The sequence below is a fragment of the Mirounga leonina genome, unplaced genomic scaffold, assembly GCF_011800145.1.
Source record: "Mirounga leonina isolate KUSES-001 unplaced genomic scaffold, KU_Mleo_1.0 Mir_97, whole genome shotgun sequence".
NCBI classification, from domain to species: domain Eukaryota; kingdom Metazoa; phylum Chordata; class Mammalia; order Carnivora; family Phocidae; genus Mirounga; species Mirounga leonina.
Genome location: NW_023270889.1, coordinates 2,811,640 through 3,278,160, shown reverse-complemented (window position 1 = coordinate 3,278,160; position 466,521 = coordinate 2,811,640). Strand labels below are relative to the sequence as shown.

General features: G+C 39.6%; 4 protein-coding genes, 2 non-coding genes and 2 pseudogenes across 7 annotated transcripts in view; 6 read left to right on the top strand and 2 right to left on the bottom strand.

Moving 5' to 3' along the window:
- The first annotated feature begins 15,956 nt into the window (after nt 1-15,956).
- On the top strand, nt 15,957-36,380 carry LOC118006498 (glial cell line-derived neurotrophic factor). The gene is made up of 2 exons (XM_034999182.1): nt 15,957-16,294; nt 35,688-36,380. Exons 1-2 carry the CDS (start codon nt 16,144-16,146, stop codon nt 36,170-36,172), a joined length of 636 nt encoding a protein of 211 aa, XP_034855073.1. The 5' UTR covers nt 15,957-16,143; the 3' UTR covers nt 36,173-36,380.
- A 36,678-nt stretch (nt 36,381-73,058) lies between these two features.
- On the bottom strand, nt 73,059-368,981 carry LOC118006534 (WD repeat-containing protein 70). 2 transcript variants are annotated; one of them, XM_034999215.1, is made up of 18 exons: nt 368,840-368,981; nt 368,674-368,739; nt 365,343-365,426; nt 356,423-356,543; nt 347,381-347,576; nt 311,658-311,717; nt 308,170-308,303; nt 281,617-281,770; nt 265,216-265,292; nt 188,145-188,319; nt 125,934-126,033; nt 123,003-123,087; nt 121,429-121,567; nt 99,809-99,909; nt 97,862-97,941; nt 95,767-95,883; nt 92,910-93,072; nt 73,059-73,221 (listed from the first exon to the last, which is right to left on the bottom strand). In XM_034999215.1, the coding sequence occupies exons 1-18, from the start codon at nt 368,862-368,864 to the stop codon at nt 73,134-73,136; spliced, it is 1,965 nt and encodes a 654-aa protein (XP_034855106.1). In that variant the 5' UTR covers nt 368,865-368,981; the 3' UTR covers nt 73,059-73,133. The 2 variants fall into 2 exon arrangements, with proteins under 2 accessions (XP_034855106.1, XP_034855107.1); XM_034999216.1 differs by lacking the exons at nt 356,423-356,543; nt 368,674-368,739; nt 368,840-368,981 and having other exon boundaries at nt 365,343-365,425.
- Nucleotides 333,710-333,851, top strand: LOC118006583. The gene has a single exon (XR_004678120.1). It is a non-coding gene; the product is annotated as a small nucleolar RNA SNORA67 (small nucleolar RNA).
- Nucleotides 368,982-380,394: 11,413 nt separating the features above from the next.
- LOC118006467 (nuclear pore complex protein Nup155) lies at nt 380,395-440,937 on the top strand. The gene is made up of 35 exons (XM_034999135.1): nt 380,395-380,664; nt 383,305-383,442; nt 385,579-385,675; nt 388,546-388,616; nt 391,227-391,319; nt 392,070-392,236; nt 394,117-394,222; nt 394,961-395,034; nt 395,326-395,417; nt 397,211-397,308; nt 397,804-397,956; nt 398,695-398,795; nt 401,467-401,637; nt 403,962-404,072; nt 405,241-405,335; nt 406,079-406,167; nt 406,644-406,706; nt 407,233-407,380; nt 408,704-408,770; nt 410,166-410,281; nt 416,354-416,451; nt 420,025-420,155; nt 421,988-422,179; nt 422,845-422,983; nt 423,698-423,833; nt 424,710-424,863; nt 425,069-425,173; nt 426,244-426,398; nt 427,511-427,640; nt 428,819-428,932; nt 429,685-429,805; nt 430,252-430,362; nt 433,398-433,534; nt 439,688-439,794; nt 440,366-440,937. The coding sequence occupies exons 1-35, from the start codon at nt 380,508-380,510 to the stop codon at nt 440,502-440,504; spliced, it is 4,176 nt and encodes a 1,391-aa protein (XP_034855026.1). The 5' UTR covers nt 380,395-380,507; the 3' UTR covers nt 440,505-440,937.
- Nucleotides 411,264-411,391, top strand: LOC118006584. Its single transcript, XR_004678121.1, has one exon. It is a non-coding gene; the product is annotated as a small nucleolar RNA SNORA30/SNORA37 family (small nucleolar RNA).
- On the bottom strand, nt 435,072-435,678 carry LOC118006468 (annotated as a pseudogene).
- Nucleotides 440,938-452,273: 11,336 nt separating the features above from the next.
- LOC118006462 lies at nt 452,274-453,762 on the top strand (annotated as a pseudogene).
- A 2,728-nt stretch (nt 453,763-456,490) lies between these two features.
- Nucleotides 456,491-466,521, top strand: part of LOC118006533 (ciliogenesis and planar polarity effector 1-like) — a 145,687-nt gene continuing 135,656 nt past the window's right edge. The window contains exons 1-2 of the mRNA XM_034999214.1: nt 456,491-456,599; nt 457,382-457,489. The gene's annotated coding sequence lies outside the window, so the exon portion shown is untranslated. The remainder of the gene's footprint in view (nt 456,600-457,381; nt 457,490-466,521) is intronic.

The following is a 466,521-nucleotide window of genomic DNA, read 5'->3' as shown; positions in this document are numbered from 1 at the left end:
AAAGAAAGAAAGAAAGAAAGAAAGAAAGAAAGAAAGAAAGAAAGAAAGAAAGAAAGAAAGAAAGAAAAAACAGGACTAAAACTGATTAGAGACGCTTTGCTTTAATCCAAGGGATAGCAAACTATGGTCCACAGGCCAAATAAATGGTGGACAAACAAAGAGTATTTTTTGCATTTTTAAATGGCCGGAAAAAAATTTAAAGAACAATAATATTTCCTGACATGGGAAAATTTTGTGAAATTCGAATTTCAATGTCCCCAGTAAAGTTTTATTGAAACACAGCCATGCTCATTCGTTTACATACTATCTAAGATTGTTTTAATGCTTAATGTTTAATGCAGAGCTGCATCATTGTGATGGGCTATATGGCCCCCAAAGCCTAAAATATTTACTACCTGGCCCTTTACAGAAAAAGTATGCTGACCCCTCTGCTAGCCCTATCAAGCCCACTCCAAAAAACTCATGTCCCCATAAAAACGACATAGGGTGGTCAGGACACCATATTTTACACGCTCATGTCATGATCTAAGGTTTTGTTTGCTGTTTGTCATTTTTTTCATCATCTGAGTCTAACCTACTGACAGCTTCATAGTCCCCAGACTACCCAGAGAGGAGCAGGGAAATGTCTTGCCTAACTGCTAATTAATCAGTCTGGCTTAAATTCTCCCCTCAGTAAACACCAGAACACATCTGTTTGAAACAATGTTTTGATGAAACAGCCCCTCCATCATAAAGCAAAAACTAACATCCCAGGCATGCCACACCGCAGTAGGTTCTCTTCTCTGAGTGGTCATCGCATGAATGTAAATGAATCATGCTAAATCTGGTGTAAAGCATACAAAAGACTTCCTCCACAGAGAGATTATGGGCAACGATATTATGCAAACTAGGATCATCCAAACCAGAAAAAGCGGATCTAAAACAAATACATCATTTTACTTAATTTTTTTTGGTTTTGATCATTGTAACATAATATTTAATGAACAATTCATTCTACTGGATGAGAAAATACACATATAAACATAGAATAGGGTACCTAGTATATATTTTGTGCTCGTTAAACTTAGTTCAACCTGAAATTCCATGAATCATGGGGAAGAATATTTTTAAACTACTTAATTGTTAAGATATTTTTTTTAAAGTATGCATCTTCAGCATGTAAATGCTAGGAATCGCCAGTCTACTAAAATTCATCTGAAAATAAATTTTTTCTCATTTTTGTGGCTTTGGTTTAAACCACTTCATAGAACCCCCACAAACATGCCTCGGAAGATACAACACCAGCTTTATTCCAGCCAACATGGGTATGCCGACATGGTTTTGCCACAGTTCACAAATCTTCGCATTGTTCTAAAGCAGAAGCAACATACTGGTCTGTAAAGATTCCTTTAAGAGTTTTTATTAAAATTATACCCACTCACTATCATCATCACATAGAGGCATGGGTTCTCCATGATAAAAGTGTCTGGGTTTTTTTTGTTTTGTTTTTTTTGTTTTGTTTTTTAGGGCTTCTGAGCTCCTGGCTCCCTGTCACCCAGGGAACTCAATGTTTTGAGTTGATCTGCTCCCCCTGCTGCCTGGTTCCGTAGTAATTACCAGGCTCTTGGAGCTGGGCTGACATCTCATGTGATAGAAGAAGTATACAAGCTAAGAAGTAAACACAAACAGCTGTGTTAATTCCAGCAGTGTTCGAACCTTAAGGCTGAGGGAAAGTTGCTGAATCAAAAAGGAACGAACTCCGGGAGGGGAACGCTCTCCCAACATTCTAGCAAAGAACCGAAGGGCTTCATCCAGTAGGGCCCAACCATCGAAAAGAAAGGACACTGTAAAATGCGCAGGCTTTTAAAAATACAATGGTTAAAAATCCTCTCTCTTCCCTAGACAAAAGCTTTATTTTAATAATTGCACATTCTCTGGAAGAATTGATAAGAATCCAGTAATTGCGTTACCAGGGGAGTGGAGGGCTTGAAGACGGCATGTGAGAAAAGAATCGTTTATCACTGAAATTACCTTTGCACCTTTTGAAAGGTATAACATGTGCGTGTTTAATTTCATCACGTAACTGCATTAATTTTTAAGATTACATATTACATACCAAACACATGTGACTAGACCAAAGTTACTAAAAGTATACAATGCAAGTTCTGACTGCTAATGGAATTCTTCACTTTCCCACCATTTAATGCCATTTATGTGCTAAGTACTAGGGATGCAAAAATTAAAGATGTGATTCCTGGCCTTGCAAAACATTTGATCTAACGAAGCACGAATATGCATATAAGCAATTGCATATAGTACAAGGTGCAGTAGGAACAGAGGCAGGATGCCCAATAAACACAGGCACGGATATCCCCAAATGTATGTTACCACCTATTAGCAGGTCCCTGGAGATACCATTCACTTATTCCACGAATTCTATTGTTGTTCAGCATTGGGAGTTCCTCTTTTGGAATCAGTTTACAAGCTGTATTATAGTTATCGATTAACAATGCTGTGTAACAACCACAGAATCCCAGGAGCATAAAACAAGAAGTATTTATTGCTCATCCATCTGGAGTGCTCAGTGAGGCAGCTCTGCTGATCTTTACTAAGCTCATTTACACGTGTAGGGGTGGAGTGTGAGCTAACTCTCAACAGATCGGAGCTGACCTTGGCTGTGATGAATGGAGCAGCACTACTCTGTTCCACAAGTCTCTCATCCTGCATCAGGCTAGCATGTTCTCACGGTAACGGCAGAGTCTGAAAGAGTAAGTGGGAACATGTCGGCCTTTGGGGTCCTAAACTCAAAAGTGGGAGATGCTCACGCCCATGGCATTCTGCTGGCCAAAACAAGTCACAGTTCCAGTTCAGACTCAAGGGATGTGGAAACAGACACTACCTTGTTAGTAAGAACATTTGCAAAGTCACGTGACACAGAGCGTGGGCACAGAGAATGAAGAGGAAGAATTGAGGCCCTCGACCACAATGTACCCCCAAGCCGTACCAAAAGAACAGTCTCCAAATTACCTTCTCTCGGTTTTAACCCACCTCTTCCACTAGAATTTATTTCAGGTGGCTTGGTCTTTGCCCGAAATTAAACACATCCTCAAAATCCAGATAACTGCCGCCACTGAATATCGGGGTATTATCTCATGCCTTTTTATGTCCCTTGACAACCGCCCACACAAGTCCTTATGAAGCAAGGTGCCTGCACAACTCTTTGTTAGATGAATGAAGAAACACACTCACATATCATAAAAGTGTTTTTAAGCAATAGCTGCATATTAGAATATGCAGATAGTTTCCTCGGGTGGCCCTTGTAAAACAGATGACACATTCTGATATACTAGTGCTCCTATGTTTGTATAAAACATCAATCCACTATATTTAGGTCATATTCCTACCATTCAACATTGTAAAGTAGATATTTTATTACATTTACCTTACTTTTACCTTTTGTTTTTACTCATATTTCTAAAGTGAATCTTTCACCCATTATTTTTCAAATAGTGAAGTCATTCTACAAATATGCTATTCCCTGACCTCATGTTGGGTATATTATGGGCTGATCTTTCATTGGCTAGAGAATGACTCTGGACAGGATAACCATGACCTACTCTACAGGATTGTTCTGGGAAGCTGCATGATGGATTCTGTGAAGAGTGGTCTGCAAATGTGCTTTTCGTAATATAATTCTTTACATTTCTAGAGCTGATTTTCTCTCAAAGAACTCCAAACGCCTCACATATGGCAGGCCAGATCCTCTTGGAGTGTAAATTATGCCCCAGGAGTAAGTGAATTACTTGGAGGGAGGCATTAACTCTTTCAGGTCACCAGGGTTTCACTTAGAGCACAGCAGGAGGGCAGTAATTTATCAAATAGTACCCCAGTGGCCAGAAAGTATACATGCAGTATAAATTATTCCCAGGGAGTAATTTATGAACTCAGAAAATCTAGCTTATTATCTCATCTACTCACATAGTGTCCAATGAGGGAGAGAAGGAGTAAGAAGAGAAAAACAGGCAGGGGTAGGGATGCTAGGAGTTTCTCACAGCTCATCCAGGGCAGAGGTCCAACTTGAATTGCCTGATCATTGGCATAACTTCCTCCTAATTAGTGGCTTCAGGATTTGGGACTCTCACCTTGACATTTCTACTAATCGGGGATGGGGGCCCAGGTGAAACAAGTGTGGTGCCCACCACGCAAATTGGGAGGCCCCAGCTGTCTCCCCCTGGTCTCAACCCTGCTACTGACTCATGAAGAATATTTGGGTAGTTGCTTGAAATATCTAAAGACCACGGAATTACACTTACATTTTCTACTTGCTTCTCATAAACCCATAAACACTGGTGAAGATTCATTAGTTAATTAATTTATTTTCCCACACTGAGAAAATGTGGGAGTCAATAATGATAGGGCAGAGAGGCTGTCCATATTGTTTTGTTGCCAGAGTTGGAAATGGTCAAATAGTTCATCTATTTTAGGAAGGAGAAAAGATTGAATTCAATCTAGATGGAAATCTGTATGATGTAATTAATACATGGCAAAGAGGTCCCTTGGAATATTTTGGCTTGAAGGCCCAAATATGGCGTTTTTGTCCCCGAGTCAACTCTTTTATGGCAGTATCTTTAACTATCACCAGTGCTTTCAACCCTTTAGAGGACTCCAGAAGCTCTGCAGCAGGCTCTAGGTGGCCTACAAAAGAATTAGGATGCAGGTATCTTGATTCCCCACTCAAAGCTCTCTCTCACACTCACACACACACACGACATATCTCTGTGCCTTTGTGATGAGATCCTGGGTAGCTGCTGTCTGAAAGCCAATCACAGGAATAAAATGGCCTTTTAAGGAGGAAAAAAAATCTATCTAGTGTTCCGCTTTGCCTGGGAACTCTGCTATGCTCTAAAAGGCAGCAATCGACCTCTTTTCAAAGTTCTGTCCTCATTCAGCCTGACATCAACCTCTGCCACCAATAAAGATTCCGACTGATTTCTCCATATTTTGACTCATTTCTTGCCTCAGTGAAATATACTAACTCACAATTTGAAAGAAAGGTGATACAACATACCCCCCATGGCCCCCCTTGCTGCCATCACGCATACCATGAACACACACACACACACACACACCAGTGAAATAATTTGATCCCACATTTTCTCGGAGGGTAGGGGTATGTCACTCACTCAAAGAGTGGTTTTGGCTAAGTCACTTACTCACTCCCGGACTCAGTTTTCTGGTCAAATGAGGAGATTGGACTAGAAGCCTCAGGTCCCTTTCAGCTTTGGTGTTTCATAACTCTAGAGCTGATCCATGTTCAAGTCACAACTTTAGCCAAAGCTGGAGCCAGCCAACTACAGCCTTTAGGTGAAATCCTGCCTACTGCCTGCTTCTGGATGATCTATGAGCTAAGAATGACTTTTATATTCTTAAATGGTTGGGGGGGAAATCAAAAGAATAGTATTTCATGTCAGGTGAAAATCATACAAAAATTCAAATTTCAGTGTCTATAAAATGTTTATGGGAACACAGCTCTGTACATTCATTTACATATTATCAGTGTCTGCTTTTGTAATATAAGGGTAGAGCTGAGTGATGGCAACAGAAACTGTATTGGGGACTACAAAGCCAAAAATATTTACTATCTTTACGGAAAACACTTGTTCTTTACAAAAAAAGTTTGCCAATCCCAGATCTAAGCCATTAGACCATCTGCATAGTAACAAAGTCTGCCATAACCCTCTTACCTGATTGAAGTTTTACTTCTGGAAAACAGGAGTGCCAGAAAGTAATCTCAAGAACCAAGAATAAAATTAATGGATAATTAGTCAATCGGATCCTTATAAAAGACATTGCTGGGAAATCACTAATAAATCTACCACGTCGATGTTAGAATTGATTTCGTATGAGAAACAATTTACTCCAAAGAATTTATCCCTTACTACTACTTGGCAAAGAGGCCATTACAGTCCATTTTCCCCTTTTCTTTTTTTTCTTTTCTCGTCTTATAAGTGGTCTGAAGCATAGCCAATTTATCTTTTCTTTATGAGGAATAGTATCATTGGTGAAAATGACTGCAAAAGAACAATCCCACATGAAACAAATCCCTCCCTAATAAAGTGGTGACTTTGAAAAGGAAATTGCCCTGCTCGAGTGATGGATTCTGTTTCAGCCGTCATGACCCATGTTACGAGGGAGTCCTGGGACGGGACGTGGGGCCTGGCCCTTACAGGCAGACCAGCTGCAGAGCCCCACTGGGAGCTCCCCCAGGACGTTCTGTGAATGGCCAGAGGCTGACCCGCCACTCCACCACCCCTAAGGGCTGCAGTGCTGAGCACTGAGTCTCCAGACACCCCTTCCACCTAGCCTGGAATGCTCCCCTCACCAACAGCCCCCCCACACTTACTTTCCCCAAGAAAGGCCTAGTTTGAGTTCCAAATATGGTAATAGTCATGGCCCACAGCCTCATGATACCCTATATTACTTTTTCTCATTTGGTTTGTGTTTTCTCTTCCCCGGGACTCTAAGATCCTCCAGTACAGAGAGCATCCATCATTGAAACCTCTTTCAGTTAGAGATCTACACCAAATTCCAATGAAGATGATGATAATGAAATGGGAAATTAGGAGGGTTTTGAACCTTTCTTCTTAAAGAGGAGATGAGATGCTTGAATAATCCTTGCTTCTCTCTTCCTGATTCTCAGGCAGGGTTTTCCGGATGAAAGGCTGAGATCTAGGGCCAATGTAAGGATTCTTAGCAGGGTGTTGCTGTTACTTTATTAGGAGACAATCGACCTACTCAGAGCAAAAGTGGGGCTGCAGATTGTTCTCTTCTGGACTTTGCTGAGGAATAGCTTCATATCGAACTTAGCTTTGTTTCCTAGAAAAAAGGAGAAGATAGGAGGGCACCTGGGTGGCTCAGTCTGTTAAGCATCCAACTCTTGATTTTGGCTCCAGTCATGATCTCAGGTTCCTGGGATTGAGCCCCGCATCAGGCTCCCTGCTCAGCAGGGAGTCTGCTTGTCTCCCTCTCCCTCTGCCTGCCCCCCGCCCACTCATGCTCTCTCTCTCTCTCATTTAAATAAATAAATATTTTAAAAAAAGAAAGAAAGAAAGAAAAAGGAATAGATGGAGCTATGGAGGGGTCCCTACTTACAGCAGCTGGGAGCTTTGAGATTGTGACATCAGGCCATCCTCTTGTCCCTAAGACATCAAATGCTTGCTTCATGGTAGTCACTTTAGAAGAAACTTTTTTTTCATTGTCTGTCAAGGCCTGAGTCTGAGGAGATTTTTGTCAATACCAATTACAGTACATTTAAATGTTGGGCTTTGTACTAGCAGATTTTGACCACTTCAGACCTTCTCCCTTTTTCTGCAGCCATCTGAATGTTGTAATCACGCAAATAAATGTTCTTTCAAAACCAGAAGTATTTGCTTTAACTCTAAATTCAATTTTACATTTTCCTTTACATTACAATTTCAAGATAATCAGTTGTATCCCCCCAAAAATTCAATATTTTGGAAGCGTCTTGGTCCTAGGAGGTTCTAGGACTATCAAAATAGGTGAATCTCTTAGTTTTGCTCTCAGAAAGAATCATAAAATGATTATAATCATTGAAAAAAAATAGTGTTGGGCGCCTGGGTGGCTCAGTTGGTTAAGCGACTGCCTTCGGCTCAGGTCATGATCCTGGAGTCCCGGGATCGAGTCCCACATCGGGCTCCCTGCTGGGCAGGGAGTCTGCTTCTCCCTCTGACCCTCCTCCCTCTCATGCTCTCTGCCTCTCATTCTCTCTCTCGCAAATAAATAAAATCTTAAAAAAAAAAAAGAAAGAAAAAAAATAGTGTTAAATCATACCTCAACCCCAGGTGTACTTAGAACAACTTGGGGAGCATTTAAAAAAATACCAACTTCTGGGCTCCACTGCTCCAGAGAGTCTCATTGAATTGCCCAAGAATAGGCCCAAGGCACGAGTATGTTTTCATAATCTTTCCATGGTTTGACTGGCCTTGTGAAGATCAGACATGAGCACCTCCTACATACCTCTGTGTATGTATGAGCATTTATCACTCCACGCTGTGACTACTTGTGTGCATGTCTCCCTCTCTTACAGATGGTAAGTGCATGGAGACCAGGAGATGTATCTTATTCATCTTTGAGTCTTGTAGTAGACAAAGGTTTGCTAAACTCCAAGAGCCTACCATTAACACAGTTCTTTCTGGAGGCACAAATCCTGTGGAAAGAAAGCAAGGACAAACCCTGGGCAGTTTCTTTTTTTTTTTTTTTTTTTTTTCTTTTTTTTAAAGATTTTATTTATTTATTTGACAGAGAAAGAGATAGCGAGAGCAGGAACACAAGCAGGGGGAGTGGGAGAGGGAGAAGCAGGCTTCCCGCCGAGCAGGGAGCCCGATGTGGGACTCGATCCCAGGACCCTGGGATCATGACCTGAGCCGAAGGCAGACACTTAACGACTGAGCCACCCAGGCGCCCCTTCTGGGCAGTTTCTTAAGCAACGGTGGCTAGGCTTGATACCATGTGACCCCAACAGTATGGCCATAGGTGACTAGCCCAGGAGTAAGCACCTGACCAAGGTCTGCTGATCTACAGGGTGTCCAGCAACCAAATGGAGGCCTGATATAAACGCTGAGTCCAACTCTAGCATCTGGTTAGTGCCCAGTGCGGCCAATTAGATTCTTTCACTAAAGGAGTTAAAATATGAGATCAACAGAGAGCTGAGCAGTTGGTAGCAGGATCAGAAGCCAAGAGACAATCAAAGAAAAACAGAGAGAGAGAGAGAGAGAGAGAGAGAGAGAGGAGCTGAATCACCTTGGCGGCTAAGCCTGCTAGTAGGGATCCCAGATGCTTGCTGCTCAGGGGGCAGCAAGATAACCCAGCCACAGAGCTGTATCCTGAATGACCTTCCAGTTCCTGAACTTCAATCCAGTTTTCGTGAGGCCTGGCTGGGTGGCCTTTCCGGAAGGCTTTTCAGAGACACGTGGCTGAGCGGTGGAGATTCCGGTCAGCCTTCCTTCCACAGTAAACTCCCATTACTTGGGGTGAACGCAGTGGTGTCTGTTCTCTGCAACCCCAAAAAGCCCAGTCAGCACAATTCTGGGGTCTAGCACATAACAAGTACTAAATCTTTGCAGGTGCTTGGACGACATGACCATCCCCAGTGAAAAACCTTCTGAAAATGAAGAAATCATTCATGGTAGGAACACTCACTAGGGTTGCCTTCGAATTCCCAAAACAATGCTAAACTATGATAAATACGTTAAGCTTATTCTGCCCTCCCATTTCCAAATCCATCTACATTTCTACCATAAATCCAACAAAAAAGGAAACGTCACATTCTGCAGAACTACAGTGAGCATCCTAACTTCAGCTAAGGTATGTTTGGATGACTTGATTTTCATTCCGCTTCATCTTAAATCATGGTAACATTAGTAAGAACAATTTTCCTCCCACACTAGCTTCACTGACAAACCTCCAAAGGTAGCTAATCTTTGCCTTTCAAGAAGTTTAATAATATGTGATCTTCTCCCCACATTGCCACACACATTTCCCCTGTCTATTGTCTGTATCAGCTACTTGAAGAACACATACTCCCCAACAACCGGATGAGTCACAGAATTAGAGGTACATGGATGTAAACTGAGCCTGTTTACGCTTTCCCTGGCCCCAGCTCATAAAATAAAAGAGGTCCCACTGAATTCAGGTCCCAATGGCTTCCGGAAAGCAGAGTTCGGCTGAGCAAAGACATACCTTATTTAGTACATTATTTTAAAGGCAGAGCTAATGTCATACGCAGTGTGAATGAAATGTATTTATGGGGAGAGTCATGAGCAGGGTGTGTGTAAGGACTTGCCCTCCTCATGTCCTCTACAAAAGAAGGCTCTGGCTGCTTCTGGTGGTAAGCTAACCAACAAAAGGAATGCCTCAAAGGTCTCACAGAGATCAGGAATAGGAGCTGGGTCCCTGCTCACTGGAAACTCAGCACTCAAGAGAGTGCTTGCTTAGGTTTCCCATCTGCATTTTCCAAAATCGGGATAAAAGCAGGTTTAACCCAACCTCCCTTGACCTGTTCCTGATAAAATGATCTTACCCCTCTGGAATTGGGATTTTGAATGTATGTGCCTACCCCACGTCTGATATTATATTACAACAGCATGAAAATGGAGCCTAGGACTGAGGAGCCGGCCAGCCTCAGAAGCCTTCTTCATTGCCTGCCATGTAATACATGATATGCAAAGCCTCTGACTTCAGCCAGCAGGTATTTGGAGACCGTGTTGGCCCTAGCATGGGGACTAAACTAATGTGTGTTTAGGTCAGAAAGCGAATCAGAAAAGCCACTGGAGGGCACGTCACAGAGTGAGAGTCCTATAAATTCATCCCCACTCTCAGCGTCCCCTGGCAAACACTCTGCCTCCCTCACTGGGCCGCTCCACGTCTCTCCTTCGGAGTGCTAGGACTCCCGCAAGCAGCTCCTCTCCTCCCCCACTGCCTTCTGCCCTGCAGAAACGCGAGAGGGCTAGACACCCGGGAAGGAAGGAAAGCCTTCGACAGGCGCGAGGAAAGCCCAGTGTAGCCCTCCACCCGACGGAGCGCGGGGCGCGGGGGCAAAGCCTGGCGCGGGCACCGCGGTCAAGTTCAGATTGCCCCCTTCGGTTGGTCTGCGCGGAGCTCCACACATTCCTCCGGATCTACCCGGCAAGAAGGGGACGCGAGCCCGGCAGCGTCTCCACGCGCTGAGCGCTCTCCCTGCACCCCGGGGAGGAGCGCCTCGCGTCACCCACTCGCACCCCGAGCCCCCTCCTCGGGAGCGCGGGCGCCTCCTCGCTGCTCTCCTTTCCCTCCTTCACAACCGCCTCCCGACCCCTCCCCTGTCGGGGCCCCGCGCCTCCCCTCCCCCACCCCGGCCCCCCGGCCCGGGCTCTCAAGGACCAGCCTGCGCTCCTGGCGTCCTCATGTCTTCACGGGACTCCCCGCGCCGGTTGACGTGGTGTCTCGATCGGATTTCCAGGCCAGACCTCAGCTCCGGCGGCAGCATCAGCCCGGCCCATCTCGTGCTCCCAGGCGCTGCGCCCCGACAAGGCGCAGAGCGCGGCCGCCGCAGCTGAGCCGCCCGCCGCGCCCCGGGCCCGCGCAGCCCCGGCCAAGAGCGCGGCGCGCGCAGCCGTGTCACCCCCCCACCCCCCGACCCAAGGCAGCGGCGGCTGCTCGGACCTCGGTTTCTGGGGGTGCAGGGCATCGGCGGGGGAGCTGTCGGCATCCCTCGCCCTTCTCGAGGCGGCGGCGGCGGGAGTCTTGGCCACCGCCCCCTGCGCACCCTCGCTGCCCCAGGATTGCGAATTCGTGCCCCTGACCTGTTGGGCGGGGCTCTGCGCTCCTGCCCTCGGCCCTCGGATGGGGCTCCTGGCTGGGACTCGGGGCTCCTGGAGTTAATGTCCAACTGGGGGTCTGCGGAGACCGGAGCCGAGGTAAGTGGGAGAGCGGGCCGGGGTGGAAGGGGCGGATGGCGCCTGAGTCGCCGGCGGCCGCGGCGGCCTGCCGGGCGCTGGAGCCAGAGGGGGCGCGGCTGGACCCCAGAGCAGGCGGTGAGATTGGAAAGAGGAAAGACTAGATGGAACCGAGGCACGGGGAGGGTAGAGGAGAGAGAAGTTGGACGCGAGAGGGGCTGGCCTTGCAGAGATGCCGGTTGCCTTTCCACGTGGGCAAAGATCCCTGGTGCCCCGATGCCTGTGGACCCCGGAATGTCCGAGAGGGTCAGTTTCCCTCCCCGGCTCGGCGGGGCGCTCTTCTGTCAAGTCCCGGGACGGGGCGGGTTTGGGGTCATCTTTGAACCCACCGCGACCAGAACGTGCCCTCTCTGGACGTACAGCTGCAGAGACACCATTGCCGGGCGTGTAACTTACTATTGAGATTGTCTTGGTGTATTCCGAGGGAAGGCGCACACCATGCGAGGGACTGATGCAAAGGTGCTGGGAACCTAAAAATAGTGGGCTCACCTCCTCCGGGCACTGTCTTGCAAAGCTACATTCCTCACCCTTTTCGGAACCCGGTTGCTTGCACTTTCCTAATGCCCGCAACCCCAACTAACCGTGCCCGTCGAGGTTAGGAGAGGGGCTGCCTGGACAGTCCAGGACTTGGGTCTCTGCCTCGAGCAGGTTCTTGAAACTCTTCAGTGTCTCCGGTAGGCCATCGAAGTGATTATGTTAATGACCTCTTCTCTCCTGCAACTCTGTGCCACCTCACCAATAACACCCTCCACCACTGCCTTGCACCACCTCTGGCCTGACTGCGCCGTGGTTTGGTTTACCAGCCCCACCCGGTGAAAACGAACCCTCATTGGGGAGGGGAATGGACTTTCACCGGAACCCCCTGCCTCCTGGCGCCTCCCTAGTTTTGGCTGTGGCAAACCCGCCGGCAGAGCCGACGTGCGCGCCCCGGGCGGAGGTGGGGGCTGCCCAACCCCGTGCTCCCAACATTTTTGCTCATTGGCGGGGACAAACCACTCTTCCGGCCCCTGCCGCCGGTGTGCTAGAGCGTACTCGACTCTTCCACGGTATTTTGAATATACACTTAAGTATTCCGAGGAAGAAATGCAACTTCCAACTTCACGCACGCACCTCTTCCTGCAAAGCCCTCGAAGTGGGAGCCGCTGGGCTTCTGCCCGGCCGGGACCAACTCTCACCCTCACTGTTTAGCCACACATTCGCTTTGGCGGGGTAGGGGGACAGTGTCGCCTTTTCAACAAGTGTCAGGTGTCCAGGGAGCCCGCAGCGTCCCCAGCCCACTCTCGCAGGGGGTTCGGGTGCCCCACAGACCTGGAACCTGGTCTCGGACCCCTGACCAGAGAGACCTCTCCCCAGAACTGCATGCACAAAACGTCCCTCATTCTTTTTCTTTCCCCTGGTCTTGGGCCCAACAGTTAGCCTCCGCCAGGCTACGACACGAGGCACACTTAAGAAAAGCAATACATCTTTCAGCAACTTCTGTCCCTATCCCAAAAGAAAACCCCGAGTTACAGCACGCTCCCCACCACCCCGCCTCCCTTTTCTCTCCGAGACCTGGATCTTGAAGGCAAAGCCCAAACAAACCTCCCAGCCTGCCAGACAGAGGAAGGTGCGGGGGCACTGGCGGCGGGGGCGCTCACCCCGTGGGAAGCTGTCATGGTGACGCGGGGAATTGGGGGGGGGGAATCTAAAAGCAGGTTACCCAGAAACCAGATCAGGTGAAGTGGGAAGGGAAAAACTGGGGAGAGAGGATGGAGGGTAGGAACCTGAAAAGCAGGCATGCTGGTGAGCACATCCGGAAGTTTCGGGGGGTATTTTGGATTTGGGGAGGATTGTGGGGGGATCGGGGGTGCTTGTTCATGGATTTGATACTTAAAATGACGCAGCCTCTCGTTCGCGTGGGCGCTACGGAACTCGGACGGTTTCTGGTGCCCCCTGGTGCTGGGAACCCAGAAGCGCCCCACCGCGAGCGGCGGCTTCTGTGGGCACTGGGGCCCTCCAGGGCGCCCTTTCCCGGGCGGGCCTGGGGACCGCCGGGTGCGGGCGCCCGCGACACGCCCCTTTTGCCCTGCGGGGCGCGCTGGTCGCGGGCGCAGAGCGGGAGGAGGGCAGAGGGGGCAGGCTGTGGGGTACAAGCATGGGTGCGGGGGCACCTGGCGGAGGCGACTTCGGGAGGAGAGCGTGGTTACCGCACGTGGCAGCGCCTTAAGCAACTGGAGCGCGTAGCAAAGGCGGCGGGTTGCACAGAAACACGTCCCGCAGCTGTGCTTTGAGAAAGCGATAAAGAAACAAACCGGGAAGCGCCGGGGTGGGAGGGTGGGGAGGTTCCAGATGGGCCCTGAGAAAAGCTTCCTAGTCGACCACTGTGTGCGCTCAGCGCCCCCCGCCCCCCCCAATCCCCTCCTCTTCCTCCGCCCAGCAAATACCGGGAACTAAGCCGTCGGAGTGGGGCCGGCCCGGCGGTGCTCCAAGGGAAGAATGCGCCCTCCCTGTCGCGGGGGAGGTGGGAGAGCGCTTTCCCGGCCTGCGCTGCACCCGGCCGCGGGCGGGAACGGGAGCTGGGAGCCCCCTCTGGCGAAGCGGCGACTTTTCCGCTGTTTCCTCTTTTGCCAGCTTCTCCACACTTCTAATTGAGGATCTCCACGTCCAATTTTAAAATCTCTCCGTCGGCCAAGCGGGGGAAAAAAGGGAAAACCCTCTTAATGCGGAAGGGAAATCTGGTGCCTCCGTCGCTTCCTGCTGGCGGGCACGGCGATTTGGAATGGCGCGTTAACCCCGCCGCTCCCTGCTCCTCAGGGCCGCCAGCCGTTTTGCACGCACCCCTGGAGCTGGCACCGGGGCGAGGGGCCAGGGGGCCTCGCGTTCCCCAAGTCCTCTCCTGTGCGCTCCTTTTACACGGCCTGGGTGCAGTGTTGCCTGGGCCCGGGCGCCAGAACCCAGAGCCTTTGCTTTTTCCCGAGTTTGTAAAGCAGCCCGCGCGGCATGAGGTGCCGGGAGCTGCAGGTTGCCGGGAGTTCCCAGTCCCTACAAACACCCCGAGGCCCACAGCTGCGTAGCCAACTGATGCCCGAGGCATGGAAAATGCATTCGTCTCCGCAGGGATGGGAGGCGGCGGCCGAATTAAAGGCTTCCCCGGGTGGCCTGCAGAGGAATCTGGGCGGGAGTTCTGGGTGGAGATGGGGGTAGGGCTGCTGGACGGGAGGCGGGTAAGCCTGGGAGCTCACGGAAAGATGCCGAGCCCAAGTTTTTGCGTTTACGTGCACACTGTCTTACCCTCTCCCATGGAAAAAGTTCAAGGAGGTTTTCCTTAGAATCGTATCTCGAGGAGGGGGGATAATTAAGTGCACGAATCCCGTAGTTTCCACCTAAGAATTCCCTCGGAAACTGGAACACGGGCATTGGGAAGACACTGGGAAACACCACACCCCGAAGTGCCTGGGTCTCCTCCACCCCCGAACTGGGTGGGACTTGGCCCTGAGTTGACAGTGCCTTTCTGTCGCCCGCCCCCGACTGCGCTGGTGTCGTCCGCCTTTCTAGGGGTTTTGAGGACTGAGAAGCCAAACGGAACCCCCTCGCTGAGAGAACTGAGCCCCAACTCCGCACCCTTTCGTGGTCTAAGCCTTCCCCTGCCCGTGCGCCTCCGCAGTGTCCGCGGCGGCGTACCATCCTTCTGGATACCCGGCCCGGGGAGCTTGAGACTCCTCTGAAGGGGGAAGGGATTTAGGGCCAGATTCTCGCAAAACTGCAAAAGTAAAATAGAGGGTGTTCGGGTATACCATGACGGATTAAAATTTGCAAGACAAATCAAACCCTACCTAACAGAAATGCTAAAGCGCTTACTCTATGCTCCCCTAGGTCTTTGATACATTATTTTAATGTTCATAACCTTGAGAGGTGGAAGTAATATTTTAAATGGAGCTGATGCTTTGGGAAGTAACGTAACGCAGGTATTCCCACACAGGCCCAAAGTCCCCAAGTCCCTACTAACTTCTCGTTCAGCGACAGAATACTTCTTCTATAAATAAGTGGGAGGAATGAAGCGCGCGGGCGGGGTGAGGGGTGCCACCAAGCCTGCCCCAGCCAGCCGACAGCAGGATCGGGACCCCGGATAAAGGGTCCTTGATTGTATTCGTAAAATGAAAGGCTGACCGCTTGCTTGGGTGGAAGGCTGCTGGCTCGCGGGACGTCCGGGAGCTGCCGGAAGGTGGGGAGGTCTCTGACCCGGGCGGAGGACGTAGGGTGACGGCTGCCTCCTCGTCCCCGCGGGGAATGGGGCGGTGGGGGCGCCAGTCCTGGTTCCGTCGTGTGGCCAGGTATCGTGGTGTCGTCGTGTCGGTACCTGCCGGGGCAGCGGCCCCGCTGGAAAACCTGACCCCTGGGATCCGGTAGCAGAAGTGAAGGGCAGTTGGAGGCGGAGGGCTAGCCGCGCCTGGGACGCCGCCGGGACCGGGGAGTGAGCCGGGGACTTGCAAGGAGGGCGCGGGATGCCCAGCGAACCGGTGGGCTGCAGCCGTCCCGGAGGAGGGCGGTGACGAGTGTGGCGGGGGGCACCGGGACCCGCGGGGATGCCGCGCCCTGGGCGTCCCGGCCTAACGCGCCTCCGCCGACCCTCTCCCCCGCCCGTGCAGGTGCCGCCGCCGGACGGGACTCTAAGATGAAGTTATGGGATGTCGTGGCTGTCTGCCTGGTGCTGCTCCACACCGCGTCCGCCTTCCCGCTGCCCGCCGGTAAGAGGCCTCCCGAGGCGCCCGCCGAAGACCGCTCCCCCGGCCGCCGCCGCGCGCCCTTCGCGCTGAGCCGTGACTGTAAGAACCGTTCCCTCCCCGCGGGGTGGGGGGCCGCCGGCGGACCCCCACGCACCCCTACGCGTCGCCCGCACGCACCCCAAGCTAGCCGGGACGGCGGGGCGGCCTCCCACGCCCGCGCGGAAGCCCACCTCCCAGGCCCTGACGCCCGGTCCGTCTATGACACGTGCCGGTTGCCCAGAGGGTATCAAATTTTTTGCTGTCGGTTTAGCATTCCGGGGAACAGGCATTTTCCCCACCACGACCAGCACGGTAGGAAAACACACAGTTGTTCCCTTTTCTCTGCTTCCTATCGTGTGCACGCACTCCCTTGTTTTCATTCTCCCAAAGCTCTTTATCTGTTCGGGTGTGCCTGGCTGTGCTGAATTCTGAAAACAATTGCATTTCCATCCTCAGCTGCCCTTGCAAGGGAAGAGGCCGAGGTTTTCCAAAACCAAGCCAGAGTCAGAGAAAACACAGAAGGGCCTCGATTTGCAGAACAAGCATCTGGGCAGTGTCAAATCTGTTCAGAAAAGTTCCGGTTCTAGAAAGACTTAAGGGAAAATCGTGCTAGCTAGGACTAGGCAAAAAAGCTGTAGTTCGCTCCGCACTGGACAATACTAACATTTGGCTAAGATCAAGTGTAATACTAACTTCTAAGAAAAGACCATATAAATAAATAAAAATCTGTGATTTACCTCTCAAAAATGTTTTAGATAGCACTCTATTAGGGCATGTCAACTATGATTTGATATAATGTGCCCTAGGCTCGTCAGAAGTTTATCGGTTGCATAGAGCAGGGTATTTGCACACAAGTTGGAGGTTATTGGGGAAGTATGTAGGTAACAGAGGTAGCACTAGAAAATTTGACACAGACCCAAAATAAAGCAATAGTGAGCTGTAGCCAGGATGTCACCCTAGCCACTCCCACCTTCCATTGTCCCTCGAGCTGTTTTGCACTTAAATCAAACTGAAGTCAGATGCAAGGCAGAAGCAGTCCTGAAAGTCAGCTGTATGCTAAGAGCCCCCCAGACTTAGTGGCCTTGAGCTGAAAACAGTGCAGGAAATGTGATGTGCTTATTCTATACTTAATTATAACAATAAAAGCATCTTCTTCCAGAAGTCCCAAGAAAGAGGAAAAAGTGCATTTTCTAAGCAAATTAAGACTTCAAGAGTGACTTAAAGTTAGAAAAAGAACATGGTTGATGCCTTGGAATTAAAGTAACTGTTCCAAGAGTTTCTGTCAATTAGTTATAGAAGTTTATTTTTTTAAAAAATTTCATTTATTTATTTGACAGAGAGACAGCCAGACAGGCAACACACGCAGGGAGAGTGGGAGAGGGAGAAGCAGGCTTCCCGCTGAGCAGGGAGCCTGATGTGGGGCTCAATCTCAGGACCCTGGGATCATTACCTGAGCTGAAGGCAGACGCTTAACGACAGAGCCACCCAGGCGCCCCTATATAAACTTATTTTTAAAGGCTTTGGTTTCAGCCACGAATTTCCACCTTAGGGTATATAAATGTTTCTCCAATAGAAACTTAAATTTAAAATGCCCCTTAGTGTCACTGTCTTCAGAATAGTACCCATGAGAGCTGAGTAAGTGGTTTTTCATTGACTCAAACAGTCTAGGCCAGAGGAACAGGAACACAGTGTTAGTACAGGAGAAATATGACTGTGCCTGATTATGAAGCTGATTAATTCATGGAAATTTAATTAGCATATTAGTATCCTATCTACCTAGGCTTATTTAATGTGGGCTCTCGGTTCTGGCTCCACTTTTTTTTTTTTTTTTAAGATTTTATTTATTTATGAGACAGAGAGAGAGCATGAGCAGGGGAGCGGGGTAGGGGCAGAGGGAGAGGGATAAGCAGACTCCCTACTCGGGGAGGAGCCTGACCCGGGGCTCGATCCTGGGATCATGACCTGAGCCAGAGGCACACGCTTAACCAACTGAGCCACCCAGGTGCCCCTGGTTCTGGCTCCACTTTCAACTAATTCTGACTTTGGACAACTTACTTATTTACTTTAGAACTCAATGAACAGTTTACAACCATGCAGTAAGGGGAGGCCTTTCTACTTCAAAACACCAGTGGCTATGAGATTTTGTCCTCTGGCCTTCATGTTCTTGCCCTCGCTGTCCTCTGGGAAAAGACTCAGAAGGAGAGACCCCCCTGCTCACTGGAATCACCCAGGGATCTTTAATGGAATACTGATGTTGGACCTCACCCTGAGAGATTCCAATTTAATTGGTTTTGGGTGTGGCTTGGGCATTTGGAGATTTAGATGTCCCCAGATAACTCTAATGTGCAGTCAAGGTTGAATCATTATGATTCGATAATACCCCAAGAAAATCTGTGCCCCATGTAGGATACAACCAGTGACAAAGCAAGCAAGGTAGCATTAATCCTACTAATTAGGGCAGGGGGAAGGTGTGCAAAGGACAGGTAGGAGAAGGGAGATTACCTCCCTTTTCCAGAACTGATGCTAAGTTGTCAATGGACAAGATTCCTACTACTCCATTTACATCTGAACCAGCAGAACACACCCAAGTCTGTTTTATCTACGGGAAGACCCAATAGATCCTAGAGGACACTTGAAACAGAAATGTTTCCAAAGAGAAACTGAGCGGCGTTCTAAGCCAAGTTGACTTCTTTCCAGGTATGTTCAGTTCGGTAGCAAGCGGTTCGTGCAGGGAAGGCAGAATAATGACAGTGTGCAGACTTTGAGCACTCAACCAGGGTCAGCATGCTCCTGTCACGGTGCTGACATTTATATCTTGCACACCGTACACCGTGCGACTGGTTAAAGCTTATGGAGAGAAACATTAAGTCACGAGTTGCATTTGAAAATAGTCCCTCTCCTTTTCAAATGCGTGTGACTCGGTGATTGAGCAAAGGCGCTTTCCTGCCACCTTAACCACTCCGTGCCGTTCAAAGGGCGCTAGCCTGCACACCCTCACCCTGGAGGTTTCGTGTGTCCTGCCACTTCCAATGTAAATGAAATGGCCAGAATTCTGTTCCTAGCATTTTCACAGGAAGAACTACCCAAATAGAACGCATCACTGGCTCGCTTGCATGCCTACAGGTTGGCTATAAAGCAAATGGGCTGTGGATGCCTCCCGTGGCAACTGTGAACTCGTCTAAACCCCAGGACTTGTGGTTTTCCCTTTGGGGCATCCAGGGGCATCCTTTTCCCTTTAGCTATCTTTGTTCTTTTATTTTGCTTTTCATCAGTATCTTCTCCAAAGGGTGATTAGAGCAGGCAGGAGGAATCTAGAAGGTGGAATTAGCAGATGTCATAGCACTGTAGAACTGACAGTTAACCCCTTCCGCTTCTCATGGTAAAGCAGCTTGTCCAGAGGGCAAGAACTACACTGTGGCGGGAGGCAGGTCAGCTGAAACTGGGACCAGAGTTTCCCAAACCACTGAGGCACAGAGCAGAGCATTTGGTTTTGCTACGTAGGGGAAAACACTTTGTATGGGAGGAAGGTCTTCAACTAGCCACTAGAACCCTGTTGCACAAGGTTGTCTGAATTTATTAAAGGTTAGTTCATCGTAGTCATATGTCAGATCTCGGCCGTGGATGATAGCTCTAAATGTGTTTCACAAGCAAAAGCGTAAAGTGCATGTGGTTTTAAAACTTGCAATCTAAAAGCATGTATTCATTCAGCAAACAGTTCAGGTGTGCCTACGTGGGCCAGGCACTGTCCTCGGTGCTGGGAAATCCTTGGTACACAAAATAGACAAAAGTCTCTGCATGGAACGCACCCTTTAGCAGACGTCCAGTGTGGTACAATTCGGTAGCGCTGGAAACCAGAACTAATCATGAACAGCCTTGGGCTAGGAAGGTGGACTTTTTGTGTGACCAGAGGCCAACTGGAAGAAAGACTGAGCCTTGTTAAATTATAATTACAGGCAATACACAACTTATTGTAATACGATGGGACTGTATTTCCCCAGTTTGGCATAAAGTCACGAAATTTCCTATGGAAACAATCTTTTATAAATCAAGGTATCCAGTTCCCAGGCTGGCTCACGACAAATCTTGGTGTAAACCATAATATAACTGAAATATAATTCACAGTATTATTAGGCTAGAGCCTCTTCCTGGGGTGCCAGGCCCCACAAGTTGCAGAAAGAGGGCACAGAGCAAGAAATCAGGGAGTCCCGACAAGCAAGAGTTCCAGTTCACACCGTCGGATCAGACTAGGGTTTGGATCCCAGCCTTGGCACACAACCAGCTGTTACTTCATCTCTCAAACCTCAGTTTCCTCGTGCGGAAAAGCAGGACGCTATTACAACTGTCTCCTGGGGTGGCTATGGGGTTAAATAAGATAATGCTTTGTAAAGCCCGTGCCCCATAAGTAAATACTGCAGGTGTGAGGGGCCATCTTCCTCCTTGCAATGCCCGATGAGAGCCTTTTTCCCCACCCTCACCCCTTCACTTCAGCCTCTGCCAAGACGTTGCTCTAAATGGTGGGATTTCAAGCAGCACAACATAGTATGGACAGTGAAAGAAATGCAGGCCTTACGGGGAGGCTATTTTGGGCCCCCAAGTCTGTCATTTGGTCAGCACTTGGTCAGGCCAGCCTTGCCTGGGGTTCTGCTCCCCGGTTTAGGTCCCCTGGCTCTTCCCAGGTTCCACAGCTCCTTCCCTTCCCCATTTTCTTGAGCCCACGGAGTTCCTGTGGAATTTTTCCCACCAGCTTCCCATGCACACATTAGGGAGACCCTCTTTCCCCACTGGGGAGAAGGGAGCTAAAGCAGGCGGACCCTTCTGTGTAAGTGATAAGGGGGGTGCGGTTTGGAGGCTACCTGTTTTGAGTATTTTTGTTTTAAGTGATCCCTGCTGCATATTTAAGATGCTTAATTTAATTTGAGATGTTTCAGAAACCCAGCAAAACACTTCAGTGAACTTTAGTAAATGTTCAGCCCATTGTTAATCAACAAAGGAAGCTTCTAGAAGCTGGTTCAATGTTAAGCTTTCCAATCTAATGTTATGGGATATAGAATTTGGAATAAATAAGTACCATCTACCTATTGCTTCTTCTTACTTTACTGACTATATGAATGAGCAGTACTAAAATAAAGTAACTATGTAAGCTTTTGGAAAGGTCCTCTGCCCTTTGGGATGAAGCTCTTGAAATCAATAAATTTCATGTCAGGCCCTTTCAGGAGGCATGGATTCCTCACTTGAGATCTGAGACCAACCTCTCACTCTGGCCCCAGTGTGGAGACCGATATCAAACTGTTGCTGTTTAGAGAAATCTATTTTAGGCTTAATTTGGATTGGCTGATTTTAGGACCTTCGGCTGATCTGACAGCTTAAGAATTATGCTTAAAAGATTCTACTTTCACTGATATAAAAATAAAAGCTATCTGGCTTCCCCCCCCCCCACCAACATCCCTTTCATCTTTGTTCGTTTAGCATTTAATGGTCCATAGCACCTTCATTCAATTAAAACACTTATTCTTTAATTAATCACTTGAGCTCAATCAAGAAGCAAGTGTTAAATATCTTTCATGTGCTAGGTGCTGTGTGGCATCAGACAGACAAAATTGTGAACTAAACAGCTTATGGTCTAGTTGTCAACTATGGAGAGGCAGATGGGCGGGTGGGCAGATTGTCAGACAGACAGATATGTCTACCAAGGGGCTTATATTAGCTGAGGTCATGGTAAGAATTCCTAGCAATGAGGTCACTGGGATTTGGAGATCATAGCAGGAAAGGATTCAGGGAAGAGCGAGGATTTGAGCTGGTACTTGAAAGATGGGTATTAGGAAGGGAAGGGAACGGGGAAAAGGCACATTCCAGACTAGGGAGAAGCCTGAGCAAATTTATGACCATGATATGGGGAAGGGGCAGGTGGTGAATCCCAGGAGGAGGCCAGACCGGTCACCAAGTGCTGAGAACAGGTGGCGGGAAGTGGTATGAAATTTAGGGGATCTCCATAGGTGATACCTAGATTATGAGATGCTATAAAATCCAGACAAGGAGGGGTTTGCTGTTTTTGATGGGAGCAGAGCTCCACGGGAGAATCTCGAGCCGGCAGGTGGCTGTGGGTGGGATCCTGCTGCAAAGCGGTCTCGCCGCAGAAGTTACTCAGGGACACAGGCTGCTCGGGAGTGGAGTCCGTAGCATTAGGCATATTTTTCACTTTGAGGTATTGTGCCCTCATTTTTAAAAAGTTTCTAGGCCTAGGCACAGTTGAATCAGCCTATTAATCCTCCAGGAAGTGAATAACTACAAATAAAAACTGAATATTAAAATTAGTGTCGTAGCCCCCTTGGCTATCCACACGGTTGACCCAGTTTTTAACGAATAAGTTTTGTATCTTGTCCGAAAATTGAACAAGTTTGAGCTCTACTAGACAGGAGGGGATACTTGTATCCCCATTTTACAGATGAAGAAATGGGACCTAGAGAATTGTTCAAGGTCACGAATGTAGTAAGTGGTGAAACCAGAGTTCAGACCTCAGACTTCTGGCCTCAAAGCCAGTATTTCTTGGCTTCACACAGACTGTGCTCCCATATTAGTAGATTAAGAAAACACAAACATTGGCTTGCTAAAAATACATTCACTAACCCTGAAGCACAGATTTTCAAGAAAATCAAAAGAGCAAGCTAAGAGGAGTAGGGAATATTAAATTTTTAAACCCCTTTAAAAAAAAAGATTTTATTTATTTATTTGAAAGAGAGAGAGAGAAAGAGCACAAGCAGGGGGAGCGGCGGGCAGAGGGAGAGGGAGAAGCAGGCTCCCCGCTCAGCAGGGAGCCCGATGTGGGGCTCCATCCCAGGACCCCGGGATCATGACCTGAGCTGAAGGCAGACGCTGACCAACTGAGCCACCCAGGTGCCCCTAAGGCCTTTTTTCATTTCCATTTGGGTGGCAGTGGGCCTAGTCTCCTAATATTAGTGGCTCCTCTGAAGCCCGGATCAGAAGCTTTTAAGGAGGGGAACGTGAATTTCTGTACCGATTACCACTGATGCTTGTTGCAGTGGGAGGAGGCTTCCTAACATCTGGGGACAAGGTGAGGTCTGCTCATATGTTTGGTAGGCTGACAGCATTTGGGAGACCTTCTGGGAGGTACGTGTGCTCAGATCACTCGTGTTCAGCCCCAGGAAAGGGGACATTGACATAGGAAACCCAGGGTGATTGCACACGGGCCAGTGACCCCCACGGTGGGAAGAGGAGTGGGCTTGCCCAGGCAGAGCTGGGCTCACCATTGGGAATCTACCAGTTAGCTCAGGAGAAGGCAAACCCACTTTTTGCATGACTTTAATAAGGCAATGGAGGTGGAAAGTCATGGTTTTAAAAGTCTTCAAAGTTTTTTGTTTGTGAACCTGCCGAAAGAATGTTGAAAAACTTCTCGTTGCACACTTCTAAGACGATACCTAAAATGTTTGAATCCCAAGTTGCATAGTCAGTCGTGCCAGATGTAATTTCCAGGCCATTGGGGAACTGTATGCATGCTTCACATGTATTTTTGGTGAAATCTTGGAGCTGCAAATTTTGCTGATTCAGTTCAGGGGAAACTATCAAACTAATCAGCGCAGATAAATTGACTTTTTGGTCAGAAAAGATCTGCCTTCATTTCCAGTTCAAAGACACTTGTTAATATACATCCATGACAACCGTCATACTTCCGGATCCTAATTACCTGATGAATAGATGGATGGGTAGATGGACAGGCAGACAGGTAAAGCACAGAACCTTGCCGTTGAGTGTCCGGCCAGAATGAAACATGGAACCACCCACTTCAGTATATCTTGGCTTATTCATATGGGACTTCATAGTACATAGTTCATAGTACAATAAACACCCATGTATCCTTCACCAAGACTGACCTCGTGTTAGCATTTTGCTTCATTTTTTTTCCCCCTGAACCACTTGAGAATTAGTTGCAAACATAACATCAAATACTTCGGCATGTACCTTCTAAGAACAAGGATATTACCTTATACAACCACAGTTCAATTATCAGTCTCAGGAAGCTTAGCAATACTGTTATCCAATAGATAATCCATATTAAGATTTTCCCAACTGTGGCAATCATGTCCTATTTTATAGGGTTTTTTTCCTTAATGAAGAATTGCAAATTGTATTTGATGATCATGGTTTTTTTTTTTTAAGGATTTTATTTATTTATTTGAGAGAGACCGAGAGAGATAGTGAGAGAGAGCACAAGCAGGGAGGAGAGGGAGAAGCAGGCTTCCTGCAGAGTAGGGAGCCCGATGCAGGGCTCGATCCCAGGACCCCGGGATCATGACCTGAGCTGAAGGCAGACGCTGAGCTGACTGAGCCACCCAGGAGCCCCACTGATCGTGTTTCTTTATTTTCCTTGAGAATAGCTGCCAAGCCTTTTCTTCCCATGACATTGACAGTTGTCAAAGTTCAGGATGTTTTGCCTGCTGTTTTGCAGACTGCCCTTCAATTTGGATTTGTGCGACTGCTTCCATTTATGAGATTCAGGTGAACATCCTCAGAATAGAAATTCCTGATGATGTGTCCTCACGTCAGGAGCCCCCGACATCGGTTCTCTCCCCCGGAGCCATGCGTGCCTCCCAGTAAAATGAGTGAGATGGGCAACAAGCACGCCTCTCTCATGAGGTGGAAGGCTGAGCATAAGCCGGGGGTTGGGAAAAGGTGCGTTTGCAGGCTGACTAGTTTTAGGGTGCAGCATGTGTGGAAACCAAGTCTCCTAACCTGCCACAGGCCCTGTAGAAAGTTTTCACGTGCCTTCAGCCGGGACACATGGCTCAGTTTGAAGACACCGACCCACACCCATAGCGGACCCCAAAACACCGTTCATGGGCTGTGGACTCAGTGGATGTTTGTATGTTAATTTGGGGGCATTTCGAGGGAGCACAGACGAGACAGCAGCAACTCCTAAGACAGGCCTGCTCCTTCTGCCCACAGACCATAGACCGCTGTACCAGGGGCTCCCGGCCCCCTCCTCTGTAGAACGCACTAGACTAACAAGGGACCAGGGTCTGCGTCTCCTCTGGGGGACTCTTGCTTTGTCTAGAGCCTGCAGAGTTGACCACCACACTGCTGCCCCCCGTGTAGATGTCCCTGAAGAATGATCACAGACAACCATATCGACTGAGCTGAAAACTTGCTTCCACTGTGGTAAACGTGTGACTATCCCCATTTTAGGGGGCTGTTGGGACTTCACAGGGTTAAGCAACTCAGCAGCCTCTGGACCAAGGGCAACCTGAGTCCAGCACTCACTCTGGGTTTTTTTTTTGTTTGTTTTTTGTTTTTTTTTTTTATCTTTTTTTTTTAAGATTTTATTTATTTATATTATTTGAGAGAGAGAGAATGAGAGAGAGAGAGAACACCTGAGAGGGGATGGGGTCTGAGGACGAAGCAGACTCCCTGCCGAGCAGGAAGCCCGATGCGGGACTCGATCCAGGGACTCCAGGATCATGACCTGAGCCGAAGGCAGTCGCTTAACCAACTGAGCCACCCAGGCGCCCCTGTTTTTTTTTTTTAAGATTTATTTATTTATTTATTTGACAGAGAGAGACACAGTGAGAGAGGGAACACAAGCAGAGGAAGTGAGAGAGGGAGAAGCAGGCTTCCCGCGGAGCAGGGAGCCCTGTGCGGGGCTCGATCCCAGAACCCCGGGATCACGACCTGAGCCGAAGGCAGACACTTAACGACTGAGCCACCCAGGTGCCCCATGTTTTGTTTTGTTTTTAATTCAATTAGTCCACATATAGTACATCATTAGTTTCAGATGTAGTGTTCAATAATTTATCAATTGTGTATAACGCCCAGTGCTCATCACATCACGCAGCACTGATGCTTGTGACCCCACCACCAGGTCACTTCCTCCCCACCCAAGACACTCCTACAAAACTCTTCTAGCTATGTCAGAAAGTCAGGAAGGGAAAAGTCAGGTGTTGGGATTTTGTAAATGCAATCATTTTTGAACGGTCTGTATAGCTGATTCCACGAAGAGTCTTTGAGATGCCAGTAAATTCATTCCCGGAGGCGGCGGGGGTTGCGTAGCAAGTCCCTCCTCACATTTGACCACAGGAAGCTGGTTCAAATGATAGAAAACACCTTTCTTTCACCCCTTTATTTTCCTTTCATCTTCTCTTGGCCCTTCCTCTTCTTGCCCAAGTCCCTCAGATCAGCCACTGCTCCGTGGGCCCCTGGGAAGGCCTGAGAGAACGAGAAGGCAGAACCCTGGAGCATTCTGGGGCCTCGGGCCTCGGGCAGGGCTTTGTGGGAGGGAAGAAGCAAACATTCCTTTGCTTCCAGGTTCCTTCGGCGTTTCCTCAAAACCCACCTGCCTCTGATAACACCGCAAGGGATTCTTTTCCCAAGTGGCTTTTTGTGCTTAATTTTACGGGGTAACTATCTCATCCTTCCCGTAAGGTTTTCAGAAAGGCATCAGCTGAGCTCATGGTGCGTGCTCGTTAGTGTGGGCCCTTTACGGCTGGCCGTGGAGTGCTTTTAGCTCACACCAGGTGTTCGTGGATTAGTTAACAAATGGACACCCTGTGGGGTGTGTTTGGGACTTAAAAGCAGGAGGATGGACATTTTTCCCTCCAGGGGAGCCGTGCCGTATTACCGTAAAATTATTAACATAACTATAATGAAAGCCGGGACCACATAGGTGGAAATCAGAGCCAGGCAATCAGAAGCTGATGGCAAAATGAATATACTGTGTGTCTCTTCCTCAGTGAGGTTTTGGGGCTGTTTGTCTTCCTGGAATAATTTCCATTACACTCGTGACAGGTTTTCTTAGATAAGTTGTAGGATAAAAATTCACGGATCCAGCCTGCCTTGCAAGCTGCTGACTCTTGTTCTTTTTTTTTTTTTTTAAAGATTTTTTTTATTTATTTATTTGACAAAGAGAGACATAGTGAGAGCAGGAACGCAAGCAGGGGGAGTGGGAGAGGGAGAAGCAGGCTTCCCGCTGAGCAGGGAGCCCGATGCGGGGCTTGATCCCAGGACCCTGGGATCATGACCTGAGCCGAAGGCAGACGCTTAACGACTGAGCCACCCAGGCGCCCCTGCTGACTCTTGTTATTTGACCTTCAGCGACCTCTGAAATGTGTGGTGTTATTCCACGAGAAGGTTCCAGTTCTCTGAAAAATTCTAGAGTTTTGTCATCTGCTACTACTTATGTGTTAATTTTGCCACTGATTTGAATTAATTAAAAATAAAATGGTCTGTATAGCTGATTCCACGAAGAGTCTTTGAGATGCCAGTAAATTCATTCCCGGAGGCGGCGGGGGCGGGGGTTGCGTAGTATTAGTATACCTAATACTCGTGTGCGATGTTGGTCAAAGTAGGTGGAGATGATAAATAAAATGGCATTTTGATGAGCAAAGTGGCTTTTGAAAGTATACCCAAGGCTCCTTTTTCTATATTCTGAAATGGTGTGCATCCTGGTTGGTCTTTTTCTTCTGCCTTGAGAGGATCCAGAAATGCTTTTTTTAAACAACAAAACACTGGTGTTTTTACGACGCAAATACCTATCAAATAAACCCATGTCATGCCTTACTGTCAACAAACCACGGGTCATGAGGAGAACGTGCTGGTAGCTCGGTCAGTGGTCACAATGACTTAGTAAATCGCCTCAACTGGTGATTACTCTTAGGGAAATAGATGCCACAGACCCCTCTTGAAGTTAACCCAAGAGACCCAGTGACTAGGCCGGTCTAACACTGGGTGACTACTCTGTCTAAAATAGGAACGTGAGGATGATCGTTACATAATGTGACACACATCCGCATTCTGGTGCTTAGTGACCTACAGGCTTTTTATTTTTAATTAATTCAAATCAGTGGCAAAATTAACACATAAGAAGTAGCAGATGACAAAACTCTAGAATTTTTCAGAAAACTGGAACCTTCTCGTGGAATAACACCACACATTTCAGAGGTCGCTGAAGGTCAAATAAGAACAAGAGTCAGCAGCTTGCAAGGCGGGCTGGATCCGTGATCCATTTGGTAGCAGTCGCAGTGGGTGATTCTAGCCTTGGATTCATAAGCCGGGTATGACCCAAACATGCTTGAAGTAGTGAAAAGAAAAGGATAAAATAGAGATTTTTAAGAAAATAGGTTTAGCGTTCGACTTCCGGGTGATGGAGATGGAAGGCTGACAGCGCGTTGGTGTAATATGTCCTCTCAGAGGCCATGGGCTCCATCCCTTCCTTTACAGATGGAGACTGAGGTGTAAGGATGCCTCCCCCTAGAACCCCCTAGGACCTAGGGTGTTTTGAGACTCAGCACCCTTCCTACACATCTTTTCACCTCTCCTGCATAGGGCAGAGGAAGATGATGAGTTGAGAGACACTTCATGGTGATTATTTCAAATGTAACCAACGCACTGAGCCAAGAGGTAAACTGAAAAGGTCGAGAACTGCTAGACCCTAAAATACCTCCCGTGGGTTTCACGGGGCCCTGAGCAGAATGCTGCCAGGACATCAGCCAGAGGCGGCCTCTCCCTGACAGAGGTCACTGAAAATGAATGTTTTCAGCACTCCCTGCACCCCCCCCCCCCCAGGACGGAGGTTGTCTGCTTCTTGGGGCATTAGCACTGGGGAGGGCCCCAGAGAAGGTCCAGCCAACCTCAGTAGCACTAAGTAACTAGCCCAAGGTCACGAGACTGGTCAGGGACTGACCCCAGACTGGAATTCAAGGCTGTGTTCTCTCCAGCTCTGCAGCGAGAGCCTCATCATTTGGTGCCAGAGTGAGTTTGAGGAGCTTCCGGAGATGCGGCCTCTCTGTCGGAATCTGCCACCGCCCTTGGCTGCTGGTTTTCCGGTTTTAACTGGGAAAGTGCCAGATCTGCCTTAGACTGATATGCAAGACCCAGGGCATGGGAGGTGCCCCTGAACAGCCTGGCTTTTCCCTTTCCAGAGACAACTTACTGTATTCTGTGGCCCGAGGCAGCCTGATTTTAGAATCTACTTCACGTAACTCAGTTCACGCCGAATTTTCCAACAGAAAGTATATTTCTCACTGGATTTGGTAAATGTGGGCAGGTGAAATCAGCATATCTTGAACTTGTTCCTGAGTAAATTACCACACACCTCGAGACTTAAAAAGCTGCCTAGTAGTAGGCTTTTTTTTTTTTTTTGGTACTTAAAAACAGGTAGGTGGCATGGAGGCCTAGAATGAGTTTGAACTTTAAAACTAAACCAACAGATAATGAATCATTGAACACTACATCAAAAACTAACGATGTACTATATGCTGGCTAATTGAACATAATAATAAAAATAATTAATTAATTAAAAAAACTTTTCAACATAAAAAAACGAAACCAACAGAGTCCACATTTATGAGTCACGTGGCCTTTCTTTTCATCTCCTCTGAGCCTCAGTTTCCCGATCTGTGAAGTCCAGATAATACGCAGTCCCGACGCTAACCCTGCAGGGATGCTGTAGGAAAGGAGGTATCCACCCCCCCTTTATATCGGTAATATTTTATGAGCATCAAGGAAGCTGTTATTTTAAACATGGAATGATTCAGTTTTGTAATATGAGGAATTTTAAAGTTTTTTAATACTTACAATATTTCAGTATTTCAGTATTAGTGAAGAAAGATCATGTTTGTATCTTACTGAAAAGTAAAAATAACGTATTCCAAAGAATGACATGAGTCGGGAATTTTCTTGAGAAGCTCTAACAATCATCAGGCTGATTCTCATGTAAACATGTATGTGCGCACGTGTATGCACCCACACGTATGTACGTATACATGTGTGTGGGTAGATGGATAGAACTTGTGTTCTGCATATGCATACTTGGTCTACAGAGCAGTCTGTACTTTCCCCGGGGTACAGGCAGGTAAAGAATATCAGGTTCAAGAGTCCCACAGGCCTCCTGTCTGTGAACAGCCTTCTCGGGGAGGCTCTACCTGTGAGGACAGGCTGCCCAGCTCCTCAGCAGCCTGCGGCATAGCCTTCCATGGCCTTACACCGCCCCCCGCCCCAGGGTGTAGGCCACCCTGGATGCGGCATTATTTGGAGTAAGGCCATCTGGGCACTGGGTCCAGATGCACCTCTCACCGGCGCGGCCTTGGCTTGCGCAGTTGCTCACCCCGTGGACCTCCGTGTATTAACCCTTGCCCTTCACCCCAGTACATAGCAGCTGGATGCTTTCCAGCGGGGTACAGAGGCTACTGTTCCCCAGAGCAAGAAATAGTCGGGCCTTTTCTCTGGGGCCCCTGCATCCTTGAGGCTGACTCTGGCCTGGAAGACAGTTCCTCTAAGAGGGGCTACTGTGGGTACTAGGATCCAGCCCCCCCCCCTTTTTTTTCTGGAACTCTCAGAGCCTCAGAGACCTTCCCTCTGTCCTCAGAGCCCACTTGCACTCTGGGGTGGACTCTCCTTGTGCTGCCTCCCTTTGGGGCCCATGGGTTGAAGACAGGCTGAAGGCTGGCTTAGCCCCCCAGCCTGGCTGGGGCAAGGAGGGGGACACCCTAATACCACTCCTTTGATTAAAATAGAGTTAAACTCTACTATTCTTAAGAGAAATCTAACTTTTAGGAGACTGTTTTGTGCATGGAATGGTTTGAATTATGTACTTTTTCCTTAGGCTATTACAAGTACTTTGAGTCCTTACCATTGTTCCTATAAAAACTCAGTTACCTTTACAAAATGGTCAATATCCCAGTCCTTTGTTCCTGAGGTGACTTTACTATCTTTCCCCCATAATCAAGGGAGGCAAGGTCTCTGCTGTGAACGGTTTGTTCCCAGAAATACCCCCCAGTACAAGGTTTCATTTGCTTGAATAGCACTGTTTATACAAAGGACACATCAAAGTTAAAATATCTTAAAGAGAATAATGCCAAAATATTTGGTTGCATCCTGAAGGATCACTTAAATGCATTTGAACATTTTGATTTTTCAAAAACTTTAGCTTTTAGATGGACATGTTTTTCCAAGACATATCCTCCAAGTGGGTCTGGGAAACGAGCAAGTGTTTGACCTATTTTTTAAAAATGATGCTCCTCTTCTGTGGTTTGCAAGTATTTTACTATCAAAGTTCGTACTCACGAGGGCTGTTTGGATAGCTGACATTCAGCCAAGCCCTTTATAGGATGAAGAAGAAAGTGATATGCCATTAAGTTTTAATTTAGGAAACTAATCCAAACCCTAACCCTCTTCTTTCCCCTCAGCTCTGTGAATTCTTGGAAGATACAGGCAGCTATGGGTTTGCCAGAGCCCGGGTTCGAGGCCTCTGCAGAATTTCTAAGAACAGGCACAGTGAAGCGAATGGCTCCTCATGGCCCCGAAATGCCTCGTGTTGATAAATTAAGGGAACTCAGGCCTGGAATTAGGAATTTAGTTGGAAGAGACAGGCCTATTTGCTCTATGGTTTGGAAAATAGAATGTTACCCTTTTCTGGTTTCCAAAATTCATATCCATGTAAAACTTGCAAAATAAATATTTATTTTTTTGCTCTATTTTTCAAGAAGGAGAAGAAAGGAAAAAGGGAAGGAAAAAAAAAGTAAGAATCGCCTGGGGCCTAAAACTGGGGCTTCGATAAATATTTCCACATCACCAATAAGGTATGAGGCAGATTTTCCCACAAAAAGGAGAAGTACTTATTAGCTGTATCCTTCGGTTTAACATCGAGCATTTATTGACTGCCCCCCAGGTTCCTGGAAGCCTTTTATTTCAGGATTAATAATCTGTTTACCACCTTATCCAAAAGCATAAGTGGTTGGTGCATTCACACTGCTATACTCATCACCCTGAAAAAGCCAACTGGAATTTAAAATAAAGGAACTAAACGTTCTCATAACAAAGTGTAAGTATGTCACAAACATCATTTAGTACTGCTTAGACTAAAAATTTATTTGCAATTTATCTGAAATTCAAATTTAACAAGGGCTCTGTATTTAATCTGGCAAGCAAAACCAATGGACAGAGCCATGCAGTCAAAATGTCATAAAAAGGAGGGAAAATGGTTTTGGGGAACTTTGAAAGGATCAGGCAATAAATAAGAACATTATATATACTGATTGAAATTGTTATTATAACTCCAGTAATATAAAAGTATGTGATTTATTGTTGCATAAATTAGAGAGTCTCTAAACCAGTGTAAGTTGAACTTTTACAACTTGAATGTTTTCCTGTGAGTTTATGTTAAAATTTTAGTAATGTTTCATCTTTAGTAAAATTTCTGATTAATCTTCAGTTGATTCTTAATTGATTTTAACTTTCTATGTCCCCAGGTTCTTAAGTTACTGATCTATTCAGGAATTCTTGAATAGAGTGGGGGGGGGGAATCCCCTCATGTGAGTTCTTTTGTAACACAAAGGGTCTTTTTGGGGAACATGAAGACTTTTTTGGTATTTTGATTAATCACCCCTAATATATCAATTTTAGAAGTTCAGATTTCTATAAAAGACACGGTTTTTTGAAACTGAGCACACCTAATTTCCTCTTCAGAGCTTATTATTGAAAAAAATCACAAATAGCATAAGCAGCTCATTCCTCAAAATAAGCCATTCATTTCTTTAAACAGAGTGATTTAAAGGTTTTTGTGTTTTCAGAAGAAAAGAAAATTTCTTAAGGAAGTCCGTTAGAAAGTGGTTCCGAGGAAATGACTGACTCCGAGTTCCTCCCACAGCAGTCCTCCCCGAGGGAGCCCCTTCCGAGACCCCGAGGGAGGCGGACACTGAGAGAGAGCTCTTGGCGGCTGCAGGAGGCTGGCAAGATGGGTATTTCGCTCTCAGCTGGAAAATGACGGTGCCACTCGGCACGGCCGCTTCCCCCGCGACATGGGCTGTTGACCTGGAAGCCGCTTATTTCATTATGGTGTGGTCCTCAACCGAAATCCGAGTGTCCCCTTGAAAAATTAAGGACTCCTCCTTCTCCCCTTTTAAAGTGTCCTATTTTATTCAAAAATTATCGAGGGCTTCCAGGGACCAGATCCTATTTTAAGCGCTTGGGATCCATGGGTGAACAAGCCAAGCAAAGGTCCCTGCCTCCTGGAGTTGTGAAGACAGACAGTAAATAAAAAACACAGGAAATCAGTTATGCAGAGTGATGTTGGAAGGTAGTATTATGGTGGAGGGTGAGGAAGCAAGGCAGAGGGGTCTGGATTCGGGCTTGGGAAAGATTATATTTTAAATGGGGCGGTCAGGGTAGGACTTGGGGGAGGTGACCTTTGAGTGAAGACTTGAAGGGGATGTGGGAGTGAGCCACTGGGTGCTGTGCAGGAACAGTGTTATATGCAGAGAAGGAACAGACAGCACCAAGGCCCTGAACTCCTGGTTGTGTCTGATCTGTGGTTCTCAACCCAAGATGATTTTGCCCCCAGGGACATTGGGCAATGTCTAGGGAAGGGTCGGGGGGATACTCCTGGCATCTCCTGGTTTGAGGCCAGGGATGCTGCTCAGCATCCTGCAGTGTGGGAGGACAGCCTCCCACGGCAAAGAATGATCCTGCCCCAAATGTCAGTAGGGCTAAGGTTGAGAAACCCTGAGTGTGAGAAGAGGTAAGGAGGCCCGGAAAGCTGGAGGAGAGGCAGTAAGGGAGAAGAGAAGTAGAAGAGAAGGCCAGAGGTGACAAAGGCTGGAGGAGAAGGGGTGGCTAGGTCAGGTAGGGCCTTGGGCCAGTGTGGACTTCGGCTGTTACTCCAAGAGAAATGGGGAGCCATTGGAGGGTCTGGAGCAGAGAGGGACATGACCTGCATTAACAGTTTAAAGAGTATCGCTCTGGCTGCTCAGTGGAAAGGAGACTGAAGGAGGGTAAGGCTGGAATGAGGGGGGTCGAGGCTGCTGTGGTAACCCAGACAGAGACCATGGGGCTCAGACCAGGGTAGGAGCAGCTTCGTGACTCCCAGGCAGCAGGACTATGCAATGCCAAATCCTAGATACCGGACAATGAGGCGTTCTGGGGGTTCCACACAATCTGCACTCTTTTCATTACTGTGTATCCTATATTATATATATTCTATGTAATCTAGATAGATAGATGAGTGTCGATCAATAGACCTATCAATTGATCGATCGATCGATTGGTTGATAGAGTTAAGTCACCTTAGCTGGATTTTGTTTTACACAACAGGATACCTGACAATCAGTCCATGACAAACAATCAGTCCATGACAAAACAATTTGACAGGAGTCAGGCCCAAAGTAATCCCTCTCTGCTTTACCACAGTCTTGGCAAAACATGTTCACTCTTGCCAACAACTATTTTGAGGTGTCTTTTTCTGAGCCACATATAACCCTAAACCTGCTAAATTACCTGAAATGGGGATGAGGGGAGCATAAAAGGCCTAGGACCTAATAACGAGGGGTTTGAATGGCTTTCTTCTTTTAGAAATGCATTACATTGTTCAAGCAGTTCCTCACCTCTTACTTGATTAGCCAAAGCAAATTCTGCAACAGAGCAGAAAACCCCAAGGGATTGGGAATTCTTGCTCTAACCCAAAGGTCTCAAACCTCTGAGAAGCATCGCCTCCTTGTTCCTCCATGTGATCTCCCTAAAGCGCACGTGTCTTGTCCTGTGGGCCACCAAAGGCCGCGGGAGTCGTGTGGCCGCCTGCAGCAGAGCTGGGCCTCTCTCCACAAACAGCATCTCCTTCCATTTTTTGCTGATCCATATCAATGTCTTCTTACAGTTTACCATATTTTTTTAAGCCATGCTGTTCCAAGGAAGTGGTCGTCTGTTAGTGAAAAGTGGGCTGTTTTTCAGGGAGTTTTTAAGGAACTTTTAACACACAGATGAAGTCATGAGCTTTTCATTCGTTCTACCAAAATGCTTCCGGCCCCACTCAGCGGCGCAGAGGTATGGAGTCGGGGAGAGATTCCAGGGAAGAGCTCTCGATATTCCAGATGAAAGTAGCAATGTTGGAAGACTTCCCGATCCAAGATAATCCTTGTCTCACCCTCTAACCCAGGGTTTCTCAAAGTCATGTCAGAATTCATTGAAAATGAAGAATCTCTGGCCCCTCCCGGTACCTCCCACTAAGGGTAGGGCCAGGAATCTGCATTTCCATGAGCCTCCCAGCGCCATCTCACTCACACTCCCATCTGAGAGCCCCCTGCTCTAGCTCAGATCATCAGCCAAGAAAAAATGGCCTTCAAGGAGCCGCCTGCTCCCAGCAACCGCAACACAGACTTATTAAAAATGGCAGATGGTACTCCAACGAAGGGTGTGCTTCTGAGGACTTGTTCTCTGCAAGGAAGCGTGTCTGTCGCCGGGCACGCTAGTCTCCTCTTTGAATTGGATACTCTCCCTTCTGTAGGGGCATTTTTGCCTCTGTTCCCCCGGGGTTTGGGCGGGGAGCGCAGTGGCCAAAAGGCTGCTGGTCCCGCTGGGGATCCCCACTAGGCTGGCTTTGGAGGCACTTTCCTGTAGAAGCCTGCCTGGGACGGTACTTGTGGTCTCACGTGACCTTTTCTGTTTTCTCGTTGAACAGCAAACACGCCAGAGGATTATTCTGATCGGTTTGATGACGTCATGGATTTCATTCAAGCCACCATCCGAAGACTGAGAAGGTCGCCCGAGAAGCAGGTGGCCATGCCGCCCCGGAGGGAGCGGAATCGCCAGGCCGCGGCCGGCAGCCCGGAGAGTTCCAGGGCCAAAGGGCGGCGAGGCCAGCGGGGCAGAAACCGGGGTTGTGTCTTAACGGCAATACATTTAAACGTCACTGACCTGGGTTTGGGCTACGAAACCAAGGAGGAACTGATTTTTCGGTACTGCAGCGGTTCCTGCGACGCGGCCGAGACAATGTACGACAAGATATTAAAAAACTTATCCAAAACCAGGAGGCTGGTGAGTGACAAAGTAGGGCAGGCTTGCTGCAGACCCATCGCCTACGACGACGACCTGTCGTTTCTGGATGACAACCTGGTTTACCACATTCTAAGGAAGCATTCCGCCAAAAGGTGTGCGTGTATCTGACTCGGGCTCCGGAGACTGCCGTGTATTGCATTCCTACTACGGTGCATAGGAAGGGACCAAGGTTCCCAGGGAATGTTAGCCCCGATCGGAAGATGAGGACCAAGGAGGCGGAGGAGGAGGAAGGAGGAGGAGGAGGAAGGCAGCCGTTGGGGGAGCCTGGTAGAGGGAGATCCAGCTACAGAGAACTGGACGGGAGAGAAAACAGCCATCTGGACTCTCCCGGCCGGCAGCCGACGTCACCAGAAGCTCAGGGCTGGGGTCCCTGGCTGGGTGTTTCCTGTCATCTGACACAGCCCACCATGGCCAGTCCCGGGCAAAGTTGCGGATGCACTTGAAACCAAACCAGTGTATCTCCTGTGGTTTATTTTCACATGTCTGGAGACACCCGGGAAGCGGTCATCCTGGTGTCGTTCCTTGTCATGACGTTTTACCGTGGAAATCGAGAAAGGTTATTTTTCTGTCACTCAGCGGAGACATACCCCGGAAAGGAGGAAGAAAACGAAACAACACAACACAACACAAAAAGCAAAGACACAAGAGATCGTCACCCTTGAATTTGAAAGTTGGGGCCTGAGGTTTGCTAAAGCCAGCATGTTTTGCGAACGGTCGGCCGGTGATTGATTTGGAACCTGGTGTGTGGGGTGGGAAGAAGCTGGCTAGGAACCAAAAAGGCTGTCCTCCTGACTAAAAACAAACCTGAAGGTATTTCCTTGATGTCCTTGGAAATAGCAGCATTCTTGCAGGAGAGTGAGTGGGGAAGGCCTCCAGCCGCCCCGGGGCAGGGGGACCCGCTGGGCCTGTCGGTTTACAGAGAGACAGATGTTACATACCCCCAGCTCCGTTTATGCATGGTCACCAGTGACCAGAGAAGCTACTCGATGCAATGCATCTGTTTCAGAATACAGAAATATAGAGAAGATATTTATTGAGATTTAAGTTATTGTTATTTATTACCGTTCACTAATGAGTTGCTCTTCTTTTCCCTTATTTATTAAAGTTTCTTTTCAAAGGTGCCAAAGTATATGTGCTCGCAAAATGCAAAGAAAAGTGACAAAGGAAATTTTGATTGGGAACAAGGGTCCATGCTTTTCAAAGTATTAAAAAAAGTTTTTCGCTAGGCAAAAATCACTTACTTTACCTTTTTAAGAAAAGCCCTCCTTAATCCCCCCCCCCCCCCCCCCCCCACCATTTCGCCTCTTCCCTATTTTAATTTTTGAAAAAAGGAATGCGTCAGAAGGAGCGCTTCTGACAGGCCCCCTTCTCGGGAGCGGCGCACAAAGACGCGTGCTCGCTGTTCCACCGCCCAACAGATCCACCACACGCTTCCCTTTCCGTTGCGTGTAAGCTCTTACTCCCGACCACACAGATCTATCTATGAGATGCATAACCGTGTATATGAAAGGGTAAATCCCTTTTAGTAAGTAGTCCTGGATTCAGTGCTGACCTAAAAGTGAGATCAAAATCCTGTCAGCTAGCCATGGTTCTGCTGTGACTTGTGGAGACTCTTCCTCCATCCTTCCATCCACCCACCGTCTTCTAGAGAAACATGCTCACGCCCAGTGCAGTCAGGGAGCATGTTGCCGGCCTTCCAGAAATGGGATCTACCTGGGTGCCATAAGAGCCCCTTGGCTGTCACCCTGGGACAACAGTCACTGTCCCTGTCAGAAGAAGGTGGCCCAGAAGGGAGGACGAGGAAGACGCATCTGGCCTAGCTGCATGCACACACCAAGTCTCCTGCCCACAGAATGCCCTACCTGTACGATGAAAGCTTTTGGGGGGGGGGGGGCAGGGGTGTAGGACGGGAAAACCCAGCTCCTCACATGAGTCCCAGAGGTGGGTTTGCCTGGCAGCTGACCCAGGCTCAAGGTGCTGGGCCCTATCTTAGAATTTGTTGCATGTTTCATAAAAGGGATTTTTATCAAGGAAATCATCTATCACTATCCGAATAGCTAATAGCCCGAAAGTATGACAGATTTAGCAATTAAATGACCTACTGGCCTCCCTCAATCATGTGAATTTTGCAAAGTAGCCAAGAGGCAGCATTTACCAGACATCCCTTCCCCCAAGCCCCAAAAGACTCAAGTTCACCATCATTCTGTCCCTCTCTGTCTTTTCTGCTCCCCTTGCACAACCTGGAAATAAAGGAAAAGGACCCCCCTCCCACCCTCTCCTGGGGCCAGAGTGGGGACCCCGCTGAAGAGCAGCCTGCTCCAAACAGTGACAGACCCAGCCGTCTGGTCATTCGTGAAGCACAATGTGCTGTAACCCCAGGATCATCTGTCCGGTTCAGAGAATCCTGGCGGATTTGGTGGCTGGTGTCCCCAGGTGTCAGCCTCAGTTATCCCCCCGATTCCCATGGAGAGTCCCTGCTCACAGGGGCTCTAGGATACAGTGGATGTGGACAGCTCGTTCCCAGCATCACCTACACACCACAAGCAAGTTTTAACTGAAGCAAATCACTCCACCAAATCCACAAAAAGGGTAAAGTTTGTGATTTTTCTATATCATTGCGATTACCATCTGATCCGGTAAGGAGTGCACTTCTTTGGAAGTTCTGACTTCTCTGATCTGTCTCAGTCGTTTGTGTTATACAGCCAAAGTTCTCTACAGACTTTATTTTTGTACAATATCATTTTGTAACTTTTTACAAATAAAAACTCGTTTCTATTGCTCCCTGTCCTTCTGTCCTTCCTCCCTTGCCCGTGGACCGCAGCCAGCCCAGGCGGCCATCCCAAGCATTTATGATCAGTCGGGCCCTGGACCAGAAGGCCCCCCCTTCACCACCACACCGCCCACAGTTTGGTCAATGGCCTTGCCCGCCGGCTCTCCACAACCAATCACACCAATATTTATGGAGTTCCTACCCTCTGCCAGGTATTATTCAAGGCACCAGTCATCCAAAAGTGGCCAAAACCAAAAATCTTTGCCCTCGTGTAGTTGGTATTTTATTTTAATGGACAGACAGTATTCAAAAAAGTAAAAATATGTAGTGATCCAGGCAATGATAAATGCTATGAAGAATACAAACAGGCTATTTTATAATAGGGGGGAAAAATGGGGCCTGCTTTAATTAGAGGTGACACTGAGGCAGGATTTAAGAAGCAGAGAGTGCTAACAAATAAGGAGCATCTTGGCTTCTGCCCTGAACCAGGCAAACACTTGGATGGAGCCACTGCCTTGCACAACTTTGGGGGACACCATTCACATCTGTTCTGTATGACAATCCTTGGAGTTGGCGCAAATGGTGGCCTTGAGCCGAGTGTATTCTGGTGGCAAGAAAAACACACCAAAGAGAGGAAATGCCAGTGCCCTGGGTTGGGAAGGAGAGCATGCTTCCTCCTCGGATGACACACAGCCTGTGTTATGTCACAGGCAGCCTTGTGACTATGAAAAGGTAGCCTTGTGTGGTATTTTAAACCCAAAACAAAACTCTGACACTCTTAATACTCATTCTAAGTGTCTGCCAGCTGAGGTTTTCCAACGGACAGCATCCAGAGCAGTGCCAGGCTCTGCCCGAAATGCCCTTTCCTTCCCGACACTCCTGGCCCCCCTGCACTGAGAGTCCCTGGCGTCTCGGGGCCCCACTATGTGCTCCGGCGTTTGGAGTCCTTCTGCCAGGGCCGTGCTGGGGCCAGCCAAGGTTTCTGTCAGCCAAATTCTGGTACAAAATTAGTGACATGCCGAGGGAATGCAAAGATTGTTAGCTCTTGCTACCTTCTGCTCCCTTTTTAGAGCCGTTTCCCCAAAGTAGGCTCCCAGGATCGTTAACTGGGTGAGACGCTCCGCAAAAACAAAAGGATGGGGTGGTTTTCTAATCAAGTAAGTTTGGAAAACATTGAGTTAAATAACATCAAACAGTTTTTTATAGCTAAAAAGAGAAGTGCAGAACTTATCAGAACCTTGATTAGACCAACAAGGACTGCGACCCTCCAGGAGGGGCGTGGTGGGCGGAGCTCCCCAGGTGGGTGAGGTCAGGGAACTGCCTGCTGCATTGTTCTCTTGCTCATTACACCTGCTGACCGTCCCTTGAAAACTACCTTGGGCGGTGTTGCCTGCTCCTGTAAGCATCAGGATGCGCAGAGAGGGGGCTAGAGATCGGTAGAGAGGCAGAAACTGCTGGGCAGCTCCCACGGGAAGGACACCCCCCTCCACACACACACACACATACACATACACACACACACACGGGTACTGTGGTTTCTTGCTCAGCATGATTAACCAGCGGTCAGCTTTGGAAATTTCCTTTCCAAAGGGAGAATGTGCAAATCAATGTCTCTCATGTAAGGGAGAATGTGTTGAAAGCTGGGAAATTCCTAGCAATAAAAAAGAGAACCTCCACCATGCTTACTGAAAATCCTCACCAGGCTCGAATCATTTTGAATCACGAGTGCAGGCTTGAGGGATTGATGCCCCCTTACAGTGGTCCTCAAAGGGAATGCTGCTTCTGTGGAGCTTTAGGCTCCGAATTCTTGCTGCCGAGAACGGTGGGAGCACTGGATGAGGAGCCCCGTCACCAGGCTCTGACTGTCTCCTGTGGCTTGTGCCCATGAGATCAGCCCAGGCCAGTTTTCTCCTCTGTGGCCAGGGCTGAGTGAAGCAAAGGTTTAAAAGAACTTTTTAAAGAATCAATCCACTCTTGAGGTAAAGGCAGAAAATCAGAATTTCCTGAACCTAAGTCTCAAAACCCGAAAGCACCGCCCCCCTTCACATGCAAAGTCCTACTTGGGTCACGGCTGATTTGCTGTCTGACCCCAGAGTCCCAGGGAGGAGGGAACCCAAGACTTCACACCGTCCACCTCAGAGCACAATGGCAGGGAGAGGACGTAGGTGTCAGCCATGGGCTTGGGGCTTTTTTCCATCAGGTAATGAAAGGTCTCAATCCAGAGTGTCTTCTTGGGACGCGTCTTTGGTGACAGAACTGTTACTGTGATCCCATGCAATAGTTAACTTTGGTCTCACCATATCCTGAATGAAATTAAAACCAAATACTGCCCAGTCGTCCCTGAAAATAAATAGGTAGGTGGGGGAGATAAAAGGAAAACGCCCATTTACTCATGGGTGACAAGGAACAGACTGCCACATCCTGGCCCCAGGGCAGGTGAGGGGAGCAATGAGGAGGATGCAGCCCGGGGCGGAGCATGCGTGCTGACAGGTGCACAGAGTGCGGGAATGCCCCGGCCAGCAGCAGGTGAGAAGAAGACCTGAGAGGGAAACGAGCCAGGGACAGCCACCGTGCTGGGTTGCCAAACCATTTGGATTTCAGATAAGCATACCACAGCTTCTCAGCATCACTGTGTCTTGTGCAAGATTTGGGACAGGCGATATTTGGGACATACTTACATTAAAACGATCACTTGTTGTTTATCTGAAATGCAGCTGGGCACCCTCTATTTTAATTTGCTAACACTGGCAAGAGAAAGTGACATTTGAGCTGAGCCTTGGGGATGAACAGGAATCTGTCAGGTGGACAAGGGCAAAGGGTGGGGGTAGGATGAGGGACAGATGTTCCAGGCTGAAGGAACAATGCGACCCAGAAAGACGGAAGAGCCCTGTGCGTTCCAGGAGCAGTGAGCAGAGGGGTGGGCTCAGGGCTGACTTAGCCATTAGGCCCAGCAGACACTTGGCTAGGAGCCACAAGATTTTTAGAGGTCCTTTTAATTAAATATCAATTTTGATAATGTTTTAAATCAGAAGAAAAATTGAATAGAATAATATTGACTATATCATAAGAAATCCAGTCTGGATTATATTCCCCTTTATAAAGCCATGTGGTCATATACTTTTTAATATTTTACATAGAGAGGGGCCCACAAAGGCAAAAGTAACACAGCCCTGGGTGAGGGGCGAATAACAGCCTTGCCGGGCTCTCTACCTGCAGTTTCCTTCCGGGCTTCCCTCTCTCTCCCCATCAGGCAAGCCAACCTCATCATGAACATTGTGACTAATACTCGGTAAGAACTTGTTACATATATTATCTCATTAAATCTTCACAACAACACCACCACCACAAACCCTCTTCCCACCCTTCAAGTTCGGGTGTCTTCTCAAGATATTTGCACTAGCATCCCGCTTAGGGAAACACACCTAAGGGTAGGCCATCCACATTCCAAGATTCATTCACCCCCTTTGAGGAGACACGTGAGGCAGGTGGCCTGGAGCATACTGGCAGACAAGGGGACAGCGACAGAGGGAAGAAGGGGTCAGACAGAAGGCAAGAAAGGTAGAGAGAAGAGTTAAGGCTCCGAGAAATCAGAGAACCAGCAGAAGTGAGCCATGACAAATAAGGATGAGGTTTTCAAACACACGGAATAGATTATTTTAACTAGGGAAATTCTTTAAAATGATGTATGTAAGGAATTTTAACCCACTTGCGGCTCTGTGCCTGGGTTTCATTCATTCAACTAATTATTTAGCATCTATCTCCTACTGGGGAAGGATATAAATATAAAAACATATAAAGATAAAGCCCTCGGGGCGCCTGGGTGGCTCAGTCGTTAAGCGTCTGCCTTCGGCTCAGGTCGTGATCTCGGGGTCCTGGGATCGAGCCCCGCATCGGGCTCCCTGCTCCGCGGGAAGCCTGCTTCTCCCTCTCTCACTTCCTCTGCTTGTGTTCCCTCTCTCACTGTGTCTCTCTCTGTCAAATAAATAAATAAATAAATCTTAAAAAAAAAAAAAAAGATAAAGCCCTCAAGGGGCCCCCAGATCAGAGGGACAGAAACAGTATAAAATACATGATGAGGACAGTGATAAAGACAACACAGTGTTATGGGAGATTCAAGAAAGAACCATAAACCCAGCTGAGGTGGGGGCGGGGGGGTAGGTATCAGGGACAGCTTCCTGGAGGTGGCTGCCTGAATGTACTATTATAGGATGAGTAGGAATTTTCCAGACTGACATTGGGGGAAGAGAGGGCATTCCACACAGAAGGGACTTGAGAGCTAAGCCAACAAGAGTAGAAAGAGCCTCGTGTACTTTTGGCTTGGAGGGTGGAGACCGGTCAAGGCCAGAGCTTTGGAAAGCAGGACTAATGAGCCTTATTGGGCAGGAGAGGGAAGGAAGCAGCAAGGCTGGGGGCAGTGAGGGGCGGGGGAACAGAGAGCTCTTCCTCTCCTGGGCTCCTGCTCTGCATCCACACTCGGGAAAGGATCACTTCTGACTGTCACGCCTGACCCCGCCATTTCAGACCCTCTGCCTCCCCAAACCCCTGTCTGAGTCTATTTTCTCAAGGCCTTGTGTGTACTGCTTTTATTCTCCCATGAAAAGCCTTCCAGTGACAGCTACTTTCCACAGGGGACTCAAGAGCACCAAAAGGCTTCCAGACCAACACTTCCCCAAACGGCCCAGTTGAACTCTAGGGAGTCATTCATAGATGCAAGGGTTTCTTGATTTTAAAAATTAGGAAAATGCTGCATATTTTGGTTCCATCTCAGAAAGACATAGTACATGTTAGCATATTAAACAAGGCCCTGAGAAGGCCTGCAGAGGAAAACCTGTGTCATTTTGTTTAACCCAGCAGCTCACAACCATATTTGACCAAGGAGCATTTGGGGACATCTCTAATAGAAGTGTTCTGCTAGACACAACTTGGGAAATGCAATTCTACCAAAAGGAATGGCCAAAGGGTCAACCAAAGAGTCAACCAAAGGAATGACTCTCTAATGGAAGAATTGCTGATGGCAGATTAAGTTCTTTCTGTGCAGGGGATCTTTCCAGCCCACCATCAGTAGAAGGCACCTTTGGCCTAAAGGACCTGACAACTGGCCACCACACTTTCTTATGTGCATCAATTGGACTGACCCAGTAAGCGACCATGCTCAGCCATGGTCTCATTTCTCCCTGAGCTTGAGCTGAGGTAACCAATCCTCCTCCCCTGTCCTCACTCTCCACCCACTCTCAGTCCTAACCCCATCTGGCCAACCCTGCCATAGCTCAGAATTGCTGGGCTGGAAGATACTGCAAGGGGGTCTCATTCATGCTACACACAGAAAAAATCAGCCATCGTGGTTTTCATGAGTGTTATTCACCAAATAATCACAGATCTTTCCACTCCTCGCTACATTGTAAGGTCACACATTTGGGTTCCCTTGTGGTTGACTGAGGCCAGTGAATGACCAAAGAGCATGAGCAGAAGTGGCTCGTGTTTCTTCTAAGCCTGACATTTAATTGCCATTATGAGACCCTTGAGAGTCTCTTTCTTTTCCTATAGGATGGCAACCAGAAACATTCAAGATAGTGGCTGTTCTGTCAACTTGGAGTGACTATGATGAATGGAGCCACTCTGCCAACCCATGACAGACATGCGTGGTAAAAGAGAAAGGACCCATTGTAATCTGAGCCACTGAGATGTGGAGGTTGTTTGTTACTGCAGCATATCTTAGTCTATCCTGACAGAGGCAAGTTTTTATTCTGATGAGGCGTATTGTGGGCCATGAGGACAAAGAGAGCAGTCAGCAGAGGTGGGGAGAGTGGTAAATGTAAAGGCTCAAAGGGATAGGGGAGTGGTAGGAGATAAAGTGGAGGAGGTAACCAAGGGCCCAATCCTTTGGAGTCTTTGGGGCATTGTAGGGATTTAGGATTTCATTCTGAATCAGACAGGAAGCCATCAGGAGGTTTTAGGAAGACAGGTGACAGACAGGATCTGGTTTGTGATGTTAAAGGACTCTTCTAGCTGCTTTGTGGAATATAGACTGTGGAGGAGACCAGCAAGGCCACTGCACTAATGCACATGGGTGATGGGGGGGACTTGGACGAGCGTCAGCAATGGTGGTGCCAACAGGACTTGCTCAAGGTCTGGGAGGGAGGGGCTGGGAGAGCAGGAGTGAAGGTGTGATCAGAATGGTACCGAGTCTGAAGCCAAAGCAGTGGCATCTCTAAGAAAGCCAAGCTGCACAGGTCTCACGCAGGGGACCTCCTCATTCAGGTCTCATTGTGGAGCTTTTCTGCTGGGAAGGTCACCAAGAAAGAAGAGAGATGCTCCGTCCTGACATCTAACTCTGGGTAAGGCAGGAGCTAGGGCAGGGGCCGGGTTCTGAGGGAGTCTGCCAGGCCCCGAGGTCTGGAATGCCATTAAAAGTGTGCATGCCAGGCCCGTTGGCCCATGGTCAGGATGAATCTGCCACTGCTCCCTCTGACAATGTTTAGCATGAAATAAAAAGTATGGCTTTCAAATGATACCACAAGGAAGATTCTTGAGCAAATATGGCCAGAGCCGCTCTGCAGAATGTTCTTAGAGGCTGGGATTCCATTCGCCTCCAGCCCTCTTTTTCCATCTGGTCCTTCCCAGCCCTGCACTGAGGTCCAGCCAGACAATTGCATTGGCCTCCTCACAGGTCCCCCGCCTTCCAACCCTTCCCCTCCAACTGCACTCATGGCTGCCAAATTAATCTTCCGTACCTCCCCCTCCTATTCAAAATTCCTCTCTATCTTCCTGCAGCCAGTCAAATCCCTCAGACTGCCAATCAGAGTCTCCACAATTTGTTTCAAACATATCTTTTCTCTAGTTGTTGTGTTTATGTCCCCCAAATCTTCCTGTTTAACCTAACCTCTACCCTTCAGTCACTATGGATGACCTACAGAACCTCAAAATACACACTGAGCTTTCTACACTTCCCACGGCTGGACCCTTGCCCAAGTCTTTCCCTCTGCTGGGAATAAGGTCCTTCTTCTCTTCAGTGCTCCAGATTCTCCCCAGCTGGTGTCCATCACCCACTGTGATGGGTGGTCTTGCAGCCAAGCTCCTCATGTGTGGATCATGCTTTCTTGTGGATATGTGTAGACTGGTCTTATGTTCTCTGCTAGGTTGAGGGCTCCTTGAATGCATGGGCCACATCTGGCTCATCTTTGAATCCTCAAGAGCCCTGAGCACATGCTGTCACCTGTAGCAGAAAACTCAACTCAAGCTGCCTTAAACAATGAAGGGGAATTGATTAGCTCATGTCCCTGGAAAGTCCTGTGGTGGATCTGGTTCAGAACAAGCTAGATCCAGGTGTTCAATTAACGTCATGAGGAAGAGCCCCTGTCAACCACTTCACTGTCTTCCATTGTGTGGGCCTCCTTCTTAGACCGTCCTTCCCCAACCTGGTAGCAAAGATGTCCAGTGGAAGTTACAGGCTAAAGTCCCACTCTCTTAGCTACCCAGTAGACAGAACGAGTTTCTTATTTAATAATTTCATGAAGGACCTTGGAGGAGATTCTGACTGACCAACCAGAGCCAGATGCCAATGTCTCCACCGATGGCTATGGCCAGGAGGATGGATAATTCTGTCCTGGCCTAGGCCATGTGTTCATGTTTGGCGCCAGCCAGTAGGCCAGTTTGACTAAACTGTATGGGCTAAGAACATGGGAGGTCAGACGCTGTGAAGGAGATATGGGTGCTGTGACCTAAAGAAGGAATGAGGGATGCTGAGAAGCCAAAAACAACAGATGTCCATGACAGACATTTTCTGTGATAGCACATTCCAGCAAACAATTTGGCACCTCTTTTCTTAGATTGATTTTGACAACCATGCTCAAAGAAATTAAGGTTTCCATCTTGGCTTATTTTTTTGGCCATAACAGCAAGCTCATATAACGATTCAAACAGAACAACAGGGAGTCAGGGGCAGCAGTTAAGACATAACTGGGAGAAATACAAGTATTGGTACTTTTTTTACAAAAAAAAAAAAAAGGAATATTGAATGCGTGGTTAGATGGAAGGAAGAAAGGAAGGAAGGAAGAAAGGAAGGAAGGAAGAAAGGAAGGAAGGAAGGAAGGAAGGAAGGAAGAAAAGAAGGAAGAAAGGAAGGAAGGAAGGAAGAAAGGAAGGAAGGAACGAAGAAAAGAAGGAAGGAAGGAACGAAGAAAAGAAGGAAGGAAGGAAGAAAGGAAGGAAGGAAGGAAGAAAGGAAGGAAGGAACGAAGGAAGAAAGGAAGGAAGAAAGGAAGGAAGGAAGGAAGGAAAGAAGAAAGGAAGGAAGGAAGAAAGGAAGGAAGGAAGTACTGTTTTATTTATTTGATTGTGCCACTGTCATATTAAAACCCTGTTAAAGGGCACCTGGGTGGCTCAGTCAGTTAAGCGACTCTTGATTTCCACTCAGGGCATGATCTCAGGGTTGTGAGATCAAGCCCCACATTGGGCTCCCAGTGGGGAGTCTGCTTGAGATTTCCTCTCCCTTTCCCTCTGCCTTTGCCCCTCCCCCTGCTCTCTCTCCCTCTCTAAAAATAAATAAATAAATCTTTTTAAAGAAATCCTGTTATAATGGGCCCCATTAAAAAGACAGTTCAAAGAAGGTTCAATTAATAGAAAACCCTATTGCAGTGGTTTAAATAGGAGCTTACTGATCTCACACAATTGTTTATGGATATGTACGTGGTGTGTGCCACAAGAATAATTTTTGCAGGCATATCTACCAAAGGATGTTAACATTAGTGGGCATAAGGTTAAGGAAAAAAAAAATACTTACATTATCTCAAAGTATCTTGCCCAAGATATTTATTAATTACAAAGGGAAAAACAGTAAATTTACATTGGAGAAACTCAGCAGACACCATCTTAATGAGGTGATCAGGGCTAAGATCACCACTAATAAGAAATATTGATATCATGTTCCCTGATACAAATGAGAAGAACACAACATCACTTCTTTTATTTTTGCCAAAAATGCAAAACCTCTATCTAGCCTTGAGAAAACATCAAACTCAAATTGAAGAACCTTCTACAAAATAACTGACCAGCAATGTTCAAAAGTGTCAAGTACGAGAGAGAGAAGGAAAGATGGAAGAATGTTTCCCAGCCTGGAGCAGAGGAAGGAGACTTGACAACTAAACTGAGGTGGGACCTCAGATTGGATCCTCAAACAAGAAAAGAACACGAGTGGGAAAACTGGGGAAATCTCTCTTCAGAAGGTCTGGAGTTTCGTTAAGAGTATTGTACTGAAGCTCATTTCCCACATTTGATCATTATGTACCTGGTTAAGGAAGATGTTAGCATTAGGAGAAGCTGGGTAAGGGGCATAAGGGAGCACTCCTCTTACTATTTTGACAACTTTTCTGTCAGTCTAAAATTATTTCAAAGTTAAAGTTAAATAAGAAAACCATGGTGTTAGTTCTTAGTACAATTATAGACCAGTTGCCACCACAGTGCAAAGATTTATAGGGTTAGTGTCCAAATCATATGTACAGACAAGTGATCTTAGAGTTTGGAGGAAGGAGGACACAGTGTGGCCTTGATACTTTTGACGTCTCTAGCTTCAGGCAAGTTGCATGGCTTCTGCTAGACTTTGAAAGCATGGGCCAAAGACAAAGAAGTGTGAATGAATGCCCATGGCATGTTCTGAAGGCTTCTCAAACTTCTTCCCAGGCAAAGAAATGGACTTTGGGCTCTGATCTGGAACTAGCATTCTGGAATTCCAGGACTGTGTGGGAGTGGGAAGGGCATGGGATTAGTTGTGGGACATGGAAAACTTGGGAAATAAAGGTGGCATCTTCAGAGAAATCGGTTATGGAAGAATACACGCTGGGTTCATTTCTGTATTTGAAAAGACACAAAAATCAGAATGACGTCTGAGACTAAAGCCAGAGCCCACATGTTAGAGAGCTTTTAAGGGCACCAAGCTGATTTAGATCAGGCTACTGCAGAGCAAATATTTCTTTAGAGGAGCAATGAAAGATGTGGAGTTAGCTAAGGAGTTGTACTTACCTCAGTCTCATGTCAACCAAACTTCCACACCTCCTCCAACTTCAGTGTGCACACGGAGCCCCCAGGGATGTTGTTAAAATGCAGATTCTGACTCAGTAGTCTGGGATGGAGCCTGAGATTCTGCATTTATAACAAGTCCCCAGGTGATGCCAGTGCTGCCGGTCCGCAAACCTTGCTTTGGGGAGTAACGGTACAGACCACTGGAGACGTTTGAGCTGCGGAAAGACAGTGAAGACAACGGTGATCTGGGAATATGTTCCACAAGGCTGTGTTGGTTCTGAATACCTTCCTGGTCTTCATGTATGGATAGTCACAAGCAGAGTTAACATGGAAAGCTGAAAATTTTGTATGAAAAGCCCTATCGGGCAAATAGCACCAGTGTGAAGAGCAGGTGGGAACATAGGATCCAGAGGTGAAGCCACAATGCATCTATAACACAGACTGTTTCAATCAGTCCATGGAGCACAGCCCTGAACCCACAGATGGGTGGCACGGGGCCTCCCAGGGGCAGCGGAGACCTGGCCAGGTGAAGGCTCTCTGATGACCACTTTACTGCCACCAGTGCCTTTGGCCTGGCTGTGCAGTAGGTCCAGCAAGCCCAGTTCTTCCCCATCCCTTCTCCTGTCATCACATAGCACATATCCTTACATCCCTTCATCCCTTCCCAGCTCAAACATCCCATTACCCAGGAAAGGACCTTCCAGCCTTCCCACCAAAATGCACCACCATATGCAAAAATCCAGGAGCTGGGAGGAAAGGCAAAGATCCTTTGACCTCTCCTAGGGACTCATCTACTGCTCTTCTAGAGAATGGAAGTGAGTTCTACCTCCTCTCCCCACCAGGCAAGTTAGGAACACTACTTTTAGCCATCGGTTGGAGGGCATTTTCATTTTCTGTGGGTATCTGGAAGGTGGGCCTCTTCGCTAAATGATTGGATTCTATTCTACCAAATGAGAAGAGAATGAGTGCTTCCTACACACACTGTGGTGACCAAAACACAGCCTTTGCCTTCAAGATGCTCCTAGTCTCCTGGGAAAGAAGAAGGCAAAGGTAAAACCGAAGCAGGTGCCAAAGGCTGCAGGAACCCAGAGGTAATGCCTGGGGAAAGCAGGAGTTGGAGAACTGAGAGCTAGACCCTGAGTAAGGGAGTCTGGTGGCTCCGTCCCACAGCCCCACCTTCTCCCCACAAGACACCCTAGTGTCTACCGTCTCCATGTGGACTGTCAAGACCTTTGGCTGGTGGGGCTTCCCTGCTATTAGGTGCAGACTCCATAGCAAACCCTGCACACCAGTTCAGTTGAGCCCCACAAGGCACACTGTCTTTGCATTCCCCACAATTGAAGTCTTCCTTACAACTGCCTGTTTCTCCCCAGGTTTCTAAAGCATGGCCCCAAAATCTTCCTGAACCCCTTTGCTCTGAGTCTTGGTGTTCACTCACTGCCCTGGCTTCAGGGTCCCTGGCCAGAGGGTGGACCGCACGCCCTGGCAGCTACGGCACCACCCCACCCTCCCCACTCTCTGAGCAATAAGGACAAGAATCCCACTCACCCACCATTTTCCCCATCATTTGCTTGGTCCTCTTCTCACACTGGCTGTTGTTTGGGAACATCTTCCCCTTTCTCCAACCAAATCCTAGTATTCTAAGTCTGTGTTCACGGACATCAGCTTGGGATCATCTGTTTGATGGTTGTTTTCAATAAGCCCAAACTCATCCCTCGGGTATCTGACAGATAATGTTTTTGAGACTCACCCACGTTGTAGCAGGTATCAGAATTCCATTCCTTCTTATGGCTGAACGATTGTCCCTTGTATGTATATGCCATCATCCGTTTAATCCATTCATCTGCCGATGGACATTTGGGTGGTTTCTGCTTTGGGGCTATTGTGAATGATACTGCTGTCGACATTTGGGTGCAGGTTTCGGTGTGGCTCTGTTTTCGTTTCTCATGGGTGTGCACATAGGTGTGGAATCGCTGGGTCATGTGGTCGATGCTGAACTTCATGAGAAACCACCAAACCGTTTCAACAGCGGCAGCACCATCTCGCTCTCCCTCGCTAGCGTGCCGAGACTGTATCTCCAGCACCTCTATGGTGCCTGGCACACGCAGCTGCACGGTACCATGTACTGGGGAAAGAGGTTAGAAAAGGGAAGTAAAAGGGGAAGATGGAGAGCTGGACAGTGTCCAGAGCAAGGGGAGCTTTGCCTGCTTTAGTGAGGAGTATAGACTTTATCTTGTGGGTAAGGTGAAGACTTTCAAGGGTCGCATCAGAAAGCCCACTGCAGCAACAGTGTGGAGTATGGCTTGGGCTCGATCAGAGGAGAAGCAGGGAGACAGACCAGTTAGGCGGCAGTTGCAATAGGGCCAGGAGAAAGATGTGGGGGAAGGTCTGAACCGAAGCAATCATGCAAGGGATGGGAAGGAGAGAAGACAAGCCTGATGAATGGAAAGAAAAAAATAATCTGCCGGCTGGGCTAATCGATTAGATTTCAGGGCAGAGGGGAAGGTGGGATTGTGACTCTTTTCCAGGTTTATGTTTGGATGATGGGACCGACGGAGGGGCTGGCGCCGGTGGGCACAGTAGGTGCCGATGCGTGGTGGTGCGTTCTTCACGTTGGCTGTGGAGTATTTAGGCTGCCTGGGGGGCGTGAGGGTGAGCGGTAGACGGTTGAATCCCAAACTCAGGAGAGAAGGGAAGGGGATAGGGAATTGAGGGTTGTCGGCACCATCACTGACATCACTGGGTGCATGAGATCCTAGGGATATGGGCAGAAGCAGGAAAAGAGGGGCCTGAAGACAGAGACCCCCCTGCAAACGGCCCCGACCTACCACTACCACTATGCCTTCCCCAATCCACTTAGAAACTTCCTGTTTGGCTCCTTGTTCTCAGCAATGATCTAACCTAAGCTGGCCAGAATTCAGTTTTCCAGCCCAGAGACCACCTTCCTCTGCACCCCCACCCCCACGCATGTACTCACATCAGAAGCCATTTCAAGGAATATGTGCCTGCCTCAATTTCTTTGCCATCCTATCTCATTCGTTCACTTGAATTCATCATTTTCAATCACTGGGGGATATAGGACTACAAAATTTTGTGGAGGAGAGAAAGCTTTGTCTTTTCCTTAAAAGAAAGGATGTTGCCCCTCAGAATGGAGTTTGGTGGCAGTGGGAGCAGAACTGACACGGATGCACGCGCAGCCAGTGTCCGTGCGAGGAATGCAGCCTTGGCCCGGGACTTGGTGCCCTTGGGCCCTGGTGGCAGGGCTGACTCAGGTTCTCGTCCTGAGAGAACCATCTCTCCCTCCCCAGTTAGACATTCGATTCCTCTGACTCCACTTGGCTCCCGGCGCCTGCCTGCCTCAAGGAGGGGACGAGCTGGCCATGCCAGCGTGGGCTTCCAAACCTTGCCGTGGGGATTTCGCGCGGGACACGAGCTATCCCAGCTCCTGCTTTCATCTCAGTCGTGGGAGCTCGGGGGCCCGGGTGGGGGAGGGCGGGGGTGTCAGTCTGCCCCTGGACTCGCCCTTGATCTGCAGACAAAATGCAGTGCCCCAGCCTATGGGCTGAGACACAGCCCTTGGGCCTGGTCAAGGGCCCTGCCTCCTGCCTGCCTGAGAGGATGCTTCGGAGCAGACAGCCCTCCCCGGAAGGACCTGGGCTCTAGTCTTTTTTTTTTTTTTTTAACTTGGTCTCTCTCCTTTGATCACCTGTCACCTCTTCCTGCAACCACTCCTCCTTGCTCCTGAGTCTGCCATGAAATTTTAATCTAAATGTTAACAACGAAAAAACCATTCTCCATTTCTATTTTCTAGTTTAACTTTTTAGGGATGGTGTTTTTAGACTTCGATTTCCAGACTGGGAGAAAGTGTATTCATAAAATAACAGTGTTCACAGCTCAGTTAACTGCCTTAAAGTACCATTTCTGGATACATTTTGTGAAGTCACAGTTTAGAAAAACAAAAGCTCCCAAATGGCTTTGAGAATGAAACCATCTTCAGATTGGCAATCAGACTAACTTGTAAACATTTTCTCCCATTTATTTAACTTTCCCCATCCAAATGCAGAGACGGGGAACATAGTGCGTGCAGCAGTGTGTTGATGCTGCTGAGGGGAGGGGAGCTGCCGGGCCCCCGCAGGCCCTTGCATTTCCGTGCACTTCCACCCGCCCCCATGAGCAAGCAGGCACGCGATAATGTGCATGGCACATGCAGACTCCTGTGTAACCAGGAGACAGCCAACAGGATTGCCCCTAAAATATAATCCACATCAGCCTGCAAAACTGCCCCCCTTTTAACCACACCCCCAGGGCCCATTTTGCCCTTCTGACGACTCCCTGTACTTCTTCTACCCAAAGGTTGGCCCTTTCTGACAGTGTTCTTCTCAGTTTTGTCGCTCCAGCCTACCTTTGCTATTAGGACAAATAGTGTTAAAGGAGTGCCTTTTGCGTCCTCTGTATCCTAAAGGTACTGCCTCATTCCATCCTGAACAAAGTTGGGAAGAGGCAATGAGTAACTGCCTTTACGGCCCCACAGCCAAAGCTCGGAGAGGTGCCCGTTAACCTAGTGAGGGCCACCTGGTTGCTAAGCAGTGGAGCCAGGGTCGGAGCCCAGGTGAGGCTGACTCCGCAGCGAGCACACTGTGACATCAGGCAGCTTCACCTGACAGATGGAGAGGTGGCTGTCGGATCACACAACCATCAACTGAGCAAGGAAGAGACAGAAGCAGAACTTGTCTTTGCTCACAACTGTGAGCAAAGGTATTTCTGGCCAGTGTTTTTCTTACCAGAAATGGAGCTGCCCAAGTATTTATTTGTAAGAGGTACAGTGTAGTACAATAGGAAAAACATCCGCCCCAGAACCAGAGGCTCAGGGACTCAGGCGTTTGCACTTGGAAGCTGGGGGGACCTTGAGTAGGTGTAAATCACCCAGACGCTCTGTTCCTGTTTCTTCCTCTGTCAAGTGAGGATAAACAATGCTTGCCCTCCCTTTGTCTCACGGCTGCCGTGAGGATCGATGAGGCGATGGAAGTGACAATTACAAAATGTTCTACAAATCATGTATAAATGCGTATTTTTATATTGATGTATTTCTGCCTGATAAAAGAACATTTTGGGGTCATTGAATCCATTCCTTTGCTCTGCTCTTGGACATAAACATTCAATTTCTCTTGGCCTCAGTTTCCCTATCTGGAAAATATGGCCATGGGGTTCACTGAACCCTAAGCTTCTTTCTAGCTCTGACCCAGGGCAGATTTATGACTCTTCCTGATTCCTACCCTGCTTTCCAACCAGCCCCTGGTGACTAGGAGAACCCAGAGGTGGGGTTCCCTCACACAGAGCCATCTGTCCTCTCAACCAAGAGGAAGCTGGAGGGTGTTCGACTGCAAACAATGGCAGAATTAAATTCAGAGAGGAATAATAAAGTTTATCCCCTCCACAGTGTTTATCAGTGAACATTATGTGCCACATGGTATGGTGGGAAGAAGACTGGGTGGAAGAAACGGTCCAGAGCAGGAGACAGACTTTAAACCACTATCTTCCCAGGTAATTATTTAACTGGAGGCGTGACATATGCTACGACATAGAGTAAGACTGTTGATCAGGAGATTATATGATGGGGCAGGGGGTTCTCAGAAGGATTTCCCAAAGAAGTGGCATTTCCAACTATTTCTTGAAGAAGGATCTGGATTGAGCAGGGCATGGGAGGGGGTTGAGAAGAGGTTAGAGGATATTCCAGGCAGAAGGAATGTCCAGTGCCAAGGTCTTTTAAAGAGGAAAGTTCTTGATCTATCCGAGTTGCTGAAAATAAGTTGATTTGGCTGTGATGCTAGTGACGGGGAGAGTGGCATGACATGAGGTTCCAGATATAGACAGGAACAGATCATGCAGGGTCTTACAGGTCAAGATGAAGAGTCTGAGCTTTATCCTAAGAGCACAAAGATGCCACTGGAAGGCTTTAAGCTAGAGGATATGTTCCAAGTGATTGTCCAGAAAGATCTCTGAGGCAGCAGCAAGTGTACTAGAGGGGTGTATGAGTGGGTGCACCCAAACCAGTCAAGAGGCTAGTGCAGTGGTCAAAGTCAAGAGCAGACCGTGGCTGGGACCAGGACGGTGGCCGTGGAGATAAGAGAAACGTGGAAGGAGTTGAGAGATACTTAAGAGGTGGAACGCTCGGGACAGAGTCATTGATTGGGGGTAGCGGGGGAGAAAAAGGGAAGTAATTTATATATGCTATGTATTCTAATCTATTGGGGTTGCGGGGACCATGACTCCCAATTTCCAGATAAAGTCTCTGAGAGGCTGAGGGACCTGTCCAGATAGAGGAGCTGAAAAATTAGGTTCCCAGAACTCTCAGCTCTTACATCATAATTATTTCAGGTATGTAAAGGCTCTTGTCCCAAGTGACTCATTCTAGGTGCTATCATTACTTCACAGAAAACTCAAGGAAGGTCTGATTTCATGTGTATTGCATGCCAAGCACACCACGGCAAAGGCTATATGATGAGAAGGGACCGGAGTGAGCAAGTGACATCATGGGCCAAATAGGGTCGCTGCTCAAACGTGCACTGCAGACTCCTTACACAGTCACCTAATTATAGTGCCTGAGGAAGCGCTGTACAATAACTCACTGTACGGAAGCCAATGGGTAACTGTCAGTGGGCCAGACGGTCTTTTCAATCGGAGTTGATATTTGGAAGTTAATGTGTAACAAGCTCAATGAGGTTTTTGTGGTGGGATCTTTCATGTCCAGGAGAAAGGCCTGTCCAGCTTGCGAGTGAACAGGCTCTTCCATACTCCAGAGTTAAAAGTCTGCCTGACCTTAAAGCCTCCTCTCCTCGCGTCCCAATGAAAGGGAACAAAGTTCACGTAAATAAGTGTATATCCGACGCACAAGGCAGCATTCACATGCCGCCACCCCTCCAACTGCACTGACCCAATGTGGTTTGGCCAAGGCAAACAGAGACTCCTTTCCAAATGTTCTGGTTTTAATGATTATAGTTAAATAACGTCCCTAAAATCCCCAAATGAGGCAGAGTTTGCAAACCGAGTCTCTCCAAGCTCAAGGTCATGCCGTCTCATAACCAATGTAAGCCTCGGGTTCCTCGTGCACAATGAGGACAGTCTCTACCTCACAGCTCAATGGTGACAGCAAATACCTGGAAAGTGTCTCACAACGGGCTTGGCTCATGGCAAGAGCTCAACAGTGGTTCCTACCGATCCCAACAGAGTGGCAATAGAGTCCATGAAACATTTCAAAAGAGAATTAAAGTGAATATAAATTATACAAATAGTACACTGATTTATTCAGAATGAGACTGACGTTTGAGCATCACACATATATCTGAGCTACTATTTAACATAAAGTAACAACGCAGTTCCCACTCAATGGCTAAAATTTTACTGGTCGTATTGGCTTTGCTCTGCTCTCCCTGAATGACTCATTCATGATTCCCCAAGTACTTCAAGGTCTTGCTATGCTTTCGATCCTTGAAAACAGCCCAGTTTTGGAAAGTGCACTGAATAATGCCAACGCCGTTTCCCGCCTCTCGCCTGGATTTTGCCTTCCTTCGGTTGATAAACATGTGCTACTCTTACTGAATTGATTCGTGCCAGATACGCTGCTCGATGCTGGGGCTCTGCAAACAGATGGATGCTCTGGTCACTGGCATCACACAATTCACGTTCTAGGGGGCTGAGGGCCTGGAGCCCCGGGTCAGATGTGGTGTGCAGAGAACACAAGAGCGGTAAATCCCCTCTGTGGGGGAGAAAGGCACAGGAAGCTGCTGCCTTAGCTCCAGAGGGAGAAGTAGTCAAGAGCCTGCCTTTTCCTCAATTTCATCATCTGACCAAGACCCAGAGGGAGGTGCAAGGAAGTTAGTACCAGCAGGTGCCGGGAGAAATGGGTTTATGTAGGTGAGGAGGAGGAGGGAGAGATGCGGACCAGTGGCCAACCGAACCCCACAATGACTTAGTCCCGTGGAGTTCCAGTTCGGATAGACGCAGGGCAGAGGCAAACCCAGCTGCCTTGCAGCTGACACCGACCCGGCCCGGGCAGGCTCTTCTCCTCACCTCACCCCATTCTCCTTAGTGTATCACTTTCTATCACCCTATCCTTAGCTCCTGCCACCCAGAAATTTTTCTCCAGATGGGAGGACTGGCAATCAGCTCCCCTCCCTTGTGTAATCAAATATCTCACCCTGAAGATATGCTCAGACTCCCTGGCCCGGGCTCAGCCCTCCGGTTTACAGCGTGGCACGAAGCAGCCAGCCAGCCGGCCCAGAGCCCCACCAGTTTCTAATTAAAACGGAACAAGTGTTTCTTTAGACACAGACCAAGTTCTTAGAAGAGAAACAACAGGTTCCTCTAAGGTTGGCCTTCAGGGCTCAACAGATGGGCTGTTTGCGAAGGGAAGGTAAATAGGCTGGTTTTAGAAAGTCCAAATGGGTGTATTATTATTATAATCAATTATTTTAACCGTATTTGCCACCTGACACTGACTACAAGAACTTAAATATGTCTCTGGAATGGCATTCAATAGATGGGGGTGGAAATCACATTATTTTAATGTGTCGGAGCTGCAAAAATAAAAAATAATTTCTTACCTCCCTTAGGTTATAAAAATTTACCTAATCCTCTCCATATTGATCATATTCAGCACCATGCTATGGAAATGTAAACATTGCTGAAATAAAAGAGTTTTTATAGTTAAAAGTTAAAAAAAAACCCACAAAAACCAAAATTCCGAAGCAATCTGTGATTGCCTCCGGGAGGTGAGATTGTGTGGTTCAGCCCTGAGACCACAGGCTTCATTGCCTAAAGGCAGGAGTATTCTTCAAACTACTGAACGGCCATCCCAGAGGCACAGGGCAAGGACTAACCAGCAAACGGAGGCAAGATACAGCGCTGGAGCAGGGAGGTAGAGACCCTTGATATCAGATGGGACCTCTTTATAAAAGCCGCGTAGTGGGGAAAGGAAGTTGGGGGGGTGGTGTTGGAGAATGTACCCCTGAGCAAGAAGGGTGCTAAGCTTACAAGATCTATTTACCGGGGCACCTGGGTGGCTCAGTTGGTTAAACGACTGCCTTTGGCTCGGGTCTTGCTCCCAGGGTCCTGGGATCGAGCCCCACATCGGGCTCCCTGCTTGGCGGAGAGCCTGCTTCTCCCTCTCCCTCTGTCTGCCGCTTTGCCTACTTACGCTCTCTCTCTATATCTGTTAAATAAATAAATAAATAAATAAATAAATAAATAAATAGAAGAGCTATTTACCAATAGAACAGGAAGATTTCACCCATTTAGCAAGTGGCTCATGTGGACCAGTACACACCCACTAAATACTGGCCCTGCCCAAAGGGAACAGGCAAAAACCTAAGTGAGGGAATAAGCTGGCTGAGGGGATGATGCCCCAAAGGGGCAGACATGACTTGGTTCTTGCCAATTGCTGCTAGGCCTTCTGATTTCTCAAAAGAAGCTAAAAATCTGTGTTTCATTATGGTAAGTAATACACATTAAAAAAATAAAGCCATGTGAGCCAAACCAAACAGGTCGGCAAGTCACCATTTTGTGACCTGTGATTGACAGTGGCCTAGGGTAACAGGCCCACTTGCACCCGTGGCCTCCATGGAAACATGAACCCACCAAGTTGCTCCAAAAGCCAAAATCTCTCTCTACCCCTGAAGCCCCTGCCCTGGTTCAGCCCACCTCATGCCTCACGTGCATTCCCACAACAGACCGAACTGGTCTTCCCACAGCACCACAGACGTTCCCCTCCCCTAAACCTACCACAACCAAGGTGCCTGGCTGGCTCAGTCAGTTAAGCGTCAGCTCTTGACTTTGGCTCTGGTCCTGATCTCAGGGTCCTAATCTCGGGGTTGTGAGATTGACCCCATGTGAGGCTCTGCATTGCGCTCCAGGTCAGGCTTCGTGTAGGGCATTAAGCCTGCTTAAGATTCTTTCTTTCCCTCTGCCCTTACCTCCCCACCCTCCGCCCCCAGCCCCTGCACATGCGCTCTCTCTCTTAAAAAAACAAACCAAACCAAAACACACCCTACCCCCTCCTATTGTAACGACTCTTCTGTCTCACCCAGAGGTTCTGTCTTTTTGTTGCTGCGTTCATAGGCCTAGCATGCAGTTTGGCACCAAAGTCACAGAAAGGGAAAGAAGAGAGGAAGGAAAGAAGTTTTGTTCTGCTATTTCCAGTCCCTTTACTATTTTTTTAAAAGATTTTATTTATTTATTTTAGAGAGAGAGAGTGTGTGTGTGCATGCATGCATGCATGTGAGCTGGGGGAGGGGCAGAAGGACAGGGAGAGAGAGAATCTCAAGGAGACTCTGCTACGGAGCCGGACGTGGGGCTCAATCTCATGACCCTGAGATCATGACCTGAGCTGAAACAGAGTCATTAGCTTAACCGACTGAGCCACCCAGGCACCCCCAGTCCCTTTACTATGTCAAGCCATAGCACCTAATGGTGATATGTGGTATGACAACCCAGCTTTATTTAACTTGGAAGATGCTCACCCAACCAAAGAGGAAATAAATAAGAATTTGACATTGAAATATTTTATATCATAAGAGAAAGCCCCAAATTGAAAGATGCAGCAAAGGCATCTGTAATAGTCATGGTCACCATGTGAACTCTTTCTTTTAAATTCAACTACTGAAGGATTTTTTAATCATGAAAACAGCACCAATTCCTTAATAATTTTTTAGAAAATTGAATTTAAAGTTTAGAAAGGTAGTCTATAGCCATTTCTCCTATAATATTTAATTCCTGAAATGTATATGTTTTTCAGGTCTCAGGAGCTGCTCTTAAAAAGAGAAAGTCCTCAGGGTGCCTGGGTGGCTCAGTTGTTAAGCGTCTGCTTTCGGCTCAGGTCATGATCCCAGGGTCCTGGGATTGAGCCCCACATCGGGCTCCCTGCTCTGCGGAGGCCTGCTTCTCCCTCTCCCACTCCCCCTGCTTGTGTTCCCTCTCTTGCTATGTCTCTCTGTCAAATAAATAAATAAATAAAAATCTTTAAAAATAAATTAAAAAAAAAGAGAAAGTCCTCATTTCCCAACAATGTGAATATACTTAACCCAACTGAACTGTATACTTAAAAATGGCTAAGATGTTATATTTTATGTTATGTGTTTTTTGCTACAGTACAATAATATTTTAAATAAATATATTTTAAAAAATAGAGATGGTCCTCAGCCCACTCTCCTTCGTAAGAGGTCCTTAATACAGAGAAAGCAGGCATCAACACAAGGTAAAGAAGTATAAGGAGAGCCATTGAGATAGAGCCCATACCTTGGTCCTGGCATTCCGTAGTCTAGTTCTAGAAACAGCTGTACCGAGGAGCAAATTGTTTGTTTCCCTCTAGTTGTTATGATTCCATCCTTCAGGGGTGTTCATTCATTCAGTAGGCATTTACTGAGGTCTACTACCGAGGCTTTGAGGATATCCTTAAAGCATAGTCTGTGCCCTTCACTTACTCGAAACTCAGATTCTAGCGAATGTGCTGCCAATATACTTGGAGTTGGGGATGAAGTAGGTGCCTGCTAAGGCCCAGCCTCACCATGATTCATCAATCTTTAGCAACATTCACATGCCTGGTCATGAGGTTAGAGATGCCCACAACTTCCTTATTCACTTTTAGGAGCATAAATGTCTCCTCATGAGCTTCCTCCTTGCCATCCTGCTCTGACTGCAAGAAATCCTGAACTTCCCCAGGCAGCAGGACAAACGCTTAAGGCAAAATGAATGGTGTGGAGGCATCTGTTTATGCCCAGTGGGCAAGAAAATGTAAACGTAACCCACCGCCATGTTTTCTCTGAGACTTCTGCTTTCTGCACCCCTGGAAATTCACCAAGTAGCAGTGATTTCTTCTCAGGCTGGCTCCTGAGCAAGGCACTTGTCCATCCAACCAAAGCTTTCCCAGTGGATTGGTGGGCATTAGATTGAAGGATATTAGACCCAAAAGAGAGCTTAGAATCAAGAACTCTCATTTTATAAATAGGAAACCCCAAGAGCTGGTAAATTTCCCAAGCTCACAGCAAATTATTGGTCAAGTTTGAACCAGAACTCAGGTATCCTGACTCCCACCATAATTTTTGTTAAGTCCAAGATACCTCTACTAAGAGAATTGGAGAAGACTTAAGCTATAGCTGGTCCAGTTTCAGACTCTGATCACATAAATGTTTTAAAAGTCTTTCATGTTCATTTTGAATGTCTTTTTGGCAACTCTCTGGATTAAGGTAATGATGGCAACACCTATATCCAATCAGGGATTTTATGCAGAAAGGCAGGAGAGCCTGCCAGGAAGCCCCCCACCCTGGTGATTGGATCATGTTATAATCTTGGGTCTAGTTCCATGGGAGCTTGAGGGCCCAGACTTCAGTTCAGTTGTCCAGTCGGTGGAATGATAGATGTCACTGTGGGCTCTAGAACACATCTCCATGCCTCTGTATCTTCATGAGTGAAATGATTTATTGCAAAACTCTAGTGAGGGTATTGTGAAAACCAGAAGGCAGTGTAAGCTGTGGGTAAATGTTTGTGAGTTTAAGATAGAACACTTTTCGGTAATAATGTATCAATCTAGGTTCATCCCTTATAAGGAATGTGCCATTCTGGTGGAGGATGCTGATGATGAGGGAGGCTCTATGTGTGTGTGGGGAGGAGGGGTGGCAGGGGATAGATGCCGGAAATCTCTGTACCTTCCTCTCAGTTTTGCTGTGAAACTAAAACTGCTCTAAAAATAAAAGTATATTAAACAATAATTTTTTTTAAAAAGATAGCACACCTCTAATCTACATTTCCTCTATTATCATATAGTACCTTTCCTCTTAACTCAAAATATGGGGTGCTCCATTTTATGGGCAGAAAGACGGAGAATCAAGAGGTTGTAGTGGGGCCAAGACAGAAACAGTGCTTGCAACTGCCCCGATCAGGCAGCCGGTCTCTCAACTCAGCCATATCGTCTTCAGGGTCTTGAGGGCACCTGAGGCACCAAGTTTCCCAGGTCTCCTCGAGCTCAGAATCAGAAGGAACACGACTACTCTGTGTTGTCACGGGGAGTGTTTCATGGAGCAGTGTTCATGACCTCTTGCTTCAGAGTCACTTGGGACACTTGTCACAAATGCAGAATCACGGGCCCTGCCCCAGGGTCTTACTGAATCCTAATGACTGGGAATGGGGCCCAGGACTTGATATTTCTAGTAATTGTCCCCAGATGACTCTGATGCAGCCCGATGTATTAGAATCAGTTCTGCTGATATTAGATCACCCTTTTATGTCGAGCCCATGCACCAGAAGGCTGAATCCATAGCGTGTCTTAACCCAGAAAGCCTCCCTCCAGGCAACATTCTTTCAGCAACTTGTAAGGCACCACAAGCTGTCAGAAAGGGTGGTATGGACAAGGACATCACTGAGGGCATTTTGGATTTCAGAAGGGGGAAGGGTCCAACTCCCATTTCCCAAAGAATGACTGCTTCAGCAAATGGCTGAGTGAGAGGTTAGCAATGCAATCACGGCCACAATTACATACTGCCCAGACAGATGCTGCCCAAGTGCATGACTTACACCCCAGTCATGGGTTTGACTTTTGTGGGATCTCCGGTCTGACATTTCCTAAGACCAAATCACTTTCCTTATATCTGAGGGTTGATGGGATATTTATGAACAGTGCCCATAAAATGCCACCTGGGGGCTACAGAAACTCTCGATCCCAGAGTCACCTCAGTCATACCTGCTACTCTAAGTCTAATTTAAGTCCCTGTGCTTCGGTTCCTTTAGAATGGGAACAGAAACTCTCACTGCCCTGCCTCTAAGGGACCTTGACCAGAGAAAGAGGTAGGATTTGCAGAGAGCTGAGTGGTGCAGAGGAGTAAGCCTCAGCCCACCTTCAGATGCCCCTGGGATTTAGGTGCCATCCTTGTCTGAAAATCAAAATGGATTCCACCTGCTGTGGCTCACCTTCGGGTCTTGCCAAGCTGCACATCCAGGGAACAGAACTGAAGGGAAGCCAGCTGCCCCTTCTAATCCTACACAAGGGCATCCAGTGTTTCAGTACTTGGCCTTCCACTGCTCCATTCCTTCACATTCCATTTCCTCAGCCCTACTTCCCCGCTCAGTGCGTGAGCCCACGGCAGCCTCTGCCAAGGCTGCTGGAACCCACCTGAGGCTCTGTACACGGCCACCAAGGCAGCTGACTGGTAAGCCCCTCCTTCCTGCCTTCCGAATTTCCCCCTCAGGCAGTCTTGAGATGTTTCTTCATTTCACCTCTACTCCTTTCGAAGCAGCCTTGGAACTGTTGGTGTTTCTTTTAAAAAATGAGCAAAGAGAGAGAGAGAGATCAGGGAGACTAGATTGGAAAGTGACCTACCCTCAAAATCCTCCAAGTCTAAAGTCGTTTGTGAGGCTTCTATTTGGATTCTCCAACGACTCTTTTCCAAGAAACAATCTGAATTTTAAGTACAAGTCTCGAAAAGACTCCAACATGACTAATGATGGCTCAGAGAGTTACCAAGAGAAAATGAAAAAAACGGATTTCAGTTTCTCTGGACTGTATTTGAAAGACAAGGGTAAAGAAATCAGATCTAGCTCTGGAAACCAAAGGCGGATATAAGGCAAACCAAGCTGAGAAAAGATTAGTCTAGAATTGCTGGCAAATCCATTTTTGTTAGGCCAAGTTTATGTCACGGTAGAGTGACTTATATATACTTCACGGTGTATCGGCCCTCTGTATAACCCTAATAACGGCCACTTACTGAGCATTTACTGTTAAGTCTTTCTCTTACATTAATTATTTCATTCAATCTTGACAATAACTCCACAAGTTATGTATTGATTTCTCAGTTCTATAGATGGGAACACTGAGGCTCAAAGAAGTGAAATAGCTTGCCCAAGCCCACCATACATGGCAGGGCTGGGGTCCCAGCCTAGGTCTGTGTCATTCCAGTCAGTGACCTTCAAGAATAGTGGAGCTGAAGAACCACTGAGCTGCTATCAGAGATCTTTGTTACGGTCCCCACTCTACCATTAACCAGTGATGTGTCTCGGCACAAATGGCTGACCCCCGGGGCCCTAGTTTTCACAACTGTAAACTATGGGGCTCAGTGGGAGGTGGGCGCAAATGTCCTTCCCACACTTACCAATGTCTGATTACAGGTCCTCACTTGCACATTATTCCAGCAGCTCTCTGCTTTCTCTGGATTTTAGGATGTGTAGTTGGTGATAACCATAATTTACGGGATGCTTAATCTGTGATCTTGTTGGCCTCCAAATTACAACATTGTTTTTATACGTAAAAAAATACAGGCTGCCTGGCTAGTGTCAGCTTCACCACAAGCCCACGTTGTGCCACAGCTCCCGAGGTACACTGAGGCAAAGGTGAGGGAAGGCTTGTCAGCGACAGAGATAAAAGCAGTAACATTTGCTCGTGTTGTCCTGTCTTCTCATTATTTACAGTCCTGTGATCTTCAGTAAAGGGGAAATATTGGAAGCTAACGACGCATCAACTAAAAGAATGATGTTGATGTTGTTGACTGTTTATAGTGAGAAAGATCTTGGAAGATGTGAGTAAATCCAGGCACGGCTGTTAGAACCACACATCTGGCCCTGAGCGTCTTCATGAACCTCACCTCCAAGCCACACATAATCAGGCAAAAGAGAGGGTCAACATGCATGATACTTCGGGCTTCAGCCAGCCTTGGACCACTGAAATAAAGAACATGGTCACTGGGGCAGATGAAGGCTAAAGGAATGGGTCATAGTCTAGTCTCCAACTGCCAAGTGGAGCTAACTGTTGGTAGGCATTGAACACATAAGGCCTGGATTTTAAAACTAGGGTTGTGCATTTTTGAAGTAAAGAAATATATCTGCAACACTTTCTTCAAGACTTACTTGTTTCAGGCCAAAATACACATATGCCATAATACAGCATTTCCAAGAAATAGCTCAAAAAAGAATCTCTGAAAAGCTGGTCTGCTCCTGTTCGGGTGCCTCTGAAGATGGAAGCAGTAATGAGAACATCTGTGTAGTCCTTGTTTGCAAAGTGCTCTCACACTTTGATCCTTCTAAGATCCCAGATTCGCCGAGGTTCCAAAAAGCTTATGTAACTTGCCTGACCTGGCATTTGAACCCAGGTCTCCTGACTCTAGAGCTTTTCTCTACACCACATATTTCTGAATAAGATTTTTTCCACAAAGGAAATAAATTTTCTTATTTTAAAAATAAAATAAGGGAGGGGCGCCTGGGTGGCTCAGTTGTTAAGCATCTGCTGTCGGCTCGGGTCATGATCCCGGGGTCCTGGGATCGAGCCCCTCATCAGGCTCCCTGCTTGGCGGGGAGCCTGCTTCTCCCTCTTCCACTCCCCTTGCTTGTGTTCCTGCTCCCGCTAACTCTCTTTCTGTCAAATAAATAAATAAAATCTTTAAAAAAAGAAAAGAAAAGAAGGGAAAGAAAAATGACTCTGTACTTAGGGGGCAAGACTGCTTCTGGCTGTTTGTCATGGCTGTCTTGCTATTTTTCATAAACAAGAGGCAGTAAGGTCAAAGGGAAGACCACATGGCACCCAATGAAGTGAATGCAATCTTTTGCAATGCTGGGGAGAAGCAATGGCAAATAAGAAAAAAGCAACATCAAAATAGCCTATGAGATATGCAAAAGAGAGCATTCCCATTTTTCTAAATTTACATAGGTTTCTGATTGTGTCACTGCCAGCACCATGAGGGTCATTGTGTCGAACATGGCCAACAGCAAGGCCAAGAGGAGGTAGATCAGGGTTCCAATTAGTTCCATGAGAAGCTGAATCAACCAGGACCAGAGTCCACCTAAGAAAATCTTAGCCAAATCTTAGATAACTATCACATTAGATGACAACCTCTCACACACACAGAATCAAATTCTCCCTGTGAATAGAGCATCCTTCTGCCACCACAGTGATTCTTAATTATGGGGCTGATATGGATTTGGGCTTGTTTTCTAAGAATATGTCCTTCGAGTACATTACTGAGATACTACTAATAAATAATCACAAGTGACCAACTATATTAGCATTTCATAATTTGCAAAGCTCTTACACACACACACATACACACACATACTCTGGATACAGTGAGGGTGATCGATATTGCCACTCTACTGATGAAAAAACTGAGGCTTGCTGTTTATATGACTTTCCTAAACTCACAAAATTACTAACTAGTGAAGGAGAAACATAAACCCCAAACTTCTAACTTCATATTTCATGCTACTTTCCAAGATACCAGCCATACCACTGATTAAGAGTCCTGATTAATATAGTAAATATTCTTCTCTCATGTGTTTATCTTTTGCCATGGCTGATCAACTTCAGAGATCTGAGAGCGGCACCAGACATCTGGTCATGTCAGCTCTGTCAGGCAGGTCTGAGGAGAGAATCCAGTTGTCAGCCACCCATGCTTCAAAGTGACTTATAAACAGCAAAACCATCAGCCATAGATGTCTCAGAATGAAAAGGGCTATGAGGAAGCTTTACTCATAGGCTTAGAATGCCATGGATACTTGGGATAGGAGGCTATAACGCTGGATGTCGGCTTGTGTGTGCCGAGGAGGAGGGATAAGACCAAGTGTGGAAGCCATGGCACCATAGCAGCTCAGGGAACCACTTTCAGCCGAGTCAACTTGAGGGGTACGGAGAAGGGGCAGCAACTCTGCTGACTCAAAGGAACTGAAGGAAAAAATGTGACAATTATTTCCTTTAGCTATGACCTCTGGGTTTGTCCCAAGTGGTTCCTGACAGTCTTCTCATCCTAGAGAATAAAATCTGTCCCCTCACCCTCACCCCATCAAGAAAAACCGAGTGACCTCACCACCTTAAGACAAATTCTTAATGAGAAGATTGAACAGGAAGTCTCTCTGGAAACTAGTGACTAAATACTCAAAATGTAAGATGAATTAGCTGCATTAGCTGCATTAGAAATTATATTAGTTGTCAATTGTTATGTAACACATTACCCCAAAATTTAGTGGCTTAAAACAACAACTATAATAACTCAAGTCCATGCTGATGGTTGGACCTGGGGAGCAGGGGAGGGAGGTGGAGGACAAGAGGATTCGAAACTTTGATGCTGGATCTGGAAAGTCTTGTGATTTTTTTTTCCCCCTTTTCCTGAGCGCTTAGTGAATTGTGATATACAGCCTTGAAATGTTCACATGGATCCAAGTGTTCCTTATGTCTTGTTGCAAGGTGTATTCATTTCCTAGGGCTGCCTTAAATTATCACAGACTGGATGGCTTAAAATAACAGAAATATAGTTTCTCACAGTTCTAGAGGCTAAGTCTGAAAACAAAGTGTCATCAGGGCCATGTCCCCTCTGAGGGCTCTAGAGAAGAATCTTGCCTTGCCTCACCCTAGCCTCTGGTGGTTGCCCGACAATCCTTAGAGTTCCCTGACTTGTAGCTACATCACTCCAATATCTGCCTCCATTTCACACACTCTTTTTTTGTCTCTGTGTCTTCACATGACCTTCTTATAAGGACACCAGCCATCAGATTTAGGGCCCACTCTAATCCACTATGACCTCATCTTAATGTAATTGTATCTGTAAAGACCCTATTTCCAAATAAGGCCACATTCTGAGGTTCTAGGAGAGCATGAATTTTGGGGGGACACTATTCAACCTAGTATACCAGGAATATTTTCCAGAATCGTCTCTGTCCTCTCCAGTTGGGTATTCACTGATAAGGTAACTACCAAGATTACAATAATCCTATCTAGCAAATATGAGTCATTCCATAATTCTATTTGCATAACCAATTCTAAGAAAAGAACCCTATGTACATAAAGAAACTTTAGGCATAGAGATAAAGCAAAGCAGCGTTGCTTATGATAGCAAGTTTGAAAACACCTATGTTTCCGATAATAAGAGAATGGCTGAGTACAGAAAATACATCTGTATAATAAACTACTAAGTAGCCCCTAAAATTATATATGAGGCTTGTAGTAATATAGAAAATTTACATGTTTATTTAACAAGTGAAGAATACACCATATTTTAAATATTATGATTGTTTTAAGAGGAGCAAAATAATTCTCAAAATGGTACATAAAGTTTAAAAATTGGAAAATGATTTATCAAAATATTAGCACTGTATTTACTTATTTTTTATTATGTTCAGTTAGCCAGCACACAGTACATCATTAGTTTTTGATGTAGTGTTCAACGATTCATTAGTTGCATATGACACCCAGCATTGTATTTAAATGAATGATTTCTTACCTTTTAGGTTGTTCCAATTCTATATTTCTGTATAACCAACAAGCCCATAACTTCCTGCTTAAAATGACAATAATCGTTTATTGTTCTCCTTAATCTGCGATTGGGGCAGGGCTCCATGCGACAACAGCTGATGTGACAGAACTGAGACTGAAGGATCTGCTTCCCCAAAACGCTCAACAACAAGTAGGTGCTGGCTGTCAGCTGGGAGCTCCGCTGGGGTTGGCCAGGGGCTTCGGTCCTTCTCCAAGTGGGCCTCTCCATGGAGCTGCTGAAGCTTCCTCACGGCATGGCAGCCCAGCTTGAAGAACAAGTGCTCTGAGAGAAAGGGAGTAGAAACTGCAAGTCTCTTAATGGCTGGGCCTCGGAGCTACTAGCCCAGCATGCCTTCCACCATGTTCTGTTGGTCAAGCCATCACAGAGCCTGCTCAGATTTAAGGGCAGGGTCTCTTCTTGGTGGGAGGAATGTCTTGAGGAACTTACGGCCATCTTTAATCTGCCATTTTATGTCAATATTTTCCAGATGCTCTTTACTTAAAGAGTAATTACAAGTGGGGGCAGGTGAAGTACCTTTAAAATGCTTTTATTTAAAATTTTGAAGGCCCCTAATATAAACTCTGTTAATTCATAAAACTACTTAAAATAGCAAATTTCTCTACTCTTAGCTCTTAAAGCCCCTTCTCCACCTATATACCCCTAGACCCACACACATACACACAAGATCTCCCACCTATAGGCGCTTCTCCCCCAGTCAGTTCTTTGATGAGGGTGTTGAGTAAATTCGAGTCATGGTCATGGGGCCTTGTGGTATACTCCATTCCAGACACTTTTCAAACGGCATTTAACAACCCTCCCCCACTTCCTGACCTCCTCACACACAAGAAGACAAATGAATGAAGCATGTCACCTCTAAAGGGCCAGTGACCCAGGTTGGATGTACACATCTAAGTAGGCATCTGGTTACCCTCCTTATTTCCTACCAAACCTGATTCATTGGTTATTAAACACTGAAGGGCTCACAGATGCCTGAAATAGTAATATCGACTCCTAAAAGCTTTTCTCAAATTGGCTCAAATCTCATAATATTCATTCTTAGATCACATAAAGAAGCACTTACCTTTGGATGCTGCCTTCAGGGAATCCTAAAGCTGATCTCTTTAGCTGCTTATGGGACAGAAGGCTAATCATCTTTAAAGAACAAAAATTTAGGTCTGACTACAAAGCAACAAGATCAATGGCCTAAGACTAAACAAGAGCCAGTGATGTTAGCGGTTTGGGTCTAGTTTGTTCTGTTTGGTATTTTGTGCGTACGTGAATGTGTGTGACAGTTATGTCCTGATTTTCAAATCTGGATGGCCCAATTTACCCAGTCCTCTTGGGAGATGACCCAATAACCCAGAATTTTAATTAATGTTGTGGATCCTCCCTACGGAAAGATGCTCATTAGCATAAGCAAAGTGCACTGCATACTTTGGGGCATTCACAGACACCCTGCTTAGGTTAAGAACCCCCATGCTAGAGATATCTCAGATCTTTGGTGATTCAGGATAGGAGGGGAGTGCCAGAGGATGTCATGATGGCTTAGGGCTTTTAGGCCATGCCAGCTAAAACACAGGCAACTGTTTACAATCCTGTTTCCTCACAATATCAATAATCACAATAATCAATAAACCCCAACAGAGAAAGGCCAAGCAGCCCAGATAGAGACCGAGCTTCCGTACTAACGATCTTCCTTCCCACTGGTGAGGCAGAAATGCTTTTTCACACCTCATTCTTTTTCCATCCTTTCCTTACCCTTCCCTGTTTCTCTCTTTCCCTCTGCCAAATATTTAAATTTTAACCCTTTCTTGGGGCTAAGGGCTAGGAATACAAATGTGAATAAAATATGGCTCCTCTCACTCATTAAACAAATTCATTGAACATTCACAGAACCCAGTGTGCTTTAGTTTTTACAACCTACATCCCAGTGGGAGAAACACACTCAAGCCCACAAGCCACACACACACACTTACAATGAACATATAAGGGCCGCAGCATAGAGGTATGTAAGCAACCATGGGGGCAAAGGAGGGACCAACAAATTGTCTGCCAGGGTGGGTCGGAAGGCTGCTCAGGAAAGGTGACATTGATCCTCATATTCTTTTTTTTTAAAGATTTTATTTATTTATTTGAGAGAGAGAGAGTGAAAGAGAGAGAACATGAGCAGGGGGAGTGGGAGGGGGAGAAGCAGACTCCCTGCTGAGCAGAGTCCAATGCCGGACTTGATCCTGGGAGTCTGGGATCACGACCTGAGCTGAAGGCAGACGCTTAACCGACAGAGCCACCCAGGCGCCCCCGATCCTCATATTCAAAAACAAACAGGCAGACAAGGGAAGAAGTCGGGACAGTATGTGCAAAGGCACTGAGGTGCAAAGCACCTGGTACTTCCCAGATTCAGAGTTGCTGGAACTGAGAAGCATGTGCAAGATCAGCAGGAGTTAAAGCCGGAAAGACGGGGAGAGGCCAAATGTGGGCATCCTAAGAGCCACACAAATGGGTTCAAACTCCTGACACAGATGCTCCAAAAGGCTCTACGCAGAGGGATGAAATGATGGGTTTTAGTTTTAGAAAGCTAAGTCTGATGGCAGAATAAAAGATGGATTTGATGAAGACCAAATGAAAAACAGGGAGATTAGATGGGAGGGAGGCTCCTGGGAGGTCCTGGTGAGGGCTAAGAGGGACTAAATTCTAGCAGGGGCAGCAGGGAAAGAGGTGAAGGTCAAATAGAAGATGGTCAGCAGATGGCATGGATGGAAACTGGCAAATGATTACATGAGGTGGTGGGGGGGTAAGGGAAGAGTCATTATTATGACTTCCAGGTCCCTTATTTGAGCAAATAGAAATGCAGTTGACCGAGATAGGGAATGTAACGTTGTATGGGGTAAGATAATGAGGCCCGAGGGGCATGGGGAGTGTGAGGGCCTGGGGAATACCAACTGGAGATTCTACCCTTGTGATGGGACTACAGGTCCAGTGAGCACCCACTATTCGTCCAGTCCTGGTTCTGAGGTCCTCATTCACCAAAATTGATATGGAAATCCTATGTGTCTTTTGCCAATCTTGTGTGGAAAAATAATTTTGTATCAAATTCTCAAGTGAGATAATCATCTCAAGCCTGAAAAGGGCCACTTGTGTTGTGGTAACAATGAGAAAATCATCTTCGTGCTAATTCTTTCTCTCCCCTTACATCATAGCAGGCTCCGCCAAGACCACTATGATCAAGTTTTTATTCCTCCCTCCAACCCTCCATGACAACTTTTGGCTATGCAAGACGAATACTTCCATATGGTGCAATATTTATGTTAAGACAGGAAAAAAACACAAAATGCTTTCAGTAAATTTTATCCAAGAAACCGTAAATTTACAAATCCTAAGCACTTGGAACAAAATATTGGTCTATAATTGATTTTGGATGAAGTATATTTCAACAGAAATAGGAAACTTGGAGCAGTTTGTTAATTACTGGTGCTTAGAAATCTTGGGTGTCTTCGTATAGCCTTCCCTAACTATAATCTCAGATAGATTGACTTCTTGAATCTCTTCTGTCTGTAAAATGGGTTTAGCAATTTTACCTACTCATGGGTTTTTTTGTGAAGATTAAATGAGCTATTGCAGGTAAAGAACTCAGAATAGAAGTCATCAGAAAGTAGGCACATAGCAAAAGTTAGTTCTTATTACCTATAAGCTAAGTGATGAGGGAAGGGGAATAGCATGAAGATGGGGCTGGAAGAGGAAAAGGACAGAGAGTAGATGACAAGAATGAAAGATTTTAGGATTTATTTATAGAGGAATGCCCACTGCCACCCACCCCAGAACTGCAGGGGCAGGAAGGCTGTGTACCGTGATCTTCGTAAAAAAGATTTTTGGGGAGGGGGTGCATATGTGAGGCCTGCAACCTTCCAACACACATTTTGGGTCATCATTCATTCATTTTTAGAATTATTTAATTCACCAGGACAAATGAGAGCAGGAGGGAAAAAGGCAAGAGGATTAAAAATTCCTGAATTTTCTAGAGGGGACTATTTGACATGCAATATTATTACCCCAGGTCTGTGTGAAAGCAGTCCACAGAATTTTATTCTATTGACTCATTATTACTTTGGGCAAACTGCCAACTTTTGTTTTAGTTTTCTAGCCACAAAAGCACAACGGTCTTTTAGAACAATGTTTTAATGTCTTCTAATTATAGGTACAAAACATTTCCATATTTTTCCAATTTAACAGTGATAAAAATCCGGCAAAGTAGGTATCATTAGCTCTATTTTAAAATAGGAAATGGTATATATTCATTACACGCCAGGTACTATACCAAACGCTATCCAAGGAATATCTCATCTAATCCTGTAACAAACCTATGAGGGTGGTGCTATCATCATCTGAGGCTAGAAGACAGAAGTTTAATAACTCCCAAGGTGACCTAGACAGTAAAGAGCAGGGCCAAGGTTTGAACCCACATGGGTCTGACTTCAAAGCCTGCTTCCTAAATCCTAAACACTGTATTCTGCTCTTTAAGGATAATCAGATACATGTTCTTCTTTCCTAGTACGGCAATGCTTTTAAAGCCTGAGCTCAGCCTAATTATTTATAATCATGTAAACAATTATTGTGAAATTATACAGAAATATGAAACTTTTTGATGTCTACTTCCATATTATGCTCCTAGAATTGCTCAAGACACATGTCCATTTCAATGTACATTTCCCTCCCTCAACGTTATAAGAATCTGTACAAGACCAATTAATTGTTGAATAAAGTTCCTAAACTACTTGGTAATAGGCTAAGAATCTGTTTCTTATTTATTTATAATACAGATTCATAGTTGTAGTTAAGAAAATAGAAGCACAATTTTAGTGAAGGGTAGCTACCAATCTTTTGAAAGGTTCAATAATGCAAACTACAAAAGGTGTTCATAAAAATGTATTTTTTATTTCATTTAAAAAACAAAACAAAACAAAACAACTGTCCAATATCACTCCCCCTCATGCAAACAGCTCTCATGTGAGAGTCTTCAAATTTTACGCTTTTTCCATTCTGGCTCATTCTTTGCTTCCTCATCATCAGATTCAACTTGGGCAAACATGGTTTTGGGTTGAGTCCTAAAAGAAAGTTAATGAAAAGAGGAAAAATTTAGTCAGCAAGTGTTTATTAGATTAGACTTTGCTACTTTCATCAAGTGGAAGCACATCTGGGGATCAACTACATCTCAATTATTAAATATCATTAAACTTCTGGCAAAGAAAAGGATAACAGAAATTTAATTTTGTTCATCAAAAGAGCCAAAGATTCTCTTAAAGATTTCCCTCTGTGGCAGACTGTATGCTGTCCTTTTCTTAAATAAAATGAAAATACATCAAATTCAGTAAAATCTTGTATATTCATAACCATCCTCTAGTTCAAACTCAGGCTAATTAGGACTGTTTAGGAGTCCAAATTATAGTCACCACGCAAGAACACACATGATCTTTATTTACAGCTCTCTGCATTGTTCCTAGAATTAAGTAGTCCAAATACATGTGATTATGGTGCACATGAACAGGAGAATTTGAGGTAATTGCTTTCTTATTTAATGAGTCTAAAATGATAGATAACATACAGAGTAACTTGAGCCCTGCCAGCAAAAATAAAACAACAAAACAAACAGATGGGACATTCTCTCCACTCCAAAACCCAGTTCAGTGCACGGAAATGTCAAGCATTTTAGGATGCATCACTGACTACCATTGTTGTAATATTGGCACATGGTGCCTCAAAAGCGATCTTTGCATTAGGATGTTCTGGGCTTTGTAAACATACCTGGTTCAATGACTTTTCTTTTTACACCATTCACACAGAAAATAATTTCAAGAATATGTGAAATGGTTATAATTTATGCTCCTTTTGGTTATGCTACTGCTGATTCCCTTTTAAAAACAGCTCTATCACATTACAAGGAAATATTTTTTGAAAGCTTTCTTATTTTTTTGGTTTCAGGAGAATTTAGTAATTCATCACTTACATATAACACTCAGTGCTCATCACAACAAGTGTGCTCCTTAATGCCCATCACCCATTTAGCCCATCCCCCCACCCCCCTCCATTAACCCTCAGTTTGTTCTCTATCGTTAGGAGTCTCTTATGGTTTGCCCTCTCCTTTTTTTTCCTTTCTCATAGGTTCATCTGTTTTGTTTCTTAAATTCCACATATGAGTGAAATCATATGGTATCTGTCTTTCTCTGACTGACTTAGGTCACTTAGCGTAATACTCTCTAGCTCCATCCACGTCATTGCAAATGGCAAGATTTCATTCTTTCTGATGGCTGAGTAATATTCCATTATATATATATATACCACATCTTCTTTATCCATTCATCAATTGATGGACATTTGGGCTCTTTCCATAGTTTGGCTATTATTGATAATGCTACTATGAGCATTAGGGTGCATGTGTCCCTTCGAATCTGTATTTTTGTATCCTTTGAGTAAATACCTAGTAGTGCAATTGCTGGATTGTAGGGTAGTTCTGTTTTTAACTTTTTAAGGAACCTCCTCCATTACTGTTTTCCAGAGTGGCTGCACACATTACGAGGAAATATTAAAGCCCTATATCTAAAGATATATTTTAACTCACATCTTCATCTTGAATTCAATTCATTATATCAAGGTAATTCCAGAATGTTAAAATAATGACAACAACCATTCCTTTTCTTTGACAAGTGAAAACAGGGTTAAAACCTTATGTTACTTGTTGCTGTCTCTTTATTATCCTGGGAAGAAGTATAAACCATCCACATTCACCCTGATGGTGCTCTGATGCAAGCCATGTACTGGAATTCCTCATGCATAGGTTAGTCAAAACTCCTGTCTCTCTAGTGATCCACACACCTACCTGCAGCCCATGGTGTCCCCATACACAATCCAGTCAGTTGAAATTCTTGTCACTTCAAGACACTGTTATGACATCTACGAACAGGTCATAGCTCTAACATTTCCAAAAACAGCTGCAGATTTTCATAGGTCATGAGTTGCTGAGTTACTAGAAAGCACCCCCGCTCCTCTTCCCCCAACCCCAGCTCTCTAACATGCAACAGTAGGGCAACTGGTGCTCATTACATATTTCATCTTCTGGCAAATATGTGGACTGCTGAGGTATGGACAAACCAATATGGGAACAATGTGGTTTAAAAATCCTTTGAATTAGATGTTTAATTTCTAAAGAGAAAAAAATAACATGGTCTTGTAACCATATCTGGCAATGCATCCTAAGACACCAGCTCGAATTGTGGATCACTACATCAAAAAACCAAAAAAAAAAAAAAAAAAACAACCCTAATGATATATTGTATGGTGACTAACATAATAAAATTAAAAAAAAAAAAAGACACCAGCTCATCGATGTTAGTTGCAATGAGACTTAAGTACTAAGAAATTTTAATGGTGTTTTTTTGGAAATAAAAAAAGAAATTAAATGACAGATCACAGGAAGAACAGAATCTACAGTTTAAAAAGGTTATTTCATTTAAGTAATTGCTCTCATATTGTACCTACTTCCCAAAAGTATTTTTTGCAAGTTGGTGGCTAACTGGAAGGGCACAGAATGAATGGAACTATTTCACAGAGGGCAGAAAGGGAGTAATGATTGTGAGGAGGCATGGGGAATGTTTTGGGGGGGATGGAAATGTTCCATCATCTTGACTGAAGTGATTACCTGGGTGTATACATTTGTCAAGACTTGAAATGGGTGCATTTTGCATTTTATTATACATAAATTATACCTCAATAAAATGGACTTGTAAAGAAAATCAAAACGAATAAGGAGAAGGGTAAACATAATAATACAACACTCAATTTCCTAGTAGTCAAGACAAAGACAAAGGAAATGTATTAGTTTTCAAAGGAGATAACTCTTCCCCCCAGCCCTAAACTCAGAAAAATTCACTGAGTAAACTTTTACATCAGAATCACTTAGACTGTCAGGCTGAATTACCAGATCACAACAGTTTCTTTTGTCTCTCCAGGTATCTTAACTTAGGGGATACGAATTTGTTTGGAAGGTAGAATGGTCTCTTTGAGGAACTCCACGAAATTTAGTATTTTAAATTTCAGTTTTTGAACTAATAACAATATTACCAGTAAAATAACCATATTATGTATATGCAACATGAAATCATGACAGTTAGCTTTCAGACAGCCAGGCTCTCCTTCCCCCAAGGAGAAGCTAGTGTCCAAATTTTCCCAGCAGTGCTGTTTACCACTTTGTCTTTCATTTTATTGGCCAGGTAGGGAATACCTGAGTGTAAGAAGTAGGCTCCTTTCAAAAAATGGTGCTGGCAAAATTGTACCAAAAGCAGTAAATAAAACTGGACCCTTACCTTATACCATATGCAAAAATTAACTCAAAATGGATGAAAGACCTAAACCTAGAGCAAAAACTGTAAAAATACCATGGAAAAGCTTTACGACATTGGATATGGCAATGATTTCTTTGGTAAGACACCAAAAGCATAAGCACATAAAAACCCCAGATAAATTGAACTACATCAAATTTAAAACCTGTGTATCAGTGGATACAATCAACAGACTGAAAAGGCAACCTATGAAAAGGGAGAAAATATTTGCTAATCATATATTTTGTAAGGGATTAATACCTAGAATATATAAAGAACTCCTACAACTCAACAATAACAACAAAAACAACAACAACAAAAAAACCCCAAACAACCATTTAAAAACAGGGCAAAGGACTTCAATAGATATTTCTCCAAAGAAGACAGCAAAAGACTAACAAGCACATAAAAAGATGCTCAATATTGCTAAGCATTAAGGAAATGCAGATCAAAACCACAATGAGATAACACGTCACACCCACCAGGATGGCTACTATCAAACAACAAACAAACAAACAAAACCCAAACAAAATACCAAGTATTGGCCAGGATGTGGGGAAACTGGAACCCTTGAGCAGTGATGGTAGGAATGTAAAATGGTGCAGCCTCTATGGAAAACAACACAGTAGTTCCTCAAAAAATTAAAAATAAAATTACCATGTGATCTAGCAATTCCACTTCAGGAAGTATGCCCAAAAGAACTGAAAGTGGGGTCTTAAAGAAATATTTGTACACCCATGTTCAATGCAACATTACTTAGAATAGTCAGAAGGTGGAAGCAACCTAAGTATCGTGGATAGAAGAACAGATAAACAAAATGTGGTGATACGTACAATGAAATATTATTCAGCCTTAAAAAGGAAAGAAATTCTGGCAAATGCTACATAGATGAACCTTAAGGACATTATGCTAAGTGAAATAGGCCAGTCACAAAAAGACATATATTGTGTCATTCCACTTATATACAGTACCAAGAGAGTCATACCCATGAGAACAGAAAGCAGAATGGTGGTTGCCAGGGACTAGATAGAGGAGGAAAGGAAAAGCTCTTGTTTAGTGAGTATAGAGTTTTAGTTTGGCAAGATGAGAAGAGTTCTGAAGATTGGCTGCACAACAAAGTGAATGTACTTAACAGGACTGAAATGTACACTTAAAAATGGTTAAGAGGGTAAATTTTAGGTTATGTATATTTTACCAACATTAAAAAAATTTTTTTTTTATTAAAAAAAGAAGAACCAGACTCTTGGACTTGGGAATAAGGAATAATGAACCTGCTACTAGAATAAATAGGAGGCACCCTGGAGAAGGCCTTAGCCTCCAATCTGGGGCCCTGCATACAGCAGCGCTTCTCAAACCATCTGTGGTGCAAGGCCAGGCTTTGTTTTCTAATTTCCAATCCCTTGCAGACAAATACTGTATTTCTAGAAAAATAAAAAGACTGCAAAGTGCAAATCCAAATTTTAATTAGATTCCAAAAATGTATCAAATTGCTCTACAATTTCCTGCATGCTTACTCTCAGTTCCTACACTTCCCTCATGAGCACCGGTTGGTAGAGCGCACTGAACAGCACCTGTGGGAACACCTTCCCTCCCAGCTGGGGAAAGAAAGAAGTAAAGCAGGGCTCTGAAACCAGGCTGTGGAGTAAGAGTCTGTCTTCTTAACATCAACTTTGACACCTGACGAGCCTCCTTTAACTGTAGGAAAGTACTTCTCACCTTGGAAGAAGCCGGCCCTAGATGATGCCACTGAAGACTGGGTGAAAGAATGGGGTTCGAGGCCGTACTCTCACAGGCCCACCCCTGAAAGAGCAGTCTTTAATCCCTGGGAGTGAGGCATGAGCAGGTAAAGGGAGATGTAGCCCACAGAGAGAAGTTTCCCGTGTTCCAATCCATCCTGCCCCCAATACCAACGTTCTCACGGCACCATCCAGAGCCTTCCATAAGAGCTATATGTGGTTTGCTGAATAAAGACCAGGTTCCTCCAAAAAGGGCATTTGACTTGCGTACACTGAACATCTCTGTCTAGTCTAGAGAATGCCAGCGTTTTACAGAAGCAAAGTGAGAGAATTACAGCTTTAAATCTTGCAGCTATTCTTTCTTTTCAGCAACTGTTATTTTTAAATGTATTTCCAGCAGTTATTCTTTTGAAACAATTTGGAAACTCATATATGAGAAAGATCCCCCCCCCCCAAAAAATTAAATTCAGATTATCTAGGGCATTTACAATGGATTTCTTCAGTCACTACTTTTTAAGACAATGAGAAACAGAGATGATTAGGCAGAGTTAGGAATAGAACCAAAAGATTTCTTCCCTGGGGGATGGCCTTATTTGCCCTTGACATAGATAACTACTATAAAAATAAATCAACAATGCCAAGCAGGAGTAAAATGACACATGCAAAAAAAAAAAAAAAAAGTGCTAATGGATTTGAAAACACTTAAAAGTTAGTCCAGAAGTCCCTGCTTTTAAAACCAATAGGAAACCAACAAATAAACAACAACAAAATACTCCAAGTCTCTATTAACATTGTCACCGGCCACAAAAGTGGATTCCTTTCTGGGCTGCTTGAAGAAACAGAATTTGCACACTGATTGTAACACAGACTTTGTTGGGTGCTTCCATAAGGAAGAGAAAAACAAACCAAACCAAATGGACACTGAACACACGGAAATAACTGAACTTAGGAAATAACACATATAAATAAAAAATGAGCAAGAGATCTATTTCACCACCTTGAGAAAAAAGTATTTCCCTTTCTGACCCATTCCCATCTATTTAATCAGTTCCTCCAGGATTCTATACCTGCTTTCTCAAGTGACAGGAAGTTGCCAACTCAAACTGCCAGCCTCATGGAAGATTTATGTCAGTTGCCCAAAACAAAGCCTATAAAGAGACTGACCTGAAGGAAAACGAGGTAAGGGGAACATTCCATTCAGCCAAGGGTATAATCACCGCGGTTGCTCAACAGGTCAGTAGGGACACGGTAAACCTCACTGAGGACCAAAAGAGTAACCCACCTTATTGAAATCAGCTTTATCCAACTATCTAATTTACTCGTTTATGGCCCACACTGACCCATTTTTCTAAGTGTTAACTGAAAACTTAAACTTACAGAAGGCTGGTTGTGAAACGTGTTTTCCAGTTTGATTAACTCACTTGGTGAATAGTAAACATTTTTCACTTGACTATATATGTCAACTTGTTTACTAGAATTACCAAGAAAAGAACAGATTACATATCAACATAGTTATTGTTATGAACCATTAAATAATCAGAGAAGGGCCGAAAGGTTTTTTGTTTCATTTTGTTTTAGCTTCAGTAAACTCTGCATTTGCTAATAGTTAATATTTCATGAAGCAAAGATAAAAGTTTAAGCAAATGTCTTTCTCAAATCTATCAATTCTATTTAGATGATACTACTTGCTGAATAATTTTCCCCTTGGGACATTTTTTAAACTGAATTCTCAGACGTATTTGTACAAAGCGAGTCTTTCCCAGCAACTGTGTTAATGGAAAAATGTCAGAAGCCCAACAAAAACTGAGTCCCACCTTCAGTGTTTCCATCCAGAGGAATTTTATGTAGAATAGTCAGTAATGAATAAAGATTCCCCCTGCAATATTGTATGAGGACATTTCTGGGGTGCACCGTTTGTGCGACAGATTCAAACTGTCAGCAGGGCTGTCTTCTCTCTTCTCACTAAGCTCTAACCTAGGCCTTCTACACTCCCTTCCTAGTGCTCAGGCCACAGAACAATCTCAGAATGTTTTCAGCTGCAATGGAAAGTGCACAGGTCACATTCTTTTTAATTATGGATATTCTTCTGATATGATTCATTCAAAAAGCAAAAAGCCAGTTCCAGGGTCACAGAATGAGTATGAGGAGAAATCACTTGTAATATTCAATCATCAGTATGTGAATATAAACCACAAGCTTTTTTGGCTCAGGGCCCATTGTTTATTATGAAGGAAAACCTCAAAGCCAAAGTCAATTATAGCCATGACCTGACAATCTGACACACTTGTTAACCCTGTTAGAATGAATGTGGTCCAGATGAACTGTGACCCAGTCATCACAATTGCAGAATTATTAAGATTAAATAAAGGGCTTGACCAAAAGATTCCATTTGAAATGGGCCCTTCTTTCTGGTGAAGAGCTAATCAAAGATAGTTTTTTTTTTTAAATATTAGGGATGAATAGGAAGATGAGATGCAACATGATGTTTCTAGATAAAGAATGTTCTAGGGGCGCCTGGGTGGCTCAGTCGTTAAGCGCCTGCCTTCGGCTCAGGTCATGATCCCAGGGTTCTGGGATCGAGCCCCGCATCGGGCTCCCTGCTCGGCGGGAAGCCTGCTTCTCCCTCTCCTGCTCCCCCTGCTTGTGTTCCCTCTCTCGCTGTGTCTCTCTCTGTCAAATAAATAAATAAAATCTTAAAAAAAAAAAAAAAAAAAGAATGTTCTATTTTCTTCAAAAAATGAACACATAATATTTTGGAAAATAGATAAACATATCTCGGACTCATTAAAGAGGGCACACTAACTCATAATGCCGGGTGTGTGAGTTCAAAGCCTGGGTGAGGGCAGAAAAGGGGACAAACATGAAACCTGTGGAAATGGGAAACAAAAAGAGAAAGAGAAAAGGAAGACAAAAGGAACCCTCTAAAATCACACCATTCCCTGCCTTATCACCAAATGGCTAAACAAGTTAGAAGGATAAAATCTTGGAGAGCACACAGGCCTGCGGCCGCCCAGCCCCACAAGCCGGCGTTCCCGTGAGCGTAGCCCCGCTCTCTCCACACATTCACACACCGGAAACAGCCTCCGGCCAGGTCAACACAGCGCCCGCGGAACGACACCCCGGAACTTCCGGTTCTCAGTCTAGCGCTCGGCTCTGCCGTGCTGGCTCACACGGTAGTCTTTTCAGCTTCACGAGTACTTCAATTTTTTAAAAAACTGCCACCAGCTGCTCTGTGATGAGAAGCAGTACACTGTCGTCGTCAAGAGCAGAAGCCTGACTCCGAAGCCAGACTGCCTGCCTTCAAATCCCAATTCTGCCGCCTGCTACCTGCGTGGCTTTAGTCAAGTTACAAGCCTCAACTTCCTCATCTGTAAAATGGGGACAATAATACCGCTTCCTTCACAGGGCTGTTGTGAAGATTAAATGAATAATATATATAAAGTTCTTAAACAAGATTGGCACAGTGTAAGTATAATAAAAGTGTCATTATTATTATTATTATTATACCCTTTGCTTTGGCTATCACCTATTCCTCACTTCATATAAAAAGTATGTTTTCAAAAAGTTGTATGTAGCATAATACACTTGGTAAAATAATTTCTATATTAAATACAACACATCACCTTATTATTAAAAAAAATACTGGGGGCTGGGGCGCCTGGGTGGCTCAGTTGGTTAAGCGACTGCCTTCGGCTCAGGTCATGATCCTGGAGTCCCGGGATCGAGTCCCGCATTGGGCTCCTTGCTCAGCGGGGAGTCTGCTTCTCCCTCTGACCCTCCTCCCTCTCATGCTCTCTGTCTTTCATTCTCTCTCTCTCAAATAAATAAATAAAATCTTTAAAAAAAAAATACTGGGGGAAATTATTTGTTATGTAAATAATCTGTTTCTTCAGCATAATCTATTCTGTACATTTTAATTTTCTAGGGGTAAATCATTTGTGGTTTATTTGTGGTTTACTTTAGTGCACAAAATAATCACCTGGGAAACTTCTTAAGTTGCAGATTTCCAGCTCCAAGCTCACAGAATCTCAGTTGGTCTGAGGTGCAGTCCAGAAATCTGCATTTTTAACCCCCTACTCCCACCCTGGATTCTGACACGAGGCAGTCCACAGAACCACTCTGAGAAATGCTGGCCTCTACACAGGAATATGGTGGACAGGGACGATCAGTCACCTAAATATAACTCAGGAAAAAAATTAACATGTTCCTCTGCGGGCTTCTGTCTCTTCTTGGCAAAAATAATATACAAACCTTTACTCATTCAAAGAATGACCTCTTTAAATACTGCCTACTAATTCAACATGACTTTAAATGGATCCTTTATAGATGGGAATGATATTTTAACACACACACATATATCCAAGCATCCTGTATCTGACAAGACACGCACACTGAAAACTAAATCGATGGAACCAGCAATAATGGCAGCTTATCTGGCAAGAAAAGTGACCATGGCTGACAGAGCTGTCAGGCTGGCAGGCTGCTGGCCAGGGGCCAGGCTCCCACACACGTCCATCTCTGTCTGATGTGTAAGCTAATAGCATTCTGGACCTATATCCTGCCCACTCTCCAGCCAGCTCCTCTTCCCTCCCTCCACAGCCACTTCTTTTAACAAGAAACTGTAATTCAATCTGACCATGTGTGGCTGAACAAGAGGCCTCCGTGATCCTGCTGTGTTTTAAAACTTCCATGGCTATTACACTGCTAGTGCCAGGAATGAAACTCGAGTCCTCAATCGGCACAGGTAAAGTGTTCAAAGACTCTCCGTTAGCATCACTGGAGAACAAAGGTGAGTATATGTCATGTGCAAGCAGGGAGATTTATGTAATGTCTAATCGGGCTTTTCTGTGAGAAAGTGAGATACAGTAAATCTTCATTTCATCACTGACACAAGTCAATTGCAGTGAAGAAAAACAACCAGACACACATTCTCAATTACAGTGACCTTTACGAAAAGATCCTTTTAAATATTAGCTTCCCTTCGAAGACTTTGCCACTTGGCAGTAAACAGTATACTCTAGCAGGTGAACGCAGGAGAAATAGCACTGCAATCCTGGCTAACAAATCACATGCCACAGCCAGTGCCATGAACTTAGTTAGTATGCAATAAATGGAAGGTGACAAAGTTGGGTGGAAGGAAGGAGATGGGAGGAAAAAGCAGCAGCAGGGCATATATTCACAGAGAGCGCAGTCCTCTGAAAAGCTCACTGAATGAGGGACAGAGAGAGCGAGGTACAGTGCTAGCTGCACTCACTGTCGACCGAAAGCTTCAGTCTCCTCGCATGCAGGGTAAAAGACATGACATTACCTGTTCTCCCCGTTCGGCAGAGCTGATACTTAAGCTAGCACATTATTCAACTGTAAATACAACTAAATTGCCTATAATGCAGGAAAAGACCTTTTGTTAATGCTCACCGAAAAAAAAAGAACTTCCGCTTCAAGTAATTCTATTTAAAGAAAGCTGAAAATCTGGATGAATGAATCCCCAGGAAATATTAATTACTGAGCACACTCAGGAGAGTTGGAAAATCCTAACAGAGTATTTACCATGAGGGGATGGAAAACAGAGAAATTAAGAAATCACTATTTACCCTCTCCTCCACAAAAGCACCAGGTTCTGACTGTTTCACAGGTGAATTCTAGCAAATCTTTACAAAGTAGATAGATTTAATGGTATTCAAAACAGTATGAGAGTATATATAGAAAAGCATACAAAATTTTTCTGAAGCCAGTCTGACACAGGACAAAGAATAAACCATAACCATGTGAGGGTCATACCAAAGATGCAAGGATAATTCAATATGAGGAAATCCAATAATATACTTCATCATATTCACTGATCAAAGTAGAAAAGTCATATGATCACTTTCACAGAAATACAATAAATGAATCCAATAAAATTCAGCATCTATTTCAGATGAACATACCTCTGGTCTTTGTATGGTGTTTTATTTGCATGGGATGCTCTTCCCTTTGATATCGACATGGCTCACTCCTTCATTTCATTCAAGTCAAAAATCACAAAGCAGAGGTTTTACCCCAATCATCGTATCTAAAAAATAGTAACCTTTTCTTCCCCCAGTTACTCTACATCCACCCATCCCCATTTTAGTTTTATTCTTTGCACTAGCTATCATCTAAAATTTAGGGACTTACTTATTGCCTGTCTCTGCCAACTTGAATATAAGCTCCATAAAAACTACTATATCCCCATAATCTAGAACAGTACCTGACCTATAGTAGGTGTTCAATAAATTGTTATTGAAAAAATAGGAGAGAAAGATATGGATTCATCCTTAACATCTTGTATGTATGAGTTTTCCAAAATCATGCTTTATGGAGAAATATCATTAAATTGAACAATGTGAAATTGCCGATATTTGACTTTTTTTCACCTACGAAAAGGGCAATTACCTGATTTAACCTAATGGAGTCACTCCTTTAAAGTTCAAATTAAGAAAAAGATGTCTGCTATCATGAAATTATTTAATATTGTTCTGGCAGTATTAGTCAATACAATTAGATAACTAGTACAGAAATTGGGCAACATCTACCCATGATAAAAACCTTCAACAAAGTGGGGTTAGAGGGAACATACCTCAGCATTTTAATGGCCATATATGAAAAACCCACAGCTAACATCACATTCAGTGGTGAAAACTGAGAGCTTTCTCTCTAAGATCAGGAATAAGAAAAGGATGTCTACTCTTGCCACTTTTATTCAACACAGTACTAGAAGTCCTAGCCATAATAAGACAAGAAAAAGAAATGAGGCATCCATAATGGCAAAGAAGTTAAACCATCACCATTGGCAGATGACATGATACTATACATAAAAAAATCCTAAAGACCCCAACAAAAAACTACTAGAAATAATAAATGAACTCAGTAAAGTTGTAGTATACAAAATTAATACCCAGAAATCATTAGTGTTTCTACACACTAATAATAAAGTAGCAGAAAGAGAAATTAAGAAAACAATACCACTTATGATTGCACCAAAAAGAATCTTAGAAATAGGGGCGCCTGGGTGGCTCAGTCGTTAAGCGCCTGCCTTCGGCTCAGGTCATGATTCCAGGGTCCTGGGATCGAGCCCCACATCGGGCTCCCTGCTCAGCAGGAAGCCTGTTTCTCCCTCTCCCACTCCCCCTGCTTGTGTTCCCTCTCTAGCTGTCTCTCTGTCAAATAAATAAATAAAATCTTTAAAAAAAAAAAAAAGAATCTTAGAAATAAGCTTTACCAAAGAGGTGAAAGACTGTACTCCAAAAACTATAAAACACTGATGAAAGAAACTGAAGACACAAACAAATGGAAAGATATTCCATGCTCATGGATTGGAAGAACAAACATTATTAAAATGTCCATATTACCCAAAGCAATTCAGTGCAATCCCTATCAAAATACCAACAACATTTTTCACAAATCTAGAACAAATAATCTTAAAATTTGTATGGAACCACAAAAGACCCTGAATTTCCAAAGCAATCCCAAGAAAAAAGAACAAAACTGGAGGTATCACAATACCAGATTTTAAGACATACTACAAAGCTGTATTAATCAAAACAATATGTTACTGGCACAAAAAAGACACATAGTTTAAATAGAACAGAATAGAGAGCCCAGAAATAAACCCACACTTTAATGCTTAAACAATCTATGACAAGGGAGGCAAGAATATGCAACGGGGAAAAGACAGTGTCTTCAATAAATGGTGCTAAAAAAAACTGGACAGTTACATGCAAAAAAGGAAAACTGGACCCCTTTATCACACCATACACACAAAAAACCCTCAAAATGGATTAAAGATCTAAATGTGAGACCTGAAACCACAAAAATTCTAAAAGAGAATACAGGCAGTAATTTCTCTGACATCGGCTGTAACAACATTTTTCTAGATGTGTCTCCTGAGGCAAGGGAAACAAAAACAAAAATAAATAAGTAGGACTACATCAAAATAAAAAGCTTCTGCACAGCAAAGGAAATCATCAACAAAACTAAATGACAAGCTACTGAATAGAAGATATTTGCAAATGACATATCTAAGAAGGGGTTAATATTAAAAATATATAAAGAGCTTATGCAATTCAACACCAAACGCCTCCCCCAACAATCTGATTAAAAAATGGGCAGAGGACCCAAATAGACATTTTTCCAAAGAAGACATACAGATGGCCAACAGACTAATCATCAGGGAAATGCAACTCAAAACCACAATGAGATATCACCTCACGCTAGTCAGAATGACTAAAATCAAACACACAAGAAACAACAAGTATTGGCATGGATGTAGAGAAAAGAAAACCTCCTACACTATTGGTGGGAATGTGAACTGGTGCAGCCACTGTGAAAAACAGTATGGAGGGTCCTCAAAAAATTAAAAATAGAAATGCCATGTGATCCAATAATTCCACTACTGGGTAATTTACCCAAAGAAAACAAAAACACTAATTTGAAAAGATTATATGCACCCCTATGTTTATTGCAGCATTAATTACAATAGCCAAGATATGAGGCAATCTAAATGTCTATCAATAGAAAAATGAATAAGAAAGATGTGAGATATACATACACATAGTGAAATATTACACAGCCATAAAAAGGGGTAAGTTCATGGCATATGAGACAACATGGATGGACCTGGATGGTATTATGCTAAGTGAACTAAGTTAGTCAGAGAAAGACAAGTACTGTAGGATTGCACTCACCAGTGGAATCTAAAAAAACCCCAAAAACAACAACAACAAAACCCTACAATGAATAAACAAATAAAAAACAGAATCAGACCTATAAATACAGAGAACAAATTGATGGTTGCCACAGGGGAGGGGAGTGGGGTTTGGGCAAAATGGGTGAAGGGGAGTGGAAGACACAGGCTTCCAGTTATGGAATGAATATGTCACCAGAATAAAAGGCACAGCATGAGGATATAGTCAATGATATTGTAACAGTGATGTAACAGGACTGAGGGGCGCTACACTGGTGGTGAGCACAGCATAATGTATAAACTTGCCAAATCACTAAGTTGCACACCTGAAAGTAATGTAACATTGTTTGTCCTCTAAACTCAAATAAAAATTTTTTTAAATTAGAATAAAAGTAAATTAAAATAATTAGAAAGGATGAGGTAAACTTATCATTATTTGCATATGATATAATTTTATGCCTGGAAACTACAAGCAAACTGAGTAAAGAATTATTGAAACAGCAGGAAAACAGGGTAAACAGCTGTATATAAAACGACTGCCTATATACACATTAATAATACACATATATGTGGCCACACAGCATTTCCATATACACAGGAGTTATAAATTCAGCAGAAGAAAAGATTCTATCAATGGCACAGAAAGATAAAATAACTAGAAACAAAATTAAAAGAAAATGTGGAAGATCTATATAAAGAACACTTAAAAATACTACTGAGAGATAAAGAGATGTGCCTGAATAGAAAGACGTACCCTTCTCTTGGTTTAAAAGAACCAGTATTGTAAAACTCAATCTAAGTTAATATATACATTAACTCAATTCCAATACAAGTATCACCAAGAATTTGGGGGGGGGGGGTGTTATTACATAGCTTCAAGTCATGGAAACCTGAAAAATAGAAAAGTTTTACTAAGAAGAAGAATGAGAACAGGCAGCCCTACAACAATGAAAACAGTCTGATACTGCTCCTTGAATAGACCAAATAATAGAGCACAACAGAGAGCCCATAAATGGGTTTAAATTCATATGGAAGTGCAGTGTGTGTAATGATGTGATTTCAATTCAATGAGGAAAACTAGATTATCCAATTAAAAAGTGTTATAGCAACTGGTTAACCAAGAGGAAAAAATTAAATTGGAGCTCTACTGTGGTAGCTGAAATATCTACCTTAAATCCCTAGAAGCTGAGAATATGACCTTATTTTGGAAAAAAGGTCTTTGCAGATGTGACTAAGGATTTTAAGATGAGGAGATAATCCTAGATTATCTTGGGTGGGCCCCAAATGACATCATGGGTATCCCAGAGGAGACCAACAAAAACCACTAGGCAAAGCGGGGACTGAGAAGAGCCTGAGGCAACATGACTCCGAGCCAAGCTAGCAGGCAACCTCTGAAGTTAGCAGAGGCCTGGAACAGATTTCCCCTAGAGCCTCTGTATGGAGTGTGGCTCCCCGTGACACCTTGATTTCGGACTTCTGGACTCTAGAACTGTGAGAGAATTCATTTCTGTTTTTCAGGCCACCATGTTTGTGGTAATTTGTTCCAGTGGCCACAGGAAACGAATACGCCTTTCTCACTCCCTTCACTAAAATAATTTCAGGTGAATAAAAGATTTAACTCTAAAAGAAAAAGATATTAATGGAAAGATGGGAGAATCTGAAGAATTATCTTGAATGCAGTGGCCTTCCTAACTAAACCAAAACCCAAGAAAGAAAAAATTCCTAAATCTGATTACATTAAAATACATTTGATAGCAAACTGCTCCTAATAGGTTTGTGTGTGTTTACATGCAAAGTAAATTACTGAAGTATTTCCATAAACACTGAAATAATACTGCTGATTATTGAGTGATATTAACAATATATAATTTATAGGAAGGTGTCAAAGACCATACTTACCACTGAAGAAAACGAGACACTGAGAAGATAACTTTTAGGACCTACTGGATAGTAAGTCCTTGCTAGAACCCAGGCCAGGAAGCTGGCCTTAGAACTTCTAGGCTATTGTTCTAATTTCTAACAACTAATTATTTTGATGAAGGATCTAACTTTAACATCATATGTGATTTTCATGCCTGAGATTATAAGGACTACATGCACAGTGAAAAAAATCCAGCAGCACTAATGGGCAGACTACAGAACTTCGAAGGCCCCTTTCACCTCACGCCCCTCCACCCCGCACCCCTCCCCGCTCCTTTGTTCTCCTACCTAAAAGATACCCACCACCCACATTTCTTGTATTTCCTCCCAGAGGGAGTCTGTGTATAAACGATCAGATATATGTGTAGGTACATCCACTGTGTAAAAACACAGGTATACAGACAGCATGTTTTGCAAGCTGGTTTCTGTTTTTGCTTGTTGGTCAGTTTTCTACTTAAGGAAACTGGGACACATCCATCCCTATATATGTAGCTCATTCTTTGTATTTTCTTGTTATCTTTAATTATATGGATGTGTTATACTTTTCTAAAACAATACCCCATTGAAGGACATTTATATTGTTTTCAATCTTTTGCTTTCATAAACAATACTGAACTTGGGGCGCCTGGGTGGCTCAGTCGTTAAGCGTCTGCCTTCAGCTCAGGTCATGATCCCAAGGTCCTTGGATCGAGCCCCACATCGGGCTCCCTGCTCGGCGGGAAGCCTGCTTCTCCCTCTCCCACTCCCCCTGCTTGTGTTCCTGCTCTCCCTATCTCTCTCTCTGTTAAATAAATAAATAAAATCTAAAAAAACAAAACAAAACAAAACAATATTGAACTTATTATCTTTGGACATACATATTTTCCTACATGTGCAAAACTTCTGGAAATAGAATTGCCAAGTCAAAGGGTATTTGCATTTTAAATTTGTAGAGATAGTGCCAAATTTTTATCCAAATGATGCTCACTATGTTTAGCAAATTTTAAAACATGGCTCTGTTTCTTCTTCTTTCCTCAGCTAATTTTTTTGTATGTTTCTAAACAAGTTTCTTTAAGTATAAAAAACCCCTAATAGTAATAGAAAATAATGACTCCATTAAAAACAGAAGTGTCAACAGAGGCATAATCTATAAGCTTATCTGACTGCCAATGATGTGTTGACATACATTAGTTCATACACACGCAAATTCTATACAAAAGAAGGCTAAATGCATACTAGTTAGCTGGCCAGCCTTGATATGACCCTCTTAGCTGTTGTAATACTATCCAACTAATTGTTCAGAGATGTTCCATCTGTACCGATTGGTTATTAGTACACACTGTGAACAACCACCACTGACATTACGGAGCCAAGTCTGTTCTGCTACATGGACCGCAGAGATGCAGCACTCCCCACCAGAGGCCCGCAAATCTCTTTAGTATTTTTGCGTGGGGTGCTTTCACTCACAACTGCAGCAGCTATCTCTCTTTGTCAGAGGGCTGTCAGCAGGTTGCTAAAGCCCTAGAAAGCTGGAAGTACCTTGGAATGTCTCCCCCAACCCTACCTCTAGCCATTAGCAAGGATCAATAGATCCTGGAGTATAAGTACTCCAGTTACCATGCCTCTGCCCAGGGTCTCCAGGGTTACCCTGTAGACTGAGCCAAAGTGGACCTCCCTCAAACTTTGCTTGATACACCCTTATTTGGCTTCATTACACTTCTCTACTCCCCTATTGGATTTCTCTATGGATGCTTCCTAACAGGCATCCTAATAATAAAGCATCCTAATAATAAAGCTTCCTAAAAGACCTTTATATGAATCTTTTTCTCAGGATCTACTTCTAAGGAACCAAGCTAAAACAGTGTGTTTTTCTTTTATGCAAAGTAGCTCATAATGATTAGCAGATAGAGAACTGATACTGGGGGGCGCCTGGGTGTCTCAGTTGGTTAAGCGTCTGCCTTCAGCTCAGGTCATGATCCCAGGGTCCTGAGATCGAGCCCCGCATTGGGCTCTCTGCTTGGTGGGAAGCCTGCTTCTCCCTCTCCCACTCCCTCTGCTTGTGTTCCCTCTCTCGCTGTCTCTCTCTGTCAAAAAATAAAATCTTTAAAAAAAAAGAACTGATACTGGTATAACATGTCCATTGAGTTGGCTCATAAGTGATTTTTTTTCCAGCATGTTAATGTTCTGAAAAGTGATCAGGGTCCAGCTTTCTCATAATTGAAAACTTTAATAATATATGAAGACATCAAGAAAAAACCCGAATATACCTCCAATGATACAAAAATACATACACACGAGTTTATTTACTGTAGCACTGTCAGAAATTGCAAAATACTGGAACAACCTAAATATCCACTCATAGGAGAGTGGTTGAACAAACTATGATACATCCACAGAGTGGACTACTATGCAACAGTGAAAAAGAACGAGAAGGAGCTCTATGACCTGATGTAGAATGATTTCTAGGGCATAATCCTAGGTGAAAAAAAGCAAAGCTAGAAAGGGTATATTATGCTATCCTTCATGTAAAGGAGAGGGTAGAACAAAATACTCACAAATCTGTTCATTTGTGCAAGAGACCTACAGGTAAACCAGAAACTAAAGAGATAGGCTACCTATGAGGGTGAGTGGGGAAGGGACCGAGAGAAGCAGGACATGGAAATGAGGGAGCAGGGAGGAAGAACAAGTCTTTTTTAAGGCCCTGACTCCTAGCACTAGAGTAGTATCTCGCACACCCTACACATACCTCCAAAATAAATAGAACATAGGGGAAACCCAAAAAAGGAATGCACACTAACAAATGACCCTAACTGCATTTCAAATGGATTACATAACCACCCTAACAGAAGTGGAGAAGAAAATACCTCATCCAAGTAACTGTGAAAAACAGTCTCTTCACCACATACTGTAAGGCTAAAAGGACAAAAACAAAAAACAAATCAAAATAAAAACAACAACAACAAAAAAAACAAACAAAACCTACAAAAATGCAATTAGGGAAATCCTAGTTAGGGAAAATGTTTCTCACAGGTGTATGGGTAGGCAATTCTGAAACTACTTTATATGTATACTAGAAGTGAATAAATAAGTAAATATACTGTCAGTAATGAGAGCTGGGTTTTTCATTATTGGAAAAAGAAGTTAAAAATACAGGAAGGAGGAAGGTAAAATGAAACCAGGGGTATAGTATTGAAATCAGAGGCATCAGTATAAACTCATAGTTTTTAAAATGTAAATACAGAGATATATGTATGTGTGTGTGTATGTATACATGTACATATGTGTATGTGTAATGAAGCATGGGTTAGTATACATATATATATTTCTAAGTTCTGTCAGCTAGGAAGACCTAAAGGAGGATCTAGAAGCAATGATATTTCAGTAGCTACAGGCTCGTCTAGCGTCACTGTCTTGGTTTCTAAACATTGTTCTCAAACAAAAGAAACCCAGGCGCCTTAAGAAGTAATTGATTCCAGGACGAGGGGAAGAAAAACAAAGATGACTCTGGCACATCTTATGGTATCAGAAAGTAAGGAAGTGCTAAAAAAAAAAAAAAAAAAATCTATAACACTACCCTTCTCAGTGTAACTGTACCTGCTTTAGAGGCTTTGAGAGCCACTACATGTTCATTCATGTTGAGCTATTTGAGGGAATCCGAGCAGGTGGGCTCTTCTCTGCCTATGTACCTGTTACTTACATATATAGCTCTGTAAATGCAAAGCAGTCCTTAATGACAGACCTACAAACTGCTCCTCCTCATCTGCTTTGAGCCCTCCTCAACTAACATAAGGCATACGGGTAGTGCTCTTCCTTCTTTTCATCAGAGGTAGAATGGGCTTCACATAATGGGTTTACACTAGGCCATAACTGATGGAATTGACCTACTTTAAAGATTCACCATTTTAGAGTCCTAAGGTTCGGGACTATGCCTAGGTTCAGGACTACGAGTACTTGGCTTATTTTTCATGCTCAAGAATAAAACAAGAAATGGAGAGTTAAAACCTCAAAGTAGCTGTTGTTATATTCTTTCTAATTCATTAAACATAATTTTTTTTTTCTATTTTAAAAGGCTGCTTCCTTACTTAGAATATGCTGGAGAAACCCAATACGGGTTGTCTTCAGCTGCTTTAGCATGCCGCAGAATGGCTTCCCGGGGATTGCTGTCATCAGTTTTGTCCAAAGCAATGTTCTTCACAATGTATGACGACAGAGTGCCCCCGTGGGTTCCAACCCGGCCACCACGACCTGTTTCCAAGGAAAAAACACAGCTCAGAACTGGAATGAGCGTGACAATAGAGAAGCATACCCTGTACTTATCTGAAAAGGCTGAGAATCCCTCAGTGCTGGCTCCAAGGTGGCAGGTGAAATGAGTAACAGAGTGAGGCCAGAGCGTCAGGTTTCCCCGATTTTTATCATTCCCTATGGACTCAAGGTGTTGCGCGCTCCGGGGCTTCTGCAGATCTTGGCTTGAGGCACACAAATCTCAAGACTACTTCAGTGTCATCCCTTCAGCTTCCATTTATGATCATCACAACCAAAGCAGGAAATCAACAAACCTTAACTTCCCTATTAACATCTTTTTTAAGAGATTTTGCTTATTTATTTGACAGAGAGAGACACAGCGAGAGCGGGAACACAAGCAGGGGCAGTGGGAGAGGCAGGCTCCCCCCTGAGCAGGGAGCTCGATGCGGGGCTCGATCCCAGGACCCAGGCATCACGACCTGAGCCAAGGCAGACGCTCAACAACTGAGCCACCCAGGCGCCCCTCCCCGTAACATTTTTAAATAAAGAGGTTTTTTGATAGGTCTTAGCTATTTAATCTACACAGTGACACCAATGCAAGGAGGAATCACAAACACTTTACCATGTTTAGGCCTTGAAGAGATCCCTCAAGCATGAACATTTGAAATTCAACTAATAAAAATAACCAATACTGGGGCACCTGGGTGGCTCAGCCAGTCAAACGGCTGACTCTTGATTTCGGCTCAGGTCGTGATCTCGGGATTCTGGGGTGAAGCACTGAGGCAGGCCCCCAGATCAGTAGGGAGAGTCTGCCTCAGGATTCTCTCCCTCTGCCCCTCCCCGCCACTTGCACGCGTGTGCATGCTCTTTTTCTATCTCAAATAAATAAATAAATCTTAAAAAAAATTAACCTGTATTTATTAGATGCCTATTTTAGCTTTAAGCAAACATATCTTAGGGCTTGCCATCTTCCAAGTACCTTGTAGGAGAAAAAACAAACGAGTTGAATAGACTGATTCACATTATTTTATGATACTGGAACTGCTCTAGTAGACAGAAAGCTCCGTAAGGGCAGGGATTTACAACCTGCTGGATCCCCAACAGCTAGTCTGGTGCCTGGTACTCAAAAATGTATGACTTTTTTTTAAAGATCTTATTAATTGTCAGAGAGAGAGAGAGAGACCACAGCAGGGGTGAGGCAGAGGGAGAGGGAGAAGCAGGCCTCCCGCTGAGCAGGGAGCCCTATGCGGGGCTCGATCCCAGCACCCTGGAATCATGACCTGAGCCAAAGGCAGATGCTTAACTGACTAAGCCACCCAGGCACCCCCAAAATTTATGACTTTTTAGGAAGACTTAAAAAAAACCCCACACACGAAGAGCCAAATTGTGCTATAAGATTAATTCTATAAATCAAGATAAAAGGAGACTAAATAAGGCAGGAAATAATTAATTGTGAAAGAATTTGTGTGGCCAGTAACTATTATAGTACTTAGAGAAGGGAGAGAGCTCTTTAGGCTGAGGTGGCTGGGGAGCTCTTTAGGAAGAGATGGATCCAATTTGAGAAAGCTCTGAAGGCAGAGGTCATTTTCAGAATGAGCAGAATGGTTTCAGAACCAAAGTACAGAAAAAGGACGATTCAGTGGGCCTTTGCAGGCAGGAGTGAAATGACAGTTGTATCAGATCAGAGGAAGAGAGAAGTGAGGTGGGATGCTCTAAAGTGGGTTAGAGTCAGACTGCAGAGAATGATTCTCTGGAAATGCAAATGGACAGTGGGGAGCTTATAAGATTTGGGGGCAGTAGCAATATGAAAGCCAGAGGAGCTGGAAATAAAAGCTGTGTAGAAGATGGACAGAGGCAGTGTGGGAAGGAAAGAGAGTGACTTGAGACAAGGTGCCTAGTTAGAAGGGCTTTTCAATAATCCAGGTAAGAATATTATTTAGGAACTTTGAGTTAGAATGGTGGCAGAGAAAATGTAAAAAAAAAAAAAGTTAACATAGATATGTGAAATGTTTTCAAGGCTGAAGGGGCAGGCCAAACAGATGTAAGCCCAGAACTGAGGTTCAGGATGAATGAATGAGTCAAAAGCTCCAGGCTTAGGAGCCTAGGAAAATGGAAACCACACAAGTGATAACTAGTAAAATGGGATTCCAGTTACTTTAGGTGTTGTATGAGGGCCAATGCTGCCTCGCTTTCTTCTGGGGGTACCTACTTTCTTTCTTTCTTTTGGTGGTTGGGGTGGGGGGGTACCTACTTTCTTAAAAACTCTAAGGACTTTTATTCATCCTCTAGGGGAAACCTAATGTGAAACCTAATCCAGCCTGGATTCTGGTCAAAGTACCCAAATGTTGTATATGAAGCCAGTATTGAGAGCAGCGGCTTTAACACTGGGTTCCAGGAGCCCTAGAGTTCCACCAAGATCACCTAAAAGGGCTCAAGTTAGAGACCGAGCAGAAAGGGGTCCAGGCTTCCTCTCTAGGTTAACACAGCAGCTCCATTTGTATCAGTTTTAGGCACCTGGATTCTGCATCCTTTAAGCAAAAACTTCTGATACTAAAAAGAACGTTTGAAAACCACCATGTAAAATCTCTCTGGAGACAAAGCAGCAACCAGGAGCAAAGGATCTTCCCAATTCTCTACCAGTGACCGCGCCCCCCACCACCCCCTTTGCAGGTCACAAGCTGGAGAGATCACAGTCACCTGGGCCTGCCACAGGAGGTTCGGGTTTATGCGACTTCAAGGGATCCAGTCTGTCCTTCTCCAGCTGCTTCCTTGTACTCCGTTGGCGGGGCTCACGGAACATAGGCAAGGCATGAGCTACGAGAAGTCACATTTGAAAAATTTTATTTTAATAATAACCCTTCCACCCAAAAACATAGCTGAAGCATGACTAAGTAGAAGATGAAATGGAAGTCATAATGGCAGCCTTCATCTAATAATAAAAGACAGTCTTACTGTAACCGATTAGCCAATTTTGTTTGAGACCAAGATTCATTGTTCACCTCCCCTGCAACTAATGGCGCTCAGGAAACACTGTCAAATACTGTCACGGAAACACTGGTGAGGATCCCCATCACACGGACCATGGGTAGCAGTTAAACTTAATTTCTGTGGTTTTGAAATGAAACACTCAGTGGGACTGCTCCTTCTTTTTTTTCTTACAGGACCCAAATGTGAATGATGCAGCTTGCTTGTCAGCCCTGAAGTCTCCTCGGACACCTCACAAACACTGGAATCACTTCACACGTTTCTGAAATGTGACCACCGCTCAGGAGGAGTTGACAACACTGAGTACCCGGAAGGGAGGAACACTTCTCCCACTGAAACTGGGATAAAGTTGGCCCTGAGTGCAGGGGGGTGCGTGAATCTCCTGGCATGGTGACTTGATGGGGACTTTTCCCTACTTCTATATGGTGGACAAAACAAAAGGATAAGAATCAGAGTAGTATTTGTCCAATTGCTATTGGCTGTTCACTCAATGTCAGAATTAACTTTTATAATATAAAACAGTATATGAATGTAAAAAGGAAACAGTGATATTCTGCAGGAGAGCAAGAAGGTGACTGGGGAAAAAAATTAAATAATGATATTTTTCTTGACCAAAAACTGTATCAGAATAATTTCTTTGGATCCTATTTAAAAGAGAAAACCTTTTCCCAGGGGAGTAGGGGAGCGAAGGAAACAGATTAAGAGGGGTTCAAAGGGAATTTATAATATGAATGACAGAAATGTCTAAAATACCTCAAAAACCCTTCCAGTATCCCCCTCCCCCTAGCACCAGCTGGGGCCAGGACCATCTCACTCACCAGTTAAACTCGCCTGCCTTGAGTCAGGGGAGCTGAGAAACACAGCCACCCGTCACTCTGTTGGGCAACACGACACAACAGTATTTTTAGGAGGGGGAAAAATAGCTTTTCACTTCAAACGACTGGAGGAATTTAAGTAGGCCGCATGTAATTACATGAGCTAGACTGATTGTGACACCGACTTTAACACTTCTACTCTTGCAAAAAGTGTCACGGGATCTCCTTACAGATCATAAGCTCCAGGGCACTTGGTCTTAGAGGAGACCCACCACCAGGGAGAAAAACCCAGCAGTACAGCGCCCCCTGGGCTTTAGACCGAGACCCTGGTAACGTCCACAGGACATCTGCTCATCACAACTGCTACTGCATCCAAGATGTCCTTCCTAGCCACTGCCTGTGAGAGGTCTGAGGCCCTGGCTCTGGGCAACACAAATCTGCCAGGCTGACAAGGTTGTGTGACAAACCCAAGAGAAGCTGCTTATTCTGGTAAGATTTCTGGTACCCCAGGTAGTTCATTTTGTATCTAAATGTCTCTGGATCTGTTGTCACAGAGTCCCAGAGGGGGCTGAAGGAGACCTTTCACCTAGTCTCCTCCCTCTCCTGATAAAGTTCAGTTGTTCAACATCACACTGCAAGTCATTGGTAGAACTGGACAAATCCAGGTCTCCTGATTCCAAGACCAGCACTCATCGTTGTTTATTCTTAGAACAGACTGTTATTCTTTAAAAGGCTGCTATGGAGTAATGCATTAGGCTCAAACAGGCTTTTCCCTTTTGGGTTGAAAGTTACATGAAATTACCCTGTCTCTGTGATGAGTCACAGAAGCTAAAGCAGTTAGCTGTTACATGACTTGCAGTCCTGTCCACATGGTATTTTGTAGTATATGCCTGGACTCTGAAGACTTTTTCTGTCTCTAAAGCCATGAGATCAACACCACACAACAGTAGAAGGGAGAGAGACGATGGAGAGAGACCATGCTAACAACTTACGGGTGATGATGTAGTCCTGGGTTAGAGTCTCAGCTTGTTTTGCCTTCCGCTGGGTTTTAACCACACATAATTTTGCTCCCCTGGGGTGGGTAAAAGCACATTATTTTCTTTACTTGGTCTTCTAAACAAAAAGTTATGTCAAAAGCATTACTTCCAGGAACATACTCTGTGCACACCATCTCGCCTTAGAAAGTCCTTGACTTTCTAAGGGATGGCAACAGAAGGGGCCTTGGTGATAAGGGATTAAATTTATGGGAAAGCAAGTCTGTCAGTCAGTGGTCACTACTGAGTGAAAGGGTTGAAGAGGTAACCGGGCAACAGAACACTAGTTTAAAAAATCTACAGAAGTGGGCGCCTGAGTGGCTCAGTTGGTTAAGCAACTGCCTTCGGCTCAGATCATGATCCTGGAGTCCCTGGATCGAGTCCCGCATCAGGCTTCCTGCTCGGCAGGGAGTCTGCTTCGTCCTCTGACCCTCCCCCCTCTCATGTGTTCTCTCTCTCATTCTCTCTCTCTCTCAAATAAATAAATAAAATCTTTAAAAAAATAATAATAATAAATAAATAAATAAATAAAAAATCTACAGAAGTAACTTAAAATTTTAAGATCTTAGAGAGATACAAATAAAATTAACCAACCTTTTCACCCTGAAGGTCACAGGGTTCAAATTTTAGTTTATGTCCCAGATGAAAGCAACCTGGGTGGTCTACACCCCAAGTGGCATTTGTCCACATCTCAACTGTAAGAGTACAAGTGTCTGGAACTGAGTCGGCTTGGCAGTGTTGCCACAGGGCAACTGCCCAAGAATGTGTGGGATTAACCAAAAGTCTGATTAGAACATTTCACTTCTCCTTAGTAATAATGAGCTATCCCTCTCAGGAGGAGCAAATACAAATAAAAAAATTCCTTCAAGATTCCAAACACAGAAGCTTCCAAATCGGTGCTATCAAATGGGACTCATCGTTTTCTCAAGTGAAACAGACTCTCTCTCATTCTAATTACATTAGCATTTTCAATTTCTTTATTAAAAAATAAAATCCTATTTGTTCTTAAACACAATAAAAACTTTATTTTATAGGGCAAGGGTTCCAAAGCTAGTCCACAAAGTTCCAAGGGAAGACAGGACTGTCTGTTTCTATTCAGATCCAAATTACAACAACGAGTATTCATAAATAGAGGAGGAGTTTCCTTTCCTCAAAAAGGATGTGGGATCTCAAAATAGGTTTATGGGGGAGCCCAATTAATTTTGCATGTGAACTTAAATACTAGGTAACCAAGGCTTACTCTAAAGAAAGAGCTAATCAAGTACTGTACCTTAAGAGAGAAACAAAACCATCTTTTGGGGTTGTGACAAATGTTCGCCTTTGTGCCCAAAGAAAATGAAAATAATTGAGGAACTGATGGAGACTCCAGTGAAGTTTTCAGACTTCTGAAACACACTGGGATGTTTAAGTCTAGCATTTGGGGTGGGCATGGGGTCGGAGAGGAAATAATTTGTGCTGTCCCCTTGGCAGAGAACCCCCCAAATCCAAACCACTACCTGATAAAAGACCAAACAGAAAGGGAACAAAACAGACTAGCTGTTTCCATTTCCTGTAAGTGGTTAGTTCCCTGCTTTGTTAATCCCTTACATGTATCACTGCTAATGCCATGTCCAGGGTGGTATGCGAAGTGGGCAAGACTTTTTCCCCCTTTGCACTCAATATTTCAGCTAAAGAACTGCAAATCCCCAGGAAACTTTCACTTTGAATTCTGTCTGGATCAAGGGCAATATCCAAATCCTCTTTAAAGTACAATACCAGGAGTTTGAGGCTTTACTCTGTGCCAGCTGCGTTTTCTAAAAGGGTGGATCCCCATCAAAGGGGGAAATAAATAAAAGCAGGCTGGGAAAAGAAGCCCTCCCCCCAGTTGTTGTCATCCATCTAAAACAGGCAATACTTATGAAATACCTTTGGCTCTTGTTGGGGTCATAATAGACTTTAGCCAATCCATTGCCAGTTCCTACCATGATCTGGTTCAGCTTTGGATGCCACAGGCAGCGGACAACACTCTGAAAAGGAAAGGCATGGTAATCAACTAAAGACGCCAAATAAAAATGGGAAAAATCCTGCTAGTACTTTGATGGCTAGTTTACTAAACTGAATACCATCCTGATGGCTACCTATAATTTTTAGGACATTTCCCCCTTAAACCATTAGGTTGTGTCCCTGAGGTTAGGTTCTATTCCATCACTTGTTATATGTGTGATACCCTTTAAAAATGAAAAAGATGCTCCTTCCTGACACTGCTCCTCTCTTTTCCTGACAACCTAGCAACCACAAAGTTAGGCTTCCCCAGCTCCAGTGCCATGTGAGGCTGGCATCTTGGAAGGCAGCTATGCTCACCACTATACCACCAACGCGAGGCTGGCATCTTGGAATGCTAAACCCACATAACTCAATTCTGCTTACCACTGAAGCAGATTTAGATCTCAGTGTTTCATGCTTTTATACACACAATATGTCCCTCTGGACAGCAGACTGAAGCCAGGTGCTTATTGTTTTTAGTTCACAAAGATCCAAATCTCATAAAGCTTTTTCAGGAACAACACATATTTTCAGGCATTGAAAAATACCTCCCTATCTATGAGATAAACCAGCAGGATAATAGCAGAAGTAAAACAGAGATACAGCATACAAAGACTTGACATTAACCTGAATGAAAAACTATTTAAGAGAAGGTTCACTGGAAGTTATGATCCTTTGAATTCATTACTGCTAAGGAAAATAAGTGGTGCTCTGGGGTCAAAAAGAATGAATTCTCAGTGAGAACTACAACCTGTTTTTAATTTTTGTCTGCAGTAAGAGGGCCGAGGTGGGAGGTTTAGCAGGGATAGAATGAAGGGGGGAAAGATAAAGCTAAAATTGGTAGGCAGAGACACCATGTGCTAGGTTTTGCAGATCTCACTCTGATAGAACAAGTAATGAGTGGAAACACCAATTCAAGATTTATTAAAAATCATCACATGCCAAGCAATGTACAAGGACTAAGGAAAAAAGCGTACAATTAGATACTGTTATTTTAGGTTCTAATAGTAAAATAAAAATCATGAAATTCCTGCCTTCCAAATCTATCTCAGGCTGAATTTCTCTGGTTTCTTCTCCCTAACCATCCCACTCATTTGTTAAGACAGAGTATCTGTGAATCTCCTCAAATCCCTTTTGATAGAAATTCTGGCTCCCACTTGACAGGCAGGAAGTATGCATATAGTTATATGGCCACAAATCCTTCTCTGAGATTCATGAGGAACTCAAGAGGAAATGTAAGAGTCTGCAGGACTTCTAATTCTTGTCTGACAATACAAGAGTGGTTCTTAAGCGCTGCACCACTGAAGACAGTTGAGATGTTCTCCTGAGAAAATTGAGTGGCTGTGTTTTCCCAGTTTGGGGGCGGGGGTAAAATTAGGTTAAAAGGGCAGGTTTTTGTTGTTTTTTTAAAAGATTTTATTTATTTGACAGAGACAGAGACAGCGAGAGCAGGAACACCAGCAGGGGGAGTGGGAGAGGGAGAAGCAGGCTTCCCGCTGAGCAGGGAGCCCGATGTGGGACTCGATCCCAGGACTCTGGGATCATGACCTGAGCTGAAGGCAGCCGCTTAATGACTGAGCCACCCAGGCGCCCAAAAGGGCAGGTTTTTATAATTTTTCTTAAACCTATGGTGCCTGCTACCAAGTGTCCACTAGCAAGTGCTAAAAGATGATAAAACATAGAGTGGTAAGTGAATATTAACAAAAATCCTTGAAAACAGTATATCATATATGGTTTGGCTTTTGGGGGAGGGTTGTCATTTTTCACATATGCTTGTGAAACCTACTTTATAATGCATGAGTACAGAAGACATATTTCATCTTCTAAAACTGTGCTTGGTTGGTAAGATGAAATTAAGGATATCAATAGTTCATGGTCTACAAAGCACAGCCTGACTTACAGGTGCTCTGCCACTGAGGTTAATTTGAGAACCATGCCTTGGCCACTGGAAATTTCCAAATGGTCATGGCCAGGTATAAGGAAACATGAGAAGAGTCACAAACTTAACTTCATAAACCCTATCTAGAATAAGTTCATCTAAGCCAATACTGGTCTCCTTCAAATCAATGCTTACATGTCATCACGCCAAGACTGCCCCATTTAAAATAGTACCCCACAACTTTCCTTACTCTGTTTTTTCATTTTTCCAAAGCATGTATCACCTTTTAACATAATATGTAATTTATCGTTAATTATGCTTATTATCTGCTTCTCTGACGTGAACATATTTTCCACATAGGCAGAGATCTTGGTGTGTTTTGGGTGGAAATGTATCCCAAATGCCTAGATTAGTGTGTGGTGCTCAATAAATGTTTGCTGTTGGAATGAATTAAAAGAGTTCACCCAAGCCTAAATGGATTGCTTTGCTAAGTAGAGTTAGAGACAATTTTCAAGTTAAAATCATTACTATCTATGGAGAATAATTTTATTTCTCTAGATCATTATCATACTCAAGTATCCTACAAACAAGTAGGGTTTGTTTCTTCCTAATGTGGTCCTAAAGAGAGGGACGTGCATGAGAGATAACAGTAAGAGGGGCTTTTAAGGGCCTTCAGAAATCCCAGCCACCCACAAATGGCCCCAGGACAATCTCAAGGACATAGTATTAAAGTTATTTCTCTTCCTTGGTTCTCTAGAGGTCTGGGTAAGCAGTCTAAGATTACTGGTTCTCAAATATGTTTTCAAGTGAGCAGGGTGCAGAATTGGAAAGGATCCACAATGTAGGCCTGGTAAATTCCAAGACACCCAGCCAAATAGGCAGTTTCCAGGGGCAGCAGGTTACTGTTACTCTCTCCCTCTAGGCTGAGGGTGTAAATGTTAGAGAGAGGCAACTGCCCAGGCCAACAGACCAAGGCCTGACTGCTTTCTAGGTAGTCCAAGCTCAGGGCACTGCACCTCTATTCCTGTTCACATCCTTTCCCCTCCAGAGCTCTCAGACACACACATGGCTGGTCAGCATAAAGCTCATGGAGAAGCACATTTACCCTCCTTTTCACATGGAAGCAGGGAGAATGCAAATAAGACCCCTTGAACTAAACAGTCATTCCAGAGCTCCATCCACTGTGGCGATGAGTCACCAAAGCAGCCAATGAGGGCTCTGGGAGCAGCCTAACTTAGGCAAAGGATACTTAAGGCTCAATTACCCTAAGACTGGTTATTAATCAAATACTACAGGGATTCCAAAACATGGAATGCAGAAACAGAATTCAAAGTCAAAGGTGGGTGGGCCTTTTTTGTTTATTAATATTTATTGTGTGTGTTTAGCTAACCTTTGTAAACTTTGCAGCTAATGCGGCTCCGCACTTCGTCCTGTCAAGGAAATGCATCTTACAGCAGAGAGCTGGCCATCTGCCAAGCCAAACAATCCCTGAGACAGCGGCAGGGCTGGGGAGCAAGCAGAGCTGCCACGCTGCTCACTTGTCAAACTTACACACCGGGCTTTACTTAACAACAATGCGACACGTGCCTGCTAAGAAACCCAAGGAACTATCAGAAGACATATGAGCTATAACTACTTAGAAACAGTGCATTCACTCCATCAACCATCCAGCCTTCCTTTAGACTGTTCTTGAGGAGGTGCTTCTGTGGCCAGGGGTTGACACAATCGGACCTACAGATTTCCTGAGCAACGCAGCAAACGGAGGGTCCCGAGCACGCCTGAATGGAAGGACCGGAGAGGAAAATGACACAAGAGCTACCCGGATCTAAGAGAAAGCCTTCACACTGTATCATGAGATTCAAATGGCAGAAGCCCACTGTGGTGGGAAGGACTAGATTCTGAAATTAGTCTGCATATTTTAATACACTGGTTTGCTTAATTAAATTAATAAAGCATTTTATTCTTACACTCATCTACTTCACCTTACCAAAACAATGTGGGTCCGCTAATGGCTTTCCCTTGCTAATTAGGCTGAACTCCATTTTAGCATGAAATTAGGTGTAGCCTTGTGAACCAAAGCCTACCTTCATTTTAGCATTATAATTTGGCAGTGCAAAGTAACCGCAATCTGCCGCAAAGGTACTTAGCTCTAGCAGCAGCCATAAAGAGACGGTAATGGGGCTGGAGATCATAAGCAAGATGATAAGAAGGAATTACAAGACTTTAATGTACTTAACACAGAGATCTTTCTTCTCTGCAGACACCAAAGAAAAAACAGGGGTGTGGGCTGGGGAAGAAGAGAGCACTGCGTACAAATAGCAGTGTCAATATTCCCAAACAGGAATTTTGGAATTACCCCTTAGCAAAAGTAAAAAGGCCACAAAAAATTCCAAATAATTTATTTCTGTGGTTTTTCTGGTTTACTTTAAGTGAAATCATGGAAGCAAATAAAGACAGGAGAAGGAAACCAATGAGAGAAGTGAATTTATATTTTAGGACACTGTAGGAAGGGAACCACTAGGTTTCTGGAATTTTATATTATTTAAAGTAACTCAATCCTTGCAACAATACTACAAATTTAGTAATGTCATCCCCATTTCACAAAAACAAGAAACTGAGGCTTGTAAGAGGGTGGGTAACTTTCCCAAGGCCATACAACTTGTACAGAAAGGAGTTGGGATCAGTGGGGAGGTTTTCCCAACTCCAATGCTCGCTCCCTGATACCACTTAATTATGCAAAGTCCTATTTTAGAAGATGGGGAGGAAGGGATGTGGGAGATCTGAAATCATTTCCAAACCTACCTAAGCCAGAAGTAGAAATCTTAGGAAGTTTATATTAAAAGGCAGATGGTATAACTAAAATCATAAAGGAAAAGGCTCACTACTACCCAGGTCACAAATGTCACTATAAAAGAAATCAATGCCTGTATAATTTCTTAGGCGTCTGTAATGCACATATCCAAACACCACCCTTATTCTACTTTACATTCTAGGCTAAAAGAAGCCTAACATCCTTCATAATTTTACATCTTAAACATGATTATGATGAAACACCATTTCCTGATCCTTCCCAGCTGCTGAGCCACACTGTAAACCAAACTCTATCTGGTTTTTTCATGTTTGGTTTTTGTCACATAGTACAAGAATGGATAAGCTACCTAGTGATTCCTTGGGAGAACAAGCACTTTTCAGATTTTTCAAATAAGGAGCCTTACACCTGTCTGTGAAGGAGACTGTCGCAGTTTTGCAGACCTGTATAGAGGCAGCCTCACAGTCATGGACATCCTCAGGAATATCCACTGCATTTGAATGGCTGTGTGTGTGCTGATTCCCAAGGCTAAGATCATAGATCAAGATATGAGTCCAAAATAAATAAAGAGAAGGCAGATGAAAACGGAAAAATACTGGAGAAAGAACTTTCTTCACATTTTCACCAGCCCAAGTTTTAGTTCACATTAAAAAAAAACTGCTTTCTACATTAAAATATTGAGCCAGGGAGGTAGAAGAGTAATATGAGAATTCTTTATACCTTACTAGGCTATTTGTCCTGTCCTGCCAAAGCCATGATGTCCCCAAATTTGGATTATTCTGCAGCATGCATGGGCTATGAGGCTTGGCTTCATCCCTCTAAAGTTCAGGAAACAAACCTGGTAAATAAGCCTCAGTCTCCAATAAATAGATTCCTCAACACTCACCTGATCTCCATGGAGACTTCCCTCAAATGGAAAAAATTAAAGACATTTTCTCTGCTCTTCTAAGTACACACCTATCCTTTCTTCTTCCTCCACACCTCCTCCAACTCCAAGGAAGTTCTACCATAGGGCCAAACATGTAGCGACTGTCACTCTTTGCTGGAAATCGTCTCAATCCTCCCCCTTTCCTGCCCCAAGTAATTTTCTGATAAACCAGATAGCAGCTCAATGGTGAAAAGAAAAAAATGCCATGCCATTTTTATAAATGTAGGGGCTGCTGCAGAAAAACCAAACAAGGAGAAGTGCTGCTCTATATCTCCCATAAATATTTGATACAGATGTACAGATTATGACTTTTAAAAACTAGCACCTAATTATCAAACTAATTCCCATCAAAGCCATGGAAAATTCATTTATTAAAATCTTTTCATTTATAGCCTATGCTCTAAAATTAAGGTAATTGCTAAAGCAGCAAAAATTTGAAACCTGGTAGTTGTTCTTGGCACTAAATGAATCACATCTGTATCTGATAATAAAAATGCCTAAAGAATTTCATCACAAGAAGAAGTTCTCAGAGAAAAATGGAAGGTCTCTTGGGTAAGAAAATTAAATACAATTTTCCTCATCTAATTCAAAACACTAAATGTTAGTTTGCTCCAATCCACTTATTTGAGAAGTATTTACAAAGGCAAAGAAAGCATAAATAATGACTGAAGAAAATCTGGTAATTATTCTTATTAGTGACAGCCTGGGAGCCGGAAACAAGCAGGCGGCTGGAAGCTGGAGTCCACAGGATGAGTGACACTGGTGGTGGATCCTACAAGGCAAATATCCCAGAGGCCCCATACCACAGTGATCCACATAAAAGCAGCACTTACTGGAGGCATAGTTCTAAAATTCTAGCAGAGCTTCCCACTGGTGGGCACAGGATGGGTTGCAGGCAATTCCTCAGGCCTGAGATGGGCATAGGGGCCTTAGAGCCTTTGGCAAATCAGCGAAGAGTACCCTTATCTGTTTATATCACACATTATCATTATGAGCACCAGGTTGAGAAAAAGCTTGAGAACACTACCTAAGGCCTTGTCTCTCAATCTAATCTACACAGACCCAGGCCTCCTTACCCTTCTTCATTCATCAAGTTAAAGATGGCCAAGGCCATACATGAAAAAAACCACAGCTAACATCATATTCAATGGTGAAAAGCTGAGAGCTTTTCCCCTAAGATCAGGAACAAGACAAAGATGTCTACTCTTGCCACTTTTATTCAACATAGTACTGGAAGTCCTGGCTAAAGCAATCAGACAAGAAAAAATAAAAAAATAAAAGGCATCCACAATGTAAGGAAGAAGTAAAACTTTCACTATTTGCAGATCACATGATACTGTATATAGAAAATCCTAGGGGCGCCTGGGTGGTTCAGTCATTAAGTGTCTGCCTTTGGCTCTCGTCATGATCCCAGGGTCCTGGGATCGAGCCCCGCATCAGGCTCCCTGCTCCATGGGGAGCCTGCTTCTCCCTCTCCCACTCCCCCGCTTGTGTTCCTGCTCTATCTCTCTGTCAAATAAATAAATAAAATCTTTAAAAAAAAAGAAAAAGAAAAAGAAAATCCTAAAGACTCAACCAAGAAACTAGTAGAACTAATAAATTCAGTAAGGTCACAGGAAACAAAATCTATATACAGAAACCCATTGCATTTCTATACATTAATAATAAAGTGACAGAAAGAGAAATGAAGAAAATAATCCCATTCATAATTGTACCAAAAATAATAAAATACCTAGGAATAAACTTAACCAAAGAGGTGAAAGATCTTTACTCTGAAAACTAAAGAACACTGATGAAAGAAATTGAAGATGACACAAACAAATGGAAAGATAGTCCACACTAATGGATTGGAAGAACAAACACTGTTAAAATGTCCATACTACCCAAAACAATCTACAGATTTAGTGCAAACCCTATCAAAATACCAACAATATTCTTCACAGGACTAGAACAAATAATCTTAAAATTTGTATGGAACCACAAAAGACCTCAAATAGTCAAAGGAATCTTGAAAAAAGAAGAACAAAACAGGAGGTAACACAATCCCAGATACTAAGATATATTACCGAGCTGCACTAATCAAAACAGTATGGTACTGGCACAAAAATAGACACAGATCAATAGAACAGAATAGAGAGCCCAGAAATAAATCCACAATTATATGGTCAAATAATCTTCAACAAAGGAGTCAAGATTATGCAATGGGAAAAAGTTTCTTCAACAAATGGTGCTGGGAAAACTGGACAGCTACATGCAAAAAAATGCAACTGGACCCCTTTCTCACACCATACACAAAATAAACTCAAAATGGATTAAAGACCTAAATTTAAGATCTGAAACTATAAAAATTTCTCTGTAATTTCTCTGACATTGGCCATAGCAACATTTTTCTAGATAGGCCTCCTGAGACAAGGGAAACAAAAGCAAAAAGAAACTATTAGGACTCCATCAAAATAAAAAGTTTTTACACAACAAAGGAAACTATCAACAAAACTAAATGACAACCTATTGAATGGGAGAAGATATTTGTTAATGACACATTGGATAAAGGGTTACTATCCAAAATACATAAAGTACTTCTATAACTCAACACCCAAGAAACAATCTGATTAAAGAATGGGCAGAAAACCTGAATAGACATTTTTCAAAAGTAGACATACAAATGGCCAATAGACACATGAAAACATGCTCAACATCACTCATCACCAGGAAAATGAAAAAACCAAAACCACAATGAGGTATCACCTCACACCTCTCAGAATGACTAAAATCAAACAGACAAGAAACAACAAGCATTGGTGAGGATGTGGAGAAAAACATACCCTTGTACACTGTTGGTAGGAATGCAAACTGGTACAGCCACTGTGGAAAAGAATATGGAGGATCCTCAAAAAATTAAAAATAGAATTGCCATATCATCCAGTAATACTACTACTCAGTATTTACCAAAAAGACAAAAAAAACAAAAACAAAAACACTAATTCAAAAAGATACATGCACCCCTAACTTATTGCAGCATTATTTACAATAGCCAAATTATGGAAGTAACCCAAGTGCCCATCAACAGATGAATGGATAAAGAAGTGGAATATATATACAATGGAATATTACTCAGACATAAAAAATAATAACATCTTGCCATCTGCAACAACAGAGATGGATCCAGAGGATATAATACTAAGTAAAATAAGTCAGTCAGACAAAGGCAAATACCACGACCACAAAACAAAGGAGCAAAGAAAAAAAGAGACCAACCAAAAAACAGACTCTTAACTATAGAGAATTGATGGTTACCAGTGGGGAGGTGGGTTGGAGGATGAGTAAAATAAATAAAGGGGATTAAGAGTACACTTATAGGGGCGCCTGGGTGGCTCAGTCATTAGGCGTCTGCCTTCGGCTCAGGTCATGGTCCCAGGGTCCTGGGATGGAGCCCCGCATCGGGCTCCCTGCTCCTCGGGAAGCCTGCTTCTCCCTCTCCCACTCCCCCTGCTTGTGTTCCCTCTCTCGCTGTCTCTCTCTCTGTGTCAAATAAAATCTTAAAAAAAAAAAAATTAAAAAAAAAAGATAACCATAAATCCTCTGCTTATATGAATAAACAAAGCACAAGTAGATAAAGCCATTAAATCCCTAACTACAAGATAAGAAATATGCGTAATTAGGGACGCCTGGGTGGCTCAGTTGGTTAGGTGACTGCCTTCGGCTCAGGTCATGATCCTGGAGTCCCGGGATCGAGCCCCACATCGGGCTTCCTGCTCAGCGGGGAGTCTGCTTCTCCTGACCCTCCCCCCTCTCATGCTCTCTGTCTCTATCTCATTCTCTCTCTCAAATAAATAAATAAAATCTTTAAAAAAAAAAATAAAAAAAATAAAAAAATAAAAAAATAAAGAAATATGCGTAATTAGATCTTGGAAATCATCAACTATGTAAAACCAAACCAAACCAAACCAAACCGGAAAAGCTGAATCTTCAAAAATGAATTATATAGGATATGTAAAGCACTATTTATCTTAATATAGTATGGGTAAAAATGTTTTACAAATCATACTCTTTTACTTTGCCCTTTGGGGGTCTCATAACCCCTCCTCATACATGACAAAGCATTATCTATCACTCCAAAAAAGAAAAAAAAAAAAAAAAAAAAAACACTACCCTGGGATATGTGTTAATTATAGACCTCTTTCTTCCCCACACTATATATAATTGTGAAAGTCTGGCCAGAGCTCTGATAGAACAGCTGGAAAACTTGTTACTGAAGATCATTCATCAAATTCAGGTTGGGAGAGGAAAAACTGTCACAGAATATCCTCCAAGACATGAAGTCCTTCACCGGTCTGCTATCAGTGGGATGTCATATGGTGCTGGGGTTAGACAACAAGCACTAGTCATCATTGCATTGGATGTTTTCACATTGTATAAAGAATAGTGTGCCATTTTGAACACCTTCAAACGTCTACAAAATCAAGTTCTCCTTTTCTGATATTTTATAAAGGAGTCAAGTATGTTTCTCCTTCAGGGCTGTATTATCTAGTGGCTAACTCTTCATCCAGTTTACCATTCATGGCAATCATATCTATACAAGGAAATACAAATAAATTTAAATACCAATTAAAAGAACACCAAACACAAGAGTATAGAGGAGGAAAAAAATGTTTCTATTTAACCAAAAAGGTAATAGTGAGTCTTGCTATTGTTTTTGCAGATCCAGAAATGGAAGCAAAACAGTAAACAGAAAACATTTCTTTGAAACTGCTAACACCAATAAGTAGCAGATGCCTTTTAATATAGCACGGTACAGGGTTAAATGCGACTAGAAAATGAGGAAACTATTACACTGAACGAGCCCTCCTTTTGGTCCTCATTCTTTTGCTTTCAATGATTTATGAAGCCTACAGCAGCATGTGATTGGCACTTCAACTCGATGTAACTCTCAAAATGAGATCATTTCAAATAGATTATCAAAGAGATAATTATAGGAAAGACATCTCACTATAGGTTTTGAATGCATTCATACAGCAAGCATTATTTCAAGGAGAGAATGGCTGAAAAGAGAGTATCAGAGAGAACAGAAATGTTGAGAAAATCTGACCCACAAGGAAATGTTAAAAAAAAAAAACCAAAACTAAGTTTGGTTCTCCTGGACAAGAGAAGACTGAACAGAAACTTTGTAATAGAGGAAACAGGGGATGTTGACCAGCTGTTCTCCAACTCCATGAGGACTCGAGTAAAGGATGTGGGCTCTAAGCTTAAGAATGTGAGGCTAAAGTACAGGAAAAAAATAAAAAAGATCTGATGGTAAGGGATTTCAACAACAGGAATGAACTCTTTGGAAGGGTTGTAAAATCTTCTGTTAAAATTAAGTCTAAATTTAAAAAACAAAACAAAACAAAAGCTTTTGAGAGCCTCAAAAAAAAAAATTAAGTCTAAATTTCACACAGAAGAATTAAGGCATAGTTCTCAGGTAGGCAAGGAGATGGACTCTGGAAGACAATATTGAGAAACTAAACGACTAATTCTCCAATCTACCTACTACTATTTACTTTTCAGAGTCCTCAAATGGATGCTCTATGCCTTCTATCTTATATAACTGCATTGGGAAGGAGAGACTGAGTGGAATGTTTCCTCTGTCTCACCTAAGACCAGTTCTGTTCTGTCCTTCTCTCCCTCCCTCCCTCCCTCTCTTCCTCTCTTCCTTCCTAAAAAAAATTACAGTGGTAATGGAAAATACATAATGAAATAGTACAGATTGCAGCAGATGTGCCTAAGAGGAAGCTTCTAAGATCCCTGCACATTTGCAGGGACATTCATATTGTAGGAAGTAAAATAATGTCATCGATCCTGGTATGAGTCCCTTCCCTTACTCTGGTGGTGTGTTCCCTTGACGTAACTGTGCCACAGGCAGAGCTACTGGCTTTTGCTTAATCAGCTGCCATCTGGCATCAAGCATACTTTGTTTTTTTCCTAGAAACATCGCCAAAGGCAAGGGAAGCAAGGGCAAAAATGAACTGTTGGGACCTCATCAAGATAAAAAGCTTTTGCACAGCAAAAGAAACAGTCAACAAAACCAAAAGACAACTGACAGAATGGGAGAAGATATTTGCAAATGACATATCAGATAAAGGGCTAGTATCCAAAATCTATAAAGAATTTATCAAACTCAACACCCAAAGAACAAATGATCCAATCAAGAGATGGGCAGAAGACATGAACAGACATTTTTCCAAAGAAGACATCCAAATGGCCAACAGACACATGAAAAAGTGCTCAATATCGCTCGGCATCAGGGAAATCCAAATCAAAACCTCAATGAGATACCACCTCACACCAGTCAGAATGGCTAAAATTAACAAGTCAGGAAATGACAGATGTTGGCGGGGATGCGGAGAAAGGGGAACCCTCCTACACTGTTGGTGGGAATGCAAGCTGGTGCAGCCACTCTGGAAAACAGTATTCCTCAAACAGTTGAAAATAGAGCTACCATATGACCCAGCAATTGCACTACTGGGTATTTACCCCAAAGATACAAAAGTAGGGATCCGAAAGGGTACATGCACCCCGATGTTTATAGCAGCAATGTCCACAATAGCCAAACTGTGGAAAGAGCCAAGATGTCCATCAACAGATGAATGGATAAAGAAGATGTGGTATATATATACAATGGAATATTATGCAGCCATCAAAAGGAATGAGATCTTGCCATTTGCAATGACGTGGATGGAACTGGAGGGTATTATGCTGAGCGAAATAAGTCAAACAGAGAAAGACATGTATCATATGACCTCACTGATATGAGGAATTCTCAATCTCAGGAAACAAACTGAGGGTTACTGGAGTGGTGGGGGGTGGGAGGGACGGGGTGGCTGGGTGATAGACACTGGGGAGGTTATGTGCTCTGGTAAGGGCTGTGAATTGTGCAAAACTGTTGCATCTCAGATCTGTACCTCTGAAACAAATAATGCAATATATGTTAAGGAAAAAAAAAAAGAAGATAGCGGGAGGGGAAGAATGAAGGGAGGGAAACCAGAGGGGTAGACGAACCATGAGAGACAGTGGACTCTGAGAAACAAACTGAGGGTTCTAGAGGGGAGGGGGGTGGGAGGATGGGTTAGCCTGGTGATGGGTATTGAGGAGTGCACGTTCTGCATGGAGCACTGGGTGTTATGCACAAACAGTGAATCATGGAACACTATATCTAAAACTAATGATGTAATGTATGGGGATTAACATAACAATAAAAAATTCTTTTAAAAAAGAAAAATGCAAATTATAACCGTGATGAGAAAGACCATTCCATACCTATTAGAATGTATAAAATAAAAAATGTCCACAACACAAACTGTTGGTGAGGATATGGAGCAAGTGGAAAACAAATACATCATTGGTGGAAATGCAAAATGGTACTGTTACTCTGAAGAACGGCTTGGTATTTTCTTATAAAAATAATCACATACTCACTGTATGACCCAGCAAGCCTACTCTTAGGTATTTACAGAAATGAAAACTTCTGTTCACACAAAAACTTATATATGAATGCTTATGGCAGCTCTATCCATAATCTCTCAAAACTGGAAACAATCAAATATCCTGTAATAAGATAAACTGGGCTATAACCACAAAGAGTACTACTCAGCAATAAAATGTAACAAACTCTTGATACACACCATAACCTGGATGAGTCTCAAAAGCATTCTGCTAAAAGAAGTTGATCTATATGTTGGCTAACTGAAAATAATAATAATAATAATTAATAATAATAATAATAAAGTTGATCTAAAAAGGTTACATGTTGTATGAGTGCATTTAGACGACATTCTTGAAAAGCCAGCACTATAGTGGAGACCAGTGAATGCTAGGGATTAGGAATGGGGGGCAGGGAAGAGGTGAGAGTGTGGCTACAGAGGGACAGCACAAAGGAGTTTCTGGGAGGTGATGGAACTGTTCTGTATCCTGATTGTATTGATAGTGGCTACATAAATCCATACATGTTTTAAAAATCACAGAACTGTATACTTTTTAAAAAGATAAATTTTACTGTATCATTTTCAAAATCAAATAACAAAGAATCAGCACTAAACTGGTTCTTATCATTTTCCTTACTTAAAACATTTAAAGACTTGATAAAGCAGATATTACCATGAAATCAGTGGTTTTTTCTCTATTTGCTCGGGCCTACGGATGAGCACTCAACTGTATTCTTCCAATCCTGAGAACTACTGTCCTGGAACACCCACAACATGATAGCTTTACACTTAGTAATTGAGAAGTAATTTAATCAAGTCTTACTGATACCAGCCCCCCTCAGACATTGTAAAGTTAACAGCTAACTTATTAGGGGACTCTAGCTGAGGTCCAAGTACTGTTTAAATTGAAGTCTGATAAGTAATCCCAAGAAAGAATTTAGTAATCCAAACCATGAAAGCAGCAATAATGCAATACTGTTTTTCATCATAGCCCAATGCCATATCTTTTCTTCAGTGATTAAAGAAAATACTCCTACAGAAAGGAGTAGTGGCTGATCACTGTGCCTCTTGACAGTAAAACACTGTCCCAATAGCCATGCTGGAAGTTAGCTCTTGACTTTGAAAAGGTAGTGCTAGAGAAAGAACCATGTAACTGCTGTCCTGGCATATTTACACTAAAACTCCATCATCTTCTACTTCCAAGTTTTTTTTTTTAATTCAATAGCCAATATATAGTACATCATTAATTTTTGATATAGTGTTCCATGATTCATTAGTTGTGTATAACACCCAGTACTCACTCATCACATCACGTGCCCTTCTTAATGTCCATCACCCAGTTACCCCATCCCCCCACCTACCTCCCTTTCCACAACCCTCAGTTCGTTTCCCGGAGTCAAGAGTCTCTTGGGTTTGTCTCCCTCTCTGATTTCTTCCCATTCGGTCTTCCCTCCCTTCCCCTATGATCCTCTGCACTATTTCTTATATTCCACATATGAGTGAAACCATATAATTGTCTTTCTCTGACTGACTTACTTCACTTAGCATAATCCCCTCTAGTTCCATACATGTTGATGTAAATGGTAGGTATTCATCCTTTCTGATGGCAGAGTAATATTCCATTGTAGATATGAACCACATCTTCTTTAAGCATTCATCTGTTGAAAGACATTTCGGCTCCTTCCACAGTTTGGCTATTTTGGACACTGCTGCTATGAACATTGGGGTGCAGGTGCCCCTTCTTTTCACTACATCTGTATTTCTGGGGTAAATACCAGTAGTGCAATTGCTGGGTTGTAGGGTAGCTCTATTTTTAACTTCTGGAGGAACCTCCATACTGTTTTCCAGAGTGGCTGCACCAGCTTGCATTCCCACCAACAGTGTAAGAGGGTTCCCCTTTCTCCACATCTCTGCCAACATCTGTCGTTTCGTGACTTGTTAATTTTAGCCATTCTAACTGGTGCAAGGTGGTATCTCATTGTGGTTTTGATTTGTATTTCCCTGATGCCAAGTGATGTGGAACATTTTTTCATGTGTCTGTTGGGCATCTGGATGTCTTCTTTGGAGAAATGTGTGTTCATGTCTTCTGCCCATTTCTTGACTGGATTATTTGTCTTTTGGGTGTTGAGTTTGGTAAGTTCTTTATAGATTTTGGATACCAGCCCTTTATCTGTTATGTCATTTGCAAATATCTTCTCCCATTCTGTAGGTTGCCTTTTAGTTTTGGTGACTGTTTCCTTTGCCGTGCAGAGGCTTTTTATCTTGACAAAGTCCCAAAAGTTCATTTTTGCTTTTGTTTCCCTTGCCTTTAGAGACGTGTCTTGCAAGAAGTTGTTGTGGCCAAGGTCGAAGAGGTTACTGGCTGTGTTCTCTAGGATTCTGATGGATTCCTGTCTCACATTTAGGTCTTTCATCCATTTTGAGTTTATCTTTGTGTATGGCGTAAGAGAATGGTCCAGTTTCATTCTTTTGCATGTGGCTGTCCAATTTTCCCAACACCATTTATTGGAGAGACTGTCTTTTTTTCCACTGGATATTCCTTCCTACTTTGTCAAAGATTAGTTGACCATAGAGTTGAGGGTCCATTTCTGGGCTCTCTATTCTGTTCCATTGATCCATGTGTCTGTTTCTGTGCCAGTACCATGCTGTCTTGATGATCACAGCTTTGTAATATAGCTTGAGGTCAGGCATTGTGATGCCCCCAGCTTTGGTTTTCTTTTTCAAAATACCCCTGGCTATATGGGGTCTTTTATGGTTCCATACAAATTTTAGGATTGTTTGCAATCCCTATCAAAATGCCATCGACATTCTTCACAGAGCTAGAACAAACAATACTCCTGAGTTTTTCATCAAATATTTATACATCTCGGAAGACCAGGAAACAAGGCAGTGCTCATGTACCTTGCCTTTCTGTTCCCAATGAGCAAATGCTCTAAATACCTATGTTGAATATACTGTCTTATCACTTGGCCATGGGAAAATATACCAATTTTAGTAAGTACAAATAGTTAATCAGTATCCATCTAGAATCTGCATTAATCTTCTCAAGAAAGTGAATTACAGCAAAACTTCATTAAGCTGATGCTGCTTTATCCAAGATAATATATAATTCAAAGCAACTGCTATTCCCTAGTCAACTAGCTGCCTGATTGCTCTTTAATAAAAATCAGATAATGGAAAGCTAAACTCAAAGTCCATTTTTTCCATCCCCTAGACTTCGTATTGAGAAGGTTTCACTATATTTTAGAAGGCAGATAAATGCCAAATATAGTCTTTCTTTCGAGTTTATTTTCAGTTGGCATTTGCACTGCCAATAGCTCAAGTTCCCTCTGTGTCCTATTCCTTGTACAATCCTGACTGGGCAAAGACACTGCTGGACTCCTTTATTTCCAGAAAACTTTTAAAGAGGTTGAACCTTGCATCAGTAAGACAGATCATTGGTCTATTCCCAGGATGATACAGAAGAAGAGGTGAGTTCCTCAACTCTTCAGAGACAAGCTTTCACAAGCACAGCTTCATTAATTTGTTTGAAGTGAATTTCCAGAGTTGTTCTATCAAGACTCATATGTAAGAACAAAGACACTTTCCAAAACCAATTCTGAGGACGTCTGGAATATCCATTAATTTGAATGACCTTTCTGCTCTCTTACATATGTACAAATAATGGAGGATGATTGTAGCATGAATGATCAGCATGTCCCTTACACTCATAAATTAAGATAAATAGCTAGTTTTGTGAAGAGCCCATTATTTATGGCCTTATTATACTCATTTCTTCTTTCCCTTCAATCTCTTTGGATTTAAAATATCAGTATACTCTCCTAATAAAAACACAAAAACTTTTTATGTGATACTTCATTGTATGATATATGTCATTCTTTAGGTTACCAAATAGAGCAGTTTTCTTGGACATCAAAATGTATTAATTTAAATGTCATATCTGAGAATAATCTATGGGTGATATGATTAGATATGATATTTACTTTCTTAATGATCTTTTCTATGTTGACAGTTTTTTAGATTTAATATGTACTACTTTTATAATCAGAAAAATACAATTAATCAGAAAAAGACAATTAAAATACCAAAAGCAGTCTAGTTGAAAACCTAATGAATGAATAAAATAAAGCAGTCTAGTTGAAAATATCAAAGCAAATTTCCCTTCCCTTCCCTTCTGCGGCTATATACCAGATCAGCTGTGCTAGATCTATAGCTATGTTTTGTAAATAAAGGTTTGATTTTTTTTTCTTTCTATTCCTCACTTTGTTCAGTCAGTGTTTGCAGAAACAAAGGTCCCTCACCAAAGTACATAAGCTAACAAACAAATCAGAAGAGTAGTCAGGATCAACTGTGAGATTTCTAGCTTTTTTCCTTTCTACTTTTTTTTCCCTCTTTACCCAAGGGAACACCTGCTATTTCTTTTAAATTATTGCCAAAAGCAGCTGAGGTGAAGAGGCCACCATCTTAAATAATATCAGGTCAAAAAACTTTATTCCATTACACTTGGGTTAAAGAATATAAATGGTAATATGCTAGTATAATTGCATAAACCATGTCCTTTGATTTATATTAGTGAAAAAGGCAAGTCTGTTAGTCATTTTATAACAAATTATAGCTTGATGAAAAATTACTAAGCTAATAGTAGTTCATAACGTTATTTCAGGTCCTCTCCAGAATAATTAGAACTCTGAAAAGGTCTGAATATGTCTATGTTTCTTCTAAACATAAATATTTTTTAAAAAACTGATACATCGGGCACTTGAGTGGCTCAGTTGGTTAAGCGACTGCCTTCGGCTCAGGTCATGATCCTGGAGTCCTGGGATCGAGTCCCGTACTAGGCTCCCTGCTCAGCGGGGAGTCTGCTTCTCTCTCTGACTCTCCCCCCTCTCATGCTCTCTCTCTCATTCTCTCCCAAGTGAATAAATAAAATCTTTTAAAAAATAAATAAATAAAATAAAAAAATAATAATTGATACATCATCTCCAAATTGTATTTTATCCATTCTTTCTCTCCTATACTTTCATCACACAAAATAGAGTAATGGTAGCTTTTTATACAATATACAAAAGCTTAGGGTCCCATCTTACACAAAAACTAAAGTGATTTGTAAACTCAAGATTCAAGTTATATTCTGGAATTTATCTTAGAAAAGAGGCTAAGCACACTACTCAAATCATAAAAAAATTAGATGACAACTGAGAAATATGCTGTTTTTTTCAATTGAGGGAATACAATTGGACGACAAAGAAACATCTAAAAATAATACCAGCAGAATTGTAAAATGTGTATGAACATTATACTATAAAAATGGTAAATGTTAAAGAAACATTTGTCAACTCCTAGTGAAGAGAAAAAAATTTTCAGAGCATATAACAACACAGAGAATGGAATTAAAACCAGTTTTTCCTTTAAGTTTCTTTCAAAAATAAACGGGAAAATATTTTTAAATTTTTATTTTATATTTTTGAAAGCTATTTATTGTGAAGCTTGTAGTATAGTTTTTAGTTACTAGGCAACGGTAGAGTTTTTAATATCCCTGACTGAAAACAATGTTTGGCTCCATATACATGTGGCGCTTGGCATTCTAAAATATAACTACCTAGGGATTTATTTTATTCTAGAAGAGGGTGTGAGATATACAATCACTCATACTTTACTGAAGTAAAAGGACTCATCTAGGATAGACCTAAAGCCACCGTTGTCTGTGTCTAATCAAGCAAGCACACCTCTAAATGCTGATATTAAGAATGAGATGTTGCCTTTTATGTAAATTAAAACTCAACACAGTATGTATCTTACTACAGCAGATTGCAGTATTTCCAAAAGAAACGACTATTCTGGTTTTTAATGACAAAAATACAATAAAATAAGAGATATTTTTGGCCCTTCAAGCAAAATGTCCACCATCTTTATCCACTCCAAAGAATACATTTATTTTCTTACATTCCAAGACTTAAAACTTTAGATCAGAGGGGCATTTTAAAGTTCTTTTAACGTACCATTCTACTATGTAAACAAAAACAATGCTGTCTGATATTAACAACAAAACGCAATCAAACAGGTCCTAAATCAGTTATTTAAAAGGCTGCTTCACAGTGCTGTGGCCCTTTTGTCCCTATTTGAAGTTTTCTCTTCATCTGTCTATTAATATGGCTCTCAAAATCTGTTTTCTGACTTTTCTAAGACAGTTCAACAGAAGGTATATTCCATTTACTTAATGACCGTTCTCCTTTGCTTGCTTCTCTTCATTTGCTCATCCCTTAAACGTTCAGGTTTCCTAGGGCTCATGTTCTCCATCCTTTGTGCCCTTTTCTTAAACTAATCAGCAAACAACATTCCAACTATAAACTGTAAACATTTCTCCCAAAACTGTGTCTTCTTTCTCTTAAGCACCAAACTCACTTATCTATCTGCCTACTATCTCCATCCAGAGGCCATGCAGGTATTCAAGCTCAACATATCAACAACAATGCACTGTGTTTCTTCCAAAATCTGCTTTTTTCCTTTCTTTTTCTTTTTTTAATCTTGGGGAACACTGGCCCAGCCTCTCAAGTAATAAACCTCAGCCTTCGTACACAACACCAAATCTTGTAAATCTAACCTTCACACTTCAATAAAAATTATGTTCTAAAGCCTAAATCGGACTGTGCCATTCCCTTGCTTTAACAAACACACACACAAACAAAAAACAGAAGATAAAGTCACCTTCTTATTACGGTATACAGATCAGTTTACCTTTCCATCTCTAGATACTTCTCTCCTGCCTCACTCTCCAAAGACATACCTGTGCTGTACAGTATGCATTACATGGACTTGCCAAGTATACCATTCACTCATTCAACAAATATGTGTCAAGCACTGTTCTAAGCACTGAGGAGATCACAGTGAACACAACAGACAAAGTTCCTGCTCTAGTGGGCTTACATCCTGGTGCAAGAAAACAGACAACAAACGTAACAGATGCAATGGCAGTAAGCACTATGGAGGAAAAGATCTAGCTAGAAAAGCAACTCAGAGCAACAAAGCAAACAGCATGTTCTAAACACTACAAAAACATAGGGTGTCTTAAAAGTGCAATTTTATTTAGGTTTCAATTTTAATTATAATTTAAAACCATAACACCATGAGTAATACTGAAATGTATTGTCATTGAGAGGCATAACAGAACACAGCTTACTTCTGGAACAACCAATTATAATAATTTTATTTTTTGAGATTAAAGTTGATAGAGTCAAGAATGTTTTTCTTTGATTCTAGTGTTTAAGTTGGCTCTTGGATGTACCCCCCAAAAATTATTATTAGTGCTGGCACATTTCAAATTACATCATGAGATTAGAATCTATAAAACTTAAGTACTCATCTAGAATTAGTCTCATTGTTATTTATTTCATTGTCTTTAACTATACCACAGTTTCAAATTTAGGGCCTACAAATTAAGACTCCACAGTAATACTAGAACATTAGAGACAGGAGCTTTTGACTAGTGACTTAAAAACAGTTGTTCAATTGTCTGAATCACATAAGTACATAATATGTCCCAACTGTTTACAAAGAGCTGAAACAACTGGAGAAGTCTACAGAAGGGCACTGTTTAAGATATAGGATATTACTAAAGGCTTTGACAGTGAGCCAAAGAAAATTTACACAGACATTAATCAGTCTGTTTCATACTCAGAAAATAACAATGATTTACCTTACCTTCTAAATGCTAATACATACTCTAAAAGACTACAAAGGAATTCAGATTTTCCTCTGGGAAACTTCACTATTACTATATTACAGTCTCAGGAAAGGAATGACTGAATCAGTGAATCAATGCATGCATGCATGCTGTTTTAGTGCTTACAGTGCTTATATAAATATGTAAAGAAAACTAATGGGTTTTTTTAGATGCAGAAGTTAACTGTGAAATGTTTTAAACTTCCAAATAACTAAACAGAAATTAAGCTCAGTGGAAGCTGAGTCTTACCTCAATGACAACTCTGGCAAGCAGAATTCTGTCAAAGTTTTCAAGGTTTAGGAAACAATGATACAATTCATCACTTTCTGAAGGCATAATTTTCACTTCTGTCCACAATCCCTGAATCTTCACAAACATGCGCCCTATGGGACACTTCTTTCTGTATCCTACGTGATGATCAGCTTCTGCTTTCCTCAAACTGGTTGGCAGAGGGGCAAATGTCCCCGGCCCAGCTGAAATTCTGACTGAAGCGTGGGCCCATGGGAAATACTGGGTCAGAGGAAGGGAAAGTGTAGATCAGCCAGTCTGCAACATACTAGTAATTCCTGTGTGAGTAAAAAAAAGTAGCTACCATTGCACCATAGGGGCCAGGACTTATGTTCTATTTAAAAACTAAAACCAAAACAAAAGATGACTAAGAGGCAAACCTCACTTCATTCTCAAGGCTGAGGAGAGAAGAATTTACATACCGCATCCGTGATGTCTATTTCATACACCCTTTGGAAAGTCCTGCGCTCAAAGAAAACGAGTTTGCCGCTGCCACATCCCCTTTGAACAGATGTCCCGGTGACTATGAGTTTATCATCTGGACTGAAACAGCAGTCAGTCCTACAGACAAAAACAGTGTGTAAGCATAAGCTTATGACCCTACAGCAATGAGTTAAATAAAATATAAACAACACCACTGTAACAAGAGGTGACTCTTACAGAGGGCTCACAGTAAGTCAAGCACTTACATTAGTTTGCTTAATCTTCACAATAATCCTATGGGGTAGACATTATTATCCCCATTTTACTGATGAGAAAACTGAGGCAGAGAGAGATTAAAGAAACCCTGGCCAAGATCACAAAAGTAGCACAGCTGGGATTTGAACTCAGGCAGTCTGATTGCAGAATCTATGCTTCTAACTTCTACACACTATATTTTTTAATGTATAGGAAGTGTGGGAAAAACTCAAGATGGACCTTGACGGTGCTATAGACAAATAGACATTGTATGACTAATGTCTAAGTAGTGATAATTTTGTCCAGTTTTGGAATTATTTTTTACCACCACTAGCCACCATCCCCAAATAATTTGAGTTTTGTCAAGTCAAGGACCATGAAATGAGGATCAGGTTGAACTGCGGGAACCTAACTGATGGCTATGATTCAAGAGCCCTTGTTATTGGAGATCTGGCCACCTGGTTGTGAATCATCTAAGACATGATCCAAAGAAGTTATGTAGTTAGCATAGCTTGCAGCAGGCATAATAGCTCAAAAAATTCTCATCAGCTATAAATTCATGTTTGTTTGTCCATCTGTTGGTTTTAACAGATAAATGCCATGGGCAACAGGCCGTGCTAGAGTCAGTGCTCTGCTATTACACAGTTGCCTCCATTTGATGCTTCCATCACCTTCACGCTCTCCCTGTTGGTCATTATTTAACACAGATGTGAAATTTTATTTCTACAAAAATAGAAAGTTTTACTTAGGCACCAACTGTAGGACTTAAAAGTTCAAATCCCACCTCAGTTGCCTTAGAAAAATCTTTAAATGCTTCAGTTGTCAACTTAATAGAATGAAGATAATGGTGTTCAGCTACCTAGAACAAGATACTCTGAATAAGTGAAGTATACTGAATTATTGACTGGAATGATGATAAGAAAAACTTGAGAAAATGAGATATAGTAATGCTCAGTAACTATAAAATAATTGCTTTGATGGAATGGGGTTCAATTTTTAAAAGACAACAAATACGCAGGCCTACCCTGTCATTTATACATATTAAAAGAACAATTCAATCTCTTAAAATATTTTTACTATCCCAAGACCTATGTGTGTATACACACAGAGAAACACATGAACATATATGATTTCAACTTCAAAAAAATTTTATGGTCTGAAGAGTGTGCAAATAAAAGGGAAAAATAAAATGTATCTTTCAAAAAACAGATTTCAAATACTCTTCCTGTCCCTTTTTAAAAGACACATAACATAAATTAAAGTGAAGAAATTTCTTTTCCATTCTCTTACATTTATCAATTTAAAATACGCTACTTACATTGGAAACAAGGTAGGAAGACCCGAGGCTGAAAAAAGTGGTTTATTAAACTGTCGGACGTCCCATAATTTCAATGTATCATCACCTGATAGAGGAATGAAAAAGAAAAAAAAAGAAAGTGAATTGTGCAAAAAACTAGTTCTAAGTTTAGAGTTTGCTAAACTTAGTGTATAACTATAGGAAAGAAGGAAAGAAGGAGGGAAGGAAGGGGAAAGAAAGATGCACATAAGTGTATTTTACTGTTTTAACTGGGCAGTTTGAATGTAGTGGATGTGAGAACAGTAGAAAGATTTATGATAATGAACTGGCCTTCTAGAAATAAATTTTCACACTGATGTAGCATCTGTAGGCTAGAAGGAACCCTGGAGAATCTACTCTAAGGAGTGATTTGACAGCAGCTGGTAGTCCCCCGATGGTATAGTTGAGCATAACCGGCCTTCTTAAGAAGATAATTTAACAACCATCAGGACTGAAAATAGTTCAGTTCACAACAGACTCTTTCTCCCACTGGTGCGTAGATGAAGCTATCCATTAACATTAATGAGACTGAGCCATGTGATTCCCTTCCCTCCAGTGTAACTCTACCTGCGGCTATCATTCTTCATGTTGCCGGAAAGTACAGCTTTTCCAAAAGCTCTTTAAAGTATAATGAATATTCTTCTAAGAATCGCTTTTTTTCTATTTCTATAGGGCTACTAACTAATATTCCTGACCAGAATGAAAGTCAAAACTCATATAAGTAATGTCTTTGCTGTTCTTGCTCCCCAGCGTCCACAGCTGAGACCTGCCTCAACCCCTTGGGTCCAATAAAGAATCAGTATCAGGTGCAAGTGAGGTGAGTGGAGATTTCAATAAAAATCTCCATTCTCTCCCAAGCGACCCTTCCTCTGAAACCCAACTTTTGGCAGGTGCACTAATCCACAACTGGCTGGACTGGGGACCTGCTTAAAATGGAAAGACTCTGTAAGACTCACCTTTTTTTGGCTTTTAGTCTTAAAAAAAAGATTACATATCCTCATAATTCTCAAACAATAAGAAAACATTAATCTGCATTAAACAGTTTAGCTAACCTGACAGGTTCTGGAGCTAGCAGGAGTACCTTACAACACCTGGGGACTCTGCTGAATAGACTTCTATCTGCCATATTCTATACATCCAGGAAGAAAAATGATGGAATACAGTATATGTACTCTGTTGGAGACATGTTACCCAACAGTTATTATAGGATGGAAAGGGAAGGTAAGAATTGTCACCAAAATGGCTTTGTCTGAACTGAAGTTAGTCCTATACTTCTAGTAATTATCAGCTGGTCTGGGGCTGGTCTGTTTTAGAATCCTCTGAGAGGAATTTTCAAACTATGCTTCCCACTTCTTCCTCTCTTGTCTCCCCACTCCACATTGGAGATTTGGGTTCACCATTCTAAAGCTGCAAGAGTAAATGTGAGAATTTCTAAGTGAAACATTTATCATTTGAAAAACTTTCTCAAAAGATTCAGATACACACTTGGGGTAAGAACCACTATTTGTAAGTAAAGAGTATATATAGTCTTAATTAAGAGTCATCTCTTGGGGCGCCTGGGTGGCTCCGTTGTTAAGCGTCTGCCTTCGACTCAGGTCATGATCCCAGGATGCTGGGATCGAGCCCCACATCGGGCTCTCTGCTCCGTGGGAAGCCTGCTTCTCCCTCTCCCACTCCCCCTGCTTGTGTTCCCTCTCTCACTGTGTGTCTCTCTCTGTCGAATAAATAAATAAAATCTTAAAAAAAAAAAAAAAAGAGTCATCTCAGGACTCAAATAGGTTAGAATTGATGGACCAAAATACTATTTTATACAGACCCCCCCTTTTCCATATATACCATAAATAGAAAATACATGTGCTTTGATGTTTTACAATTATGTAAGTGAGGGTAGTTTGGATATAACAGACAAGGCTTCCTCAGAGGAAAGAGAATCTGATGCAGTTCCCAAGGTACACAGACATGGAATGGCTGAACTGAGCAAAAGCTGGGCCAAGTCTCTCCATCTCCTCCTCACTCCTACTACCCTCTACGCCAGGTTGCACATTCTTTCAGGAAAGGAACACTGTCTATGATGTTCACAGTTTAGACCCAGCACCTAGCACAATGCTTGCTCAGAGTAGTTGCTCAACATAGAGCAGCTGAGTGAGTGAATGACTGGCCAAATGTAGTGTTGCTAGATTAACATGGCCTACAGAATAAAAACTAAATCCTTTATGTGATACTTAAAGCCATCTGTAATGGCTCCAATCTACCTACTCTACTGTTTCTTTTCCCTCCCCACAAATAGGCCTACAGGAAGATCCTCAGTCATGCCCCATACTTCCCGTAATGCTCTGCTCATAAGCTGCCCTTACTATTCTCTTGTTTCCTTCTGTCAACACTTAGCTCATCCATGTGAGAAAGATTCAGCAAGAAGAAACCCATATTCTACCTCATGAATGTGGGTAAATAAACATAATATGGCCATACAGAACTATGTGGCCATTTAAAAACTAACATTCAGGTACGCAACTTTTTTTTTTTTTAACTGAATTGAGGTACAGTGTTCAAACTGAAAAAAAAATCAATGGTAAGCCAACAGAAGAGTCTAAATTATAAAATGATATAGGAAAAATGTAGAACATCATCTACAAAATTCCATAAGTTAGAGGCAAAAGTCATCCCTGGAGGCTTCAAATTCTGATGGAATTTGAAGCTAAAATAAAAACTAAATTTTATTTGATACCTTTTAAGAAAACAATACTGCCAAGTCAGAAATGCATTTTAATGGGAAAAAAAAAAAAAGACTGGCAAAGGTGCACTAAACAAAGCACAGCTAGCTTTACTGTTAGGATATTAGTGTAACATTTGTTAGAGTTAATGATGATCATTTTTAAATACAGAAACACATCCAAAAGAAAGTTTTTAACCTACCTCCACGAGAGGCAAGGACATTACCATCATAGGAAAAAGCCACACAAGAAGTGTCTGTGCCTGGGTCATGAGCCTGTTTATAGTGGAATTTAGGATGAACCTGTTTGCAAAGACAAGCAAAGTGTTAACATCTCATCTGAATTCCAATGAGAACATTTTTGTGGCAAGGGTATTTTACTTTATCATCCAGAAAATGATATATGTAAAATATGAATTTTACTTGGCTATAGTTTTCTTTATTCTGGAAAATAATTCAAAAGATTTCTAAAAACATCCATTTGCTTTAATAATAAGAGATTAAGTCCCCTTTCTCAGACTACCTTAGCAAGCACTGAGCAACACAAGACTAACACAGTATTTAGTTCTTACAGCATAAAGTTATTGGGACCACTTCCTATCGTAAATACGAATAAAATAAAAATGAAAAATATGAATAAAGATTACAAATGAACATATTATTTATTAAATAAAAAATATCATTGTAGCGGTGCCTGGCTGGCTCAGTCAGTAAAGCGTGTGACTCTTGATCTCAGCATTGTGCGTTCAAGCCCCACGCTGGGCACGGTGCCTACTTTAAAATATATATACATGTATATCATTGTATTCCTAGTATATGCCAGACACTGTGCATGTGGTTGTAGGTCTTGAACGCTCTTTAATGTGCCTGGAGGATAATGAATGTTGTTATGGAGGAGGAAGAGGGGAAGAACTAACCCTGACACAATGCTAATCATACCCTATGTACTCTACTATGTACTCTTACTATCTTGCCTACTTAATTCTCTCAACCACTCTACAAGTTAGGCTCTCCTATTATCATCTGCATTTTACAGATTAGGAAACTGAACCACAAAGACTTCAGTACCTGAGTTAAGGTCACAGAGCTAGTAAGTGGTACAGCTGGGTATTTGAACCAAAAGGCCCACTCTTAAACACTACACTATACTCCTTCTCTAGTGATGTATATTAATAGTATTTTTACTTCTAATGTTGCTTCTTCACAGTTAATGACTTATAAAAGTAACTCTACTTACTAATCTTGTCACTCAGTTATGATTCAGTAACTAGCACAGGATACTAGGGAGTCAATTGTCCCAGCCCCACCAGGCTGGATAATTCCAGTGAATGGACAAGGCACACTGCTAGTGATTAAGAGCACGTAGTTCTCAGGCGCCTGGGTGGCTCAGTCGTTGGGTGTCTGCCTTCGGCTCAGGTCATGATCCCAGGGTCCTGGGATCGAGTCCTACATCGGGCTCCCTGCTCAGCAGGGAGAAGCCTGCTTCTCCCTCTCCCATTCCCCCTGCTTGTGTTCCTGCTCTCGCTATCTCTCTCTCTGTCAAATAAATAAATAAAAATCTTTAAAAAAAAAAAAAAAAAGAGCACATAGGTCTCTCGTGGGAGCCACAGGGATAGGAATACAAGTGACTCCATCTCCTTAGGTCTTACGTCAACCGTAACAATCATGAGTCACAAAACAGAGCTCATGTCTGTTAGCCTCCCACCAATATCCCTGACACCCTGTCAGTGAGCTTCCACCTAAAAGCTTCCAGTAATGAGGAGCACCTCATTAACTCACAAAAGCAGGATGGGTTTTTTGGGTTTTTTGGGTTTTTTTGTTTTTTTTTTTAAGATTTTTTATTTATTTATTTGACAGAGAGAGAGATCGCGAGAGCAGGAACACAAGCAGGGGGAGTGGAAGAGGGAGAAGCAGGCTTCCCACCAAGCAGGGAGCCCGATGCGGGGCTCGATCCCAGGACCCTGGGATCATGACCTGAGCTGAAGGCAGACACTTAACGACTAAGCTATCTGGCGCCCCTGGTTTTTGTTTTTAATAATTTGTATAGCTTGACTTAAATTTGTCCTTTCTCTTCCTCTGATAGTCTTAGAAATTTGTATTAAACATGGTGCTCATGCTTCCACCTTTCATGGGTACAAATAATTTACTGATTCAACTTTTCTTTTAATTGTGCATCAAGACACAAGGTTAAACAGGGAAACACAATGTGCCAAGATAAACATGATAAACAAGATAAACATGGCTTTTCTCCCTAGAGAATTGACAGTCTCCTGAAAGAATATGGGTAAGCGTAAGAAGTGACAAGTGGTACAATGGGGACGTGAAGAGTAGTAAGTAAGCACTGAAGAGAGGTGCCTAATCCAAACCTGAGAATGGGGGGCGGGGGAGGAGAGAGGGGCAAAAAGAAATCCTGAGACCCAGTGGATGAAAGGACGAGTTAGCAGATGAAGGAGCAGGATGCAGAGATAAGAATGAGTATTCCAGTTGCAGGGTACGGTGTTGTAGTAGGCAGAATTTTGATCCCCATGATCTCCATCCCCTGGTGCCATGACCATAAACATGTCACTCTACATGGCAAAAGGGACTCTGCAGGTATAACTAAGGTTACTAACTAGTTAACCTTAAAAGAGGGAGATTATCCTGGATTATCCAGGTGGGGCTGAAGTAGTCACATGAGACCCTGAAAGCAGAACCTTCTGGCTGAGGACAGAAGAGGAAGCCACAGAGACAAGACAGAGAGTAAGTCAGAGAGACTGAAAGAATCCGAAGTGTTTGAAATGCCACTGTTGACTCTAAAGATGTGTCAAGGAAATGAGGATCTGAATGCTGCCAATAACCAGTGCGTTTGAAAGAGGACCCTTAGCCCCTGATGAGAGCCACAGCCTTGGCCAACAGTTTGATTATAGCTTGATGAAACCCTAAGAAGAGAATCCCATCACACCATGCCAGACATCTTACCTACAGAAATTGTGAAATAATAAATTGGGTGTTTTTTTTAAGGCACTAAATTAGTGGTAATTTGTTATGAAGCAACAGAAAGCTAACATGTGCATAAAGGTAAAAGAGCTAGTTGCACTCAAAGAACTAAAACAAGCTAACCACGACTGGAGGGAAAGGAGAAGTGGGGGGGATGGTGGGAGCAGGGCCTCGATCACCAGGAGCCTTGTAGGCCATGGTAAGGGCTTAGATGTTATTCTGAAGGCAAAAGGGAGCTGCTTAATGGAGATTATTCAGAGGATAATGTGACTAGGTTTGCTTATTTTAAAAAGATCATTCTGAACACATGTGGAGAATAGATTGGGAATATGTGGCTCCTCAGAAAAACAAAACTCTGCTACTAAACTCAATTAGGAAAATTTGCCACTTGGTCATATTTCATCAAGTCATCAACTACTAAACTCTAAATAGAACTTCTGAAAGATACTGTATTGGTAGCAGCTTACCAAAAAGTCTGTACTTACATTTGGCCTCTCAGTGAAATTAACTTAGTTTTTTATTTATTTGTTTTAAATGTTTTGTTTATTTTTAATGCTCATAAATATATATACACATCTAAAGAGAAGGAAGACCAGTCATTTCAGGAGCGGTAAGGCAGTGCACTATAGTAAAACTGGGCCAGGACCAGGAGATAGAAAATCTAGACTTAGCTTAGTAAAAACTAGCAGTGTGACTGGGGACAAATTAGTCTCTCCAGATCACAAGTTTATCTGCTGTAAAATAAATGGATTGCACCAGATGATTTCTAGGGTCACTGACAGCTCTGTGATTCTTAAGGAAAAGACAAAAACTAGTATATATAATATTTTATAATTTAACAAACTGATCAATATGTACTTTTTATTATTAATAGGACAAAACAGATTTTGAATGCCAACATTTGAACACATAAACACATACACATAAATGTGTATATATACATAGACCAGTAAAGTGGGTTAAAGAACCTTAAAAGGTACAAAGGAATCATCTCATATAAACTTCAGCATGAGCCCCGTGGCAAGAGGTTTTTCCCTGTGATAATCTAATTCTCACCCTTGCTTAGAGAAGGGGTGAGATGAGGCTGTGAGTCTGCTGTTCCCTAAATTGGTCTTGCTTCCTCTTTTTACTGCCTTGGGTGGGATTCTAGGGTTTAAAGGCATACAGCCATCTGGTACTCATGCACAGAGAAAGTGCTCTGTTTCAAAACTTAAGATTCTACTGGATCTAACAGATGATAGTATAACTATAATAAAAGGAACTGAACAGGAATAAGGGATTACGACTACAGGTGATTTTGCCTTAATCTAGTAAGAAAGAACTTTACCAAATATTCATCTGCCACACTTTAATGTCTCCTCATTTAGGTACTACTTTAAAGGGCCACTATATTGGAGGTTGGGTGTTCTGAAATTTTTACAATTCATTATTTATAATGCAAAACGTGTGAATATATGCCACAAAACAAACCCCACCTTGTCTTTCTGACTTCCCATAGTTCCTATTGCCATATCAATTTACATCTCAGTGCAGCATTCTTTTATAATAACAAATGGCCACATATTAATAGTTAAGATTTCAAAAGAGATTACACTCAAAATAATCTAAATCATTTCCTCTTTTAAAAGGACTAACATAATAAAATAAAATTTAAAAAAAATAAAAAATAAATAAAAGGACCTAATAAAATAAAAAAGCAAAATGCCCTCACTTCAGATGAACAGCTCACGGATTTTATGTCATAAGTGTTCTTCAATTATTAACTTCACTTTAACCAATAATAAAAGTTTATTCTAATTAAATAAAATGATAGCCAGAGGTGATCTTAAACTTACGTAAAATATCAGCACTTGGACAGTCATGATGACAACACCCTTACACTCTGGAAACGTCAACCTGACTGAAAATGCTTCTGGCATAACTTGGGAAATCTGAAATTGTGACTTCTCCTTTAACTGATTTTATGATCATCCTAGGCAAAGAACATCGTTCTTCAGGGAAGCTGAGATTATTAACTCCTTTATACAGGTTTCCTATTCTTAGGAGGGCCTTATGTTATGATTTGGAGAGTATCAAGTCTCACAGATTCATAGTAATGGAAAATGCAAGCACAAATGCTAGAGTTTTAAAGGCCCTCTCCTGAGATCATACCACACAAACTCCAACTGGTAAAAGGGTCGGGAGCCTCTGGCAGTACAGAACTCATTACGTTCCAAGCAACATCAGTCCATTTCTGGGTGGCTCTAACTGGGAACACTTAAACTGAGTCCAAGACTCCTTCCTAGAATTCCAATATCTACTTATGACTCCTGGTCCCGTCTTCTGTGGCTATGCTAATTCTAGTTTTTCTTCTCTAATGCAGCCTGTAAAATTCTCAAAGAAAAGTAGGATGTCTTCCACAAAGTCTTAAATATACCCATTCCTGAAATCGTAAACATAATCCAAACATTCTGTGGTGCTACCGATGGTCACTGAGTTTACATCCAGGGTCTGGCTGCCTAGATCCCAGTATCTTCATTGTTCTAGTGTGTGTCAATCAATGCAAGAGGACTGACAGCCCTCAAAATGATCAAAACATGTTTTGTAATTAATAGAGACAGTGGAATAAGCTATTTTAAATGAGGGAATTTAAATGAGTTGCTAGGCTGAAAATAGAGAAAATTTTAATGGAAAGAATACTGGTCCTACAGCCAAGCTGACTTCACCTAAATTTTCAATCCAATACGTTTTAGTTTGACCCTGGCCAAACTGCTTAATCTTTCTGTTTCTCAGTTTGTTAATTTTTAAAATAACACACCCTACACATCGTCCCACCCCTCCCCTTCTCCTCAACTCCCAAAGACACTGAGTTACATTTGACCTACTACTACATGCCTTATGTCAGTACCACACATTTATTAACTCTGGAGTAGCTACCTCTTTTCAGAAAGTTGCTGACATGCAACTGTGCTACCAGAACACAAACTCCAAGAGCAAGATGAAGCAAATGCGGGGCTCCCTAACAGACGAGGGGTACTAACATTTGACTGTCCTCTCAAATCTGTTCCTAGGACCCCCTCAATAGATAAAAAATTTCTTTCTCATTGGGAATCTATTTTCAATAACCAAGCAACTCTATATTTTCTTTGTTTTTTATTTTTTATTTTATTTTATTTTTTTAAAGATTTTATTTATTTATTTGAGAGAGAGAATGAGAGAGAGAGAGCACATGAGAGGGGGAGGGTCAGAGGGAGAAGCAGGCTCCTCGCTGAGCAGGGAGCCCGATGCGGGACTCGATCCCGGGACTCCAGGATCATGACCTGAGCCGAAGGCAGTCGCTCAACCAACTGAGCCACCCAGGCGCCCCTTTCTTTTTTTTTTTTTAAAGATTTTATTTATTTATTTGAGAGAGAGAATGAGATAGAGAGAGCATGAGAGGGGGGACGGTCAGAGGGAGAAGCAGACTCCCCGCTGAGCAGGGAGCCCGATGCAGGACTCGATCCCAGGACTCCAGGATCATGACCTGAGCCGAAGGCAGTTGCTTAACCAACTGAGCCATCCAGGCACCCGCAACTCTATATTTTCAATCACATGTTAGAGTTACTTACTATACCAGGATTAAAAATATGCCAGGATTTTTTTAAATGGCAAGATTAAGAACAGAATAAATATTGGTCTAGACTGAACATAATTCACTCCTGTTTCTCTGATTTGGGAGACCTGTAGTAAGGAGAATGAGCAGAATGTATACAAAAGAATAGGAACTTCATATGAACATGCTTTCCCATTCCCTCCTGCCACAAAGCCTTCATTTTAGTGAGGAGAAACGGACAATAACACCTCTCCAACTGATTCTGTGATATTCAGATTCATATATTGCATGAAAATATGGCATCATGATAAAAAGCACCGACGATGCAGGCAGACTGACCAGTTCAAATCCAGGCTTCACCACTTACCATCTGTATGATCTTGGGCGAACTAATCTCCCTATGCCCACCCCCCCCCCCGCCATCTATTAAATGAGAATAATAATAGTATCCACGTCAGCTGTTGGGAGAATTTAATGAGTTGATGCAAGCGTGGCACATTCCTTTGCAATATAACTTTGCTGTTCTTTTCATCAAGATGTGCCATTCACTTCTCAAAACCTGGGTTCTGCGTATGGACATGTGACTTGTTTGGGCTTACAAGACACGCAGCCATGAAAATGTGCCTGTCACATCTCCCACAGTAAAAAGCATAACTGACTGCCACTCCCCCTCCCTCTGTCACTCGGCTGGGCTTTCCAAGGGCTGCTCCCAGCCAATGACTGAGCACAGGGGATAAAGGACTCCTAAGTAGTCTGAATGAAACTTTGACATTGTGCTATAGTCTAAGAGTCTTTCTGCACAGCCCTCTTTTTTCTTTTCTTTTACTATAACATTTTTATTGAGATATAATTCATATACCATGGAATTTGCCTACTTAAAGTATGCAGTTCACTGATTTTAGTATTTCCAGAGAGTTGGGCAACCATCACCACAATCAATTTTAGTTCATTTCCATCACCTCCCAAAAGAAACCCCATAAACATTAGCAATCACTCCCCCATCTCCCCATAACCCCTCAGCCCCAAGCAACTGCTACTCTAGTTTGTCTCTGTATATTTGCCTATCTGAACATTTCATATAAATGAAATTACACAATATGCTATCTTTTGTGACTGGCTTCTTTCACTTAGCATAATGTTTCTGTGATTCATCCACAGTGTAGACATATATAAGTACTTCATTTCTTTTTATTGCAAAATAACATTCCATTGTATAAATGTATCACATTCTACTTCTCCATTCATCAGTGGATGAACATTTAATACTTCTTTCTTTCCTTTCACAGAGGTATGACCTGCATCATGCTCTCTTTCCAGATTTTCTGAGGCTCCCTCCCCGTTTCCCCCTATAGGCCTTTCCCCAGTAAATCTCAACATGTTTAATCCTGCTCTTGGTGTCTGTTTTCAGAGGACCCAGACTAACACAAGTGGTGCCATGAGGGATCCAACAACATCGGGGTAAGATAAGAATGTGGGACTGGCTCATTCATTGCCTGATAGGTAGGACATTGTTCTAAGTGGACTATGAGGTGCAGATACACTCTAGCACTTGGTATTGGTTCAACTGCTACAGATTTCACTGGAAGGGACCTGGGAAAAACTTCCTGGTATAGGGGAATGTCCTTGTGGGTACAATGTTTTAGGCATTTAAAAGATATGGGAGAAGCAATGCCTACAAAGATAATAGTGTTGGCTGGCTACTGCTAAGTCGTACTGATATGCTACAGAGGGATAATGAGAAACTGAAGACCATTAACAGTTAAAGACTACATGGGAGAGCCAGAGGGCCAACTTTGGTACTTTTCGAAGAGGCCCTCATCTCCTGCAGTGGAAGAACAGACAGAGCTGAGCAACAAACAAAAGTGATCTGGTAGTTAGATTTATAGAGCTCCAGAGACATTTAAATGCTCAACCAAGGCAGGTCTGTTATTCTAAGGTCAGGGCTCTACTTGGGAAAACCTGAGACTCTGAAACATAAGGATAGGATATCTGGATGGATGTCCATAGAATGCTGGATCTGCAGATGCCCCTGGAACTCTCACAGCTTAGAGAGATGGCCAACTCTTGCCCTAGGAAGAGCTAGAACTTCCTTTGTGTTGGAAGATGCTACAACTGCCCCTCCCACAGGAGGACCTTCCCCTACATCGTCCTCTCCTGGCTGCTAGGCTAATAACTAGGGTTGAATTCCAGGATTACTCACCTGGGGGATGGAGGGAGGTGGAGGCTGAAAGGAGGAAAGAGATTACATACCAAAAGAATGCAAGAATCAGGAAGCAGCTATTGTGAGGAGCCTTGAGTTTAAAGTGTGAAGATGCTTAATCAAGGCGGCTTTGATGTAAGACTAGATAAGCAGGATTCCTTGATGGGGGGGGGTGCAGATATTGGAAAAGGAACCCAGGGGATGGGGCAAACAAGCTGCTAGGATGCTATCAGAGGCCTGGAAAAGTGATGGCCATGTTGAGCAAAATAAAAACACCCTGATTGCCCTAGCAGAGGACAGAGAAAAGAATAAGAAGGCCAAGGGAAGTGGGCATACTGGAATGGTTATATTGTGTCAGGCCAGAAAACACAGATTATTTTTTTTCATGGGAAAACTCCAAAGAACCACCATTTACAGGGAACATCTGCAAGCACAGGGGAGAGAGCCAGCATCATGGACAAGTTCAGTGGCAGCTCTCCACTACAGCCCAGGGCTAATGTCACGGAGCCAGACCATTAGAATTAACATCCACAGGGATGATGAGGCCCAAAGTAATAATAGCCAGGTTGCAGTGCTTGATTACTAGAAGCCAACAGGCTGCAATTATTATAATGTAAAGTATAATGACTGGCAAAGTCAGAGAGGCAGGCAAGGGGGCTTGATGTGCAGGATGTTGTGGAGAAGGTTGACAGAATATAGCATTCCTAGGGGCAGAAGGGATGGGCAGACAATAAAGGTAATGCTTAATCTCTACCATCAAAAAGAGAGATGAACAGAGGAAGAGGAGGCTGAAGGTGGTCACCCGAACAAAAAGTTATGATCCCTTGCTCTATTCCCATATCTAAGTCTATTTCCAGATCAGGAGCCTACTGACTACAGAGGTAGCTAGATTCCTTAAAAAAAAAGGACGGTGCTACTCAGTGGAGCAATAATTCTCCTAGTCCTTCCACAAAGGGATTGCTGACTACAGACTTCATCAAGTAGTAGTCCCAATTGTAGCTGCTGTGATGAATGACAGATCATAGCTGGAGCAGATTAATAAAGCCTTAAGGTGATTCTGGCAAAAGGACTTCCCACTGGCCTGGCCAAAGCTTTCTTAGAACTATGTTGCTGTCTGAGATTCTTCCTAGCCAACCCTAATTCCCCCCTTCCTTCCCTCTTTCTTCCACAGGAGCTGGACCTATATTACCATCTGGTACTCTCTAGCCTCCTCCTCTGGCTCCCCACTCACTTTTTCCCTTCCAGGAGTTTTGGCAATAGATCTCTTACACATCTAATGCTGCCTTAGCATCTGCTTCTTGGAGAAGCCTAACAGAGGACACTAGCAAGTAAAACACAAGCAGAGAACTGTAGAGGCATATATATTGGGACTGGCTCTCTTGCTGTTTTTGGAACCCAGCCATCTTGTGAAAAATCACAGGCTAGGTTCCTGGATGATCAGAGGCATGCCCAGTCATCCCCATAGCACCAGCTGACATCCAGCCAACAGCCAGACATGTGGGTGAGGACCATCCAGCTGTTAGTTAACTGTTGATGCAACAGAGAACGCAGGAGAAATCAGCCTAGCCATTTCAGACCAGAAGTATTGCCCAACTGACCCACAGAAGAGTGAGAAACAAGAAATGTTTGTTGTTTAAGTTACTAAGTTTTAGAGCAGCTTGTTAGGCTAGCAAAAGGTAACTAATATAACATAGAAAGGAAGTGAACAGTGCCTGACAGATAGTAAACATTATATGTGTTCGGCATTATTATAAGTCAGATGATACCGGGCGCCTGGGTGGCTTAGATGGTTAAGCGTCTGCCTTCGGCTCAGGTCATGATCCCAGGGTCCTGGGATCGAGTCCCACATCAGGCTCCCTGCTCCTTGGGAGCCTGCTTCTCCCTCTGCCTCTCTCTCTCTCTCTGTCTCTCATGAATAAATAAATAAAATCTTAAAAAAAAAAAAAAAAAAAGAAAGACTTACCAGCATTTAAAAAAAAAAAAAAAAGTCAGATGATACCATAGGAGCATAACTTTTTAAAGAAGGTTGATTCTCTCACCCCTACCTCAGCATGCTGCCAAATAATATCCATCATAAATTAGTCCTGAAATCCAATAATTAAAATTTATTCAACTTTATCATGTGTTGTACTTCACATGATCACTGTGCTCCTCTCTTGTCTTTCTGCATCTGCCTGTGAGAGCAAGAATTCTCTTTAGCAATTTTTTTAAAGTAATTACGCTTATTTATTATTTTTTCAATACAATTCACTTAATTATAAACTTACATAATTTAATAATGACTATATTTTATTGCTTTTATATTTTTAATGCTTGTTTATTTTATTTTATTATGTTATGTTAATCACCATACATTACATCATTAGTTTTTGATGTAGTGTTCCATGATTCATTGTTTGCATATAACACCCAGTGCTCCATGCAGTATATGCCCTCTTTAATACCCATCACCAGGCTAACCCATCCCCCCATAACCCTCCCCTCTAGAACCCTCAGTTTGTTTCTCAGAGTCCATAGACTCTCATGGTTCATCTCCCCCTCCAATTCCCCCCTTCATTTTTTCCTTCCTGCTACCTTCTTCTTTTTTTTTTTTTTTTTAACATATAATGTATTATTTGTTTCAGAGGTACAGATCTGTGATTCAACAGTCTTACACAATTCACAGTGCTCACCATAGCACATACCCTCCCCAGTGTCTACCACCCAGCCACCCCATCCCTCCCACCCCCCACCACTCCAGCAACCCTCAGTTTGTTTCCTGAGATTTAGAATCCTCATATCAGTGAGATCATATGACACATGTTTTTCTCTGATTGACTTATTTTGCTTAGCATAATATCCTCCAGTTCCATCCACATCGTTGCAAATGGCAGGATTTCGTTCCTTTTGATGGCTGCATAATATTCCATTGTATATATATACCACTTCTTCTTTATCCATTCATCTGTCAATGGACATCTTGGCTCTTTCCATAGTTTGGCTATTGCGGACATTGCTGCTATAACCATCGGGGTGCACGTACCCCTTCGGATCCCTACATTTGTATCTTTGGGGTAAATACCCAGTAATGCAATTGCTGGGTGGTAGGGTAGCCCTATTTTCAACTTTCTGAGGAACTGCCATACTCTTTTCCAGAGTGGCTGCACCAGCTTGCATTCCCACTCTCCGCATCCCCGCCAACATCTGTCGTTTCCTGACTTGTTAATTTTAGCCATTCTGACTGGTGTGAGGTGGTATCTCATTGAGGTTTTGATTTGGATTTCCCTGATGCCGAGCGATGTTGAGCACTTTTCCATGTGTCTGTTGGCCATCTGGACGTCTTCTTTGTAAAAATGTCTGTTCATGTCTTCTGCCCATCTCTTGATTGGATCATTTGTTCTTTGGGTGTTGAGTTTGATAAGTTCTTTATAGATTTTGGATACTAGCCCTTGATCTGATATGTCATTTGCAAATCTTCTCCCATTCTGTTGGTTGTCTTTTGGTTTTGTTGACTGTTTCTATTGCTGTGCAAAACTTTTTATCTTGATGAAGTCCCAATAGTTCATTTTTGCCCTTGCTTCCCTTGCCTTTGGCGATGTCTCTAGGAAGAAGCTGCTGCCGCTGAGGTCGAAGAGGTTGCTGCCTGTGTTCTCCTTTAGGATTTTGATGGACTCCTGTCTCACATTTAGGCCTCTCAACCATTTTGAGCAGTTTAGATGTTTGAAAATGTGCTCTCTTAGAACAAGATGAAACTAATTATACTTGTGTGTTAATGGGCAAATTAATTTTATGTGGTCAATAAATATTACTTTAAACCTCACAATTAATTATTTTATAGGCACAGAGGTTTTTTTTAATTTTTTTTTTTTAAGATTTTATTTATTTATTTGAGAGAGAGAATGAGATAGAGAGACAGAGCATGAGAGGGGGAAGGTCAGAGAGAGAAGCAGACTCCCCGCCGAGCAGGGAGCCCGATGTGGGACTCGAATCCGGGACTCCAGGATCATGATCTGAGCCGAAGGCAGTCGCTTAACCAACTGAGCCACCCAGGCGCCCCAATTTTTTTAATTTTATTTTATTATGTTATGTTAATCACCATACATTACATCATTAGTTTTTGATGTAGTGTTCCATGATTCATTGTTTGCACATAACACCCAGTGCTCCATTCAGTACATGCCCTCTTTAATACTCATCACCAGGCTAATCCATCCCCCCACCCCCCTCCCCTCTAGAACTCTCAGTTAAACACAGCAGGAGAAGAGAAATAATAAAGAGCAGAGCAGAAATCAATGAAATAGAAACCAAAAGAACAGTAGAACAGATCAACGAAACTAGGAGCTCGTTCTTTGAAAGAATTAACAAGATTGATAAATCCCGGGCCAGACTTATCAAAAAGAAAAGAGAAATGACCCAAATAAATAAAATCATGAATGAAAGAGGAGAGATCACAACCAACACCAAAGAAATACAAACAATTATAAGAACATATTATGAGCAACTATACGCCAGCAAATTAGATAATCTGGAAGAAATGGATGCATTCCTAGAGATGTATCCACTACCAAACTGAACCAGGAAGAAACAGAAAACCTGAACAGATCTATAACCACTAAGGAAATTGAAGCAGTAATCAAAAATCTCCCAACAAACAAAAGCCCAGGGCCAGATGGCTTCCCAGGGGAATTCTACCAAACATTTAAAGAAGAATTAATACCTATTCTTCTGAAACTGTTCCAAAAAATAGAAATGGAAGGAAAACTTCCAAACTCATTTTATGAGGCCACCATTACCTTGATCCCAAAACCAGACAAAGACCCCATCAAAAAGGAGAATTACAGAGCAATATCCTTGATGAACATGGATGCAAAAATTCTCACCAAAATACTAACCAATAGGATCCAACAGTACATTAAAAGGATTATTCACTACAACCAAGTGGGATTTATCCCTGGGCTGCAAGGTTGGTTCAACATCCACAATTCAATCAATGTGATACAATACATTAATAAAAGAAAGAACAAGAACCATATGATCCTCTCCATAGATGCAGAAAAAGCATTTGACAAACTACGGCATCCTTTCTTGATCAAAACTCTTCAGAGTATAGGGATAGAGGGTACATACCTCAATATCATAAAAGCCATCTATGAAAAACCCACAGCAAATATCATTCTCAATGGGGAAAAACAGAGCTTTCCCCCTAAGGTCAGGAATCTAGCAATGTTTTCTTAATCTTTGCTGTGGTTGCTTGGAATCTTCACTGTCTCTAGGTAGTTGTAGTCTGGTTCCAACCAGTTGTAGCCATTCTTGTATATATTCCTTTTCCTTTTTTTTTTTTTACGATTTTATTTATTTATTTGAGAGAGAGAGAGCACATGAGCGGGGGGAGGGTCAGAGGGAGAAGCAGATTCCCTGCTGAGCAGGGAGCCCAATGCGGGACTCAATCCCAGGACTCCAGGATCATGATCTGAGCCCAAGTCAGTTGCCCAACCAACTGAGCCACCCAGGCTCCCTCTTGTATATATTCTTGAACACCGAATAAGATGATTCTAGCAGACAATATTGCAGTGAGAGAAGAGAATGCTTAGAAATAGCTCATTCTTGGAGGATGTGGAAGGGAGGACTGTTTAAGTTGCTTTTCTTTATTGTGCTAGATAAAAGCTCTTTCCCCACATTTTTGATCCTTTCTTTCAAGTAGGTCAGCCTCAGATTCTTTCCCAGACACATCTGAACTCCATGAACGCCAATGAGTCACAGAACGGTATAATATGTTATACATCACATATCATGGTGCTTATAAGCAGAACAGATTTAATAAATACAGCAAATGAAACTCGGAACTTTTGAGTATGCTTCAAGGAAATAATATATTTCATACTAAGTTGACAGTTTTCCAAGTTTCTAACTTTTTTAAAAAAGATAATTATGCTCCAGCCAAGATGTTTTCCCTTCCCCCATTCCTTTCTTCTCTTTCCCTTCCTCCCTTCCTTTGTTTAAAAGAAATAATTTAAAGCCAAAAGACAATAATAATCTGACAAAAGTTTTTGAAAAGTCTATTCATCATGCCCCATAAAATAAAAGTGTGATAATGAAACTTTAAGAATCCACATTTACAGTGTGAACCACATTTACCAAGAACCTATTTATTATACACACAACAATGAGATACATAAATGAAGAGACCACATGGAATGTTCTTGAAATGATTTGCAAGTTGGAAAAGGTGGAGACCTCTTATTCTTTCATAAAATATTTACTGCATCGACTACAAGCCAGGTTTAGAGGGCATCAAAATGACTAGGAACTGGCCTTTGCCTTAATGGGGAAGCTTAAAAGTGAGAGAGAGAGACAGAGACAGAATGAGCGAGTGTGAACATTTATGATCGGAGCTGAACTCTTCAGTAGGTTCTCCACTCTTAGTCCAGGTTCACTGTTGCAACCACTGTAATTTCAGAGAACAGGTATGACTTAGCATTTATTTTCCAACTGTGTTGGACAAAGAGATAGCCAGCCTTCATTCATAACTGGACAATGTTGCAATTACATGCCTTCTGGGTCATCTGAAGCCAGGTGACTGCAGTGTGTGACTACCTAGGGCTCTATCTGATGACCAGCTGGAAGCTGCAGCTGCAGGAGAAAGCTCAGCCACTGAAACGTGTGAGTCACAGGCTGCATATGACGCCATTGCTCTGGAATCTTCTGGTTCCCCCTGTGCTTGCAACTTGAAATTCAAGGTGTTTACTTCAGTCTATAAAACAAACCCCTTATGGCTAAGGCACAACTTACCTTCACATTAATTTCCCTTCTTATAAACCCTAGCTGAATCAGTTGGTATACCAATTAGGCACTCTAGATTAATGCTTCAGAAAGCTGGATGCAAAAAAATGTGAAAGCCCTACAGAAAACCTACAGAAAAAAAGTTTTTGGAATTTGAAGAAGGAATAAAATGAAACTCGGGACTTCGAGATTCCATTTATAATCTTGAGACATCATATAGGATCATTTAAAGATGGGGATACTATCTGATTAGAACATTTAAATATCTGGTATATTTTACTGTTCTGATTTTAAGCAAAGTATACTTTTTACTGGTGAAAAAAAACGAGGTGATACTCTGTAGGTTTCCAAATGAGAATATCACCTAAATCACCAAGAAAAATGATTTAAGAAAAAAAGTCCTTCCAGAAACAGCCTAAAAGCAGGGTTTCCCAGAGGATGTTTTGTGTAACATCATCCTCTCCAGGGGTGGGTGGGGGGTGGGGATGGGGGCCAAGGAAGCCTGGGAAAAGAGAGTTTATTTGCAAACCATGCCCTTGTCTTGAAAATTCACAATGCACATTAGTGTATTAAAAGCCAGAGTCTTTTAAATAGCAGTCCTAGAATAACTCAGCCTCTTTAACATTTCTGATGCTTATTTGACCATGGCACTTTTTTTTACTCAGATAGTACTTACTAGCACTGAGAGAACTAACATTCTCTGGACCTTAATTGAGGAAATACAGTATCTAGAGAAGGAGTTAGTAAACTTTTTCTGGAAAAGGCCACAAAGTAAATATTTTAGGCTTTGAGGACTACAGTCTCTGTTGTAATTATTGATTTCTGCTGTTGCAGAGTGAAAGCAGCCAAAGACAACACATAAACAAATGGTTGAGGCTGTGTTCCAATAAAACTTTATTTACAAAAAGAGATGGCAGGCTGGATTTGATCCACAGTTTGCTGACCTCTGACGTAGAGAGAACAAAAATCTTAGGAAAAGGCAATCACTGTTTCATAAACTAACGGCTTCCTTGTGATTCAATAATAATTTAACTTGTAACACTAATGGCGGTGGCAGTAACAACAACGACAGGTACATTTATTGAACAGGCTGCTCCTTGGTGCAGTAAAACATAGATTTTCTAATTTCATCCTTAGAACAAGGCTCCTGAGATGTATGTAATTACCTCATTTCACAAACAAGAAAACTGAGGCTAGCAAGGTGACTTACTGAAAGACCTATGACTAGTATATCGCCAGAGCAAAAATTCAAACCCTGATTCTAACTCCAGAAATCATACTCTTCACTAAAACATCTCTTTTTATTTATATATTCACATATTTTTATATTCATTTTCTATTTATGTATTAATGTATGCTGTTATGTTTTACCAGGCTTCTTCTTGATTTGTATAGATTATCATAGTAATGGTCCTAAATGAATTGCATCTCCTTGTACCCCCAAGAAAGGCAGTGGCGGGGGGAGGTGGGAAGTAGATAACATGAAATAACTTTTCTCCTTCGAAATACGTAACACATTTTTTAAACACTATTAGGGATTTCTGGGGGTGGGGGGATTCTATTACAAATTCCATCTAAGGCAGAAGCCAGCCATCTTTAATCCATAAAGGGGGAGTAAAATGATAAACCAGTCATTTTGCACCCCCACTCTAGTCCCAGTCAATGGGATCTGATACATGCTAATAACAGCTAACATTTACTGGGCATTTACTGTGGGCTAGATACTGTGCTAAGTGCATGCTATGCATTAACCCCTTGAATCTTCCAATGGCCTTATGAGATAAATACTAGTATTACCCCACTTCCCAGAAGGACATGGCAGTACAGAAAGGTAAGGTTAGTTGCCCAAGTCACGGGGTCACTAAGTGGGAGCCAAAATCTGAACTCAGGCATCTGGCTTCAGGGCCCTCACTCTTGTCCACCACTGTACACGTACATACTCACAGCTCTTCTGACTTTAGCAACAAAGGCCTGGACTTTGTGGGGAAGTGGGGAAGTACAGCAAGAGAATGTAGCATAGTAGGTGAGCACTACACCAGTTTCTGGAAACAAAACCACTATCACAACTAAACCCAATTCTAGGTCACTAGTTAATTCAATCCATAAGCCAAGGTTCTTTACTTGCGAAGATCACACAGAGTCCTTAAAGTAATTTAAAACTTGGTAAATAACACAAGTTACAACTAGCAATGAGGAAATCCCGCTAACTGCCGTGGGATCTCCTTAGCTGCCCTTTGTATGATGTTATTTTTCCCCACCATCTTTCCCCTTAAGTATGGGGTAAGAGGGGTGAGGACCTTAGACCGTTTATATCACATAAGAAACACAAATGTGAACACAAGTGCAGCTTTCCATTCAGCGTTTTAATTGAAGAGGAATTTGAAAGCCACTATGCCAACACCGGAAGCACAGTGCTGCGGAATGACCTGCCTAGACAGGAGGGAAAGCCCAGCGGTCCCCCCTTTGAAGTCCAGCTGCCTGAGATTCACTGGCAGCCAACCTTCAAAGAGAGCCGATGCTTCCTTCCCTCAGCCTGGCCGCCAAGCTTCCCGGGCAGCTGGGCAGATTTAGCCACTCTCTGCCCAGCTGTCTGTGAACTCTGGCAGCCAGTTCCAGGGAGGGATAGAGAGGTGGCAGAGAAGGAAGGGTGAGGAAGAGGGAGTGGCGGGGGGAGGAGGGTGGCGGGGCCCAGTGGCGCCACGGCAAAGAGGATGCTGGGTTTCTTTGGAACCAACCTTATCAGTGTCAGGCAAAAGACCAAGCTTCCAGGAGAGCACAATCCAACTCCATCACAAAGCAGCCAGAGAGATTTCAAATTCCTTCAAAAGCTGAGTGACTCTCAAATGTACTCTTCTAAAGATGGCCCAGTTGCTGCAGAAAATAGCCTAATCTCTCCATAAAGATGTAGGGGACAAAGCTAAGATCAAACATCAAAAATGCACAATCCTTTACTAATTTTGATTTTCCAGCAGCAGGAGTTTATGCTTCTTGGGGACTTTTGGGGTTGTTTGCTGAGTTTGTTATGGCAACCTTCTGTTCCCCTGGCAGCCAATAACTAAAACCACCTATCTGTTTCTGCGCCTGTGCAGCAGATGCTCGAAGAAGACTGGCTGATTTAACATAAACATTACCAATGTGTTGTTATATTTATCCTCTGGAACAATATGCTCGGAAGAGAGAATAGTGAGTGTTATCAGCCACAGGTGCAAAAGGGACATAGAACAGTTCTGTTAGTGACAAAAGACTTTCAAAAGAAGTCCAACTAAGAACAAGATCTTAAATTTGGTAAAGTGGGAGACTATGGAAGTGACTAAGTACAGGAGAATGGAAAGGAAGAACTGAAGAGTCATGAACATAGGAGTCAATCATCAGATCTACATTTCAGATGGAGTTCTCTGGCAGTTATGTGGAGATAGTGAGGGAGATTGGAAGCAAGAAGAAAAATGATCATAAAATCATGAAATCTTTTCTCTAGTTTTGTACACTTTGGTTAGGAAAAGAATGAATGGATGAGTTTGTACCATGCACCATGGCAATATGAGGAAAAGACCTCGATAATCAGAGAGCTATCATATTAAGTCCATTAGCTACAAATGCCTTCTCCTCCTGCTCTTTTGGTCTCTTTAAAACTATATGACACATGCTCAACATCGCTCAGCATCAGGGAAATCCAAATCAAAACCTCAATGAGATACCACCTCACACCAGTCAGAATGGCTAAAATTAACAAGTCAGGAAACCACAGATGTTGGCTGGGATGTGGAGAAAGGGTAACCCTCCTACACTGTTGGTGGGAATGCAAGCTGGTGCAGCCACTCTGGAAAACAGTATGGAGGGTCCTCAAAAAGTTGAAAATAGAGCTACCATATGACCCAGCAATTGCACTACTGGGTATTTACCCCAAAGATACAAATGTAGGGATCCGAAGGGGTACGTGCACCCCAATGTTTATAGCAGCAATGTCCACAATAGCCAAACTATGGAAAGAGCCAAGATGTCCATCGACAGAAGAATAGATAAAGAAGATGTGATATATATATACATTGGAATATTATGCAGCCATCAAAAAATGAAATCTTGCCATTTGCAACGATGTGGATGGAACTAGAAGGTATTATGCTAAGCAAAATAAGTCAATCAGAGAAAGACATGTATCATATGACCTCACTGATATGAGGAATTTGAGAAACAAGACAGAAGATCATAGGGGAAGGGAGGGAAAAATGAAACAAGATGAAACCAGAGAGGGAGACAAACCATAAGAGACTCTCAATCTCAGGAAACAAACTGAGGGTTGATGGAGTGGTGGGGGGTGGGAGGGATGGGGTGGCTGGATGATAGACATTGGGGAGGGTATGTGCTATGGTGAGTGCTGTGAATTGTGTAAGACTGATGAATCACAGACCTGTACCCCTGAAACAAATAATACATTATATGTTAATAAAAAAATAAAACTATATGACACAGTAGCCAGCATCAAGTACAGTGATATCAAAAACATACAACTCGGGACACCTGGGTGGCTCAGATGGTTAAGCATCTGCCTTCGGCTCAGGTCATGATCCCAGGGTCCTGGGATCAAGTCCCGCATCGGGCTCCCGGCTCAGCGGGGAGCCTGCTTCTCCCTCTGACCCTCTCCCCTCTGATGCTGTTTCTCTCTCACTCACTCTCTAAAAAATAAATAAAATCTTTAAAAAAAAAAAAAACAAAACCATACAACCCAAAACTTATTATCTAACTTTAAAAGTATAACACTGAGCCTGTAGAAGAAGCAGTGGTAAATATTTGCTAAAATTAATCCAACTGTTTATTCACTCATTCTATAAACATCTATGGAGTCCTTGCTGTGTGCAAGGCACTTTGCTAGGTGTTGCAGATGTGTCACAGATTGGTAAAATGGTTCCCTACTCTCAAGGATATCTGCCTAGAAATGGAGATAAACATAAAACAAATATTTGCAATTCTTTGTGTAATAAATAACAGCAGTATCCACAAACTATATAGTAAGCCCACAGAATAATGGTCAACTCTGCCATGGTACCAAATGGTGATAGGCTGGGAGTAGAGGAGAGAGAAATCAGGTAAAACATGGTGAGGATGCTTGACACCTGTCTTTGAAGGATAAGTAGGAGATCACTAGCAATACAAGAGAAAGTTATTCCACTAGAGGCCTCAGAATATAAAAGACTCTGAACCGTGAAATAGCACACTGCTTTTGGAACTACAGGTGGGACTCAAGAACAAACCAGTAGCACATAAGACGGAGAGCTGGAGGTCAAATCACTAGTGCCCTCAGATATCCTCCTATAGAGTTTGAATTTGTACTCAAGGACAATGTTGAGCCTCTGAGGGTTTTAAGGAGAGTTGGGTAATAAGATCATATCTGTATTTTAAAATATCGCTCTGCAGCAGTGGGAAAGATAAACTAGAAAAGGGAAGACTGGGGGCAGGGAGATGAGTTAGTAAACACCTGCAGTGGTCCAGGTGAGAGCAGGTGAGGGCTTGAAGCTGGGGAATGGAAGAGTATGCCTGAGAATAAATGAAGTTGTGGTCGGCGACTTTGGCATAGTTTCAGTGAATCTGTGACAGGGCAAATATGGTCTATTCTGGGTAGATAGCTGATTAAAAAAAAAAAAGAAGGAAGAGTTGGAAAAGGCTTTTATTAAATCAAGTAAATAAAAAGCAGGAGCAGGAGCATATATTCTAGGAGCCAATAGGGATGAAACAGATGAAAATACAGAAAAGGGAGCAATTGATGGAATGAAGTCTCAGAGGAGGCAGGAAGGACTCAAAATCTAGCCCACAGGTGGAAGGATTAGTGAGAAGCTGGAAGACAGACCTCTTCCATGGAGCTGCAAGGAAGGAGGATGGGAGACAAGCACGTATTAACCCAGAGATACTTACATACATCAGGAGAAAAAGTCTGACAAAGGTCTAGCCCATTGTCCTTATTCTTCCACGTAGAGAAGGAGAGATAACTGAATAGGGGGTGGGAATTACAAGGTAGACCAGACAAGAGCTGTACGAGTTTGAAATTCCCCACTGAGGTGAAATGACAGAGATAAATGGACAGGAAAAAGGAAGGGATTACCAAAGACAAGGAGGGCCCAGAAGAAAAGGTGTATCATCAATCTGGAATATACCAATCTGCAAAATTATGGGTTTTATCACATTGGACTTAGAGCCAGAGGAAAGCAGCAAAGAACCATACTACTGAAGCAGCAGGATAGAAAACAGAAAATAAAGCATAGTTTAAGTCTTGGTAAAACGTATACTGCAGAAGTCAAATGATCTTTTGCCTTTTCTCCAAGAATTACACCCCACAGTTAACTGGCTTAAATGTGCATTTTTGCCCCCAAAGTTGAAGTTGAGGTCCATATAATATAACTTTAAACTTAGCTCAATTACAAAAACAGAATGTTTTCTCTTCTTTAAATGTACACTGTTAGAGAAAATGCCTTCACAACAACTAAAAATAATAGTATCAATATTTTGCTTATAGTGAGCATAGCAGTAACTTATTTCAAAAAAGCAAGAGTTCCAATTTCACTCACGTAAATCAACTTGAAGCAAATATTTATTGGTTGCTTTCTAGGTCTGTGGCATTATGCCATGTCTGTAGGAATATATGCAAAACACAATCCCTACCTTCAAGATTATACTCTAATTCATATTCTAAATGTTTTAATAACTTTTTTCCTTGTTAAACAGCATCTTACATTTCCTTGTTCATTGTATTTGTTAATGGTCCTGGTGTAATCTCTCAACTAAAACCACAAAAAAGGAACAGTGACTAAGCAGTTAACTGCCAGAGCAAATCTTAAAAAAAAAAAAAAAAAAGTGTCTTCATTAAGTTTTTAATTAAAAGATGAAAGAAACAAATAGGAATTTATAATAATCTACAGGCATTCAAGAAATTAGGGACTTCTGGCTTCTCTTAATACACTAAAATATCCCACGCACCTTATTTCCACATTGTAACAATAGACTGATAGAGGAGAAAGAGAATGCCTTAAGGTAACATGACAAAAGAAATTGTTTTGGGGCACCTGGATGGCTCAGTAGGTTAAGTGACTGCCTTAGGCTAAGGTCATGATCCTGGAGTCCCAGGATCGAGTCCCATATCGGGCTCCCTGCTCAGCGGGGAGTCTGCTCCTCCCTCTGACCCTCCCTTCTCTCATGCTCTCTCTCTCTCTCTCAAATAAATAAAACAAAAAATCTTAAAAAAAAAAAATTGTTTTAACTTCAAGTAAAAAAAAAAAAAAGTAACTCATTTATTAGTAAGACATCATTAAGTATAAGCACAGGGATGCACTAAAACCATTTTAACCAAGGCAGGTAGATTCCTCCTTTGTGCAGACAAGTATGTTTTGGGAATGAATACAAATCAACCTTTATTAAGGATAAAAGTTGAGTTTAAAAACAAACAAACAAACAAACAAAAACCTCTTCCAGGTATTTAACATTTACCCTGATCTTGGAAAACATTTACTTATCTGTAAAACCGTAAAACAAGCTCAGAATATTCTCTTAAACTCTTTTTCACATGAGTTTTAATGGAAAAATATTGAAGTTCTACTATTTATCAATATGTTAAGTTCTGAAAACCTATCTATAAGTGCATTGCTCCTAAGACCCTTCACATCATCCATAAGTGGCAGGCACAGGTGTGATGATGAACTTTAGCCCAGGGCTTTGGTCTGGATACTACTTTAATATAAAGCAAAAAACATCTACTATTAATAGAGGATAGGAAACTCTCCTACCTCCTGGCCCCTACCCCTTCTAGGCAAAGGTCAGATGTCACAGAGAAAGATGAAAAACAGACTATGTGCTCTCACCCAACACCCTCTAGAGAAACAAAGCAGAGTTTAGTTGTCATCAAGGCAAGAAGCAGGAAACCTGCCTGTGCTCTCGACCCACACTATCTAACATGGTAGTCATTTGCCTCATGTACTTACTGAGATCATGAAATATGGCTACTGTGATTAAGGAACTTAATTTTAATTTTATTTTAATAAATTTAAATTTAAATAGCCACATGTATTGGACAGCAGAGGTCCAAATGCTCTAATTAAAAAGCAAAGGTTGTTACATGGGTTAATAAAGCAAGTCTCAGCTATATACATCTCTAAGAAATCCACATAAGCTTAATTTAAAAGTAAAAGTATAGAAAAAGATACACAAGGCAGACACAAAACAAAAGAAACCTGGGGCAGCTATGTCACTATCAAAGTAAACATTCTAAAGAATAAGAAATACCACCAGAAATAGATATATTACATAATGATGAAGGAGTCAATTCAGCAAGAAAACCTAATTCTAAATGTGTATGCACCCAATAAAAGAGCATTAAAATACATGAAGAAAAAAGAGAATTAAAAGGAGAAATAAACATATCCATAATCACAGTTACAGATTTCAACATTTCTCTCTCAGCAATTGATAAAATAGGTAGACATAAAATCAGTAAAGTGACATGATCAATACTATCAACCAACTTGACCTAATTAATATTCATAGGACACTCCTTCCCAAAACAGCAGAATACACATTCTTTTCAAACTGTACATGGAACATTTATTGAGATAAGACTATATTCTGGATCAGAAAACCATCACTATAAATTTTTAAAATGTTAAAATCATACAAAGTATATTCTCAGGTTGCAATGGAATTCAAGTAGAAATCAATTAACAGAATAACAGAAAAATTTTTAAAAATTATACCACATGCTTCTAAATAATCCATGGCCTAAAAAAGAAATCCAAAGGAGATATTAGAAAATAGCCATAGCTCCCACCCACCCCCTTCCTTTGCACAGGACACAGCAATGAGAGGCTGTCCTCTGCAAACTAGGAAAAATGCTCTCACCGGAACCGAAGAGGAACTGATCTTAGACTTCCCAACATCCAGAATGGTGAGAAATTAATGTCTGTTGTTTAAGCTACCCAGTCCATGGTGTTTTGTTATGGCAGCCCGAGCCGACTAAGACACAAAGTGTTTAGAGTGGAAATTTAATATATATATCAAAAAGAAAAAGAAATCTCATGTAAAAGTCCTAAGCTTCCACTTTAAGAAATCAGAAAAAGATGAAAAAATAAAAAGGAAGAATGAAGAGCAGTAATCAATAAAATAGAAAAAATAGAGAAAAAAACAATAATTAGAGATTGAAATAAAAAACATTTAAAGAAGTCAAAAACATGAAACTCAAATAGAAATCTATATCCAATTTCTGTGGTTAACAAAACAGAGAAATTAATCAAAACAAAGATGTCAAGGTTATTACATAATTGCATTAGGTCACAAGCAGCTAAGAAGTATTAATAATTTGTTTTCTAACTATAGAAGCATTTACCTTAAAATCTACATAGTCTATATAGTCATCTTAAAATATATGCTACTGAGGATGTAGAACATAGTTTTCCCCAAGAAATTAAAATAATAACCTACTTCTCAGTCATTTTCTAAGAACTTGCTGAAAGGAAAATTATGGAATGAAATGTGTACAAATCATTAAGACTCCTCTTATTGACAGAAAATATGATCAGTACCAAAGAGAATCTCCTAGTATAGAGATCAGGAATTGATTAGCCCAAATGCAAAGTATCTAGTTCTCTTCTTCCAGTCTCTTAAATAAATCGTCTTCTGGCAGAATTGGGAAGACAAAATAATGAAACTAAAACTTCAAATGTTTAATTTTGTCTTAAAACAAAAACTATGGCTGCCAAATGGTTGGGAGAGAGCAAGTTTCTAGACGATCACTCGTCAAAACCCTGGATTTGGGGCTATTTGTGGATTTCTAGTTTACTCAACTCATTCACCAGTTCATCCAAACTCTAAACATTTCTAAAGCACCTAAGCACTTGGAAAGCTGAGGCTACAGAGATGGCCACTGTTCAGGTAACTCACAGTGGAGTGTGGGAGGAGAGTTCCAAGGGGTCTCATACAGGCAGAGAGGAGCAAGTAACAAATTCTGTCTAGGGGCAGGAATGTTTTGAGAGAGGTAAAGACATTTAAGGACAGTTTTTGAAGATAACCAGGAGGTCACCAGGCAGAGAAAAGGGCAAGGTATATAGTAGGTGGAAGAAACATTATTTTCTAGGGCAGAGTGGGAGAGGGCACAATATGTTTAGAGATGACAAGCAATTGTCTGGTAGCCTAATATTCATGCTGCCCCTTCTTACTATCACATAGGATTAGAGAGATGGTTCTATTTGAATTTCCACTGAAAAGGTATCATCTGTGAATATATAGCTCTTCTTTAACACTGGCATATTCAATATTTTATGGGAAAAGGCAATATATATCTAAGTATTTTCCATTTTCATTGTAAAAGAGAGATAGTATGGGAGCATTAATCTATAACTATGTTAAACAATCTTCATAATTTTAGAGACTCTTACCTATGTTTAATTAAAAACAATGAGTCAGGGGCGCCTGGGTGGCTGAGTCATTAAGCATCTGCCTTCGGCTCAGGTCATGAGCCCGGGGTCCTGGGATCGAGTCCCACATTAGGCTCCCTGCTCCGCGGGAAGCCTGCTTCTCCCTCTCCCACTCCCCCTGCTTGTATTCCCTCTCTCCCTGTGTCTCTCTCTGTCAAATAAATAAATAAAATCTTAAAAAAAAAAAATGAGTCACCTAAACAATAAAAAATTAACAAATTTAGCCTTCCTATCATTTCTTTACATGGGCTTTAGTCCTAATTCTTTTTTGAAAAGTTATCACTCGGGTATAAACTTACTAATTATGTGATGCCAGTGAGAAGTCAGTATGTGACATGATGAAGGTGTGTATGCCACAGTATATGTAAGAGAGGGGGTGTCAGAGTGAAAATAGCCAGTAATTTATAAAGAAAATAAAACAAAGTGTTATCCTTTTAAATTTGGATTTGAAGACACTAAGGTTTCAATGGAAGGGAGACCAGACAGTTGCTGGTGCTCCATATCCACACTCAATTAGTTCCTCAATTCATATAATCAATTACTGAGTTTCTACTGTAAATGAGGTACTGTCCTAGGCCCCCTGAGGAATAAGATAACTACCACAGGGTCCTGGAGCCCCCAAGACCTCCTCATCTTGCAAAGAAGACAAAAATGTATACAACTATGAGTAACAAAGAATGAAACCACTTTTATGGTTTCAAGATATGATAATCACTATAAAATAACATTTATTAAGCACTTACTATGCTCCATTCCCAGGGTAAGCTCTTTATTTATATTATTTTATTTTATCTTCATAAAATGTCCCATTTTACAAATGAGGAAGCAGGTTATATACTTAATTAGAGCGGGATTTAAATCTACAAAGTCTGACTCTAGAGCTTGACCTCTTATCTATTCCTGATATAAAATAGTTTGGGAAAGCAAAGAAAAGGACAATTATTTCTCTCTTGGCAGACTGGATAAGGTTTCACAGACACATCTGAATTGGGCCTTGACGGAAGAGTGGTTTTCCATGGCTGGAGCATGACATATTAAGGCTGAGGAAACTGCCTAGTTGAAGGTATGAAGGAGGTTTAAAAGTACATGGCATGTTCTGGAAACATAGTCTGATCAGAATACAGAAATGTAGACGGTAAGGCAGAGAAGACTTACTGGGATCAGATTATAAAGGGCCTTAACTGACAGGGTACAACTTGCACATCCTACCTACCAGATGGTCCTGCTGCAATGGCCCACGTTATGGGATTTGGACTCCAATAAATATATTGTCCCCAGGGCCATATTAGCACATTGATTCTCAGCCTTTCTCACTATCATGCCAAGTTTAGCGCCAGAATCACCAAATCAGTTTAAGAAATGAAGTAGAAGAATCTATCCAGAGATAAAAAGACTTTTTCTTTCCCCTTTCTAAACTAAAGATAAATAGCCAGTTAACTCTTTGCCCCTTTAACACTTTGCCCCTAATAAAAACAAAGCACATTCTGCTGATTGATGTAATGAAAGCCCTCAAGGAATTTCTGCTGAAGCAAGTGTTGCTGTTTCAGGACAGTATAAAAAAGAGTGGGTGGTTGCGTAGTAGAGGGAGTTAAAACGGACGGTGTCTTTTCTCCTCAAAATAAGAAGCAAAACATATGAGAGAGTATGTGAGGGAACAAATTATGTGCATGGTTTTGCCCCTAAATGTCTGCTCTCCTCTCCATACCTACTGCCCAAGAGCTCACGAATGCACTTCAATAACCTGCCATGCAAGTGATTCCCAAATTTCAACCCTACTTTTTTCCAGAAATTTCTCTCAAGCAAAGTGTAATGATACTGGACATTTCCACTTAGATATACTACTATTTCCTCCAAGCAATATTCCTAGAACCAAACTCATAATTTTTTTATTTTTTTTATTTTATTATGTTATGTTAATCACCATACATCAGTTTGTTTTATTTTATTATGTTGTTAATCACCATACATTACATCAGTTTGTTTCGTTTTATTTTATTATGTTGTTAATCACCATACATTACATCATTAGTTTTTTTGTTTTGTTTTATTACATTATGTTAATCACCATACATTACGTCATTAGCTTTTCATGTAGTGTTCCATGATTCATTGTTTGCGTATAACACCCAGTGCTCCATGCAGTATGTGCCCTCTTTAATACCCATCACCAGGCTAACCCATCCCCCCACCCCCCCCAGAACCCTCAGTTTGTTTCTCAGAGTCCATAGTCTCTCATGGATCATCTCCCCCTCCGATTTCCCCCCCTTCATTTTTCCCTTCCTGCTATCTTCTTCTTCTTCTTCTTCTTCTTTTTTTAACATATAATGTATTATTTGTTTCAGAGGTACAGATCTGTGATTCAACAGTCTTACACAATTCACAGCACTCACCATAGCACATACCCTCCCCAATGTCTATCACCCAGCCACCCCATCCCTCCCACCCCCTACCACTCCAGCAACCCTCACCAAACTCATACATTTTTACCCCCAAACCTCCTCCCAGTCATGACTTATTTTAATATTAATCTTCTATAATTTTTTTAGTCACTAAGCATCATCTTTGACCCTTACCAAACATCCCTTGATATAATACATCTCTACATCCAATACTGCCTTTTAGTAACCACTATAATGGCCGAAAACCCCTGAGTGTTCCAATAAATATTGACAATATATAATAAGTAATATTGGGCTAAATGTATACTAATTTCATAGTTTACAAAGCACTTTTATGTGTAGTATCACATTCTTGGTCACAACAACCCAGTGAGACAACTAGGAAAGATATTTTTTATTACATCCACCATCTAGATAGGATCAGAAAGATTAATGACCCTGCTCAAGATCACAAGTCCCACTTCCCATCATGCTCTCTGGCTTCATCCCAATTATTATAATAATTCAAGGTAAGGAAAGATCTTTCTCTCATCCCAACCATCTTATATACCCCTCCAAATTAATTATTCTAATAAAACTTTGTTGTTCATGTTACTTTCATATGCACACACCTTTAGAAAGTGACACTGCAAAATAAGAGAAAATATGCAGGTAAATAGGTAAGTAAGAAAGTAAGTAAATTCATGAATGAATGAGTGAATTAACAAATATATGTCTAAAATCAAGCATGATGACATTCATGTTCTTCCATGATCTGGACCCAACCTAGCTTCCTGGTCTTCCTACTACTCCTAATGATAATCCTTTGCCCTAGAAAAACTCAAATTGTCACCCTGTCACTTGGCAAGACTTCCATTTTCCACTTTACACTGTTGCCTATGCTGTTCTTTTTTTAAATTTATTTATTCATTTGAGACACAGAGATACAGAGAGAGAGAGTATGAGCAGGGGGAGAGGCACAGGGAGAAGTAGGCTCCCTGCTGAGCCAGAAGCCCGATGCGGGGCTCGATCCCAGGATCCTGGGATCATGATCTGAGCCAAAGGCAGACGCTTAACCATCTGAGCCACCCAGGCGCCCCAGCTGTTCTTTATCTAGAGAGCCTGCCTCTCTCCTCTCTGCCTGCCCTAGTTAACCTGTATGTCTCAATCCAGGTACCTTTTGCTACATGAAGCTTTTCTAATGTACACACAAGAACTCTTTTTAAAATACCTTTTTAAATTTAAAAATAGAGCAACCCTATGACCCAGCAATTGCACTACTGGGTATCTACCCCAAAGACACAGATGTAGTGAAAAGAAGGGCCATATGCACCCCAATGTTCATAGCAGCAATCCACAATAGCCAAACTGTGTAAAGAGCCAAGATGCCCTTCAACAGATGAATGGATAAAGAAGATGTGGTTCATATATACAATGGAATATTACTCAGCCATCAGAAAGGATGAATACCCAACGTTTACATCAACATGGATGGGACTGGAGGAGATTACGCTAAGTGAAATAAGTCAAGCAGAGAAAGTCAATTATCATATGGTTTCACTTATTTGTGGAACATAAGGAATAGCATGGAGGACATTAGGAGAAGGAAGGGAAAATGGGGGGGGGGGAATTGGAGGGAGAGATGACCCATGAGAGACTATGGACTCTGAGAAACAAACAGGGTTTTGGGGGGTGGGGGGATTGGTTAGCCTGGTGATGGGTATTAAGGAGGGCACATACTGCATGGAGCACTGGGTGTTATACGAAAACAATGGATCGTGGATCACCACATCAAAAACCAATGATGTATTGTATGGTAACTAACATAACACAATAAAATTTTTTAAATAAATAAATAAATAAATAAATAAATAAATAAATAAAATACCTTTTTAAAAATTTCATTTAATTTTTTTTTTCTGATTTTTGTGTTTTATTTTTCCTTGGCCCCTAGCTTATTTTTTATTTTGATGATTTTGTTTTTTTCTTTTTTTTCTTTTTTTATTCTTATGTTAATCCCCATACATTACATCATTAGTTTTAGATGTAGTGTTCCATGATTCATTGTTTGTGCATAACACCCAGTGCTCCATGCAGAATGTGCCCTCCTCAATACCCATCACCAGGCTAACCCATCCTCCCACCCTCCTCCCCTCTAGAACCCTCAGTTTGTTTTTCAGAGTCCATCGTCTCTCATGGTTCTACCCCTCCGATTTCCCCCCCTTCATTCTTCCCCTCCTGCTATCTTCTTCTTTTTTTTTTTTTCTTAACATATATTGCATTATTTGTTTCAGAGGTACAGATCTGAGATTCAACAGTCTTGCACAATTCACAGCACTTACCAGAGCACATACCCTCCCCAGTGTCTATCACCCAGTCACCCCATCCCTCCCACCCCACCCCCCACTCCAGCAACCCTCAGTTTGTTTCCTGCGATTAAGAATTCCTCATATCAGTGAGGTCATATGATACATGTCTTTCTCTGTTTGACTTATTTTGCTCAGCATAATACCCTCCAGTTCCATCCACATCGTTGCAAATGGCAAGATCTCATTCCTTTTGATGGCTGCGTAATATTCCATTGTGTATATATATACATATACCACATCTTCTTTATCCATTCATCTGTCGATGGACATCTAGGCTCTTTCCACAGTTTGGCTTAATTTTTATGAGGTTGGGTACAGGAATATGTTTATCACTGAAAATTCACAGTTTAGTTTTATGTCATTTCTAAATGATTTCTAACTTCATTTCAAAAATCATTTACAGGCCACTGACAATGTTAATAATGAAAAACAAATCAATGCCTTAAAAGTAAAATTCAATAGGATCAGTGCAATTTAGAAGAGATAAAAATAAAAAACAGCAGAGAAAATCCTTGATCCAAATCGCCATTTTTATATAAGAAATAAAATCTTCATATCTGAAAATTCCAGTTACTTATCCTTTCATAAAGAAGACACATGCATTTTAGCTATAATTTAAAACCCTATGAATAATGAACTACAAAGGAGGAGGAAGTACTCAACTTTACAGTGTTGTTTTGTTCAGTGCCAAAGAAATATATCAAACCACTATTTTTTCCATAAACTCTAAACAACAAATAATGGTTGAAGAGTACCAACCATGTTTGTTGATGTTTTATTTTATAGTTACTTCTGACAATTTAGTTACCAACAGATTACCACTAAAAGAATAGCTTTCTCTGGAAAATATTATTCTGTTTTTTAAAAAGTTATTAATTAGTTCAAGTCGATATTGGGATTAACCACTGTGGTTTCTAAATTATGGCATCATACTAAACAGTGGAGTAGCTTCCTAAACTCAGATAAAAACAGAAGAGAATTCAGCCTGCCTGAAAGACATGGTCTTTTAGGAACAGAACCCAAGGGCTCTTCATACAATGGAGAAATTATCACCATCTTAGTTAAGCAAGTAAAGAAAGAAAAGATACTGATGAATAGTAATTATTAGGTACATCCTCTCAAAATAAACATTTTTCATTTGATCTTTCCATATATTTACTGATGAATTTTTTTTTAATATGGGGGAAGTTTCTTGGTGGGGAGAAAATTGGAACATTAATTTGTTTCAATACGACAACTATTTTAAAAAATATTTTTGAAACCTCTCTTTTATACGTTTCAGTCTATCAATATTTACTGAGCGCCTCCTGTGTCTGAGGCACTCAAAGCTAAAATATAATACTTCATGAGGAAAAGTATTGGCATTTAGTGTTTTATTTTGTTTTTTTTAAAGATTTTATTTATTTATTTGACAGAGAGAGAGAGAGAGCACAAGTAGGCAGAGAGGAAGGCAGAGGGAGAGGGAGAGGGAGAGGGAGAAGCAGGCTCCCCGCTGAGCAGGGAGCCCAATATGGGGCTTGATCCCAGGACCCTGGGATCATGACCTGAGCTGAAGGCTTAACCAACTGAGCCACCCAGGCACCCCTGCATTTAGCATTTTATGTCACACAGTGAATATGTAGACATTTGGGTATAGTTGATATAGGACAGCATGAACTAGGAAAAATATCCAAATAAGCTCAAAAGTATCACAGGACACAACACAGAATAAAAGACATTAAATTTATTCTACTGATCAAAAATGTTTTTTAAATAAATTTCAGTTGTTCCTAAATTCGTTTTACCATGGGATATAGTTTAGTAAGGCTAGAAATATCACAGATAATCAAAAAGCAGTGCTGTTGTTTTTCCTTTATAAACTCTAAGATACACAAAAGAGCAAGCATCAACTCTGGTTTCAGATCTCGTGAGAAATTTTACAAAGTTCAAGCAGGCAGTCTTTTTGCTAGATTTATCTGGTAACAGTCTGTACAGTATCATGACAGTCACACATTATATAAAATGCATTGGTAAAGACCCCACTATTTCATGATCTTTCCTAAAATTGTTTAGTAGCAACAACCACAGAAACAAAGGTCTAGCTTTTCTTTTTTTTTTTTTTAAAGATTTATTTATTTATTTGAGAGCGAGAATGAGAGAGAGTACATGAGAGGGGGGAGGGTCAGAGGGAGAAGCAGGCTCCTCGCTGAGCAGGGAGCCCGATGCGGGACTCGATCCAGGGACTCCAGGATCATGCCCCAAGCCGAAGGTAGTTGCTTAACCAACTGAGCCACCCAGGCGCCCAAGGTCTAGCTTTTCTAAGAGAAATGCTAGAGAGGGAATTATTTCTCATGCTGCCTTTTCATCTGGGTAAAGATTAAAATATTTTAGAAAATCTAAAAATTATTTCCCCAAATGCCCAAGGAAGTCATAAAAAATTGAAGCCTGACAGTTTTGTTAGAATAATATTCATTCATTATAATATTCATTTCCTGAAGAACAGTTTTACGTCTTATCTAAATCTTATATTTGGTAGACATAAGAACTATCATTACAAGTTCAAAATACTTCTGAGTTTCCTAATTAATTAAGCAAGCAAAATTTCATTCTCTTTAGGAAAACATATTGCTTACTTATTGCTCACCAAAAAACAAACAAGCAAAACATTCAAAATGCTTATGTATAATTCTGGTCAGTTTTGAACTGTTTTTATACTTTGAAATGAATCATAATCTTATGACGATAATGGACCAAGCAATAGTATTTACGCAATAAACATTAGTTGAACTGAGGATGCTGGGTCATTTTCTCTATTTATGAACATCTGATGAAATTAATTAGAAGCTGGCCTAAGAAAGTGAAGACAAAATAATATCTACAGGATCAGTTTTTAATTGATCTCTCTCTCTCTATGCTCTTCTTTTTCCTATGTCATTCTTTCTTTGTATTCCTTAGATAAGTAGAAAATGCCTTTTCACTGTCAGTACTTTGTGAGTCAGTATAAAACCCATGTTCACTGTGTACTTCTAGGCATTATGCCTCCAACAGGGTTCTCTTTTCCGATTCTAATTATACTTCCCCACTTCCTGGCTGTCACGAATACCTGGTATGTGTCTTATCTCAACAGTTTCATGCTGGAAATATTCTCTTTCAGACCATCTCAAATGGGACCCCTTAAATACTTATGTAGGATTATAATCATGCTCACTTTCAACAGTCATGGGGCTCCTATTTTAAATCATGGCAACAGAGATCAAGATTATAATGTCAAGTATAAATAATAATAAGACAAAGAATATAATTTTTATTTTCTAAACATAAAGAATTTAGTTAACTATTATTTTCAGTAACAAGACAAGAAAGAAATGGAGGAAGAAAGGAAAGAGAAAACTGTACTAAGCATTTGGGAAGAAAAATCAGACTTAGTATAGAGAAGAAGAGTAGGATGGGTAATACTGGGGGGTGGAGTAACAGTGGCCTAGAGAAGTAAAATGTGAAATAAATCATCAGTTAACTAACTGATCTTGAAACAAATACCTCCTAACACTACATAACTGTAGGCAGTTTATATGAATAAAGAAATACCTACTCTAAAAGTAAACAGGTGCCAAATTTTTAGCAATCATGCTTTCAAAACTCTTAACAGGTATATTTATATCAAATATTGAGAGTTACTAGATCTAGAAAATTTAAAGTAATCTTTAATTACACCTCCACCACCACCAACCTTCTCTGGCCATAGAATAGGCTTTTCTAAAATAGCTGACATCTAAAATAGTTTATGCTACTATATAACAACAAAAATCCATTCGTAAAAACACGTTTCAGTGATCAGTGCCTACGGCAGAAAAGTGAACCTGCTGTTTACACATAACTGGAACTGGGCAGTACAGGGCAGGGGAATCTGGAAGAGAAATTCCAAGTATAAGAAAGTGTGCTATGAATCAGAGAAATAAAAGAGGAAAGGCTAAAGGTCATATTCTTCAGTGGTTTGTGGTGGTGTAGAACTGAGGAAAAACAGTTCAAAAGACCCACAGCAATTTTGTTGTAATGAATAGAGTACTGGGAAACAAGTGAATTGTCAATTATGCTAACTCGGTGAAGCAGGCTATATTTAGGGTATAGCCTGCAAACACTCTCTTACTCAACTGTTCTCTGGTTAATGAAAGGTAACTCTACAGAGAATTTTAAGGATGCTACCCTATACCTCATTTTATTCAAGTGAGCACGTACTTCTGTACTTTCAAACTGTCTCGTATTTCTAGCTTAAATCAGTGATTGAAGAAAAATTTCAATTCTTCAAGGAGACAGACAGAAAAGTACAAACTTGTTTCTTTAATTTTCTCCTTTAAATGACTGGTGATTTTTTCATTTTATATGGTATATCAAATTTGGAAGGACAATTTAAAATTTACTGAAGTCAAAAATAAGTGCTGCTTTAAGATCAAAAGGTAAGCTAATACAGAGAGCAAGTATCTGTTCAGAGTTTAAACCCAAAGTGTGACCTACTTTTAAGACTTTATAGCCTAGAGGAGAAAGTCTTTAGATCTAAATGTCAGCATGTTCTTTTAAAATTATTATTGTGATTATTTTTAACTCCATCATTCTCTCAAGGAAAAAAAACTACACAATACAGTCTATTTATCAAAGACTAGTGAATACCACATCAGAAAGGCTAAGACATAGCTATAGAAGAATTATCAGGGGGGGCGCCTGGGTGGCTCAGTCGTTAAGCGTCTGCCTTCGGCTTGGGTCATGATCCCAGAGTCCTGGGATCGAGCCCCGCATCAGGCTCCCTGCTCAGCGTGAGGCCTGCTTCTCCCTCTCCCACTCCCCCTGCTTGTGTTCCCTCTCTCGCTGTCTCTCTCTCTATCAAATAAATAAATAAAATCTTTAAAAAAAAGAAGAAGAATTATCAGGGAACTACAAAATGTATCAACCCTGGCAGCTACCATCAGGAATGTCCACTCTGTATTCTAAATACCATTAACAATTAAAATAACAGGTTTTTCAGTGTTACATAAATGGGATACGAAGACATTTTTAGAATTCTTTTCTCTAATAAGTGAAGACAACTCAGTGAAATACTCATTTTTTCAAGAGCACGCTATTACGATCATAACTCTCTGTAAGCATTCTATAAGGAATGAAAATTAATTACAGATTTCAGAGAAATAATCAATGACGCATGCAAATGTCCATGGGGACTCAAAGAAAACCATGATACAGTAGCTGAAAGCAGGGCCTTTGAAATCAGAAAGACCTGGATCTCTTGGCTTTACTATTTCTAATTGTACACAACAGGCAAGTTATTTAATTTCTTTAAGCCTTAGTTTTCTCATTTGTAAAATGAGAAAATAGCATGAATTTCAGTGAATTGTGGTGAGAATGAGATGCAATAATAAATGTGAAGTGCTCATACACACTTCTGGTACCCAGAAAATGATCAACAAACAACAGTTACTATATTAGCTATTACATAATAGGCAATTGGAAAGTAGATGAATATTGAGATAAAGATGCAATATTATTAATTCTCAGAATATGCTAACCAGAAGTCAAGAGTATATTGGAAATCAAAGAAGCAAACCACTTCATCATCATGATCACCATCAAAGAGTGTGGTAGAACACAAGCCAAAGAGCCACTGCCCTCCAGGAACTTATAATCCAAAACAGATGACACTGGCATCATCTAAAATGTAAAAGGCCAGTGCCACTGACAAAGAACTGTACAACAAATCCAGACCAGAAAAAGTTGGAGAGCCACGAAATTGGAGGAATTAAGACTATAACATTCATGAATTATTAAGGTCCACAGATTAGCATTCCTAGATTTGCAAATTAGGCAGGAAAAGCATTTAGAGAGTAATTTTTTAACTTCTTCCTATCTCGCTAGCAGGCCCAGTGAGCACTTTGGCTTTCCTTAAATAGGCTGCTAACTGACTACAATAAAACTTTGAGGAAGGTTTTGACGAGCCTTCAGAGATGGATAATGATGTCCATATCCACTGGGACAGAATCACGATCGAAATGATTAAAATTACTGAGTCTTAATCACATGATCAGAAAGTGTGAAGTTTATAGGGAAATTTTTTCAGTTTTTTTCCATCATATTGGTATGATAATTCTTTAAGGAAAACTTATTCCAATAGGCAATGAGGGAAAGAACTTCAAAGGCTCAAAACAACAATGCTGTTGTTCATTATTTAAATGAATAACTCTCGGGGGTTGTTTTTATGTTCTCCATTTCTTCTGAATGTTCTAACTTATTCATCTCTTGGGCAGCCAGTGAATAGCTTAATTTTGTTCATCTGGCTTATAAAAATCCATTTAATTAAGTTAGATACATTTTTTCCCTTTTAAGCACTATGTATATATCAAATTATTCTAGAAATATTTAAAGATAATTAATTGAAGCTAATATTTTAGTCTTACTCTCAAAATAACAAATTCATTGCCTTCTTAAGTTGGGATGGCAGTTATCACTTTTTCTTATAAGCAAATCAGCTAAAAACTGAGATGCTGTATAGATTCCAAAAACTGTCAAAAACAGTTGATTCAATAACACTACCAATTCACAAAATCTGATCTCAGATCTTAGCATCAGTGTGAACTTTCTCCTATAAGACACCTATTACAGAGGTTAACAAAGAGGAAACATACCTGAGACACAAAAAGGGCTTCTAAGGACTTGACATACTAAAATTAACCAGAAAATGAAACAAAAATAAACTTCTGAGCTGATAAGAGAATCAAAATAAAAACAGCAGCTAACAATAGCTAATATAATACACACACACACACACACACACACTCATTTAGTCCTCCTAATAAGCTGAGGGGAAGTGCTGTTATTATCCCCATTTTGTAAGTGGAGAAACTGTTCGGATAATAAATGGCAGAGCCTGGATTTGAATCCAGACAAATCTCCAGAAACTACACTGTTAACCTTCTCACTGTAATGACTCTCAAACTCAACTTAATAGATTAATATAACACATAAGAGCACATTAAATCTGAAATATACATGCCTCAAAATAACTCTTGCAACATAAACTCATTTTAGTGTCCTAATAGACAGGATAAGAAAGATAGAGGCAGCTTAAAGTTCCAGATAGCTCTCTATTAATCACAGGGAAAAATACTAAATCCACTAAAATCATCTGCTAAAGGGTTCTATCTTACCTCTGATATTTTAGCTAACATCTAACCATGAGTGAATCTGTACATTACAGTTAGAGTTCTCAACTGTACAAGAAAATGAATTTACTGAAATAACAGAAAATGCATCCTACAGTGGCTGGGGAGACTGCAGAACCAGGCTCAGAAAATGTGTGGGAACAAGGCAGGTTTGGCACAGTCAGGAAGCCAGCCAGATTCCGAAGCCAGGACAAGTCTAGAAGGCACCACAGCCACTTGAGAATGTCAGATGTGGACCATTGGTGTCACTGCTACCCCTGAAAATGACTGCCTCTGCTCCTAATCCACACCAAGATGAATTCTCCCCTCTCACTAACTCCTGATTCAAAGCCCAGAGTAGGTGAATTTGATTGCACAAGCCTCGGCTGAATACCTGCATTCTAGAAACACAAACAAGGCTGAGAAAGCCAGCATTTGGCGTTTTTGGCTTTTGGTGTGGGAGCTGTGCTCTACTTCCCACTAAAACTCATTTAATGGCATCAGGAGACATGACTGTCCTCCAGAAGGCCACCCTCAAAAGGTAAATCATTTATATGCACATATACTTCTTGAACATATTCTTGTGTTAAGCCTTACTAATCCTCATAGATGTCAAAGAACAAAAATTTACGCCTCCATTTATTGTGAGGCAAACGTGATAACCACTACACTACGGAAATATGGCTCTCCATTTATTAAATAGATCTTCCTGCTGCCCTGTAATTACCTCTTTCAAAATTTTCAAAATCTACTACTAACCTTGGCACTTTGAGACTTAGTATATGGAGAGAAAAAGAGTTGGATGAGCTGACTTGACCTTGCCATGTTGACACCAAGGCTGTTTCAAAATCATTTTTAAGATTAAAATGCAAGTTTTAGGGGCACCTGGGTAGCTCAGTGGGTTAAGCGTCTGCCTTAGGCTCAGGTCATGATCTCAAGGTCCTGGGATTGAGCCCCACATCAGGCACCCTGCTCAGAGGGGAGTCTGCTCCTCCCTCTCCCCCCTGACCCTTGCCCCTGCTCATGCTCTCACTTGCTCTCTCTCTCTCAAATGAATAAATAATCTTTAAAAAAAATTTTTAAAAATGCAAGTTTTAAACTCATTAGTTTTTAAATTTTTTAAAAGATTTTATTTATTTGAGAGAGTGAGTGAGAGCATGAGATGGGGGATGGTCAGAGGGAGAAGCAGACTCCCCCCTCGGGGGGAGCCTGATACGGGACTCAATCCTGGGACTTTGGGATCATGACCTGAGCTGAAGGCAGATGCTTAACCGACTGAGCTATCCAGGCACCCTAAACTCATTATTTTAAAATAATTCTAATTTACAAAAAATTACAAAAATATTACAAAGAGTTCCCACATACCCATTACCCAGGCTCCCCTAATGTTAACATCTAAAATAACCATGGTACAATTATTTAAAAAACAAGAAATTAACACTGACAGAATACTATTAACTCATCTGTAGACCTTATTCCAATTTCTTTTTTTTTTTTTTAAAGATTTTATTTATTTGAAAGAGAGAGTGAGAGAGAGAGAGAGAGCACAAGAGGGGGGAGCAGGAGAGGGAGAAGCAGACTCCCTGCCAAGCAGGGAGCCCGATGCGGGACTCGATCCAGGGACTCCAGGATCATGACCTGAGCCGAAGGCAGTCGCTTAACCAACTGAGCCACCCAGGCGCCCGACCTTATTCCAATTTCACCAGTTTTCCCACTATGTCTTTTTTCTGGTCCAGCCTGAACCCAGGACCCCACATTGCATTTAGCTGTCATGTCCCCTTAGTCTCCTCCAATCTAGGATAGGTTATTTTGATTCTTGTGAAGAGTACTGACCAGTTATTTTACAGACTATGCCACAGTTTGGATCTGTCTGATGTTTTCTCATTATTAGACTGAAATTAAACATTTTTAGCAAGAACACAACAGGCACTGGAGAGGTGGATGTACTAAGAAAGTACATCTCTTACAAGGCTCATGGTGCCATCTTTCTCAAGTATATGCATCCAGAAGGGATTTTTGATCCAAAACTGAGTAAGACAGGGAGGGAGTTGGTCAGGATCATAATTAAACATGGGACAGAGATCCTAAGCAAAGTGGTATATAGGTAGAGAAGGCATTGGGTCAAGGCATGGAAATTCAAATAGCAGAAACAAGGAAATTAAGGCTGGGAGATCATGGAGGAAAGAAGCCGATCTCAGTGAGGTTTTGGAAATAGAAGTCCAGCCCTAGGCCAAAAAGTTAGGGCACTTTTCAGTCAAAATCAGGGAAAAAGAGTAATGGGCATGGATATAAGCCCCAAGAATTAATAAATTAACTAATTCATTTATTCCACTGAGTTGGATATGGAGTTGAGGATTTTGTGAATAAACACATCCCAAGTTGAATTATAGCATTCTCTTCTTCCTCTACTTCCTCAGGCAAATATCCCTGCCTTGATGGTGGCATGCATTCCAGTTACTCAACCTGGTCAGTCACTCAACCTGCATTCCTCTTACACAAACATTTACCAAATTGTATGTGTGTCCTATATTCTAAATATCTCTCTAATCCACTTCTTTGGATTGATCTCCATTCTCACCTTTCAGGGGGCCTGGACTCACCTAGCACCTCTTAACTGACCCCCTTGCCTCCTGGTTTAATTTCCTCCAATTTATCTACCACAGAGACAACAAAGTGATTCTTCAAAAACAAGTCTGATCATGCATCTCTCTTGCACACAGCCATTTACTGAAAGGGAAAAAAAACAGGCCTTCCTCTCGACCTCACCCCACCCCAATGCCACCAGGAGGGGCATGGAAAATCACTGTGTGGGGTAAGGATAGAGATTCGTTTGAAAAAGCATATTCAATTTACCCACTGTTTCTGTAACAGAGTATAGAAAGTAAAGTTTAACAAAGTCTTCTTAGCTAACTGCCAAACACAGAATATGTATTGGTTTTTAAGATACTGAAAAATACTCTCCTGTAAGATAAAACAGAAGCACTTGGTCCAAGTCTATCTTTGTAAATGGGAAAGCCCCATACAAACAAGCAATCAGCATCAAACTCAAACACATTCACACACACACACAACTATATCAGTTTCAGATTTATACAGGAGGGTCACTTCCTAAGAATGTGGATTTAGGGTTACAGTATAGAATTTCTTTTTTTTACTTTTTGGCTTATCTATTAAAAGTACTCTTAATTTTTCAATATAAAAAATAATAACTATCATGTATTTTGCTATAACTTCTAACTAGTGTTTCAGTGAAATGTCGAAAATATCTTTCCCTCCTTGAGATACACATTTTATGTGTGGGAAAACATTCAAGCCCCATGCAAGTATCTTTAGTATCTCCATATGTTTTAACTCATAGCACTTGGAAAGTCTGCTCTGCTACTGAATGGTTTATAGGCAAATCTTCCTAGGTTTAAAAATAAAATAGCAAAATGTCATCTGGCTACTAGATCTAGTCAATGACAAAGAATTCCATTTAAGTTATGGCCATTTAAACTTAGTAAGATGTTTTAATTTTATGCTATTTCTATAATCTTGCTTCACTATCTCAGTAATAAAATACAGAAAGCATAAATATAGCACAGAGTGAATTATTTCCTTTAATGAATGTGGACACCACACATTTTTACCAAGGGAAAAGGATATAAAATTTAGAAGTACTTCTAATGCAGTCAATTTAGGTGATAGCATTTGGAAATACAGCTATGAGGAAAGACTCTGGTAGTCACTCCTTGCCTAATTACCTGAGTCTAAACTGAGCTCTTTTCCTCTTCCAGCCTTATTCCATTTTGATCCTCGTTAATTGTGATAGAAGGACCCAGGAATTCCCTCTACACTATCCCCCCTACTTCTTTCTTCTCTCCTGGATCCACTCCCCACTTACCCCGCCCTGCAGATCCTTTCTAGGCAGACAGACAGAAGTTGGATGTTTTCTTATCGGAACCAGATCATCAATCAGACAATTTTACCCTAGATAATATGCATTTCCTGGCTTTTGAGCAACATATAGAGAATAGATGCCCCTTCAGTTGGGTAGATGAATGGGTTTCCACTCTCAGAGACTCAAGAGATTGTGGTTAGAAGTATAGACTCTGGAGCCAGACTGCCTGGAGTCAAATCCCAGATCTACCTAGTCTTTACTGTATGACCTTAGATACACTACTGAGTCTCAGTTAACTCATCCTTAAAATGGAGATATCAATATTAACCTCATAAGCTGTATAACAAGCAAATAGATTGAAAGCATTTAGAAAAAGTCCTGGTACACAGTAGGTGGACAATGTTAGCTCCTATTCTAATAATTAATACTATTATTGCTATCACTACCACCACCACAGTTACTAATGTTGAGGTAGGTAGCAGTGAGAAGGAGATGAATTCTCTGGTAAAGTTCTACAGGTCATATCAGAACAAAGCTAACTGACTTCTGTGGGCAAATAGTCTTTTTTTTTTTTTTTTAGATTTTATTTACTTATTCATTTGAGAGAATGAAAGAGCATAAGCAGGAGGAACTGCAGAGGGAGAAGGAGAAGCAGGCTCCCCACTGAGCAGAGAGCCCCACATGGGGCTAGATCCCAGGACCCTGGGATCATGACCTGAGCTGAAAGCAGATGCTTACCTGACTGAGCCACCCAGGCGCCCCCGGGCATATAGTCTTGATGTAGTTCTATAACATATTAATGAGACTATGAATATGAGTGACTAAATAAAAGAAGGCACACTTATTGACCTTCACCTAAGGACCAGGTAGTACTGGTGCTTTGTACTTTCACAAAGGTTATTGCGCTTGATCTGTATAACCAGACGAAGATGAAGTTTACTATTGAGATGAATAAATTGAAGCTTGGGAGGCAAAGTACTCTTTTTGTCCTACCAGACCTACCTATGGGGAACATAAAGAAGAGCACAGAAAGATAAGCTCCTTTGGGCTAATCTAAAATATTCACAATAATAGCTAATATTAACACTGTTTCTACAAAAAAATATACAAGTTCCAATTTAACCAGTGAACTTTTAGAATACAATCAACCTACTTGTCTACTATTATCAGTTTTATTTTCTAAGTATTAATTGTGCATAGATTTTCACAACAAAGATTTATATCATTCTAGAGTAGAATCTGTGTCTTTTCTTTAAAACTCCCAAAGCATCTAATTCACTATGTGGTAAATACCTAATTTTATATGATCAAGGATAATGATGAAGACTGCAATCACCATACTTGGTAGAACACATTCTGAATTTCAGTTATAGAAAACTCTGGGAATAATACAGAAAATCCCTTTTAAAAATGAAGTGAATGAGAAGACTGGGGTGGGGGATGGATGAATTCAGCTATATCAAGACAAATTTTAGATGGTACAAGGGAATAGCATTAAATGGTAGTGAATCTCATAATGAGAAAACTGTTTTTAAAATTCTCCTACAATTCCAAGCAGAAGTCTTGATTTAGCACTAATTTGTCTTTTTACCTCCATAACACTTGTTAATGATCTCTTTAATACAGAAAAAAACTCAGACACAGAGCCTTGGCTGACAATAGTATCTAGGGAGTATTTATGATTGTTTTACTTTTAATGCAATTTTAATAATTGCTATGTTCTATTAATAGTAACATTGGCTTTTTGCTTATGGTGGTGTTACAATGTTCCCTTTAGGAAGGGAGAATGAGGAGTGATTACTTCATGGGTACTGGGTGTTTTTATGGCATGATGAAAAAGTTTTGAAACTAGAGAAAGCTGGTGGTTGCACAACACTGAGAACACACTAAATACCACTAAATTACATATTTTAAAATGAAAAATAAAATAAAATGGTTAACTGTTATATGCATTTTATCTCAATTTAGAAAGTACTTATAATTTTAAAGTAAATCAATGTTTTAAAATTAAATAACAAGATGGTGTAGAGAGATGGGAAACGTTATGAGAGTAGTATGTAAACAAATGAAGTTTGAGAAACACACTTAACTGGTGAAACTGGACTAGATTAGTACGGATGGGATTTCTGGGGGTAAACTACAGGCATCTCAAAGGTAGAGCCCTGGACAAACTAATTTTGGTAGCTTTTCAAGATACCAGCAACCTAGTACAGTCTAACCACTAGTGATTTCTGGTGGCATACACCAGATATCTTGAAGGGTTTAGCCAAACATCCCAAGGCAGTGAAAGCATCTACTGCATCCATCTGCCTCCTGTTCTAAATCTCTGCAGCTCCCCTTCCTCTCTCTTACCATTCAAAGGGACTGCTGTGTTCATGATGCCCTCTGGTCACTCAATGCCCCAAACCATTTCTTCTTCATCATCAGTCAGAGCTTCTGTGTGTGCGTGTGTGTGTGTGTGTGTGTTTTAAGATTTTATTTATTTATTTGTCAGAGAGAAAGAGCACAAGCAGGGGGAGCAGCAGGCAGAAGGAGAAGTAGGTTCCCCGCTGAGCAAGGAGCCCAGTGCGGACTCGATCCCAGCACCCTGGGATCATGACCTGAGCTGAAGGCAGATGCTTAACCGACTGAGCCACCCAGGAGTTCCATAGAGCTTCTGTTTTTTAAATGCAGGTTTTAACTATGTTTTGAAAGGATCGATATCCAGAAGGTCACTGTAAAGATCAAATTATATTTGGGACATGCTTCAGAAGTATTTTGTAAACTCTGAATTCTAACTCATTGGTGGTTCATAAAATCAATTTAATAGATTATAATCAGTAAAATGAAATCAAATGAAATGAAAAAATTGGGAGTGCATTGTACATTGCAAGATCAGGAACTGGTTTGGTAAACTTCTATTTCCACTGCACTGGTGTGTGTATGTATGTGTGGGTGTGTGTCAGTCTGTGCAAAGACACTTGTATAGTCAGTCACAGTGAAAATATAATTTACTGTGAGTAAAAAAAAAAATAGTTTTACAAAACAAGTCAGTCCTTTCTCTCTGTGTTATATGATCAGACTGAGAGAGCATAAGAACTGTTTTTCAGAATAAAATAGGGTTATTATAGGATATACACAGCAATTGGTAACTTCACCACCTATCCCATGAGTATCAGCATTATCCACCCAAAGTAAAACTTTTACAGCAAAAAGTAAAATTTCTTATCAGACAGCTGTGAGAATAATTCTTTATATAATTAACTACAAATAAATTGGGGCAATAACTTTAAAAATACTTCTGAATTAAGATTGGATCCTTACATTACTTTGTAGAAGAGAGCTGAAAGACACAAAAACTCTGATAAGGAACAAAACTGGTAAATATTTTAAATAGTCCAAAGTGTTGAGGTTTACCAGAATCTTGAAATGCTCTATAATTTGGGTATCATATGTAAAAATAAGTTTCTGAGTTTTATGAAATGTGGTAAATTATTATGGCTTGTATAATTAGAGGAAGGAAATTAAAAAACAAACACAGAACAGGGAGGTTCACTGTAACACCAAGAGTTTTGCAGCTCAAATCATTACTAGTGGCATCTCTTCTCCAGTTGCAATGAATCAAAGAGTAGGTTAAAAGAGAATGCACACAGCCCAGGGAACCCTTTCACATTTTTGGCTCAGACATTAGTTTCTGTATATAAAAGCCCTACTAGTGGCTCTATTGAGCGAACATTTAACATTTACTATGTTGTTTATAATGATTAAAACAGTAATGTTTGGCCTCTTCAGCTTACAAAGTAAATCACAGCTGTCCTGAAGCTGAGAAACACAGTTCAGGAAATCTCTCTCCTAGAGAGAGGAATCCCTTATATAGGCTTTCTAGAGACTATAGTCATCCTGTAGAGATCCACCATTTTAAATGACATAACAGCCCTATCTAGACAACTGCAAAGGACTTTACTCATGCTAAAGAAGATGCAAAAACTTTTTTTTTTTTTTTAAGATTTAGGGATTATTGGAGCGTGCTCAGTCAAGTATCTGACTCTTGATTTCAGCTCAGTTCATGATCTCAGGGTCCTGAGATTGAGCCCCGTGTAGGGCTCCACACTGGGCATGGAGCCTGCTTTAGATTCTCTCCCTTCCTCTTCTTCTGCTCCCTCCACCCCTACTCACGCTCGTTCTCTCTCTCTAAAAAAAAAAAAAAAAAAAGAGGGGCGCCTGGGTGGCTCAGTTGGTTAAGCGTCTGCCTTCAGCTCAGGTCATGATCTCCAGGTCCTGGGATCAAGCCCTGCGTCGGGCTCCCTGCTCAGCGGGGAGTCTGCTTCTACCTCTCCCCCTGCTTGTGCTCTCTCTCTCTCTCTCTCGAATGAATAAAAAAAAATCTTTAAAAAAAATAAAATTTAAATAAAATTTAAAAATAAATTAAAATTAAAAAAAGAAAGAAAGAAAGAAAGAAAGAAAGAAAGAAAGAAAGAAAGAAAGAAAGAAAGAAAGAAAGAAAGAAAGAAAGAAAGAATGAATTAGGGAGCACTTACTCCACACTGCCAATTGATACAAGATAATCATAAAAGTAAAACAAACTATTCAAAATTAGCTAAAATAACATAAAAGCAAAACAGATTTTCATGTAATCCAAATTCTCAACCCCAAACAGCCTACTTACCATTAAAAAATCAGAAAGCATGAAAAGGAATGATCCCAAAGATACAGATGTAGTGAAAAGAAGGGGCACATGCACCCCAATGTTCATAGCAGCAATGTTCACAATAGCCAAACTGTGGAAGGAACTAAGATGCCCTTCAACAGACGAACGGATAAAGATGTGGTACATATATACGATGGAATATTACTCAGCCATCAGAAAGGATAAATATCCACCATTTGCATTAACATGGATGATCAAATGTGTTCTATGGAATCATTTCTCAAATTAGTTTCTCTATTATTATACCAGTTGTTAAATAACAAAAATTCAACCAGGCAAACTTTAAAGATCTAATTGGCTTTATTAATCAATGCATGAAATGGGCAGCATCCCTTCCAGCAAGTAGAAGGGAGCTCCAGAGGGCTATAGAAAAAAAGAAAGGGTTTTTAAAGATAGAGAGGGATGGGGCACCTGGGTGGCTCAGTTGGTTAAGCCACTGCCTTCGGCTCAAGTTGTGATCCTGGAGTCCCGGGATCAAGTCCCGCATCAGGCTCCCTGCTCAGCGGGGAGCCTGCTTCGCCCTCTGACCCTCCCCCCTCTCATGCTCTCTCTCTCTATCTCATTCTCTCTCTCAAATCAATAAATAAAATCTTTAAAATAAAAAAAAAGATAGAGAGGGAGCAGAAGAAAGGAAAGAATCTTAGCAAAGAATCCACTGTTTCAGGCAAGGTTGCCCTCCTAAGGGTAATAGGAAGAGTCTATCAGTCATCTTCCTAGTGCTGGCCAGAAAATTCTCTTGTTGACAAGTTTAAGGTTACATACCTGGGGGGGTTAAAACTAGAGATGGGTTAGGTATTAAGTGTTGGTTTACTGACTTGGGGCCTTAACCTAAGTGATACTATTTTAGGCCTGTGTTTTCTTTTTCACATATTACACAACTCTTTAAAAAGGCATAACTCAAAATACTGTGAAAAAATTACCTTTACATTAAATTTTACCCATCTGTCAATCTAGCTTCAAAAAAAAAATCTTCAAAATCCAAACATTACCTCTACCACTACCACCCTGGTCCAGGAAATTACCTGAACATCTGCAACAGCTAGCCCCCAGTCACCTTAATTCTACCTTTCTCCCCTTACAGTTATTCTCCATGCAAAATGGCACGAGGGATTGCCAGAGGGGAGGTGCGGGGCAGGGGGCGGGGGATGGGGGAGAATGAGTGAAATGGATGGAGGAGATTAAGAGGTACAAACTTCCAGTTATAAAATAAACAACTGTCAAGAGATGAAAAGTACAGCATAGGGCATACAGTCAGTAACATTGTTTGGCAACAGATGGTAACTACACTTATCATGGTGAGTGTTTAGTAATGTATAGAACTGTTGAATCATTATGTTGTACACCTAAACTAATATAACCCTGTATGTTAATTATACTTCAATTAAAAAAAAAAAGTGGCCAGAGTGATTCTTTTAAGAATACAACTTGGATTGCATCATTCTTCTAGAATCCGTCTAATGGCTTCCCGTTACCCTAGAGGAGTATTCAAACTCCTTGACAAAGCCTCGCACCCCAACCTCTTCCCACTCCTCATTCACTACCCCCCTAGGAAGGAAGGCAGTACATTAATCTGACCTGTGATTGTGGTAAAAACTAACTGACAGTGCTTGGCTTAGCGATTTCCTTTTCCTTCTTGGGGGCAAGCTGACCTTAAGGAGTAATTCTCCTCCACTTTTCCATGCCCAAAGTCTTCCTGCGGCAAGCCTAGCCAGGTTCATTGCTGGATGGGACTTGGGTGGGCAATTCTGTCCAATTCTGGGAGTTAGTTAGCAGGCACTTCTGGCTGCTATCCTCCTCTACCGTCTGTAGCAGAGGGGTATTCTGGGCCTTCATCTATCACGCTTTGGTGATTAGTCTTATTTCTTATTTATTTAGAACTCATGTTGGGAAGAGGGGTGCTAAATTATTAGGGCTACTAAAAAACCCAATTCACTGAAACAAACACATATGCAGGGCTCACACACCTTACATGTGAGTACAGAAAAGAATCTAGAAATGCTAATCTCTGGGTGGAGTAGTTATAGATAACTTATGTTTTTCATATGCTTTTCTATTTTGGGTATTTTTACAAATAACTACAGATTACTTTTATAATCAGAAAAAAATAGCCCAAATTAACTTTCCTTGGGAACCATTACATAGAGCAAAGATTGGCACCAGGTTTTCAGAGGAAATCATGAGCTATGTGTTGGATACATGTCTAATGAAACTGAAAACAGAGTTACAAAAGAACTGTCTCTAATCATGATTACAGGCCATGCAGATAAAAATGTCTTACTTCTTTACAGATATTTCATAGTTACTTTCACTTTAATATTTTGACTAAATTCAAGTCACCAAATAGTGACAAAAACTATATCATTCTCTTGAATCTGTATAGCCCCTGTGGTCTATTTATTCGGTATAATGAAAATGTAAGATTATACTAACTGCTTACTTACAATATTTATACATTTGACTCCATTCCTTAACAGGAGCTCTTATTCACATATTCTTTTAAAGATTTTATTTATTTATTTGAGAGAGAGAGAGCACTCAGGAGCGCATGAGTGGGGGTGGGGAGGGTGGAGGCAGAGGGACAAGCAGACTCCCTGCCAAGCAGGGAGCCCGAGATCTTCATCCCAGGACCCCAAGATCATGACCTGAGCCCAAGTCAGACATTTAACCAACAGAGATACCCGGGCACCCCTCTTATTCACATATTTTCAACTGGAGGTTTCTGCTGCCCAATTTCTATTTTTTTCTGTCCTAATGATCAATACACATCCACAAGTATTCATAAAGTTTCTACTCCTACCACATTTAGGAGAATATTCTAATTCTTCTAGTTTTACTTATAAGGTAAAATGTTTTAAGAATATTTATAATCTTTATAAGAAAAATACTTATCTTAATTCAATTTTAATTTTTCTTCTGGCTTCCCTGGGCAACTTTGATCAGTATATGATTATCTAAACCTAAGAATTTTTCACACATTATTTTCATCAGTTATATTTTCTTTCTGTATGTTAATACTGCATCAAGACAGTACATAGTTCTGCCTTTTTCAGGATACTGTGCAAAATTAGAATATGAAAGCAAGGACTTTGGAATAAAATTTAAATATTGAGGGTATAGGTAAATTAAACCCTTGAAATTTAATTCAGCAACTACTTATTAAATCCCTACCACATATGTTTTCCATACCAGTGGGTCCAAAGTTAAAGAAGAAAGAAAAAAACCCTTGTCTCCAAAGAGCATGTAACAGTGACTTGTAAGCTTTTTTATCCTTAGCCAATTTATTATTTTTTTTAAGATTTTATTTATTTGTCAGAGAGACAGAAAGAGTACAAGCAGAGGGGAGCAGCAGAGGGAGAAGCAGGTTCTCCACTGAGCAGGTAGCCTGATGCAGGGCTCGATCTCAGGACCCTGGAATCATGACCTGAGCCGAAGGCAAACGCTTAACTAACTGAGCCACCCAAGTGTCCCTGTCCTTAGCCAATTTAGACAGGGCAGATTACCTGCTTCATCTCTTCCTTTATTCCATGGCAAGGGAATTCAGGGTTTAAAGTTCTACAGCAGGTGCAGTTTTGAAAAGATTATAATGCATTTTAATAAGTCACTTTTTAAACAGCTTTATCAAAATATAACTTAATACCATAAAATTTACCCATTTTCAGTGTATGATTCAATGATTTTTAGTAAATTTGCAGAGTTGTGCAACCATCACCAAAATCTAGTTTTAAAACATTTCCACCAGGAAGGATCACTCATTCATGAACCATACGGTATGGCAGCACAGTGATTAAGAGTGCAGGTTCTAGTGCAGACTGCAGGGCTCCATGATTTTACCAGCCTCGAGCGAGCTGCTGAACCTTCCTCTGCTGGGTTTCAGTTTTCTCATTTAAAACATGTGGCTAATGGTAGTACCTCATAGTATGGTTCTGAGGGTCACATGAATTAACATATATATAAAGTACTTGGAACAGTGGTTGCCACAAAGTGTTCAGTAATTATTAGCTATTATTTATATCATATACTTTAAAAATCTATTAGAAAAAAGTGACTGAAAATACTTCTGACGCAAATAAGCATCACTCCATACTAAAGGCTAAAACAAATAGCCTATAACAACACATTTATTTGATAATAAAAAAGCTTAATTAACAGTAATCAAAAATTTAAAAACAAGAATAATGATAACTGAAAAAAAAACCACCTTAAGATAAAACCTATGATGATCTACCTGATAGCATCCATTCATTGACTCGACAAATACTTACAGGGAGCACATACTATATGTCATGCTCTTTTTAGGGATGGAAAAATAGCAAATAAGACAAAAAGTCCCTGAGCTTATGAAGCTTAGGTTAGGAGGAATGCGCAGACAAATGAAAAATAAAACAAAATAATTACACAGTGGTAAATGTTATAAAGACAATAACATATTTTAGGCAATGGAACAGAGATAAATGTTCAGGGAAAACAAGGGCACTATTCTAGCCAGAAATCTAGCCTTGCTCTAGAACTAGCCTTCTTTCCCCATATTCTCTACTATTACACTGCTTTGTGGTTCTTTGAGATGACATTTTGCCAGAGGTCAGAATGAGAAGTGAGCTGCCACAGCCAAGGCAATAAACTATGACAAAGGCCTACAAGCACAAGGGTAACAAGTACAAAGTCTCCAAGGCAGACAAGGCCTACTAGTATTTGAGGAATGGAAAGAGGCCAGCTAGTCTGGAGTTTAATGAGCATAAAGAAGAATGGCGGGTGAGATAGGGCACCTGGATGGTTCAGTCGGTTGAGCTTCTGATGACACTTGATTTCGGTTCAGGTCATGATCTCAGGGTCCTGAGATCGAGCCTCACGTCAGGCTCCCCACTCTGCAGGGAGTCTACTTTTCTCCCTCTCCCTCTACCCCTCCCCATGTTTGCACAGGCATGCACACACAGACTCTCTCTCTCTCTCAAATAAATAAAATCAATCAATCAATCAATCAATCTTACAAAAAAAGAAGACGAGGAAGAATGGCAGGTGAGGTTGAAGAGACAGGCTGACACTAAATTCCTATACCATCTCACTATTTGAATCACCCCTTCCCTATCCAACTACTTGAGGTAATGTTAGGTCACTAACTGGACATTTCTGGGGGAAATTCACCAACACCGTAGGCCAAACTGAGGCAAAGCATTCTTCACTTATTAAAATGATGAGATTTTAAAATGGAAGATTGTTTCTTAAAAAACATTTGACAGGGTTTACACTCCTGGATAAATCATCTTCTGGTCCACTGTTCAAGAGCAGCACACAGGGAATAGCACCTGATTTGATTTTCAAGGAACGAAACCGCCACCAGCAGTTGGGGGCTTGCAGGAGAAGCACACAGGGCAGAGTGGTCAGTTTTGAGAAAGGTAGCAAGGCAGGACAGGATGATCAGGAGGGAACAAAGTATAATTAAGTCTGATTTTTTAAAAAAAGTTTTTCTATTTATGGAGAAAGTCGTGGGAGATATTCAAAGGCTGCTTAAAGATAAACTGAAAGGCTGTAGGTGTCAGTCAGAGGAAATGTGAACTATATTCAGTATGTGGTAAGCACTGAAGCAGTGTGTGCTGCATTTAATAGGATGTAAACTGGAACTGGGTATATCAGAGTGGATGGACAGAGAAGGGTGAAGATACCCAGAAACCCAGGTTGGAGATGATGCAAGTCTCAAGGAGAATGAAGGCAAAGGAGGTGAAACTGAGGGGGCAGATGTGAGGGCCACTAAAACACAGAATTTGTAAGATTGACACTGGTTATAGAAAAGGGAAATTAGCAGGAGAAGAGGTTGTTTCAAAGAGTGGATACTGTCAATAAGGAGAAGACAGACTGAAAAAAAGAGGAGAAAGGAGAAAAAGCTGAATTTGGTGCTTGGAAGTCTTACATTTTATTCTTCAAAACACTCAAAAAGATTACACAATATCTTATGATGCATCCCCAAAATATCAATTTTCCAGCTTCTCCAGGGCGTTTGAAAGCAAACTGGGGTCGGGTCACTGTTTTTGTTCACTGTGATATATGCCGAGCACCTAGAATAGTACTTGGACCAGAGAACATGTTCAATAACTTTTGTGGAATCAATGCTGTGATCTCTCCACCTCCCTTCTATCTACCAGCCCCTCTTGCTCCTTGTTTATGCCCCTATTGACCCAAGAGCCCACATTGAGCAACTATCTTACCAACATCCTTAATTATATGGCCCATTATCCTTCAGTTACATGTTTCCTATTTTTCTCTCTCTCTCAGATTTCTCAGGATCTTCTCTATAACCCTGAAAGTTCATGATGCAGAGCTTAATAGGACTCTTTTTCATTCACTGTACTGAGTATTTGATGAGCCCTTCCTATCTGGAAAATACTGTTTTTTCAGTTCTGACCTTTTTTGGGGGGGGGGGGGGGGGAGCAGGAGTAACTATTTCTTATCTAATTCCATCCTCCCTCCTCTACATTTTCTTTTTCTAGAATTTTCAAATCAAAATTGACCCTTTTAAAAGCCTATCATTCTCAGTATTTTATTCTGCTTTCTAGGAGATTTCTTTGACTCTATCTTTCAACACTCTTATGGATGTCCCCCCTAGTATCATCTATTTACTTTCCAAGAGCTCTTGCTTGAACTCTAAATGTTCAAAAAATTTTTGTAGTATTCTGCTTTAGTTTCTTGGTTGTCATATTTTCTCTTTTTTCTCTGGAATATTATAGGATTTTTTTTCTTAAAATTTTCTTCTGTTTTCTACATTGTCTCTCTCTCCCTTCTGAGTTATTCTGTTTCCTTTAATCTCTGTATTTCATATTAGAGGATTTCCTCAAATGTCTGATAACCCTTGTCTGTCCATTAATATAGAAGAGTAAAGCACTAAAAAGCTGATTAGAAACTCTATGTCAGGGGTGAAAATCTTGTAAAGGGCTAGACAGTAACTATTTTAGGCTTTGGGGCCTTATAGTCTGTTGCAACTCTGCTGCTGTAAGGCAAAAACAACCACAGACAATATGAAAATGAATAAGCAAGGCTGCTCTGATAAATCTTTATGACAATGAAACCTGAATTCACATAATTTTCATATGTCATGAAATATGTCATATTTTCACTTTTTAAATGTTGTATCATTGAAGCAGGCAGAACAATGCCCCCCAAAGATTTCCACATCCTAATTCCTTAAATTTGTGAATATGTTATTTTACATGCAAAAGGGGAATTAAGGTTTCAGACTGAACTGATATTGCTAAACTTATCTTAAAATAGGGAGGTGATCCCAGATTATTGAGTCAATCCAATGTAATCACAAGGGTCTTTAAAAGTGAAAGAGGGAAACAGAAAAGAAGGTCACCATGTTGTGATGTGAAAGGGCTCCACTCACTGTTGCTGGCCTGGAAGATGGAGGAAAGGGGCCATGAGCCAAGGAACGTGGGTGACTCTTACTAGCTGGAAAAGGCAAGAAGACAGATGTTCCCCTGAAGGCTCCAGAAAGGAACACAGCCCTTAACTACCTTAATTTTGGTCGAGGAAGACCTCTAACCTACTAAAGTGTAAGATAATAAATTTGTGCTGTTTTAAGTCACTAAGTTTGCGGTCATTTGTTACAGTAGCCATGAGACAACAATACAACCACTTAAAAATGTAAAAACCCTTCTCAGCTTGCAGGCCATAGGAAACCAGATGGTGGGCTATATTTGGCACATGGGCCATAGTTTGCTGACCCCTGGTATAGGCTCTTGAACCAACTGCCTGGGATGAAATCTCAATTCTGCCACTTACTAACTGTAATCTCTGGTAGGCAACTCAACCTCTTTGTGTCTTATTTCCTCATTTGCAAAGTGATGATAGTAACAGTACTTGCATCACAGGAATGTGATAAGGATTAAATGAAATCATGTAAAGTGTTTAAAATACCACCTACCCCACAGGAAGCACTCAGTAATTACCATTATAGTAACAATGGTGGTGAGGGGGGACACAGCTCTACATGAAGATGTTCCCCTTATCTCAGCTTTACCTGGAATATAGTCTCTAACACCCAGAAGTAATACTTTAGCGTTCTGTAGGGGTGAGGGAAGAAGAGGGAAGAACGGTGATATGGTTGCACACGATAGAGAAGGGAACGGCAGGGTAAGTCCATTTGTCGTTTACTGGCTGCTCCCGCCAATGCTGAGGTTTCTACTTTCTCTCGTTGGCTAAGTCAGTTACCATTCATGCATCTGGTTTCCAGCTTCCAAAAGTGTCATGAGTTCTCTTTTCTGCTGTCATCTCCCCTCTAATGCTCTTCATCCATGCTTTTAAAAATGCTTTTTCTGTCATTTTAGTGGGGTCAGGAGGGAGCAGAGCTGAATGTGTTTAATTTTTCCTGTTTAACTGCAAGTCTTAAAATGCAATTGCTCTATTATTACTGACTTCAAAAAACAAGGACAATAATCACTTATATTTAAAAGAAAATCTTCTGGGGCGCCTGGGTGGCTCAGTCATTAAGCATCTGCCTTCGGCTCAGGTCATGATCCCGGGGTCCTGGGATCAAGCCCCGCATCAGGCTCCCTGCTCCACGGGAAGCCTGCTTCTCCCTCTCCCACTCCCCCTGCTTGTGTTCCCTCTCTGGCTTTCTCTCTCTCTGTCAAATAAATAAAATCTTTAAAAAAAAAAAAAAAAAGAAAGAAAGAAAATCTTGTAACCTAACTTTTTCAAAAGCCAGTATTTTCTCATTTAAAAAATGTTGTTTCCAACAGTATACGACATTTTCTAAAAGCATTATAAGTAAAACTTTAAAGCTTTCATTAAAATAATTGACAAATTAGAACTTAACTTCAAGGCCTGCAAGTAATTTTGCACAGTTTTGATGATTATTTGTGCTGTGAGTCAGTGACATACCTCTGTGAAAAGTAAACTTCGAAAAATATGCGTGTTTAAAACACTACAGAACAATCTGTATGTCACATGTTTTCTCCTGAGTGTTTATTTAAAAAGGTAATTTTAGTTCATACATCTACTCAGGCACACTAACCAGTGGGTACATAACATTCTCATTAATTGATGGTGACTGTATTTTCATACACTGAATGATGGCTATAACAGGGATCTACATTCTCATCTTTCTAAGCCACACCTTTAGTCACCGAGAAATCTGTGAAACGTATGACACTTTCACAATCTGAGTTCAATAGCATCCTGAGATCTAACTTTACCAGTCTACAAAAACTGTAAGCTGACTAGGGGCTAAAGAGAAAAAGGAGGAAGAAGACCAATAGCTACTGAGAACCTGTTATGTGCAAGTCCCATTCTGGGTACTTTTAATATATTACCTAACATATTCCTCAAAATAATCTGACAAGATGGGGATCATGCCCTCATTTCCTGAATAAGGAAAATGACATATAGAATACTCAAGAAACCCAGGAATGATAGACAGAAAGCCCTGAGTAATGTATAATGTGATTTATGTCTCAGGTGTCATTTACAAACTGTGCCATAGAAGTATGCAATTGGTATTTAGCTGTCCATATTTTCTAGACTCCTAGTATTAGGCCTAATGAAGAGAAAAAAATCTATATTTGAATTTTTAACAATGCTCTTTATATATTTTTTTCAGAGAAACAGCATGTTTTCTCAAAGGAAGATACCAGAAAATTTTTTCTAAACAATTTGCTTTATAAATTGCTTAATAATACCATTTTCCCCTCTATAATGTACTTTGCTCCCCCATATAGTCAATATCTTGCCGCTTTAACTTGAACTCATATTGGCTAAATGCTTTGAATCACTGTTAAATGACCGACCTTCATGTAAAGAAGGGAGAAGACACCTGGAGGAGGGCATGAACCTGGACTTGCTTGCAAGCACAGTGTTGGCCACTGGAAGTCATGTTTAACTCATGAAAGCCTTTTAATGACATCACTATGAGAAAGATAAAGGACACTCAAAGAGTACAGAGAAATCAAATCTCAAAAAGCTCTCCATGCATTATTCCCAAGGTTGATAGCTAAAGCGGTATGTCACAAAAATTAAAACACAAGACTAAAAGCAACTGTTTTGGGCTGAAATAGTTTCAAAGGGAAATTTTTCAATGAAATTTGACTTATTCACATTTGTAGATGATAATAAATGATAAATAACTGTGTAATGAAATGTTTTCCAAAGCAAAGTTATGGGACATTAAAACTGCACAACAAATGACAAATTTGTCACAAAACAAGATTGGAAATAAGGACAAAATACTATATGCTAAAAATATTTCAAAGTATTATTCTTTTTAAAATCTCCAAAATCTGCAATATCAACGGGTTAACACTCTATTTAAGGGAAGTCTGGAATGTTCTAATTGTACAAATGAGAAAGATGAGGTAGATATTAAGAACCCTCCTTCATAAAATTCATCCTTCTCACTAATACTCTCTGTTAGTATATGTACTTAGAGATAATTCTGATACTCCATGCGAGTAAATAGTGTTTTTTTCCTTAGTGGCTATCAGAGCTTCATAAGAATGTCCAAAAAGCAGGGGGAGAAAAAAAACTATCCATAAAAAAATTACTACAGAATGTAGCTAACCAATAGTATGAGAATTTGGCCTGAACTTGGTTTACATGACGTGTGAAAGAAGAAGGATCAAAGCTGTATTATGGAAATTTAATAGAAAATACCACGAAAAGCAAATCTTTAAATCTCAAAAATACTCCATAAAATACAGGCACAGCAGATAGTGACCAATAGTGAGGAATGATTTCTGTGAGACTTTAAGCAACTTTTTTTTTTTTTAAAGATTTTATTTATTTATTTGACAGAGAGAGACACAGCGAGAGAGGGAACACGAGCAGGGGTAGTGGGAGAGGGAGAAGCAGGCTTCCTGTGGAGCAGGGAGCCCGATGCGGGGCTCGATCCCAGGACCCTGGGATCATGACCTGAGCCGAAGGCAGACGCTTAACCGGCTGAGCCACCCAGGCGCCCCGAGACTTTAAGCAACTTAAAGGTACCCAGGGACTCAAGTGCCACCCCTCCCACAAAACATTCTTTCTATTCTGCTTTATTTTCCTTGTGGCACTTGCCATTATCTGAAATTAGCTTGATGGTGATTTTAAAAGAAAAGATTCAAAACATTCTGAGCAGTAACAATCTCAAAAGAGCCTTTCAATGTGACTACTTTGACACAGAATAGCCCTTGTTAGGTTGGTTAGTCAAATAACAGCATTATTACTCTGTAATCCCAACTGATCCCATTGGTTATCTAAATTCCATACCTCTCAGAGGTCTTGACTCTGACTACCTACCTTGACCCTCTAAGCCTTCCCTAACTGTTCCATATTCTGGGCACTATACAAGGTAGCATCTGATTATACATTATCTTACAGATGGTTCTCTTTTTTACAAACTACTTAATGGGTTTAAAATTCTTTTGTCTCATTCTTAGTGAGGTGGTAGGTGTTCCAAAATATCAGGTGAAATGTTCCTAGCTAGCTAGCTAGCTAGAGATACAGAGATACGGAGAAAAGTACAGAAAAATACATACCAGGTAATTTACAAGCATTATGGGGTAGAGAGAGAATAATGAGAGCAAAGAAGTTTCAATAAAAATAAATTTTTTGGGAAGTGTATCTTTCACGTCTGTAAAATTATGATCCCATTTAAATAAATAAATTAGAGCTCTACCTATTCACTTACAAGTACAAAAAGCAAACTGCAAATTCTCTCCCTATATAAAAACAAAACCTTTTAATATATGTTTATACACACAAATAAAGGGAAAGGTGAAAAAGGACATAAATCAACCTAAGCTTAACATGGGTTATCTGACAGTGACTGGAGACATTTAAAGATCTGTAGTGCACTGGATCTAAGCTACTACTGGTGACTTTATTTCCCATAGTCTCTCTCCTTTACACCTGTTCTCTTACACACTGAGGGGCTTCATTTGTCCAGAAACTTATCTCCCAACGTCATTACTAGTTCTTGCCTGAACTCTTCTCTGATCCATACCAACCATTCTCTAGGATGGCTGATAGTATGGGCACTGATCAGCCACTGAGCTGGAGAAATGTCTCTGCAATATCTCTTAGGCTTGAAGTTTTCCTGATAGGGGGTTGTAGTATGTGGTCAATTTCCTAAAAGGCACAGCCCCAGAATCTGGGCAGGGAATGCAGGCAAAAGGAGAAGTAAGAGGCAGTCAGGTGGAGAGCAGGTCAAGCTGCTGCTGACAGTACGCTACTGCCAAATAAAACAACTTCAAATAGTATTCCTTCCCATCACCTGTGTCTATGGAAGGCAAAAATAAATAAATAAATATGAGACAGATTCCTGCCAAAATCTTAGTTTATAAATAGTGATTGCAATACAAGTAAATACAGCATGTTCTTTTAGTAAAGGGTCTAGCATATTGTAGAATCTTAATAGATATTAAAGAACAGCAACACTGCTTTGAAAAAAAAAAATATATGTCCAAAGAATTTGCTATGTGTTTTTATACAAACAGAAGTCATTAGATATTCAGGGGCACCTAGGTGGCTCAGTTGTTAAGCATCTGTCTTTGGCTCCCAGGGTCCTGGGATCGAGCCCCACATCGGGCTCCCTGCTCAGCAGGAAGCCTGCTTCTCCCTCTCCCACTCCCCCTGCTTGCATTTCCTCTCTCGCTGTCTCTCTCTGTCAAATAAATAAATAAAATCTTTAAAAAAAAAAAAAGATATTCATGAGACTATATAACATTGGAATATTTTAAAAGGCAGAAATTAGACTTGAGAGCCATGAAAATAGCTTTTAAAAATCTACCTGTGTTAATACAGATTGTGTATTTATACATCATTAAGGATATACCAAAAATAGGGGTGCCTGGGTGGCTGTCATTAAGCGTCTGCCTTCGGCTCAGGTCATGATCCCAGGTCCTGGGATCGAGCCCCGTGTCGGGCTCCCTGCTCGGTGGGGAGCCTGCTTCTCCCTCTCCCACTCCCCCTGCTTGTGTTCCCTCTCTCGCTGGGTCTCTCTCTGTCAAATAAATAAATAAAATCTAAAAAAAAAAAAGGATATACCAAAAATTACCTCAGTCTATTTCTCCCCTACCCCTTCTCTATCTCTTATTTCATTGTGGTTTCATATAAATAGAAGGGTTTTTTTATGTTGCTATTTTTAAATGTCTTCCCAGAAATAAACTGACAACCTTATTTTGTTACCTTTCCAGAATACATTCATTCATTCATTCAACAAATCATTATTGAAGATCTGCAGTACAACAGGTATTGTTCTTTGCTCTGTGAATAGAGCAGGGAACAAAACAGACAATAATCCTTTCCCTGTGGAGCCAATATCCTACTGGAGGTAAATAGCCAATAAATCAGTATGTAAAATATATAGTAGAGTATGTCAGATACTGATCAGCATGATGGAAGAAAATAAGAAGGATAGAGAATGCCACTGGTGGGGAGAAGGCTGCAATTTTAAATGTAGGGTGAAGTCAGGGAGACCTTGCTGAGAAGAGAAAATGTGAGCAAACAACTAAAAGATGTGAGGAGGGAAAGCCATATGAACATGTAGAAGCATGTTGCAGGCTGAGAGGACTTCTGCCTACATCGAACCCGAGTCAGGGTGCACGCTGTTACCTCTCCAATGTCACCTCCCACCATTTTGCACCTCCCTCACCTACTCCAACCACACACTAGCTTTCTTGCCACTGCTCAGCTATATGCTGGTGAATGGGGGCTGAGGGACCAAGGAGGCAATGCAGACCTGTAGCAGCTCCTCTGAAAAGCTCTTCTCTCAAATTGACAGGCCATCATCACATGACTGAAAGGGACGTTGGGCAAACAAACACTCCTCTTGAGCAGCACTTTCCAACAGAACTCACTGCAATGATGGGAATGTTCTTTATCTGTGCTGTTCGGTAAGGAGCACAGAACTAGACACATGTGGCTATTTGGTACTTGAAAAGTGCCATGTGACTAAGGAACTGAAATTTTCATCGTAAATTTTAACAGTCAAATGTGGCTAGTGGTTACCATACTGGCCAACATAATTCTAGAGTAGAGGTAGGTCTTAAGAACACAGGAATTTATCACTAATAGACACCTTACTTCTAAAAAAGAAATATTACATTTAATTTGCTAAATTCTCTAATGAGAATTCTATGCTTAAGTAGGGCACTTATGATAGTTTTACTTAATTGTCACAAAACACACACATGTGTTAATTACTACTTACCATGTAATTCTCTCGCTACTGCATGGAAAAACTACTGCTATTAGGCTTTTTTATCTCAGCTTTAGTGTATCCCTGCAGATAATTTATTATTGCTGAAGCAGTAATTAAGAAATTTTGTAAAATTCTGTTCTTAAATCAAGCTGTATTTCCTGCAAGCTTTTTCTTCTCAATCTGATTTGTCTTTAGCTGACTATATTTACATGCAAATGTAAAAATATGAATAAATATAACAAACAGGATGTGGTATAATAAGCTATAACTTCATGTACTATTAAATTCTAACAAAACAGAACCAAAGACTATAATTAGGCAAAAGAGCTTAAAAGATTTTTTGGGGGGAGGGGTAAATTGACATTTAAACAGCTTTATTTTTTACAAAAATGGAAATAGAAGATAGTCATTATTTTAGGAGATATGCAAAGCCAATCTTTAAAAACTATACTCAACTTTATAAGAATATGTGGGTTCTAAGAACGTGTTTCGTATATGCACTATACAAAACACGTCACTATCAAAGCTACACAAGGAAACTTCATGACTCAGAGTTTTTATGCTTAATCCAACAGCACCCAGAGACGATGAAAGCCAGTTACTAAAAAATTTATTGCTTGGTTAAAACTCAGTTTACAATTCAAAGGATTTTTAAAATCTCTGTGCTGTTATGAAGCTTTATGGGGTTTACAATGGAAATGAAAACAGAAATAAAAAGATCTGACAAACAGAAAATGCCAAAGATATTTCCAGCATTATCAACATGGATTCTTTTTTCCCTATCATTATTTTTTACCTTATTCCAAGACAAATGATTTTAACCCATCTGCCTAAAAAGACAACTATGTCTCCTAGAGTCCCTTTCAAAATGTAAATGTCTGATGGCCAATTTTATTTGAAAGAATATTATTTCTATAATTTTTAAAAAGAACTAGAATATAAACTCCAAATGGCAGGACTTTTTTTATAATCTGCAGTATTCCCAGTGCCTACAATAGTGCCTGCCATCTAGTAGAGGTACTTAATAAATTCTAACAAATTACTAAATTAATCATTTATCAGAATCTTTTATTAAAATAAAGATAACCAAATAGTATTATAACAGTGTAGATTTTCATTTTAACATTGGTAATATAGAATCATTCCACTTATCAAAAAGTCTTGTTATACCATCTCTACATAGAACAAAACCCTTTCTAAAGCTTATTGGTAATTCTCAGAATTAGCCAAAGACTTTCATATTCATTATTTTGCATAATTATTTACATAGAATTCTGTGATTCCTTCCAATTCAAAAATTTATTTATTCTAATAATGACCTAAAACTGTAAAATAAAATCTGAAACCTACTCAAATGGAACATCATGGAATGGTAAAACAAAATATTATTTAAATTACTACAAAAATAACTGGAAAACAACTAATGGACCATCCTAGACATTTCATGGTTTTCTTAAATCTTTTAAAGGATATTTTCTAGTACTCTGCTTAGTCTTGTTTTACACTACTATCAAATCCTTTGCTTTCAAAATCAAGTACACTGAGACACCAAATAATAAAACTGCCCTATGCTTTTTAAATTTTATACCAAAAGATCTACTTTATTTAAAAAAAAAAAATCTAATACGCATTGGAAAATACTGAGCTGGAATGTTGCTGAAATGCTGTTTACTGCAAATGTCCCAATGTTTTATCAACTAACACTGAAGTTTAAGTTAGGGCTAAACTCAGGAAACTGACCTTCATAATATTTTAACATGATGTTTGTCTTTATAAGGTGGTTTTCTTCTAAGAAAAGCGGACTTAAATGTCTTAGACTTACAGTCAAATTTCGGTCCCAGATCTGTATGCTTCCATTCTGGCAGGCAGCTGCTATGAGGTTTCCATCTCTACTATATGTGCACGTGGTGGGAATTACTTTTTTGCCCTGCATTGTCCGTGGTTTAAACACACTTCTTTGCTTCCTTGGATTTTCAACTTCCCACGTCCTCACAGTCCTAAAAACAATAAAGAAATTTTCATTTACAAAAAAGAGAGGAGTTTAAAACTCAGAAGAGCTCATAAAAACTGCTTTACCTCTTAAGCATATAAATCTAAAAATTATTTTAAAATAAAATGTGTCCTGTAAAACATTCTCCATTTATAAATGAAGTTACTCACTGCAATAAAGTGAACCATATGAATCATGTTGTCTTCAAATCAAACAGCAAGTAGCAAATTCTACTTCAAATCTATCAGTTTTAAGTTCTGACCCTCTACAACAGTGGCCTCTAAACAATTCTGACTATACACTCTGATCAGTAAAACTGTTGAATATAAACCTCCTATACACACACATTAATTTCTAAATTACTTACATGTGTTAATGTACTGCTATATAATACACACCAGAAAACACACTGAAAAAAATAAGTCACTAGAGAATGATGTCCCACTCTACAGCCAAGGCAAAGATCTCATGCCTCTAGGGGAGAAGCAGAAACAAAATTGTCTGCTCCTGAGTTTTCAACAAGTAACAAGAAACAGCAGTCTAGGGCTGGGGGAGACACGGAGAACCCTCCTGCTCACAGTCCCAGGCAAAGGAGCACTGCCACTAAGGAAAGCTAAAACAAGATCCTTAGGACCCGGGGCGGGGGGTGGGGTGGGGGACCAGAAAACCAAAGATGAGTTCAACAAATTAAATTCTTGGCAGAAACTAACCAAGCCAAAGCACTATGGAACGACATCTCTAAAGTTCTAAAAGAAAAAAAAAAGTCAATCTAATATTCTATAGGCAGCAAAAATATATTTCAAAAATATGGTAAAGATTTTTTCAGATGAATGAAAGCTGAGATAATTCATTTCCTTCAGACATGTACTAAAAGCAATGTTAAAGGAAGTTCTTCAAGAAGGACAAATATGATACAAATGGAAATCTGAATCTACACAAAGAAATGAAGAGTGCCACAAATGGTAAAAATGAAGATAAATTTAAAAGACATTTTAAAAAATGTTTAAATCTCTTTAAAAGATAAATGGCTGAAGTAAAACAATGTATTGTTAAGATTTACAGCATATGTTCAAGTAAAATGTATGTCAACAATAGCACAAAGGTTGGGAGGAAGACATGGAAGTATAGTTTTATACCATACTTGAAATGATATAGTATTATTTGAAGAGAGATTTTGATACATTAAAGATATATATTACAAACCCTAGAGCAATTGCTAACATATTTTTATAATAAATATGTAATAACAGAGATAAAATGGAAATGAAATAAAAACAGGAAGGGATAATAAAGAAGAACTAAGGGATAAACATAAAACAAACAGCAACATGGTGGGTTTAAATCCAATCTCATAAAAAATTACATTAATTAGAAATGACCTAAAAACTTTTAATTAAAAGGCAAAGATTGTCGGGGCGCCTGGGTGGCTCAGTCATTAAGCGTCTGCCTTCGGCTCAGGTCATGATCCCAGGGTCCTGGGATCGAGCCCCGCATCGGGCTCCCTGCTCTGCGGGAGGCCTGCTTCTCCCTCTCCCACTTCCTCTGCTTGTGTTCCCTCTCTGGCTGTGTCTCTCTCTGTCAAATAAATAAATAAAATCTTTAAAAAAAAAAAAAAGGCAAAGATTGTCTGATGGGATTAGGTAAAAGCAAGACCCAGCAGATTCTGTCTTTTAAAAAGACACAAAAAATGGGGGCATCTGGGTGGCTCAGTCAGTTAAGCATCCAACTCTCGGTTTCCACTCAGGTCATGATATCAGGGTCCTGGGATCAAGCCCATGACGGGCTCCATGCTCAGTGCAGAGTTTGCTTGGCCCTCTCCCTCCTCCTCTACTCCTCTCCCCAGCTCACATACATGCATGCTTTCTCTCTCTCTCTCTCTCAAATAAATAAGTTTACCATACATTACATCATTAGTTTTTGATGTAGTGTTCCATGATTCATTGTTTGGGTATAATGTATGGTGATTAACATAACATAGTAAAAGAAAAAACAACAACAAAACAAAACAAAACAAAAAAAATAAATAAATTTAGAAAATAAAAATAAAATAAATAAAATCTTTTTAAAAAAATATACACAAACGTGGGGCGCCTGGGTGGCTCAGTCGTTAAGCGTCTGCCTTCGGCTCAGGTCATGATCCCAGGGTCCTGGGATCGAGCCCCGCATCGGGCTCCCTGTTCAGCGGGAAGCCTGCTTCTCCCTCTCCCACTCCCCCTGCTTGTGTTCCCTCTCTCGCTATATCTCTCTGTGTCAAATAAATAAATAAAATCTTTAATAAAAAAAAATACACAAACGTTTAAATATAAAGACTTAGATAGATTAGCAGTAAAAAGATGGGGGGGGAAATGTGCTAGGTGACCATAATCAAAAGAAAGCTGGAGTAACCAACCGTATTAATGTCCAACAAAGTGGACTTCAGAACAAGGAATAAAACTAGAGACAAAGAGCAAACTTTCATAATGCTAAAGAGTCAATTGATCAAGAAGACATAACAATCCTAAATGCATATGCTAGTAATAACAGAGCTTCAAAATATGAAAGCAAACTTAAGAGAAATAAAATTAAATATAGCAAATCTATATTTATATTTGTATACTTCAACATTCCTCACTCAGTGACTGATAGAACAAGTAGACCCATCCCTACCCCCCCAAAAAATCAGTAAGGATACAGAAGTCCTCAAAAACAATACCAAACAAGTTGAGCTAATTGACATTTATATAACACTTCACCCAACCACAACTGAGTGTGAATTCTTTTCAGGTGCACACTGAACATACTCTGGGTCATAAAGCAAATATAAACAAATAAAAATGACCAATTTAGTGAGGTCACAGGATACAAAGTCAATAATGAATTTTATTTCCATAGACTAGCAACAATTAAATGTTGAAATTATGAAAATAATACCAGGCGCCTGGGTGGCTCAGTTGGTTAAGCGACTGCCTTCGGCTCAGGTCATGATCCTGGAGTCCCAGGATCGAGTCCCGCATCGGGCTCCCTGCTCGGCAGGGAGTCTGCTTCTCCCTCTGACCCTCCCCCCTCTCATGTGCTCTCTCTCATTCTCTCTCTCTCAAATAAATAAATAAAATCTTTAAAAAAAAAAGAAAATAATACCATTAATAATGATATGAATAAACATGGAATCTCAAAAGATGTATAGTATCTGTGCAATGAAAACCATAAAATATTTCTGAGAGAAATGAAAAAAGATCTACATGTATGAGAAGATACACTGTATTATGCTGAGCAAAATAAGTCAATGAGAGAAAGACATGTATCAAATGACCTCACTGATATGAGGAATTCTTAATCTCAGGAAACTGAGGGTTGTTGGAGTGGTAGTGGGTGGGATGGGGTGGCTGGGTGATAGACATTGGGGAGGGTATGCGCTATGGTGAGCACTGTGAATTGTGTAAGACTGTTGAATCACAGACCTGTACCTCTGAAACAAATAATACATTATATGTTAAAAAAAAAAAAAAAGAAGAAGATAGCAGGAAGGGAAAAATGAAGGGGGGGAATTGGAGGGGGAGACAAACCATGAGAGACTATGGACTCTGAGAAACAAACTGAGGGTTCTAGAGGGGAGGGTTGTGGGGGGATGGGTTAGCCTGGTGATGGGTATTAAAGAGGGCACGTACTGCATGGAGCACTGGGTGTTATACGCAAACAATGAATCATGGAACACTACATCAAAAACTAATGATGTATGGTGATTAACATAACATAATAAAAATAATAATAAATAAATAAATAAGATACAGTGTATTCATGGGTTGGAAAAGTCAGTACTACTAAGATTTCAATTCTCTCCTAATTAATCTTTTGATTCAACACAATTTCAATAAAAGATCCAGCAGAGTTTTTTTGAGATAGAAATTGGGTAAGGTAATTCTAAAACTTATATGTAAATGCAAACAACTTGGACTGCCTATACAATTATTTATTTATTTATTTATTTATTTTAAAGATTTCATTTATTATTTGAGACAGAGAGAATGAGAGACAGAGAGCATGAGAGGGAGGAGGGTCAGAGGGAGAAGCAGACTCCCTGCCGAGCAGGGAGCCCGATGCGGGACTCGATCCAGGGACTCCAGGATCATGACCTGAGCTGAAGGCAGTCACTTAACCAACTGAGCCACCCAGGCGCCCTGCCTATACAATTTTGAAAAAGAACAAAACTAGGGAATTCACTCTACCGAAGTTCCCATATTAGCTTCTAAATCCCACATTATAACACCAATCACATAAGTTGTAATTACACATATTAATATCTACTCCTTCTACAAAAAGAGCTACTTGAGAGCAAGGGCTCTCTCTCTCTCTTATCTTTGTGGGCCTTATCTTTGTATGCACCATCTCTTAAACATAACAGGAACACAACACCTACTTGGTCTTCAACAAATGTTTGTCAAAAAATAAAAAAAAATTCACTGCCTATCTAAGCATTTTAGAAATCAACTTAATGAGGTATAACTAACATACAATAAATACAATTGATTTTTAAATGTATAGACTTCAGATAGCCAGCATTTTCTGTCAAGTATTTATGATTTATTCCAAATGATTTGGGGATTTTTTTAAATAACTTCTGCCTATTTCCCCCTAAACTCTGAGAACTTACTCAACTGCTTAACATTACCAAACCCTAGTTTTCAGAGCTGTCAAACCCATGCCTGACATAAGATTGCACCGACTGCATTTTAGGAACTACTGGCTAGCAAAATGTAAGTTCAAGTAAGAGTTTAGAAACAGTACACACAGAAACAACAGAAAGGCACCTTGGAATTCCAGAATTTAAAGCAACCCATTGGGGAGCCAGGAGACTCAGAGTTATAAGATACTCTGACAGATAGATGCCATTAACAGTGTGACAGATACTGGTAGCAGCATAATCCAAGATCCATTCTCCTTTCTTCTCAGTTAAAGTCTGTATTTCCTAGCCTCTCTTGTAGCTAGATGTGATGAAATGTGGAAATAAAGCTTTGACCAATGCAGTATAAATGGAAGGCTATCATAGGATTTTGGGAAGTTCTCAAAAAGAAGGTTGCAGACCCTTCTTCAACCCTTCCTGTTTACTCCATCCTCTGCCAGCAATCTTGATGTGATGCTGGGCTCAAGTAGCATCTTATCAGACCAACAAACTAGAAGGTACCCTGATCCTTGATGACACTACAGCCATAAACCAACTCTGGAGTACCTATGTCTAGACTCCTCTTACTGAAAGATAGATAGATGACAGATAGATAAATCGAAAGAAAGAGGTGGTTGGGAGAGAAGGAGAGGGAGGGAGAAAGGAGGAAGGGAGAGAGGAAGGAAGGAAGGGAGGGAGGGAAGGAGGGAGGAAGGGAGGAAGGAAGAAGGGGAGGAAGGGAGGGAAGAAAAAATTTATTGGGGTATAACATACAATGAAATTCATCTGTTTAAATGTACAGTTGTGAGTTTTAAGAAAGGCATAGTTATATCATTCCATAAAGTTTCATTTGTGTTGCCTCTTTGTAGACCACTCCTTCCCTTCCCAGCTTTAACCCTTGGCAACTACTGACCTGTTTTGTATCCCTAGAGTTATGACTTTTCCACTATTATATAATGGGAATAATACTGCATATAGCTTCTGAGTCTGGTTTCTTTAAGTATCTGAGTTTTATATATATCTCATTAGTCCATTCCTTTTTGCTAATGAGTAACATTCCACATATGGATATACTACATTTTGTTTACCCATTTACCAAATAAAGGTTATTGGGCTGTTTCCAGTTTGATGTGATTATGAATAAATCCACTATAAATATTCATGTGTAGTTTTTTTATTGCTTCTTTGTTTTTGTAAAAATAAGTTTTCATATCTCTTGGCTAAATACCTAGAAAGGGGATTACTGATCATATGCGAAATAAATGTTCAACTGTATAAGAAACTGCTAAACTTTTCCAAAGAGACTATTTCATTTTGCATTCCCACCAGCAACATATGAGAGTTCTAACTACCCCCACAAAAATATGATCAGTTGGTTTTTTTTTTTAAGTCATTCTAATAGGTAGGTTTTGGTAATTTGATTTTAATTTACATTTCCTATATGATTAATAATGTTGGGGATCTTTCCATGTATCTTTGCCATCCATTTCTCTTTTTTGGTGATGTGTCTCTTCAAATTTTTTGCCCATTTCAAATTTTTGTTGTTTATTTCCTTATTATTGTATTTTGAGAGTTCTTTATATATTCTATATACAAGTTCTTTATCAGATATGTGGGATTTTTTTATGAAATATACTATAATTTATTCATTATTATGTACCAGTTGCTTTGCTAAATTCTTTATATACATATTTTTTGGTTTTTTTATTATGTTGTTAGCCACTGTATAGTACATAATTAGTTCAGATACGTGTTTAGCAAATATTTTCCAAGTCTGTAACTTGCCTTTTTAAATAGTCTTTCAAATAGCAGATGTTTTAGATTTTGATAAAGTCCTTTTATCAAATTTTGTAATACCATGTTGAAGAAATCTTTGCCTACCCAATCATAGAAATTCTATGTTTTCTTCTAGAAATTTTACTTATTTTTTTAAAAGATTTTATTTATTTATCAGAGAGAGATAGAGCACAAGCAGGGGGAGCAGCAGGCAGAGGGAGAGGGAAAGCAGGCTGAGCAGAGAGCCCAACGTGGGGCTCGATCCCAGAACCCTGGGATCATGACCTGAGTGGAAACCAAGAGTTCGATGCTTAACCGAATGAGCCACCCAGGCGCCCCTTCTTCTAGAAATTTTATACTTTAAAGTTTTACAACTAAGTAGTTTTACAACTGAGTCTATGATCTATTTAAATTAGTTTTTATATCTGGTACAAAGCTGAGGTTCATTTGGATGGATGGATAGATAGATAGATAGATAGATAGATAGATAGATAGATAGATAGATATTGACACATAGATATCTCAATTGTCCCAGCACCATTTATATCTGAGAATTATAAAACCTTACTCCTACTGAATGTATTCTGTATAGCTTACTTGTCTCTTATCTCTATTCACTTTGCTTCCCATAGTTGAGAAATACCTCGTGTGTTTTTTCTTCCTGCCCTTGGCTCAACAACAGTGGAGATAAACTATGATGATTTCTCTTTTTTTATAACTGAACATCTCCAAAAGTCAGATACTACTTTAAAATTTGATATAAAAGGTCCCACACCAGTATAAAATATCATTATCATTATCTGGCTCATTTAAAGTTCTTCATCACTAAAAACTGGGATAACAATACAAACAATAAGGGGATTAAATGAGATTAGGGATGTAAACGTGTCTGGGACAGTACTTGGAACACAGTAGGCACTCAATAAATACTAGTTCCTTTCTGCTCTTTCTCTTAGACTATAAATAAAATATTAAAGCTAAAAAAAAACAACAATTAAGTATGGTCCATTTGTTTCAGTGGTATATTAACAGGTTGAGCTAGTTATCAAAAATAACAGAAAGGGAAAACAAGCAACTAACCTAGCATATAGATGTGTGAAACATAATTTACATAGCATCTGATACTGACTAATTACACTATGGTTTTATGGCTCTGATTCTCTGAATCTATGCCTAAAAAAAAAAAAAATGGATGCTAAAGTGCTAGGCCATTAGGTATCTGTCTAAACATTTTATGCTGAAGAACACATATTTTGAAACTTGGAGTGAGATCTGGTCTTGTAAAATTAAAACTGTGCTTCATAAAAAAGATTTAAAAATAGAAGAAGGATCTGCCTGGGCCTTTCTAGACACACAATGAAAACACCAGAAGACAAGAAAAAGACACAGGTGGGGTCATTACATTGCCCCAGGCACAAATGCTTTCTGTCTTAAAATTTTGAGTTCTTTCCAGATACAAGTTCTAAACTTTCTGGCATCAGCTACATAAATGCATCACAGCATTTGGCAGAAATCAAGGGAAGCATTAATTTTGCATGGAAATCACTTAAGAGATCTTGGTTTCTCGAAAGACTACACAAGCAACTTGAGTGATGTAAAAGCCTGAAACTTGCCGGCTCTCTTGGCAAAGTCAACAAGAATGACCTTCTTTTCAAAAATGGCCAAATATGAAAGTATAGAAATTCCAGAAATAGGAAAACTGTTCTAGCTTCTATATAAACCCACAATAATCCTTACAAACACATGTAATTCACATATACACACAGCAATTGCAATAAGAATACAACTGCATTCACAAGAAATATACTTGGTGCTAATGCTTTATACTTACCATTATTAAAGTTAGGCCTTATGAAATCTAGAGTTAGACTAAGGGATAAATGCTGCAATAAATAACCACTTACACCCTTACATTTATGGCCAATTGATTTTCAACAAAGATGCCAAAACAATTCAGGGAAAAAGAACTGTTTTGAAAAAGTCATTTCAAAAAATGCTGCTGAGGCAACTGTATATCCTTATGCAAAAAGGTGAATATGGACCTTTACTTCACATCATACAAAAATTAACTCAAAATAGATCACAGACATAAATTTAAAACTCTTAAGACATGACATTAGATTACAAAATGATTTCTTAGATACTACATCAAAAGCACAATAAAAGGAAAAAAGGTAAGTTGGATGGCATTAAAAATGTGTGTACTTCAAAAGATACTATGAAGAAAGTTTAAAGAGAAGTCATAGATTTGGGAAAAGTATTTATAAATCATATACCTAACCAGGGACTAGGATCTAGAATATTTAAAGAAACTGGAATCCTCGTCCATTACTGGTAGGAATGTAAAATGGTGGAGTCTTTCTGGAAAACAATTTGGCAGTTTTGTAAAATATTAAACATAGATTTACCACATGTCTCAGCAATTCCACTCCTAGGCATCCACGAAAGAGAAGTGAAAACATACCCCCATGCAACAACTTTAACAGGAATGTTCATAGAAGCAATATTCATAACAGCCAAAAACTGGAAACCCAATGTCCATCAGTTGATGAATGGATAAACAAAATGTGAAATACAATGGAAAACTATTTAGCAATAAAAAGTAACAAAGTATTGACACATACTACATATGACTATTCCTGAGTCTGCCATAACAAATTACAAACTGGGGCACCTGGGTGGCTCAGTCGTTAAGTGTCTGCCTTCAGCTCAGGCCATGGTCCCAGGGTCCTGGGATCGAGCCCCACATCGGGCTCCCTGCTCCACAGGAAGCCTGCTTCTCCCTCTCCCACTCCCCCCTGCTTGTGTTCCCTCTCTCGCTGTATCTCTCTCTATCAAATAAATAAATAAAATCTTAAAAAAAAAAAATTACAAACTAGGTGACTTAAAACAACAAAAATTTATTCTTTCACAGTTTTGACGGCCAGTAGTCCACTCCTTCTGGAAGCTCTAGAGGAGAATTCTTCCTTGCCTCTTCCAGCTTCTCAGGCCTATCAGCATTAGTCCTCTTCAGTGACTTATAACCACACCACTCCAATCTCTCCCTCGATCTTTACATGACCTTCCCCTCTGTGTGTCTTCTATTTTTCTGTCTCATAAAGATACTTGTCATTAGATTTAAGGCCCACCTGGATAATCCAGAATGATCTCATCTTAAGATCCTTAACAATTACATCTCTGAATACACCTTTTCCAAGCAAGGTAACATTCACAGGTTCTAGTAATTTGACATCTTTTTTTTTGGGGGGGGGGCGCTCCCATTCAACCCACTACATACTATAATATGGATGAACCTAAAAACACATTATGCTAAATGAAAGAAGCTAGATACAACAAGTCATATATATCATACATGAACCCATTTATCTGAAAGCAGATTAGTGGTTGCCTAGGGCTGGGGGTAGGAAAAGGGAAGGACTGAACATGACTTCCTTTTAGGGTAATGAAGATGTTATAAGTTAGGTTGTTGTTATGGCTGCACAACTCTGTAAATATATTAAAAATCATTTAATTTCCCCACCCTCTTCTAGTTTCAGCTAGAATCAGTATAGCTAAGTCCTCATTAAATTCCTAAAATGATCATCAGTAATTAAACATGCCTGAAGACCACTCTAGGAAAACTCAGATGAGAAAGTTGACCAAATGGAATTAAAAGAGACTTTCAATTTAAAATATATACCAATATTTCTTATTAGATAAAATTTACTCCCTAATCTTATAAACCAAATTACTTAATGGAGGAGAAAAACTCATGAAGCACCACCCAGAGAAAAGAAAGAGGAGCTCAACTGGAAAGATCTGGAAAAGACTCCACGGAGGTGTGTATGTTGGGAAGAGTTGAGATTCTGCAAGTGAAATTTGGGTGGATGGATGGGGGATCCTAATAACTGATAGAGAAAATGCAAAGATAAGGTGCCTTGCAGAAGCACAGCTATTCTAGGAACAATAAGTAGTTTGCTTTGACAAAAGGATGAGGTACGCAGTGGGCATACGTGGAAGATGAGACTGTCACAGGCACTGGCAATCACAAGATTATAAAGGGCATCCTATGAGACATACTGGGATTAGGGGCTTTATGATTTAGGAGACTCTGAAGCCACTAAGCAGAGGAGTGACTGAAGTTATTTAACCAGATCTGTGTTTTAGAAAACCACTCGTGTGGCAGTGGGCAAGACTGCTTGGAAGGGACAGGTCTGTATTGTGTAGCTCAGGTGAGAGATGATCTGGGCCTGGGCTAAGGCAAAGGGTGTGGAAGGTGTAAAGAAAACTCTGAAGAGGGCTAGGGGGGAGCACTATTCATTCAGTGAGGCAGGGTTATGGAAGGGTGGTATAAAACAGAAAATAATAATATTAAAGGAGGTAAGAGCAAGTTAAAGTTGAAATACTTATGTGACAGCCAGGTGGAGAATCTTGTACAGGACGTCTGAAAGGAACACAATTAGGTGTCATTAGAATGTAGACAGAGATACAACTGTGGGAGCAGGCAGACTCCCATGGAACAGATCCTGAAGGAATAGGCAGCAAAAAGGAAAAGAAGTGAAATAGGAGACAAGAAAGTATGAGAGACAGAGAGGATAGTGTTAGAAAAGCTGAAGGAAGGGCGCCTGGGTGGCTCAGTCATTAAGCGTCTGCCTTCAGCTCAGGTCATGATCCCAGGGTCCTGGGATCGAGCCCCACATCGGGCTCCCTGCTCAGTGGGAAGCTTGCTTCTCCCTCTCCCACTCCCCCTGCTTGTGTTCCCTCTCTCGCTGTGTCTCTCTCTGTCAAATAAATAAAGAAAATCTTAAAAAAAAAGAAAAGCTGAAGGAGAAAGTTCAAAAGGAAGGTGTGATCAAGAGTGTCAATTCCAAAGAGATACTGAGTAAAACAAGGAGTGAAAAGCCTTCATTAGAATTAACAGGTAAAGGTGATAGATGAGGTCTGCAAGAGAAATTTCAGTAGAATGATGGGGGCAGTCAGAATGCTATGGAAATTAGGAGTGGGAGTGATAAGGAAAAGACAGCTGGTGAAGAGTGCTCCTGCATAATATGCTATTTAAATACAGATAAGAATCAATAAAACCTGGCCAGGAAAAAAAGGAATAGAACTGAGGAAGAGAGGCTGAGGAGACAACACAACATTTCATTTGGCTCCTAAACGAGAAGGGGTTGTGGGGTAGATTTGAGAGAGGGAATTTATGGCTGAAGAAATACCATGAGCAAAGGCCTTGAAAGGAATGGTGCACAGTCTGATTATAGTTACAGTGTGTGTATGAGGGTGAGGTAGGGAAGGGGAGGAGGGTTGCACACATGTCTAGAGATGAGGATGGAAAGCCTAGGACTGCAAACCCGGTTAGGGAGTACACCAATATACTGGAAACTGGGAAACAACAGAGTCAACACCAATAAGGGGTTTAGGATCATGAAGGGCAGGCCTGAACTCCCCTCCTGGGCAAGCGTGGTGCCCCAAAGTCAGCCTGGACTGGTGCTCTAATAACAGGGCTTGATCCGTGGCTGCAAAGTATAGAGCCAAGAAAGTATGAAGTCACTGTCACTGACAAATGTCCCGAGAATGATATCATTAACATAAATGGAGAACTGAAAGGGGCGCCTGGGTGGCTCAGTTGGTTAAGCAACTGCCTTCGGCTCAGGTCATGATCCTGGAGTCCCGGGATCAAGTCCGGCATGGGGCTCCCTGCTCAGCGAGGAGCCTGCTTCTCCCTCTGACCCTCCCCCCTCTCATGTACTCTCTCTCATTCTCGCTCTCCCAAATAAATAAATAAATCTTAAAAAAAAAAAAATGGAGAACTGAAGAAGACACAAAAAAATGAAATTTAATTAGTAAAGATCCAGAGCTTCTAATAGTATATATTTCTGACCAACTTGAAATGAACATGAAGAGGTCATTGATGGATTCCAACTCTCAGAGAGGGCATTGAGAATAGACAGAAGAATTCTGTAACTTTCCAACTGCGTTTCTATGTACTTGATTCAGAAGCAGAAAATTCACATTGAACCCACCTGGGGCATAAAGGTAGTCATTCAATGCTAGTCCAGTAATTAATCACTCGTTTTATAACAAGTATCAAGAAAAGAAATCACATGTAGATTTGGCCTTAAAATGAGAAGAAAAATGAAGTGTGACTATAATTATAGATGACTGTTTAATTTATGTTAAGAAATAATTACTACCTCTTGTCTGACAATAGCAAGAGAGAGTACAGTGGGTGGAGGTGGAGAATGGAGAGATAGGGAGAAAGAGGAGAGATAGATGTGGTAGTCAGCACAGGATAAAGTAGATATGACAAATCCTACAGAAATCTGCCCCCACCCACCCTTTACCCAACTACTGCCAGGGGACAACAGTATTTCTGGACCGACTTCTCCCTGGACATTAGCAGGTGGAGGCAGGCTTTCCAACAAGCCACTGAAATATGGAGCCATTTTTCTTTATTTTTAAAAATACCTCTGAAATACAATAGATATACAAAGTATTCACTCCACCAACCAAGTTTTAAAGCAGCAGACTGCACATCTGCAAAACAGATTCTAAAGATAAAATTTTATGTGCCAAAGAGTGATTCAGTGCAAATTTGAAAATGAGATAAATATTCTTCTTTTGAAAGAGAATGGATGTTTTTTTCCTGACTGAAAAGTTAAACAATGCTTAATCAAGTTGTAGAGTTAAGTAGTGAAGTCAGTTACTTTAGAAGTTTACACTAAAAATAGTGAACCTTTAAAATATCTCTAACAATCTTAACAGAACTCTTGTACTTGGAGGATTATTTCCAGAAATTATGAATGCCAAAAAGTGTTTGATAATTTAGAACACTGAACTAATAGTCTGAATAAAAGCTAAGATTTGGACTAATAACCATGATAGCTCACATTTACATGCTTCAAATGAAGTAAGCACTGTTGTAAGCAGTTTATCATTTAATTCTCACAACTCTATTATGAAGAAACTATTATTATAATCTGTATTTGACAGAGCAAAACTAAAGCACAAAAGATTAGTAATAATTTATGTCAATATTCAGAAAAGCAGAATAATCAACTACTGCCTACTCATGTTTCATAGTCTTGTCTACACGAACCCATGAAAACAGGTAAGGTCACAACAATTTTGGATTGATACTGATGGTGCAAGAAATATTTTTGCTTAACAAAGAATACTGTAAAATTTCTATATCTATAAAACTAATGCAAAATAAAGCTGAATATTATCTGTATTTTGCATCCTTTATGAATAAGCAGTGATTTGAAAGTCTCATTATTGTAAAGTATGTTACAGAAATAGAGCACTATTTAACAAAATAAATTCCAACTTTTCTCTTCCAATGAAGATAATCAATGAGAAAACATTTTCAAAGGATAGAAGGGTAAAGGATCCCATTTATTTTAATTGCTTCAGTGCCCCAACCCTCACTTTCCCATCCACCCCCACCACGGCCTACGACACATCTGTTCATAAGCCAGGCATTTTCCTCCTCAGTAAGCTCTGTCAGACACTCTTAAAAAATATCTTTAGTGGGATAAAATTTTCTGCATGTAGAGGAGGAGGAACAGCATGTAGAAGAATGAGCAGCAGCTGATAGACACAGAGTTAAATGGGGAAATAAACAGGGTGAATCCAGGAAAAGTTTTAAAACTCACCACAGTTTAAAACCTTGCACATAGGCTATGAACTACTAAGATCAACAGAGCAGGGGAAAGCACCCATGTAGCATTTTGCCTTCAGAAACAAGTCATTTAAGAAAATGGTCAAGAAGTGTTACACACAAGGACAGCCCATGCTGAAAACAGAGGTTGAAATTCTGCAAACTCTCCAAATGCTCTCTGGCCGTTATGGCTACATAAAGAGACAAAATAAAGAGATGTTCCCTGTCTGGATATTACCATTAAACATACTGATATTCATAAAAGCTAAACACATATTCTGTTTATATATACCAGCCCACTATGCTAAGGGCTTTTTATCTCATTTTAAACTCAACATTGAAGTAGATACCTTTATCATTCTCATTTCATGCATAAGGTGTGAAAAGTTGTGTAATTTCGCCATGATCACACAGTCACTTAAAGAGTTAGGATTCTAATACAGGTCAACCTGCTTATTAGTTAATTAATAATTAATATCCTTAATTAAAGGATAATTGTGTGTAGACCTCTGGTTGAATAATTATTGTATAAAATTGGACCAGACACTACTAAGTAAACAGAGTATTTCAGGGTTATATGGCTTGATGTCTTGATATAGCAACTTTGAAAAATATGATTTACAATACCGTTAGTCTAATTTCCCTGAAACACTCATTACATGTCTCCCTAAAATATTAAAAGGTTAGGGGCGCCTGGGTGGCTCAGTTGGTTAAGTGTCTGTCTCTTAATTTCAGCTCAGGTCATGACCTCAGGGTTGTGAGACTGAGCCCCGTGTTGGGCTCTGCACTGGGCACGGAGCCTGCTTAAGATTCTCTATCTCCCTCTGCCCCTCCTTCCCTGACTTGCACACATGTGCTCTTTCTTTCTCTCTCAAAAAACTAAAAAAATAAAAGGTTTGATTTCATTCTTTGGCTTTCACCCACCCCTACAATTAATTAGTAGTCAACACAAAACTTAAATTTACTCTAGGAGAAATGAGGACCAGAATACAACTGCAAAAATGACCCATCATATAACTGAAAAGACCATCAAAGGTTAAATATTTTAGTAAGGCAGATACTGCTTTAGTACATTTAAATAAACAAAAGTTTTCATACACTTCCCCCACCAGGAATTGTTTAAAGCACTGTGAGATCCAGGATTTGGAATCTAATGAAATATCTCCTCTAGTAGGGCGCCAGGGTGGCTCAGTTACTCAAGTGTCTGCCTTCAGCTCAGGTCATGATCCCAGGACCCTGGGATAGAGCCCTACATAGGGCTCCCTGCTCTACAGGGAGTCTGCCTTTCCTTCTGACTCTCCCCCGGACTCTGTTCATGTGCGTGTGGTGTCTCTCTCACTCTCAAATAAAATAAATAAAATCTTAAAAAAAGAAAGAAAGAAATACCACCTCTAGTGAAATATCAGTTTATTGCCTTGGAATCTCTGCTACCCAACTGTAGATATACAGATAGTTCTTTGAGGATTTTTTTTTTCTTTTTGAGGGGAGAGGGAGAGGAGGGTACTAAGTTGCCTAAAATAGTATTTATTTGTACTTTTTGCAGAAAATGTCTCTAGTTGCCCCCTAGATCATCAAAGAGATACAACAAAGGTTAAGAATGCAGCTCTAGGTAATCTAAAATTTACACTGGCCCAAGTAAGACCTTCAGAGAACTGACTGTATATTTAGACTGCATTTCTCTGACCCTCTCTTAGAATGTCTTCTCCTGAATTACATTTCTTGGTGCTTGACTTATATTGTCAGGTGCAACAAAAAAAAGTAACAGGAATACAATACAGAAAAATGATTAAGAGAGAACGATGAAGTCAGATTTGGCTGTTTTTAAATCCTCTCTCCTCACTCACCATGTGTTCTTGTATAAGTCACTTAACCTGTCAGAGCTTCAGCTTCCCAATCTGAAAATAATACTTCACAGAGTTATTTTAAGGAATTGGATGACAAAATATACATAAAAAGCACTTAGTGCAGTGCTTTGCACACAGTATATGACCAATTATTATAAATTTACTACAGGGGCGCCTGGGTGGCTCAGTCGTTAAGCGTCTGTCTTCGGCTCAGGTCATGATCCCAGGGTCCTGGGATCGAGCCCCGCATCGGGCTCCCTGTTCAGCGGGAAGCCTGCTTCTCCCTCTCCCACTCCCCCTGCTTGTGTTCCCTCTCTCGCTGTGTCTTTCTCTGTTAAATAAATAAATAAATCTTTAAAAAAATAAAAAAATAAATTTACTACAGTATTTATTGTAAGGATATTGTCTATATCAACCACTGTCCTCTATATGAGGATCTCTAGGAAACAATTTTCTTTTATACACTCTTGAAAGGAAAAGCTCTATGTTTTCATCTTGGGTATCCTGGGACTCTTTTAACTGAGCATGTACACATCTTTGCTCTGGCCACTAGTAAGTTTAGAGCTGAATCTACAACCTAACTTTGTCTACTGGGGAGCAAAACCTTCTGCTAATAATCTTTTATGAACTAACTTTATCCCTTCACCCCCACTTTCCCATGGCCTGGGTGCTGCATTTTTTTATAGTGTTGTGTTACTATTACTATTTTGAGCTTCTTCAAATTCTTTTTTGGGATGAGACAAGATGCATAAAAATAAACAAATTAACAAACCAGCAGAAAAAATAAATAGTGCTGTTTTGAACCGGTGATAACTTCGGTCAAAAAAAAAAAAAAGTCACTTTTCCTAATTCATGGGTATACTGGCTACCAAGTCAGGAGAAAAATTAATTCTTTGGGCTTCCAAAAGTAGAAACTGCCCTATAACAGTTTAGACTCTCAAAGGAAAGCTGAACCAAGAGTCATCAATCAAAAAGCAAAACAAATCCCTGCAATGATAGAGATAGAGATAAATCCCTGCATTTAACACGAAAAGTGATAAAGTAATGGGGGAATATAGCAATATGCTACTCCTTTGAGGTGAATGCTTATATGTTCTGAAAGTTGAATAACTTCTGGAATTCAATGAGGGATATTTCAAAAAGAAGGTACAAATTCACAGAAATGGGATAAATTGCATCAACTCCTGGGAAAAACAAAAACAAGTTTCCTGGTTTTAGCTTTACCAAAACCACAGCAATGGCAGGTAATATTCAGGCTGACATAAAGGTCTCTTTATTTTCTGACCCAGATGAATGGAAATGTGCCATAGCTGTCGTGTGGTAAGCAGATGAGACACCAAAGGGGCTGAGTGTTGGCCAAAGACAAAGGAGGAAAAAATTCAAAATCTAAGCCAAAGAAGCTTTCCATAACTGCTTGGCAATACAGCGTCTAAATAAACTATCTTAATTTGATGCACATGTGGTGAGTGGAAAATTAAAAACAGGGCAGTAAAAAACAAAAAAATGTAGTGAATTTGTTAAATAGATAAAATTATAAAGCAGTTTCACTATTACACATGTTGACATCCGGATTATTTGAATTCCTACAGATACTTTAATTCCATACCATTAAGAAGTTCTATATTGTCTTGGGCAAACAACAGATAAGATACTAATTTCTGAGATGCAAATGTTTTTACAGTAAGAAAACTACGACCTCTAAAGAATCTATAAGAGAATAATATCCAATAATTTTTAAGTACATTATTGGACAATCTTAAGACAGCAAATTTAAATGGTGTGTTAAGGAAATGAAGAGAAGAAACTTATGAAGACAAAGCAGAGATGATGTTCTGAAGAAAAATGTACTTAATATGTTTGAGGGACTTCTTGTTTGTAAAAGCTGCTGTCTATCATAAAAATTCCATTGTGGGTGCCCAGTCTATTGAAAGCTGTAAGACAGAAAATGATACCATGTTGGATTATGCACAGTAATGAAACAGATAAGAGTTGATAAACTGAAATTCAAATTTTCTTCAGACGATAATCAAATCTCTGACTACTCTAAATGTTTAATTTTTCCAAAATTGTTGTCAGAGTTAGATTTTTTTTTGGTCTGTTTTCTTTTCTTTGCTCTTCCAGAAGTGAATGCATTTAAAAATTTCCTTCCTTTCTTCTCCCTCTTTTCCTTCCAATCAGTCAAAAAGATAGGCTAAGTAATGCTCTAAGTGCTAGAAATACAGCACTGAATAAAACAAACATGCATTTCCTTGTGAAGCTGTTAGCCTAGTTACATACACTAACTCATTTGTTTGTTCCTTCATTTCAATATCTCTTTGTGGTGTGCCTTCAAGGGACACAGAATTAGGAGAAACACACTAGGAAGTAGAGAAACAATTTAATGGCAAATCAGGTTAAGACTCTGCAAGGAAATTAAAACTTCAAATATGCTATTTAAATGAAAATACAATATGTCGAAGAGACATGGGTCAGATTCAGGTCAGGGCCCACCTGTGGGAACATCTCCTCACTTCTCCAGGCTTAATTTATCACTTTTCTATGTTTCTATAGGGTTGAGTCTATTACACTTCTCGTATAAAAGATGTCATATCACATATTTTACAATGCACATTTTTCTCTCCAATATTAGACTGTGACCTCTATGAGGACAAAGTCCAGTTCTGTACATCTTTGTGTTGCTAGCATTAAGAGCTGTGCTGTGCAAATGAGTTCAAATAAATTTACTAAATTTATGGCCTTTAATTACACACAATGTTGTATCTAAATCATTAAATTTAAAAAACACACACAGGATGGGGAAGAAGGCAGCAGAGTAGGAGTAGGACTCTAGGCTTCCCTCGTCCCATGAATACAACTAGATAACTATCAAATCATCCTAAATACACCAGAAATTGACCTGAAGACTGGCAGAACAAACATCACAAATAAAGGTAGAGAAGAAGCCACACTGAAGAAAGCAGGAAGTGCAGAGAAAGGGTTTGAGAGAGAACCACATGGTGGCCACTGCCGTGGGGAAGGAGTCACAGGCATGGAGAAAGGCAAGAAACAAATTAGGACAAAACAGAGCACATGGTGAATACGAATCCCTATAGCAACTGGCTTGGAAAGCAAGAGGGCCCAAATGTCATGAGTTCTTGCAACCAATGGGGCTTAAAGCCTGAAGGTTTTTTTCTTTTCTTTTTTTTTTGTTCGTTTTATTTATTTTTTAATTTTTATTAATTTTTTCTATAATATATTTATTTTATTTAAATTCAAGTTAGTTAACATATTGGTTTCAGGAGCAGAATTTACTGATTCATCACTTACATATAACACCCAGTGCTTATCCCAACAAATGTCCTCCTTAATATCCATTATTCATTGAGCCCATCTCCCTACCTACTTCCCCTCCAGCAACCCTCAGCTTGTTCTCTATAGTTCAGAGTCTCTTATGGCTTGCCTCCCTCTCTGTTTTTATCTTATTTTATTTTTTCCTTCCTTTCCCCTATATTCATCTGTTTTGTTTCTTAAATTCCACAAATGAGTGAAATCATATGATACTTGTCTTTCTCTGACTGACTTATTTCACTTAGCATAAAGCCTGGAGTTTTAAAGGTCAGCATGCTTGCCTCTGGGAGAGCTCAGAGGGTAGTGGGACTGCTCTTGAAAAAAAGGCAGGCAAAAAGCCTAGGAAGATCAGTGTGGAAACAGTGATCTCAAAAGTATCTGGGCCACACAGTGGGGAGGTTATTTGCTCTCTCAGAGCATGTCCCAGAGAGGCAACATGAAGATGCCCCTGAGAACAAAGGAACTGGCCATTTGCCTCCCCTGCTCCTCAATATAAGCACAGGGCTACCTGCAAGAACCACTGCAGTGCTGACACTTGCTATCTAACTTGCTTACACCAAGCCCCACTCACATACTCCTGTGGAACCACCCCTCCCAGTAACGTTTGCCTCAATCCCAGTGCGGTGGGCTTCTTCCTCCCCAGAAGACAAGCTCAAACCCCTGCCCAGACCACATCTCCCCACGGAGAGTTTTCTGGAGCTTTGGTTCTTACGGAGGTGGCAACAGGTTTCATTTCATAAACAGACCAGAGCACACCTAGTAAAAACATGCCAGGGACTAAATACTGCCCACAACAGGCAAAGACAGTCCCTACAGACACCTGGCCTAAAAGATAAAGTGGCCAGGACAAAACAGCAGAGCACACACAGCACACACTGGGGACACTCTCGGAAACACCAGGCCCTGGGGAACAGCGGACACCACAAGGCAGGGCACTACAGGACTTTCATAAGGGCATTACCCACAAGAAGAGGAGACATAGCTGACTTTCCTAATACACAGAAACAGGCACAGAGGCTTAAAAAAGTGAGAAGACAGAGAAATTCATCCCAAATGAAAAAACAGCACAAGGCCATGGAAAGAGATCTAAGCAAAACAGATAGAAATAACATGCCTGCTGGAGAATTTAAAGTAATGATCATAAGGATACTCACTGGACTTGAGAAAAGAGTGAAAGACCTGAAAGAGACCTTTAACACAGTGATAAGGAATAACATAGCAGAGATAAAAGATATAGCAAATGAAGTAAGAAACAATCTCGACGGAAAGAACAACAGGATGGAAGAAGCAGAAGAATTAATTATTGACCTAAAAGACAGTACTCGAAAGTAATCAACCTGAACAAAAGGACTGAAGAATGGACTTAGAAAACTCAGTGACTCCAACAAATGTAATGACATTCATATTATAGGAGTCCCAAAAGAAAAAGGAGGCAGAAGATTTATTTGAAGAAATAATAGCAGAAAACCTCCCTAATCTGTGGAAAGAAACAGATATCCAGATTGAGGAGGCAGAGAGAACTCCCAGCAAAATCAAAGTAAGCGGACCCACACCAAGACATATTAAAATTAAATTGGCAAAATATAGTGAAAAAGAAAAAAACTTTAAAGCAGCAAGAAAAAAGAAGACAGTACCTTACAAGGGAAAACCCATAAGGCTAGCAGGAAATATTTCAGCAGAAACTCTTCAAGTCGGAAAAGAGTGGCATGATCTATTCAAAGTGCTGCATGGGAAAAACTGCAGCCAAAAGTACTCTCTCCAGCAAGGCTATCAGGATAGAAGGAGAGATAAAGGGTTTTCCAGACAAATAAAAACTAAACAGGGAGAAGAGGAGTAAAGAATGGGTTCAAACTTAAATGACCATCAACTTAATATAGTCTACTATTTGCCCAGATGTTATATACGAACCTAATGGTAACCATATATCAAAAACCATTAATAAATAGGCAAAGAATAAAGAGAAAGAAATCAAAATATATTACTAAAGAATTAAATCAGGAAGCCATGAAAGAGGGAAAGACAAAAAAGGATCTGAGAAACTCATCAAAAACAACCACAAAATAAATAATAAAATTGCACTAAATAATATCTATTAATAATTACTTTGAGGGGTGCCTGGGTGGCTCAGCCTTTAAGCGGCTGCCTTCGGATCAGGTCATGATCCCAGGGTCTGGGATCGAGCCCAGCAACGGACTCCCTGCTCCGTGGGAAGCCTGCTTCTCCCTCTCCCACTCCCCCTGCTTGTGTTCCCTCTCTCTCTCTCTCTGTGTCTCTCCCTGTCAAATAAATAAAAATCTTTAAAAAAAAAAAAAAATTACTTTGAATGTAAATGGACTAAACACTCCAAAGACATAGAGTGACAAAATGGATTAAAAAAAAAAAAAAAGACAAAAAAACCCCACAACTCATCCCTATGCTGCCTATAAGGCACTCACTTTAGACCTAAAGACACAGCAGATAGAAAGTGAGGGGATGGAGAAACACCTATCATGCAAATTGATGCCAAAAGAAAGCTGGAAGAAATAGTTATATCAGACAAAACAGACTCCAAAACAAAAATGGTAACAAGAGACAAAGAAGGGGGCACCTGGGTGGCTCAGTCAGTTAAGCGTCTGCCTTCAGCTCAGGTCATGATCCCAGGGTCCTGGGGTAGAGTCCTGCATCAGGCACCTTCCTCAGCGGGGAGCCTGCTTCTCCCTCTGCCTTGCCCCTCCCCCTGCTTGTGCTCTCTCTCACTCAAAATGAATAAATAATATCTTAAAAAAAAGAAACCTCCCAACAAACAAAAGTTTAGTACAAGATGGCTTCACAGGCGAATTCTTCCAAACATTTAAAGGAGAGTTAACATTTATTCTTCTCAAACTATCCCAAAAATTAGAAAAGGAAGGTAAACTCCCAAACTCATTCTATGAGGCCAGCATTACTCTGATACAAAAACCAGATAAAGACACCGCTAAAAAATAGAACTACAGGTTCATATCCCTGATGAACAAAGATCCAAAAATTCTCAACAAAATACTAGCAAACCAAATCCAACAATACATTAAAAAAAAAAAAAAAAAGAGCATTTACCATGATCAAGTGGGATTTATTCCTGGGATGCAAGGGTGATTCAATATTCACAAATCAATCAACATGATACATCACATCAATAAGAGAAAGGATAAAAACCATATGATCATTTCAATAGACAAAGAAAAAGCATTTGACAAAGTACAACACCCATTCATGATAAAAACCCTAACAAAGTTGGATTAGAGTGAGCATACCTCAACATAATAAAGGTCATATATGAAAAACCCAAAGCTAACATCATCCTTAAAGGGAAAAAACTGAGAGCTTTCCGTGTAAGTTCAGGAACAAGACAAGGATGTCCACTCTCATCACTTTTGTTCAACATAGGACTGGAAGTCCTAGCCACAGCAATCAGATTTAAAAAAAGGAAAGAAATGGCATCCAAATTGGTAGGGAAGAAGTAAAACTTTCATTATTTACAGATGACATGATACTATATGTGGGAAACATTAAAGCCTCATCAAAAATCTTCTAGAACTGATAAACGAATTCAGTAAAGTCCTAGGATATAAAATCAATGTAAAGAAATCCATTGCATTTCTATAAACAAAAAATGAAGCAGCAGAAAGTGAAATTAAGAAAACAATCCCATTTACAATTCCACCAAAAGTAAGATACCTAGAAATGAACCTAACCAAAGAGATGAAAGACCTGTACTCTGAAAACTGTAACTCTGATGAAAGAAACTGAAAATGATGCAAAGAAATAGACATTCCATGTTCATGGGTTAGAAGAACATATATTGTTAAAATGTCAAGACTACCCAAAGCAATCTACACATTTAATGCAATCCCTGTCAAAATACCAAGAGCATTTCTCACAGAATTAGAATAAACAATCCTAACATTTATATGGAACAACAAAAGACTCCCAAATTGTCAAAGCAATCTTGAAAAAGAAAAGCAAAGCTGGAGGCATCAAGATTCTAGACTTCAAGCTACTACAAAGCTGTAGTCATCAAAACAGTATGGCACTGGCACAAAATAGACACATAGATCAATAGAACAGAATAGAAAACCCAGAAATAAACCCACATATATATGATCAATTAATCTTCAACAAAGCAGGAAAGAATATCCAAAGAGAAAAAGTCCCTTCAACAAATGGTGTTGGGAAAACCGGACAGTTACATGCAAAACAAAGAAACTGAGCCACTTTCTTACACCACACACAAAAATAAATTCAAAATGGATTAAAGAACTAAATGTGGAGGAGCAAGATGGCAGAGGAGTAGGAGCCTAAATTTTGTCGGGTCCCAGGAATTCAGCTAGATAGGTATCAAACCATTCTGAACATCGACGAACTCAAAAGGAGATTGAAGAAAAGAATAGCAGCAACTCTCTGAACAGAAAAGCGACCACTTTCTGGAAGACAGGATGTGCGGAGAAGTGAATACGAGGCGATATTTGGGAAGATAGACCGAGGGGGGGAAGACTCCATCAGCCACTCCTGGCAAGTGATAGAGCAGCATAGCACAAAATCAGGACTTTTAAAAGTCGGCTCCACTGAGGGACATCGCTCCAGTGGCTAAGCGGGGGGCAAAGGGGGACCCTCGCTGGGACATTGTGGTCTCAGGACCCTCAGGGTCACAGAAAGACCAGGGATGCCTGAGTGCAGCAGAGCTCCCAGGTATCGGAGCAGGGAAGCCAGCTGCAGAGAGGGACCCGAGGAACGGGCTCTCAGCTCAGGGTTGCCATAAACTGTGATCCAAAACACAGTTGGGCCACTGCTCTTCCAGCAGGGACCCAACAAGCGGCAGATCCAGGGAGACTCCCCTTCCTGCCCTGGCAGAAGCCGCAGGGGAGCGCACCGCAGAAATCTGCTGGGTTTGGAGACTCCACACGGGGTCGTGTGCCAGAGATAGAAATGCTCGGTCACAGGCTGGGTGAGCAAGGAGTGCGGCCGGAGACCAGGGAGACGGGAGTGATTGACTGCTTTTCTCTGGAGGGGCACTGAGGAGCAGGGCCCCGAGTTTTCGGCTCCTCCAGGGCAGAGATTGGGAGGCCAGCATTTTCACTCTTGTCCTCCAAAGTTGTACGGAAAGCTTGCAGGGAACAAAAGTTCCCAAGAGCAAACCCGAGCAGATTACTTAGCCCGGCCACAGCAAGGGTGGTGCAATTCCGCCTCTGGCAAAGACATTTGAGAATCACTGCAATAGGCCCCTCCCCCAGAAAATCAGCAAGAACAGCCAGCCAAGACCAAGTTTACCAATCAATGAGAATGGCAGAACTCCAGCACTAGGGGAATACAGCACATAGAATTCATGGCTTTTCCGCCCTGATTCTTTAGTCTTTCAAAATTAATTTTTTAAATTTTCTTCTTTTTCTTTTCCTTTTTTTAATTTTTCTTTTTCCCTTTTTCAACCAACATCTTATCAATCCCTTTTTTAAAAATCTTCTTTATTTTTCATTTCAGAGTCATATTCTATCCCTTCATTGTAGTTAACCTTATTTTGGGGTATATATATAAGTTGTTCTCTCTTTAAAATTTTGGGATACAGTTTCTTCTAACAACCAAAAATATACCCTAAATCTCTAGTGTTTGGCTTTGTTGTAGTCTCCTGCCTGATCACATTTTCTCCCTTTTTTAAATTTCTCTTCTTTCTTTTTTCAACCAACTTCTTATCAATTCCTTTTATAAAATCTTTTATAATATTCATCTTTACAGTCATATTCCATCCCTATGTATTACCCTTATTTTTGTACATATATAAGTTTTTCTTTCTTTAAAATTTTGGGAGGCACTTTCTTCTAAAAGACCAAAATACACCCAAAATCTAGTGTGTAGCACTGATCTATTCACCAGTCTGATCATATTTGATCATATTCTTTGTTTTTCTTTTTCTTTCTTCTTTCTTTCCCTTTCTTTTCCCCCGGTTTCAGGTCTCTTCTGATTTGTTTGGTGAATATTTTTCTGGGGTCGCTGTTACCCTGTTAGCATTTTGTTCTCTCATTCATCTGTTCTCCTCTGGACAAAATGACAAGATGGAAAAAATCACCTCAAAAAAAAAAGAACAAGAGGCAGTACCGACTACCAGGGACTTAATACGGACATTAGTAAGATATCGGAACTAGAGTTCAGAATGATGATTTTAAAGATACTAGCTGGGCTTAAAAAAGCATGGAAGATATTAGAGAAACCCTTTCTGGAGAAATAAAAGAACTAAAATCTAAGCAAGTTGAAATCAAAAAGGCTATTAATGAGGTGCAATAAAAAATGGAGGCTCTAACTGCTAGGATAAATGAGGCAGAAGAGGGAATCAGTGATATAGAAGACCAAATGATGGAGAATAAAGAAGCTGAGAAAAAGAGATAAACAACTACTGAATAACAAGGGCAGAATTCGAGAGATAAGTGATACCATAAGACAAAACAATATTAGAATAATTGGGATCCCAGAAGAAGAAGAGAGAGAGAGAGGGGCAGAAGGTATACTGGAGCAAATTATAGCAGAGAACTTACCTAATTTGGGGAAGGAAACAGGCATCAAAATCCAGGAGACACAGAGAACCCCCCTCAAAATCAATAAAAATAGGTCAACATGCTGAAATCTAATAGTAAAACTTACAAGTCTCAGAGACAAAGAGAAAATCCTGAAAGCAGCTCGGGAGAAGAGGTCTGTAACCTACAATGGTAGAAACATTAGATTGGCAACAGACCTATCCACAGAGACCTGGCAGGCCAGAAAGGACTGGCAAGATATATTCAGAGCACTAAATGAGAAAAATATGCAGCCAAGAATACTATACCCAGCTAGGCTGTCATTGAAAATAGAAGGAGAGATAAAAAGCTTCCAGGACAAACAAAACTTAAAGGAATTTGCAAACACAAAACCAGCCCTACAAGAAATATTGAAAGGGGTCCTCTAAGCAAAGAGAGAGCCTAAAAGCAACATAGACCAGAAAGGAACAGAGACAATATACAGTAACAGTCACCTTACAGAAAATACAACGGCACTAAATTCAAATCTTTCAATAGTTACCCTGAATGTAAATGGGCTAAATGCCCCAATCAAAAGACAGGGTATCAGATTAGATAAAAAAACAAGACCCATCCATATGCTCTCTGCAAGAGAATCATTTTAGACCCAAAGACACCTCCAGATTGAAAGTGAGGGGGTGGAAAACCATTTACCATGCTAATGGACATCAAAAGAAAGCTTGGGGGGGTGGGCCGCCTGGGTGGCTCAGTTGTTAAGGGTCTGCTGTCGGCTCGGTTCATGATCCCAGGGTCCTGGGACCGAGCCCCGCATCAGGCTCCCTGCTCTGCTGGAAGCCTGCTTCTCCCTCTTCCACTCCCCCTGCTTGTGTTCCTGCTCTCGCTATCTCTCTCTGTAAATAAATAAAATCTTTAAAAAAGCAAGCAAGCAAGCAAGCAAGCTGGGGTGGCAATCCTTATATCAGACAACTTAGATTTTAAACCAAAGACTACAATAAGAGATGAGGAAGGGCACAATATCATACTTAAAGTACTTAAAGGGTCCATCCAACAAGAGGATCTAACAATTTTAAGTATCCATGCCCCTAACATGGGAGCAGCCTATTATATTAGCCAATTAATAACAAAAGCAAAGAAACACATCAACAACAATACAATAATAGTAGGGGACTTTAACACCCCCCTCACTGAAATGGACAGATCATCTAAGCAAAAGATCAACAAGGAAATAAAGACTTTAAATGACACACTGGACCAAATGGACTTCACAGATATATTCAGAACATTCCATCCCAAAGCAACAGAATACACATTCTTCTCTAGTGCCATGGAACATTCTCCAGAATAGATCACATCCTAGGTCACAAATCAGGTCTCAACTGGTACCAAAAGAGTGGGATCATTCCCTGCATATTTTTGGACCATAATACTTTCAAACTAGAACTCAATCACAAGGGGGAAGTCGGAAAGAACTCAAAATACATGGAGGCTAAAGACCATCCTACTAAAGAATGAATGGCTCAACCAAGAAATTAAAGAAGAATTTTAAAAATTCATGGAAACAAATGAAAATGAAAACACAACTGTTCAAAATCTTTGGGATGCAGCAAAGGCAGTCCTAAGAGGAAAGTATATAGCAATACAAGCCTTTCTCAAGAAACAAGAAAGGTCTCAAGTACACAACCTAACCCTACACCTAAAGGAGCTGGAGAAAGAACAGCAAATAAAGCCTAAACCTAGCAGGAGAAGAGAAATAGTAAAGATCAGAGCAGAAATCAATGAAATAGAAACCAAAAAAAGAGTAGAACAGATCAACGAAACTAGGAGCTGGTTCTTTGAAAGACTTATTAATAAGATTGATAAACCCCTGGCCAGACTTATCAAAAAGAAAAGAGAAATGACTCAAATCAACAAAATCATGAATGAAAGAGGAGAGATCACAACCAACATCAAAGAAATACAAACAATTATAAGAACATATTATTAGCAACTATACGCCAGCAAATTAGATAATCTGGAAGAAATGGATGCATTCCTAGAGATGCATAAACTACCAAAACTGAACCAGGAAGAAACAGAAAACCTGAACAGACACATAACCACTAAGGAAATTGAAGCAGTCATCAAAAATCTCCCAACAAACAAAGGAGCCCAGGGCCAGATGGCTTCCCAGGGGAATTCTACCAAACATTTAAAGAAGAATTAACACCTATTCTTCTGAAACTGTTCCAAAAAATAGAAATGGAAGGAAAACTACCAAACTCATTTTATGAAGCCAGCATTACCTTGATCCCAAAATCAGACAAAGACCCCATCAAAAAGAAGAATTACAGACCAGTACCCCTGATGAACATGGATGCAAAAATTCTCACCAAAATACTAGCCAATAGGATCCAACAGTACATTAAAAGGATTATTCACCACAACCAAGTGGGATTTATCCCTGGGCTGCAAGGTTGGTTCAACATCCGCAAATCAATCAATGGGATACAGTATATTAATAAAAGAAAGAACAAGAATCTTATGATCCTCTTCATAGATGCAGAAAAAGCATTTGACAAAGTACAGCATCCTTTCTTGATTAAAACTCTTCACAGTGGAGGGAGAGAGGGTACATACCTCAATATTATAAAAGCCATCTATGAAAAACCCACAGTGACTATCATTCTCAATGGGGAAGAACTGAGAGCTTTCCCCCTAAGATCAGGAACACAGCAGGGTTGTCCACTATCACCCTGCTTTTCAACATAGTACAAGAAGTCCTAGCCACAGCAATCAGACAACAAAAAGAAATCAAAGGCATCCAAATCAGCAAAGAAGTCAAACTCTCACTCTTTGCAGATGATATGATACTTTATGTGCAAAACCCAAAAGACTCTACCCCAAAACTGCTAGAACGCATACAGGAATTCAGTAAAGTGGCAGGATATAAGATCAATGCACAGAAATCAGTGGCATTTCTATGCACCAACAACAAGACAGAAGAAAGAGAAATTAAGGAGTCGATCCCATTTACAATTGCACCCAAAAAACCATAAGATACCTAGGAATAAATCTAACCAAAGAGGCAAAGGATCTGTACTCAGAAAACTATAAAATACTCATGAAAGAAATTGAGGAAGACACAAAGAAATGGAAAAACGTTCCATGCTCATGGATTGGAAGAACAAATATTCTGAAGATGTCAATGCCACCTACAGCAATCTACACATTTAATGCAATCCCTATCAAAATACCATCAACTTTTTCAAAGAAATGGAACAAATAATCCTAAAATTTATATGGAACCAGAAAAGACCCCGAATTGCCAGAGGAATGTTGAAAAAGAAAAGCAAAGCTGGTGGCATCACAGTTCCAGACTTCCAGCTCTATTATAAAGCTGTCATCATCAAGACAGTACCAGACTGCCTTGGGTATGTGTCACAAAAACAGACACACAGATCAATGGAACAGAATAGAGAGCCCAGAAATGGACCCTCAACTCTATGGTCAACTAATCTTTGACAAAGCAGGAAAGAATGCCCAATGGAAAAAAGTCTCTTCAACAAATGATAATGGGAAAATTGGACAGCCACATGCAGAAGAATGAAATTGGACCATTTCCTTACACTACACACAAAAATAGACTCAAAATGGATGAAAGACCTAAATGTGAGACAGGAGTCCATCAAAATCCTAAAGAAGAACACAGGCAGCAACCTCTTTGACCTCAGCCGCAGCAACTTCTTCCTAGAAACATCGCCAAAGGCAAGGGAAGCAAGGGCAAAAATGAACTATTGGGACTTCATTGAGATAAAAAGCTTTTGCACAGCAAAGGAAACAGTCAACAAAACCAAAAGACAACTGACAGAATGGGAGAAGATATTTGCAAATGACATATCAGATAAAGGGCTAGTATCCAAAATCTATAAAGAACTTATCAAACTCAACATCCAAAGAACAAAGAATCCAATCAAGAGATGGGCAGAAGACATGAACAGACATTTTTCCAAAGAAGACATCCAAATGGCCAACAGACACATGAAAAAGTGCTCAACATTGCTCGGCATCAGGGAAATCCAAATCAAAACCTCAATGAGATACTACCTCATACTAGTCAGAATGGCTAAAATTAACAAGTCAGGAAACCACAGATGTTGGCGGAGATGTGGAGAAAGGAAAATAGTATGGAGGTTCCTCAAAAAGTTGAAAATAGAGGTACCATACCACCCAGCAATTGCACTACTGGGTATTTACCCCAAAGATACAAATGTAGGGATCCGAAGGGCTATGTGCACCCTGATGTTTATAACAGCAGTGTCCACAATAGCCAAACTATGGAAAGAGCCAAGATGTCCATCAACAGATGAATGGATAAGGAAGATGTGGTGTGTGTGTGTATGTATATATATATATACATACACACACATACACATACATACTTACAATGGAATATTATGCAGCCATCAAAAAAACGAAATCTTGCCATTTGCAATGACATGGATAGAACTAGAGGGTATTATACTAAGCGAAATAAGTCAATCAGAGAAAGACATGTATCATATGACCTCACTGATGTGAGATATTCTTAATCTCATGAAACAAACTGAGGGTTGCTGGAGTGGTGGGGGGTGGGAGGGATGGGGTGGCTGGGTGACAGACATTGGGGAGGGTATGTGCTATGGTGAGCGCTGTGAATTGTGTAAGACTGATGAATCAAAGACTTGTACCACTGAAACAAATAATACATTATATGATAAAAAAAGAAGAAGAAGATAGTAGGAAGGGAAAAATGAAGGGGGGGGAATTGGAGGGGGAGACAAACCATGAGAGACTATGGACTCTGAGAAACAAACTGAGGGTTCCAGAGGGGAGGGGTGTGGGGGGATGGGTTAGTCTGGTGATGGGTTTTAAGGAGGGCACATATTGAATGGAGCACTGGGTGTTATACACAAACAATGAATCATGGAACACTACATCAAAAACTAATGATGTAAAGTATGGTGATTAGCATAACATAATAAAAAAAGAAAAAGAAGAAAAAGAAAATAAAATAATATAAAAAAAAATAAAGACCTAAATGTGAGACCTGAAATCATAAAAATCCTAGAAGAGAACACAGGCAGTCACTTCTTTGACAGTGGCTGAAGCAATTTTTTTCTAGATATGTCTCCTGAGGCAAGGGAAACCAAAAGCAAAAATGAACTATTGGGACTACATCAAAATAAAAAGCTTCTGCACAGCAAAGGAAACAATCAACAAAACTAAAAGACAACTTACTGAATGGGAAAAGATATTTGCAAAGGACACAACCCGATAAAGGGTTAGTATCTAAAATATATAAAGAACTTATAAAACTCTAAAAACCATTTTTAAAAAAGAACTTATAAAACTCAACACCCCAAGACCAAATAATCCAATTTAAAAATGAACAGAAGACATGAACAGACGTTTCTCCAAAGAAGACATCCCAGATGGCCAACAGATACATGAAGAGATGCTCAACATCCCTTACCACCAGGGAAATGCAAATCAAAACTACAATGAGATATCACCTCACACTTGTCAGAATGGTTAAAATCAACAACACAAGAACAAGTGTTGGCAAGGATGTGGAGATAAAGAAACCCTTGTGCACTGCTGGTGGGAATGCAAACTGGTACAGCCACTATGGAAAACAGTATGGAGGTTTCTCACATAGTTAAAAACAAAACTATCTTACAATCTACTGGGTATTTATCCCCAAAATACAAGAACACTAATTCAAAGGGATACATGTACCCCTATGTTTACAGCAGCATTATTTATAATAGCCAAGATATGGAAGCAGGTCAAGTCTCCATCAATTGCTGAATGGATAAAGAAGAGGTGGTATATATATACATAATGGAATACTATCCAGCCATAATCAAGAATGAAGTCTTGCCATTTCCAATGACATGGATGGAGCTGGAAAGTACAATGCTAAGCAAAACAAGTCAAAGAAAAATACCACCTAATTTCATATGCAGAATTTAAGAAACAAAACAAATGAGCAAAAGGGAAAAAAGAAAGCGAGAGAGACAAACCAAGAAACAGACTCTTACTTATAGAGAATAAACTGATAGTCACCAGAGTGGGGAGGGGTGGTGGGATGGCTTAAATAGGTGATGGGGATTAAGGAGTGCACTTGTCGTGATGAGCACTGGGTGATGTACGGAACTGTTGAGTCACTATATTGTATATCTGAAACTAATTTAACACTGTATGGTAACTAACTGGAATTAAAAATAAAAATTTTTTAAAAAAGAGACAAATTAGTATTAACTGACCAATAATAAAACTTGTTTTTCCAATACCCCCAAACACACATACACACACGCATGCACGCTCTCACTTATTTTGATCTTCAATAAAACTAAAAACCATAAGGTACAGTGCCAAGAAACCAGTTATTAAAATTTCATAAATACAGTATAATTCCAGCTGAATGGTTAACTACTGTAAGACTGTTTCCACATGTTACTCTGTAACTTTCTCACATTCATATGGTCTGCACTAACAGTGGGTTTGTTACACTTAGAGCTATAAAATAAAATGACAATTCTCTGGTACAGAGCCCAAAAAAAGGCAAAGCAAAAACACTAAAATGTTCACGTTTATAATTATTCAAGTTATTACCTTCATTACTCCTCTGTACTCAGCCTATATCAATCTTAATGTTACTTCCCTTAATTCCCCCTCTCCATGCCTCTTTCTTTCTTCATCAACACCTTTTTCATGTTTTCCATGCAGCCTTGCTTTTTGTCTCTGCTACTTTTCTGCAACTAAATTCTACGAGGCCAGCAGTAACTCACTGGCTGCCAAATTTAACAGTTACATGCATCCTTGACCTAACTTTTCCTTGAAGTCCCATGTCAGGCTCAGCTTGGAGTCTGCTTGGGATTCTCGGTCTCCCTCACCTTCTGCCCCCGCCCCCACCCCATGTACGCTAAATAAATAAATAAATAAAATCTTTTTTAAAAATTAAAAAAATAAAAGCTGCTGTTCCTCAGGGTTCTATGCTTCAACCTATACCCTACGGCTTCAACCACCACCTATGCACTGACTAATTCTCAGGCCTAAGTTTACTAGTCACGCATCTACTACCTGGGCTGCAATTCCACATTTTGAAATACCAATCAGACATATGGTTTTTCTGCAGCCACCCAGAACTAAACATGTCAAAAATAGAATGTAATACGTTCCCCCTCAGACTGGCTCCCCCTCCTACCTTCCCTGTCTCACTTAAAACAATCGGCATTATTGCCACTGCTCAAGGAAGTGGTCTTATTCATCTCGGACTCCTTCTTGTCCATCCCCACACCCACAACGCACTGTCTAAAACATCGTCTTGTCTGGGGCATCTGGGTGGTGCAGTCAGTTAAGCATCTGCCTTCGGCTCAGGTCCTGATCCCAGGGTCCTGGGCTGGAGTCCCACATCAGGCTCCCCACTCAGCGGGGAGTCTGCTTCTCCCTCTCCCTCTGCTGCTGCTCCCCCTGCTTGTGCTCGCTCTCTCTCTCTCTCTCTGACAAATAAATAAATTTTTTAAAAATTTTTAAAAATTTAAAAATAAAACATCATCTTGTCTCACGGCTGTCTCTCTCTTTTCCATTCTCAACTAAGATGCTGTGTCCTTAGAAAACTCTGCCCTGACCTCTCACAATTAGTCATGCCATACCATCTAACCCCTTCTGCCTGCTTCAAAGGACTGATTACAAGCCACAATTCTGAATTCATTGTTTTCTCCTTCTCTACACTGGGAGCTATCTCACTCACTAGTGTCCCCTAGAACCTGGTCCAGGATGTGACAGAGTTGGTACCAATAACTGATGACTGAATGACTATCAGAGTTTCCTGTCTTTAGCCTGTCTTTACCCTGTCATAAAAATGATGGCTTTTTTTCTGAGAAAAAAAAATTTGATAATGCTGCTCTACTGAGGAAAAGCTGCTGAGGTTTCAGAAGGCTATAGAAAAAAGTTCCAGGTACTAATGGCTTAGCACCCAAGGGCCTTCCTAAAATGATCATAATCTAAACTCAACTTTCTAGGGCAGAACCCAGTTGATTTTGGCCCCCTTATGTTAGATATACTGGAGGGTGAGAAAGTATTGCTGGGTAAATAGAGGAAGATATCTCTGAGACTATGACACACTAGAGTTGAGAACTAACTGAGAAAGACCTACATCCTGCCTTAGAGATTACCAGGAAGAGGGACCACAAGTGAAAGGCCTTAATGTGAAAAAGAGGTTGGTATGAGAAATGAAGAGAACAGTGGTGTGACTGCAAAATAGTGTAAAATGAGATAAAGTCAGTGAAGCAGGCAGATACCAGATTATATAGAGTCTTATAGTCTGGATTCTTTTCCAAATTGGTAAAGCACTGAAGAATTTTAAGCAGGGGAAGGGCATAATCTGATTTATGTTATAAATTCTAAGTAGAGAATTGATTCTTTCATTCATGTATTCATTCCTTCACTCAGGAATTACTTGGTAAGTGTCTGCTATGCACCAGATACCATTCTGATCACTATGGATACAGTGGTGAACAAGACAGGTAAAAAGCCTTTGCCCTCATTAAGCTTTCATTCTAGAGTATTCTGGGAAGACAAAAAGGAAGTAAGGGGTTCAGTTAAGAGACCACTGCAGAGTCCACATGAGAGATTAGGATGGCTTGGACAAGGTATGTTACAGTAAAGAGGGAGAGAAATGGACAAATACAGATTCTATTTTAGAGGTGCAAAAGATAGGACTAGAAAGGGTAAAGGAAAGACAAATTGGGAATGACTCTCACATCTCTAGTCTGGACAGCTGTATTGATGGGTGTAATATGATGTCTGAAACGGAGAAAAACAGAAATGCATACCTGGGGAAGGAAACCAAGAGTTCTATTTTGGTCATATAGGATGAGGTACCTATTAGATATATGAAGAGGAGTTATCCAGTGGACTGTTAGGAGCCTGAAAGTTCAGAGGGTAGAACCAGAGAGGTAAAACTAGGAGTTGGGCATAGAGATGGGATTCAGGAAGAGAATACAAATGAGGAGAGCCTCCAGGACCAAACCCTGACACATTCTAACTTTGAGAGGTTAAGCAAAGGAGGAAAAGTAAGCAAAGAAAACTGAGAAGTGATTAGTAAGGCAGGGGGAAATGAGTAGTGTCACCGTGGCAAGCCACAGGGGTGTGCTGCTAGGATCTCCCTTCAAGAAAACCACTTGCTATTCAGGTGTAAGGAGTTCAGTTAACTGACAACCTCCAGCTGTTAATAGCCTCAGAATGCGCTTGGTTTTTGAGGCAAAGGCATACTCCTCCCAGGCCATCCAGCTGATCATTGAGCACACTGTGGGTGGTACGGTCTGGCCAGGTCTGCCTAATGTATCTCTTCCAACAAGTAACCTCTGCTCCAGAGTTCCCAGTAGGGTTGCCAGAGACTCTGTCATATCTGCAGCACGGTCTGAGGTTTGCCCTACCCAATCCTGCTTTCTTCCCTCTTTCCTTCCACAGCTCTTAGGTCTTGGTCTGAAGACTTGCCCTATCCAATCTTGCTTTCTTCTTCTTGTCTTTCACAGGCAAGCCCCTCCCCCCAGTAAGCCTCTTGCATGTCTCTCTCCATCTCAGCACTTGCATCCTGGAGAACCACATTCCACAGTGACAAAAACCAAGAAGAAAGAGTGTTTCAAAGAGGAAATGGTCCACTGTGATCAGGGTTGCTGAGAAGTCAAGTAGTGAAAGGACAAAGAACTATGAGTGAATTTGGCAAAATGAAGGTCATTGAGAATACGGAAGAGGACATTTTCAGTGGGGCAGTGTGAATCAAAGCTGAATTGGAATGGGCTGTGGGGTGAATGGGCTGAGGAACCCATAGAGACTGTTAAGACTACAAACAACTAATTCACTCTAGAAGTTTTGCTTATAGAACTCCCAGCTATAATAAGTGCTCTGAAAGAATGGTACTAGGATTTCAAAAAGTGTAACTGGGAAACCTAATGTATACTGGGGAAGGTATCTCTGAGAAAGTAAAGTTTACCAGAAGAGTGGAAATAAGAACATTGCAGAAAGAAGAAAGAGCAGGTGCTAAAGCCAAGGCATAGGAGAAAGTCTGAGTAATTAGAGGACCAGAAAACCAGTTGCTGTAGCTGAAATAGAGCCAGGATCAGATTATGCAAGGCCATGAGGAATATGATAAAATTTTGGATTTTAGCCTAAAGCCTAGAAGTTTTAAGTGGGGGTTAAAAGTTAACTTGACCTGATTGATAATTTTGTGAAAATATCACTACTTGTAGTAGGGGAAAAAACAGAAGTGAAAGACCTCTTGAGGGCGCCTGGTTAAGCATTGGCCTTCACCTCTGGTCATGATCCCAGAGTCGGGGATCCAGTACCACATCGGGCTCCCTGCTCAGTGAAGAGTCTGCTTCTCCCTCTGCCCTTCACCCAGCCTGTGCTCTCTCTCTCTCTCTCTCTCTCTCTCAAATAAATAAATAAAATCTTAAAAAGAAAAGACTTATTGAGAGCCAGTGGTGAACTGAACTTGGACAGCTGAATTCATTCACTCATTCATTCATTCATTCATTCAAATATTTAATAAATGAGAGAAGCAAATTGATTCAATATGTATTTTCAGAGATAGAATCTACAGGACTGGCAAAGATGGGGTTAAGAGAGAGGGAGTTATCATAACTTCATAATTCCTAGGACTTGGCTCAATCAACTGAGCAAAACTGGTTATGAGGCCCAACTGAGGTGCACCAACTTTTAAGGGCCCCCACAGACCATATGCAGCCCCTTTTCTTGGGGTATACCAACAAATCACACCCCAACAATCTAACACCAAAAAATATAACTGTGTAACACAACTGAATTAAACAACACAGGCTAACACGGAATGTTTCTCCTTCAATGCTCAACTATCTCACTTTATGCCTGAGGGAATGGATTGCCTACTAGAGTTGGAATCTGCTCATACATATTAATGTTGCTCTCTTGACCTTCACATACAATTTTACACATATTTCAGGAACAGTCCAAAAGCCCTCAGTCCAGAAATTTATTCATGGGCAATTTCTGAAGCTCTTATCACTGGCTTCTCTTCTGGGCTTTTCCGGAAAATTAGAAATCCTTGCTTAACATGAGCCAGTCCCTTCTTTCTCCTTTTATTTAAGACCATCATTAAACTCCATAAACCAGACCTTAAAACTCCTTAGCCTTTTGTTTTTCATTGCAGAGGACATTCTTTTTGCTCCTGTAGCTCTGAGCAAGCAATATTAGAAATTTTGGTTTCGACTCTTAATGTGCAATTTTAAATGTTGCTTTTGTCTAGGATTATATTCAAAATCAAGCATTCAAATCCACACATTTATCAAGCAACACCTATTTGCTAGGTACTGTGAGGAGTGTTAAGAAGCAAAAGAGTATTAACACAAGATCCCAGTCCTTAGAGAATTAACACAAACTTGGTGAATTCACTATCCTTTCAGGGTACCCAGATAAACTCAAATTCATCTGTGAGGATGCTCAGGTTTGCGACGCTAGTGTGAAACTGCAGCCAGGAAATAACTGTGCTGGGCGAACACTTCACAGAGGAGGGGGCGTGTGCAAAACATCTTGAAAGACTGAGAGTTCAATAAAACTCCAATATAAAAAGGGATAAAGAACATTCTAAGTGAAGGGAACAACTTGTGCTTAGAAACAAGAGGCCATGTTCCTAAAACCAAAGGACATTCTTCGGAACTCACTTGATTTCACAGCAGCTTTTGATCCTGATGATCATTCTCATATCCTTGACACATTCTCTTAGTTTGGTGACACTACACTCTCTTTGTATTCCTCCTCATCTCTCTGGTTGGTCTTCCCCAGTACTCTTTGAAGGTTCCTCTTTATCTCTTATACAGTGCTATTTCCACAAAGTTCAGTGCCAGGCTTTCCCCCCACCCCCAAAAAAATGAAAAGTCCCCTGCCTGGTAGATCTCATCTCTCTCCCATGGTTTCAATTACCATATATACATGCCTCTCAAAGCTGTGTCTCCAGAACAGATAGTTCCTGAGGTTGAGAGCCAAATAACTAGTGTCTTCTGGACACTTCTTTAAAATTTCACAAGTGCCTCAAACTTAATACTTTCAAAATGAAAATTTCTCTCAAACCCTCTTCTCCTCTTGGGATCCCCCTCCACCTCAGAGAACCAGCCAGCCAGTTGTCCAAACCAAAAATTATCCTTGACTTCTGGACATTATCCTTGACTTCTCTCTCTCCATTACACTCGTCTATTCAGTTCTTAATTCTGTCAACTTTGCCTTTTACTTAAATTCGTATACTTCTCTTCATCCCAACTGCTACAGTCCTAATTTATGGCCCCATCACCTCTTGCATAAATTATGGCAATACCCTCCTAACCGGACTCCCTTGTCACTATCCTGCTGCCCTCCAATCTACCCTCCACATGATAATATATCTTACAGTATCTTGCATGATCTAGTTCCTAATTACATTCTGGACTTACCTTTTGCCCCTAGCCCCTACACATTCTGTATCTCCAGTCATATTCAACCATTTATCTTGCCTTTAGGTCCTTCTATATATATTTCCCATGCACAAAATGCTATTTCTGTTCTTTCTCTTTTTTTAAATATTTTTTTAATTTTTACTAATGCCCACTCTTCCTTTAGATCTAAAATTATACATTATTTCCTCAGGGGAGCTGCTGATCCCTCAACTACTTCCTCTTCTTTTTTTTCTTTCTTTTTTTCTTTTTTTTTGAATGGGGCCCTTTGTTAGTGTCTTTTGCTATAAGGTATAATTGGCAAGTGAAACTGTAATATCAAATATACAACATAATTTGAAATACATATACTTTGTGAAAGAATTCCCACCACTGAGTTAATTGACACATGTATCATCTCACATATTTACCTTTTTTGTCTGTATGTGAGAACACAAGTTCTACACTCTTAGCAAGTTGCAATCACATAGTACAGTATTATCAGCTATAGTAACTATGATATACATTAGATCCCCAGACCTTCCTCATCTTATAACTGGAAATTTATACTATCTTACCAAACTCTATCTATTTCCTCTACCTCCCAGGCCCTGGCAACCACCTTTCTATTCTCCATTTCTTCGAGTTCATTTTTTTTTTATTTTTTAAGATTCCACATGTAAGTGATACCATGCAGTATCTGTCTTTCCCTGTCTGGCTTATTTCACTCAGTAATGTTCTCCAGGTCCATCCACAGTATTGCAAATGACATTTCCTTCTCTTTTAAGGCTGGAAAATATTCCTCTGTGTGTGTGTGTGTGTGTGTGTATCTCACATTTTTTTTACCATTCATCCATCAATGGACACTTAGGTTGTTTCCATGCCTTGACTATTGTGAATAATTCTGCACTGAACATGGGAATACAGATATCTTCAAGATAAAAGTTACATCTCCTTTGAATATCACGAGGCGTGAGATTGCCGGATCAGATGGTAGTTCTGTTTTTAATTTCTTGAGGCCTCTCCACACTGTTTCCCACAGTGGCTGCACCAGTTTACATTCCCATCAACAGTACACAAGGGCCCCTTTTCTCCACATTCTTGTCAGCATTTGTTATCTTGTATCTTTTTGATAGACACTCTAACAGGTGTGAGGTGATATCTCACTGTGGTTTTGATTTCTATTTCCCTGGTGATTAGTGATACTGAGTACCTTTACTATACCTGCCTAACTGCTTTCTGTTACATGTTCCTATCATAAGTATCTTTATCCCACTATTTTAGTTTGTTGTTTGCTAGTTAGCATCTTCCTAGACAGTAAATTCATAAGAGCCCTTGACACAGTGCCGACACATACTTTAAGTGCTCAAAAATTATTTGTGTTATGACTAAACAAATGATAAGGAAATCCTTAACACACTTCATCAAAACACTAAGCACACATAAGATTTAAAAATGGGTGCAGGATGACAGGGGACTTCCTGTGGTTGCCCTTCTATAATAAGGTCAACAGAAAAAATAATATATAAAATACTATTATAAATGGAAAACAAAGATAATAAAAAGGATTAACTGAAAAAGCATAATTCAACAAACACTTAAGGTAGCCAATAACAATGGAAATAAACTGCTTTTGTCTTTGATTCACTAATGTTGCAGAAATATCATTCAGGACAATTTTCTGAGAAAGCAACAACTGAGCAAAAAGTGAGCTGATGTCTAAGCTTCCCCCCCCCAAAGAAACATGTTCTAAGACCAACCATTGAACACAAGTTAGACACTGCTGCATAACAAACTACCCCAAATGCAGGGGCTTAAAATAACAAACTCTCTACAGGTCAGCTAGCAATTAATTCCACCTTGGCTGTGCTCTCTGATGATTATGCAACAGTCTTACAGGTTAACTAAGACTGGCTTATCTAGAATGGCCACCCTCACATATATTATGGTTGGCTGGCTCTTGAATGGGATGACAGGCATGATGGGGACACATCCAGCCGACTAGCCCAAGCTAATTCTCACAGCAGCTAGACAGGTGTCGATGAGCAGAAATGCACAAGGCCTCTTGAGACTTAGCTTCATAACTGACACACCATCACCTCTGCTGCATCTATTAGTCAAAGCAAGTTACAAGGCCAGCCCAGATTCAAGAAGTAAGTAAACAGACGCTATCTCTGCAGAGTCACACTACAAGGGGCATAGATATAGGGAGGGAAAAATCAAGGCCATTTTTAAAAATCAATATCTCATACACTATTTGGCCCTACACATGCATCTACCTGTGAGCAGTACAGTTCAGTACCGAGATTCATAATGATGATTCTGACTCAGCAAGGAGTTAAATAACACTTAGTATCTTATAGGTCGAGAAGCATATTGCAAAAAGCTTTCCATGATCAGAACAAAGGTTAAGAGATTTGCACTAAATAACTCACTTTATTGTGGTGTCATTCCCCACTGATTTCAGAGAATAGTGTTTTTATGACAGTGCATTCTATTAATTCAATGTGAGGGCTATCAACGGGCTTGAAAAAGTAACAGGACAGTCCACTGTATCCCTGGTGAAAGGATTCAGTTAAAATAAATAAGGGCTAAGCCCACATCAGATCTTTTTAACATACAGAAAAATTTGTATTTATATGATTCAGGAAAAGGACCAGGCCATGGACTCACTTCCTAAACACCTGCCACACAGAGATAACATTCCCCATATTCATGGAATCACTCACTATAACCCTTGTACCAAAGGAAGGAGCTAGGTGTGTGGGTAAGTAGAACTAAATGAGGAGTTCCCCTGGCAAATACACATAAATCTGGCAAACTCCTAGAAAGAAAATTAGACAAAAATGGAAAAATATTTTCATATGTGCAAACTGTTACTACTAAGGTATTTTTTAGCAACCACAAAAACTATGCTGGGCTTGAATAGGTAAACAGAAACCAGACCAAATTACAGATAAGCTTAAAAGCATGCAGATCTTCAAATCCAAGTGATATTACTGGGTGCACTTGATCCTTGGACTATGTGGCCTAGTTTTGCTGGATGACCCTCTAATTTCTGAAAAGTGCTACAGGATCCTCTTGACAACGACCTCTCCTAACTCCTGCATGGGAACTCTTAGCATTTCCGATGTGGATTTTAGAGACAAAGATAGAACACTGAGACCTGCCAAGGCTGAAGAGGATATCACTTTCAAAGGTTAAAAAAATCCCCCCCCCTCTTTTTTCTGATGACTACCCAATTACACAAGCCAGGCATGATAACTGGGAGCAGTGAAAGAAGTCTTCTTATAGGCATGGACAAAACTACCTGTTCAAACTCAATAAAAAACACATGAGGCACAGCAATAAAATTCACCTTTTGGGGAAATGCACATGGAGTAGTTAATCTACCATGAAAAAAAAATGTTTTTTAATATAAAACAGAAAACTCAGAATCTAATTCTATTATTAGTACTTCTTATCAGGGCCTATTTTGTGATATTTAAACAGAACAGCTTTTCATTTTTTAATTTTACATAAGAGCATCAAGTTTTACAAGAGATTTATTCTTAAAATTCTGTAGGCAGAACAAAATTTTGTAAAGTGAAACCCATTCTTCCTCTGAGAGCTATTATAAAATCCAACATGTGTATCTATATATAAGCATGCTCCTGAGACCATGGATTTGGGTTATATTTTTGTGTACTAGAATAAAAGCTGTAGTGTGATGTCCACTTGTCCGACGATGTTCATTTTCCACCTGCTCAGCTGACATAGGGTCCAATCACCTCCTGTCAGTACCTAGTAATGACAATGTTTTAGTCCTCTTGTTTATTTGCCATTCAAAAATAACATTTTAATTTCATATCTAGAGAAGAAATGTGAGGCAGGAATCTAAAAACAGAGTACTTGTTCAACCTGTGGGTTCTTTCAGTATCTTAACTGTTGAAAGTATTTGCCATTGCTTATTACTACAGAGACAGTTAAAAAAAAAAAAAAAAAAAAAAAAAAACAGCTATTTTTGGAACACTCACAGCACACTAGTATTATTTGCTTTTGGAGACCCCAGATTCTGTCATCATTTTTCAAGAAGACTTAGAGAAGCCTTATAGTAATGTTCCCCAAACAGGTCTTCTTCCCAGAATTATTATGTGATCAATTTCACATCTCTTCATTCTATTATACATCTGTTAGGTTTTATACAATAACAGCCTTAGGATGATTCTGACAGTTCTTAGCTGAACTAAAAACCTCAGGTGAACTGTAAATTAGATCTCTACATTAACAGAATACTCAGTACAGCAGCTAACTTCAAAAAATGTATTCCCTTTACCACTCTCTCTCTGAACACCTAAATTAAACCAGGCAAAACTATACTGGTCTTGGCTAATCACAGATCTGTGATTATTAATCCACTGGTCAATCAGGTGCCCAAAGTCACACAGCTAGCAAGAACCTTAAGAGTTTGCATTGGTGAATAAATAAGCATGAGCTGTAAAGAATGTCAATGGTTTGTGTGCAAAAAAGTGATGTTTCCTAAGAAAAATTGGAAAGTTTAAAGAATTTTAAACATTACTTCTATTATAACTGCTACATAAATACTTATTTGTACTATGAAGGAAAGGTATTCTAAGCAAAGATAAGCACAACCAAGTTCACTATATTTATCCCAATTTGGGGGTTAAAAGACAGAAACATTTATCTCAAATCTTCAAAAACAAAAGCAAAAAAAAAGGCAGATTCAATAAAATTTTACTAAATAATAGTGATTAACAATATACTACTATGCTTAATTAAACCATACAGTGATGATAAACTATTGCTTACAACATGAGGAAGCACATTAACACTGCCACAAATACTTAATGATATAGAACTTAATTACGTGATTTCATTAATATGAAGGATCCGTGTTATGAAACCTATTTTTTATTTCAATTTTCTTTAAATTTAACTTTATTATGTTATGTTAGTCACCATACAATACATCATTAGTTTTTGATGTAGTGTTCCATGATTCATTGTTTGCGTGTAACACCCAGTGCTCCATGCAGTACGTGCCCTCCTTAATACCCATCACCAGGCCAACCCATCGCCCCCCTCCCAAAACCCTCAGTTTGATTCGTCTCCCCCTCCGATTTCCCCCCTTAATTTTTCCCTTCAATTTTAATGCATCATTTTAAAATTCAGTAAGTAACAAGGAGTACATTAGTGGTTGCCATGGACTGAGGGAAAGGGAAAATGGGGGAGTAACTGACAACGGGTATGGGGTTTCATTTTGGGGCAATAAAAATGTTCTGAAACTTAGACAAATAGTTGCACAAGTTTGTAAATATACTAAAAACCACTGACTTAGGGCGCCTGGGTGGCTCAGTTGGTTAAGCGACTGCCTTCGGCTCAGGTCATGATCCTGGAGTCTCAGGATCGAGTCCTGCATCGGACTTCCTGCTCAGCAGGGAGTCTGCTTCTCCTTCTGACCCTCCCCCCTCTTATGTGCTCTCTCTTTCTCATTCTCTCTCTCAAATAAATAAATAAAATCTTTAAAAAAAAAAAACCACTGACTTATGCACTTTAAAAGGGTAAATTTTATGGTATGTGAATTATCTCTCAAAGTTATCACAAAAAGGCTAAATATTTTTACTACCTATGTGAATTCCTATAAAGAAAATATTTATATATTTTAATATATAATTATAAATATAAAATATATATTTTAAATATAAACTAAATATAAAGTATATATTATATATCTTATATATTTTAATATTCAAATTGTCTACCTATAAACTGCTTTGTCTATTATTTTCTAGGAATTATCTTCCTGAAGGGTTAGTTACTCTAATGCTCTAAGTATCCACAGACTACCAACAACTCTTCAAAACATAGAAGTGACACTAAATATTAAAGATTTTGACATCTTGATGGACCCTTTAAAAACAAAAAGGTTTGAATTCCAGTGGGCTACATAATATAAAGACACCTGTTTTCCTGGGAATTAACAGTTGTAAATACAGACAACATAAGCAATTTCACACATCAAGCTGATGTGTAATAAAATAAATCTACTCAAGGTTCTTCTTTCAACAAGATAACAGACTCTAACGATAAATGACTACAGCTCATCTTGTTAAGATCAAAAGGGAATGACTTTTGCAACAAAATATGCCTACCAGCTAAGCTATTTCACCAGCTCAGTTACTAATGGCACAAAAGCAGTCTTGCATGAAGCAGCAAAAGGAAGAAAGAAGGGATTCTTAAGAGACCTGATTTGTCGAGGTTGTAAATTGCTTTGTAACTTTCATTTATTAGACTTTAGAGTTTATATCTCTGAAATGTGCCGACAAAAAAAAAAAAAACACAATAAATTTTTCCTTAACTTGTAAGCTCTCTGCAGGTATTTTTTATCCAGCTATAGTTATATTAACAGTTCTTATTGCCACTCTATAACATATCAGTCAATTTGCCACAATTGGGACATCAAGAAAGGGCAAGATCTGTAAGTTCATCTCCTATGCCACCATATAAAATGTCACATAAAGCAGTTAATCTTTATGATGATGTTATTTCTAAAGGGCTATAAAATAGTTTATTTTGTATTTAAATTTTAACTATATGAGTTACCGCTAATGTGTATGCATAAAAACCTGAGCTGCACTTAAGTTGCCTTTGAAATAAAACAAACACAATCACAAAAATGTCAACATCAATAGAAAAAAATCTTTTTCCAAATCATAATTCAGAAATATGACAATGAAAAAAGGAGTTATTGGTGAAAACTATAACTAACAGTATAAACAGATACAACTTCATCCTTTTTTATATCATAAATTTTATCGTAAGATCGCACACAGTTGTCATACCAATTGGAGCCTCAGAATTTCATCCTAAGAGAGGAAAAGGAAATGTTTTTCGAACTCCAGTCTAAAGAGCTAAACTTCCTCCAAAACTATCTAACATGCCCACACCTGGGCAATAAGGAAAATAAGCCTCAAAGCCATTAAGTAACTTGGAGATTTCAAACACAAGGTTTCTGACTTTTCTAGAATGTCATTTTAAAGAACAGAGAAAATTTTCCACTTAATTACACAAAATTTGAACATGCAGCATTTGATGTCATCTACTCAGATGTAGACCTCAGGACCCTGAGTGTATCCTGGGTGCCTATACAAGAGGTATCTAAAGCGCTTCCCCTCTCTCACTCCTCCAAATCCCTCTGCCTTCCTTGCCACTGCTTCCTCCAACCTTAATTTTCTAAATCCGTGAGTTCTTTTTTCTTTTCCACAAGAACACATTAAGTAATTGTCATATATGTAAATAGCAACGGCACTTAAAACTACAGATGCTATCTTTATGTTAAATCAACAGAGAGAACCTTTCTAGTTTACTGCTAAAAAAGCAGTATGTCATAATATAAACTATAATAAAATGAATTCTACCCACGAGAGGATTAAGCTTTGCTACTACAATGAGACCTGCTTTATAAAAATAACCCTCATAATGGTATGGCCTGTTGCCGAGACCCTCCTACAGTAGATCCTGTCCTTGTTGGGGACAAAACAAGCCTTAGCACCATGCCAACATAACAGCTGCCAAAAATGAATTCTTCCTGATTCTGGAGAACTGTCACTCCATTTCTCCACCAAGGTAGCTAACCCTATCTGTCGTGACCGTGTTTCCTATACAAATATTTTACGCAACTTAAACAGTTGTTTTAGCACAGTGGATACCATCTCTGTCATACTGGTAAGGAAGGCTTTATTTCTAAAAGAATTTGGAAATATGGACTTACAGACTGACCAAAACAATCTTCTCTCTCAGTTTTCTGTATTATTAATTCTATTTTTCTAGAACTTTGAGGGGCTACAGAGAATACAAAAAGTACAAAATATCCCTGCTTTCATGGCCCTTAAAGTAATATTTAAAGAGATAATATTAACAGAGTTTAAAATAATTGGAAAACACTTAGCAGATGGAAATAAAGTCTATAGTACCATCTGCTACAGCCTTCATTTCCTAATGATCTTTCTCCTATAACACCCATGAGGTGAGACAAGGTGAGTCTACAGTAGCCAATCACAGCCATCTTTCTTAGCAGATCTCCCCGCCCCCCAGCAGTATGTGTAAGAAACCACTGTCTTATGGAATTAAAGCAAGTATACGGTTGATACGGTAACAGTGAACATACCCTTGAGCCTGCCAGTCATGGGTGCTGTGTACCAAATGGCTGGCTCAGCCAAAGCCAATGCCCGACTACATAAACTGCTTTGAGTTGGGGGGGGGGGGGTTGTTTGGTTGGGTTTGTTTTTGTTTTTGTTTTTCTCAAGGCTGACTTCTATAAGCTCTCGTCATGTGCTAAAATAAATAGTAAGTAGCTGACGGAGTATCCTGGAAAGGTCCAGTGACTTCGATTGTCACAAAGCTTCTAACATATAGAACTAGTTCCTAATTTTTATAATCAACTATTAATGTATCTCAGACTGGTTCATTTATAATTTGAGACATGCAATAGCCTACTTGAATAATTACTGGAGGAATCAACAATAACTAAGACAAATTCATGTTCAGTCAAAGGGCATGTATTTTAAAGCTCTGAAACAGCACAAAAGGTAAGAAGGAAAGGTGTCAGTCTGATAGAGACAGATAGCTCATACTTGGCTTACCAGACAGACTCTCATATTTGACTCTAAGCCAGGTGTTTTCAGGAGAGGATACACTGTAGCTTATAAAGTATATATCTTAACAGAAGGAGATAAACTAATGACCAACAAAACTATATAACTTTAAGTAAAGGAAAATATCTGACACGAGTCAGAGAGATTCCTTTAGAAAAAGTAGAAAGAGAATGATTTATTGAAAGGCAGTGCTTAATCATAATGGTTTTGAAGAGTATCTGGCTCTGACCTTTACAACATTTACATCAAAAATAAATGTAGTGTCTGTACCTCCCTATCGTCAGTTATATAAACTCATAATTCAAGCTACTTAGGGAACATTTAGTTATTAACAGATTTTCTTGGTTTTAAATTCTCCCCATCTAAAGTATCAAAATTTTCTTCTGCTATCAAAAATAAGGTATTAAAAAAACCTATAAAAGTTATCTTCTAAAAGTTATGAGCATAAGCATAAACACAATGAAAGTTTCGTCAGTCAAAGCAAAACAAAATATATAACTTAAAGAAGTGAAATTGTTTAATGTAAGAAAAAAAAATGTAGTGTTATTACAGGACAACAAGAGCCAATCCATAATCTCCCAAGGCTTTCAAAAAGCCTTTTATATTTTTATTTATTAACTCATTTCTGGTAATCAAATAACACCCAAATAAATCAACATTTCATATAACTTTAAAGGAGTATGCTCTAGGGGCGCCTGGGTGGCTCAGTCGTTAAGCATCTGCCTTCGGCTCAGGTCATGGTCCCAGGGTCCTGGGATCAGGCCCCATATGGGGCTCCCTGCTCCACGGGAAGCCTGCTTCTCCCTCTCCCACTCCCTCTGCTTGTGTTCCCTCTCTCGCTGTGTCTCTCTCTGTCAAATAAATAAAACCTTTAAAAATAATAATAAAATAAAGGAGTATGCTCTAGATTAATACTTGTCTCTGAGAGAGATGAGGGAGAAGAAAGATGAAGGAAAGGAAGAAGGGAGGGAGAGGAGATATGGGGAGAAGGAAATGGAGTGGGGAGAGAAGAAAACATGAGAAAGGGGAAGAATAAATGAGAAGTGATAAAGTGGTGCCACATAAACTAAGAGAAAAGTTCAATACATCTTGTTTAAAGAAGAATAAGAATATATTTCATTATGAGAATAAATATTAAGGAGGGAAGAAGAATTATTAATATTCTAACTAAGGGGTGGGGGTGGGAGCAGGTAGAAACCAAAAAAAAAAAAGCAACAAAACTAGGCCTACTGACCTAAGAATGAGATCACTGTGGAGCTACCTGCTTTTCTCGAAGAAGGAAAACTTAATCTCTATGAGTAATAGAGATGGCTGGAAGATAATGCAGAACAGGGAAATACACTTTCACCAAGGAGTAGATATTAATCAAAGAAAAATATTAAATATTCTGAGTTCAAGACAAAAGATTTGAGGTTAACAGATATTAACACAGCTACTACATGCAATCTGGCAACTTTAAAAAGTAAACAGCAAACTGTGTCTGCAAATCTAGACAGATTATATCATGGTAAGTATTCCTAAATAAAAGCCTGAAATCTCTTTGAAATTTGACATTCAGAAGGGCTTGCTTTGCATCTAAAAATGACTGGAATTCCTATAGAATGTTACTACTACTGATGGAACTTAAATAGCCAAGGCAGTTGACATATTTAGAGTGAGACAGTGTGGTCATGCTAATTCTTATAGGAATTATAATATTCTTGAATATTACTAACATTAAGAAATTAATATAAATTAATATACATAATATAGCTCAAAAAATTCTAAGTGGAAATCTAAACTAGTTCACAAAATGCAAATCTAAATAATTCATTTTTTATTATCTATATTAGTCAACTCTTATGGAATAGATTACCTGATGTACAGATTAGTCATGGAAAATATGTTAATTTAATAAAATATTTAGAATTACCATGAACCAGAAGGAAATCCTTATTAGATGTACCTAACACCTAACATCTGAAACTACATAGTTACCAAAGACTCACCACTGACCCCACTACAACTTTGAAACTTTCCTCCTACCACTAAGACTATGGCACTTCCCACCTTTAGCCAAAGTGCATCCCCAGAACAAGGCAACAATTTCAGATTTCTACACAAAAAGCAGTTGAGGAAGAGGAGGAAAAAAGGAAGGATCTTTTATTGTCCAATCTGCTTGTTGTGAGAATTATATGAGTTAATATACACAAAGTGTTTAGAAGAGTGCATCTGGCACACAGCAAGCATTCAGTAAAACTGACTATTTTCCTCGTACAAAAACAGAGTTTTACAAAAGTCCTAGTCTCCATAAACTATCTAGGAAGAATAAATAGCCCATATTTGGTAAACTCATGGTTGATCTATTCAGGGTCAGTGCCTTGCCAATGCTCTTCAAGGCCCATCAGCATTAATTACAACAGCTACTTGGGTGGTCATTAACATCAGTGATTTTGTGAAGCTTTTTTTAAAATGAACTTCATAAATGTCAAGCCCCAGTTTTGCTGTTTTGAAACAACAGCTAACTTCTTTTCATGCTGGCTGCTCATACATTTCATTCCATAATACAAGTACCACCAGATAAAGCCTATTCAATTAGTTGACCTTTTCTCTGGGAAGTTACTCAGGTTATATCTAAAAAGAAAAATCTCAATGATTTCATTTCTAACATATGATTCCATTTCAGAAAGGAAATAAACATATTAAATCCAGTGAAACCTCTCAATAATATACCCTTCCTTAACACTAATTTGGATATAAGGCAATTGGTGGTTGGATTCCATCCTTCCATAATCTTATAATAACGTGACTGTGTTTAATGGCATCCCACACTTTACCCAAGTGAATATTTGTGGTTCCATTTACAGCGCTATGGGAGATTTTACCCTATCAGAAATTGACACAAAATATTCTTAAGTTTGAATGCCACACAAAGGAATTTTCTTTGACTCTCAAGTTGTTAGTATTATCTGAAAATGTGTTACATTGTTCCTGCTCTCCAAAACTGACTAGCCCACCCTTCCTATCTTCCCTTAATTGTTACTGTAATTTCTCACAGTCTTAGGATATCTGCCTGCGTAAAACAGGTATTTTTTAATTTAAATTTCAGTTAGTTAACATATAGTGTATTTTTCGTTTCAGGGGTAGAATTCAGTGATTCATCAGTTGCAAATAATACCCAATGCTCATTACATCAAGTCCCCTCCTTAATACCCATCCCCCAATTACCCCATCCCCCCACCACCTCCCCTCCTGCAACCCTCAGTTTGTTCCCTATTGTTAAGAGTCTCTTGTCAGGGGGCACCTGGGTGGCTCAGTTGGTTAAGCGGCTGCCTTCAGCTCAGGTCATGATCCTGGAGTCCCAGGATCAAGTCCCACATCAGGCTCCCTGCTCAGCAGGGAGTCTGCTTCTCCCTCTGACCCTCCCCCCTCTCGTGTGCGCTCTCTCTCTCTCTCTCTCTCATTCTCTTTCAAATAAATAAATAAAATCTTAAAAAAAAAAAAAAGAGTTTCTTGTGGTTTGCCTTCCTCTCTGTTTTTATCTTATTTTGGTTTTCCTTCCCTTCCCCTATGTTCATCTGTTTTATTTCTTAAATTCCATGTGAGTGAAATTGTATGGTATTTGTCTTTCTCTGATTTATTTCTCTTACCATAATATACTCTAGCTCCATCCATGTCATTGCAAATGGCAAGATTTCATTCTTTTTGATGGCTGAGTAATATTCCATTGTATATATGTATGTGTATATATATACATACACACACCACATCTTTATCTATTCCTTGGCTGATGGGTGTCTGGGCTCTTTCCATAATTTAGCCATTGTGGACATTGCTGTTATAAGCACTGGGATGCATGTGCCCCTTCGAATCACTATTTGTGTATCCTTTGGGTAAATATCTAGTAGTGCAATTGCTGCGTCGTAGTGTAGTTCTACTTTTAACCTTTTGAGGAACCTCCATACTGTTTTCCAGAGTGGCTGCACCAGTTTGCATTCCCATTAACAGGATGTTAACAGGTATTTTAAAAAGATATTAAAATCTGACTAAAATTATAAAATGAATGAAAGAATCATTAAAAAGAACACTCTAGTGAAAAATGTTAATAAAGCATTAATGTGAATAAAGCATTTGATATTTCACACAACGTTGATCAGTTTAAGATCAAGAACCTCTAAAAGAAAATGTCATTTGTGAAGATCATATAATGCTGTTTATTTCAAATATATAATCTAAATATTTCAATTATAAGTGCTAGAAAGGCAAAATAATTTAAAAAAATTTTTTTTCCAGAATCAGTAACTAACTAGTTTTTCCAATAATTTTCATGTCCAAAGAGATAAATTAAGGAAAGCCATCTGGGATACTCCACCCAGTTCTCTGATCTGTCATATTATAGGACACAAAATGGATGGTAGTAACTATCACAGAATCGGTCAAATCATATAATTCGAAGAACTGGTACCCCAAAAAAAATTATTTAGAAAGTGAGACTCTTTTTTTCCAAACACTTTTCTGCATCTAAATGTGGACACTGGCAGTAAATATTACTTTAAAAAAAAAAAAAGGAAGAAAATCCAAAATATGGAATAAGTTACAGGCATAGTAATATTCAACACACTATTTACAATAAAGAAAAATAGATAACAGAATGTATTGGTAAATTATGGTACTTGAAACTGAATTATTATGCCACAACTAAAAACTATAGTAATAAAAGGTACCCAGAGGTGTCTGGGTGGCTCAGTCAGTTAAGTGTCTGCCTTCGGCTCAGGTTGTGATGCCGGTGTCCTGGGATCGAGCCCCACGTCAGGCTCCCTGCTCAGTGGGGAGTCTGCTTCTCCCTTTCCCTCTGCCACTCCCCCTGCTTGTGCGCACACTTGCTCTCTAATAAGTAAATAAAAATCTTAAAAAAAAAAGAAAAGTACCTCACAGCAGGGAAAAGGTCTTGGTATAAGGTTATATAGCTTTTGGTGTAAAGTTAAGGAGGGGGAGAAAAGTAAGATTTTGTGTAACCTATAATAGCTATATTCAAGTACATGTAAAAATACTCTAAGGTATTTCCTCTTCTCAAAACACTAATAGTTATATTACAGCAATGGGAATCAATAGGTAAGGATTTGCTTCTCTGAACTGCCTAAGATTTCTGCCATGTTGTTAAACTGCTTTATAATTATAAAACATATACCTGTATTTTTTTAATTTAAGCAATACGGAAATACAAAGGGCACTAGAAAAAATGGCATAAACTTATAACTTCATAACGTTAAGAAATCTGTTTGTCAACCTAAGCATTTGAGAACTTCATCTCTTATAATATTTGTGTTGTCAGAATATTGTGATGGATGTGAGGATAAGATACAATTTGCTTAATGCTTATAGTTAACTATGCATAACTAATAATTGTTATGTAAGTGTTGATGATTCTATGAAAAAATATTAACTCATATCTAAATTATACTAATTATTCTGTGAACCAGGTTGGGCTTTTCCAGTCAAGTCCTATGAATTTTTCCAATGCATTTACTGTCTTCAATTCTAGCAGCTGCTCATAGGTGGTACCTGTTAACGGGAGCCAAGGCCCAAATGAAGAGAAGATGTAAAGCATCCAATACTACAATTCTATAAACAAAAGACTATTTTATCAACAATCATCATAACAAAATATAGCTACCTATTCACTATAAGATATGCTTCACTATATAAGAAATATAATTTTTGAAAATACAAATAATTCTCTAATACATATTTAACCTTTATTTTTTTACAGTAAGTTCTTATAAAGGTCTGTAACTGATATCCTAGAAGGTAACAGCCTAGAATTTCTTCTGTTCACTGCTTCTGCTTATTCTTGCCTTTCTATGACCATTTTAAGACTTCCAGGCTTCAGAGCTTGGTATGACATCTTTTAACTATTTTCCTAGAAGATTTCTATTCATCCTTCAACCCAAACTCAAATATTATTTCCTTTGTGAAACCTCCTTTAATCACCCAAGTAACATCTTCCTCCAAACCTGTCACAGAGCTTGAGGCAGGCAGACCTACATATAGTACATTTTTAGACCTCTAACACATATATTTTATGAGCCAGCAACACTGGCCTATGACCAGGATTAAATCAGCCTATAAAGCCAGCCAGTTCTTCACTGGCCAAGATCTGGCAGAGTCAGGCTCACAGTTTTCCACAGTAACTCTTAAACAGATTCATGATTTGGTAGCTCTCTTAGCTGTCTTTGGTGTCCTTGGCCAAATAGAAACAATCTGAGTATATAAATAAAGGGGGTATTGCACTAAACCAGTGGCAAAGTTAGCATTCTTGTAGCTTACAAAAAGTTTGTAAATTAACTAACCAAATGAATCAACTGCTGTGGAAGGCTGTTGTTAAAGCAATATGTCCATAATCCCTCTAAGAAAGATATAAACTTTTCAACAACACTAACAATAACAACAGTAATAGCATCAAATAACTTCTGGAGTGCTGCTTTGAGACAGACACTATCCTACGTGCTTTAAGGATATAAATTCACTTAATGCTCAACCCCATGTACGGAAGAAAAAACAGAGGCACACAGATACAAAATAATCTGCCCAAAGTCACATAGCTAGTGAATGGCAGAGCCTGGACTCAAGCCTGCATTGTCTGAGTCCAGAGTCCATGCTGTACATTTTACTGCCTTATAACTGAAACAAAAATGTAATGTTTTTTTAAGCCTGGAGAAAAGACAAAATAGTAAACTCATGACCATGTCCTATACTCAAAAAAAGAATGATTTCATATAGTAGGAAATACACTATACTAAGATCCAGCACATGCACACCCCCACTCACCCCACTCCTCCCTCTCACATACAACTGAAGCCAGAATTCCAGGAAACAATATAAACTGGAACAAAACCTGACAATTTTTACTCTATCTTGTAAAAAATGCTGGTCATAACCCAAAAAGGTTTTACAATGCAGTCTGGAAAACACTGCACCAACCCCAGGATCAGCTTTACTAGGCAACCATCTATTCTGAAGGAAGATATGAACAAGATACAGATTATTGTTGTGGGCTTAAGATAACTAAAGCTAGGGAGGGGATGTGGTATAATGGAGCTAGACTTGAGTCATAATCCCTACCCCACCCCTACACAAACAAATGATCTAGCAAGTCACTTCCTTCTTCCACCCAATGCTAGGATGATTGAGTGAAACACAATATATAAAGCTCCTGGCCAATAACATATATAAAAGGGTATTTTCTTTCCCCCACACCAACTCTTGGAGTTTATATCTGTTGGCTTAAAGTAACTTTCATAAAGCAGAAGTTGAGTGATTTTGAAATAGGAAAGGATTCAGAAATTGATAACTATAACTTACTGAAGACTCAAGCACCATCCTATCCGGAAAAAAATTTTCTTTCTAAGGTGAGTCTGAGCTAACTTCCAGGCTGAAAAGTACCTACAGGAAAACTCTGTTCTTGCATAATGGGATCTGTGTCTCTTAGCAAAGAGGGCTTCATATTCCTCTGGAGAAACAATCCAGAATGAGCTACCCCCATCCCTTTGCTATAAAACGTAGTGTTATAGGTGCCCAATGATCCTAAGAGACTGGAGGCACCCAGGAGAGAAAGCACCATGCTGTACTTATTTCTGTGCATTCAGCTCAAAACACGTACCTAATGCAGGGCCTGACATACAACAATAGATGTAAAATAAATGTTTGCTAAGCTTAACTGAAAAAAATTTTTCAGCTCTGGCCTAAAGAGAAAAGGTCCACCAAATGCAAATCCGTATCATGTTTCATTTCTGTATGACTCCCTTTTTGCCTCTTCTTCCTGCATTCACACAGTACATATTTTACACCACCCACTGTTTTCACTCTGCCTTTCCTAACGAAAAAGTCTATTTAGCATTAACTTACTTCTCTGCAGTTTTGGAACTGTTCTTCACATAGATAACTGGTATTTCTTGAAAGGCCAGAAATTAAATTAATGTACACAAAGACCTTTTTTTTTATTTACTTTTTTTTTTAAAGACTTATTCATTTATTTGAGAGAGAGATCAGGGGGAGGGGCAGAGGGAGAAGGAGAGAATCTCAAGCAGACTCCACGCTGAGCGCAGAGCCGGGCACAGTGCTCAATCCCAGGACCCCAAGATCACGACTCAAGACAAAACCAAAAGTCAGATGCTCAACCGGAGTCACCTAGGTGCCCTGATTTAAGAAAAAAAAAAAAATTTAAGAATATTAATAAACTCATTACATGCTGGTGGATTTTCATGAAAAAATGTGAAAACCAAAATAGGTCTCATGAATATATAACAATGTTTTCCAAAACAAACAAAAATAGTAAGAAACGTGGCACCGTTCTATAGTTTCACAAATCACTTTAAAGTGTGGCTTAATAGAGGACAGTACTTAATACTTCTGCATTCAGTCTGTTACATATGTTGTTTTGGTTAAATCACAAGAAGGAAATCCATCACACAGATATGTAGTGGGAAAAAAGAGTATTTTAATAGTTCTTTCATATAATTGCGGATATTCTTTGATACTATGCCAAAACTCAACAAGAAGTAGTTTCTTAAAAGTTAGTTGCAGTGCAGAACCTAAAACCATGACAATTTTCATACTCTTACATTAAAATCTACAGGCTGGGTGCCTGGGTGGTTCAGTGGTTAAGCGTCTGCCTTTGGCTCAGGTCACGATCTCAGGGTCCTGGGATCGAGTCCCATATTGGGCTCCCTGCTGGGCAGGAAGCCTACTTCTCCCTTTCCCACTCCCCCTTGTATTCCCTCTCACTGTTTCTCTCTCTCTCTGTCAAATAAATAAATAAAATCTTAAAAAAAAAATCTATAGGTCTATCATATATTATGAATGGATCCTTTAGCTGTGCACAATTTTATAACATGCACTGAAACTAACTTCAGTCATTTTCTGAAACTAATGTGGCACTGTGTGTGAACTATACTTCATTAAAAAAATGAAAAAAAAGAAAAATACTCGTCAATGGGTTATGCAAGTCCTCAAAATGTTGATACATTTCATTGTACAATTGAAAAAAAAAACACTCATTAATGTGATAACCAATCTCATTATAAAAAACAAACCACTGGAGCACCTGGGTGGCTCAGTCCTTAAGCGTCTGCCTTCGGCTCAGGTCATGATCCCAGCGTCCTGGGATTGAGTCCTGTATCGGGCTCCCTGCTTGGCGGGAATCCTGCTTCTCCCTCTCCCACTCCCCCTGCTTGGTTTCCCTCTCTCGCTGTGTCTCTCTCTGTCAAATAAATAAATAAAATCTTTTAAAAAATAAAATAAAAAACAAACCACTAAGTACCGAGAAGCTGTCAAGCTCAAAGGAATATTTCCAAAGTTCTAAATTTTACTTGAAAGCACAAATTGTATCACTGGACACAAATACTACCAACTGGTTTCCTTAAAATGACAAGTGACTTCAGTTTTTTAATGATTGATTGATTTGCTGGGGGAGGGGGGAGCATGCAAGCTCAAGTGGGGTATGGGGCAGAGGGAAAGGGAGAGAATCCCAAGCAGACTTCCCATGAGTGCAGAGCCTGACATGGGGCTCAATCCCAAGACCCCAAGATTATGACCCGAGCCAAAATCAAGAGTTGACGCTTAACCGACAAAGCCACCCAGGCACCCCAACTTCGTTCACTTTTTTGATAAAATGTTTACCAAATGCCCAGCATGAATAACCATAATTTGTCTGTCAATGGTTCTTTTGAGTAAAAATGATGTTTGTTCCATGAAAACACAGCAGCTACCTTACAACTGAGGCATGCAAGTGCTTCTCCTCCAGACAGCCAACACTCGGATAGGCACCGAAGTGCTTCATATGCCCCTCCCAGCTTGTCACACAGAATAGTAAAGATGTATGCAAGGGTTGAGATTTAATAAAACTAATAATTTTTACTGCTTCATCAAAGACATTCTGAAGTAAAACTAGCTTTTTTTAAAAATTATGAGTGTGTGGCAGTAAATACAATGGTTTCTAATAAAGTCTATTGCCACTGCCTTGATTAAAGCCAAGACGCCAGCAGCTTCACCCACCATTGCTTTGGTGTCATCAGCACAAAGGCCAACACAGTGAAAAAGCCAAATTATGCCTCAGTGTTCCTACGAAAATAGTGTCGGCCTTACGGACCAGCTGAAAGGATCTCGAAGACTTCCAGAGGTCCGTGGATCGCACTATGAAATCTGCTGTTGCAAAACACTATTTCATTCAGCATTATCTCCCATATGATATGTTTACTTTAGAGAATTTGCCACATATATTTTATGTTATCCAATAGCCAACCACAGTAAATACATTCCAATTGATGACGCCAGCTTCCTACACCAAGAGAAATCATGTGAAAAGGGTGCCAAAAGATTTTCACAACTGTGGGTTGAGGTGCTTGCTCTGTCCCTGGCTAACTATCTGTGTGACCTTGGGTAAGTCACTTCTCTGAGCATCAGTTTCCCTATCAGCAACAGTAGGTAAGAGCTGGTCTAGCTCAGTGATTCTCACCTCAGGGGTGGGTAGCATATGGATGAAGATCAGATTCACTACAGATGATGAACAGTGTTACTGATGGGAGTATGTTTCATATTTGAAAACTCTCCAGGCAGAAAAAAGAACCACTAACCTAGCAGTATGAAAGCCACTCATTTTATAAAATTTTTAGAATATGGTTATAACTGCCCCACCTTTGCCCATCCAATTTACTCTCTATAGAGATGCTAGAGTAATTTTTTTTAATGTAAATCTGATTGTGTTACTGCCCTGCTTAAAAGCCTTTAACCTCTTGTATATAGCTGCCCTTGGAATAAAATCCAATGTGTCCAAAATGGTCTATAAAGCCCTGCATGGCTTGGCCCCCACCTACTTCAGTGAATTCATCTCATGCTGCTCTCCACCCTGCTCTACTTTAGTGATGTTGGTTTCTCTCAGTTCCCACAACAGGCATTTCAATGTAATGTCTCCTCCGTCTAGGATGGCATCCTCTTCTCTCTGCCTATCAATAATCATTCATCTTTCATATCTCAGCTTAAACATTATGTCCTCAGAGAAGTACTTACTGACTCTCCAGTCTAATTTAGGTCTTCCTTATATACTGCTCCTTCATAGGACTTTACATACCTTTAATTATTTAGTCAGTTATTTACTGTAAATTGTTTGCTTAATTGTTAATTACTATGTAAGTATTTTCACTATATTATAAATTCTACAAGAACAAGAACTACTTCATTTATCCAGGCTTGCTGAGGCTGAGCACATAGTAGTTTGTAAATATGTTTGCTGGTTAATAAACAAAATGTTCTTATAAGAACAGAATGGAATTAAGAATATTAAAAGTTGTGTAACTACAAAGGATGTATTTTCCTGTGGAAAAAATTAATTACATAATGGGTTATGAAAAAGAATTATAATCTGCAGGCTATTTGGGACATATAAGTAAGACTGCCTAAGTAAGATAAAGAATGCTAACTACAACCATAGTTATGTGGTATAAACCAGAAGCTGCCCTACCTCTGCCCAATTCTAATATAGAGATAAAGCTCTGTAACCAAATTTTTGTTGGAATATTATCAGTGGACCTCATTTCCTCCATGAAGTCATAGCTATTGACTGATACTGCAAGAGTTAAGTGGCCATATGAAGTGTCTTAAACAAAGCTGTGCCAGTTCTATTTGTTGATAGATTAGTATAGCTTTCCAAAAATACCATTTGTTATATTCTGATTAATAGAACCCAGTCCATTATGGCCTGTAGTTAGTAATTTATTAAGATCTTTCTATTTAATAGTCTATCTTATTACTATTATAATAATGGAAAAATATTATCAAGGGAACAGTAAACTATTTCCACTTGGAGCACTTCTTAAAATTAAAACAGCAACAAAAGCTAACATTTTCACCAAGGCAGATTTTAAAAGTATTATCACAAGAAAGGATAGTTTATAAGACAGAAATAGTTTTACAATGTCATGTAAACTTGCAAGATTTAGAAAGAGGCAACTGAAAAGGGCAAATCATTATTCACACTTCCTTGCAAAGTTCCTGTTAACCTGCCACCCTAATTTCATGGACTCTGTCAATATGAAAATGAAAAGAGGTGACAATTTTTTCGAAGTTGGAAATGGATTCAATAGGCTTATCTGGCATTATAGCAAAGATTCAGAAACAGGATACATATAAATTTGCCATGTAGTTACAGAAACTTAGAAAAAAAATGGAAAGGATAATTTAAAAAAGGAAAATCACTTATTGTAGCCAAGTCTTCCAGGAAATGTTGGAGATTCAAAACAAAGAAACATTTTAAGTTTAATTACGGGTTTTAACGATTATAAAATCCACAGTATGGAAACACGTTTAATCCCATTCCTGCAACTACATTCAATTCATCAATTTTCACAGGAATAACATTCTTCTTCATTTACAACTACTCCATAAATGGCCAACAAGGTCACTACAACCACAAGAGTACTGGTATATTAGTCATACATACAAACTCATTTAGTCACACATGGAATGGACTGGTTGTACTGATGCTACTTTGCTTGACCTATAAATTCCCAGAAGAAATTCAAACTACTCTCTATCACACTCTCGGTTAACCGAGGGATGCCAGGAAATAAGCATAGCCTTCAATACTGGAGACCTCCACATTATTCTTTAAAAATACATAAATGAATAAATAAATATCTTGAAAACTGAATTGATGTAACAGAGATGTACTGATGAGATTAATGATGGTTTCATATGGACTTCAAGATAAAGAAAATACTAAAGAACATCCTCCACAATGTATAATTCCTACATTATTGTTCAGTACTGATGTTCCTATAGCCAAAATAAGTTCCTACTTAACAACTGGGAAAAGCATACTAATAAATATAACAAACTTGGACTTAATCAAATTTTCTCCAACATTTTTGAAGGTGTGAACATTTTAAGCTGGTTCAATACGGCAATATAGTACACCTGAGCAACATTCTGTATAAAAGTTACATAAACTTATATCAAGGATAATGTGACATTAAATTTTTTTATAATTCCTAGAGATATGACATAAAGTTTTATACTATAAACATATGCTAAAAAACATACCTAAGGAAGTTGATGGTACCAGGAAAATTATAAATCAAAGGCTATTCAAGCATAATAGAAGCTTGAAAATTAAAATGTACACTAAATTAAAATGTTTAATTATAAATAACTCTTGCCTATTCAGTAAATTCAACTTCCCTAGTGATATTTTGTTAGCTTATTTTGTGTTACAGAATATAAATGACATTATATCTCAATTTTTAAAAAAGGGTATGACTAATAATTCCACATCCATTTCATTAATAACACTAAAAGACTGTGTTCTAGTTTTTTGAGATATTACATAATAAGTTATTAGCGGGCCAAATTATGTCACCAGTAAACACAGTAATATATAATTCATCTCTAAAGTCAAGCATGAAAATTTCCCTCTGCCTCTTGTCGTATTTATTACTTTAGACTAGCACCCAATTACTTTAAATCACTACAGAACCAAAATACTGTAAAATTACAGAATTATAATTTTTAAATCTCTAGATTGTTTTTGATGTAGTATTTTCAAATTACTTCAAAATATCTGATTATAAAGCCCTATTTTATGCTCTCCTCTAAGGTAAAACTAGTTCTAGAGTTCCAAATATTGGATGGTTCTTGATAACTATCAATTTCATTTTCCAACTAAAATATGTTTCCAGGATTTTTAGTGTTAAAGTATTATGTTGCACGATAGAAACTGAGAACACTGACATCTTTACACTTAAAAGAGATTACAAACAAAACACAAACAAAATCCAACCTCGGTCTCCTGGGTAACAAATTAACCCAGGTAAAAATTAACCAAAAAAAAAATTCTTTCTATATTTAATCAAACATTATAAATGCAGGCAATAACTGCAAAGATGGTTGAACCAAAGGTAGCAACTTAAAATTGCGATGATCACACATTAATCTGAACGGCGATCTTTAGAGGACAAGCACATCCATAAGCCCTAATTCTAAGTCCTAAACTTGACCTTTTAAAGCATCTGTCCTGGGGGCGCCTGGGTGGCTCAGTCATTAAGCTCTGCCTTTGGCTCAGGTCATGATCCCAGGGTCCTGGGATAGAGCCCCGCACTGGACTCCTTGCTCGGCGGGAAGCCTGCTTCTCCCTCTCCCACTGCCCCCTGCTTATGTTCCCACTCTCTCTGTGTCTCTCTCTGTCAAATAAATAAAATCTTAAATAAATAAATAAATAAATAAATAAATAAATAAATAAATAAATAAATAAATAAATAAATAAATAAAGTATCTGTCCTAGTAGCTGTGGAATGGGTTATTATTACTTCAAAATCTTACAGGCTTTTTACCTACTGTATGTTTCTCAATATATAACAGAAATAAAATTGGACTGAGTAAACACAAACTATTTTAAGAGGAACTTATACAAACCAAATGAATTTATGATAAAATTAAAAGAAGATGTACATATTTCTTCCATCTAGACCTACACAAAGTTTGTCAATAGAAGCTAAATCAAACACCAAAATGTGAACATCTCAATTATAACAGTAATTTGAGAATAGATTCTCATACTCTCAGAACTCATGAAGAAAAAGAGTTTCAGAAAGTGAGTAAATTTTGCCTTTTATCATAAGCATATTTCACCATTATCAGCAAATTTGAATGGTAAAATTTTCAGGATTTAGGCTCCATTGCTAAATCCTAATTAATTTTTCAACAAAGTTACCTGTTTCATGTAAAATTTGTTAACAAATGCTTTAAAATTATATAGACAAATTTTTCATTACCCACACACTGAAAATAAAATCAAAGCTATTAATATTTTAAATGCTGGTGGCTATTGAAATAGTTTTAAAAGCATCCTTATGGCTTTAAAATGAAAACCTATGAGACTATGTTAAAGAATAATTAGAAGCAGATTTTAAAAATCAAAGAATTAAATTAGATAAAAGTAATACCAGATATTGCAGAAACATGATCTAAACAGCATACTTCCTTCTTTTAATTGAGTTATAATTGACATGTAACATTATATTCATTTCAGATGTAAAACATAATGATTCGTTATTTGTATACATTGCTAAATGATCACCACAAGTCTAGTAAACACCTGAAAGGAGTACACTGTTTTTATGAGAAATTCACCAAAAAAGAACCCATTAAAAATATAACCACCACACCTTACTTATTTGGCAGCATGGACAGTATAAAACTCCTCCCAGAACCAGAAATAAGCAAGAAAAAGTCTCCCAGCAGCCAAAGATGGCAAAAATTAATGTGCTAACAACAACAAAAAATCATACACTCTAATTGCTTATTCCCTCTTCTTCTGCACAAATTCTAAAAAAAACCTACCCCAGCCCCAGCCCACAGCTTATTGGAAACAAAGAACTGAAAGAAACTAAGGCACTTGTATAGGCTGCAAGCCTACACCAACAGCAGCAAGAAGCAACACTTAACAGAAAGGGAAAACCAGGGGCGCCTGGGTGACTCAGTTGGTTAAGCGACTGCCTTCGGCTCAGGTCATGATCCTGGGGTCCCGGGATCGAGTCCCGCATCGGGCTCCCTGCTCAGCGGGGAGTCTGTTTCTCCCTCTGACCCTCCCCCTTCTCGTGCTCTCTCTCTCTCATTCTCTCTCTCAAATAAATAAATAAAATCTTAAAAAAAAAAAAAAAGAAAGAAAGGGAAAACCAAAAAATGAAAGTAACAGTCAAGAACTCTAAAAGCTGTAGATAGGACTACATATGCTAAGACTTTGTGAGGCATTTTATACCACACTGTAATAATTTATACATTATAAAGATGTTAAATTATATTCAAAACACTTATTAATAATATACGAAGCTCGTGTATTTTTTAAGTTTCCCCCCCAAAAAAATAGTAAAATAGAAAAAAATACTTTGAGTTACAGAAAAGTTTACTTTTCTGGGATCCATTTATGTGAATCACTGCTTCTTAGAGAATTTTATAATTATATTTACACATGTTGTTGATTATAAAAATTAAGTGAAATCTGTCTAGCAGCCTTCCAGCAAAGGCCTGTGAGATCCAACATGCCCCACACATGCTCTCAAAAGGGAGATGCTCATCAAGATGTGAGAGAAACTAAGAAAAACTAAAGACTGAAAATCATACCGTCTTCAATCCAATTCAAACGATTCCAAAGCTACTCCTACACATCAACGCCAACTATGCACAAGGCTTTATACATTAAATCTAGATTACAATCCTGTGAATCAAGTATTACCCCATTTTATAGGAATCTGAGATTCAGTGGTAAATTACTAGTCCCAGGTCATGACAAGGGGTGGAGTACCCAAGTTGCTCTGAGTCTGGAAAGTGCGTGCTCTTTCTATTATGCCATCCCAAAATTTGCCAAAAATTTTAATTGATATAGCTGCAACCAAATAAAAATATTTATTATACTGAATTCCACCAAGAGAAAAGCATTAACTAGGGGCAATCTTCATTTCCCAAAGTGTACTCCTGAAACACCAAACCCCCAGAGTGTAATAGGTGTTGTTGGCAGTGGGAGAAAGATGGAGTTATATCAATACAGCTAGAAAATGCTGATTTCTTTTTTTAATATAGTTCTCAGGATCTTTAACATACTTAGTCTTTGGCACTGTGACTCTCCAAGTAGAGGACTAAGGAACCCTTTCTCCATGGACACTCTACAGGTACTAACATTCCCAAGAACACACTTAGGAAATCCTGCTACATATAATCCAATGAAGACAATCCTGAATAATAGGTCCTGCACAATCTAAGTCAGCACTGATATGTCGAAACTTAAAACATACTGAAAAACTATCCAAGAAAAAACTTGATCAAAGTAGAATGCAACTAGATATGTAAGACTGCTGACAACACTGACTCCATCTTTGGCCCAACTTGTCCCAGGACCCTGGGAAGTTAATGTGTGCCCTGGCTGGAATGCAGGAAGCTTATTCTGATCTTCCCTAAAGTTGTTTAGATAACTAGTAGAGATAACATAGTTTCTTCCTCTCCCTTCCCTCTGGCACACAAATGGCGACGCTTTAGATAACTACCCTTTGACCTCACCACAACACAATAAAATCTGTGGATTAAGGTCCAGGCTTTGCAGAGAATAGCTGCATAGCAACTGGACTGCCATCCGTCTGATCCCCCCTGTCAGTAAGTTACCCTAAATAAATCTCTGTGTAAATGATATGAAGTGGCTTGCTTTGTTTTTTCAGTCTCAAAGTGCCTTCTCAGTGTGGAGGACACTTTACTGTCCCTCCTCCACCTTTTAACAGGACAACATCCAAATAAGCCAATATTAAGAAGATCCTCCTAATTTTTATTTTGAAAAGCTTCAAAGCTACAAGCAAGTTAAAAGAGCAGTACAATAAAGACCATATATCCTTTCCAATGGACACCATATTCCATAACATTTTGTCACATCTGTATTCTCAATCTCTCACTTTCCATATATATGTATACCGACATATATATACATATACACATAACATACACACAGGCATACTTTATTCTCATTACATCATTTTAAAGTAAGTTGCATTATCACATGATACTTCACACCTAAATTTACCAGCTGGTATCTTCTAAGAACAAAGACATTCTTCTATATAACCTGATTCTACATTACACGATTCAATAATATCATCTGTATCAGTTAACAACTGATGCATAACAAAACATTTCCAAAATTTAATGGCTTAAAACGATAGGCATATGTTATTGCTTATGAGTCCACCAGTCAGGTGGGTGGCTTTGTCCTAGCAGGTTAACTCATGGGTCTGTGGTCAGTTTTGCTAATCTACATTAGGGTCTCTCACAAATTTGGAAGTTGTCTGACTATAAGCTAGGATGGCCTCAACTGGGAAAACTGAATTCTCCTCATCCGGGTCTTTCACTCTCTAGTAGATTAGCCAGAGCTTGATCAGATAGCAATGCTATGGTTCCAAGAAGGTACAAACACACAAGAACTCTTAAGTAGCCTATGCTCATAAATGGCACACCATCATTTCTGCCACCTTCTGTTGGTCAGCCCACATTTATGAGGTGGGGAAACAGTGGAAGTAGCTGCAAAGTCACATTGCCAAGGGCATGGGTACACGGAAAGATGAAGAACTGTGGCCATTTTTGCAATCTGTGATATCACCTAATATCCAAATTTCCCAAATTATCTCCCAAATTGTCTCTTTATTGCCTTTGTGTGTGTGTGTGTGTGTTTCCTTCCTTCCCTCCTTCCCTCCCCTCCCTTTCCTTTCCTCCTTTAGAAGAAATAAGATCAAACCAGGGGCGCCTGGGTGGCTCAGTCAGTTAAGCACCTGCCTTCAACTCACTTCATGATCCCAGGGTCCTGGGACTGGGGAGGGGGCGGGGAATCCCTGCTCAGCGGGGAGTCTGCTTTCCCTCTCCTGTTCCCTCTCCCTCTGTGTGCTTGCGCTTTTACAAATTATAGGTTTCTATGCTTGCCATGAATCCTTTATTTTTTTTAAGATTTTATTTATTTGAGAGAGAGAAAGAGAGCAGGGGGAAAAGGGCAGAGGGAGAGGAAGAGAGAGAATCCCAAGCAGGTTCCATGATGAGCATGGAGCCCTACACAGGGCTCAATCCCACAACCCCAAGACCATGACCTGAGCCAAAATCAAGAGTTGGAAATACTTTTTTTTTCCCTAAAGAAAACTAAATGGACTAGATATTAATGTCTCTACTCATTTCACATTGTACAAAATAAACTCTAAATATGAAATTATGTTTTTTGCTTATAGATAACCACCTAATCATAGATCACTATATATACTGCATATTCTATATGATAACATTCTTGAGGGCCCAAATTAAGGCTTTCCTATATTCTTCTCCAAGTCCATCTCCTCTCTCTTCACTTCCCTACTTTTCCACAAAAAGAATTTATGCCCAATACAGTAATCCCTCCCTTATCTACAGTTTCACTTTCCATGGTTTCAGTTACTCATGGTCAACCTGGTCTGAAAGCAAATGATCCTCCTCCTAACATACCATCAGAAGGTCAATAATAGCCTATGTCATTCACCTCACATCATATCACTTACGCATTTTATCATCTTGCATCATCACAAGAAGAAGGGTGAGTACAGTAATATATTTTGAGAGAGAGACACCACATTCACATAACTTTTATTACGGTATAATTGTTCTATTTTATCATTCGTTACTGTCGTTAACCTCTTACTGTGCCTGATTTATAAATTAAACTTCATCATAGGTAAGTATGTACAGGAAAAAACATAGTACATATAGGGTTTGGTACTATCCACGGTTTCAGGCAACCACTGTGGGTCTTGGGATATATTCCCCATGGATGAGGGGGGGACTACTGTACACATATTCAAAGCCCCAGTATAAAGCTTTCCCTGATTCTTCCAAGCAAGCAGTGTTAGCAACTCTTCCTCTATACTCCCTGTACCTACCCGAGGCATTGCTGGTGAACGTTTTTTTTTTGTTTTTTTTTTTAAAGATTTTATTTATTTATTTGAGAGAGAGAGTGAGTGAGCACGAGAGGGGGGAGCGGGAGAGGGAGAAGCAGACTCCCCGCTGAGCAGGGAGCCCGATGCGGGACTCGATCCCGGGACTCCAGGATCATAACCTGAGCTGAAGGCAGTCGCCCAACCAACTGAGCCACCCAGGCGCCCGCTGGTGAACGTTTTTAATATGACATGAGCAGCCTGACTTTCCCCAGACCACTACACCCTGGAGTAAAAATTGGTCTCATTCCGATTTTTTTTTTTTTAACTCTCTACTTCTTAATTGCAGGAGTCTAACCCTCAAAGACTCGTTCAGTACTTGGGAGCCATTTTTCACAAGTGTTTACAAATGGGTCTTGTGGCTATTTTGTGACATCCACCAATTCCTCCTCTTTAAGTCTGACCTAAAACCCACTTTCTCTGCACCCATCTTTTTTTTTTTTTTTTTTAATTAGCATCGGCCCTACCTATTCTTCCATATGTCCTCCCTCCCAACTGTGGTGTGGAAGGAGACACTATGTTAGAAAGTTTTGTCATCTCCCCAGTGTTTTTTATTCTTATCTAATACTGTCTATTCTTTCTGCAGCAACTCACTGTGAAATGTTTGTGCGTATCATTATTTTCCTGCTTTGTCCTCATCATTAACTGCACATAGAGGCAGAAGTAGGCACAACAGATATAAACAAATTCCTCTGAGACACAAATTCCTGAGTAAGCAATAGGAAACCCTCCAGATACATACCAGAAGCTCGGATTCACTCAGCAGTACCTGCGGGCAGAGCCTGTGCTGAACTGGAACGTGCTTTGCACAAATCTGTACCGAGGACTCAGATCCCACTAGCACAGCATCACTTGCACCCTCACTCTGTGCACTACAGATCATAAAGTGGCTCCATATCAGATCATATAAATTAACAAGTAGAACTGACTTCCACTGAGTAAGTAAGCATTTTTATCTTCATTACCATCTGGTTTAAATTAACATTTACTTCCAAGCATAACATAGTAAGCTCTGCCTTGTTATCTATGTTTCATTCTGGTAAACTTGGAAAAAACAAAAAGATTTCCCTATTACCCTCTTCCTTTTCATTTCATTCCTAAATTGGCCTGATCCCAGGTTTGTGTTTCATATTGAAACTCATAAAATCAAAAGGTTAGGGCACTAGCATCTCCAACTCACACTCAAAGGAAACATCATAATGTAACTGAACATACGTGAGGCCAGAACAAAAACAGTGAGTGCCACCTTCGCCTCCAACGGAAGAGTTTCTCACAAGTGCTATCTGGTTCTTCACTCCTACTGTATCTAAACTTATTCATAATATGTGGGAGTTACATGAATGGCTGGTACTGACCTGGCCAGGAATGCCTCTCTACTCCTACACTGCTGATTGCCATAGCCTGACAAACATGTGTGTTAGCTAGCACTAAACACCTAACACTATGGTAACACAGGAGGTGCTGAGATGAATAACTTTCATCCGGAAGCTATCTACACCATGGTCATATTATCCAAAATACTTATTTTCAGCTGCCCAAAATGAGGGGAAAGAGGAAGAAAGAAGGAGACTGGGGAAGAAGAGAATATTACTATTATGAGCTTGATGAAGTCTGATGAAATTATCCTAATTTAAATCCTAAATAACCTCTAATAAAATCTCCAAGAGAATAAAAAGTTTATAAGACGTACAGTTGATATTTACCTCTCTGTCATGCTTACCAATGAAGAGTATGAGATAACGCAATGAAAGGCAGAGTAGCCCTCTAAGCTATGAGACACACAAAAAATATAGGCAGATTCTGCCGAAAGGTGCTAACTGAACTAATTACTGAACCATGGGAATATTTCTTAATCCAGGATGAACTTCATAATATCAGACCTAAGAATTCTGATGATGCCTCATCAGATGCTAGTTGTTCCTAATAATTCATGTAGTTTCCCAGGGTGATGGAAAGTAACCAATATACCATGGTTATGCTTTTTTTTCCCCCCTAAAACCTATTTAAAATATCTTATAGAATGTTACAAGGTAAAATACTGGTTTGACAATTACACTGAAGTATAATCAAAAGTATCATCAATTTTACTTTGTTTATCCTGTTAACCCAGAGTTTGTCCAATAATAAAATTAAAACTTTTTACTCTAATATCTTAGAGTAAAAAAACAAAAAAACATACTACAAAAATATGACTCTTGATCCTAGTTGTCTATTTTATTTTTTTATTTTTATTTATTTTTTTTAAAGATTTTATTTATTTATTTGAGACAGAGAGAATGAGAGACAGAGAGCATGAGAGGGAGGAGGGTCAGAGGGAGAAGCAGACTCCCTGCCGAGCAGGGAGCCCGATGCGGGACTCGATCCAGGGACTCCAGGATCATGACCTGAGCCGAAGGCAGTCGCTTAACCAACTGAGCCACCCAGGCGCCCCCTAGTTGTCTATTTTAAATAATGGAAACTTTTGATCCATAAAATAAGATAAAAACAGAGAAGGAGACAAACCATAAGAGACTCTTAACTACAGGGAACAAACTGAGGGTTGCTGGAGGGGAGGTGGTGAGGGGATAAGGTAATTGGGTGATGGGCATTAAGGAGGGCACTTGATGTGATGAGCACTGGGTGCTATATGCAACTGATGAATCCCTAAATTCTACCCCTAAAACTAATAACACACTATATGTAAACTAAATTGAATTTAAATAAAAATTTTTAAAGAAACACTTATTTTTAAAAAGCCAACTACAGGGGTGCCCAGGTGGCTCAGTCAATTAAGTGTCTGCCTTCAACTCAGGTCATGATTCCAGGGTCCTAGGACTGAGTCCCATACCGGGCTCCCCACTCAGTGGGGAGTCTGCTTCTCCCTCTCCCTTTGCCTCTCCCCCCTGGTTTGTGCTCTCTCTTGCTCACTCTCTCTCTCTCTAATAAATAAATAAAATCTTTTTAAAAATTAAAATAAAAAGCCAACTATAATACCAATATCATATCCCCCAATTAATAATTCCTTATTATCAAGTAACTAATAATCATTAAATAAATCAATTCTTACATTTCTCTGAAAAAAAAATATAATATATACATTACCCCTGTCCCACTAGAGTAGATAGCCAGTAATTGTAAATATTTATATTTCAATTAAAGGTACATCCTTAGTTTTACTGAAAAAGACTTCTACGTACATTTTATTCAAACTGATCTATATCAAATTATATTTGTGGGCCTCTAGATCACATTCTTATGCTCTTTTAACTCTCTTCCCACCTCCTATGTTCATATGTCCAGGTCCACACACTTTTCCTTTAAGGGAGAACTCAGTCCAGGCACAATATTAGTACACTTAACAGATATTTTCCTGAAATTTTTTATCAAAGCATTTTCTTCTAAACTGCTCCTGCTCACTTCTAATATTTCTTCTAAATCTGTTAAATCTATTTTTTCAGAAAAAAATCTGAGAAATTGTAGTCAAAAATAAAATAAGTCTTATAAAATAACTTCTATATTAGAACTCTGGGTGTGGACTATAATTCAGCTTGTTGGATGACCTTGGTGTTCCATGAGATTTTTTGTTTACAGCCATGTTCATGAACTTGGACATGGATACCAAGTAATAAAAAAAGAGGGAAAGCTGCCTTATTTTAGGAAGCCAGTATAATGTTGGTTCCAAAACCTAATAAAAAAACAATACAACAACAAAAAGTCCCCATTTACTTGTCAACATAAAATTAAAATCCTAAATAAAATATAAGTTTTGTAAATAGAGCAATATATTTTTAAAAAATACAAAGTGATCGGGCACGTGGGTGGCTCATTCAGTTAAGCGTCTGACTCTTGATTTTGGCTCAGGTCATGATCTCAGTGTTGTGAGATCAAGCCACACGTGGGGCTCTGGGCTGGGAGTGGAACCTGTTTGAGATTCTCTCTCTCCCCCTCTCCCCATACCCCTCCCCCCTCTTCTCTCTCTCCCCACCCCCCAAAAATACAAAGTGATGAAGTAGGATTTACTATAAAAAAGCAAAAATGGTTTAACATTCTGAAATGTATTCATGTAATTCTCTATATGAATGGGCCAGAAGGATAAAATCAAGATTATATCAAATATTCCACAAAAGCATTAAAATTCAGTATCTATGATAGAAATAGAATGAAATTTCTTTATTTACAAAGTTATATATCAAATCCATCATACTTCAAGAAAAAATATATTAAAATAAAAGGTATTTAACCCAGTACACGGTTTTCCTTGTTTAGTTTTTGCTTAGGAATGGGGTGGGGAGTGGAGCCCAACACCAACTCCCAGCTGGTAAGAAAGATGGAGGAAACACCCTTAGACCTAAATATAGTCTGTCTCTGGCTAGACTGTGCTCATCCAGCACAGCCAGAGTGCTTCTAGATCTCAAAAATCAAGTAGGGTTGCCCTGGCGGGGGGACAGGTAAAAGAGGGTAAAGGCCACCTGTACTGGCAAAGGACCTCTCATCATCTTCATCACAGTCAGATAATATGGTAGCATCATCATTGCAGTGCACTACTGGAGACTTCCAAGTGAAAGGAATTTGTCCTTCCAATGATGGAGAATACTGCAAGTATTCTTTTTTTTTTTTTTTTGCCTGACAGAGAGAGACACAGTGAGAGAGGGAACACAAGCAGAGGGAGTGGGACAGAGAAGGAGGCTTCCCGTTGAGCAGGGAGCCCGACGCAGGGCTCGATCCCAGGACCCCGGGATCATGACCTGAGCCGAAGGCAGACGCTTAACGACTGAGCCACCCAGGCGCCCCTACTGCAAGTATTCTTTTTTTTTTTTTTTAAAGATTTTATTTATTTATTTGAGACAGAGAGAATGAGATACAGAGAGCATGAGAGGGAGGAGGGTCAGAGGGAGAAGCAGACTCCCTGCCGAGCAGGGAGCCCGATGTGGGACTCGATCCTGGGACTCCAGGATCATGACCTGAGCTGAAGGCAGTTGCTTTACCAACTGAGCCACCCAGGCGCCCTACTGCAAGTATTCTTAACGAGGCGAGTTCTTGTGCCCTTCCCTTACATAAAAGGGATTTCTATCTGTGAATGCATCTGTAAATCAATCACCGTAACCTTTGTGACAACCACTCACAAAGTATCTGACTCAGTGGATTCACATCCTGGCTCAACCACTTAGAATCATGTGTCCCTAGGAAAGTCATGACCAGTTTCTTCACTTGAAACATGTAATAACATTACTACCGCCTCTACCGCTGTGAGGAGAACGTAAGACAAAGTGCTTAGCACATACTAAGTGTATTGCATGGTGCTGGCACAATGAGTGTTAGCTATTATTAGCTATTACCACAACGTTATCTTGCTGCACACGTGTGAGCAGGGGGAGGGGCAGAGGGAGAGAGAGAATCTCAAGCAGACTCCGCTCTGAGCATGGAGCCCGATGCAGGGCTTGATTTCATGACCCTGAGATCATGACCTGAGCCAAAACCAAGAGTCGGATGTTCAACCAACTGAGCCACCCAGGCGCCCCACAGTGTGGTTTTTGATTTGCATTTCTCTAATGATAAGTGATGTTGAGCGTCTTTTCATGTGTCTGTTGGCCACCTGGATGTCTTCTTTGGAGAAATGTCTGTTCATGTCTTCTGCCTGTTTTTTAACTGGATTACTCATTTTTTAGGTGTTAGGTTGTATAAGTTCTTCATATATTTTGGATACCAACCCTTTATTGGATAAGTCATTTGCAAATATCTTCTCCCATTCAGTAGGTTACCTTTAGTTTTGTTGATTCTTTTTTTTTTTTTTAAAGATTTTATTTATTTATTTATTTATTTATTTGACAGAGAGAAACACAGCGAGAGAGGGAACACAAGCAGGGGGAGCGGGAGAGGGAGAAGCAGGCCTCCCGCCGAGCAGGGAGCCCGACGTGAGGCCTGTTCCCAGGACCCCAGGATCACACCCAAGCTGAAGGTAGACCCCCAATGACTGAGCCACCCAGGCGCCCTTTGTTGGTTGTTTCTAAAGCTGTGCAGAAGCTTTGTATTTTGATGTAGTTTCAATAGTTTATTTTTGCTTTTATTTCCCTTGCCTCAGGAGACACACCTAGAAAAATGTTGCTAGGGCCAATGCCAGAGACACTTCTGCCTGTGCTCTCTTCTAGGATTTTTATGGTTTTAGGTCTCACATTTAAGTCTTTAATCCATTTTGAATTTATCTTTGTGTATGGTGTAAGAAAGTGGCACAGTTTCATTCTTTTGCATGTACCTGTCCAGTTTTCCCAACACCATTTGTTAGAGACTATCTTTTTCCCATTGGATATTCTTTCCTGCTTTGTCAAAGATCAATTGGTCATATAATCATGGGTTTATTCCTGGGTTTTCTATTCTGTCCCATTGATCTATGTGTCTATTTTTGTGCCAGTGCCATACTATTTTGATGACTACAGCTTTGTAATATAACTTGAAATCTGGTATTGTGATGCCTCCCACTTTGCTTTTCTTTTTCAAAACTGCTTTGGCTATTCAGGGTCTTTTGTGGTTCTATATAAATTTTAGAGTTATTTGTTACAGTTATGTGAAAAATGTTGTTAGGGGGCGCCTGGGTGGCTCAGTCGTTAAGCGTCTGCCTTCGGCTCAGGTCATGATCCCAGGGTCCTGGGATCGAGCCCCGCATCGGGCTCCCCGCTTGGTGGGAAGCCTGCTTCTCCCTCTCCCACTCCCCCTGCTTGTGTTCCCTCTCTCACTGTGTCTCTCTGTCAAATAAATAAATAAAATCTTTAAAAAAAGAAAAATGTTGTTAGTATTTTGATAGAAATTGCATTAAATGTGTAGACTGCTCCAGGTAGTCTCAACATTTTAATAATATGTTTTTCCAACCCATGAGCATGGAATGTCTTTCCATTTGTGTCATCTTCAATTTCTTTCAACAATGTTTTATAGTTTTAAATATAGGTCAGGGCACCTGCCTGGCTCAGTTGGTGGAGTGTGTAACTCTTGATCATGGGGTTGTGAGTTCAAGCCCTACGCTGGGTAAAGAGATTACTTAAAAATAAAATCTTAAAAAAGAAAGACTATAGGGCTTTCACCTCTGGTTAAGTTTATTCCTAGGTATTTTATTATTTTTGGTTAATTGTAAATAGGATTGCTTTAATTTCTCATTCTGTTGCTTCATTATTAGTGTACAGACACTGCAACAGATTTCTATACATTAATTTTGTATCCTGTGACCTTACTGAATTCATTTATCAGTTCTGGTAGTTTTTTGGTGGAGTCTTTATGGTTTTCTATATATAGTATTATGTCATCTGCAAATAGTGAAAGTTTTACTTCTTCTTTACCAATGTGGATGCTTTTATTTCTTTTTGTTTGTTTGTTTGATTGGCTAGGACTTCCAGTATTATGTTGAATAAACGTGGTGAGAGTGGACATCCCTGTCTTGTTCCTGACCTTACAGGGAAAGTTCTCAGTTTCTCCCATTGAGTATGATGTTCATTCATGGCCTTTAATATGTCAAGGTCACTAGAAAATTTTAATACCCTGTAAAGTGAGCGTTCCTATGATTTTGATTTTCAATAATACTATAGGGCAGACTTAGGACTCTTTATTGACTGGCCTTATAATTACATTAAAATCTTAACCCTTTATACCATAGACTACAATGCCTTATATGATCTAGTCCCTGCCTTCCTCTCCAAATTCACTTCCTGTCATTCCTACCTTTTCTATCAACCTACAAAATGTCAACAAAACCAGACTTTCTGCCCCTCCAATATGCTCTAATACATTCCCTTCTTAAGGTCTTGAATTATTCTGCCATTCTGGCCTGGAAGGCTCTCTGCTGGGGCTGCCTCCTGTGCATGGTGTAATTCTCAACTAAAAGGTCACCTCCTCAGAAGCTTTCTCTGACTACTCTACATACAATAGACACTTCTACTCTTTCTCTACCCTTCTGCTTTACTTTATTTTATTCTCAACACTTATTACTACATAAAACTATATTAATTTATTAGTGCATCTGTACCTTGTCTGTCTCCAAGCACTCACCTCCACTGAAATGTAAGCATCATGAAGGCAGAAACTTAGATCATATCCAGGAGTACCTGGCACACAGTGAGCACACTGTATTTGTTGATCGAAATAGGTGTCTGGGCTGATGTCCCACAGCTTAGCCCATTACTAATTACTACCCTCAAAGTCAAAGGTCAAAAGAAAGTCACTCTAACTACAAACCATCTGAATTTATTAATGGTAGATTTTTCTAAAAGGTGGTAAAGAGGGGCACCTGGGTGACTCAGTCAGTTGAGCATCCACCTCTTGATTTCAGCTCAGGTCATATTCTCAGGTGGTGAAATCAGTGAGATCAAGCCCCACATCAGGCTCCACACTCAGTGCAGAGTCTGTCTGAGATTCTCTCTCTCCCACTTCCTCTGCCCCACCCCCCGTGTATGGACACACTCTCTAAAATAAATAAATCTATAAATAAATAAACAAATAAATAAAAGGTGGTAAAGAGTATGTATAATTGGGGTCTATGGTTAAACCCCACTGATCTTCATATAAAAGTATGGACAAAGCCTAATTTGTACAGTGTAAAAGGAAACTGGAGCACATTTTCAAAGGTACAATATACTAGAACATCAGTGACTGGGCACAGAACTGAAGACTTGCTCTTTCAAAGAATGGAATAAACTACACTTTATACCCAGTAAAGTGATGTCATGCATTAGAACTTTATCCAAACTACTGTTCAGAGGATTAACAAAGTTAAACATGTTTCTTTAAACCCTATACAAACCATTTAAATGTTTATCGTGGATCACTGGCCTGGGAATATAACATTCAAAGTTTCTCAAACTTATTTGACCATGGAATGCCTTTCTTTAAATTACTAATTTACATATCCTGGATATCAATTTGGGATAAGCTTCTCCAGAGGTCATAAAGTTATTGTGTTGGCAACCATGAGAGCCTACCACTTGGCATGATCCTTAGTAGTTTGGAGAACAAAAGTTTTGGTTTTTTTTCCAATTGCTTTCTTCAGCAGAAGTTTTTAACCACAATAGCCTGGCTCCTCTATTCTTTAATAGTTGTTTTCTTCCAACACTTCTATCAATTTATTTACTTTCTTATTTTACTATACTGTATAAAGTCTCTAAATCTACACTGCATAAAGGCTCTAAATAGTTGTGGGCATCTTTGTCTTTTTTTTTTTCCTTGTCTTTTTATTTAAATGCAAATAGCTCCAGTACTTCAATACATAATACAATATTTACTTTAAATTTTGGTAATTAATTTTTAACAGTTTTGCTAATTTCTTCTTATTCCTATTTTACTTAGAACTTCAACTCGGAAAGACTACTAACTTTTATCAAATGTCAATGTTATCATATATAACATCATGTGATTTGTAACTTTTCACTTATTTAATAATGAATTATGTTGAAAACTTCTTGATGGCAAAATTTCCAAATTGTAAAATATCCTTGCATTCCTAGAATAAACCTTACTTGGTCATGGGATACTATTAATTTAGATTACCTGCTAAGTTTAATTCCTGAAGAAATCAGATACTTGATTTGCTGAAGTACGGAATGTCACTTTAAACATACATAATTTAAGTTTTGGAAAGATAGTAAGACAAAGATAAAAAAGAAATTAGAACTGCATGGTTCTATTTACCAGAAATTTTAATCAAATTGTACTATCCTGTTCCAGTCATATTCTGTATATATACCCAAATTTTAGTTCCCTTTAGATCAAATTAATTTTTAAACTGTGGTATGGAAATGAAATTATGTCTTTTGTCTATTATCCTAAAGATCAACTCCAGAAAACATAAACTATCCAAGAATGTGAACAGGAATTTTGAAGGTAAATGAGGCAAATTATAAATATCAGAAAGTAAAAAGATGAAACAAAATAACCTAAAAACAACAATCTTTTTTATCTAAAATATAGTGTTTCACCTAAATAACACCATCTATATTTTTTAATTTATAAGGTTTTCCATTGTAATTTATAATACTACCAATAGTGCATTCTTATGAACCACTCTGAATACTAAAAATTAATCATACAATATAACAATATAGGAAAAAGCTGCTCAAATATTCCCTGTAGTATTCTTGAGTCCTAGGCCAACAGATACAATGCTGAAGAATCTTAATAACCATTTAAACAATTTTTTCAGTTATTATTTCCAAAAAGCAATCACTTAAACAATAAACTTATATAAGGTATTATACTCAGATATCAATCTTTATTATAAAAAGTAACAAATTATTAGTCATAACTTCAAAGTCATTTGAGTCCACTTAATAGCATCAGTCTGATCCACTGATCTCCCTAATAAACTATACTAGAATTTATACCAACTCTCTTTTTCATAGTTTCCATATTTATTTAAACAAACCTTCTACTATCAGGTAAAATCAAAGTAAAGACCAAGAATAATGTAAACCTCAGGATTCCTAATACTCTATCCCTACTTCATTGGCAAGTTTGTTACAATATAAATGTTAAAGAAAATACTGAAAGACGTGAATGTATTAGATGATTTATCAACAGTACTCACGCATCATTTGAGCAAGTCATAAATTCTCCCTTTATTTTGGGATGCCATGAACCAGTATGAAGCATTGCTGTATGACCCTTAAAAAATAAAAATATAGGAAAAAAGATAGTTTAAAAAGATTCTTAAAAATAAAGTGACCAGAAACCGACATATCATACTTCAAAGTAAATGTTTGGTCCTCCCAAGAGCACACTATTTTAATTACAAACATAGTATACTCTCCCAATTTTATTTCATAATATGCTTTGTTTATTTCACTTTGTTTAATTCACTGTATAACTCCCCTGCCTAGAAATTAACATAGCACTTATATAGAATAGGTGCTTCATAAGGAAGGAAATAGAAAGGAAACTGACAGCCTCTCTTTAGGAAACAATGGAAAAACCATAATAAGAGACAGATAGGCCCTACTTTAAAGACTCTTTTCTCAATGGAAAATAAGAATAGAAAGTATTTACAAATAATCAAGGCAAAAGCAAGAGGCTGAGGGAAAAAATCCACACTTCTTAAAAATGTGTCAGTGATCTTAATTCTACATCTATAAGAATAAATATGTGAGAAAAGGAGAAATATCTTTAAAATTATTCAAGAAGATTAGCCCTACTAATTATAGAGCATAATATAAAAATACTGTAATTAAAACAATGTTATGTTGGTATACGAACTGACATACACACCAAATCAACCACAGAGTACATATCAAACATGAATATACATACACACTTCCTTCTAGGTGCAAAGTCGGCTAGAGTAATCTCATACAGTATGTTCAGATGGGGCAGAAAAGAGCCTAAAACCTAATAATGGCCAAATCTCTTATTCTGTAAGGGTCCAAAATAAAGCTTGCTGTAAGGAGCAAAATGTGCATATTTAAATGACTTAGAAGGAGAATAACTGTAGCTCTCTGGAAAGAATGAATTGGAACTGAAGTACTCACATATAAACCTGAAGACCATCTATAGTCCAAATTGCCCACAATACCTCATACAGATCTGGCCAACTCCTGACAATCTGCTTATGTTGAGAGGGTACAAACAGGGACCAGAGATGCACAGCAGGGAAGCATGAACTGAAGTAATGGGACTAGATGGGAGGTTTGAGATTCCATTTTCTTTCCTGAGCTTAAGATTGCATATTTAACTATCAACTTGACACTTGCATTTGCGTAGGCATTTCAAACGTAATAATAGGCCAACAGGGAAATCTTGATTCTTAATGTCCACTTCATTTGCAATCAACTTCTTCCATAGTTGCTAAAACTACAAACTTGGAGGTCATCCTTATATACTCCAACAACCATAAACCTAAAACCCCTCCCCACCGGAATTCAATCCCCTAGCTAGTCCTGTCAGTTCAGCCCAAAATACATTTTAAATCTATCCACTTTTCTCCTTATTCACCTCACCATTCTTACAGGAGCCAACATTACCTCATGCCTCTATGTCAGTTATTATACACTGTAACTGGTCTGACACTTGTCTCTCTACTTTTATTCTTGCCTCATGTGCTCCACCTAGCAATCAATACAGTCTTTTAAAAATATCCTTCTAGGGGCGCCTGGGTGGCTCAGTCGTTAGGTGTCTGCCTTCGGCTCAGGTCATGGTCTCAGGGTCCTGGGATCGAGCCCCGCATCAGGCTCCCTGCTCCGCGGGAAGCCTGCTTCTCCCTCTGACCTTCCTCCTTCTCATGCTCTCTGTCTCTCATCTCTGTCTCAAATAAAAAAAAATTAAAAAAAAATCTAACAGGTAAATAAATATGAAATTCTAAAAATGCTCAGATAATTTAAAAGAAGTCAGGAAAGATGAAGCAGAGAACAAAGAACAGAAAGAAGCAAAAATAGGGTGCCTGGCTGGCTCAGATGGTTAAGCATCTGCCTTCGGCTCAGGTCATGATCCCAGGGTCCTGGGATCAAGTCCCACATCAGGCTCCCTGCTCAGCGGGGAGCCTGCCTCTCTCTCTCTCTCTCTCTCTCTGTCTCTTATGAATAAATAAATAAAATCTTTAAAAGAAAGAAGCAAAAATAATGAAATAGAATTAAATCCAACCATATCAATAATTACATTAAACTTAAATGAGCTAAGTACACCAATTAAAAGACAGTGATTACCATTGTACATGAAAAAGCAAGACCCAACAGTACACTTCTTTCAAGAATCCAACTTGAAATATAATGACATAGAAAGGTTAAAAATAAAGAACTGAGAAAGATCTAGAAGCACCTTGACTCAGAGCCTTGAACAGAACAGCCTTTGCTGTTCCTCTTTCTGCACGGCCCCTTCTCAGACATGTGTGTGGCTGGCTCCCTCGTGGATCCTTCATCCAGGTCTCAGCCTGAATGCCACCCCCTCAGAGAGGCCACCCTGACTACTCTATCTACAAGCCCCTAGTCACTCTCCATCCCCTTAATTGGCTTCATTTTAATTCATAGTACTTACTACTCTCTAATTTTGTGATATATATTTTTGCATATTTACAATGTCTCCCCACTGGCATATAAATTTCATGATGGCTTAATCTAGCAGACATTCAATAAATGTTGTTGAATACGGTGGCTCAGTTGTTAAGTGTCTGCCCTCGGCTCAGGTCGGGATCCCAGGGTCCTGGGATCGAGCCCCACGTCGGGCTACCTGCTCCACGGGAAGCCTGCTTCTCCCCCTCCCACTCCCCCTGCTTGTGTTCCCTCTCTCGCTGTGTCTCTCTCTGTCAAATAAATAAATAAAATCTTTTTAAAAAATAAATAAATAAATGTTGAATAAATGAATACAGAACAAAATATACCAAGCAAACAATAACTTTTTAACAACTTGAGTGAATATATTAATATCACACAAGGTTGACATCAGAAGATGAAAAATCACAAGAGATAAGGAGGGACATTATATAATGATAAAAGGATCAATTCACAAAAAAACATAGCAATTATAAGTGTATATGCACCTATGGGGTGCCTGGGCGGCTTAGTTGCTTAAGCATTCAACTCTTGATTTTGGCTTAGGTCACGATCTCAGGGTCGTTAGGTCATGATCTCAGAGTTACGAGGTTGGGCCCTGAGCCAGGCTCTGTGCTCAGCACGGAGTCTGCTTGAGATTGTCTCCATCTCACTCTGCCCCTCTCCCCACTTGTGCACTCTCTGAATGAATGAATACATAAATAAATAAATGAAGTCTTTTAAAAAAAGAAAAGCTAAAGCAAGTCTCTATAATTAAAGCATCCACCTTAAAATATTAGGAATTAGAAAACTACGAAAAACAAGCAAAAGGAAAGAAAGAATAAGAACAGAAATCAATGTTGAAAACAGAACTACAGCAGAGAAATACAAATGAATGAGATAAATTGAAAACTTCTAGCCAGACCAAAAAAAAGAGAAACATAAATTGCCAACATCAGGAAAAAATATATGAGCAATGACCCTAAAGAAATATTACTAAAAATCCTATGTACATGAATTTGCTAATTTAGAGGAAATGGACCAATTCCATGAAAGTCATAAACTATCATAACTCAACCCAAGAACAAAGAAATAACATGAATAGTTCTATACTTATTAAATAAATGGAATTCATAGTTTAAATTTTCTGGAAAAAAGGGAAAAGAAAACTCCAGGCTACACTGGCAAATTCTACTAGGCGTTTTTAAGTGATACCATTTATAATGGCTTAAAAAAATGAAATTTTTAAGGATAAATTAAGAATGAATTTAGTGAAATCTGTTCAGGAGCTCTATGTTAAAAACTGTAAAACTTGAATAAAAGAAAAAAAAGACCTAAATAAATGATAGATATATTGCTGTTGGTGAACTGAAAGATTCCATATAGTTAAGATACCAATTCTCTCCAAATGACCTTTATTTAACTTTAATTTTTTTTTAATTTTTTTTCAGAGACAGAGAGAGAAAGAGAGAGAGTGAGCGCTCGAACAGGGAGCAGAGGGGAGGGAAGGGGGGAGAGAGAGAGAATCTTAAGCAGGCTCCACACCCAGCACAGAGCCCAACATGGGGCTCCATCCCACTACCCTGAAATCATGACCTGAGCCAAAATCTAGAGTCAGACACTTAACTGATGGAGCCACCCAGGCACCTCTCCAAATAATCTTTAGATTCAAAATAATTTCAAACAAAATCCTAGCAGGATTCTTTGTATGTATAGGCAGGATAATTGTAAAATGTATGTGAAAAAGTAAAGAAACTAAAAGGGCCCAATATCAAAACTACAATGAGATATCTCACACCTGTCAGAATGGCTTAAATCAACAACACAAGAAACAACAGGTGTTGGCGATGATGAGGACAAAAAGGAACCCTCGTGCACTACTGGTCGGAACACAAACTGGTGCAGCCACTCTGGAAAACAGTATGGAGATTCTTCAGAAAGTTAAAAATAGAACTATTCTATGATCCAGCAATCGTACTACTGGGTATTTACACAAAGAATACAAAAATACTAATTCAAAGGGGTCCATGCATCCCTTTTACAACAGCCAAATTATGGAAGCAGTGCAAGTGTATTGATGAATGTATTGATGTGTTGATGAATGGATAAAGAAGAGGTGGTATGTATATATATATATATATTATTCAGCCATAAAAAAGAATGAAATCTTACCATATGTAAGGACACGGATGGAGCTAGAAAGTATCATGCTAAGTGAAATAAGCCAGTCAGAGAAAGACAAATACCATATGATTTCACTTATATGTGGAATTTAAGAAATGAAGCAAAGGAGAAAAAAAGAGAGAGAGAATGAGAAACCAAGAAACAGACCCTTAATTATAGAGAACAAACTGATGGTTACCAGAGGGGAGGTGGGTGAGGGAAGGGTGAAATAGGTGATAGGGATTAAGGAGTGCACTTGTCATGACAAGCACCAGGTGATGTATGTAGATGAATCACTATATTGTACACCTGAAACTAATATAACACTGTATGATAACTGTAATTAAAAGCTTTTTTTTAAGGGCACCTGGGTGGCTCAGTTGGTGGAGCAATTGCCTTCGGCTCAGGTCATGATCCTGGAGTCCTGGGATCGAGTCCCGCATTGGGCTCCCTGCTCAGCAGAGAGTCTGCTTCTCCCTCTCTCGCTCCCCCCTCTTGTGCTCTCTCTCTCTCTCAAATAAATAAAAAAATCTTTTAAAAAAAAAGCTTTTTTTAAAAAAGAAACTAAAATAGCCCAATTTGAGACAAAGAACAAAGTTGGGAGGACACCGACAAATTTTTTTGAAGATTTTATTTATTTATTTGAAAGAGAGAGAGAGAGAATGAGCAGGGGGAGGGGCAGAGGGAGAGAAGCAGATTCCCCACTGAGCAGGAAGCCCAACTAGGGACATGATCCCAGGGTCCTGGATCATGACCTGAGCCGAAGGCAGACGCTTAACCACCCAGGCACCTGAACACACCACCAAATTTTAAGACATACTAAAAAGATGCAATGATCAAGGCAGTGTGGTATTAGTGAAAGGATATTGACATAGCTATAGAAGAGGATAGAGAGTCTCAAAGTAGAGAGCCTAAACTGCCTTGGCTTCCTCAGTCTTGTAGACTCCTCCACACCTGCTGCACTCTCCTCTGCCTAACTGAACTCCATCTTCACTGACATCTCTGCCTGGCCCTATAATCTAATGCATAGTCTGCTTACATCCCAGTCAGTTCCCATTTACCATTTTCCTCTCCCACTCCCAGACTCAGGGATTCTACAGATGGATGCTGCTCAGTCTAGTTCTTGGACCCTCACTTCCAGTACTTTGTCCGAGCAACAACCCAACAACTCACCGAGACCATTCAGGTCTTGAAGGCAAGCCCCAGAAAATAGGGGTTTTTTTATTGGTATGTGTTGATTAGAGTTGAAATAGCATCTTGGAATATAAAGGATATTTTTAAGAGGACCAAAAGAAAATGATCCCTATTACAGAAGACATTAAGATCAAAAGGATATGTGGGCACCTTAGCTGCTGAGTACCTAGAATATGAACACAAGTAGGCTAAACTGTAAAAAATCTAAAAGACTGTGAATGTTGTTTCTTGTTTGTAAAATAGGAGCATGACAAAGGCAATGGGAATGTTAAGTACCCTTGTGTTAAAACAGTGACCAAAATTAGTCATAACAAAAATCAAGTTCAACTAAGGATTCTCAAATGGATCTAAACAGATTCAGTACCATGGCTAACATTAGCAGAAAAAATTTTAAAGTGACACCTACTAAAGAACAGCCAGTGACTAAAACAGTTTTTCATCAAATAAACTAGTTTTTCTCTCTTCCTCCCTTATCTAAACATAGGCACTCCTGAAAAAAATCCCTTTATTTAACAACCTTAACTGGAAATAGCCTAGAAGAATTAAGCATCCATTTGTTTCTCATAAATGTTATCCTCTCCCTAAAGAGAGGACATTACTGAACCATGATCAATACTGGTTTCCTCTAAACACACACACACACACACACACAGATGGGGCGGGGGCACAGCGCAATGCGTGCTGATTTGTACTAATCTATACATACTCTCGTGGCTGCCACATGACAAGAACTGTAAAGAGCCGCTCTGATGCAGTGCCATCTGTAGTCACTGAATGAGGTGAGGCTCTGTGACCCACCCAAATGAAAGTGCCCATGTCTTTGGCATGGTGAGCTAACTAACAGAGGCAACTCACATGATGAGATGAAATGCAGCAGAGAATATAGTGTGAACTTGGATCCAAAAGTTCTTCTTACCCGGAGTCTGTTCTTTGGCTGTTAGGAATCACAAAAGTTCCTAAAACTGTCAGCAAAATTTTGTGTGCATACATTTTGCTGCAGAAAATGTTCACAGCTTTAATACAGGAGTTGGCGAGCTTTTTCTCTAAAGGGCCAGATAATGAGTATTTTAAGCTTGGCAGGCCACATGGTCTCTGCTGCAACTATTCAACTCTACCACTATAGCACAAAAGCAGCCCCAGACAATAGTAAATGAACAGGCATGGCAGTTTCCAATAAAACTTTTATTTACAAAAAACAGAGTGCAGGCTGGTTTGGCCCACAGGCTGTAGTTTGCCGATCCCCATTGTAATCCATCCACACTCTTAGTCATTTCCTTCTATGAATCAAAGACTCTGAAGTCCAAGTTTTTCTAATTTCTGAGTGATTTTAAAATCCATTTGAATACACTGAAGAGATAAATTCATTCTTCTGTGATCTACTCAACTCCAACGACCTCTTCCAATATATTTCAGCAGCCCCAACTACAGCGAACTCTGCCATTACCACAAATAGTTACTTTTCTGAAACCATGAATTTCCAATATTTATTGATTTAACAAATATTTTTCAGCTGATATGTTCTGGGCTCTATATATTCCATTTACTGGTCACATAACCTCCTATCTTCCAGTTCTTTTTTTTTTTTTTTTAAGATTTTATTTATTTTTTGACAGAGAGGGAGACAGCGAGAGAGGGAACACAAGCAGGGGGAGTGGGAGAGGGAGAAGCAGGCTTCCCGCTGAGCAAGGAGCCCGATGTGGGGCTCGATCCCAAGGCCCTGGGATCATGACCTGAGCCGAAGGCAGACGCTTAACGACTGAGCCACCCAGGTGCCCCCTATCTTCCAGTTCTTCAACCTTCTTTATTTTCATTCATCCACTCCTTAAGCATAAACCTGAAAGTCCTTTCGCTTTACCTACAATGAACAACTTTTATTCTGGAATAACCCCCTCCTCCTCATCACTGTATTCCATTCAAACACCCAGGCTCCTGAATAAGACTCAAGAACATCATACAAATATGCAGAATGACTGTCTCTGCAAATTTACATTCTACAGCCCTTAGTGCTCCCATAGTTCTTCTAGTCATTTTTCTCTCACAACCATCAACAGCTATTCTAAGTCTTTACTATCTTACTGAAGGCTTCACCTCAACATCTCCCAACACAAAATTAGTGACTCTTCCAGCAGATGGTGACACTTTTAGTTTCCTACCTAAGACCCACAATCTATAAACATATCTGGATATGAGCCCTCCACAATCCCTCCACTCCCAGTGTAAATATATTCCGTCCTCCCACTAGAAGCCAACTCTTGCTCTTCTGTGTGATCACAATCACTACAACCTCCTCATGGACTTGCATTATTACTTAGTATGTGTGGTTTTTGCAGAACTATATTAGTTATCCATGCTGTGTAACAAATCACCACAAACTTAACTAATAAATTGGAGGTGGCCTACGACACTAACAGTTTTGGAGGTCAGAAGTCCATCACAAAGTAACTGGTTTCTTTGCTTAAGGTCTCATAGACTGAAATCAGGATCATGTTAGGGCTGCGTTCCTCTCTCAAGGTTCGGGGTGGGAATCTGCTTCCAAGTTCACTGAGGTCACTGGCAGAATCCAAGTTCCTTGTAGTTGTAGGACTGAGATGCCCATTTCCTTGCTGTCAGCTGGAGGCTGCTCTTAGTGATTAGAAGCTGTGTGCCTTCCTTACCACATGGATTCCTCCATCTTCAAAGCCAACAAATGAGAAGCTTTCTCATGTTTAATCTAAATTAGACAAAAGCTATGCCTGCAAATCTTTGCAAAATAATCCCCTTTATCTGTAACTCCTGTTGAAATGGCTAAGGAGTAATATCCTTAAGCTTCCTAGAGGTCACCTGGCTTGGTTGAGAAAATCTAGGAAGCACACATTAATTTCTTGAAAAAGCCTTCAGTGTAACTGAATAATCTGACCTTATGATCTTTCTGAGGTTGTAGCAAAAGGTTATATGTACACTCTTGGTTTCTTCTCTGAACCACATTTTTGGAAGCAATTTCTTCATTTTAACATTATTTGCCATCTAAGATAGGCTCAAAATTAACTAAATCATCTAGTCCTGGTTCCCTTTTAATAAAACATCTTTCAATTTAACTTTATTCTCTCATATCTTCCTATAAGCAGCAAGAAGAAATCAGGCAGTACCCTCAACACTTTGTTCAGAAATTGCCTTAGCTACATACCCAATTTCATCAAGTAAGTTCTGCTTACAACTTCAAAGCCAGAAACGGAGACTCTCCCCTCAAGTCAAATCCCTCCCACACTTCAAATCTCTTTTGCCAGGAAAGGCTCAATCCCTCTAAGGGCCCACCTGATTAGCTCGACCCACTGAAGATAATCTTCCTTTCTTAACTGTGCCATACAATATAACCTAATCATAGGGAGTACTGCATCCTGCTCATAGTTCACATCCACACTCAAGGGGAGGAGCAGAGAATCTTGGGTGCCCTCTTAGAATTCTGCCTACAACCAGGACTAGGAGTGTAGCAATTCTGAAACTACTTTCTATGAATGGTAGCAATGAACAAATGAATGAAAGTAGTGATGATGCTGGAGGCCAAACTTCTCACCGTTGAAGAAGTGAAATACAAATATGGAATGGAGAAAGGCTAGGAAGTTAGATTAGGATTACTGGATGTATCAGTGTGAACTCATGATTTTACACACACACACACACACACACACAGTTGGTTGATCTCCCATTCCAGCTCGCTCTCCTGAAACAGTCTAGAAGCAATGACACCCCAGCATCAGTGAACATACCCAGGGCCCAGATCCAGATTTGTAAACAGAATTCTCTATTAAAAGGAGCCATGGATCAATGGAGAAATGGGTAACATCAGAGCAGGAAAAGTACAAGATGAGCCAAGAACATTTTGTTGTACCAGAATGTAAGAAATCATCCCCAAAGTGTTGGGGATATGTCAAAAGGACAGAAACCAGTGTTAGGGAGTTTCTATTAGATAAAAAGCTCTGAAAATATTCAGAAATTGGAAAGAAACACAATGTACTTCCAATCACTGTACTTTTTAGAGTTTATATTTGTGGTTAAAACCATCAGTTAAAACTGCTTTCAGAAACAAAACTATACCTAGAATTCACAGTTTAAAATGTTTCACTTCTTAGGAATCAGGATTTACCATTAAAAGGATATGACTAATATGTTCATCTCCAAATTTGCAATAGCAAATTTTTGGAGTGGCTGGATATCAGAATAACTATGTGAACTATTCAAATATAAATAAAGCTATTTGAAAACATGTTTTTCCTGTAATTATTTATAAAGCTTCTAATTTCCATAATTACAGTACATTCATGGAGAAACTGTCCAGTTAAAGGTCCAAGGATCCTAGGGTCCCCTGAGCCCATCCTTCCCCAATTTCATCATGTAGTTAAGAAAGAAATATAACAGAATTTTGATGTTGAAAAGAAAAGGGTTGAAGACAATCCAAAGGAAATTCACTTAACAATATCAGCCCGAGATGAACTGATAAAAGGAAGTTTAATAAATGAAATTATAAGATCATAATCATGGGCATTCACTTATTAATAATCTATGAAAACACTTTTTAATTTAACTTAATACTGATGTGTTATGGAGTTTTGATGTATAGGAATACTTCTCAGTGAAGAATCAAAATTTAATAGTCACACATTTGTGGGCTCTCGGCCAAAGAGTCCCAATCTGAATCTCAGGCAAAGTGTGTAAGACTTCAAAGTAAGAAAGGAAAACACTCTCTGATTGGAAGTAATGTACCAATATTCTGGTTTAAAATAAATGAGTTTTAGATGACAATATAACTACAGATTTTAAAGTATGCTTTTGAATAGCTTAAAGGCTGATTCCTGCTTATCCTTGTCCTACTTCCCTAATGTTAAAAAAAGAGAGAGAGAGAGACAACAGGCCCAAAATGGAGTCACTTATGGTAAGCCCACAGCACCAAAAAGAAACTTAGTACCTAACCTAAGTACAGTTTCAAACCCCCCAGGAATGTAATCTTAACTAGTCAGTCTGGAATTTCCTGATCAGCACCAGTGAGGTAATCCAACCAACAGGCCCCTTTGTCCCCCCAAAAGAAGTTATAATCCTGCTGGAATAATCCATTTTTTTCTATTTGTAAGTTCCTTGTCCCACCCTCTCTCTGCCTTTAAAAAGTTCCATTTTGGACAGCTCCTCATAACCTCTATTTGCTAGATTAGATGCTGCCCAATTCATAAATCACTGAATAAAGATAATTAGATCTTCAAATTTACTCAGTTGGATTTTTGTTGGATTTAGTATTACTCGTCTAAACCTAGAGAAGTAAGGTCTTATTTTCCCCAGATAAAATAACCAATAATCCCATGAACTCCAGCCCAGGGATCCTCATATTTTAAAAAAGCAGCCCAACCTAATTTTCAAAGGATATCTTATGAAAAACTCCAACACATAAAACAGACAAAACCAGAACTCCTCTGACTGAAGTGGAAGGCCCCCTGCTCCTCACTCCTATCCTGAGGCCTCTCCTTTCACCTTACTGCAGCCCCTGGAGCATATGCACAAAATCCCAAGACTGCAGAACATACAAAACATAGTTCCAAGTAATAAACTAATGTAAATGTCCTGGTTTGATCAGAAAAACATCTTTTCAGATGCATAAGGAAAATATAGGCATACAGAAACAAATGTTATTAGTGATTATATTTGGGTAGTAGAATTATGAGTAATTTTTTTCCAAATTTTTTAGAGTTGACAGGAATTACTGTTAGAAACCCAATAAACTTTATTTTTTTAAGGTTAAGTACAATCACTCTCCCCATAGTGAACTGCGTTGTAGTATATGACAGAAAAAAGCATTTCTGTACCACTACGAGTACATTTAAAAATACACACATACACACACAATGATGTAAAGATTAGAGATATAAATTTAACAATGTAACAATTTAACAATCAGAGAGGCCTGTTTATATTTGAAGGACATAATATTTTAATCACAATAGATCAGATATATTTAATTGTTTCCTTTAATGTCCTATTTATTGCAATTCAGAAAAGAGGTTAAAAAGTTAAGGAAAAAAACTGTCCCATGAAATCTACTACTTTCAAATAATAATTCTTACATTTCCAAAACCTATTACTCAAGCCAAAGACTGCAGTTAAGATATCAGTAACATTTCCTAGACAAGTAAATAGTCAATTAATTACATCTGCTTCTGGGAAATGAAGAAAGTAAATATTAACCATGATTTTGAAATCAAAATGGAGATATTAGGCAAGTGGGGGATGTTACAGCAGTTACAATATATAGTAGTTTTCTACATAATGGTAACTAAATTTTTTTCCTGATTTATTAAGAAATAATTAACATACATCACTGTATAAATTTAAGGCATACAGCATGATAATATGATTTACATATATTGTGAAATGATTATCGCAATAGGTTCAGCTAACATCCCTCATCTCATACAGATAAAATATAAAGAAAAGAAAAAAAGTAAAAAAAAATTTTTCCTTGTAATGATACCTCTTAGGATTCACTCTCCTTTAACAATGTTCCTGTATATCATACAGTGTTAACTATAGTCATAATGTTGTACACTATACCCCTAATTATACCCTTAGTACTTATTTATCTTATAACTAGAAATTTGTACCTTTCGACTACTCTCTTCCAATTCCCTCATTCCCCATCTTCTGCCTCTGGTAACCACATGTCTGATCTTTTCTGTGACTCTGTGGTTTGTTGCGGGGGATGGGGGGACGGGGGGGGCGTTGTTTGGGTTTTTCTCTGTTTTAGATTCCACATATAAATAAATCATACAGTATTTTGTCTTTCTCTGTCTGACTTATTTCATTTAGTATAATGCCTTCAAGGTCCATTCAAGTTGTTGCAAATGGTAGGATTTCCTCACTTTTATGGCTGAATTATATATATATATATATCACAACTTCTTTATCCACTTATCCATCAATGGACTTAGGTTGTTTGGCTGTTTCCATGTATTAGTAATTGCAAATGATGTTGCTATGAACACGGAGGTGCAGATATCTTTTCAAGGTCGTGGGTTTTCATTTCCTTTGGATATATTCTCAGAAGAGGAATTGCTGAATCATATGGTAGCTCTCTTTGTAATTTTTTGAGGATCCTCCATACTGTTTTCCACAGTGGCTGCACCAATTTACAATCCCACCAACAGTGCACAAGGTTTCCCTTTTCTCCACAACCACACCCGCATTTGTTATCTCTTATCTTTTTTATAATGACCATTCTAATAGACTGAGGTGATATTTCACTGTGGTTTTCATTTGCATTTCCCTAATGACTAGTAATGTTGAGCATCTTTTCATGTACCTGTTGGCCTTTAGTACATCTTCCTTGGAAAATGTCATTCAGGTCCTTTTGCCCATTTTTTAATTGGGTTTGTTTTGTTTTGCTATTGAGCTGTTGGAGTTCTTTACATATTTTTGGATTTTAACCCCTTATCAGATATATGATTTGCAATTAGGCATAGAATGAACATATCTCAACATAATAAAGGCCATATATGACAAGCCCACAGCCAACATCATACTCAGTGGTGAAAGGCTGAACGCTTTTCCTCTAAGATCAGAAACAAGACAAGGGTGCCCACTCTCATTACTCCTATTCAAGACTGTACTGGAAGTCATAACTAGAGCAATCAGGCAAGAAAAGAAATAAAAGAAAGAGGTAAAATTCTATTTCAGATGATATGATTCTAAATACAGAAAATCCTAAAGACTCATCAAAAAAAACTCTTAGATCTAATCAACAAATTCAGTAAAGCTGCAGAACACAAAATTAACATTAAAAAAAATCAATAGGTTTTCACACACTAACAATGAATTTTCTGAAAAAGAAAGAAAGAAAATGATCCCATTTACAATAACATCAAAAACAATTAAATAATTAGGAATATATTTAACCAAGGAGGTAAAAAATAACTCTGGTAACTTAATATGCTAATGTTAATTTCCTATGTTTCCTCACAGACTTGCTTATCCATCCTTGTCCTACTTTCCTAATCATCTTATTATATGTACTATATGTACTCTAAGTCTGAAATTGCAGAAATAGCCAGAAACAAAACTAACCGGATTCCTTTCTTCCTGAAATTTTATTAGCTAAAACTTAAATCCACAAAGCCTTAGTGTTTCTATAATGTAAGAAGCCCTGAATGGCTGAAATAATTAAGAAGAGCTTAGAGACTGGCAAAAACTTCTCTTCCTCATACTTTTTAAGAAATACTGTCTCCCATCCAAGTACTAACCAGGCCCGACCCTGCTCAGCTGTCGATGTTAAGCACAAACTAAAAAGAGAATAAATTAAATACAAGTTATTAAAGGTTTCATTTCCATAGACCAGTTGCTTAAATAGTTCTGGATTCCCAAAAGCTTCAAATAAAGCAGATAAAAGCAGAACTAAGTTTAAGACAGGGAGAATGACCTAGAGACCTATCTGCTTTCTTTCCTTACCATCATCACTCTCACAACATCATCTTTGGTGGAATCCTAGGGGCAATGATTTTAAGGAGAAGGGAATGAGAAATTCTAATAAAATACATGAAAAAAAGAAACTACTGAAGCCACCACTGAATATAATTGTATGCTTAAATTATATATGAATTCTATTTGAATCACCTAACACTGGGCACTTAATAAACAATTAGTCACACAAAAAAATGAATGAGACTGTGATCCTCTTTAGGGTTGAGAGGAACTTCACTGGGTTTCAATAGAAGGCAGTTTGAAACATAGTATATTAATTTATTCCAAAAGTTCAACTAGAGCATGTAGATTATAGCCAATTCTCATTATCTGCAGTAGTTATGATCTATAAAGTTCTGTAAATACTGAATTATCCAATACAGGGTTGGGTTCATACAAGCCAGTCATATCTTCATCAACTAATCAATATATAACTTTATGTTTTTGTTTAAAGAAACATTATTTAACATATATACCTGATTCATTAACATTGAACTCATAGTCATGACTGAATGAAGCTTATCTAACATATGTATTTCTCTGCAATGCACATCATGGACTTTTCACACTTAGGAACACCAGACAGTGCTCCAGCACTTGAGCACTATACTTGGGGGCCATTTTAAACAGCAAAATCACCAACAAAAGGCCCCCAAGTAATAAAAATGCAGCACTACATAGATCACAAAAAGGACACTTGATTACAGTGTGAGAGCTGAAACAAGAAGAAAGAGCATCAGCTTTTTCACATTCTTTTTTGCTGCTCTGTGCAAGTACATGTCTGCAAATGACCACAAAAGCACTGAGTATTGATTTGGGGGTTACAAAAACATTTCAGCAAATACAGAAACCACAAATAATGAGGATCCACTGTATTTTCTTAGGCAATCAAATCTATTAGATTTTGATGTAGTTACAAACCTTGAGTATTAAGTGTTTTAGAAGAGTGTACTAGGACAGGGAAAGAGGAGTAGAAGTCAGAAGTAAAACTGAGGCTCAAAATTCCACACCAACCATATCCACTGACACTGTAATAGATCTGTGGGAGGCTGCATTACTGTCCCCAATCCATCACCTCTCCTGTATCCTCAACCTCTGGCACGTGATACTGCGGTTACTCTCCCTAAAGACCTGGGCAAATTTCTCCACCAATACCTGTGGTCCTGTGATTTGCTCTAGCCAATGGAATGTCCAGGGACTTATGAGCAAAGGCCTGAAATGTGCTTCCAGAGTTGAGGTTTCCTTCTTGTGTTTCTGCCATCACCATGTGAAAAACATGCCCTCAGGCAGCTCACTAGTGCAAGGAGGAGCAGGGACACATGGAACAGACCCAGACATTACCTGTAGCTTGGAGCCCACTCACACATCCCACAGACATGTTAGTGATCATAAACAATCCATTCAGCCTGAGAGCATTTATGCGGCTATAGGTAAATGATACTTAACATAATTTCAAGATACTATTATCTCACTGAAAAATCTTTATATAAAGGGTTGATGAAACCCTCTTTCGTTCTTGTTCTAAAGCCTAGTCCAGAGCAGGTTCGTGGTATGTTGTTTCCAAAGACGGCTGCATCTATGTCTCCCATCCCATATCTTTTACAATGTGATCTTGTCATTCCCACACCAAACGGTGGAGTCTGTCTCTCCTCTCCTCAAATTTGAGTTGGCCCTACAATGCTATGTAAGACTTGAAGCCAGACCTTATAAAATCTGAAGTTTCCATGTTCATCCTTCATGGAACCCAGTCACCAAGCAAGAAGTCAAACCCCACTAAGTCCACCACACTGCTACGAAGCCTAAACTAGACACGTGGAAAGAGAGAGTGAGCACGCACGCACGTATGCACATGCACATTGTGGGTAAGAGGCAGGGCTGGAAACAGGATAGATACCATGGGGTAGAGCACCAACTATAAATCATCTGAGTGAGGCATTTTGAACATTAAAACCATCCTAGTGCCCCAGCTGACACTATATGAAGCAGAAGAACTTCCTGGTCAATCCACAGAATTATAAGAAATAATAATACACTGTTTAAAACCAGACACTAATTTTTAGGGTGAATTACAGCAACTCAATCAAATTGTTAATAAATGTGTGCTGAATTAATTAAATTCAATAAATATTTTGTTTAATGCTTACCTTGGTGTTTGCCATGTCCACAATATACTGGTCTCCCTTTATACATTCCATTACTTCAAAACCATCTCTGTCAATCACTTTGGCCTGAGAGCTTCCAGATACAACAAGAATCATGTCTCCTGTGTTACTATACTGTAGTGACTTGATCTGATGGCTATGTAAAAGAAAAAAGAAAATAGTGTTGTAAGACACTGGGCATAATGTTTACACTTTCACTACATTAAGCACTGCCAGAAAAAAGTCACACAACTGCACAAACTGATAATTCTTCAAAATCAGGATCATCAAACTCAAATGGGCCCTCAACACTAGTGGCTATCCTGTTAGCACTCTCCTCCCACTCACCACAGCATCTATTAAAATATCTACTCACCGTAGGTATCTTCAACCCAACCAACTGCCCTTCTTTCAGCTGTTGATTTGTCTGGCTCTTTCCCAAAAGCAACAAGCAACAACTGCCTCAACTTCCTCCCACTAATGTCATAAACTCATCTGCATCTGAACACCTCTCTTCCTCCTCCTCTTTGATTACAATGGTGGATGGAAACCTCTTCCTGCCCAAGGCAAATCTAATACCTATATTCTGGATTTCATCCTTTCCAGTCTCCTCAGGAACTTCTGATTATCCTCTCTCCTCCCTTTCACAACCAAGTGTTTGAACAAGTTTTCATCTCCTCCATGTCTCCAGTACTACAGTATTCTTTTTTTTTTTTAAAGATTTTATTTATTAATTTGAGAGAGAGAATGAGAAAGAGAGCACATGAGAGGGGGGAGGGTCAGAGGGAGAAGCAGACTCCCTGCCGAGCAGCGAAGCCCAATGCGGGACTCGATCCTGGGACTCCAGGATCATGACCTGAGCCGAAGGCAGTTGCTTAACCAACTGAGCCACCCAGGCGCCCTACAGTATCCTTTGCACGCTCACCACTCCACTCATTCCCCCAGCTTCCAGGATTTGGTCTGCTGGTGGCTAACACCTAAACTCCCCATACAAGATTATGTTACCATTCCAAAGCAGCCCACATTCAGCCTGGCCAGTGTGCAGTAAAATGGTCCAGCCCCCTGCTTCAGTCTGGGATCCATGGGAAAAATTAAACCAGCTTCAGATTTCCCTGTGGGACCAGCTGAGGCTGCTTCTGCAACCACATGACAATGCAATTTCTGCGCCTTCCTAAGAGTGTTTCCCCTGCACCTTCTCTCTCAGGGGCTAATCCCAAAAGCACTCTTCAACCAACCTTCTGCATGCAAATCCTGGAATTTCAAAGAATGGTTTTGGTGAACCTGACCTGAGAGAGTTGGTATCAAAAGTGGTCCTATGAAGTCAATTCCAAGATGAGATCACCAATTGGATAGTAACGAGGACCCCATCACGGGGAGTACATAGTTCCTGACATACTACAGCAGTGCAACTGCAACTGCTAAAAGCTCATCGTGAAAGGAAAGGTACTGGCTGGTGTAGTATTCCAGGCATTTGAGAGGTACAGGAAACCTAAGAACTGAAACAACTCTAGAACTGGATAGCTATTACTGGGTGTAGTCAATGCAATGAATAAAGACAATGAAAGGCTGAGGATGACTATCACCAATTAAAAACTACAGTGTGAAAAAAGCCAAAAGGCCTCTTTGGCAGCCTACAAAGACAGGGTTATTGTCCTTGTCAGGTAAGTGGTATGCGGTGACCGATCTGGTAAAGCATCTTTTTCCACCTCTATTAGGAAGCAAGACCAAAAACAGTTCACATTCACAGGTGACCAACAGCAGCATACATATGCATGCTTGAGCCAGGGCTACATTAATTTTCTGGCCCTTTGTGTTAACATAGTCCAAAGGGACCTAAACCATCTGGACAATCTGAAGAAATTCATGCTGGTCTGTGATCTAGATGACATTATGCTAATTGAATCGGGTGAGCAAAAAATCAAGTACATTGGTGAGAAACATGCTCTCCAGAAGACGTGAGATAAACCCTAGAAAAGATCAAGAGATTGAGACAAGGATGTGTAGGGAAGATGCATGTAGACAGACATAGGAAAAGTGGACACCAAATACGAAGCTCTTTGTATCCCATGTTAATCCAGACAACACCAACTTTGAAAGAGGCAATAAACCACAAAGACAAAGTGACTTGGCCAGTTGACATTAGCTAGCTTTTGTCATCATCCATACCACTGTTAATGCAATAGTCTTATAAGTGAAATAGTACAAAAAGGGATGGAAATTATGCATGGGACCAACAGCAACTCTGCAAAATTGACCTATTATTGCCAAAGGTCCAACCTGCCAGTAATAGAAGCCTATGATGAGCCCCACTCCCAAAATCAATACTAATCTAATGAGTAAGTAAAATACATAATATGAAAAACTGTAATAAGTATATGGGACAAAACTGGGTGGGGAGGGCAGAATGTGAACCAAGGGGACAGGGATATATGTTTTAAGTAAAGTGGTCAGGAAGTAAGTGACTAAGTAGGCTATGAAGTGAAGGACTAGGCTATGAAGATATTTTGATATCTGCTCTCCCTTTCCAAGGGAAGCAACAGCTACTAGGAAGGACCAAGAAGCAGCAACAGCTACTAGAAAGGACCTGCAGCAAAAGTGTGTCTGGCATTTCCCCAGTGTAACCGTAGCAGAGTGACCAAAGCAAACAGGAGTTGAAGAGGTCAGAAAGCAGCAAGTGGGGAGATGCAGATTAAGGAGGGCCACGTAAGCCACTGAAAGGACCTTGGCTTTTGTTCTCTCAGGGAGAAATTAGATGAAACCCACTGGAGTGCTTTGAGCTGAGCAATGACACAATCTGACCTACACTCTACAGAACCATTTTTTTGTGCCTGGACCATTCTGCACTCTGAAGTCTGTGGATTCCCTCTTAGTTATGTTTTTTAAACATATTAAAAAACTACATTAGACATATACTGGAAACCATTATTTATCACATAAATAACTAAAAAATATTTTTTTGAATTTGTGACATATGTGAGTTTCTGTACTAATGTATCAAGTAACTATGCATAGAGGCAGGTCTAATAACTACTGTAATTTCAAAGGAGTGATGAGCATAAACAATGTGTACTTCAATATGATTATTATAATAATAATGATATAATATGAAAGCATCTGGGGCACCTGGGTGGCTCAGTTGGTTAAGCAACTGCCTTCGGCTCAGGTCATGATCCTGGAGTCCTGGGACTGAGTCCCGCATCGGGCTCCCTGCTCGGCAGGGAGTCTGCTTCTCCCTCTGACCCTCCTCCCTCTCATGCTCTCTGTCTCTCATTCTCTCTCTCTCAAATAAATAAATAAAATCTTTAAAAAATAAAAATAAAAATAAAAAAGAAAGCATCTGAACTTTGCAGGTACACCTGTGACTTTGTTGCCTACTTTCATAATTAAAGAAAATGGCTAAACATCATTTAGAGATTAGTGAAAAGAAATAATTTTTTATCCAAGTTCACAGAAATTGGGAGTACCAAATATTGAACTTATGAGTTGTAGAATTTAAAAAATAACTGTAATTAGGGGCGCCTGTGTGGCTCAGTCGTTAAGCGTCTGCCTTCAGCTCAGGTCATGATCTCAGGGTTCTGGGATCGAGTCCCGCATCGGGCTCCCTGTTCAGCAGGGAGCCTGCTTCTCCCTTTCACACTCCCCCTGTGTGTGTTCCCTTTCTCGCTAACTCTCTGTGTCAAATAAATAAATAAAATCTTTTAAAAATTAAAAAAAAAATAAAATAACTGTAATTAGGGGCGCCTGGGTGGCTAGTCATTAAGCATCTGCCTTCGGCTTGGGTCATGATTCCAGGGTCCTGGGATTGAGCCCCGCTTGGGGCTCCCTGCTCAGTGGGAGGCCTGCTTCTCCCTCTCCCACTCCCCCTGCTTGTGTTCCCTCTCTTGCTGTCTCTCTCTCTCTGCCAAGTAAAAAAATAAAATCTAAAAAAACAAAATAACTGTAATTAAGACAAGGTATATAATACATACATAAAACTGAAAATTAAAAAAAGAAATATGCAGAAATTTTAGAATGAAAACTACAATCACTGAGATTTAGAACTAATGGATGGGTTTAACAGCAGAGAATTAATGGTTAAAAGATCATTTTTAGACTTAAGCGTGGTGACAAAAAATGGAAAATGCAGAAAAAGTTTAAGGTACATATGACATATGGTGAAAAAGTCTCATATTAGAATTGCAGAATGGAAAAAGAGAGAAGCAGTCTGTAAAGAGGTGATTGTCAAAATTTTGGAAAAATCATAAAAGACACTAACCCAGAGATTCAATAAGTACTGTAAACCCCAAAAAGGTAGCAAAAACCACACCCAGGCACATCACAGTAAAACTGCTGAAAGCCAAAGACAAAAGTAAAACCTTAAAAACATTTTTTTTTCAAACATGGTTTCATCAGGAAAATTCAAAAGTAAAAGTACAATGAGATACCACTGTCTACCCACCAAATGACTATAATATAAAAGGCTAACAATACAAAGTATATTACTGGGACTGTGAAATGAAAAAAATCTACCTTCTGAGACAAAGAAAGCTGTCACATCAACAACTGCAATATATTCTATATTATAGGACCAGCACTGACCAACAGAACTTTCTGTGATGGTGGAAACATTCTACATCTGTGTTGTCCATTATGGTAACCACTAGCCACTAGCCACATGTTTCTATCAAGCACTAGAAATATGGCTAGTGCAACTAAGGAACTTAATTTTTAATTTTATTTAATTTAAAATTAAATAGCTACATAGGGCTAGTGGCTCGTGCACTGAGCAAGTGCAGCTGTTAACAATATGAAATAAATATAAAACAGTCTCAACTTTGGAACAACAGAAGATTCTTACTGGCTCATAAAACAGATGAAAAATGAAATACTAACAAAATGTTCTTTAGAAACAAAAGAAAACCTAATGAAATCTATTAAAGTCTACTTGGATGATAATAGTACCAGTACTAAAAAATCAGTTGTACAGTCCCTAAATGTGATTTCCAGTTACAAGTTTAGAAATGGATATTGAAGTAAACTCTCCATGTAAAAATTTCTTATTCACCATGCTAAAATACAGTCTGTAACATTCTTCAGAGATGGCATGGTAAAGTAACACACATCAAAGCAATCTTAAAGGATATGCTATCTCAGGTGCCATTCTCTCAAAAAAGAAATCACCAAATAAATACATATGGAAAGCAAACAATTAAACACCTTAAACAGATAATAATACACAAACCCATAAAGAATTCTGCTGGAGAACTAACTTAAAGTCCCAAATATAAAATTTCTCTATCAAAAAGCAAAACTGAAAATGTCTTTTTAAACTGTCCTCATAACTTCCTTTATGAATGTAACTCTGTTGGCAAAAAAAAAAAAAAAGACAAAAAAACAGTCAAATTCTTTGATTTATCCTAAAAGGTCAATCTGAAAATAAAATAAATTTCAATGATTAAGACAATTTTAACAAAATTTTAGGCTATTTAGTCTTATTTAGATTTACTTTCTAAGTCTATAATTTCAAGGCTGAGAAATAAATGGATATTTTTTTTAAAAGATTTATTTATTCATTTGAGAGAGCGAGAATGAGAGAGAGTACATGAGAGGGGGGAGGGTCAGAGGGAGAAGCAGGCTCCTCGCTGAGCAGGGAGCCCGATGTGGGACTCGATCCCGGGACTCCAGGATCATGACCTGAGCCGAAGGCAGTTGCTTAACCAACTGAGCCACCCAGGCGCCCAATAAATGGATATTTTAGCAGAAAAAAATATTAATCATGATAATTTTGTCTCCTAGAAACAGAATATATACAAAAAATCAAAATTTAAGTGTATCTGGCTAAGCAACAAAAGAATTATTCTTCCTGGCTGGTGGCCAAATCCAAATTAGATATTTACCAATGAAACTGCTTTTCTTCACAGCTACTGCTAACTAGAAACTAGTGCTCAAAATTTAAACTGACCATTTCTCCTAAAATGCTGAAATTCTAGCTGATAGATTTTTTAATATTTATTCTTCAAAAAACCATTCTTAATGCATTGATTCAAAGTACTGATTCCAATGCAAAGATAATTCAAACAAAGGTCTGAGTGGGTTCTGAGGCTAGAATGTGTGACAGTGTGAGGAATTTCACCACAATACCCCAGATCAAAGGGTCAAGGTAGATGAGAAATTGAAGCTCCCAAACCAGATGCTCATGAGAAAGAAACCTAGAAAAGCAAATGTGGGGCTACTGCCAGGCCCTTCCTTCCTAAAAAGAAAAGCCTCTCTGGCCTTATACTAAATGCTAAAATGCTGGGAAGGAATGAGGCCCTTAGCAAAATTCTGACCAGGGTCCCAAATTTAAATGTTAAATCAAGAAGGAGGCCCCCATAATAAGCTATAAAATTATATGTTTCACCAGATCTGCCAGTTGTCCATTTATTGCCTCACAGCTCCAAATTCACCCTTCACTGCCTGCTCTGCAAAAATGAATTTGGGCCCTTTAAATAATCTTCCTTTGCCCTGGGGCATGAAGTTTTGCAGCTAGAGGGTGCTAGAGAGACACTGCAGGGTCCAGTGTGCTCCTCGTGGTGGGCTCCAGCACCCCACATGGCTTTAGTGTCTGGCTCCCACAGCCTGTACAGCATCTCTACGCCAGGCTGCTCAAGTACCTGGTGGTCAGCAACATCCAGCAGCTTCCCCCAGCACCTTCCTCTGGCAGTGCTATACCAGTGACTCTGGTGAGACAGGTTTCTGGAAAGTTCTGCTGTCAGAGCACAACAAATTCTTTATCATTCAACGAGCCAAAGCTTTGTCCTCTAAAATGTCTGGATCTCAGTCCCGGGGGCCTCTATGCTTGAATGCTTTATCTCCACCCTAGGGGTAATAGATGCTCCTTTTATCTGCTATTCCTGTATTCTTTAGAGTACTCTTTACTTCTTATTAGCCAATACCTCATTTCTCCAATCCTGTTAGTAACTCTTTATAATAAACTTCCCCCTTTTCAAATTGCTGTGTGCTTGCTCTCTACTTATGAGACCCTGCTTGATATACTAAATTTCAAGTGATTAATTAGAAACTGAGAAAAGTATTGGCAGTTTAATCCAATTTGTTTATATACACATTCACACGCAAATGTATATATATATATATATACACACATATAGACAAACAAATTTATATGTATATATGTATATATATATAAACAAGCAGATCAGATTTTTTATAATTAGATAGTTCAGACTGCTAAAGCAAAGTAGTTCACAGGGTATATCTTTGTTAAGAGAACTCTCATTTTGGAGAAGTCGATTTTCTTCACTAACCATAAAAGATCTAGTACTTATGAGGGTGCCTGGGTGGCTCAGTTGGTTAAGCCGCTGCCTTCAGCTCAGGTCATGATCCCAGGGTCCTGGGATCGAGCCCTGCATTGGGTTCCCTGCTCAGTGGGAAGCCTGCTTCTCCCTCTCCCACTCCCCCTGCTTGTGTTCCCTCTCTTGCTGTGTCTCTCTCTGTCAAAATAAATAAATAAAATCTTAAAAAAAAAAAAAAAAAGATCTAGTACTGTATGAGATCACTTTGTTTTCTCTGGTCAATCATTTTTATTTCTCTTTGGAAATAATTATCTAAAGAATAGCAAAATTTAAGAAGAAAAGGTAGTAAAAACAATCAGTGGCTCCATTTCTCTGGTTATATGCTCTATGAAATTGCTCTATTTATATTTGGAGGGAAATACAAAATCTCAACAATCCCACACTAATATTCACCTTACTTTAGCTATTACAGGCAAAGTTGATGTTTTCCCTCTATCACTGTTTTTCATGTGCTCTCTTTGTCAACATTAAAATGAAAAGTTAAGCATCAAGCTCATCATTCCTGTCCCACTTTGCTCTTAATTCTGCTAGCCACAGAGTTAAAAGGACAGGATTAAGGAGTCATTAGACACAGTACTAAGGAGAATTAAAGGGCTTCTTCAAGGGGTATAACATCTGCTCCTCAAATTCCTGCCTAAACAACTAAGATTCCGATCAAAGAGAAAAGAGGGAAAGCCAATCTGACAGTAAACTGGAGTCATGAGGAAGTGAATGTTCTCTCAGGGAGTAACTCTGACACCAGAGGAAGGCTTAGTGACATTGCACAATTCTTTCTGTGAAGTTATTCATGGGGCAAGTGGGAGTATATGAGTGTAAGTGAAGGGGAATGGGAAGGTGAAGATTGAGGATCCTTTTAAGTAGTTTTTGCTCAGCTAGCAAAACAAGCTGGGACATGCAAGACAGATCAACACAGCTGTTTGGGGCTGTCACTTGGGGCTCAGGAGCCAACGTGTCCTGATGTAGTGAAAAGTGCACTGGAATGTGAGTCAGGAGGCCAGGGATCCAAGTCTTCACTCTGCTGTTAAGTGGCTGTGTGAGGGTGAACAGGCCCTTCAGCTTCACTCGGTTCAGCCTCCCCCATCTTTTGGAAAATTAACTGATGCAACTAGTGGGCAGCACCATGCAGAGGTGCTCCTGAGAGAGAGTTCAGGTACTAACTGTATAACTTTGCTGAGTCCTGGTTTCTTGCACTGAAAGAACCTGGAGAAATAACACTTACAGGATCGGGATGAGGAGTAAAAATAATATACATAAAGACACCTAATACAGCACGTGAAATGAGTAGTTGCTATTATTGTTACTTCTTTATTTCTGAGGTCTCTTTAAGATTTGACAGGTATAAAATCTTGGCAGCCAACTATAATGAATATACTCGAATACGCTGAGTATTTCAAATTTATTACAAGTCAAGTTAGTATAAGTTTATCATATTTTTTAATTACCTATTAACCAAAATACTCATGAGAAACATCCTTACATTTTTTCTTACTTTCTGCACCAACTCAAAAAACTCAAGTCTTATGTCAAATGTGACTACTACATTTTTAGAAAAAAAGGATGATAATAATTACAGAAAATACAGTTTCAGATTTGCATGCCATTTTCCAGGTATGCAATATATATTATCCAGGGCTGGGAACAGGGCAAGAAAGCAAGAGACCTGAAGCAGAGCCATCAAAGTTTTCTATATGAGAATATCAGAAAATACTAATTTATTCCATGCCAAAATAAATATTCAGCTACTTCAGTATTTTAGCTTTAAATTTAAGAATAGATTTCCAGTGCAAAATATTAAGAATATGTCACTTACCAGCTTAAACATGCCAAAGGTTAGTAAGCTAGTAGTAACTTGACAAAATACTGTATCTGTCAAACAAAATTAAAGCCAGAGAAAATTCTATTCAGGACTATATATACATAATTTTACTAAAGCTAATCTATAACTCTTCCCTTCCATTACAATGCATATTCTTATTTAGAAATGTGATAAAATTACTCTATCAATCAAGTATAGATTAATAGCTTCATGACATTATATGATTTCGCAGTAAAGTTCCATGTTAAAATAGGATAGTCAATCCAAAAGGCAAGGAATGAAAATACCTAAACAGTATGTTTTCACGTCTTCTGAAGATTAGAGAAATATGATCAAAAACAGCCAACCAATGAGAATGACTTGAAAGAGCTAAGGCTTTGTTCTGAGTATTCCCAACAGTTTCCTTTATGATAATGTTGATGCTAAAAATAACTCAAGTCTTAATTCTAGTAGCAGAACAACAGGGGCTCAGGATTTCACAATGAATAAAAGGTGCTGAGGGAACACATACAAGAGGGACCTACTTTATTAGAAAGCCTCTCTGGAAAAGCAATGTTTAGGTGGAGACCTAAGCATAAGGAGCTACCTGTTTGTAAAGGGGGAGCAGGTACCAGGGAGCAGGGAAGAGCATTCTAAGCAGAAAACAAAGTATATACTGTGTAAAAATCTCTCAGCCATTCTGCTAGAGCAAGGGAAGAAATAAGCAATGGCCAGATCACAAGGAACATTATAAACCATGGCATTTGGGTTTTAGTCAAAATGTATCAGGAAGGCATCACAGGGATTTAGCATGAACAGTGGGCAAAACAGTAAAGAGACTGATGCAGAATTCTAAGTGAGTTTTAAGCCTGAGGTGAACCCTAAGGCAGGGATTGTAAAAGAAACTGTAGAGGCAGGAGAAGTAAGGAGCATGGTACCTACGGAGTATAGGTACAATACATGAAAGTACTTTTTTCTCCAAATCTTGCATCAGAATTCACACTTTACATCTTGATAGATATTACCAAACTGTTCTGTGGAAAAAAGGTTTAGTAAATGATATCCCATCTTTGCCTTCTCCCAACATTGGATAGCATGCATCTCTTTCTCCTTTGCCAGTCTAAGTGACAAGTAGTACCTCATTGGCATTCTAATTTTTCCTTCCTTTACTGTTAATAAAGTTGAGTATCCATTTTCATGTTTATTGGCCAGTTATATTTCTTCTGCTGTTATCTGTTAATTCATTTCCTTTGACCAGTTTTAATTTTCAAATATCCCTTTCCTTAGTGATTTGTAGAAACTATGTATTATGGATAGCAGCCCATTACTTTCAATATGTATTCCAACTTATTTTTGAGTTGATAATTTGTCTTTTAATTTTCTTTACGATGTCTTTTGTTTTCCTAAGTATAAAATATCCTTTTAATTATGACAGCAATTATACTGTTTTGCCATGCCATGTAAAAGTATAAAGTGAAAGTTCTTCTTTTCCCCCACAGAGTACACTTCCATTTGCAAGATATAACCTCCTAAACTTTCTCTAGTAGCTGAAAAATGTAAATATGTAAGTTATATATTACAAAAAGGGGGCACCTAGGTGGCTCAGTCGATTAAGGGTCTGCCTTAAGCTCAGGTCATGATCTCAGGGTCCTGGGATCGAGTCCCACATCGGGCTCTCTGCTCAGCAGGGAGTCTGCTTTTCCCTCTCACTCTCCCTCTTTACTCTCCCTCTCTCTCTCAAATAAATATTTTTTTAAAAGTTTAAAAAATAAAAAGGGAATTTTTGGTAAGTGCTTTTTATTTAATAAACATTAAAAAATGTTTCTATCTAAAAACATTTCAAGAAAATACGGCTTTGAGCAAAAAACAGGCAAGGACAGAAAACAATATGTAAAAATACATTAAGGCTGCTTTTCAAAAGACACTTAGGAAAAGGAAAAGCTGCAGATTTAGAGGAAATATTTAAGATACACAAATCTTATAAAGAACTTTATCAACCAACCTGAGAAGAACAACTCAATTTTTCAAATGGACAAAAGATTTGGACAGCTCCCTAAAGAAGACATACATAATGAAAGACATAAAAAGATGCTCAGCATCACACTAATTATGGAAATTCAAATTAAAACCATTTACGTATCACTACATACCCAAAACAATGGCTAAATTTTAAATACTGATACCACCAAGTGTACCTAAGGATGTAAATTAACTAAAATTCATACAATGCTGCTTAGAAAGCAAAATGCTATAGGCACTTTTGAAAAGTATGGCAATTTCTCATAAAGTTAACATACACATAGCATACGAGCCAACAACTCACTCCAAATTTACTCTATTTGCCCAAGGAAATTAAAACATTTATCTACAAAAAGACCTGTACAGAAATATTCACAGCAGTTTCATTCAAATATCTAAAAACTGGAAGCAACCCAAATGTCTAACTGGTGAACAGAGAAACAATCTATAGTGTATTCATATGAGGAATACTACACAGCAATGAAAAGGACAAAACCTACTGAGAGAGGCAACAACAAAATCAGATCAATGGTTGCCTGGGTGTCAGGAGAAGGGACTGAGCACAAAGTGACTGGAGGGAACTTTAGGGGATAATGAAATGTTCTTTATCTTGACTGTGGTGCTGGTAATATGACTGTATGCATTTCTCAGAACTCCTGGAACTGCACACTTGAAAGGAATATATTTTACTGTACATAAATTATGCCTGAGTAAATATGACTTTTAAAAGTTCACTAAGGTGCAGCCACTATGGAAGACAGTATGGAGGTTTCCTCAAAAAGTTGAAAATAGAGCTACCCTACGACCCAGCAATTGCACTACTGGGTATTTACCCCAAAGATACAAATGTAGTCATCAAAGGGGCACCTGCACCCCAATGTTCATTGGGTTGATGTGGTGGAATGGAATGGAATATTACGCAGCCATCAAAAAATGAAATCTTGCCATTTGCAACGACGTGGATGGAACTAGAGGGTATTATGCTAAGTGAAATAAGTCAATCACAGAAAGACAATTATCATATGATCTCACTGATATGTGGAATTTAAGAAACAAGGCAGAAGATCATAGGGGAAGAGGAAAAAAATGAAACAAAACAAAACCAGAGAGGGAGACAAACCGTATAAGAGACTCTTAATCTTAGGAAACAAACTGAGGGTTGCTGGAGGGGAGGGGGGTAGGGGGATGGGATAACTGGGTGATGGACACTGGGGAGGGTATGTGTTGTAATGAGCACCGGGTATTATATAAGACTAATGAATTAAAGACCTGTACCCCTGAAACAAATAATAGATTATATGTTAATTGAATTTAAATTTTAAAAAAATACAAATATATATATAGGTAAGATATAAGTCAAATGAAATAAATATGACTCTTCTAAAAAATAAAAAAATAAAAGTTCATTAAAACCAATGAGGAACTGAATTATAGTAAGAAATTAGTGAAGTAGTTTAGTTTAAGGGGTTTTCACAGATTGGAGGGGGGAAAAAAGGGAGAGAGAGAGAGAAAGAGAGAAAGAACAGAGTCAGAAAAAAGAAAAAGTAAATGGAGAAGAGGTAACAGAGAAACAAGGTTGGATAGACAGTACTCTTAAAGGAGATCAGCAGAGAGAACAGCCTAAACAACTGTCCGAAGGTAGAGGTACAATCCAATTTTATGTTACTAACAAAAACTTAGTAATGGGAAATAATACTTGAAAGGTATGAGAGATATCAACCTGTGAGACTCTACTCTCACATTAAATGACTAAGATAAATAAGAACTAATATCACTGAGTGCTGCTTGACCAAGTGCCACACACTGTGCTACATACATTATTTCATATAATCATTATCACAACCCAAAGAAATGGGTATTGTTAAATCTATTTTACAGGCTAGGAAACCAACAGTCGAAGTGATAAAATAACTTGCCTATTCACACAGCAAATGAACAGGCCAAGACAGAATTCGAATTCAGACTTACATGACTCAGAATCCACACTCTTACCACCCATCACACACATTGACTCCATGGTAATATTTAATTGTAAAATTGAATCTTATATAAATCGGTCTGCTATGGAAAAGAAAGGGGGGGAAATACTCCAATGGAAGCCTAGGAAAGTAATGAAGCTTCCCCCATCCCACTATAACTGACAGTTATGACATAAGCTCAGCTGAATTAGCAGAGAAGACGGTGTATAATGCCCAATGGCTACAGCATTGGTTCATCCATTCTAATTTCTAGCAATAGACATTTTTAAATTTCTGAATCTAGGGTTAACCTAGGAAGGCAAAATACTAAAGTATTATTTTTCTTTGTTTAACCAAATGAATGAAATAACAAATATATACTAAGAAATGCAAACGACATTTCCAAAAGTAGAAATCATACCTCAGGGGCAATCAATTTTAATACAAAATGAATAGAAATCATAAGATGCAATAAAACTCATTAATCAGTTATCTTAAGAATACATGCCCTGTTTTTTGTTTTTTAAAAGAACTAAACAGATCAGCCTGAAGACTCAACATCACCAACAGTGCAGAGCCATAGATTTCAAAAGCTGCCTGTTCCTATTTGCCCTTAACTGATAGGGTTTAAGTCAAAGAGTTTAGGTCTTCCAGGAAAAGAAATCTGTATGCTTCCTTTCTTTTTGAAAAGACAGGTACACTTGGTGAAAAATGGTCTTCTACTCTATACAACAAGAAACTTTTTTAAAAAGATTTATTTGAGAGAGAGAGCACAAGCAGGAGGGGCAGAGGGAGAGGTAGAGAAAATCTCAAGCCGACTCTACACTGAGTGCAGAACCTGCCTGACTCGGAGCTCAATCTCACAACCCTGAGATCACAACCTGAGTGGAAACCAAGAGTCGGACACTTAACCTTCTGTGCCACCCAGGCGCCCCTACAACAAGAACCTTTTTAAGAAAAATATGAGAATATTCTATTATTTACAACATATTTAACAAAGAATAAATTCCCATTATCTGCCTGGCAGTATTCCATGTACTGGAACACAAGTAAACAAATGTGAAAAACAGATTGTGTCTGATGGTGGTAAATACTATAAAGGAAATAAATCAGAGCAATGAACAGAGTAATGGCAATGGAGAGAAGCTACTTTGTGATGGGATGCTTAGGAAAGGGCTCTGAGGAGCTGACATTTAAGCTGAGACACAGTACAAGAGTTCGCTGATGTTTAGTTAACAAGATAAAATTCACAAATTATGTAACTTGACAACAGTTACAGAAGGCAGCAGAAACGCAGGAAATTAAGTTTTAAAAAATGCTTAAGCTTATATAATTTTACAAAGCAAATATCAAAGAGAAAGGGAAAATATATTCAGATACATACTGTTTATCAAAGAATATTAACTGTGCTTTTTCCCACATACCATTTCACCTCCTATTAAAGCTTTCTGTTGATGCACATGGTCTCATTTGACCTTCATACAGACCAAGTAAACAACCTCCTCTCCAGTTAGTAAACCACAAGAAGTTTTATCAATGCCTCGAACTATCCCAACATACATGAGAATAACTTGTGATTTTAGCAACCTAATATTACAACTGAAGGCATCTTACTTTCCAACTTTTTCCTTCTTACTGGTGATATCCAAGATTAGTTACAAACAAATAAAAGCTTGTTATATGTAAGGCTGAAGGAGGCTAGAGGATGTGGTATTCTACCTAGCATACAGCCTAATTAATGATGCCACTGATCGGTAATATCTATGGGGGGAAAAGTCATACATGGCAAAATTTGCAAAATCTAGTAGTTAATATATAACATATTAACATATTAATAAGGTAAGTTATAAAGCAAGTTTACCAATTTACTAATAAATATAAAAAGTTCAAATATATGTTGTCATTAACCTGAATTAATGAACTAGATCAAGTGAAAAGAGACACAACGACATGATTACTGAAATATATGTAACTCTGCTTCCATACACATCAACTCATACAAGTCATGGGTCTCAGTTTGCAAGGGGACTCTCTGTCCACCTTCACCTTCTTTTTCAGAACTAACTGATAACACACAGAGAGAAAGCACAAATGCCTAAACAAATCACTAATCTTATCATGCAATTATGTGAAATGAATAAACTATTATGATGCACAAATATCAGCTGTAAAGTAACAAAAAACAACTTCCCTAAAAGCCAAAACATTATTACCTCAGTTACACGGCATGGGCAGTGAATAAAGTATTGAGATATGTAAGGCTTACAAATAAAGGAATTAAGCAAACACACACCCTCAACTGTTTCTAATAGCACTTATTCTAAATGGTTTCAATCCCTCTGTGCTTTTGTATAACATAATGATTAATGGTACATGCTCTACAGTTAGAATGCCTGCATTCAAATCCCTGGTCTATCACTTTGTGTGACCTTAGGCTAATTAATTAATCTCTCTAAGCCTCCATTTCCACATCCATAAGACAGGGATAATAAATGTATCTATGACACACGGCAGTTATAAGAATTAACTGATATGAAGAACTCAGCCAGACTCAATAAACTATTATGCAAACAGATCATATCTTCTTTGTTCTTTAACAAAAGAAAACATTTATTCCTGCATTAAATAAGTAGAATATACACATAGTTAAAACTCAAAAGATATAAAAGGGACAAGTAACAACATGTTTTCTTCCCATCTTGGTCTCCCAGATAACCATTTCTTTTCCCTATAAACAACTAGTGTTATTGGTTTCTTCTCTACCTTTCCAGAAACATTTTATGCATATATATGCAAATAGTACATATTGTTTTTTCCAAGCTTTTAAAAAAAAGCTATATACTATTCTCTAAAAAAAACAACTATATACTCTTCTATACTATGCTTTTTTAACTCTACATATTTTGAGGATTGTTCCACAATTGATCCTTTTCTCAATGCCTTAGGTCAGTATTTTTCAAATATGAGTAGTAACACCTGCCTTTTGATGGGAGAACAGCTTAGAGATCATTTTGCGATGACAAATTATTATTATATTACTTAACTGCATATAAACAGGTGACAAGGGTCCTTATCCTTACAACTCTTATAAAACTATGAATTTAAAAGTAAACATTAACCACTCCACACCCACAGAAATGACCATCATGGAAAAGATAGTACCATATGATGGTGAAAATGTAAAGACACTGGAACCCTTATATACTGCCAGTACAAATATAAAATGGTGCAATCACTCTGGAAAACAGTTTGTCAGGTTACTAATATATTAAACATAAATTTACCATATGACCTAGCAATTCCCAATCTAGGTAGTATCAACCTAAGAAAGATAGATGGAAACATCCCAAGACTTGTACACAAATGTTCATAGCAGCATTATTCATAATAGCCAAAATGTGCAAATAACCCAAATGTGTCCACCAACTGGTGAATGGACAAACAAAATATGCCATATATACATTCATACATAAATACAAAATGCAATACTATTTGATCATAAAAAGGAACAAAGTACAGATGTGTCCTACAATATAGATGAACCTCAAAAACATTATAAGAGGGACGCCTGGGTGGCTCAGTCGGTTAAGCGCCTGCCTTTGGCTCAGGTCATGATCCCAGGGTCCTGGGATCGAGTCCCACATCGGGCTCCCTGCTCCGTGGGGAGCCTGCTTCTCCCTCTGCCTCTGCCTCTCTCTCTCTCTCTCATGAATAAATAAATTTTAAAAAAATCTTTAAAAAAAAAAAGAAAAAAAGAAAAAAAACATTATAAGAGGCCAGATACAAGAGACCACATACTGTATGATTCCATGTATATGAAATGTCCAGAAAAAGCAAACTGAGAAAGAAAGATTAGCAGCTGCCTAAGGCTGGAGGTGGAAATGAAGAGTGACCACAATGGGAATGAGATTTGATTTTAGAGTGATGGAAATCAGACTGTGGTACTGGTTGCACAATTCTGTAAGTTTACTAACAATTATTGAATTGCACACTTATAATGAATGAATTTTATGTTATGTAGACGGTACCTCAATAAAGTGATTTTTTAAGTAAATACTAAAACAAAAGATCCAATAGAATTCAAATTAATTTTGAGATGTTTGCTGAAACAATATCATACAGAATGAAACAACTTCTTTATTGTGTAACAAATTAATTATGTCCACCTACCTAAGTCCTCTAACCTACCTTCGGATCAGCTAGTTAATGAATATTTATTGCCTGCTATATAGCACATGCCTATTTTACTGTGTTCCACTGATGACTCAATTTCCCCCCCCAATTGTCTCTTTTATAACTACTGTGAAAAATTTATTCATACATCACTTCATGACAAAACAAACCTTCACTTGGTGCCAACACATTTATGTATGATGTGTGTCTCTGCTCCTTTCTCACTAGGCCCTGGCAACTGTAAGTGAAAAGAGTACTTCAGCCCAAATGATTTTAAACATATAGGTAAACAAATACGGGCATTAGGGATGGGCCAAAGATTATCAAAATGAAAAAACAATACTTTCTAATTAATGAAAGAAATTCATGAGCCCCTAAAAGTATGCCCATAAAACCCAATTTGAGAACTCTGTAATGTGCAGTGTCAGAAGTTACTCAAGTATGTAGAGCAGTTCTGCTATGTGTCCATTCACAAATTGGCTTTGGGAAGATGATCTCTAATGCATGATCAAAAACAACCTTGTCTTCAATTATGAAATGGAAATTAAGCATTTACAAATCAAGTAAGAATAATAATTTTAAAGAAACACCTAATGAAAAATAGAATTCATCCACATGAAAAGGCTGAACATTTAAGACAAATGATTAACAAACTATTGAAACCATATCATGTGATAAAAATCTTGAGGGGGTCTTGATATAGACCCCTGTGTTGGGCTCTGTGCTCAGCGGAGAGTCTGCTTGAGATTCTTTCCTTCTGCCCCTCCCTGCTCTCTCTCCCTCTCTCTCAAATAAATCTTAAAAAAAAGATATATATCTTTTATACACACACATACACATATACACACACACACAATGGAATATTACTCAGTCATTTAAAAAAATGAAATCATGTTATTTGCAATAATGTGAATGGATGTAGAGGGTATTCTGCTAAATGAAGTAAGTCAAAGACAAATACTGTATGATTTCACTGATACATGGAACCTAAAACACAAAACCAACAGACTCTTATACAGAGAACTCATGGTTGCTAGAAAGGAGGTGGGGGGGCAGTATGAGAAATAGGCAAAGAAGATTAAGATACCCAGTTATAAAATAAATTAAGTTATGGAAATGAAAAGTATAGTATTGGAAATGTAGTCAATAATATTGCAATAATATTGTACGATGACACATGGTGTCTACACTTATTATGATGAGCACTGAGTAAAGAATTGTCAAGGGACGCCTGGGTGGCTCAGTCAGTTAAGCGGCTGCCTTCGGCCCGGGTCATGATCCCAGGGTCCTGGGATCGAGTCCCACATCAGGCTCCTTGCTCAGCAGGGAGCCTGCTTCTCTCTCTCTCTCCCTCTGCTTGTGCTCTCTCTGTCAAATAAATAAAATCTTTAAAAAAAAAAAAAAAAAGAATTGTCAAATCACTATGTTGTACACCTGAAACTAATGTAACGTTTTATGTCAACTATAGTTCAATAATAAGTGCTTTTTAAAAATACAGGCAATCAGCAGCATTATTTACAATAGCCAAACTATAGAAGCAGCCCAAGTGTCCACTGACAGATGAATGGATAAAGCACATACACACCAGACTAATGTAACATTGTAGGTTAACTACACTGGAATTAAAAAAAAAAAAAAAGATACAGGCAATCCTTGCTTTGCATAGTTCTGATGCATGAATTTCAGTTACCATAGTTTAGAAAAATTACCAGGCTCCAACAGCATGGCTCAAATTTCAGTTATTCCCAGGCCACACCAACTCTAAAGAATTAGAAATTCTAAAGGTGAGGTCCAGCATTTAACATTTTTTTAAGTTTGTATTTTAATTCCAGTTAACATAGAGTGTTATAATAGTTTCAGGTATGCAATATAGTGATTCAACACTTCCATGCATCACTCTGTGCTCATCCTTAATCTCTATCACTTATTTAATCCATGTCCCCACCCACCTCTCCTCTGTTACCATCAGTTTGTTCTCTATAGTGAAGGGTCTGTTTCTTGATTTGTTCCTCTCTCTCTCTATTTTTTTTTCCCCTTCAGCATTTAACATTTTAACAAGCCCTTCAGATGGTTCTGAACTATGGTAAGTTATACACAATATGCTATACAACACTTGGAAAGAATATAGAACATGTAGTGATATTAAAAATCTCTAAATTGTGAAGTGGAAAACAAAAACAAATTATGGAATAACAACCATCTGATATCATTTATGAAAACAAATATAGTATACACTCTTTTGATGAGTATGTATATTTGTCAATGGTGGCATAAAAAAAACTTAAAGAATATATACACCATCATGAAAACAGTAAGAATACCTAGCAAAGAGATTTTTAAGAGATGATCAAGGAAGAACTTTAGGTTTAACTGTAATGTTTTAATTTCTGTATGAGAACATAACTTAATACATTAATTAATTAAAATGTTTTTAAAATAAGAGAATAGAGGGGCGCCTGGGTGGCTCAGTTGGTTAAGCGACTGCCTTCGGCTCAGGTCATGATCCTGGAGTCCCGGGATCGAATCCCGCATCGGGCTCCCTGCTCAGCGGGGAGTCTGCTTCTCCCTCTGACCCTCCCCCTTCTCACGTGCTCTCTCTCTCTCTCTCATTCTCTCTCTCAAATAAATAAATAAAAAATCTTAAAAAAAAAATAAAATAAAATAAGAGAATAGAGAGTAGCCATTTTTAAATGGGCAGAAGATAAGGAATTCTTAACTTAGGGCTACCTAAGTGATCCAAAGCTTCTTAATATTTTATGAAAAATTTTACTCCATCCACATTTTTTTGCATAAAGGGTACATCCGAAGGATCTGTGAGCCCAAGGATTCAAACTCATGAACATACATATATAATTTTTGAGAATCTGTGAAGAAACAAAACAAAAGGTGACTAGCAGACTGGATTAGAGAAAATGCAGTACTGATGATTTTCACTAAATGGGACAAAGAAAGACTTTAGAAACTAGAGATTCACAAATCTAATATGGATGCTGGCTGGGCAAAAGTCCAAAACAAATTATTAAACATACTTCAAAATACCAAAATGGAAGCTGCATCAAAAAGAAGTTGAATAACAACGGAAGAAAAGCATTTTGAAAACTCTCATTTTTATGCTGGTAGGTCAAGAAAACATTTGACCTCAAAGCATTTTTAGTGTCCCAGGGAAATGAGAACAAGGTCAAAAATACTAAAAAAATTCATCAGAGATGCCCAAAATTCAAAACACCTGATCTCATGCTCACTCCTAAACTTAGGACTTCTGCCTCCTATCCTGAATGGCTATGGGGATCTTTGTGTGAATGCCTCTTTGACACCCACTTACTCACCACGGTGAATAGATGGTCTAAAAACAGCACACTCTGCTTTTATACCTTCAAGACAGTCAACAAACTCCCTTAAGTTTTCTTCACAGGTGATACAGGAACAATGTAGATGAGTGACAAAAGGTATGGGAAAATTTAGCTGAGTAACAGATGTTTATAGATTCTCATAGGGGTGAGGAATTTAATCTAAAGGGTTAACAGATCAACATGAAAATAAAGAATTTCTCTTTTTTTTATTTATTTATTTATATTTTTTAATTTATTTGTCAGAGAGAAAGAGAGAGAGAGGGCACAAGCAGGGGGAGTTGCAGGCAGAGGGAGAAGCAGGCTCCCTGCTCAGCAGATGGCTCAGGAGGGCCACGGTGGGGGGAGCTGGGACAAATGGGGGTTTCCTGAAGATCGCACTAGATGATTTTATACAAGAATTTGGGGGAGGTGAGGAGTGAGGGGATAGTAAATTTCCTGAGCCATGTGGGTCCTTTAGGAGTTTCTCTTCAGGCAGGTTTTTTTGTCTTTTTAGTATATAATTATAATATATATGACTATATAAATATAACTAATGTATGTGAGAATGGGCTGGCTGACTGAGGTGTTGGGGTCAACAGGGACAAGCCAAAGAATCCTCCCCTTGGGCCAGCACCCCTTCCTTCACCCCCAGTCCCAGGACAAGTACTTGGAAGCCAAGTGACGTGATCTTGCACTCACAAGGTGTCTGCCAGCTGCCTCCTCTCAAAGGTCACGCCTTCTGGAATGAGAAGAGGACCACCATGGATCCATTCCAAGGAGTTCTACAGCTGGGGCTCCCAGAAGGACCCAGCAGTTTAAGGGGTGGAGGCCTCCTTGCCATCACAAGCTCCCCACGCCCCAACTTAGTGGCTGGTTCCTCAGTGGCCTTGCAGCTCCCTGCCTCTCCTGGTATCAGCAGCTTCCAGCTAGATGGGCAGGGGTTGGGCAGAACTAAAGAGCTGGCTTGGGTCAAAGGCTCAAGCTCTGCCTAGTAGGATCCTGATTCTCCACAGCCACCCTGCCTCTCCCACTGTGTGTCCTACCTGAGTGGATGAGAGAGTGGAGAGCTTGCCTTTGGATTTAGTTCCTAAATCAATCATCTTACCAATAATCTCATCAATAATTTCTCAGTGTGAAATCTTAATTTAAAAATTTCAAAGAGACTTTTCCTTAAAAAAAAAAAAAAATGGAGGGCGCCTGGGTGGCTCAGTCAGTTAGGTGTCTGCCTTCGGCTCAGGTCATGATCCTGGGGTCGTGGGACCAAGCCCAGCATCAGGTTCCCTGCTCAGTGGAGAGTCTGCTTCTCCCTCTCCCTCTGCCTGCCACTCCCCTGGCTTGTGCTCTCTCTCTCTCTGTCAAATAAATAAATAAAATCTTTTAAAAAATGGAGCAAGGATACAGCTTAACCATTCTGTGACTGTTTCACACATATACTTGGGTTAAACAAACACAGAAATAATGGTTGGAGGGAGCCAGAGTTCTCACTGTTAGAAAGTGAAGGTTTCCAAGGAGGAGGAAGGCTAGAGTGAACCAGTGTATTCTAGATTAGAGTCAGAGACATGGGTATGAACCCCTGCTTACCTTAACATGGATGCAAATGGATAAAGAAACAATTGTATAGATCTAGCACATACACAGGTGAGTATACATGCATTCAATTCCCAGCTCTGTCAGCTGAGAAGGCCTAGAAGAACAACAAGCACACCAAGAACCTAGATCCTGTTTTTAGATACCATTGTCCTAACAAATATGACTGATTCTAGGACTGGGGCAGGGACAATACAAGATGAGTCTGGAGCATCTAATAGTACCAAAAAGTAAAAAGTACTCAAAAAAAAAAAAGGAGGCATATCAAAGAAAGGATCACAAGAGCCAAATTGCAAGAGCTCCTAATGACTACAGCTGAAATAATCTTAGCAACATAATAAATAACATTGTATTGGCTTACAACCCAAGATATAAAACAAATATCAAGTAGTCAATACTGGTAGAAATAACTGGTTAAATAAATAAACAAACAAACAAATAAATAAATAAATAGGAGAAGAGACAATTCTTCCTAAAAGAAGAATTCTAAGTAGTTTATGTAAACACTACCCCCTCCAGGAGGTGGAGCTTAATTTTTCCATTTTCCCAAATGTAAGCAGCATTTACTGACTTACTTCCAAAGAACAGCATATGGAAAGGGGAGGAAAAAGTAACTTTACAGTGGAGAAACCTTAAAAACATGATAGCATGTACCCCCACTATGTGATAAGAAGGGCACTTCACCTCTGTGATATTCATCCCCAAGACCCAGAGTCCCAGTCTAACCAGGAAAAACATCATAAAAAAACAAATCAAGAAACATTCTACAAAATACCTGACCAGGACCCCTCAAGACTGTCAAGGTCAGGAAAAACAAGGAAAGACTGAGAAGGCATAATCAACCAGAGAAGACTAAACAGAGACATGAAGACTAAATGTAAGGCGTATCTTCGAAGGCATATTAGTGGAAAAAACAGTGAAATGCAAAAACAGTTTGGAGTTTGATTCATAGTAATGTACCAATGTTGGTTTACTTCCATAAATGTACCGTGGTAATGTAAGATATAAACAACAGAGGAAACTGAGTTAGGGGTATGCCTGAACTCTGGATGATATTTGCAGCTTTTCTGTAAATTAAAAAATATTCTGAAGTTAAAGTTTACTAAAATTTGAAATGGATATATCAATATGATCTTGTCACTTAAATACACACACACACACCCCTGTATTTTCTACCTCTTTCCACTGAAAAGGTCAAGAAGGAATGATATCCCACTATTAATGAGCAGGTATAACATTCAGATTTGGTCTCTAAATACCATTCCCACTTAAAAAAAAAAAAAAATGATCTCCATGGGGAAATGCTGATTCTAGGACCTGGAAAGGAATATACTAGGAAGCTTACATCATGTTATGCCAGAAAATAAGTAAGCTTTTAAAGTCTAATGAGTACATGTAAAAACTACATAGCAATCAGGGACTCCCCTGACCAAATCTGGGACAATTTAAACATCAAAAAGAATAATGACTACAACTGACTGGAACACATGAAAATTTTAAAGTCATAAATCCTGCCACTCAAAAAGGAAAAAGAAAAAAACACCACCACCAATAACAGCAACAACTCATTTATCACCACCTACCCCTGAAATAAAAATGGGGAGTTAAAGAAATAACCAAGTATTTATCCTGCCTTCACAGTAGAACTGTATTTTAGGGTAGCCAAATAATATCAGTTAAAATGGAAAAGTTCTATTAGAAGAACGTCAACAAATAAATGTAGATGAAATAATGGAATTTAGAAAACCAAGAAAAGCACCAACTTAACAACGCTCAATGAGAGAACTGATTCAGGTATGAATAATCAATGGATGCTAAACTTATTAAGTGAAGTAATGAGAATCTAGATATTTCCATGCTATCAACTATCTCCCCACAAAGTTCTTGCCTATCTCAAGTATATAATATTAACTTTACAATGGAAGAATGAGATGTCACCAATTTAATCCAGGGATCAATCTTAATTGTGAGTCTCAACAAGTTGCATTGTCAGCAACAACTAGACAATAAATACATGCCATGTGATGTGATACACTAGAGATGATCATCAAGGCTTTGAATCTTCTATAAGAAATACTGGAGACAAAGAAATAAGCTAAATGATACCATAAAGAAGCAATTAAAAAATTCAGGGAGGAAAAACCTTGTGAAGCACAACTGACCTGTCTGTTTAATAAAGTCATGGGAAAGAAAATGGTTTGGAAGGAGACTCTCTTCTAGATTAAAAGATATGTAAGAGAGGTACACAATAAATGTGATATGTATTACTTGATTGGATCCATGTTTGACAAACCAACATTAAAACACATTCTGAGAGCAAACTGGGGAAATTTAAATATGGAATGATTATTAGAAATATTAAGAAATTCTAAATTATTTTGTTAGGGTAATTGGAGCTATATTTATATAGGGAAATGTCTATATTTTTGAAAGATTCATGCTGAATTATTTCAAACTGAAAGTTATGTATGTCTTTACTTTTAAATATTTCAAAAGTTACAAAATTGAGATGAAGCAAATACAGAAAAATGTAACTGTTAAATCTAGGTAAAGGATAAACAGCTATTATAGTAATCCCTTCACTTTTCTCTGTGTTTGAAATTTTTCACAGTAAAAAATGAATTACAGATGGATGTATAAATAGATAAAAAATACATTAAGTAAAAAAATATGTATTGTCATAAAAAATAGAGTCACATTACTTGGACATTAGGGGCAAATGACAGCAAAGTTAAACAGTTCTCATGATTTAAAATAGTAACATTCACCATCTGTTTGCAGTACTAGAATTTATATTAATTTTGTACAGATTGTCAAGAATTCTCTTTATTCCCATCTACCCTTTGATAGCTCACTATTATATATAGGATGCAACAATTTAATTATGGAAGAGAAAATAAGCTTATTCTTGGGTTTTTCTGCATTTTCAATTACAACAGCATAGCAAATGACACAGTTTAGTAATAGAGCACTGGCTTGAGACTCATGAGACATGATTCCATTCGGAGCTGATCATTAATAGAGTACTGAATAATCCTGAACAAGTGAGTTTACAGTTGTAAAAGTAGAAGGGGAACACAATCCTTAATCAAGAGACTATCAAACGGGAATAAAAGATATTATCTCATATTTTAAATACATTTTTTAAAAGTCATCATACTAACTCAAGATACCAAGTTACTATTTTAAATAAGAGCTTTATTAAATACAGCCATCATTGGAGATACCCTGTTTATAAATTTTTTTTTCCTTTCCAATTGATCAGAGATCTGCTATGTTCATTTAAGGAATTCTCTGATCTCTACTAAAGATAGTTTAAGAGTTAGGACTTCAAAATTTACAAGTCAGTATGATTTGTACAAAACTGACCAGAGCCATGTTTAGATATAACTTTTAGGTTATTTTGCTAGATAACTGTAGCTGCCAGAGAAATCTGAAGTCTCAGACCCAATTCTGAGCCATATATAGACATTTATTATCTAAGCATTTATTAGCAAGTAAGCAAAAACAATTCATATGACTTGCTCCACAAGATTAAGAAAAATCCCAGCTCTCTAGCCTTTCAGTTACTCCAACCACCACTTTCATGAAAGGTTCACTGAAAGCAAACACTCAATAGCCCAGAAATAGGAACTTTATCCATATAGTTGAAAGAATCCAGAGTTTACAGGTAGATACTAGGTCTAGCAAAAACCATCATCCCCAAGAGTTCAAGTTAAAGGCAAACTAGATTCTTAAGCCCTACTCATGCAAGAGTAGAAAATTGGGTCTAAGTAAAGTTCAGCTAATTCACCTATCTTGAATATCTAGTTAGTAAGACCTCATTTCCAACATACATTATGCAAGTTAACAAGATATCAGTTTCACCAATAAAAATCTATTTTTGATATCTAATATCTAAAAGATACCTAAAAGATAAAGATAAAAAGATATGGTCAAAAACAGAAATAAGAAGGTGGCCTGTGGTTGCAACATGTAAAGCCCTTTCTGATATAATGCTAGCTGACCACACCTGCACAGTGCAGCGCTGGCTAGCACCTGGTTATTGGCTTAGCATATATCATACACATATACATAACACTACACAGTATTTACTAGAGTATTGAAATAAACTAGGCAAGGTAATAATCTCTAAATACAAATATTTTTTTACAAAACAACAAAAGACTGAAAACATCTTTAAAATTTAGGTTAATGAAAGTGAAGGAAAGAAATCTAAGGTACATTTTTCTTTCATTCAAATAATGAAGGTAACATATGGTCATATAAACTTAGTGTATTTTGGTACAAAGCATTATAGACGGAATTCAAATGATAACAGCTCTATCTTCAAATATGAAGGTATTAAGTTGTGCAATACATACCATTCACAGGGCTGAAGGGATCGAAATGCCTTAAAAGAAGCATCCATTCCAGCAAAATCCCAAAACTTAACATCATAGTCATATCCTCCAGTCACCAAACGGGCACCTGAGGGATCCAGACCCAAAGCAGAAACCTGGTTTAAAAAAAAAAAAAAAAAAAAAAAATTAACTGGAGAAAACTACTTACAGTCTACAATAACCTCCATTTCCTTTCTCTAACCTGATCTCCTATATTATAGGCACTGGAAGTACAGCCCACCAGCTGTTATTACTTCTAAAAAGTGTGACTGGATAGCATCTTCTCTATTATTTGACCTTGTTATTATGACTGTTATTTCTTTTGAAATGAAGAAAAAATATTTTAATGTAATTAATGTATTTGCCAGCTTAGTCCCAACTTACCTACCAAACCTCATAAATAATTCAGCTTTTTCAATAAACAATTTTGAGAAAACATTTTGATATTTTAACTACCACTAACAGAAGAAGACCACATGAATCTAAAATTACCAAAATGAGAAAATGCCAAAGGGAATGTTAAGAAATCTATTTAATGAAGTAGGACAAAGTAGAAATTATTTTCTTGTGTATATGGCTAAATGACTCAACATAATCACCTTAAACAGTTATTTTTAAAGCTGAATTTATAAGTGACTAACTACATTATAATACCACTTTTATATTGTTTCCATAAAATATCTGCCTTCCCTGTGAATTTTCCTAGGTCCAATGCACATGTGAATGCCCAACTGGTAACTCACTATTCTTAAGCAGGAAGTCCCTGGATCTACTGCCCTCTCAGGAGGAAAAAAAATACATTAGAAATAATTAACATGGGCGCCTGGGTGGCTCAGTTGGTTAAGCGACTGCCTTCGGCTCAGGTCATGATCCTGGAGTCCCTGGATCGAGTCCCGCATCGGGCTCCCTGCTCGGCGGGGAGTCTGCTTCTCCCTCTGACCCTCCCCCCTCTCATGTGCTCTCTCTCTCATTCTCTCTGTCAAATAAATAAATAAAATCTTTAAAAAAGAAATAATTAACAGATATTACCATACATATCTGAAATACTAAAAAGATCAAAGTTTTATATAAAGGAAGCAACTATAAATCAGTTCTCCTAATAGACTTGAAATGTTATTAATGTAATAAAATTACTGTAATTAAAACCAGATATTTACAAAATAATTTTACTCATTTCAATCACTACCTGCAAACACTGATTTCAGAACATAAGGGAATTATATATAAATATAATTAATGACTTATTATATGTTTAAATTAGATAGGTACTACTCTAAATGTGTTAAAGAAAGCATTCAAATGAGAACTAAGTCATTTTTTATGCCTGAACAATTATATGTCCTAAAACCTATAACAATGAAAAATAGAAATAATAAAAATAAACAGTAGCTTTTGAAGTCTAGGAAGTGACTTCTGCTACTACCAACTACAAACAAAAGTACGTCCATGCCCACTCTATCCTTCTACCCTCCTGTTACAATTAAAGAGGTGTCCTCCTCCTGATAGGACTAACTGCACCAGTGTTCATCCCATTACAATACAATTTGAAACTGCAAATTCATTTGTGGTTTGTCTATTCTGTGCCTGTCCTCCCTTCAAGGGTGTAAGCTCCACTCCCTCGCTGCAACTGCCAGCATGGAGAACAGGGGCAGAGGCCTACAGTCAAGGTAGGAGAACTGATGACTAGCCGTAGGTATCTTCCTTGAGTCCTCCGTGGGGAAAAGGAAAGGGCTGTTTGGAGCCAGCAACTTCCAACTTCCAGAGAATCATTGGTCGGCCTTCAGCTCGGGTCATAATCTCCAGATGATCTCAGGATTATCCCAGGATGATCTTGGGATCCTAGGATCGAGCCCTGCGGAGCACTTCCCACTCAGAAGGGCTCCCACTCAGCGGGAGTCCGTTTCTCCCTCTCCCTCTGCCCTTCCCCCCACCACTCATGTGTGCTCTAATAATTAAATAAACGTTTGTTTTTTTTTTTTTAAAAAAAAGGAAGCTCTAATTGATTTTTTAATGTGCAAAACAAGGGGGCACTATGTTTTTAATTATAATTCTTTAAAAGATAAAATTAAATTTAAAAAAATAGAAATATTTAAATAAAACATGTAAAACTCATGAACACTCGTAAAAATCTCTGAACTGGAGCGCCTGGGTGGCTCAGTCAGTTAAGCGGCTGCCTTCGGCTCAGGTCATGATCCCAGGGTCCTGGGATCAAGCCCCGCATCGGGCTCCCTGCTCAGCGGGAGGCCTGCTTCTCCCTCTCCCACTCCCCTGCTTGTGTTCCTGCTCTCGCTGTCTCTGTCAAATAAATAAAATCTTAAAAAAAAAAAAATCTCTGAACTAAATGATAGGGAAGCTTCTGTTTAAGTATGAACTGTCTACAGTTCCTTTCCTAATTTACTTAAAAACATGAAAATTAGTAAAATTCTGTCACAATTTCAGAAAAATACCAGAACTCTGATTTAATAAAAAGTAGATATAAGATCACAAATCAGATGGAAATGGTTTCTTAAAACAGCAGTTCTCAGATACTTAAGTTTCAAGCCACTTTATACTCTTTAAATCTATTGAGGACCCCAAAAAGCATTTGTTTATGTGAGTTATATGTACCTGTATTTACCACAGTAAAACTTTAAGCCATTTTAAAATATTTATTGTTCACTTCATTTAAAACAACAATAAACCTACTATACTCTAACAAATATTTTTATGAAAATGGTATTTTCAAAAGCAAAAAATTCAGCAAGAAGAATGTCATCTTTCTCTATTAATTCTATCATTTGCATCATTTCTGGGTTGATTTCTACTGATTGATGTTTTCCTCATTATGGGATGTATTTTTCTACTGCTTTACATATCAGACACCTAGAAAAAGGCAGTTTCGTTGAAAAGAGAAAGCAAGATAATTTTATTCTTTCATTCATGAGGTTTCATTCATTCAACTACTACTTTTTTAATGGCTTTACAATAAAAATGATTTCATGTTATAACTCAAAATTTTACATTATTAATCTTTAACATAAATATAGCAATACAAAAATAGAATCTGTAAGTCTAAGCAATAATAATCTTAGAGCAATACAGTAACTATTTTATATTCATTTCTTATCTCAATGTTCATCTAAAAAACGAACTCAGGCCTTTTACGATATAGAAATAAAGCTAAGGGTAATGAGAAATTTTCCCACACCATAAAAAGGAAAACTGTATTTTAGTTTCATTTCTTTTTTCACTTGTAATGTTCCTCTATCAAAGAACAAGGTTTTAAAGCCAACCATAACAATAAGTGTTGCTATTTTAAATGAAACACAACGGTTATTTTGATTGAATAGAAATGTAATCTTTTTCTTTAATGCCTATAGCTTCTGTTATCAGTTGATTGTGCAATTAGCCTTAATACAAATGTATCATTGGTTTACTTTTCCATGAGAGCCTTGTTACTGAGAGGAAAGAATCAAATTTTTTAAACTTACTGTTTTAGTGCCATGCTTTAAAGTTATTTCATGTGAGTCAGGAATCTTTTGGACAGGATTCTGAAAAAAGAAAATTCCATGACATCAATGAGTATCCAACATATGGGGTGGGGCGGGGGGGGGCAGGACTACATGCCACATTCACAAGAAATATAATTTTTAAAAATTGCATCACTAGCTTTTTACACAACGCTTAAAAAAAAAGGAAATAAAATTTCTGAGAGTATCTTATCTCTGCACTTCTAGATAGACTACAGTTGTTGAGCTGATAATAAATGTACTTCAAATCTCAAAAAAGATAAAACTAAGAAACTCTTTAGGTTGTATGGAACCGTAAGCCCTCTCAGCATCCAAATATTTAAAGTCCTCTTTTCACTGAAAATTGGGCATACCTTAAAGTGCTTAACTACACAAAATAAAATAAAATCTGCACAGGGTAGATATATACCTTTTAACTCTTGAAAGTTTAAAACTCAAAACACTGCTGCTCAAAAATAACACAAATAAGGAACTGAGTCATTCAATGATTCATTGGTTCAATAAGCATTTATTAAAGTGAGATTATTCCAGATGCTGGGTAGTATCAGACATAGCCTCTACCATTCCCCCTTTCAAGAAGCATGTGGTCGAGGAGGGGGAGATCAATCACTCTAATGCAATATGAGAAATGGTATGATAGACAGGAGGTATGGCCAGGATAATCGAGGAAGAGAAAAGATGGATGCATAAATCAGACATAAGGAATCAGATGATCATCTGAATATGAAGTTTCATTGTTTAGTCAAGTTTCCATTATCCAAGAGCTGGGTAATCATACTAAAATTCTAGGGCCATTACAAATTTACGTGAGGCTCATCCTGCAATCTACTTAATTAGGTATGTGCAATCTAACAGACTTTGGTCCCTGTCTCCCCTCATTCTTTAACATCCTTGATGAATCAACCAATCACTAGTTTTATTTCATCATAAACTCTTCCCCTGCTATGGCTCTTTCTCCTCTGCACATAAACAATTAAAGTACTTCCCATATTAGACACACACACACATACACAATTTCCGCTATATTTACTGCTATATCATTATCTTTTCCTTTGCAATCAAGCTTCTTTACACAAGTTTTCACTCAAGTGTCTCTGCTTCCTTTCACCCTTCTACCTCTACCACTCTGGCACGTCCTTTTATTCCTAATGCCCAGCACAGTTCTTGGCACTTAAGAGACTCTCAGTAAATACCTCTTGAATAAACAAACAAGTCACTATGAATGCCCCTGGACACTTTTCAGAACTTAACCTGCACAACTGACCTTTCAACAGCATGGCAACTACTTAACTACTTCCTTCTTCTTGAACCTGTTCTTTCCTGGGAGGAAGCAGGCTCGACAAGAAGCCAGAAAAGCTAGGGTTTTTATTTGTATTTTTTTTATAAGGTTGAACATTCTTTTTAACATTTTCTTTTATTTATTTTTTAAGTAAGCTCTACACCCAATGTTGGTCTTGAACTCACAACCCCAGGATCAAGAGTCGTGTGATCTAACTGAGCCAGCCAGATGCCCCAAGAAAAACTAGATTTTTCAATCTAGCCCTGCCACTCAATAACCCTGTCATAACTACAGGAGAGTTGCAACTCTATTTCCTCATTTGTATACAGAGGATAATAGCACCTGCCCTTTAGGTTACTATGAGGCAAGTGGTTTAAGCCTTATAATGCAGCATTCAGCACAAAGTAGGTGCTCAATAAATGACAGCCATCCTTTATTCTAAGGCTCACCTCCTATGTCGCCTATCATATCATCTTAGTCTATTTCCAGGCTTCCCTTCCTCCTTAACTGGCTAATTCCTACTCATCCTTTAAGATTCAATTGAGATGTGACCTCTTCCTGGAAGCATTTCTCAACATTTCAAACTCTGGGTTAAATGACCCTTCCATGCATTCTCATGTCTCAGATAAGGAGATAACCTCTCCTTATCTCGATCACAGAATTTATCAAAATCCATTGTAATTTTTGACCTGTCTCCCTCCCCACCACTCCATAACCAAATTGCAAGATGGACACTTCTCAAAGATTGTGTATATCTATTATTATCTCTGAATCCCCAATCCACAAAACAGATGGTGTATGGCAGACAAACACAAAAGTGTTTTGGAATTAATTAATGGCCCAATGTCTACCTTGTAGATCACATTAGATTGTACTTTTTAATGTACTTTCAAACATTAATGTTTATGTCCATAAAGGAGAGCAGGTGCTATCCATCAGATCAGCCTGGCAAGTGACAATAAAGGATAACGGAGGTTTTCAAAAAGTGAAAACTTTAACAACCAAATGATTATACCCCAGACCAAAAGTAAATTTAAAGTTGCAAGTACAGGGGTGCCTAGCTGGCTCAGTCGGTAAAGCATGTGACTCTTAATCTTGCGGTCATGAGTTCCAGCCCCATTCTGGGTGTAGAAATTACTTAAAAAAAAAAAAAGTTGCAAGTATAAAGAATTAAAGGCAGTTTTGTTTTAGACTGTCTGCATCTCAGAGATTACTGTAGTCTACTACCACCACAATGCAATGAAGAAGATTAGGAAACGAGAAGACACTGAACAGGAACCCTAACCTCACAGTAACCTAAAAAACTGCTGGAGAGTTTACAATTTACTTCAATATAAGACGTTACAGTATGGTTCACTATGCTTTGGAAAAGGGCTGCACATACCTTGATTTCAGAGATACCAATATTCCAACACAAATTCTAAAATAATTTAAAAGTCGAACAAATGTATTCTGGACTACCCCTATATTAAATTATGTAAGCCACTGCTCTCTTTGCAGTTGACAACATTTGTAAGTAATAAAAACTCATGTATAAGTGCTAAGTACTCATAAAAAAAAACAGGAGAACAGTTCAAATGTTTCACTTAGAGAAGATTCTATTATAGTCAGTGTCTCATTTCATAACTAATTACTTTTTCATCACTCAAAACAGAAACACTGTCACTAAGAGGAAGGATGAAAATTATTTCATTGAATTCAATGTACAATGTGCCTATATGTAGACAATTTCTGGCACTTAAAACTTACAAGAACACAGAACAATTTAGTATTTACATTAGGAGTGAATTAAATGTTTAAATAAATGTTGTTTACATTTAAAATCAAAGTTTTACTGGAATTTATGTAGGGCATAACTCATAAAAAGACCACATAACTGGCACAACTAAATCATCTAAAATAGTAGCAATCCATCTTTTGGTAGCATATCACTTGATGGTGATTGTTCTTTTTCCAGAACTTTTCCTAATGACTTTTTGGGATATGGCTTAAATGTTAAATTTGCTATAACAGTAAAATATTTTCATGATTTTCACGCCAGGGGACATCACAAGCTACAAGACTTCAATGAAGTCATTTATTATAAGAATTCATAACAAAAGCTAGTCTTAATGGAAAAGGAGGAAAGATACCAGCTTTTGTTCTGGTTTGGTCTTAAATGCCAACCAAAGGATTATTTCCCAGGCTCTTTGGTTTGCCCTCATAACAAGAATAGCAAATATATCTGGAATAACATGAGCAGTTCCATCTGACATATACCCTTAAAGTATTTTCAAAAGACTTGCAAATCAGAAATAATCTTTCTGGGATAAAGCTGCCATAAGTTTAAAAAGTTATATATGTATGGTACTATAAGCCCTAATCAAAAGTCTACCCAGTAATAAAGATCTGACACAAAGTGGCTATGAATTGTGTGGAGAGAATGAGGACTACCAACCAGGAACTTGCAAAGGAGTGCTACATTCTCCCAGAAACCATTTTGGAAATAGTTGCCCATGTGGTATCACAGAAAACCAAAATTAGAGTCTATTCTAGTATAACTCTGGAGATCCAATAGACTGACTTAATAATTATTCATCATCACACATTCTCTTAAAAAAACATTTATTATTTAATTATACACCATACACCAGGGACTACAGTTAAAGATAAAAAGACGAACAACACAGACACTGCTCACAAGCACTGTCAATCCAGTAAAGCAAAACTGACAGGTAAACAAATAGGCAACACTAAAATGTTTCAGATGCTATGACAGAAGAACACACAGGGTTCAGTGCTCAATTCCATTCTGCCTGGGGAAGTAGAGGGTGATCAGAAAAGGCTTTACAGAAGAGATGCTTGAGATGCCTTTGGAAAAATAGAGGTTCCCCAGGTGAATGTGGAAAGCATCTAGGAGAGAATAAAATAAATCCTGACACTGCAAATATTTTTGCCTGGATAGAGTTTAAATTGCTGGGCAGAAAAAGGGAAAGGCAGTGACGAGGCAACTTCTAGAATGGGAGAAAATGTCTGCAAATCATATATCTGATAAGAGGTTAATATCCAAAAATACAAAACTGCTACAATTCAACAACAACAAAAAACAACCTGATTCAAAAATTGGCACAGGACCTAAATAGGTATTTCTCCAAAGAAGAAATTCATGACCAACAAGTACATGAAAAGATACTCAACATTACTACTCATCAGGGAAATGAAAATCAAAACCACACTGAGATACCAATAACAGGATGGCTATTATTAAAAAAAAATAAGAAAAATGTTGACAAGGATATACAAAAAATGGAACCCTTACACATTGCTGGACAGAAATGGGGCAGCTGCTATGGAAAACAGTGTGGTAGTTCCTCAAAAAATTTAAAATATGATTCAGCAATTCCACTTTTGTGTATACACCCAAAAGAACTGAAAGCAGGTTCTCCAAGAGATATTTGTACACCCATGTTCATAGCAGCAAGACAACAGCCAAAAGATAGGAGCAACCAAAGTGTGAATAAACAAAATGTGGTGTATATATGCATATATGTGTGTACATATATATATGAAATATATAATGGAATATTATTCATTCTTTAAAAGGAAGGAAATTCTGACAATAAAACATGGATAAACTTGGGGGGCATTATGCTAAGTGAAACAAGCCATAAAAAGAAAAATACTGTACAATTCCTATGAGGTATCTAGAGTAGTCAAATTCATAGAAAGTAGAATAGTGGTTGCCAGAGTTGGGAGAGAGGGGAAAATGGGGAATTACTGTTTCATGGGTATAGTTTCTGTACAAGATAAAAAAGTTCTGGAGACTGAATATACAACAATGTAACACTATTGACCTGTATTTAAAAATGGTTAAGATTTGGGGGGGGGGGATGGTTGAAACAGGTGATGGGGATTAAAGAATATACTTATGATGAGCACTGAGTAATGTATAGAATTGTTGAGTCACTATATAGTACATATAATATAGCACTGTATATAATATATACACTAATATACTAATTAGTATATATAGCTAATATAGCACTGTATGTAACTATACCAGAATTAAAATAAAAAACTTAATAAAATGTAATAATTTTTAAATAAATAAAAATAAAAATGGTTAAGATAAATTTTATGTGTATTTTATCAAAGCTAAAAAAGAATTTTCATAAAGTCCACATAAGCAAAAAAAAAAAATTAAAAGATGCATAGTATTAAAAAAAAAAAAAGATGCATAGTATTAAGCCTGAATACTTCTTAATGTTCTAATAAACTTTAGGTAAGCTTCAAAATAAATCATTTATCAAATGTTTAAAATCTTCCTCCAAAAATGGAAAGTTATAGGTCTAAAATATTGCAGGAAGGAAAGACAATTTCCTATCTAATTCTCACAGCTGGTTCCAATCTTTCAATTAGTAGTATTCCCAAACCACCTCTCAATTACCCTCGGTTTATGCCCTATTGCAAGCTGCAATCTTGGAGAACGTTTCTCAGTAACATGACTTAAAAGTATGTTGTTAAATAACTTTTTATACTTGTGTTAAGGCTGAGAAACTCAAAAAGGATAGGTCATTCTTAAATTTTATCAGAAATTATATTATTTTTTAAAATCCGTTACATTATCAATAAACACAAAGATGACAATTTTCTTATCATACAACAATACAGGTAATAAGCCAACAGGATTTATACCAAAAGATACATTTATTTTCAAAAGCTACCATGAACATACGCCTTATCATTCCCTGACACCCTAAAATTTTGAGTATTTCTGCTCTTATTTGCTACTTCTGAAGACCTGAAACCTAGACAGGACTCTGCAATTAACTCCACTGTAACCTGCATTAAGTCACTCAGTTGTCTAGAACCTTAGCTTTTTCACTTATAAAAATGAAAAAATCAGGGGTGCCTAGGTGGTTCAGTCATTAAGCGTCTGCCTTCAGCTCAGGTCATGATCCCAGGGTCCTGGGATCGAGCCCCGCATCAGGCTCCCTACTCAGCGGGAAGCCTGCTTCTCCCTCTCCCAACTCCCCCTGCTTGTGTACCTTCTCTCACTGTATCTCTGTCAAATAAATAAATAAAATCTTAAAAAAAAAATTAGATGAGGTAATTCATGACATTCTATGATGACATGGTTTACCTTAAACTTACTCACATCTGAAACTATGAACACTCCCCCTATCTCACTGAAAAGTCCTCCTCTGACTGCTATCTTCTTCACTTCTCTCTGCACTGCTCACTACCATGATGTTACCCTTCTTAGGTTGTTTTTCTTTGAAAACTTTCAATGGTTCTCCATTGCTTTTAGTAACAATAACTTTTCACAGCATTCACACATTTTTGTTTTAGAAATTTTCTGCAACATTTGACTACTGTCCCAAGTTAAGTTTAGAAAATTAATGTTTTGAAGAAGTTTCTGGTCAAAGGGTACAAACTTCCAGTTACAAGTAGGTTCTGGGGATCTAATGTACAGCATGATGACTTGAAATTTCCTAAGAGAGTAGATCTTAAGTGTTCTTACCACACACACACAAAAAGAATTGTAGCTGTATGAGGCGATGGATGTGTTAATTAACCTGACTGTAGTAATCATTTCACAATTTATACATATATCAAACCACCACATTATACCCTTTAAATATATATAATTTTTGTCAATTACACCTCAATAAAGTTGAAAAATAAATAGAATATTACTAAAAAATAAACAAACTAAAAAAGGACTGGGGTGCCTGGCTGGCTCAGTCAGTAGAGCATGTGACTCTTGATCTAGAGGTCCTGAGTTCCAGCCTCACATTGAGTAAAGAGATTACTTTAAAAAAAAACTTCCTATATAATTATGGGGTGCCTGAGTGGCTCAGGTGTTAAGCGTCTGCCTTCGGCTCAGGTCATGATCCCAGGGTCCTGGGATTGAGCCCCATATCGGGCTACCTGATGGGCGGGAAGCCTGCTTCTCCCTCTCCCACTCGCCCTGCTTGTGTTCCCTCTTTCTCTGTGTATCTCTCTGTCAAATAAATAAATAAAATCTTAAAAAAAAAAAAAAACTTCCTATATAATTAAAAAGCAGTTTCTTATAAGATACTAATATCTAGGGGCGCCTGGGTGGCTCAGTCGTTAAGCACCTGCCTTTGGCTCCGGTCATGATCCCGGGGTCCTGGGATCGAGCCCTGCATCGGGATCCCTGCTTGGCAGGAAGCCTGCCTCTCTCTCCCACTCCCTCTGCTTGTGTTCCCTCTCTCGCTGTGTCTCTCTCTGTCAAATAAATAAAATTCTTTAAAAAAAAAAAAAGATACTAATACCTAAAGAGCCTAACAGTAGTCTTATTATTTACAATGGTACTTTTCTATATATTACTTATTAATATATATATAGTAAGAGCCCACCCTTACCCACAACATTAACTACTCCAGGCAGGAACGGAATAAAAAAGGAGTTGGGCTTGCCAGTTGGGCGGTGGTTTGTGGGAGAGTGTTATAACAGAAATAAGAAGGAGCAACCTGGCTTTCTAGAACCCCTACAATGAAACTCCTCCCTCCCACTCCTTCACTCCCACCCTAAAAAGCCTTTCTTTGACAACTATAAACAAAGGTCCTGGGTTTTACCATTTGCCCTACTCCTAAAAAAAAGGTCCACCTCCGCCATGTCAGGGCAACAATGTATACATCATTCCCAAATCTTCACAACTTGAATTAATTATCCACTGAAAGCCTCCAGTCCCTAACCTCCTGTCTACAAAGAGTAAGTATTTATTAAAATGATTCATTTGGGAAACAAAGCACAGAGTTGCTGTGATGACCAAATTAGTTAATGTGACAAAGTACTTTATAATTATAACCCATTATGAGTAAGAAATTATTATGAGCCTATGGCTACAAAGGTTTTTTCTGAAAGTACATATTTTAGAAACTGTTGGGAGACCCAGTATAAAATGCCTTGAGATAAAAAGGTTTCACCAAGTTTCAGTATCTCAGATATGCAGTGCAGAATTACTTCGACATAGGTTATGTACTATACTATGTTGAGTTATCTTTAAGAGTTCCTATCTGTTTTTTAAAAAAAATTGAGTTACTGCTTGTGCAATCTGTTTCTATTTAGTTAAAGACTCACGGACTAGGGGCGCCTGGGTGGCTCAGTCGTTAAGCGTCTGCCTTCGGCTCGGGTCATGATCCCAAGGTCCTGGGATCGAGCCCCGCATCAGGCTCCCTGCTCCACGGGAAGCCTGCTTCTCCCTCTCCCACTCCCCCTGCTTGTGTTCCCTCTCTCGCTGTCTCTCTCTCTGTCAAATAAATAAATAAATAAATAAATAAATAAATAAATAAATAAAAAAGATGCATGGACTTTACTAACTTTAATGACAAAAGGTGCCACAGCATGAGTTCAATTAGGTAAAGGATTAATTTATTTGGGAAAACAAAAGAAGCCTGAGCCATAATAAATTTTTATTAAATTTACCCTGACACTGAGGTATCTTTATCCTTTACCTAACAACACTGCAGAATGGATACGATATCTGATTTAATATAACTTTCCATACATGCAAAAGCATGTATATGCTTCACAATTGTCAAAGGGACAGTGAAAATTAGAAACATCTTAAAAACCAATCTATACAGGTTCTCTTGGACAATTCTACAATTCCAGCTCTAGCAATTATACATCCTACTCATCCCACCAAATATGGAACAAACACAGTATTAACGCTTCATACTTACCATAATGTCTAAAGCCACCACCACTATAACCAAGTATTTTAAATCGCTCTTGAGCATTTCTTGCTAAAGAACAAACACAGATTGTGGAGAGGATGTGGAGAAAGGGGAGCCCTCGTGCACTGTTGGTAGAAATGAGAACTGGTACAGACACTCTGGGAAATAGTATGGAGGTTCCCCCAAAAAAGTTAAAAATAGAACTACCCTATGATCCAGCAATTGCACTACTAGGTATTTACCCAAAGGATACAAAAATACAAATTCAAAGGGACATATGCACCCCGATGTTTATAGCAGCTTTATGAACAATAGCCAAACTATGGAAAGAGCCTAAATGTCCATCAGCTGATGAACGGATAAAGAAGATGTGGTGTACACATACAATGGAATATGACTCAGCCATCAAAAAGAATGAAATCTTGCATTTGCAACAACATGGAGAGAGCTAGAGTATATTATGCTAAGTGAAATAAGTCAGTCAGAGAAAGAAAGACAAATACCATACGATTTCACTCATGTGGAATTTAAGAAACAAAACAGATGAACCTATGGGAAGGGGGGTAAAAAAGAGAGAGAAAGAGGGAAACAAACCATAAGAGACTCTTAATGAAAGAGAACAAACTGAGGGTTGATAGAGGGAGGTGGGTAGGGAAGACTAAATGGGTGATGGGTATTAAGGAGGGCACTTGTTACGACAAGCACTGAGTGTTGTATGTAAATGACAAATCACTAAATCTTATTCCTGAAACCAATACTGCATTGTATGTTAACTAACTAGAATTTAAATAAAAATTTGAAAATAAAAAAAATAAAAAGAAACAACTTAAAAGCAGGAGAGAGAGGAGAAGCAAGTTTAGAAAGAAGTGATATTTGGGGCATGTGGCTGGCTCAGGTGGTAGAGCACGCAACTCTTGATCTTGGGGTTGTGAGTTCAAGTCCCACGTGGTACAGAGAGTACTTAAAAATAAAATCTTAAAAAAAAAAAAAGGACAAAAGTAGATTGTTCACTTGCCATGTCCCCATTAGTCTGTAAGATCCTTGAGGACAAATACAATGTCTTAGTTGATTTGTATCTGTAATACCTAATAGTATACTGTAGGTGCTCAAAATATATCTTCTTAACTGAAGATAATAAAGATTACCTACTAATGAAAGCTTGTTTTTAAAAGAAAATAAGTGAAATCTGTGAGGAAAAAATAATAGACAATCGTATTTGTACTTACCATAATGTGTTTACATATCCCTCTAAAACATGGGGACATATCTACCAACTATTTATTTTCATATCTACTCTTCAAATTCTTCTGTGTACTTTCGAGATAAAACATTTGAAGCCACAGGCAGATTTAATAAAAGCTGTACCTAATAAACACTAAGAACCCCAAAATAAGGAAGGCACAGGTATTGTCTTCATGAGCTCAGAAGCTATGAAAGGTACACACTTGTAAACAAATGATTGTATCACAATTATGATCATTTTATCGTGGTTGTGAATGCCCTATGTAAATCGTATGCAAAAATGATCTCAATATGTATCAAAGACCTAAATGTAAGAACGAAAGCTGTAAAACTCTTAGAAAAAAACAGGAGTAAATCTTCATGACCTTGAGTTAGGCTTCTTAGCTGTGACACCAAAAGCACAAACAACAACAGAAAAAATTAATTGGATTTCACCAAAATTTAAAGTTATTGTACCTCAAAGTACACCATCAAGAAGGTGACGGACAACTCAAAGAATGAGGGAAAATATTTGGAAATCATATGTCTGATAAGGGACTTATGTCCATAATATATAAAGAACCCTGATAACTCAACGATAGACAAGTAAGTCAATTGAAACAGGAAAAAGATCTAAAGAGACATCCCTCCAAAGAAGATATACAAATGGCCAATAAGTACATGAAACAATGCTCAAAGTCATCTCATTCTTTAGAGAAATGCAAATCAAAACTACAAGATATTACTTCACACTCACTAGGACAGCTGTAATCATAAAGACGAACAATAACACATGTTGGTGAGGATGTGAAAGACTGAATCCTCATAGACTACTGGTGGGATTTTAAATGGTGTAGCCAGTTTGAAAAACAGTTCCTCAAAATATTGAACACAGTTATCATATAACCTAGTAATTCCACTCCTAGATATAAACCCCCCAAACCAAAAAAATACATCCATACAAAAACTTCTACACAAATGTTCATAGCAGACATCCATCAACTAATGAATGCATTTAAAAAAAAATGTGGCAATACTGGCAATAAAAAGGAATGAGGCACTCATACATGCTACAACATGGATGAACCTTGAAAACATTACACTGTGTGAAAGAAATCAATGAAAAGAACACTTACTGTATTAGTCCAGTGATGAAATCTCCAGAACAAACAAATCCATAGAGACAGAAAGTAGATTAGTGATTGCCAGGAATTAGGGATAGGGTAGTGAGGAGAGAATAGGAAGTGAAAGTTAAAGAGTGCAAGGTTTCTTTGGGGGAGGAGGAAAATGTCATAAAATTAGGTGGTAGTGATAGTTGCACAACTCCATGACTATACTAACACTCACTGAATTGTATACCTGAAAATTGTGAAATTAGTACATATGAATATCTCAATAAAGCTGTTATAAAATAAAATAATAGAGGAATATAACTAACACAGAAGTAGCATAAAGAAGGAGGTATTCAATTCTATTTTTGTGGCTCACTGAGGGTTTTACAAAAAGAAAATGTTCTCCTTTCACAAGGAGAAAAGCTAGATCCTTAAAACTGAAAAGGTTCTTCCCTGATGAAGGAGACAGGTCTGTCTCAATGTACCCCACAAGGGTCAATGCTTACATAGCCTGCCAAGTGAACGGAGTTGTACTAAGTGTTGGCCACCATCCAGAGACAAGGAAGAGCATACTGGAATGCACAAGAGTCAGGCATATTCCAAGACTGTTCATAGTTTATATGGATGGGGCATGAGGTAAGTGCAGGAGAGAGGCAGGGTGGGTTACAACCAGAGGTAAAGGAGAGCGTAAAGTTAAGCACACAGATTCTGGAGCAGATTCGCTAGATTCAAAAGCTGGCTCCAACGTTTACTACTGGGTGGCCCTGGGAAAGTTACTTAGCATCTCTGAGTATCAGTTTCCTTATCTGTCAACAGAGGATAATAGTACCAGGAGTATTAAAGGAGTTATTTCACCTTCAGTGCTTAGGACATTACTGCACAAAGTATCCACTGTCAGTAAAATTATTTGGTTCTAGATTTGAGCATCTGCTTATTTCTTTATCATAAATCAAAAGGAGACTGCAGAGACAGAAAACTGTGGCTTAACAGTGAATTCCCGGTTTGTTGGAGAATCCCTTCTTACGACAGTAAAAAAATCACGGCTGTGCCACTAACTTCCTCATTTATTCAAAAAAGCATTTAATTCCCATTTATACTCTGCAAGGCTCTTGGGATGCAAAAGTGAATAAAGACTCCCTGAATCCGATCCAGATCAGTAGTGAAATGGCAACATTACCAACCAACAGCTGCCTGGTAGACTATGTGAATCAACTTGGTGGTCTTGGTCTTATTTCAAATTCACAATTAGCTGCACTTCTAGCACTGAGCACAAATAGTATGAACAAAATGTCTTTCCAAATAAGGATCAAGGTTTATAGAAGAATAAAAGTAAGCTCTGTTGGAGCTGCTTCAATAGGTACTTATATGCCATTCTATCAATTTGGTACTTAAAAATAAAAATTTATTCCAATGCAAACTTTACAATCATGGAAACAAGAAAGTACCTAATTCCACGAAAAGACAAATTATATCAATTTTGGTAAATATTCCTGATTTTCTAGAAATTCTTTATAATGGCACTTTTTAAATTGTAAGATTAAAGCACTGAGAAATCTCAAAACTGACACAATTTTACTCATGTAAATAGAAAGAGTGAAAGATCAAGGGACCTGTTTTATTTTCAAATCCTGTGTTTATACCTACTAAACTGACAAACTGATGTGCATTTTTTTTTAACGATTTTATTTATTTATTTGAAAGAGAGAGAATGAGAGAGAGCACATGAGAGTGGGGAGGGTCAGAGGGAGAAGCAGACTCCCTGCCGAGCAGGGAGCCCGATGCGGGACTCGATCCAGGGACTCCAGGATCATGACCTGAGCTGAAGGCAGTCGCTTAACCAACTGAGCCACCCAGGGGCCCCTGATGTGCATTTTCTATAATTATCTTCTTTAACATTTAGAGGAGTGCAAAAACTAGTTACATAACCCTCATTCTTAAGACTACTTATCGTTGCGAAGGCAGAAGAAAAAATAAAATCTATAAATAAAGCAACTAAAAGAAAAATTTTTAAATAATAAACTGAGTGGGATGCCTGGCTGGTTCAGTGGACAGTGTGTGACTCGATCTCGGGGTTGTAAGTTTGAGCCTCATGTTGGGTATAGAGATTACTCAAAAACAATATGGTTAAAAAATAAAATAATAACAAACTGAAATAAGAAATGGGGGGGAAATTACACTGAATTAAGTTTAAAAAAAAAAAAGGTTTAAGGTGAAAGGAAACATGAGTGAAACAGAGCCAAGAGGTGAGGCATATGTAGGAAGATGTTAGGATCTAGAAAGAAAAACGAAATGAAAACGAAAGATAAAAAAGATTAAAAATTCCACATAGATAAATAACAAGCGAAGGGCTTTGGAAGGCCCAATTACAACAGTATTTTTTTTTTTTACAGCCAATTATAACAGTATTAATAGGAGTATGATGTGTGAATAATTTAACCCTCTGAACCTAGGATCAAAAATATAAAGTGTGAAAAAAAAAAAAAAAAAAACCCAGCAGTGTTATGAGCAGAGAGAGAATGGGGTGGGAGTGGGAGGGGTCATTTTTCCAACTAAAATTTTTGACATAACATGGCATAAAGACTCTATAGGACTGACTTGGGCAAGGATTATTAAGAGGACTGTTTTTGCAAAAAATATTCAAGTTTTCTCAAAGGCTCTTAATCCTATGATAGTCAAATCATTTACCACCCTTGTCAATATTCCTTTTTTTACTTAAGAACTGGTGTAACTCAACTAAATCCTCATTTGACAATGGCTTTGGTAGAGCAAAGGACATCCTTAACATCACTTCCATAGACTTAATGACAATTTACATCTGCAAGATTTGCAACTTAATGTACAGTATATACATCATAATGACAGAAATTTACCAGAGTAAATAAACTTACATGTTAAAACAACTTGTAATTAAGGAGACTACAATCGGTCAGATAAAAAGTACCCTCCTGCCTTCCTCATTGCACTTAAATTATGCTTTGTATTATTTGCATAAACTAGTCCATCTTTGGGGGTACCTGGGTGGCTCAGTCGGCTACACGTCCAACTCTTGATTTTGGCTTGCATCATGAGCTCAGGGTGGTGAGATCAAGCCCCGAATCGGGCTATGAGGGGAGTCTGCTTGAGATTCTCTCTCCCTCTCCCTCTCCCCTACCCCAACCCTGTGCATGCACACGTGCACTCACTCTCTCTCTAATAAATCTTAAAAAAAAAATAGTCCATCTTCATCACTACACACTAACTATTGCAAAGAAAGAAAGAAAGAAAGAAAGAAAGAAAGAAAGAAAGAAAGAAAATGGTTCATGCTAGCAGTGTCATTCACATTACAATTACATAAAATATTTGTTGGGGGAAAAAAAAAGCCATTGCTCAAAGGCAGAAAGGACACACACTAGTGATTGCTCCTGGCAGCCACCTGAGAAGATACAAAAGCCTACCTGGCAATGGGAGCTTAAAAAGGACCGCAGCCGGGGCACGTGGGTGACTCAGTCGTTAAGTGTCTGCCTTTGGCTCAGGTCATGATCCCAGGGTCCTGGGATCGAGCCCCGCATCGGGCTCCTTGCTCAGAGGAAAGCCTGCTTTTCCCTCTCCCACTCCCCCTGCTTGTGTTCCCTCTCTCGCTGTCTCTCTCTGTCAAAAAAATAAATAAAATCTTTAAAAAAAAAAGAAAAAGGACTGCAGCCTTTTAACAAAGGAATTGTGGCAGGACTAGCCTACGAATGTGAGGGTGAGTACTGACTCCTGAGCTTCTAAAGGATAATTGTGACTATATCAGAAGCTAGCTTTGATTCAGTGAAATGTTTAGGGTCAAGAGAGTAACTCTGACCACAGCCAAGGACGGCCATTCATTGAACAAATATTCCTTGAGCATCTACTATGTGCCAGGTACCAGTCAAGCCACTGGGGATACAACAATAAAAGAGACAATATAACTGCCCTCACAGAACTTGTATTACTATGAGGAGAAAGACAACAAGCCAATAAACAAAAAATGTCAAACAATGATAACTATCATAAAGCAATGTCAGAAAAAGCAGTGCAGTAGAGAGAGTGGAAGTACTTATATAAAGTGGTCAAAGAGATAACACTTCCACAAAGATCCAAATAAAAGAGGGAGTCATGTCTGAGAGCTATTTCGTGTAGAGGAAAGAGTAAATAGAGAAGCTCTTTGAGGGAAGAAACATAGTTGCTAAGAGAAAAGCAGAAAGGTCTCTGTGGGTAGAGAAGAGTGAGCAAGACAGGGAGTGGAAGGGGACGAAGTCAGAAAGATGTGAAGAGGCCAAGTCATGCAGGCCTTAGAGGTCAAGGCTGGGAACTTGGATTTCTTAACATTGTGACAGGAAGAAATTGGAGGGTTTACTGACAGGAAAGTGACAAGGGAAGCAGGGAAGTGTTAAGATTTGACATCTGTTTTTAAAAGTTTGGATTATTCTGGTGATTAGAGAAATATAAACTTTCTTATTTGACCTTATAAACTTAAATCTTAAATTATAAAGAGGCTATCCTTAACCTTCCTGCCATTGAGCCTTATCGTATACTTACTGACTTAAAAAGCTTAAAGATACAAAAAAAACCCACAACCCTGTAAATATGTTAAAATACGGGGCGCCTGGGTGGCTCAGTTGTTCGAGCGACTGCCTTCGGCTCAGGTCATGATCCTGGAGTCCCTGGATCGAGTCCCGCATCGGGCTCCCTGCTCCGCGGGGAACCTGCTTCTCCCTCTGCCTCTGTCTGTCTCTCTCTGTCTCTCATGAATAAATAAATAAAATCTTAAAAAAAAAAAATGTTAAAATACTGTCAAATCACAAAAGAATATTTATAATTTTTCTGCATTATTCTTTTTTAAAAAATGATTATTCCAGCATTAATCTCAACCTTCACCTCACTTGTTCCAATTTATAGAAGACATTGTTTATAAGATTCTTTTTTTTTTCCTTCCACTGTAGACAGGAGACAGTTCGAGTAAAATGGATTTTTGCCAAAAGCCAAAATGTCTCTATTGCCCCCTAGTGTCCATCTAAAGAATGAAAGCCTTCACACATTTGCAGCTTGGAAATGGTAAGGAGCACATTCACTGGATTTTGGAATAGAGCTTCTAGCATCCTCTGCTGACAGAATCTTGCAGGTGTAATTAAATTGTTGTTTTAAGGAACATTAATTTCCTCTGAAGTTAAGATCATTAAGCTTCCTTACATTTTTTTTTTTAAGACTTTTCTTCCCACTCATCTGCAATTAAATTAAAATTGGTCATTAATCAAATATGGTAATGATAAAGCCCTGCAATTCTGAGTGCTTAGTATGTGTCAATCTCTATCTTAAGTGTTTACTTAACTCTTTCATTCTCATATCAACTTCTGAGAACTAAAAGAGAACTCTGACCCACTGTTAATTCTTCAACCTTTCCCTATGCATGAAGGAAAGAGACGGACTGATACAGGTGGTTGGCAATGACCAAGGCCAAGGGGATGAGAAGCCTCAGACCAAAAGTCAGAGAAGCACAGTGGTGGCCCAAACTTGGACTCTTCACCACAGAACGTGCCAACCAGAGAGTCAGAGAAAGTTCATGGAAAACAGGTGCTCACATCTAGCCTTTAGCTACAGTCATAAAAATTCAACTTTCAGTTTTCTGCAGTAACAGGAAAGAGGATAGCAAGGCTAATGAAAATCCTCAATAATCCCAAAGTCTCAAGAAAAAAAATGAAATCTTGCCATTTGCAATGACGCGGATGGAACTAGAGGGTATTATGCTAAGCGAAATAAGTCAATCAGAGAAAGACATGTATCATATGATCTCATTGATATGAGGAATTTTTAATCTCAGGAAACTGAGGGTTGGAGTGGTGGGGGGTGGGAGGGATGGGGTGGCTGGGTGATAGACATTGGGGAGGGTATGTGCTATGGTGAGCGCTGTGAATTGTGTAAGACTGTTGAATCACAGACCTGTACCTCTGAAACAAATAATACATTATATATTTAAAAAAAAAGAAAAGAAGAAGATAGCAGGAAGGGAAAAATGAAGGGGGAAAAATTGGAGGGGGGAGATGAACCATGAGAGACTATGGACTCTGAGAAACAAACTGAGGGTTCTAGAGGGGAGGGGGGTGGGGGGCTGGGTTAGCCTGGTGATGGGTATTAAGGAGGGCACGTACTGAATGGAGCACTGGGTGTTATATGCAAACAATGAATCATGGAACACTACATCAAAAACTAATGATGTAATGTATGGTGATTAACATAATAAAATTAAATTAAAAAAAAAATAATCCCAAAGTCTCCATTTAACTATTAGTTAAAACCTTTTTTACTTTTAAAAAAATCAGAATCAGTCACAATAGATACAATTTAAAAATTAATTTTTACCTCTTTTCTCTGACCCTACCAATTCGAATTTTTGTTCATTAAACTCAAAAATAATAATAAATCTTCAAACACTAAATACTTCTAATTAGTTAACAGTTGGTGTAGTTTGTCAAAGTTGAGTAATGGTTTGCATACTGTTTTCATTTGCATTCTATTTGAAAGAACAATTCCACTACCACTGTAGTAAGTAAAATGGAATAAAGGAAGAATAAAAAAGTGAGCTTGTCATCAAAAGAATTATGATATACAACATTAACATTTCCATTCCAGTGACCTCAACAGTAGTAACACTAGACCAACTGCTAACCAGCAACTGAAGTAAACTGAATATAAAAAACAACAAAAATTAATAACCAGGTGGTATAGTTTTTACTGTACCTCCAATTATGTTCTCTCATAATTTTCCTTCCAATTATACAGCTACCAAAATCTCATTCTTTAAAAGTTTTGTGACTAGAAGGGGGCACAAAGAACTATTTGGGTGATGGAAATGTCCTACATGTTGTTTTGGATGGTGCCTAAACACAAAATATACAATCATTAACACTCACCAAATGAACCCTTAAGATCTGTGAACATTATATATAAATTATATCTCAATAAAAACAATCACAATTCCTTTTTGTCAGACTGTTTTTTGGGGTTTTTTTTTAAAGATTTTATTTATTTATTTGACAGAGAAAGACACAGCGAGAGAGGGAACACAAACGGGGAGTGGGAGAGGGAGAAGCAGACTCCCTGCTGAGCAGGGAGCCCGATGCGGGACTCGATCCAGGGACTCCAGGATCATGATCTGAGCCGAAGGCAGTCGCTTAACCAACTGAGCCACCCAGGCGCCCCCAGACTGTTTTAAGAAGAGAAAACTGTAACTTTTTTTGCCTCTCTTGACAGGTAGGTTCATAAGTAGTTACAGTCTATATAATTAAATTACCTAATTAATATCATTTGACTCACAGAGCACCTCCTATAGTTATTAAACTATTATATAACTAAATTATATATTCAGATAAAAAATAATAAAAAATAAATTGTAAACTTAGTAGAAGGCAAACATAATGGTTCTTCCAGAAATAGGTATCTTTATACATTTCTATATTCGTTATTTCCTCTGTTCATTCCTCGATCCCTACTTCCATTTTCCATGTAAAAACTAAGGATTGCTAAGTCACAAAGAGAGAACACTCTCAAATGTCATAAAATGAACTGTTCAATTATTAAAGCTAAATACACTCAATCCACTTGACAAATATTTACTCTGTATGTACTGTATAAAGACACAACACCACAGGTTTTAAGAGTTTTTAAAAATTACTGAACCATTTATATACAAGTCCCTATACTTGAGATCATTACAAATATTGCAAAGTGGAGGCAGAGGAGTTAAGACAAGCACACATATAATGAATTAACAAGGCAAGTAGTTTGTGTTTGCTGTGGAAGGCAGAAACCAAGCCTGGGAAGTAAAAAATGCAGTTGGCATCTGGAGAGGTTGCATGGAAGAAATCACAGTTGAAATGGTCCCTAAAGGCTGGACAGAATTTTAACAAGCAGGAACTAGAGCACTGGGAAGGAAGCATTAAAGTTTTGACCAGTACCAACTCAAAACTCTGTTAGGGAGAATTAATGGGCCAACAGGAACTGCTAGGGTCTGATACATTTAAAAATCAGACCTTCCAGGGGCGCCTGGGTGTCTCGGTTGTTAGCGTCTGCCCTCGGCTCAGGTCATGATCCCAGGGTTCTGGATAGAGCCCCGCATCGGGCTCCCTGCTCAGCAGGGAGCCTGCTTCTTCCTCTCCCGCTCCCCCTGCTTGTGTTCCCTCTCTTGCTGTCTCTGTGTCAAATAAATAAATAAAATCTTCAAAAAAAAAAAAAATCAGACCTTCCATATATTAGCCTATATGATGAAAAATTAGATATGTCCTTAAGAAATATATCTTGAATTACTGATACAACCAGTGCTAAATGGGAACTGAATTATATGTCAGTTGTAGAAAATAATAAAAGAGAGCGGGAAGGAGGTAAAACTCCTCTTAAAAAATTATAATCATAAGACAAACCATAAGAGACTCTTAATCTCAGGAAACAAACTGAGGGTTGCTGGAATGGTGGGGGGGTGGGAGGGATGGGGGAGCAGAATGATGGACATAGGGGAGGATATGTGCTATGGTGAGTGCTGTGAATTGTGTAAGACTGATGAATCACAGACCTGTACCTCTGAAACAAAGAATACATTATATGTTAAAAAAAAAAAAAAAAAAAGATAGTAGGAAGGGAAAAATGAAGGGGAGGAAATTGGAGGGGGAGACGAACCATGAGAGACTATGGACTCTCAGAAAAAAACTGAGGGTTTTAGAGAGAAGGGGGGTGGGGGGATGGGTTAGCCTGGTGATGGGTATCAAGGAGGGCACGTATTGCATGGAGCACTGGATGTTATACGCAAACAATGAATCATGGAACACTACATCAAAAACTAATGATGTACGCTCGGCATCAGGGAAATCCAAATCAAAACCTCAATGAGATACCACCTCACACCAGTCAGAATGGCTAAAATTAACAAGTCAGGAAACGACAGATGTTGGTGAGGATGCAGAAAAAGGGGAACCCTCCTACACTGTTGGTGGGAATGCAAGCTGGTGCAACCACACTGGAAAACAGTATGCGGTTCCTCAAAAAGTTGAAAATAGAGCTACCCTACAACCCAGCAATTGCACTACTGGGTATTTACCCCAAAGATACAAATGTAGGGATCCAAAGGGGTAGGTGCACCCCGATGTTTATAGCAGCAATGTCCACAATAGCCAAACTGTGGAAAGAGCCAAAATGTCCATCGACAGATGAATGGATAAAGAGATGTGGTATATATATACAATGGAATATTATGCAGTCATCAAAAGGAATGAGATCTTGCCATTTGCAATGACGTGGATAGAACTGGAGGGTGTTATACTGAGCGAAATAAGTCAATCAGAGAAAGACATGTATCATATGACCTCACTGATATGAGGAATTCTTAATCTCAGGAAACAAACTGAGGGTTGCTGGAGTGGGGGGTGGGGTGGGAGGGATGGGGTGACTGGGTGATAGACACTGGGGAGGGTATGTGCTATGGTGAGCGCTGTGAATTGTGCAAGACTGTTGAATCACAGATCTGTACCTCTGAAACTAATAATGCAATATATGTTAAGAAAAAAAAAAGAAGATAGCAGGAGGGGAAGAATGAAGGGGGGGAAATCGGAGGGGGAGACAAACCATGAGAGACGATGGACTCTGAAAAACAAACTGAGGGTTCTAGAGGGGAGGGGGGTGGGAGGATGGGTTAGCCTGGTGATGGGTATTAAAGAGGGCACGTTCTGCATGGAGCACTGGGTGTTATACACAAACAATGAATCATGGAACACTACATCAAAAACTAATGATGTAAATGTATGGTGATTAACATAATAAAAAATTTAAAAAAAAAACTAATGGTGTAATGATGTATGGTGACTAACATAATAATAAAATAAATTTAAAAAACAAAAAACAAAAAACAATGAAAGAAATACCAGGAGGAAAGCAACAGAAGAGGGAAATATATTAAAATATAATCAGAAAAATTTATTTTAAAAAAATGATAATCATAAACACAACTGAGGAGGGGAGCCTGGGTGACTCAGTTGGTTAAGCATCTGCCTTCGACTCAGGTTGTGATGCCACGGTCCTGGGATCGAGTCCCGCATCCAGCTCCCTGCTCAGGAGAGTCGGCTTCTCCCTCTCCCTCTGCCCCTCCCCACTCCTTGTGCTTGTGCTCTCTCTCTCTTATAAATAAAACCTTTAAAAACACACATACACAACTGAGGAAAAATTGCTAATTTTGTTTACAGGTATAACTTGCTTCACTGAAGAAGCATATATCCCTAAATTGAAGCATTTCTTTTTTTTTTTTTTTAAGATTTTATTTATTTATTTGAGAAAGAGAGTGTGAGGGTCAGAGGGAGAAGCAGACTCCCCACTGAGCAGGGAGCCCACTGCAGGGCTGGATCCCTGGACTCCGGGATCATGACCTGAGCCGAAGGCAGAAGCACAACCAACTTAACCACCCAGGTGCCCTACATTGAAGCATTTAAAATACACTTTCTCGGACGCCTGGGTGGCTCAGTTGTTAAGCATCTGCCTTCGGGTCAGGTCATGATCCCAGCGCCCTGGGATCGAGCCCCGCATAGGGCTTCCTGCTCAGCGGGGAGCCTGCTTCTCCCTCTCTCTCTGCCCACTGCTCCCCCACTTGTGCACTTGCTCTTTCTGTCAAATAAATAAAATCTTTTAAAAAATTAAAAAATAAAATGTACTTTCTCTGTTAAGGAAGCCTTCTATAAAATCCAAGATGATTCCCTCTCCAAAGGGCCTGCTCACGCCCCTCTCCAGGAAGTAGCAACTTGGAATAAAATCTGGCATGCCTTACGTTTTTGGAGAAGAGGGGGTGTTTGCTTTCTTTGTGTTCCTTTGGCTGCCTACACAGATACTTCAAATTCTTTTGGATAGACTGTGTCCTTTTCTCATTCACACACTGAAGTTGTCCTCTCTCTTGACCTAAGCCAGAGCACTGATGTGCAGCAGGTTTCTTTAGTCGTCAACTATGACCTTCCCACCAACAGGGAAAACTATATTCACAGAATCAGTCGTGGTGGCCAATTTGGCTGTAAGCGTGAGGCTATCATGGTGACAGAAGAAGACAAGAAGACTCTTCGAGACATCAAGACCTTCTACAACACCTCCAGTGAGGAGATGCCCCTCAGTGTTGCTGACCTTATCTGAGTGGCTGTCCTCCTACCTAGCCCTACTCAGGGTTTGGGGTGGGTGGGCTAAAGAGGAGCAGGAGGGGAGAGGGAAGGGAGCCAAGGGATGGACAGCTTGTCATTTTTCTTTTCTCCTTTGAATAAATGTCACTTTTTGAGGCAAAAAATAAAAAATAAAAATATATTTTTTAAATTATTTTTAATAATAAAAAAAGGAATCCTGGGGCGCCTGGGTGGCTCAGTTGGTTAAGCGACTGCCTTCGGCTCAGGTCATGATCCTGGAGTCCCGGGATCAAGTCCCACATTGGGCTCCCTGCTCAGCAGGGAGTCTGCTTCTCCCTCTGACCCTCCCCCCTCTCATGCTCTCTGTCTCATTCTCTCTCTCAAAAAAATAAATAAATAAAATCTTTAAAAAAAAAAAAAAGGAATCCTGTAAAGTTTTTAAAAGTCCATTTCCTTTTTTTTAAAAGATTTTACTTATTTATTTGACAGAGAGAGACACAGCGAGACAGGGAACACAAACAGGGGGAGTGGGAGAGGAGGGAGAAGCAGGCTTCCTGCTGAGCAGGGAGCCCGATGTGGGGCTCGATGTGGGGCTCGATCCCAGTACCCTGGGATCATGACCTGAGCCGAAGGCAGACGGTTAATGACTGAGCCAACCAGGCGCCCCTTAAAAAGTCCATTTCTATAACTCCCATTTCCCTTATGAGTATTTCAATGATTCTCTGTATAAATGAACCTGACAAATACCTAGTTGAACTTGACTATATCTTAGGGCTAGCCTTGGGGCTAGTTTTAGGGATTCTTTCTTTAACAAAATGAACCAAAAAGACTGCAACTCGTTTCTTAAGAAAAAATAGTACAATAACTAAACTAAAAAAAAAAATCAAATGAAATTCAGGCATGCTAATATAGTAACCAATCCCAAGAGTTTAAAGATTGCATTAGTACCCACAAATTTTACATCTTCTGTTCCTTTGGAGAACAGTAGCTATAATACATTTACAGTGAACAAAATAAAATCAAGTAAGTCTATATCATACAATAGTAAAGAACCATTCACAATGGCTGAAATTTTTTTCTAAAAAATAATTTGCCATTACTATAACCGAAAGCACCAAACACTGAATATAAATTTATGCTCACTAGAGTTGCTAAATGGCTCCCCCCACTCCATATCATCCATCCTTTCTAATGGAAGCACTGAATTTTAGCTACAATCTTAGCTTCCTAAAGTAAATATTATATTTCCCAGGTAAAAGATTAAGTTCAAAATCAGTAGCCTTCTTTATCCCTTCTGCATTCCTGCTGACAAAAATGCAAAAATCGGGTGCCTGGGTGGCTCAGTTGGTTGGGCGACTGCCTTTGGCTCAGGTCATGATCCCAGGGTCCTGGGATCGAGTCCCGCGTCGGGCTCCCGGCTCAGCGGGGGGCCTGCTTCTTCCTCTCCCACTCCCCCTGCTTGGGTTCCTGCTCTCGTTTGTCTCTGTCTCTGTCAAATAAATGAATAAAATCTTAAAAAAAAAAAAATGCAAAAATCATGGTTACAGTTTGAGCGTACATCTTGAAGCCCACATTATTGAGGATGGCAGAACAAAAGGTTGGAAGCAAGCTAATCTGTGGTACCCTGGACCCACAAACTAGTTCTGGTCCATAGTTGACTGCATTTATGGTTTTTTTCCTTTTTTTTTTATTATGTTATGTTAATCACCATACATTACATCATTAGTTTTTGATGTAGTGATAGAAAGAAAAGACTTCTATCTTGTTTAAGCCATTGTTATTTTCCATTTTGTCAGCAGCAGCCACATTACATAATACAGTAGTCCTCCCTTAACATAGTTTTGCTTTCCAGTTTCATTACCCACTGTCAACCAAGTTCAGAAGGTCAATTGTAGCCTAACACACTGTAGCTCCAATGCCTATGTCATTCACCTCCCTTCACCTCGTCACATAGGCATTTTATCACCTCACATCATCACAAGGTATTTCGATAGAGACCATATTTACCTCTTATTACAGTATATCGTTATAATTGTTCTATTTTATCATTAGCTGTTGTTCATCTCTTACTGTGCCTAGTTTACAAACTAAACTTTATCACAGATATATACGTATAGGAAAAAACATAGTATACACAGGGTTTGGTATCATCTCTGGTTTCAGGAATCCACCGGGGATTTTGGAATGCATCCCCCACAGATAAGGGGGGACTGCTGTAAGGTACTAACTGATAGATAGGTCGGCCCCTTAAAACGGGCTCACAGCCCAACTCCATGGCTTCCAAGTTAAGGGAGGTAGCCCAGTAATGTTAAAAGCATAGAGGGCCTGGGTTTAAATAGCAATTCTATCATTTAATAGCTAGGTAAGTGAGCAAATAAGCAAACTGGGCAAATAATTTAACCTCTGTGGGGGGAAAAAATGAGAAATATTTACTGATTTTTAATGGTTCTTATTTACTTAAATTCTTTTTTGTACTGAAAAGCTTTATACTGTTATTTATATTCAGACATATCTTCCACTAAGCTTACTCCTAATTCGCTGTTGTTGTAAAACAGGTATCTTTTTTTCATTAATCCTTTAAATTGCATACAAATAAAATAAAAATAAACTACTATAAATTAATCTGTTATAAATGTTTTGATTAGTTCTTTTTTATTTTAGGTAGAGTCACACTAAATACAATAATCTCACTTCTTCCTAATATGCAATTTTGATTACTTCAATTTGACTTGTTTAATTGGCAAAAATGTCTCGAATAATAATGCAACAGTTACCATCTTTTATGCCAGATTTTAAAGGGAATACCTCTAATGCCCCTTAATTATTTATAATCCTGACTGCTGGCAGGAAGCATGAATGAATTACTTAATAAGCTATTAAAGTTTCCTTTTAGTTTCATTTTTAGGTCTTTTTATTAAAAATCACATTAAAATTTTTTTATTCACTTTTTGTTATAAATAGATGACCAGGATGACAAATAACAGGCACCATTCTAAGGGTTCCAAATACATTCATTCACTCATTGAATCATCTACAAGATTCCAGTTGAGTATTTTATCAGCCCCATTTTATAGAGGAGGAAAGGAAGACACAAGAGAGGTTAAGTAACGTGCCCAAAGCCACACAGCTTGAAAGTGAAAGCCCCATGTGGCTCCAAAATCCACGTAAACACTCCTCTGTATTGTTTCCCTGTATCTGTATGTTCCTTCTTTTTACTGCCTGGATTACTATTATAATACTCCAGTTAACAGTGGAAGCTGGGAGACAGTCTAAGTGGCTACTGCTGTTGGAGTGATACCGGATTCACTAAGGTGGTAGTGAAGGAGATGGACAGAAAAGGAGCGATCTGGCTGGAGATAGAGCTAATGAGACCTGCAATGAATTGATGTGGGGCAGGAGGGAAAGAGAGTAACCAATGATGGTGACTAGGTTTTGTGACCTACCCGTTAGCAAATATTTAGAACTCTGCTTCCTATGTTTTATGTTAATTTTATTTATGTTCTTGCTTTTCTATCTTCCTTCATTCTTCCTAATTTATGCTTTTGTATAGCATTTCACTTCATTAAATTCTTTTTGGAACAAGGTAAGATAGGAATTTATTCACAGTACTTAAGATTTATTTTATATTTATGTTCAATATTCTGTTTGGAGTTTTTTCTGTATCTGTTCTAATATTTTTCCTTTCTTCTCTCTTTTTTAGTTTTTTATTTAAATTCAATTTAGTTAAAATAGAGTGTATTATTAGTTTCAGGGGTAGAATTTAGTGATTCATCAGTTGTAGTAACACGAAGTGCCCTCCTTAATGCCCATCACCGTATCTATTCTAATTTTTAAGTTAAGATCTTAATTGGCTTATAAGGAAGGAATGTTAACTGAATGTAACCCCATTATTTGTTTCTAATCACATGCACAACTTATGATCAATATGGAAACTAGAAAAGTATGAGGCAGAAAAAAAAAAACACATTATCTTCATTCCCACAATTCAGAAACAAGCAATTAAATACTTTTTTCCATGCATATGTATCATTTAATTTTTGAAATCATACTGTCTAGACAGTTTTACATCGTTCCCTAGTGCTATTGAAAGCTCTTATTAAACACATTCAATGACTGTATATTTTATAACTAAACAACAATTTACTTGTCCTTCCTCCTGTTACTAGACATGTATTCACATTATTTCTAATTATTCTAATATTTCACATGTCTGTTATTTTCAAACATTTTAGACATGAAAACTTTCTGACAAGAGGAAGCTCTCAGAAAGCCCAACAAAACATAAACCTAAAATTTATTTATATTTTGCCTTTAAAAGCCAGAACAAATTTCACTTTCTGCACCGTCAGCTTATTAGAAATACATGAAGTGCACTTAAGTCAAGAAGTCAGTTTCCTGGTACCACCAGATATGGACATGCTCTCAGTTCCCTCAAATGAAAATAGATAGGAGATCCAATGCCCCAACCCACCACTCCCATGGAACACATTCTGAAAATCATTATTATAAATAGTACTGTGATAAATATCTTTGGGCATAAAGCTTTTTCCAAATTTCCTCAGGTTAGAATCCCAGAAGTAATATTACTGAGATTAAAGGAAGTAAGATTTTTAAGGTTCTCAATACTTGGTAATATAGTTTCAGTAATAAAAACAAGTGTCAGAGCTACTGGCTCAACTCCTAGACTATTCACCTGTTCATAGTCCTTCACAAACCATGATGGTTATGATTTAATAGGTATAATTCAAAATAAACATAAAAAGATCTAAAACTGGATATGATACAAAAGGCCAGGCGTTTACCATCTCTCTCATGTCAAAAGCAACTAACAGTAACACTTCTAAAGACAATCAACCACCACATATTATGGAAGAAATATTTTTTTGCAAAATAATAATCAAAATAAATGTTACTTCTAAGTTATTTGGGAGAAAGAATATTCTTACAAGTCTTTTTTTTTTTTTTAAGATTTTATTTATTTATTTGACAAAGAGACACAGCGAGAGAGGGAACACAAACAGGGGGAGTGACAGAGGGAGAAGCAGGCTCCCAACAGCAGGGAGCCCGATGTGGGGCTCAATCCCAGGACCCCGGGACCATGACCTGAGCCAAAGGCAACACTTAATAACTGAGCCACCCAGGCGCCCCTCTTACAAGTCTTATACGAAAACAAAGTGGACTCGCTGTCACAGAGAAAAAGGCAGCAACACCATATACTTCTTTTTAAGAAACATTACTCTGTAAGCAATATCCCATGTCCTTAAATATCCATGATACACGATACAGGTCAAAACTTAAAGAGGTACCCTAATACAGTTAAATTATTTAAGTAAGGAGCCACAGCAGACTGGGAAGAGGCAGTGCAACAGGTGAACTGGGAAGAGGCTTACCTGTGGAGCCTTTTGTTACAACATACATTGCAGGTGTTGGGGCAGGATCCACCCCAGTCCTACTGAACCCATCTCCAGATTAACAAAGCGAAGCACACATATTTTTTAATTGTACCAAAGGTGATTCTTACATTCATACTAAGAACCACTGGGTTAAAAAAAAAAAAAAAAAAAAAGGTTATTTTAAAAATATTTTTCCATTGAAAGGGGAACGCTCCTACACTGTTGGTGGGAATGCAAGCTGGTGCAGCCACTCTGGAAAACAGTATGGAGGTTCCTCAAAAAGTTGAAAATAGAGCTACCCTACAACCCAGCAATTGCACTACTGGGTATTTACCCCAAAGATAGAAATGTAGTGATCCAAAGGGGCACATGCACCCTAATGTTTATAGCAGCAATGTCCACAATAGCCAAACTATGGAAAGAGCCAAAATGTCCATCAACAGATGAATGGATAAAGAAGATGTGGTATGTATATACAATGGAATATTTTTTTTTAAAGATTTTATTTATTTTGACAGAGAGAGACACAGCGAGAGAGGGAACACAAGCAGGGGGAGTGGAAGAGGGAGAAGCAGGCTTCCCAGTGAGCAGAGAGCCCAACATGGGGCTCAATCCCAGGACCCTGGGATCATGACCTGAATCGAAGGCAGCCGCTTAACGACTGAGCCACCCAGGTGCCCCTATACAGTGGAATATTACGCAGCCATCAAAAAATGAAATCTTGCCATTTGCCACGATGTGGATGGAACTAGAGGGTATTATGCTAAGCGAAATATGTCAATCAGAGAAAGACAATTACCATATGATCTCACTGATATGAGGAATTTTTTTTAAAGATTTTATTTATTTGACAGAGCGAGAGACAGCGAGAGAAGGAATACAAGCAGGGAGAGTGGGAGAGGGAGAAGCAGGCTTCCCACTGAGCAGGGAGCCTGATGTGGGGGTCGATCCCAGGGTCCTGGGATCACGAACTGAGCCTAAGGCAGATGCTTAACAACTGAACCACCCAGGTGCCCCTGATATGAGGAATTTGAGAAACAAAACAGAGGATCATAGGGGAAGGGATGGAAAAATGAAACAAGATGAAACCAGAGAGGGAGACAAACCATAAGAGACTCTTAATCTCGGGAAATAAACAGTGTTGCTGAGTGGAGGGGGTGGGAGGGATGGGGTGGCTGGGTGATGGACACTGGGGAGGGTATGTGCTATGGTGAGTGCTGTGAATTGTATAAGACTGATGAATCACAGACCTGTACCCCTGAAACAAATAATACATTATATGTTAATGAAAAAAAAAATTTTTTTCCATTAATTCAATAATACCTATTGAAATATTTAGCCAGTCAAATATGTGAACTTGACTGCTTTCCTCCTAAGTAGAATGTCTCTCTAAAAGGCCACAGTGCAGGGCGCCTGGGTGGCTCAGTGGGTTTGGCGTCTGCCTTCAGCTCAGGTCATGATCCCAGGGTCCTGGGATCGAGCCCCACATTGGGCTCCCAGCTCAGTGGGGAGTCTGCTTCTCCCTCTGTCTGCCACTCCCCCTGCTTGTGCGCTCTCTCTCTCTGTCAAATAAATAAATAAAATCTTTAAAAATAAAAAAATAAAAGGCCACAGTGCTTTACAAGTTTCTGAGCAACAAAATAAATTGTATTCAAGAATCTCCAGATGGAGTCCTGCCTGCTGTGGTAGTTTATTTTCCCTCATTTAGGGATTGAGTACTATTATTTGCAATGTGACTCGTGTTACAAATAGTTTAATCTTAAAGCAGTGAGGAAAAGGGATTGAACAGAAGATCCTAAAGGCAAAGAGACGAGCTAAGTGGCTTCAGCAAAAGTTTAAGTGGAAGAAAATAAAAGCCTGAGGTTCATCTTAGAAGTTGAATTTAGAATACTGTTGGAGCTTAAATGTGGACATGTTTCATGAGTCGTTAGAAAGCTGGGTCTAAAGTTCAAACGAGATGGAGCAATGCTTCCAGCTGCTCTCAGTGAAGAGGAGTCATGAGGACAAAAAGATGTAGGAGACTCCACCTAGGCCAAACATGAAATAACACGGCAAGCAAGGATGGATCCTCAGGGAATGCTTATGGTTGGGGAAATATGAGGAAATATGAAATAGTAAAAGAGACTCCAGCAGAAATGTAAGCACCATCAGAGCAGGGACTTGTTGGCTTTACTCACTGCTGTATCCCCAACACCTGGAAAGTACTTGACTCATAAAAAGTGCTGAATAGGGGCGCCTGGGTGGCTCAGTCGTTAAGCGTCTGCCTTCAGCTCAGGTCATGATCCCAGGGTCCTGGGATCGAGTCCCGCATCGGGCTCCTTGCTACGCGGAGAGCCTGCTTCTCCTTCTGCCTGCCACTCTCCCTGCTTGTGCTTGCTCTCTGTCTCTCTCTCCCTCTCTCTTACTGACAAATAAAATCTTTAAAAAAAAAAAGTGCTAAATAAATATCTATTGAATAAACAAAGAGAGAGGCAGCAAACTAACAGTATATATAAATGGCAAAGAAAGAGTTTCAAGAAAGAAGAAATCAATGCTGTCCAATATTGCAGAGGTACAGAATGAGAACAGAAAAATGGCCTTTGGATTAGGATATTTTGATTTTGCCAGTGAGGATCTGTGGGAAGACAATTTCAGTAAAATTATAAGGGCAAAAACTGACAAAGATTTCAGGAGAAAATGTGACAAAGCAGAGGTGGCAATACAGATACTGCTTTTGAAACATATGGCGAGAAAGAAGAAATTGGACAGTAGCTTGGAGAGAAAACTGAATTAAAGGAAGATTTTAGTATGTTTGCAAGCTTAAAGCCAAGAGCCGGTAGAAAGGAAAGGGCTGAAAACACAAAAGGAAATAAAGGCACAAAACATCAGTGGTGATGAAACAAAGCATGGGAGAAAAAAGGAGAGGAAATCAAGGAGAGGAGGGACAATTCTGATATATCCCAAATTGTGAAAATATTAACTAGCATTCTGATACATAAAACAATCTCCTACAATTTTGTTTAGCATTACCCCAAACTGATTGCCTGAAGGACTAAATTCAGTTTCTGAATCAATAAATTACTAGGTCCTAAGTCTAACCAACCATTAAAAACAAGATTCCTTCAAAACCCAGAAATACTTGAATTCAATGTTGACACAGGCCAAACACTGCTATGCAAATAATCTAAAATAAATCATGCTAATTTGTCTGTCTAGATCCCACAACATTCACATTCAAGATGGTAATAGCAGCTTTCCCTTGCCTATGATCCCTAACTCCAGAAGGCTGCCAATATCCTACATATCAAATACAAGCAGTAGAAAAGTTTTCACTCAGAACCTAAAAAAACACCCTAAGGTTGCCACCCATCTACTACTATTAAAGCACAGTCTGAAAACTGAACAACTCCATTCAAGGCCAATATAATTTATCCAAATCTAAGAAGGGCACTGCAAAGCCACATTCACAACATTACCAAATTTCCAAACTGTCTGCTTCACCCACCATCTCTGCCCTAGCCCTGGAAATGCTGGTTATGATATACATCCAAAAGAGAAACAGAAGGAGGATTGTAGTAGACATAAGGTATCTCCCACTCCTGTTTTGTCTCCCTTCCAAAGTTTTAGTTAATCCATTAACAATGCTAATAAACTTTAATTATCAATTAGTGCACACTTTAAAATTAAGGCTATTATTGGAACATTCATCAACAGCCTTGCTTTGCATATTATTTCATCAGCATTTTCTTTTACTATGTTTACAGAAAAAGGCACACCCATAAAAAGACAACAATTTTCTTTCAAAAGACTCAATGCATATAATCTTATTTAAAAAACACACACACACACACAGAAAACAGGGGCTCCTGGTTGGCTCAGTCAGTTAAGCGTCTGACTCTTGATTTTGGCTCAGGTCATGATCTTAGGGTCCTGGGATCTAGCTCCACATCAGGCTCCCTGCTCAGAGGAGAGCCGGCTTCTCCTTCTCTCTCTGCCCTCCCCCACGCTTATGCTTGCTTGCTCTCTCTCACACACTCTCTCCCTTTCTCTCAAATAAGTAAATAAAATCTTAAAAAAAAACAGAAAACTGTTATTCAGTCTCCTAAAATGCTTGAATTACAGCCATGAAAGGCCAAAGCTTACAAACGAGCTTTGGAGTCCCATACCTAAGCATGCACTTCTCTGCATAGCTGTACTTTGGGTTTACTCACACATCAGTTCTATGTCAAAGGTCTGATCTTCTTTATCAACTTTCTATTCTAGGCAAGTTGATTTTTGCATCATCTGAAATCTAACCTTATAAATTATGCCTTTGTTCCTGCCATTTACTCTTCATACACAGGATGTGGCCTATCCCCACCATGCTCATCAAAATGTAACCCTCTACAAGGCTCATTCAAATTCCATGCCCTCCAGAAAGCCGCTCTTCTGTGTCCTGATCTCTGAATTTGATCTCATCAGCCTCATCTTTCCACTTAACCCTAAAAAGAAAACTCAGCCATGCACTAATCACATGACATTTCACCACCATAACATGTACTTGCATACATCGAGCCTTCACTATAGCAATTTTCTGCCTGCTCACAATACCCTTCTTTTTTTCCATTCTCTGTTCCCCAGCCTCTTGTCAGCTTTGCAAAGCTGTATTAATCAGCTCAGGTTACCATAACAAAATACCACAAGCTAGATGGCTAATCATCAGAAATTTATTTTCTCACAGTTCTGGAGGCTAGAAGTCCAAGATCAAGGTAATTTAGTTTCTGTTGAGGGCTTTCTTCTTGCCTTGTACATGCCCACCTTCTTGCTTTGTTATATGCATACCTGGCTCTGTGGTGTTTCTCTTCTTATAAACACACTAAACCTATAAGATCAGGGTCCACCCTTACAACCTAATGTAACCTTAATTACTTCCAAAGAGTCTCATGTCCAAATGCAGCCACACTGGGGGTTAGGGCTTCAACACATGAATTTAGAGAGTACACAAACATTCACTCACAATATTCTCACATTTCATGATCAACCTACATATAATCTACTCTGTGAACTACCCAAAATAATTAAGTACATCTTTCTCATGTCCATACCATGTTGTGACCTAGATGTGAGCCTCTTCTTCTGATTTATCCATATGTGCTTGAAAAGAAAATATTAGACAAGGGTTCTATATATGCTCAGTTGAAAAAACATGCATTTGTATTGTTCACTACTATACTCTTACTGTTGTCTTAACAATTTCTGAATCTCCCATTATGATTGTAGATTTGTCTATTCCTCATTAATTCTGTCAATTTTTTTTTTTTTTTTAGATTTATTTATTTGAGAGAGAGAGAAAGCACGTGAGAGGGGACAGGGTCAGAGGGAGAAGCAGAGTCCCTGCTGAGCAGGGAGCCTGATGCAGGGCTGGATCCCAGGACTCCAGGATCATGACCTGAGCCAAAGGCAGTCGCTTAACCAACTGAGCCACCCAGGTGCCCTAATTCTGTCAATTTTTGCTTTAAATATATTGTGTTAAATTCACAGAGGCTAAGGAATGCCAAATTTTCCTGGAGGATAAACTGTTCCCTTTGCCATTAAGTAATGACATTCATTTGGCTAATTAGACTAATTATGACTTAAAGACTATTTTGTCTTAAGTTAATTTTATAAGATTAATCAGTTATCTCTTGGTTAGTATTTTCCTGCTATTTTTTATTCCTCTTTCTCTCAACCTTTCCACGTCATTACATTTTAGGTGTATCACTCGTAAACAGAATATATCTGAATTTTTAAATTTAATCTGAGAATTTTAAGTGGCAAGTTGAGTCCACTTACATCTTTTGTGAACACTGATATATCTGTATTCGTGCCTACCACCTTACTTCTTTTCTATCTCTATTTACCAAGATTTACCTCTACGTTTTTTTTCTTCTTTCCTGTCTTTTACTGGAATGACTGAGTCTTCTTCAATGGCACATCAAGAGTATTGCAGTGGAAGTGGTGCACACAGCAAAGGGGTGCATTTTCTGTAAAGAACCTTAAAACGCATACATACACACACACATCTCATGTTTCATGTGAAAAAAATTTTTCAAAATTAAAATTAAAAGCTTTCTTTGATCAGGGTGCCTGGGTAGTTCAGTTGGTTAAGCGTCCGACTCTTGGTTAACGCTCAGGTCATGATCTCAGGGTGATGAGTTCGAGCCCTGCGTTTGGCTCCGCCCTCAGCATGGAGTCCACTTGAGATTCTTTCTCCCTCCCCCTCTGCACCTCCCTGTTCTCATGCTCTCTCTCTAAAATAACAAATAAAAAAATCTTTAAAAAGCTTTCTTTGATTAACTATGAAATAACATAAATTGACAAATCTGATACATTGGTATTGAATAAGAATATGCAAAGAATGCCGATTTTGTGAAGTCACTGACAGATTTGCAAAAGCTGTTTCTTTTTTTTTTTTTTAAAGATTTTATTATTTGACAGAGAGAGAGACAGCGAGAGAGGGAACACAAGCAGGGGGAGAGGGAGAGGGAGAAACAGGCCTCCCGCCGAGCAGGGAGCCCGATGCGGGGCTCAATCCCAGGACCCTGGGACCATGACCTGAGCCGAAGGCAGACGCCCAACGACTGAGCCACCCAGGCGCCCCAAAAGCTGTTTCTCTTCTGATCATTATTTGTTTCATCTCATAACCATTACTGAAAATTTACCACAGAGGAGGGTGGTATTAAAAAATGATCCACTCGGGGTCTCAAATACACAAAGTATACCAATGGTTTTCTTCATCTTTTCTTTTACTCTTTTGAGGTTATACAATTTATTTCTATTCTTTGGCAATTAGTCTTAAAATAACGATTTGCATACTTAAACTAATTTGAAGTTAATTAATAGCTCTAGCCTCCTCCCAAATAATACAAGGCCTTCAAACTGAATGAACTGATTCCACTCTCCTATCTTCCACGTCACTGCTCACAATAATTTTAGATCCACTTTGTTTTTAAATCCCCCTAAATCGGGGCACCTGGGTGGCTCAGTTGGTTAAGCAGCTGCCTTCAGCTCAAATCTTGATTTCATGGGTCCTGGGATGGAGCCCCGCGTGGGGCTCCCTGCTCAGCAGGGAGTCTGCTTCTCCCTCTGCCCCTCCCCCCACTCATGTGAGTGAGTGGGCAAGCTCACGCGTGCTCTCTAATAGATAAAATCTTTAAAAAAAAAAAAAAAAACGGGGCGCCTGGGTGGCTCAGTCGTTAGGCGTCTACCTTCGGCTCAGGTCATGATCCCAGGGTCCTGGGATCGAGCCCCACATCGGGCTCCCTGCTCCGCGGGAAGCCTGCTTCTCCCTCTCCCACTCCCCCTGCTTGTGTTCCCTCTCTTGCTGTCTCTCTCTGTCAAATAAATAAAAAAATCTTAAAAAAAAAAAAAATCCCCCTGGGGTGCCTGGGTGGCTCAGATGGTAAAGCAACTGCCTCTGGCTCGGGTTGTAATCTCAGGGTCCTGGGATCGAGCCCCACATCGGGCTCCCTGCTCAGCCGGGAGTCTGCTTCTCCCTCTGCCTCTGCTGCTCCCCCTGCTCATGCTCTGTCTCTCCCTCTCAAATGAATAAATAAAATCTTAAAAAAAAAAAACCCTAAATTTATTCATTACTATTATTTATACTCAATGCTTATATAGATTTAACAAAATGTCTATTAATTAACTCCTTTTTTTAAGACATTGCTTCCTGCTGCCCATTTATTATTTCTGAGTTATATTTTCTTGTTCCTGAAGTACATCCTTTAGAGTTCTTTCAACAAGGGCTATCAGTAGTAAACTCAAAATTGTTCTTTATTTGCTCTCACTCATGAATAACAGCAGGGAACTGATCCCTACACTACCACAATGAATTGTTAAATTACTACTGAAATACTTACTTCCTCCTCCTCTGAATCACCGTCATCATCATCATCTTCTTCTACTTCTTCATAAAGAGGTGGAGGTAAAGGACCGAGGATATCTTCCTCAATATGATTACTTGGTTCTTTCATCATTTTAAGGGGTAAAGGAGGGCCAATTAATTCATCATCAGAAGAACCAGAACTCTCCTCACTCTCACTGCTGCTTGTATCCCTGAAAATACAGAAACAAACTCTTGTTTGTTTATTTTGCAACATAACACTTGTGTGTTCTGCAACAAAGAACACACTCTAGAGATAGTACTGATTTCCCAGGAAACCCTGCCTCTCCTTTTAACAACTGAGTTTTAATTTTAATTAATTAATGTGTAATTTGTTAAATTTGTAATTCAAGCATTAAATGTGTAACTCATTTTATCTTAAGAAAGTAGAAGTTTCTTTTATCTACTTATCTTAACCTAAACATAAATTAAAGTCACAGCAATTATATGTTAGAGGCCCCTTAGGGCATCCTCACTCATAAAGAGCCAGCAGAACAACTGGAATGTGGAAGAAAAACTACAAAATACTACATCCATAAGAAAGAAAACCCCCCAAGATAACCAATGTTTCTGATCACTATATCTGAATCCAATCACTGTTTACCACAGGAGCAAATAAAGCCAGCCATGTAAGAAAGTTAATATTACTCCCAAAACGTTTCAATATATTTTCTGAAATACAAATTATTTCTCTTTTAATTCAAGTTTACTGAGTTGCTAAAATGTTCTTTGTAGCATCCTTGGATTCTAAAACTATCTTACACTAGAGAGTATTACACTGATTCTCAATGTTTTTCTACCCAGCACACCTGTGAACTGTTACACACTTTCATTAAGGTCTTTATCACACACCTCTAGGCATTCTGAAAGTCCACCATCCACCCTCTCTCCTACCCCATCCCAAAGGATTGAGAATTGCGTTCCTAATTACTTCAATTAATATATCAAATATTTTATAAAACTCAAAGTATTATCTTCTACTAAAATATTTCTAGTATATAAGCTCCATGAAAGCAGAAACTGCTCTCTGTTGCATTCATTGCTGTCTCTAGCACCTAAACGATGCCTGACATATAACAGGCACTCTCAATATCCACTGAAGAAAAAAATGGGATTTTTATTTTGATTTTCATCTAAGTTGACTACTGAAGGGAGTACATACTTACATACATGTTATCCGTATACAAAGGGTCCTATCTTTGCTTGGAGCAAGCAAACCTCCACAAAGAGAACTTCTCTTTGTTTTTGCCATGGTTTAGCTCACTGTGCTCCATCCCCACAGGCCTTCTTTCAAATTGAATAGGTTAAGCTTGGTCCAGCATGAGGGTCTTTGCACTTGCAGTCCCCTCTGCTGGAAGTGACTGTTAAATGGGCCTCTTTCTCTTCATTCAGGTCTCCTCAAGTATCGCCTCCTCAAAGAGGCCTTATATGCCCCCTGTCTAAACTTTATCAAACACAGCCCTATCAGTCACCATTATCTTCATTATCTTACTAATCTTTATCACATACCTCACTAAACTATCTTATTTAATTGGTTACTTAGTTGTTTATAATCTGTTATCCAGTCTCCTCAGATACCCCACAACAATATGAGCTCAGAGAGCTCATCTGACTTGCTAATTGCTGTAGCCCCAATGCTTAAAGTAGTGCCTAACCCACAACAGACGCTCAATAAGTAACAGTTGAATGACTGACTGAAGAGATTTTTATTAAAGTAGTCACACTCCACAATTTTCTCCCTTGTCATTAAGTCACAAATTCCCAGCTATACTAATTTAGAAATCACAGACTTTCTTAATGCAAAATTATTCAGAGCATAGAGAGCTCTAAACTATTAATCTTTAGCACCGATGCTTTAACTGAGTTTAACTAGCAATGAACTAAGAACTAAATGAATCCAAGTTGATTTCATGGCTGATTATACAGTCCTAATACTGACACGAAACTGAATGGAATGTATCAGCTTCTATGCAGCTTCTAGTTCCATTTCTGTCTTTTTGCTTCTAATGTACACAAGCCAAAAAAATAAACAATTTTTAATATATTTTCAATTTCTGAAAAACAAGAGTCCATGAAATTATGTCCAAAAATGTCCGTGACAGAAAACAGAACACATTCCATGTTTAAAATACTCCTAAATTCAATGTGGTACCAAAATATGAACCAGAGCCTGAGAAACAATATGTATCTGATGAGAAAACAGAGGAGTCAAAACCTAGTATTTTTCTCAGCTGACTTTTAATTTTTTTAAGATTTTATTTATTTGAGAGAGAGAGAGAGAAAGCACAAGCAGGGGGAGTGGCAGCAGGAGAGGGACAAGCAGACTCCCCGCTAAGCAGGGAGCCTGACGTGGGGCTCAATCCCAGGACCCCGGGATCACAACCTGAGCTGAAGGCAGAGGCTGAACTGACTGAGCCGCCCAGGTGCCCCTCAGCTGACTTTTTAAAAGAGAGTTTAGCTAAGCACTAAATATGTAATTATACAATTTCAATATAGGAACTAAATTCATAACCAAAATTCATTGTTTCTGGTACTAATTTCTTTTTTTAAAGACTTAATTATTTGACAGAGAGACAGACAGAGAGAGAGTGAACACAAGCAAGGGGAGTGGGAGAGGGAGAAGCAGGCTTCCCGCGGAGCAGGGAGCCCCATGTGGGGCTCGATCCCAGGACCCTGGGATCATGATCTGAGCCAAAGGCAGATAGATGCTTAACGACTGAGCCACCCAGGCGCCCCAATTTCTTTTTTTTTTTAATTTTATTTATTTGACACAGAGAGAGAGCACAAGCAGGGGGAGTAGCAGGTGGAGGAAGAGGAACAAGCAGGCTCCCCACTGAGCAGGCAGCCCAACTCGGGGCTCGATCCCAGAACCCTGGGATCATGACCTGAGCCAAAGGCAGACACCCAACCAATTGAGCCACCCAGGGGCCCCTGGTACTAATTTCTTTAGAGGAAATGCAAATGTCTAAACGATTCCTACCTTACAGATTTGGAATATATCAATTATTTCTCTCCTATCCTGTAGCTATATTTCATAGAATAAGTATTTCTTACCAGTATTTGATATTTAAATGGAAACTTCCATCCATACACTATTTCTTTAAAGCCAAAAAAGTGGTAGTCTTAGATGACTTCCTCTAAACCAAATTTTAATAACACTGTAGGTTGTTTTTTGTTTTTTTTTTTAATTATTTGTATGTTTTGTGGGGGTGTCTGGCTGGCTCAGTTGGTAGAACATGCAACTCTCAATCTCAGGGTTGTGGGTTCAAGCCCTCTACACTGGGTGTAGAGATTACTTAAGAAAATAAAATCTCAAAAAAAAATTATTTGTATGTTTTGTGAAACAGACTCTTAATATACTACAAGGTAAAAAACTAGCCTGAAACTTGTTTAAAATATACAGGACTGAATGAAATACAGCCAAGAAAGCAGAAGAGGAGGGGCACCTGGGTGGCTCAGTCAATTAAACACCTGCCTTCGGCTTAAGTCATGATCCCAGGGTTCTGGGATTGAGCCCCACATCCAGTTCACTGCTCAGTGGGGAGCCTGCTTCTCCCTCTCCCCAACTCCCTGCTTGTGCTCTCTCTCCCTATCTCTCTCTCTCAAATAAAATTTTTAAAAAAAAAGAGAGAGAGAAGAGGAATTCCAGAACCAAATTGAAATTATAAGAAATAATTTATATATAACAAGTATGCATTTAAAGATAGTGAAGATGATCACCATGCAATGATTGCTGAACATCCATAAAATAAAATAGAAAACACACTGCTACGTAAGAAGGCTAATGTGATTTAAAAAAATCCTGACATGCTCAATTTCCCTAAAATTCCTTATACCACTATCCTTTTTTCAGTGTCAGAATAATTGTGTTGGGGGCGCCTGGGTGGCTCAGATGGTTAAGCGTCTGCCTTCGGCTCAGGTCATGATCCCAGGGTCCTGGGATCGAGTCCCGCATCGGGCTCCCTGCTCCTTGGGAGCCTGCTTCTCCCTCTGCCTCTCTCTCTCTCTGTCTCTCATGAATAAATAAATAAAATCTTTAAAAAAAAAAAAAAAAGAATAATTCTGTTGTTGGGGCACCTGGGTGACTCAGCCGGTTAAGCATCTACCTTCGGCTCAGGTCATGACCCCAGGGTGCTGGGATTGAGCCCCACATTGGGCTCCCTGCTCAGCAGGGAGCCTGCTTCTCCCTCTCCCTACCGCTCTGCCTGCTTGTGCTCCCTCTCTCTCGGTCAAATAAATAAAATCTTTAAAAAATAAATAAATAAAACCATAAAACTCTTAAAAGAAAACAAGGGGGAAAAATATGTAAGTTGGACTTCATCAAAACTAAAAACTTTAATGCATCAAAGTACATTATTAAGAAAGTGAAAAGACGGGTTCTGGCTGGCTCCGTTGGTAGAGAATGTGACTCTTGATCTTGGGGATTGTGAGTTTAAGCCCCACATGTGGCATAGAGTTTATTTTAAAAAATATATATTTAAGAAAGTGAAAAGACAGTACGCCTGGGTGGCTCAGTCAGTTAAGCCTCTGCCTTCAGTTCAGGTCATGATCCCAGGGTCCTGGGATCAAGTCCTGCATCAGGCTCCTGGCTTAACGGGGAGCCTGCTTCTCCCTCTGCCTGCCGCTCCCCCAGCTTGTGTTCTGACAAATAAAAAAATCTTTAAAAAAAAAAAGGTGAAAAGACAATCTATAGAAGGGGAGAAAATATCTGCAAATCATATACAGAATTAACAGTTTAATAACCAGAATATATAAAGAACTCCTATAATTCAACAACAGAAAGACAAACAATCCAATTTATTTATTTATTTATTTATTTATTTTTAAAGATTTTATTTATTTGACAGAGACACAGCGAGAGAGAAAACACAAGCAGGGGGAGTGGGAGAGGGAGAAGCAGGCTTCCCGCGGAGCAGGGAGCCCGATGCGGGGCTCGATCCCAGGACCTCGGGATCATGACCTGAGGCGAAGGCAGACGCTTAACGACTGAGCCACCCAGGCGCCCCCAAACAATCCAATTTAAAAATGGTTACAGGACTTTGTTATTTCTCCAAAGAATATATGCAAATGGCCAATAAACACATCAAAAGATGCTCAACATCATTAGATATTAGGGAAATGAAAATAAAAAACAATGAGATACCACTTCATACCTACTAGGATGACTACAATAAAAACATAAGAAAATGGAAAATAACTAATGGGAAGAATGTAAAAAAACTGGAATCCTCATACATTGCTGATAAGAATGTAAAATGGTGCAACCATTGTGTAACAGTTTGGCAATTCCTCAAAAAAGAAAGTTAAACATAAAATTACCATATGACCCATAAATTCCACTCCTAGGTATATACTCAAAAGAATTAAAAACAAAGACTCAAAAACATACTTGTACACTAATGTTCATTGCACTCACAGTACTCAAAAGGTGAAAACAATCTAGGAGCTCCTGAGTGGCTTAGTCGTTAAGCGTCTGCCTTCGGCTCAGGTCATGATCTTGGGGTCCTGGGATCGAACCCCGCATCGGGCTCCCTGCTTCGCAGGAAGCCTGCTTCTCTCTCTCCCACTCCCCTTGTTTGTGTTCCCCCTCTCCCTGTGTCTCTCTCTGTCAAATAAATAAAATCTTTAAAAAAAAAAAATGGGGCGCCACTGGGTGGCTCAGTTGGTTAAGCGACTGCCTTTGGCTCAGGTCATGATCCTGGAGTCCCGGGATCGAGTCCCGCATCGGGCTCCCTGCTCGGCAGGGAGTCTGCTTCTCCCTCTGGCCCTCCTCCCTCTCATGCTCTCTGTCTCTCATTCTCTCTGTCTCAAATAAATAAATAAAATCTTTAAAAAAAAAAAATGAAAACAATCCAAATGTTCATCAACAAATGGATAAACAAACTGTGATATACACATACACTGGAATCCTATTCAGCCATTTAAAGGAATGAAGTTCTGATAAAACACGAACCTTGAAAACATCTTACAAAGTGAAAGAAGCCAGACACAAAAGTTACAATTTAGAAATATGAAGGTAAATAAAAGATGAAAAAAAAACTTAAATAATTTTCTCTGGGAAGCAAGAATTAACAGGGGAAAATGAAGCTTTATAATGTTTGATTTTGTAATGTGTATAAATTACTTCAATAAAAATTTAAAATATCAGTGGTTGCTAGGAGTTAGGAAGAGGCAGGAATGAATAGGTAGAGCACAGAGGATGTTTCGGGCACTGAAACTACTCTGACTGATACTATGGCTACATGTCATTACTTATCTGTCCAAACCCACAGAATGTACAACATCAAAGAGTGAACCGTCACGTAAACTACGGATTCTAAGTGATGATGACATGTCAGCACAGGTTCATCAATTCTAACAAATGTACCACTCTGGTGGAGGATGTTGATGATGATTTATTTGACAGAGAAAGACACAGTGAGAGAGGGAACACAAGCAGGGGGAGCGGGAGAGGGAGAAGCAGGCCTCCCGCCGAGCAGGGAGCCCGATGCGGGGCTCGATCCCAGGACTCCGGGATCACGACCCAAGCCAAAGGCAGACGCCCAACGCCTGAGCCACCCAGGCACCCCTCAATAAGCTTCTATGAAAGGAAAGGAGGGAGGAAGAAAGAGGAACTTTTGTACATATAAAACAGAGGACGATGGGGCGCCTGGGTGGCTCAGTCCGTTAAGCATCCGACTCTTGATTTCGGCTCAGGTCATGATCTCGGGGTGGTGAGATGGAGATCCACACTGGGCTCCATGCTCAGCGCAGACTCTGCTTGAGATTCTCTCTCTCCCTCTGCTCCTCACCACTCCCCTCGCGCACCCCCACCGGCTCACACACACACACACACACGCACACACTCTCTCTCTCTCTCTCTCTCTCTTTCAGTTAAATACTAAGGTCTTTAAAAAAAATAAATAACAGAGGATGGCTACAAGGCAGTCACTAAAAACATATTTTATAATAATATAGAAAAACAGCAACCTAAATTGACTAGAAATTGGAAAAAATATTTCTAAAAGGAAAACCAAACGGCATCAAATATGAATGAACTATAGCCTCATTTGTCAACATGAATATCTCAAAAATATCTTGTTGTGGGGTGTCTGGGTGGCTTAGTTGGTTAAGTGTCCAACTCTTGATTTCAGCTCAGGTCATGATCTCAAGGTCATGAGATCAAGCCCCGTATCGGGCTCCATGCATGGAGCCTGCTTAGGATCCTCTCTCTCCCTCTTCCTCTGACTCTCCGCCCCCCTAAAAAAATATTTTGAATAAAAAAATTTTTTTTGAAAAAAAAACACTCATGACAGCATTAACAGCATCAATATAAAATAAGAAATCATATAAAACATCATATTGTGGGGTGCCTGGGTGGCTCAGTTGTTAAGCATCTGCCTTCGGCTCAGGTCATGATCCCAGGGTCCTGGGATCCAGCCCCGCATCGGGCTCCCTGCTCGGCGGGAAGCCTGCTTCTCCCTCTCCCACTCCCCCTGCTTGTGTTCCCTCTCTCGCTGTGTCTCTCTGTCAAATAAATAAATAAAATCTTAAAAAAAAAAAAAAACATCATATTGTTTAGGAATACTTATATCTAATAAAACTATTAAAAAGAGGAAGGAAGGATAAACAAAGTGGAGGAGAGAGAAATACGAGCAGAGAGAGGACTTCAAACACACTCGTAAAGCTCTACATTACAGGTATTGACTTCATTGTTCTCTTTACTTTAAGTGCAGGATATCTAAAGTTTTATATGTATGACATACTTCATAGCAAAAACTTTTTGTTTAATTAAGGGGAAAAACATCCCTGACCTTACGGTGTCAATAATCTTATACAAGAACACATAACAAAAACAGTACATGATAGTATACAATATGCTAAGTGCTATACTAGACATATAAGGGGAAAGATCTTAAAACATGCAAAACAATATTATATACATCTTAGGGATATAGAAATATGTTATAATGTTATAAAGAGAGACGTAAAAAATATTTTAAGTTTGGAAGATTGGTTACCTCTGCCAAGAAGGGAGGGAGATGCAATGGAAGGCAGTTCTAAGAAGTGTTCACTGTAAAAGTTTACTTCTTAAGTTGTCTAGTGAGTACAGTTCTTTATTATCTTTTTGATAGTCTTAAATACTTCATAATAATCTCATTTAAAATTTTAAAGTAATTTTTATTAATCTAGAAAAAAGAAAGTAGCATAATAATCTATTTGAGGAAAAATAATTGCCTAAGAAATAGATCTTAAAAACATTAAAATATGATCAAACACATGAAAAAATGTTTGTACAATGAAAAACAAGTTTTTTAAAAAGCTAGAGAATGAGAAAATATATCAAATCTAACAAGTTTATCAATATACATAGAAAGTATGAGGTCCAAATTCAAGTGGAGAAAGAAATAATCACATTTTATTTTTTAAAAAGACATCAAAATCACAAGAAAAAAATGTATAGCCTTAAGGCAAAGAAGTAATCAGATTTTATTTTTTTAAAAGACATCAAAATCACATGAAAAAATGTATAGCCTTAAGGCAATTAAAATTATGCAAAAATTACAAAACTTCAAGATGCCTCAATGAAGAAAAAAGTTAACAGTTTTCTCCTGCCTATATTTTTTACTGTTATTTTTTTTTCCTAATAAAAGAAAGCCACTGGCAAAAGGGCCTGTAAAAGTCCTTAAACAGGGATGCCTGGGTGGCTCAGTCAGTTAAGCGTCTGCCTTCCGCTCAGGTCATAATCCCAGGGTCCTGGAATTGAGCCCTGCATCAGGCTCCCTGCTCAGCAGGATGCCTGCTTCTCCCTCTGCTGTTCCCCCAGTTTGTGTGTGCTCTCTCCCTCTGTCTCTCCCTTTGACAATAAAACCTTAAAAAAAAATAAAAGAAAAAAAGAAAAAGATACCAGGTTCTTAGAACAAAATCAGTCTTTATCCTCTTTTTTTTTCTTTGCAAAACTACCAGTTTCAATTACCTAAGATTAAACACCTAAATGGGAATGACAGTTTAACAGAATCTTTTTGAGAAAGTCAAGCACCTGGAAGATGACTTGGAGCAATCTCTGACTACATGTGAGCCCGATGATGTTGGTTCAATATCTTCATTTTGCCTTCTTAATTCTTTCTCTCTGTTCATTTCTTCCTCTTTTTCTCTTGCTTCTGAAAAGGTTTTCAAAAATTTCCAATAGTTAAGATTTCAAAATTTGTCAGGATTAATAAAGGCTAAAAATTAATATGGTCAAAGAGATGTAATTTAGAGTGGTACTAAAAGCAAAAACTTATCAACCTAAATACCCAAATTGGGAAAATAACTGAACTACTGTATATTAACATAAAATACAGCCAATAGGGACACCTGGGTGGCTCAGTCAGTGAGCATCTACCTTCGGCTCCAGCATGATCCCGGAGTCCTGGGATCCAGTTCCCAGTTGGGCTCCCTGCTCAGCAGGGAGTCTGCTTCTCCCTCTTCTTGCCGCTCCCCCTACTTGTGCTCTGTATCTCTCTCTCTGACAAATAAATAAAATCTTTTAAAAATTAATTTAATTAAATACAGCCAATAAAAATAGTGATGGAAACTATACAAATCTGGGAAACTAACAACAGATATGCTAAGCTAAATGAGCATGTGAATAGTATATGAATGACACTGCACTATCTAAGGGGGCACCTGACTGGCTCAATCGCTGGAGCATGTGACACTTGACCTCAGGGTTGTGGGTTTGAGCCCCGCACTGGGTATAGAGATTACTTAAAAATAAAATCTTAAAAAATAAAAATTTGGGCGCCTGGGTGGCTCAGTTGGTTGAGCGACTGCCTTCAGCTCAGTTCATGATCCTGGAGTCCCAGGATCGAGTCCCACATCGGGCTCCCTGCTCGGCAGGGGGTCTGCTTTTCCCTCTGACCCTCTTCCCTCTCGTGCTCTCTGTCTCTCATTCTCTCTCTCTCAAATAAATAAATAAAATCTTTGAAAAAAAATAATAAAAAAATAAAAATTTAAAAAAATAAAAAGAGGGGCACCTGGGTGGCTCAGTTAAGCGTCTACCTTTGGCTCAGGTCATGATCCCAGTATCCTGGGGTCTAGCCCTGAGTTGGGCTCCCTGCTCGGCAGGGAGTCTGCTTCTCCCTCTCCCTGCCCCCTGCTTGTGCTCTCTCTTACTATCTCTCTGAAATAAATAAATAAAATCTTTTAAAAATAAATAATTAATTAATTAAAATAAAAATATGTGGAAGGTGATAAGCAAAAAATAAAGTATCCAAAGGTAAGAGTTTAGGTAATTTCACTTTTTATTCTTAGTATTTTAAACTATAAAATCAGAATTTTGTTCATTTCTGAATTTCCCCCACTGGATTTGTGGTAAGGGACTTCCCACAAAAATCATGAGAAAATTTCAGATTTCTAGAGTTATTTACCTTGGAAATACAAAAAAAAATGATCCAAAGAAATCTGATCTTTTTCCTCTGATAATGTCACTCTACAATTGGGGGGCACACAGGAAGGAAATGAATTATATGAATAGTCTGGTTCTCAACTACCACCACCCTCACTAACCTGAGATAATCTTTAACATTTTTTCTTAATAATGAAAAAATAATACACCTAAAAGTATCAAAAGGCACTTATTAATTGGAATGTTGTACTCTTTAGGGTCTTTTGTTGATAGGATATGGAGGATAAGAAACAAGAAGATAACAAATATATGTTTGTAACTAGATAGCCTTTTATTTCAAACAGGGAAGATAAAACTCTATAGGAAGAGGTAAGGCAAACACTATAGCTAGCTCATGTTGATATTTTTTGTGCTCACCACTGGGCTAAGGTGGGTGGGTTAGATAATTCTGCACTCTGATGCTGAGGTTGAAAAAAATAAAAATAAGGAAGATAATATCTAAATATAAGAGTGGGCCTGCATGGCTCCTACCCTCATCCTGCTTCTCCAGTCAATCCCTCCATACTCTCCAGGGTGGGAGGGGAGAGGCTAGGGGTGAAACCACACTTGGACAGTTGATCCTGAGCTCTGGTCTTGGGGCATTTCTCACCTTAATCAGTAAACAATACCTACATGTACATTATTAGCCTCCTATCCGGCAGCCATTCCTTCCTTTTTCCCTTGCTAAGAAAACCCACAATTTTCTCCAGATAAGAGGGAGGAGGTGCTTCAGCAGAGGCTGGGCCCCTCCCTGCCCAGAGGGGTAAAGCTTGATTCCAAATCAACTATATTGCTCTTACCAGTGGCCGTTTTTTGGAACTGATGTTCCACACTAATACCAGCCAATAAGATATGAGAAGTAAGCTGGAGGAACATTTGAGAAAGGTTTTCTTACTTCTAAAAATATATATATACAAAGCAGTATCCTTTCAGCCTGTGAATGTGGTCATCCGCATGTAACAAAATTTCACCTACAATTTCCAGTCATGAGGGCAGTTGGCTTAAAATAAGCCAATACCCTGAAACTGGCAAAGCAGAAAAAGGGGGGAAAAAACTTAACATTCTTCATGTCAGGACTCAGAAGGTGGAAGAGCCCCATTCCAGAGTTGTTTTCATGTGTAACACTAAATTTTTCTTATTTGAGCCATTTTCAATTAGATCTTCTAGGACTTCTTTGTAAGTAACCACCTTATAATAACAACCTTAATTTAACAAATATAATAGCAGCTAATACTTACACATGGAGCTTACTATGTATCAGGTACTGTTTTAAGCACTGCCTATAAATCAGCTCCTTTAATCATCACAACAACCTCTGAAGTAGGTACTATTTTTTTTTAGCTTGTGGTATAAATGACAAAATTGTAAAATATTTAAAGTGCACAATGTGATGATTTAATATACATCTACATTACGAGAAGATTCTCCCCATGGAGTCAATGAACAGATCTATCACCCCACATATTCACCCTTTTTTAAGTGAAAACATTTAAGTTCTACTGTCTTAGCAAATTTCAATTATACAATACAGTTGATGTAGGTACTACTATTTTCACTCCACATTTGAGAAATCTATGCCATAGAAAAGTTAAGTAACAAAGCTATGAAGTCCCCAAGCAGTGAACTGAGGCTCTACAACTTGATCTTTCCAAGATGTGACCAGACTTTCTTAGAGACAAAATTACCCAGTGAGCACCACCTACCTTATATAATAGTTTGCCTGCCTTTCTCTCCAAAGCCCAGCCCTTTACTGCATGCTTGTAGCCAGACTATCTGGAAACTGAGCCGCTTACCTGTCCAACTAGAGTTCCTCACCAGAGGATAAATACTCCAAACTACTTGTACCTAGTAAAGCATCTAATTTTTTTTAAAGATTTTATTTATTTATTTGTCAGAGAGAGAGACAGCATGCGAGCACAAGCAGGGGGAGTGGCAGGCAAAGGGAGAAGCAGGCTCCCTGCTGAGCAAGGAGCCCACTGCTAGACTCGATCCCAGGACCCTGGGATCATGACCTGAGCAGAAGGCAGAGGCTTAACAGACTGAGCCACCCAGGCATCCCCAAGCATCTAATTTTTTTAATTTAAAATTTAAAAAAATTTTTTTAAACACTAGCCAGGATTTTCTAATCAGAGAGTTTTCTGCCATCACCTGTTGCTTCATTAAAGCAAGGGACAAAGATAAAAAGTGGGATTAAGACATTTTAGAGGGGGAAAAAAATATCTTCCTCATTGTTAAGTGAGGACAAAAACCAAAACCAAACAGAATTCAGTAGTCTGTAACTCCCTGCAAAGGGTATCGTTTCATGCATTTTCATCAAATGTGGAACCAAGCACACGATAAGCACTGTAAAAATGCTCTGTATCTTCCCTTAACCAAAGTGAATTAACCTACTATCCCACACCTAATTTTATTCTTCCAAGCACCTGATTTTATTGTTCTCTACTTTCAAACAGTTACCAATTTTTGGATAGCCATTTCTGCAAAAGCTCCTCCATATGTATGCAATTTTTGTCTAGGTAACAGCAAACTATCCAAAACTACCATCTCCCATCTGGGCTCATTCACACAAATTGCAGACTCAAAGGAATGTAATTTGGCACGTGAAAATCTCAGAGCCAATCATTATAGCAATCACTTAACTTAAAGGAAGAAACGAGACTTAAGATAAAATGTAAAGGAAATAAAATTACTGTAAATATAAGCTAGAATAAATGTTTTCTAATCATGATATTCTTTTTACCCATGGGACTTAAATCTTGCTAAATCTTTTTGTTACTCTAACTTAAAACAATTCACTAGCCTACCAATTTCATGTAAATCTACATTTAATTCTAAATATTTAATGCCAAAATACTAGGAAATTAAAAAATAAGAATATTTTAACTACATTAATTACATTTCTCCATTAAAGATTTAGGGATGTAACTATTATGTACTAACCTCTACTAGGCACTGTAAGTATAAGATGAAAACAAGGTTCTTATCCTCAATACATGAACAATATTAGGATAAAATTTATAGTATTTTTTAAAGTGTTATGGAAAAAAAGACAGGGAACAATTATTATGTCCAGACAGGTTTTCAAAAAATTCCTAGAAAAAGTAAAATATGTGTGAGGGCTTAAAGGATGAGATAGGATTTACCCAGGTAGGAAGACCATTTCAGGTACACACATACACACACACACACACACACAATTCTTTAAGCTTTTCTAATTTCTAAAATCTCTGGGACAGTTTTTCTTTTCAGGATCACTAAATCATCCATTGAAATCATATTCAAATCCTATCTTAACTGTTTTTTCAAAGATATTGTTTCCTGTCCTACCACAGAGAAGGTTCATAAATCCATCTAAAGCACAGGCATACCACCTGGGTGGCTCAGTCAGTTAAGCCTCTGTCTTTGGCTCAGGTCAGGATCTCGGGGTCCTGGGATTGAGCCCTCTGGTGCCACCATCCCCCCTCCACGGGCTCCCTGCTCAGCGAGGAGTCTGCTTCTCCCACTCTCTCTGCTCCCCCCCTCCCCCATGCACGCACTCGCTGGTGCTCTAATAATTTTTAAATATATTTAAATTTAAATAAAACACATGCACACCCAAAATAAGCATTTGAATAAATTTTTCTTCCCCATTTATCTCCTCATAGTATTATAGCTCTAAAAAAGGACCTAAGTCGGGGCGCCTGGGTGGCTTAGCCGGTTAAGCGTCTGCCTTCGGCTCAGGTCATGATCCCAGGGTCCTGGGATCGAGCCCCGCATCAGGCTCCCTGCTCCGCAGGAAGCTTGCTTCTCCCTCTCCCACTCCCCCTGCTCGTGTTCCCTCTCTCGCTGTGTTTCTCTCTGTCAAATAAATAAATAAAATCTTTAAAAAAAATAAAAAAGGACCTAAGTCTTACATATGCCCTAGACATAATTATTAGACCTTTCGGAAAAATAAAACATATAGAGGTGGCTGGGTGGCTCTGTGGGTTAAGCATCTGCCTTCAGCTCAGGTCATGATCCCCGAATTCTAGAATCGAGTCCTGTTTCAGGCTCCCTGCTCAGCAGAGAGCCTGAGTCTCCCTCTGCCCCTCCTACCCCTCCTGCTCGCTGGTGCTCTCTCAAATAAATAAATAAATAAACAAACAAACAAACAAATAAATAAAATCTTTTAAAAAAAGAAAAAAACACTTTAAAAAAAACAAACCAATTGTACCATTATTTCCTGACATTTAACATAATGCATACTTTATTGAGGTTTTATAGTAATTCATCCTTTCTATTAGAGCATTTACCAACTAAAACAGTTCATATACATAAACACAGACAAACTTTCTATTAAAAGGGACTGCCGGGGGGCGGGGGGGAACCATAAGAATTATTTTCCTCAAGTCTAATGTCAATGCCAATCTCTAATCCAATCACGAGATAAATAATGCCCATATCGCAATTTTTGAACTTTCAAGAAAAATAAGTGAAACTTTGGATTCATGTATTTAGATCAGGGGTAAAAACAGCAGTCCAGGGGCGCCTGGGTGGCTCAGTTGTTAAGCGTCTGCCTTCGGCTCAGGTCATGGTCCCAGGGTCCTGGGATCGAGCCCCGCATTGGGCTCCCTGCTCAGCGGGAAGCCTGCTTCTCCCTCTCCCACTCCCCCTGCTTGTGTTCCCTCTCTTGCTGTGTCTCTGTCAAATAAATAAAATCTTTAAAAAAAAAAAAAACAGCAGTCCAAGTCCGAGGATATAATACTAAATCAACAAAGTTCAACACAATTCATCCACAAACATCACAGGAGAACTTGGTCTTGAGATGATTTTTCAAATTTTAAAAATCTAGTAACTGTTCGCTGTAATTCCCCTTAGGTGCTAAATGCATACATGCTTTACTAAGAAAAACTGTAAGAGTTTAAAGTGATATTTTTAAAGTACTTTACTGTTTAAAAGGTACTATGCCCAACATCTTAATCCCTTTAAGAAACTTCTAAGGGATTCCTTATTATCACTTCCACCTAAGAGATGAGGAAATTAAGGATCTGATATTTGAAAATCCACCCAACGTTCTCTCTAGTAGGATGTGCAGCTGACCCTCACACCTAGGTCCTCCAACTCCAAATCCGAAGCTCTATACAATGGACGGGGCCATTTTAAAACATTCTCCAAAGAAGCAGAATTTATTTTTTAAAAGGCAGTATTGGAGTTCCAAATTCAATCTTCTCAAGTATATATCGAGGACTTATCTTTCAAGGCATGGTACAGGGAACTATAAAACTTACTTAGGTGAACAGACAATCTCTGTTCCAAGTGTTTTGTTATCACAAGCTGAAAGACGTAAATACAAGAGAGCTATACTCTAATAGCATAAGCATTCACTAAAATGCTTAATTTAAAAATTAAGTGGTTAGGGGCGCCTGGGTGGCTCAGTCGTTAAGCGGCTGCCTTGAGCTCAGATCATGATCTCAGGGTCCTGGGATCGAGCCCCACATTGGGCTCCCTGCTCAGCGGGAAGCCTGCTTCTCCCTCTCCCACTCCCCCTGCTTGTGTTCCCTCTCTCACTGTGTCCCTGTCAAATAAACAAATTTTTTAAAAAATAAAAATTAAGTGGTTAAAGCATTTGTAAATATGCCTCAAGTAGTAGCATGTCTTTGTATCTTGTCTGATGATATTAAATTATTTATTATTTTTAAGTGTGGTAGAAGTATTTCAGTTAAGTTTTTAAAAGGTTCAGTATCGGGACGCCTGGGTGGCTCAGTCGGTTAAGCGTCTGACTTCAGCTCAGGTCATGATCCCAGGGTCCTGGGATCGAGTCCCGCATCGGGCTCCCTGCTCCGCGGGGAGCCTGCTTCTCCCTCTGCCTCTGCCTCTCTCTCTCTCTCTCTATCTCTCATGAATAAATAAATAAAATCTTTAAAAAAAAAAAAAAGGTTCAGTATCTCTTAAAGACACATACTAAAATATTTATGGGTGTGGGCGCCTGGGTGGCTCAGTTGGTTAAGCGACTGCCTTCGGCTCAGGTCATGATCCTGGAGTCCCAGGATCAAGTCCCACATCGGGCTCCCTGCTCGGCAGGGAGTCTGCTTCTCCCTCTGACCCTCCCCCCTCTCATGCTCTCTCTCTCATTCTCTCTGTCTCAAATAAATAAATAAAATCTTTAAAAAAATAAAATATTTATGGGTGAAATAATGTGTCTCAGATTTATATCAAAATAATCTGAGAGGGGAAGAAAATGGAAATAACACCAGCTGTGAATTGTTATAGTACTTAAATCTGTGTGACAGGAGTTCATTACTATACTTTTGTATGTTTGAAATGTGTTATTAATGACAGTTCTTTTTAAAAAACAGTATGTGGGCTTCTCACCACAAAAAACCTTATTCTTCCGAAGACCAAAAAATTTCACATCAAGCTCACTTTCCAAATTACTGCTATATAATTTATCATTTTAAAACCAAAAAGGACAATCGCCAGAACATTCACTTAAATTTTTCCAGAAGTCCAGTCTGATTTCTAGCCCCTTTTGCGCTATCAAGATACATCTATCCTTTCGCTGTAAGAATGATCTGAGTCACATCCAAAGAAAGCAGTAGAGGGGCACCTGGGTGGCTCAGTCGTTAAGCATCTGCCTTCGGCTCAGGTCATGATCCCAGGGTCCTGGGATTGAGCCCCGCATCGGGCTCCTTGCTCAGCAGGGAGCCTGCTTCTCCCTCTCCTTGCCGCTCCCCCTGCTTGTGTGCTCTCTAATGATTAAATAAATCTTTAAAAAAACAAAAAACAAAGCAGTAGAGGAGTCCATCTACTTGGAAGACCCTAAGGTGGTACCCAGAATTGCCAACCACCTGGTATCACACCAGACAGTCTGGAAATTAAGGCCTTCATTAAATGTCTGATACAACTCATGAATGCAGGGGCTCAAGAGCAGCCACATTCACTGTCTGTCTCAACTGTCTATACTGTCTGAGTCAACAGTCAGCGGTGCACACAGCTCTGAGAGCCACCTCTCGCCCAGACTTCCAAATACTGGTTCCGCTGTAAGCAGGAAAAGAAAAAAATGAAATGAAAATCAGATAAAGGTGGAAGGAGAGGTAACAAAGAAACTGCTATTCTGATTCTTATAAATTAATTTAGAATCCCTCTTTGTTCATAGCACACACTTCAAAAAGATTTTAGCATTCAGACTTTCTTATCCTACTTAGATGTAACTTTTACCATGCTAAAAAAAAATAATAACCTTTGTTTCCAAAGGAACCAGCACATTTGGTCTTTTAACAACTTTGAGGGGCGCCTGATGGCTCAGTCGCTAAGCGTCTGCCTTCAGCTCGGGTCATGATCCTGGGGTCCTGGGATCGAGCCCCACATCGGGCGCCCTGCTCAGCGGGAAGCCTTCTTCTCCCTCTCCCACTCCCCCTGCTTGTGTTCCCTCTCTCTCTGTCTCTCTCTGTCAAATAAATAAAATATTAAAAAAAAACACAACTTTGCATTTTTTTTCAGTTTTATAACTGTCAATGTACTTGTGTAAGGTGTATACAGTATTGAAACCAATAAAAGAGCCATTACTGCTTACCCAGTGTTTTCCGACTTCTTTCCACAGCTGTTCTTCGTGTTTGTTCAAACATTGCTTCCAAATCAAATGTTCGAGCTTTTTTTCCTAAACAGAAATAAGTAGCAGACTGTGATCTTCTTGCACTAAGCTGGCCAAACTTTAGGTACTCAATAAACACTTATTAAATGTTTGATAACCATTTAGTCTGTTTAATTTATAGCCTGGCTACAAGAAAAATACCTAGGAAGAAAGAGTTTACTTCCCAGGGAATTTTTAATGACAGTCTCATCATTGACCAGCCAACTTTCCCATCCTCCTCTAATTGACCTGGACTCTACCCCTTAAATCTACAACACTGGTCATAGGCAGAATGGAGAATGTTCATACCCTAATCTCTGGAACCCGGGAATATGTTAAATTACAGGGCAAAAGGGGCTTTGTAGATCTAATTAAGGTTATGGACTTTAAAACAGGTTATCCTGGTTGGCCCAATCTAATCACAGAAGCCCTTACAAGCAAAGATGAAGAACAGATACAGCTGAAGTCAGAGAGATGTGAAGTGTGAGGACTGGAAACACTAGTTCATTTTCAGATGATGGCAGTAAGATGACAAAAATGCAAGGACCTTAAGAAGCTAAGAGACTCCCACCTGACAGCAAATAAGGAAACAGAGGCCTCAGCCCTAAAACTACAAGAAACCAAATTCTGGCAACGTGAATGAGCTTGGAAGCAATATTATATTTGTTTTCATTGCTTTTTTTTTTAAATAATAATGTCTACTCCATGTTAGTAAGAATATGGTAAAAATGTCATTCTTACATAATACTGACTTTGCTATAATATGAAACAACCTTTCTATTTTTTTTTTTTAAAGATTTTATTTATTTATTTGACAGAGAGAGACACAGCGATAGAGGGAACACAAGCAGGGGGAGTGGGAGAGGGAGAAGCAGGCTCCCCGCAGAGCAGGGAGCCCGATGTGGGACTCGATCCCAGGACTCTGGGATCATGACCTGAGCCGAAGGCAGTCGCTTAACCGACTGAGCCACCCAGGCGCTCTGAAACAACCTTTCTGAAGGGCATTATGACAAAATGTATCAATTAGTTTTAAAAGATATATACCCAGGCGCCCCGCCTGGGTGGCTCAGTTGGTTAAGCAACTGCCTTGGCTCAGGTCGTGATCCTGGAGTCCCGGGATCGAGTCCCACGTCGGGCTCCCTGCTCGGCGGGGGGTCTGCCTCTCCCTCTGATCCTCTTCCCTCTCATGCTCTCTGTCTCTCACTCTCTCTCTCTCAAATAAATAAATAAAATCTTTAAAAAAAATTAAAATAAAAAATAAAAGATATATACCCAGGAGCACCTGGGTGGCTCAGTCCGTTAAGTGTAAGACTTTTTTTTTTTTGGTAAAGATTTTATTTATTTATTTATTTAAGAGACAGAATGAGCTAGAGAGAGAGCGAGCATGAGAGGGGGAGGGTCAGAGGGAGAAGCAGACTCCCTGCTGAGCAGGGAGCCAGATGCCGGACTTGATCCTGGGACTCCAGGATCATGACCTGAGCCGAAGGCAGTCACCCAACCAACTGAGCCACCCAGGTGCCTCTAAGCGTAAGACTCTTGATCTCAGCATCATGAGTTCAAGCCCTGGGTTGAGCTCCACGCTGGTTGTGGAGCCTACTTAAACAATAAATTTTAAAAAAATTAAAAAATAAAAAAAGATATATACCCAATGTTTTGGTTACTTTTTAATATTTATATTTTTATTATAGTCCCTTCTTTAGAAATTTCCCCTATGGAAATGCACATAAAATTCCTTTTACCAAAAAAAAAAAAATAAGAGTTATTTATAAAGATATTCTTTTTAGTAGTACTAATAAAAGTTAGAATTAGAAACTATGTAGGCCAAAATTATGACACTTCTATTAAATGTACTATTCAGCCATTAAAAATGTTTTGGAAGAGCATATTGTGACAGGGAAAATCCTCAAAGTATTAAGAATTAAAGTATATAGGGCGCCTGGGTGGCTCAGTTGGTTGAGCGACTGCCTTCGGCTCAGGTCATGATCCTGGAGTCCTGGAATCGAGTCCCGCATCGGGCTCCCTGCTCGGCGAGGAGCCTGCTTCTCCCTCTAACCCTCCCCCCTCTCATGTACTCTCTCTCTCTCTCTCTCTCATTCTCTCGTTCTCGCTCTCTCAAATAAATAAATAAATCTTTAAAAAAAAAGAATTAAAGTATATAATTAAGAATATAAAATTGTACATACATATGATGTTAACTTTCTTGATAAATATACAACAGAAAAGAATAGAAAACAAACTTCTAAGTTTTGATTTCTAGGTCATGCAATTATTAAGGATTTTACTTTCTTCCTTCTCATTTTTTGTGTTCTTCAGATCTTCTGCTATTAATATGTGTTACTTTTGAAATTAGGGAGGAAACTATTTTAAAGAACTGAAACAAAAGTAAATACTATAGGGACGCCTGGGTGGCTCAGCCGGTTAAGCGTCTGCCTTCACCACAGGTGCTCCTTGCTCGGCAGTGAGCCTGCTTCTTCCTCTGCCTGCTGCTCCGCCTGCTTGTGCACGCTCTCTCTCTGACAATAAATAAAATCTTAAAAAAAAAAACCCACAAAAGTAAATACTATAGTAACACATAATTATATAGTATTTTTGTAAACATGACCACCTAGGAGTAAAAATGTGGCAGAAGACATTAACATAATAAATGGATATATGAACACCAACAAGAGACCTGGACACATTAGCCTGATATTTGTTCTATCCAAGATCAGCGAAATGGGAAGACAATTTACATTTGTTTCTTACAAGCAGTAATGTTTTCAACAGATGACTACATCTCTGTTTGAAATGTCCTTCTTTATCTCATAACAAGACTCTACAGAGAGACTGAAGTGACAATTCCGGGGAAGAAAGGTTTGAATCAAAAAGGATTTAATAACCGTTATAATATCACTTAATGGCCCACTTGATGCCAGAAAAGTCACCTCATTACAGACCACAGTCAATGGTTAGCTCTCAGTCTCAGGACACAAAAAGACAACTCCCTCCACTAACCAACAGCGTCCACAGCATAGGTCACAAAGCTATCTTTCCCACAAGGCTTCCTATACGTGTCACCTAAACTGGTCCCAACAGACAAGCAAGAAGAATTCGAAAACGGATGGGAAAGGGGCTACCGAGAAAGCTGCAAGGCATACACTAGAGCCAAAATAACTAGGGCTTGGCACAGCGGAGGGTGCGGAACAGAGGTGACAGCTGGGCCTCCTCTCTCAACCTGCGGTTCTTAAAACCTCTGCAAAAGGAGATGAGGCTAGGTGTTAAGACAGTCACTCACCGAACCCCGTGAAGCCCATGGTAGCCGCCAGCTGCGGATCCGGTCCCGATGCGTCTGAGCCTGTCACTGGGGCAAGAGGAGGAGGAGAAGGTCTCGTTAGTGCGGCGACCTCGGCGTCCCACGGCCCTTCCCGCCCTCCTGCCTGGCATCGCCCCACGGAACCCACCTTCACTGGGCCCCGGGCGCTCCATGGCCAGCCACCCGCCGCAAAACTAGCCACAGCCACAGCACAAACAGCGGCTAAGGACTCGCGGCAAAACCAGCAGGGAGTTTCACCTTGGAGAGACTGCGCCGCCGCCAAGGCCAAGAGCGTCGCCTTCCGCGAGGGGATGGCGGTCCGTCGAGCTGCGCCGCCCTAGCGGGCTGGCGGGGCATAAGCGCCGCAGAGATCACCTGCTAACTCAACGCACCCGCTGGGAACCTTACATAATTTGTGTCAACACCGTTTCTTTCTTTTTTTCTCTTCTTTCTTTCTTCCTTCTTTCCTTTTTTTTTTCCTTCTTTCCTTTCCTTCCTTCTTTTTTTAATATTTTATTTATTTATTTGACAGAGACAGGAACACAAGCAGGGGGAGTGGGAGAGGGTGAAGCAGGCCTCCCGCTAAGCAGGGAACCCTATGTGGGGCTGGATCCCAGAACCCTGGGATCACGACCTGAGCTGAAGGCAGAGGCTTAACCAACGAGCCACCCAGGCATCCCTCCTTCCCTTCTCTTCCTTTCCCTTCCTTCCCTTCCTTCCTTCTTTCTTTCTAGATTTTATTCAATGACTATACATGATTGGTATAATAAGCATTTAGAAAAAAAAAAAGAAAGAATAAGTACACAGGTCCTACAAGGAACAAGTAAACCCGTGGAAGCCCTCAGGCAATATTTCTCAATCTCGGTTGCATATTAGTTATCACCTGGGGAGGTGTTTTGTTTTGTTTTGTTTTGAAGTACAGTTGACACAATGCTACATTAGTTTCAGACATTCAACATAGTGATTCAACAAGTCTATATATTTTGCCCACAAGTGTAGCTGCTATCTATCACCATACAACACTATTACAATACCCTTGACTGGATTCCCTATCCTGTACCTTTTTTCCCCATGACCTATTCATTCCATAACTGGAAGCCTGTGTCTCCCTCTCCCTTTCCCCCATTTTGCCCATCCTCCTCCCTCTGGCAACCATCAGTTTGTTCTCTGTATTTATGGGTCTGTTTCTTCCTTTTGATTGTGTGTGTCTGTTTCTTAGATTCTACATATCAGTAAAATCATATGATGTTTGTCTTTCCTTGTCTGACTTATTTCACTTAGCATAAGGCTCTCTAGGTCCATCCATGTTGTCGCAAATGTCAAGATCTCATACTTTTTTGTTAACACCCTTTATTTTTAAGGCACATTTACTGCCAAGGTGACACGATCCTCACAGAATTCTAAAGAAAAGCCAACAAACCTCCTTTCTTTGCATTTTGTCCTTTTCTATGAGGAAACCCTCACAGTTCTCCACCCTTTGAGTATATTTAAAGGAAAAAAAAAATAGTATTTACTACATGACTGAAAAGTACACAGAAGCCAAAAAGACCTGACTAGCCAAGAGTTGGCAAAAAAAAAAATTCTCTATGGGCACCTGGGTGGCTCATTTGGTTGAATCTCAGCTCAGGTCTTGATCTCAGGGTCATGAGTTCAAGCCCTGTGTTGGGCTCCATGCTGGGTGTGGAGCCTACTTTTTAAAAAATGCTCTAGGGGCACCTGGGTGTCTCAGTTGGTTAAGTGTCTGCCTTCAGCTCAGGTCATGATCTCAGGTCCTGGGCCCAACCCCACGTTGGGCTCCCTGCTCAGCAGGCAGTCTGCTTCTCCCTCTCCCTTTGCCTCTGCCCCTCCCCCTGCTTGTGTGCTCTCTCTCTCTCTCTTTCTCTCTCTCTCTCTCAAATAAAATCTTTTAAAAAATAAAAATAAATACTCTAAAGCTATTCTTAGCCCAAGCCTCCCTCTGGCTATGAGTCATGATTGCTTATAGAGTTTCCCAGCCGACAGCAAGGGTTCCCAAAGCACTTTATTAACATATTTATTATATTTTTACTTCATATTTGGCTCTAATTTCTTTACAACTCCTTACCTGTGCTACAAACTAATGGTGTATTATTTATCTTTATATTTCTGAATTCTAGCAAAACCGTATATAGTCCTAATAAATGTTGCATAATAAAATTTATTTTCATAGAGTTACTCATTAGCCTGACTACTCCACCTTAGTCTACTATCTCAAATTATGCTTTAGCTATACACCCTAAATGATAATTATCAAGTCTAATATCACTTCCATTGGTCTTAAAATAAAATGCAAAATTATTCACATGGCCCCAAAGCCTTTCCAACCTAATCATTTTCTATTTTCTACTACGCCAGTCTTCTTTCAGCTCAATAAGCAGCCTCAGAGAACATCACGTCCTGAAAACTAACTCTTCACCAATCCCCATGCCCTCCATTGAATCCTACTCATTCTTCAGAACTTAAAAAATAAACTTTATTTTTTTAAGATTTTATTTGACAGAGAGAGAGACAGGGAGAGAGGGAACACAAGCAGGGGGAGTGGGAGAGGGAGGAGCAGGCTTCCCACTGAGCAGGAGCCAGATGTGGGGCTCGATCCCAGAACCCTGGGATCATGACCTGAGCCAAAAGCAGACGCTTAACGACTGAGCCACCCAGGCACCCCTCAGAACTCACTTTAAACTTCAGTGGTCTTCTAAGCATTTACAGGCCTTTATACACCTCCAACTGTATTAGGCCCCTCTAACTATCACATAAGCTAGTACTCTTCCTTCATAGCACAATGCCTAGGTGGACACATAGTATTTATTAAATGAATGAAAAAAATGAACGAATAAGAGAAAGAAAGTAGTTGTGAAGACAAAAACAACTACTCTTATATGCAGAATGTTCTATAGCTTGGGACAACAAAGTTCGGTTTTATCCTAAGAGATAACTCAACCTCAAAAGTCAAAAGCCAATGTGAACTCCAATCAATAAGGCCAGTTCTTTGTGCCTTCCACAAAATAAGTTGTTATTAATGCCACTGTCTCTTTTCTGAGTACAAATAAGCAGGCCTTAGGTAGTAAAGTAGAACTTTATGTATACAGCTCATTAGGAAAACCATCGCCTAAACTTATACCTAGCTATCTCAGCTCCTTGGTAGTCAAGGATTTATAGGTGAGAACTTGAGATAATATATACATTTTTTTCCTTTTATTAAGACCTTAATTTTTTAGAGCAGTTTAAGGTTCACAAAAAAAAAAAAATCAAAGGGACGTTACAGAGATTTCCCATATATCACCTTGCCCTTACACATGCATGCAATATCCCCCACCAGAATGGTACACTTTTTACAACTGATGAACCTACATTAACACACCATGATCACCCACAGTCCATAGTTTACATAGGGTTCATTCATGGTGTTATACATTGTATGGCTTATGACAAATGTATAATGACATGTATCCATCATTATGGTATCATCATTATGGTATGCTTATCCTCTCACTCCCCTCAACCCTTACCAACCACTGGTGTTTTTACTGTCTCCATAATTTTGCCTTTTCTGGAATGACATATAGTTGGAATCGTACAGAATGTAGCCTTTTTTATTCTTTTTTTAAAGATTTTATTTATTTATTCATAAGAGACAGAGAGAGAGAGAGAGGCAGAGGGAGAAGCAGGCTCCGCTGAGCAGGGAGCCCGATGTGGGACTCGATCCCAGGACCCTGGGATCATGACCTGAGCCGAAGGCAGACGCTTAACCATCTGAGCCACCCAGGCGCCCAGATTGTAGCCTTTTTCAGATTGCCTTCTCTCACTTGGTAATATATATTTAAGTTTCCTCTGTGTCTTTTCATGACTTAATAGCTCATTTCTTTTTAGCACTGTTTAATATTCCATCGTCTAGATGTACTACAGTTTACTTATCCTGCTTCACTTACAGAAGGATGTCTTGGTTGCCTCTAAGTTTTGGCAATTATGAATAAAGCTGCTATGAAAATCATGTGCAGCTTTTGTGGGGACATAGTTTTCAATTCCTTTGGGTAAATATCAAGGAGCATGAGTTCTGGATAATATAGTAAGGATATGTTTGGTTTTGTAAGAAACTGCCAAATGGGCTTTTTCTTTCTTTCTTTCTTTTAAAGATTTTATTTATTTATTTGAGAAAGAGAGACACAGCGAGAGAGGGAACACAAGCAGGGGGGAGTGGGAGAGGGAGAAGCAGGACACTGGGATCATGACCTGAGCCGAAGGCAGACACTGAAAGACTGAGTCACCCAGGCGCCCCTGCCAAACGGTCTTTTAAAGGGACTGTACCGGGCGCCTGGGTGGCTCAGTAGGTTAAGCGACTGCCTTCGGCTCAGGTCATGATCCTGGAGTCCCAGGATTGAGTCCCGCATCGGGCTCCCTGCTCGGCAGGGAGTCTGCTTCTCCCTCTCCCACTCCCCGTTTGTGTTCCCTCTCTCGCTGTGTCTTTCTCTGTCAAATAAATAAATAAAATCTTTTAAAAAATAAAAATAAAGGGACTGTACCGTTTTACATTTTCACTTGCAATGAATGAGAGTTCCTTTTCTTCCACATCCTCACCGGCATTTGGTACTGTCAGTGTTCCAGATTTTGGCCCTTCAAATAGGTATGTAGTGGTATCTTATTGCTTTAATTTGCATTTCCCTGATGACATATGATGTGGAGTGTCTTTTCACATGCTTAATTGCTATCTGTGTATCTTCTTTGGTGAGGTGTCTGTGAAGGTCTTTAACCCATTTTTTAATCAGATTGTTTCTTATTTTGAACTCTTAAGAACTCTTTGTATATTCTGGATTATGCAGTCCTTTATCAGATGTCTTTTGCAAATATTTTCTCCCAGTCTGTGGTTTGTCTTCTCATTCTCTTGACATTGTCTTTTGCAGAGCAGTTTTTAATTTTAATGGACAGTTTAGCATTATTTCTGTCATAGATCATGCTTCTGGTGTTGTATCTAAGAAGTCATTGCTTTATCTAAAGTCATCTAAATTTTCTCCTATGTTTTCTTCTAGGAGTTTTTATAGTTTTGTGTTTTACATTTAGGTCAGTTGTCGAGTTAATTTTTGTGACAGGTCTGTGTCTAGATTCATTTTTTTTTGCATGTGGATGTCTAGTAGTTCTGGCACCATTTGTTGAGAAGGTTCCATTGTAGATATATAAAATGTTAAACTACAAAGTGCTGGAGAAAATAAACAAAGAAAAATGAAGATATCTATCATCAACCAATAGGAGTAGATAATAATGATGATTACAGAAAAATCACAAGATGTATTTGCTTTTGATAAAAAAGAGAGATGATGTAATTGCAGTAGTGGAGACCTACATTAAACTATTTTTTTCTGCTTTTTGTCTGTATGAAACGTCTTTTTTTTTAATTATTTTTTCTTTTTTTTTTTTTTAAAGATTTTATTTATTTATTTTAGAGAGAGAGAATGAGAGACAGAGAGCGTGAGAGGGAGGAGGGTCAGAGGGAGAAGCAGACTCCCTGCCGAGCAGGGAGCCCGATGCGGGACTCGATCCAGGGACTCCAGGATCATGACCTGAGCCGAAGGCAGTCGCTTAACCGACTGAGCCACCCAGGCGCCCTATTTTTTTTCTTTTTTAAAGTAAGCTCCGCCTCCAATGTGGGGCTTGAACTCATGACCCTGAGATCAAGAGTTGCATGTTCTACCAACTGAGCCAGGCAGGGGCCCTATATGAAATATCTTCATAATGAAATGTTAAGTATGCCAGAAAAACTTTGATTTTCTTGGAGCAAACAAAGTAAAATTATGTGTGAATTAAATATTTGAGAGGCAGGATAGCATGGCATTAAGCAATGAGTTCCAGAGCTAGAATGTCTGGGTTCGAATCATGATTCTGATAATGTGCTGAGTCTCTATGTGCTTCAATTTCTTCATCTGTTGAGTGGATAAAATAACAATAGCACCTCTCACCTCATAGATTTTTCTGGTGATTGAATGAGTTAATTCTCATAAAGCAATTAGAATAGTGCCCAGCACGTATTACACACCCAATAAATATTGGCCATTACTAAGTGCCAGATGCTAGTGAGAGTAGTAAAGACACAGGGCATAGTCTCTGCTCTCCTGGAATTTCTGTTCTAACGAGGACATTTTTAAAAACCCTAAATACCTAATAGGGCTAGATAGTCTACTTAAATAGGGAGCTACTTGAGCAGTAGTTCTCAAAGTATATTCTGTGGATTCCTGTAAAGCTGGTCGTGGGATCAAAATTATTTTCATAATAATACTAAGAAATTTGCTTTTTCACTCTATTGGTGTTTGCACTGATGATGCAGAAGCAATAGTGGGTAAAAGTGCTGGCGCCTCAGCATAAATCAAGGCAGCTACAAGCAAATTGTCGTCGTAGTTCTCGTATTCCTCGAGGTTACATACTCACTTTAAACAAAAATGAATGAAATGTGTTTGTCACTTCAAGGAAAACAACTCACTGTACTTGTTACCAATGAAAATTTGAGCTTTTAAGATAAAATTAGAATCCTGAAAAACTTACCAAGATTGTATCAAGATTGTATCAACAACCATAAGCTTGACAACTTCCTAATACTTAAAAGATTTTTCTGTTAAGATAGGTAGTAATATTAACACAATCATTTTTTTCTTTTTTTTTTTTTAAGATTTTATTTATTTATTTGACAGAGAGAGACACAGCGAGAGAGGGAACACAAGCAGGGGGAGTGGGAGAGGGAGAAGCAGGCTTTCCGCGGAGCAGGGAGCTCGATGCGGGGTTCGATGCGGGGTTCGATGCGGGGTTCGATCCCAGGACGCTGGGGTCATGACCTGAGCTGAAGGCAGACGCTTAACAACTGAGCCACCCAGGCGCCCCAACACGATCATTTTTTCTTTTCTATTGGTTAATGAAATATGTCAACATTTGGAAGTTCTGTATAACTTAGACAGCCAATATTTCCCAAATGACCAACACATACTGTTACAGAATCATGCATGGATAGAAAGTCCAAAATATAAGATAGACGAGTGGTCTTTAATTTAACAAAGTTCAAAAAAAATTCACTGATGGTTTCAAATTCCACATCATAACTAACTTTTAAGAAACTATACCACTTAGGGTGGTGCACCTGGGTGGCTCAGTGGGTTAAGCGGCTGCCTTCTGCTCAGGTCATGATCCCGGGTTCCTGCTCAGCGGGGGGCCTGCTTCCCCCTCTTCCTCTGCCCTCTCCCAATCGTGTGCTCTCATTCTCTGTCTCTCTCAAATAAATAATAAGTTTTAAAATTTTTTAAAAAGAAAAGAAACTATACCACTTGGGATGCCTGGATGGCTCAGTTGGTTGAATGGCCAACTCTTGGTTTCAACTCAGGTCTTGATCTCAGGGTCATGAGTTCAAGCATTGTGTCGGGCTCCACTCTGGGTGTGGAGCCCACTTAAAAAAAAAACAAAAAACTATACCACTTGTCAAGTTTTGGTAATCTATCAGAGAATGACATTCACAACTATCTAAAAAGGTTATTAAAACACTTCTCCCTTTCCCATTACATAACTGTGTGAGGCCCGCTTTTCTTTATATACTTCAAGTAAACAGATCACAACATACTGACGACAAATGCAGATATGAAAATCTAGCTATCTTATCTGTCTTATTAAGGCAGACATTTAAGAGACTTAGAAAAAATGTAAAATAATGCATTCTTCTAATATTTAATTTTAGAAACTGTGGTTTTTCATAAAATATGTATCATTTAAATTAAAATGGATTAGGCTTATTCTTTTATTTTTTTAAGGTTTTATTTATTTGTTTGTCAGAGAGAGAGAACACAAGCAGGGGGAGTAGCAGAGGGAGAGGTAGAAACAGGCTCCCAGATGAGCGGGGAGCCCGATGCGGGGCTCAATCCCAGGACCCTGGGATCATGACATGAGCTGAAGGCAGTCGCTTAAGGACCGAGCCACCCAGGCGCCCCAAGGTTTATTCTTTTAAATGACATTTTAAATTTCTTGTTTTTAAGAGATATTAGCAATTATTAATCAATACACCCCACACAAAACAAAAACTCTTTGTAATCCTTAATAATTGTTAAGAGTCTCAAGAAGTCCTGAGATCAAAAAGTTTTAGAATCGGGCGCCTGGGTGGCTCAGTTGGTTAAGCAACTGCCTTCGGCTCAGGTCATGATCCTGGAGTCCCAGGATTGAGTCCTGCATCGGGCTCCCTGCTCAGCGGGGAGTCTGCTTCTCCCTCTGACCCTCCCCCCTCTCATGTGCTCTCTCTCTCAAATAAATAAATAAAATCTTTAAAAAAAAAAAGTTTAGAATCACTGTTTAAGGAAGACTTCAGCACACTTATCCTGTAAGGGGCTAGATGGTAAATATTTTAGGCTTTGTGTCATCTGTGTAGCAACTACTCAACTCAGCAGTTGTAGCTGGAAAGCAACCATAGGCAATATACAACTGAACAGAAGTCCTTGGACCTAATTAGGCCCCTGGGAATATTGTTGCAGTGCGGGAATATTAGACCAGTATTCCAGATCATCCAATTTGTGGAATTGAAAACTCTCAATCATATGTTTTATCTTAAAGTAAAAACAAACAAACACTGTGCCAAACCATCAGTTTTCAATCTGTGGTCTACCGAGTAAAAGAAAGTTGATGGCTGGAGAACCATCTGCCTGTTTATCCACCAACAATACAAATCTAATTTTTCCTGATATATTTACCACAAAGTCTTAAATTATACTGATAGATCTGTTAACATCCCAGAAATTTTAATATTCAGAAATTTAGTCAACCCCTTATTTGAGGGAGTAAAAAATAATTCAAGTAGCAAAAGACCATAGTTTAGCAAAGACCGTAGTTCTGTATCCTGGGCACAGGGGCACAAGAGCACCTGGCTCAAGGGGTCCCAAACAAACAAGGTTCAGCCACTCGCCACTAAAAAATCCAAAGGCAGAGAAACAAGTGGTGATGAAACGAAAGGAATTTACTTGAGGCCAACACTGGGAAGACAGCAGACTAGTATCTCAAAGGCTGTCTCCAAACTGCTAAAAATACTCCTAGGTTTATATAAGGAAAATGTGGGACAAAGGTCAGTAGATACAGGCAAGTGGGCAGTAAAGGTCAGGTCCATCATTATCTTGGGGGTCAACTACAGGCAGGGTTTGCTGGCTCAGGGCAGTCCTAATTGTTTGAGGGGGTACTTTCTGTTCCCATCACAGGATGCTTTGCCAGCAGGATCTTTGGCCTGAGTTAAGAGATAAGCTGGCACCCCGGTGTTTACAGCAGCAATGTCTGCAATAGTCAAATATGGAAAGAGCCAAGATGTCCATCGACAGATGAATGGATAAAGAAGATGAAGATGTGGTACACACACACACACACACACACACACACGATGGAATATTATGCAGCCATCAAAAGGAACGAAATCTTGCCATTTGCAACGATGTGGATGGAACTGGAGGGTATTATGCTAAGCAAAATAAGTCAATCAGAGAAAGACATGTATCATATGATCTCACTGATATGAGGAATTCTTAATCTCAGGAAACAAACTGAGGGTTGCTGGAGTGGTAGGGGGTGGGAGGGATGGGATGGCTGGGTGATAGACATTGGGGAGGGTATGTGCTATGGTGAGCGCTGTGAATTGTGTAAGACTGATGAATCACAGATCTGTACCTCTGAAACAAATAATACATTATATGTTAAAAAAAGGAAGAAGATAGTAGAAAAGGAAAAATGAAGTGGGAGAATTGGAGGGAGAGACGAACCATGAGAGACTATGGACTCTGAGAAACAAACTTAGGGTTCTAGAGGGGAGGGAGGTGGGGGGATGGGTTAGCCTGGTGATGGGTATTAAAGAGGGTATGTATTGAATGGAGCACTGGGTGTTATATGCAAACAATGAATCATGGAACATTATATCAAAAACTAATGATGTAATGTATGGTGATTAACATAATAAAATTTAAAAATGCAAAAAAAAAGAATTATAAAAAAAAGAGATAAGCTGGAAAGAAGAACTTAATCAATTGGAAAGTTTGAGATCAAATGGAGGTAGTTGATGGGGCGCCTGGGTGGCTCAGTCATCTGCCTTCGGTTCAGGTCATGATCCCAGGGTCCTGGGATCGAGTGCCGCATTGGGCTCCCTGCTCCGCAGGAAGCCTGCTTCTCTCCCTTTCCCACTCCCCCTTCTTGTGTTCCCTCTCTCGCTGTGTCTGTCAAATAAATAAGTAAAATCTTAAAAAAAAAAAAAAGGGTAGTTGAAGTCCTCTTTCAAAGGAGTAATTCAGTTACTGACTAGCTAAACTATTAAGAATATAAGGGGATGAAGTTTACTTAAGTGTGGTTCTAAATGAGCACTAAATAAGGACAAATTCTAGTGTTTCTTTTTTCTTTTCTTTTTTTTTTTTTTAAAGATTTTATTTATTTGAGAGCGAGAATGAGAGACAGCATGAGAGGGAGGAGGGTCAGAGGGAGAAGCAGACTCCCTGCCGAGCAGGGAGCCCGATGCGGGACTCGATGCGGGACTCGATTCCGGGATTCCAGGATCATGACCTGAGCCGAAGGCAGTTGCTTAACCAACTGAGCCACCCAGGCGCCCAATTCTAGTGTTTCTAAATAAGGAATGCTCTTTGAAAGAGTGCTTTGATTTGACCACTCCAGTTGCCTTCTGTGTGAAATGAACCTATCTTACCTCTTCTTGCTCATCTTATCCTCCTATTGCAATTAACACATACCCCATAAAACATTATGGTGATGCACTTTATTGCTTCACTTTGTGTGTCCCTGCATGAAGCACCTTGAGGACAGGGATGTGTCAGTTTGATATTCCCAGCACCAGGCACAGTGCCTGACACAAATTATAAATTCAATTTCTGTAGGACTTGGTGATGTATTGGGTGACCTACTTTATACCAGTCCCTCTACTTTGTGCTGGGGATCAACCAATGAACACTCATTTTCCTCTCTGTAATGAGAAATAAAGGAAGGCAACAGCCCCCTGCATGCAACGAATGACTCAGTAAACACACAGTTCTTTATAGTAACAGTAGCCATACACAAACAGAAAAGCGTGATGAATTTTTTTAAGTAGGTTCCACCCCAAGGTGGAGCTTGAACTCACCACCCAGACACCCAGAATCACATGCTCTACTGACTGACCCGGCCAGAAAAGTCTGATGAATATACAGTGAAGCCCCTAAGAAATGTGAAATTTTGGTTCACACGTAAACTTTCTGACAAGCTACCACTATCCACTCTCGCAAGAGCAGTTGTTTGCAGTGCCAAAGAAATCGACGCGCAAACTCTTAAGTAATTGCAGTTGAGAGATTCTAACCTGCAAAGCTCGCGACACCAAGATCCAGCGCTCGCGAAACCCACCAGAACTGGGGCAGCCTTCGCTGCCGGGCACTACCCAGCTCCCACTTCCCCGACCCCTGCTCCCTCCCACCTCCCCACCCCTCCCGGCCTTCCCCTCCCCCGGTCCTTTCCCCTTCTTTCCTCCATTCCCTAGATAACCTCCACGGATTTTCCCCTCCCCCACCCTCAAGCATCCAACCTACGCCCGGGAAAGTGCCTCCGCTCACTCGCTCCGCCCCCTAACGTCCAGCCCCCTCCACAGCTTCCTCTCTTCAGCTTCAAAACGCAGCCTTCAAATTCCCCTCCAGATGAACCGGAAGTGCGTCATGCACAGGCGCCGAGGCGCTCGTTTGGCGCGCGCGCTGTAAGCTGTGGGTCTGAGCCAGGGTGTTGGGTTTTTTTCTCTTTTCTCCTTGGTTTTTTACTTTTTTCAGACGCTGGTGTCTCCGAGTCTCGACATGCCGTCTTCTTTACTGGGCTCGGCGATGCCGGCCTCCACGTCGGCCTCAGCTTTGCAGGAAACTCTGGAAAATGCAGGGCGGCTCATCGACCGTCAGTTGCAAGAAGACCGCATGTACCCGGACCTTTCCGAGCTTCTCATGGTGTCTGCCCCAAGTGAGTGATCAGTGCCCATTTGGTGACTGCTTTCTCGGCCGAAAGGACTCTCGCCTGACTTCCTAACTAGGTCCTTATCCCCAGGGTGGGCCCAGCGAAGACATTTGAGATTTAGCTGTGCTACATTTTAAAGAGCGAAAAAGAGCCTATTTTCCGTTTATTTTCCTGTTCTCACTTCACTGCCGATATTTGAGAGGGTAGGAGTGACGAGCAATCCCCCATTTGAAGCAAAGACCCCAAACTTAATGAGCTGCTCACTGCCTCCGAGTGTTCATCGCTAAGGCCAGTTGGGTAGGATCACCTGATCCAGGTCTCATTCTTCTTGATTCCTCATTAACATTAGACTAAAACAGACGGGCAAGCGAAGTTAATTTGGAAATTTACTATCTTCTCTCAAAGATAGTCTTTATTATGTGTAGAGTTAGTGTAATACAAAGTCCTGTAATACAAAGGTAGTTGAGAAGAACTACCAGTGGAATAAAGGAAGAGAGCAGGGATATTAGCTGTGATGATGAACAGGGAGGGTAAGGCAGTGTATGGGCCCACAAAAGAGGCGATGGGAAAATACTTTGTTTAATGGTTTTAAATTATGACCAGGTTCCTCGAGGCATGGAATTACATAAGTTGCTTTAAAAAAAAAAAAGTGGCCCCTTTGTGAGACCTATATTGGAGAAAAAAAGTGTAAGAGACAAGGTTTTTGGTAAACAATAACCAAGATAAAGTAACAAGGATAATCTGTGCAATGTAAACCTAAACGACATGTGGCGATTTATAAAAGTCATTGAGTAGGCTTGTAGTCAGAAAGGATGGAAATAAAACACATGTAGTATTTGTTCCTGACAGCTACTTAACCAGTGCTTGTAAGAACTGAGTGGCCTATTAGTAACTCTCATCTCGAACAGCATTACTTCCTTTTACCTCCTTAGGTTTGAAAAGCAAGACATAAAAAGAGTCCATACATTCTTGTCCTCTCTTAATCTGATTCAAATCGATTCTGTCCACCTTTACACCAACCTCTTCAACCTAATCTCCTCCCCTTCTTCCATCCTATTCTCAAACTCTTTGTTCCAGTCACACTGAATTTAACATGTTTTCCATAAGAAGCTCTTTCTTCGGGATTCTATTTTACATCATCATTTACATCATCATTTACTTCTGGAATGTTCTTTCTTCTTTGCCTGACATTCTTCCAGACTCGCTTGAATATCACTTCCTTTGTGAGGGCTTTCTTAACTAGTCACGTTCTTTTTTTCTTTTTTTTAATTACGTATGTTAGTCATCATACATTACATCATTAGTTTTTGATGTAGTGTTTCATGATTCATTGTTTGCATATAACACCCAGTGCTCCATTCAATATGTACCCTCCTTAATACCCATCACCGGGCTAACCCATCCCCCCACCCCCTCCCCTCTAAAACCCTAACCATTCACATTCTTACTGGAATTATTAATTCCATCCATTGTGTTCCCACTGTCATTTAACATGTGCAATATCCTTTTAAAAAAAAAAAAGATTTTATTTATTTATTGACAGAGAGAGACAGTGAGAGAGGGAACACAAGCAAAGGGAGTGGGAGAGGGAGAAGCAGGCTTCCCGCGGAGCAAGGAGCCCGATGCGGGGCTGGATCCCAGGACCCTCGGATCATGACCTGAGCCGAAGGCAGATGCTCAATGACTGAGCCACCCAGGCACCCCGTGCAATATCCCATTAAAATTATGTTTTAAGATTAAATGGGATGTCTGGGATTTGCTTCAAAAAATCCATTAGGGAAGAAATAGCTAGGGATATAAATGAAACATGATCAGGCATGTTATTGGTAATTGTTGAAACTGGGTAATCAATCAGTACATAGGAATTGATTGCATTTTTCTCTCTAGTTGTGTATTTTAAATTTCCCTAATACATTTAGAATTTCTTTTATATGTCAGTTTTCCCCAACATCTTTGTACTTAAAGAGAGCCTGGAAAGGTGCCTGGGATAAACAGGTCATCAGTCAGATCTAAAGAACACCTCCCTGTTCAAGACATAGAAAGGACAGGCTGAATAGAGCAGCGCACTCCTGCCCTTAGGTGACTGTGTCTTAGGGCAAGAGAAGGGTTGCCAAATGAGAACACTTTATAGAGCAGTCTGTGGTTTCCCCCAATAAAATATTGCTTATGTGGTATTATTTGTATTTATCTTATTGGTCTTGGGGGTGGTCTAACAAGAAAAATGCATAGATTGTTTTAATCTATTAATATTTAAGTGGGAAAAGAAATCTGTTTTTTCCCCAATCAGTATTTTGTTCATAATGGTTTTATCTGACAATCACAAAGTGGTTTTATAAATATTTGCCCATTTCAGATTAATAAAATAATAGGAAAAAAACCTAAATTATTGAACTAAGTATTTCCTTTCTAATGGAATCTTTGTGAAAGATAACCTTGTGTTTAGTGCTAAAACCTGTAATTGCCCCCACCTTAACACTGGATTTTCTCAGGCTTCCTTTGTGTTGGGTCAGAACTATTTTATTCTCTCTCTCTACCTTTTACAACCACCAGATGCACAATTTTTTTTTAGCTTGCAGTGCTTCAGTATGCCTAGTTGATGCCCAAAACATTATTATTTTAATAAATGCTTTGTTTTATTACTTGCAGATAATCCCACTGTTTCTGGGATGTCAGATATGGATTATCCTCTACAAGGACCTGGTTTGCTGTCAGTACCCAACCTTCCAGAGATGAGTTCCATCCGAAGAGTTCCTCTCCCACCTGAACTTGTTGAACAGTTTGGACGTATCCTGTTACCTTGTTTTTTAACTCCTTAAAATTTTTTTAAATTGCTATTCTTATTATAATTCTTGCTTTGTGTTTAATTGGTGTGTGTATATCAGTTCATTTAAGAGTTCTATTTAAAAAATATTTTAAGTATGTGGGTGGTTTGCCATGTGCCTAGAAAATTTCATATAACATTGAATGTTGAAAATTGAATCACATTTTAATTAATCTGGGACATTGAAGAGAGTGAATTGTTAACAAGGAATTCTGCATTTTTGAATGATATTCTTGCAAAGTAGTACTTTCCAGTTAAATGCTATACAAGGAAGCTTTTACTACCACATTTTAGCTGGAAGACCCATGATTTTCATTTTTATTTTTTCTCATATTTTAACATTTTTAAAACTGGGGTGTTGTTCTAAAACTGTTTAAAGACAAACTGCCAGGTACTTCTTTTTCCCCCTCCCCAAAATTTTTTGGTATGGTTTTGCACTGATTGCTATCTTAGAATTAAAGTCTGTAAGTGCTAAGGATCACAATAAGAATGGAACACTAATGGCATCTTCATAGACTGAGTTACTAGAGGAGTTTTCTTACCCTCTAAAAAGAAAGATTTTGTCTAATTTTTTAAAAGTGTGGCATATCCTATAAAGGCATTAGATTTATAGTTAAATTTGCTAGGAAGCTTTTTTATCAATCTATAGCCCTCATAATTTAGACATTAAGATGCTATATTAATATTTAATGAGATTTTTAAAAGTATATTAATCTATTTAAAGTAAAAACTTTTCAAATTTCATTACGGTCTGACAGAAAAATAAAGGAAATGGAACATTGAGGAATACTTGTATGTAGAAAAACTAGTAGAATTTAATATTTTCCCTAAAATTTTCACTGTCTCTCTGAGACTTTGTGAAATAGTGTTATTAAATATAAAACATACCTTATCCCATATTCTACTCTTGCTTAGTTTCTTTTTTTTTTTTAAAGATTTTATTTATTTGAGAGAGAGCATGCGCACGAGTGCACAAGCAGGGGGAGCTGCAGACAGAGGGAGAAGCTAGCCAGCTGCTCCCTCTGTCTGAGGCAAGGAGCCTGACATGGGACTCGATCCCTGGACTCTGGGATCATGACCTGAGCTGAAAGCAGGTGCTCAACCAACTGAGCCACGCAGGCGTCCCCCTTGCTAAGTTTCTTAATATTCTTCTTTTATCTTCTGATAATACTATTTCTGCAAAGGAAATTATTTGATAATTGTTTCCTTGTCTTATAATTACATATTATTTGTTTTTCAATCAGACTATTTATTATTATTTTTTTTAAGATTTTATTTATTTGACAGAGACACAGCAAGAGAGGGAACACAAGCAGGGGGAGTGGGAGAGGGAGAAGCAGGCTTCCTGCCGAGCAGAGAGCCCGATGTGGGACTTGATCCCAGGACCCTGGGATCGTGACCTGAGCCAAAGGCAGACACTTAACGACTGAGCCACCCAGGCGCCCCTCAGTCATATTTATAAGAAGCTTGCAAATAGTCAAGCTATGACTTTAGCATACCATGTGTTTGTTTTTTTTTAATCAGTCTTGCTCTTATACAGTTGGGGAAACTGGTCCAGTAAGTTTTTTCATGTCAAAATTTAATGGTGTTACTCATAATCCGTATTCTTTTTTAAGTTAGTAATGGTAAAAACATTACATTTGTCCTTTAGAATGCATTTCAGGTAGTCAGATAGCATTATTTAGAAATTATAAATTACAGGTTTATTTCTGTCATAGCTATATCTTTCATTAAACTTATTAGAAATCAAGATATTTTATTTGCTCTTTCTATTAAAGAGTGGCTAGGTCATGATTTTTTAATCATAAATTTTCAAGTTCTTTTTTTAAGATTTTATTTATTTTTTAACAGAGAGAGAGCGAGAGAGGGAACACAAGCAGGGGGAGTGGGAGAGGGAGAAGCAGGCTCCCCCCTGAGCGGGGGGCCTGCCTCTGGGCTCGATCCCGGGACCCTGGGATCACAACCTGAGCCAAAGCAGATGCTTAATGACTGAGCCACCCAGGCACCCCTTAATCATAAATTTTAAACCAAAATCTTTCAAAACAAATTTAGGAAAGATAAGATTGAAATCTTTTTGCCTTACATCCACACTACTTCAGATATGCAGTGTAACTGCATGATGGGCGTGTTCCCTCCTATCAGCAGAGCTTGGCTCACAATTGACAGTGACATATTCATGTGGAACTATGAAGACGGGTATGTATTTAATGCTGGTTTGCTGTAGCATGGTTAGAATTTAGATTATCTTAACTGCAGCTGATGTTCTACTCATCAGAAGCTGCATGGTTTATCTTTCATTCATCTAACATCTGGATCATTGCTTCTCAGTATGCATACCAATCACCTGGGTAGGGGGTTAAAATGTGGACTCTGTTATAGTAGTTCTGAGTGAGCCTCAAGAGTCCTCATTTGTACAAACTCCCAGTGATGCTGCCAGTCTGAGTACCACTCTGAGTAGCAGGGGTCTAGTTGCCAAGTTCTTACCTTCCAATAAGGTAGCCTATCAGTTTTTTTGATAGATCGTTTGACATTTTTAAGGATCTCTGTTTTCGATGCATTTCTATGCATTGGGAGTCTCTTAACTTACTGAAGTGACTAAACAGTTTTGTCGGTCTGTGAGCTTGATCTATGTGTAATTTGAATGTATGTAACAGTCTGAGTGAAGGTCCAAGATCTTCTTGCTAAAATAAAGTTTATTGATCTGATAATCTCACCTGGCTTTCTGGAGATAAATTTTGGCATATTACCAGTTCTCTGTCATAATATCTTTAGGTGGTTAAGTGGGTTAATGAGAAGAAGGCCCATGTAGTTGTTACTCTTTCCTTGGGTAATTAAGACACCTGTTAGGAACACACACACACACACATACACTGTATCATTGAGTTGAAGTGACACTAAATGACAACTTGAACTTGTAGCTTAAATGAAACCATTTTTGTTCACTGATTTTTTTCGATTAGAACTTTTTATAGCTAGAGTTATGATTGAACTGTTATATAGTCCCAATAGCAGTGATGTATGGTTGTGATTGTTCTTCATATATCTTGAACTTTAGTTTGTTGTATTATTGTAACATGGTCATTTTGATACTAAGGAATAACACCTCTTCATTTAGGCATGAATGTATTTAAGAAAACCAAATGCCAAAAAACTGCATAATAGATAAATGTAAGGATAATTTCCTTAAGGGTTTTCCCTTTAATGAAAATTTCTATATTTCCATTAACATCTAATATATCCATCATAATAAAATATTGAGTTTATCATGTATCAGACACTGTTTTGTGCTAGGAATAGCATTGAATGCGGTAAATATAGTCTCTATCTACATGGAACATACAGTCCAACCTTACTGTGTTAAAACTAGAACTCATTTAAAGAAAAATCATCTGAACAATGTGCTTATTGAAAAAAAAATCAAGGCACAAGTCCTGGGTATAAATCTTTATTTCGTTCACAAGTTCAATACTGCAAAAGCCTTGGGCTTCCTTTCAATTATTCCATTAGCTTTCTATTATAAATCCTAATTCCACCTGGATAATAGGCGCATAATCTTGTCCCATTTATTGTTCTGTAACCTCTAACTTCCCCAGTATTGGTCTTAGTTTCTGGAGGCTGTGCCAGTTATCACAATATGGAAAAAAGCGGGGAAACCTGGCTTACCTAAGTGGCCATTGAGGTGTTTTCTTCCTGTTTGCTTGGTCCTTTTCAGGACAACCAGAAGTTTTCTTCAAAGTCTGGATCATATATTTTTTTCTTGGTATTTATTCTGCTTGGCATTTTCTGATTTTCTTGATCTTTCATTATTTTTGGAAGTTTTTCAGTAATTACCTTCAAATATTTGTCCTGTCCCATTCTTTCCCTCTTCTGAAATTTTTATACTTTTGTTAGATTGTTTGATGTTCTTCAACAGGTTTTGGATGCTCTGTTCTATTTTTGTTTCTCCATTTTTTTTTTCTTTTTGTTTCAATTTGGACAGTTTCTATTGACCCAACTTCAGGATCACCAATTCCTTCGTTAGCTATGTCAAGTCTACTTAAAAAGTTCTTACAAGATGTTCTTTCTCTATGCTGTGCTTTTTATTTCTAATATTTTCACTTGCTTATTTCTTGTAATTTTCACCTCTCTGCTGAAGTTCCTTATCTGTTTGTTTATGTCATCCACCTTTTCCATTAGCACCCATACTATATTAATCATATTTATTTAAAATTTTCTGTCTGTAGTTCAGACATTGAGCTCATAGCTGAGTCCATTTCTGTTGATTGCTTTGTTTCTTGACAGGCTTTTTTTTCCTGTGTTTTATTTGTCTCATGTGTTTTGTTTTGTTTTTTTTTAAAGATTTTATTTATTTGAGAGAGAGAGAGTGAGAGAGAGCATGAGAGGGGAGAGGGTCAGAGGGAGAAGCAGACTCCCCACTGAGTAGGGAGCCCGATGTGGGACTCGAACCTGGGACTCCAGGATCACGACCTGAGCTGAAGGCAGTTGCTTAACCAACTGAGCCACCCAGGCGCTCTGTCTCATGTGTTTTCTGAAAGCTAGATATCATGTGTAGGACAGTGGATACTGCAGTAAATAGTGTTTATCCTTAGAAATGGGCCTAGCAGGTAGGCGTATATAATGGGGAAAGTTGACTTTTTTCAAGTCAGGAGTTGAGCTGAGTTGGGTTTTGTCATTGCTGTGGTTATCCTCAGTGGACCACAGGTTTCATCCTGTAGAATTACTTTATACTTAGGATACAGGTTGGGATGCCGGAGATTTTTTCTCAATGTTTCCCTTCCACTCTCAGGCTTACACTTTCCCTGTTTTTCTGAGGGGGTCTTGCCCCAGCAGTAGAATTGCTGTTACCTTGCAACCTGGTTGGGGGGAAGTTTGGGATGGGGAGCAGCATTCCCTGTTTTCCTGGTTTATGCTTATTAGCCTTAGACAGACCTGTGTGCCTGGATCTTGGAATTGAAACACTTTTCTTTGCTGGTTTATTTTTCATTACATTCTATAGTCTTAAAGAACATTTTAGATGAAACTATTTTCTTCATATGTATAACATGTTTTTCTTTAACTATTGGCAGAGGAGACCTTGCCTATTTTGATGGACTTAGTGAGACTATTCTTGCTGTGGGACTTGTGAAACCAAAAGCTGGTAAGAAATAAAAATGTAATGATTAATTTACATATGTATATGCATAGGACTGAATAACAGCACATTTTAACATAGTTGAAATTTTTATTGAAGTTTGGTCTGAATTCTAATGAGAAATATGTAAAGTGATTAGGAATATTTAATAGTTTATTCACTTTATGATAGAAGTGAATCTGTCTTTAAATTGTTACACTGGTGCACCTGGCTGGCTCAGTTGGTAGAGCATGTGACTCTTGATCTCAGGATCATGAGTTCAAGCCCCATGTTAGGTATAGAGCTTACTTAAAAAAAATACTTTTTAATAAATAAAATTGTTAAACTATAATTTTTGAATTTTGTTTTGCTTATTTTTTGTTACTCATTGTTGATTTATTTGCCTGAAGTTTTTTGCATTGTACATTTTCTTTTTTTTTGCATTATACATTTTCATTAGTTACTGAATTTAATGTAAAAACCATTTTTGTCTCTGCATTTTTTTAGTCTTGATAGCCCATAGAAATGAAAAGAGTTCAGAATAACTCTTAAAGAAGTGGCAAGTATTGTTTAACAGTTTCAACTTCATTGTGCCAGATTTTTTTATAAAAGCTGACAAAATAATAGATTGATTTAAATTTAACATACATTTTTTGGATGTATGAGAAATCTTCCTACAATGGGAAATAGTAGACAAAATTGTTTGTAAGGCTTAAATAAAATTTTTTGAGTTCGCAGCTGTTTGAAATGATAATTCACATGGTACAAACATGCAGTCTTATACACTGTTTATGTGATTACATTGGAAACTTATTTCCTTAAAATAGAACCTCAAGGTATTCTTCACCCTGAGGTATGTATCTCTTTTATCTATATTTAAAAGTTTATTCATAGGTGCGCCTGGGTGGCACAGTCTGTTAGGCATCCAACTCTTGGTTTCAGCTCCGGTCGTGATCTCAGGGTTGTGAGATTGAGCCCTGCATGGGGCTCCACACTCAGTGCAGAGTGTGCTTAAGACTCTCCCTCTCCCTCTGCTCCTGCCCTCTGCTTGCTCATGTGCGCTCATGCACATGCTCTCTCTCTCTCTCAAAATAAATAAATAAATCTTTTTTTTTTTTAAAGTTACTATCTAAAAGCTTATTCAAAATAACAGTGGAGGGCTCTCCCTGCTCTGTACTTTAATAAATATAAATTGTCCATCTAAAATAAATAGTAAAATTTTGTTCTACTCAAATATAAACTTCAGTGCAAAATTAAAATTATGGCAAGTCTTTCATATGACAACAAAGGTGTGAATTGTTTCACAATTGTTTTTTTGTTTTGTTTTGTTTTTTTGAGAGAGAGTGTGCAAGTGGGGGGCGGAGGGGCTAAGGGAGAGAAAATCCTAAGCAGGCTCCATGCCTGGTAAAGAGCTGGACTCGGGGCTGGATCTCACCGTGACTTGAGCCAATATCAAGAGTCAGACACTTAACCGAATGAGCCACCCTGATTATGAAACAACTCTGACTTTGCTATCCATAAGCACTGAAAATTTTGACTCTCGAACATAAAGCGTTATAACAAAGTTCGTATCTTACTTTGCCTATTGTAAGAAAATATTATTCTTAAAGTCATTGTTTTCTAACTCAAGCTTTTTGGCAAGAGTTTGCTTTATTGGCAAGAAGAGTATGAATACATGTTTCAATTTTGTGGTTGCTTGAATAAAACATAAGAGTGCTCCCGCTGAGCAGGGAGCCCGATGTGGGACACGATCCTGGGACTCCAGGATCATGACCTGAGCCGAAGGCAGTCGCTTAACCAACTGAGCCACCCAGGCACCCCGAATTTTCTTCTTTTTTTAAGGCTGGATAATATTGCTATGTATGTATACATATATGTGTATGTATACATACACACACACACATACACCACATTTTGTTTATTCATTCATCTGTTGGTGGACAGTTGGGTTGCTTCCACCTTTTGCATACTGTGAATTATGCTGCTGTGGGCATTAAGTATACAAATAGAAGGCTTTATATTTTAATAAACTATTTAATAATGTAATGCTGATTTTAATTGGTATTAAATACTGAAGTGTTTCTTTTCTTTTCTTTTTTTTTTTTTTAAGATTTTATTTATTTATTTGACAGAGAGAGAAATAGCGAGAGCAGGAACACAAGAAGGGGGAATGGGAGAGGGAGAAGCAGGCTTCTTGCCGAGCAGGGAGCCCAATGTGGGACTCGATCCCAGGACCCTGGGATCATGACCTGAGCCGGAGGCAGACGCTTAACGACTGAGCCACCCAGGCACCCTGAAGTGTTTCTTTTCTAAGATGGTTCTTTTTTATTACTATCTACTTATTTAAATATTCATAGGTAGTAATATTTTAACATCAAAATTAAATTGAGTTCAGACTTTTCATATACTATTTAATTTTTTTTTTTAAGTAGACTCCACGCCCAACTTGGGGCTTGAACTCATGACCCCAAGATTGAGAGCCGCATGCTCTACCAGCTGAACCAGCCAGACACGTCCTTCATATACTGTTTAATCACTAGTTCATTTTAATGGTAAAACCATTAGTCTATCAATGCTTAAATAGTGGAAGTGGATGTTTTTTGGAATAATCCCTAACCCACGTCTGCTTTATCTTAGGCATCTTTCAACCTCATGTACGACACCTCCTGGTTTTGGCAACCCCTGTGGATATAGTGATTCTTGGACTTAGCTATGCTAATTTACAAACAGGTATGGCAAACCACATGTGGTATTTTTAAAATAAAAATATGTTAGCCAATTTATATAATTAAAAGCTTTTTTTTTTTCACTAAGTTATCTTTCCAGACTCTTTTTCATAGGAAAATAATACTTCCCTATAGGTATGATAACTTTCAGGTTAGTAGCTCCATCAAGCAAGTATTTTGAATATGCTTATCATATTAATGTGCATTCCTTAAATGTACAATATAAAAGGGTAGTAGAAGAGAAATAATTGACACTAGTGAGTTTTCTATAATGCTTTCAATTTATTTGTTTCTGGTTTTTTGAATGGTTGTTTTAACATATGGAACACTGAAATATACATTATTCTTTCCTTTAATATAAGAAGACCTGAATTTATTTTTTTCTTTTGCATTCTGGCAATCTGTTTTGGGTGAAATAGTGTTGAATTTCAGTGACTGAAATTAATGATTATTACTATCAAATCCTTGGGTTCTTTCCCAAAATCTAGTAATTTGGGATAGTTTGTCGATTGATGTTTTACAATGTTATGTATATAAAACATATATTGTGCATATATACATATTGTAGGTTCTATTTAACTTGAATAAACTGTATCAGACTTTTTATAGTAATTTAAAAGTATATGTTGTAGAAGCTTTTAGGTGTGTCAATAAGAATTCAGTAAAAATACCAATTCTGAAGATAACGTAGTGATTGTTTCAAACTTCAAAAACGCTAATAAGCTGATTCATATTCTTTCTTTAAAAAAAATAGGTTCTGGGGTTCTTAATGACAGTATGTGTGGTGGAATGCAGTTGCTTCCAGATCCTTTATATTCTCTTCCCACTGATAATACTTACCTTTTAACAATAACTTCCACTGATAATGGGAGAATTTTCTTGGCTGGAAAAGATGGCTGTTTATATGAAGTAGCATACCAAGTAAGTCTGGCATTTATAAACATTTTTTTCCTCCCCTTGGATAAAGTAGGGATAGATTTTACTTTTGTTTTCTAATTATATAAGCACATTAATATATTCTTATGAAAAGTATTCAGACATACAGTTAAAACCTTGCATGACTACACCATGCCTACAAAACCCGGTCCTCTCTCCAGAAGTAAAATCCAGTTCTGAGTATGTCTTCTTAGGACATGATACATTGATAAGTATCTATAAATTTCTATCTGTATGTATTTATATGTATACACATATACAAATACGTGATGTACTTCTGTATGTTTTTCCTTAGATTATTGCTTATGTTTTGTTACATAATTGGCTTTTCACTTAACTGTGTTATGTTTTGTGATTGCTGTACAGTTGTCTATAAAATGGATGTACATTATTCACTTAATAATTCCTTCCTTGATGGACTTCTATGTTTTCAGTTTTCCTATTCATAAATAATGGTATAATAAGTGTTCTTTTGCAGGTCTCCTTGTGTACATGTGTGGATATTTTTTTGTGTAGAGACTTAGAATTCCTATGGTTGGGTTATGGAGCATATGCATTTAAAATTGTAATATTTTCATATTGCCCTCTGAGAGTTTTTTAGACTCTTAGCAGGCTTCCTTTTTAAGAATTTTTATTCATTTATTTGACAGGGAGAGAGCACAAGCAGGTGGAGTAGCAGGGAGAGGGAGAAGCAGGCTCCCACTGAGCAAAAAGCCAGATGTGGGGCTTGATCCCAGGATCCTGGGATCATGACCTGAGCTGAAGGCAGTCGCTTAACCAACTGAGCCACCCAGGCACCCCACTTAGCAGGCTTCTATGAATATATCCCACCACCCCTCACTGATGGTAGTATTATCAAACTTACTAATTTTGACCAATCTGATAGAAGGAAATTTTTTTTATTACTCTCTGAGGGAGGATCTTTTCATGTATTTATTGGTCATGTATGTTTACTCTGAAATGTCTTTTTATGTCTTTTCCTACTGTATTACTGGCTTTTTTTCATAAGGTAAATGTTAGGAAACTGATAAAGTAATATTCTCAGAGTCACATGGCTAATTAATTAGTGGCAGAGCTAGGATTACAACCCTGGTCAGCTGTGTTTTTTATATTACATTGTACCTCTTTCTTACCTAGTTTCTCTTGGCTTTGTTCATTATCGGCGCTCCCGCCCCACCCCACCCCAAAGGTTTTGTATGGCAAAAGTCAGACATTGAGAGGTAAACTGTAGATTATGGTGGCGATGGCTGCTATTAAGATATCTTTTTAGGGGCGCCTGGGTGGCTCAGTCGTTAAGCATCTGCCTTCGGCTCAGGTCATGATCCCCGGGTCCTGGGACTGAGCCCTGCATCAGGCTCCCTGCTCAGGAGGAAGCCTGCTTCTCCCTCTCCCACTCCCCCTGCTTGTGTTCCCTCTCTTGGCTGTGTCTCTCTGTCAAATAAATAAATAAAATCTTAAAAAAAAAGAAAAGATTTCTTTTTAGCCAAAATGGGAAGAGATGATACAAGTACCCCTATCCTATGTACTTTGGGCTCTTACAGACTGCACTTATTATTTGCTTTACTACTTTCAGATAAAAGAGTTTTTAAGATAATTAAAATATGAGTTTATTAACATAGCACTATGAGGTTTTGAAATAGCTGATTTCATTGAGAGCTATGATTTGATTATGGCTAACTACATTTTCTATTATTAATTAAAGGATTAAACTCAGTACTTATTCCAAGTAGTATGTCTCACTTTATTTACAATTATTGGTACTTCACTAAGATTTGAGGATTTTTGTACATGTGGTTATACGGTTAGTTGCTATGACAAATGTGTCTACATTTACAAGTCTTGCTTCTTTCAATTTTTCTTTTAAGGCAGAAGCAGGTTGGTTTAGCCAAAGATGTAGGAAAATAAACCACTCAAAGAGCACACTTTCTTTCCTTGTTCCTTCATTGCTACAATTCACATTCTCAGAAGATGGTAAGTAGAAAACAATAAATTTGGCAAACAAAAGTTTTTAAGATTGTTGACTTAACATTTTCTTCAGAAATTCTCATTCTTAACTGAAAGTTTGTCTTACTAAGTAAATAACAGTTGTTATATAGTCGTAAGGTTTCTTTTTTTCTTTTTTTTTTTTGATTTTATTTATTTGAGAGGGAGAGCATGAACAGTGGGAGGAACAGGGAGGAGCAAAGGGAGAGGGATAAGCAGACTCCGTGTTGAGCATGGAGCCCAACACTGGGCTCAATCCCATGACCCCGAGATCATGGCCTGAGCCGAAATCAAGAGTCAAGACACTCAACCGACTCAGCCACCCAGGCGCCCGCGCACGATGATTTATTTTCTTGAAGGAATGCACGGAGTATAATTATTTCCTGTGTTTCTAGCATATAGTAGACATTCATTAAATGTTTGTTGAATGAAGAAATAATCTAGAACTTGGTTTTGATTTGGCTTAAAATTCATCAAGAAGACAGAGTAATTTATTTGTGAGGCTCTTCATCTAGTCACAGTATTTGATGTCTGCTTTTTTCATATTTTGTCTGATTTAAATGCTTCTTGCCTTTGTCCTCATGCAAATATCATGGAACTTACCTGCAAAGCAAGAGAAAGCCCCTGAATGCAAAGTTCTAATTCAGCAATTTAAATTTGTTAGAAATGGCTACTCTGTTTAATTCGTTAATCTTTAGAGGTTTTTTTCCTTTGTCTTATTTTTAGATCCTATTGTTCAAATTGCAGTTGATAATTCTAGAAACATTTTATATACACGGTCTGAGAAAGGAGTAATACAGGCAAGTATTAATACACTACTATTTAAGGGGAGTAAGAACATCCCTGTTTTTAAGGAAGAGATTCAGTTACTCTTAGCCTTTTCCTATGAGCTGTGTGCTTTTTAAAAATACATCCCAAACTACTTCTTAGGGCTTCTTTTTTATGAAATTTCAAATCTCTGATGTTTCCATATCTGTGTGAAGTGTCTAAATTAAAGGATCGCTAAAAAGGAAGAGTCTTCTAAAAGTTTATTTTGTAAAATGCGTATGGGCTATAGTTATGTTTAAGTGGGTACAATTTTTTATTCACAGGTATATGATTTGGGCCAAGATGGACAAGGAATGAGCAGAGTTGCCTCAGTTTCACAGAATTCTATTGTTTCTGCTGCTGGAAACATTGCTAGGTAATTAATTGTCAGGCATTTCATTTGTACAAGGCATATCATTATGCTATATATGTGCGGCATACTAAAATTATTTCCTCTTCAAAATATCTCTAAAAGGAAAGGAATGTTGAAGATGACACTGGAGGTTATGTTTGAAACAGCTCCTAGAGAAAGACTCTTCCTTTAATTCTAATGTTGGATGGTTTGAAACATAAGGCAGACTGGTTTTTTTTTACAGTGTAAAGTACAACTTTATTTTTCCTTGGAATGTGTTAAGCTTTAGGTGGTCTATATAGGCAATTACAGGAGTTGTCACTAGGAAACTACGTGTCTCAAAGTTCCCCACTAGTACCCACTCCAACCTTTTATTTATGTTATGTTATTTATTTATTTATTTGAGAGAAAGAACAAGTGAGAGTGAGTGAGAGAAGCAGACTCTATGCAGGGCTCGACCCCAGGACCCTGGGGTCACCGCTCCAACCTTTTAACAGGCCTGTGTAGTATAAGTTTAGTTGGTCTGATAATTGACACAGGGCAGTTTGGGAATACAGAACTTCACCGTTTTATTGTTCACATTGTATTCTTGACGAAACTGAAACTAAAGGATGTTAAGATTTGTCTGAACTCTGAGTCCTAGAGAAGTGCTAGTACCCAAGTTACAAGCCAACTTTTCAGACACTGTACACTGTGATTTATGTATATCACAACTAATTTAGCTCAGCTGCAGAAATTCTTTTCAAATAACAAAGGCCTCAAATTTTCAGCTTCGGTTTTCTATGTGCTTGGGTCATTGCTGCATTCACCTATCCTAGCAAAAATTCAGTGCTTTCTTTGCTTTTCAGTGACAAAAAAATTTTCAAGGCAGACAATCTTAAACAAAGGGTTTCCTTTTTCTTCTCCAACTTTACTTTTTTTTTTGGAAACGTTTTCAAATCTACAGAAAAACTAGAAGAGCAGCATGGTAAAAACTGGTAATACCCTATCAAATTATCCAAATTCAACAGTTGTTACTGTTTTCCCTTATTTGCTCGCTTTCATTCTTATGAGCTATTTGAAAGTAAGTTGCAGACATCATGACTTTCACCCTTAAATCCTTCAACTTTCATGTCCTAAGTCTCTTACAGAAGCACAATACCAATTCGACACCTAAAAAAATTAATAATTTTGTAGTATTATCTTTTAATTATATAGTTCATATTAACATTACTTAACAGTCCCAAAAATCTTTCATAGCTGTTTTTCTTTCCATTTTTCCCCAGATTCAGTCAGAGCCCATGAATTAAATTGGTCATTTGTCTCATTAATATAGAATAGATGTCTCATTGTCTTTCTTTTCCCCTAAATATTCACATTTGGTGGGGAGGGGCAAGAGTCTTATTTGTGGAATATCTCAATTTCTGAATTTGTCCTTTTTCTATTATCATTAGATTGAGGTTTTGGTTTGGTTTTACCAGAATTACTCCTTGCAGCGTTACATCAGTAGGCACGTAACCACCAGGTTTTCCACTATTGAATACTTGGTTAAGGTGCTATTTACCAGATTTTTCCATTATAAAGTTTCATTTTTCCTTCTTTTTAATTAGCGGTAATCTTTACAATGATAATTTGATGCTCTGAGAACACCTTCTTCCTCATTAACCATTTACCCAATGGAGTTAGCCTTCTTTTATGATCTTTGAAAACAGGGTAATGTCTAACAATGTAAACTCATATTCAGGGGGTTTGCCTGCTCTTGCTGCTGCTGTGTTAATTTCCCAAGAAGTTAGTCTTATTTTAGCATATTAGACTAGTTTTTTTTCCCTTTCTTGTAGGACCATAGATCGTTCTGTTTTTAAGCCGGTTGTTCAAATAGCAGTGATTGAAAATTCTGAATCCCTGGACTGTCAGTTATTGGCGGTTACACATGCAGGTATGTTGTTTAATTTCTGTGTCTGCTCTTGGTTTTAGAATTTGATAATCCTCAGACTTGGAAATTTGTGATTAGAAATGCGTTTTTACTTCTGTATCAGTTATCAAGCCATATTAATAATTCGTAAAATTAAGGATTTTGAAAATTGGAAGATTCTTGTGGTTTTGTCTCCTCATGTTATAGATGTCAAACTAGGTCTGACGGGTGAAGTGGCTAATATTCAGTGACAGAGCCTGAATAGGAAAAAGGACTCTCTTGGCTTATAGTTGCAGACTCTTTCTGCTAAAATGTGTTGATTCACCTGTCAATTCCAAGTGACACTGTCTTAGAACTCTACTTCAGGTGGTATTACACATGGTGATTTAAGATTAGTCAGGAAGGTGATTCTAGGACTTTAACAAGTGTCTGTGTTTCTCTGTGGAATTGCTTCAATCACACAAGGACCTCAAGTCTTTCATTTTCTGTTACTGATGTATAATTTTATCCCATCATCAGGTGTAAGGTTATATTTCAGCACTTGTCCATTCAGACAACCATTAGCACGACCTAATACATTGACACTGGTTCATGTCCGCTTACCTCCTGGATTCTCAGCGTCTTCAACAGTGGAAAAGCCTTCAAAAGTACATAAAGCTCTTTATAGTAAAGGTAAGTTCTGATATCGTATCAGATTTAAGATTGGATTTTTTAAATTGTTAAAATTAGAATGTCTTTTGAGCCATTTGAAAATAATAAATTTTCCAATAAAATTTAGAATATTTTAATTTCTTACATTAATAATGTCCTTACACCTTTAATCATCCAGTGGACTTAAGGCTGCTATCTCTCAAGTCAGTATAAAGGAAACAAGTTAGCAGGAGGAGCTGGAATTGAGTCCAAGAGAGTATATTTCAAAATCAACTAATATTGCTGAGATGATCTTTTATAGTTTACTCTGCCATTCCACTAGTAACTTCGTCATTTTTATTCATGATGTTTGAGATAATCAGTACATGAAATCCTGTTTCATTGAATATTAGATACCGTTGATTGAAAGTTACAACATTTTTTATGTATTAAATGTACTTTTTTAAAGTTAATTAAATTCGTAAGCCCATTGATTGCAAAATATGTCATAACGTCAGAAATTTTAAGATGTGAAAAAAGTGTTTACTCAAAAGAAATGGAAGTGTAAGATCTGGAACACTTAATGATTCTACCCTATTAATAATTATATGTCCTTTTAAGGGATTAATTTTTTTTTATTTTGTGACTCGTTTACTTACAACAATGCATGCTATGTATATATGTTATATATATTAATGTTAGTAGTTAATATTTTTAAGAACATTGGGGATGCATATTATTTGGCATCATATAATAAGATTTTGTGTATTAAACTTCTAGGCATTCTACTGATGGCAGCTTCAGAAAATGAAGATAATGATATTTTGTGGTGTGTCAACCATGATACATTTCCCTTCCAAAAGCCAATGATGGAAACCCAGGTAAGTTATCCTGAGAATCTTAATTTTTTATATAATTTATAATTTTTTTTTAAAGATTTTATTTATTTATTTATTTGAGAGAGAGAATGAGAGAGAGAGAGAGCACATGAGAGGGGGGAGGGTCAGAGGGAGAAGCAAACTTCCTGCCGAGCAGGGAGCCCGATGCGGGACTCGATCCCGGGACTCCAGGATCATGACCTGAGCCGAAGGCAGTCGCTTAACCAACTGAGCTACCCAGGCGCCCCTATAATTTGTAATTTTAAGTAAAGAGTAAAATTTTAAGCATCTTTATGTTGTAATAGCATTTATTTTGAGCAATCATATATGATTAGAAATCATATTGAAAAGAAGTGTATCCTGTTAATTATTTGTTTTTCCTTCGTGAGGTTAGAAGTCATTATGGTAATCATTAAAAATATCTTTAAACAGGGCGTCTGGGTGGCTCAGTTGGTTAAGCTCCTGGGATCGAGTCCTGTATCGGGCTCCCTGCTCAGCAGGGAGTCTGCTTCTCCCTCTGACCCTCCCCCCTCTCATGCTCTCTCTATCTCATTCTCTCTCTCAAATAAATAAATAATATCTTTAAAATATATATATATCTTTGGGCGCCTGGGTGGCTCAGTTGGTTAAGCAACTGCCTTCGGCTCAGGTCATGATCCCAGGGTCCTGGGATCGAGTCCCACATCGGGCTCCCAGCTCAGCGGGGAGCCTGCTTCTCCCTCTGACCCTCTCGTCTCTCATGCTGTTTCTCTCTCGCTTGCTCTCCAATAAATAAATAAATAAAATCTTTTAAAAAAATAAAAATAAAAATAAAAAAATAATAAAAAATATATATATCTTTAAACATTGGAATCATTTTAGAATGTTTCTCATACTGTATCCGAAAAATGCATACATATTTTCTGAAATAATTTTTGTGCCGTTTAAATATATTATGTTTTTAGTTATTTAATTATGAGGTCATCCATTATAGTTATGACTTAGAATTGTGTCTTTTTTGGGATGCCTAGGTGGCTCATTCGGTTGGACATCTGACTTTGGCTCAGGTCATGATCCTGGGGTCCTGGGATTGAGTCCCGTGTTGGGCCCCTTGCTCACCAGGGAGCCTGCTTCTCCTGTCTGCTGCTCCCCCTGCTTGTCCGCTCGCTCGTGCGTGCTCTGTCTCGCTCTCGCTCTCTGGCAGATGGATAAGTAAAGTCTTAAAAAAATAATAAAATAATTGTATCTTTTTAAAAAAAATATTTTATTTATTTTAGAGAGTGTGTGCATACATGGGGTGGGGGAGGGGCAGAGGGAGAGAGAGAATCTCAAGCAGACTCCTCGCTGAGTGCCATGCCTGATGCAGGGCTCGATCTCATCACCCTGAGATCATTACCTGAGCTGAAATAAGAGTAGGACACTTAACTGAACCACCCAGGCGCCCCTTAGAATTTTATCTTAATGATGTCTTTAATTTGTAGTTCTGCCTAAATTTACTTATTTATTTTAAAGATTTTATTTATTTAGGGGTGCCCCTTAATTATAGAAATTTTTGAACATACAGAAGAATAGAGGAATGATTTTCCCCATCTTGTTTTCTTTTTTTTTTTTCTTTAAGTTATTTATTTATTTGACAGAGACTGAGAGAGACACAGCCAGAAAGGGAACACAAGCAGGGGGAGTGGGACAGGGAGAAGCAGGCTTCCCACTGAGCAGGGAGCCCGATGCAGGGCTCGATCCCAGGACCCCGGGATCCGGACCTGAGCCAAAGGCAGACGCTCAACGACTGAGCCACCCAGGCGCCCCCCCATCTTGTTTTGATCTCTCTTCCCTGCATATACAAATGTCCACACATAAACACATAATCGTGGGGTTTTTTTTTTAAGATTTTATTTATTTATTTGACAGAGAGACGCAGCGAGAGAAGGAACACAAGCAGGGGGAGTGGGAGAGGGAGAAGCAGGCTTCCCGCCGAGCAGGGAGCCTGATGTGGGGCTCGATCCCAGGACCCCGGGATCATGACCTGAGCCGAAGGCAGACGCTCAATGACTGAGCCACCCAGGCGCCCCCATAATTGTGTTTTAAAAGCAAATACCACTGCATATTACATGAAATTGATGTACAGGTCCTGGATGAGAGGTGCAGCCCCAGCCTGTCCTAGCCCAGTCTCACACCTTGGCTGCTCGTCTCAGCCCTCAGCACAAAATGAGCTAAGAAGAGGCCAGCACCTCCAAGGGTATGGCCAAGGAAGGCTATCTCTGCTCCCCACTGTTGGTATCCCCTGTTCTACCCCATTTACTTCTCCTAAATGCCCTTGCATAGCCCATGCTGCCTACCTCCTGAGGATGCTGATCAAACCGGATAAACCAGCCTCTACTACTACTAAAGATGGTAGAATATAGTTTTTGGGTATCGAAAGAATTACAATTCTAGTAAACACTATTTACAGTTTATCCTAAGAAGATTTTGTCTTTCCCTTCTTTCGTGAAAGATAATTGTCATAGAAGCTGGCCTGATTAAAGGAATAGATAGTAGAGCATTAAATAGAAACTTAGGAATGCTCACATACATGTGTTATTAATTTGTAAAATTCTGTATTTCCTTAGAAATTAGGTCTATATGTTTTTTCCTTTTTGGAAGGTTTGCTTTATGTAACTTTAATAGCAGGTATAAAAAGTTTATTTCTTTTGTATAGATGACAACCCGTGTTGATGGTCATTCCTGGGCTCTTTCTGCAATAGATGAATTGAAAGTAGATAAAATAATTACACCCTTAAATAAGGATCATATTCCAATAACTGACTCACCGGTTGTGGTACAGCAGCACATGTTGCCTCCAAAGAAATTTGTTCTCCTCTCAGCACAGGTATGTACATACTCTGTTAAGGTGGAGACAATAAAGAAGCCATGTTTAATGTTATGTATTTTGCAATATTTGCTTAATGGAGTCATAAGGACTTTAGGAGAGTTTACTCTTAAAGATATTCTTAAGGAATAATTTTAAATACCAAAAATGCAACAAAAAGAGCTTGCTGTTTATGAAGTGTTCTATTTTTTTTTAAAGTACCATTTCTAGGACCAGTGTTTAGCGGCATAAAACAAAATAACCTAAATTTATTATTTTAATTCTCACTTAACTTATAAAAAAACATTTTTTAATATTGGATTTTGGAATAGTGATGCATTTAAAATTCAAATGGTATAATGAGTATACAGAATAAAATCTCCCTTCCAGTTGAGGTCCCTTCCCTAAAGACCCCCATGTCATCAGCATCTGTGTATCCTTCCAGAGGTGTGGACATACAAACAAAATATTTCTAAATAAATGGTAGTGTATCACATACACCATTTTATACCTTGTTTTTTTATATCTCAGATACATATTTTAGAGATCTTTCCATATCATTATATAAAGAACTTTCTCATTCTATTTTGTATTTGAAAGGTTTTCTTTTATATGAATGTACCCTATTTAACTAGGTCCCTATTGATGGATTATTTTTTGCTGTTCGTAATACTACAACCTTATGTGTATATCATTTTCTTTGTGTGTGAATAAAGCTGTAGAATTATATCTGCTGGGTGAAAGAATATGTGCGTTTCTAATTTTGATAGATGTTGCCAGATTCCCCTGTATTCATATATACGTGCATACATTCACTATTGATGAATATTGATGCCTGTTTCCTTACATCCTGTCCAAGTATAATATGCCATTTTAATAAGAGTAAGATGGACAGTCTTTTTTTTTTGTTCTTTTTTGTTTTTTGTTTTTGTTTTCTTTGGACAGTCTTTTCAAGTGTTTATTTTTCTATGGACTATCCCTATTTTATTGAGTTCTCTTTTTCATTTTGATTTATAGAAGCTCTTTATCAAGGAAACTTACTGTAATTTTAGTATCATATTTTTCCTAGTGTGTCATTTTATTTTGTTTACTGAGACTTTTTCCCATACAGGTAAGCATATTAGTCGAAATTTTCTGTTATCTTTTCGGATTTATAAAAGTAGTAAAAAAAAAAAACCTTCCTCATTCTGAGGTTTATAAAAAAAAATTTACCCACAGTTGCTTTTAGTACTATTATAGTTTTATTTTTGTCCTTTAAATCTCTGATCTGTTTGGAATTTATCCTGATATCCTGATTAAGGATCCAGCTTCATTTTTTTTCTAAATGGACATATGCCAACATAATTAATGGATAATCTAACTTTAATCCTCTGGTTTGAGGGACAGCTTTTATCGTATTCTAAATTCAAATATTTACTTGAACCTGTATGACAACTTTCTAAATTTAATAAGAAAACACTCACCGCCACCAAAAAATAAATTAAGGTTCTGGCTCTGTAGATACAACATTTTATAAACCTATGTTTTATGCATGGTAATAGCACATGCCCTCTGAATACATTTTGTGTGTTACAGAGCAGTGTTTTTTGTTTGTTTGTTTGTTTTTTTGAGGCGATATCTTTTTTTATGTTCAATTAGCCAACATAATAGTACATCATTAGTTTTTGATATAGTGTTCAATGATTCATTAGTTGCGTATAACACCCAGTGTTCCTCACCACATATGCCCTCCTTAATACCCATAACCTGGTGACCCCACCCCACATCCCCCTCCCTTCTGTAACCCTCAGTTTGGTTTCCAGAGTCCAGAGTCTCTCATGGTTTGTTTCCCTCTCTGATTTCTTTCCATTCAGTTTTCTCTCCCTTCTCCTGTGGTCCTCCACGCTATTCCTTATGTTCTACGTATGAGTGAAACCATATAATTGTCTTTCTCTGCTTGACTTATTTCACTTAGCATAGTCCCCTCCATTCAATCTATGTCGATGCAAATGGTGGATATTCATCCTTTCTGATGGCTGAGTAATATTCCATTGTATATTTGACCCACATCTTCTTTATCCATTTATCTGTTGAAGGGTATCTTGGCTCCTTCCACAGTTTGGCATTGTGGACATTCAGAGCATTGTTTTCTTATTAAATTTTCTTTGGGCATATATAGACCTAGTATAGGTTGGGAGTTGAAATGTAGATGTTCTTTTTGGCCAGTTTACTTTGTATTCTTGAAGGGGTTTTTTTTTTGTTTTGTTGATTTTATTAAATAAAATAGCAGGGTCAGTTGATGCCAGCCATGCCAGATAAATCTATTACTTATGGTTGTGGTTTTTTTTTTTTTTTAAACTTTTTAGGGAAGTCTTATGTTTCATAAACTTAGACCTGTAGATCAACTGAGACACCTACTTGTGAGTAATGTGGGTGGAGATGGAGAAGAGATTGAAAGATTCTTTAAATTACATCAGGTAATTAATTATTTGTACTTTTTAAAAAAATGTTATGATATTTTAAACAATAAAACAATGAGAATAATACCTGAATTTTATGTAAGTTAGGATCAAAATACTGTAATTAATAGGTACTCTTAGCAGTCTTTCTTTCTTTACATAGGTCATTATCTGTGTACTAATATTTGGGAGCAGTATTAATAAGTAAAGCTTATACAGTAAACTCAGATTTTTATCTGTTATTGATAAGTTCTTATTTTAAAGTATACTAGTAAGAAACTCATGTTCAAGTTATATGATAAATACATTTTTATTAAAACACAGGATATTTGTGGACAAATCTTTTTTTTTTTTTTAAGATTTTATTTATTTATTTGACAGAGAGATAGAGAGAGCACAGATAGAGTGGCAGGCAGAAGGAGAAGCAGGCTTCCCGCCGAGCAGAGAGCCCAATGTGGGGCTCGATCCCAGGACCCTGGGATCATGACCTGAGCCGAAGGCAGACGTTTAACCAACTGTGAGCCACTCAGGCGCCCCCTTTTTTTTTTAATTCTTAGTTTTGTTTTGTTTTTTTTTTTTTAATTTTTTTGCCAATGACCTGATGAAAAAATTGGGGGCAGTAGTGATAATGCCATTAGTATTTCAAAGCCATTGCTAGAATTGAGAAGGTAAAACTCAGAAAGCTTAAGATCAAGAATATCAGATCAAAGTTAAGTACAGAGAGACTGGATTCAAATCACCAGCTCTGCCACCAGGTTAGATTACTTTAGTTCTGTGAACTTCAGTTTCTTCATGTGTAAAACAGGCATTATAATAGTGTATGATGTGGGAGTTAATATATGCTAACCTTTTAAAATAGTACCTGGCACATGTCAGGTACTTAATAAATAGCTATATTGTTGTTGTTATTTTCTAAAAGGTAAAAAGACCATGAGAAAGAAAATTAGGGGAATAAACTATAGACGAAAATAGAGTCTAGATAAAAAGAAAAAGCACCCTTTAATGATAGTGCCTCTGATAAACGTTCTCCTTTTTCATACCAACTGATTTCATTCACTTAGCAGATATATATTGAGCACCTGCTCTGTGCTAGGCACAAATTGAAACACTGGATACAAGAATAACAAAAACTTCTTTTTAAATGTTTATGTTTACTATAAGGGAAGAAACTTTTTTTTTTAAATAGGAAGACCAGGCTTGTGCAACCTGCCTTATCCTTGCTTGTTCCACTGCTGCCTGTGATAGAGAAGTATCTGCATGGGCCACTCGGGCTTTCTTCAGGTATATGTCAGTTTTCTTTTGTTCTTGGCCACTTTTTTTAATGATAGCATTGGTCAATGTGGTAGTTTAAGGGCTTACCAAACAGTTGAAGAACTATATAGGAAAGATAGTAAAATTTTTTTGCAAAAGGATGAAATCTGGAAAGATTATAATGCTAATAGACGTAGCTAGATTAATACAATGTATGAATTGTTACCCCTGCTCTGGGTTCTGTTCTCCAACTTCTTCTGTCTAGTCTTTTTTCTACACTTCTTTCTACTCCAGTTACCATATCTTTACTTCCTAAAACACTATATCGATTCTGCTTTACTTGTATCATTGGCATTGAGGGATTCTAAATCACTTTAAGGAAACTTGGTATCAAAACGATATTTTTATTTGGAAAATATTTTTAGCTATAGGTAAGAATTTGAAATGTGATTTGTTTAAAACAATTTTTCAAGTGCTATCTAACTGTAATCTGTTATGAAAATTACAGTGCCATATACTCTTAAGTAAATTCTCTGCATTGCTGACCCTTAGAAATTGCTAGAGTCGCTTATAATTCTTTCTGGTAGAGGTTCAAGTCAACAGTTTCTAAATAAGTATTGTATCTATGCTTATAGATATAAGTACTGTAAAATACATTAAAGTCTGTAATGTTTAAAGCATTTATTTGGGAGCTAGCAGGACTTGGAACAATTCCATCTTTTAAGGTGGATAATTTCACTGAATAAGATCAGCCTCTGTTGTCATAAAAACAGGTACGGTGGTGAAGCACAGATGAGATTTCCACCCACTCTCCCTGCTCCAAGTAATGTTGGTCCCATCTTGGGGTCTCCTGTCTACTCTAGTGAGTACAAAATACTGAAATGAGACTATTTCTAATAGTTTGAGTTTTAGAAACTGCTTAGCATATTTTAATGAACAAAGCTTTTCCTTATATTTATTTACTTGCTACTGTTTTATTGGTGAATACAGTTCTATAGATGTCTGACTCTTAAAAGCAAGGATATATTAATACTGAGTTCTTTATGCATGTTAGAGAACAAAATAACATGTAACCAGTAGTATTTATAGAACTCATTTGTTATTTATCCAAAAGGAAGGAGGTGAATGATTTCATAACAAGTAAACTCCCACCTCAATGTTTTCCTCAGTGGGAGTTATTAGAAAATGCCTGGGAAATCAGCGGAGTCCCTAAATCTTAAATATTTCATGGATAGTGCCACTCCGCACTCATGCTGAGAAACAGCTTCTCCTAATTTAATCAGATTTAAAAGATTGGGAGGTTATTTTATAAATCTTTATATCTTCTTTCCTTTTTAGGTTCTCCTATTCCTAGTGGTAGTCCATATCCAAATCCATCATTTTTGGGAACACCATCTCAAGGTACCTCTTTTCTTTGTTTTATATTGCTACTACTATTCTTTTTGAAGAGCTAATACTGTTATCCTTAATGCTTAGTGAAAGAAATATTAACTTCCCCTAGTCTCTTGAAAACAATGTAGTTGAATAGAAGTTACATCCAAGCAAGTATTGACATTTGGCCATGAATGCCTTTGCATAGGAACACCTTTAGTAGTATACCTGAAAGCTCCTTATCTGGGTACCAGGATTTAATATGCAGCCATGAAATCTGTATAATTAGCTCTGTTTGACTCCCAACATTAAGGAGGAGTGATTGCAAGCTTTCTTGCCTTTTATCCTGCATGCCGACACTTAGAAAGCCTACCTGGGAGCATCTATCCAATCTGAGTCTCTTCTTACCAGGGAAAACCAAATTCAATACCTATTTATTCCAGTATTTTTGTAAATATTCTTACCTTTGGGCCTACATACACAGGCTGTGGTTATTGAGGATGCTGAATGTTTAAGGTTAAATTTAAAGATTTGTCTTTCTTATGTTGTGTACAAGGTGTACATCCTCCTGCCATGTCAACTCCAGTGTGTGTTTCAGGAAACCCAGCAACTCAGGCTGCAAGTATGAGTTGTATGGCTGCACCAGAGATTGTGTACTCTGGAAAACACAATGGTATTTGCATTTACTTTTCTCGAATCATGGGGTAAGTTTTGCATGGAATAACCAACTATTGCTCACCTTGTCCTATTTTGTGTAGTTGAATATTTTTAACTTTAAATTTGGGACATCATTTATTCCTGTTAAATCTAACTTACAGTTTTATTTAGCTCACTTGTTCATTAATAAAATTGTTTTCTATTTAGCTTTTTTTAAATCATCTAACCATCTGTATTTGTTGTGTTTTATATATATGTATACACATACATATTAACATATGGTGTTACAAACCACCCCATTAACTCAGTGACCTGTATCTGCAAGTCAGCTAGGTGGTTCTGGTCTTAGCTAGACTAACTCATTTATACTCATTCAGCTGTGGGATTGAAGAGAGCCCTGTCAATCTTGGCTGGAGTCTCACATGTTTAGGGTCATGTTTGTATGCAGGTGTAGAATGGTCTCTGCTGGGACAATTGGGTTTTTGTTTTTCACATGGTCTCTCATCCTCCAGCAGGTTAGCCAGGGGTTATTCCCTTGGTGATGGCAAAGTCCCATGAGACAGGGTAGAAATTTGCAAAGCTTCTTGATGCCTAGGTTTAAAGTTGGCTTACCATTATTTTAACCTCATTCACTGGGCCAGGGAAACATCTCCAGGCCAACCCAGATTAAAAAATAGAATTCATTCAAATAAAATCTTTTTAAAAAGCCAGGGGGTGGGCACCTGGGTGGCTCAGTCGTTAAGTGTCTGCTTTCGCCTCAGGTCATGATCCCAGGGTCCTGGGATCGAGCCCCGCGTCGGGCTCCCTGCTCAGAGGGTAGTCTGCTTCTCCCTCTCCCACTCCCCCTGCTTGTGTTTCCTCTCTCGCTATGTCTCTCTCTATCAAATAAATAAATAAAATCTTTAAAAAAAAATTGAATCCATTCAAACATGGGAAATAAACTCATTATGAGAGACACATCAAAGTCATAGTGTAAAGGATAACTATAAGGAGGGACAAAGAATTACAGCCATTTTTGCAATTAGTCTACCATATCATCCAGTTAATTATTTGAGATGGATGCTTTCATTTGAATCATTTGCTTAAAATGTGAAGCAGTGCAATACTCTTTTATAAATTTGTTTTTGCATTATAAACTTTGTTTACAATTCATTGCCCAGAGTCTTTTGATTTTTTCTCAGCAGTATTTCATGATGTGAAATAACTTAGGTATATCAGGTTTAGAAATTTTCTTGTTTTCCATTCTTTTGGATAACTTTGTGAAGTATTAAATCATTGCTGTACTTTGATAAACACACAGACAGGAATTTACTACATATTGTAATTGTTTTTGTTTATACAGCATAATTATTAAAACTTTTTTATTTCAGAAATATCTGGGATGCGAGTTTAGTTGTGGAGAGAGTATTCAAGAGTGGCAACAGAGAAATCACTGCAGTAAGTGTGTTGTATAATGTATTCCATTGCTGTATGTAACCATTTTATGGTATTAATTGTATAAATAGATTGTTTCACATTTCTTGGTGTTAGAAACAAGATGCTGATTATTCTTTTATGGACGTGTTTGTGTACGTGTCCAATAAACTCCTTGCCCTGGGTGAAGTCCCAGCTCCATCACTTATATAAATGATGAGTCATTTTCTTAATATTTCAGTCTGATACCTCACTATAAGGTGAGAATAATAACCTGTTGTGAGGGTTAAACAGAGTAAGTCCTAATCCTTAATATTTACTCAAAGCTACTATTTAATATTTCACTTATATGCTCCCGAATTCCATGAACCCAGTACTAATTTCCATGCATAAATATACTTTCTAGAGTACTTTAAGAATAGATCCTGTAGGAGTGCCTGGGTGGCTCAGTCGGTTAAGGTCTGCCTTTGGCTCAGGTCATGATCCCAGGGCCCTGGGATCGAGCCCTGCATCGGGCTCCCTGCTCAGCAGGGAGCCTGCTTCTCCCTCTCCCCCCTGCTTGTCTCTCTCTCTCAAATAAATAAATTAAATATAGTTTTTTTTTAAGATTTTATTTATTTGACAAATAGAGAGTGAGCACAAGTAGGCAGAGTGGCAGGCAGAGGGGGAGGGAGAAGCAGGCTCCCCGATGAGCAGGGAGCCCGACGTGGAGCTCGATCCCAGGACCCTGGGATCAGGACCTGAGCAGAAGGCAGACATTTAACCAACTGAGCCACCCAGGTGCCCCAATAAATAAAATCTTAAAAAAAAAAAAAGAATAAATTCTGTAAACCTTTGTATTATCATAAATTCATAAATTCAGGTAGTAAAATTTTTTAAACATGAAGTATGAATACAATTTATTTTAAGCTTTTTTCTTTTTAAATCTGAAAGATACCAAATATTTTTTCGATTCTGATACTATTTTAAAGTTCACATTTCTAAGAAGAAGAATATATTTATTTAACATAGTATATGATTCCATTTATATGAAGTTCAAGAACAGGCAAAGCTAACCTATGGTGACAAATAAGAAAAGTGGTTTGCTGGGAGATGGAATGACTAGTGACTAGAAAGGAGCATTAGGGAACTTCTTGGGTGTTGGAAATATTCTGTATTGTGGTCTGGGTGGTGACTGAATTAAAATATAAAAAGCTATCAAGATATTCACTTAAGATGTGTTTATTTTACTGTCTGTAAATTATACCTAAAACAAACCAAAGCAGGATAGGAGGGATGTGGCTATCTAGTCCTTTATTCTGCAACAAGCATAAATAATTACTGTTATTAAAACTTGACATTCAGTTATAAAGAGTATGTTTTTTACATATACACTTTTTCAGTGTTTTAAAGCTTTTGAAAATACTTTTTTTCTTACAGATTGAAAGTAGTGTTCCCTCCCAACTGTTGGAGTCAGTGCTACAAGAACTAAAAGGTTTGCAAGAATTTCTAGACAGAAACTCCCAATTTGCAGGGGGACCATTAGGAAATCCAAAGTAAGAATAAACAAGATTTATTTGCCTATTTTTTCCTTTTTCTCTCTGAGATATAATTCACATTATAAAATTCATCCTTTTAAATATTTAGTTCAGTGGTTTTTAGCATATTTATGAGGTTATGCTTTTACCACCACTATCTAATTCCAGAACATTTTCATCATGCCAAAAAGAAACCCTTTACCCATTAGCAGTCACTCCCTGTTCACACCACAGTAAAAATAATACCATAGAATGGCTTAAACAACAAACATTTATTTCTCACAGTTCAGGAGGCTGGAAGTCTGAGATCAGGGTGCCAGTATGGTTGAGTTCTGGTGAGGACCCTCTTCGTCGTTTACAGGCAGCTACTTTCTTTCTGTGTCCTAACATGGCAGAGAGAAAACTAGGTGACAGTCTCTCTGGTCTCTTCTTGTAAGGCTGTTAATCGCATTGTGTGGGCTTCACTCTCATCACTCCATCTAAACCTAATTACCTCCCAAAGGCCCAATCTCCTAATACCATCACTCTGGGAATTGGGACTTCAACATTGGAACATGGTGGGACACAAACAGTCCATAGCACTCCCCATTTCCTTTCCAGTCCCTAACAACCACTAATCTATCTGTGTCTGTGGATCTGCCATATTCTGGATCTTTTATGTAAATGGAAATGTGGCCTTTTGTTTCTGGCTTCTTTTAGCATATTTTCAAGGTTCACGTGTTTTAACGTGTATCGGTATTTTGTTTCATTTTTCAGTTCATCAGGTGATGCTCATTTGGGTTATGTTAGCTTTTTGGTTGCTATGAAAATGCTGATGTGAACATACCTATAAAGGTTTTTGTGTGGGCGTATGTTTAGGATAAAAAATTTTTTTTATTATAGAAATAATATGGGCTTTTTGTAAAGATTTCACTTTACTGCCCAGAAAATTTATGATCTGTAGTATAACAGTATAAACTATATGAAATATATAAATATGTGTTTCTTTAAAACTGTAAATGTAGCACTTTCACAGGTCCTCCCCTGACACTGGGGCCAGGATTTGGTAGCTGGTGCTGAAAGAAAACTCTTGATTGCATCCTGGCCGTGGAACCATGCCAGGGGCAGTTGTCACTCAGTGGGACAGAGAGACTGTTCTGTGACATCATGTTCAACATTGTATCTTTCTCCTGCTGCTCTTACCTTAGGTCTTCTCCTTTAAAAAAAAAAAGAAAGAAAATTAAATAAACTGCAAATAGAATCTAAATAGGCACACTTTTATGAAACATTGTATATGTTCACTATATCTTCTACAACATTCCAAATCAGTGGAATAAATAATTTTTTTTTAAAGATTTTATTATTTATTTGACAAAGAGACACAGCGAGAGCAGGATCACAAGCAGGGGGAGCGGAAGGGGGAGAAGCAGGCTTCCTGCTGAGCAGGGAGCCCGATATGGGGCTCGATCCCAGGACCCTGGGATCATGACCTGAACTGAAGGCAGATGCTTAACGACTGAGCCACCCAGGCGCCCAAGAATAAATAATTTTTATATTGGCTGCATATTTTTCCATTATTTATATGCAGACATTTAATGGTGTAACTCTATATATACTAATATAATATAATATACTAATATAATAATTGCAGTGTTTCTGTTTTTTCATGTTATAAAGAAGGTACAGTGATTACTCCTCTTTATACATGTTGGTGTACTTGTTCAGTAATCTTCAGATGAATTTCTTGAGAAGTAGAATTATTGGGTATAAGAACTTTTTAAAATGTTGATATGTAGTATTTAGTTGTCTCCTGAGAAAGTTAAACCAATTTTCTTTATTTTGAGCCTTTGGAACACTCTAAAGTATATCTTAATGTATAAATTGATTTCTCCCTTCTTCCGTTAACCCAGTTTAAGAGTCTGTCTTTTAATAAGACAATATAACCTCTTCCCGTGTTTGGGATTAGTTTGTTTGATCTTATTTTCACCGTCCTGAATTTGTGCTTTTTATTGTGTGTTTTGTTTTTCTTTCCTTCCCCATCCCCTTATTTTACTGGATTGATCAGACCTCTCCCTACCCCAAACACAGATTTAGAAGTTTTATACATGATTTTCTTTCTCTAGTAGTTAGTTTTAAATTCTGAAAAATACACATCTCTGTCAGCATTAGTAATTGGACAGAAGCTATTACCGTTCCCTTTTCCCCTGCCCTCCCCCAGTATCCTCCTTGGAAATTAGCTGGAATTTTAGTTGTAAGGTATTTTTTTTCTTTTTTCTTTTTTTCTTTTCTTCTGTTAATAGTTTCTTAGCAGTTTATTGAATTTTACAGTTATAACTGCAGTTGTCTGTTAATTTTATACCCTGCTACTTTACTAATTTCTCTTTAGTTAGTTTTTTCATTGAGTGTTTTGGATTTTTCAAATATGTATGTAGTCCTGTCATCTGCAAATAGAGATAATTTTATCTTTTCTTTCTGGCTCTAGTTGCTTTCTCCTGTCTGTATAGGCTAATATCTCTAACACAGTGTTAAATAGTAGTGGAGGTACACTGGGCATCTGGGTCTTATTCCTGACTTTAGTGGGAAAGCTTGTAGTGTTTCTCTATTAAAGATCATGCTGGAGCGCCTGGGTGGCTCACTTGCTAAGTGTCTGCCTTTGGCTCAGGTCATGGTCCCAGGGTCCTGGGATCAAGCCCCGCATCAGGCTCCCTGCTCCGCAGGAAGCCTGCTTCTCCCTCTCCCACTCCCCCTGCTTGTGTTCCCTCTCTCACTGTCTCTCTCTCTGTCAAATAAATAAGTAAAATCTTTAAAAAATAAAGATCATGCCTACATAGATACAGTTTATCATGCTAAGAAAGTATTCATCCATTTCTGTTTTAAGAATTTTCGTATAAAGTGAGTATTAGAATTTGTCAAATGTCTACATTTTCCAGAGATATTTTTTCCTTTATTAACATTTTCTAATTTCAACCTACCCTTCATGCCTGCAACAGTCTCACTGAGTATTTGTTAATAGCTTTTTAAGATGTGATTTATATGCCGCAAGATTCACTTATTTTAAATGTTTGGTTCTGCAAGTTTTAGTAAATATATAGAATTGTGCAACCATTATCACAGTCTATTTTGGGAACATTTTCTTCAACCCAAAGACAGTTCTTTTGTCCATTTGCAGTCATTTCCACCCCTTAGCCTCAAACACTTATTAATCTATCCTATCTATAGATTTGCCTATTCTTGACATTTCATGCTAATGGAATCATATAATTTATGGTCTTTAGAATCTAGCTTTTTTTTGCTTAGCGTTATTTTGAGGTTCATGATCAAGGTCCACGTTGCAGCATAAATAACTACTTCACCCCTTTTTATTGCCTAACGAGTATGGGATTGTAAGGTCGTAGCCATTTTCTCTCAGATTTTCATTTATAGTTTTGTTCCATTTTCTTCCTAAACTTTAATATTGCAGAGGAAAAGTACATTGCCTTTCTGATTCTCTTTTCTCTGTAAATGGCTTGTGTTAACTTTGAAGTTTTTTTATGCTTTTTGTCTTTATTATGAAAATTTAGCAATTTCACCATGTCTTCAATATGTCTTTTTTCAATGAGTGTTGAGAACTAAACTTTCTCAATGAGCATTTAGAACTAGACTTAAGCCTTGGTGAATTTTCTTCTGTTATTTTTTATTTATTGTACTATCTGATCATTTCCCTTTTCTTGGGAAAATCCTATTAACTCTCCTGGATCTAGCCTCAGTTTCTTCTCTTTTCTTCCACAGTTTTCTTTCTTCCTTCTTTTGTTGTGGTGGTTCGGTAGATTACAGAATTCCTAGAGTTGTTGTTCCCAATTATTGTGTGTGTGTATATATATAATTTTTTTTTTTTTTTAAGATTTATTTATTTACTTTGGGGGAGGCAGAAGGAGAGGGAGAGTCTTAAGCAGATTTCGCAGTGAGCGAAATCTGAAGCATTTTAATCTTGTGGATGCTTAGCCCAGACTGATGCTGGGCTCAATCTCCCAACCCTGAAATCATGGCCTGAGCTGAAACCAAGAGTCTGGCACTTAACCAACTGTGCCACCCAGGTGTCCCAATTATATTTTAAACAGCATCCGTTCAGGGGCACCTGGGTGGCTCAGTCTGGTTGAGCGGCTGCCTTTGGCTCAGGTCATGATCCCAGCATACTGGGATCGAGGCCTGCATTGGGTCCCCTGCTCAGCAGGAAGTCTGCTTCTACTTTTCCCTGCTTTTGTGCTCTTGCTTGCTCGCGTGCTCTCTCTCCCTCTCAAATAAATAAAAATATTAAAAAAAAAATAGCATCTGGGGCACCTGGGTGGCTCAGTCGTTAAACATCTGCCTTCCGCTCAGGTCATGATCCCAGGGTACTGGGATCAAGCCCCACATCAGGCTCCCTGCTCAGCAGGAAGCCTGCTTCTCTTTCTCCCACTCCCCCTGCTTGTGTTCCCTCTCTCGCTGTGTCTCTCTCTGTCAAATAAAATCTTAAAAAAAAAAAAAAAATAGCATCTGTTCAGTTTCTCTGATACATTTTTTTCTGGCCATTATATTTTTAATTCTGAGAGCTCTTTTTATTTTCCCTTTTTCGTGACAATTAGCATTTATAATGTGAATACCAGATTTCACTAGATAGATTACATGCTAAAACAAACAAGACTGACATTCTCCAGAGGGCTGATATATGCAACAACGTGGATGACTCTCAAATGTATTATGCTATAGAAAGGAAGCCAGAATCGATTTGTATGACATATTGGAAAATGCAAAACTATAGGGGTAGGAGTGCCTGGGTGGCTCAGTCGGTTAAGTGTCTGCCTTGGGCTCGGGTCGTGTTCTTGGGGTCCTGGGATCGAGCTCTCCATCAGGCTCTCTGCTCAGTGGGGAGCCTGCTTCTTCCTCTCCATCTACCACTCCCCCTCCTTGTGCTCTCTCACTCTCTCTCTCTCAAGTAAATAAATAAAATCTTAAACAAAAGGGGCGCCTGGGTGGCCCAGTCATTAAGCATCTGCCTTCAGCTCAGGTCATGATCCCAGGGTCCTGGGATCAAGCCCCGCATCAGGCTCCCTGCTCAGTGGGAAGCCTGCTTCTCCCTCTCCCACTCCCCCTGCTTCTGTTCCCTCTCTCACTGTCTCTTTCTCTGTCAAAAAATAAAATCTTAAAAAACAAAACAAAACTATAGAGGTAAAGGAGATCAGTGGTGGACAGGCTTAGCGGGTGGGAAGAGGATTTGGATAGAAGAGACAGCACAAGAGAATTTTGGGGCGTAATGGAACTGTTCTGTATCTTGATTGTGGTGGTAGTTACATGACACCATGCATCTGTCAAAACTCATAAAACTGGGGGCGCCTGGGTGGCTCAGTTGGTGAAGCGACTGCCTTTGGCTCAGGTCATGATCCCAGGGTCCTGGGATCGAGCCCCGCATCGGGCTCCCTGCTCGGCGGGAGGCCTGCTTCTCCCTCTCCCACTCCCCCTGCTTGTGTTCCTGCTCTCGCTGTCTCTGTCTCTGTCAAATAAATAAATAAAATCTTTAAAAAAAAAAAAACTCATAAAACTGCACACGGAAAAGGTGGATGTTATGTAACCTGACACCAAAATACTGCTCATCATTGAAGGATTCTAGAAACCAATTCATTACTTTTAAATTTGGCAGATAAAGAGAAAGAAGCAACCATTTATTCAGCCTTTCTGAATAAAATGGACATCACAATAACCAAATAATTGAAACTTTAAGCATCCACAAGATTAAAATGCTTCAGTTTTAAATCATCATTGATTCGCCAGTGTTTATTTCACTATTCTGCAGAGGAAAAGAATATTAACAATGTATCCCAGCTCATTTATATGAGATATTCAGAATAGGCAAACTTAAAGAGACAGAAAGTAGACCAGCAGTTACTTAGGGTAGGGGTGGGAGAGTTGGGGATTGACTGCTAATAGAGAGTGGGTGAAAATGTTCTAAAATTAGATTGTGGTGATAGTTGCACAACCCTATGAATATATTTTGAGAAACCAAATTATGTACTCTGAATGGTTGAATTGTATGGTATATGAATTCTATCTCAGTAAAGCTGTTGAAAACACAAATACACATTTTGGAATTTATTTCAGTACAACAGCCAAAGTGCAGCAGAGGCTGATAGGATTCATGCGTCCTGAAAATGGAAATACCCAGCAGATGCAACAAGAACTGCAGAGGAAGTTTCATGGTAAGTTATTCCTTCTGATCAGTTGACTGTACATGACCCCAATAAAGAGTTTTATTCATCGAGTAGAAAACAGTGGATTGAATAGAAAACAGTGGACATCTCTCAGTAAGATCTAGTTTTTTGATAACACAAGTATTTTTTATTAAAATAACATCAGTGTGGTTGAGAAAAGTGGGACTGTATGGATCTCATGTATTTCCATAACTTTCAGCCCCTTTTTTTTTTTTAAGATTTTATTTATTTATTTGACAGAGAGAGACAGCGAGAGAGGGAACACAAGCAGGAGGAGTAGGAGAGGGAGAAGCAGGCTTCCCACTGAGCAGGGAGCCCGATGCGGGGCTCGATCCCAGGACCCTGGGATCATGACCTGAGCCGAAGGCAGACGTTTAACAACTGAGCCACCCAGGTGCCCCATAACTTTCAGCCCATTAAGTTTTTTCCTTTCCTTTACAAGAAAACATGATACCTTTTTTTAAAGTAAGTTTTTAAATTGTAAAATAGGCATAATATAAAATTTACCATTTTAACCACATTCACTTTGTTGTGCAAACATCACCACTATCCATCTCCAGAACTTTTTTCATCTTATGAAACTCTGTACCCATGAAACAAAGCTCCCCATTTTCCCTACCATCCCAGCCCCTAACAACTGTCAGTAGTTTTCTGTTTGTTTTTTTTGTCTCTGAATTTGACTACCTTATATACTTCATATAAGTGGAATTATACAGTGACCAGCTTTGCAACTGGCTTATTTCAGCTAGTATGTCTTCAGAGTTGATCCGTGTTGTAGCATATGTCCAAATTTCCTTTCTTTTTAAGACAGTATTATTCCATTGTATGTCTACACAGGTTTCCCCTGCTATCTGAGTGTTCCTGTGAAACCTTTCATAAGCCAAATGGCATAAAGTGAGAAAGTAATTACCATTAATTTATATGGATAAATTTTTGAGCATTCCCAGACCCCCAAAAATAACCTTTCTTAGGCTTTTCTGTTCCTTAGGACACTTTTTTTTTTTTTTAAGTTTATTTACTTTTTTTTTAGTAATCACTATGCCCATTGTGGGGCTTGAACTCACAACCCTGAGATCAAGAGTCACATGCTCTTCCAACTGAGCCAGCCAGGCGCCCCACCTTGGGACACATTTAGAGATAAAGCACAGAAGCCCATAGACCCATTTCAAAGTTGTGGCGGCTTGATGCCGAGATGATGTGTATCGTTTCTGGGAAAGGAGTTTGGCAGGGTGCATGCTGCCTGTGTAATGGCTCGCTACAACACAAACGCTGAATGCTGGTTTTAGGGTGTATTTTCGTGAAAGCAAAAAAAAAAAACACTTGGGTTTTTGAACACTTGGGTTGCTTCCACCTTTGAGGTATTAGAAATAATTCTGCTATGAATGTATTGTACAAATATAAATTTGAGTCCTTGCTTTCAGTTCCTTTATTATATACCTGAAATGGAATTGCTGGATCATATGGTATTCTGTTTTTAATTTTTGAGGGACTGCCATACCGTTCTCTATGCACCATTTTACATATCTGCTAGTAGTGCATAAAGTATTTCAATTTCTTCACATCTTCACTCGTTATTTTTCTCTTTTTATAATATCCATCCTAGTAGATACAAAGCGGTAATTCACTATGGTTTTTTTTTTTAATTTTTTATTGTTATGTTAATCACCATATCACTGTGGTTTTTGATGTATTTTCCTTCCTAATGATTAGTGACACACCTTTTTATAGAGTTAAAAATGTGAATCACATTTTTGGTTGTTTTTGTTTTTGTTTGTCTATTATAAATAGTAACAGTCGTGGAAAGAGCAAGGTAATGGAAAACTTATAATCATCTATTTTTCCAAAGTAATCTGGAATAATAAATCATTGCTTAAATTTTGCCTGCCATTTTTTTAAAGAATTTTTGTGTTCTAGGGGCGCCTGGGTGGCTCAGATGGTTAAGAACCCCCCTCCCAAAAAAAGAATCGGCCTTCGGCTCAGGTCATGATCCCAGCATCCTGGGATGGAGCCCCACATCGGGCTTCTGGCTCAGTGGGGACTCTGCTTCTCCCTCTCCCTCTGCCTCTCCCCCTGCTCATGCTCTCTCTCTCTGTATCTCTCAGTCTCAAATAAATAAATAAAATCCTTTAAAAAACAATTGTTTAAGAAAAAAGAATTTTTGTGTTCTGTTTGAGCCATTTCTGGCTGATAGATCTTTGCTAATTAAGACTCAGCCATTTACTCTTGTCCCTTCCTGCTAGATCTAGTTTTCTGTTTTATAAACATTTCTGTTTTATAAACATTTTTTCATTACTGCTATTGGTACTTCAGTAGGTCTTAAGCCTGACAATACCAAGCACTGGTAAGGATTAAAACAAAAGGGAGGGTTCAAATTGCTGGCACATGTACACTGAAAACAACTACTTTGGAGAGAGTTTGATACTATCCTGTAAAAGCTGAGAATGCATATATATTGAAAGCCAGCAGCTTCACTTCTATGGATACATCGTATAGCAGTCTTTTTTTTTTTTTTTGGTAAAGATTTTATTTATTTGACAGACATAGCGAGAAAGGGAACACAAGCAGTGGGGGAGTGGGAGAGGGAGAAGCAGACTCCCCACTGAGCAGGGAGCCCGATGCGGGGCTCAATCCCAGGACCCTGAGATCATGACCTGAGCTGAAAGCAGACGCTCAACAACTGAGCCACCCAGGCACCTCCCATCGTATAGCACTCTTTATCGGACTTTTTTCCTTATAGTAAGGAATACATTTTACGTTATGACTCTGATGTTTGAAAGCATACATACACAACCAAAACAAAATTGTAGGAAATAACTACCTGTTTTATACTCTAATATTTCTTTTTTTTTTTTTTTTTTAAGTAGGCTCCATGCCCAGTGTGGGGCTTGAACTTAAAACCCTGTGATCAAGAGTTGCATGGTTTACTGACTGAGCCAGCCAGGCACCCCAATTCTGTTTCCTTTTTAAGAAAAAAAAAAAAAGCTGTCATGACTGACTGAATTGATTTCATTACTCACCTGTTTTGTTTTGATTTTTTTTCACCAGTTTATCTTAATCCAGGGTTTGAGGAACATAGTCCTAGCAAAAAGTGCTTTTCAGGAGTCCTTTCTTAAGGATGTTTATTGCATTGTTGTTTTAGTAGCAAAGCATAGGAGACAATATAAATGTCCTTAAGGTGGAAAATGGACCTAATTGTGGTATACTTATGTGATGGAACATCCAGTAATTTAAATACATTAGATTTATACTTATTAATATAGATAGCCTGTGAAAATACAGCTGGGTAGAAAAAGTGGTGTAAATTGTTTAAAAATAGCAGTGTTTTTGTTGTTTGTGTGTACACACACAGACGCTTAGAAGCACATACACATAATGACAGGATAAAAAGCATGAATTCAACAAATCATGATCATGGTTGGCTGTGATGAGGGGAAAGAGGAGGCCATTAAGGATTTCAGCCTTAACTATAGTTGTTCTTATTGAAAGTAAAGTGTTGTTTTATTTAAAACAAAACAACCTATGTCATTGTATAAAACTTCATTAGTTGTGTTTTGTAATTAGAGGCTCAACTGAGTGAAAAGGTTTCACTTCAGGCAATCCAGCAGTTGGTTCGAAAATCATACCAGGCTCTGGCTTTATGGAAGCTTCTTTGTGAACATCAGTTCACTGTCATTGTAGGAGAACTTCAGAAGGTAGGATTTCTTTTCCCTTAAGATCATACTGTTAATGCTGTGCTTAGTTTGTTTTCTTTTGAGTAAGCTTTAATCTTATATTTGGGTTTGGGAGGGGACTTTTGGGGAGAAGCATTTAGGTTATGAGTAAGTTAATATCTGCTTAATGGAAATCTTCTTAATGGAAAATTGCACTAAAGCATGAATGCTTGAGGGATCTGCTTTGTCAAAACCACAAGTTTTGGGCACCTGGGTGGCTCAGTTGGTTAAGCGACTGCCTTCGGCTCAGGTCATGATCCTGGAGTCCAAGGATCGAGTCCCGCATCGGGCTCCCTGCTTGGCAGGGAGTCTGCTTCTCCCTCTGACCCTCCCCCCTCTCCTGCTCTCTCTCTCTCATTCTCTCTCTCAAATAAATAAATAAATCTTTTTTAAAAAAAAAACCCACAAGTTTTTACAATATGTGAGAATTTTACCGTGTTCTCGTGGTATATGAATGAAATCTTTACCAAAAATATTTTTTTTAAACAGTAGATTGTAACCATTATTTGGGTTTCAGATCCCTTTGGGAATTTGATCAAAACTCTTTCTTCCCACCCTCAAAGAATGCATACAGATACATCCACAAAATTTTTGCATGTAATTTCAAAGAGTCCAGTGACTTAAACATTCTTCTTTTAAAGAAAGATGTTTACCATTGTGAGAAATGAATGGGTCATATTTCTCTTGCTCTCCTCATTTGAATCCTTTTTAAGTATAATGGCAATTTGCATTCATTTAAATGTTAGGACACTGAGGGGAATGTATTCCTACTTATTATTATGAACATTTCTAAATGTATACAAAAATAGAGTAAATACTATATTATAATCCCCATATACGCTTGTATTCAGCATTTTCTTTTTTTTATTTTTAAGATTTTATTTATTTATTTGACAGAGACACAGTGAGAGAGGGAACACAAGCAGGGGGGAGTGGGAGAGGGAGAAGCAGGCTCCCCGCTGAGCAGGGAGCCCGATGTGGGGCTCAATCCCAGAACCCTGGGATCATGACCTGAGCCGAAGGCAGATGCTTAACGACTGAGCCACCCAGGTGCCCCTTGTATTCAGCATTTTCAAGATTTTATCATCTTTTATTAATCTATTCTCTTTTTCTTTACCAAATTACTTTAAAGATGATCCCAGATACCGTGTCATTTCACTCCTATATAGTTTACTATGTATTTCTAAGGAAAGGTGTGAATGTGAATCTGTCACGCCCATTGATTACCAGGGTTGACTCGGCTGATCTGACTGGCTAGGCAGTTGTCCCCTTTCTCCCTCACCACTCCATGTGCATCCCTTCCAAAGCTTTGTGCTCAAAGAGGATGACCTTCCCTGATAGAGGCGGACCATTCTTTGGTGAAGAGTATACGAGTAGCTGTATGTCTCTGCTAGAACCTCCAAACGAGCTCTCAAGGTCCATTTGTAGGACCTGAGCTGAAATCAAGAGTCAGATGCTTAACCAACTGAGCCACCCAGGCGCCCTGTAAGCCCCAGATTTTTTAATGTAGCTAAGTGATTATTCTTTCTGGTTGTGACTAAAATCAGGAGACCTGGCTCTAATTTTGGATCTGCCTACATTTTACTTTTCTCATTTGTAAATTGAGAGATTTAGACTGGTCATACCGTGGGTTCTTTAACAATTTTCTATGATTCTATGAAAGTTTGCAAAAATGTGCTAGTCTGTATAGTTTAGCATATTTTCCCTTTTGAATTTTTTGGTTATTTTAAATTGTTAAAGAAATTTTGTTCCGGGTAGAAATAGGATATTCCTATATTTTTGGTAGAAAAAAGGATTTTTTCTTATATTCCTAGGAATTTCAAGAGCAGCTGAAAATCACCACCTTTAAAGATCTGGTAATCAGGGACAAGGAACTGACCGGGGCATTAATTGCTTCTCTTATCAACTGCTACATCAGAGATAATGCTGCTGTTGATGGCATTAGTTTACACTTACAGGATATCTGCCCACTTCTGTATAGCACTGATGATGCAATTTGTTCTAAGGTATGATGCTTTATCAGCTATTTCAGTATTCGTAAAGGGGGTTTCATGGTATAAAAAGCACAATAGAACTGGAATCAGAAACCATCTTTTACTTAACATATGACGTCTCTTGAGTAGGTCTCCTAACCTCTCATGGCCTCGAGAGTCCTCATCTGTATGATGAGAGGAGTTGGAATACATCATTTCTTAAAATCCTTGTGTGTTTAAGTTTTTCATAATCTTGATAGTATTTTTAGACCGTGTTTTTTCAATGGTTAAATCTGTTTCTCCTTAGAAATTAAAAATTACTAAAACTTTAAGTCTATAATAAGTTAGAGTTAATTGGGCAGTTTTTATTGATCCTTTCTTACAGGTTGAAAATAATTAAAAAAATCAGTATCACATGGACTGCCTGCTGACCAATAATGTATTGACTAGGCAAGAGGTTTACCAGTCAAAGCTATCTTGCTTAAAATATTTGTGAAAGGAATTAAAAATAGCTAGGATTTTTTTGGTCAAAAATTTTTCTGCCTAAAATTAAGAAGAAGTAAGTTTGTAGAGTTGTTTTTATTTTTTATGATAATAAACCAGATGTAAATTGAGACATAGACCAAGACTTATATTGATAACATCATCTATGTGCTGGATTTTACATCTTTTTAAGTTCCTGTCATCTCTGATTCTAGGCAAATGAACTCCTCCAGCGTTCCCGACAAGTTCAAAATAAGATTGAAAAGGAAAGAATGTTAAGAGAATCCTTAAAGGAATATCAGAAAATCAGCAATCAAGTGGACCTTTCCAGTGTTTGTGCTCAGTATAGACAAGGTGAGAAACAAAATGTTTTTCATATCTTTTTCTTAACTCAGGAGAAAAACGACTGAATAAAACAAGCTACTGATAAAGAGCCTCTTACCAGAAGCAAACCCCTCTTCAACTTCACTTTCCCAAGTGATATGACATGGGAAACTCGTGCCTTGTGTTTTAGTATTTGATGACTACACTAGCCTCTGCAAAAACTATAATGCTCTTTTTATATCTTGAAACGTGTAACTTTTTAACAGGAGTTTTAGTCCTTGTCCAGTTAAACTACTATCTGTATTAGATAGATTCTGGGTTACATTTATTTTTTGGATGCTTTTAATTCTTTTGACTAATTTTTAAAATAGTACCTGTCTGCTGCTTTTAAATTACTTTAAATCAAATCTAGCATAATGTAAAAGTAATAACTGTTAGCACAGATACTGTTTTGAATTCTAAGATTTTTTTTTCCATCAAGGAACTGAATCCATCCCTTTTATTATTCTAACTTTGAAAATTTTTTTCCATTGAAGAAAATATACTTAATAGCTGCCTTTTAGGCATGTTGGTACCTTATTCTTTGGTAGATTCCCCAAACATATTTTATATGATAGTGTTATCAAGGTGACTAGCATACAGTAGAGATGTAAAAACCTTGATCAGTATTTTTATAAACCAGCTAAGGAATAACGCATCCATCTTAATAAGCCTTATCTCTTTTTCCTTTTCCTTTCCCATTAGTCCGTTTTTATGAGGGTGTAGTGGAGCTCTCTCTTACTGCTGCAGAAAAAAAAGATCCTCAGGGTCTTGGACTTCATTTCTATAAACATGGAGAACCAGAAGAAGACATCGTGGGACTGCAGGCTTTCCAAGAAAGGCAAGTTTTATCACCTTAGCTTCTTGTCAGCTTTTCTTGGTGTACAGTTTCATTGATTGTATTAGGAAATAATATCTTAAGTACAACACTTATAAAATTGAATTATGCTTTCACTTAAAAATGTCTTTTTATCACGGGCCTAAATTAGGATTATAATTCTTAGTTTAGGGTTCAAGTTTTAGTCTGGTGGAAATTTTTTTTTTAAAGATTTTATTTATTCATTTGAGAGAGAGAGACAGAGCACAAGCAGGGGGAGAGGCAGAGGGAGAGGGAGAAGCAGATTTCCCGCTGAGCTGGGAGCCTGATGTGGGGCTCGATCCCAGGACCTGGAGATCATGACCTGAGCTGAAGGCAGACACTCAGCCATCTGAGCCACCCAGGTGCCCCATAATCTGGTGGAAATTCTTAAGGACTTATAAATGTTTTTGAACTTGCCTCTGTGGCTTTTATGACACTTTACTAATGTCAATTTTAAATGAGATAACTTACTTAGAACCATTTCCCCCCGCCCACCTAATTTCTAGTTCTGGATGAAGATTAGTATTTTATTTTATTTTATGCTACAATTTTTAAATGTTCACAAATTAGTAGTGACTGTTAAAGAAAAAAAAATGTGTGTCCATAAAGGAAATATATAACCTATCTAAAACATGTTTTTTATTAATACGTTAATTTTTATGACTTCACCCTTTTATGGTTAACCACATGTTTCTCAAACCTAGAAAAAGTATACAATTTATATTTTAATACCAAATATATGTGTGTGTGTACATATATCTCTTCCCCAAAATAGTCTTCAAATTATTCTGTATATTTAAATTAGTCAGTTGCTGTCTAATTAAATAATGCAGTTGCTTCTTTTCCATTCTTTTTCAGATTAAACAGTTACAAGTGTATTACAGATACACTTCAAGAATTGGTAAATCAAAGTAAGGCTGCTCCTCAGTCTCCCAGTGTACCCAAAAAACCTGGGCCTCCAGTATTGTCATCTGATCCCAATATGCTGAGTAATGAAGAAGCAGGACATCACGTAAGGGACATAGCATATTTTTATCCTGAAAATACATTGTTTAGAAGTTCTTTGTGGTAGTGGTAGCAGCTCCTCTTGGGAAAGGTAGTAGATCTTAGAAATAAACATTTAAAGATTCTTGATTTCAGGATTTTATAAGGCTGATGGTTATGATGTCCAGCAAGAGGGCCTTTAACTGCTAATTCTTACTATTTTTTTATTTTAGTTTGAACAAATGCTTAAACTGTCTCAACGATCCAAAGATGAGCTCTTTAGTATTGCCCTTTATAATTGGCTAATACAAGCTGATCTTGCAGATAAGTTATTACAGGTAAAAAAAAGTTTTTTTTTATTCTGGTATTGTTAATTTGTATTTTCAAGTAGCACATACATAGTTGAAGGAGGGGCACCTGGGTGGCTCAGTCGGTTAAGCATGTGCTTTTGGCTCAGGTCATGATCTCAGGGTCCTGAGATCAAGCCCTGCATTGGGCTCCCTGCTCAGCAGGGAGCCTGCTTCTCCCTCTCCCCTTGTCTGCCACTCCCCCTGCTTGTGCTCACTCAGTCTCTTGCTCTCTCTCTCTCTGTCAAATAAATAAAATCTTTAAAAATAAATAAAAATAAAAAATACATAGATCCAGGAAATTCATTTTCTTATCCTGAACCTACCATTAGGTGTTAGCGTCAAGCCAAGTAATGTAATATCTTTTCCTGGTGGGCGAAGTAAACTATTGCTCTAATTTTCTTGTAATTGTGAAGCTGATTTGGGTTGTTTATATTGTGGGATGGAAATCACTGGATTATGAATTAGGAGTTCTAAACTTGGCATTACCTCTGCCATTAATTCAGTATGTGACTTCATACGTGTCTTTTTACTATCCTAAGTCTCAGTATTCTTTAGTCTGTAAAATAAATGTGTGGCATTTGATAATGGCAAGGATGTCTTTGAGTTCCGAGTCTAGGAATCAGTAGCTGTGTTTTCAAAGTTTATTGAAATATTTGTAATTGGGGATGCCTGGGTGGCTTGGTCAGTTAAGCGTTCAACTCTTGATTTCGTCTCAGGTTATGATCCTTGGGTTGTGAGATGAAGCCTGCTTGGGGTTCTCTCCCCGCCCCCCATGCTCACTCTGTCTCAAAAAAATAAAAATTAAAAAAAAAAATTTGTAACTGGATTATGATTAGTTTAATCAGCCTAATTCAACTTTTCATAGCAACTCTTTGGTTAACTCTGGGAAAAATCATTTATAATGAAAAAAAATTGCCCTCTGTTGTTGGATTATAATTTTGCTTGTGTATTCATGAAGTAAGACATACCTGTAGTTGACTTAAAAATGTTAATAGTTACTACATAAAGGGCAAATGCCTAGTCCAGAAAATGTTTCTGAGTGACTGTATAATTTGCAGATTGCTTCTCCATTTCTGGAGCCACATCTAGTCCGAATGGCCAAAGTTGATCAAAACAAAGTTCGTTACATGGATTTACTCTGGAGGTATTATGAAAAGAACAGAAGCTTTAGTAATGCTGCTCGTGTCCTGTCCAAATTGGCTGACATGCATAGGTATGGTATAATACCCTTACTACTATGAATAATGATTGATAACTGACCTATAACTAGATACATCCAGATTTCAGAAATTAAATAAAACCTTATTCAGGTTATAGTATGTAGAGTTTTTATGCTTTTACTTGGATTTACCTAAAGTTTACAGTTTTTTTTTTTCTTTTTTTTAATAGTGTATGGGAGATACTAAATACCCAAGACCCTCTCTAGTCAAACTGTCTTCTAAATCTCTTCTTTATGTTTTTAGAGTCTTTCCTACTAAGCAGTTAATTAGTATTCTTAATTAAAAGGACAAAAACTTCTCAAAGGCTTTATAATTTTAAATGTTTTACTAATTCTAGACTAATTTCCTCTCCTCTATTATTGGTTTAAATTACCAAAAAATTTTTGAGTGTGTATGTTGAAGACTGTTAAGAATCTTATTGAGGAGCGCCTGGGTGGGTCAGTTGTTAAGTGTCTGCCTTCGGCTTAGGTCACGATCCCAGGGTTCTGAGATCGAGCCCCGCATCGGGCTCCCTGCTCCGTGGGAAGCCTGCTTCTCCCTCTCCCCCACTCACCCTGCTGTGTTCCCTCTCTCACTGTGTTTTTCTCTGTCAAATAAATAAATAAAATCTTAAAAAAAACAAAACAAAACATTTTCCTTAGTGTTTAGAAGAATCCAAGTTTTAATATACTGAATTAAAGTTTTAAAATAGTAAGTTACTTTTTTGGATGTAAACTTAAGTATTTTTTTATTTGTTGCCTTAAACTGTAGATCTCTTTTATTAGAAGTCCTCTAATATAGTTTTTTCTTTTTCTCTTTTTTTTAATCAAAGAGCAGGAACACAAGCCACAAGCAGGGGGAGTGGGAAAGGGAGAAGCAGGCTTCCCGCGGAGCAGGGAGCCCGATGTGGGACTCGATCCCAGGACCTGGGCTCATGACCTGAGCTGAAGGCAGATGCTTAACGACTGAGCCACCCAGGCACCCCCCTCTAATAGTTTTTTCAAGTTTCTAATGGCCTTTTATGTTAATTTGGTATATACAAAATAGTGCATCATAATTAATATATTTGTATATTGGATCCTTAAGAATTCATATAAATAAAAATAAGGTTCTCCCCCACCCCCAGCACAGAAATTTCACTTCAGCAGCGACTAGAGTACATTGCTCGAGCCATTCTTAGTGCCAAAAGTTCCACTGCCATTTCATCGATAGCTGCGGATGGTGAATTCCTTCATGAATTAGAAGAAAAAATGGAAGTAAGCACTAAAGATACTTAAACTTTGCCTGCATTTATTCCATTTTCCCTTCTTCCCTCTAGTAAGTCATAAGTCAGTAGCAGTCAGTATTAGTAATTCTACTCTCTTCTGCCTATATGTATTTATTTTCATATTTAGACATAAATCTTTCATTGGGTCACAGGACATTGCTGTAATTAAATTTTTTCTCTGTGGCATTTCAAAAGTTTTTTTCCAACTATTCCAACACAAAGGAGATTATATCACATTTACCATTTATTCTGGAAGCTAATCAGTAGGTATGTGAAGTAGAGTAGGCTAACCTGCCCTAATTAAGAGACCCAAAAGTATATAATGGTCCAAATACAAAGGCTTATTTCTCATTCACAAATATCCAGAGTGGGTGTCCCTGATTAGCCAGTGGCTTTCTTCCACTTGATTGATTTTAATACCCAAGTTCTATTTTCTGGCTCTACCATTCCCTATGGCCTTACCTTTTTCTTCTGTCAGAGGGAGTAAGAGAAAAAAATCACATGTAATAAGCACATTCACTCTCTTAAAGACCTTCAGCCCTGAAATGACATACTTGACTTCCACTTACATTCCTTTGAAGAGAACTTAGTCTTAATGGCCCTATCTCCCTACAGAGGAGGTTGGAAAATAGGGTCTAGCCATTGTTTGGCTGCAGTAGTGGGAGAGATGGGTGTTTAGCGTGGTAGCAAGGGCGCTCTGCCATAGTAAACTTCCTGTGAGATCTTTTATGTTGTGATGAAGAGCTGCCAGTTTGTTATTTTTGTTTTGTTTTGTTTTGCCAGTTTGTTATGATAGAAATCTTCATTCGTTCATTTTTTTTTAATTGAAGTATAATTGACACATACCATTATATTAGTTCAGGTATACAATGTAATGATTCAGTATTTTTAGATATTGCAAAATGATCACCATAATAAGTCTAATTAACATTTATCACCATATACGTAATTACAAAAATCTTGTGATAAGAACTTTTACAGTCTATTTTCTTCAACAACTTTCAAATATGCAATACAGTATTATTAACTCTAGTCACTATTGCTGTTATTTATACATTGTTTTTACTTTAACCAACTTAAAGTCAGATACTAGGAATCATTCCTTCAAGTACTTGTTGATTTATCATCAAGAACTTGAGACTTGCTTTTTTTTTTAATCCAAACTAGGTTGCTAGGATCCAACTTCAGATACAAGAGACACTACAAAGGCAGTATTCCCATCATTCTTCTGTACAGGATGCAATTTCTCAGCTGGATTCTGAGCTAATGGACATAACTAAGGTAATAAAAAAGCAAGGTGAATTCCTGTAGCAGTCACCTAATATCTACAAATTCCTTGGTTGTTTTTTTTTTTTGCATTCTGTAGTAGAATGCAAAAAATGTGGAGATAATCTATCTCCACAAAATTAAGATAAGCCATCCTGGGGAGCATGTTGCTGGGCTGACAGATCACTGCTGTGGTATCTGACTCTTAGGAAGAGCTAACCTGCTCTTTATGGGCTGTTTTCTCTCAAGAATCTCTCAGCCTCACATCAAGCTTCCTTAAACCTCCTGCCATCTATTTTATGGCCTTGCTTATTGTCTTGGAAAAGTAACTTATCTTTGCTTATCTCTCCAAGCCGCTCCCACTCTGTACTTCAGAGCAGTTCCTTTTTCAATAACTCTTGGACATTTCTCCAAGTACCATGAAGCACCCTGAGACTTGTGTTTCCATGTTTCTAGGATTCTTTAAACCCTGATTTAGACAATGCTAATTTTAAAAGACATGTTATTGCAGTATCTTCCTGCCAGCCGAGGGGCGGGGGGGGGCTGTGGAGGCACACATGTTGGAATCTATTTAAATGTGTTTACCAAGCCTTCACCATTCTTAATCTGGAGTTATGACCAGCTGCATGTCATCACATCTTTACATCGTATTTTAAGAACTTTGGATAAAATCTTTGATCATTTTTAATTTTCAAGGAGTGCATCACTATTAATTTCTGACTCTTGATCTCTGGTTGTATGTATAATGTTGGCATTTTCTCCGACAGCTTTATGGGGAATTTGCTGACCCATTTAAACTTGCAGAGTGTAAACTTGCAATAATTCATTGTGCTGGTTATTCAGACCCTATATTGGTGCAGACACTTTGGCAAGATATCATAGAGAAGGGTAAGTGCTCACTTACAGGTATATTAGCATACGTTATTTAGTGACTTGGTAGAGGAATGCAAACTGCTAGTGGCTTTCATACATCTAGAGCTCATGAAAATTGTATATACCTAAGTAGAGGCTAAGTAGAGGGTACCTGGATGTGGTGGAGGGTGGCCCTCTAGAGAATGTCCTCAATTTATATTGGAGAGGACTGAGAAAAGGATGTGTCATTTTTGGTTGTACTTCTTAATAAGGGATTCTGAGACACTTTCCTCAGAATCCTATAACCAGTGTCTGGTAAGAGGAAAGTATTTCAGACACTAACAGAAACACAGTATCTGCTCATTATGTTAGAATATCATTTGTAGGCTATTTTGTACCTTGAAATAGAATAAAATAGCCTATTTAAACAATTGCACATTAAAAACAGTTTGGGTTTCTAATGGCATGTCTTTTTCTTGCAGAATTGAATGAAAGTGTAGCGTTGAGCTCCTCAGATAGAATGCATGCTCTTAGTCTCAAGGTTGTGCTCCTTGGCAAAATTTATGCTGGCACACCTCGCTTCTTTCCTTTAGGTAAGCAGTAACCTTAAGTGCTATCATGGGTGTTGTGTTTTTTCTTTTGATGGTTTTCTTCATTCACATGGAAAGATAATGTTCTTCAGGGTGGAATTGTTCCTTTGTTGCTGTTTAGCTCAGCTGTTTAATTCTACCTCTCCAGAAAGACCTCCAAAGATAACAGAATTTGTTGACAAATAGTTAGGTATGAAACCTTCTTTGACCTTGTAAGTTTATATATCTGTCTGGGGAATAGTGCTAACAGACGGTAATGATTATATTGTTGGTAACCCTCTACAAGTTTAAAGAGGAAAGAAAAATGGCTAGTGTTTTTCTGCATGGGCAATCTGTGATTGCTTCAACTGCTCTTATTATATATATATATATATATTTTTTTTTTTTTTTAAGAGTTTATTTATTTGATAGAGAGAGACACAACGAGAGAGGGAACACAAGCAGGGGGAGTGGGAGAGGGAGAAGCAGGCTTTCTGCGGAGCAGGGAGCCCGATGCGGGGCTCAATCCTGGAACCCCAGGATCATGACCTTAGCCAAAGGCAGACGCTTAACAACTGAGCCACCCAGGCGCCCCTCTGCTCTAATTATATTGAGGACATATTTTTCTTTAAAATAACAAATATTTGGGGCACCTAGGTGGCTCAGTTGGTTGTGTGGCTGACTCTTGATTTTGGCGTCATGATCTAAGGGTCCTGGGATCAAGCCCCGATTTGCATTGGGCTACCCGCTGACCAAGTACTCAGCTCTAGAATTCTCCCTCTCCCTGTGATGACCCTCCCCCTGCTCACACTCTCTCTCTCTCTCAAATAAATCTTTTAAAAAAGCAAATAATTGTGTTAAAAATGCAATTTTTTGAACCCTTTAATCAGCTGTATTACTATAATTGTTATGTATATGACTCTAATTATTAGAGATTTGCCGATGTATAATGTTTTCTTCAGTTGTAAAACAATAGAATCAGGGTGCCTGAGTGGCTCAGTTGGTTAAGCATCCAACTCTTGATCTCAGCTCAGGCCTTGATCTCAGGGTCATGAGTTTAAGTCCCACATTGGGCTCCATGCTGGGCTTATAGCCTACTTAAAAAAATAAAAAATAAAAGAATAGAATCAACATAAATATATCCGTAAAGTAGGATGTTAAGCACCCAGGATCTTTGAAAAATGTTGAGAACCAGGAAAATGCTCACAACATAACAAATTGTTTATTTAATGAGGATAGAGACTTTTTTTATAGGACCATCTCTGATTTATGACTTATTTTCTGGAAATGGCAAGAAATAAAGTCATTATAATCTTGTAAGTATAGTATTTAAAACTGCCACTCTGGGGCGCCTGGGTGGATCAGTTGGTTAAGCGTCTGCCTTCGGCTCAGGTCATGATCCTGGAGTCCCGGGATCAAGTTCCACATCAGGGCTCCCTGCTCGTAGGGGAGTCTGCTTCTCCCTCTGACCCTCCCCCCTCTCACGTTCTCTCTCTCTCTCTCTCATTCTCTCTCTCAAGTAAATAAATCTTTAAAAAAAAAACTGCCATGCTATTTCATTAATGAGAAAAAGAAAAAATTAAAGCTTAATAGTTTTAATAATAAAAAGGCCACATTATACATAATTTTTTTTTAGGGTATTTCTGCTTCGACTTAGATTTTTAATTTTTGAGCCTAGTAAAGTTTAGGGTAGAAGAGGCCTTTCTTCTTCTTTGGTCCATCTTTCAATGGCAAACAAGCCCCAGGGGGCTTCAAAGAAGAACAAATTTAGAGTTTTTAGAAATTTGATCACCTGCACAAAAGTTTTGTATGGTAGATTCTGGGATAGTTGCAGGTTCAGTCATTGGCTGTCTTTTCAGTGATTCTTCTTGCCTGTGGATATGCACATTGGTCAGTCGTAGATTTCTAGGATCATAAATATGAATGTGATTGTTACTATTACGATCTTACTTACGATATGACAGGTAGTAAAAAGTGAGAATGGGGCTAAAATTAGAACCATTAAAATAAATAACTTACACATCTGAGGGGGTGAGGCACTTAAAAACACATTTAATATTGGGCCTCCTGGGTGGCTCAGTCGTTAACTGTCTGCCTTTGGCTCAGGTCATGATCCCAGGGTCCTGGGATCAAGCCCCGCATCGGGCTCCCTGCTCCGCGGGAAGCCTGCTTCTCCCTCTCCCTCTCCCCTGCTTGTGTTCCTGCTCTCACTATCTCTCTCTCTGTCAAATAAATAAATAAAATCTTAAAAAAAAAAACCACACATTTAATATTTCTAAAATCAGGATGCAGTAACCCTTCTTTTCTGAAAAGCTGTTAAACTGAGGATTCAGTGGGTCCTCTCCAATAGTGGGATTATGAATGGTCTCTATTTCATGTACCTTTCTGTATTTTCCAAACTCACCAAAATGTAGTTTTTTTCCTAATAGCTTTAAATTATATCGCACATTCACAGTTGTGCAACAGTCACCACAATTAAATTTAGACCATTTTCATCACCACAGAAAGAAACCATGTACCTATTAGCAATCACTCCCTATTCCTTCCCACTTTCCAGCCCTAGGCAATCACTAATCTACTTTATATCTCTATATATTTGCCTATCCTGATATATCACTTATTTTTATAAAAATTTTTTTTTTGAAAATTGGTTTTCTTTTTTTAAAGATTTTATTTATTTGAGAGAGAGAGTGCACAAGCGGGGCGGGGAGGGGCAGAGGGAGAAGCAGACTCGCCTCTGAGTGGGGAGCCCCATGCAGCACTCAATTCCAAGACCGTGAGATCATGACCTGAGCTGAAGGTAGCAGCTTAACCAGCTGAGCCACCCAGGCTCCCCGGGACTTAATAATTCTGTACCAACAATAGAGTAATGAAGTGAGGTGAAGGACCTGTTAACTAACCTTACCGGAGTAAACATTTCACAATGTATATATGTATCACATCATCATGTTCTGTACCTTAAAGTTACACAGTGTATGGCTATTTTATCTCAGTAAGTGGGGGGGGAGGGGGGCGGGAAGAGTTAACAATTCTAATTTCTGATCTTTTTCCCTCTCCAGATTTTATTGTGCAGTTTTTAGAGCAGCAAGTTTGTACTTTGAACTGGGATGTAGGTTTTGTAATACAGACAATGAATGAGATTGGAGTGCCATTACCTAGACTACTGGAAGTATATGATCACTTGTTCAAATCACGGGTAAGGAAAATATTAAATAAAATGAAATAATTTAAAGTTAACAAACCTTTTTTAGTTAAAAGAATATTTTGATTGTATGTTTATAAGTGTCTCATCATCTGATAAAATTACATCAGAAATATGCTTCATTGTTTGAATATAAGAAATTATCATACTTTAGATTTTTAAAATTGATAATGAGTTGCTTTGCTGTATATCATGATAAAAATCAAATATTTCTTAGTAAACATATTTGCTTTACTCTTTGTGTAATAGGCTAAGCCCATTACATTAAGAATCACCATTTGCTTTACAAGAACAAAATAATAGTGTATTTATTCCCTATAACTTTATCTAAAATATCAGTGCTCAAAGATCTTCCTCACCACAAGAAAAAAACTTTGCAATTGTGATGGTGATGCGTGGTAACTAGACTTACTATGGTGATTATGTCTAATACTGATTTGTTATTGTATATTTACAAATAACAAATCATATGTTGTATACCTGAAAATGATACAATGTTATGTCTCAGTTATACCTCAGTTAAAAAAAAATCTTTCTCACCTTATTGAACCTTATCAGACTATATATTTTATAATTTTTATTCTAAGATAAAAGATCCAAATAACACCTTGTTGACCTATATCATGTCTTTTATGGTAACACCATCAAAACATTTATGCAGTGCTTTACAAGGCACTTGTATATCTCATTTAAGCCTCAAAATGAACCTATGATAGGAAATGAGCATCTGACAAGGGCAGAGATTTTAAATGAATAACCTACTCAAGTCACATGGCTAGTTATTGGTATAGCCAGAATGAGAATTAAGATTCTTTGCTGGTCTAGTCAGACTAAGTCTATATAGGTTTAAAGTAAAAGGGGTATCACAGCTGACAAGAAGAAAATAAAAAAAATAAGTGCAATAAAATAAGCATTTAATATTATATGGTTACTAAACTATCTGGTCATGGTTAATATTTGAAAATCATTAAAAACTGCATTGTGATGTTATTTAGGAAAAATAACCCACTTTGTAGAGCTTGCAAATTTCCTGTTTAGGAACCTGTGTTTCCTCTTGACAGGTGTGAGGAGGTATCTCATTGTGGTTTTGATTTGTATTTCCCTGATGATGAGTGATGTTGAGCTTTTTTCATGTGTCTGTTAGCCATTCGTATGTCTTCTGACCATTTCTTAACTGGATTATTTGTTTTGGGGTGTTGACTTTGATAAGTTCTTTATACATTTTGGATACTAACTCTATATCAGATATGTCCTTTGCAAATATCTTCTCCCACTCCATTGGTTGCCTTTTCGTTTTGTTGACTGTTTCCTTTGCTGTGCAGAAACTTTATCTTAATGAAATCCCTATAGTTCATTTTTGCTTTTCTTTCCCTTGCTTCTGGAGACATGTCTAGTAAGAAGTTGCTGTGGCCAAGGTCAAAGAGATTACTGCCTGTGTTCTCCTCTGGGATTTTGATGGATTCCTCTCTCACATTTCGGTCTTTCGTCCATTTTGATTTTTTTTTAATTATTTATTTAACTGTATAAAACATTTAATTTATTGGTCTTTTGGGGGTATTTGATGTATCTCCAGTGTATTACAACTGAGCCATTAATCTTGTCGCTTCATCAACATTAACTGGTTCATTTTCATGACACTGCTGAGGAATCAGCTGTTTCTGCAAGGGTTCAAAGGAAAGGCCTTTTGAGAAATGGGCAAGTTCCTTTTGTATATCTACAAAAGCTTTATTCACTCTTAATTTTTTCATCATTCACAATGTTTATCTTCAGTGCTCGCTTCGGCAGCACATAAACAATGTTTATCTTCTTAAAATTAGTGGTAGGGCGCCTGGGTGGCTCAGTTGGTTAGGCGACTGCCTTCAGCTCAGGTCATGATCCTGGAGTCCCGGGATCGAGTCCTGCATCGGGCTCCCTGCTCAGCGGGGAGTCTGCTTCTCCCTCTCACCCTCCTCCCTCTCATGTGCTCTCTCTCTCTCTCTCTCTCTCTCTCTCATTCTCACTTTCTCAAATAAATAAAATCTTTTAAAGAAAAGATTAGTGGTAACTGGTTTTGCTTTGTTTTTAGACTTAAAGTTTTTTTGGCTGGCTGTATGAAATACATTCCTGGATTTCTGCCCTCTTAGTTTGTTCTTGGCCATTGTCTTCAGTACCCTCGTGAAGCAGCTCATGCTCTGGGTGATGCCATCTGCACGCAGAAGATCTTCAGGAAGTTCCTTGAATTTATTTTTTTGTATGGTGTAAAAAAGTGGTCCAGTTTCATTCTTCTGCATGTAGCTATCCAATTTTCCCAACACCATTTGTTGAAGAGACTTTTTTTCCATTGGATATTTTTTCCTGTTTTGTTGAAGATTAGTTGACCATATAGTTGTGGGTCCATTTCTGGGCATTCTGTTCTGTTCCATTGATCTGTGTGTCTGTTTTTGTGCCAGTACCATATTGTCTTGATTACAGCTTTGTAATACAGCTTAAAGTTCAGAATTGTGATGTCTCCAGCTTTGGTTTTCTTTTTTTCAACATTACTTCGGCTATCTGGGGTCTTTTCTAGTTCCATACAAATTTTAGGGTTGTTTGTTCTAGCTCTGTGAAAATTGCTGGTGTTATTTTGATAGGGATTGCATAAATATGTAGATCGCTTGGGTAATACAGACATTTTAACAATATTTGTTCTTCCACTCCGTGAGCATGGAACGTTTTTCCATTTCTTTGTTTCATCTTCAATTTCTTTTATAAGTGTTCTATAGTCTTAGTACAGATCTTTTACCTCTTTGGTTAGGTTTGTTCCTAGATAGCTTATGGTTTTTGGTGCAGTTGTAAATGGGATCGATTCCTTGATTTCTCTTTCTCCTGTTTCATTATTGCTGTATAGAAATGCAACAGACTTCTGTGCATTGATTTTATATCCAATTTTGCTGAATTCCTGTATCAGTTCTAGCAATTTTGGGGGGAGTCTTTTGGGTTTTCTACATAGAGTATCATGTCGTCTGTGAATAGTGAAAGTTTGACTTCTTGCCAATTTGGATGCCTTTTATTTATTTTTGTTGTCTGATTATTGAGGCTAGGACTTCCAGTTCTGTGTTGAACAACATTGGTGAGAGTGGACATCCCTGTCTTGTTCCTGACCATAGCGGAAAAGCTATGTTTTTTTCCCCATTAAGGATGATATTACCTGTCGGTCTTTTGTATATGGTCTTTATGATGTTGAGGTATGTTCCTTCTATCCCTACTTTCTTGAAGGTTTTTATCAAGAAAGGATGCTGTATTTTGTCAGATGCTATTTCTGCGCCTATTGAGAGCATCATATGGTTCTTATCCTTTCTTTTACTAATGTGGTCTATCACATTGCTTGATATGTGGGTATTGAACCACCCCTGCAGCCCAGGAATAAATCCCACTTGGTTGTGGTGAATAATCCTTTTAATGTAATGTTGGATCCGATTAGCTAGTATCTTGCTGAGAATTGTTTTTTTAAGATTTATTTATTTATTTATTTGAGAGAGGGAGAGCATGCGCAGGGGAAGGGGCTAAGGGAGAGAGAGAATCCTCAGTCTGACTCCCTGCTGAGCACTGAGCCCAATGCAGGGCTTGATCCCAGGACCGTAAGATCATGACCTGAATCAAAATCAAGAGTTGGCTGCTTAATTGAGCCACCCAGGAGCCCCTTGTTGAGAATTTTTGCATCCATGTTTATCAGGGATATTGGTCTATAATTCTCCTTTTTTAAAAATTTTATTTATTATTTTAGAGAGAGTGCGCGAGCAGGGTGAGGGGCAGAGGGGGAGGGAGAGGGAAAAACAGACTCTGCGCTGAGCATGGAGCCCACTGCGGGGCTCAGTCTCACGACCCTGAGATCATGACCTGAGCAGAAATCAAGAGTCCAATGCTCCACTGACTGAGCCATCCAGGAGCCCCCTGTAATTCTCCTTTTTAGTGGGGTCTTTGTCTGATTTTTGGAATCAAGGTAATGCTTGCCTCCTAGAATGAGTTTGGAAGTTTTCCTTTCATTTCTGTTTTTTGGAACAGTTTCAGAAGAATAGGTATTCTTTTTTAAATGTTTGGAAGAATTCCCCTGGGAAGCCATCCATCCCTGGACTCTTGTTTGTTGAGAGATTTGGTTTTTTTTTAAAGATTTTATTTATTTATTTGTGTGAGAGAGAATGAGAGAGAGCACATGATAGGGGGGAGGGTCAGAGGGAGAAGCAGACTCCCTGCCGAGCAGGGAGCCCGATGTGGGACTCGATCCAGGGACTCCGGGATCATGACCTGAGCCGAAGGCAGTCGCTTAACCAACTGAGCCACCCAGGCGCCCGAGAGATTTTTGATTACTGATTCAATTTCTTTACTGATTATGGGTCTATTCAGATTTTCTATTTCTTCCTGTTTCAGTTTTGGTAGTTTATATGTTTTTAGGAATGCATTCATTTCTTCCAGATTGCCTAATTTATTGGCATATAATTGCTCCTAATATTCTCTTATAATTGTATTTCTGCAGTGTTGGTTGTGATCTCTTTCATTCGTAATTTTATTTATTTGGGTCCTTTCTGTTTTCTTTTTGGTAAGTCTCGCTAGGGGTTTATCAATTTTCTTAATTCTTTCAAAGAACTAGCTCCTAGTTTCATTGATCTGGTCTAGTTTTGTTTTCTATGTCATTTATTTCTGCTCCTAGCTTTATTATTACCCTTCTTCTGCTGGCTTAGGCTTCATTTGCTGTTCCTTTTCTAGCTCCTTTAGGTGTAAGGTTAGGTTGTGTATTTGAGACTTTTCTTGCTTCTTGAGGTAGGCCTGTACTGCTATGTATTTCCCTCTTATGACTGCTTTTGCTGCATCCCAAAGGTTTTGGACCATCATGTTTTTATTTTCAGTTGCCTTCATGTATTTTTTTTTTCCTTTAATTTCCTGGCTTATCGGTTCATTCTTTAGTAGGATATTCTTTTTTTTTTTTTTTAAGATTTTATTTCTTTATTTGAGAGAGAGGAGAGAGAGCGTGCACGCAAGGTAGGGAGAGGGGCAGAGGGAGATGGAGAAGCAGGCTTCCCACTTAGCAGGGAGCCTCCCTGATGCAGGGCTCTATCCCAGGACTCCAGGATCATGACCTAAGCCAAAGGCAAACACTTAACTGAATGAGCACCCAGGCGCCCCTAGTAGGATGTTCTTTAACCTCCATGTATTTGTGGTCTTTCCAAATTCAGGTTACATAGCATTGTGGTCTGAAAATAATGCATGGTATGATCCCAGTCTTTTTGTACTTTTTGAGGCCTGATTTGTGACCCAGTATGTGATCTATTCTGGAGAATCTTCATGTGCACTTGAAAAGAATCTGTATTCTGCTGTTTTAGGTTAAAATGCTCTGAATATATCTGTGAAGTCCATTTGGTCCAGGGTGTCATTCAAAGCCTTTTTTCCTTGTTGATCTTCTGTAGATGATCTGTCCATTGCTGTGAGTGGGGTGTTACAGTCCCCTACTGTTACTATATTATTATCAATGAGTTTCTTTATGTTTGTTATTAATTGGTTTATATATTTGGCTGTTCCCAAGTTAGGGACATAAATATGTACAATTGTTAGATCTTGTTGGATAGACATCTTTATTATGGTAAAATGCCCTTCATCATGTCTTATTACAGTCTTTGGTTTAAAATCTACTTTGTCTGGGGGCGCCTGGGTGGTTCAGTCAATGAAGCACCCGCCTTTGGCCCAGGGTTCTGGGATTGAATCCCCCATCGGGCTCCCTACCTGCTTCTCCCTCTGCCTGCAGCTCTTCCTGCTTGTGCTCTGACAAATAAATACATAATAACAAAAATCTTATAAATAAAATCTAATTTGTCTGATATAAGTATGGCTATTCCAGCTTTCGTTTCTTTCTTTCTTTCTTTCTTTTTTCCTTCTTTCTTTCTTTTTTTTTTTTTTTTTGATGTCCATTTGCATGATTATGGTTCTCTATCCCCTCACTTTCAATCTGCAGGTGTCCTCACAGAATAGTGAGAACCGTCAGCAAACCCATTGTCACAGTGCTCCTGCGTTAAATGCTTATTTTAATATTGGGAAATTTTGCCTGGGACTCTGATAACTGGTTTAACTAATAACATAAATGGTTGAAAAATCAGTTGACACAGTTTGCTTTACAACTCGTGACTTATATTTTCTTTATAGGATCCATTCTGGAACAGAATGAAGAAGCCACTGCACCTTTTGGATTGTATACATGTACTGTTGGCAAGATATGTTGAGAATCCTAGCCAGGTTTTAAATTGTGAGAGGTAACTATGAATTAGGTATTGTGTTATGGCAAAAGCTTAAATGTTTTCTAATAAGTATCTGAGCAATAAAGTTAGAATGGGGGAAGATATGGAGATTAACTATTTGAATGATATCAGCATGTATGAAAGGTTAGAGTTTTTTCCATTTTTCACCCCCCATCCTGAATCCTTTCTATAGGTAAATGATGTAATTTTTGAATTACTTCTAAACTCTTTCTGCATTGAATTAGTGATCTAGGGCAATTCAGTTATGTCTTTGAGATTATTGACCATTAGAAGGTATATTTGTTTGAAAAGACCAAAAGAATGTAAATAATTTAATATTAATTTAAGGAATCATCCTTACTGCCTCCTTCCCATTATAATCTTCCAAAGGAATATGGTGGTCATGTGGTAATTCACCTACCCCCTGCATTTCTTGTCTGTTTTCATTTATTTACCATTTACTTAATCGTATGCTCCTTGCTCTTTCTGGGACTATAGTAAGTTTAGCAGAAGTTGGAGAGAAGTCTTACAGGAGGAAATGTTTCTAAATGTATCAATAGTTGATCAGGTATCTTTTCCTTTACAGGAGAAGATTTACGAATCTGTGCCTGGATGCCATTTGTGGTTATCTGGTTGAGCTTCAGTCTATGAGCTCTTCAGTGGCAGTACAAGCCATCACGGGAAATTTTAAATCTCTCCAGGCTAAACTAGAACGGCTTCATTAATTATTGTAATGTATTGTCATCCATGCATTTTAATCTGTAAAATAAAAGCTCAGTTGGGTCCAGATATCAGGTGCTTTAAATCTAAGAATTTAAGAACAATTTTAATAGAAATGTGTTTTTAACAAGTGGCTAATATCTACAAACAGTACATTTGCCAGATGAATTATTTTTTATTACTATTTTGTTTTTTAATAATCAGGTTTAAAAAACAAGTGAAATAAGATTACTTATCTTAACACAAAGATAAAAACATTTAGAAATTCTTATTTTTAATTTAATGAAGGCAGAAATTTTGAATTTATACTATTCATTTTCAAGTTAGTCCAAGGATATTGATATCAAAACTTAAATAGGCTAGCTGAGCAAGTCCCATAACACTGGATTCTACAGTAATCCTAATATAGGCAAATAAACACTGTCTCTTAAAAAATCATTTAGGTTTGGGTTCATCTTTGGAAAGAAATTTCTTCTACCTACTAATTTTGTCAAATGTAATTCTTGAAGATATTCTTGGCTATTTTTTGAGCAGGTGGCAAACGTGTAACTAATATTCTATGTCCTAAAAACCTACACAAGGAGATACTGTTTTGCATTTAGTGTCTACCTACCAGTCCTTGTGACTGATTACCGACTGCATTAAAGCAGTGGTTCTCAAAGTGTGTGCGCCAAACCAGCATAGAAGCCTCATCTGGGAATTTGCTCCCTGTTTGATTCTTTTTCCTCCCAGTCAGTAACCACAGCAAATGAGTTTTACCCAAGACACAATATATAAAGTAAAATTGTTAGTAATGTAGTTTTTAGTCTTCAACAAATTGGAATAACGAAACCAAGTCATGGCAACAACAAGGAAGGAGAATAGAGTGGGAATGACCAGGACTAACAAAAAAGCAAGGACATGGACTTCTTTCCTCTCACCTGTTATGCCATCAAGAGTAATTACCTTCTGCTTATTGTCATTGAAGCAGGTTTAACAATTTTTATAGTACATTTTGAAAATAATTTTCCTTCCCGTTTTTTCCCAAGATCATAGGTTGACCTTTTTTGTATTTATTCTCTTAGAATTTAGCTCCCTTTTTCCTGTAATCTAATACATAATATTTAATAGACTGTCAAAATGTCACTCATTAGGTACCACTACCTCTCATATTTTTCAGCTTTCAGTTCCTTAAGTTCAGTTTTTTTGAATATGTAAAATGAATGTAAGTTATGCATTGTTAATCTGTAAACTTAAAATTCTGTTACGTCTACTTAAAATGAAAGTCTTGCTTAAATGTTATTTAGCTGTGACTCCAATTCTGCTATAAATATATATATTTTTAAGCCCATTTACACACAAGCATATTAATATATATGTTAAATATACTCAACTCACAATATTGAAGCTACATCTTTTAAAAGGACTGTAAGCTAGCATGGCTAAATGGTCCTTAGGAGTCAGACATCTGAACCCTGTTCCTTTTATCACAGAGCACTTTTGAGAGGGTTTAACAGTTCCAGCTGCATAGCAGATGTTTTCCATACCCTTGGGAGGGTGAGATCCCTAAGAGAACTTAGGTCCCCTCCTTTTTAGCTCTCTAGAACAGTGTTTCTAAAACTTGTAATTTGTAAGCATCACCTGGATAACCTGCTAAAACAGATGTTCCACCTCTAATGTGATGCTGATACTGGTGGTCAGTGGATCAAGCTTGGAGTAGCATTGTTCTAGCACATTTATCCACTGTATTAATATATCTTGTACTTGTTTATTCAACACATTATTTCTTTATAGTGACTATTAAACATATACAGGCAACGAATAATAAGTTGAACATTATTTATGAAACAGTGCATTCATCGTAGGCAATGACGAGTCACTGAAGATCTTGATTGTGACAAATTTTTTTAGGTAGATCATTTTCATTTGGCAAAATGGTCAGGAAAGAAGAGAAAAATCTATTTTGAGTAACTGTGCAAGGTATGGGATATTGACCCTGAAATGCATGTGATGTATGTTCAACATTTCTTTAGTTATAACATATGTGACTTACTAGTGACTTTTTTCATTGAACACTTCTCTGCTAATCACTTGCATTTCCTCCACATTTATGTTATATATAGTTAATTTCAATCTCAGGATTCACAGATTGCTCATTCTCTTCCTCAGGATACTTCCCACCTCTTTTTTCCTCTTACTCATGAGAGGAAAAATTATGATAGTGATACAGTTGTATCAAGAAAATGAAGAACTGGAATATTGAATGTAAAGGTCTTGAAAGGGCACATAATTTTCTTTCATTTTCTATCAGTTTCTTCATTTAAATTCTCTTAATAAAGCTTTTTTTTTCCAGAATATTTTTTAGTCTTCTAGTGAATCATTTAAACTCTTCAAACTTTCATTTTCCTAAGAAACAAATTTTTTAGGACACCTAGGTGGCTCAGTCAATGAAGCACCTGCCTTCGGCTCAGGTCATGATCCCAGAGTCCTGGGATTGAGCCCCTCAGCAAGGAGCCTGCTTCTCCCTCTCCCTCTGCCACTCCCCCCTACTTGTGTTCTCTCACTCTCTCTCAAATAAATAAATAAATAAAATCTTAAAAAAAAAATTTCTTGGGGCGCCTGGGTGGCTCAGTCGTTAAGTATCCGCCTTCGGCTCAGGTCGTGGTCCCAGGGTCCTGGGATCGAGCCCCGCATCAGGCTCTCTGCTCAAGGAGTCTGCTTCTCCCTCTCCCACTCCCCCTGCTTGTGTTCCCTCCCTGGCTTTCTCTCTGTCAAATAAATAAAATCTTTAAAAAAGAAAAATTTCCTCATAAGAAGACTAAAGCTAAATGATAAGACTTTTTCTTTTAAAGATTTTATTTATTTGAGAGAGGGCACGAGATGGGGGAGGGTCAGAGGAAGAAGCAGACTCCCCACTGAGCAGAGAGCCCAACTCGGGACTTGATCCAGCAGGCATTCATCCTACTGAGCCGCTCAGGTGCCCCTAAATGATAAGACTCTTAAATCCAAAAACTTATAAGAACACTTCTCTGCTATAATAATAATATAATAATCATATTATTAAAAATAATCTATTTTTATTCAATTTTGTTCTACACTTCAAATATTTAACAATACTATTATTTTTACTTTTTTTCATTGCAAATAAACATTTCTAAACTACATCATGACGTTTTAAATTAAAATTTTGTTTTAAAACTCTTGGTTATGCTTTTTGCATTTAGGAAGCTCCTGTCAGGAAGACGAACTCTTTTTAAGATTAATCAATTTAGGGCGCCTGGGTGGCTCAGTTGGTCGGGCAACTGCCTTTGGCTCAGGTCCTGATCCTGGAGTTCTGGGATCGAGTCCCGCATTGGGCTCCCTGCTCAGCGGGGAATCTGCTTCTCCCTCTGACCCTCCCCCCTCTCATACTCTCTCTCTCTCATTCTCTCTCAAAAAAAAAAAAAAAAAAAGATTAATCAATTTACCATGCAGGAGTTAGGAGTATTATATCTCCAGCCCACACCTGAGTTTCTGCCTGTGTAATGAACATTTTCACTTAGATGACCTCCAAAGCTCCTCAGTCAAAATGTGACCAGATCTGCGTTCATTCCTATCTCCCTGAAATCTGCCCACTCCTCCTCCTCCTCTATTTTCTTTTCTTTCCTTTTTTTTTTTTAAGTAAGCTTTACACATAACATGGGGCTTGAACTCATGACCCTGAGATCAAGAGTTGCATGCTCTACCAACTGAACCAGCCAGGTGCCCCCCTCCTCCTCTACTTTCTACTTAAGTCTTTATTATCTGAATTCGTGAAGCGTTCCATATTTTTAAATGGATTTGTTAAAAAAAAAAAAATGAAATCTCAACTCCAAAATACGGGTATTTTTAAATTCTTCCCTCTCGTTCCAAATACAATCAGTCACCAATTTCTAAGCAAGACTGTTTTCTTAATATCCACCATTATCTGCTCAATTATTTTACTATTTTGGGTTTTTAGAGTTTAATGAGATTACTTCACTTAGATGCCTGCAGTAATGTCATAGTGGTCTTCCTGCCTCTCATTTGACCCTTTCTTTGTTCCTTTTCCACACTAAGGTCAAAGTGGTCTTTTTAAAATGTACACCTAAATATATTACACCCCCACCTTTTCCCTCAATAGAAATTCCAAATTCCTGGTTGGCATTAGGACTTTATTGCAGTTGACAAAAATAAAAATTTGACTAAGTTAGTTTAAGCAAAAGAAGAATTTATTATTAGCCTTCAAAACTAAGAAGTCTAACATGGAGCTACTTCCACATGGCTAGTCCCAGAGCCTGGATATCTTCAGGGCTTTCTTAGGTCATTTTGGCTCTTCTTTTCATGTTTATTCTCTGTGTCTGCAGACAGTTTGCTCCATACGTCCTGAGAGAATGCAATGTCAAGGCAGTGTCAAGTTACTTTATCTGTTCACTCTAACCCAAAGGTATAGTCAACAAGAGAAGTCCTAAGAAGGGTTCTGATTAACTCAGCTTGAATCATGAACTCAGTCTTGGGGTATGGTGGTATAGGATCATCACCCAAACCATACAGAACTGGAAAAAGTGCTTAAAGAATTGAATGCTAGGCACACTGCATTTCACATCAGTCCACTATATCTGTCACCCTTCCTTGCTTACCACTCACTTCCTTGTGCTGTAATGAAAACTATAAACCCATAGATCCAAGAAACATAATGAGCCCAGAGCAGGACAGATACAAAGTCACACCAAAGCACATCATAATCCAATTCTCAGCAAATAAAAAGTAGAAGGGAACTTCCTCAGCCTGATAAAAGACATTTATGAAAAATGTACAGCTAAAATCACATCTAATGATAGAAGACTAAACACTTTCTCCTTAAAGTTGGAAACAAAATATGGATGTTTCTTTTCAAAATTGTATTGGAGGTTCTGATCATTGTGATTTGGCAAACAAAAGAAATTTAAGACATACAAATTAGAAAAGCAGAAGTAAACGTGAGCTTATCCATGGGCAATTACCTATGCAGAAACTCCTATAGAATATAAGAAAATAGCACTAAGTAGGAAAAATTGCTAGAACTAATGTTAGTTTAGCAAGATCACAGGATGCAAGGTCAACCTACAAAATCAATTGCATTTCTAATTTTTTAGCAACAATCAAAAATGTTAAAATACTCCTTTAAAATAGTATTTAAAAAGCCATAAAATAAGAGGGGTGCCTGGCTAGCTCAGTTGAAAGACCGTGTGATTCTTGATCTCAGGGTCGTGAGTTTGAGTCCCACATTGGGTGTAGAGATCACTAAAAAAAAAAGTTAAAATTTATCAAAACTTAGTGACATACTTACAGATCGTACATGACACCATTTGTAGTCCAGATGTAAACAAAAAAATGCAGTATTAAATTGCCTAAAATTAACTGCAGTACATGTAATAATTTAGTAGCTCACCTGTTTCTATTGCAGCTCAAATGTTGGGAGTATCTGCTTAGAATGCCAAGTGATGCTAATCATGCAAGCAATTGTGTCTCCAGTAAATTGCATAATGCAGTAAAAAGAGCTCTCTCATGGTTCTTCTGCATTTCTTATCATATTTAGTGCTATCCCATAAACTTTGAATAACACTAGGGGACCAATACAAAGTGCCACTAGTGATGCTGAAAGAATGCTCAAGAAGCAAATTCATATTACAAGAAAAAGTTGAATTGCTTGGTATGTATCATAGCATGAGGTCTGCAACTGTGGTTACCCACCATTTCAAGATAATCCAGTGTAAAGACCATTGTAAAAAAAAAGTCACAAAGCAAACACTGCAGCTACACCAGCAGGCACGATAACCTTGCACTTTTTGCAAAATACATTTTTATCTTGTATTGAAGATGCAGCTTTTATGTGCATGCAGGATTGCCATAAGAAAGGCATAACTAGGGGCGCCTGGGTGGCTCAGTTGGTTACACATCTGCCTTCGGCTCTGGTTGTAATCTCGGGATTCTGGGATGAAGTCCTGCGTTGGGCTCCCTGCTCAGGGGAGAGTCAGCTTCTCCCTCTCCCTTCGCCCCTCCCCCTGCTCATTGGCTTGCTCACTCTCGAATGAAAATCTTAAAAAAAAAAAAGACATACCTGTAGACTAAAATGATTCAAGAAAAAGTGAAGTCATTAAATGATAACTTAGAGCAAAAGGAAGGCGAAGGATCTAACGCTGGAGAATTTAATGCCGGCAAAAGATGGTTTGATAATTTTAGAAAGTGATTTGGCTTAAAAAATACCAAGATAAGGGTGCCTAGCTGGCTCAGTTGGAAGAGCATGAGATCATGAGTTCAAGCCCCACGGGTGTAGAGATCGCTAAAGTAAAAATAAAACTTAAAAGATAATAGAAGCAGCTTCTGCCAACCAAGAGGAAGCTGAAAAGTTCCCAGATTATATTAAAATCAACGAGGAGAAAGGGTATCTGCCTAAAAGGCATTTAAAGCAGACAAAAGTTCTTTATTCTGGAAAAAATTCCACAAAGGACATTTATTAGTAAGGGGGAGGAGAGAGCACCAGGATTAAGATAGGAAAGGATAAGTTAAATTCACTGTTTTGTGCAAATGCAATCAGGTTTATGATCAGACTGCCCTTATCTATAAAATTGCTAATCCCTGAGCCTGGAAGGGAAAAGATAAACACTAACTGCCAGTATTTTATTGTACAACAAGAAAGTTTGGAAAACAAGAACGCTTTTCCTAGATTGGTTCCATTGATGCTTCGTCCCTGATGTCAGGAAGTACTTTGCTATAAGGGACTGCCTTTTTTTTTTTTTTTTAAGATTTTATTTATTTATTTGATAGAGAGATAGCGAGAGCAGGAACACAAGCAGGGGGAGTGGGAGAGGGAGAAGCAGGCTTCCTGCCGAGCTGGGAGCCCAATGTGGGACTCGATCCCAGGACCCTGGGATTACGACCTGAGCTGAAGGCAGACGCTTAATGACTGAGCCACCCAGGCGTCCCCGGGACTGCCTTTTAAAGTTCTTTTGAGGGGCGTCTGGGTGGCTCAGATGGTTAAGTGTCTGCCTTCAGCTCAGGTCATGATCTCCAGGTCCTGGGATCGGGCCCCATGTCGGGCTCCTGGCTCAGCGGGGCATCAGCTTCTCCCTCTGCCTCTCCCCTTGCTTGTGCTCTCTGTCTCTCTCTCTCTCAAATGAATAAATAAAATCTTTTAGGGGCGCCTGGGTGGCTCAGTTGGTTAAGTGACTGCCTTCGGCTCAGGTCATGATCCCAGGGTCCTGGGATCGAGTCCCACATCGGGCTCCCGGCTCAGCAGGAAGCCTGCTTCTCCCTCTCCCACTCCCCCTGCTTGTGTTCCTGCTCTCGCTGTCTCTGTCTCTGTCAAATAAATAAATAAAATCTTAAAAAAAAAATAAAATCTTTTAAATAAATAAATAAAGTTCTTTTGATACTGTACAATGTCCCTGGCAACCCAGAACTTTGTGAGTTCGACGCAGAAGGCATTGAAGTGGTCTACTTGTCCCTAAACACAACATCTCTAATTCAGTCTCTAGGTCAGGGGGTCATAAGGACCCCTAAGGCTTATTACACATGGTATTCTATGGAAAGAACTGTCAATGCTATGGAAGAGAACCCCGATAGAGAGAACATCATGAAAGTCTGAGGATCACACAATTGAAGATGTTATTGCTGTTATAGAAAAAGCGTTGTAAGCCATCAAGCCTGAAACAATAAATTCCTGCTGGAGAAAACTTCCAGATGTTGTGCCTGACTTCACAGGATTTAAGACAAAATCAAGAAAATATGAAAGAGATTGGATATGGCAAAAAAGGTGGGGGTGGGCGTTGAAAGTTTTCAAGATACGAATCCTGGAGAAATTCAAGAGCTAGTAGCTATCCCACCAAAGGAATTAACAGAAAACACCTTGATAGAGATGATTACTTCCAAACAAATGGCAGATGATGAAGACAGAAGAAGCAGTGCCAGACAAAATGTCTAACTGACATTAGACAATCAGGCAGAAGGGTTCTGGTTATTCGAGACTGCTTTTGATTTCTTTATGACATGGACCTTCTATGATATGGGCACTGAAACTAAAGCAAATTGTGGAAGAAAAATTGGTACCACATAGAATATTTTTAGAAAAATGAAAGAGCAAGAAGACAGAAATTATGATGTATTTCAATAAAGTTACACAGAATGTGCCTGCCTCCCCTCCACCTCCTCCACCTCTTTGCTTCTGCCATCCCTGTGTCTCTGTGCAAGACCGGCCCCTCCTCTTCCTCCTCCTCAGCCTACTCAACATGAAGACAATGAGGATGAAGACCTTTATGATACTCCATTTCCACTTAGTGAAGAGCATATAATCATCATGCTGTACAGTTAAGAAATTTATCTGTTGTGTATGTGTGTGTCTTCAAGTGAAAATCTAATAACTGTACAGTGAGAACTATGTTAAGTATTCACCGTGTAGAATATCGTGTACAAGATGTATATGGAAGTGGATAGCCTTTCCTTATATAGGCATTAGGTGAGTGATAGTTAATATAAAATTAATAATGTATTAATTTTCATACTGTTTTACAGCTTTATTTTCAAAGAATTACATTACCATAGAGTATGCCTCTGTCTCTCATAATTGGAGAAATGTGTATCTGCCAATCATAAAAAAGAAAACAGCTCAATAATTTGGTGAAGGTATTCCTAAAATGATTTTATATTGACAGATCAACTCTTCTGAATTATTTTTGGACTCAGATAATGCTATCTGTGTTTTTCAATACAATTTTATGGGCTAGGCAATCGGTCATGACCCTGCCTGTCCATGCCCTTGCAGGTCATGCCAAGAATGCATAGCCATGACTGCTCTTCATCCAGACCATTTTTGAGGGTTGTGTTTGCGGAGATAATGAGTTGGCCTACTTGCCACTGACTATAAACGTGAGAAATCTCCCAGCTCAACAGTCCTCTCCTGTAACACAACCCACTTAATCCTTCTAGCCACCTATATTGCCCGTGGGAGTTGGGAAGTATGGGGAACCTTGTGGACATTGTATTGACACTCCGGTTACTGCTTTTGCCTTGAGAAATAGTCTCTAACCCCAGGAGTCTCATGGTTTTTGGCAGTCTTCATGAAATAGTAACAAGAGTTTGTTAGTTTGCACAATGAGTAAAATCCCAAACTCTTCACAGACCCTGACAAATAACTTCTGACCACTAAGAATGTTGGTGATGAGGCATTTCTTTTCTTAAAGATTTATCTATTTTTTTTAAATATTTTATTTGTTTATTTGACAGAGAGAGACACAGCGAGAGAGGGAACACAAGCAGGGGGAGTGGGAGAGGGAGAAGCAGGCCTCCCGCAGAGCAGGAAGCCCGACATGGGACTCTATCCCAGGACCCTGGGATCATGACCTGAGCCGAAGGCAGATGCTTAACTGACTGAGCCACCCAAGCGTCCCTCTCTCTCTTTCAAATAAATAAATAAAATATTTTTTAAAAAAGAAATAAACAGTAGCTTAAAAAAAAAATAAATGGTAGCTTTCAATATAGGATATTTATTTTTTTAAATTAATTATCTATTTATTTAGGTAATCTCTGCACCCAGTGTGGGGCTCAAACTCATCACTCCAAAATCAAGAGTCACATGGTCTACTGACTGAGCCAGCCAGGCACCCCAATATATGATTTTTTAAGAACTGATTTTGAGGCACCTGGGTGTCTCAGTCAGTTGAGCATCCAATTCTCGATTTCAGCTCAGGTCATGATCTCTGGTCTGTGATTTCAGGCCCTGTGTCAGGCTCTGTGCTAGATGTGAAGCCTGCTTGGGATTCTCTCACTACCTCTCCCTCTGCATGCCCCCTCCAAACAAAACAACAAAACGAAACAAAACCCTGATTTTAATTGAAATAACATACAGAATAGCACACAAATCATAGGATAAGTTTTCTCAAAGTGAACACACTTTGTTACCACCCAGTCGAGATATAGAACCTAAAAGCATATATATTCTTTCCTATGTCCTATCTTGATAGCGGAGGAATTTGGGCCAGTCTTACTTTTTGACCTACTTTTTTTCCTCTACATGGGTTGTCTTTTTCCTTTGGATGGCTTTTCCGAAAGTAAAAATAACAACTCCAATTTCTCTTTAAACAGGAGGAGAATTTAGGACTTGAAATAAAGATTTATTTATTTATTTATTTGACAGAGAGAGAGAGATCACAAGTAGGCAGACAGGCGGAGGGAGAGGGAGAAGCAGGCTCCCTGCTGAGCACGGAACCCCCATCCGGGGGGTGGGGTGGGCGGGCATGGGGGACACTGATCCCAGGACGCTGGGATCATGACCTGAGCCAAAGGCAGACACTTAACTGACTGAGCCACCCAGGTACCCCAGGACTTGAAATTAAAAGGATGCATGTTACAACAGTACTGTTACACTCATCTAAAGATAAAGAACGAACAGCAGCTTGGTAAACTATCAAAGCATCCCAGCACAGTTCATCTGTCAGGTTACACAGTTGTTGTGGGTCTCTTTCTGAAGTGTAGCCTCAGGGACACCTGGGTGGCTCAGTTGTTAAGCGTCTGCCTTCAGCTCAGGTCATGAGCCCAGGGTCCTGGGATTGAGTCCCGCATCAGGCTCCTTGCTCACTGAGGAGCCTGCTTCTCCCTCTCTCACTCCCCCTGCTTGTGTTCCCTCTCTGGCTGTCTCTCCCTCTCTGTCAAATTAATAAATAAAAAACTTTAAAAAAAAAATGAACTATAGCCTCAGAAGAGAAATCAGAGGATGAGTCCCTATTACTGAGATGACATATGGATCCATAGTGCTTGCCATGAGAAATAGTCTTTTGTCTCTGACAACTCTAGCAACTCTAACGGATTGCATAATTCAGTTTAATAGTTCCTGTTGAACTGGAAGATGGTCAAAATGACTTCTGGATACTTCTTCATTGTCTGCCCAAGTACTTGATAAATTGACCCTCCAAATGACGAGCAATGGGAAGCATACTTAAAATATAAAATGGCCACATTTCAGGTGACAGGGAAAATCCATGATTAGCTATTGCTACTGCAATCTTGTAACTTACCTTGTCACAGTGATTAGCCTATAAATGACACTTAACTAAAGCCTAAACCAATCAATGCTTTTTTTTTTCTTTTTTAGGACAAGGGATTGACTCAAAGTGGATATGTGACTTAAATTGTTCCAATCAGAGTGAAGCACAGGTTGAAGAAATAGATCTTTTTTTTCAGGTTGGTGCAGTGTGACAGTGTAGGATCTGAGACATCTGTAGCCTTTTGCTACCATAGCAGAAATGATACTTTTAAATAATATTTTGGGAAAGGGATTCATCATAGCCAAGTTGACACAGTACAAAGCTATCATTACTACCCATTCATTGAATCAGTGACATTCACTTCTTTATATGGAAGATAGATATCGGGGCGCCTGGGTGGCTCAGTCAGTTAAGCATCTGCCTTTGGTTCAGGTCATGATCCCAGGGTGCTGCTATGGAGCCCCACGTCAGGCTCTCTGCTCAGCGTGGAGCCTGCTTCTCCTTCTCCCTCTGCCTGCCCCTCCCCTTGCTTGTGCTCTCTCTCTCTGTCAAATACATAAATAAAATCCTAAAAAAAAAAAAAAAGATAGATACCACCTAGTTTTTTCACAACAGGTTTGTTGCCAGAACACAGGTGTCATACAACTACTGCTAAACCTAAACCAAAATGGGAAAGGAAAAGACTCACATCAACATCATCGCCATTGGACATGTAGAGTCGGGCAAGTCTACCACTACCAGCATCTGATCTGCCAATGTGGTGGGATCGACAAAAGAACTATCGAAAAATCTGAGATGGAGGCTGCTGAGATGGGAAAGGCCTCCTTCAAGTATGCCTGGGTCTTGGCTAAACTGAAAGCTGACTGTGAACGTGGTATCACCCTTGATATCTCCCTGTGGAAATTTGAGGCCAGCAAGTACTATGTCCTGATGCCCCAGAACACAGAGACTTTCTCAAAAACATGATTACAGGCATATCTCAAGCTGACTGTGCTGTCCTGATTGTGGCTGCTTGTGTTGATGCATTTGAAGCAGGTATCTCTAAGAACGGGCATGCCCTTCTGGCTTACACACTGGGTGTAAAAAACGAATTGTTGGTGTTAACAAAATGGATTCCACTGAGCCACCCTACAGCCAGAAGAGATACAAGGAAATCATTAAGGAAGTCAGCACCTATATTAAGAAACTTGGCTTCGGGGCGCCTGGGTGGCTCAGTTGGTTAAGTGACTGCCTTCAGCTCAGGTCATGATCCTGGAGTCCCAGGATCGAGTCCCGCATCGGGCTCCCTGCTCGGCAGGGAGTCTGCTTCTCCCTCTGACCCTCCTCCCTCTCATGTGCTCTCTCTCATTCTCTCTCTCAAATAAATAAATAAAATCTTTAAAAAAAAAAAAAAAAAGAAACTTGGCTTCGACCCCAACACAACAGCATTTGTGCCAATTTCCGGTTGGAATGGTGACAACATGCTGGAACCAGGTGCTAACATGCCTTGGTTCAAGGGACGGAAAATCACCCGTAAAGATGGGAATGCCAGTGGAACCACACTGCTTGAAGCTCTGGATTGCAATTGCATTTTGTCACCTACTTGTCCAACTGAGAAGCCCTTGCATCTGCCTCTCCAGGATGTCTACAAAATTGGTGGTATTGGTACTGTCCCTGTGGGCCAAGTGGAGACTGGTGTTCTTAAACCTGGCATGGCGGTCGTCTTTGCTCCAGTCAATGTTACGACTGAAGTAAAGTCTGTTGAAATGAACCACGAAGATTTAAGTGAGGCTCTTCCTGGGGATAACTGGGCTTCAATGTCAAGAATGTATCTGTAAAACATGTTCATTGTGGCAACGTGGCTGGTGACAGCAAAAATGACCCACCCATGGAAGCAGCTGGCTTCATGGCTCAGAGGATTATCCTGAACCAGCCAGGTCAAATCAGTGCTGGATATGCACCTGTGCTGGACTGTGACCCAGCTCACATTGCTTGCAAGTTTGCTGAGGTGAAGGAGAAGATAGATCGTCGTTCTGGAAAAAAGCTGGAAGATGGTCCCAAGTTCTTGAAATCTGGTGATGCTGCCATTGTTGATATGTTTCCGGGCAAGCCTATGTATGTTAACAGCTTCTCTGACTATCCTTCTCTGGGTCATTTTGCTGTTCATGACATGAGACAGACAGTTAATGTGGGTGTCATCAAAGCAGTGGACAAGAAGGCAGCTGGAGCTGGTAAGGTTACCAAGTCTGCCCAGAAAGCTCAGAAAGCTAAATGAATATTATCCTCAATACCTGCCACCCCAGTCTTAATGAGTGGTGGAAGAATGGTCTCAGAACGGTTTGTGTCAATTGGCCATTTAGGTTTCATGTAAAAGACTGGTTAATGATAACAGTGCATTTGTAAAACCCTCAGAAGGAAAGGAGAATGTTTTGTGGACCACTTGATTTTTTTGTGTGTGTATTTAAGTTATTAGTTTTAAGTTATTCGTTTTTAAAATCAGTACTTTTTAATGGAAACAACTTGACCAAAAATCTGTCACAGAATTTTGAGACCCATTAAAACAAAAGTTTATTTATTTATTTATTTATTTATTTATTTATTTTTAAAGATTTTATTTATTTATTTGACAGAGAGAGAGAGACACAGTGAGAAAGGGAACACAAGCAGGGGGAGTGGGAGAGGGAGAAGCAGGCTTCCCGCCAAGCAAGAAGCCCGTTGTGTGGCTTGATCCCAGGACCCTGGGATCATGACCTGAGCTGAAGGCAGACACTTAATGACTGAGCCACCCAGGTGCCCCTAAAACAAAAGTTTAATGAGGGAAAAAAAAAAAAAGGAAGATAGATACCACCTAACAAAGTTTTCATTTTCAGTTTCAAGTCTCCAAGTAAAATTACTTGATTCTTGGGTGCCAAATTTGCTCTATTTGGCAGAATAATTACTTAATTCTCATAAGTAATTATTTACAATAATAAAAACTTGAACAATGCAATTGAACAAATGGTCAGGAAATATAAAGAGACAATTCATAAAAGGAAAACTACAAATGGAGAGTAAATATTTGAAAAATGTTCAATCTCACTAGAAATCAAAAATGCATATTAAGATAATGAGTTACCATTATCACCTATTTGACAAAGATTCAAATGAGGCCAATATGCAATGTTCATGATGCTGGAGGGCTGTGAATTAGTATTATGATTAAGAATGTCGATTTTGTAATATACATATCAGGCTCTATCTTGACTTCACATTTGAATCACCTGGGGAAATATTATTTTATTTTTTAAGTGTGATTTTTATTTTTTACATTTTTTTTTTTTAAGATTTTATTTATTTATTTGAGACAGAGAGAATGAGAGACAGAGAGCATGAGAGGGAGGAGGGTCAGAGGGAGAAGCAGACTCCCCGCCGAGCAGGGAGCCCGATGCGGGACTCGATCCAGGGACTCCAGGATCATGACCCGAGCCGAAGGCAGTCGCTTAACCAACTGAGCCACCCAGGCGCCCTTTTTTACATTTTAATTCCAGTAAAGACAGGGGAACTTCTAGAGATTTTATTTATTTGAGAGCGAGAAAGAGAGCACAAGCAGGGGGAGAGGCAGCGAGAGAGGGAGAAAAGCTCAAGCAGGCTCCACGCCCACAGCCAGCCTGACCCGAGACTCATCTCACTACGCTGAGATCATGACCTGAGCCAAATCAAGAGTCTACACTCAAAGGACTGAGCCACCTAGGCACTGCCAGACCTGGGGAACTTCTAAACGCAAGACAAACGTGGGTTCTATCCCGGATCAATCAAATCAGAATCTTCAGTAGTGGACCCCAAGTGCCAACATTTTTTTAAAAGCTCTCCAAGTAATTCTTTTTTTTTTTTTTTAAGATTTTATTTATTTATTTATTTGAGAGAGAGAGAGAGAGAGAGAGAGAAACAGCACGAGAGGGGAGAGGGTCAGAGAGAGAAGCAGACCCCCTGCTGAGCCGGGAGCCCGATGTGGGACTCAATCCCAGGACTCCAGGACCATGACCTGAGCCGAAGGCAGTCGCTTAACCAACTGAGCCACCCAGGCGCCCCTCTCCAAGTAATTCTAATATGCAGCCAGAATTGAGAAACACTAAGTCAAAAACTTTAACATATATATTGACTCATTGTTTCTGATATTAAAGAATAAAACCAGATTGTACACAAATGTTTATGTATGAGAACTTCGGTAATGTTATTATAGTGTAAATGGAGAATGAAGCAAATGCTCAATAAGGAAACATTGTAGAATACAAAACAAAATCTCCCAAACCAGGCCCATGACATCAACGTGTAAGAGAAGGGTGAGGAGGGAAACAAAGCATGCCACTGCCTAAGGCATTAAAATTTAAGTTACAGGAAAAAATGCTTTTTCAGGCTAGACAGAACTCTAGAGCTGGTTGTTGGTGACCCCTGTCCCCAATCAGTACGCTGGACTAGGGCTGGGGCAAAGGAAGCCCAAACTATCGTAAACTAACAAGTCACTAGGATGGCGAGTACAGACACGCTTTCCTTAGCGCTGTAGGTTGCACATCTGATCCGTGGAGTGCCTTGTGTGACCCTTTTATTTACGGGTCCTGGGAGGTCTCCACAAGGGAGGTGACATCCCGGGAGTTACACATTAGTCGGCTAGTAAACAGTTCCCGGAAAAGCGCCGCGCAGCTCCTGGGCACTCAAGAGGCCGGCGTCTGAAGCGCGCCGAAGGGATGAACCCCCGGCCGAAGCTGAGGAGACCGGGGCGGGGGGCGGGGGGCGGGCAGTGGGAGCCCGCGCGGGAGCCCGGTAGCGGGAGGCGGAAGCCTGCAGCCGAGAGCTCCGGGCGGCTTGGAAAACGAGGGGCGGGAACACGGAGCGGCAGCGGGAAGAGGAGGAAGGAGGGAGGAGCATCACGAGCTTCCCGCCCGCGCTCCCGGCCCGCGGCGAGCAGGCGCCTTGGCGGTGCCAGCGTCTTCTTCCCCGCCCTTCGCCGTCGCCACGGCGCCGGCTCGCGTCTGGTCTGGGCGGACGGCTGGGCCCTTGGTGGGCGCCCTTCGGCCTCCTCGCCACGCTTCGGGTTTCGCCCTCCGCCTCGCCGCGCCTTCCCCGCCTCGGACGGGCGGGGCCCCGGCCCAGGTAACTGCCCGCAGATTCCCGCCGCTCCCGGCCGCCGCCCCTCCCCGCACCGCGGGGCCCGCGTTCGCGGGCTCCTCGGTCGCTACTTCCACCCTCGCGTCGTGCGCGTCCGCGACCTCCCCCACCCCTCACTCCCCGCCTTCTGCCGCCGCACCCCGGGCCCTCGTCCTTCCCTCGCGCTCGGCCCTCCCCAGCCTCCCCGCGTCGCCCTCCCGCCGCCGCATCCTCGGGCTGACGGAGGCGCGGGAGCTCCGGGGGCCGGGTCGCCCTCCCGCCGGCGTGGGACGACCTCCGGTGCGCGCCAGCCCTCGGCCGGACCCTGGTCCTCCGGCCCCTGGCGGTCCAGGGGGGCGCCGCGGTGAGCACCCCACGGGGCGGAGGGCCGCCCTCCCTCCCAAGCCTACGCCGCAGGGTCGGGTAGAAGACCCCGGAGGGGTCCCTGGGGATGAGCCGGTGATTTGTGCGAGGTGGTCGTGGGGAAGCTTCTGTTCGACGTTCTTTAGTGTAAATTGAGCACTGAGGAATAGATGCGATTTCTTAGGCTCGTCTGTGGTGGAAAAAAACCAGAAGAACTTGAATTATTCTCTGGAAATTGCGTTCGCCAATAAGTTTTGAATAAAGGTACTTTTTTGGGGTAGACTTAACATTTTTCCTCCTCACATATTTTGTGTGATTGAGTTTATTGTTTTTTTAAATTTCTTTCTACCATTAACTAATTTTACTCGTTTCGTGATGTTTACTATGTTTTGTTACTAATTTTACTCGTTTCGTGATGTTTACAGTGTTTTGACTGCCAGTTCTCTGTGAGGCAGAAATAATCTTTGCCATAAAACAGGAGGTGAGAACATCTTTTCGGAGTTCTAAAAGATGAAAGACCATCATCAAATCCTGTAGGACTCTATCTTTACACCTTGAGCCATCTTTTTATCCTTTACATTTTAGTTGACCATACTTCTGAAATATTTTTTTATTATTTTAAAAGCTTTTATTTATTTTATTTATTTGAGAGAGAGAGAGAGCAAGAGCGGGGTTAGGTGCAGAGGCAGAGGGAGCGAGAGAAGCAGACTCCCAGCTGGGCAGGGAGCCAGATGTGGGGCTCCATCCCAGGACCCAGGGATCATGACCTCAGCCGAAGGCAGATGCTTAACCGATTGAGCCACCAAGGCGCCCCCTTCTGAAGTATTTTAAAGCAAATTCCTGGCATAAATACCTAAGTATATACTGTATCTCTCATATCTAGGAGAGGTAAGAACCCTTAAAAAAAAAAAAAAAAAAAACCAAACCCAAACCCATTATAGAATTACCACATACCACCAAATATAACATTAATTCCTCAATGTCATCTAATACCCTGTCATATTCAATTTTCATCTTTTTTGAATTTGAAATTCAGGTTTATGGAAAAATTGCAAAAATAACACTAAAGAACTCCTATACTGTTACCCAGTTTGCCTACTTGTTTACGTTTTGCCCATGCTTTTTCCTTCTCTTTATACATGTCACACACACGTTTTTTTCTGAACTATTTGAGAGTCGATTGCATACATCATCCCTCTTTCTGCCTTGCTATTCAAGTAGTACAATATGTATTTCCTAAGAGCAATGATACTCTTTTATGTAAACAAGTACATTTATCAAATTCATGAAGTTTAACATTGATATGTTACTTTTATCTGTGCTATAGTTTGTATTTCCGGTTATGTCAAGTGTCACAATAATATCCTTTACAACGAATTGTCTTTTCTAGTACAAGATACAGTCCAGGATATTTCATTTCGTTTAGTTGTCTTATATTGTTAATCTTCTTTAGCTTCGACTAGTTCTTGAGCCTTTGTTTCTCAGGATATTGATTTTTTTTTTTTTAAGATTTTATTTATTTATTTGAGACAGAGAGAATGAGAGAGAGAGAGCACATGAGAGGGGGGAGGGCCAGAGGGAGAAGCAGGCTCCCTGCCAAGCAGGGAGCCCGATGCGGGACTCGATCCCGGGACTCCAGGATCATGACCTGAGCCGAAGGCAGTCGCTTAACCAACTGAGCCACCCAGGCACCCAGGATATTGATTTTTTTTAAGGACTAATAGCCCATTTATATCAAAGTCTTCAATATGAATTGGTTTCCTCATGAATAGAGTTAGGTTTGAATTTTTTGGTTGGAATACTATATAAATAATGTTATGTCTTTTTCAAATTATCACAATCAGAGGAGCATGATGTCTCCCTCATATAAGTTGTTAATCCATTTTCTCCACTACCATTTTTTTTTCCTGTTCACCGTTATTTTTTCCTTTTTTGCAAATTAAGTACAGTTGACCTTTAAAGCACGTGGGGGTTAGGGGTGCAAACCCCCAATCCCTTGCAGTTGAAAATCTGACTCCGGAAAAACTGAACTACTAATAGCCTACAGTTGGCCATGCCTTACTGTTAACACAAATATTTAACACATATTTTGTATGTTGTATATATTATATGCTGTATTATAGTAAGCTAGAAAAAAGAAAATGGCAATATAGTAAGCTAGAAAAAAGAAAATGGCATTCATAAAATCATAAGAGAAAATACACTTACAGTACTATACCATATTTATTGAAAAAAAATCTGTGTATAAGTGGATCCTCATAGTTCAAACCTGTGTTGTGCAAGGGTCAGCTGCAGTTGTGGGGAAATACCTCCAGATTATGTAAATATCCTGTGCCTTATCAGAATCCTCCCTCTCCCTCTGCCTCGTTTAGCATCTGTTGATGGTTCCTGAATCAAAATGGTGATTTTCCACATCTATCCACATCTTTTCCTGGATCAGTTTTTACTATGATAGTTGTAAAATGATTTTCCACATCGATCCTCAAACCAGTGTGGCCTCATTTATTCTTTATTTAATAGATTGTAACCTGTTGCTCATCTTCTTTATTTTGATGCTAAGAGTGTCTCAAATTTGACCTGTGGGATTTGGCCCATCTATCTTGGTCCTTTTTCTTTCTTTGAAGATTTTATTTATTTATTTATTTGAGAGAGAGAGCGCGCGCGCGCATATGTGCTCGCAAGGTGGGGATAAAGGGGGGGGAGTGGGGGGGGAAAGAATCCCAAGCAGACTCTGTCCTCACAGCATGGAGCCCTAGGTGTGGCTTGATCCCATAACCCTGAGACTATGACCTAAGCTGAAACCAAGAGTCGGATGCTTAACCGACTGAGCCACCCAGGTACCCCTTGGTCCTGTTTCTTTTTGACATGCCCCCATTATATGTTTGCTTCTTTACTTTGGAACAAGATGTTCCAGGGCCATCTGTTTCCTTCACTATCTCTGCCCTGAAATCAGCTGTTTTTTCAAGGAGCCCTGGTTTCTCTTACTGAGGAATGGTACCTAGAAACCAAAATCTGGGGGTGCCTGGGTGGCTCAGTTGCTTAAGCATCTGACTTCGGCTCAGGTCATGATCTTGGGGTCCTGGGATCAAGCCCCACGTCCTGCTCTGTGTTCAGCAGGGAATCTATTTCTCCCTTTCCCTCTGCCCCTACCCCGCTTGTGCTTTCTCTCTCTCAAATGAGTGGGTAGAATCTTAAAAAAAAAAAAAGAAAGAAAAGAACCCAAAATCTGGGTGCTAGGTTTGCTCATTGCTACTAGAGTGTCACTGCTTCTATAGGCCCTTTTATTTTTTTTATTTTTATTTTTTAAAAGATTTTATTTATTTATTTGACAGAGATAGAGACTGCAAGAGAGGGAATACAAGCAGGGGGAGTGGGAGAGGGAGAAGCAGGCTTCCTGCTGCGCAGGGAGCCTGATGCGGGGCTGGATTCCAGGACCCCGGGGTCATGACGTGAGCGGAAGGCAGATGCTTAACGACTGAGCCACCCAGGCACCCCTGTATAAGCCCTTTTAGAAGACAGAGCTAGAAATCATGAGTTTTTATACTGATTATCTCTAGTTCTTTTTTTTTTTTTTTTTTTAAGATTTTATTTATTTATTTGAGAGAGAGAGAATGAGGGAGAACACATGAGAGGGGATAGGGTCAGAGGGCAAAGCAGACTCCCTGCCGGGGAGCGGGATGCGGGACTCGATCCAGGGACACCAGGATCATGACCTGAGCCGAACGCAGTCGCTTAACCAACTGAGCCACCCAGGCGCCCAATTATCTCTAGTTCTTATCCAGCCCCTTAGGGCTCTTCTTTACCTTTCCCCATTCTTTAATTGTTTTCCATTTCTTCTACAGTGAAAGTACTGGCTCCCATCAACAGATATATATATGCATTTCCTCAGTCCCACCATACACAAAAAATAGCTTCATAATTTCTATACTCCTACCCCTAGGAAAAACAGACCTACTAAGAAGAATTTGAGATTTGTTTCTAGTTCTTTTTATCTTCAGTTTGAGTCAAAATACTGTATTTAAAAGTTACTTGAATTAATCCTTTTTCTTTTCATTGTGGTTATTTTACTCATTTGAAATATAGTCGGATTTGCTTCTCTTTGTATTAGGTTTTATGTCCCCCCCATTCTTGTTTATTAATGTAATTCTAAAAGTCAAAACTATATAGAAAGTTGTATTAAGTATCCCTCTCTCCCTTGCTTTTCCACTTTGCCATCCCCACACCATGGTAGTTAACCTATTTTGTTCATTTGTTTTATTTTCCTGTTTCTTTCTGCAAAATTAAATGATGCATATGTTATTTTCATCTCCTTACATACAAAGTAGCATACTAGGTATACTTTTTTTTTTAAATTCTTATGTTAATCCCCATACGTTACATCATTAGTTCTAGATGAAGTGTTCCATGATTCGTTGTTTGTGCATAACACCCAGTGCTCCATGCAGAATGTGCCCTCCTCAATACCCACCACCAGGCTAACCCATCTTCCCACCCCCCTCCCCTCTAGAACCCTCAGTTTGTTTTTCAGAGTCCATCGTCTCTCATGGTTCGTCCACCCCTCCAATTTCCCCTGCTTCATTCTTCCCCTCCCGCTACCTTCTTCTTCTTCTTTTTTTTTTCTTAACATATATTGCATTATTTGTTTCAGAGGTACAGATCTGAGATTCAACAGTCTTGCAAAATTCACAGTGCTTACCAGAGCACATATCCTCCCCAGTGTCTATCACCCAGTCACCCCATCCCTCCCACCCCACCCCCCACTCCAGCAACCCTCAGTTTGTTTCCTGCGATTAAGAATTCCTCATATCAGTGAGATCATATGATACATGTCTTTCTCTGTTTGACTTATTTCACTCAACATAATACCCGCCAGTTCCATCCACGTCGTTGCAAATGGCAAGATCTCATTCCTTTTGATGGCTGCATAATATTCCATTGTATATATATACCACATCTTCTTTATCCATTCATCTGTCAATGGACATCTTGGCTCTTTCCACAGTTTGGCTATTGTGGACATTGCTGCTATAAACATCGGGGTGCACGTACCCCTTCGGATCCCTACTTTTGTATCTTTGGGGTAAATACCCAGTAGTGCAATTGCTGGATCATATGGTAGCTCTATTTTCAACTTTTTGAGGAACCTCCATACAGTTTTCCAGAGTGGCTGCACCAGCTTGCATTCCCACCAACAGTGTAGGAGGGTTCCCCTTTCTCCGCATCCCCGCCAACATCTGTCGTTTCCTGACTTGTTAATTTTAGCCATTCTGACTGGTGGGAGGTGGTATCTCATTGAGGTTTTGATTTGGATTTCCCTGATGCCGAGCGATATTGAGCACTTCTTCATGTGTCTGTTGGCCATTTGGATGTCTTCTTTGGAAAAATGTCTGTTCATGTCTTCTGCCCATTTCTTGATTGGATTCTTTGTTCTTTGGGTGTTGAGTTTGATGAGTTCTTTATAGATTTTGGATACTAGCCCTTTATCTGATATGTCATTTGCAAATATCTTCTCCCATTCTGTCAGTTGTCTTTTGGTTTTGTTGACTGTTTCCTTTGCTGTGCAAAAGCTTTTTATCTTGATGAAGTCCCAATAGTTCATTTTTGCTCTTGCTTCCCTTGCCTTTGGCGATGTTTCTAGGAAGAAGTTGCTTCTGCTGAGGTCAAAGAGGTTGCTGCCTGTGTTCTCCTTTAGGATTTTGATGGACTCCTGTCTCACATTGAGGTCTTTCAACCACTTGGAGTCTATTTTTGTGTGTGGTGTAAGGAAATGGTCCAGTTTCATTCTTCTGCATGTGGCTATCCAATTTTCCCAACACCATTTGTTGAAGAGACTGTCTTTTTTCCATTGGACATTCTTTCCTGCTTTGTCGAAGATTAGTTGACCATAGAGTTGAGGGTCTTTTTTTTTAAAGTAGACTCCACACCCAAAGTATGGCTCAAACTCAAGTTCATACATGCTTGCTGTACCAACTGCGCCAGGCAGACACCCGTATATATGCACTTTTTCACTTTACTTTTCTCTTTTTTTTAAAGAGTGAAGCTTGTTTTATTTATTAAAATATTTATTTGTCAGTGAGCAAGGAGCCAGATGTGGGACTCGATCCCAGGACTTCGGGATCATGACCTGAGCCAAAGGAGATGGTTAAGGACTGAGCCACCCAACCATCCCTGCACTTTACTTTTTTCCATTAACAATATATTTTAGGGGGCACCTGGGTGGCTCAGTTGGTTAAGCGACTGCCTTAGGCTCAGGTCATGATCCTGGAGTCCCAGGATTGAGTCCCACATCGGGCTCCCTGCTCAGTGGGGAGTCTGCTTCTCCCTCTGACCCTTCCCCCTCTCACGTGCGTGCGCGCATGCTCTCTCTCTCTCATTCTCTCTCAAATAAATAAAAATCTTAAAAAAAAACCCAAAAAACAAAAAAAACAATATATTTTAGAAATCACAGTTCATAGAGATCTTCCTTTTTTTTGAGATCTTCCTTATTTTTGGCAGCTGCTGAATACCTATTTCTAACTGGTTTATTTAAATTAAGGTCCAAAAAAGATCTTCACATATTGCTTTTGGTTATTATGTCTCTTAATACTCCCCTCCTTATGTATATGCATATCTATATCTATATAATAATATCCAGTTTCTCCCCCTTGCCCCCCTTTAAAAAAGATTTTATTTATTTATTTATTTTAGAGAGAACACATGTGAGTGGGGAGAGGGGCAGAAGGAGAGTGAGAGAAAGAGAGAATCTCAAGCAGGCTCCCCACTGAGTGTGGATCCCAGCTTGGGGCTCTATCTCACAACCCTGAGATCATTGAACAGCGCTGAAATCAAGAGTCAGACGTTTGGGGCGCCTGGGTGGCTTAGTCGGTTAAGTGCCTAACTCTTGATTTCGGCTCAGGTCATGATCCCAGGGTCCTGGGATTGAGCCCTGCATCGGGCTCCCTGCTCAGCGAAAGCCTGCTTCTCCCTCTCCCACTCCTGCTTGTGTTCCCTCTCTCGCTGTGTCTTTCTCTGTCAAATAAATAAATAAAATCTTAAAAAAAAAAAAAGTCAGATGTTTAACTGACTGAGCCACCCAGGTGCCCCTCTCCCCCTTCCCTTTAAAATACCATTTGTTTGTTGAAGAAACTGTATCATTTATCCTATAACATTTTTTACATTCTGAATTTGGTTGATTTTATTCTCCTTTGTGTATTCAATATGTTCCTTTATTTTCTTTACTTCTTGTCAATTGGTGTTTAGAGTCAGATACAGATTAAGGTTCAGTTTTAAATTTTTTATCTTTTTAAGAATATTCCAGTCGTGCCTTTGTGTGTGCCTTTGTGTCTGCCTTTGGCTCAGGTCGTGATCTTGGGGTCCTAGGATTGAGGGGAATTAGTGGGGAGTCTACTTCTCCCTCTCTTTCTACCCCTCCCCACCCACTGCTCATGCACACTCTCTTTCAAATAAAATCTTAAAAAAAAAAAAATTTCATAGATAGTTCTGTGTACTTCCCATCTACATAGCAACATATCAGGAGGAATATAATGTCTTTTTCTCATAGTTAGTAATTTTAAGATTGTAGGTCATGTCAGTACATCTAATAAAGTTCTCCATCTACTTTCACCTAATAGTCTTAGCAACCACTGACACTGTTGACTAGATCTGTTATTTCATTAGGAACTGCAAATGATGCTTTTCTAATGAAATCATTCCTCTTGCATTTGGCTAGCTTTTCTTTAAAAAGATTTAATTAATTAATTAATTAATTAAAGATTTTATTTATTTACTCGACAGAGAGAGAGCACAAGTAGGCAGAACGGCAGGCAGAGGGAGAGGGAGAAGCAGGCTTCCTGCTGAGCTGGGAGCCAGACGTGGGGCTCGATCCTAGGACCCTGGGATCATGACCCAAGCCGAAGGCAGCCGCTTAACTGACTGAGCCACCCAGGCGCCCCTATTTATTTATTTTAGAGAGAGTGTGTGTGCACAAGCGGGGGAGGAGCAGAGAGGGGGAGGAAGAGACTCGAAAGCAGGCTCCCTGGTGAGTGCAGAGCCCCAAATCGGGGCTCCATCCCATGACCCTGAGATCATGACCTAAGCCGAAATCAAGAGTTAGGCGCTTAACCAACTGAGCCACCCAGGCACCCCTGGTTAGCTCTTTTTAAAGAATTTCTTGGGCGCCTGGGTGGCTCAGTTGGTTAAGCAACTGCCTTCGGCTCAGGTCATGATCCTGGAGTCCCAGGATCGAGTCCCGCATCGGGCTCCCTGCTCAGCAGGGAGTCTGCTTCTCCCTCTGACCCTCCCCCGTCTCATGTGCTTTCTCTCTCTCTCAAATAAATAAAGTCTTAAAAAAAAAATAATTTATTTGATTTCTTTTTATTTATAATTTTATTTATATTTAAAGTTTATAAAAATGGTGTGTCAGGAACTCGTCATTTAGATTATTAGGGTTCTAAGCAATTGAAAAACAATGTTACAGTATAAAATATGAGGATGGCTAGCATCTTAATAGGTCCTCTTTGCTATACTTGAATAGTTTTTTTTTTAAGCTTATTTTATAAAAAAATTCAGCTACTTTCTTTTTAAAGATGACATTAATGATACCAAATAAATTCAACTTTATTGGATTTCATAAACTAGAATTAGGAATATAGAATTTTTTAAAAAGGAAAGAATAAGGCTATGATTGAATATAAACCAATGGCCAAATTACATATGATTTCTCAATTTTTTTTTTTTTTAAGATTTTATTTATTTATTTGACAGAGAGAGACACAGCGAGAGAGGGAACACAAGCAGGGGGAGTGGGAAAGGGAGAGAAGCAGGCTTCCCGTGGAGCAGGGAGCCTGATGCGGAACTTGATCCCAGGACCCTGGGATCATGACCTGAGCCGAAGACAGACGCTTAACGACTGAGCCACCCAGGCGCCCCATGATTTCTCAATTTTAAAAATTAAGAAAATTAATTTGGAACAGTCAGAAACTTATAGGAAAATTACATATATAGTACAAGGAACTATTTTTCATGAATCATTTGAGAGTGAGTGACAAACTGATGTTCTCTTACCTCTGAATATTTTAGTGTGTATTTTCTGCAAACAAGGAAATTACCTACATATGTGGAAGACACCCATCAAAATCAGAAAATTAACATTCATACATTATAACCATATCATCCTTAGTTTCTATTCAAGTTTTTCCAGTTGCCAATATTGTCCTTTATCATGAAAAGATAAAATTTACAATTACTCATTGCAACTCAGTTATCAGGTTTTCCACTTGACCAGTTTCTTGATCTTTTTCCCAACTTCCATAACCTTGAAACTTTTGAAGATTTCAGATCAATTATTTTGTAGGATGTCCCTCAATTTGGGTTTGCCTGATACATCCTTGTGATTAGATTCAGGTTATGTATCTTTAGCTCATGTGTGACAGAGACATTTTTCTCATTTTATGTATTAGGTGACATATGATCTCCAGTTGTCCCATTTCTGATAATTTTCATTTTGATCACTGGATTACATGGAGTCTGCCTGGCTTCTTCATTATAAAGTTACTCTTTTCTTTTTTGCAATTAATGAGTACTTTAT

What these genes read in the sequence shown, in the direction of transcription:
- LOC118006498 (XM_034999182.1), top strand. Translation starts at nt 16,144, where the DNA reads ATGAAGTTATGGGATGTCGTGGCTGTCTGCCTGGTGCTGCTCCACACC. An exon ending in CTTCGCGCTGAGCCGTGACT is followed by an intron (nt 16,295 to 35,687) that starts GTAAGAACCGTT and finishes CTCGTTGAACAG; the next exon opens with CAAACACGCCAGAGGATTAT.
- LOC118006534 (XM_034999215.1), bottom strand. Translation starts at nt 368,864, where the DNA reads ATGGAGCGCCCGGGGCCCAGTGAAG. An exon ending in TGTCCTTGCCTCTCGTGGAG is followed by an intron (nt 123,088 to 125,933) that starts GTAGGTTAAAAA and finishes TTCCTCTATCAG; the next exon opens with GTGATGATACATTGAAATTA. An exon ending in GTTTCTCCAGCATATTCTAA is followed by an intron (nt 73,222 to 92,909) that starts GTAAGGAAGCAG and finishes ACTTTCTTTTAG; the next exon opens with GACTCAACCCAAAACCATGT.
- LOC118006467 (XM_034999135.1), top strand. Translation starts at nt 380,508, where the DNA reads ATGCCGTCTTCTTTACTGGGCTCGGCGATGCCGGCCTCCACGTCGGCC. An exon ending in TTGTTCTCCTCTCAGCACAG is followed by an intron (nt 401,638 to 403,961) that starts GTATGTACATAC and finishes TAAACTTTTTAG; the next exon opens with GGAAGTCTTATGTTTCATAA. An exon ending in GCAACAGAGAAATCACTGCA is followed by an intron (nt 408,771 to 410,165) that starts GTAAGTGTGTTG and finishes TTTTTCTTACAG; the next exon opens with ATTGAAAGTAGTGTTCCCTC.